Source organism: Heterocephalus glaber, unplaced genomic scaffold (assembly GCF_053883595.1).
Source record: "Heterocephalus glaber isolate CG9 unplaced genomic scaffold, H.glaber_assembly_v1.0 deba00000122, whole genome shotgun sequence".
Lineage (NCBI taxonomy): Eukaryota > Metazoa > Chordata > Mammalia > Rodentia > Bathyergidae > Heterocephalus > Heterocephalus glaber.
This window is the reverse complement of record NW_028258138.1, coordinates 80,928,499-81,505,214: the sequence shown is the minus strand read 5'-3', so window position 1 is coordinate 81,505,214 and position 576,716 is coordinate 80,928,499. Positions and strand designations below refer to the sequence as shown.

General features: G+C 45.9%; 1 protein-coding gene, 1 long non-coding RNA gene and 3 pseudogenes across 11 annotated transcripts; 2 read left to right on the top strand and 3 right to left on the bottom strand.

Moving 5' to 3' along the window:
* The first annotated feature begins 91,481 nt into the window (after window positions 1-91,481).
* Unc13c (unc-13 homolog C) lies at window positions 91,482-547,593 on the top strand. Of its 9 annotated transcripts, XM_087217356.1 has the most exons (34): window positions 91,482-92,253; window positions 115,115-115,390; window positions 128,760-132,008; window positions 212,713-212,735; window positions 213,299-213,363; window positions 285,836-285,914; window positions 287,537-287,608; window positions 298,837-299,056; window positions 309,646-309,873; window positions 311,786-311,927; window positions 340,112-340,281; window positions 342,399-342,514; window positions 343,888-344,051; window positions 357,203-357,359; window positions 364,306-364,374; window positions 365,838-365,927; window positions 367,821-367,949; window positions 404,456-404,595; window positions 425,222-425,307; window positions 453,982-454,108; window positions 460,484-460,580; window positions 461,145-461,288; window positions 468,670-468,747; window positions 472,599-472,676; window positions 473,153-473,182; window positions 486,957-487,045; window positions 498,206-498,355; window positions 501,804-501,927; window positions 503,932-503,988; window positions 506,577-506,657; window positions 510,668-510,815; window positions 541,853-541,945; window positions 543,338-543,497; window positions 545,558-547,593. In XM_087217356.1, exons 3-34 carry the CDS (start codon window positions 129,017-129,019, stop codon window positions 545,841-545,843), a joined length of 6,684 nt encoding a protein of 2,227 aa, XP_087073482.1. In that variant the 5' UTR covers window positions 91,482-92,253; window positions 115,115-115,390; window positions 128,760-129,016; the 3' UTR covers window positions 545,844-547,593. The 9 variants fall into 9 exon arrangements, 8 of the variants coding, with proteins under 8 accessions (XP_087073482.1, XP_087073500.1, XP_087073477.1 ...); XM_087217351.1 differs by lacking the exon at window positions 115,115-115,390 and having other exon boundaries at window positions 91,490-92,253; XM_087217363.1 differs by lacking the exon at window positions 115,115-115,390 and having other exon boundaries at window positions 91,491-92,253; window positions 404,462-404,595.
* Window positions 269,938-281,544, top strand: LOC106009542 (ribosomal biogenesis factor pseudogene; annotated as a pseudogene). Its single transcript, XR_015439278.1, has one exon. The product of XR_015439278.1 is annotated as a ribosomal biogenesis factor pseudogene (transcript).
* On the bottom strand, window positions 315,737-325,322 carry LOC106009540 (CCN family member 3-like; annotated as a pseudogene).
* Window positions 398,537-399,659, bottom strand: LOC101721743 (BTB/POZ domain-containing adapter for CUL3-mediated RhoA degradation protein 2 pseudogene; annotated as a pseudogene).
* LOC147830526 (uncharacterized) lies at window positions 540,664-569,395 on the bottom strand. Its single transcript, XR_015453498.1, has 2 exons — window positions 569,177-569,395; window positions 540,664-540,929 (listed from the first exon to the last, which is right to left on the bottom strand). It is a non-coding gene; the product is annotated as an uncharacterized LOC147830526 (long non-coding RNA).
* Between the last annotated feature and the right edge of the window lie 7,321 nt (window positions 569,396-576,716).

Genomic DNA, 576,716 nt, shown 5'->3' with positions numbered 1-576,716 from the left:
GTAGAAACGGATTTCCGGTGTCTCAGTCTGTCCTCCCCCAGGCGTCCCAGTTGAGTAGAGGTCAGGCTGCGGGTGCCGTCCCCTCCTGTCCTGCTCCCTGTGGCCCCAGCCCAGTCCCACCCTCCCTCCTTTCCCGTGAAGACACCACTGCCAGCTTCCCTTCTTCAACCTCTTCCCCCATTCGTCCCCAAATGGCAACTGGCCTGGTTTTCAACAAATATGGATCCCATTAATTCAGTGATTGCAAAATAAAACTCTAAGGACTTTCCATTGACTTAGGGTAAAATTAAAAATCTTCACAGGAATGCTCCTTGTATATTTGGCTCAAATGTCCTATGCATTCAAAAATGACAAATGGAAAAATGTTGCTTATATCTAAAAATATTAACATTTTAAAATAGAAAGTCTGCATAATTCTCCTAAATACATCCAATTAATTATTAAGCATAACAAGCAAAATCGTGCTGCAATGTCATTCCTTAGTAAACTGCATAGGACTGTTCTCCCCATTAGATTGTATTTCTGTGGATTAATGTTTTTTCATATACATAATAAAACAGGGTTCAAAGTCTAGTATTAGTTCAGTTCCTAATGTGTACCTTAGGATTTTTTTTCCACAGTAAAATTTCAACTACACACATGCCCAGATACATCTTAGTATCTTAATAGTGAGAACTGCCCCTGATAATTACTTTATATGATGATGATGACTATATTTTCATTTCATGGGTAAAAGCTATCAAATTAATAATTATGCCTTCATTAGAGGAAGCAAGCACATCCTATCAACATCCAAGAGGAGGAGTCGATTGTAATTAAAGAAAGCTTTCTATATTCATAGCACCAACACTCCAGGTAGTAAGTTGTGGAGATTTTGTTCTACACCCTTACTTAAATGAATATTTAGAGCGCAGTTTAACGGACTTTGTAGAAGTTAACAGCAAAAAGAAGAGAAAGCATTAGTAAGTATGTGCTTACGAAAAGTACACTATATAAAGGAGAACCTGTAGACTCTAATAGGTTATTCAGTTTAAATGTTAATTAAAATCTAATTAGTGAGTCATGAGAATACATAAAATAGCAGATAGGTGGTTGAGTGAGAAGCAGGAAGATTTTACCCAAGTGAAATAAGTAACTGGCTTCACTGAATCGGTGGTTTCTTAGCAACAATTAATGAGTTGAGTCTTTCCCACCTGTGACTGTGTTGAGAAATGTTAAAGCCTTGCTTTTATCTCTCATAAATGTGCATTTTTCTCTATGATATAATACTGACCTGAGGGAGGTAAAAACACTTGGAATTCTTCCAAAATGCAGAATGTGAGATGCAGCCTAGCCCTGGGACAGGACCTGTGTGGCATGGCTGTCCACGGGCCCCACGGGACAGGGGCAGCCCCACAGCGGCCCACACCTGGGGGCTCACCCTCCTGGGTGCCCTGCTGGCCAGATCCGGGCCATGCCACCCCTTTCTCTCTGGGTTCTTTCTACAAGGCCCTACGGTTGGTGGATTATCCACAGGCACAGTGACGCTTTGCTTCATCCACCCTGCTGAAAGGACAGCATTTAGAAAATTTTAAGATTTAAAAATACGTGATTTTTTTCAATAGTATATTTTCCCCAGAAAATATTTAAAATTTAAATAGAATTGGATAATGATTTTTTAAAAGATACAACGGTTTCACCATTTCTTTTTCCAATCACATTCTTTTGTTGTCGTCGCTGTTCTGCAGTTCTAGGGATTAGACTGAAGACTTTTACACTGAGCTGCATCCCTAACTCTTTTTATTTTTTATTTTGAGATAAAGTCTCACTAAGTTGTTAAGTTGCCCAGGCTAAGCTCAGACTTTTGATTCTCCTGCCTCAGCCTCCCAGAGCGCTAGGATTCCAGTTGTGTGCCACCATGCCTTGCTTACAAATCACGCAGTCAAAGCACATATTTTGTGCACTGTGGTTTTTGAGTTCTTGATTCTCTTGGGTGTTATGGTTCAGATCACAGGTGCAGCCTGTCAGGCCCCTTCGGAGGTGTGAGCCACTCCTGCAGGACGGAAGCAGCTGGCTGTGCCCCAAACCGGTCCCAGGGAGAAATGGGCCATGGCCTTTTATGCATGCAGGGCAGAGCTCTGCCACACAGGCTGTGATTTATGGTGTGTTTTGCTTAGCACCTCGAATGGGGTGCTGTTCTCCCTCAATGGCATTTGACTTTGCTGCCTGACCAACGGGAAATACAGAGAATCTTGGGTTGTTTCCATCGTCAGAGCAAAGCATATTTATCCTATAAAGTGGAGCCGAAGAAGAAATTGTCTCATACCCTCGGAGTGGCGCTCGGACTGCAGGTCTCACCCAGGAGATCAGACCCCAGCAACATCCGCTAACTGCTCCTGCTCCAGGAGCTTGCCTCTGCAAAGCAGAGGATGCTGATGAGGACCACGCCTAGGGAGTGTGCAGCGCCCGGGAGCGCTCTCTAGATTTTCACCAGGGTGGTGGTTTGGATCTTCAGGTCCCCAAATGCTCACATGTGGGAATCCTGGTGCCCAGCAGATGGCGCTGTTGAAGGCTGTGGAAGCTGGAGCCTGGGGCAGAGAGCGCTTCCTCTCCCTCCCCCTCCCTCCCTCCCTCTCTCCCTCCCTCTTTCTCTCTCTCTCTCCCCCTCTGATCTTGTGTGCCAGAGGCCACCTCTCCCCCTTTCAGCTGTCTCCCTTGGGTGTTCTGCCACAGCCAGGGACGCCTCACAGCCACCATCAGGCAAGGACCCCCCCGTGGGTGATTTCTGTTACGTTTTTCCCCAGGCATCTGCAACATTTGTTATAATGATATACATTTATATATACACTGTTCTGACTTTCTTTCCTTTAAAATTGATTTTTAACTATAGTTATTTTAGGACTAAATTTTAAACGTTTTTTTGTTAGAAACAGGCAGACACACATTGGCTGGAAGCTCTTGCTCGGACTGTGTTTTAGGCACTGCTCCTGGCCACCTTGGGCAGCCATTCTTGTCCGAGGAGCCCATGTCACCGAGGACGAGGGTTCACCCTGGGAAATCAGACTCTGGCCCCAGCGAGCGCCTCTGGAGGCTGCAGCCAGGGTTCTGGTGGCAGCGGCTACCTCAGGGGTAGGTCTGTGACTGGGAGTCGGGCCCCTGGGGTTGAGTACCATCCCTCCCTGTGCCAGTGCTATCACGTTTCCCAGAGACAGAATTCCCAGCAGACGCCTGGGACACAGGAAGCTCCCACAGCCTGTGGGGCAGAAACACCCAGAGGTCCCCAGTGTAGGCTGTGAGGAAGAGGAATCCAGAGAAGACGATTTTGTAGTGAGGTGAGTGTGTGCTCCTTGCTCCCCTGTGGGACAGAAACAAATCTCTCCATTTTCTTTACCCGAAAATATCCTACCACCAGGAAACATTTAAGGAACACCCACTGCTGTCAGGAACTGTGCTGCACTCTGGGGCTTGAACTGGGTCTTTAGAAACGCGGCTCTCCACGTCCTAGCTTCTCTGGGTCTGCAGTTCTCAATGATCTCACCCCTCCTTTCAGGACGCATGGTCTTCCTGTGCGACCTCAGGGCCAGGAGCTCATGGGCTGCATTGTTCCCTCTACAAATGCTGTCAAGGGCTCACTGCATGCTGGGCTGTGTGGGTCTGTTTTCATGATCTGGAAAACCAGCGTGCAGCTCAGGCTGCATGCGAGTGGATAGACGGCACAGAGTCAGTCAGAAACCCACAGGGAGAAGACAAGGTGGGAGGAGAGGTGTCAGGGAACAATCTTGCTGGTTGGGTGTGTGGCCAGGAGAGCTTTCTTGGATGAGGGAGATGTGTCAGTAGGGCCTTGAGTACCCGAGGGAGACAGCTGTGTGCAGCCCAGGCACAGGAGAGAGCAAGGGCAGTGGTGGAAGTGGGGCACATGTGTGAGGTTCTGGGAATCAGCAAGCCAGTCAAGAGGAGGGAAGAGAGTGGTGGAAACAGCAGAGGAGACAGCTGCAGCCAGATTAGATGAAGACAGGAAGCACCAGAAGGCAAGTCTGTGTTTCCTTCCTCGGCAGGAAGATCTTGACCCAGGGCTGGGTAACCGTGGAGAAGGTCCTGGATGACTGGAGAAGGTCCTGGGTGACTGGAGAGGGTCCTGGGTGACTAAAAAAGGTCGTGGGTGACTGGTGAAAGTCCTGGGTGACTGGAGAGGGTCCTGGGTGACTGAAGAGGGTCCTGGGTGAGTGGTGAAGGTCCTGGGTGACTGGAGAAGGTCCTGGGTGACTAGAGAAGGTCCTGGGTGACTGGAGAAGGTCCTGGGTGACTGGTGAAAGTCCTGGGTGACTGGAGAGGGTCCTGGGTGACTGGTGAAGGTCCTGGGTGACTAGAGAGGGCCCTGGGTGACTGGAGAAGGTCCTGGGTGACTGGAGAGGGTCCTGGGCAATTGGAGAAGGTCCTGGGTGACTGGTGAAGGTCCTGGGTGACTAGAGAAGGTCCTGGGTGACTGGAGAAGGTCCTGGGTGACTGGTGAAAGTCCTGGGTGACTGGAGAGGGTCCTGGGTGACTGGTGAAGGTCCTGGGTGACTAGAGAGGGCCCTGGGTGACTGGAGAAGGTCCTGGGTGACTGGAGAGGGTCCTGGGCAATTGGAGAAGGTCCTGGGTGACTAGAGAAGGTCCTGGGTGACTAGAGAAGGTCCTGGGTGACTAGAGAGGGTCCTGGGTGACTAGAGAAGGTCCTGGGTGACTGGAGATGGTCCTGGGTGACTGGAGAGGGTCCTGGGTAATTGGAGAAGGTCCTGGGTGACTGGAGAAGGTCCTGGGTGACTAGAGAAGGTCCTGGGTGACTGGAGAGGGTCCTGGGTGACTGGTGAAGGTCCTGGGTGACTGGAGAAGGTCCTGGGTGACTGGAGAGGGTCCTGGGTGACTGGTGAAGGTCCTGGGTGACTGGAGAAGGTCCTGGGTGATTGGAGAAGGTCCTGGGTGACTGGAGAAGGTTCTGGGTGACTAGAGAAGGTCCTGGGTGACTGGAGAGGGTCCCGGGTGACTGGAGAAGGTCCTGGGTGACTGGAGAGGGTCCTGGGTGACTGGTGAAGGTCCTGGGTGACTGGAGAAGGTCCTGGGTGATTGGAGAAGGTCCTGGGTGACTAGAGAAGGTCCTGGGTGACTGGAGATGGTCCTGGGTGACTGGAGAGGGTCCTGGGTAATTGGAGAAGGTCCTGGGTGACTGGAGAAGGTCCTGGGTGACTGGAGAGGGTCCTGGGTGACTGGTGAAGGTCCTGGGTGACTGGAGAGGGTCCTGGGTGACTGGAGAAGGTTCTGAGTGACTAGAGAAGGTCCTGGGTGACTGGAGAAGGTCCTGGTGACTAGAGAGGGCCCTGGGTGACTGGAGAAGGTCCTGGGTGACTGGAGAGGGTCCTGGGTGACTAGAGAAGGTCCTGGGTGCCTGGTGAAGGTCCTGGGTGACTAGAGAAGGTCCTGGGTGACTGGAGAGGGTCCTGGGTGACTAGAGAAGGTCCTGGGTGCCTGGTGAAGGTCCTGGGTGACTAGAGAAGGTCCTGGGTGACTGGAGAGGGTCCTGGGTGACTAGAGAAGCTCCTGGGTGACTGGAGAAGGTTCTGGGTGACTAGAGAAGGTCCTGGGTGACTGGAGAAGGTCCTGGGTGACTGGAGAGGGTCCTGGGTGACTGGTGAAGGTCCTGGGTGACTGGAGAAGGTCCTGGGTGATTGGAGAAGGTCCTGGGTGACTAGAGAAGGTCCTGGGTGACTGGAGATGGTCCTGGGTGACTGGAGAGGGTCCTGGGTAATTGGAGAAGGTCCTGGGTGACTGGAGAAGGTCCTGGGTGACTGGAGAGGGTCCTGGGTGACTGGTGAAGGTCCTGGGTGACTGGAGAAGGTCCTGGGTGATTGGAGAAGGTCCTGGGTGACTGGTGAAGGTCCTGGGTGACTAGAGAAGGTCCTGGGTGACTGGAGAGGGTTCTGGGTGACTGGAAAAGGTCCTGGGTGACTGGAGAGGGTCCTGGGTGACTGGAGAAGGTCCTAGTAAGTGTGCAGGCAGCAGGCACTGTTGGATGGCCATTGTCCATCTCGTGCTGGAGCCCCATCTCTGCCCAGCATCTTCAGGGCCTGCGTTCCTGCCCCTTTCCCTTCTCTGCTCCTCTTCCCTGGCCCTGGCCCTCTCTTCTCTCGGCTTCTTCAGTCCTTTGAGATCCAGCCAGGTTCCTGACCCATTTCGTTTACTTCCAGCATATTTTATACAAGAAAAATATTGCAGGTGAATTCTCTGCACACGTTTCAAATTGTTTCACATTTCTAGATTCTGCTAGTTGAATCTATCATTTTGAGAAAGGTTTCCTATTTTTCCCTCATTTTAAAATAGATAAGCAGAACATTAATTGTAAGAAACTGAAAAGAAATACAAACACTTTAGTTGAACTGAACCTATGTCTAATCTTCTCAAGCTTAACCAAATACCTCATTTTCTTTTTTCACATTTATGGTTCCTAGAATATTGTTTACCTTTTTAAAAGCAATTCCATCTTCCTAGGGCTGGGATGTAGCTCAGCGGCACCACGCCTGCCTTGAAAGCACAAAGTCCTGAGTTTCATCCCCAGTACTGCACTCTGCCCCACCAATTCCATCTTCCTGAAGTAATATTTTTCTTACATGGAGATTTCTGATTTCAAAACTGTACCTTTCTGGACTACAGAGGAGATTCCCGAAGTGCATGTTCCTGGCTGGCAGAAGAACATGGGTCCTGCCCTGAGGTTCCTCTATTTCTGCTCAAGACCTCATTTCCTCCAGAGATGGAAAGGTGTGTGAGGGCTGTCCAGGGTCACTCCTCCAGACTTGCTTCTGGGGACCCTGTGTTTTCAGTGCTGGGGGTTAAGTCCAGGCCCCAGCTAGGGTCCACCACCAAGCCACCCCCCCCACCCCCTGGGGGTCCTGCTTCTCCCACTGGGCGGGAGAGGGATCTGTCTTTGCCCAGCTGTGGAGATGGACACTGGGCACACTGAGCATGAAGAGGGGGATCCTGAAGCAACTGAGGGGGGAGCTCACACCTCTTTTTTAGGGTTAGAAATGCAAGATTCTTGGAGGACTGTAGTTGATAAATCAGCACGTTTAACTCCAACTTTCTTTAATTCTCCTCCAATCCTACTTCTTGTCATGGTCCATCTTTGTCCACCTCCTTTCTGTCCATCTTTCTGGTGGATGGATTAGGTTATTCCATCTGATCTATTTGTTGTTTAAGAACTAGTAAAACATGTCTAGAACGAACGAAAAGTAGGTGAGATCCCCACGAGGGTCCCAGGGACGCTTGTGCAAGTGCTGCTCTTGTGCTGGGCTCTGCATAATCCCTTCCTATGAGTTCAGCATCTATTTTTTATGCTGCAGAGCTGGCATCTGGATTAATGAAGATTAATGAGCCGGTGCTGGAAATAATGAGTAGTGTCTAAGCGCAGGGCGCCCGTTCCCAGCCAGTGCCTGTTGAATGAGATGGGATTTCAATAATAATCTGTCTCAGGACATGAGCCACATGGGTCTTGAAAAAGGCCCCTTGTGTATCTGAGTCATACCTGGGACACCTGTGAGCAGATGGAAGGTCCTCACGGACCCCTGGGCTGGGCACATGGGCGTACTCCTTGGGTTTCCACCAGGAGGTGGTGAGTCCCTGGTCCTCCAGGTTACACGGGGCCTCGCTTCTGGCACAGCTGCAAGAACTGCTGTCCTCAGTTCTCAGGTGTGGGAGGCGTTATCTCTCTGAGTCTCCATGTTTGTCTCTAAAATGGTCACCATGTTGCCACCTATCACTCTCAGATGCTGACAACATCCCTGGTTTAGACCCTGCTGCCCTTGTCTGACTCTGCCCTGTGCATGGGGAGAAGCGGTAGTTAGCGGGGCCCACATGCTGGGTCCGCTCCAAGGCTGCCTGCACCCCAGCTCAGCCCTGCAGACTCCTGTGAGTTCCCAAGACCAGAGCCTCCCACCCTGAGGCCCTGAGCTCGCTCTCAGAGATGCAGGAGGCTGCCAGGGCCCTGAGTAGGAGGTTGGAGACCGCAAGTTCCCCAGACACGGTGCCCATGTACCTGCTTCGGGTACCTTGCTCCAGGTAGGTGGAGATAGGTAAGGGAGAGGAGGGGCCCTTGGGTAGGGCAGCCACATTCCAGATCAAAACTCCAGAGTAAGGGAATTCAAAATCGGGACTGGTGATTCCAGGTAGTTATGAAGTTTGTTTTTCAAGCCAAGAGCTGAGAATATATTTTATTTTTCAGGTTGTTAGCTTGATGACTGGATGAAGAAAATGTGGTATTTACACACAATGGAGTAATACTCTGCTGTGAAGAAGGATAAAATTGTATCATTTATAGGAAAATCAATGCATCTTGAGACCATAACCATAAGTGAAATAAATCAGACACACGAGCTTACATATCACACAGTATCTCTTATATGAGAAACCCAAAGTATAAATAAAGAGCAAAATAAAAGACAGATGATGGGAAGTAGGGGACAGATCATTTTCAAATGGTTAAGAGGTGGAGGGAGGGGGTGGAGCAGGGAAGAGGATGGGAAGGAGTTAAGACATGTCCTGTGCATGCACCAGCCTCACGCAAGGAATGTGAGCAGTGGGCACTGCAAACGTGCACCGACAAAAATTAAAGGAAAATAGTACTAAAAGTTGTTGAGATAACTGTAGATTCACACACAGTAGTAAGAAATAGTAAGGAGAAGAGGAAAAAAGAATAGATAAAACTGGAAACAAACTTAAGAATAAAGAGGGGAAGAAGGGGGCCGGGGATGTAGCTCAGCGGTGCCGCCGCCTGCCTCGAAAGTGCAAGGTCCTGAGTTCGATCCCTGGTACCAAAAGTAACAAAACCAAAAAAAAAAAGAAAGAAGGTTTGAAGGGAAGGGAAAAGAAGGAATGGGGAAAAAAGAAAAATCAAGACATATTACATACAGGCACAAATTCCCTTTGGTTATTTTGTATACTAAGAGGATACCGATCAAATTTAATTTAAAGGAAAAACAGACACAATAGAGAACTCTCTTATGTACTCTGCCTAGTTTCTTCCAAAGGTAACATTTTGCAAAACTAAAGCACAACATCACAGCCGAGATATAGGCGTTTACATAATGTAAAGATCATATTTTGACTTTGCCAGTTTTACCCGCACTCACTGGTATGTGTGTGTATGCCTGTGTGTGTATTCTATGCATTTTATTACCTGTGAGAGGTCATGTGTTTGCTACTGAAATCCAGACACTGAACCATTTTAGTAGATCACAGATCTCTTGTGGATCCATTCCTTTTAAGTAAACAGATGTCCAGAGTGCCCCAGCAGATGAGAGGGGGTAGAGTTGTAGCTAAGCGTTTGGCTTCTGTTGAAACCATGGCCACTTGGAAACCTGCTTTGGAGGGTATGAACCCCTTCCTGGAACAGCTTCTGGCAGGAGCTGTGGGCCCTCGCTGGGTTCCCCCAGAGGACCTCTCCCACCTGGGACCTGCTGTCTCTGCTCATCCGCCTGCATTTCCTTTGTGCAATCCTTTCCTTCTTTAGCACTCACTTTTCACCTCTGGGAATCCCAGCCCCTCCTTTTAGCCCAGCCCTGAGCTGCCTGAGGCTCTGATCCTAGGCGGAGCCATCCCGCTAACCTTCTCAGGATCCTGTGCCCGCTCCTCTTACCCTGCAGGTGTAGTAGACTGTCCGCAATGAGGCTAGTTCATGCTCTAGTGGAGCAGTTCACAGGGAGACAGGGTAAAGTAGGAAGTGTCAGGGGAGGGGGGCAGAGAAGTCACAGTCATGGGACACAACCAGATGGAAAGAACTGCTGTAGGACAGCGCCCAGAGCCCCTTCCTGGGTGGCTCCGTGTGGCCTCCGCCCGGGAGCCCACAGGTGGCCAGCTCACCCCAGGCCTTCCTCTCCAGCCTCTTGGCTCCTAGGATTCTGTACTTCAGCAGTTGGCTCCACGCTAGCAGGAGCCAAGATCCAATCCGGGAAGGAGGCCAGCTTGCAGGCTGCTAAAAGGCAGAGACTGAATGCAAAATAAATCTAGCTCGGCTCTAAAGATGCTGGGATGGCTGGCACTGTCATGGAAGTGATGGAAGTGAACCCTTTGTTTATTTTCGGGCTCTCATTCTGACATCTGCATACTTCAGTGTGTGTGTGTGTGTGTGTGTGTGTGTGTGTGTGTGTGTATACGCCATTTGTCAAACACATGCAGTGTGTACTTTAATAAAAACTGAAAGCATGGCATATTTCACTGTCAGCCTTTTCTGCCTCATGATGCATGCTGAATATTTTCCTATTTTTTTATCAACCTGACTCTAATGACTAAATAATGTCTCATGGCGTAGGCAGCCTCCAGGACATCGGGGTTTCTCGTGTGGACGTGGAAGTGCTTCTGGCTCATACTGTGGAGTAACATATGCTGGGAACTCAGCGCCTCTGTGTGCAGGGTCAGGGGGCTTCGCTATCAATGACTCTCGCTTCTGCCTGGGCCCGGAGCCTGTTGCTGGGAGCTCCTTCTCCACCTCCCCTCCATCAGTGAGAGCAGGTCCCAGAGGAGGTATGGAAAGGAGTGGAAAGAAAGCACCAAGAGGTACCTGAGATAAAGAGTTTGTTGCCTCGACCTGCGAGGAGAAGAAAAATATTGTATAATGTCTCTGAAAAGGAAAAAGGGCATTGCAGGGACAGGAGCATCGGGCACACGGGTGACCCGACCCGAGGTGAGTGGCAGGGTCAGAATGGGCGTCAGAATGGGTGCCCAAGCCGGACAGCGGGGGGACACAGAGGTGATGACGTCTCCTCTCCATGACACTGGATTTTCAATGTCAGAAGCAAATGCAAGGACGCAGAGGCTGCAGAGAAGCACAGAGCTCCACAGAACAAAATGTAAGTGCTGGCCCTGTCTGGCAGCACGGCAACTGCTCAGCCCTTGCACTGGGGGCCTCCGCGGGCTGAAACCGGGAGAGGGCTTCCTTGCTCCTGACCTCGAGGCCACAGAAAAACCCTCCACACCACGAAAATATAGCACCTTAGTTTTAAAAATCTGGTTAGTTTCATATTTTTATTGTAAAATTTCTGTTAAAGATGCTTCATGAATAAGTGATCTCATTATTAACAAGGTTCTCCATACACAAAGACTACCGGTTTTGTTTGCATAAGTTATCAAGGAGGTAAGAAGTTCATGAGTGGAGGCAGCAGTTGTCCAGTGCGATGTCTGGACCGCAGGAGCTGGGCCTGGTGTGGACACAGCTGCTCACCCAGCCCTGAAACAGCTCCATGGGGGATGCTTGCTGCTGGCGGGCCTCTCTGGTCTCTCCTTGGAGGATCCCGAATTCCAGGTGCAGCTGGGCCAGATCCTCCCAGCCTGCGGATGGACGCTCCTGTGGATTTTGCCACCAAACGTTGGCATCGGACGTCACCTCTGGGAAGCACAGGGTCCAGATCAGGGGAAGGTGTCAGGCCGCGCTTTGAGATGGGCTGGTTTCCGGAACAACCGGCGAGTAAGGAAGAGAGGCCCTGCTCCTTCCACTTCATCCCCGAGGGACACAGCTTTGCAGGGACCACGCAGCTCCTGCTGTCTCTCTCCCCAGTCCAGTCTGCCAGGAGCGCCCCTCTGCTCCTCCTGTGGGGACACTCCCCTGTTCTGTAGGACACAACACTTAGGGATTATGTGCTCTGCTATCAGGGAGATTGGCTACATAATGTTCCATCCTCATACCTCTTTTTCTTATTTCTGGTCAAAATTATGCTATCCTTATAGACCTGTTCTCTGGAATGGTTTGTTAAAAATCTGCACATTTAATACAAAATATCTGTAAATCCTAAAGTCATTGTCATTTTCTGAAGAGAAGGTGTTCGAATGGTAACCACTTACTCAGTTTCTGTGCTTAGGTATACTCATGGGTTTAATTTCTTATTATGTCTCAAATAACTTTATGCAAGATCAAAAATTTGTCTATATTTTCAAATTTACTGGCATATTCAACATATGTTTACTATGTCGTAAATGTTCCTTTAGCTATGATTTTTTTATTCCAGATGTTTTGTGTTTGTCTTTCTCTTTTTTCCCATGGTTTCTGAGATGTATAGAATGTGAATGCACCCATACACAGAATGTAGGTGTGTATTTTCTTTGCTGCTAGAAGCCTGAATCCCAGCAACACATTTATGCATTTCTTTTTTGGCACCAGGGATTGAACTTGGCAGTGTCACTGAGTTACGTCCCTGGCCCCGCATTTCCTAATTCTACAACATACCTAGAATCATTTTAGAACAGTTTCACTGTGCCATTTAGAGGACTCTAAATAGCAAGAAGGCTTTGATTTTACAGCTTTGTTTACAAAGGGCTTGTTTGATAAAATGTACTTTTACTATCTTTTATGGTTTTCTTTCCAGCCTTTCTGTATCTTTAGGTATCACTCTTGACCACTCTAAGTAGGACATGCATTTTATTTCCTGTGACAATCTGGTATTTTGGTTCATTTATTTTTATCATTCAGTAAACTTCATTTACTTTTAACCAGGTATTGCAGTTCATTTACCTTTATTCTGATTGTTGTGGGTGTTTGGACTTACTCCAATGTCTCCTCAGTGCCATCTGCTCTCTTCTCCCTCTGCTTTCCCTCTCCTATCTCGCTACAAAGGTCAATGATTGTTGACTGGACTGGGTTGGCAGATGCCTAGGCCAGTGAAGTATACTGCTGTGTGGGTCATGGGGCATGAACTTTGGCTCTATATCTGTTTCTTTCTGACTCTCTTTATGGTCCTGTATGCTTCTGGCCTCTATGGGGTGAGCAGCTTTCCAACGCCAAACCCTTCTGTCCTAAGGTCTCTGTTCCGGAGCCAGCTGACCATGGAGTGAACCATCTGAAACTGTAAGCCAAATTAACCCTTTCTCCTCTAAACTGTAGGTGCCAGGGATGTTGTCTTACCAGTGGGAGAGCTGACTAATACGTTTGCCTTCAGTGGATTCATTATTGGCTCTGTTTGTTTGGAGGTTACATATGTTACAGTTGGGGGCTGCGTAACAGTGCTTTGGTGGTGAACAGACTGCAGTACATTTTATTGCTTAGTGACATTGTGGCTGCCTTATGCTATGTCAGTACACTCTAAGATGTTCCTACAATTGTAAAATCTCCTGATGATGCTTCCCTCAGAACATATCCCTGCCGTTAAGTAAAGCATGCTTCAGTTTCGTTTTTTAAAGGTTGTCGATAAAATCTTAATATGTAAATTAATAATGGCTAATATTAATCAGGATTTCTATATGAAGACTTGAGTGGACCAACTGCCGGCAAGTTACGGGTTTTTCTGTTCTTCCCCTTTCTTCTGGATTAAAACTCACATCTCTGGGTTTCCTTAAACATTCCCAGATATTAGTGACTTGCATTCATATTAACTCTAACAGAAAGAAAGAGCAGTTTCTCCAACTTCAGAATTAGGTGTCTTTGCTAAGACCTTGACATTTTAAACAGTCTATAAAAATTAGCAATTGCTAATACTGTTCCAAGCTTCTAGGAACAAGCAAGTCCAAGTCCAAGAGCTCTAGGGTCATGGAAACCCCACCCAGCAGTTGCAGGAGCACGGGTGATTCGCCATCACTTGTTGTTCTGACCTCCTATTGCACAACAAATGCTTGAGACATCACCTCCAATGTTCCAAACAGTCTTGAAAAACTGAGTATTATTGTTTCCTATTTTATCTTTTAAAATGAGATTAAATGGTGTTAGGGGACTTGACCACTTTGCACCTTTTAGTCAGCATGGCTAAGATTCAAAGCTTGTTTATTTGACTCCAGAGTCTGAGCTTTTTCCTTTCTGTCTACCGGCTCTCAAGAAATGAGAGAAACATTTCTTCCACCTAAGTCTTGAGAGCTCGTCCAAGGTGAGGCTGAAAAATAATTATTTTTCCTCTTAAAAAATGTATTTTCTTATTACCCACTTGTTTCTCATCTAAAGGGGTGCTGTCAAAACATAAGATGTATTACCTGAGAACCAGGGTATAAAACAGATACCCACATTATGCAATTAAATAAAAGCTGTGGCACATGTGATAAATGGATGCTTCCCACTACTGGCCTAGGAATGGAAAGTTTGTGATTTTGGTTTAGGAAATGTTTTGTTGGCAGATGACTGTGGTTTATTTACTGGAAACCAGCTAGAGGACTGTCAGGGTCTTATCTGGATTTGCATGACTTGCCGGATAGTGAAGAAGATTGCTGCTGCAGCTGTTTAATTTTCAGGGCAAAATCTGTGTGTCTTCTCTTTGGGGTTATTGTTGCCATGGTGATGCTCCAACACCAAATTGTATGCAGAGGGTTCCTGCTTCCTACCCACAGGCTCCGTATGAGCTGTAGAGGAGGAATTTGGACTTTAGAGTCTTCACCTCAGAAGCTGTGATGCTGAGCAAGACACAGCCTTCCACGCAGGGCGTCAAGGGACCAGGGAACCGACCCGACAAGGGCACAATCCTCAGCTCTGGACAGTCCCAGGCCGCCGGAACTCAGACAAGAAGCACCTGCCCACACGGCCAGGCTGCTTGGGGCACAGCATAAGACAGCTACACACACTCCAAATTCCAGTTCCCCTCACCAGAGCAAAAGAAGTCAGACCAATTCGACGTGCATGGCCTCACACTCACAGCAACCTCCCGGAGCCTCCAGCCAGGAGCTTCGCTCTGTGCCGCTCTGGGTCACTGGGAAAGGCTGGTGTGGAGAGGGTCACCAGGTGCTCATGTCCTCACTTCAGCTTTCATGCCCTGTCACTCCTTGTGTGTTCGTTCCTTTACCTCCGTCCACACTCAGGTTCTCCCTCAGAGGGTTCGTCTTTTATTCTTGAGTGTGAAAAGCAGCCACTGTCCTGATGGCCACCTGCACAGTGAGGGCCGCTGCCTCTGTCTGGTCTGGGATCCGCCGGGACAGACTCTTCCTCTGTGATGATCTCAGGGAGCAGCAGCAACAAGACAGAAAGCCACTGGATTCCAAAGAGAGGCGGAGGAGATTGACTGCGGAGGCTCTCACTCGGGTGTCTGAGGAGAGTGGGATCCAGTGACAGATCAGGAGCTGGTCCCACCTAGGACCTCCGGGCTGTCGCCCCGTCCCCAAGAGGCCAACCTGAGGCCCTGATCTGCAGCCGAGCAGTCTAAGTAGCCCCGGGGGACACAGCTCTTGGTTGGTGCCCAGCGCTGCCCTTCCTGTTGGCCAGTTCTTGGCGCGCACCTTGTCGCTGACACCTCAGGATGGGGCCTTTCCATGACTTGCTGATCTCATGCCTGGCTTTGGTGTGCTCATTTTTCTGTGAAGGGTTTGGTGTGGGCATACTTGCCTTGCTTTGTCCTCTGCTGCTGCCTGGAGAAGTTTCTCCGCGAATATCCTCCCCTTGGAAGGCCCTTCCCTACTCTGAAAGAGAATTCAGATGTGTCTTTTCCACGTAACTCAAACTTCAGTTGTTAGTTATATCAGCACAGTGAATCTTCATTTTCTGAATGAATGAGTGCTTCCGAGGCCCCTGGCATTTGTAACAGAAATGCATTTCGTTCAATTGATAGTATAGTTGTGTAAAGCTTTGAAGATATATGTGGATTCTTTTAACTTAAAAAATATTATCTCAGTGGAGGAGAACTTACCTAGAATGTGTAAAGAATACTCAGCATACCTAATAATAATAATAATGATTATGATAAGTTTTAAAATATTTGCTGGGTGAGATTCACATGATGATATATTTTTGGGTTGTCTAAGATTTTCTAAATTTTAAAATTAGGTCTTTTTTGAGGGTTCTCCAGCAGGTAGCACAGTGTTGGGGCAGCCGCTGCTGTCCTTGCCCACCCCCAGCCCCAGTGTGGAGTGACCCGTGAATTAAATGGCCATTCTATCTCTGCAGTTAGGTCCAGTCACAGGGAGGTCACTGCCACGCAGACTTCTCGCCCCACGATTAGACATCGTCCTGGAAATCTGTCTCTGACAAAGACCTGAAATTTGCAAGAGCGTATCTTTTTTCTGATAATGGCTTTCAGTTGTTTAAGAGAGCAGAAGGTCTCTCAGGCGTCGTTGCTTCTGCAGGTCAAACATTCCTGGTTCTTCCAACCATGTACACTCCACATGACATTTGCTTCAGATCCTGAATTTCACACTCTTGATTTTCACGAATATGTTGATTATTTTAACAGTATTCCAGTCCACAGCGTTCCCCTGCTGGGCACGACATTCCTGAAAATGTTCTCCAAATTGAGCATGGTAGACTCTTTCTTGAGTCACCTGGACACCATGTTCCTAGTAACACATTTTCTTAAGGAAGACATTCCCATGAATTTTGAGATGAACTGAAACCCCAAAATTTAATCTGTGTTGGTTAAACAGGTTCTTTCTACCCAGTTCTCATACTTTTGAATTTCTGAATCAAAATGTGGAGGTTCAGATTTATCATTCATGTAAACAACCTTGTCAATACGTGTTAGCATTTGCTGTGAAATATTCTTCAGTTATAGAATGAAATCACTCAGAATTAATTTTTGCCTATAATATCAAATTTCCTCTCCATTTCTGATTTACACAGGAAGTTTAATTTTTAAAATAAATTCGTACCAAAGACAAACTGGAAAATGAACATGTTGAATGACTCTATATTTGAGGGTTCTGATCAAGTTAAACTTCGTCACTAAATCACATTATTTCAGTACGTTTATCTGAAAGCTATGAATCCACTTCCATCTGTTTTATTTTTCAGGCAATGATTTTATACCGGGTTGTAATTGGAACCTTTATTACTTGCTTCCTAAAATATAATGGCATGTGAATAGCCATCACAAACAAAGAGACTGGGTTGGGTTGTCTTTTGTGCAATATTGTTTTTACAAGGTCGTTGGAGTATTCCTGTCGTAGTAAAACATGCCCTCTTTGTAGAAGGTGTTTCTTAGCATGGCCCTGTGGCAGGCAGAGCTTAGACAGCAAAAGCGTGGCTGCTGATGAGGTGCAGCCCGTGGAGGCTGGGCAGTGCAGAGGTGAGAAGATCGGCAGTCAGGAGACACGAGCTGGAGATGGGCCCAGCCAGGTACTGCTCTGTGGGCCCCTTTCTTGGCAGCAGTGCTGTTCCAGGGGCCTGAGAGGGGCCTGGCCTCAGAGTGGTCCACAGAGACTGACAGGAAAGAGGCCCCTGCTGACTTCTCCCCTTCTCTAGCTCAGCGTTAGTCCAGCTCCCTGTGCTAATGTCTTATGCTTTCCTCATCTCAGCAGCCTTGTCCCTCCAGCCCAGCCCTTGTCTGGTGTGTTTGTTCAAGCCCACACATCCTTAGGAGGTCTTGGATCTCGAATGTGGAATTACAGCAAGTGGATTCGTTTTCTTCAGCCGCCATAAGAGACAGCGCAGACCAGGTGGATTAAACAGCGGAAGTCACAGAGGGTCGGAGACCAAATCGCAGGGCAGCATGGTCAGGTACTGGGGAGGGCCAGGCGCTCAGCTCCTGCACATGGCGGAGGCAGGAGGATAACCTTGCCCTTATGGCCTCCTCTTAGGTGTGATTAGCTCCCAGGGACCCCTTTCCTTATACCGTTACTCTGGGGATTAGGGCTTCAACACATGCAGTTTGAAGGGATGCAGTCCTGACTGCGGCATTCTGCCCTGGTCCCCTTCTTTATTTTTGGTACCAGAGATTGAACTTGGGACCTTGCACTTGTGAGGCAGGTGCCAGGACCATTGAGCTACAACCCTGGCCCCCTTACTCACTTCTTGCATACAAAGCATATTCATTTCATGCCCCCCCCCCAACTTTAACTCAACCCAGCATCACATCTAAAGTCCCAAATCTCATCTAAATCTGACATGGATGAGACTGGAGGTATGATTCATCCTGAGTCAAAGAGTCGTCACCACTGTGGAACTCTGAAAGCAGGTAGATCATGTGCTTCCGAAATATAGTGGTGGACAGGCTGAGGATAGACCTTCCCATTGCTAGTGGGAGAAGTTAGAAGGAAGGAAGGGATGACAAGGGGTAAGTTTGAAATCTAGCAAGCCAAATTCCATTAGGCCTTAGGGCTGAAGAGTGATTATCCTTGGTCCTGGGCTCTGCACCCCAGCCCTCTAGAGCAAGCACCACCTCTACCACCCTCATCTCTGCAGGGCGGCCCCACCCACTTCATTCAATATTAGGGGAAATAATAAAAATGATACACATGGCTAACTGTGCAAATTAGTATCATCTCTGTAGAGAGCAGATATATTCTAGAGAGCAGCTCTGTGGTGCAAATCAAAAGCTGTAATATTTTGACACCCCATGGTGCAGTATTTCAGTCACTAGCTGTTTATCATGATGATATCATTCCACATGCATGAAGTATTTTGGTAGAAGAATGCTTCCTCAGTATATACACCATAAAGAAGAAAACTGAAATTCCAAATGCCAACAGAGATTTCTGTAGCCGTTCAATAAACCAGTATGTGACCAAAAAGAAGATAAGGAATGTCACACAGGCCATTTAAAATCACGGAAAAGATTCAGGGTAGACCAGGTGGTTGAACAGGTTACCAGGCCCCATTCATGTGGAGAAGTATGCTCTGTGTCACATCACATGCCCTCCTCTGTTGTCCTTCCACTTGCCTGCTCCATGCCCTCCATCTATCTTTCCTTGCCTGTGTGCATAGCAGCCCAGAAGTGCTGAGCAGTCTTCTGGTAAGTGCTCACATGGTGAGTGGTGGGGTTCATGTGTAAGTGCCCCCGTCCTGCACCCTGTGTTGAGATGACTGAGGTCCACGACTGGTACCGGCTCCCAGGGTTGCTCATGGGGGTGACCACCAGTGACCCACTGTTGTGACTTCTCTTTGCTGCTACCTTCTCATCCATGTCCTACTTTCCCACCTTCCTATCTGTGATCTCTGACATCACTCAAAGGAGCTACTGAGGCTGGGATCTGGTCTCAAGTTCTTGCCTTCTTCAGGAAAATCCAGCCTACACACCCACTCAGACAGAATTCCACTTGAAATTAATGCTCCAGTTTATAGAGAATGACTGGAAATGTGCACACTGCATTAGCAATTTTGATTGCTACCGGAAATTATGTGATTATTTTCGTGCTCTTTGCTTACTTGTAATGAACCTATAAGAAAGAAAAGGAGGACGAAAAAAAATCAATGCTTTTTCCTCTGTTCATACTTTCTCAATCTCATCCTTCTTTCAGCTTCTTCAAAAGAAAGTTACTTAGTATGGGTTCGATTGATTTATATTACAAAAATATATTGCATAATTATGTAATGGCTCCTGATCAAGGGAATATTACAGGAAATGCAGGCCCCAAATTGTTCCTGTATTAAGTAAATTTCAGTTACAGGCTTTCAATATTTTCCCTGTCTTGGCTACATCCTCAAATATTTCAGACTTAAGAAATTCCTCCTCTTTCACCAGAAGACTGACCTGTAAAAACCAATGGTATTTGCAGAGTTGTGGGTAGAGCTATCTCTTCCTGGACAATGTGATAAAGGTGACTGTGATAACTCTTGCGTAAAATGGCATCAGAACTTATGATGAGCTTGGAACAAAAACTTGGAAAGCAATTAATTGTTCGACTGCCATGCAATTCTGTTTGTAGCAGTAGAAAAGCAAATTTTCCAGACACTTCTTTGAGCCTATCTCACAAATAGTGTAATGAGTAGGAGTGAACATTAAGCAGGAGCTAAAAAGCCTCCATTCTTACCCTTGTCCAGGCTGATCCCACGGCCCAGCCCTGGGCTTCTTTCCCACAGACAACCTGGATGTTTCAGATGTGTCTCACTTAGCCTCCACCTTCCCTGTAGTTTACAGCAGACAGCTGTGCAGCTTACATGCTGCCTAGATACTGAAGGTGGTTGGATGAGAGGACAAGGACGCTGTTAAGGTATCTTGGGCCACCATCACACTAGGGTGGAGATCATGAAACTCACAGGTCGCTGGGGAGTGACTCAAGCCTTTGAGTTACAGAGCGAGGTGATGCTGTACTAGGGATACAGCACCTGCCAAGGCACCCTTTGACAGAGAAAATGTGGATATGGACACAGGGGAGTACTACACAGCTGCAAAGAGGGAGAAATTGTGTCATTTTCAGGGAAATGGATAAAACTGGAGATCATTGTGCTAAGTAAAATGTGCCAGTCTCAAGTTCCCCATAATGTGTGGAATCTAAACAGGGCTGACATGAAAGCAGAGGGGTGACTACTGTTATACCAGAGAAAGGGAGTGGGAAGAGAGCAATGGACATGATCAAGACATGTATGCATACACGAAAACACAGTGAAAAGCAAAATGTTGCACAATAAATAGTAAAAAGAAGGCAAATTTTGTGCTACTTGCACTTTATAATAATTAAACTAACAAAAACAAATATGTGGAATGACCTTAAGAAGCAGTGAGGTGCTGGAAGCTGTAGTAGGGCCGGGCGTGGTGGGTGTGTCCCGGGCAGAGACAGAGCCGTGGGGCAGGAGCCCCTCTGCACCCTGGGCCCAGCCCGGGTTGCCAGGATCTGTCCCCTGTCTCCTTCCTGGCTCTCAGGGTGTCTTCAGTGGCGGCCTGGGGTCCTCAGTGGCACCTGGGTGGTGCTGGGGTCCGCATCTCGGCTGGAGCAGGACACAGTGAGGAAGGGACAGGAGTCTGCATGGAGTCCATTTGGATCAGGTGGTCTCGGGTGGGTTTGCAGTGCCTTTACTGGCTTTGGCCTCACAGAATGGCCACTTGTGCTGGATGATTTTCCCGACCAAGGTAAAATAGCCACTTCCCCTCGTCTGACTCACGAGATGTGACAGCTCTTCGTGACTGTGTTTAGCTTCCCTCTCGTACCATCCTCAAGTCCAGGATTGCGAGACATCTCGGCAGCTCATCGGGGCATCAGAGTCCATTTTTCCAACTCTGTGGAGACTCAAAGCTCAAGTAGCAAACTTCTGCTGTGAGTCAGAGAGACACCTGCTCACTGTGTCCTTCTCAGAGCCAGACTTGCTCATTTCAGTGCTGCATTTCTGCAGCACAGCTTGGGGACAGACTCAGCAGTGCAGGCCCTCTGCAGTCCAGCGGCCCACTTTCCACATGGTGAGACCTGGGCGGGATGGGAGGAGAGGCTGGCCCCCGGGTCCACGTCTCCCCAAGGCTGGGCCTCGAGAGCTCACAGCCTGTAGCTGTCCTGGGAACCAAATGAAAGCAGGGCTGCGGCCAGCTGCAGGGCTTCTTTGCTCCAAATGATATAACATCATCTTTGGACAGCCTTGTCCAGGCTTATGCAATTTTTAATAACATATGGGCAATAAAAGGAGCATTAACTGTTACAATTACACACTCATCTCTGACTCAGCATGGAAGTATTTTTCGTTAATCCTTTAACCTTTTATGTGACTATAAGAAAATACCAATTGTACAAATGAAGCAATAACACACGAGAAGAGGAGAAGCTTAGAGAACTCCCTGTGATTTCTCTTCCCAGAAACAACTGCTGCCTGAGGTCACACTGACACCCAGAGGTGGGGAGAGGACACTGGAAGAGGAAGTGATGGCATTTCTGCAAGTCCATCCATGGTGTATTCTCCCACGATCCCTGAGGCAGTTGATTTGCTGTTTGGGTTCATCTTGCTCTAGGAGCCAGGGCTTGGGGGGTGTTCGGGAGCCCTGGTCCAGAGCTCTCGTGGGCCGGAGACCCCAGAACACTCTCTCCCATGCCAGGGCTTGGCTCTGGGGCCAGGGTAACTGGAGACCTAGTAGTCCTGAAGGTGGCTGTGCAGCACAAGATCCCTCTAGCATAATTTAGGAACAGACCAGAAATCTAGGCTAAAAAGAGCATTTCTGGATAGTATTTGATTTGATTGAGTGAATCATGCAGAGACTTTCCAGAGTGTCCTCCTCGGCTCCCAGGGGACCTGGGCTCAGGGCACAGGGAGGTTTCTGCCATTAGTTTTGCAGGACCATGAAGGGCCAAAGCAGCCTGAAACTTGTGTCAGCCTCAGAGATGTCAAGCAGGAGGAACCCTACTTCTGGGGGCCCAGGGCAGGTGAGGAGGAGTTGGGCAGAGAGGGAGAGCTGTGTTTCAGAGCTGTGGAAGTATGCTGAGGTTAGACGGTGCCCAGGGCAGGCCCACCCACCAGGTGGAAGTGACTGAGGTTGCACACACGCATGGCTGTGTGGACGGTCCTAGCACACGTAGAGCCAGCCTTCTCTGCCATGTCCCTGGGGCTCCCACTCACCGTGCGGGCAGGGGGCTCACGGGCCTGACCGCCCTGGAGCGTAGTGCTAAGGGAGCCGTGTGGTGCATGCTCCTGTGCCTGTGATCCCTCGTGCTAAGTTTTCTTCCTGTTATCCACCTCATGTGTCTTTTCACTCTCAGCGCCAAGCAGGATGGAGCTTTGTGACTACGTCATGTTTGTTCATCCACGGAGCTTTCCCTTTTGCTTACCTTACCTGTCTCTCATTCTCGTTTTCTAGTTGCTGCAGCTTCAGCCTCTGCATATAACTGTGTGTGACCATGAGGGGGCAGCGATGGGGCCGGGACGGCTCACGGGTGTTGGTGACAGCCACCTCCTCACCACCAAACTTCAGCCCAAAGCTTTGCACACCTCGGGCCAGCCCAGCAGTCGTGCCTCACTCGGAAGCTGCATCTACGCTGCATTTCCACACCCCGCGCTGTCTTTCCCACCATCCAGACTCAGGTTACCACCTTGCGGAATAGAGAAACAGCTGCAGGGACTTCCGTTCCTTCCCCTCACATTTCCGTTTTTGTGATGTGAAACTCATTTCTGTCTGCTCTCTTGGGGCTGGGACAGGAGTCACCAGGTGTCTGTGGCTGAGGGCCTGGTGAGGCCCAGCTTAGGAAGGCGGAGAGTCCTCTTCACAGCCTCGAGGGGCTCCTGGAGACTTTCTAAAACATCCATGTGACCTGCGTCAAGATCCTTCCAGTTCACCCTGGTTCTGAAATCACGTAAGGAAAACACGACTTTTGGTGGGACTGTCCTGTGGGCTTGCGGAAGGGTTCCCAGCATTTCGCCTGTGTACCGGGCGGTGTGTGAACCTCCAGAGCACAGAAGCACACAGGGGGCCAACTGGTTCCCTGAGCACTCGGAGCTGACCGCATTGGCCAGCTGTGACAGCTTCCACTTGAGCAATGAAGCTGAGTGTGGGTATTATGCCCGAGAAAGCCTGTCACCTCCAGATTCTTGTTGTAAATGAGAACTGTAAAAAATAGCGTATCTGAAAAGTGAAAACTTTCTTTTAGAAAAGAAAGTGACCTTCCAAGAATTTTAAAGGGGATCTCTCTGTATTCCTTTTCAATTCTTTTATTAAATGTGTGAGTGCAAATAGCATTTACGTTCATGGTTCTGTGAAGACTGTTACAGGTGTGTCAAGGATACCTGCGACTCCTGAAAGGCGATACTGACTCTCTCTGTACAATAAGCTCAACTACTAGATGCATGCCAGGTAGTGTGGTGTCACCTCTACGGTGCAGTGGAAGTGCTGTGTGCATGTTGTGTGTGTGTGTGTGTGTGAGTGTGTGTGTGTGTGCGTGATTTCTTTGTTTCTAGGCAACAGTCCGTTGAGGGTGGCTGGCTTTTCTGTTAGTCAGGCAGCGCTCCCCAGAGCTCCCCAAGGTAGGCCGGGAAGCGTGGCACCTGTCCCGGGACAGGGAAGAGCCCACTTCACCCAGTCAGACCTGGGGCCAGGGTGAGCCCAGCCGTGCGAGGCTTCCCGTGTGCTCCTCGCTGCAGAGCAAGAGGCAGAGGAGAGGCTTTGGTGGGCAGTCAGTTTAGTCAGATCTGAGAACTACAAAGCTGGCTGAAAGCCATCTTGCGGAAATGGGAGAGACTGAGTAGCGAATCGGTACCCACGCAGGGAAAACTAATGACCAGCAACTCCCGTTTCAGAGAAGCAGATGTTTTCCGGAAGAGCTGAAGCATCAGCCCCAGATCATCTGGGCCACATGTCCCTGGGTTGGTGGGGCCTGAGCTTGGCTGCAGATCAGGGCCTCAGGTTGGCCTCTTGGGGACGGGGCGACAGCCCGGAGGTCCTAGGTGGGACCAGCTCCCAATCTATCACTGGATCCCACTCTCCTCAGACACCCGAGTGAGAGCCTCCGCAGTCAATCTCCTCCGCCTCTCTTTGGAATCCAGTGGCTTTCTGTCTTGTTGCTGCTGCTCCCTGAGATCATCACAGAGGAAGAGTCTGTCCCGGCAGATCCCAGACCAGACAGAGGCAGTGGCCCTCACTGTGCAGGTGGCCATCAGGACAGTGGCTGCTTTTCACACTCAAGAATAAAAGACGAACCCTCTGAGGGAGAACCTGAGTGTGGACGGAGGTAAAGGAACGAACACACAAGGAGTGACAGGGCATGAAAGCTGAAGTGAGGACATGAGCACCTGGTGACCCTCTCCGCACCAGCCTTTCCCAGTGACCCAGAGCGGCACAGAGCGAAGCTCCTGGCTGGAGGCTCCGGGAGGTTGCTGTGAGTGTGAGGCCATGCACGTCGAATTGGTCTGACTTCTTTTGCTCTGGTGAGGGGAACTGGAATTTGGAGTGTGTGTAGCTGCCTTATGCTGTGCCCCAAGCAGCCTGGCCGTGTGGGCAGGTGCTTCTTGTCTGAGTTTCGGCAGCCTGGGACTGTCCAGAGCTGAGGATTGTGCCCTTGTCGGGTCCGTTCCCTGGTCCCTTGATGCCCTGTGTGGAAGGCTGTGTCTTGCTCAGCATCACAGCTTCTGAGGTGAAGACTCTGAAATCCGAATCCGGTGCATTTTAAAGCGGTTCTGTGGCCTTGGCTCGCTTCCACTCACCACACGCCTGATTAACAGGAAAGCGAAATCCGCCAAGAGCATCGCAGGCCTGAACCCAGGTCTCAGCCTGGCCACAGGTCCAGCGTCCAGCGTGGGCATCTGACTTGGCCAGCAGGCAGGAGTGTGAGCGTCCAAGCGGGAAGGTCTGGAGCCTTCTCTTGTGACAGGAGTGGTAAGACCGGAAGGTGAATTCTGCCGCTGTCAGACCCCTGCTCAATACTGTCTTCACCTGGGGAGTAACGGGAGGGCTTGTGCCCTCCGAAATCTCCCAGTGGGCAGCCAAGAGGTGGACTAGTCCTACACTGGCCACAACAAGGGCCTTACTAAAATACAGGTGTCATCTAAAGGCACGGCACTTTAACCCTCACAGCCCCTGTGGTGTGAGTTGATTTTCTGCTCTGTAATCAGCAGTCACTCCCACAGGGCAGTTTTGAAGGAAAGGGGCCAGCACTAAGTGTTGCAGCAGGAGGTTTACAACCCTGCATGTGAAGGTGCTCAGAACCCATAGGACTGGATGTTTGCCTTCGTAAAGGGGTTGAAATAATATGTAGCACTGGGCTTATATGAAGATTGCTTAGGATGATGGGCTTTAGCATATTGGATATAGTATCTGCCTCTTGCTTTTTGTTCAGGTATTGGCATGATAAGAAAAATATTAAAATATTTAATTGAATCTGATCTTGATTTGTGAAATCAAAATCCTCCATCAGCTCATGGCTGTCCCATGTTTAGTGTACAGTTTTATATCAAGATATGGGATTGTCTCTGGGATTTATAAATCTGAAAACTTTTTCTATACTTTTTCTCATAATAGTGCTTCTCGTGGCTTGTGTGTAGATGTCTGCCCAAATCCTCATGCACTCGTGGGAGGGGCTTTTCGGAGGTGGTGGGATCTAGGGTGCATGGTTACTAAATGAGCCACTGATCGGTCTGGCATAGCTCTGGGAGTGGACAATGGGAAGGCCACCCTGGGGCATGCAGCCTGAGTAGAATATAAGGGCAGAAAGAGGGCTGCTGGCTGCTTCACTGCTGACTGCCTTCTGCCTACCCTGCCATGGACTGTTTCTCCTCTGCAATGTCCTCTGCCATGCCACCCCGCCTTGGAGCCAGCTGATTATGGACCAAAACTTCTACAGACTGTGAGCTGAAGTAAACCTTTCCTCCTTTAACTTTGGGTGTTGGGTATTTTTTTCTCAGTAATGAGAAAAGTAACTAAGACAGCATTCATATGCAGTATATAGTATTTAAGATTATTGTCTTGTAATCAATTGGTCAGTATATTTCATGGGACCCTGTCATTAATTCTGTCTGAGTTTGTGTACATACATAGGTGAATGCTTAATTTTAACAATATGTTAGAATCATGACAGGGGATAAGAATTATTTGAATTGGCTGGACGACTTATATAGTCCTTTGAGAATGATATTTAGGTACTGTCCTATGGCCCTTCAACAGAACAGGGCTAAGTGAGACTGAATTTATATTTACTGGAAGTGGACCTAGTGATGGTGGCCAGTGCTTTTATCCAGTCGGTACATTCAGAAAAGCATGTTGTTGGAGTTCCTGAGGTCCTGCCTGATGGGTGAGTATGAGCTCTAGAGAGGCCCTAAGCATTAGGTAGCTGGCAGCCTTTGGACAACATTAGCCCCCACCACATAGGATACCATTGTGTGCATTAGTTGACTACTTCTCATCAGCAGCTCTTTGGTATCCAGAGGACCTGGAAAGAGCTATGTAGCCCTGACACTTAAGAAAACCAGCCTTATGGGAAAATATTTAATGGTGACCAGCAATTGGCTGCTTTTTTTCTGAACTTAATGACACAAATGTAATATCTTACCATAAGGCTGCAGTAATATCAACCTCAGAAAAGGATAAGAAAGTGAGTGCTAGGTCTGGGTTGCCAGTGGTAGCTTTAGGAGCCTCAAAAATGAGGAATTCGCTTATTTTCATTTATGACAACAAATATTGCTATTTGCTTTGACATATCTCCTCTCGTACCAGCCATAGCTCTGCAAGGCCTGACAGGACAGACATTTCTGTGTGGAGAAATGGGTGAAATCACAGCAAAAATGCTAAAGGTAGCTGTCTTTTTGCGTCCTATTCAAGGGTAACTTTAATATTCTTAGCCCAGAAAGGGGAGCCAAATGCCAATTCAGGTCTCTCTCATGTCCTTTCCTAGAGCAGCCAGTAAAGCAATTAAATGTCCAAATGACAGCGATGACAGATGTTGGCTCCCTTATTGACATTTAATGCAGCCAGAGTAAGTGGTTCTCCAAGATTAGATTTTTATGACAAGAATTATTTTGGTCCTCATATCACATAGAACTGTTATTTGTCAAAGAAGAGGTATTTGTTTTGGGCTCTATAGAAACCTCAGTGGAAAAATCCCCAGGTTCCATTTTACTTTTAAGAGGTACATAAACCTGAACAGTGAGGTTTTTTCTTTTAAACAGATTTTGTTTTGGCTTTGAGAGCCTCAGACATCCTCAAAGAATGCTAGTATTTTGAATAATGTACAGAACATAGCAGGGCACTCACGTCCGCCTCCCACACGGAAGCTGCACGCGCTTCCCCTTTTACCTCTGCTCTCTGGGCTTGGCCAGCGCCCGGGGCTGGGCCTGGGCAGTGATTCTGGTTCCATCCCCCCAGGGCCATGGAGAGCACCACAGGCATCTGGGTGATGATGAAGGACAGTTCAGGGTGCTCAGGGCAGGAGCCTCCAACCCACGGCCGCATGCTGCCACTTCCCACATGGGACGGAAAGGTGTATTTGGGCGAGGCCTGCAGTCTGACCCTCACTCTGGAGAGAATTTGCCGACTGACTCCAGATCACACAGTTAGACACGCCAGGGTCAGCGCTGGAATGCAGTTGAGGTAGACTCAATCTGTCTTACCAGGGAGCCCCAAGAACCCTGGAGCTCTGGGGTTTAGGCCTCCTGTATCCTCTGGATCATCACTGTCACCCCAGATGGTGAGGCAGGGACCCTGGCAACAGAAACCCTCACAAGAACCATCTGTACTCTCAGTGGACACAGTGGTGCCCACCTCTGGGAGGCTGAGACAAGAGGGTCACCAAGTTCAAGCCTAGCCTGGGCAGCTTAGTGAGATGGGGAGACCCTGTCTCTAAATGCAAGACATGAGAAATGGACTGGGGTGTGGCGCAGTGTGAGGCCCTTGGTCCAGTCCTCCATACTGCAAGACAAAGCAACCTTCACTGCAGCTGACACTGCTGTCTCCATGTATGACGGAGGGAGCTGTACGATTTTATACAGAGACTGCACTGGGATCTGGATCTCCTTGTAGGTGTTTCCACTTTCTGCTCTGGGCCTGCCCGGCAGGCTTCCTGCTCTTTCCTGCCCTTGGCAGAGCCCCAGCAGAGTCTTCCACCTGGGGTTTGATGGAAAATCGAGGTGACGTCTGTTCCTTCTGTGAGTCAAATCCCAAGGAGGAAGCCATGGCTTCTAGTGCAGCTGATTCACAGCTCTTCCTGGGAGTCACAGCGCTGACCCGCACTGGGCCAGAGGGCGACCTGGCGCTGGCCATGGCACCTTAGGCCTCGCTCTCCTGAGGCCTCCTGCTCAGCCAGGCCTTGGGCACACAACGCCTGGGGCGCGGTTCCTCTTCAAACACATTTCTTGCTATGAAGCTGAAGGCAGAGCATACACTATTTAGTAACTCAAGTCAGCTTTCTAACCTTGTATTCTTTTTCTGAAAAACAAAGAAACATCATATTTCAAGATTCCATGTTTCCTAACCTGGTTAAAGCAATGAGCAAGTTTTATTCCTTCTCTAGCATGTGGCAGGGCCTGGGGCTGCTAGACCTGTTCCCCTGGGTTCGGCGGGCACAATTCCTTTCCACCCCTGTGTGGAAGTCCCCACCCCATCGCCTCTCCATCCCCACTCCTGGTCCGTTTTCCTTCACAGGGCTGATGAGACAGCGGCTTGGCCCGGCCTCCCCATCTCCTGACTGAGGCCCTTCCTCTATGAGGTCCTGAGCCACCTTCAGCTACACCACGGACTGCTCACTGATGGCTGCTATGTTCCTTTCTGGGACCCAAACCCAACAAGGGAGACTTTTGTGGAAGGAAAAGTGCCTGAGATAATTTAAAAATTCTCATCTTTTAAAGAATTTTTATATGCATTTTACTTCCATATTTTTCTCAATATTCAAATAAAAACATAATTCAAAAATAAGCTCTTGTCTAATACCATACAAATCTTACTAGGCAAAAATATATAGCACAGGTTCATTTATATAGTTTAAACCTTCAAAGTAAGAAAATAATATACTTTATCTACTGGTTTATACATCGCTGGGTTTTTGAGCCAATAGTAAAACCTTTTATATTTTTGAACTTTATTTTCAGTGTAACAAATGTAAAGAAAAGAGAAAAAAAAAATCCTGACTGAAGAGCCCAGAAAGCACAGGCAGGAGAAGTTCTAACAACCAAGGGCAGTCACGGCATCAAATGCATCCCCCGAAGAGGCCCTGTGTCCCACCCATCAGCAGACCCTCCGCTCTCTGAAGGAAATAACTGCCATTAACTGTTTATGACTTGCTATAAATTTGATCATAAAATTGCAATTATTTTGTGACTGGCACATTTCACCCAAGATTTCTGAGATTATTTAAATTGTCTTATGCAGATATCTTTTTCTTGCAAATGCTGAAGAATAAGTATTCTGCTACGTTGCTGGCTAATGTGTGGGCTGTTTAACTGTTGGCTACTGAGAATAATTCACCATGCATTTTAGTGTGTGTATCTTGGTACACACATGCATAAGCATATTTATGTAAACACATATTGGCAGCCAGCCACAGAGGCTCATGCCTGTAATCCCAGCAGTATGGGAGGCTGAGACAGGAAAATCAAAACTTTGAGTTTAGCCTGGGTAACTTAGTGACTTAATGAGACCCTGTCTCAAATTTTAAAATAAAAAGGCTGGGTATGGACCTAAGTGGCAAGGCCCTGGGTTCAACCCCCACCACCAGAAAAAAGGAAGAAAGAAATTGACATGAAATTGCTTTCGTGTTGCTGCTATTGCCTCAGTGCAATGGTAGCTTCTGTGAAATATTGACTACCTCTGTGCTTACGTCTCCTAGGTGCACAGGGAGATGTCTTTGGTGCACTGTGTGCTCCCGGGTGTTGCCCTTATTTCTATTGGGTTGTCTGTATTTCTCCTACTATCTGGAAGTAGTAGTTATCCTAGTTAGGAATGAACCATTTTTCAAGTGCCCTGCAGATTTCTTCTCCTGCTCTGTCACCTGCCCTTTCAATCTGTTAAAAGTCTTCTTTGATGAAGCTAAGTTCTTATTTTAGGCAGTTCAACTTACCAGTGTTTTTCTCTGTAGTTTTAGTGTTTCTTGGAAACAGTCACCAAGCCCCTCGTGACATCTTCCTGGTAGCTAAGTGTGTGTGAGCACACACATTCTGGTTTTTTTTTATCTCTGTCAGGAGTTCGTATCAGACCTATGCTGGGAGAAAAAAAGGTATTTGTAAAGTGTCCGTATCTTTAAGTTTAATTTCTTGAAGAGATTTTTAAGACTGACATGGTCTATTTCTTAAATATTTAGTTGGATCCCTAACAAAGCCATCCAGGCCACCTTGGATTTCTTTGTGGTAAGATGTTTAATTTTATATGTGATAAGTTACTCAGATTTTATTCTTCTGTAGATTTTATAGGTTTGCTCTGTCAGTTTCTTTTCAGGTTTAAAATCTATTGGTATAGGCTTGTTTACGAGGTACTCTTCTGTTAAGCTAATGTGGATAAGATCTGTAGTGAAGACTGTGGCAGACCAGATGGGAAGGTTGAGGCCTAATTGGCCTTCTGAGTGAGCACAAAGAAAGGCGGCATGCAAGCGTGCTGACACACTTCACGCGAAAGTAAAAACACCTGGGTCCTGTTGTTTACCTGGACGAGTGCCATGGAGGGTGGGTACAGCTGAACCCTGTGGAATTGTAATTGCTTGTGCTGCGTCTGAGTGAATAAAGCTGAGGTGCGCCAGTTGCTTGGGGCTCTATGTCGACAGGAGACAAGAGCCCCCTGGCCCTCCAGATTGTAAGCTGATTCTGTGTCTCTGCTTTTCATTCTCATTGCCCCTTAGTCAGGTTCAAGGTTGTTTGCTGCTTCCTACAGAACATTATTCATTTTGATATTATTTGTATTTTTTACATTTTCTATCAATTTATCTGAACAAAATTTTTAATTCTTTAGTCTTTCACATTTTAAAAATTATTAAAATTTTGTTTTTAATCCAACATTAACATCTTTATGGGGTGCATTATGGTAACATGACGCATATATATATATAAAATGTGTAATAATCAAATCTGGATAAGAAGCATTTCAAGCTCCTCAAACATTAATAATTTTTGTATTGGAAATTTTATACTCTTCTCATCATTCTGAAATATGGATTGCTTTAATATCAATAGTTCCTGCACTGCATTGCTGAGGAACCAGAAGTCTTCCTCCTCTCTGACAGTTCTGGGCTCCTCACTGAACTTCTGTCCACTCCTCCCCGCCCTTTCCCAGTCTCCATTGACCACCACTCCATTCTGTCCTTCCGAGTCCACTTGTTGGTTTCCACAGATCAGTGTGGGTGGAACTTGGACTGCAGTGCCCGGCTGATTCCACGTAACATGGTGGTCCCCAGGTCCATGTGCATTGCTGCACATGATGGGACTTCAACGTTTCGTGGCTGAACACTGTTCTGTTGTGTACATCACCTCATTTCCACTGCTCATTCATCCACTGGCAGGTGTCTAGGTTGATCACACATTCCAGCTCTTGTGAACAGTGATACCAGGAACATCAGGGTGCAAGTATCTTTTTGATATATTTCATCGCCTATAGATCTGAGGGGACCGCAGGGGTTCACATGTACAAGGCTTGGTCACCGACAGTGGCAGACTTGGAAGACAAAGGGACCTTTAATAGGAGGTGGGGCCTGGTCAGAGGAATTTGTCATCAGGATGCACCCTTGAAGGGGAAGTTGAGACCTAGGAGCCCTGGCTGTCCCTCTTCCTCTTCCTCCCTCTCTCTCCTTCCTGGCCATAAAGTGAGCAGCTGTACCCCACTGCCATGCATTCCCCTGTGATATGCGTCTCGCCGCAGGCCCAAAGTAATGAGGCTGAGCAGCTGTGGATCGGGATACCCGAAACCAAGAGCCAAAACATATCTTTCCTCCTTTTAAATTTATAATCTCAGTTGTTTGTTATAGGGATGGCAAGTGGACCAACATACTCAATATAAATATAACAATAAATGTGAAGGATCTGCATGAAAAATTACGAAACTTTGATGAAAGAAGAGCCAAGTAAATGGATAGTTTCCATGTGTCAGGGAATTGTGGCAAAGTGGAATAGCTAGTGCTACACCAATTTGAAGACTAAAGAATTCAAGTTACTCGAAGAGATGGAAAAAAACCTTTTATTAGCTGGTTGGTTCAGAGGAGTTTGCCCACTCTGAATTTTGAACTCTGAATTGCAGTGAGAGTCTGTTATATACAGTTGGGGAAAGGCGGTTGAGAGGAAACTTTTTAGGGCAGAGACATAGCTAGAAGCCAGAAACTTGGGTAGAAATATCAGGTACTAATAGTTACATTTCTTGAAGAGAACACTTTTGATACATTGGGCAGATACATCTCAGCACAGTTACAGAACATTTTGATACATTGGGCAGGAACACTTTGTAGCCCAAATGGTTACATTTCTGAGACAGAACATTTTACAGAAATAAAAAACTCGGGTTCCAGGCAAAAAGCCTGTCCTAATGTGCATTATTGCTTTATTGAATGTCGGAAAATTCAACGTTGGTAAGATGTCAGTTCTACCCAATTCAAGGGAAGATTTAACAAATTCCAAACAAAATTCCAGAAAGATATTGACAAACCAATTCCAAAGTCTGTATAGAAATGAAAATGACCTAAAATGGTCAGTAGAAAACTAGGAAGGAACAAGGTGGAGGTTGACATTACTTAACTTCAAGCCTTGCTATAAATCTCCAGTAATCAAGATGGTGGCATTGGAGAGATAGACACAAACATTTGTGGAAGATAAATGGGAAGATAATCTGTGAGGTTCTAGCTTGGGGATGAGATTTTAATCCAACACCCAAAGCATACTTTATGAAAGGAAAACTTTAAGAAGTTGGGCATCACTAAAATTAAGTCTTCTGCTCTGTGAAATAAGGGTATCAGGAGAATAAAATTACAAGCCACACACGGGGAGAAAATTTTTGTGAGATGAATACCTTGACAAAGACTTTTATCCAAAAACTTAAAGAATTTCTAAAGCTCAATAGAAGAAAAATAAACAAGCTAATATTAAAAAGATCAAATAAGTCTTACAGATACATTCCCAAAGAAGAGGCACAGATGGCGAATAAGCATATGAAGAAACTGTCAACAACATCTGTCCTGAAATAGCACTGTGTACTTGTTGGGATGGCTAAAATGAAAGAAATACCGACAATATCACATTTTGGCAAGGATGTGAACAAACAGAAACTGTATTCATTGCCAGTGCAAATGCAAAAACTGGTGCAGCCACTCTGAAGTTGTGAAATTTCTTACAAAACTAAGCCCCATCTCACCATACAACCCAATAATTATGTCCCTACATAACTGTGGAAGTTGAAAACTGAGGTCCACATAAAAACCTATGCAAATGTCTGTAGCGCCTTGAAATAATAATCACCAAATCACAATTACTAGCAACTGGAAGCAACCAAGATGTCCTTTGAGAGGTAAACTGATAAACTGTAGCACAACCACACAGTAGAGTATTACGTATCAGTAAAAAAGAAATGAGTTATCAAGACATGGGAAGACATAGATAAACCTTCAATGCATGTTTCTAAGTGAAAAATAGGAGGCTTTGTCCTGTATGCTTCCAACTGCATGATTGCTGGAAAAGGCAAAACTAGTTTTATACTGACTGTCAACAGTTTGGAGGCAAGGTAGAAGAGAATGAATAAGTGAAATTAGAGTTTTTCAGAATGGTGAAACTATTAATGTATGATTATTATAATAGAGTTGTGAGATTACACAGTTTTCAAAATGTATAGAATTTTATAGCCTCAAGAGTGAACCTTAATCTATAGGAAAATTATTTTTCATAAAAATATTTAGGATCTCAAGGGATTTTAAGAAAGCATATAGACTCTGTCAAGAGAATATAAATTACCATAAATGAGGAAAATGGCCTCACTGCAGGGGGTTAGAGGAAAGGTGCTACTCATGAGTCTGGAAATTAGTCATCAAAGAGACCAAAGAGGAAAGGAGGCATGCCCTCACATTGTGCTCTCATAAATACAGTGTCTTCCCTGGGCATGTGTGAGCGATTGATTCCAGTTTAGCTAAGCTTGCATATTGGGACTGAGTAACAACACGAAGGGATGGTGGGTGGTGGGAGTCATTCTGACACCTGGGGTGGAAGTTTATAGAAGACAAAGAGGATGAGGATGGAATGATGGGGTGGCACGCATGCATCTGCAGGAGGTTGAGGTGGTCACGTGAGCAAGGGTTGCAGATTTGTGTGTATCCATGGGTCAGCAGCCTTTCACTCTTAGCTGAGACGTCTTAAAGTAAGAAAGGACACTCTGGTACCACTGAGAGGACCTAACATCCAGTCTTGCTTCTAATATGGTTTCCAGCTACAGAAAGCAGGGCTCCTTGGGGAGACAGCTGTTTGTAGCACTAGAGACAGGAAAATATACTTTACAATCCCAAAAAGTGAAGAAGTGCTAAAACAAAAAAAAAAAAAAAGAAAAGAAACCCAAATCAAGGAGCACTAGAAAACTGCAAGCAAGCAACAAACCAAAGAAAGTAGTACTGAACCATGAACTGAAGAATAAAATACTAATAAGCATATGTGGATATCAGTAGATAATTGAACACTTTAATAAATGGGGAGGGAGGACAAGCCTCCCAAACAGAAGAACTGCAAGCATGTATGAAGCTGTCTGCAGCTCTCTACTTCTCACTTCCTTCCAAGGACCTCAGTGAGAGAGTTGGCGTGAAGAGAGCCACGTTGTGGAGAAACCAGAAACCAGAATTCCAGCGGATGATCAAAGTCAGTGTCTCCAGTCATACAGCAAGTGGACCGTGCATCCTCTTGATGTGATGGGGTGAAGTCCAGTCTGCCCTGCAATCCACCGCCTAATCCGTAATCCCAGTCTGATAGAGACAAAAGTATCAGGTACATCTCAGCCTACACTACACCTGAACAGTACTTCTCAGAGCACTCAAGGTCATCAGAAACTAGGAAAGCCAGAGTCACAGCAGGCAGGAGACCAAGGAGACCTGATGACAGAGTGGAAGGTGCATCCTGCACGGAAAAGTTGACAACGCTAAAATGTCAAATTTTTATGCCCTTCTCATCCTTTATTACTTAACATGCTGCTTTTTTATTCTAAAATAATTTACTTCGGTCTTGGGAAAGTGAAGAAACGAAGTAATTGGACATAACTTGGACACCACTGCCCAAGCCCTTGTGTCAAACACAACTTCCTGGGCGTCTCACCACGTGCTGTCTTCCTTCCCGTACACAGGTTTCTGGCTTTCAAATTTTAACAGCGCTGGTGTCACCAGGTACGAAGTCAACATCCTGCTGCTGCCTTTCCCCTCGGGGTTGCCCGGTGTTTCTTTCTTTTCTTTATTCCATTTCTCCTTGTTGCATCTCAGTGGCTTCAGAATTATCAGCTAAATGAACACCCGGACTGTCTCCTTCAATGCTTTCATAGTATTTTAGCAGACACTGTAAGTCTGACTTAGTCGGCATCCAAGCTCAACCTCCTTCCCCCTTTCCGGACCATGACAGAGGATGGAAAGGAGTCTCCCGGGCTTCCTTCCGGCAGGGGTGGCCTTGTGGCTGGCCAGGGTCTCCAGCAGAGGTCTGGGGCTAGCCGCACTGTCCCTTTCCTGTGAGATGCCACCGGGGTTGGTCTCATTGCTGGAGCTGTAGCAGCTGGTCCACAGTCAGGAGGGAGCGGTGGAGACCCCAGTGCTGGGATGCGCCTTACAATTAGAGATAAACGACCATTTGCTTAAGTAACTTTGCTTGGATTTTGCTTTAAATCCACCAAGATATTCCTTTCTAAAACAGTTGGATATTTATTTGACTGTGAATGAATTTTTCATTACTCTGTAAAACTTTTATTGCAGAAAGCTTTTGTCATTCACCAAAGCAAAGAGATAAATATAAACTCGCCCCACCAGCCCATCACCAGGGCCAGAGATAATAAACTCGTGCCCCTCTTACTTCGTCTAGGTCTTCCCTTCTCACCTTCTGGCCCACACACTTTTATGTTGATAATTATGCTTCAAATTTTAACTCCTGCGTGTAATTATCTAGTGATTATTTGTATAAATAAAGCTTTCACTGTTATTAAGATTTTTCCATACAAATGAAATTATTGGGTCAAAAAGTAGTGATCCTTGTTCTTTGGAAAATAGATTATAAAAGACTCAGACATGCCCTGATACTAGATCTTAAATGATATCATTGAATGGGCATCAATTGATAAAAACATGTTTTCTGTAACATATACATTTCAGAATGCTTTCTTCACTTGACACAATGATTTATTGAAAGACCAGTAGAAAGATTTCATTTAGCATGTAGTTTCTGCTTTAAAGTAATTTTAATTACAGAATACATGAACATATTTTGCTTGCAAAAAAATGAAAATGTACCTGATAGAGCTGAAATGTCTTTTGATCATTTTGTCCCATCTAAAAGGGAACCATTCTCTCCTGTGTGACCATTCTCACTCTTCAATCCGTATTGTGGATCCACACATGTTTTCCAGGATGCTTTATAAACATAATTCAAACACACCCAGTTATGGAAGCAGTAAATCTCCCGATGACACACTTAATCCCCGTCGATGAGCTCTGCACTCGCCAGCTGTGGTAGGGTTAGAATGAGTGCACAGGCTCAGGATCAACAGTGCAGTCACACTTCTCAGAAGCTCTGGACGAGGAGGATTTTCCCATCCCTGAGCCTTCACAGCATTAACATTTCCACCTATTTCCTAACGTCTGTTTCGAATTTTTCAAAGTGAAATTACTGCTCCTTGGTGAGCATCAGAGGCACAAGTTTCAACTGACATTCACCCACTACGCACTGTCTTTAACAAAGACAGGACTCTAATAAAACTCAAAAAAACTGGATTTTGTGAGAATTTCTGAGTCTGTAAGTGAGCTTGAGGTCATTTAGTCCAGTATGTTTTTTTTCTTTACTTCATCATCTCTCTGAGTTTCTTTAGAACTCTTCAAATACCTTACTTGATTTTTTAATTTAAAAGTGCATCTCAAATAAAATAATAAGACAATAAATAGGAAAAAGCAGTACATGAAGTTAAATATGCTGACCGAGGATTGGTGCTGACAATAAAAACAATGTCCTGTTACTGAGTTAACTGTTCAAGCTGTGAGATTCCTGCTGTCAGTTCAGTACCAGAGCATCTACATCACTGTCTCTTGCTGGTGCACACAGTCGTAGATGGGCAGCCCATTCTGCTTTCACACAAACATGAGGACCACCATCATCACCACCCCTGTAGCAGCATCTTCGCATTTTCCTCCTCCCCTCTCCTCTCCCTTCTTCTTGTCTCGTTTTTCTAGTGTTCAAGCTAGGACTATGCAGCTATTTTTAAATCAGTCATGCTTGTATTTTAAACATGGCGCTGGTAAAGTATTTTAAATGACAGGTAATGTGGTAAAGTTATTGAGCGAAGTTTTTAACCAAACTGATTCTAAAAGTCTATTTAAATTCTACACACATACACATTTTCTTTTAATAGCTGTATATTTTCTTCAAAATATCCATTTCCCCCAAATAGTAATCTAATGAGGAAGTTCGCCTTGGCCTCTCCTGATTCCCAATAACCAGAAAAAGAATAAAAAGGCATTGTGTCCCCACTGGAGTAGGTTGCCGACTGAGTCTTTCTAACATGGATAGGGTTTCCCTCGCTTTACTGAAGCACAGATGGGAAATAAAAATGTATTTATTTAAGGTGTACGTACAGCGTGATGGTGTGGTATGTGTACCTATTGTGAACGGGTTACCACCATTGAGCTAATTAATACATCTATCACTTCACATAGGTACCTTTTCAATGGGGAAAATGTCTATTCTCCCCAATCTATCAAATTGAAAGATTTTAATGCAGAATTATTAACTATAGTAACCCCATTGCACATTAGATCCCCAGAGCTTATGCAACTTAGACCTGAACATCCATCCCATCGCCCCCTTTATGAACACCTCCTCATCCTCCCTGCTCTGGCAACTGTTTTATTGCTGCTTGCAAGAGTGTGACTCTCACATTCAGTATCCCAGTGAGATCCTGCATTTGTCTTTCTGTGTTTGGCTTATTTCACTTAACAACATGTGCTTGAAGTTTATCCGCAACACTGCAAATGGCAGGGTCTCCCTCTTTCCATGCTGAATGACAGTTCAGTGTGTGCATGGTGTGAGCCATGCTGTTTCTTCACAGTATCTTGGTCCAGCGATGAGACACTGCCTTTCCGTGCCTTGGTGAGCATGCCTGAAGCTATGAGGTCCACAGACTCATTTTTCCAAGCAGTGTAAAAGTCACTCACTCAATCAGACACTCCCAAGTATAAGCCACACAGCCAACACTCAAAATGTTGAGTTATCTCAAAGCTTGGTTCTCAGCTCTGTTCCTCCCTAGGGACTCAGGCATCGTCCCAGACCCAGGGCTTTACACACCCTGACTTCTGTCCCGTAGTGCACACCTCCAGCCTCGCCTGTCCACCTCCGCCTACTCACACCTCTCTTCGAACGCTGAATAGAGACGCTGAGGTGGAGATGATTTAAACAGAAATCTCAATTTCTATCCTGCTCCCTCCCTGCTTTCTCTAATTTCCACCGTTTCAGGGCTGACCAGGCCCGGTTGCTCAGGATCCCAGTGAATCAAGTTCCTAAATGGTATTTTTTCCTTATATTCTGTATCCGTAAATCCTGCCAGTGTTTTCTCCAAAGGCACCTATCCTGCAAGCTAAGAATGCACTGCCTGGCCTGGCCAGGCCACCTCCCTTCCTTCCTAGAGCCTGTGGGCTCTCACTGCAGGCCCTAGCTCTGCACCTCTCCTTCTCCTGTCTGCCTTCTATACAGCCAGAGCCGTCTTCCTGAAGCCTGCTTTTGGCTTTCCGTCCCTCTCCTTCCTGAACCTCCTCAGGCGGAGGCTTTGGTCAGTCGGGAGCACATCCAGGCCCAGCTTAGCCTGCAGGGCTGGGTGCGGCCTGTTATGGTGAGCTCTTGTTTACCTCCGCCACCCTGCGCCACCCGCTCCTCCGCTCTTCCTCTCCATTTCCTTCACCTTCTCCTTCTCTGTTTCACGTGCTGGGGTCAAATCCAAGGCCTCCCATGTGCTAGCTTCATGCTCTACTGTCTCACTACAACCCAGCTCCTCATTCTTCCCCCCAAACGTTTGAGCTCCTGTTCCCCAGAACGAAGTCCCTGCTGGAAGACTGACCTCGCATCCCAAGAGAAAGCCCTCTGTGGCTGCCTGTCTTTCCTCTTGTCCTTCCCACAGGAAGTGTCACCACATTCCACATGGCCAGGTCCCGCCTCCCACCTGCACTGCTCCGCTCTTGGAGCGCTCTTCCTTTTCTGCCCTGTGTGTCTAATACTTCACATGATCATTAATCCAGGGAACTATGTCCTTACTGTACTTCACCTGTGTGCAGTAAGCACTGAAAATAAAGCACCCCCATCTCCCCACACAATGCTCCCACAGCTGGTACATCTATTTAATACATAATTAACAATGTGCTAAAATCACAACCAGTGGATTCCATTGAGAATTACAATTTTCATGTGATAATGTAGCAAGCATTTATTTATGATATTAAGAATAATGTATTCCCAGATTTGTTCTGGGATTGCAGATGCATATGCTCATGTGGTCCCTGCCCGATGTAAATTAGGGGTTGGGGTGTAAATGTCAGACACACAGACACATGCCGCACCTCCAGGAGGAACCAAACTCACTCTTTCCTTGAAGCATGTGGGCCTCACAGGTTCTCCTTCTGCTTTTCAGTTTTGCTAGACATGGAGACAGAGATATTTCTTTACTGTAAACAGTGTATAAAAAGCAAAGGTGAGGACAACGGACAACTGACATTTGGTCTCATGGTGTCATTAATGATGTCATTGAATGATGTTTGGCTTCATCGTCAGGAAAGCAGGATATGGGGGTGGATAACTGCACACCCCAAGGGTGGCAGACACAGCAGGTGCTGGGATTGTTACTCCATAAAAATGGAGCCCTGGTGCTCTTTGAGTTCCTTTCTTTCTCAAGGTGGACTAGAAGTGTCTGTCTTCCACATTAGGTCACCCATTGTTTTTTGTTAGTCCTGGGGATTGAACCAAGGTAGAGCTGAGCTACACCTTCCAGCCCTTTTTATTACTTTTAAAAAAAATTTTGAGACAGAGTGGCCAGGCTGGCTTCCAACTGTCCATTCTCCTGCCTCAGCTTCCTGAGTAGCTGGGATTAGAGGCACAGGTCACTGCGCTGGCTAAGTTACCCAATTTTTAAATGTTCCACATATCTGGGCTTCAATCTGCAAGCTTGATTTTGTATTTTTGCAATGCTGAGTTAAAACATGCCCTTGCCATTAACTGAGCTCTAGGAATCTGCACTTCATTCTCCTCTACTCCATCTTCATTTTCCAGAAGGACTCAGCAGATTTTCCTTTCTGCTCCTTTGCAATATTAGTCTTAATAAATCATCAATGATGGTTATGCATTGTTTGGTTAGTATGCACTTCTGATAAGAAAAGTAATGTGAACCTCTAGAAACCTCAGAAACTACTGAAAGGTCTATATAAGAATAATTCTTATACACATTGCTATCACTTATTTTGTCCTATATTTAACCAATAGTATACTAAATAACATAACATTATTATTATGCTGTTTAATATAATTTATCATCTATAAAAAGAATTTCTCCATCAAATTAAGAATTACTTGTAAGCATCCTTCCAAAGTGTGCATAGATTTCTATTGCTTACTTGTGCTATTATTTCCTTAACCACATGTCTATGATTGGATAGTGAAGTTGCTTCTGGTTTCTTCCTCACCGAATAATGTTGCAATGAACACAAACTTCTGTATTCTCATTTGTTTCCTTAGAAATAGAGACAATCGGGCTGGGGATGTAGCTCAGTGGTGCTGCCGCCTGTCTCACAAGTGCAAGGTCCCAAGTTTGATCCCCGGTACCAAAAAAAGAGAAAAGACATAGGGCCAATGAATTCAAATATATCAATATTTTTAAGACAAATTGATTTTCAAAAAATGTCTATGTACAATATTGCCAGCAATTTGAGAATGTGTATTTCACTGCATATGAAGTATTTGCATATTCTCACGAAAAAAATTAAGAAAACTATTATGGCTTAGCTTTAGAATTTCCCCCACAGCTGATGTGTCCAGAGGCAGGGTTGGAGGTGACTGGACGCTGGAGGCATGGAAGTGGACAGGGTGGGCCACAGGAGGAGGTCAGGGCACACCTGGATGTGCAGCTCTCCCTCCTGGCTCCTCCCTCTGCTCTCCGCTCCCGACCACTAGGATCTGAACAGCTGTGTCTGGCAGTCCTGTCCACCTCGCTTCTTCTGCCTTGTAGCTGGCTGATCAGGGACTACCCACCAACTGAAAAACTCCAAAACCAAAAACCTCTCCTCCTAAGATGTGGGTGTTGGGTTTTGTGTCTCAGTGACCAAAAAAGTGACCCAGACAATCCCTGATTATTTCATGTCGTCTTCCCTTTTCTCCTTGGTCTCTATCTGGGCAGTTGACCTCAATTTCTGCTTAATGTGAAAGTCGAGGAATCTCATCTGTCCATCTTAACGTTTCTGTAGCCAAACTGGCTCCTTCCTTCCTCCTGCCTCGGTGGCTCCTCCTGTTGCAGGGCCCTGGCCCTCATTCTCCTCCTCCAAGATTGCTCTTTCTCAGCCATACATTTTGTCTTCAATATTTCAAATGTTTCCCTCTCTTCTCATTCCTTCCTCATAGCTCCTAACAATATTTTCCCATTAAGAATCCTTTTCTCTTTCTAGTTTCACCTTTTACTTGCACTTATCTCTGTCTTTGCTTTACTGTCCACTTCCCTTGAAAGTGTGGTCTTATTTTACTACTTACTTTCCCACCTCTAGCTTCCTCCCAAAGGCCAGCGGGGTCACTCTTCTGGAAAGTTTCGCTCTCATGATGTACTATTTGTAACTCTAACTTCGAGACTCATCTTATGTGTACTTTGGGACACTTTCATGTTCTCAACCCCAGTCTTCTATTCAACAGAGCCGCCCATGTAGCCAAGAATCCGCAGCAGCGAAAGAGAATGATTTGACGTGGACAGAAAGAGCACTGAAGAGAGAAAAGCCAGGATCATGAGGACCTCACGGAAATAGTTCTGGCAGCAGAAACCTAACATGGCGGCAGGCAGAGCAATCAGGGAGAGAAGAAGCTGCCTGACTTGACACATGCACACCGAAGCAGCTGAGGAGAGCAAGTCTGCTTCATTCAAGATTTTATTTAATGAACTCATGTTCATCGTACTCATGGTGAATAGCAGCAGAAGCGAAGTATTTGTAACAACAAAAGCCAGTACTGCAGCAGGTTGGTAAAGGTTCTTCGTGAGGTTCAGGGCAGTGACAACATGTAGTGACCATAGCTTCAAGCAGGCCCGGTGTGGACAGCAACAGTGGCTACCAGAATTAACTGCAAACACTCTAAGACGTCAGGAAGGAGATAGTGGAGGGAGGGACGACTAGAGGGTTGAGGGAAGTGGCCAGGAGAAACCCTCCCGAGGGCTGGTGCGGGGAGTGAGCCTGCCAGCTGGGCCGGGCCCTGAGGAAAGTGTCTCTGACAGATGCCAAGGAGGACCACAGAGCCGGTCTGGATTTGGATTGTGTTTGAAATAAAGACAAGACAAATCCAACGCAATCATCTGTTTGTCTAGACAGTAGTCCCTGAGACGGGGATGAAATCTTCATTAAAATTAAAATAAGCCAATTAGGTACATAGATATTCTCCACTTCAGGGCTGTGGGGCTAATGGGAGCTGCAGGGCATTGGACCAGATCACATCTCAGGGTGGCCTGGATGCCGGCGACGGACACGTCACCATGTCCCCGTGCAAGCAGCAGGACTGAGGAGCGCTGTTCTCCCTCAGGACTCTTCAACACAGCCTCCGGGCACCTCAGAGTCTTACACCCTGTCACTCCAGATGTTCAGATATAATCTCTCAAAAGAAAATAGTTTCCATTCTAATAAGTTTCTTGAATTTGAAATCCAGACTGAGCAGGAATTAAGAGTCCTCTCCGTCCATTTGGGATTAGGGTGGTGCCTCCACGTGGCTCCAGAGGCCAGTCCACTGGGGGCCCAGCGACCTCTGCCTGCACACCACATCGCCGAGCAGCCTGAGGAGAGCCAGCAGGAGATGCGACTCGCTCCCAGAACCTAGAGTCTAAACGGCTTTGGCCAGGCCAGGCTGGGCAAGCCCTGTGTGCAGCCTGGTTTGCAGGAATGAGAGGGGGGTACTGGCCGAGACCTCTCTGTGAGCTGCATCCCTGTGCCAGATGGGAAGAGGACAGGAAGACATTAAAGTGTCCCCGGAAATAGCACTTACTACATGGGTACTGGAAGCACGTAAAGAATCACGAGGTAAAGCAGAGGTGACATTATGCGGGGACAAAAATGGTTAAAAAATAAATCAAAAAGGCAGGGGTGGCCTAACTCAGGTCTATAATCACTGCACTCTGGGTGGCTGAGGCAGGAGGCTCAGAAGTTGGAGCCCAGTGTGTGTAACTTAGCAACTTAGGGAGACCTTGACTCAAAATAGAGAAGGAGGGCCAGGGATTCAGCTCAGTGGAGCTGCCACCTGCCTCGCAAGCTCAAGGTCCCGAGTTTGATCCCCCAGACCACAAAAAAAAAAAAAAAAAAAATAGAGAAGGAAAGGGCTCGGATGCAGCTCAGTGTAAAGGCCCTGGGTTCAATCCTGAGCACCAAACTTTCAACCTCAGTGGATCTTTAACACAAATATCCCCTGGATGTAACGATTCTTAACTGGTTTGCTGGCTTATTTGATTGTTTACTTGGACAGTTGCAGTCTTTTTAGCCTTTGTTCATACTCAATAAGGAAAGCTTTTGTGTGGGGGACTGAACGTCCTGGCTGAGGAGGTGGCCCCGTGGTTTCCATGTCTATTTCAGAATGGTTTAATATGTATCAAAAATATATATATATAGATTATACAAATATAGTTCCTTTAATTAGCATTCCAGGGATTCGTGCCATCATGGCTTTTCTCATTTTTAAATGATAGAACATTAATATATGTAGGGAACAGGGGAAGGGGATGTTACCAGAACCTCTGCAGTAAGTCCTAGTCTCCTGTGAGCCACGGCAGCACACAGTGAATTACAGGAAAGGTAGAAAAATGAGACTGAGAAGAAGCTGAGTTTTGGGTCTGACCAGTGCTGCTCAGGGCAGCAAAGACAAAAGCCCCCAGCTTACTGCACCTTTTATTCAGTACATCGGGAGAAACAAATGTAACAAATGAAATATAGAGTTCAATAGTTCACATCGGGATAAACAAGGTATAACAAAAGGCTTGCAGAGAGTTCAGTACATCCTGGGTAAACAAGATGTTAACAGTCCAAGAACAATGAGGAACTGAGCAGATGTTTGTTCTCCTGGGATGTTTTCAGCTCCCAGGATGTTTCTTGTTCTGGAGAATCACAGCATCACTGGATCACTGAAGTCTCAGTTGTGACCCGAGGCCAAACTGGAGTTATTCTGTAGCTGGGCTGTAGGCAAGAGAACTAGGCTAACCAAATGATTTTACCCTAAAATTATGTAGCATTGCTCCTGACAAATATATCCAAAGCAATTTATATAAATAATTGCACATTATAAAACATAATAATTTGAAAATACTATAATGGAATAATCTTATTTTTATCCATATGCAATATGGATAAAGTATTGCAATGTACAAGTACAAAAGCATATAATTTAATCATGTAAATGAGATCCATAAAAATGATCAAACTAACTTTGGTGTTTGCTGTATTAACTAAACTATTCTGCTTTCCTTCAGGTCATGAAGCATGTTACTGCTTTACCTTGAGAAAGTAATATTCTATTTTAGAGAATTCAACATATATTCACAAAGTAAGTTATTCTGAACTTTATAGTGAAATCATAAATTCTTGAAGTCCCAGGTTCTTTTTCTTCAATAGGATGTTATTTTCACAAATCTCGAGCAGTAATTGGGCAAAGATTGCATTGCACGGTCATGAGCATAAATTTCGGAATGAACCTCTGGGTATATACCCAGGCTGTCCTGCTTGTTAGGAATGAGACTTACCTGTCTGTAACATACCTCATTTTGTTCATCTGAAGAGAAATTACAAAAATAGGTCCCATCTAAGAGTGTTTTTGTGATAATTAAGAAGATAAGTGAATAAAAATGGCAATTGTACCTCACCAATGTTGAATTTTAAAAACCTCTTTAAGAGAAATAGATATTCCACGGGCCTGAGAACTGGGCCTCTGTAGAAGAAATAAAAACAGGCTCATATTTAAGCAGTAGGGTGTGCAGCTCCCTGCTTCAGGATAGGGCTGACAGAGAGGAGGCGGAGGGCACAGGCACAGGGGCGTCAGGAGGGCATTTCCTCAAGAATGACCATCCACTGCAGACACACAGCCGAGGGAGGAGAAGTCGGGCCCTCTCGGACACGTCTGCACTGCACTGAGCATAGCAGCATCGGTCACAACACCCAAGGCCGGGAAACAACCTGAGCATCCATGCACGGGTGACTGAATCAGGAAACCATAAAGAATATGTCACAAGCCCCGACTGGAATATCGGCTGTGCTAAGATAAGGAAGGGGATCAGCTCATTTGCAACAACATGAATGAACCTGGAGCATGTAGTTTTCAGTAATAGAAACCAGAAACCCAGAGGTAGACAGCACGATGCCTTACACACAGCCTCTCAGAAGCGCTCTACCTCACAGAAGCAGAGGAGAATGGGGGTCCCAGGGCTGGGCATGGAAGATGCGGGGAGGTTGGCCCTGGGGTCCGGGGTTCCTGTTATGCAGGAAGGGTGTGTTCTGTAGTCTGATAGACAGCATGGGGACTAAAGTTTTCTGTGTTTTACACTTGACATTTGGTAAGAGATTAGATCTTAAATGCTCTCCCACAGAAAACAGGACCGGTGGGGCAGTGAATGTGTTAATTAGTTTGATCATAGTAAATCATGATGTGTGCACACAGTGAAACCTCACGGATTGACACCTTGAAATAGTAGAAGGCAGGGAGCCACCCTGCACATGCAGCCGACTGGAAGTGTCAGGACTGTGATCTGAACATGTAGACACACTGTCCCACTGCTGCTAGAGCGAGGCAGGGCCGCCAAGGGGAACCTGAATACCAGGAGGACAGGCACGGACACAGAACCTACTCCCACCCTGGGGTCCAGTTGGCCATGGACGACCACCGTGCTGCCCTGGGATGTCACAGAACGTGAGAGTCCCCATTCCCTTTGGAGACATCTGCTCAGGTGCCGTTTGTGTGGCCACGGTTGTCTTCTAGTGCTGCCCCTGTCCCCTGCACGGCATGTGGGCAGAGGCCCTCCCAGCTGTGCCATCCAGGTTGTGGACCCACCAGGGCCCCTTCAGGTACTGGCTCCGGAGGAGACTCGGGGACTCAGGTGGTCTTCATCGAGTCCTCCCGATAGCAGCGGCCAAAACCTGCAGGAGCCCGGCTCCCATTTGTTTGGCCAATTTTCCTGTTGAGAACCTGCAGAGTCTCTGAGTTTTTTCCCAGTGTGAAGCTACCAGGTGTCCTCCCAGGAATGTCAGTATTTTTTAACTTGGAGAATATTTCTGTTTTATGCAAAGAACTCCTAAGGCCAGGAGATGCCTACTTCATAGGGTGAAGCCTGCAGAGTTTCTTCTGTCTTTCGGTAGCTGACAAAAATTCTTTACTGGTAATACCATGTAATGAGAGAAACACTTGATTTTTGTAACAAGTATCAGTCGGCCCAGAGCAGACCGTGAAGAGAGGATGGCCAGGTGGGCACAGTGCTGCTCAGCTCTGCCTCAGAGCCTGAAAACTTCATTCGTTTCTTGTTGGGAATCTCACTACAGTTACTTCACTTCTTTTTGGGAACCAGTTTCCTCATCTGCAGCAGGGAAATAAAAGTTCATCTGCCAAAATCTTATTATAATTATCAAATGAGATGATTTTAACAAAGGGCCTGACAAACAGTTCCACTCAGTTAAAAATGTGTAAACAATTATCAGTTATTATTTATTCATGTCCTTCTGCTTCACCAGAGAGCAGAGGCCTATTTTCTTTACTACAAAGTAGTAGCACATCAGTAGTGCCAAGAACATATTTATTGAATAAATGAATAAAATAAATAAAAGCAGAATGATGAATAGAACCACTTGGGAGATTTTTATCACTATTGAGCTTCAATTTATTTCTAATTTTGTTCTAGTTAGAACTAAGATATTCCTCACTTTCATAGATAACGTTTTAAAAGATACTTATCTTGAAGTTTAAGGATTGACTTCCATTACGCTGGAAGCTAGGAAGAGAAGCAGTAGGGACCATTTCGAATCCCTGTTTTTTACCAGGAGCCAGAGCAGTGAGGGACTGAGTCAGGCGCCTTATAGGCTGGGCCCTCGCCACAGCTGGGCCCCTGTTTACCCAGGGTCTCCCTTGTCCCATTTCGACCCCAGTGGGGCACAGGGCCTCGCAGGCAGCGCTGGAAGGTTCCTAGTGAACGGTGCCTGGAGGGAGGGGTTGGGCTGACAGCAGCTTGGTCTCAGGGCTGCCAAGGGAGAGCAGCGTCACTGTGTTCAAAAGTGTGACAGAAACACTCGGGTTATTCATGCTTACAACAGTTATCCATTTACAATGCTTAAACTAGGTTTTTTTTAGCACTGGTTGAGTGTCATGTGACAGATGATGCAGGCCAACTTTAGAACATATTAACAAAATGGAGAAAATATGAAATGTGACTTTATCAATGATGCAAATACTATTAATCTTCGATTCAATGCATCCACAAACACTCATATACACAGTGTGTGTGATATGTAACACTGTTTTGTCTAGAACTGACACAGGATGCAAATTCAAATGTGGAGTCCTGCCCAGCCCCAGGTCTCCCTCTGAGGCGGGGTCAGGCCCGCTGCCTCTCGCCACCCCCGCTGTCTTGGGAGCTCCTCCTGTGCATGCGTACTGACATGTCCAGCACTTCCTGAATGGTGCTTTCTTCTAGCCACTTGGTCATGAAGATGCTGCTCTATATTAGTGCACATTAAATGATACGCTTAACAGTAGAACATGAATCGAACTTCCGTGGGACCGCTGAACACCAGGACACAATACAGGGTGAACACACTTCAGTTATCCCTTATGCCTTGTGAGTTCTAAAAGGGAAATATAGGAGGTGTGATCAAAATACATGAATGTTTAAATTAAAAAATATTTATTATAGTAAAAGACAAATTGCCATGAATTCCCCTGAAAAACTCCCCTCACTTTGAATGTACTCATCTCAGGATTTTTGCCACCTTCAGCTCTGGAGCCCTGTGGGTTTCTTTATGAGGTGTGATAAAGAATACAGTGGTGTTACTGCTGAGCAACATCCTAAGGAAGGCAGCTCCTGAAAACAAGACTCTGTGTCCTCATCCACCTTAGTCACCGGACCTGGCACCATGTGGCTTCTGGCCCTTCCCAAATTCAAAATGACCATGAAAGGGAAACGTTTTGAATCAATTCAGGACGCGAGTTAGCCAGGACCTTGAAACTAAAGCCCCTCACACTCCTTAATTTTTAGTAATTACAGCGAGCAGTCTTCTGTCTTCTGCGGGACAAGGTGAGGATGACATGGTCTGCTGACCTCGTGCAGCTGGACCCGGCATGTTCTAGGGGAAGGACGCAGTCCTGGGGCGAGGCCTCCTGGCCACACTCTGATCAGGAGCAAACCCAGAAGTGAGATGCAGGCTCCAGAAAAGGCCAGGAAAAGTAACAAATCCCGCCCAGAATCTCCTGCTGGACTTTTATTGACTCAAAATTCGGATGGTTTGTGGATTCTGTTTCAATGAGCAGGACTGGCTGCGCGCTCTGGACGCTCATTTTCCTGGTTTCGCTGTGCTCACAAAAGCCAGGTGATGGCAGAGCCTCAGGGCATTGAGGCTGGGCCTGGGGTGCTCTCTCGGGCGAAGCTCCAGGGAGACTGACGCCTGCTCAGCCCAGCTGCCTTCCTGCCCACTCGGACTCTCTTCCCTCCTCACCCATTTGTCCCAAGTCCCAAGTCACACTCCTGACGGCTCCTTCTCCTTCTTTCCAGCCGAGGGGGAGTTGCACCCAGCTTCACTCTGGAAACCCCTCCTGAGCAGCCCCAGCCATGACCGGACATCCTGTCCCTGTCAGATCTGTGCCCTGTGTGACAGCCACTACACACTGGGGGGTCCTGGACTCTGTGCCCCTGCTGTCCCAAGGACCCCCAGTTCCCAGCTAGCTAGGAGTCGGCCGTTTCCCAGGCAGAGCTGGTGGTCTTGTGGGAGCCCGAGGTCGGCTGCTCTTCCTGTGAAGGCCTGGCCTCGGGGGTCTCTTCTGCCCAGCATGGCTCACCCGGTGCTGTCCCTCACCTGGGTGTGGATTTGGCTGCTGCACTACACAGAGTGCGAGCGCGGCGTGCTTTTTGTAAGGACGGGACTTGAGCGATTCTTTCACAGCTGCCACAGACGTGCCTGCCTGGCTCTGCTGGAGGAAGAAGTGAACAGCGAGAGTTCTTTCCTCTCCCACTGGTTATGGTGTATGGAGGACAGGAAGCTCTGAAGCTCATATTTATTTGGCAGTACACCGTCCAAGCAAGTGTTTCTTCACTTGTCAACTTGTTAAGCTTTGCAAGTTTCCCGCTCTCACGGTGGAGCAGGGTGATGTTCAGTGTGTGGTTCTGGGTTTCCTTCCTGACTTGGATACCACCTGCTTCGTGGCCTCGGACAGCTTCCAGTGATTATGCAACCTCGATTTCATCCATTAAAGGAGGTTGTAATCACGCCCGGCCTGTGAAGCTTGTGGGTGTGGTCAGGCGTGAGCCTAGCATCTTCAAAGAACGCAGTGCTCTGGGCACGGAGGGGAGGCGAGCCTGCACGCCTTGGGGAGTCCGTGCTCATAGAGAGACGGTGCCTTTGGCCCTGACTCGAGTCAGGAGGAGCCCAGCCTGGCTGTGTGCAGCTGCAGGCACTGATTTCTAAGTGGATGTGGCTGAGCTCGTGCACTGTCTGAATCCGGAGATCTGAGTCTCGCTGCAATTTGCCAGGACGCCATGCATTCTGCTGTTAATGCACTATAGCCAGGTGCCCTCAATAGACACAGACCACACAGCTCCCCAGAGCAAGACCAGGAGCCGCCGGTGTTCACAGCCCACCTTCCAAAGCGCAGCCCGGGGCTGTCGGCCCTGGACGCGCGCTGAATGTGGGGTTCCTCAGCCATCTCAAGGTGGGTTCCAGAAGTTTGATTTAAAGTACTCTGCCGCCAGCCTGAGTGTCGCCTTCTGTACACTTTCAAGTGATTGTCTTCAGACAGATAATATTATAGCAAAAGTGAAACGCAGGTATTCAATGTAAGCATGCAAGGGCTTCCTCTGGTCTGTCTATACATATGCATGTGCTTCACATGTTTGAAGACAGTCCCCGAGTTTTGCTTTTTCGTCCTTTCCACTTAGCCTTACTGTTTCTCTTGGTATCGAAATCTTCACGTCTGCTTGTTTTACTGTGTAGGTAACATTCCACTAAGTAGACATTCCCGGTTTCCTTTTTCTTTATGGCCAGTGAGGCTGCTGTTATAGTCAGGGTAGCACTTCGGTGTGTACCTGCACACTGCCCCTTCCTGTCCTCTGGGTTTCTTTTCCTAGACACTAATTTAAAGTGTAGCAGTGTCATATTCATGATTGTGAACTTGATTCTTATTTCCTTGGCTTGCAAGCTTGTCAGAAACCATGACCCCAGACAAAGAGGTTGGCAGGGTGGAGCTCAGAGCAGGGAGTCTTCTCCGAGCCCGCTGTTTATTTTTTGGAAATAACTGACTATTTTGCAAATTCCTGCATTCCAGTAGGCTCTGAGGGTCAGTCATCGAGCAAAAAAAAAAACAGTTCCAACCCTCAGAGTTTGCATCTCGATTGGGAGTCATCTCTAATCAAACAATTATAGCAGTGAATAACAGAGCTCAGGCCTCACAACAGCTGCAACAATAAAATAGGCCCATCCCAGGCCTGAGCCAGGCAGGAGGCTTGGGTGTTTTCTACAGAAACAGTGTTAGGGTTGGATTTTGAGCAAACAGGGACAAGGAGAGCAGCTGTGAGTCCCAAGGCCCTGGCCTGGCCTGGGCTAGGGGTCCCTAGGGGGGGATCTTCCGGCCCCCAGTATGGCCCAGGGCATCTTCAGGCAACAGGAAGTGGCACCCTGCAGTGCTGCTCTGCACACAACTCAGCCGCAGTTCTGAGCCACTCAGTGCCACTGTGCAACTGGCCCTGAGAGACTCATGTTGGTGAAGAGCCTGCACCATTGCTCGATGGTCTTTTCATGCCTGTTAGAAACAGTCTCATTTATGATCAAGAAGAAGGCAGAGTTGCCACATTATTTTAGATCATTCTTTCCAAGGGAAGGCATTCACATCGATGACTTTGAAGCCAATAAAGACATCTCATTTTTAAGATAACTTCTGAGCCAAGCCAAGCAAATACAAATATTCTGGTTGCCCTTAAAGCTGGCCACCCTCTGCAGATTGCATAGGAAAGGCACGCAAACTGCTTAAGCAGCTGTGATCCTCAGAGGTCTCCTGCCTCGTAACTTCTTCAGTGCAATATCGACTTGCTAAATGCCAGGGCAAATTTCAGCTATGTGTGACTCCATCTTCCCTGGGCTATAAAGGACTTGGAACACCACCTTCTCCCCCTGGCTTGTCCATGTCCACGGGGAATCCGTGCTGCTTTAGGTCCACACACCTGGACACGTGTGATTAATGTGTGTCACGGCCACCTCACGTTCTCATGGCACTTTAAATTTCCTGAAGCATTTTCCTATCTCTGGTTGTAATAAAAATCTGGTTTTAAAAATAGGATGGACTTTAAGAGTCATTTGATTCAGACGTGGCTTTGATGGAAAAGGCATGAGCAGTGCAGAACCCACAGCACTGTTTGGTAACTGGAAGTCGTGATACTGGTTGGTCAGGTAACAACATGGTGGGCTGTGACTGGCAGGAAAAGTAAATAGAACAGAAGTGAGAGCAGGAGGAATAAGAGTGTTGCTTTCTGAAACTTGTTTCGGTAGTGTTTATGGTGTTAAGCAGATTATTTGGTGGTGATTTTTTGGTGAGGCTTAAAAACACAAGGCCATGATACAGTAAATCATTGGTTTTGAGAAAAAGCCACAGGCCTGGTGAGGTGTGTTCCGGCCACCCTCTGCCTGCATAAGCCCAAGTCAGCGCCCCACTGCCTGGCTGTCTCTCTCCTCACCGGGGCTGCCTTGGGCATGGGCAGTGGTGCAGGGCGGATCTGAAGAAGGGCTCCAGAAGCTGGATAATCTGGGTAACTGTGCTTAGAAATGCAGCGTGACTCCCACCCACGCAAGAGGGACAGTAAGACTAGGCACAGGCTGGTGTCATGGACCTTGTTACCTGTGGTGAACGTGAAGCCAATGGGCAAACGGCTTATTCAGGGCCGCTGAGCAAGCGTGGGTCACTGTCCATGCGTCTGGACTCTGGTCCTTCACGTTCACCTCCTCCCTGCACTTTCTCTTCGGGACGTCTTTCCCTGCCTCGGGTTCCCCTCTTCAGGTATCTATTGCTTTCTATGTTAAGCAGGAACATAGCGACATCTGTGGGGTTTAGTAAGCTGACTCTCTGGCTTGGCTACTGTTTTACAAGGGACACCCTCAGTATAAAGTGCTGACTTGCAACAGAAGAGCAGGCAGCACCCAAGAATGATTCCGAACTGGCTGTCAGAAAATCTCATTTCAAATTTTCCAACTTCAGTAATTAAGTGGTCAACTGATTCTTGGTACTGGAAATTGAATCCAGGGCCTTTGCACTGAACTACGTTCCCAGCCCTTTGCTTTTTATTCTGAGAAAAGTCTCATGGAGTTGCCCAGGCCGGGCTCAAACTTGTGACAATTCTGCCTCAGCCCCTTAGAATGCCGGGATTACAGGTGTGCGCCATCACACCTAGCTAATTTTGCGACTTTAACTAAGACAGTCTTTATATGCCTGATAGAAAATGATACTGGACTATGTTCTAGCTAAGAAGTTTACCCTCAGTATTTTGGGAATCTATGAATAAATGTAAGAGTGTCTATGACTTACCAGAAGCAGATACCAAGGTGAAATGCAGATGTGATCAGCAGTTATTACTTGGGAACCCGCAATATATGTTGTTCTGGTGGCTTTGTCTTTTTCGGAATGTTTCAAGCTTGAGCTGGTGGAGACGTCGCGTGGGAACTGGTGTATTCATTTGTATTTATGTTTGTGAAATGCAGTGGGAATAAAACACTACCCTTTCCATCCCTGGTTGCCAAGCAACAGTGGATGTGGGAGATCCAGGTGGAGGCCAGGAGTTCAGGGAAGGGTCCGCCCAGGCGGGGAAGCCCACACCCGGTGCAGACTTCTACCACCCATGCAGAGCAAGGCGGCTAGCTGTTCGTGCACCGGTCTCCTGTGTAAGACTGACGGGGCCTCGGGTCTGGAGCAGGAATTCTTTACCAGATGAGAACAGCCTGGGAAGAATCATTCGGTTTCCCTATCTGTGTTGCTGGGTGTTCTTAACAGAAGGGTTCTCAGGTTCTCTAGGGTGTCTTCATTCCCTGCTCGACTGTGGCATGTGTGCAGGAGTAGCAATAGTGAGTACTCTGGACAACCTGAATGCCAACAGCAAGCTGCCTTGGGGCCTCTGACTCACCCTGCAGAGCCCACGAGCATTTCCCTGCCGGAGACCCAGATGGTCCAGGGCAGCAGTCAGGGTGCACCGCGCCTCCTCCGGAAGGGTGGGTTTGTTCAGGATGCAGCTTCCTCGTCCCTCTCCTAGTACTGCTGTGAGGCTCATTTAGAAAAGAGATGAGAGTTTATAAGATGTACGACGTTATTAGTACCCTGCCCTCTTTCTGTTTTGTTTTCATGAAAAGAGAAAATAATGCCAGGCTGCACTACATTTTCACCTTTATATAAGGAAAAATTGTAATTTGAGATAATCGTTTAGGCCACTGGTTTATGGCCTTGTGCTCAGTGTACCCTAAATATTTAATTTTCACTGTAAATGTAGTAGATTCACTGTGTCTCACATACTGGCTTTACCTCAGAAGCCCCAAAGCAATACACATCTTTTCATAATCCCGAAGCAAGTCTCTATTTTGATTGAAATCATAGACTTTGATGAGTCATCTATTATTCCAGTCAAAATTGTTATTCATTATTATTTAATATTGTTATTACTTAAACAAAAGTAAATTCTGTTGACTTCCAAAGTTAATGCTTCCCTTTGAGGCGGAGCTGTTCTACCCGGTCTGCCGAGGATGCAGGGCTCCGTGCCTTGAGCCTGCAGTCCAAGGTAACAGAGTTAAGTGGTCATTGCAGAACCAGGTCCCTCAGCTGCCGCAGGCCAAGCTCCGAATCTGAGAACTGTTTCCCTTGATGGTTTTGGTGAGGACAGCAGCACTGAGTCTCAGGGGCTGCTCCAGAACAAAGGGATTTGTTTGCATTGCTCTGCTTTTCGCAGTGAGAAGATGAACCTGCCAGGTGACTTGACTGGCGCTCACGGGTTTTACAGTGATTCGAGCTGTGTCTCAGATGGTCTCCACAGCTGGCGATCTCCCCAAAATAAACACGGGGCACTTCAGAATTTACCTTGTCATGGTGCAAGAAGTTAGGTGCTGCAATCTCCGCAGGGGTAGAAAACCCGGGCGCTTTTGTTTGGGCAAGTCTCAACCCCGCAAGGCCTGTGTTTGGCAACACAGCCTCTTCCCATGGGGACGCTCGCTCTCCATGGAGATCAACTCTTGCCAGGTGGCTGAACGTGGCTTCTTGGGCGAGAACTCACCCTAGAGCTTTGCTGTGAGCCCCTCCTCAGGCAGGGTAGGGAAGGCTGGCGGGTGAAACCTGGCTATTCCTCAGAACTGGGGAAGCTCAGGCTGATCTTTGTTGAGATTTTAGACCAAGGGCTCTCTCCCAGCTGGTGAGTCTGGCTGCCTCATTTAATTTTCGGTGTCAGGAGGCACAATCCCTGGTGCAAATGTAAACACCAGATGATTATTTACCAGTGACTGGCTGTGCGCCTGACCCTGGCGTCTCCCAAGTAGCCCTGAAGACAGACCTTCCTGGTCCAATCAGATGAAAAATCTTCATCCCCGAGCAGGTGCTTTGTTCTGCAGCTGCTGCGGGCTGAGTCTGTGAAACATGACATCGCAGAAGAGGCCTCTGTCTGTCTCAAGGACACAGTGCCCTTGAGTGGCTTGCAGCTCAGTCACACGCCCTGGGGACACAGTGTTTTCGAAAGGTACCTGTCTGGAGTTTGCAACTCATATATGTAAGTAGTGGATGCGTTTGACCAGGAACAGGGCCACTCCTGTTGGTTAAAACCAGATGGCTTAATTGTCTTCCTTTATGAGGGAAGCATGGATCCTGCAGACATTAAAACAGGAGGTGCAGGGGTGGGGTAATTAATTTTCTACTGTTTAATATAAAATTGTGGAGAGAAAAAGGTGTAATATTTTAAATTGTAAGCCCTGCATGGTCCCAGGGAAACCACTGAACTGCTCTGGCTCATTTTATCTCCAGTAAAGGAGGTGTGAGTCTCTGTCCTTCAGTCTGGACGGCAGAATAAAATTATATGCTTGCTAATGTCTTATGCATGTTAAGGCCGTATGATATCAGTATTCTTTTGGGAGAGGAATGGCAGGATGTGGAGCAGGGTTAAATACAAATACTTGCTGTAGCAGCCAGGCCTGGTGACACACACCTGTGATCCCAGCCCTCTGGGAGGCTGAGGCAGGAGGGCTGCACATTTAAGGCCGGTCTGGGGAACTCAGCAAGACTGTGCCTTTAAATAAAAATCCAGGGACAGAGCTGGGGTTTCAATTTCTTGGGCCCCTTACCCCAGCACGTGGGCTGGAGCAGGTGACAGCCATCGGCTGTGCGGGCTGCACTCAGTCTCCAGCTCTGAAAACCAGAGCCATAAAGCAAATATGCTGTGGCCCATGTTCTGCGACGGGCGCTGGACCCCATCGAAGATACAGAAATGCGAGGTGTGGGCTTTGGCCTTAGCGTGCATGGCTCCCAGGGGTGGGCGCTTTTCCAAACAGTGCCAGGCAGGGTGCTGAACAGAGGAGCAGAGATAGTGACCTGACCGAAGTTAATGTGCACAGAACAGCGAGTGGGTGGTGGAAGTGCGGGGTCTCTCAGGCCTGTGAGTGAGCTCCGCTCCTGTGGGTGAACAGCGTGTGGGGCTGGCTGCAGGGCAGGCCCACCCTCTGGGTCTCGTGGGAGGGAGGCAGTGCTGCTCCTCCAGGGTAGTGGTCCAAGCAGGTTTCACCACCACCGTGAAGAGAAGCTGGGTAGAAGTTCAGGGAGAGAGAAGTATCAAAGCGAAAACAGCAAGATACCAATGGCGCTGGGGATAGGCTCTGGCACCTGCTGGCATCATCTTACTACCTGTGAGCTCCCCAGGACAGCAGGGCTCCTGTCCCCCGCTTCTGTGGTGGCCTGGGTGGCCTGATCCAGTGGCGTCGTGGTGGACCGGACAGGACCTGGGTGACCTTTCTCCCCGCCTGGGGCTTGGCGCTGTCCAGGCCGTTCCCTTCCCCAGAGACTCCTCTGCCCCACTGTCCCTGTCCCCAGCGGGAGAGCACAGACATCCCTGGCCTGGCAGAGTTGGTCCTCATCTTTTTAATTCATGCCAAAGTTTGCAATTTTTTGAAATTTTGCATGAACTTTATTATGTTACCTAGAAAAATTCAAGGTGAAAGAATTTGAAGAGAAAAGATTTTATTATGTTGTATTGTTATGTGCTGTTCCAACAGTGAAACTCTAGGCAGAGAAGGATTAATGTTCCAGCTCACCCAAGTCCCCTTGTGTGCTGTTGGGCGAGGAAGCCTCCAGCCCAGTGCGGACCCGGGCAGGGCTCACCCTGCGCTCTGGGGGACTGGCCGGGAAGACAGTGAGTTCTGGCAGCCTCTCTGGAGAGAAGCCCTCAGCTCTCCAGATGAAAATTACAGGGGACCAGATCATGGGGCTTGGCTGCTCAGGAAGAGCTGTTCAGCTCCGCCCTGCAGTGGCGCTTGTACCTCTCTCTCTGTGCCAGTGTGTTGTGTTCTGTAGCAGACAGAACCACGTGATGTACACGTTTTTGAACACTGTCCTCTAGCTTCATCCTCTGGCCTCACCCGAGGGCCTGGCACTGGCAGGTCTGGTGCTGGAAACGGTGCCGACAGCGCTGCTGCTTCCCCACCATCTCAGCACCGAGTCCCGGCCTCTTTTCCAGGGTGGGGAATTCCAGAGCAAGGACATGGAAGGAAGATTTAAAGCCAAATAAAGTTCCTGTCAACCTCTGCCGAGAACACTGTTGTGGCCGATGAAAAATACACTGGCTATTGTCTAATGGGTTCTTCCTAAATTGAATGGCCTTAATTAAAAAGGATATTTAAGAAGTTTCCCAGGGGAAAACGCAGCAGGTGACAATTGTCTAAGACTATCTGATGACAGTAACTTCTCAGAGAGATGAGCTCACCAGCTTAGGGAGGTTTTCTCCTCTCAATTTTTGCTGAGAGAGAGAGGGAGAGAGAGGGCACACGCTTTGGATATTTGGTTCCAGTCACACCTGCTTCCTGGGTGACTCAGATGAGGGTTTGAGTTACCCAAGGTTTAAAACTCACGGCTAAGGCAAATGTCCAGGTGAGCTCTGAGAATGATCCTGTGAAGCTTTTCTTAGGAAGAATAAAATGAATTGCGCTGTGCTTGGGTTAAAATCACCCCTACGTTTTGCGAGTGGGGCATCCGTGTCGCTAGAGATTCCACAGTGGGAATGAGGTCACGCACACAATGGAGATGCCCCGCTTGAGTCAGTCAGCTAGACCCTCACGTGCCACTTCCTTCGTCACTCAGGATGCTGGGTTAGCAGCTGACCTCCGTGGTTGAATGACTGACAAAGATGCATAAGGAAAGTGCTCATGAATATTCTTTTCTGAGTTCTGTCTTGTCCACACCCCTGCAACACTCTGATTCGTGAGGTTTGCCCGACTGCAGTGTGAGGCGGAGGAGGCCCAGGGGCTGCTGTTTGCATGAGGATCTGTCTCCCCGCAGTCTTCTCCCTGGCATGTGTGTCCACTCTGAACACCGCCTCACAGCACCCGACTCCCAGGCAGCCCCTCTGCTTCCTGGAGTGGCGTGGGGCCCGAAGGGCTGCTGGCAGCACTGCACTTTGCCGATCTCTGGCTTCCATGCCAGCTGTGCAGAACCCTGGGCTGGCTGGCACCAGCAGGACTAGCTCACTTACCCAGTCTTCTCCTAAGCACTTCCTGTCTGTGTCCTCAGCGGTCTCACCGTTACACCAGTAAGGAGGTTGCTCGCACCCCACCCCCGAGTGCGATGGTGCTGTTGTCCATGGCTCACATCCTCTCGGCTCCCAGCCCGGAAACGTGGGTCTTGCTCTCAAACCCTCAGCCTTCCCATCTCCCCACTCTTCTGTGACTAAGTCCAGTTAGTTATTTTCCTAAAATAACTAAAATAACCTGGAGCCATCCTCCCTTCTCTCCAGGCCCAGAGCGATTGCAATTCCAGATCCTCCACTTGGCTGCTCTGTCTCCAACCCGAAGCCCTGGATGGCCACTGCCAGTGGTTTCCAGTGTAGGCATCTCTTCCTTCTCGGTCCTACCGACCTGGAGTAATAGCTGGCACCAGGCCTTGTGGATAAGGTGCCCTTGATACACATGCACTTGTTCACTAATAAATAATCCATGTGCATTACTCCATAAATGCATCACATAACCAAAACACAAATGAATGAAAGAGATTAGCAATGGGATTAAATAAATACATCGACGTTTTAATATTGACTTCCACCCCAGCACTGGATGGAACAGACCTGGGGATGGCAGCTGTACCCGCCATGGAGCCCTCTAAGCTGTCGGTAAATTCTGAGGCCCTTCATGTGTGTGCCCAGGCCTGCTGTCCCTCTGTCCTTCCACCCTCGGCTTTGGCTCCTGGAACTTCCCATGCTCTAGGTCTTTAGCATCTCCCGCAGCTTCTGCAGGAACACACTGCTGCCCCCGGCCCACCTTACGTGACATCCCGGCCACCTGGCTTCACTCTCCAGGCAACTCCCCCACTGGCCCTGAGTCTTGGTACTTCTAGCACCTGACCCATTTCAGATAATGCCAATAATAGACACCAGCAGAAGGAAGGAATTTGCCTATGGTGAATATTTATTATTTATCGATAGCCTCACTAACACCTGGCACCAAGTCTTGTTAGGTCAACTTTCTTTTTTTAAAAATTTATATATATATTTATTGGTACATTTTAGGTATAAAATACATTTACATTTATCATTGGGTGCTTGTACCTGTACATCATGTATCTTAGTTCTTATTTTTTCTCCCATTACCTGTGCACCCTTCACCCCCTCCACCCTTCCCTATTTACATAGACTTTGTTTCCATTTTTTTTCTTTTCTCATAATTTTTCCTTTCCCTTCTTCCCTTTCCCCTTCCCTTCCCACTTCCCCTACCCATTTGGACCTTTTCCTATTTCAAATTATCAATTATTCATTTTAATTATTTTCATCCTTATTTACACTTTCAGTTTCTCACCCTAGAGAAACTATTCGGTATTTACACGTGTGTCCTATTTATTTCACTTATGAATATGGCCTCAATATGCATCCATTTAGCTATAAATGTCTCTAGTTTCTCATTCTTTATGGCTGAGTAGTACTCCATTTTATAAAAACCCCACATCTTCTTTATCCAGTTTCTGGTCGATGGGCACTTGGGCTGTTTCCAAGCTTTAGCTATTACAAACTGTGCCACTATACACATAGGTGCACATATATTGCTGTGGTATGATTCTTTTAATTCTTTGGGGAAGATTCCCAGTAGGGGAATAGCTGGGTCAAATGGGACCTGTAGTCCTAGTTCTTTGAGGCATCTCCATATGGATTTCCACAGTGGTTGCACCAGTCTACACTCCCACCAACAATGGAGAAGGGTTCCTTTCTCTCCAGAGCCCTGCCAGCATTTGTTATTGGTTGATTTCTTGATAGCAGCCACTCTTTCTGGGGTGAGGTGGAATCTCAGTGTTGTTTTCATCTGTATCTCTCGAATGATCAGTGATGTTGAACATTTTTTTATATATTTATTTGCTGTTTTTACTTCTTTGTCTGAGAAATGTCTGTTCATTTCAGATGCCCATTTTTGAATTGGGTCTTTGAATTTGGGGGGTCTGATTTTTTTCAGTTCTTTATGTATTCTTGATAGTAGATGTTTGTCTGAGGAGCAGCTGCTAAAAATTTTTTCCCACATTGTAGGTTGTCTCTTAGCTCTGTGGTTTCTCTTGCAGTGCAGAAGCTTTTTAATATGATGAGATCCCAGTTGTTTATTCTTTCTGCTAGTTCCCGTGATGCCGAGGTTTTGTTCATAAAGTCTTTTCCTATGCCAATGTCATCAAGAGTTCTACCTAACTTATCTTCCAGCAAGTTTAGTGTTTCTGTCTTAATATTTAGATCTTTAATCCACTTTGATCTTAGTTTAGTATGCAGTGATAGGTATGGATCTAGTTTTAATCTTTGGCAGATTGAAATCCAATTTTTCCAACATCATTTATTAAATAGGCTATCTTTCCTCCAATGAGGGTGGTTGGCTCCTTTGTCAAAGATGAGGTGGCTGAGAATGTCTGGAGTTGTTTCTGCATCTTCTGATCTATTCCACTGATCTTCAGGTCTGTTTCTTTGCCAGTACCATGCTGTTTTTATCATAGTAGCTTTGTAGTATAATTTCAAGTTAGGGATTGTGATACCCCCAGCCATGTCTCTGTTGCCTAGAATTGCTTTGCTGTTCTAGGTTTCTTCTGCTTCCAAATGAATTTTTGGATTCTTTTCTCTAGTTCTGTGAAGTATATTGTTGCAATTTCAATCAGCATTCCATTAAATCTATATAGTAGTTTTGGAAGTATGGGCATTTTCACTATATTGGTTCTTCCTACCCAGGAACAAGGGATATCTTATATCCTCTTCAATCTCCTTCTTCAGAGTGCTGTAGTTTTCAGTGTAGAGGTCTTTTGCTTCCTTTGTTAGATTGATTCCTAGATATTTCATTCTTTTAGATGCTATTGTAAAAGGAATTATTTCTCAAATTTCTCTCTCAATGGGTCTGCTATTTGCATATAAAAAGGCTATTGTTTTTTGAGTGTTGACCTTTTATCCAGCTACTCTACTGAATCTGTCAATTAGGTCTAGAAGAGTTTTGACTGAGTTTTTTGAGTCTTCTGTGTAAAGTATCATATCATCAGCAAATAATGACAGTTTAACTTCTTCCTTTCCTATCTTTATTCCTTTTATTTCTTTCTCTTGTCTAATTGCTATGGCTAATGTTTCCAGAACAATATTGAACAGGAGTGGTGATAGTGGGCATCCTTGTCTTGTTCCTGATTTTAGTGTGAAAGTTTTAAGTTTTTGACCATTTAGTATGATGTTGGCTGTTGGTTTTTCATAGATAGCCTTAATCAGGTTGAGATAAAGACCTCCTATTCCAATTTTCTGTAGTGTTTTTATCATAAATGGGTGCTGGATTTTGTCAAATGTTTTTCTGCATCTATTGAGATGATCATGTGGTTTTTGTCCTTGAATCTGTTAATATAGTGTATTACAATTATTGATTTACATATGTTGAACCATCCTTGCATCCCTGGGATAAATCTGACTTGGTCAGGGTGTATGATCTTCTTGATGACTCTCTGTATTCTGTTTGCCAGTATCTTGTTGAGGATTTTTGCATCTATTTTCATTAGGGAGATTGGTTTGTAGTTCTCTTTTTGGGTTGGGTCTTTCCCTGGTTTTGGAATCAAAGTAATACTTGCTTCCAGGAATGAATTTGGAAGCTTTGCTTCCCTTTCAATTTCCTTGATGAGTTTAAAGAGTAATGGTGATAGTTCTTCTTTAAATGCCTTGTAGAATTCAGCAGTGAAGCCATCAGGACCTGGGCTTTTCTTTTTTGGTAAGTTTTTTATTACATTTTCAATTTCACTCATTGTTATTGGGGTGTTCAGAATTTCTATATCTTCTTCATTTAATTTTGGCAATTCATATGTATCTAGGAATCCGTCCCTTTCTTCTGTGTTTTCCATTTTATTAGAGTACAGGTCCTCGAAGTAGGTATTGATGATTCTCTGTATTTCTGCTTGATTTGTTGTAGCTTCACCTTTTTCATTCTTATTTGCATGGATTTGAGCCTTTTCTTTCCTTTTTTTTGATAAGGTTGACTAAAGGTTTATCGATTTTATTGATTCTTTCAAAAAACCAACTCTTTGATTCATTGATTTTTTTGTATCATTCTCTTAGTCTCCATTGCATTAATTTCTGCTTGGATCTTTATAATTTCCTTTCTTGTACTAGTTTTGGGTTTGTTATGCTCTTCTTTTTCTAGGAGCTTGAGGTTCTGCATTAGGTTATTTAACTGAGTTCTCTCTGTTGTCCTAATATGGGCATTCACTGCTATGAATTTCCCACATAGAACTGCTTTCATTGTGTCCCACAGATTCCTGTATGTTGTACTGGCATTTTCATTTACTTGTAGAAACTGTCTCATTTCTTCTTTAATTTCCTCTGTCACCCATTGGTTGTTCAGGGGGGTGTTGTTCAATTTCCATGTGTTTGTGAGAGTTTTGTGGTTTCTTATGTTATTGATCTCCAATTGTATTGCACTATGGTGTGATAATATACAGGGGATAACTTCAATTCTTTTACATTTACTTAGATATGTCCTATGAGCTAGCATGTGATCTATTTTGGAGAATGATCCATGTGCAGCTGAAAAGAATGTGTATTCTGATTTTGTGGGGTGAAACACTCTGTAAACATCTATTAAGTCCATTTGTTCAATAGCTTGGTTCAGTTCTAGAATTTGTTAATTTTTTTCTAGTTGATCTATTTGTGATAGAGAGGTGTTGAGGTCCCCCACTACAATTGTATTAGTGCTTATTTGGTTTTTCATGTCCATTAATATTTGTTTTGTATAGTTGGGGGCATTTGTATTTGGTGCATATATATTTATGATTGTCATCTCTTCTTGGATTTTTCCCTTTACAAGGATGTAGTGACCATCTTTGTCTCTCTTAATTAGTTTTGGTTTGAAATCTACTTTATCTGCAAATAAGATTGATACCCCTGCTTTCTTCTAGGTTCCTGTGGCATGGAGAACTATTTTCCATCCTTTTACTTTCAGTCTATGAGTTTCCTTTTGAGCTAGGTGTGTTTCTTGTATACAGCATATTGCTGGATTTTGCTTCTTAATCCATTCTGCCAGTCTATTTCTTTTGATCGGTGACTTGAGGCCATTAACATTGAGGATTATAATTGATAGATATTGATTTATCCTTGTCATGATATTTTACTTTTGTTGGCTCTTTTATTTCTTATTTTTTCCCCCTTTCCCTTTAGTGTCTTACCTTGCCTGGTGGCTTCCCTCTGTTGGGCCTCATGGAGTTGTGGCCTTCATTGCTTTTTTCTAGGATATTGTTTAAAATTGCTTGTAGTGCTGGTTTGGTGTTCATGAAATTTCTCAGGTGTTCTTTGTCATGGAAGTATCTAATTTCCCCATCGATTTTGAAAGATAATTTTGCAGGATAGAACAGTCTAGGTTGGAAGTTATTTTCTTTTAGGGCTTGAAGTACTTCACTCCAGGCTCTCCTTGATTTGAGGATTTGTGTTTAGAAATCTGCCATGATTCTGATGTGCTTTTCTTTGTAAGTAATTTGTTTCTTTTCTCTAACTGCCTGTAGAATTTTGTTCTTCTGTTGGGTTTCTGGGATCTTGACTGTTATATGTCTAGGTGTAGATTTTTTTTGGTCATGGCTGGTTGGAGTTCTATATGCCTCACTTATCTGTATGTCCAATTCTCTACCTCTGTCTGGGAAGTTTTCTACTATTACTTCTGTGAATAGTTTTTTTATGTCAACTGTACTTTCTCCTGTTTTTTCGTGGAGTCCTATGAGTCATATATTATTCTTCTTTGCATCATCTAGCAGCTGTTAGATTGATTTCTCATGGTCCCTTACTATCTTTGAGAAATCTGTTTTCATGGTCCTTAACCACAACTCTGTCTTCTATATCTGATAGTCTGTCCTCAGATTCTCTTAGTCTGCTCTACATACTTTCAATGGAGTTTTTAATCTCCTGAATATCTGTTTGAATCTGTTTCATGAATTCCATTTCTTTCTTATGTTGGGCGATCATGTTTTCCATTTCTTTCTTATGCTGGGCATTCATGGCTTCCAGCATGTTTCTGATCTCATCTATTTTCTTATCTGTTTCTGCTCTAGAGCTTCTAATCATGTCTTTCACTCTGCTCACCATGTCTGTATTTATCTGGGAGATTATTTCTGTTTTGAATTTTTCTAGAGCCTCATGCATCTGCTTTATTACTTCCTGTGCTATCAGTTCAGGGTATCCAAGTGGTTGCTTATCAGACTTTTCCACCTCATTTGCCCCAGAATTTCCTTTTTGTGGTGTGGAAGCCTGCTTTTGTGCCTTGCTTAAGTGTCTTCTCATTTTTGTTTTTGGTACTGTCCTTGGTTTTAATTCCTGGGTTGATGTTTCAAAATTGCTTAATGTGTAGGTATCTTTGTTGCTTGTATTTAAAACCTTTGTGGAATGATTGCTTTTCAGAGATGTCTTCCAGATATAGCTTGTGTTTGGGTTTTGAGACTCTAATGACTTTGAGGCTATTTTATTTTCCTTATACCAGGAAGGAAAACTAATTAGATCAATCACAACATGTTAGCCCAAATGACATAGTCAGCAATACCATAGCATCAAGCACAGCTTAGAAAATGACAATTTGTGGTAGTTATTAATCTATCACATTTAACTATGTGAGTTAAATTAAAACCGAGGACCAACCCAACATAAGTTTATAATGAAGAAACTCTTCAGTATAGCATCTTTCCCCTTTAGGGTGGGGAGTTAAAAGGAGTTGGGGAGGGAGGGACAGGTAGAAAGAACAGGTAAGTTTAGCAGTGAGGCCAGAAGACACAGAAAGATCACACAAACTCTAAGAAGTTATTAAAGGCAAGAGAAAAAGGCAGAATGAAAGAACAAAGATGTGAATAGAATCACCTAACAGCAACAGGGAGGCTAGATGCCAAATTTACTTTCCTTTAAACCTAATGATAAGAGAAGGAAAAAGAGAAGAAAAGAACAATAAGGGAGAAATCCGCAGTGCAGAAAGGAACAAATGGGGAGATGAGGAGCAATGTGGGACAGTGAGAGAATGAGTGAGAGAGCAAGAAAAAGAAAATATTGAAGAAAGAAAAGAAAGAAAAGTAAAAATTTGAAGAGTAAAAAGAGTAAAAATTAAGAATTAAAAATAAGAGAAAAAAACCTTTTTTATTTTTTGCAAATAGCAATAAAAATTATGCGCCTCCTTCAGGGTATTTCTCTGCTGTCACAGTAGGCAATGTAGGAATCCGTGTGCATATACGAGTCAATGAGTCTCAGCAAGCAAGCAGCAGATCAAGTATAGTGGTCCGATGTGCCTTTATTGTAGAGATGCTCTTTGCTTTTCCGCTGAGCTTCAGTTTTCATTGAGGAGCCTGAGGAGCCCTCTTTCTGTTACTGTCTTCTGCCCTATCTTGTGGCGCTCAGGACAAGGGTCTTTATACTCCCCTGTGCCTCTGTAGTGTGGGACCAGGTAGCAGAAAAGGCCAGAGGCATGCGGCGTGGGGCGGGGTGGGGGAGGACTGGGCCTTGGAGGCGTCAGAGCGGCTAAGCTGACCTCACCGTGGTGTGGGCGAGGCCCGGGATGCGGAGCTTCAAGCTGCTCCTCTCACCTGCCTGGTCCCCTAGGTCAACTTTCATTTGTTACTTTAGCTTTTAAATGATGATGAAAGACTGAAATTGTGCATACTGGTGGGGCAGTATGTTATGTTTCAAAATATGTATGCGTTGCATATTTAAATCAAGTTAAACTTTTTATCTCCTCAAACATTTACTATTTCTTTTTGGTGACAACTTTCAAAGTCTTTTCTTGTAGCTTTCTGAAATGTACAGTTACATTATCCGCAGTCACCACATATGCAGTCCTATCTAACTGGGCCTCTGTCCCCACTTCTCCCCACCTCTACTGTCCCCAACTGCCAGTGACCTCTGTTCTAGTGTCAAACTCTATGCCATAAGCTTCTTCAGAGTCTACATATGAATGAAGGCATGTGGATGGTTTCCCACAATGGCTACACTAATTTACATTCCCACAGACACTGTGCGAGATAGCCCTTTTCTCCACATCTTTGCCAGCACTTGTTATCATTAGTCTTTTTAATCATAGACATTCTTATGGGGTGAGGTGATAACTCACTGTGGTTTGATTTGCATTTTCCTGATGATTAGTGATGTTGGACAAGTTTTGTGACCATTTGCCAGTTATATATCTCTTTTTTAGAAATGTCTATTTACATCTAGTACCTATTTTTAAATGTTTTTGTTTGCTCCTAAGTTTTTAGAGTTCCTGATATTTTGTAGATATCAAACTTTTATCAGATGTAGTTTGCAAATATTTTCTCCTGATGTGGACCTGTCTCTTCACCCTGTTGATGGTTTCCTTTGCTGTGCAGAAGCTTTTTAGTTTGATGTAATCCCATTTGTCTGTCTTGCTTTTCTTTTCTGCACTTCTGGAGTTTTGTCTAAAAATCTTTTCCCAGTCAGTGTTTGAAGCATTTTTCCTATGTTTTCTTGCAGTAATTTCATAGTTTTGACTCTCACATTTAAATCTTTAATCCATTTTAGTGGATTTTTATAATTGGTGAGAAAAATAGTTTTCAGATACTCTCTTCCATTCTGTAGGCTGTCTCTCTACTCGGTCAATTGTTTCCTTTGCTATGCGGAAGCTTTTTAGTTTGCTCCAGTCCCATCTATTTATTTTGGTTCCCAAGCTTTTGGAATTCTATCCAAAAAATCAGTGCCTATAACAATATCTTGAAGTGCTCTGTTTTCTTATAACATTTCCTAGTTTCAGGTCTCACATGTATGTCTTTGATCCGTTTTCAGTTGGTCTTTGTACTAATGGTAATAAGGGTCGTGGACACCCACTTTCCTGGGCACCATTATTGAACAGACTGTGCTTTCCCAGAATACACCTGGGCACTTCTGCTGAGAAATATTTGGCCCAGTTTGGGATAGGCTTATGGGGATAGTTTTGGCACAGGTTGATGTTTGGGATGTCTATTCTGTTCTTTGGGTCTATGTCTGTTTTTATGCCAGTAGCATGCTATTCATATGAATTCATGACTCAGCTATTCATGTGAATTTTTAAGATTATATTTTTCTGGTTCTGGGATTAATGTTATTGGTATTTTGATAGAGATTGGATTGAATTTGCCTATTGCTTTATAATGACATTTAAAAAGTATTCTAGTCCATGAACATGGAGGGATTTCTATTTTTTCATTTTTTTCAATCTCTTTTATTAGTGTTTTTTAATTTTCATTATAGGGGACATTTACTTCCTTGGTTAAACTCATTCCTAGGTATTTTGTTCTTGTAAATATTGTGAATGGGATTGCTTTCATTTTATCTCCCTCAGAAAATTCAACATTAGTGTATAAGAATAGCTCCTTAGCTTTGTATATGAATTTGATATCATGGGACTGTGCTGAATTTGTCAGATTTAGTAGTCTTTGGATAGAGTCTCTAGGTTTCCTCATACATAATCATATGATCTGCCAACAGGGAAGCTTTGCTTCCTCTCTCCTTGTTTTTATGCATTTTTTCTTTTTCTTGACTGAGTGCTCTGGGTAAAGCTTCAGGAACTACGAAGGTAGGAGTACTGGGAGTGATGTGCAAGTGAGGACTTATGCATGTCTCGGGCCTCGAGACGGCTGCCCTTTCCAGCCAAAACAATCTGTTATTCATCAACTCATCAACTTAGCCACCACCCACCTCCAGAACCAGTTAACAATAGCAAGTAACAAGGTGTGCTGGAAACCTACTTTGTTCTGGATTTTTGTCACAAAGGGAGGTTTAGTTTTTTCACAAACTTTTCCCACATCTATTGAGATGATCATTTGGTTTCATCATCCAATCTGTTGATGTGATATATTACATTTATTGCTTCCCCTATCTTGAATCACCCTTGTACTCCTAGGATAAATCTACTTGATCATGGTAAATCATCTTTTTGATGTGCTATTGCATTCAATTTGATTTTATTGAGAATTTCCACATCTATACTCATCAGAGCTACTGAGAGGAATTCTCAATTATTCCAAAATATTGCAAGGGACAAAACCCTTCTAAAGTCATTATTCAAGGCCCACATTATTGTTTTACCAAACCCAGCTATGAGCACAACATGAAAATTACAGACCGATATTCGCAAGAGGCTAGAAACAGTACAAATGACCAAGAAACAAAGAATTGCTCTTTTGAAAAGATTACTAAATTGACAAACCTTTAGCTAGAGTAGGCAAGAAAAAAGGCAGAAGACCCCCAAGTGAATAACATTAGTGATGAAGAAAGAGACAGTATGACAAATACCGTATATTTTATTTTTTTCCTTTTCTGATCTTTATTATTTCTTTCCATCTAATTTGGGGTGTGGTATTTATATATCTTTGAGATGCACTGTTCTGTATTTTCACACTAGATGTTTATTGTTATAAATTTCCTTCTTAGGGAGATGCTTTTTTTTTTTGCTGTATCACGTAAGTTTTAGTATGTTTTGTTTATATATTCATTTGTTGCATGCATTTTTTTAAACTGACTTTTTTGTTCCATGATTCAGTTTGTTCATTCAGTAGCATGTTAAGTCTTCCTGAGTTTGTAGTTTCCTTTGTTAGTTTTTATTAGTTCACGTTTGTAGTCTGTAATGTTTGCATTCCTTGTGTGGAGTTGGGACATGCACAGAGCATATCTTACTCCTTTTCTTCATCCCCTTTCTGTTCTTCTCTGGCTGTTGTTGTTAACTTCTAGTTTTATTTCACTGTGGAAAAGAAGATACACGATATGATTTGGGTTCTTAAAAAGTTTGTTCAGACTTGCTGGTGGCTAACGCGGAGGATTATTGCTGGACACTTGCTGGTGGCTAAGGTTCTGGAGGATGCCTCACCAGTTCTCCAGAAGTGGGAGGGAGTCTCCAGTCAGCGTCACTTCCCCGGGATCTGCTGTCCCCATGCCAGTGTCCTGTCCAGATGACCGGCGGGGTGGTGAGGGTGCAGGGAGCATCTTTGGTTCTGCCTCCCATTTAGATTTAAGTGTTGGTTTATGAAATGGGGCGCTCTGGCAATGGGTGCGTGTACACTTACGATGGTTATTTTGTTGAATTGACCTTGATAGTTATGTAATGATCTCCTTTGTGTCTTTGTAGGCTTTTGTCCCTCCTTAAGTGCACACGGCATGTGGGTGCCCTGCTGCCCTTTCATCATCACCAGCCCTGCAGCCTCTGTCTTTCTTCCATTGGATGCAGGAATGAACGGCTGCTCTTGCTTGTGTGGGGCCCACTTCCAAGGCTCACCTTCAGCATCTGTTCCCTTGGGTCTGTGGCATCCTCACGGTGAGGCGAGTCCCTGGCAGGCAGCCGGCCTGGGCTTAGCCAGTCTGTGCTGTCGCTGATGGACTTTGTCTGCCTGCCTCTGAGGTGTTATGGGGAGATGAGGGCTCGCTGTCATCACTGTGTCCAATTTCCTGTTTGAGCTTTACTTCCTCCGCATCTTCTCTGAGATGGGGCAGCTTCCCCTTCACTCCCGCTGCCCGTCTGTGCCCCTAGTGGCATGTTCTCCTGATGGCGGTCCCTGTTCTTGGGCTTCAGGGTGCAGGGCCCCTCAAGAGTCTGACTTGGCTGTGAGGAATTCCCTCTGCTTGCTTAGCTTGAGAAGTCTTCCTTTGGGCTTCATTTCTGAAGGAGAGCCTTCATGGGTACATACTCTTGGCTGACTGTTATTTTCTTTGGGATTTAAAATCTGTCTCTCCATTCTCTCCTGGCTTATAAGGTTTCTGTTGAGAAAACTGCTGTTGGTCTAATGGCACTTCCTGAAGTATGACTTGGTGTCCTTCTCCTTTTGTTTGTGGGATCCTCCTTCTCTTATGGTTTTGATGGTTTACGTTGGGGTGAGGCCCATTCCCAGCACATCTGTTTGGGTCCCAGAGCCCTCCTACCTCTGGATATCCATCTTTTCCCCCAGGAAAGGAAGTTTTCAAATATCTTACTGAATAGATTTTTCTATTCCTTTTTTTCTCTTTGAGGCACTCAAAAATGTGACTTGTTTGCATTTAATGGTGTCCCCAAAGTCTCTAAGGTTGTGCATCTTTGTTTCTTTCTCTTTGTCTGTCTTTCTTCCTTTTCTCTCCCCTCCGTCCGTTCCTTCCAAGCGGAATATTTCAAAAGACTCACACTGAAGTGCAGATACCCTTCCCTCTGGTTTTGCAGTCTGTTGCTGAGGGTCTGAGCTGCACTTTGTATTTGTCTTCCTGAGCTCCTCATTCCGAGAGCCCTGGGACGCTCCCCGAGCTCTCTGTCATCTCTGGGACCAGTACTGAGGGACACACTGCCTTCGTTTGGAGTCTTGGTGTTGCTTCACTTGCCCTGCTGCTTGTGCGCTCACACTGGATCTGCCCATCTGTGGCCCAGGGGTCTCTGGCTTTCACACGGTGCCTCCGCAGCACAGGTTCCCCTGAACTCGGCTGTGTGTTGGGGGATGCGGCTCTGGCTGGTTCCAGCCAGGGTCTGCGGCATGGGGATCTGATGGCTGTGGGCTGTGGGACAGCTCATGGTGTGGGAGGTTGAAGGGCCCCACTGGGGGCGACCGGCTGGGAAGACTGAGGCCTAATGCCCGCCTTGGTGAGCCCTGAGAAGAGAGGGCATGAAAGCATGCTGACACGCTGCAGGGAGAAGTAAGAACACCTGAGATCCTGCTGTTTCCCGGACAGGTGCCATGGAGGGAGGCAGACAGATGACTCTAATGCTGCGCAACTCTAATTGCTGTGTCTGAGTGAATAAAGCTGAGGTGCCCCCTACTCAGCTCCCTGTGGAAGGGAGACATGAGCCCCTGACGCCCTAGGTTTCAACCTGGTCCTGCGTCTCTAGTTTTCCTCCTCATCACCCCTGGGTCAGGAGAGCCCATAGGCTGGCTCCCATCTCCCCATGTCTGGGACCTTCCTCTGGCTCAGGCAGACACGGCAGTGCACACACCAGTGACGCTGGCCGCACCTCACGTCCACCCTGATGAGGGGGTTGGGCACAGGAGCTGTGGGAGACCAGACCACACTGTGTGGGAAGGGAGGGACCCCACCAGCCACTTTGGCACATACCCCACGTTGCCATCTGCAGCCTGACAGGGAGTGCATCCCCACGCCGCCCGAGCCATGCAGTCGGGAGTGTGTGGGTCCCGACGCTGCAGGACCCACTTGTGGCTGGCCAACTCTTGGTCCAGGGGCTGTGTGCTGACCTCTGGGTTCCCGAAAGTGACGTTCCTCTCCTCTGAGGCCACCTCTCTCCTCAACGAGGGGTGATTGGGGTTGGTGCTGGGCCAGACTCGGGCAATGAGGCTGCAGCCCCACGCTGGTGGCTAGACAGTCAACAGGGTCCTCTGTGCCGGAGATGAGGGTGGTCGGGCATCAGCCAGCCGTCTTTGAGACCTGTGAAATATTTTTGACAGTATTTCCGAGTCCTGAAACTGTCATAAATGGGAGAGGTCTTAGTCTACCCTGGCATTGTCCAGAAGACTGGGGTCCGAGTGGCTTGGAAACAACAGAAATTCCTGACCTCCAGGGCTGGGGCTGGCAAAACTGAGGTTAGGTTCCACAGAGCAGTGCGGAAGCTTCCTCTCCCTCCTGTAAGTGTCGTGGTTACAGTTGCCCCACTCCGCTTTTTCTGACTCCAGCGTGGCTGACCCAGGAATGTCCCCACCTGCCAGCAGGATAGAACACAGTTCTCAGTCCTGAGCTTTCCCCTCTGTTCGTTCACCTGGCAGATAGTAAAGAGACTTTTGCCGAGAAATGGTGCTTTTATTTTCTTTTGTTCATTTGGATCTCGATCCATTAAAAAACTTGCCTTATTTTGCCTAATGTTTACCTAATATATCTTTTCCCATCCTTTTACTTTTAATGTGCACAGATGGTTATATTTGAAGTGACTTTCTTGTAGACAGCTTATAATTGAGTCATTTTAAAATCTACTTTCTCAATCACTATCTTTTAATTGGTTTACTCAGATGATTGACAGTTAAGATAAAATGGCTTACATCTGTCATCCCAAGATAGCTCCAGTCTTCCTGTTGTCCCTTGACATTTCAAAAGGAAAAAGAATTATTTATTTTTACCATTTGACAACCTAATGTGTTTGGCTTGCTTTTTATAAAATCAGAAACACAGAGCCCACCAGCACGTTGTGACGAAGACTCTAACGTGTGCCCTCGATACTGAGCAACAAGTGAAGCAATCTTTTATCTTTTGTCCCCTGCCTTTCCAGCTCTAAGGCTTGGTTTCAGATCTGTGGTGGTGCCATGTGAGCAGTCAGCCAGCAACCTTTGTGGCCTGCCCACCCCCGAGGGTTTGTGGGTTCCGGGACTCCAGACTCAACCCCGGAAGAGTGGGCGCAGGACCCTGGCCTCTGAATCCCAGGTCTGGCTGCCTGACACACGCAAAGGCCAGCGCTGAGGAGCGCGTGGAAGATGTTGACAGCATTTGTCTACAAAGCCCTGCACTTGCTTCCAGTTCTCTCCAACCTGCTGTGGTCTCCTCTCCTGAGGCTTCCAGCCTGGGGTCCTCTTTCCTCTCTTAGGGACCTATGCCACATGTGTGTCTCCTGACCCGCAAGCCCCACTTACTCTGACAGGGACGCCAGGAGTGGGCAGCCTCGCTTGCCTGTCCTGGTCCTTGCTGTAGTCTGGGAGTTGCTGGGCGAGGATGGGAGGCCGTCAGGGTGACAGGAGGACCTTTAGGCGTTCACTGTGGGGAACAGTGTGCAGAGAGGCCAGTGTTCCCGAGTGTCCCAGCGATTGCATCCTCAGAGGTCAAGTGCTGTGCATACCTCCACAGGCACAGCCAGCATCCAGCTTGTGAACAAAAGTCAAGCAGTTATCTAACCTTGTCAGGTACTGAAGACCACCAAAGTTCATTATACTCACCAATCCGGGGCCTTTGATTTTCATCGAAGCCGTGGGCGGGGCATGAGGATGTGACTAAGAACATGTGGGGACTGTCAGGCAAGGAAACAGCTTCCAAGAACGGGGAAGGAGAGAGCAGGCTCAAAGCCGACAGGGAGCTCAACGTGGAGAAACAGAGGCTGCCATGGAAAGCAGGAGGTGGCAGGAGGTGGAGCCGCAGGGGTGGTTTGGCACCTGGGTCATGCTGGGCCAAAGGAGCTGGGCTCTTCTGCACCCGGGATAAACCCTGAGGGCCAACCGGATCTTTCATCCAGCTCTGGTCCTGAGCTGGCAGTGGAGGCGGCTGTCCTTCCTGCCCAGGCACCTGGGAAGGGATGGCTAGGACGGGTAATAACTGAGCCGCTGAGGTTTGCAGAGAGAGAGGCGGGCGCCCTGCCTAGGCGGCCCCGGGCTCTGGATTGCTTGCTCCACTCTCAGCCTCTTCACGACGACCAGGTGACTCCCGTGCAGCCAGCACTTGGCCTGTGCTCTGAATGCTGGGTCTCTTCCCACTTGTTAGGCGGGGGCGGGGCAGAGGTTTAAAATTTTTGCACCTAGAGGTTTCATTGGATTTATGTTGTGTTTGTTTTTGCAGAGAGAAGTGGTACTGTAGACCCTTGCAGTTAAGTTTCAGTCTCCTGCTAGGATATGAGGCAGGCCTGAGAAATAAATACACTAAGAGACAGAACCAGAAGAGAGAAAGCAGATGGCAGGACGCCCAATGCCGGTGCAGCCGACAAAGGCCCTAGCCAGTCCCAGGCGCTGACTTTATTGGCAATCAATTGGGGTAAAGGCGAGCTACGTGCAGTTTCTATGGAAGTTAATGTAAACAAGCCTCATAAAGGACAAGACAAAGCATTCTTGAATTAGGAACAGAATAGACAAAATACATGGTTGTAATTAGAACATTGTCTTTCTAGTCAGGAGGTTTTAGTTGTGGGAATGGAATTTGGGTGTGAGTTACCCTGACCTAGGCACATAGGCTTCAGCCAGACTCACTTCTATAAAGAAGCCAATTGTGGGGATAACTTCACAGCCTGCCTTGGGGATAATCAATATTACAGTCCTCTACATCCGCCTTCTGTTTGGAAATGGCAGCTGCATCAGGGTGAGCTGTGATTGGTTTGGGGCTGTTTGCTCCTAGGTCTCATCAGTGGGCAGTGCATCAGGGCTGTAGCAGGTGAGGGGAATCGCCCAGATGCAGCCTTTGCATGGCTCTCAGCAGGGGTGTAGCATTGTGCTGCTTGGAGTGAATCCATCACCTTGGTCCACGGTGGTATATTCTAAGATGATGGCCACAGCATCTTTTTCCTGTTGAAAAATAAGCATGCCCTGGCCCCTATGTTATTAATTGTATTGAGCCATTTATGTTTTAGTTAGGACATCCTTTGACAACACTTGGGTGTACGACATGTCTATAGATCTAGCTTTGTATATATTTACTTTCCATAAGTGGACCTAAAAATTTTAAAATGAAAGTAACAAGATCGAATTGAGCTTGTGGAGGTAGCTGCAAAATAAGTTGCAAGTTATCTAAAGTCATTTGCATAGAATAAGTTCTTGAGGTGTGCTAATTATGACGTGGAGCTCAGGGTCTTCCCCTCTGGTTCTCCGTCCTGTGCCTCCCTTCCTGTTTGTAGCTGTGTGGGAACCATCGGTGGACAGCCAGAGTGCGAGGATTCAACCCTGAGCTGACTCCTAAGCAGAGGGCGAGAGTTCACTAAGCATCTTTGCAGGACATGTGGGGGTCTAATCAGAATCCTCGAGCTCCGCCCAGACACATGAAATCAGATTTTATTCACAGGGCACAGGAATTTGCATTTAAATGCCTTTCTCAAAAGATTCTTATGTGCCCTGAAGTCTGAGAAGCATTTCATAAAGACTCAATAGAGTGTTGGTTGTTGAACTGATATTCAAGATCTTAACTCTTTTTGAGTGATAAAGACACCTTATAACAAATTCAGGTTTAACTAACAGTACATTTGACCTTAAAAACCTCCGCTCTCTCTGTTCATTCTTTTCATGTTTGGGGAACACTGCCCTCAGTGTCAGAAGCACAAGCAGGAAGAAGATGGAAATGTCAGCTGAGGAATGTATCTAGGAAAGCACTGTGACAGCTCTGCTCAGTACATTGTATTAGAGTGCAATGAAAATCCACAGTAACCCCAGCTGGGCAAGCAAAGTCATCTCTGTGGCAACCTGTAAAACTTAAAATCCAAAGAATAGGGCTGGCTAATGACTATCAGAGGTGGGGAGCTGCGGAGTGGCTCACACCTGTGTTTGTGAATTTGTTTTATCTTCATGATGAGTTCGTACAAGGTAGCACAGTGATAAATGGGCCACCTTTGGGCCCACAGGTCCCAGGGCTCTTCCTGCTGTCCCCCATCTCCCTGGACAGAGAGGATAAAATCCCACGTTAGATGCCCCTGGCGTTCTCATACCTTGCTACTGGGCCGAGCTGTCCAGGTTTTGTCTTCTAACTGTGGGCTTCACATGGAAATGATGAGTTGATTTACCTCTTACAGAACTGAAAATTCAGATAGGTCAGAAGGTCGAGCTTAGGAAATAACAGTGACATTTTCTCCTCAATGTTTTGGGTTATGTTTAAGAGAAAGGACATTCTACCTCTCAATCTTGAGATAGAGACTTTATATGCATAATTGCTATGCTATGGTCACATGTATAATTCAAAAGCTTATAATAGCTACACTGCATGGTGACACTGCGTCAAGATTAAAGGTCAGTGCTAGAGATCAAAATGATCAAGAAACTAATATACATTCGCAGTCCAGTGATGATGCTAAAAGATGAGCTGGTGAGGCCATCTGAAATCCAACTCATGTTTTCCTTATGACATTTGGTGGATATAAGGAAAAAACTGGTCCCATTAAGTGTGGACAGTTCAGACAAATGTATTCTGAGTATGAATTAACTCAATAATATCTCATTAAATATTGTATTTCCCTTGCAAAGGCAAAGATGCTGAACTGCTTTGTGAAGATTTTTGACTTCTTTTTTCTATGATGTCAAAGTTATAAATTTTTTGATACATATATACATATAGTCACATTTATATTCTAGCTAGGAAAAAGTCATAATGGCAAAAGGGAGACCAGGAAATACATTTTTAAGACATTGAACACGATGAATTAAGGAATACAATACAAAATTATGAGAGACAGGGTTGGTAAGAGACATGATTTTTCAGCTGCTGTATTCTCATTATTTCATTAAAATAAAGGAAGGAGGAGACAGAAAAATTGAAGCTGCTGCAGCCAAAATGGTGTGGGTAATTAGAGCAGTCCACTTTGGCCAAAACACAACCAAAGCAACAGGCCTGTTGGAAGCCATCCCAAAGCATTCAAATCACTTAGTTCTCTACAGAAATGCGGGGCCGTCGGGAGGGTGGCCGGGGCTCGGGCCACGGGGAGCACAACATGGAGAGGGCAGTCAGAGGCTTTCTAAACCCCGCCAGCGTGGTAGCCCAAGCACACCGAGTAGCAGCGCTGCCACGGAGGACGGAGGACGAGCCAGGCACGCGCTGCCCTTGGGTGCCCCTCCTGTGAGGCAGGCCGAGCGCGGAGTTCCGCTGGCAAAACCACAGGGACACCTGGGTCTAGGCCCAAGCTCGGCCCGCTCCGGGGACGGATGGGGACGCTGCCTGGGTGGGGAGGGGAGTCCACGACAAGGCCGAGGAGGGGCTGGGCCCTGGCGAGAGGCCGTGCGACGTCCCTGAGAGGAGGCGCAGACTCGCACTGCCTGCCTGGCCAGTGGAGCGGGGAGGCGCGTGCGTGCGGACCGTGGCAGAGCTGGAGTCTCTGGGACACAGCTGGCTCGGCTGCAGAGGCGTTGTGGAGCAGCTCTGCGGTCCCCACTCCGTGTTCCGAAGCCAGCCATGGCTCGGGATTACACCTCGGTCTCAGGTCCCTGACTGGAGCGGCGGAGCCTGGCACTTACCTCACCCCTCCTTCCAACCACCTCGGGGAGAGCAGGACCGGGCAGCATCACCGTCCTCGTCCTCCTTCCTCCCGGCCTAGCAGTCTTTCTTCGGGTGGGGTGCGGGCCAAGCTTCCGGGATCAGCAGTCTTCCCCAGCCAGCTGCAGACGAGCGAGCGCCCCGCAGCCCCTCTCCGCTCCCCCTGCCACGCTCCAGGTGCCCTCGGCCGGCCCGAGACCGCTCGCTGAGTTCCCTCTTCCTCCTCCTTCCTTGCCGCCCGTGTCGTGTCGGAGAGCAATGGACACGGCTCCCACTACTGCCGATCCGCAGCTGCCGGGCTCTCTGTGAGACATGTGAGAAGGCGTAGCTTCCGGCACCTCCGCACGAGGCGCAAACACGGCCCCTGACTTGCCTGGGGTCGTCCCAGCCTCCCACGGTGAAATCCTTCTGGGATCGCGAGGATGCCCACTCTGGCCTCTCCTCGCTTCTCACCCTGCTTGGTTCCTGCTGGCGGCCAATGCCGTCCACCCGACCTGGCTCCACATGCTTCCCTCACTCGGGCTCTGGGCTCCGGGAATGACGTCGTGACTCGGTTGAACGGCTCTTCTCAGCGTTCCCTGACGGTGGCTCCATGGCAATGCCTCCTTACAACAGAAACAGACGCAGGCCTCAAGGTGAAGCGCGAAGTCAGCGTGAGGTGGACGCTGCCTGAGAAGCGCGGTGCGTTTCAAGGCCAGGTTTCCATGGAGTGCGTGTCCATCCACACTTTCCTATGGCCTTCACTGCGGCGTCTGGGCTACTAAGACTACATCGAAGAAGCAATTCCGTGCAAATTGCATTTTAGAAAAGAAAAAATGTGACATTTTAATAAGTGCAGCAAGGTGGCCACAAAGCAGCGTTTGGATCTCCCTTGGCATTATCTCTCTCTCTCTCTCTCTCTCTCTCTCTCTTAAATTACAGTTTATATTTAAAGAGAACTATGGGCTCACTCTGAAATCTGTGCCCTGCAGACCCTGGGGCGCTTGGGTTCCGGTGGTGCACTGTCTTCCCATTCCGTGCATTTCCAGTGCTGGTTTCCTCTGGAACCAGACCTGAGTCAGGGTCCCCTTTGCCATGGGCCCTGGGCAGGAAGGAGGCATGTCCAGGACACCTCAGCTGTGCAGAGGGGCTCCTGCTGCCTCAGAAGGCTGTGGGGAGAATCTGCAGGGTCCCGGAGGACTCATGTGACAGGGCCAACCATGTCTCCTTCCTTGGTCGCCTGGGCCTTACAGGGTCACAGGAAGGGAACCAGAGCGTGCCTACTCTTTGAGACAATTTCCACTCTTAGTCTTGTTCAATGTTTAAACTTTTAATGGGAGGCTTTTGACATAAGGGACCCAAGAGTCATGTTCTGGAATGGACACACAAACTGACGAAAACACCACTTTTCTTTGGAATTGCTGAACATGTGTTGACACAGTGTGAAGGAAGTGGTCTGGAAATGACACCATCACTGTTACCATAGCAACCAACCACTGACAACCCAGATCCCAAAGCAGGTGATGCTGGAGGGAGGAGCATGATTTGGCCGGCGTGACCTTCTTATAGCCAGTCTTTCAGGTTGGGTTCTGCTTGGCCTGAGTCTCCTGTCCAGTCACAGGAGACGGATGCTCTCATTCTCTCTGGTCACCTTTCCCCAGCTTTGCATGTGCTGAGTTACCTTCCCCATAAGTCTTCCCTAATCTTAGACATTCTGTAACAGGCAAAACTAGGATGCAGGTATTGTAGAGAACTCATGGGTAATGGATAAATTATAAAATTACAAAACGTTAAAAGTTGTTCGCTCTGTGTGTGTCTGTGCCTATGCTCATTCGTGCATTCCTTTACCTAAAATGCACAGACAGCAAACTTACCTTTTGAATAACTGCCTGCTCCTGCAGGTGCCCCATCCTCCTGCTCTGTGTTCTTGGGGTCATGCTGCAGCCCAAGGCCCGAGGCGGATTCCCAACAGCTCTGGACCTCCAGGCAGGGCTGCGGGGCCCTCTGCTCTGTCCAGGTCCTGCTTTGAATCTCCAGAGGCTCATGCACCATCTTCCTCCTGAGGACCCAGCACGGGCAGCCTTCTGTCTGAATTGGTTACCATCCCCAAACCTGCCCTGCTGCAAAGAGGGCTCCAGCGGCTGGGGGGGACTGATCTTGTGTCTGAGAAATGCTGAGATATGAAGGCTGAAGGTGTACATGGTCACCATGGTGCTCCAGGCACCAAAGCCTGGGAGAACCAGAAAGGGCAGCACTGGGTGCTCGAGAGTTTAGAAACTGCTCAGTTCCTGATTTTGTACTATGTGACAGCTCTGAGCCCTCATTTTCCTAAGAACAAACTAGAGGAAACTGAGGTTTCTGAGAGTATATTAAATCAGTAATGCATGGAAGGTACCCAGCATATGAGGTGCTTTTATCTTTGCTGCTATAGCAAAACAGGCCTCCCTGGAAACCTTGCAACTGCTTTCCTCTCTGCCATACACCTGAGCTGATTCACTGACCAGGTACTTCCTATAACGGCAGGACCCAGGTCCAGATGCCTCAGCATCAAGGATTCACGTTACAAACCGCATACCAATGGGTCATTTACTCTCTGTTTTCATCTTTAATGCTTTTTTCATTCCTTCCCTTCTGCTTATATTATCAGACTTTAGAAGTTGCTAAATTAATGAGTTATGTTTCCTCAGAGACATGAGCCCTTCTTTATCTTCTTCGAGTAACTTAAAACATTAAAACTTGTTACAGTGAGATTGTTTGCAATATTTTTATCTCTGACATTGACGAAACCAATAATCCCTGCTGTGTCTTCTGTAAATTTTGGTGTTGACAATGCTAGGCATTTTACTGGCTTAAGTCATGTTATTTTTCCACTCTAACAACTTTAAAGGTTATCAGACAGATAGATGAGTCATTATATGAGGACCAGAAAAGACAGCAGTGATGGAAAGATGCTATTTTGCTATACGTTTTTGTACATTTCTACTTAAAATCCTGGCAATCTGAGTAAATTAATATTCCTTGTATTCACTATCTCATTGTAAAGTTATGGTTTCTTTCAAGCCTATTGAGATTATTTCAAGTGTATGTTTAGCAGAGCTTGAGGTGACTGCATGGCCAGCTGGAAATCTGACTCCCTTTGCCAGGGGCCTGGCCTCACCTGTCTCGTGGCCTGGACAGACCTGGCCAGTCTGATCCTGACCGTCCTCTCTGTGCTGCCCAGCAGGTGCCTGGCTGGAAGAGTCCTCTGTCATTAGAGAGAAGAGAGGATGACAGGGGGCAGTTGCTAAGGGCTCGAGCAGAGGTGAGGCTTTGCTCTAATTGGTTCCTTCCTCGGGCAGGATGTCAGCCTTCTCCACAGTGGCTCAGAGCCATCCAAAGGGAATCACTAATAAGAGCCCCTCTGTCAGCTTCAGTACCTGATAAAATTCCTGCTCCTTAGAAATCAAGGATAGCCAGGGATGTCCTCACCAAAGAAATTAGAATGGATTCATGACATTCTATCACTTTCTAAAAATTCCACATTGTCTTGCAGAGATTAGAAAGCTGGCTTACTAAACTACAGAAGGCGGGCTGTGTTTTATTGGCCCTGCAGTAGGGCTCTGGCTCCAAGACACTGCTCGCTTCTTTATTTATTTGACAGATGAAATCGCATGTGTGTGTCACACACAATGGGATGTTTCACAGTACTTGGATCCACAAGCCTGAATGCAGCCAGCTGCAGATCACAGGCATCCAGGACAAAGCCCTGCCTCTTACCAAAGGAGCACGCTCTGGTTCTCATCCTTCCCCTTGGAATGATTCAGTGGTACAGGGAAGCACCTGCTTCTTACATAGCATTTGCATCCGAGGGTGGGTTGTACCCAACCCAGAGACGGTGGGTGTACACAGAAGCCTGACACGCCACCCCTTTAATTTCAGGCTTGAGCGTCCTTAGATTTTGATATCTGTGGGATTCCAGAAAGCAACAGCTCTCGGGGATACCAGATTCCCAGGGTGACTGTACACATGGTGTGGAAGGGCTACACCTAAGTAGCAGATGCAGCACCTCACATGGTTGTAGTTTTGTTAAAAGATCACTAACACCCCCTCTTGGCTTTTTTCAAGAATCCGATACCCCGCCCTTTGCTGTAGTGGTCCCCACGCTGCCAATACACTCGACCTTATTTTAACTGTGGTGTCGTCGCCTGTGACTCACCTCGCCTCTCAGCCTCTGCTCGCCACTGTCCTGCTCTCCAGTGCCAAGACCAAGTTCTGCAGATTCTAGCGTGAGTCTTACTTCACCTGACGTCTTCAGGCCCAGCCCGCCTCGCAGTGACAGGATTTCATTCCAAAGCAGAAATCAGAAACGCCAGCAGGGGGCAGGCTTTAGCCGGGAGAAAGGCTCACACCAGCCCAAGAGGGGGACCCACGCTACCCTGAGTGCGTGCACTCTCAGTGACGCAGAGGAGGACCTCATTTTAAAAGGTTTTAAATTAAAATTATTATATTTCTGCTGCTATGAGAAGACCTTCATTGCTGCCGTCACAGCTACCAATATTACACTCAGGCTTCTGCTGTTTGCAGTAGGAAAATAAAACGTTTCAGCTTCAGGGAAAGAGCTGGACTCCACGCGAGGCGCCGAATCTCAGTGAAGTCCCGCCCGCCTGGGTCCTGGACCCTGGAGCTGCGAGCCCGAAGCCAAGGTCTCCCTGAGCTTCAGTTTCCTGGCAGCCAGGCGGGGTGCACTGCGTGTGCTGCTTGGGGTGGTGGATCCTTCGGGGGGGGGGGGGCTCGGGGACAGTGCAGCTCGGCCACAGCCCCGTGGGAAGGCTCCTCTGGGCTCCGCCACGGCCGTGGCAGTCAGGTGAGGCCATGGGGCCTGGGCCAGGCCAAAGTTCCGGGTTCACGGACCCGATGCCACTAAAAACCTGTCAGGGAATCGAGTGTTGCAGCTGAGGAAAGAAAGAACAGGCGGGGTGATTTGTACCCAGGAAGGCGACTCTCGGCAAAGCCTGTGTGTCAGGACAGGGAGGCCGCCTGCATGCATCTGGCAGTACCACGTCCTGCCGGGCGGGACTGGGGTCAGCTCTACTCATTGCTCACCCACAGCGGGGAGGCAGGGCAGCGGGGAGGCAGGGCAGCGGGGCCTGGCAGGCCAAGGAGGCTGTGACCTCAGGAGGAGAAGTCAGGGCCGCCGAGCGGAGAAGCACCTCCCGCCTCCCTCGTCCGACAGGCAGACCGCTGGATAAAGGTTTGCAAGCACATTGATCACTTCGCTCCGACGCTCCTGCCCTCATTAGAAGACTCAGTGTGCCTGATCTTGCTCCCGAAACCCTGACTACTTGGGCAAGTAGACACCAAGCCTGCACATTACATTTTACAGCCCTTTGCACAGAGCTATCCCTGTGGGTATCTATGGAAAGTAGGTACATGGTATTTTTCCAAATAATTACCGAGTAGCTCATATTTCTCTATACTCCAGGGTTGGGCAATGCATCTCAGTAAGCTAAAACAACTTCTGGTGATGACCAGGTATGATTCTGAATGTTTTAGGTCCACATTTAAATAAAGCAGGCCTCACGGCTTGTCTGAGGCAGAAATTTATTGCATTAAGCATGGACTTCACTGCCATTATTAAAGATGACATGTGAAGCGCTGGGCTCTTTTTCTAACTCAAGTCATAGCAGCTCAGCTAGGGCTAGAATCAGTGGAGATGTGACAGGCAGAGGACGAGCTACAAGCACTCAGAGGGAGGCCCTGACGCAGCCTCAGCGCCATGGGTCCCCAGCACGGCCCGAAGCATCCCGCCAGGCAGGATCACACGCACACTGTGTGCCGAGATGGTGCTGAGTTTCCAGGATTTTGGTGAAGGGAACACCTTGGGAGAGACTGCTTCCTCAGTGCAACAGGTGCGTTGTCATTGACAGTGTAGCTGTCATAACGTGGTTGTTGTCATGGGGATTTGTCTTTGAGAACTTGCTGAGTCTCATCAGGATTTAGAAATGGTTGCGGACCTTTTTTAATTGTTTGGGATAGAGTTGCTGGGTAGCCGTGCTGGCCTTGGTCTCTGCTGCCCTACCACACACCCTTCGGGTAGGAAGCCAGCTGTGCGGGACCACAGCACTGAGAGAGTGTGTGCCTTCTCCTCCTCCGAGTATGCTAATAAGCCCGGATAACCGTCATTCATCAGGGTCTAGAAATATTTGGTGCATTACAAAGTAAAGTGATTCCTTCACAGCGTGATCATTAGTCATAAGATGACTTCAACCGTAAAATTTTAAACATAGGAAAAGTAGGCAGATTATTATCAGCAGCTCCCACACGTCTGTCAGCTTTCAGGGACTGTCAACTTGTGACCAGGCATCTATGCGTACCCGCTTCTCTCCCCTCGGCAAATCACAAGTATATCATTTCTCTATCAGTTCTTTAGTGTACTTCTTCAAAACAGGTCAACTCTTTAACACAATCTTCTGCACAATTACTCTATAATTAGCAATGATTCTCTAAGCATTGGCTAACCATTTGCATGTTTAAATTTCTAATGATCTCAAAAAAGGAAGTCTTTCACTCCCTTCTAATCACAACCCAGATAATATCTGTGTATTTATTAGCCTTTGAAGTACATTTTTATCTCTGGGTTTCACTTTCTGTCTTATACTCTGCTTTTTTCTGAAATTTATTTGAAGAAACTTGTAGGGTTGCTTGTTTGATAGAGCTCCCCTTTCCGGCCCTTCCTGGACCGATCCTGCAGCGTAGTTCACAGACCTGTATGCCTCAGACTTTCTATAAATCAGTAGTTGTGTCTACCGCTTGATGCAACTTGGCTCTCTGGGCCGGACTGTCTTGTGGCGGGGCTGAGAAGGCGCATGGCTTTGGCATGGGGTTAAGTGCTGCCGCTCCTCGGCACGGCCAGTTTTGACAAGGCAGCGCGTCCCCCTCTAGGCTGGTAAGGGGAGTTCTCTTCTTCAGGAGGGGAGCAGGAATGACATGCCTTAGCTTGCGTGTGTTCCGACCAGGCTGTGCCCTACCCTCAACCTTGGCTTGCCATCAGATTTATGACTCACGTTTTCTTTGCTTACATCTATAACTCCAATGCTTCCTGATATAAAACTTGTCCAAAAAAATCTGCTGATACTTTTTCATGCAAGTCTGAATGTCCACACCATTTACTGTCATCTGCCCTGCTGGTGGTGGTCTTCGTGGACTGATTTTCCCAGTCATTGTGGCATTCGGGAAAATATCAACACATTTTGAAATTTTTTTTGTTGTAAATTTCAGTAAACTTCCTTTGAATTGAAGATTCTTTCTATATTTTCTTTGGGAGTGTTCCAATGATATGTATGGTAGTTTTGCTTTGCTTAGCTTCCACAGTTATCACTTTGCCATAAATTAATTTTACATATTTTTATTTAAGCATTTTACTCATTTTGGTTATACTGCTGCGGAAGTGGTAACAGTTGTGTTTACAAACTCTATATGCAATCTCTCCTCTCTGAAATACTTTTGCTTAAATTCTTTTCTGAATTCAAGCACCTTCTTTCTGGGCTCCCTAATTCTGACTGTGCTGTCTTTTAAATTTTATCAAGTTTCTAACTTCTATTTGAAATACTAGTTTTAAAATCTGTTTTGTGAGCTTTTGTCTTCATTTTCTGGAGAGAGGTTATTGCATTTCATTTGCTCACTTTCTTGCCTTGTATAACTTTGTGAGGGATTTGGCTGTATTCTCGTTCTGGTCCTTATTTTGTTATAGAATTAGCTTTCCAGACACAAACGCTGTACAGATCAGCCCCACCAGAGCTATGCAGGGGTAGCGCATTGGCGGCTTTCATTTGTCAACTGTGGTTATGTGTTGTGCAATCCTAACCTAGTGTTAAGAGATGTTTCCTTGAACTATTTTTGTCATTTTACCGTCCATGTCGGCAGTGCACGATGCATACGTCCCTGTGTGGAGTTGGCCCATGTACGTCACACTCCTTTTCTCATCCTCTTTTCTCCCCGCTCCCTTCATCTCTTGAACCTCTTCCCATCTGAGAAAGGTCTGCCTCCCTACCTCCTGTCATTGATCTTTTATTTTGCTCTTTATTTATAGTTTGGTTTTCTCGTGTAGGAGAAGTCATGTGATATTTAGGCTTGTGTGTCTGATTTATTTCTCTTCCCGTTATGGTTTCAAGGTGCATGTTAAAGACGGCTCATAGCAGGGAACAGTGATGCGCTCCTGTCATCCCAGCACTCTGGGAGGCTGAGCCAGGAAGGTCCCAAGTTCAGCCCAGCCTGGGCAACTTAGCGACTTAGCAGGACCCTGCCTCAAAGTTAAAATGAAAAGGGCTGGCGCTGTAGCTGTAGCTCAGTGTGAAGGCCCTGGATTCAGTCTCTAGTACTAGAGAAAGGAGGGGAGAAACCAAGTTCATGTGTGGCTTGAGGTGGGCCAGGAAGCAAATGAGAAGCATGAATCCTACTGAGCTCTTTTGCCTTAACAAAGTAGTCACTGTTCCTGGCTACAAATAACTCTGTTTGGCACAAGCCAAAATGGGTTGAGCTTGGTTTTGTGGTTTCTGAGGAAAGTGTACCACTGAGCACCACCCCTCTGATGCAGCCCTTTTGTGTCCGTCCCCGAGACTCTCACATGCCGGGGGCACCGTTGGGCCCAGGCCACTCTGTCTGGGTCAGCACTGCCTGCAGCACACCGGGAACTGGCAAACAGCAGCGGGCACTGCTTTCCTGGCTGAATGTGAGCTCTGCTGCTCTGGGGGCTCTGGACATGCGACAGGACTTTGTCACCGATCTAGAAACCTACTCGGAGAGCTGTAGTCCAGCCCCTGAGGACGCGGACACGTCCCTTCCCCTGGGCAGTTTCCAGTCCTGCCTGACCCGACTCTCCAGCCAATAACTGGTCCAGCCTGGGGCTGTGGACATTCGTTCTGAATACAGGTGATGGTCCGGACCCTGTCCTTTCCTGCTGGGAAGCCTCAGTGACCTCCCGAGTGCTCTGGTCTCCCAGAAGCCACCTGAGGGCACTGTCTGGTTACCAGACTCCCTACTCCACGGCCCAGGGCAGGCAGTGTCACGCGTGCAACTGGGAGAAACTAAAGACGACGGGGCCTGGACTGAACATGCACTTCCTTCCTGCTGCATGGAGAGCGTCCGGGAGAAACTGGTTGTTCTCAGGGCTTTGGAGCCTGGAGTCCAGCGGCCCAGCCTCCCAGAGGGTGACTTAGGGGACAGGCAGAGTCTCAGCCCAGGCAGCTCCTGGGTGCAGAGTGAGAATGGCTCCGACCGAGCTTTAAAGTCAAGTTCATGGCTTCCCTGTGGGTGCTGCCATCGGAAGTCTTCTGCTCGCCACTGCTCAGGGTGAGAAGGGCCCTGGGGAGGCAGGGGACTGAGCTGAGGTGCAGGACACCGTGACGCTGCAGAGTCTCAGTGTTCTCAGTGAAACTCCCGCCAGGAGCTCAGAGTCACAGCTGCAGCTGCCGAAGCTCCAGGAAGCCGGGCATGAAGAGCATCGAGGAAGCACCTTGGGCGGAGGAGGGAGTCCGAGCCCAGGCCCCAGAAGGAAGCCCCTCTTCTTGGGTCTCACTGGGAAAAAAGCCAGTCTCCCTCCTGTGTGAATTTGAGTCTAGGAGAGGCTCTAAGTTTCCTATCTTTCTGAGCTTTATAGCACAAATTAAAAGCTGGTGACCGGCAAACTGGAAAAGAGCACACTAATTTTGTTTTGTTTTGCATGCAGAGTGTTTAAAACATTGCAAGGATTTATACAGGGTTCCAAATTGCTGCCTGTTTATTATTTATTTAGAACTTTATTATCAAGCCGATAATCAGCACAGACACTTAGTGAGCAAATATAAAACCATTGAGATTATAGCTTTCACTTAGTCAAATCAAATTAAAATTTGCATTTAGAAATCCATGTAGAATAAGTAAGGCAATGCACATACTTTCACAAGCACATCCACACAATCACACACACACACACAGACTGTGCGCACCACACATAGACCCAGGACACTGAGCCCCAGGAAGTTACATGAACGTTTTCACTGGTAGAAAGCCCCAAATCAAAGACAGGCCATTGGATAGTCTAAAAATTATTTGTATTAAATTTAAAAATGTCCTTCTCTGAAAATGCCATCGTTATGAATAGAAGGCAGGTTAGTAATAGATAATACTGACAATGATCTTTGGGAAAAAGTGCAACGATATGTTAACTACGGGCTAATGTTGCAGAATGTACTGCGTACAGGTCCATCATGTGTTCCCTCACAGAGCTGTCCTGCTGGATTCAAAGCAAGCACAGAAGTAAGAATTATTTTTACATAAGCTTAAAGTAACCAAGCCTAGGGAGGTCACGGAACTTGGCCACTGTCAGAAAGGCAAGCTTGCCTGAGCAGAAATCGGAGACCGCACCATGACTGGGTCTGGGCTGGTTCACTTAGAGCTCTCTGAATTAACAGAGTCAAAGAATAAGAAAACTGACTTTTAAAAAAAGTCACTCCTGTTCAAATGTTGTGTTTTAAAAACTCTAGAGCCTCTCTTAAAATATCTTAATCTGATGATTTGCTGGAATACAGCTCTGACTAATCTTACAAAAGGGTGTCATAAATAAACAGCAGACCAAATGGGTAGGCGCTGTCGTCCCCAGCAGCCTTCATCCAATAATCATTACCAATGTCTAATGATCATTACCCATGCAGAAATAGCCTACGAATGTCTTCTTGAATAATTTCTCTCCCTTTAACTATTAATGTTTTAAGAAAACTTACCAAATTGTGCCATATATCATAATGTCAGTCTCACTGTGGAGCCAGTTTTGAAATAGAAGTTTAATGTCTGATTTTTAATCTGGTCTCCAAGGTTTCCTGGTTCTGTGGGATCAGGCAGGCAGCCTTTCTGAGTCTATTTTACAGCTGTGGTGTGGGGACAATAACAATATCACAATAGCACCTTACGCGTTTTAAAGATAAGCACCAAGAAAATAATGTAAGGACACTTACAAGGATCAGAACTCTAGGTATTACTGTGACTGACTCCCTGCTGTTGAAATATGTAGTACGGACCTTTGTTCACACAGGTTTGTAGGCAGCTGGTGAGAACTGAGGGTCCCACTGGACCTGCAAAAAGAACAGAACTGTCTACTCCAGAGAGGCATCTTGTTCCAGCATTATCGACTCTGCTTTCCTAAGTGCACTGTCGCTCAATTCCAACCACCTCTGAGGACCCTGGCCTTTGGCCTGGCATTGGTGATTCGAGTATGAATGAACCCTGGTGTCTGCCCTCCAGGGGCTCATAGCAAGGAACTGCAGGCAGATTGGAGCTGATACCCTTGATGGGACACCAGCGCTACATGGAGATGCACAAAGCTAAGACTGCAGGAGGGGCTCACATGACAAAGAAGGAAGTCCAGCGGCGCTATCTTGGGACTGAACTTGGGGGCCTAGAATTTTACCTCTTAAAACATGGGTACTTGAAACCCCAAAGTGAAATAATATCCAATTTAATTCCTCTTTTGGAAATTTCAAAGTTGTGTTTTTTTAAACAATGGACATTCATCATCTCCCAGCTCCTGTTGGCTGACATCCCTGGGTCGGTTGGGAGCTCCCGCCTTGGGGTTCCGGGTGCACCCCCTGGGGTGTCTCTGTGCACCTCAGTGTTCACAGAGCGGCTTTGGAGTGTGCATGGCTGTGGGGCTGAGGTCATTGTGACAGGAGCCTAGTGCCCTCCCAGTGGGCTTGCTCTCAGGCTGCCTGCATCCCTAGGACCCGGCTGCTGCCTTCCCGCAGAACGAGCAGACCCAGCCCATGACAGCAAAGAGGAGATGGCCATCCTTGCATGACCTCGTGGCTGCAGTTATGCACTCAGTGCTGCCCACAGCTACAATCTTGAAGCAACCCACAATTTAATGGAAACCTTTAATTTCAGAAAGAATCTTAATGTCTAGATTGCAATCATGCAACCTTTATTAAGCAAATCTTTCCAAATTGCATAAGACTGTTTATTCCCAAATATTTGTTCCCTACATATTACTCACGTATATAGAGCTCGACACGCCAGCTTGCTGTGTTGGACATAGTATAATTTTGTTCTCAGTGGTTTTGACAGTTGATCAGTTTGGCTAATTCAGGTCCATTGGATACAGAAAGCCAATGACTGGCCAAAAACATGTGTCTGTTTTTGTGTTTGTTTGTTCTGTTTTTAAATAGTGAGTTCTTGTGATTGCTTAGTAGTTTCCCCAAATAAAGGTTAAAGACTGCTGGAAAGCTGAAAATATGGTTCAATGCACACAGGTTTGATTTATGCTTTTCCAAACATTCCTCTGCTATTTAAATCCAGGGACACAGGAAGTTACAGAATTCTATCGGAATTGTCTTCTCTTTATGGTTTGGTCAAGTTTTACAAGTAATAAAAAATGATGAATGACAGGGCCCATACCTAAAAGGAGGCAAATGGTGCAGCTGGACTCTTTGTTGGGCTAGGGAAGTGGATGGAACCCGGAGGAGGTTTGAGTCCTCCTGGCTTCCCTGCTGAAGGCTCTGAGAACAAATGATCTTCTTACTACATCAATCCATCCACCCATCAAGGTTGGGGCACCTACCTGCCGGGTGGCGAGTGAGTAAGTGAAAGTGACTCTTTTCTAGTCACAATCTGAGTGTTTATTTGAGAAGCTCCTTGCAGAAATGGAATGCAAGTGATTGAGAATGTGCGGATCTCTGCTTGCCATCCCACTTACCATTGTATGGCACGGCATCCTCGTCAGCCACTCAGCCATGGAACTGCCCAGCGAGAGCCAGGGATGTTGTGGGGGATGTGGGTGTCAGTGCGGTCGGAAAGCTCTGTCGCTATCCACAGTGGCACATTTGTTAGCAGCTAGCGTTCCTCAGATGCATGAGTCCTACCACGTTCAGCGATGTAAACAATTCCCCCCTTGAAACATCTGGCCAGCATCCTGCTCCATGGAGCTGAGCAGTGGGTCCCGGGTGCACCCATGCATCCCTTTTGGTCACCCCTTCTGCATGCTTTCCTTTATGAAAGCATTGGAGAAGAGCGAGACCACCACATCTCCCTCTGCTGGACCACATGCGCATGTAGACCACTCTTGGCCAGGATGCTCTTGCTCCTGTTTCCTCTGTAGGTTAAACATTTAAACCACAGCACATGTCCCAGTCTGCTGAGGACTGCTGCGCATTGCTAGGCTAGGCGCTGAGGGCTCTGGGCTGAAGACAGCTTAGGTGTCTGTTCCAGTTAATGCATATCCAGGAGAGAGAAGTCCTTGCATGTGTGTCCTTATGTCCTTCCTTTATGGATTGAAGAACTGCTTCAAAACAATGCTTTGTCTCTGAATTTTCCTATGTAGAAAGCTGAGTGCTGCCCCATGACTTTCTTGGAGATCTGACCAGATTTCCGGGGCTTTGTTCTTAGGCTCTCACAGAGCACCGTGCCTGCTGCTCTGTGGTCCCCAGTGCAGGGCCTTAGGCCTCAGCAGCTGCAGGGTCCATTAAGGCCCCGTGACACAGCAGGTTGGGGAGCAAGGTGCAGTGAGCTAAGGCTAGGCTGACAGTTGCAGGGGCTCAGCTGCCAGAACCTGGCATGTGCATTTTGTCAAATTGGGACAGTTTTCTGTAAATTATGGAGAAGTTATTTATTGGTTGTCGTGTATGGTAGGTTTTACACATGTAATATGTTTTGCCACAATTTCTGCCAAAATTGCTCTCTTGGGCATAGCTATTCATTTTACTGGCAGCTTTTTTGTGTTAAATGTCCATGGGAGAGCAGAGTTGATTCCAAAGTGAGCAGAACACACTCAGCCTCCATGTGCTGCCCTGCAAGTCTGATTGCAGGCTTCTTATCCTGTTTAATCTCAGCTGCTCATTGCCTGCTTCTCAGGCTTGAAAACATCCTTCTATTTTCCACAAAGCAAGGAAAATAACAGAACTAAGCCAGGAGACCAGATGCAGCTTAAAGCCTACAAATTATTCTAGGTCTTGAGCTTTTTTAAGGCTCTATTTTAAGATTCAGTACTTTTTATATTTGTTTCAACAGGAGGCTTAGAGGATTGAGAATGCTTAATTGATGGAAAGTAGGAGCTGTTACTCCCCCATCTCCTCTACTCAGCAAAACTAAGGAAGCAAGCAAGCCCATTCAAACAGTAGCTATTGCCTTAAAATGCCAACCTCAAGGAAGAGCTCATTCCCAAGTGTGAAGGAAATCTTCACATCCCTGTTCCAGCATTTCCTGCTCTGATATGTGTATGCCCTTCTAATTGGAAATGTCGAGGAATCACCTTCCAATGGCTTTCCATAACCACTAAATAAGCAGCCGCTGTCACTGGGTGAGATGCATATCCTGTCTCCTTCGTCCAGAAAGGGTCCTGTCCACTGCTTCCGGGGTCTAGTCGGGAGCGGCACTGTGCTGGGTGCCTTCCATGATCCCGCGCACAGCCAACTCCATTTAAAGCGGTGATTATTAAACACTGTGGCTAATTTAATCATCATCCTTGCTGTTCTGTGATGCCGCTGGCAGGGTGGCTATCTGAGGCCTCCCAGGTCACCCTCCCGTGACGAGGGGAGACAGGTGCTGTGCCCACACCGAGGGCCGTCAGTGCGTGGGTGACGACCACACCTGGCAGGGCCGCAGAGCGCCTCGGATGTGGGCTGTGGCCAGCAGCGCGCAGCAGAGGGAGCCCGGGCATCTGTGCTGCATTCCCAGCCCGGCTGAAGTTCCAGCAGCGCCCGCCGGCCCCTCAGCTCCACTGCGATGCGCCTGCCGCGGTGAGGAGGGAGAGAGCCCATTTTGCTTTCTTAGAGCAGGGGTGAGCAATGAGCTCGCCGAGGAATTTGGCAAGGAGACGGGAGCGGAAGGCAGTCGGGTGCCGGCAGACAAGTTGTGAGATCCTTGCGGCGGCTCCCGGGGGGAGCAGCGGCTGACAAGACAGGGCTGGCGGGCTGCAGACCAGAGGGCGCCCCGCAGCACTGGAGCCTGACGCAGCCCCTGCTCCTGCTGCCTGTGGCTGAATAAAGGGAGGAAGCTGGAGACACAATTGCCAGTGAGCAAGCAAGCCAGGGAGCAGTGTTCCTAAAAGGAGAACACAGGCTCCAGAGGAGGGAGGGTGACCCTCTGCCTGCAAGGCTGCCTTTAAAGGAGAATCCCTCAGGTAAGTCTGTCCCTGCCGCGCTGCCTCCTCTGCGTGTGGTTGTGTGGTTTGTGTCTGTCTGTCTTGATTCTTTTCATTCACACTTAGCTTCCCAGCCTGGGGCTCTTGGAGTACAAGGATGCATCTGTAAGCGCTGCCCCTCCTGGGTTTCTGATGTGTGGGATTGCATTGAGATCCTGTCTTCCCAGTCATTGTTTCATTCTGAACGCATACTGAGGGAAGCTAGCTTTAGTTTCCGGCAACTTTCAGGTGATATCTGCGTAGGGCTGTGCAGGGCCGGTCTGGCTGGGTGCTCCCTGATCCCTTGAGCTTTGGAGGGAAAAATCAGAGGCAAACAGAGAAGAAAAGTTGAGGGCTTCCAGGAAAGGGTTAAAAGCCAAGATGTCACAGACCAGACTGGCATCCTGTCGCCCAAATGTTTTCTAGCTCGGCATCCAGCCTGAAGCGACCCAGCTTCACTGTGTTTTGCCTGTCCAGCTCTTGATTAGTCCTAGGCTGGAGAGCCGCAGGTTTACTTTCCAGAGAGAGGATTGCTTACCTTGGGTGCTGGTTCTGGGGTGCAACTGTTGTGTGGTGCTGATGCAGCAGCTAGAAAGCACCCCTCATCTCGGAGCATGAGGGGCTCCAACTTCTGCAGTTACATCACCAATACCCTTGGATAATAATGAGAACGACAGAGCAGCAACAATAGTAATCCCGCTGCTTGAGCATCGAGGCTGAGATGACAAAGCTTAAACTCAGTTTTCCTTCTCAGGCTTCCAGAGAGAAAAATGAGAGGGCTGGGTGACACACAGGAAGATGAGTTTTAAAAATACTCTGCATTTCATTAAAAAGTTAAGACTGTACATTTAGATCATTTTGGAATTTATAAGAAATGTGATGCTTTTTCAAAAAAGACTATCATTACTATTATTTGCTCTTCAAGCTTTTATTTTCATAAAGTGAGTAAAACTGGCAATAAATTGTAGGTGCATGTGTGTAAGTTAAATGAGCTTCTTTTGAGGGGAGAAACAAGAGGATAAAAAAGTTCATCATGTTTTGTGCACACAAAATGTTGTCTAGAGTTTTAGTGTTTCATTAGCCAGAGATCTAGGGTTGATGCTCTAGGATCCTGGCTTTTTGTTTTTGTTGGTCCTGGTCTCTTGGAATGTCAGAGGCCAAGTGGAATAGGAGTCCCTGGGATTCATCGCTTGGGTAGTGTGAACTAAACTCCCACCCTGCTCCTCAAATCCAAAGCCTGGTTTTGCCAAGTGGTGGGGACCTGGAGCACGAATTGGATCTGCAACAAAATGATGTAATCAGTAGCTTCCAAATCCCATTTTTGCCATAATAATAGTATCTAAACAGGGTAAGTAATTGAGCGATTCTTGAGGCCATAAAATGACAGGAGCTGGCCGGCCGAAGTGTCACCTCAGTATTCAGCAGCAGGGAGGGGCAGGTACATTTCTTCTCCCATGGAGGAAGAGGTCGTGAGGCCAGCAATGATGCGACACTCGCTTTACAGGATCCTTCTGTGCTCATTTCTGAAACTAACACATGCAAGATCATCTCAAATACTGTTTGAAGCTCTCATTTACAAATGAAGGTTGCCTTTTCAAACTTTCAAAGTTGTCTTTTCAGACTGCCATGCAATTTTGTCGTGAAAGTCATTCCAGGGGAATCGGTGACTTAGAGCTGAGGATGGAAAAGAGATTCAGACACAGGGCACTCAGTCACTTGTTGTTAGACTTCATCGGAGCTTTGGAAACTTCTGTCCATCACCACCACCCCCGCTCAGGGGAATCAGTGCCCAGGTGAAATTTGAGGTGAACATGTTAGGAAATCCTAGAGAAGTCCCTTTCATGTGCTCTACCAGCAAGGTATGCCGAGTTCCTTCCTGGACCCTGTCACTCCTCCGATGGACGCAGGAGCCCCCTGGGGACGGGTGAGAGCACAGTGATCCCCTTTGCAAAGACAACTGACACCGAGTAGGTGTGTGTGGGTGGTGGCAGGGTCGGGGAGCCATGCTTGGATGTCTTGCCTGCTTGGGACATCCTCTGCTTTGAACATTGGTTCACTCTTGTGGTGACAGTCTTTTCCCGTCCCCCCACTTCCACTTCTGTGGATTCCTCAGTTAATGTGACCCCAAGATGTATGCAGGCTCTGGAGGCCCTACTGAGAGGTCAGCACAGCCAGCTTCTGTGGTGCCTTCTCCACCCCATTCCTGTCCTATGCTAGGACTTCTCCAGAAGTTCTGAACATACTGGAATTGCCTCACCAGCTGAGAAAAGCATTCTTCTTTTCATCCACAAATTTTAGGAATTTTAAATGCATGCCAAATCTGTTTCTAAAATATACCTTACAGCTAGATAACTGCCATCTAACTGTGCTCTAGTTCATACCCATCTCAATGTACTTAGTAATGCGCATTTAGAAAAATGTCACTAAAGCAGCAAGTGGACATTCAAAGAATTAAATTTGCATCTCTTTATTATTGTTGTTGTTGCAAATCATTTCTGGATCTTAAGTTGTCTGTGCTTGAATTGCAAGGCTCTGATTCCTTTCTGGCTCACGAGGAGAAAGGATTTATCAATAGCCCTCTCGGCCTAAGCTTTTGAGCACAAGAAGACTGAGCCCCATGGGTCTGTGATCTCCACAGAGATGATGGAGCCCACAGCAGTGCCTGCTGCCTTCTAAGACGTAGTTAGGGAGGCAGAAGCAAGTGGTTCACCTACAGCAAAGTCCTCGGAGGACAAGAGACAGGAAGCCTCAAGAATTACTCTCCTTCATATGGCAACGGTTGCGAGCCAAGAGGCATGCCTGCTTCTGTCTCCTGCCTGTGCTGGCTCTGGTGTGTGCCTTAGACTGAGCATACGGCAGTAACTGTAGTTTCGATGTAGGAGACAGTTTTATATTGCTCCTCCTACACAGGAAATTAGAAAAATATTTTGTAGAAATAAATGCTGGCTAGCAAGACAAACTCAGGACTGTAAATATGAGCAGGGCTTTCAAGGCATTGTTAAAAGGCGATTGTGAAAGTTAGGTTTCCCTTTCCGATGTTTCCTTGTCCCCTGAGACTGGCCCCACCTGCTGCCGTCTCCTAGCAGCAGCCCGTCTGTAGGGGCTCACACCCTACCTGCAGGGTGAATGCACTTTGTTTCCAGGCAGTCTGGCAGCTGAGAATCTGGGTGCAGCATGTCTTTTTGATAGAGAAAGTGTTTTGCAGGAAAACATTTTGCTTCCCGTGTTTTATACCTGGAAATAGCATACTGTAGAAGTAGCTTTTCCAGCCACGACAGGGAGGGAGGCTGGGGAGGCAGGCAGGAAGGCAGAGCAGGAGAGAAGGAAATATTGAGAGGGAGGAAAAAGAAGGAAAAGAAGGAATAGCTGTTGGATTGTGGGCAGGGCTGGTTCTGTTTGACAGCTGACTTCCTGTGGCCCGAGGCTGGTGCCAGGCAGGCCGGGATTTGGAGTGGCAGGAGGAGCAGGGATGTGTTCTTAAGTGGCTGTGGTTGAAAACCTGCTGTTTACCCCTGAGAAGCCTTCCGTGAAAGTTGCAAGTGAGGTAAGCCTGGAGAACTGATGCTCATGCTCCAGAAGGAGGCCAGTGCTTTTTTCTACCTGGAGAAAACACAGACATTTATAAATCCTGGCCCAGGCCCCACTGGCTGGGTAACCTGGGCCAAGATTTGCCTTTGAGAGCCTGGGCTTTCCTGGCTGTGAGTCTGACCGGACGCCTGTGAAGACTGCTTCCAGATCTTGACCCATGGTCCGACACAGCCTGTGCTCTGCAGAGCCCACGGGGTGACCCCATCTGCAGTGCGGTTGGGTTGCTTGGTTCTGATGCTTCCAGAGGCAGGGCCTGTGTGGATGACACTGGCTTTCCTGGTAAACACAGGAATGACTGAGCTCAGGGAGCTGAGTGGAAAATTTCTCAACCAGTTTTCCTTCCTACAGCTCGGCAAAGTCCTGGCTTCGAGATATTCCATTTAGCGTCGCACAGTCAGTCTCTGTGTCCAAGGGGTGCGCTCCAGGGTTACTCACAGATGTGGAAATCTGTATAAACAGATGTAGCATTTTCCTCTAATCTCTGCTCACCCTCCTGTGTGCATTAAATCATCTCTGGGTCTCCAGTAATTCCTGACACTGTACATGCTATGCAGATAGTGGCTATGCTGGAGGACTTGGTGAATAATGATGAGAAGAAAGCATATGTCCAGTTCAGTTTTTTCAGGTGAATTTTTAAAACGCTTTCGATCTGCAGTTGGTTGAATCCATGACGCAGAACCTGTAGGAACAGAGGTCAGCGGTATTTTGTAGAAGGCTCTGTATGCATAGTCCTAAAGTATTTGCCACAGCTCTGGTAGACATTGACTAATAAACAGCTGGCATTAGAGCACCTAGATGCTCACATTTTACAGTCACCCGGAGAACAGTGCCTTTAAAAAAACCCTCATATCTGCTCCCCCAGCCTTGGGGTTGCCTCTTCTCCCTCTCTGCTGTCCCCTCCCCAGCTAGGCACACTCGATGGGAAGAGGTGACTAAGATAAGGTTCAGGCACCAAAGGCCCCAGGGCCAAACTTAACCAGGAAGGTCCAGAACCTAAGAGAAACTCTGGTTTCCTTTCAATTTCATAGGCTATTAATTGGCAGGAGGTAAACTATATGGACAATTTTAGATATAAAATAAAAACGTAATTCATTGCTTCTTAGAAAGTAACCTATAGGAAGAGAAGTTTGTGCCTAGTCCTAGTAAGGTGTCACTGTTATCGGAGAGTAGGTGAAAGGTGTAGTTTTTAAAAATAATAAAAGAAATGTGGTGCTTAAGAAATAAACACAACAACTGCATGCTGTAACTGCTGTCTCCCTCCTTTAGCCCTGAGGCCCCCTGGCAGGGCTCCTGCTGCCATCTGTCTCCTCTTTGTCCTGGGGACCTCATGCTCACCAGTGACCTGGGTCCCCTCGAAGAGGGGATTCCCACCCACCTGGCTCCCCACACAGCACCTCCTCTGATCCCTGCTTCTCTCAGGCTCTGTTCTCGGGGGGCTCCCTGGCCTATGCTCCTCCTGGCCCTCATGACACCACTGCCACCACCTCTTGTTTCTCGTTGATGTGGTCCTCAGCCTTGCCTCCCTCTCTCTTCCTACTGCCCCCTGGTTTGAGTCCGTAGGATACTGCTCAATTCTTCCAAAGGTTCTCCCTGCTCCGAACCTCTCCTCTGGGCCTCAGTAGTGGGGCTGCCAACAGACTCATTGTCCTAAAACATCACTGTGCATGTCACTTCCTCTCAGGAACTTTCATGGGCATCACATTGTGTATAAAACAAAGTGTCAAATCCCTGGTGTGGCAAGAAGTACCTTTGATGGCTGGGTTCCAGGCTGCCTTTCCAGTTGCATTTCCCTCTGTTCTCTCATCCAGGCTCTGCCCCCTTTACACAGGCCTCTGCAGGTTCTAGTGCTGACGTGCTGTACAATTCCATGGCACTGAATGATTTGCCCAATTTGTTTACTAATGCTTCATGTGGTTTCTCGGGAAATTCCTTCTGTGGAATTTAACCTTCAGTTTAAACATTTATTGCTGTGTGTCACTTAAAAAAAAATAGTCCTAGCTATTAAGCACGGCATCTATGCACACAGCAGCCAGTTCTTTTGATTTTCTACCTCTTAATTCTCAACCAGGAAATGACACTGTAAAGATCTCTGCCTCACAGACATTCCATGGGGACTTAATGAAATAATGAAATAATACGCTGTGCATGTTTGGTGCATGCTGGCTACGTTCATTAATTGTAGTTATGTTCATATTCATCATCTGTGCATAGAAGATGCTTGCTCGGTAATGTGTTTGGTTTCGTATTTAATTTTGCATTCTGTAATTTCATCAGTTATTAGAGGAAAACATTGTAAGGGAAAGAGTCTGATAGATGAATAGGACAAGAAGAGAGAAAAACATGAAAATCAGAAGAAAAGCTAGTCCCAGGATAGTGCTGACCTCAGAAACTACATTCAGGACAAATTGCAATAGCTTCAAACAGACAATATTTGATGGAATCAAGTGCCCTGAAATCCCAATAACGCTTATGTGTGCTTTCCACAGTGTTATAGCGGCAAATCTTGATGATTTTATACAGTACAGCTCGTGTGGGTTCGTAACGAATCTATCAGTACAAAATACTCCTGGGTACAAGCAGAGAGATTACAGTCTGACCAGCGGCCCTGATTTATTCTCCCTGTGCAGAGCTCCAGACTTCGGGAGGCGCCCAGTGGCTGCGGCCAGCATCCACTCAGCCCATGACCAGCAGCCTGGAAATGGGAAGTGAGGTGCGAAGTGGGCGCTAATGATGAGGCAGCTGCCTGCCTGCCTGTCAGCCCGAGCCCTGCCACTGTCACAGCCCAGGCCCCACCCCTCACACTTCTTGACGGGGGTTTGGAGACCGAGCACATTTTTTCCGTTTGGCTTTTGCAGTAACAACGTTTGCCCCACAGCCTTCCTCACCTCCTCTGACCTAGTCTTCCCATGTGGCTGCGGCTGACAGTCTGAACTATAGCCAAGCCCTCTCCTGCTTGCTTTTCCTTCGCAGCACATTCAACAGGTCCCAGGAGTACTGTCCAGCACTGGGGCTCCTGTTTTATGGCGTCCACCTCCCAATGGAATCAGCAGCAGCCGCAGTTATGGAAAGAAATCCAGGGACTCCCAATGGCTTGTTCCAGCTTTCTGGAAGACATCCCAGGGTATATGTCCAGTTCAAAACGGGAGGCAATGTGTGTGATTACAGAGAAGTGTGCTCACCTGCGGTGTTTCACAATGGAGGGAAATTTCTCAATGGCAAATGAGGAGTGGGGGCAAAGTGAGCCTTGAATTCCTTCTCTGAGCTTGAAAGGGGAGGATGTGAACAGGGAGGGATGGACTCTGGTCAGCCCTAGATCTGCTGAGAGAAACAGCAGCTTTGTCCACTTTTCCTGTGAATTTCTAAGTTCCCAGGACCTGCTAGGGCACTTGGCAGCAGAAGTCTTGGAGAATGTCTCTTGGAATTGCTCCAGTTGTCTGGAATTGAGGCCCTACTTGCAAGATATTCTTTGCTGATTATTGTTTTCTGAAAGGAAAGCATTTCCTATCAGAATGAGAAGACATTTCTTAGAATGCAGACATTTGAAAAGTCCACAAGATGTGACACAAATTCCAAATTTAATTAGAATTATAAAATCACTAGAAATGGTTTTTTAAAGTTACAGTGTACCAAGACAGTCCTTGTTCCCCCCCCCCATTAAGTTTATTGGTACATTTTCAGTATAAAATACAGTTACATTCATCATTGGGATCTTGTACCTTTACATATGTGAGTATCTTGGTTCTTATTTTTTTCCCCTGCCCCTGCCCTCCCTTCACCCCCTCCACCCTTCCCTATTTGCAAAGACCTTGTTTCCATTTTTTTTTCCTCTTCTCATATTTTTTCTTTCCCTTTTTTCCTTTCCCTTCTTTCATTTCCCCTACCCCTCCCACTTCCCCTGCTCCTTTAGACCTTTTCTTCCTGTTATACAATATCAGTTATACATTTTTAAAGTTACAATATTAAGATCTAGGAGACATTACCACAGATTTTACAGAATTTAAAAGGATATAGAAAGCATATTTCAAAAATCTTTTTGAAATAAATTTGACAACTTCTAAGAAGTACCTTGGAAGACAAATTAATGAAACTAACTCTGGAGGAAATATAAAATTTGAATAGCACCTATTAAAGAAAGTATATTCCTAGCTTGAAAACCTACCTATATGACAACAGCAGGCTCATAAACATTTTAACTGATAAATTATATCAAACAATTAAAGCAGAAAAAAGAAGGAACACTTCTCCCCTCATTTTAGGAACTCAACATTGTGCTAATCCTAAAACTGGATAAAGATAATAGAAGAAAAAAGTATGAACAGAGATAGAAATTTGTTTAACAAAACAAACTATTAGAAGTCAGATCTGGCAGGATGTAGAAAGTGGTTTTGTTATAGGGATGGCAGTGTTGGTTCAGCATTGGAAGATCCACCCCCAAAAGTCATCATTTAAACAGAGGAAAGGAAAAAGCCATATGATCCTGTCACTAGTTGGAGAAAAAGTATTGGACTAAATTCTACAGCAAGACAGTCCTTGTTGAAGTACACTTTCTGCTTGTCTGTTTTTCACTTGTTTCTCAGTTAATCTATGTATTCTCATTTTTCTCTTAGTTCAGTTACCTAAAATTCCCAATAATTTACTTCATTGCTTAATACCAGCTGAAAACGAACCAAAAATCAATGCAAAGAAATTTGTTACTGTATGTCTGTGAAAATCAGTGATAATGACAACTTGAAATCTAATGGAGAAAAGTGGTAGACTTCTATTTATCAGGAATTCAAACACCAGGGGACTATTGACTAATCTGTGTCAGCAGCTTTAGCTGAAAGATGAATATAATACATATTTATAGGTGAGAATGCTATCATTAAATTAGTTAAATTAAAACTTGACACCTTTTGTCTGCAGTGCTGCACAATGTTATTATGTGATTATTATGGCAGCCTGGAAAATTCCCAAGAATTTAGAGCCTTAGTGCCTTTTATAAAATGCTCAGTTATGGTTAGCATAGTTGGTTTTTGAGTTAACACGTTCTGATTTAACATTGGCAAGCAGATACTTTGGATAAATTGGGGTTCTTCACGCAATGTTGATGTTGAGGCCTGGCTGGGTAATGACGTTCTCTGTTGTTTGGTTTGGGATGTAGTAGAATGGTCCCCCAGAAAGTGAGGTAACTCCGGTATGGGTTGATGATCAGCACTGAGGGATGTATTCTATCCTCAGTTCACACACATGGGTTTCAGCACATCATTAAAAATGTAGAGAAGAGATTGTGGTTATTCAAAATTCATCATTTTGGACAGAGAAGCAGTTTAAAACCAGCATTTTACCAAAAGGAAACAGAGCTGAAGAACAGCTGATTTATCATGTTCCTAAGTAGTAGCCGGTTTGTCCTAATGACAGGTTGCTTAGGTTACTGCTAAGTTACCTGTGGTCAGACACACTCAGCAGTTGATGGTGGAAGAAGGTGGGGATGAAGGAGAAAGTCACCACAAATCGTCACTGCAGGGTCCCAGTGCATGGTGCTGACCGCATTTACATGTTCTGTGTGCCTCAGGCCATCTAGGGCCACATCTGTGCCTTTCTGGTTGAGGAGTGGGACTCTGGCCCCTTGAGCCACTGCTTCTGTCTTCATTAGACTGTTTATCCCACACTTGGAGTCTTGGTTCATTCCAGAGTGGTGAGCAGCATCAGCAGGAGACCGGAGGTTGCCTTGAGACTCCTGTGCAGCTCTCTGAGTAGTTGGCTTTCCCAACACCATTCCCTCACACCATCTGGCCTCCTTTCCAGGGCCATCCATCCCTGCCTTCTCCTCTGTTGGTCACTAGATGTTGGGGTGGATCTTGATTGCAGGTTGGAGCCATTGCTTCCCTTGCTGGAAAGCTTGTAGAATCCTTACATATATTAGGTACAGGTGAAAAACTGTCCTAGTTGATTTAAATGGTACTAATAGAATACAAGATGGCAGATATAAGTATATAAGATATCTTAGACAATAAGATACAAAATAAGTCTGACAATAGTAAACATAATGCTTAAATGAGCTTTTCTTGATAACTTAAATAAGAGGGTGAATGACCTATATCAGTGGCGGCAAACCTACAGCACATGTGCCACATTGAAAGCTCTATAAGGTTCGCCATCACTGGCCTATATTATGCTCCTTGGCCAGAGAGAATATTCTAGACAGGAAGTGCTCATAGGGCAAAAGGAAATAAAGTTGTTGTTAGTGGGGTTCACAGGAGGTTATTTTCGTTGTTACTTAAGATTTGGGTACTTTGATAGGTCCTCTGGAAGGAATGTTGTGGTTTAGAACTCACATGTCCCCTGAAGTCTCATGTGTTCTCAGTGTGGGGTTTTGAAGGTGATTGGATCATGGGATTCATCCATGGCTGATTTCATGGCTGACTCCTGTTAGGAGGCAGAGCCTGGTTGGAAGTGGTCATGAGAGTGTGACCTGGATTCTCTGCTCTCGCTGCTTCCTGGCTGCCACACGGTGAGCAGCTGTCCTCCTCCATAGCCTTCCACCATGCTGTTTCTGCCTTGGAGCTGGCATACCATGGACTGAACCCTCAAAAACCATGAGCCAAATAAACCTCTCCTCCTTTAAGTTATAGGTGTTGGGTATTTTGTTCCAGGAATGGGACCATGACTAATACAGATGTGAAGATGAATAAAAAGGAGACCCACCTTCCAAAGCTCTTCTATCTGTTGAGGGAGGAGGGAAGCAGGAACCAGGGAGAGGTGAATTATAAGATTCTGTGTTGCAATTGCCATGTGATGAGGAGGAAATGAAAGTACTTCTACCCAAGCAAAGAAGCAAAGAGAATACATGTGAGGAGTGGGGCTGCTGGTAGGTCTGAATTTCATGGAGTAGGCATCAAAGAATCATTTATGGATGGAAGAAAAATTGTATTGTTTACTGATTTGCTTCTTTAAATAATTCTCTATTCATGCTGATCTTACAATGGGTAGATTTCTTATTTTGTTCACATGTGGCCCCCAGTCCCAGCCAGCCCACAAGGCCCTCAGGTTGCTATAAATATTTGTTGGGTGAATGATTAAAGAGGTGATTTCTCCATACCACTAGTGTATTTAAAAGCTTTTGAGTTCAAAGAATTAAGCCTTCCAAACTAAAAGACTCAATCAAAAAAATGAACAACTAAAGTAAATAGTCATTTCTCAGAGGGAATACAAATTGCCACGAAAGAATGTTCAACATTGCTGGCCATTAGAGAAATGCAAATTACAGCAACACTGAGATTCCACCTTACTCCAAAGAGAATAGCCATCATCCACCATCAAGAAATAAAATAGGCAGAGTATGAGGCTTCTGGGCTGATGTACCACCACTACCAGTGCAGAAGAGGTGAGCTGTGTGGATGCCAGAAGCACCCCGTCCCTGTCAAAAATGAGAAGACATGTAAAAAAGCCTCAAAAACAGACTTGCAGATCACCTACAGCAACCCCAAAGGGAAACGAGATGGAACACTCTGATATCAACCACCTGGACTCCCTGAACTGGCAACAAAAGAGGATCTGGGAAAAATGAAATCAGAAATAATTTCTCAGGTAACAGCAGAGATTGTGCCAAAAGTGCAAAATATGATTAATCTGGAGAGGAGCTGAGGAACATGATGGAATCTCAACATAGGAAACAAATGGAATCCATAAAATAGATGCAGATTTCCAGGAGATTAAAAACTCCATTGAAAGTCTATGCAACAGAATGAGCCAATGTGAGGACAGAATTTCAGATATAGATGATAAGATTGCAATTAGTGACCAGGAAAAGAAAAATTGCTTTAAAATTATAAGGGACCATGAGAAATCAATCCAGCAGCTGCTAGATGATGCAAAGAAGAATAACATTAGACTGACTGGGGTCAATGAAGAAAAGAGAAAGTGCAGACAACATAAAAAAAACTGTTCACAGAAGTAATGGTAGAAAACTTCCCAAGTAGGGGAAAAGAACTTGACATACAGATAAGTGAGGCATATAGTACTCAACTAGCCTTGATCAAAAAAAATCTACACATAAACATATAATTAAGATTCCAGAAACCCAACAGAAGAACAAAGTTCTACAGGCAGTGAGAGAAAAGAAACAAATCACATACAAAGGAAAGCCCATCAGAATCACAGCAGACTTCTCAACACAAACCATCAAGGCAAGAAGAGCTTGGAGTGATGTATTTCAAGCCCTAAAGGAAAACAGCCTCCAACCCAGATTGATGTACCCTGCAAAACTATCTCTCAAAATTGATGAAGAATTAAGGTACTTTCATGACAAAGAGCACCTTAGGAACTTCATGAATACCAAACCAGCACTCCAACAAATTTTAGACAATATCCTAGGAAAAGACAATGAGGATCACAACCCCAGGAAGCCCAGCAGAATGAATCCATTGGGCACGACAAGAAATTACATGCAAAGGGGGAGAATCCAACAAAAAGAAAGATTCATGACAATGATAAGTCAATGTGTATCAGTTACAACCATCAATGTTAATGGTCTTAACTCACCAATCAAAAGAAATAGACTGGCAGAATGGGTCAAGAAGCAAGATCCAACAATATGCTGGATACAAGAAACACACTTAGTTAAAAAAGAAACCTCATAGACTGAAAGTTAAAGGGTGCAAAAACAGTACTCCATGCAACAGGAATCCCCAAAAAAGCAGGAGTAGCTATCCTCTTTACAGATGAACTGGATTTCACACCAACACTGATTAAGAGAGACAAAGAAGGGTGCTACATCCTTGTAAAGGGAACAATCCAACAGGAAGAGATGACAATCATTAATATATCTGCACCAAACACTAGTGCACCCAACTATATAAAATACTAATGGACATGAAAAATCAAATAAGCACTAATACAATAGTAGTGGAGGATGTCAATACCCCACTGTCACAAATAGATAGATCAACTAGATGAAAAATAAGCAACAAAATACTGGAACAAAATCAAACTCTTGAACAAATGAACTTAACAGATGTTTACAGAGTGTTCCACCCCACAAAATTAGAATACACATTCTTTTCAGCTGCACACAGGTCATTTTCTAAAATAGACCACATACTCACTCATAGAACATGTTTAAGTAAGAGCAAAAGAATTGAAGTTATCCCCTGTATGTTATCAGACAATAGTGTGATGAAATTGGAGATCAATAGCAAAAGAAACCACGAAAATTACATAAACACATGGAAATTGAACAACACACTTCTGAATAATCAGTGGGTCACAGAGGAAATTTAAAAAATCAGTTCCTACAATTAAATAACAATGACAATACAACATATCAGAATCTATGGGACACAATGAAAGCAGTTCTATGATGGAAATTCATAGCAGTGAATACTTAATTAGGAACAGAGAGTGAGCCCAATTAAACAACCTGATCCTGAACCTTAAGCTTCTAGAAAAAGAAGAGCAGGACAAACCCCAGAGCTCATACAAGGGAAGAAATTATAAAAATCAGAGCAGAAATCAATGCAATGGAAACTAAGAGAACGATACAAAAAAATCAATGAAGCCAAGAATTGGTTCTTCAAAAGAATAAACAAAATTGACAAACCCTTAGCCAACCTCATCAGTAAAAGGAAAGAAAAGGTCCAAATCCATACAATTAGGAATGAAAAGGATGAAATTACAATGGACCTAGCAGAAATCCAGAGGATCATCAATACCTACTTCGAGATCCCATAAGCTAATAAGATGGAAAACACAAAAGAAATGGACAGATTCCTAGATACATATGAATTTCCAAAGTTGAATGAAAAACTAAAAATTCTAAATGACCCAATATCAATCAGTGAAATTGAAAACATAATTAAAAACTTACCAACTAAGAAAAGGCTGGGTCCTGATAGCTTCACTGCTGAATTCTACGAGACATTTGGGAGGAACTATTGCCACTACAGTTTAAATTCTTCAATGAAATTGAAAGGGAAGCAATACTCCCGAATTCGTTCCTGAAAGCAAGCATCACCTTGAACCCCAAAGCAGAGAAAGACACAACCAAAAAAGAGAACTATAGGCCAATCTCACTAATGAACATAGATGCAAAAATTGTTCATAAGATACTCGCAAATAGAATGCAGAAGATCATCAAGAAGATCATACACTTTGACCAAGTGGGATTCATCCCAGGGATGCAGGGATGGTTCAACATACACAAATCAATCAATGTAATACACTATATCAATAGAGCCAAGGACAACAACCATATGATCATCTCAATAGATACAGAAAAAGCATTTGACAAAATCCAACATGTATTTATGATAAAAACCTTAGAAAAAATTGGAATAGATGGTCTCTACCTCAATGTGATAAAACCATCTATGAAAAACCAACAGCCAATGTCATAGTAAATGGTTAAAAACTGAAATCCTTCACACCAAAATCAGGAACAAGACTAGGATGTCCACTATCACCACTCCTGTTCAATATAGTTTTGGAAACATTAGCCACATCAATTAGACAAGAGAAATAAAAGGAATAAAGATAGAAATGAAGAAGTCAAATTGTCATTATTTGCAGATGACATGATACTCTATGTGCAAGACCCTAAGAACTCCACCAAAAGTTTTCTAAACTTAATAACCAAATTCAGTAAAGTAGCTGGATACAAGGTCAACACAAAAATCAATAGCTTTCCTCTACATGAATGACAGACTGAGAGAGAAATAGGGCAAATAATTCCTTTCACAATAGCATTCAAAAAAACTGAAATACCTAGGAATCAATCTAACAAAAGAAATCAAAGTCCTCTTCTCTGAAAACTATTGCACTCTGAAAAGAGAGATTGAAGATTATATCAGAAAATGGAATGACATCCCCTGCTCCTGGGTAGGAAGGATCAACATGGTGAAAATGACCATACTGCCAAAACTGCTATATACATTCAATGCAATCCCAATTGAAATTACACCAGCATACTTCATGGACCTTGAGGAAACAATCTAAAAATTCATTTGGAACAAGAAGAGACCCAGAATAGCAAAAGCATTTGTAGGCAACAGAGACATGGCAGGGGATATCACAACCCTCAACCTGAAACTATACTACAAAGCTACTGTGATAAAACAGCATGGTACTGGTGGAGAAATAGACCTGGGGACCAGTGGAACAGATTAGAGGATGCAGAAACAGCTCCAGACGACAAAGGAGCCAAACATCCTCATTGGAGGAAAGATAGCCTCTTTAATAAATGGTGCTGGAAAAATTGGGTTTTAACTTGCCAAAGATTAAAATTAGACCTATATCTCTCATCATGCACTAAACTAAAATTGAAATGGATTAAAGATCTAAATATTAAAACAGAAATCCTGAACCAGCTAGAAGAGAGGTTAGGTAGAACTCTCAAATACATTGGTGTAGGAAAAGATTTTATGAACAAAACCTCAGTTGCCTGTGAACTAGCCCAAATAATCAATAAGTGGGATCTCTTCTTACTAAAAAACTTCTGCACAGCAAGAGAAACCACCAACAGTGTGAAGAAGCAACTCACAATGTGGGAAAAAATTTTCACCTGCTGTTCCTCAGACAAAAGTCTACTATCTAGAATCTATAAAGAACTTAAAAAAATCTGACCTCCCAAATCGAAAGACCCAGTCCAAAAGTGGGCATCTGAAATGAACAGACATTTTTCAGACAAAGAAGTAGAAATAGCAAATAAACATATGAAAAAATGTTCAACATCACTGGTCATTCGAGAGATGCAAATGAAAACAACACTGAGATTCCACCTCACCCCAGAAAGAATGGCTGCTATCATGAAATCAACCAATATCAATGCTGGCGGGGCTGTGGGGAAAGAGGAACCCTGCTCCACTGCTGGAGGGAGTGTAGACTGGTGCAACCACTGTGGAAATCAGTATGGAGATACCTCAAAGAACTAGAACTAGAAGTCCCATTTGACCCAGCTATTCCCCTGCTGGATGTCTTCCCCAAAGAATTAAAAGAATCATACCACAGCAATATAAGTTTATGCGTGTTCATAGTGGCACAGTTTGTAATAGCTACAACTTGGAAGCAGTCCAAATGCCCATCAACTGGAGACTGGATAAAGAAAATGTGGTTTTTAAAAAATAAAATGGAGTACTATTCAGCCTTAAAAAATGAGAAATTAGAGACATTTATAGCTAAATGGATGCACATTGAGGAGATACTCTTAAGTGAAATAAATAGGACACGTGTAAATACCAAATAGTTTCTCTGGTGTGAGAAACTGAAAGTGTAAATAAGGACTAAATGTATAATAGATAATGTGAAATAGGAAGAAAAGGGGCAAAGGGGAAGTGGGAGGGGTAGGGGAAAGGAAAGCAGGCAATGGAATTAATATGAGAAAATGAAAAAATGGAAACAAAGTCTTTGTAGATAGGGAGGGGTGTGGGAGTTGAAGGGAGGGCAGGGGAAGGGGGAAAAATAAGAACCAAGAGAGATTATGTAAAGGTGCAAATTTTCAATGATGAATGTCATTCTATTGTATACCTAAAATGTACCAATAAATTAAAATTTAAAAAAGAATTCAAACAATACATTTTGATGAGGCTTCAGGGAAAAAGGAACCCTTCTGTTTTGTTGGTGAGAATGTAAACTAGTATAACCATTATGGAAATCAGCATGGAGATTCCAAAAAAAACTAAAACTAGAAATCCCATTCAACCCAGCTAGTCTCCTTGTAGATATCTTTCCAAAAGAGTTAGAGACATCATATTACTGTGATACATATACACCCATATTTACAACAGCACAATTGATAACAGCTAAATCTTGGAAGCAGCCTCTAAGTCCATCAACCAATATATGGATGAAGAAAATGTAGTAGTTGCACACAATGGAATACAACTCTACCATAAAGAAGGACAAACTTGAGTCATTTGTAGCAAAATGGATGCAACTTGAGACCATAGTGTTAAGTGAAATAAATCAGACTCAACAAGTTTAAATATTGCATGGTTTCTCTTATATAAGAAATCCAAAGTATAAACAAGGAGCCAAATAAAAGATAGATCATGAGAAGTAGAGATAGATGGTTCTCAAACTGGAAAGGGAAGGGGGGATGAAATAAGAGTTAAGATGTGTTATGTGCATGTATCAACTCCCCACAAGGAATGTAAACATTATGTATTACAAACCTGTATAAAAAACTTAGCAGTTCGAAGGCAGTGTTCTAGCTGGTTATGCTCCTCTTGCATCACTGATGAGGTGCTAGTCACAGCACTGCCGACCTCCCCTGCACGATCACCATACAGGCCCAGGGGGTACAGAAGATGGCTCTTCAATGAGGGCCCACTGCCTCCTGGGAGAGAAGAGGAAGGCACCATGCATGGTTTCCGTAAGGCCCTGCAGGTGAGCAGAGCTGCAGTACCAGCCTGCTGTTCAGTACTTTGGAATCTCCTCTCAGATTGCTGCCCACATTTCCTATCTGCCTCTGTGGCTCCGTTTGCATTCATTAATGAAGACAAGGTGGTGCAACCTCAATTACAATCTTGGGAAACTGTCAACTAAATCTGATGAATGAGCATTGTTTAATTACTTAAAAACATCTAGATAATCTTGGTTTGTGCTGGAAACAATAGCCTAGTGAGAAATTCAAGGTAAAAACAGAAAAAAAAATTAATCTGAAGAGTTCCTAAAGACACCACGCAAGCAGAGGCTTGAAATGGAAACTGTCATTCCTCGCGCTTCGCATACTGGCCATTGCGTCTATAGATTTTCTACTCGGGAAATTTAAGATGTTCGTGTTTTGTTTATTGAACCAGGTAAAAGCTGCTCCTTTTTTTTTTTTAAATGTTGGATACAAAAACACCCCAGGGGGAGGACTATTTCTTACTGTTCAAATGTTTTTTGTTGTTGTTGTTTTTTGGTGCTGGGGATGGAACTCGGGACCTTGTGCTTGCCCAGCAGGCGGTGGAACCACTGAGCTAAATCCCCGGCCCTGTTCAAATGTTTCTTAATTTATGCATCATATGGATCTCCAAAGTATCAGCAAGCTAATATCAATATTCAATTCCCTAGAGAACTAGTTTTTCGTTTTCTGGGAAAGTCTGCTAAATATGCTTGAGACAGTCCTTGCATACCCATGTATATTTTAAAGTCTGGACACACTTGCCTAATGCATGGCTGAGCTTTTCTTGGAAACAGCGGCACGGCCACCGTGTGGCTCCTTTGCAGAGGCGCTCCTGGAGCTACAGGAGGCACCTGCCCTCCTGCAGCTGGAGACTGCACTGTGGCAGCAGGGGACTCAGAGAGCTGGGTGAAGGGGACTGGGACGCTGTGTGCTCACATCTCTGCAACCATGTGGGAAGCGAGGCTGGGGTGACCCACGGGGGAGGACTCCTGAGCCCCAGCCTTCTTGTGTAGATGGTGCCAGCCATGGTAGCAGGAGGGTCTCCCCTCACCTCAACCCAGCTCTCCGTGAATGCTCTTTCTTTAAAAAAAACAAAACCTCATTTTCCTATAAAACATATCTCTTCAGGGTCTCATTCCCTTATATGGAACTCTAATTATTCTAGAAGTACAGATCATTTCCCTGTGTCATCTCGGTCCTGGGGGTCAGCTGTCAAGGAGAGGCTGCTGATAAAGAATTGTGCAGCTTCCCAGTGAACTCAGCAAGCATTAGAGCAATTGAATGCAGAGCGAGAGTTAAGGGAACCTTTTGCCTTGCCCTCCCTGGTGAGGAATTTGATGACAACTTCAGTTGCTATATTTGTATTTGTGTATAAAAGTCATATTGGAGTCACGCCTAAGTGTTATAGGATGAAGTTTAAAGTATTTTGATTTTTCTTTTTGTTTTCAGTACTAGATGTGCATATCTTTTCTATCTCATACTTCTTTCCAGAAATTATAAAATTTTTTTATCCTTTACATTTTGCAGTTTAGATGGATTCAAGTTTTCCTACTAGAAAATAAACTAGGTATGTTAGATGTAGCAATGTTTTTTATTATTTGGTAAGATTTCCAGGACATGATGTTCTCCTGGATGGAAAAGCAAAATCCTTTTCTCCTCCACATGCTGATGTTTTGCCTCTCTCAAAGACTTTCTGATGTCTCAGGAAAGTGAATAATTTGGGCTCCATCAGTTATTGACCTCTCTCGTCACCAGACTCTTCCCTAGGAGCTGTAGAGGTCATGTGTCCTGCCCTGGAGGGAGGGAGGAGTCAATAACTAGGACAGGAGAGGCACACAAAGAGGGTTCATGTTTAGCAACCACATTTATGTCACAACCTCGCATTTCAGGGCCAGGGATTTTGGTGCTCTTAGCTCCAGGATTCAGACCAGCTGGGTGAGATCTCCATCAGATGCTGTGGGTTCCACAGTCGAAACAGCCAGGAGATGGAGAATCTGCTTCGGAAAAGCAGTTTATAATAAGGATCCAGTGATAGTGGATTCTTCAGTTTTGTATAATATATCAACACAAAGCCTTTGCAGCAAAATATTCACCATATTTATATCTAATCTATCCAGTGGTATAATTAAGTGGATAAGTAGGAAGTTTAGATTAAAATTACTTCCCTGGCATGAATATGTACATTTTATATTTCTCAGATTTTCTGTATAATGCAACAAATAAGTTATAGCTCGGTAGTTCTGTAGCCTCTCTTCAGATGTGCATACCAGTCACTTTTAGGCAAGTGTGGGAAAGCTGCTCCCCCAGGCTTGGCCAAAGTTCTGCCCTCTTTCCAAGACCAAGGACAGGGCATTGTGCAGAGGACCATTGTCATGGTTACATGGTGTAAAGTCCAGGCTCAGAGCAAGCAAATGCTATGTGAGGACCCTAGGAGTGTCTTCCCTACCCATTACCATCTTGCTACTTAGCGTGTGCTATGCAAATGAACACATTTTGGAGTTCCAGAGTCACATGACTTGGCAGATTTAGGAGCAAGAAGGGAAGCTGTGGACTGGTGTCTGCCGGTCCAGGAGCCGCAACTCTGCTCTATTCAGAGCTGTTCCCAGAGACTGGCTCAGTGGCACAGCGCCTCAATTTCCACCGCCCACCCCTGTGCACCCAAGGCCGTTGCCTTGGGCCTGAAGTTCACACTGTCTGAAACCGGCCCGCCAAGGTGCTGGCTAGTTCACTTTCCCAGAGAACCTGCATGAAGAAGGCTGTTGAAATGAACTTGAGCTTGAGCTTTCAGCTGATCCCAAGGCCAGCACTCAGCACGCTGATTCTAGGTACGCAGCCCCTCACGCACAGGTGGGCGGCACCCCCACTGACCCAGGCAGCTTACCCGATGGAGAGGCCCAGAAAGATCCTCAAAGAGCCTGGGACTTTGGTCATCTTGCCATTCTTGTCTGTGGACAATCAAACTGGGGAGAGTTCTGAGGAGCTTCCACCGGGCTTTTCCAGTGCCAGATGGATCCCTCCTTCTCTTCACTGTAATTTCAGCCCTGCATCCTTCTCATGACCAGAGGTCATTCCTGACACCATCTGTCTAAGGTGACCGGGTGGCAACCATGTCTTAAGAGTGGTTGGCATTGTCACTATGTCTTCTGGTAGAGGTGGTCTCCCTCTGGGACCCAGATCTTCTGTCACCGCAGAAACAAACTTGTGAGGGTGGGAAGTGCGAATTCTCCCAGCGGGACACGTGATGATGGGCACCTTCAGCCCTCGGTCCCCAGAGCCCCGCACTGTCTATGGTATGTGACAGTCAAGTCTCAGAGGATATACTGGGCTCTGAGTTATGGGACCCACGCTGTGGGCATCGTGTGTAAGATGGAGACCTTCACGCGCTGTGTTCTAGCCACACTGGGATCTTCCAGGCTCTTCTACGCTCAGACTGGTGGAGCCCACGCTGCACCTCCATGACTGCTAAGACACTGCCATCTCAGGTGGAAGCGCCCGAGAGGGAAAGGGAAACTCCATCGCCAATGACTACCAAGTGGCCATGCGACCTTCTCGGAAGATGCTGTGTTGGGTGCTCAGCAGCAGCACACCATCGGCCATGGCAGTCCCGTTAGGGAGGCTGTGCTAGGTCCCCCGATTACCATCCATTAGTTTTTGAGCTTCTCTAAATTGAACAGTGCCTGTAGATGGCAAAATACATGCTCCTCTGTTTAATGTGTACTTTCTGAAATGACCCAGCCCCGGTAGAGTCCAGTCCATGAGTCCTCTTCCCATTTCTGCTGTACGTAGCAACACGTCAGTGAGATGCCACCACTTCTCACACAGCCAGTCGCTTTCCTCCTCTGCCGGCCCTGGGACTCATCAGCTGGATCGCGCCGTGACTTCACCCTCCCGTAGGTCTGAGGCCCAGGGGTGGTCTTCATGGTGAATGAACAAATTTTCCTTGAAGTAAGAGACCTCTACGTTGTCTTCGAACAAGGGTGGAATGCTGTCCCCCAGGAGGGAGGAGAAGCCCACTTGTGTGTTGCAAAGGGCTCAAAGGTTTCCAGTTAGTTAGCCCAGGTGTCTCGTCCCACGACCCACAGTCCCATGTTTCCTGCTGGAGGCCCCAGCATGGCAGAGCCAGCCTGCCTGAGCTGAGATTTAAACTCTCTGGAGACTGGCGCTCTTCTGATTAACCCTGGCCCGCTGCTTAGCTCCTTCTGCATTTGCTGCAGGAGGTGAGAGTTTGTGTACATGGTGACCTGGAGGGGTGCTGTCTTTACATCTACCCTTAAATTAACCACCGTCATCGTTAGACCTTTGCTATCCTCTTCTACTTCATCAAGAGGCTCAATATTATCAATCAGTTCTTCCCCCCAGGCCTCTCCAGTACAGGAGGACTTGTCTGTGCTGGCCCCTTCCCATGCAGTCCACCCCGTGGATGTGGTCACAATTGCATGGCTGCACTAACTTGTGCCCCCCCCCCCCCATGACTAAGCCCTTATACAGATAAAATACCTGTTTGGACTCACAGCCATGAATGGAGATGCAGGCACTGAGCTTCTAATTCCACGGGAAAAGTCTCAGCCAACCCTACAGGGCTCTGATGTTGGGAGGTCCTGTGTCACAGCGAGGGGACCTGGCCCTGAACCCCATGTGCATTAGCCCCGGATGGGGCTGCCCAAGAGCAGGGAGAATGATCCCAGGCCACGGACTGTTCTCAGAGAGCGACTCAGCTCCAAGCTCTCAGCAGCCAGCACAGTGCTCCTGGAGGCGGAGGAATGAGTAACTCAGGGTTGTTATTTGATTTTTTTTAAGTAATTTTATTGGTACACTTTTGACATACGTAATGGTCACACTCGTCATAGGGAATTTGTACCTGTGCATGATGTATCTTCTTTTTTCCCATTCCCCTCCCCTCTCTTCAATCCTTCTTCCCATCTCCATTTATGTTGTTTCTATTGGTTTCCTTCTATTCTCTCTCTTTTGAAATCTCTTTTCTCTTTCTTCCTCTCCCTCTCCCCCTTCTCTGTTCCTCTTCCCACTTGAACATTTTCTTCCTACTTCCCAACATCTACCATCCATTTGCTCCTAATTTACCCTTTGGATCTCTCACATAGCAGAATGCTGGAAATCTGTCTGGAGATCCCTCAAAAAGCTAAAACGAGAGTAATTTATTCTTGGAGGGGATTCAGGCATCTGTGTGGCATGTGCTACCTTACCATTGCTTCTGACGGAGGCTGGAATGCATGACCCTCTCCACCCACGGCCTTGAGAATGTGTACATTTCTGGGGATTTCTCTTCCAAATTATTCTTCAGCCCAGGCATAGTGGTTACTTGGAGGATATTCTTTTACAAGTGTGGTGCTTTAGGAAATTGGTAGACCGTGGCCCCAGTGAGAATGAGGGTCTCTGAAGTCCCGGCTTCCCCTGGGCCTTTGCTCTGCAGCTGCCCCCAGGGTCTCAGGAAGAGTCTGGGCTGAGCTGGGGACCGGGAAAGCACATGTCTGGGCCTTGGTGTGGAGTGTAGAGAGTTTATTTCCCTTTTGAGAAGGGGCTTGGGTCCCCAGACATTGTATGCTTTTACATCTCTGGTTATTATAGAAGCAAAATGTTACATTACTTTCTAGTTTCTATTCTCTCTCCTATTCTCAATTATATGCACCTTTCCTTGGCATAGATCAAGTGATAAAGTGCATTTCTTGTGATTATTTATTCCCAGATATTCTTTGAAGTAAAATCGGGACAGATACCAAGCAAGTTTCAGTTTTAAACACGCATAATTTAGTATTCTGTAATAAAAGTACCAGAAATGTTTGAGAAGGGAACTCGATGCTTTACCCATCATTACATGGCATGAGCTGTCTTTGCTGAAGAATGGAAAGATGTGCTATTAGGCATTTTGAAATAGTTTCTTATTTATTTTCAAAGCGCCACGTGACACAGGAGAAGGATGAAGTCGCAGCTCTGCTGACTGAAACTCATTTAAACTTTCCTGTGAGCGAGCGCCACGCTGCATTATCTATGGAGTGGCTGGCTTCCACCGGGGTAGAGTGAAGTGCAGTGCCGGGCCAGGCCGGGAGGGGCAGGGTCCCTCCACACGCTGCGGTGATGCCGTCACCGTGCTGTGAAGCAGCCACTGAAATCTAAACTTCGCCCTTTGACTCCGGAACAAGGACACGTCTGGAGTCCTGCGAGGCCAGCCAGGTGAGAACATGGCTAGGAGCGTTTCAGGGGCCAAGTGTAAGAGTCTGCGAAGAGGATTAAATGAGTTTGTGCTTTCTAGACGTGGAGGGTGCGACTTCTGGAATATCACAGGACCTACATAAAGTGTTTTGCGGCTCTAAATGTGTTGCAAAGAAGGTGATCCCCTGTGAAGAGTGACTTGGGCTTGGACGGGCAGGCCTGGGAGTGCGGAGGGGTGCGGGAGGCAGAGAAGGCAGCGGGCCAAGGCCGCTGAGCAGAGCCCTGCACTGGGTAGACCGGGGCGCGGCGCTGGCTGCGGTCAGTACCCACGGGAGACCCAGGGCCGCTGTAGCTCACCCTGGAGACAAACTTGAAAATTTAGAAGACATCTCAAATTTTGATGAATTCCAAGTTAACTTTCTCTTTTTTACTTAGTGCTTATTTGTAAAGAAAAATTCTGTACCGTAGGATGATGACACTTTTCTACTAGAAGCTGTACAGTTTGATTCCAGGTCAGATTAACTTCATATGTAGCATATGCTATTTTCCTTTCCGTTTATCAGATTGCTGGAGGATCATCTGTTGAATTTATTATTCTACTTAGTTGAATTTTTTCTGGCATTGTGAAAAAAGTAAAATGATCACATGTTCACAGTTTATTTTTATTCCAGTGAGATGTTTTTCTCCACTTATAAATCATTACCACAATTACTGCAACTATTAATAAATTTTGAAATCAAATAGTGTAACTATGTCAAATTTGATATTTTTATAGGATGTTTTAATTATTTAGATTCTTTCCAAGTCCTGGAAAACAAAGATGCTGGTATTTTGATTGGAATCACATTAAATCTACAGATTTCATAAATAATCATATCGATTATGGGAAAAGGCACTTTTTCCTTTTCAACATTTTTTCCATTGTCTTGACTTACTGAATTACATAAATCCTCCAATTAAATGTTGACTGTAAGTGAAAAGAATGGATATACTAGACTAGATACCTATCCAGAGAAAAGCATTAAAATATTATACCACTAATTATAATCTTAGTTTAAGGTCTTAGTTATAAATTTATGGATTTTTATTTTTCAAATTGAGGATGTTTTCTTCCTACTAAGAAAGTTTTTGTGAAGTGAATAGGTGTTAAATTTTGTCAAATGACTTTTTCTTTACATATATAAAACTAATTATATGTTGTTTCCCCCTTTTCTCTTTTTTACATGTTAAATTACAGGAATGATTTTTCAAAATTTAACTTAGTCTTACATTCCTAGAATAAACCATATTTGATCAAGATATATCAACCTTTTATTTGCTGATATTTTAAGGATTTTTCATCTATTTTCCTGAGGCTTGTTAATCTGATTTTCTCTTCTGTTGTAATATTGTTGCTGTGTTTTGGAATCATAGATTTATTGTCAAATAAGCAAGTTGGACAATGTTTCATCCCATTTTCTGCAAGCTCATATACATTTACCCTTTTCTTAAATGTTTGCTAGAATTTTCTAGTAAAACATTTGCTCGAAGATTTCTTCATGGGAGTGTGTGTTCATATCATGTCATGTATTCATTTATGTATATATCCATATATTCTCTCAACAATTAGAATCTAGATCTAGAACTATCTAGATAAATTCTTGCTGTATTTACAATTTATAGGTCTCAAGGAATCGGTGCACCTTATCATCATATTGATTTATTCATATTGTACAATATTCTCCTTGGCTTTTTTATATCTATATAATTTGTAGTTATAAATTCTCTTTCATTTCTGATATTGGTAATTTGTGTTTCTTGCTATTTAGTTTTCCTTGAGATTTATCAGTTTTTATTGATTTCTTATTTTTGTTATTTTCTTGATTATACTTTCTATGTTTTTGATTTGCTCTTTTGCTAGCTTCTAAAGGTATACTTAGATGAATGAATTTTTTCATTAGTTAAAGCTATAAATTGACTCTTTAGCACTGATTTATCTGTTTCCTATTGATTTTGATACATCATTTTAGATTATCACTCAAAGTATTTCTATTTTCTCATAATTTTTGTTAACTTGTGTTATTTAGAAAAATGTTTTAATTTCAAAATATCACAGGAGGGGCCGGGGATTTAGCTCAGTGGTTCCATCCCCTGCCTTGTAAGAGCAAGGTCCCGAGTTCGATTTCCGGTACCAAAAAACAAACAAAAAACCCCACAATATATCACAGGAGTGGTTGTTTCTGGATATCTTATTGCTACTGATTTTTAGTTTTCTTTCATTATGGTCAACAATAAATATTATATAAAATGTTAATCTTTGGAAAATTACTGCAGCTTGTGTCAAGGCCTAGTTTTCATACTCTTTTTAATGGTTTGTTTTCCCCATGAGAAGAACATATATTCTATCATTTTTATATGTGATGAGTACATGACATTTGGACAGAAACATTAGATGACTTCTATGTATTTCTTTTTTCAAAGAAGGACAAATTGTTTGGGGTAATAATCCTAAAAGAGAAGATAGAAGCTAAAATGGAGTGTTACTCCCAAAATAGTGTCCCAAAGAATGATCCAAAGACTTTTTAAAATGTCATACAGATATCAGAAGGTCAGGAACAGCTTTGGTTATTTAAAAAATGAAATGTGTTTTCAGAAGTCAGGACTACTGGAATTTAACTCCATGACCTTAGCCATGTAACTAATGTCTTCAGACCATGGTCTTCTGGGACTAACAGGCACTATTCAGCATAGGTACCATACGAATTACCATATTCTTATGTGAAAAACCTGACCACCACTGGGTAGAACACCTTTAAGTGTGAATTTTATAATAGAGGATGTGAAGTATTGTGTTTCTGTTAGAAAAAGAAAGAACTCCTATACTCATAAACAATAACTTTGCATTTTCCCTTTCTCTCCAGGCTTGGCAACCTGTAGTCTATTTTCTGTTTCTATAAATTGGCCAGTTCTAGACATTTCGTACAAATAGGATCACACATATATGGTACATTGTGGTTTTAATTTCCACTTAGCACACTAATTTTTAGCATACCTTTTTTAGTCATCCATGTTACAGCATGAATCAGTACTGCATGGCTTTTATTGATGAATAATGTTCAATTATATGGAAATACCACATTTTGCCATCCATTTATTGGTTGATGGTATTTGGGTCAGTTCCACTTTTTACCTGTTATGAGTCTTGCTGCTGTGAGCACCTTTGTATTGCTTCCTGTACTCACAGGCAGGTTCTTGTGTGTGCCTGTGTTTTCAGTTCTCTTGAGTGTATACTTCAGAGTGGAGCTGCTAAGCCAATGTGGTGACTCTGATCTTAGTCAGGTCAAGTAACTTCTTCGAATCATGATCTTCTGAGGAAAATAGCCCTTCTCCCCATGTCTGAGGATTCTAATTACTAAGATTAACCAGGAGCACATTCATGGACATATTTTAAAAGCTATGTCACATAAAGAACAGATGGTGATATTAACATACCATAATACAGCATAAATCCATAGCTAATTTCAGCCAAATCTAAGTGAAATCAGTTTTAGATTGTCCGTCTCATGGTTTTAACATGGAAAGAATTCATCAGTCAGCAATTTTTTCTTCACCAAGGACTTAAGAGCACCATAATTAGAACTTAGTCTGAAGTCGCCACTAATTATAAACCAGGGTGCTGCTTTCAAGGCCAGGATCTTGGTCTCTGAGTGAATTTATGGACAGAGCAAAAGTAACTAGACTTAGCAAGATGAGCTTGCAGTGCCTGATCATCTAGGAAGAACATTTGGTGAACAGAATTGAGGAAGCGAGAGTGCTGAGCTCTTCACACTACATTAATTGGATGTGTGGCCATCTGATCAATGGACTAATTTACCAGCAATATTCATAATTTCATATTATAGATATACCTAGTGCAATTGTAGCATAAGACATTTTGCTTAAATATTTAATTTCATAGGCAATTCTTGTAGAGATACAGTAAAATCTTTTGAGTATGAGCCTTTCTCTTTCTTAGTGTATGGTACTTCCTACATCTAGGAGGTAATATATCTGCATTAACAGGATAACTCCTTCCCCTTCTGCTCTCTTAACATTAGATCAAGTTCCATTTATGGCTGGGTAGGTTACTGATAGTTCAAGAAATGTTTTGATACCTTTATAAGTTGCTTTTTTCTCGATGAAAACTAATTGAACAGCTATGAAATATCAAGTACCCTGATACATTCCATTAGAACAAACAGATGCAGACTGAAGGATTGTAGTACCTCATGTTGCATGCCATGACGCATCCAGGGCAGTACTGTGCCATGCAGGATTGTGCATGCCTCAGAGCTGGTGTCTCTGATGATCAGCTGAGGTGAGTGGGTTGCTCCTGTCTGGATCATCAGGAGACCCGAGGGAGGCATTGCTTGGCCAGGGTCTGACATCCAGCTGCCACGTAAGGAATTAAGACACTCTGTGTCATGTCTGAGTGAGTTTGATATAAAGGACATTATGTCAGGGTGGAAGAGGAAGAGCTGGAGGAGGAAATGGATATCGATGGAGCCAGATGATGTTCTTCACAAAGAAATGTGGTAGGCACAATCATTCTCATTTCTGCATTGCTTGCCATAGTTCAGGAACCCCCACGAGATACATCACATCACTCCTGTTCATATGGGAGGAAATGAAAGTGTTGGAGTCCCAACACCAGTTTCAGAAATGTAAAAGTATGCAAATATGTGTCATAGAATCGATAAAATAAAAACAAATCATGGTCGTGAGTTCATCTGCTCCTTCAGTGCATGGTATTTTAAAAGAAATAACAATCACATATAAGTCCACAGGTTTTATCTTTCTCACAAACTTTCAAAATTAGTGTGATTCTTACTATACCTCAGAAACATAGAAGACAATTTACATTAATGTAAGTAAACACATATAAGAGGTTGGGCTGCCATCTGGGTCTTGAGGTAGAGCAAGGGTCTACTCGGATGAAAATTTCATCATTCATAGTAACTGCCACAGTAACTAACCCTTTCTGTCTTCTTATGCTCCAGGGACTGCTCTGATTATTATTTAACCCTTAAAGCGGCCGGGCATGTGGTGCTATTGTTGTCCTTTTTGCCAGGTGAGGAACATGAGGAATACACCGTTGGTGTGCAGTACAGAGCCCAGTGTGGAGCCAGCTACAGGTCCATTTCCCCAGCCTCCTGCTGTAAGGCTGGGAATGGTGGATGGATGGAAAGCAAAGTGGGGCTCGCTCACATGGTCGACCTGCCCCTCCACAAGGATGGAAACATACAGTGTGCCGAGCCCTGTTCAGATCCTAGCTCTGCTGTCGGCTGAATCACTTAGGACCTCTGAGTTTAGGTTTTCTCATCTTTGAAAACTTGTGGGATAGTTTTAAGGGCATAGATCATCGGTGGCAAACCTATACAACGTGTGTCACAGAGGGCTGTTTCTATCATTGAGAGCTCTAGAAGGTTCGCCATCACTAGTGTAGATGAATCCTTTTGACATACTGAAGACACACTCTAGACTGCTGCTTAGGAGGTGCACAGAAGGGGCGATTTGTTTTAGAGAAATCTGGGCCCTCTGTCTGGACATGGGATATTTGGGTGGTTGTGTGTCCCAGCGGGCGGGGCAGAGGACACAGGGACAATCTATCGTAAGTGGTAGCAGCCTTTGCTAGGGACAGTCCTGGCCCTCATGACTTTTGCTCCCAGTTTACTCTGGTTTTATCTGAGCACATGTCCAGGTTGCTCCCAGGATTCACTCCCACAAATCCCTCTGATCTCAAAGGATTTTCCCAGTCTAGACATTGACAATGTGGACTCCAGGCAAAAGTCAAATTATTTAAGGACACTTGATTTCCCTCTCAAAGAACGCTGGGCACAGCTGGAAGGGACCCAAGCCCTTGAATGTGATTGCTTCAGAGCAGAGGCAGTGCCATGAGCTGGGACAGGAGAAGTTGCACTTGGGGTGCGGTTCAGCTGTATGAGCCCAGGCCTGTGTGTCCTTTCCATGCCGGACACTGTGTGGGTCGGTGCTGCTACAACTGCCCTCCTCATGCCCGGGGCTGTCCAGGGCTCCACAGGCTGGCACTCATGAGAGAGCAGCTGGGCAAAGTGGGGCTCCAGCCTGACTCCCAGAGTTCAAACTGAGGAGCCCTCCTTTTTCCATATGCATTGAGTCTGCACATCTGGCTTTGTTGGGAAGAAAGGCAAGGGAGAAGCTGATGGTGGTTTCAGAGGGTGAAACTCAAGGCGGGAGCTTGCTCCAGGCTCCTCAGCACCTCACTCCTGGGCCATCTCCCACCCAGACCCTGGTGGGAGACTTTTCTCATTTGCAGCCCCCTTCATGTCCTCTTGGCTCTCCCTTCTAGTCTAAAGGGTTGTTTGTGCAGACTACCTGCACCAAGGTGTGAAGTGTGCGACTATCTCAAAACACAGGGGCCCTTGGTGAGACCTGCCTTTCTCCAAGGCCCCAAAGACATTTTTGTTAATTAATTTTATTGGTGCATTCTAGAGATACACAGTGATCACATTCATCGTAGAGAGTTTGTACCTGTACATGATATATCTTGATTTTTCATTTTTTCCCATTCCCCTCCCCTTGTTTCAACTCCTCTTCCCCTCCTTATTTTCAAAAGCCTTGTTTCCATTTTTTCCTTTTTTCTGGTTTTTGTCCCCCTCCCCAGTTCTTCCCATTGGAACATTTTCTTCCTATTTCCCAATATTCATTTTGGTTCTTGTTTCCACTGTTGATTTCTCAGACCAGAGAAACTATGCGGTATTTTAATATTTGTGTTTAAGTTATTTCACTAAGAGTATGATTTCATGGTGCATCCATTTACCTAGAAATGTCTCAAGTTTATCCTTTTTATGGCATAGTAGTACTCTATTGTATAAATTTCCCCCATGTCTTCTTTATGCATTCATTGGTTGATGGGCATTTGGTCTATTTCTAAGATTTAGCTGCTGTAAACCTGGGTGTGCATAAATCACTGTGGTATGATGCTTTTAATTCTTTTGGGAAGATACCAAGAAGGAGAATAGCTATGGAGATTCCTCAAAAACTGGGACCTGAACTTTAAATACAAGGAATAAAATTCTAATAGCAAAAACTGCTATAGATAGATGGTTCTACAGGGAGAGCTCTTCAAACATACACTGCTGGCTACCAACAAAGTATAATTCAAATATACAGGAAACTTTAAATTTAGAAACTTTATTCTAGTAAGAGACACATTGTCATTAATCTCCTTCAAAACACTCCCTGTTACTTTGAACACACTTATCTCCTGATTCTCAAAACTTTCTGAGTAGTTATGGAGTCCTCTTTTGCATCTTTAGGAGGTCTGATGAAAAATATGGTGAATGATGCTGCTGAGGGCCATCCAGTGGAAAGGCAGCTTGTAAAATATTACAGTGAGCCCTCCTCCACCTTATTCACTGAACCTAGCACTGTGTGACTTCTGGCTCTTCCCCAAGTCAAAATGACTATAAAAGGTAAATGTTTTGAATTGATTCAAGACATGCAGGCAGCCACGTAGGAAAGAGGATTCCAGAGCTGCTTCAGAACATGGCTGGAGGGATGAGATCAGTGTGTTCAAAGTGAAGGGCAGGGTTTTGAGGGGAATTCTTGACAATGTGTCTTTTACTGTAATAAATCTTTCAAATTTAAACATTTACCATAGTTTTCAATCATACCTTGTACCCTCTAAGTTTGGTCCTCCTGAGCATAGTAATATAACATGGTGTTTATAAGAGAGGACTAAGCAGCCAGGCAAATTGGGGTGCAGTTCCAGCTGCTTCTCTGTGCAGCTGTGTGGCATTGAGTTTGGGAGTGTGGATCTCGGTCTCTCCATCTTCAAAATGGAGCTAACATTACCTACAGCTTAGCCAACTGCCAAAGATCAATGTAGTAATCTACAGAAGAGTAACGGCAGTGTCAGGCATATGCACATCAAGAAATGGAAAAAATTGGTGAACTGTTAGAAAATGAAGGTCTGTGCATCACAGTTCATGCTACAATGACTACAGTAAGAAGAAAAGAACATAAATTACAGGAATGAAAGAACTTTAGGCCGGAGTGACTATTTCAGTACCTCTGAGACTCAGAGCCCCTTACCACAAACTGCAGGCGACATCCTCACCAGGTCACGATGAAGGTCATATGAAATGGTGCACATGAAAGAACTTTTAGGGCCTAAGGTGCTGTCACAGTGTGAGTGCTGAATGCCATGTTTTCTCCAAACCAAAGCAGCAGCAATGAAAGTGAGTAGTATGTAGGTTGTAGGTGGATGATGAATTTCACAAACTATCTAATTAGCTAGGACTAGGAGGGACTCTTGAGTCTTTTCATCCTGATTCTTAGGGAAATGTGTCTTTCTTTTTGGCTATCTGCTAGCTTAGGATAAACCTTTTAATCATATTCAGTTTTGATCCTATGGTTGGAGTATTTTAATAGATATTGGCCTATTGTTTTTCTTTAAAACAAAAAATTAACAGTTTCCCCAAATGTCATCTCCTGTGCTCTGGTATTAGTCAGCTTACTGTTGCTATAACAAAATACCTGAGGTAATTAACAGAAGGAGAAAGGTCTACTTGGCTCACAGTTTGGAGGCTCCATCTGTGACTAGCCTGGTCCTGTAGGGCGGGAGTGTGATGGAGCAGGACCACTCACCCTGTGGTAGGGCGGGAGAGGAAGGGACCAGAGTCCCACAGTCCTGTTAAGAGCACCCCCTGGTGACACAGGACCTTCCTTCCACTAGGGGCCACCATCGGAGGTCCACCATCACCCCATGACACTACCTGGGACCAAGCCTTTAGCACACAGAGCTTTGGGGGACACTCATCCAACCATAGCGTGGCACTTAATCAATTTCTGTTGCCACTGGCATCCCTGTGACATCAACCACAAATACACAGATACACAGTTTGCCCTTTCTTAGAGAAAACATAAAGTAGGTGTGAGTCTTCACTGACCCGGTAAAGACATTCTAGGAGATGCTTTTCAAAGTTGACCTTTAATGTCGGCTGGCCTTCTTCCTCCTTACCTGCCTGGTCCCCTCGTGCTCTTCTCCTAGCTGCTTCTCCTTGCCCTACAGTCCCCTGGCTTCTGTGTGGCTGGCCCTGCCTTTCCCAGGCACCCTGCCTTGTCCTGTGCAGCTACCTGGGGAGCGTGCTGGCCCCTGTGCTTTGGTAGATTGGCTCCTCTGCCTTCTCACTTGATGGGAGCCACTTCCTACATCACTAAGAATTTACTGATGAACAGATTACCCAGTGAACAATATTTATGTCATACTCACGGTTCTTTTGGAGGAATTTCTTTTAAATCAGTGATCTTAACAATAGTTAAAGGTGTTTACTGAGAAGGTGCTGTTGTAGTCAGAAACATGAATTTCCATGCTGTATTTGAGTGGGGAGTTAATTACAATCCTGCCCATGGTCTGAGATGCCCAACACAGCAGTGGAAACGTGGGAGCAGTCGAGACTGAGGTCGTTCAGTTTCTCCAGGATTAAGCAGAGAATAGGAAAGCGAAGCACAGTGCTCACAGGCCAAAGGCAGGAACGCAGGAGATGAGAGTCAGGGCTGGTGACAAACCCTTACCTGCATCCAGGGCCCGGGCTTGGGGAGGGCCACAAGCTGGGTTGCATCACTTCAGGTTCCGTCTTCTGTCTGTCTTGGAAGCTAACCTCTAAATACCCAGCTCACTTACTTTCAATGCATTTGATAAGGAGCATAAAATTATTTATCGATCTGAACAATGCTTTAACTTAATTATGCTAATGATTTAGCAATAAATTTCTGATTACCAAAAGGTTAATTGCTCTTTTAGCCCACTAGGGCATCCTGCTACAGTCATATTAAATAGTTATCTTACAAAAGTAATTTTTAACCAAAACATGTTGTTCCTCATTCAATGTAAAACTAGTTTCAGAATTTACATACTTGTGGGCCAAATCTGGGGCTCAGAGTGAAGGATGTGTTGCTTAAATTTTCCTGAACTCAAAACCTCAGCTTCTTTATCTGGGAAACAATAAATACTTATTTCATACCATTATCATGGGAGTGAAATGAACTTTAGAAAATTGCATACACAATGGCTGGCGTGTAGTATGTAATAATTAAATGTTATTACTAAAGCTTCCTAGAACAATAGTGGCCAGAATTTTAATCTCCCTCAAAAATCTCCTTCCCCAAACCTTAATTCTCAGCCCCAAATATCATTACCAAAAATACTATGTGGCTGTGCAATTAAAGGTAACACAAGTATGAGCTTTTGAGTAAATTGAGAAATGGGTGATGGTACCCTGGTTCCTTTCTTCCTCCAAGCTACACGTACCCCTCCACACTGATCTTGCCCTGATATATTTCCTCCTAAAAGGTGAACTTCAGAAGGGAGTAGGTGTAGAGTTCTGTGTCAGTCACCACTGGTAATATTAACTCGATATGCAGAATAAGTCACTTCATAGACTACAGGAGTAAAGACCAAGCTACATGTTTTGCTTTATTTAGCTGTGCAATTTTGGACCATACCACTTCATCTCCTTGAATGTCTTGTCTCCTCATCCATATAGACATAATAATGCCCTCTTCAAGGTTTCTGTGAGCAGTATTGGAGTAGTTTACATTTCTAGAGCATAGTAAGTGCTCATTAAATGTCTATTTCTTTCCCTGTCCCAGTCATTGAACCACCCACACCCGGTACGTTGTCTTGTCAAGCCTCTCCTTAAGGTAACTGTAGTTTTATGGTAGGATTGTAAAATAGGTTGGGGGAGAAAACCAAGCCAGTAACAGGAAGGTGTGGATGCAAACTTGGAAGTTGCCACTGATTGAACCCTGGAGATGATAGGCATCTTCCTTCTCCCTTCCCACTGCTTCTCCAGAATGTCTTTCTTCTTATCCTCCAACCTAAGCGGACCCCCACTCCTGTACCAATTTCTGTGTCAGATACCATCCAGGGCATCTTCTGTAGTTGATTCTTGCTTCTTCCACTGGTCTTCTCAGTGTTAATGATAACTAATGTTTGCTGGGCCATGCGGTACAGACATTGTTCTAGAATTTCATAACTGCTAACCTATTTAAACCTGACAACTATTTCTGTAGGAATGCCATTTTTGACTTCTACCAACCTAACAAATGTAGAAGCTAAGGCAGAAGAGAACTGAAGTAGCTCTTAGATTCACAGCTGTAACATCTGTGTTGGAATTCTTTCAAATGCTAAAGTTTTCTGTGTGTTGGTTTCAGGATGTTTAAAATTGGCTAAGACATCATTCTTACCCTTAAAAAGGAAATGTCCAATGGAGGGAGGTAGAAATACAAAGGACTGTATTACAAAGGAGTTCAAATGTTCATTAACTGTGAGATGGGAGAGTGTGCCCCAAGAAGAGCTTAGTTTAAGTGTTGAATGAAGTTTTCACAGGACAAATGACTCTAAATACAATTTTTACAGGTAAGGAGGGCTGGGTATGAAAGATATTACAGAAGAAAGAACATAAGAGTCGCTGGGGTGTGAAAGAGATTGGGGCCCTTTGGGGGCAGTGGGTCTCTCTGGAGCTGGAATATGTGTGAGTGCAATGCACACTTGTGGACACATGTGCGTGGGCTTGCGGTTAGGCTTGGTGGGCAGGAATGCAGTGTAGAGGGAATGTTCCTTCTCAAAGGCTCCTGTTACAATTTTTTGTAACTATGATTGCCTAGAAGAGTAGCTCTGGAGCAGTAATGCAGGGCAGGAGGTCTGGACATGAGCACACCAGAGTCATTGCCAGAATTGCTACTTTCCTTTAAACAGGAAGCAGGTGTTTCTTCCTAGGTTTGGGAGATACAGGATATTTGATTGAGTGATTAGTAGAATATTTTATTCTACCAAAATCAGCTTTAAAATAATGTATTTACCCTACTGAGGCCTAAATTTCCAAGGTCATTATAAGGAGAGGCCACAAAGAGATAATAACATAAATACGTTTTGAACTTAACCCAGGAGTCAATTTCTTAACATTTTTATTAGTAGAAATTACGTGCTAGTTTGTAACTGTGAATGAATACCTGTTTCAGAGAAGAAGAGTTATCCTCTGACAGCGTGGAACCCAGAAAGACACAGGCTGCCCTCCTCAGCCCTTTCCCTCCCCTGGTTGCTGCTCCCGTTCCCACCCTCACTCTGTCCCCGGAGAAGCTTGGCATGTGGCCAGAGCGCATGCACCTCAAGTCTCTGCAGAGCCTGATTGGAGTGAAATTGGCAGATATCCAGGTGGAGGAGCAGACAGAGTCAGTAGGCTCCTAAAGTAATAGGCAGTTGATGATGTATTCTTTGGTGAATTGGGTAGATTATTTACCTACCCGCATACTTCAATAGCAGCAAAAGCTTTAGACCACTGCTGTTGTTCTGAAATACATTTCAGTGATAAAATATTCAATCCAATTCAATTCCACAAAACTTTGAATAGCTACTAGGTACAAGCTACTATGATGGCAAAGCAATAAAACAAAATGTAAACTCTTTTTTCATGTAATTGAAGACAGTAGCCATCATGAAGATTACTAACTTACATTTCAAAACACTGAATCATAGAAGGAGCTCTGGTCAGCCAATTTGCAGTTATCTTTATGCTCATTTCGTCCATGGCACAGTTTGTTTCTGCAGTTTGATGTCCCACCCCAGGCACATCCCTAACCTGGAATGGGTTTCAGCCATGTGCTCACTGCAGGCTACATGGACTGATGAGACAGGCTCTGCTATATCAAGCCACAGACTTTCAGACTTTTCATATATCACCTGCAGTTTCAAATGTATTTTACTGTTGTAATTTTATTACTTTTAACAATGCTTAGTCTGACATGGCCTTGAATTTTTTTTCCAACTCATGGTATTTTGTTAACAAATTTGATAGCTATATGAGCTCTATTTTCTCATCATATTAATTCATTGTATGAAATAATTATTTTCTTGGACCACTTTAATTATGATTTAAGAAATTCCTAATCACTGAAAATCTAGAAAAGTAGAGATTATTTGAATAAGAAAACGTCTTACATGCATGTATGGTGTGAATGTATTGAATTTCAAAAATCTAGGATAGGGATAATATACTTAAATATTTTTGCTGCTGTAAGTAAACACAACTTTAGGAAAGGAAATAAGGTGGAACGAACATTATGAAGTTAATATGACTGTTTAAATTGTTATTTTATCAGTTTTTAAAAACAATATTACTTTTGTTTCTACTTCAGTTGTGTCCACCCTTAATTTATGAAAAGACATTATAATTTATGATAAGTAAATTTGTATTTAAGTTTAGATATCCTCTGAACATTCTGCAATTTTTCACACATTGCATGTTATAAATATTTTTGGAAAATGATTGAAAAAGGAAAGATTCGGAATTGAGTTTTGATATTCACTTTAAAATTTCTTTCTTTGCAGACACTAATGAAGTTATGTGGAAATGAGAGGAATTCATGAAGCCACTTCTGCAGGAGAAAATATCTTTCATAAACAGAGTTCCAGATCTGGATTTTGGGGGGACACTTGACAGTGCAGCAGGGCCATGTCTGCCTTCCGTGTCACCTTCAATAACTCATAGATTGCCCAACAGTGATGCTGGCCTTGGACACACAGAGTTTCACTCCAACATCTTGTTTATTTCTTTGGGGCAGAAGAGCTTGGACTAATTGCTCTCCATGGTGGCTAATCTTTTCAAGAGCTTAATTTTACCTTATATACATAAGCTTTGCAGAGGAATGTTTACAAAGAAATTGGGAAATACAACCAGAAAAAAGGAGAATCGTCAGCAGAAAAAGGATCAAGATTTTCCTACTCCTGGCCAGACCAAAACTCCCACATTTTCTAACACTTTGAAAAGCACCGTAAAGAGGATTGCAAAGTGTTCATCCACTCGAAACCTACCTACTGAAGAAGGTGAGACTAACAAAGACTTTTCCCTCTCACCAACATTCAGTTACCGTGTTGCTATTGCCAACGGCCTGCAGAAGAGCATTCATGTGACCAGCAGTGATCATGAGGGTCTGGCTCAAGAGCTGTCTTCCATCGAGAGTTCTTACTCTGAATCTTTAAATGAATTGAGGAGCAGTGCAGAGGACCAGACCCATCCAGTGTGTACCATGCCTGTGGGGCGGAGCAGGAAGAGCTCCAGCAGCCTTGCTCCCTCTGAGGGAAGCTCTGATGGGGAACGCACACTACACAGCCTGAAGCTGGGGGCTTTAAAGAAGCTTCGGAAGTGGAAAAAGAGCCAGGAATGTGTTTCCTCTGACCCAGAGCTGAGCACTGTGAAGAGAACCTGGGGGATAAGGAGCAAGTCTTTGGACAGGGCTGCTCGCCGCCCCAAGACACCAGCCCTAGAGCCAGGGTTCAGCTCCTCTGGCTGCCTCAGCCACACACACGATGTTATGGAGATGATCTTCAAGGAACTGCAAGGGATCAGCCAGATTGAGACAGAGCTGTCTGAGCTGCGGGGCCATGTGGATGCCCTGAGGCTCTCCATTGATGAGATCTCCAGCAGTGTGGAGGTGGTACAGAGCGAAATTGAGCAGCTGCGGACAGGCTTCGTGCAGTCCCGGAGAGAGACCAGGGATATCCATGACTACATTCGATGCCTGGGCCACACAGGCAGCAAGGCAAGCCTGAGGTTCTTAAATGTGCCTGAAGAGAGATTCGAGTACACTGAAAACATGGTGTACCAGATTCTAACAGACAAAATGGGCTTCTCAGATGCACCAAATGCTGTGAAAATTGAATATGCTCAGAGAGTGGGGCACCAAAGGGACTGTCCAAATGCTAAACCTCGACCCATACTCGTGTACTTTGAAACCCCTCAGCAGAGAGATTCTGTCTTAAAAAAATCATACAAACTCAAAGGAACAGGCATTGGAGTCTCAACAGATATTCTGACTTATGATATCAGAGAAAAAAAAGAAAAAGTGATACCATCCTCCCAGACCTATGAGAGTATGGACATGAAGTTGTCTACTCCAGAGCCCAAAGTGAAGAAGAGCAGTTGGCATTCACCCGGTGACAGTGAGAGGGAGTTGGAATCTGACTTCAACAGGAACAGTTATGCTGTGCTTTCCAAGCCAGAGCTTCCAACCAAGGGGAGCACTTCCAAGTCAAGCTCAAAATCACACAGTGTTAGATCTAAGAATAAAACTGTGAATAGCAGCAGAAATTCAAACAAGCCAGATGATGATAAAGTATCTTCACAATTACCAGGATCAAATAACTTGGAAAAGCAAACCATAGCCCAATATGCAGGTGCCACGCCCCTCTGGCACTCGCAGAGTGATTTTTTCACTGCTAAACTCAGTCGCTCTGAATCAGATTTTTCCAAATTATGTCAGTCGTATTCAGAAGATTTTTCAGAAAATCAGTGTTTTGCTAGAACTAATGGGAGCTCCCTCCTGTCATCCTCAGACAGAGAACTGTGGCAAAGGAAACAAGAAGGCACACCTGCCTTGTATGACAGTCCTCAAGACCAGCATCTGGGTAGGAGCACTCCAGATGTCCAAGTGCAGAGTGAACTTCAGAACACAGACACTGTGGACAGTGGAATGAGTAACAGCATGGTGTATGCATCTGCAGACCGGAGTCATTACAGTGACTCTCAGCTCTCTCTGCATGAGGACCTCTCTCCATGGAAGGAATGGAATCAAGTGGAGCAAGAAACTGATTTAGGCTTGGATTCATCCACTCAGGAAGCTTTTAACTATGACACCAACAGTCTATCTGACCAACAGATGGATGTCTTCAATAAAGACCTGGAAGACATAGGAAAGTGCCACAGTGACCTTCAAGATGACTCTGAAAGCTACGATTTAACCCAAGATGACAATTCATCCCCATGCCCTGGATTAGATAATGAACCCCGAGGCCAGTGGGCTGGCCAATATGATTCTTACCAGGAAGCTAATTCTAATGAACTATTCCAAAACCAAAGCCAGTTGTCCATGATGTATCGAAGTCAAAGTGAATTGCAAAGTGATGATTCAGAGGATGTCCCACCCAAATCTTGGCATAGCCGACTAAGCATTGATCTTTCTGATAAGACTTTCAGCTTCCCAAAATTTGGATCTACACTGCAGAGGGCTAAATCAGCCTTGGAGGTAGTGTGGAACAAAAGCACACAGAGTCTCAGTGGGTATGAGGACAGTGGCTCCTCCCTAATGGGAAGATTTCGGACACTGTCTCAATCAACTGCAAATGAGTCCAGTACTACTCTTGACTCAGATGTCTACACAGAGCCCTATTACTACAGAGCAGAGGATGAGGAGGACTATAGTGAGCCAGTGGTGGACAATGAGACAGATTATGTTGAAGTGATGGAACAAGTCCTTGCTAAACTAGAAAACAGGACTAGTGTTATGGAAACAGATGAGCTAATGCAGGAATATGATCCTCCTTTGTATGAGACACCATATGAAACCCCACAGGATGAGGGTTATGAAGGGCAGGCAAATGATGTGGTCAGTGAAGGGGAGCTAGAACCTGTAACTGAACTAGCAGCTGAAATGCTAATACAAGAAGATGAAAACCAAAACATCCCTGAACAGCCGCTGGAAATCACAAAGCCAAAGAGAATTCGTCCCTCTTTCAAAGAAGCAGCTCTAAGGGCCTATAAGAAGCAAATGGCAGAATTGGAAGAGAAGATCCTGGCTGGAGGTACTCATGTTTCCATACTGCATTATGAGCTCATTGTGTTTTAACATTGAGTAGTGATACTTTAGAATATGTTCTGTGTTTACCTGCGAGAAAGAAATTGCAATGAGTTTGCACATTTGTTTCAAGAAGGATTTTATTTCATTTGGGTAGCTCTTCCACAAGTGGGGCTCAAGGATTTAAAATAAAAACATATTTTAAATAGGCCACATTGAAATGAGCCCAAATTCAACCTTCCCAGCTGTAGATTATGATTCATCTGTTAGCTTTAGGCACAAACCCTATCTCATAAAAAACAACTCTGTGGCATCAGCTATGGAGGAAAGAAGGGGTGAAATCAGTGGGCGTCCCCTTCAGCTAGCAGCCTGTGGGCTACACCGTAGTTCTAGTAGGTTTGTAAAGCTGGGGTGTCATTAATCTTAAAATATTTGAGATGAACTCCCCAAATACACCACTCCTCCTATCAAAACTGCACTTAGTCGAAGAGTTGTGTCTACCCAGACAGTCTTAGTGAGACTTATGAGGACCACACACTTCCTTACCACCTACTGATGTCACTAATGAAGAGCGAGAGAGCTAAGAGCCCAGGCCACAGCCGGATGGGCACAAGCTATTCTCTGAGGATGCATTAGAGGAGAAATGGAAATTTTTTTCCTTTAGAAGAAGAGTACAAGTGTCTTCCTCACTATAGAAATGAAAAGAGTACCTTATCTAAGTAGTCTTAGTTTTCTGGGGGCACAATTTTGGATGATATACCCAGTAGCTGTGTATAAACATATGAGTTTATTGATTTTTTAATTTCTCAGCCAAACTTCATCTGCACTCACCCTAATTCCATACCACTTACCTAATTTGCATGTTTATCATTTTATATTTTGGGGCTAATTTATTATAATCTTATTTTAATGAATTATATATTGTAATTTTTTCCTTAATTATGGCATTAGCGTCTTTAAAATATTTTCTCTATATTTCATAGAAGTATATCTTTATGTGATAAAATGTTCTGTTATTTGCTTTTAAGATATAATATCACATAATAATTTATGAAGTCAGGAGTTGATCGTGGCCTCTCTGTGTTGATAAAAGTATGATAAGATGTTCCTCCAAACTGACTATTTGCTGGTAGATATTGGTAGTGTATTGAATAATTGAACACCTTTTTGTAAAGCCACTTCAAGCTCTAAAACAATCAAAACTGCTAGGTTTCTTTGCTGTAAAAATTCATCCATATAATGCAAAACACTCTGTGATTTACCTAAAGAACAACGTAAGTCAAGGGGATCTTGGGTACACTGGCTTTGATTTTATTGTTGTTTTGTTCAGAGAGGGAATAATTCTCAGCTACTGATTTTGAAACTGATTTGAAAATTCAAATAGTCAAATGTTATATAAATATAGTTTATATTAGAATAATGTCTATCTTATATCAGAGCAACTTTTGATAGTTAGACATCCTTATTACTGAAACTCAGTAATCTCTAGGGATAGAAGCTAGAAGTTTAACACTGTTCTTTATTTTCTGTTGATTCAGAGAGGCCTATTGTAAGATAAATTGAAGCTGAGCTGTGTGTGTGTGTGTGTGTGTGTGTGTGTGTGTGTGTGTGTGGTGATGTAATAGGTATGTTTTAATATCATCTGGAGAATGTATCTGTTTGCAATATAAGGAATATCAAAATAGAACCAGACCACAAATTTCAGAAGAAAGTTGGAGAATATATATATATATTCAGCTTTATAAAGTCAGGAGCTCCTGGCATTTCCTACAACATGGATCAAACTAGAAAACAGTATGTTAGGTAAAATGAACCAGACATATGACCTTCTTTATATGTGAAATCTAAGAAAAAAGAAGTTAAATATACAGATAGGAAATAGAACAGTGGTTGCTAAGGGGAGTGGAGGGGAGGAAGTGAGAGATGCAGATGAGAGGATGCAACCTAGCAGGGACATAGGAGGAAGCAAGCCTGGGACTCCAATGCACAACATAAGGACTAAAGTTAACAGTGGTTATTGTATTGTGACATTACCCAAGTAGGCTGTTGCCACTCTTGACACACACAATGCACACAGTAACTGTCAGGTGTGTTAATTTTCTTCACTTTTATAGTTAGTAACTATTTTACTTAGTATCTGTACCTCAATATGTTGTAAGCTTTAACTACACACAACAAGATGAATTAAACATTAAAGGTAGGTGTGTTGGTCCACTTGTAGTCCCAATTACTTGGGAGGCTGAGGTAGAAGGATCACAAGTTTGAGCCTAGCCTGGGCAACTTAGTGAGATCCTATCTCAAAATAAACTAAAAAGGGCTAGGGCTATGCCTCAGTGGTAGAACATTTGCTTAGCATGTGCAAAGTCTGGGGTCGATCCCTAGTACTAAAGAATTAGCAAATTTTTAAAAATTTTAATTACCAACCCTCTACTAAGTAGATTGTGATGGTAAACACCCGTCAAATAACAAACCTAGTCATCAAGTGACACTTATTGGAAGACACACATGTAGTTGGATAACCATGCGCTAGCAATGTAAGAATTCTAAATCAGGAAACAATCTCATGCCATAGAGTAGGCCTGGCTACAGGGGACTCGGACCCTGCCACCATCTTGGAACTTGGCTTGTCGTCATCCTCTGAGCCAACTTTGGATGGAATGTGTTGGACCTTCCCTGTCCTGGAGGAAATAAGCCCACATATCTTTAAGATGCTCCTTGGGGCTGAGAGGCACCAGATTGACTTCCCAGGAGGCTACAGTAGCCTAGATTTAAAGGCCATCTTGGTTCCCCTTGGCAGCAGTCAGGCAGCTTTCCCTCCTGTGCTACCAATCTGTTTCCAAAGGAAGGGCATCCAGAGGGAGACACTTTCCAGGCTCTCTCCCTGGGCAGAGCTTCCCAATGAGGCGCCAAGCGTCATGATGGTTTTTGTGCCCATGGCCATCTGCTTGCTGGATATTGGGCAGGTGGAAGCAGATTTTTCTCTCCATGGCTACCCAGTCATCACTAAGTAAGAGTCCTGTCCTTTTTCCATGGCTAACCTGCCTGATTGGACCATAAAGATCTTTCTGTAAAACTCTGTGGGTGCTGCTTTCCTTACAAAGTTATAAGCTGAGGCATTTGGATTCTTTATATCAGCTATTGTATTCAGAGTCTAGAAGAAAAGAAAACTCAGATACTGGTAAATGTGAATATTTGGTGGTAGAACCTTCACTTTGAAGAGCATTCCAGTAGGGTAAAAAATCCTGGAGGTATATGGGCAGAAGTGTCTCCATGAGCTCAGGGTCCTCCCATGATGAGTCTGCTGAGTGGCACCATTTGTGCTACTAGTTCAAGCTCAGCACCACAGCAGAAACCTTCTGAGCCCCTGCCTCAGCCCTGTGTCCCAGGAAATAAGGATTGTGCCTTCCAAATTCCCACACATCTGGCTCTCAAGGCCCCAGCTCATCCTGAATTGGTGCACATTTCTTATTTTCTCTTCTAATGTGTCGTTAAGAGCAAGGTCTTGTCCTTTTCATCCTTTCCTTCATGGTGATCCTAACCAGTGCTTTGCACAGTGATGAGAATGAGTTTACAGGTGCTGCCTAATGCCTCAAGGTGCACCAGTGGTGTTTAGTGGCTGAGCTTAGGCCTTTGCAGTTGGTGAGCTCGGAAGCATTGCTGCGCAGTAGGCATTTTTCACAGGGCTCACCCATTTTTCACTCTTTCACCTCGTACGACACCCTTGTGGGTTAGATTCCAGATGTGCCCAGCATGAAACGAGAGTTTATTTTGTTTATTTATAGCAGCCATGTCCCACCCCAGTTCAAAGCTTGCTCACTATTCATGCTTTAAGTTGAAAAAACATAATTAAATATGGAGAAAGAGCCACTAAATCTATCTCAACTCAAGGATTTTCATTAGAAATCAGCACTAACCTGAAAGGCCATAAGTATATGATATGGTGAGGCTTTGATATGAAATAGTTCATTCTCAGTTTTTCTATGTCAAACTTCCACTCAGAAGTAAACCCCATGAATCAGTGTGTAGAGCTTGATAAGTACTGCAGGGCAGCAGCTGCCCGTGGGATGACATCTTTCAAATCTGAGCTCACTCTTCCTGAAATGGAAGCCTGCAGCCAGTCTGGAGTGATTTTCCTAGCCAAGGACATGAAATCTCATTCTACAAGAGACGATGACATTGGTAATTAGTGTGATTACTGTTTTCTTTTAATCATGGTGCGTGCTTTGTCTTCTAAAAGGCTACGAGAGTTTGTTAGAATGTCTTGGCTATCACATAAGAATATAAAATTGAATGTTGACAGATTTCCTAACCCTGGTGCTTTATTGTGTGGGACCTGGTGTTTCCCAGTGTGGCTGGTGGTTCGAGTCACCCGAGGAGCTTCGGAGTCTGTCCCTGGGGTGTCGTTTTCAAATTATCAAACTATTGATCATTATGACTTGGTGGTCCTGTAGTGGGCCAGAAATATGTATCAAAATTTGTATGAATTCCTGATATAATAATGTAAACCCTTATAATAAAACAACAGGCACAATTAAAACCATACTGAGACAAAACCTAGAGTGAAGGTAAAGTAGTTTGTCAAAGAGGCTCGGCACCCCATGTCCCTTGATGCACTATGCACAGCAGCCAAGAAGCAGGAAGAGCCACATGTCCATGGACTGATGCTGGAAAGAGAGTCGAGGTACAGACACACCACAGAATACTGTTCCGCCATGAGCAGAGAAAACCCTGCCATTTGTGAAAACATTGATAGAACAGAAGTCATTATGCTGAGTGTAGTAAGCCACAAAGACAGAAAGACAAGCACAACAGCTCATATGTGGAATGTACAGACGCTGATCTCATAGAACTTGAGAGTTGGTCACCAGGAATGGGGATGGGAGGATGGGGAAGCTGACTGATGAGGTATAAGCTCCAGCCCCGGATGAAGTAAGATTCTCCGGTGTGTGATGGCACAGGAGGAAGACTAGAGACAATAGCCATGCACCGTGTGTCCCCAAAAGCTAGCAGGAAGAATTTCCAAGTCTTCTCCATAGAGAAATGATGAATGTTTAGGGGGAGTCATGTCTAACCTGCTTCAAACTCTATACAATGTGCATATGTATAGAAACATCTCAAGGCACTCCGTTAATATATAATTTTATGTTCCTATGTATCAGTTAAAATGTTATTTAAATTTTAGAAAGTAAAATAGACAGCTTCTCTCATTCTTCGGAGGACTTATTGGAGTCCTTATTCTTCAGAGAAACTATCATCCAATAATTCCAGATACTTTTTTTTTTTTGGTACCAGGGATCAAACTCGGGTCCTTGTGCTTGTGCAGCAGGTGACGAAACCACTGAGCTAAATCCCCAGCCCTTTCCAGATAGTTTCTATGCACATAAATCCTCTTTGTCTGTCTTAAATGGTACCACACTGGTGTCTATGCTGTTCCGTGGCTAGCTTTTCTTTATGTAGTATATGACAGAAAGACGTGTGTGTGCAGTACTGGGGATTGATAGCTGGGATTCAGGCATGCGAGGCAAGCACTCTGCCACTCAGCTACATCTCCAGACCTTTACAATTTTTTAAAAAAATTTTGAGACAGGGTCTTGCAAAACTGCTCAGGTTGGCCTTGAACCTATGATACTTCTGCTGCAGCACCCCCAGTTGCTGAGATTAAAATTTGCACTACTGTTCTGACCAGGAAGAGCTTTTAGTGCTATTGTCCACTGAACTCTTTTGGTGGCACAAAGGTTTCTGTTGTATAGTTTTGCACATTTATCCTTCCTTGTCTTTGGGTATTTATGTTTCTCATACATTCACAGTGAATCCCATCCTCTGTGGTACCATGAGATCACAGGTGTAAGAAAAATCCCTGAGTGTAAGATTCCTGGGTCAAGGGAGTTACTCTAGTTTAAGAGAATTAGAAACTGGAAGATGCCAGCTGAATTCCAAGTGTGTCATTCTCACAGCAACTTGAGAAATATTTCTTAAATAGATAAGCAGGTGCTGGCCTCTCTTCAAGTCACAAGGCTAATTCTGCCCATGGTGGAGCTTTGCACACTCAGTGTCTTTTTCTCAGTAGAAAGGATGTTTCTCTTCTCCCCACCCCTTATTTGCTTAGGTTTTAAGACCTGGTCTCCTTAAGTCACTATGTTGCCTAGGCTAGGCTTGAACTTGGAATCGTCCTGCTTCAGCCTCCCAGAGTGCTGGGATTGCAGGCATGCAACACTATGCCCGAAAGATATTTCTTGATTAAATATACTTTAAAATAGTACTACAATTTTTATTTTAACTAGGAAAATCATAACTGAGTGAAAATATCTCTCCCATTCCGCTCGGGTAAGCCCATCTGTGAAAAAGCTGCTCTTAGCTGTTCTTTCTATGATGATGGAACCTACACATCTCCCCAAATGGCATTGTGTTTACCTAAACTCCAAGCTTAATGTCTAAGAAGGATTAATATTTCAGTTGAGATTTGGAGATTCACTGTCCCCAGTTACCTAAAAGTGTTTGTCAAACTTTATTATTTAACCAACGGTTAGTAAACACTTTCAGAGCATAACAGTTCTGCTCATCGTGGGGAGCTGGCACATAGGCATATCATGTCTTAATAGCTCTCATTCCCCTGTCCCTGTCCATTCCCTCCATCAGATCCCCACCTGCCTCTGGAGTCCACCCCATTGCTATCCTTATTCCACTCTCTAAAGGGTATGTATTCTGGAATTCTCACACTAGAAACCACATAAACCTTAATCTTTGTATCTGGCATATTCCACTTGGCATTGTGTTCTCCACACCCACCCATTTTTCTACACATCTCAAGTTTACCCTTCTTTGTGGCTGAGTAGAATGCCGTGGTGTGTGAACGCCACATTCCCTTCATCCATGCATGCTGATGGACATACAGGCTGCTTCCACTTTTAGCTACTGGGAGCTGTGTGGGTATGAACATGGGTGCGCGTGGATCACTGTGATAAGGTTCTTTAACTCTTTCGAGAAGATACCCAGAAGAGGTAAGCTGCCTCAGTAGGATTTCTATTTGTAGTTCTTGAGGACTTTCCGTGCTGCACCTTCTGCACTGTTGGGAAGGTGGAGCAGTGCAGCCTGCCAGGCTCACTGCGTTCTGATACTGAAGACCTCCCTGCAGACCTGTGCACAAGCATACCCACCCCCACTGACCTTGCATCTCCTCCTTTTTAAAAATTGAGAATCAGTCTGAGAAAACATATAAATGATTTTCTTAACTTAAAAAAAATAATGATTTGCCAGCCCCCCAGAGTGGTAGATTATTACATTCTATGAAAAGAACTCCATCATGTTTATACGTCAGATCAGAAATAATACATCACTTCTTATAGGATGTGTGTAAATAGAACATTTTAGACATGATCTGTTTCAAAAGTCCTAGGAGGCTTGCTGTGGAAATCATGCAGTAAATGTTCCCTACAGCATCTCCCCACCGGCCCACTCTTCATGCATGTCCTAGTTGAGGGCGGGCCCTCCCTCCCCCTCCCTCCCCCTCCCTCCCCCTCCCTCCCCCTCCCCCCCTCCCTCCCCTCCCTCCCCCTCCCCCCGCCTCCACCCTCCTCCCTCCCTCCCCACTTCCATCCTCCTTTCTTTACCTTCTCTTCTTTTCTTTCTATATACATTTTCCTTCACAGGAAGTGTACCAGTCCTGTTCAGAGTAGAAGGTGCAACCCGTCTGCAAAACATTTGATTAAAATGTGGCACATAGCATTGTTTTGGGCCAGCATTGTTTGTTTTTAACATTCTGGAATTATCGATGATGTAATTTTCTTGTTTTTAAAATGTAATTGAAATAATAGCTGAGCATGTTTAAGGAGTACAGTGTGAAGTTTTATCTAGAAAGATTACAGAAAGACTTAGTTCAGCTAATTAACACACCCATCATCTCACCGCCTTATTTTCCTATTTTGTGGTGAGGACCCCTGGCCTCCACATCCATAGTGATTCTGCGATCTGTCAGTGTGCACTGTGGTCCCCAAGCAGTGCCGTGGGTCATGGAAACATTCTTCCAATCTAGCTGATGCTTTGTGCCCTTCAATCATCAGCTTTTTTCATTCCTCGCCCTTCTCTCCCTCCTGGCCCGTGGTTACCCCTCCTGTATCCTGTTTCTGAGACTGACTTTTCGATTCCACAGTGAGTGAGAGCTAGGAGTGTTCATCTTTTGGGGCCTGGCTCGTTGTGTGTGGAGCAGTGCCCTGCAGCCCCATCTTGAGTCCGGGATGAGAGAATCCCCTGCTTCGCCTGGGCCCACAAGAGCGCTGGCCTCCTCCTAACCCATTCATCACCAGGTGTCTAGGGAGCTTCCAGGTCCTGGCTACAGTGAACAGGTGAGGGGAACCGAGAGTACTCACATCTTCCCACTCTGATTTCTGTTTCTTCCTGGAAATGCCCGGAAGTGGGATCTCGGGCTCCAACAGCGATTCTGTGTGGTTTTGGATGGCCCACCCCATCCTAATCTACCTCCCAGAGGGCAGTGCACACAGGGCCCCTCTCCACGGCCAAGCCGAGCTCCGTGTTTGCCTTTGTGTAACGGCTCCTCTCTCGGGGTGGGGTGGGGTGATGCTTCACTGCCCTCAGGACACAGATGTCCCCTCCTCTTCTGTGGACTGTTCGTGTCTCTCCTTTAAGGACTGGCTGTTCAGGCCCCTTGGTCGTGTTTCAGTCAGGTTGAGTTTATTTACTTGTCCGTTGTTGGAGTTCCTTACGAACTCCCGGTGTTGGACTGGTCAGGGAACGGACTACACATGCGTCCTGCCAGCCTGGCGTGCCCCTTTGCTCTCCAAGGTTGCCTGGCTGTGCAGGAGCTGCCCAGACAGGTGGGAGCCCTTCATCCAAGTTAGCTTCCGCCACGTGTTCTTCTGGAGGGTTCTGGAGGAGGCCTGAGGGAGGGCAGTGGTCCGACCCCCTCAAGGCAGCACAGGGCCCGTTGGGTTCTTACTTCTTGGTGGGGATAGAGCCCGAAGGCCGATGGGAATAATCCTGCTGGGAGCTAGGGAGCTAAAGCCACAGAGGAGTCCACAGAAATGAGGGGTGCATCCCAGTGGGAGCCAAAGTAAAGAGACACTCGGCCCGGACGTGGAGCAAGAGAAAGGAAGGTAGCCGTTCAGAGGGAGCGCTGCCACGTCCGGTTCAGCACGGCTCCACACATTTTTGTTTGTTTGATCGATTGAGACAGGGTCTCACTGTGTGGTTGGGCTTTGAACTCATAGTGATCCTCCTGCCTCAGCCTCCTGAGTGCTGGGATTGTCGGCCTGCACCACACCCAGCTGAGCTGTAGACATTTTCAGTTCATATTAAATCCTTGTGATTACTCTGTGAAAAAGGTTTATGAGCAGGTAAATGAATGCGTGTCAGAGAACCAGGATTAGAAGGCCCAAAGCCAAAGAGCTGGCACAGCTCTGGCCAGTGCTGGGCCTCTGAGGGGAGCAGAGCCAGGCACACTTTGCCCAACAACCCACGTTGAGGCGCTCACAATGCGGTTAATTTATAGTCACCTATGGCCCCTCAGCGTGGGTCTGGATTCCAGGTCTCTGAGGAGGCCGACAGCAGGATGTGTTTTTCACCTGGAAATTAACTGACAGGAAAAGACAGTGCCATCTGGGCCACACCAGCAACGTCGCTTCAGCACCCGTGGTGCACCCCGCCCCGTCTCAGGCACCTGAGAAGGGTCATGTCCAAGTCTCAGCAGTGGGTTCTGTCTGTTCCTGCCAGTGTTGCTCTCTATGTTCTTCCTTCAAGCTCAAGTGGAGAGAGATTTTATACGGGTTATGAGCATTTGTGAGGTTTCTGTGTGGAGTCGAGATAAGGAGACTGACTGTGGACAGGGCAGCCTGATTCGGTCAGGGACCAGGTGGGAAGGGAGGAGCAGACAGATGGAGCCGCTGGTGACCCAGGGAGAAGGGCAGCTGGGCACCTGCTGCAGCAGAGCCCCTGCAGGCTATGGGTGAGCGCATCCTGGGCTCCAGCTGGCATCATTTCAGAGACAGCGGCTCAGGCGGGCAGCGAGCTGCCCCAGGAGGGCTTCCTTATTCAGAAGGCTCCCCACAGCCCAGAACGAGAGGCTTACGAGAAGCACAGGTCACAGAAGAGGCCGAGGCCGGGACAGGTCACCAGAAGGATTTCCCAGCTACGGGGAGAGAGCCAGGGTCAGGAACGAGCTCTGAAGAGGGAAGGGCCTCACTGCTGCAAACATCCACATCCAGAGTCCAGTACGCAGAGCAGCACTGGCTGTCTTACAAGCCCTGTGGCCTTGGTCACTTGAGGATGGGCAGCATGGTGGTGGAGTCCTTCAGTACTTAGCAGGTATCTGCATTTTCCCGGGATGTTACATCACATAATCCTCACTGTTACGCTGGGAGAAGGGTTCTATTATCAGTTCCATGTTATGTATTCACAGCACAGATGTTTTACTTAAGTACAGGAAGAAGAAAAGCAAAGCCAGCATCTAGACTCTGGCATTTCTCTTCCCAATTTTAGTGTTTAACCACTAGGCTATGCAGCCCATTGTAAGTTCAGAGTTTAAGTATTGGCATTTAACCTCAAAAGAGGAGGAGCGGGCTACAGAGTGTTGATTTACCCAACAGCATGGATTTGCTGGAGAGCTACAATTACAAGCTGTCCTCCCGAACCCTAACCCAGCGCCAAGGCCTCAGACCTTTCCCTTTCCCGCAGGCGAGTGCGGCTACCCAGGAGTCATTTCTGTGCAGCACGTGAGTGAGAGACTGCTGGCCTCGGGGATGGCAGATGGAAGACGATCTGCACCCAGAGGCGCAGGCTTGCACCCCCTTTCCTCAGTGCCTCTGGATGCTTGGAACGTCTTCTGGAAAGCCCACGATTTTAGTTTTCATCTCTGTTCCTTTGTGATTACAGTTCAAGGCACGCAACACAAAAGGAGAGTTAACTTAATACGGTGATGTTTTAGTGTCTGAAGGAACTCAATGGGAAATTCTCAAGTTGATCAGCATGCGCTTGCTAACATTAATTGAATACTTTTGAAAGTCTGCAGTCGCAAATGTTGAGTCCTCAAAACCACCAGTGGGACGGACTGCAGTGCAGGCCCCTCAAGCCATTCCCAGAGCCTGCACAGGCCTCGTAGCCAACCACCGTGTGATGGCCATGGCTGTCTGGTCTCCAAGCCTCCGGCTGCTCTGTGAGGCCATGCCTTCCTTGCTGCTCCAGGTGGAGGTAGAGCCCCTGCCCTGCAACGCAGGCTTTGGGGCACGGGAGGAGCCTGCCCCCCTCTGACTTCTAAGCCAGTGGTTCTGGGTGGTTCTATGACGTCGCCCCACCGGGGGACAGGGTTTGTTTTTCTGTACGCTTTAAAAAATGTTGTTAGTAACAGCTAGTGCACCTTGGGTTTCAGGGCATGTGAGACACATCTGGGGTCGCTTGTTAAAATGTGGGTCCCCTCAGCTGACCTGCAGTCTTTCTGGCGCAGCTGCCCGACCACCTCGAGCATTACAGTCGCATTTAGCTGCATACCCTGTGTCCTCCTCCGTGAGCTGTGGAGTTTGTCCTTTCCTCCTTGGTGTGAGCTCCTCTGTGCGCCAAAATCCCAGCTCATGTCTTCGGGTTAGCTCTTCCCCCTCCAAAGGGAGACTCTCAGATCCATCTGTCCATCCGTCATTAACCCATGGCGAGTTTGCTCTTAGGTAGAGTCTAACTTGCTTACGGGATTTTGTTTCTGTTCTCGACAGCACATGGATCATTCAGGGGGTGTCTGCCTGGGAACTCAGCCCAGGACCGACTGAGTCCCTGTAGCTCCCATGCCGAGCTTCGTGTCTGTGGGTGAGGAAGGGGTCCACCAGCAGTGGGCTTCTAGGGGGGACTCTGTGACGTGGGATCCATCATGGGCTGTGGACTCAGTTCCTTCCATGGGCCCAGGGGGAGGGAGAGGCACAGAGCGGTGGGAGTCATGCCTGGGGCCTCTCTTGCAGGCCATCACTGAGCGCCAGTCCCCTGTGGCAGTGTCCTCTGCCTGCCGTCCTGCACACCAGGCTCCTGAGCAGCAGCTACCAGCAGGGGGTGCAGAGGAGAGGCCCCATTCCTGCCCAGCCTGCTCCACTCCTGATCTCCGTCAGCTACCCAAGGGGGGCACTGGGCACTGTCCTTGACCTGGTGCCAGCCTGGCATGGCAGCATCTTCACGCCCAGTCCCAGCCTCCCATCCTGCTCCTCCCAGCCCCACTCAGCCTCTTCAATTTGTCCCTTTCTTAAGGAAATGTGTTTGAATGGCCACCTCACTTCTTCCTTCAGCCACCTGGATTAATGTGCACTGGGAAATAGTATTTGTCTCCTTCATAGTTCTAAGCTCTTGAGTTCCTTAAATGCCAATAACTTGTTGAACTGAAAATTATTATCTTTAGAACACAGGTCAAATCCTGCTTTGTGTATTTACTGGATTTTCTTTGCACAACACTGTGCACTTTGTTACTTTGTACATATATGCATGCACGCATCCGTGGATATGAAGCAATAGGCAGTGTGTTTTGTGAGCTTCTTATGACTTTCTTGAGGATGACTGTGGTAACTTGGGCTCTTGTCCCAGACACAGCTTCCACGCCTTCCTTGGTGAAGCACAGCATCACCGCGGGTGACAGACTTTCAAGCCAGGAGGACACCACGAGGGCAGAGGACCGGAATGGAAACACCTCAGTCTCTCCTCTGCCTCCCATGTGCTGTGGCCTCCACTTCTGTCACTTCCTTCCCCGACTTCCCTGGACACATCCAGAGAAGTGGAAATGGAGGCAACCACTTTTAGGGACGACGTGATGTGACGATGGCCGTGTTCAAGTGCACAGCCTGTTCTTCTGTGACAGGTTGGTCACACGTCCGCGTGTGTGGCCATGTGCCACAGCGTGGTCATATGAACGCCCGCAGGGGTGTGCTCATGGTGCTCACGCATCCAGACCACGGCTGCTCTCTGTCACGGGAAAGAACCCGGAAGAGCTGAACGCTTGAGATCTGTGAAGTTGAGAACATGTCAGGGCCAGAGCAGCACGTGGTGACTAAGAGTGCTGTACACACACACACACACCCACACACACACGTGCACACTTCATGTCCTGTTTGTTTTCCTTTCTAAACCTCACAGGTGTGTGTGGTTTGTACATAAGAACAAACTGGCGGGCAGGGCGGTGGTGATGGGAATCAGCAGAGCCCGTGGTGCCCAGTGAGCTTCCTAGAAGCGCGTCCCCCGGGAGCCCGCTGCAGGGCGACCCCTTGGACCTGCACCGCCTGCTCCAGTGCCCCCGAGGGCGCACACCCTCACCCCTAGGAGCAGAGGCAGTGGGGCTCTGACCTCGCCCACAGAGGGATGCAGGGCAGTGCCATCACCCAGGGGCTGGGGACCATTTCCTGGAGATGAGAGTGGGATGAGGGCAGGAAGATGAGCCCAGGACCAGCCCCGGGCCCAGCCCCACACCTAGAGGAGGGTGGTAAATCAGAGAGCTCGGGCTCAGGTTCTGAGGTGAGGGTCAGATGCCAGACGGATGCAGCACAGGCTGAGATGTGGTTGTAAATTCCTCTTTTCTGAAGAGCAGCGGGACTCCTGGTTATGCCGAAGCTGCCTCCTGTCAGGCCCTGCAGGCTCTAGCCCAGCACTTCTCCTTTCTGGCAGCCCTGGACTTTTTCTATCTTTACTCTTGTATTTGTTCCCAAAGAAAGTTAGAATATCAGAATTTGATAGACTAACCATATGCCTCCCCAGAATCCTGCTGTGCCAGAGTTAACTTTCCCAGGCTGATCTCCAACTTGCAGCCCTCCTGCCTCAGCATCCCAAACACCTGCGGTTATAGTTGTGTGCCACTACACCCCTCCTCTCCCCGTGGATGCTGGTTTGGGGAACACATTTCACTTTGCTGGTAATGTCGCGGGTCTGCTCTCCATGGCCTGGGCCCGCCCAGTCAGGTGTTGCCAGGCTCCTGTGCGCAGCGCTGTGCATGCAACTGCAGAGGCGGGACAGTCCCCCTCTCTTCCACCTGCTGTCCCGCCAAGGCCTGGGCAGTTTGCTGACTTGCACCAGGACAGGGCAGGAGGCCGGTCCTGGGCGCTCTGCCTTGTGGGCACGGCAGCTCCCTCGGTCCCTGTGCTTCTCACTCGGCCCCAGGACGTGACCACTGTATGTGGCCCCGTGTGCCTTGCCAGGTCCGGGTGAGCAGGAGCTGCACTGTTCCCACCATGCGGCGGGGTCAGAGTGGGCACCTGGGCGTCAGGAAGACCTGGTCATTCCCCGGTTTCGAAGAGCGCCCCGACAGCAGCTGGAACTCTGCTCGCCACACCCCTCCGTGGCCAGATCCGGGTAGTAATAGTGTTTTCCTCTTTAGGTCATCGTGCAAACACAAAAATACCTCTGAAGGGCTTGGAACAATGCTCATCATTGGCCGAGCAATCAAAATAGGTCAAGAATTACTTTGCCATTTCAGCATCTATTGACAAAAGGTAAAAGCAACTTTGAATTAATTTATATACTAAAATGAATTTACATTTCCTTTACTACAAGCATCTACATACATTTGATATTTGACAGCAGACACCTGTCTGACAAAGAAACCACCAAACTGACCTCTGATATTGAGAGATTAGTTTGGTGCCAAACACATGTGTGCATACACACACGTGCACATGCAAGCATGTGCACTCAACCGAGTGACAGGATGCTCTTTTGTGCCTTTGCTGCAGTGCTCACATTGGGCACAGCCAGCCCCCTGGGGACCCCTCTGTCTGTCCCAGCACGACCCTCTTGCATTTAGAGGCAGATGGTTGCCACATGTGGAAGTATTGCTAAGGGACCACATTCGTTTGGTGGGGTATTTTTGTGTGCATTTTTTTCTAAATAATACTAATATATACATATTGCATGAAATTTAACCAATACTAGAGAATCAAAAAGTGGGAAGCATAAAAGTAGGCTTTTTGGAGCTTTTGAAGGCAGTTTTTTTACATTTAAAATACTCATTTACATAATTATTTTAAAATTAGTATTTATCATCCATAGACTCTTAAAAACTATAGATTTCCTTATGTTTTTAAGTTCAACTAGCATGTCTTCTATTTGAGATGTACATTTTAACAATCATGTGATAATCTACAAGGCTTTCATTTAATGTTACACCCACTGAAAAATGAAGCTAATGAGGCAATTTTAAACTTTTAAAACTAGATTCATACATTAAGATACTTGGTTTTCTTTTAAAGAACTTTAATATAAAATATTAACATACAAATCAGATGAATATCAAATTCTCTTAAATATCTCAAAACTCTTTAGAAACATTGCTAAGTTCTCTTTGCATAAGGTTACAATTCCAAGCCAATTGATGACGTTTAAATGTTTAGTCCTCAAACTGTATGTTGGTTTAATAGATTAAATTATCTTAAATATTTTTAATACATTAACTACTAGAGATTGTTTCCCTTTTCCAGAGACTATTTTCTGGAGCTTCCCAATGACATTCTAGTCGCTAAACCCAACCTTTCCTGTTGAAAGGGTGAGTGTCCTATCTTGGGCCAGCGGAGCTGAGGGCCATCGGCCACCTGCAGCCTGGACACAGCCCTCGACTGTCCCCATGTGCACAGCTGCCAGCCGGCTGCTGCTTGTAGTTCCTGCCACAGCAGGGCCCTGTGCCTTGGAAGCCACCACCCTCCCCCTGCAGATTTTGTGAGGGCTTTCTGACTATGCCCCCTAAGCTGTGTGTAATTCTTTTCACTGCTTGATTAGGATTTTGCACTTATGTGATTTTATTAATATGGTTCAGTTCTTTCTTATCTGGCTCAAAACACATTTTACTTCCATTCTCTCCCACACTTCACTCTCTTGTATAATACTTTTAGATCTCATTTAACTTGATTGCCCGATTGCCGATCAGAATTCTTCATCTCCTCATAGCGCTCCCAGTTGGCAGGGCCATGGCGATGTGTCACTGGGTGCCACAGGGCCTCAGGTCTTTGGCTACACACGTGGCCCCAAGACCACGCCAGTGACAGCAGAGAGGGACAGGGTCTCCCCTGCATGGAGCCACTGGAGCAGCTGCCTCCCTGTCCCCCAGTCTGACGCGCTCCTGGCTGGGGCCTGGGGCTCTTTCTGACTGTGACTGGGGTCCCCGTGCCCCCAGGAGGACACTGCTCCAGGAGACAGCATGGAGCCTGTGAGTGGCCCTGCCTGAGGCAGGGTGCTGGGGCAGGGTCTGCAGCCTCTCCGGTCCCTCAGTGGATGCTCCATCCTCTCTCCAGAGCCCCCAGCTTGGCCCCTCTGTGCCCCGAAGGTGACGGCGGCTGGCAGAGCAGTCGCAGGTGGGCAGCACCTGGTCTCGGCATGGCCCCCAGGGCTGTCTGCCCAAGACTGCCTCTCTGGGCCCCCGGCCTCCTGCACCCGGCTCTGGGTGCTCACTGACCCCAGCTCCCAGGAGCCCTGACTGCAGGCCCCCTGTCTCCAAGGCGCTGGCTTCGGTCTAAGCTTGCATCCCGTCCCCAGCACCCCGTGTTGGCTTCCTGCTTCCTGCTTCCTGCTTCCAGCTTCCTGCTGCAGGAACTCTGATTTGTGCACTGCTGGCTCCCTTGGAGCAGCCCTCCATGCATGCTGGGCGAGTGTCTACACTTTCACAGACAGGAGCAGTGTGCACAACTGTATCCCACATTCTGTGTGACACTTCCCACATCATGAAAACTCTCAAGTGTCACCTTTTAATTTCCTGTCAAATCTATCTTTGTTTTTACCAATTATGACTAACGGAAGAGTTCTTGTAATGTTTGGCATTCCCATTGTTTCCTGTTTCATTTCTGTGATCATAAATGCTGCTGTCACAAGCTGCTCTGCGTAAATCAGCTTCACTGCAAGCATTACTTTAAAGGCAGCTTCCTAGAAGTCAAAATATTGAGACAAAACCAAAAATTGCTGTCCAGACCCCTGACAGGTGCATATAAAATGTCTCTCAGAATGCTGTGCCTGTCTACTCCTAACTGGTAAGGAGAGTGTGTCTGGAACCCCAGCCTTCTCCTTTAGCCCGAGGCAGGGTGGCCTGAGGCTTATGGTTCGTGGTCAGTGTGGGCGGCTCAGCTGCAAGCCACTCACTGTCTTCACCTGTTAAATGCACGAAAGAGCAGTGTTGCTGACTGCATGGAGTTTCCCTATGGGCTGCACTGCTTGGTGTAGGTAGCGCATGAAGGTGAGAACCAAGTTCACAGGAGCACCACACGCTTGCCAGCTGCTGTAATGTTGAGAGCTTTTAAATTGACAAGTGGAGACATGGGCTTCAGTTTTGTTTTATTTGTTGTGTGAACTTGCAACTTGAAGAAGTTCAAAATTTCTCATTATATTTGGCATTTGTGTTCTGTCTTTCGAGAGTTGTATTTTCTGCCAGTGTTTCCTTATTGACATAGGCAGTAGGGGCATTAGTCTATTATAGTGGGGAAACAGTGTCCTAACCTAACGACTACTATTTATTGTCTTCAAGTAATAATGATCTTCAATATTTCTAGTTATATATGTCATGTGGTAAATTTTCCTATACAATGCCATTTTTAAAAATTTAGCAGCCTTTCTTTGCTCAGATAATCAGAGATGCTTACTATATTTTAGATTTCATGTTTATTGTGATTGGTTTCCTTTTTTCTTCCTAAAATTCATCTTAGTGTAGTTGAAGGGCTAAACTCTAACTTGGCTTACATCTCCGAATCAGCCCGCAGTTTCTGAGGGAAATGTGATGAAGAGCAGAGTGGACCTCGGCCCAGTTCTCCAACTGGGGCACCAGAGGCTGCGAGGACTTGGACCTCACGGGAGAGCTCTTTTCCTACTTTCATCGGGGCCCCACGGTGCTTCTCAGAGCTTAGGTGTAAAATCTCTTGCCGGATTTCTGATTAGCAGAGGACCGACTCCGTGAGCATTCAGATGGTGCCCGAAATAGCTTTGATTTGAGGGCAGCGTCTGAGAGCGGCTGGGAAACAGCTGTCTGCAGATGAGTAATTCGATGTCATCTGAGGAAGGAGGCCGTCTCAAGCACAGCTCGGGCCATGGAACATTTCTGGCTCTTCCTCCAGCCAACACGTCTGTCCTGGGGAATGATGCTGTCAGAGAGGAGACTAGCAGTGAGATTTGTGGGAGCCATAACGTGTCCCAACCTGCTTTGTACATCTCAGTCTCGTATGAAGGAGCGGGGCTTGGCCTTCTAAGAAATCCCAGCACTGCAGAGTGAGAAGTTGGAGGCCTGGACCCAAATTACTGCCAGAACGCCTTTCTCACACTCTGAAAGCTTCATTGTTGATTCATATCACCAAGTACGGTATGTGAGAACTGAGCATCGAGGAGCTGTGCACTGATCTCGACGTGGCCTGTGGGGGTAACGGTTACAGTGACTTCTCAGTTCCAGTCAGTTCCAGTACCAACAGGGGTCTGGGAAAATGAGTAAGCACCCGCACACGGCTGTGAATCATTCGTTCCCATGAAAGAGGAAAGATGCAAAGACCACACACAGACTGAAGGAAGGAAGAGAGCTCTGACCCCAGAGGGCAGCAGGTAAAGGGTACACACTGCCCATCCATCCTCTCGGGGTTGGCAGTGTTCAGGAAGCAGCCTTGGGCACACGGTGACAGAGTGGCCTGTCACTGGTCACTGGCTGCTGCTCCTCCCATGAGACAGAGGCACGGGCTGCACCTCAGAGCTCCACTGGGCTCTCCGTGAGTTTGCTCTGCCCCGTGTCTCATATGAGTTTTGAAATTCTAGATTTTAGAATAATAAGAGTAGCTATCTTTTATCTCAAAGAGGCTAAAGCAATTTTGAACAATGCAATGTCTCTTAGGGTATTTACGGATCCGGGAAGCAGCTTGTGTGGCCTGTGACTCTCATAAGGAGGGCAGGACCTAACAGAGAACTTCCACGTCTTACGGCCGCTCTCTGGAGATGGAAATCCCGCAGCTACAGGGCCCGGCTCTCTCATGCCCTGCTGTTCAGATGGACTTTGCTTGCACTTTGCATGTTGAAGCTTAAGCCACATTTTCCCTCTTCTCTGCTAGCCGAAGTTATCTTCACTCTGTGGCTGGATGGTGGTGATATCCAGGAAGAGAGGCTGGAGGGTTATGGCCTTTGTAAGCAAACAAGTCTCTTTCCTCCTATCTTCACTCCTGGGTGGGAGCCAGGACAGGGGGACATGGGGATGAAGCCCAGCCACTCTGGGGCTTCACTGGTTCTTGTCTGGGTTCTCTGGCCGGGGAGGCTTCCAGAATTTGCAGGCAAGTGCCCCAAAGCTGCCCCTCACGGACTGTTTCCCTTGAGGGTTTTTCTTCCTCTGTTGGGACCCTGCACTCCCTCTCCTGTGTTCTGGCTTCTGCACATGTCCTGGCTCGCTGGACTGATGCGTGGCCCTGCTGACCAGTGCCCTGTAAGAACCATTTTTCCTTGGGCTTTGTATTACCCGAAACTGAGGCTTCAATTTCAGAATACTTTTTTAAAATTGTAACTTTATTGACATAATTCACAAGCCATAAAATCAATCCTTTTGCAGTGTAAAATTCAGTAATTTTAAGCATATACTAAAAATGAGTCTAATTTTAGAGCATTTCTTCACCCTAAAATGAAACCCCATGCCAGTTAGCAGTCAGTTCCCATTCACCTGTCTTCTCTGGTACCAAAAACCATCCCTCTACTTTTGTCTCTGTGGAGCACCCTGTTCTGGACGCTTGGTAAGAATTGCCTCATGCAATTTATGGCCATTTGCATCTGATTTCTTTCACATCACATCACATTTTCAAGCTTCATCCTTGATGGGGCATTATCAGTACTGCATCCCTTTTCTGTGGCTGAGTAATATTTCCTTGTATGCATAAACCAAGTTTGTTTTTTCTTTTATCTGTTGATGGACCAATGGATAAAGTCATTCCTACTCTCTAGCTGTCAGGAATAATGAATGCCATGTATAGGTTGTTATGTGCACGTATGTTAAAGTTCTCTTGCGTCTTTGTCTAAAATTAAAATTACTGGGTCATAGGGAACTCTCTTTCACTTCCTAGGGAATCCCCGACCTGCCTTCCAAAGTGATGCCACAGTTTCACAGCCCTGCGAGCCACATCCTCATTAGCCCTTGTTACCCTCTGGGTTTCCATTGTAGCCATCTTATTGTTTTGGTGACATCACTTGGTGTATTTTTATTTTTATTTATTTATTTATTTTTTGTTTGTTTGTTTGTTTGGTGCCAGGGATCGAACGAACTCAGATCCTTCCGCTTGCGCAGCAGGCAGCGAAACCACTGAGCCAAATCCCTGGCCCACTTGGTGTGTTTTTAAAAATAAATTGTATTGTGTATATTTGAGTTTTACAAGATGTTTTGGGATACATACAGATAGCAAAATTGTTAAATAGAGAAGCAGACCAACTTATCTACATTTCACATAGGTACTTTTTCCTGATTTGCATTTCCTAAAGACTAGTAATGTTTTCAAGTGTGCTTATTCTCTATATGTATAATTCTTTGGGAGAAATGTGTATTCAAACTCTTTGCCTATTTTTTAGTTTGTCTGTTCATCTTCTATGTATTGTACAGTTAGAGATTTTTAAATTTTTTTGTTATAAGTCCTTTGTGAGATATATGATTTGAAATGTTTTCTCTTAATCTTTGGGTTGTTTTCTTACTTTTTAAAATATTGTTCTTGAAGCACTAAAGTTAATTGTGGTGAGGTACACAATTTAACTGGTGTTCATTTTTCCTTCCTCTGTTAATACTTTTGGTATTACATCTGTTACTTTTCTCTCCTTGCTAAGACAAAATACCTGAAACCAAAAGGTAAAGGAAAAAAGATTTATTTAGCTCACAGTTTGTAGAGATTTCAGTCCATAATCAGCTGGCTCCAAGGCAGGGAGACACATGGCAGTGGGACAACAGTTCATGGTGGGCTGAAGGTAGCAAAGCAACAAGAGGCCTTCACAGCATTTTTCTACCCCTTTTATCTTATCCAGGATACTTAGGGTGGCAGCACTCACACCCTTAATCCTAGTGTCCTTGAGCCTAGCCTTTCATCATGAATCAGTTCCAGTGTCACACACTCTAGATCCAGCCACCGCTGAAAGTGCCCTGCCTGTGACTGCATGAGGCCTTGGGGACATTCAGACCAAAGACTTAGCAATATCTAAGAATCCAGGGCCAAATCCCACTTCATGAAGATTTACTTGTAAGTGTTTTTCTAAGAGTTTTATCTGGCCCTATTGTCTGTTGGAATAAGTTTCTGTAAGACAGTGGTCCAACTTTATTCTTTTGCTCATGAATATCCAGTTGTCCCAGCATCATTTGATAAATAGCTATTCTTCCACTGAATTCATTGGCAAGTGTATCAATCAGCTTTCCCATTGCTGGGACAAACGCCTCACACTCACAACTTACAGAGAAAATGGTTTATTTGGCCCATGGTTTCAGGAGGTGCAGTCCATGGTAAGCTGGCTCCAAGCCAGGAGCCTCATAGCAGAAGAGTGTGATGGAGCAAAGCTGCTCAACTCACAGCGGCAGGGAAACAGGGTGGTTTGGAAAAAGCCCCACAGAGAAAGAAGCAAGGGACCAGATATCGTCCCCAGGGTCATGCCCCTTGAGCCACTGAGACAAGTGCTTTACTCATGTCCTTCATGTCACTCACATCAATCAAGTCGACAATCAAGATTAGCAGTCACAGTAATGTTGTTGAAAATATGGAATATTTTAACATCTATACTCTCTTAAAAGACATTTATGGATAAATTCTATTTCCTTTCCCCGAATAACACGGTGGCTTTCTCCAATATAAATTTCACACAGAAGCATGCATACAGATGAGTAATACATGCAGAAAGCCTTTTACAAATGTGGATCCCAGAACTCTGACCAGAGAGGGGCCCAGCACCTTCCTACTGCTCTGTGAATGAGTTAATTATAAGCTAAGTCACACTGATGGGGACAGTAACTAACATAACCCAAACGCCACTGGATGAAATTATGTTTCATAAGCATATGCTTAAAGTCTTTCCTGGATGGAAGGTAAAGTATTGTAGTGCATAAATAATCTCTGAGGAAATATTTTGAGGTTCTGAGAATATCTGTTTCCCAAGCCTATCTCTATGGGTCTTTTACAAACTAGTTTTAGCATCCACCGATAAATCCTGCTTGCATTAATAATTACCATGGTGGTTGCAAAATGATGAATGTCAAAAGATAAAAACTCCAGGTCCACAGTTATTTGTTCAGCAGCTTGCTTTTCTGGGTACTAAAACATATGCCCAAGCCTCTTATTCGAAGACCATGATGTACCACATAACTAGAGGAACCAGCATGAGAGAATAGAAAACACCAGGGGGGAAGAACAAGCTTATATGGAAATTCAGTGTAGTATAAAATGGTAAAATCAATCCACTGGGTTAAAAATCAGACTTTTTAATAGTGCTGAGACAGTAGCTAGACACTCATAAAAACTTTGACTTTCCATTCTTAATTTTTTTTAAATACAAGCTTTCAATCTGGCTTGTTCAACTCAAATTTTTTATTGGTGTTTTTTGGAGATTGCAATAAACATACTAGAATTAAATGATACAAGTTTATGCTGTGGAAGGGTTCTGCCAAAGAAGAAAGGACACTTTCTGTTTGTTAAACTCTATTTTCAGCCTTCGCCATTTAAATCTCTACATACTGATGCTTATTTTATGGGAAGTTCCTCTTCTTAGATTGTAAAGGAATCCACCTGAAACACATGTATGAAAGGCTTGGTCCCCAGCATGGTGCCACTGGGAGGTGGCAGAAACTTGAGGAGGTGAGGCTCAGTGGAAGGTCTTTGGGTCATGGGTGTGCGATCTTTAAGAGGACTGCAGGACACTGGCCTTCCTTTCTTTCTTGCTCCTTAGCTCCCGATGAGGTACATCAGACAGCTTTCTGCCACTCCAAAAAAGTCCTGAGGTAATCAACTGATGAGAATGTACAGGTTTTTTGGCTTATGGTTTTGGAGGGTTCAGTCAGCCATCAGTTGGCCTGTCGCTTTGGGCCCGTGGTGAGCCAGCTCATCTTGGCAGTACATGGTTGAGGAAGAATCTCACTTCACAGTGTCTGGGAAGTAGAGAAGCAGGAAGAGGTAGATCCCTATATCACATCAGGGGCTCACCCCTGTCACTTGATTTCCTTACACTAGTCCACACCCACTAAGGAGTTTGTCCACCTCCCTACACAGCCACAGGCTGGGACCCAGCCTTCAACACTCAGGGCTCTGGGCATATTCAGTACCAAACTGTAGTGTGAGGTGAGTGTTTTTGCTTGGCCATGTGCTCCAAGCAAGTAGGACAATGGCTGTGAACTAGCACCTCTATCACTGTGGGTCATAATGAACCTCTTCTCCTTTTAAGTCCATTGTCCCAGACATTTTGATATAATAACAGGAACCTGACTAATATCTTCAGCATAGTTGTCTATTTGATTTTATAGATATCCAGCAATAGAAATAGCATACTCAGTGAGATATTTAGTATCTGGATAAAAGGATATAGAAAAATTTAGAAATCCAGCTGGCTCTTAAACTCTCTGATCCTTAAACTGCATACTGGGACTTTGAGATTCATTGGTTATAAAAATGCAAACATGAACTCCGTGGTTAATACCTAGCTGAAGTATCACATTCATTTTTTTTTTTTTTGGTGCCGGGGATCAAATTCAGGTCCTTGCGCTTGCGCAGCAGGCGGCAAAACTACTGAGCTAAATCCCCGGCCCTAAAGTATCACATTCTTTAACCCGCTTTTGGGGGCTTCTGCATCCATGCCCACCTGTGACTTGATGGCTTTCTCTGTGTGCTCTTTCCTGGTCCACACTTCCATCAGGGCCTGCATTTTGCTCCTTGTTTCTTATCCATCTCTCTTTCTTAGGCTGCAAGCCCCTGGAAGCAATTGGCTATGGCCACTTCATCTTTGCATTCTCTTACAATGCCTGTGTTAAGGCTGGGCCCTGTTGAGTGGAGGATTTCATACAAACAGCATTTTGTGAATAAATAGAAGTAAATGCTATGAGCATATAAGTTCGTACTGTAAAAGCTCTGATACTTTTGCATAATCAAGAAGCTAGGATCCTTAAACTGGATGTTTAGTGTCGACTTGCTCTTTATGATTTAAATATGAGGATGTGATCCAACTTGGACAGACATTTTTCTCCTTAATAACTTTCTAGGTTTGCAATGATCAACTCTTCAATTATTCTTTATCATAAACTCATAGCAAAATATCAATTATGCAGATCAAGCATGTATGTTCCTCTACATCCTGTTGAGATGAAAGCCCAAATGAGATTTTTCCCAAGATATTTATTTTTATTTTCTCTTGTTAGCTTTGATGAAGGGCTATGCATACGTAGAACTGACTTTCACATGGCTGTTTTTAATTTTTATTCATTGTTTATAAAGTCTTTTGCTCAGTGAATTAATTGACTATTACTACATCTGAGTGAGTCAACTGTGGCCTGTGTTATTTGATCCAGGTGTTAGAGTGGGTTAGTTATTTGTTAGTCATAACAGTCTACAAATAAATAGGCATTTTTGAGGAGGTTGAACTGGTTATGCTGTGTGTTACAAGACTCATTCTGTCTACAAAGGCAAATTTTTTTAAGTTCAGTAAGGTTCTATACCAAGTAATTGATTTACTGTATCATAATAAATTACTCATGTTTCATTTCTAAGTTGGTTAAAATAACTATTTGTTGTATATGAACATATGACAAATGGGAAAATCATGCTTCTGCATTCTGGGGTTTTTTTTAAACACAACATTAGCTATTAGAGTTGGTCTTTGCCAACTTGATGATCTATTTTGTCTTCTTTCTGTCCTTTCCCTGGTAGTTACATCAGAGGAGCCACTGAGTTATACTTTGAGAAATGTTTACCTTTGGAAAGTGCATTTCTTTTTCTTTTTCTTTTTTTTGGTACCAGGGATCGAACTCGGGACCTTGCGCTTGCGAGGCAGGTACCAGAACCACGGAGCTAAATCCCCAGCCCCTGGAAAGTGCATTTCTTGAGATTCTATTTTTTATTTTGCTGTTCTTTTAACATGTACTCCTATAAAACAAACAAGTGTGTGCTGTGGCACTGACAGAGATTTCTCTGGTGCTTGCAGTTGATCGCTGAGGACTCTGCTCCATACCACATCTAGACTACGTGCATGTGCGGGAATGTGGTCTTTTCTTCTCACTGTCAGTATATATTTGGGAAGTTCTGAGCATACTTCTCTGAGTTAATTGTTCTCTGAATTAATTGTTTTAGAGAAATAATTATCCAGGCTTTTAACACATTTTTGTATACATCATGTTTTACTTTTTGGAACGTATTTACTCCTATATGCATTCTCTAAGATTCTGGAGGAGTCTGATAACAAGCCGGAGCAGAATGAAGGTGATAGTAATAGAAAGGGAAAGATCATGAAACTGAAAGATGTCTGGCTGTCAGTGGGTCCAGCTTACTGCTGACTCCTGAGAGCTTGGGAAAAGCAATGATGGAGAAGGAGAAATCCCCAACTGGACATCAGAGGACCCCAGAGCACTGCCCCCGACCCCAGGCTCCCCTGCCAGCCACTGCGACTCTAGTCTGACTGCACAGGAACCGGCCCTTCTGAGAAACATTGACGCGGGGCAGCCCTTCACTCAGGTGGCGGCCCTGACACAGGGCCAACAAGTCGGGCGCTCGCTGCTGCTTTCCAGAGTGGGCCCAGCTCCTGAGCTGCCTCCCCCTGCACTTCCTTTTTTCCCTTTCTTCCTTCTGCCCTCCTCCACCTTGTGCATTGTCTCAGCTGAACACATTCCTGGCGTCCTCCTTCAGGGCCTGGTTCTGCATGAACTCAACCACGATTGTGTCAGGTGATTGTGCTGCCTCCAAATTTAGTTTGCTGGAAGAAAAATAGCTCTATATTCACTACGTTTTGCTTGAACGAAAAGAAGAAATGCTTCCCATTGCTCCTGGAAGCTGGCCTACCTGTGCTCTTGGGCCAGAGATTTTTTCCACCGATTGAGTCATTGCCCAACTTCCGTCCCTACCAGACCCTTTCTTTAAAGCAGAGCTGCCTCACAAAGACCACCTTAGAAGCCTGGCAGGAAACTTTGCCTCTTAGCGTCTCCTTGGGGCTGCTGAAGGAGGAGGGAGCAGGGAGTAGGGCAGTGAGGTAGTGGAGAAAAGAGTCTGAGTCCCTCAGTGCCAGATAGAACAATACAGGAGGGAGAGGGCTCCTGTGCAAACCTCCTCCCATACACCATGCTTGCCCAGGACAAGCAAGGCCTGGGAAGTTTTCTAGGCTGCCTGGGAGTTGGGGAGAAATCAGAGGAAGGAAGGAGCAGGGAGTGGAAGGCTCTCTCAGCATTCCTCTCCTACCCCAGGTAAGTCAGAGCAGGGCCAAAGATATTTATCCATTTCAAGAATACCTGCAGAGTTTGAGCATCCTTACCACTTACCAAGACCTTATTCTCAGTTCTTGCTGAGGGAGGGAGGTGCTGGGGTTGACTTAGTTAACTCCCCTAGTACCTCAGAGGTCTCAGCTTCTGCAGGGGCTGGCCCAGCCATCCCCTCAGGACTGACCAGGCTCCTCACTCCTAGCCCTGCACTCCCTTCAGCTCCAAAATGTCCTTCATTCCACAGGCTCAATGTGCAGGAAAAGCCAAATGCCACTGTTGAGAAGGTAGAGTGCTTTCCACAGCGTTCTGTTACTGAGCTCCGCTTCTCTCCTGTTTAAATACAGCTCCCCTCCTCAGGGAAGGGAAGTTTAGCACGAGCTGCCCCTGGGCCTGAGCACCAGCACACCAGGGAGCCTGATAGTCATGTACAATTCCAACCCTGGCCAAGCACCCTGACTTAGAAACCCGGGAGGCTGAACAGAGTTAACTCTCTTCTGATAGCTTTCCAGGGGGTTCAGATCCACTGTGAGTTTTTGAGAACTATCTGTATATTGATTGATCAACCGCTGCCAAATTGAGAGCTGAGAAGAGAATCCCTGCTGTGGCTTGGTGTAAGGTGGGCGCGCTGGGCTGGCAGTGTGGCTCAGTGGTAGAGGGCTTCTCTAGCATGTGTGAGGCCCCTTCAATACCCAGCACCTCAAGAGAAAAATGGTAGACACCCCAGCTATTCTCCTGGACCCCTTCTATGGGGAGACAGAGCTGTTGCGAGGGAAGCTCTTCCATCTCGATTGTGGTGGTTGGTAGAGGGGGAAAGGCTGGTTCCTCTCGGGCCAGGCATTGTGGTGGGGACAGAATAGGAGAAAACCTGTGAGTTTGGTCTTCTCTGTCCTGGGAGAGAGCAGATGACTTCATCTCCCGAAATATCTCCTCCACCCGGACTGACACTCACGGGTTAGAGTTAATAAGAAAAGTTCCTGAGCAGGTTAACGAGCTCGATTCCTCAGGAGCTGTGTGTGGATTAGCTTGGTTGACCTTCCATCTTGCCTGGCTGAGGTCTCTAAGGACCCTGAGGGTTCTGGTTTAGGGAACGGGAAAATCCAAAGCAAGGCTCAGGAGAGGCTGAGTAGGCGGCGTGTGGGACTTGTCACGGGCCTGTGCTGGGTCGGAAGGAGGGCTGTGCGGGCCCCGGAGGCTGCGAGGGAGGGCTGAGGAGAGGTGGGTGAAACAGTCGGGACCCTTCTGCTCACGTCCTGGGAGGGCCCTTGGCTCCCCGTCCAGGACCGCCATCCCTTGGTGTTTTGAACGTCCACACTTACTTCCCCTTCCCTGGTTTGTGTTCTCAGAGGAATTCTGAGTGTGTGGAGGTAAACTCCATTTCGTCTTGGGGACGGCAGCATGGAGTGAGTCCGTGCTGAAGACGGTCTCTGGAAGGAATTCTAGACACCTGGTAAAAGCTACAAGAATAGCGTAGCCTTCCACAGCACGGCCACCTTTGTGTGTTGTGGAAGCAGCGTCTGTGTCCCCTACACAGGCCCGCCCACGCCTGTCTTTCCCGCAGTGGGCCTGGCGGGTCCCTGCCTGGGGGACTGTGTTCCCCTGGACGGAGCAGCAGGGACAAAGGTGCAGGGGGCCTGCACCCTTGGCTCCAGCACCCAGGTGGGAGAGGAGCGCTGCAGAGTGGCTGACTCCCAGGAGAGGCTGCTGACAGGAAGCCCAGGCGCTGTGAGAGGAGTTAGCTGTGCACCGTCCAGGGCCTGGCTGTCTGCTCCTCCTGCCGCCCTGCCATGCGCTCCCGTGGGCGCAGCTGAAGGTGCTGGGCACTTCCCTCTGGGAGCAGCTCCAGTGCAGAGCCCCCATCCCTGTAGGAGCCCCAAATCCTCGAGTTTCCCCTTCACCAGGCTTTAGAGAGGGCCTAGGCCCCACTGTCAGGGGGCGGGTGAGGGGCCTGCCGAGGGGACTCCTGGCCAGGAAGAGGCGGCCTGGGCTGCACCCTTCTCTGCCGTCTGCCACCCAGGAATTCCCAGCCCTGCCTGGGCCTCCAGCCTGCCCCTCACCCTGCCCTCCAGCTCCGGCTCCTCAGGAACCCCATCCACCACAGGGACAGCGGCCTGTGGCCACAGGTCCCCCACTCCTGCCTCTGATTCGCTTCTCCTCCTGTCATCCCTGCCACCACCCACCATGCCACTCCTGCTGCTCCCTCTGGATCCCAGGATGTGCCTGATGGGCCAGGCCCGGGGGCCCAGGGCGTGGGCGGGACCATCCTGGATGCCGGGCAGCACCCTCTGCCCTCCTGTCCCAGCTCCCTGTGGGCTGTGAGGACGCAGGTGTCTGTGGCCTCCTCTGCCGTGAACTCTTCATTCCCCGTCAGTGGGAGAAAGCCCACAACCTGACAGGATGTTTTTCCTCTCAGTTCTGGGGATTGAACCCAGACAAGGACTGAACGACATTCCTATCCTCTCCTTTTCTTATTTAGTGACAGACTCACTAAGTTGTCCAGGCTGGGTGCCAAGACACGGTCCTCCTGCCTGGGCCTCTCAGGGTTCTGGGGTCATGAGTGAACCCCACCTGCCGGCCCTGGCAGGACCTGGAGGACCAGCCTGTGCCTTTGGCTAGAGCTGGTCCACAGCCCCAGCCAGGCGCAGGGCAGACCAGACAGGCTCGGCTGCTGTGTCTCCAGAGAGAGGACACAGTCACAGGCTCCTTTCCTGCTCAGTGCCGCTGGCTCCCTCAAGGAAGCGACACCCAGGGGACACTCAGTCTGGCCTGTGGGGCGAGGTAAGTGTCCCCCAGATGTGCTCGTGCTGGGAGGTAACAGGTCGGACACCGTGGGCTGCAGGTGTGGCTAGTGGCTCTGTAAAGGCTGAGGAGGGGCGGAGCCTGAGCCCTGGTACCCTGGTGCCTCTCTGGGTGCAGGCTCCATCCCCACCGGCACCCCCAGGGCTGAGAGGTGCAGTCCTGCCCCAGGCAATCCCGGTCTCTGCAGGCTCCTACAGCAGCACAGCAGAGACTGAGGCGACTGGTTAGGGAGATCAGAGCAAATGCAGTCCGTCTTTTCTGGAACTTTAGTTAGCCACGGAAGCTGGTATCTGCTAGCACAAACACCCAGGTAAAACTTCAGGGATCAGAATAACCTTATCTCCAATCCTGCCTTCAGTGCACTTGAGTAGTTTTAGGAAAATACGCAGAAATTAAAAAGTCCCTAACCTACTCAGCAGACTGAACTCCAGGACAGCCTCCGGGAATAGGCCACTCTGCTTTCGTGGTTGGTGTCCCTAGAAGACACTGGTCCTCTAATTCAATAAGCAGCCGTGGATTAATTAAGGTCAACCTCAGGCTTTTCTGTCATTACCATGGGCAGCCTCCCATAGTGGGTACAGGGTAGATTTCTGGCTGCCCCGCTGTGAAGAGGACTCTCTCTGGTGAACCTGCGGGTGGGCTTTTGTGAGTTTGCTCAGGGCCAGCTCCTCTGTCTCCTGTTCCCAGACACCTGTGCAGGCCAGGAGCTGTTCGAGGTCGGTCTGGCCTGCATGCTCAGGGAGTCTGGCCGAGGAGAGGGGCTGTCGGCGAGGACCCCGCAGCCCCGCCTTCCGGGGGCCACGGGGCTCCCCCCATGGAAACTGAGGCTCCCTGAGGTGAGGCAGGGTATCAAGTCACACGTTAGGCCTTTAAGAGGTCTTGAGAGGCCTTCCTAGGACTTGATAAACTACAGTCCAGCCAGGGTGGAGGTCAGGACTGGCCTGTGCTGCTTGTCACCTTCTGGGGTGATTTTTGGGGACCCTTGGAAACACTTTAGTTGATCACAAAACATCCTGACTGATCTTTCCCGAGGCTGCTGAGCCACGGAGTTGGCAGAGGCGTGAGCCCATCACAGCCGCAGTCAGCGTGAAGGTCACTGAAGGTTGCCGAGCTTGCTCCATGTGGGGACGAAGGTCAGGCAGTGTGAGGTGGCGGCCAACCAGGGCAGGGGTCCAGAGGGAGCACCCCGAGGCGCTGGGACTCGGTTCTCCAAGGGCCTGCCAGGTCCCTCCTGGCCCTGAGGTCCCCCAGAGGCAGGGGCAGTGCCGCTGCTTGTCCCGCTGGCTGTGGCTCCTCGGTGGCAGGGGGTGGGGTGGGACACAGGCACTGCCTCGCTGGCCAAGCCTGCGGCTGTCTGTGGCTGTCAGGACACTCGGTTTGCTCTTCTCGTGTGCATGGGCAGGACCTGCTAACCCTGGAATAGCACAGATGACACGGGGCTGTACAAAGTCTGGGCACCTGCGTCGGAAGGATAGTCACAGGACTCCAGGACTGCGCACCAGAACTGTCAGGACTGAATTCATCTCTTTGCAGGATCTGCAGTGCGAGCACAGGACAGGGTTAGAGCTAAGGTTATAGAGAGGCGCTGTGAGAGGGCAGGAGGTGCTGCCCTGGGCTTTCTCAGAGCAGGCGGAGCATGGTCATGTGTAACAGCACACATGCTGTGTGCCGCGCTACCATTTGTTAGCCACACTGGAGCATTGTGCCAGGTATGTGCCAGCACACGGGGCTGTCTGGGTGTCCACCAGACTGGCTGCAGGTTGGGAGCCAGGGCTTCGAGGTCCTGTGTGAGTCTCGAGCCTCGGTGTGGTGGTGCGTCCTGGAGGGGAGTTCTCAGGAGGAGCGAAGTAGTGGCTCGGGTGGCCGCGGAAGCTGCAGTCACAGGGCTGGCGGAGGCTGTGAGGTCTCTCTGGGCATCGTCCGCGGTCTCCAGTCTCCCCAAGTTCTATGTCACTGCCTTTGTATCGTCCTTGGTGCCTGCAGTCCACATGGCAAGGCGTTCATGGCATCACGGGCGGGCCCGGGGCCCTGGAGCTCACCCTGCTTCCCTTTCTGTCTCTACTTCTCAGTGCTGAGGACTGAACCCAGGGCCTTCTCACTAAGCCACAGCCCCAGACCCCTCCCCTTTTCTTCTTAATGCTTCGAGACAGGTCTTGCTAAGTCACTAAATTGCCCAGGCTGGGCTCAGACTTGACAACCTCCTGCTTCAGCCTCCCAGAGTGCTGGGATGACAGAAGGCACCGGCAGCCCCTGCACCCCTGTGCTCTTCACAGAACTGTCCATCTTCGGGGTGTGCTGCGTTCCGCATAAAATACCCTGGGGACACATCCTCACCTGCATGCTCTGGTGCAGATGGTGAAAGGTCCAGGCCGCCACCTTGTTCCGCAGCCCTTGCCCAGTTGTTCCATTCCCACTGCTGGGGAGAGGCCGATGTTTCAAGACAGCTCCACAGCCACAGTCACAGCCCAGCTGAACTCCGGACCCTGGGAAGGTAGAGGTGTCTTGAGGCGAGCAGCCTGTGCAGCCTTGCCTCTGGACAGTGAGGAGCATCCCGGGAGTGTCCTGAGTCTCCCCTGGGAGCCACACGTGTTCTGCTTGGCCACAGAGGCCAGGAGGGGAGAGCAATGGCCCACGTGTTCTGTGGCCCACATGTTCTGTGCCCCACGCTCCGAGCTTCACTTCAGCGAATTCACAGGTGTGAGTGTTGGTTGGTTCCTCTCGGGAACGCTGGAGTGACCTTGGGCATTACGCAGTGAGCTCAAGATCATGTGGCCTGGAGCTGGGGCCCACATCTGGGCACCGCTCCTGGATCCCAGAGCCCCTGGGGTAGCTTCTCCACGGGTCTCCCACTGGCATCGGGGAGCCCACGCCACTGCCCGCTCAGGCTCCATGCACACCCAGAGCTATTTATAACCTGCCTCTCACCAGCCAAGTGTCATTAAGCCCTCGCTGTGCTCCAGGCGCTGAGCCAGCCACTCTGGAAATCCAGGTCCTCCCCACCTCAAGGACCCTCAAGGACCCCTAATCTAGTTAGGACCAAGGACAGAGGAGGGAGAGAGGGCAGTGTGGAAGGCACCAGAGCAATTCACATGAAATCAGAGTTTTTTCCTCAAAACCATTTTGTTGTTGCTGCTGGGGATGGAACCAGGGCCCAGGCAAGCACTTGCTAGACAAGCACTTTACCACTGACCTACATGCAGGTCCTCAGAAGCATTCTCATGACCTCAGCCACGAGTGTCATGAAGCTTTCCGCTGGGTGCTCAGCCTCTGCCCTTGCAGGGCCACAGCTGTTCCGCCTCCCTGTTTCCCTCTCTTCCTGGCGTGTGAGTGAGCTAGTGAGATTCTAGTTCCCAGTAAGGATGAGGCAGTGGAAACGGGTTGAACTGTGTTTGGAAACTCAGGATGTTTGAACCTTCGAAAGGTGAGCCTACCCACAGATCAAGCCTGTGTAAGAGCCCAGCAGGGTCCAGTAACATTTAATACTTAAACAAATCAGGATTTCTACAGTGCTGTGAACCAGTGCTGTCCTGAGGTGGAAGAAATTAAGACTCTTCAGAGTTGCCAACTCAGGTCAGATTTTGCTTTACATTTATAGTAATTTTCTTTCTTGGTAAGCTTTTAGAACTTCAGAATTGCAGATAAACCGGGAGAGCTGTAGATCTTAGCATTCTTGCCTGTTTCTTAGTTCCCTTATCTCTAAATCCAGATGATAATAGTTTCTACTGCAGCAGAGATTCCTGTACGCAGCGAACAGTGCCTAGGTCATGATGTCTAGTACACATTTTGGTCCTTATTCACACTTTCCATTTCTCACACTAGAGAAACAGTGTGACATTTATACATGTGTGTCTGATTTATTTCACTTAAGAGTTTGGTCTCAAGGTGCATCCATTTACCTATAAATGCCTCACATTTAACCTTCTTTATGGCAGAGTAGTACTCCATTGCATTAAAAAAACCCCACATTTTCTTTATCCATTCATCAGTTGATGGGCATTTGGGCTGTTTCCAAGATTTAGCTGTTACAGATTGTGCTGCTATAAACATAGGTGTGCATATATCGCTGTGGCATGATGCTTTTCATTCTTTCGGGAAGATACCCAGCAGGGGAATAGCTGGGTCAAATGGAACTTCTAGTTTTAGTTTTTTGAGGAATCTCCACACTGATTTCCACAGTGGCTACACCAGTCTGCACTCCCACCAGCAGTGGAGCAGGTGAAATAGGAAGAAAATGCTCAAATGGGAAGAGGAACTAGTGGGGGGGGGGAAGGGAAAAGAACAAAAACCGGGAAAAGGGGAAAAATGGAAAGCAAGCTTTGCAAATAAGGAGGGGAAGAGGGGTTGAAGGGAGGATGAGTGAATGGGAAAAAAAGAATGAAGATGCATCATGAACAGGTGCAAATGCTCTATGACGAGTGTGATCATTGTGTATATCTAACACGTACCAATAAACGATAAAAAATAAACTGGATACAAGGAATGGAATAAAAGCCGTGCTAGGACATAGCTATAGCTGTATTAGTGATGGTCACTTTTATTATTTTCTATTATTAGTGCTTTTGTAAGATGTGCACTTGATAAACCAGATCCTTGGTTTGCTCTGCAGCAACCCCAGAAGCGCCCACTTCTTATAGAAAGAGGAGCAGAGCCGGTGGGGCAGCGAGGTGACCGGCCAGGCGTGGTCAGGCTGCTGGCCCCTCCAGCCTGCTCTCTGGGGTCCCAGGAGAGCCATTGTCTTTCCAAGAGGGACAGCGGGGTCCCCATCATGAGAAGGAGGGCTCTGCTCAGAGGCAGCCTGGGCTCTGTCACGTAGCTGTGGCCTCCGTGTGGGGTGACCTGGTCATGGGCTCTGCGAGGCAAGGCCTTTCCTGGACCCTGGGAGGACAGTAGGTTTGGACGACACCTGGGGACGCCAAGCTGGACGTGTAGAAGCTGGTGCTCATGTCCCTCGGGCCCTGGGGGGGCCCTGTCTCACTTTCCCCTTGGGGTCTGCAGTCCTGGGGGTGAGATGGGTGGTGACTTAGGGTGATAAAGTGCGTGACCACGCTCCCTGAGTGGCCAGCATGCCATGCTCAGGCCCCAGCTAGGGTCCTGAGCGAGAAGGTGAAGTCCGGTGGGAGGAGCAGCCCCTGGCTCCAGTCCCTGTGCCCCCAACCGACCCCTGCCGCTTCCCTGGTCCCAGGTGTGGTCCCAGGAGCGAATAATGAGCTCCCTAACTGGACCTTGACCGCCTGCAGTGTGGCCCACAGAGGCCCACTGCCCCTTCCTGCCAGGTCCTGTGAGACCTGATCCCCAACACAAGGAGCCCCAGTCCGGCAGACCTGGCCCCAACATTTATCCGTGATCTGAGCATCAACTTCCATCTGCGGAATGTCTTACGTCCCTCAAGAGTAATAACAGCGTTAAGACAGAGTCGTAACAGAGCTATGTAAACTCCTCTCCCCAGCACCTCAGCCTTTTTGAGCTTTCCATTAATGATGGCTGTTAATACTGTCAAGAGTACTAAGTACCAGCACTTTGGGAGGCTGAGGCAGGAAAATCACAGTTTGAGCTCAGCCTGGGCAACTTAGTGACTTAGCAGGACCCTCTCTCAAAATAAAAAGTAAAAAAAAAATGGGGTTGGTTGGCGGGGTGGGGATGCAGCTCAGTGAGAAGTCCCTGGGTTCAGTCCTCAGTAACACACGTATACATACACACACACACACACACACACACACACACACGTCTGCTCAGCTATGATGCAACTTGTTATCAAAAATAACTAACTAAATCTGGGGCTGGGGATTTAGCTCAGCAGCACCGTGCCTGCCTTGCAAGCACAGGCCCTGAGTTTGATCCCTGGTACCAAAACAAAACAAAACTAAATCTAGATCAAAGAAAAGCCTCTTTACTGTCCCTTCCACGTATCCACATTTTAGAAAACAGTCCCTGGTTGACTATTACCTCCCAATATGACAGTGTTAGAAACTAATTTCCAGTATTGGACACATCAATACTCTGGTGGGATTTCTTTCCATCTGAAAGCTGAAATTCAGGGTACTTGGAGCCCCCAGTGCCCTGCCTTCCCTTTGGGTGCAGTTAGCGCACGTGCAGGGGCCCGGCTCCCTCGGAGTTCTGGGCCAGGCCCTGCTCCTCACTCCAGCTCTGACCCTGGACCCTGTCTGTCCTTACTGTCCCCACACCCGCAAGTGTGGAGAGCATTAGGGAGACCACGCTGTGAAGCTCGCTGCTCCCCGGTTTCTGTGCGCCTCAGGGCCCGGCCCAGCCCCGCTCTGAGCATTGCCAGCTCCTCTTGCTATCTTCCTGGGTATGAAACAGCCTTGGAGGCAATGAGAAAGCAGGGAGGAGAGGGTGCCCACCACAGGTAGGCTGCTTCTACCTGAATATCTTGCTCAGAAAATTCTGAAATGCATCCTTAATATGCATTATTACGCATGTTTTTCTCCATTTTAATGTGCTTTTTAGTTGCGAATTGTATTTCTTCAGGAAGGTTCTCATCCTTAAAACAACTAAGTCCGTAATTGGCACAAATAGTTGCTGTGTTATTGATCCCATAATATCTAATTAAATTCGGGACCGAACAACTTGCTAAATAAGAAATTGCTACCTAAACAAACACACCTGCATAGCTTTCTTTCCCCATCACCTTTTGGCTCTTGTTTTGGTCCTCTTTCCGTTCACTTTCTTATTTCTCTGGGTCTAATGTCATCCTTTGTAATAGAATGAGTGGGCTGGAGCCTCTTAAAGATCCCTTTGTGCAATTGGATTTTATGGCTTTGTGAATTATCTTTATAACTCAGAAGTAATGGATGTTGGGGGGATTACCTTCCTTCCTTCCTTCTCAAGTTTCACATTTCAACAATTTTTACAGGAATTGCTGAAAAGATTGACAGAAATAAAATACACCATTAAAGTGAACCCTCTCCCCCAGATAAACTCCTGATTTGATTTCTGGCTTTGCAAATCCCCAGGTTCATGGTTGGGTTATTTGTTTCTCAAGTCGGGTTCTGAGCCTGGGCCCATTTTCTCCACTTTGGTTGCCATGGTAGGCGAGGGTCTGTGGGTGGAGCATTTGACTTCTCTGAGCTGTAGTTTTCTTACTAGCAAAAGAGGCCTAATAAGAGCTAGTTGCAATGCGTATAATAAATATTAAAGACAAAATTCTATACGAAGACACATAGCACATTCAGGTCACAGCTAAGGAATCCTCAGGGTTATTAGTAGTTGAGTGACTTGAAAAATTATCTTCTGGGTCAGATTAAATCCTCTCATCTTGAGATAAATGACTTTTTATTGCTTGAAATCAGTGACACTGAGCCTCAGTATCATAGTTGGGAGAATTAAGAACAAAAATGAACTTTATTTTACATTAAAAAATAGTAGTGTGTTTGAATGAGTATACTATGGTTATTACTTAAAAGTAATTTTGATATGGGGTAGGAATATCCCCATTTTAGATCATTTATGAAAGTTTATTCCTTATAAAAGTAAATAGCTCAATGTGTCCACGTCACCATTATCGTAGTGGACTGTCAGGTGCCAGCTGCAGGTCTCTCTGGTGTTAGTGGTGCAGCGGGCCGGGGGTACTGAGTGCAGCTTTGACTTATGGTACAAAGTCTGCACATGGAATTAAAACTACAAGAGACATCTTTTTGAAAGAATTAAAGACATCGATTATAGTGATACATGCACACCCATGTCCATACCAGCACAACTCACAAGAGCTAAACCCTGGAAGCAGCCCATGTGCCCATCAACAGATAAATGGAGGAAGAAAATGCAGTGTTTACACACAATGGAGCACTACTCTGCCACAAAGAAAGATAACCTTGAGACATTTGTAGGGAAATACATGTGCACCTTGACATCATAATGTGAGGAGAAATAAATCAGAGTCACCAGCTTAACTATCTCACAGTTTCTCTTCTATGAAAAACCCGAAGTATACATAAAAAATAAAATGAAGGGTAGATAAAAGGAAGCAAGGAGACAGATATTCCTGTAAAGGGAAGGGGCCAAGATATGGAGGAGGGAGGAGGCAGAGGGAAAGGGGATGGAAAAAGAGTAAAATGTGTTCTGCGCTTGGACCAACTCCCCACAAGAATGCAAATATTGTGTACTATAAACATGGACTAATGAAAAAGTGAGCTGACAAAAAGATACTTTACAACATTAGATATAGCTGAAAGGAGAATTTGTTCATTGAAAGGTAGATTTGGAATTTTGGCCAGAACAAATAGCCAGAATGAAGCACAAAAATGGATAAAAACAGAAAATTTAGAACTGACTCTAAAGGACATAAGATTCACTGAGTTACACTAACAGATGTTATGATGAGAGTGTCAGAAGAAGAGAGAATGTTGTAGAAGTAATAAATGAAAAGATTATGGCTGAGAATTTTCAGAACTGATGGAAAGTATTATGTATGATATTCAAGAGGTCCTGTAAAACCCTAGCATTTATTAGAGAACATGCCAACATAGGCATAGTGCTAAAACTGCTAAGAGGAAACTGGAGGGAGACAGAAAAAGTAGTTGCTAAATAAGCTTGCATCTTAGTGAGCAGTAGACCAACAGTTGACATTTCAGCATAAAGAATAGAAGCTCCCAAGCAAAACAATACCCCCAGTAAACAAAAAAAAGCAAAACAAGAGAACGACTTTCAACCTAGAACCATCACTCAGTGAAAGTATTGGATGAAGCAATGAAAAATACATAGGTAACTGTAGACAGATAAAATCAAATAAAATTCATTACCATCAAGAGGAAAGAGGGCATTTTTGTCAAGCAGAAAAGAACTACCCACTGTAAGCCCAGTCCTGGAGGAGAGAGAGGGGTGAAGAGGACATTAAACATATGCTGGGATTCTAAGGAGTCCTGACTTACAAAGTAACCTGCTAATGCGGTGTTACTTCAAAGGAGGAACAAGCACAGCAGTGACATCTGAGCCAGTGGCTGTGGGAGCTGTCAGTGACATTGAGTCAGTGTCTCAGGATTTTAGGAATAGGTGGTCATTATTGCTGTGGCGTGAAGCACTCCAAAAACAAGCAGAACAAAGCGGCCTTTGCCATGCTCCTTCCTGTGTCACAAGGTGTCACTTGGGATGCTTTTCAAGATGTCTCACTTGCGTGTCTGGAAAACTGGTACTGACTGCTGGCCGAGGTTGGCTGGACCGATGGGCCGGGGCCACTGTTTTCTCTCCGCAAGGGCTGCTCCACAGGCTTCCTCCATGCCTGGCATCTGGGGTCCAAGAGCAAGGGTCTCGAGAGATTGAAGTAGACGCGCATGGTGTCTTTGCCCCGAGCCTCGAGGTCGCTTAGCAGGTGGCATTAATTGGGCGGGCCAGGAAGGCACGGCCAGCTTTACTGTGAGGGGACAAGCAGTCCATCTCCTGTGAGGGAGTTAGCCTGATCCTAGAAGAGCCTGCGAGACGGGAGCTGGGGTGGAGGCCGCTTGGGAATACGGCTGCCATGGTGCAGCAGCTCCTGGGTAACAGTGGATCCAGCAAAGAGGGAAACACTGGGTGCATTTCAGTAGCTCGGAAACTTTATTTAAAAACAGACAAGAAAATAGGAAAGGGGACATACAGATCAGCCAGAAAAACATGAAGACAAAAAGTAACATGGTTGATTAAAAGCCAAATATTTCAGAGATTAATGGTAGACTCGAAAGACAAATATTGTTAGACTTTATTTTTTTAAAAAGCACTGTGCAGAAGGGACAACTAGAATATGAAGATTCAGGCAGCCTGAAACTCAAGGAATGGAAAAAGTGTCAAGCAAATACCACTCAATCGAAAGCTGTTGTAGCCACATTGACATTAAGATGCACAGATATTCCTGCAAAAAGGATTATCAAAGATAGAGATTGTTCATAATGATACGAATTTCTGTTCACCAGGTAGTGCTAAGTTTGTATGTGCCTAATAACTGTAGCTTCAAAATATATAAAGTAAAATCTATTTCAAATCTGTTAAACATATTGCTCTCAAGAACAGACAGAAGAGCAGAAAAATAAAAAACAGGATAGTGAAGATATGAAAAGCACACTAGCTCTAAAGCGTGTGTTTAGAGTGTTGTTGCCCCCACCCGCAGACTACACATGCAAATTATTGTCAAGTAACTAGCTATTTCCCAAATTTGACCAAAGGTAGGGCAAAGCTCACCAAATTATGAAGAAGCAAAACCAGAGAATGTTTTGAGTCAGAAGAAATAATGTTTAGAATTAAGAAATACACTTCTGATATATTAACTAGTGAAATACTAACATCAAAGCTTATGTGGGTAAACTGTCAAAAAATGAAAATTGGAGAAAATTAAGGACTTGATTTTTGGAGTATTGTGGTTTTGTTTTAAGAGAATCCTTGTATTTTAAAGCTCTTTACAAATATAATATTTATAGGCGATTTACTTTGACCTAATTGCAACAGAGAGAAGTAGATGGAGAGAAAGATGAGAAAACAAAATGCCAGAAGCAGAAGCCATGTCCAAGGTGGATTCACTAAACAGCTATCAATTTTTACATGTTTTTAAAATTTTTCCATGAAATAATTTTAGAAGAATGCATTTAGAAATAACTTCTGAATCAAAGAATAAGTTCCAATGAAAATTAGCAAGTCTCTCAGAATAAATAATTTCAAATATGACATGAAACTGCAGAATGTGGTAAAAGTATCTTTAGAGAGATGGTTATAGTCTTTAATGGCTATGTTAGAAATGATGTCTGGCCCAAAGTCCCTGACAGCAGCATTCATCTCAACAAGTTAAGGGGAAAATCCACCTAGGAATTGAAGGTTAGAGAAGAAACTGATGTCTAGGAAGCAAATACCAGGATTAATTAAGGCCAAGAGTTGCTTCTTTGAAAAGATGAATAAAACTGCTAAAATCTATAAAACTGGTCAAGAACTCAAAAAGAGAAAAACATCAGTAATTAAGTTTTATCAGAAGTTTTTCAAACATTTCAAGGACCATAAATATGTCCAATGATGTGTCAATTGTATAAAATAAAAAAGAAAATTTTAGAAAGGTCATGGCAATGTATTATTCACCTTAGCACAATAAATTTCAGAATTTAAACAAAATACTCAGAGAAGCACAGGTCCTATAAATGACAGAAGTAGAAGCAGGAATTCTGAATACGCTAGCAACAGCGAAAGCAATTAAATCTGTACTTTTAAAATCTTTTCACAAGTAAACCTTGAGGCCTAGTTGGCACCCATCACTGGAAAAATTCTGTCTAACTTTCAAAGAATAAATAATACTAATCTACAAATTTTCTACAGTCTTGAGAAAGGAACCACGCTAGCTAATTTTATGAGAATGGCATACCTTTGATACTAAAACCCAATAAGGGCAATCTAAGAATAAAACACAGTTGGAAAATTCATGAATGTGAATTCATGAATGTAAATGCAACTGTTCTAAGTAGACGTTAGCAAGCCAAACCTTACAGTCTGTATGGTGATATCACAAGCAAATTGGACTCATCTAGGAATACAAATTTGATTGATTTTCAGTTAGGAAGCCGTGGCATTCATCATGATATCTATTCAACCATTTTTGAACACTGCACATTTCCTTCACTCTGTCTTCCACCACATATTAGTATGCACTTCTTTTTTTCTTGAGTATTGGGATTGAACCCAGGGCCTTCAGACTGTTCTGTATCCCCAGCCCATTTTAATTTTTTTGTTTTGAGATAAGTTCTCTCTAAATAGCTAAATTGCCCAGGCTGGGCCTCAGCCTCCCAGAGTGGAAGGATTATAGGTGTGTGCCCTTATACCTGCCTTATGCTGATATATTTTTAAACAACTTAGCCATCGAATAATTTCCCTTCAAGCTTTAACTTGTAACTTTAACAGATTGGGACTTCCAAGGAATTATTTATAAAGGAGAACAAGGGAGGATTTGTTTTTAATTCAGAGACATAATAAAGTTATACCAATAAAGTTAGAGGGATACTGATCCTAGGATGAGTACATAGATCAATAAACCAGACTCAGGAGCCCCGAAATTAGCCAATGAATTATGAGCACCAGATTAATAACAAAGCACAGCCTATGGAGCCAGGTGGAGGATGAGAATCCAGTAAATGGCTGAGGTTAGCCAAGGTGTCCACAATGGAAAAATAAGGTGCAGTCCTACCCTCAGCCCACACTAAACTCGATTTGATTAAGCTGTGGATATGAACGTCAGGTGGACAATAAAGTGGTGACACAGTAGAGAAAATTACTACTATGAATTTGAGATCTTAACAGAATTCCTAAAACACAGAGGAGCACTGATTCCAGAGAGCCTGATCATAGGATTACCGTGGGAATGAAGACCAGCAGGCCACTGCAAGGGCTCGCTCACCCTCCTCAGCTTGATGAACTTCCTGGAGCGGCTCACAGACCCAGAGACACTTTGGTGTTTCACAGCTCACTTCACAGGTCAGGAGTGGACAGCAGACAGCGCGTGTGGAGGCCACCAGGACCCCCGGAAGCTGTTCTCTGGGCTCTCACGAGGGTCCCTTCTGGGCACCATCGCGTACAGCTCTGGCCACTGCTGGTCAGCTCAGCCTGGCCTCTGTCCTTCCCCAGAAAGCTCCGGGCCCTACGGTGGCGTCCCCCATGACCAGCCCTGCAGGAGCTACCAGGGCCACGCTGCAGCCCTCTCTCTGAGACACCAGTGTCGCTGCGGAGATCCCAAAGAGACAGGAGCCCTGTCCTAGACCGGGGACCACACCTGCACAGACTTCCTCAGTGTCGCGGGGCCTAAACTTCCGACAAACCCACGCTTTCTCCACAGAGGGGGCAGCTGTTGCCATGCCTGACCGCAAGCATGAGTGGCATTGGGGTCCTCAGCCCCGGCCGCCACACGAGCCAGGACAGGGACGTTTACCCCACTCTCCGGCGGCGCACTCGTGCGCGATCCGTGATTTTCTGTACTGGTGACCAAGAAGCCGAGCGTCCTCTTTGTACGCAGGTGAGCTGGCTTCCCTCTCTGGGCCTGCCTGCTCGTATTCTTGCTCAGTTTTCCACTGGGGCTTCGGATCTGTTGAAATTGTTGCATGCTTTGATGGCCTCTGCTCTGGAGCCCATGTTCAGCAGGACAGACCTGGGGTCGGCTGTCACACGCTGTTTTAGATTAGCACGTGCTTGCAGTCGTCTTGGCAGTGGGCACACGCACACTCGCTCCTCTTTTACCTCTTCTTCCCTCCTGCCTCCCTCTTCCCCCAGATGCCCTTCCCGATTCTCATTCTTGCTGATATTGTTATTCTTAGCTCGTGTTTATGGTGTTTAGTGTTCACAGTCACTGAGGTTGCTACACCTCTGTCCGTGGCTTATCTTGCTTCTTCTTTCCCCTTCCCCTCCTCCCTGCCTCCCTCAGTCTCCGGGATCTCTTCTCCTTTGGCAGTGATCTAGCCCCTTGCTTCTACCCCTTCGTTATCATGCTCTTTGTACTTTGTCTCACTCAAATGAGAGACATCAAATGGTTTTTAAGTTTGTGTGTGTGATTTATTCAACTCAACATTATATTTTCCAGGTGCACTCATTTTCCTGCAAATGTTTCAAATTTGTCATTATAGCCAAGTAGTTTTCTATCACATACAGACACAGTGCCTCATTTTCTTTATCTAATTGTCTATTGATGGGCAGGCTGGCTGCTTCCGGGATTTGGTGACTATGAATTGTGCTGCTATCCCCATTGGTACGCCTGTATTGCTGTAACATGACATCCTTGGCTCTTGGGAAGATGCCTAGAAAGAGGACAGCTGGGTCACATGGAATTTCTATTTTTAGGCATTTGAGAAATCTCCGTACTGATTTCCATAGTGGCTGAGCTCAGAGAAATAGGAGGGTTCCCTCTTCACAGCAGCTGCTCCGCCGTTTGTTGTTTTTGACTTCTCAATGGTGGCCATTCTTCTGGTGTCCGATGGTTTTAACACTTACTCTCATGGTTACGTCTTGGGTTGGGAGGAGCGCACGCCAGTGTGTCTTGTGTGTGCAATGTGCACTGCAGAGCTCTACTGGCACCATGTGAGTCCCTTTGACTGACTGAAGGCTAACTCTGAGTAACAGAATGTCCTCATTTCCTAGCCCTGTTCATCAGTCCTCTCCTCCACAGTCAGCGCCTCTCTGTGTTTTAACATCCCCACGTCCACACTGGTTTTCAGCGTCTTGTCACCTCGTGTTCGTATCTGTGGCTGTTTGTCCCTGTGCTGTGCTATGCTTTATCATGGAGCAGGAAGCACATGGCAGTGTCACCTGGGCTCTGTGGGCCACTGTAGGAAATCTGCCAGGCCTGAGGCGGGGTGAGGGGAGCCCCCAGGACAGCCTGCTGCTGAGGGGCTCCCAAAGCTGGACCTCTAGCAGACACAGTCAGGATGAGTGGGCTCTGCCAGCCAGGCAGTACCCATGGGAGAATCTGCCACAGGGCTGGCTGGTTACTGGTGGGAGACTCCCATGCAGAGATCACAGGCATACTCCATGCTGATGGTACTGAGGGAGTAGGGGGAAACTGGGCTTGTTTTCCCCAGGATCTCCAGGGCCCAGACCCCAGGGTGCAGGACCTCTCCTAGATGTGCAGGAGATGGCCCCAGACCCGCCATGCGCAGGACACTTGGAGGAGCAGTATGCGTGCAGCCCCAAACCCACAAGCAGTGGGACAGGTGAATGCAGCACAGTCACAGGAAGTGCTCACCCTGGCAGTCCCTCCACAGTGGCAGGGTCCACCCTCTGGACGTCAGCAATCTCTGGAGACAATTTGTGCTTCCACACCTGGCCAGGGATGACACGCTCCTGGCCTGTGTGGGTGGAGGCCAGGGACACTGCTGAGCACCCTGCAGTGCAGGGTGTGCAGTGTGGAGGGGAGAAAGCTTGTTCTGTGGCGACTGCAGTGAATGCACAGCCCCTGCACAACATGGATGACGCTAACAATTGTGACTTTGCGGGAGAAGAAAGGCAACCTGCAGAGAATATACACTGCATGATTCCATTTCCACAAGTTCAGAAAACAGCCTGTTTGGGGTGTGGGCCCTGTCTCACAGCATAGAGCAAGATTCGGCTAGGTGGGGACCGTGGCTGCCTTGGAGAGCGGAGGGAAAAGGACTGGACAGGGCATGCGGGGAGTTTCGGGACACAGCCAAGTGCCTCTTCCTGACCAGTGTGGGTTGCAGGGATCTTCACGCTGTGATCAGGGTGAGCGTTTGCTCCTTCTCCTCTCCCCCTCATGTCGCCTTCCCTCTCTTCCTCCCTTCCTTATTCTATACTTTGCACTTCTCTCTGTCCACAATTAAATTAGTTTTAAGATGAGAGCGCGAAATCATTATAAAACTAGCATTTTGAGCTCTGAAAATGTGTTTAGCCGCCCCTTCCCGGCACCCCAATGGGATAATAAAGTTTTAAAAGACTGAAAGGCGACGGATGAGTAGACAGTGTGAAGATCCAAAGCATCTTTTTGCAAAAGAGCAATTTCTAAGACTCTCAGAAATCTTGTTCTCTACCTCCTCAAGGGTCACGTGGAATGACCCTGACTTTTTCAGTACAATCATAAAATCAAGGCTGCTGGGCCTCCAAATGGAATGCTCACCAAAGGCCTGGAGCACAGGAGATGGCTTGATGCCCAGCTGACAAATGAAAAGCATCAGTCTCTGAGAGCTGCTGTCTGCTGTGCTGTCGTTCCAAGGGGGGAGAGAGAGGGAGGGAGGGCAAGAAATAATTGCTGCTCACTGCGCATGTGCTGCTCATTTTCTACCACAACACTCACTGCTGTGTAAAGCACAGTTCCCCTTTGCTTCCAGCAATGTAAACTGAACTTTCAGGCATGTGTCAGTCACCTCCTGCTATGTATTTTTCTAATTGTTCCATTGTCAGTGCCTTTTTTTTTTATTAAACAGATTATGCATTGGGAAGTGGAATCAGTTTAGTCGCTATATTAAATACTGCAATATTCATTCTAACTCCTGGATGCATGTGATTTGCTTTAGTGTGTGCCATGCTTCTGGGGAAGGGCAGGAAGTCTATTTAAATTCTGTATAAAACCAAAGAACCCTAAGATTCGGAGAGCCAGGGGAGTCTCTCGTTCATCCCTGTGGGGTTGCCTTCACCCGGCCGGCAGCTCTCTGTGGTTCTGCAAAACTCTGTGTATGGGAAAGTTCTTTATAAAATTGAAATGTGCATCCGGCCATCTTCCACTCCTCTTTGCCCTTGGCTCTGGAGCTCTGACCCGGAACACCATGTCCTCTCCAGGGGAGCGAGACAGAGTAACTGCCTGGGCCTCACCTGAGCATGCAGGGGGGTGTGCCTACACCCGCACAGTACCAGGACCCGTGGCTCGTTCTGTAAACGGCAAATCATTATTGAGAGAGTGTCCACATCTCCATCTTCCCTCATGTAGTGAGGGTGCAGGGCCTGGCCTCATAGAGTGCACTGAGTTGTCCTGGGTTGGGTTTAAAATGGAGATTTCAAGTCTATGTGCGGATGTTAATCATGCTTTTCCAACTGTGTCATCTCAGAGGAAGGAGACCAAAGTGTGTGAATGTGTACACCACGGTGTGTGTGTCCCATAGTGTGTGTGCTGTGGTGTGTCTGTGCATTTGGGACGAGGTGTAGAACTGAGGGGAAAATATTTACAGTCTTTCCACATTACTTCTTTTCCCTAAACTCAGTGGAAGGTACTTTTTCTGGTCATTGCTTCTGAACCTGTTTTTCTTCCTAATCTAAATGCTGGGCATAGTTTTCGTTTGCTGCACCTCACATTTGGATGCAGACTGGGACATTAATTTCTGCAGTCTGGAGAGAAAGCGTACAGATTACCTGTAAAGCCTCAGCAATTCACTCATTGTGGAAGGAAACCTTGCCGGGCTCAGCCCTGTGCCCCACTCTAACCTGGGAGGCGGGGTAGGGAGGGCCCTGGCTTCCTCCCGGGTACACAGGGGAGACACTTGCACCTGACCTGGGATGCAGGCTGGGAAGGGCCCTGGCCGGACATCACTTTGGGATGCACTGTGTCTTCCATGAGAGGCAGGAGGGCGTGATGCCGATTAATCCTCCTCTGAGGACAAGCACCAGCCAGGCCAAGTGAGCATCCTGTGCTAGCCAGAGGGGATCGGCCTGCAGGCGGGCGCCCGCTCCCTGCATCCTTGCGCCGCAGGCTGTGCTGAGGAACATTGGTAGCCACTGTTGGAGAACAGACTTGTCCGGTATGGGCCTGATGTTTCCGTAAGAAAAGCAAGTGTGGGCAGATGGCTTCCAGAGTAGGGCTAAGTCCTATCTACCCAATACCAAGGAGCCATTTAAAACACAGAAGAGCACAGTAGTGTGCATGCTCAGAACTGCTTTATTTCTAAACCATCGATCCCCTTTCCAAAGATAGGCGAGGGGAATGGCCATGCACATCAGAAAGTGGGGAGCCAGGACTGAAACCCCCACTGCAGCTCAGGTTCCTGCTCTTAGCTTGTGGTAGTACAGCTGTGGGCACAAAGCGGGCTCTGCACACAGCCACACTGAGATGCCTGGGCCTCCTGAGGGCGGAAGGCGCCCAGCCCTTTCCATCTGGACCCCAAGCTCTACAGAGACAGGGGTGACATGGGCCTGGTGGCTCCCTGTGGAGCTTTCAGCCTGCAGACTCAAGCGGTGCGAGTCTGCAGAGGGAGGCGCTGTCTGTCCAGTACGCTGTGACTGCGCATGCTGGGCTGGCGATGTCTGCGGGGCCTGGGGACTGGGGGGGTGGGGGGAGTCTGGAGTCTGTGCAGAGGGATGAGAGTGCTGCCGGGGTCCCTCAGACGCCAACGGTAGCCCGCGCCTGCCCTCTTTCTGCTCCTTCTCGGGGCCAGCAGGGGCCGCCCCATCCTGCTCAGTGGCTTTACCTCGCCAGCTGGCCTGGCCCCGCCTCCACGTGGCAGCTGAGGGCTTGGCCTCACTGCTCCATCAAGCGGGGCCTCCTGTCTCCCTCAGAGACCCTCTCCTGAGGAGGTCTCACCGTTCCTCTTTCCCTGTGTTGTCTCAGGGAGAAACCTCTTCCTAATGCTGCCCTTGTGGAGCTCCACACTATGGTTTTTTAAAAACTATGTCCCCCCCCCAAAAAAAATAAAAAATAAAATAAAATAAAAACTGTTTCCAATTTATTTGTACACTTTGACTTTCAAGTCTTTTCATAAGTTCCAGAATCTAGATCATCGACTGAAATTTCTTTTGGAGCTACTTTAAATTTGTGCGTTGATTTGGGAAGAATAGCTGTGTGTATAGTGATGAATCCTCTCATCCCTGCTTTCTATATTTTTAACATTTAAGGTTTATTTTCCATCTTTCTGTAAGCTGTTTTACATTTTTAATGTAATTTATGTATTTTTATTGATTTTTGTTTCTTTCTATAGATTTTTATATTTTTATTCCTTTGAATGGGATATTTTTCCACTATTTTTCATAATTGGATACTGCTAGTATCATAGAGGAGCTATCAATGTGTGAACATTTATTTTATAACCGGTCCTATTTCTGAAATCTTTTATTAGCTTGTATAGTTCTTCAGTTGATAGATTTTTTTCCGAGTGCATCAGTTTATTGAGTTTTTCTTGGGACTTAAAATTGTCCATTTGGCCTGGACTGTGTGAGCAGTCTGTTTCCTTGTGAAATTTAGCCCTTAATTGTGAGTCTTCTCACTGTCAACAAACTGCTTATTTTGCACAAACCATGTTTCCTTCCTAGTATTTTTAAAGAACATTGTTTGAAATCACTTATTCAAAAGTTTGTTATAAATATTGGCTGGTATTGGGTTCACACTTATTGTACTTCTTGGACGATATTGTACATCCTAGGAAGTTGGATATTGAGGTTCTTTTGGGGAGCTATGAAAAGGATTACGTCTTTTTATTTTTTTCCTCCATAATTCCATTCTTTGATCCCTGGCCATGATTCCCATCCTCCCTGGCCGGAGGAGAGATCCAGGAAGCTCTGTACCCAGGCTGTGAGGCTTAGAAGCTCCTGAGCATGTAATTCTGGGATGACAGTCTTAGGAGCTACACACTGGACCTGATTTACTTTTACTGCAAACCTCCACAATCTCCCGCTTTGGGGCTTATTATTGAGACGGTAGGGTCCCAAACTGCATTAGCCAACAAATCTTTATAAAACATGTACTCTAAAAATTTCATAACCACGATACTGATAAAAATAGCAACATTGTAGTTACTTATCTGGTGCCATCCACGTCTTCACATGTGTTGTTATTCTGTTTATCCCCACAACACCACAAAGGAGGCGCTATCACGAGATTTGAACTTTGCAAAATCCTTCAGTACTAATGGCTGGTAGTGATACAAAAAAGCTGAGAAGCACTCGAAACCTGCTGTGTTAGAAATCTGCTCGGGCGACAGATGCTCGAACGTGTAGTAACATGGGACCCGTGAGTCTCTGCAAGTTCGAGCAGATCCAGGTGCAGCAGCACTGGTGGGAGCAGCTGCCCTCTCTGTCCTCATACTGGTCCTCCAATATGGGCTTGGACATCATTTAACTGGAGACCTCAACAAAAATGGTTTTACATTTCGTTTATTGTAAGGCTAGGAGGAAGGTTTCTTTGCTCAGGGAGTAAGCATCGGACCATCATCCTCTCAGAGAAAGACGAATCCAGAAGAATCTCCTGGCTGCTGGGGTGAAAGCGTCCCAGTTCCCTCGCCTCCTCCTTCACCCCTCAGGGCCCTCTCACTTGCAGCTGGTCCTGCTGTCAGCCCTTCTCTAGCTCCTCCCCAGCCTCTCTTCCTCATTCCTCGGGCCCTGTGACTCTTGTCTATTTCGGAAACACAATCAAAGGCTGTTTCCAGTAGAATTTGAGCCGGTCTAATACGTTTAACCCATTTGCTCCTTATTGCACAGGAGAAGTGACTGATAGAATTAATTTTTCACTTTCCCCAGGGTCCTTGGTTCTGGGTCATCTATGTGGATGTGGCCTACAGAGTAAACTACATCTGGGGTCTTCTTGGTATCTGTCTTACTCCTCAAATCGCCCTGTGCTTTTATGTAAAGGTGTAGTTTGATGATTAGCAACTAATAAGAAGCATGAATCTGAATCTTGGTTGTGCTGACTATTCACATTGCTTGCTTCAACAGTTTGATGGTATTATCTTTTATTTTTAAATGAGTTTTATTTTAAGACATTGTCATAAGCTTGGTAAACTTGAATGCCGCACAGGTGCTGCAGAGGTCTGGGGCTGGCATGGTCTGGGAGCCGCGGAGAGCCACCTCTGTTCTGTTGGCTGTGCATTCTGGGCCTGGTGAAGGCCTTGCTGTTACTGAGCATCTGCACATTTTTATGGAGTCGCAGCATTTGTGCATCTTTGTGGGTTTCATTATGTTAATTTGATACATGTTTATTATGTGTAGTAATCAAATCAGGGCACATGCATGTTGATCTCAAACATTAATCATTTTTATGTGCAGGGAATTTCATACTCTTCTAATCATTTTTCAATGTATCATAGGTAGTTTTAACCAATAGTTTCCCTGCTGTGTTGAAGCAGAGCCAGAAGTCATTCTTTGCTGTTTCAGGCCCTTATCAAACTTCACTCTGCCCCCTCTCCCATGGCCTTCAACGAGGTCTCTGCCCCCTCTTCCATCTCATTCTTCTGGGAGACTGACTTACCAACTTTCATGTGCAGTATTTGTCTTTCTGTAACAGACTTATTAATATAATGAGCTCCATCTCTGTTGTATAAATAACACCATTTCATACTTTTTATGGCTGACTAATGTTTCATTGTGTAATACATCACATTTTCTCTATCCATTCATCCACTGATTGGCATCCATGCTTCAGCCATTGCAAACAAAGCTGCTGTACTCATAGAAGGGCAAGTGTCTTTTTGGTGTAGCGAAAGGTACATCTCCTTTGGATGCACCCAGTAATGGACTCAGTGGCTCTTTTGGTAGCTCTATTTTTAGCCATTTGAGGACTATCCATGCTGTTCTCCATAACGTCTGCACTGATTAACAATCCCACCAGCTGTGGGTAAGAACTCCCTCTCCTGACAGCCTTGCTGCTATTTGTTGTTTTTGCCCTGTTGATGGCAGTCATTGTACCTGGGATGCAGTAATACCTCATTGGGGTTTTGATTTGTATTTCCCTGATGATTACTGAGACTGAACATTTTTTCATATATCTTTCTTTTTGCTCAGTTTTTTGAGTTCCATGTATATTTTGAATATCAATCCTTTTCAGATTAGTAAGGTCCACATATTTCCTCCCATTCTGCAGGTTGTCTCTTGGTTCTGTTGATTATTTCCTTTGTTTTGCAGAAGCTCCTTCGTTCTGTTTATTTTCATTTATTTTGCCAGGGCCTATGGAACCCTATCTGAAAAAAGTCACTGCCTATCCCAATGTCTTGAAATATTTCCCTGTGATTTCTTATAGTAATATCACAGTTGCAAGTTTATTATTTCAGTCTTCAACCCTTTTTGCATTTACTTTTATGAACAATGAAGAAGGGATCTAGTTTCATTCTTCTGAATTTACATATACAACATTTTGCCTGCACACTTATTAAGGAGACTGTCTTCCATAGCCTGGGGTGGGCAGCACCCTCTCCTGTCACATTCTCTTGAAAATTCCCTAAACTCCAAGCTTCTGCTTGGTCACCCCAAGCTCTTTCATGAGCCAAAGATGCATTTTTCTGCTCCATGCCTGGGTCCCTAAATTAGTGCTGAGCAAATGTTTTTGCAGTGTGCCAGTGTCTGGTCACCTGTCTGCTTTGCTGGCTCATCTTGGAATGTGGGACTTGGGTGCCTCTTTGAGACAGCAACAGTCTGAGTGCTGTCTGGGTCCCACTGCACCTGGGAACTTGGAGAAAGACTGCGTTCCAGCTCATGCAGACCTGGTGCACAGGTGACTCCTGCTCACCAGCCCCTGGAGAGAGGCAGAGAGCTGCCTCTGAGAGAGCTGACAGAGGTCAGGGCCTGTTCCAGTGCAGTGTTCAGCTGCAGCAGTAGCTATGGTTTATTCTGCAAATAGTTATCAGCCACTGAGGGGTACAAGATGTCCTCAGAAAGCTTAGCTAGGCCCTTGGGGGGAGTTTGAACAAACTCACACAAAAATCAATGCAAAATATGAAATCACGGTGCTAAGAGATGAACAGAGATCTGTGGGGATTTACAAGAGGAAGGTTTTCTTTTGTGGGGCAGGGGCTAGAGAGCCTGAAAGGAGGTGATCAGAACTGAGTTTGAAAGACACATAATGCTTGGCCATGTGGTGGAAGAACTGGGCTTTTAATAAAGAGGAATGAGAGTAAACAAAGGCACAGAGAACAAACTGTGGGCTAACACCAGAGGGCAGCAAGGGCAGCGATATTGGACCAGAAGAGGGTTATGGGTGTGCGGCAGGGTCACTAGGGAAAGACACTGTGGCCTTGAAAGCCGATTGGAGTATGTCTTCACTTAGAAATGAAGAGAAGGGTTGTGTGTGCATCCTTCTCCCGAGCTGCGCTCTTCCCTGGCATTCGGAGGACGTATCCGGTGGGAGAAGCCACCTCAGTTCCACCCCAGCAGAGGCCACGCGGTGCCCGTGTCCTCCTGGGTGTCAGCATGGCCTCGGCTCCGCACAGACATGGCTTGCTTCCCTGCGCCTGCCAGGCTCCGCGGCGCATCCGAAGCTTGCTGAGAGAGCCACTGCCCACGTCCATGGAGCCTGCCTTCTGGGGTTGTCCCAGTGCCCATTTCTGCTCCAGATCAGTCTCTGTTTAAGCACACGTGTTGTCAGTTTGCTCCTTTTCCATTGGAACCATGTATCTCAGGGGTCTTTCTGTGGCAGGAGCTTTAGAAGGCTCTCACACATCCCACCAGCACAGCGGGAAGCCGGGTGCTGTAACAGGGAACTCAATACAGGTCTCTGTGAGCAGAGGGCGATGCTGACGCATTACAGTGCCCCCCGGCGAGCTGTGCCACCTGACGATGTGCAGACGCTGTTACACTGGCTCTCTCTTTAACGTGTGAAGGAATCGGGACACTGGAGTAATCGGTCATTTTCTAGCCAGGAATCCTCAGAAGCACAGAAGTTTAACACCTCACCCATCTTTACTGGCATGTCCGGAAGTAGAGCCCAAAGGAGGAGTGCCCCACCTGGTGGTCTTCCATCCGTCCACCCGCCCACATATCTTGGCCCACCAGGGATGCAAAATGGCTCACTGTATTTGTGATACTCTTATATGATCGATAAAATGTCCCTCAAGAGAATGCATCAAAACAGCATTGAGATCACTGTTAGACTGATTGCTCAAATGATAAGTATTGTGAAAACTCTCTTCTACGTGGAGACCCTGGGATATTCAGAAGAAAGTAAGCCTGCTGGAGAATCCCCATCCGTGTCTACTAAGTGACTACAGGAGTTCATCTGCCAGGCCACTGGGATTGGCACCGACATTGGAGGACAGCGCTGCGGAGACAGAGTGGACTCAGCTGGGCAGAGGAGTGAGGCCAGGGCCTTCAGGCCTCCCTGCCCGCCTCCAGACCCAACCTGCGCTGGCATGCGCATCTCCACCGTGACTTTGCCTGGGATCTTCCCCAGTGCTTTAATCTCCTCAGAGTTAGAGGCACATCGGCGTGACACGTGTCTCTGGGTGAACCACCCTGCCATTGTATCACGCCAGGCAAGTGCACACTGTTGTACCTGCTCATGAGTTTGTTTTCAAAATATTTACCAGGAAAAAAACTAGCCACGATAGTGAAGTTTCATTTTTGACATCTACGGATGAGGACGTTCCTAGTAGAGATCTCCGTGTTCAGCAAAGGTCAGCAGGTCTCTGCCGGCAACACGCCCTGGGGGGCGGCTGGGGTCCAGGTCGTTGGGCACACAGAGCCCCACCACAGCTGTCCCTTCTTGTTGATTTTGTAGCTCTGCAATTTATAGCTACTTTACATATTTCACCAGCTCAATTCTTTTGAGAGGACTTTAAAGGTTAATCAGTCCCCTTTGGGTAAATAAGTTCAAAGATTTGATGCCATTGGGTGGACTGGATGAGTTTTTACTCGGGAAGAGGGTGCTTCAGACAGAGCGGCCCCATGAGCAGAGACAGCAAATCAGATTCTCCCCCAGCTTCTGCCTGTGTGGGGGCAGACATTTCCGGGGTGCTGGTAGAAGAACCGATAGTCTCAGATAGTCTCAGAAGACCCCGTTGTCTTCCCATCTTTCCCCATGGGAAGACACAGACTGGCTAAGTCTGACCTCTCCCCCGACTCTGCTCCACACGGTGATCTGGGCTTAGCCTGAGGAAACTGCAGCCTCAGGCGCTGTCCCCAGGTCCCCCCCCAGCTCGGCTGCATTTCCAGCCAGCGTGCTTCCTGGACCCTGAAAGTACTTTGCATCTTCTCTTCTCTCATCCTGTGACATTCATGCCCATACTAGGATGAAGTTTCTCAAACTTTCGTGAGAAAGTAGAAGCAACCTGATGAAAATGCATCATCCTTGTGTCTCTGAGCTCCTGACCCATGTGCGGTTCTGCCCCAATGTCCGGATTAGGTGGAAGCGAAGCTGTTTCTCCTCCACTGCAGTCTTCACATCTGCTCAAAAGTTTTCAATTACTCAGAGGTGTGCTTTACTATCTTCCATATTTCAATATTGTTTCACACAGCGACAGGGCTGAGGCTGCTTTCTGTCTCTGTCTTGTTTGCCTGCGTTTCTCTTCTGATTATTTCTCGGAATGCTTTTCCTTCACCACCCCTGACACCCTTTCGTCCATGCCAATAAGGCGCCCAGGTGAGGCTCAGCCTGCATCTCAGAGTCTGAGTGTGGTCTGACTTCCTGGCCGCTCCGACCCCCATGCATCCCACCAGCTCAGGAGCTCTGAGTCCGCCTGGCTTCCCCCAATCCAGGCCTGTCCTTGTCGGGGCATCCCTAGCTCCTGCACCCAAATTCTAAATGTTGGCACATTTAGCACTTAGACCCCCGTCCCTGGCCCCTTTCCCTTCCCCATTTATTTTCTCTCGCTACGAGAGTTCACTGGTTCTTGTGGTCTTCTGTCATTTTTATGTAACGACCTCAGTTTTTATTTTCAGCCCAGGTCTCCACACTGAGCCTAATATGTTGCACCCATTACCCATGCACGGGCAGATACATCACAGATATCGCAGACCGAACGCCGCCCCAGACTCCCACCTGCACTTGAAACCCAGTCCCTGCTGTCCTGAACCTTTCAGCAGCCCCTCCTCCACGCCCCACCTTGCCTGTGCCTCTTTAGGGCCAACCCTGGTGCTCAGCCCTTCTCCCTGCTTCCCTCTGTGCCCCCTCGCTTTGTTCCCTAGCCTGGTCATCGCCCTGAAGGAGGAAGGCATTTAACAGTGCATGGATTGGTGGATGACATAGAGTACACATGTAATAAAGCACACAGATCTTATGTGCACACCCAAGTAATCAGTGCAGACCATCTGTTATTAAATCTGCTTCATTTAAATAAATTTTAATTTTAGAATCTAGTTTGATTTAATAAATTTTTTGTTTTATGGTAAAATTCTTTATCCCATATGTTTCTTCCAACATATTTGTCATTTTTATAAAAAAGTCTTTCTTTGATAACCCCAGTATCTGGAGTAGTTAATCTCTTCTATTTCTGCTGAGTTATAATTATTTTGCAGGTAGCACAGGTGGAGAATAAAATCCACGTTCCTGGTTTACACCTCATTGTCATTTTTTCTGCTGCTCCATACTGCTTTTCTCTCCCTCTCTGTTTCTGCCAGCTTGAGTTGTGTCAGCAAGCATATCTTTCTCTTTGTTCCTCTTCCCGAGAGTCCACACTTCTTTCTTCATTGCTGTGGCTCTAATTATAAATACTTTTAGGCTAGAAGAACACACTCTTCTCCTGAATAAAATACCATTCCTCATTCCAGTGTATAGACCATTGTAGAGTGGCTTCCGGTGGAGGGTGAGACAGGAAGTGTGTTCCACTCACCCCTCATTATCTTCCTGTCCACATCTTACCCTTCCTGCTGCAACCTAGGGAGCCAAGAACAGACTGCAGACCGGAGCACAGTGAATCCACTTGGCTTGCTCCTCTATTCAACGATGCTCAGTGCTCCTTGAATCACAGAGTTCTTGCACACACGTGTAGAGTCACTTGGTGCTCATGGGGTTCTGTGTGAATATCCAAGGCATGGGATTGGAGCCAACCCATAGCACAGGTGGGAGCCAGACAGGCAGAGGAATTCCCGTCACCCTAAAAGCACTGAAACGACAGGAGTGCAAGCGTTCCCGGGAAGCTGGGTCCGGATGAGGGGAGGGGCTGGCCTCACTTGCCTGTCCTGGTCCTTCAGGCCCTTGATGAGAATTCCATCAAGATGCACAGAAGTGTGGGAGGGGGGAATGAAGTAGACAGAGAGTTGCGCTTTCCAGCCAGACAGCAGGGAGTGCACAAAGGCGCCAGCACTGAGTTTGAGGTTGGCTGCATTGTGTGCACCCAGGAGTTGACTTGGGGTCTGGGAACCGGGGTGATGGGATTATCAGCATTCCACTTAGAAGTCACTTAGGGACTGGAAGCGTCTTCCTGTCCTTTGAGAAGGCCAGTCACTTCTCATCATGTAAGAAACTCACAAGAGATAAGTTCTTAATTTACCTCTGATCCCTGAGGGCCCGAGGCAGGAGGGTCTACCAGAAGTACTTCCTCTCTGCTGTTATCCGGCTGCGGCCACATCGCCCTGTTCTGGAGAAGACAGCAGGTGGCCAGGTATCGGGAGGACCGTGCGGTGCATGTGACTGCACGGTGTCACTGTGCTCTGGAGGTGGCTTTCGGTCTGAGACCTCACACAAGTAATAATATGACATGCATTGTAGGTCAGGCCTTTCTGTAATTACCTGGCAGTGTGTAGTATTTTGGAGCCTCCCTTTGTCCTTCAGGCCTGCTGATGTCGAACTAGTTGCCTGGCACGATCAAAGTGTCAGAGCTTGGAGTCCATTTCCTTCTGCCACACTTGTGTGCTCCTGTGTGACAAGGACCAGGTAAGGGCCCTTCTTGGTACAGTTACATGGGAGCTGTCTGACATGAGAGTAATTGTATTACTAGGTTGTGCTTTTGTTAGAATTCAGTTTTCAACTTCCAAAGACGATGTCAAAGGCCATCTGGAAGCTCCATGAGCACCTCCTGTCTCGGGAAAGTGGTCCTGCCGCTGATGCTGCTGCAGCAGCAAAATCAGAATGTCATCCCCCAGGACACAGACCCGATGCCCCCCCTCCCCCCAGAGGCCGTGGGGCTGGGAGTGTGCTGTTCACGTGAAAATTCTCCTTCAGCCTTGTGGGAGCTTCAGGAGCAAAATAGTTTTTAAACTATAAAAATACTTTCTGTGTATACATCTAACATTTTCTACTTTCTCATCTTGATTTGCTTCTTAAAACCCATATCCTTTTACACATTTCAGTGTGTTTCTGAGCATCCACTCCACTGCTGTGAACCTCTGTCTTTCCTCCCGCCTCTGCTTTCCCATACTCCCCAAAGAACCCGAGCCTAGGGGCCACCCCGGCCTGGTAAGGGTGCCCCACAGGAGGGTTTGTCCTCCGGACAGCAGCACCCTCGGCCACTGAACTAAGTGGTCCATGCGGGGCTGTCCTCTTGCTGGAAGCCCTTAGATGGCTTTAGCAGATTAACACCCTCAGCCAGGACAGTTGTTGTTCTGGTAGAAAGGAGGAGTCTGTGACTGAAGTTTACAGTTTTTCAGGCAGACCAGAGGAAGGAAGCCCTTTGTCCACAGAGATTTGCCCAGAAGTAGTCATTTTATTGCAATCATAGGCATTTGGTGTGTTCCATGCAACTCATTAATGGTTCACTTGCACATATGGGCAAACAGTCTCAGAATGTGTTTCTCCTAGACACACACACACACACAGCGAGAGAGAGAGAGATAAAAGGAGAGGGAGAGAGACATCACACTTCTTCCTTGGATCCACCAGGGTGAGCAGCACAGCCTTCCTTACATCCAGGCCTCAGAGAGCTGAATTTTACTCTCAGAATCAAAACTCACTTGATTTACTGAGACAAGGGTGAATATTTCTTCCAAGAAAAAGCTGTCCCTGGTGATAAGTACAAATCATTTTATAGTTTACAAAGTGTATTCAAATTAATTATGCTATTTGAAAGCATAACGGTGCTATTTGCCTTTATAGATTAAAAAGAAAATGAAACTCAGCTGAGGGACATTAAAGGTCATGACCAAGGACGTACAGCTTTTATATGAAAAATCTACCTCTCTTAACCCTCCTCCATTTTAGGGTAATTCAAGTAATATTACAAATTACCCTGACACAAAATTATTCAGACATAAACGTGCATGATGAATGAAATGCATATCATGGTCACAGTCAGTTTAAGGAATAAAATATTGCAAATAAACTGGGTACTGTAGCGCATATGCCTATAATCCTAGCTACATAGGAGGCTGAAGCAAGGGGATCCCAAGTTCAAGCCCAGCCTAGGGAATTTATTGAAACCCTGTCAAAAAAAAAAAAAAAAAAAAAAAAAGAAAGAAAGAAAGAAAGAAAGAAAGAAGGAAGGAAAGAAAAGAAAGAAAAAGAAAAATGGCTGGCGATGTAGCTCAAGGTGTAGGACACTTGCCTAGCATAGCATGTACAAGGTTCTGGGTTCAATCTCCAGCACTGAAAAAAAAAGAAAAAATATCAGAGACAGAAGTTGAACCATGCTTGTGTGTCTCTCCGTCTGACTTGTTATTCTGTAGCACATCCTTGAATCTGTCACGGATAGCGATTTCTAAGCAGTGTCTGGTCACTTCACAAGTTTACAGCTCTGTGTCTCCGTCTCCGAGTGTGTAAGCGGGATGGTGATGCTTGCTAACTGCTGGGACACCGAGGAGTCAGTGTCTGAAAACCACAGTGCCTGACCAATGTTCGTAAATGCTCTATGGATTGCTTTCAAAAATTCTTTTTCACTGAATTTTGTCTGTGACATTCATCTATCTCTTTATGGTGCTAATGTATCACTTCCCCTACTATCTAGTTAGCTATTTCTTAATTGCAGCTTTTAGATGTTCTTTCCCATTTAGAGTAACTCTGATCTAAGCATCCAGTCTGCGTCTCCCTGGTACACGTGGACGGCGGCCCCTGAGGGCCACACAAGGTGGAATCGCGCCGCCGCCGAAGACGGCCTCATCCGGGTCACAGGCAGGGACGCCCCGCCCCCCGGAAGTGGGTGGGGCGGCATGTACTGCGCCCTGGCACCTTCTGTGTTAGCGTGTGGAACACCTTTATTTTTTAAAATCGTTGTAGTCCAGTTTGCAGAACGCAGTTATTGCACTCCTCCCGGGAGCTGGCTCATGCAGCAGCAGCCCTCATTCTTTTACCCCGCCGTCTGATCCATGGTCGCTGTTTATTGCTGTACTGGGCACCAGCTCTAAATTCTTTTGTAGAAATTTAATATGATCAAATTTGATCAGACATACCTGTGGAAATCTGACTGTCGTATTATTCCCCAGGAGCTGCATTGCTCTTTTAGAACAGTAAAGTACTTCATTCATTTCTTCATCCGTCTTCCCCAGACTCAGACCACCCGACGCAGGTCTCTGGAGGAGGTGGTATGGGCTGAACTTGATTTCAGACCTGTGCAGAGTGGTTAGGCCTCAGCCCCAGGTGTGGGTTCAGAGCCCAGGTAACTCCGGCTGGCGTTCCCATCAGGGCAAAGACCAGCCCGACTGTCCCGAGTTAGAGGCCCTGCGGAGGGGACCCTCATGCTAAAGCTCTTTCCTTGCCCTCATGATGCTGGGACAAAGTTGAAAGAAGGCTGAGTTTGTCCTCTTCAAACCGAGATTCTGCACCTTCCTGGCAGGTGGAGAATCTCACCCGTGTGAGCTTGGATTGCTCTCGTCTGTAATTCAGAATAATAATACACAGCTTAGAAAGTTTGGGAAACACAGACAAATATGAGCAACATACTATGGTATGTTATAGATATTTAATAAAGCTATCATTTCCTTCTCCTTGAGAACTAATTTCAGAGGCTCTTGCCCAAATATTTGCTGACTAACAAGAAGTATTATTTGCAAATGATTTTACCACTGATTGAAGCAATAGCAGCAACTCAACTAATTTTAATAGATTTTTATTTTATAGCATGGGAGCTAAACCTTCCTTTCTTGGAAGGTTGCCCTTTACTGCTTACTAGTTATGTAATCCACAGAAGTCAATTCTCTTTTTGATAATCTGGAGATAATTCTTTAAAGTCTTAATGAAAATTAGCAATAATAGATTCAAATCCCCCGTGTACTGCCTGCTATAGAGTTAAGTGTTTAATAATTACTGCTGGATTTTTGTTTCATTTTGTTTTTTGCTTTCAAATACATTGGTATAATTAGAGGAAAATCTTCTAAATCTTACTTGTTTCAGAACAATCTCCTTGAGCTATATGTCAATAAATAGTAACTCATTTTTCTCTCTTTGATGAAGCAAGCTGTCATGCCTGCAAGTTTCCAGAGCACCTGTCCAGGTACCTAGCTTGCCTTAGCTACCCCGCATGGCCTCACCAGGAGACACGGAGCTTTGTCATGTGCATGGTCGGGACTCTACCCTGTGGGGTCCTGGGGCAGGCAGCAGAGGACAGGGGGGCTCCACCACCCGTGTGGCATGGGAGGAGCAGGTGGGGGGTGTGGCAGGATCAAGGGGAATTCAAGAAAGGGACGTGGGCCCATTGCATGACCTCTGCCAGGGAAGAGCAAAGAGGTTTAAAGCTTAAAATCTCTGCCAGGGGTTTTCCAGGCAAAACAAATAGGAAGGAAGCGACAGAAACATGTTATAGGCAAACTACTCGACTCAGTTAATAAGAAAATCAGTTGGCAGGAAAATAGAAAAAGATTCCAAGAAATGTTAGAAGTCATCCAGGAAGCAGGAAAATTGTACTTGTGGAAATACAGACTCACACAGGGGAATGCAGAGCACCAGAAATGCATACTGTGGGGAAATTGAAGACGCTGTCCTTGCCCCAGCGGCTCAGAAACACTGGGCTGGATATGCGACCATTCAGCAAACCCACCTCATTAACTGTCACTAAATCTACTTATATTTTTAATTTTTAAAACCACATTACTGCTTTAAAATGTTTTTGATTAAGTAGACCTTATTGAGTCCTCCTTTTCAGAATTTTACCTCACAGTAACCTCTCGAAAGGGTCTCAGCTTCTAGTTACTTCCATACCCAAAACAGTGCCCACAGGGCTGTGCCTCAGTCCTGTTTTAATCATCATCTATCGACCTCTGTAGTAGCTGTGGGTTAAATCCTTCAACATCTCTCTCATCCATCTCAGGCTTATTGTAGCCATATCATATTTTCCACTGTAAACCCAATAGAATCCTTTTATGAAATTTAATTATTTGAATATAGTGGTACCTCAGTTCATGAACTCAGTTCTTTCCACAATTCTGGTTGCAAACTGAGTTGGACGAGAACCAAATCAAATTCAAGGGTTGGATCAATGTGGACCTTATGGGGAAATTTGATTCTTTGTTTTCATAAAAGTTAGAAATTTTCTGAGAAAAAAATCTATATGAGACTCACTTTTTTGTTTTATTGTTTGAGAATTTTCATAGTTGGAAATTTTTATGGTAACTTTTTTAAAGAGATGCCTTATTGTGTATAGTTGGGGTTTATAGGACGTTTACAAAATGTCGGTCAAAGGACACAAAATTTATGTGTAGAATATGTATGTCTTTGGTAACGTTTTTTATACAGTCTTTTTCCCCCACAAATGTCTTCATTCTTTCTCCCTGAATTTTCTTTAACTGCAAGGTAGACTTTCAGATAGGAAGAAAAGGTCCAAAGGGGTAGGGGAAGTGGGAGGGGAAGGGGAGAGGAAAGAAGAGGAAGGAAAAATGATGAGAAAAGGAAAAAATGGAAACAAAGTCTTTGTAAATAGGGAAGGGTGGAGGGTTGAAGGGCGCACAGGGAATGGGGAAGAAATAAGAACCAAGATACATGTTGTACAGGTACAAGCACCCAGTGATAAATGGAAACGTATTGTATACCTAACACGTACCAATAAAAGAATTTAAGCAAAAAAAAAAAGTTAGACTTTCAGGATTGACCTCTAATTTATTTATCCATTTTGTTTTTCTTCCTTTTTTAATGTGTTCAAACTTGTGAGCAGTTTTCTCAACTCTATTTTTAATACTTTATAGTTTTATTTCAGCTACTAAGATTTTAATATCCAAGAGCTCTTTCTTATTTTCTGAAAGATTCATTTTGTGGCATTTATTCTTCTTTCATGATATGCTATAATTTCGAATCTCTAAAAGTTTTATTTGTATCTTGTTTTTAACATTCCGGGGCCTGACCGTCTGGGTCCCGTCGGGCTCTTTGGTGGTGAGGCCAGGTGCCCTGCCCAGTGAGCACCTGCCCTCCCTTGTCTTGCAGGCCTTGTCTCTTCGTTCAGACGCCAGACTGAGGGCTGCAAACTAAGAGTGTGGGGTGCTTGACAACTCCACAGTCCAGGCCCTCGGTCTGGTCTTCGCTGGTTTGTGTGTGTCCCAAAGCGTGCTGGCCGCTTTCTGGAAACCGTGTGTCTTCACTGTGCAGAGGGAAGCCCCAGGTCCCGCCTATGGGACAAACGTCTGTCTCGGAGGCCCAGCAGGCTGACGTTTCAACAGCTTGTGTGCGTAGGAGCCTACTCTGCTTCTGTCTCACTCTCAACATTTTCCTGGAATTTCTGAGTCTGGGCTTTCTCAGGTTCCTTTCACCCCAGCAGGGACCTGAGCCTCCCTCCCAGCTATGCCAGCGCCACTGGGCATGTCAGTGCCAGGACTCAGGTCCAGACCACGTGTTCAGAGGTTGGTCCTTCCCCGTGCCTACCTCCTGGCCAGCTGGCACTGCAGCCTGGGCTGTCAGGGCTCCTGAAGGTGCACAGATTCACTTCCTGTTGTGACTCCCCACAATGTACTTGTTCCTGTAGCTCCATTCTGAAGCTTGCTTTATCTTTTTAATCTTTTCTTATTATTCTATTGAAGTCAAAAAAGGAAGAGGAAATGTGTGGGTGGGCAGTTCTCATTTAAACAAAAGCCCGGTGTTGCATGTTAAAGCCCCAGGTGAGCAAGGAGGAGAGAGATGTGAGCAGCCTTGAAGGGCAGCGGTGATGGGAGGAGTGGATGGGAGTTTCTGTGACTGTTCAGTGTGTCTGCCATGGGGGCGAGTGGGATGCCTGGGCCACCATTGAAATAAAAAGTGCAAGGTGGCTTCGTGGCTGTAGCCTGGGTGGAAGCCACCACCCTCTGTTACACAAAGTGAGCGCAGGGGGAGCTGGCGGAGGCCCCGGGGAGCCACGGCCACACTGTGTGTTGGAATCGTCCTGAGGCTGCATTGCATTGAGCCCTGTTCTCCTGTCCGTTGGTGCAGCTGTCTTTCTAGATTCCCTGCCTTGTGAAGCAGACCTGAGTGATTGCAGTTCAGCAGCCTCTACCTTTATTTGGGTGAGGAAGGATGATCAGGCCTCTGAGACTCCTGCTGATGGGAGCAGGAATGTTTATGCAGAGCAGGCCTGAGGGTGGGGTTTGTCAGAGGGTGATTTCTTTCCTTATGAAGGATGATGCTGAAATCATTTGGAAGAGAATATGCATTCAAACAAGGGTTTAAAATACTCTAGTGACCACCTAAAGCCCTCGAAATCTCCCAAAGATCACATCAAGGAAGACTATGCTCAGGTGGGGAAACTATGGCGGGCATGCCGCAGCCGGCTGTTTGTTATCACTGAAAGCTCTAAAAGGTTCGCCATCACTGCATCTAAAGATCAGATCAAGAGTAGCACAGGTAGCTGGCAATCAGGCAAGATAGAAAAAGCGTGTTCTCTTCTGGGTGTATTTCTGGACTTAAACGCACTGCATGTGCTCAGAAGCAATTATTGGCTTCTGAGGGACTCTTGCTCTTGTGTCCCTGTCTTTGGAGATGAAGGGTCATGCAAAATAGAGAGCATAAAATCTCCAAAATAGTATGTCTCACATGCAAGTGTACAGTATGATTATTTGACCACATTGAAATTGAATATATTTTTATATAGAATATCAGAAAGCTGACAAATGCTTTGTGACAACACCTATTTGTATCAGTACTAAAAGAAAATTGAAACTAACAGTTTTTTTCATTTTTTGTTAGGAAGGAGAGTAGGCTTTAATTTGTTACCATGACAACATTACTTTCCTTTCTACTTACTGTGCTGTTTGGCATATTTTTTTATTCATTAAGTTTATTGGTATACTTTAAGTATACAGTCTGATGACATTCATCATTGGGAGCTTGTACCTTTACATAATCTCTCTTGGTTCTTATTTTTCCCCATTCCCCTGCCCTCCCTTCAACCCCTCCACCCCTCCCTATTTCCAAAGATTTTGTTTCCGTTTTTTCCTTTTCTCGTATTTATTCCTTTCCCTTCTTTCCTTTCCCCTACCCCTCCCACTTCCCCTTCCCCTTTGCCCCTTTTATTCCTATTTCACATTATCTATTATACCTTTTAGTTCTTATTTACACTTTCAGTTTCTCACACTAGAGAAACTATTCGGTATTTACACATGTGTGTCCTATTTATTTCACTTAAGAGTATCACCTCAACTTGCATCCATTTAGCTATAAATGTCTCTAATTGCTCATTCTTTATGGCTGAGTAGTACTCCATTTTATTAAAAACCCCACATTTTCTTTATCCAGTCTCCAATTGATGGGCAATTGGGCTGCTTCCAAACTGTGCTGCTATGAACATGGGTGCACATATATCACTGTGGTGTGATTCTTTTAATTATTCTGGGAAGATACCCAGCAGGGGAATAGCTGGGACAAATGGGACCTCTAGTCCTAGTTTTTTGAGGAATCTCCATACTGATTGCACCAGTCTACACTCCCATCAATAGTCGCATTTGAACTAACACAAAGAATCAGCAACTGGAATCTCATCTTATTAAAAAGCTTCTGCACTGAAAGAGAAACCACCAACAGTGCTAAGAGACAACCTACAATGTGGAAAAAATTTTTACCAGCTGTTCCACAGACAAAAGTCTACTATCTTGAATCTATAAAGAACTTGAAAAAATCAGAGCCCCCAAACTTAAAGACCCAATCTAAAAATGTCTGAAATGAACAGACATTTCTCACACAAAGAAGTAGAAATAGCAACTAAACATGAAAAAATATTCAACATCACTGGTCATTCGAGAGATGCAGATGAAAACAATACTGAGATTCCACCTCACCCCAGAAAGAATGGCTGCTATCAAGAAATCAACCAATAACAAATGCTGGCGGGGCTGTGGGGAAAGAGGAACCCTGCTCCACTGCTGGTGGGAGTGCAGACTGGTGCAACCACTGTGAAACTAACATTTTTGACAGTTTTATTTACTTCCAGTGTTAATCCCCCATTGCAATTATGCCAGAGCCTTTACCTTAATTCTTAATATGCCAACAATTGAGTAGAATCAGCAGAACAGTAAGGACCCGTGAAGTGCCAGGGAGCGGAGGAGACTATGATCAGCAGGGCTTGTGCTTTTGTTTTAAGGAATTTTCACTCTACGGTCAGTGAAGACTTCACCAAGCCAGTGCCTCCCCTGCATTGCTGACGCCCTGCACACTTTCTGAGCTGTGAACCACGTTGTGCCGGCCACCGAGTCAGTGGAGTCTGATACAGGGAAGGCAATCAGCTCCCTTCTCCAAGAGCCCGCCATCCACGGGGCCTTTAAAGCCTAGGCTGCCGCTTGGGAGGCCGGCTGAGCAGCAAAGCAAGTAGGTGCCGGTGTTGAGCTGTGCTGAGGAGCAGCTGCCAGTGGTGTCCTGCAGGGAGCCGGTGCTGAGCAGCACTGAAGGCAAACTGGCCTTCTCTCAGGCTTCAGTGTCCAGCCTCAAGGCCTGGGCAGGGCTTGCTGCCTGCTTCTGAGGAAACACGGGCAGATGAGCTCTTTCCCCAAGTCACTTCTAAGACTTGGGATTGCACAAGAAAGACAAGGAGACCATTTGGAATAAGCCTTCCCCCAAAAGGGGCTGAGTTCTCAGAGGACTGGGACTGGGGCCATTTACTTTCACGGTTCCTGAAAGCCTGTCTTGGCAGAGGCCAGAGGTTGATGTTTCTATGATTCCGAGACCACAATTTCTAAGACAGGAAAATAACCTATTTCAGAGAAAACAATGTTCAGGTTTCTAAGAAAATAAAAGGGTCATCTGGATTTCCTTCTATTTTGGAGGAACAATAGCAAGTACTTAGAGATAATGGCTTGATGCCCATAGTTCTTTTCAATAAAAGTATATTTCACCAAAAATAATAATGTCTACAAACAATGTAGGTAAAAATGAACTATTATGAGAGTAATGATGTTGAAGTAGGTTTAAATTACAAATTATAGCAAATCTTTTTAACATTATTTTAAACTATAGCCTGCAGTTTGTAGTGACCATCAAAGAAAGGTATTTGTCCTACTCTAGGGAGTAGCGTGGCATTTTCACTCCATCTCTGGTATTTTGTTTGGGAAATGGGAGAGAGAGATTAAACAGTGGTGAAGACATCAGCTGAATTTCCCACCATTGGTTGATTTAGTGACAACCAGGAGTCTGCTGTGGGAATGCTGCAGATGAGGCCACTCAGGCTCATGCCAGCAAGGGGTCCTTCGAGCCCCACGTGCTCCTGGGTGGGAGCTGCTCACCTCTCCCCTCTGCACCGGCATAGACAGAGGTGTCCTACTTGGGATTACAGGTATTTGTCCTCTCTGGCTGCCTTAGCCTGCAAGTAACGCATTGCAAACCTGAGAGCAAAATATACCTAACAATCCCTCTGCCACCAGAGGTAAGTATGTTACAAACTCTATTTTCTAATACAAGTCACATTTCGCTTCATAATCTTCATCCAGAATAGTCCCACCTCACAGACTAGGTGGCCGGCATTCCCTGATGAGGGTGGAATCCAGATGAGCCTGCGTGGGTTGTGGGTGGTGGAGCTGGAGTGGGATATCACAGTGAGTCCCTGCCATCCCTTGGAAGAGTCTGCCACACTCACCTGCAGGAGGAAGGGGGCTGTGTTCCACATGACCCTCAGCTTCCGTGGCAGGTCCTTCTGTTTAAAGTATCAATGGTAACTGACACTTCCTAACCTCGCCTGGGAAATTCCACAGCAGCTAAACAATGTTTTCAAAGAAGAAAATATTGCTACCATTGTTTGTTAGGTCAAATGAGCTCTGAATGTAAAATCAAAGTCCTTGTCCCTCAGATAACCTCAGAGGTGAGATGGCTGTGTCTAGAAGACCCAGAGGGAAGACACTGCAGGGATAAAGCAAAACTTTCCTTGATAATTGGTTTAAAATGATGAAAGGAGGCTTCCGTTCATTAGGGAAAATATGATTACATGTAATTTGAACATGATATAGCTCCAGCCATGTCACATCTTTTTGTGACAATTGATGAACGTTAGTTTTCTGGACCTTTAAGCCAGAACCTGGAGGAGAGATTAGAGCTGGCACCTGAGATTTTCTTCCTTGCCAGCTATGGGGACTAAGGTAGGGCCCTCTGCTTTTCAGTGATTTCCTGAACAGAGCCTAGGATTAGCCAGTGAATGATGCCTCTGGTGGTCACCAGGCTGACCGGGGAGCCGGCGTGGAGCTGCTGGCAGTGTCCTTCCTGCTGCAGGTGCAGGGCATGGCACTTTCTTCCTGAGCACCTCCTGTCACTGTGCTTCCTGTGAGCTCTCTCTGAGCAAGGCTGCAGCAGGTTAAAGCCCTGGAAAGCGAAGCCCAGACCAATCCATGGTGGGTCCACTGGTCCGCCTCTTAGTGATGCCCAGTAAAAACGTGAGGCAGGAGATGCCACCTCACCTTCCTCCCCGACTGACTTCACACTGGAATTGCTGTCAGTGAATAAACATAACTGTGCTTTCGTGGTAGCTGAACTGGAGGAACCTCCCCCGCAGCATGGTCTCACCAGATGGACCGGACCCCAAAGGCTCCTGTGTTATGGAAACAGCCTCCTATAACGCTGAGAATTCTCCTGTAAAGTCCGGACGAGTCAGGCATACAAGACATGTGTGACCTCCTTAGAAAGTGACTGACTTCACTTTTGTTTCCTTATGAAGCACAGTAATGCCTGTGCCCAGTGGTTATGTCCTCTTTCGAAGAGAGGTACTGTTACTGTAAGCAAACTCCTATTTGGAACCCCAGTTTCAAGGCAACTTGTACCATAGTGCCCCCACCTAAGCCAGCGGGACGAGATGCTGAGCCCTCCTTGCTGGGACCCTTCCTTACCCTCTGAATCCTCACTGGAGGATTCTAGAGCCCTGTCATCAAATATTGGGGTACTTTGAGCAAATGGAAAGCCAGGAAAACTCAAAATTGCATGGGAGCCCATCCTAGGATCAAAGGAGTGTTGCATTTCGTAATGAACGGTGTAAAGCTCAAATTTGAGGGCACCTAATAATGGGGGTTTCCGGCCATTTTTATTGAATAATTTCTCAGTCTCTTCTTTCTGTTGTCCTTCCGGGACTGTAATGTCATAAACATTAAAATTGCTTAAATCCCATGTCCATGAAGCTCTTCATTGTTTCTTTAATCCATGGTTCAGATTATGCAATATCTACTGCTCCATCCTCAAGTTTACCAATTTTTCTATCATTTTCTTGTAGTCTTTTGAGCCCATCTATCTAGTATTTTATTTCAGTTCTTGAATTTTTTAGTTCTAAAATTTTTCTTTTGCATCTTTAATTTCTTTGGTCAGACTTCCTACTTCTTTACTAAGACTCACTATTTGTTTTTACAGACATTTACCATTTACTGTTTGTTGCAATAATTAATATTAGTTCTTCGAAGTCAGAGAATTCTAACATCTGCACGGTTGTATCAACTTCAGTGAATGATGTTTTCCTATTTTATAATCTTCCTGTTTCCTGGCAGAAAGAGTAATTTTTTTTTTATTGGTGCCTGGGCATTCTGAGTTGTGTTTCAGATTCCGGATCGTACTGAAATCCTGCACTTGAGCAGGTCCTGGCTGACACCAGCCTGGGTTGACCCGGGGGTGGGGGCAGGTAGTGCTGCAGGCCCAGGCTCCACTGCCATCCAAGGGGGCTTCTCACCCTGCAGTACGAAGCCAGGAGCTGTGGCTCTGCCTATGCCGACTTCCTGGGAGGAGAAGAAGACCTGATTCCTGCTTCCCAGGAAATCACCCCTGCTGTGTAGGCTGACCTCAACCTCAGCACTACCAGTCAGGGGGAAAGTCCCAGGCTAGGCCTCTCTACCACCATCCAGTGGGGCAGAGAAGGTGCTTCGGAATTGCTTTTATAGGATGGAAGTTTAGGCTTGGAATCCCAAGCTCTCTGGCTAATCTGCATTCTTCTCTCTAATTTTCAGAATTTCTTATCTTTGCTTCATATAAAATGTCCAGGTTTTTAAGTTGCATTTAGTGACAATTATAGGAAAATTAGGTATATCCACTTTTCCTGGAATGTGAAGTTTCCCTATTAGATTTTATATAGTTAAAGTACTATTTTATTTCTGAGAAAATGCAGCTGTCTAAATGTGGGCACACAGAGCTGAGCTAATTGCAAGAACTGTACTCAGAATTCTGCTCATCTGTGATAATGAGATATAACTTTACCCTGATTCTGTGTCAAGCTTAGGAAATTAGTCAGGTGCATTCTTTCTATTTCTATTCTATGCCCGTTCCATTTCTGTACTTAGTGTGTATGGCATTGAAATTATCTATTTTGTATAGACTTGATATAATTAATTTTTTAAACTTACCTATTTTTTTCTTGAGATTATCCTGCTGATTATACTTCTTAAGTGATTATTGGTTTTGCTTAGTCTTTCTATTATTTATGAGTAAATCTTGGAAATAGATCTTTTAGAAAATTTAAATTTTGGTCATTTAATGGTCTTAGAAAATTATCCATTTCTTTAACTTTCAGCATTATGATAAATGTTAGAACTTTTCAAAATCCCCATTACATCTTTAATTATATCCCTTTTAAAATCATCATTCATAGGTACATTCTATCTTCATAATCTTACTAAAAATTTGTACTTTTACTAAAGTTTGAAAGAATCAGTCTTTATTCATATCATTTTCCATATCAATTTTATATAATTATTTTCTGCCTTTACTATCCTAATTTTCATTTTCTTTGGGTTTATGGTGAGTCTGGTTCGTAGCTTCTTGAGCTGCATTTTAACCTCATCTATTTTAGGGCTTATCATCTTTGAGATACAGTTTAAGGCCACACTCTTAACATAAGGCTTACTTCCAGTACCTTAGATTTGTCCCAGCAGTACATGTGTATATGTGATATGTTTGTGTATATTTAATTATGTCAGTCATAAATATTTAACCATATCCATTGTGATTTTTCTCTATAGATTGTAGTAAGGAATGGTAGTACGTTTCCAAATACTGGTTTTTAACTGTAATTCATTGCTGAATAGTCCTCCCCTCCCTCCTCCTCTTCTTTGTTTTGATTTCTGTTCTGAGGAATGGACCAGAGCCTTCACACTGAGCAACACCCCCCCAGTCCTAGTTATTTATTTATTCATTAAATATTTGATCAGGGGCTTGCTAAGTCACTAAGCTGCCCAGGCTAGGACTTGCACCCTCCTGCCTCTGCCTCCTAAGGGCTGGGATGACAGGTGCATGCCTCACTGCCGTCTTATTTAATTCCTCCTTTTGATCTCACTTCTCTGGAGTATGTTGAGGTGTCTTTGCAGCCCAATGTATCATCCCTCTCAGTAGTATTTAGGTGGAAGGAAGAAATGCATTTCAGTTTGGCGTAAATTCTGAGCCTGTGCCCTTATTTGGCACAGGCTTAGTTTCCTACTGCTGTGTGTAGGAGGTTTTCATATATGTCTCTAGAGGTGTGTGTAGTTTACCTGCTGCTTTTCTGTCCCACTGATGATTCTGATCTTATGCCTTTGGGCTTCATGGGCAGACTGCTCTTTTCCTGCTCGGTTCAGATGACCCGCATGGTTGTCCCCCCTTCCGTGTGTACAGACCCTGTTAGTCCGTAGTGCAGCAGGCACCACTGCTGAGGCCTTGGCAGACTGTGAGTGAGTGAAGTGTCCTGACACCCCTCAAGCAGTTGGACTTTTTCTGTGCTCACTGTCGGTGATGAGCGGCTGCTTCCTTGGCGTGCTGGGGCGACCATGGCTGTGCTTTTAGGTAGGGGCTGTGGTGCGGATGTGTGCTGTCACACCCATGTGTCCTCAGGCGGCTGTGGTGTGTGTGGGCCAGGGGCACAGTGCCCATTCACCTGATTCTGACTGAAAGGGACTTTTGAGAACAGAAGGTAAAATCACAACGTATGTGATTCTCCTGCTTGAACACAATCTGCGATTGAGCCACGTACCGATTAAGGTATGATGTACATTTCTTAGTAGGGCAGAGAGAAGCTTGTGTCTCGAGTCCTGTTTCTTACACTCCTTTATCGCCACCGTCCGTCGCTTTCCAAACGCTACCGCCTTCCCGTTTCAGTGCCTTTCCCATCTCTCCCTCCACCAGGGATTCCTTTGCCTGTCTGCTGAGCACCCAGTCGTGCTTGTCTCCGTGCTTGGTCCAGCCCGAGCCCAGCATCTCCTGGGGCGGGAAACTCAGGATGCCTGAGCTCTTGAGCACCCTTCCACCCTCACGTGTCCTGCCCGGTGGTGTGGTCAGTGACTCAGCTCTTCAGGTCTCCTGACCCAGTCACCACTGAGCATCAGTGCCAGGGAGGCATCCCAATCCCAGAGTGACTCCCACTGGGCGCCCCCGGTCACCCAGGACTGAGAGAGGCATGGCCCATCCCCAGGGCAGCGACCCTCATAGGACAGGTGCAGTCTGAACACAAGGGCAGGCGAGCTGCTCGAGGACTGCAGCACGCTGCCGGTGGCCAGCAACCCTCAGGTTCTGTGCAGTCTCCTCAGCTCCCGAGCCATGACCCCCGGGGCGCTGCACAGATCTGAAAGTGGAGTCTTTTGGATGTGATGGCAGATGAGGCAGACGACAGTGGACAGGGTCATCATGGGGAATCTGTGGGGTCCTCCACACCCTTCCTGCCTCCAGCAGTCACTGTTTTACATTTAGGTCAACATTTTAGGACTTTAAGGGTATTTTTAAACTAGACAGAAATCAAATTGTTTATTTATAAACTTAGAATTCTCCTCACTCCACATTTCTTTTGAAAGTCTAATAGGATAAAATATCAAGAGAGGGAACACAGCATCTTTATCTTAGAGATTGCAAATATGTATATTTCCATATGTATATCCAAGATGTACAGATTGGGCGCTACCTCCAACTATTTAGTTTTGGTGGTGGTGGTGGTGAATACGTACTGTACTCCTTGCTGTAGTGAAGGTTCACTGTAGGAACCAAAGCAAGGTCACAGGCCTGAGTGCCAGCAGTGGTACAGAGCTGCTCTGGGGATTTGGCAGCGCCCTCCAAGCCCTGAGGCCCAAAGGAGCCTCTGGTGTCGGGATTCCATGCACTTGGGATTCCAGCTCGGAGACTCCTGGCAGCACGGCTGCATAGATTATGCTGGCCATGTAGTAAATATTTTATTCGATTCTAAAGCTTTGAATAATTTATGGAATTCTGATATATTAAAAATGCATACGCAGTGGAAGCCCAATTTAATCCCATTTATAGGATTTATAGGATTGAAAAATGTAAAGTAGGTGGAGGCACAGTTTCCTATCATTCCTGACAGGAGCACAGGGCTGCAGAATGGCCCTGAGGTGGGTGGGCTGATAGGAAAGGAAGGGAAGGCCTTTGTATTTCTCCTTTTGAGAAATTTGCATTCAGGTCATATGCCCAGTTTTAAAAAGTTAGATTACTCAGGCTTTGCTACATTTTTTTCTTCTGTTCTTATGTGTTCTGGTTATGAACTCTGTTAAGTGAATAGTTGACAAACATTGTCTCCTACTCTTTAGGTTATCTGTCCATTGTGGTGGTTGTTTCCTTTGCTGTACAAAAACATTTTCACTTTCTGTAATCCCAGCTGTCAGTTTTTGCTTTCTTTCCACTTCTCTTGGAGACCTACTGAGACAGTCATAACTTCTACCAATGTCCTGAGGAATTTCCCCTGCATTTTTTCTAGTAGTTTCATAGCTTCTCGTTCTACATTGAGGACTTTGACCAAACTTGAAATGTTTAAGGGTGGAATTAGGAGTCTAGTTCTGGTCTGCGGTGTGTAGGTGTCCAGTCTCCCAGCAGCATTTACCAAGTAAGCTGCCATTTCTGCCTGTACCATTTGGCGGTCGTGTTGAGAACCTGTATGCTGTGGCTGTGTGGTTTGTTTCCAGATCTCTCTTCTGGTCCATTCATCTATGCCTCTGTTTTTAAGGCCAATACCATGCTGTGATGGCCACTGGCCCTCTGTGGTACATCAGAATCAGGCACTGCGCTGTGTTATCATGCCTTCAGATTTGTTCTTTCTGCCCAGGATTGCTGTGGCCATTCAGGGACCTTTGAGCTTCCATGTGAATTTCAGTATTATTTTCTCCAATTCTGTGAAGAAAGTCTTCAGTACAGTGATGGAGATTCCATTGACTCTGGAGATCCCTTTGGGTAGAATGACATTTGCATAATATCCTTCAATCCACAAACATGGGTGCTCTTTCCACAATTTTCTTCAATTTCTTTCTTCCGTGTGTTATAGTTTTCACTGTAGAAGTCTTTCCCTTTCTTGGATAAGTTTACTTCTAGGCATTTTATATTTTTTGTAGCTATTGTGAGTGGGATTGCTTTTATGATTTCTCAGCAAATTAGTTATTGATTTGGGCAGGTCTGATCCAGAAATTTGTCCACTTCTTCTAAGATTTCAATTTCTTATCATATAGTTTTATAATCATCCCTAATTATCCTTTGTATTTCTGTGGCAGTGGGTATAACATTTTTTTCACTTATAGTTCTAGTTATGTGAGAATTCTGTCTTTTTACCTGGCCACTTTAGCTAAAGGTTTGTTCATTTTGATTTTCTTTGACTCTGCTCTTTTTCATTTTTCATTCTCTATTTCACTTGTTTCTGCTTTGCTCTTTGTTATTTTTTTCTTTATGATAATTTGGAGTCTTAATTTCTTTCCATGTTTTGCTAAATACTTGAGATGCATTTATTTGAAATCTTTCATTTCCTCTTAAGACTGCTTTTGCTGAATCTCAAGTTTCACTATGTCAGGATTTCATTTACATGCTTTTTAAAAAAAATTCATAAATTCCCCTTTTAATTTCTTCACAGACCCCTTGTGTGTTCATATGTGTGAAGTCTATTCCACCTAATTCAGTACCATTTCCTCAGTTTTTATTGCTGTTGTCCTCTAGTTTTCCTCCATTCCTATCTGAGAAGATATGGGCTATGACTTGAGTTCCGGTGATAGCTGTCTCCATCCACAGTCTCCCCTGGAGAGGAAGCTCTGTACACATAGTGGTGCTCCTTCTCTGGAGAGCAGGGGAGGGCTCTGGACCTGTGTTCCTCACCTTGGATATCTCTGTCTGGCTTGTTTGCTTGTCTCACTTAGATAATGTCTGCTGGATGTATCTCATGGCTGTGTCTAGATGTCCTGCCGAAGTTTTATGTGGTCATAGGTGGGGCTCTTTAGAAGCGGTGGGATCTAGAATGTGTGACACTGGAATTGATTTGTGGTGCAATGCTAGGTTTAAGGAAGCTAGGATTAGGGTGTGAGTGGTGGTAGCCTGGATAAGATAAAAGGGACAGAAAGAGGCCTGTTGCTTGTAGCTTGGTCCCTTCTGCCTTCTGTCTTCTGCCCACAATGAGCTGTTTCTCCTCTGTGATGCCCCTCTGCTATGCTACCCTGCTTTGGAGCCAGCCAACTATGACCTGAAACCTCTACAAACTGTGAGCCAAGTCAACCATTCCTCCTTTAACTTTGGGTGTTGAGTATTTTGTCTCAGCAATGAGAAAAGTAACTAAGACAGAATTTGGTACCAGAAGTGGGGTTATTGCTGTGATTGTACCTGACCATGTGGTTTAGGAGCCTTTGAAGCTGGCTTTTGGGGAGGGGAGGAGTTAGGAAAGGTTTGGAGATGCTGGCTGAAAACATAGAGCTGTACTGCCTGTGGCTATAGCTGTACTTGATGGAAGACTCTGGTCAGAGCTTAGAAGATCAGAATGTTGATAGAAATTCTGCAGGTAAAGACCAAGCTCAGGAGTTTTCTTCTGTGAAGAAGGACTATGTTGGCTGTTAGACTCTGCACAAAGCCATGGGAGCTACAACCACTGGCAGTGCCAAAGGAGCAGAGCCACCCAAGCCCTTTGGAGTTCACAACTTGCCACAGATTCCTGGTGATACTGGAAGTGGAACTATGGGATTTAATGTTTGCCCTGCTGGAGTTTGGTCTTGGTTTTTTTCCATTTCTTGCTATCCCCCTGTTTTTAACCTTTGGAATGGAAATATCTATCTTGTGACATTGAATGTCGGAAGTGTTTAACTTTCTTTTCATTTGTACAGGGGCTCACAGCTAAGAGTTTGTCTTAAATCTCAAAGGAGATTTCAGACTTGGTCTTTTCAGCAATGTGGAAACTGTTAGGACTTTGGCAACTCCTAGAGATGGACTAAGTGCATAAAGAGATGTGCATGAGCCTTTGGAAGGCCAGGGGCAGTATGTTTTGGCTTTTGTTTAGATGTATTTGCCTTTCATTTTGGTATGCATTACTTTTATTGATTTGTATATGTTGAACCATCCTTGCATCCCAGGGATTAACACTTGGTCCTTGTGTGCGGCATTGTATTGAGCTTGATTTGCATGTATTTTATTGTCACCATTGTTTTTCATGTCTAAATTAATCAGAGATATAGCCCTATAATTTTCTTAAATTTTCAAAGTCTGGTTTTGTCATGAGGAGAATGCTGTCCTTGTAATATGAGGTTGGAGATGTTCCTTCTCTTCAATTTTTTGAAAAAGTTTGCAAAAAATTGGTGTTTTTATAGTGCTTGCTAGAATTCCCCTAAGAAGCCATCATATCCTGTGATTTTTCTGTTTTGTGAGGCTTTTTTATTATTCAGTATTTTTGCTTATTATTGGTTTGTTCCTATTTGTGGTCATCATAGAATGTATGATCCTCTTAATTTATTAATTTTTCTAGGTTTTACACTTTGTCAGCATATAATTGTTCATAGAATTCTGTGTGATCCTTTCTATTTTCATGGGATCAGTTGTAATGGCTCCTCTTTTATGGTGGACCCTCAAGTTACAACTGGCCTGACATGTGAACAACTTAGGTTAATTAGGTTAATGGGAGGTTCATCTGCCTCTTGTTATCTATAGTGTATATCCAGGTAAACATCCAAACCTCACCTGTACTACTTAGTTACAACCAGCCCTGAGGAACCAATTGAGTTCATAAGTCAAGGGTCCACTGTATTTAGAATTTTATTTATTTGAGGCCTCTTTCTTGTTTTCTGTAGATTGATCTATCTAGCTAAATATTTTTGAATTTTGTTTAATCTTTTCAAAGAATCAACTTTATGTTTTGTCTCTCTTTTCTATTTTTTGTAGTCTCTACTTCATATATTTCTCATTTTTATTTTATTTTATTTTTTTGGTACTGGGGATCTAACTTGGGTCCTTGTGCTTGCAAGACAGGTGGCGGAACCACTGAGCTAAATCCCTGGCCCTACTTCATATATTTCTGCTCTCATCCATATTATTTCCTTCCTTCCCCTAACTTTGGGCTTAGTTCTTTTTATTTTTCTAGTTCTTTGGAGTGTACCACTGGATTGTTTATTTGTGATCTTCCATTTTTCTTAATGTAGATATTTATCACTATGAGTTTGCCTCTTAGAACTGCTCTTGCTGTATTCTGTAAGTTTCGACATGTGATCCTTCTCTTTTGTCTGTCTCATGATAATTTTTATTTGCCTTTTGAGTTCTTTGACCTATTGGTGGTTCAAGTGTGTGTTTAGTTTTCATACATTTTCTGTTTTCAAAATTTCTTCCTGTTAATGATTTCATTTCATACATTGTGTTCATAAAAGATTTGATATGATTTCAATCATTAAATTTGTTAATGTTTTCTCTGTGACCTGATATCTGTCTTAGAGAACGTTCTATATACACTTGAGAAGAATATGTATTCTGTTGCTCTTGGAGAGAATATTGTGTCATTTTTACACTTGTATAACATGATATTATTGCTAAATAAAAGAAGCTTGGAAAATTTAAAAATCCATTAGAATATTTTGTCCTATTACTGAAGGTGAATGATTATTAAAAGTCTGGATGATGTTCAAGCTTTTCTCTATGAATGCTTTTGATTTATATAGCTTTTAGTATACTATAAACATGATACTTCCTGAGTTTTATTTTAGGTACTGTAAATATTTCATATGTTTGTATACAGCCTGTAAATGCATTGATCTTCCCATTCACATACGCTTGTATCAAGGTAATAACACATGATTTTTAACCTGTATCCTATACTTGAGCATATGTGCTCAAGTATAGGATGATATGTGCTCAAGTATAGGATGTTGTAAGGAGTGAAGCAGTGCTGGTCATTGGACTGCATTATTCTTTCATATTTAAAATTACATTGGTTTGCCAAGGATATCCTCGCACAGAACCACAATGTACTTGGTCAGAGTCCTGAAGCCAGAAGTCCCAGTCAGCTTGGGGTGAAGTTCCCTCTCCATGCAACAGAAGGGTCCGTCCTGGGATAGCTGGGTTTGTGGCCTCACAACTCCTAGCATCTCATGATGCTCTTTGGTGTGGCATCTGTCTTCACACTTCCCTTTCGACAAGAGCGCAATTGCCTCAGATGAGGGGTGCCCTGTCCACTAACATTACTTTGTTTTAATCAATTGCATCTGTAAAGACCCAGTTTCCAAACAAGGCCACATTCTGAGGCATCAGTGTTCAGGACATACACAAAAGAATTGTGAGTGGAAACAATTCAGCCTACAATAGAACTTCCTTAGTGTCAGTGTTCAAAATTAAAATTTCCTTGTCAAGACATCTCTAAAAGTGTTTTAAAACTTTTGTTACGATTCTGACTCTCATATCTGTGCATAATAGTGTGAGTTATGCTATCCTCCAAAGCTTTGGGATTGTTTTTAGCACCATGAAAATGAATATCCCCTTCTATTCTTTGTTTAATTTTGCAATCATGACTAGATAGTTTTAATACATTGGAAACTTTTCACACGTAATTACCATCATTACCTTTTGGTTTGTGAATTATGTAACATTTCTAAATTTGCACCTTTTCTCACTCCATAGTTTTAGTGAATATCTCTTTCTCTCTTACTTGACTTTTCTTTGTTTAGTCGCTTTCCATGTAACTCTTCAATATGTGTGGAACTTTGGCATATTTGAGAACAGAAATAAATACGCCAGATGATTACCTCACTGCCAAGCACCATTCGCTGACACTGGTTGTGACAGAAACATCTTTTCCTAGCCATTGAGTTCTTAAGTATGAGGGTATACTAGTTTTATTTATATTTCACTCATCTTGTCTATTATTTTGCCAGGATCATACTGTTTTAGGTATCATAGATTTTTAATAATTTATAGACAGTCTTTTTAATGCTCTCTTTAAAAAGTCTTAGATATTTTCATTCGTATACTAATGCAGTTGTACTTAAAATTAGCATTATTTCCAGTTACAGAAAACTGCCATTAGAATTTGCCTATTAAACCTATTGTATAATAATCTACCCTCCCTCTTAGGAAGATGAAATCATATTTTCTTTTATTCACATTTTAGATATTTGCATAGAGTGATATTAGTTTATTGCTTGTTTATTCCACATTCACAAAACACTCATTGGTCATCTACTGTATTTTCAGCAATGTTGTAGGGGCTGGGAAAATGAGATTAAGGACCCGCTAATGTGGGGGGGTTCGGATCAAAGGAGGGTCACAGACAGGAAACTGCCCCAGGCTGGGCTTGGCAGAGAGGGAAGCCTGGTGTGCAGGGCTGGATTTCAGTGCCAGGAGTCCTGGATGCACGACAAGCTCCTGGGAAAGCATGTTGGGGTTCGGGTGCACTATGGAGGTGATAGGCAGCAAGCTAGGTGCGCAAAGAGGAACAAATTTTTTAGAGGAAGGAAGAGTGAATACAAAGGCACATAGACTTCAAGGAGCACAGTAGAGCCAGGGCTGCAGGAATTCGAACCTGCCTGAGGGTTAAGACAAAGGGGTGGTGAGGCAGGGGCCACTGTTCTCTGGGCCACGCAGTCTTCTTTTCACTCAGAGGGGAGTGACTCATCCATTCTATCTGTATTTTAGAAAGTCTGAGAGAGAATGTTTCAAGGAAGTAAGAAAGAAGGGAAAGTGAATACTTAGGAGTCACTGATAATAAATATGAATGAATGAATGGATGGATGGATGGATGGATGAAGTGGTGAGTCACCCAGGTTAGCACCTGCATAGTAGCTGCTGGCCTCTTCCTGAGCCCACTGTTATTAGAGGTAGGTGACAGACATCAAAGGGAAACAAGGAATGCAAATTACCATTCAAACACTGAATGCAGTCAGATTTTAATCTCATTATTTTCCAAACTAGTTATTGTTAATATGCAGGAAATGACTTCATTTTTATTATCATTATTTTGTTTATATATTGACTAGATTGTTGCTTTGTTAACTCTTTTATTAATTCTTATAATTTCAGATGATTTTGTTTTGTTTTCTGAATATAAAATTATAATTCCTGAAAGTAATAGCAAAATTTTATAGCCTGGTTTCTAACATTTACATTGTTTACTTTTGTTCATGTTTAAAATATTGTCCAGAATTTCCAGGAATAATTTTAAATGATGGTAGCTGAGAGTTTTGTTTTGTCTTGATGATGGGAATGTACTATTATTTCACACGTAAGTTGATGACTCTGAATGTAAGATTGTTTTCATTATAGTAAACTTAAGGAAAACCCATTCCAATCCTATTTTAATTATTTATAAGGCTTGAAATTTTATAAAATGATTTTTTGAAACCTATTGAAGTTTAGCTGCATATTTTCTGACCAATTGAAGTGTTAAATTTGTCTTTGCTAGATGAAGTTTAAATATTTATGCCCAAAAGTAAGATTCAACTTTATTACTTTGTATGTGCCATTTTTAATATTTGAAGCTATGACCCTGAGATATTGTAAAATCTACAGAAAAATATTAGTAATGATAACTAAGCTTTATTTTATGAATGGAGAAAACTAACATACTTCACATTTTCATCAGTAAGGGTCATCCTCGAGCTACATGACCTTGGGTGAATTACTTTCTGAATCTATCTGTATAAAAAGGAGGTTGGCCTGAACTCCAAGGTGAGCCCACCTCTGGTGTCCTGCCAATGTGTTGTCCACAGCGATGCCCTTGCAGCTTTATGCTGAGAGGCAAAGTTGAGTATGCTTAAGAGCAGTAATCTTGCGTGAGATCAAAATGTACTTCGTCCTCATGACCCAGCAGATTTAACCTGAGTTTCAAAATTGCACAACAACACTGGTAACTGCAGCCACACAGTAGCCTGGTGTCTGTTTGTTGGGTCCACGAGCAGTTGGAGCTGAACAATATTGGCCCTGTGAATTTATCTTAAAACTCACTGCAAGACGGTGGTCCAGCCCGCACTTGCTGTTTTATGCAGTTCACCTAAAACACTGGATCTTAAAACACTAAACAGGACTGAGGAGGTAGCCCAGTGGTGGAGTGCTTTCCTGGGAGGCGTGAGGCTCTGGGCTTGAGCCTCAGTACTGCAAGACAGAAAAGTAAATACAAAGCATGATACGGAGGCTCGGAGCCCCAATTTGCACCTCACCTCTGCCGTTTACCAGCTTTGTGAGTTAATCAAGTCACCTAAAGCAACATTAGACTTAGTTTTAAGATGGAATCACTTTCATTAATATTTAGCTCTTAAATATTATGATATGAGAAACCATACATAATTCTTCAATAAAATTAATTTATATAATCATCACTTATATAATTAATTATAATATAATTAATATATAATCAATATATAATTAATATGTACTACATAAAGTTTATATAATTTATATAATATAAAATATTAATATATAATTAATAATATGATTGGTTAATTTATGTAATCATCAGTTTTACCATTGTAAATACTGGCTGAGCTGATTTCTTGCCAGTGTTGGGAGGTGAAGTATTTGAGATCTGTGTGGGAATTGTGTCTCGGCACGGGCGTGTCCAACCGTACAGCTCACCTGGGCCTCACTGAGTGAAGAAGGATTGTGTGGGGCTACATACAGAGCACGTGGTGTGGCTGTTAATGTATCTGAGACACAAAACTGCCTTTATTTTTGTGTGTGTTACAATATCTAAAAAACATAAGAAAGGGGGCCACAGGTTGACACCCTTGCTAGAGAAGCATGGTGAATGCCAGAGCCCGCAGAGCTCAGGAGTTCTGATTCTTCCACTGTGATTCATTTACTCTTGTTAGATCTAGAAATCACCTTTGTCTACTTTTCAAGTACTGGATCACATTTTCCAGCTCTTTAAATTATGAGGCCCAAGCATCCCTGTTCCCTTGGGGTTCAGCCTTGAAAGTGTTTGTGGTTTTTAACAATATGACAGTGTAACACTGTGTTCATGTATACGTTTAAATGATCCCTTGCAAAGCACTCCATCTAACATTATCCCTTCTCCTGATTCTCTTTCAGATAGCAGTTCTGTGGATGAAAAGGTTTTAAATCATACTTTTTCTTGCCTCCGGAGGGACCTTGTCTTTTGTACCTGTTTGTTTGTGACACATTAGATCTGTTTTGGTTTCTCTGTTTTAGCTGTGAGATGTGCATGTTATCCTGCCTTTCCATCCTTTAGTTCCCATGAGTGTGCCCCCACTACGCTGCATTCTGACTAGGCCACACCTCGCAGCCGCGCTTACGTTAGCTTACACTAGCCTACCAGGGGTCCGCTACTGTCAAACGCAGCATCTGTTCCCAAGTCTGGCTAAGTCATGGCCTTCCTGACTGATTCATGTCCTCCCCGCACATATACCAAGTCTGAAGGGCAAACAGCATTTCAATACGATGTCTTTTCCCAGACTGTGCCAGTGCTTTTGTGCCAATGCTGACAGCTAATTTCAAAACCTCCACTCACAAACCACAGCTTTGACTTGGAGCTGACCCTGCTTAGCATCTGTCATCCTAGGTGTTACGTGTGTGGTGAGTTGGACCGTGCCCCGATCACCTCCCTGCAGCTGTGGCAGCCTAAAACCTGTTGTTCTGTTCTTGTTCTTCATTTAAGGCTCGGATAGTAAGTGGCAACGGCTCAGTGGCCCCAGGACTCTCTGCACTCCAGGCATTTGGGGGGTGAGTACAGCAGCAGCCCTGCCAATTCCTCCCACTCCCCAGCGGCCCTCGGTGAGCTCGCAGCACGCATCTCCACACACGGTACTGCATGCGTGTGGTTAGCTGTTACTTTGCTTTTACACCAGGAAGTAGCTTTTATACTGTCCTCTTTAAATAGTGTGATGTATGCGGCTGACAAAGAGTGCTAATCTAAATATATATGAAAAAGAAGAAAGTGGAGGTCAGCTAATCAGTTTAGTTTTTTACCATATCATTCCACATGCTGATAAAACCACACAGTGGTACACAATTAACTTCAGTTAGCACAGCTAATGCCATCTTGATCTGCTTGTCCCCACTCACTGGTGTGTGCATGAACCTGTCTCCATGTCAATAGCTCCATGGATGAAGCTACGCCATCCTCCTGCACAGCTGGGTAGTGTTATGCATAAGGGGCAGATCAGACTTGTTAATGTTTAATCTCAGAAATAAGAAGCAGCCCGGTTATGGCCCCAAGTTATCCCCAAATCACATTGGCCCGGGTGCGTAGGTCTTTTTCTGTGTGCTTTGCTTCCACATCCACGTTCATATAAATCCAGTAGGTTTATATTCTGCTCTCTGGATTTTAACATAAATTAGGTCATTTTATATGGAAATAAATAAGCACTATCTGAAAGTTGACTTTGCATCAGGAATTATAATTGTTTCCCATCTAATGGCTCATCTGACCCTTACAACAGCTTCTCAGGTAAGTGCTATTTTGACATTCATTTTACAAATCAGAAAATCACAGGACACTAAGAAAACTTTCCTTCAAAGGGCTTGCAAGAGGCACATCCAGTCCGGATGCTCTAGCACAGAAGTCCATTACCCCAGTCCCCGGGCTGTATTGCTTGTGCAAGTTGCCCCTTTCTTTACTTTTTCCTTTCCCTTTAATTAAGGATGTGCCTTGTGAAACTTCCCATTTCTTTGTTTCTAAGTGATGGAAATATTTCAAAGCATTTCTGCAAAATTCATTAGTTTCATTAGTAAATTCTTCTGTTAGTAGATTTTCTAAATTATTTCCATATGTCTTTACTGTAAATACTATTGTAGCAAGCACTGGAAGTTAGATTTGTGGAGTGTAACTTGTGAACTAAACTTATATGCAGCTATAGAGCTATGCGTTTATACACCTATATGTACTGTTATGTAAGTGTAGAAAATTGAGTGCACTTTGTCTAAAATATTAATAAAAGCCACGATTATATCCATATTTTATGTTTTTGGCAAAAGTTTTGCAGTTCTGTTTTATAATACTCTCATTCTTCTTTTTCTCTTTTTTTACTTGTTCCCTTGCACAAGATACTCAAGATGTATTTATTGCATGAATAGCTGAAAATGTTTAGGGTTACCTAGATTCAAGAAAATACATTTATTGAATGTTTACTTTTTAGTTAAACCTGCATCTTTAAACACTGCACCCATGTTACTTATTTCTGTAGCTTTATTTGGTCCATGTATGCAGTACATAACTGACTGCATGTATGGGGAATTGGTACATGAACATAACACATTTTAATTCTCTTGTCCCCGTCTTCCTCCCTCCAACTGCTGATCCCCGTCCCATTTGAAGAAACTCTATTTCCATTTTTTCTTCAATTCTCTTTTTAAAATCCCCTTTCCCTTCCTTCTCTCTCCCCTTCCAGGTTACTTATTTTAAGTAAAACAAACATTTGTAAGATTTGAAGTTCCCCATTTAAAGGTTCTAAAATATTTTAATTTTCCCAAGTAGGAGTGACTAAGGTAACTCCACTTAAGTTTGTAATGTCCTTAAATATGTGAACACTCACACATTCCTATTGCAATATCAAAATGATTTAAATAGGTGCTGAAAGCCGGGGGTGCTGAACAGTCATTCTGAATTATCCACAGAAGATTCAGGAGATAAACATTTTCTCCATTTCTTCATACTGTGTCTTTAAACCTACCAAAAATGCCCACTTGACAATGGATTAGATGGCTGTCTTAGAGAATGCCAGTGTAGTTACGCAGAGTTGCTGTGACACTGTCCCCAATCCTGAAAATTTACCCGCGTTTCTGATTGTTACCAGGCCTGGGTCTCCTCATAGCCTCTGTCATGCCAGAGCAACTTGGTTCCCTAACTCGTGTGTGAATGTAGACTCTTATCACTGTCGAAGCAACTGAATTAATCTACATCCATTTTTGTTAAGTGCGTACTGTGTGAACTTCTAGCTAAAACGGATCATTTCAGCATTTTCAATAAAGACTTTCCCCATCATTCTTTTTCCAGAAATTTCCTACACAAAGGGCTTTCCGGGGATTTAGAGCCAGGGTAGCAGGAGAGGGAGTGATGATTTTGGCACCAACAGAACGAGGCATTGCCTAGAGCCCAAGATGCACCCGAAGCAGCAGACCTTGAGGAAAGGAGAGGAAATCGGGAGGAGGGAGGGAGGTCAGGCCTGATGTGGCACCAGGACGGGACTGGGGCCTGCAGCTGGGAATGGGGAGCTGCACTCACCACATGTTCTCTAACCCGACGAAGGCCTCTCTGCTTGCAGACTTCCTACTGCCTTGTTCTCATGACCCAGTGCCGTGCTGTGTCACACCCCCGACTCTTCCATCTCCTGCACGCTGTCTGCCCTGTGTCCTGGGTTCTGTTCACACGTGACCTCCCTTCTCCCACAATTCTGCAGTTCTGCAGGCATCCAGGGGCATTTTGAAGGCCACCAGCCTGGGCAAGAGGACCTGGTGGCTGGGTGCAGCTGGGCTGCAGCTGGAGTCACCCCAGGAAGGCATGTAGGGAGGACCGAGGGGCCCTTCTTGGAGATCAGGGAAAGGCCGGCAGTCAGCTCTCTCAGTGGGAGCCGCAGCTCCCAACTGGCTCAGGGCAGCAGGAGCCTGGTCTGGCACCACAGCTGGTTGGATTTTGAGGTTGCAATTGGTACCGTGTATGCCACAGCCACCACTGGACAGTTTGGCATTTTCTGAGACACTCGTGGAAGGTACTCACTCCAGGAGTGACTGTCCCCTCCTCGTCTGAAGAGAGCCGCACCTTTCTAAACTGCTCCACCCTCCTTCACCCCATCTTCCTTCAAGCCAAAGCCTGTGGGCTCTTGTCTTCCTATGTAGTTTTTCTCCTTAACTCTCTTTGTATGCTTAATTTACTGAAAATAGTTGCCACATAATTTACTTTCATAAACTATAACAATGTACTAAGTGATAAAGCCAGTTGCAAGTCAGTCTTAGAGTGAAGGGTGCCTTGTGGCTGGGGGAGGGACAGGTGTCTCCGCACCAACAAAGCCAACACTGCCTGAGTCCTGTTTGGAGCAGAGGGGTGGGTGGGGGACATCGTGCTGTCTCTTCCAGACGGCAGCCTGTGCACGCCATGTTAGTAGGGACGCCTGACCCTAAAGGGACAGCAGGAGCTGATAGAGGCCCTGTGCAGAAGCCCTCATGTAAGTTCCTGGGTGTGTGTGTAGGGAGACACTGACATTTGTATTTGCTATTGCTTTTTTATGGTTTCTACTGACCCATTTCTTGGGGATCTGTAAGAAGAAATTTAACAAGACAATGTTTAGAACTTTTTGTAAAAGGATTTGTCAGTGCCCAGTTGCTGACTTGCTCTTGAAGAACCAAAAGAGGACAGCTACCTAGAAGCCTTCAAATGTAAGCTCTTTGAGATTGGCTTATTGTACTTTTCCTCTTCCTCCTAAGACAATGAAGTATGACCATAATTGCTGTAAATATCACAGCTTCTCCTGTCCTGGGAGACTGAGCCAGGAGCAGCTGACGTATGGAGCCACTGCTCCTTCATGGTGCCAGGACGGTGTCCCTCACTCGGCCACCTCCACCGCACTCCCCTGTCCTAGGCCAGCCTCACCATCCCTGCCTCCCCTTTCCCAGGGCCCAGAGGAGGAATGGTTTCTGTTATGTAACAGTCAGTGATCCTGCTCTCTGGATTTTACTCAGTGTTCTGTACATTTCTTCTAAATATTGCCAGAAAAGTCATGCAAACTCCGTTTTTTTCATCTACCATCATAAAAATTCAGACAGCCTTTGGGAAAGAAATCAGAAGAGGGAGAGGAAAAGGCAAATGGCAAAAAAAAAATGACAGAGAAGGCTGGAAAGATGAATATTTCTGTGTAATCCATAAAATTTAACATTTATGTCATTTTTGGTTTTATAAGAGTTTAGTGAGTTTTGTCACATGTAAGCAAAGAATCACACAGAAATCACAAACCAAGACATTACTGTATGTGCAGGAGGTTTATTGGGAGAGAGCCATATTATGCTTTAGACCCAAAATGTCCCCAGAGGCCTCACATGTTCACAGGTGGGTTTGGACAGTGATCAGATTGGGGGTCAATGCTCATCACTGGATTGATCACTGAGTTCAGCAGAATGTGCTGTTAGGCAGTGGGTTCTGGTTGGAAGTGTGACCTGAAGGCAGAAGGGTGTATTTTTGCTCCCAGCTCTTCCCTTCTCTTTCTGTTTCCTGGTGCCATGGTTGGGCAGCTTTTCTGCATCACGTACTTCTGCCATGATGCTCCTGCCTGGGAGCCAGCTGGCCATGGGCTACATTCCCCAAAACCATGAGTCAAGTTAAGTCTTTCCTCCTCTAAGGTATGAGTATCAGGCATTTTGTCCTAGCAACAGGAAAGCTGCCTAACACAGTACAGGGTGTCTGGGGATAAAGTGGAGAAGGAACAGGCCTGGGTGAGAAGAGCCCACGATGTACCTACCATCTTATACGGATGGAGGTAGGGAAGAAGCATTGGGTATGAAGGGCCTTACACGGAATGCAAGAAGAGAGCGTCAGGCCAACCAGTGGAGGGTCCTGGGGAGAAGACTGCCTGTTAGAGGGGAATGGTCTTGTGCCTACACGGCCAACTATGTCACCTCCCCATGTCCAGCCACTAGTTGGAACAATTCGTGGAGAAGGTGGCCCTGCTGTGGTGACCACCATGAGTCCTGGAGGTGTAGCAGTTGGTGACTGTTGTGAAGCTCACCCGCCCTCAGTGTGGATCTGAGTGTGTCTGAGTCTTATGTTTCCATAGTGACCCAGCACCCATGCTATCAAACCACTGTAGTGAGCACTGGTGAATGAAGTAACAAGGGTGACTGCTCCAGAGAGAAATCTGATTTTTAATTAGGATGCGTCTCTCTTGGTGCTTTGATTGCCTGTAAATTAAATCTGCCTTGCCCTGGACATTTGAAGCCAGAGTTCCCTGGTTGTATTATGAGGATATTGCAAGGGTCATATATTTTATTCCCTTTCTGTTCCCAAAGCACCAGACAATGTCTGCACCAGAATAAGGAACATCTATAAAACTGTGGTGGAGTAAAGAAAGACAGGCTGAGGTCAGCGATTCTGACCTTCTTCGTTCCCTTTCTCCTCTAGTCAGCCAAGTTTTCCTCTTGAGATGGTTCTCAAAGGCACCAAGTTTCTGTCTGTGTAAAGGAAAACGCTCCCTCCGTCCATGATGCTGCACCCAGAAATGGCTGCTTTTCTTACCCCTAGACTCCGTTAACTCCTGTTGAAACAATACCAGGATTAGGAACCCAGTCAGGAAAGAGATAAGGAAAATGCAGAGACAGAGAAAAATGGAGAGAAGTTGTTGAAAGGCAGGACACTGAAAGACTGCCAAACAGAGAAGCCTCTGCTTTGACTTCATTTTCAAGTAGGAACAAATAAATGCCAAACACAAAGAAGAAATACATGCCAAGATTTCTAAGGTTGTTCATTTATTGCTGAGAAGAAATGACTTGACGGTGAACAAGACAATTATCAGCCAAAGTTCTTTACAATTTCTTTGTTTTATAACTTACTTTGACTAAAGAACATTTCTGTTATTGTGTAAAATCTAACACCAGTTAGGATGCATAGGCTGTGTCAGTGCAGGGCTCACTGACTCCCGCAATTTCTAACATAGGCAGGATTTATGTCTCTGTAAGGGTTAGAAGGTCACATGGTAGCCTCGTACCCTCTTCCCTGATTCTAGTCGTGACTTTTGTTTGGCTGGGGCCTAAAATCATCCACGTCACACAGAAACTAAGGTTGTTCTTACTTTCCAAGGCCTCAACTCCAGCCTCGCTTACACTCCACCCTCCCTTTGTAGCTGACAGCTTTTTGTTTCTGTTTTGCTGTCTCATCAGCGTCTGACTCTTCCCTTTCCCCTTGGCAGACTCCCATCCCCTGAGTCTGTGACCCTGAACCCCGACAGTGCAATTTCCACTGCGTGCCCCCTTCCTTCCCCACGGGTCACCGGGCAATCTACACACACACCCTTGCACGCTTTGAACCAAGTCTGACAAGTATCACAGGAAAGGACAGCTCACACGAGGCGGCTCGTGGGCTCAGAGCAGCAGTCACTCAGGGAAATTGGGACGCTTTGTGTTGGACCTTTACTGTTCCGCAAAGAGCTTCCTTTCCCACCAGAGCACCTGATACAGAGGGGATTCACCACAGATTAGGGTAAGGGTAAACCACAGATTGCTAAGTTTTAGAAAGGTTATCAGACACAAATAAGGCCAATTTCACAATTCATAATTGCATCACAATTTATTCACAGTGCCCATGTTGTTTTTAACTTAAGTACATTCACACAGACAGCAGCCTCAGTTAAAACTGAGCTGCAGTCCTCAGTGCCTTTGCACACGGATTTGAACTTTCCTGACATGCAGTTCTTTTCTTATGAGGGACAAACATTATCTCCCTTTTCTGTGTTCTCATGTCTGTGTCATTCCTGCTGCACATGTTCATTTCTTAAGTTACAAAGATTACTCCTCGCCTTTGACTTACTTTTAATCTCTTAAGGCATTTAAAGGAAGTTGATTTGCTTAGGCACAGGAAGGACCCTGTGCCTCTTGTGAATGAAGTCTGGGCCTGGTGCTCCGCACCCCGCTGCTGTCCCCACAGTACACACTTTTCACTCTATGTAAATCATTTCACTCCACTGCTTAGTAACACTGAAGAATATGGAATCAGGAAGAGTCTGGGTTGCAGAAAAGGGCAACCCCCAAGTTTACTACTGCCCCAAATTCAGGGTCACCTTTTAGACCCCAAGAAATCATGTGACCTCACACCCACGTCACCCTGGAATACAGAAATGGCTTTACTGTAGGAATGGACATCCACTGCTCTGCCCTTCCGCAGCTGTTCTCTGCCTGGCCCCGCTTGGAAACTTCTCGTAATTGCTGAGCCCAGGGCCTGCTTTTTCTTTTATCTTTTAGTTGGCTGCCAACCAAACACGTGCCCAACAAGACACACGCCTTCCCCTGCTTCCCCTGGGCCCCTCTGCCGCCTCTTGTGGCCTGCAGAGGTCCCTGAATCAGGTACCTGCAGGGCCGCCTCTGCATTGGTGATATGAGTGGCGTCATACACCCAACTCCGGAGCCTCATCTTCTCTCAGAAAATCAAGGCCACCAATGTAAGCTAAGTCACAGTGCTGCTTTTACCTCTGCCCCTTGTGCCTCCTGTCTGAGGGCTCTTTTCTCGTTCCAGCCTCATACCTCAAAAAGCCTCATGTGGCACTCGGCCCGGGGGTGGCCGCAGCCTCTTCTGCTTGAACATCACAGGAGAGCCCACTAATGCACAGCCACCAGGGACCACCCAGACTCAGAAAGCTTAAATTCCATTTTTTAAAAAGCCAGGGGCAGCATACTTGTTAAAGGAAAGTGCTATGTAGATGCACTGCACCTTGCTAAAAGCTTCTGTGTGTCCAACTTGCTTATAAAACATTTACACTTACTGTACATTTTCAGTTCTTTAAAACATTCTTGATTATGACTTCTACATCCCTGCCTTGCTTATATGTATTAGGAAATTGATGAATCGTAACTATGTCACATAGAATCAAGTTTAATCTCCTAACACCTTCGAGATACTCTGTGAATTCAAAGGGAAGCAAATTAAAATCATGGGTAAATCCTTTAACATGAAGCCTCAAAGTACAATGAACAGTGCCAGCTTGGTGACTACAGAAATGTCATGTTCTCTTGATTACTACCTGTCAGGAAGTTGCCAGCCACTAGGCAAAAAGCAACAACCTTCACCCCACTAGGCAAGGCACAAGCTCCAGTGAATGCTATGGGTCCTAAACCTGCCAATTATTTCCAAAATGTAATGGACAGGGCTGTTGAGAGCATCAAGAATTTATAAAACATCTCAGGGACGAAAGTCATTTTAGGAGAACTCAGTAGTAGTGATCACTGCATTTCTATGGAGTACAATTTTATTCTCTTTTAATAAACAATACCACATTCCATGAAGTAGGTAACATAGATTTCCTCTCATAAGCAGATGTTATAATAGTATGATGGAATGGTAAAATGACCACTGCTAAAAAAAGTAGCACGTTTCCATAACTTTTACAGTAATCTCTCACTCCACCTGACTTAAAGTAGAAGACTGGCTCAACCCAAAGTAGTCTTAAATAGTCAACACTTTGCTGCCAGAACTGCACTGTACTTCGCAGACATGATGAGTTCTACATCTAAAGCTAGCAGATTAAGATAGTTCTTAGCTTTCAGTCTTCCTTAGCATTTAGGACCAGAAATGTAATAAAATACTTTAGATATTGTTTGCGAATCATGTCTCAAATTCATAATTATGATGTTGTAAATCCAATACATCGAAATGTTATAACAGGCTCATGTGTAAGCATCATTCCCTACTACTTTAGACCTCAGAATGACTTTCTGAAGTGGGTAATAATTGTAATTCCATAAATGAGGTGACTGAGGCCTAGAGACATTAAGCCTGGGGTCAGACAGTGACTAAGTATCAGAGCTGAGATTTGAACTCCTTCTACATGACCCTCAGACTTGATTGCTTCATTATTATGCCAAACTGGCCAGCTTTGTGAATAAATAATGTGTGTTTCTGGGTCTGTTCTGCTATATGTTATTTATTTTATTTATGTTATATTTTTAAGTTAGTAATACAGTATATAATGGCCTGACAAGCTTTTAAACAAATGTATCAAATAAGTATCATAGGTATATTACTATCCAGATTCTAGAAAGGGCTTTACTAAGGATTTCATAATATGCTCTGGAAAAACATAACCCAGATGAAGCAATAATGAATTGAATAACTGGACCCAAATAATAATATACTCAATTGCAGCCTCTTCGTGGGATTGTCTTGACAGATCAGTTTTTAAATTCATCTAGGTGGAAATAGAAAAGATTTTTAAATAGAATTTTTGTGGGTACCATAATACTTGGCAAGGTACTGTGTTAAATGATGGAATTAATGTCCAAAGGACATTTAGCATGCTTCAACAATGGGCTGGATCTCACAAGATGAGATCTTCAGTTCTTCAGTTGAAATAAGCCAGGTTATAAAATGACAAACTACCAGGCCTCAGTATATTAATGGGAAGTTTATTTCTCTTTTATTAGTCTACGTTTGTAGTATATAATGATGGCATTCCTCTGAGGAGAGGTCACATGCACATCACACAGCTTCATTCCATGGTGGTCCTCTCTCCTCTCCTCCCTCCCACTCCCCCATTTCTTGACCCCTTTCCATCTGCAAAGGGTCAGTCACCCTGTTTCCTGTCAGTATTCATCCACAGAGGAGCATGACTCTGCCACAAAGAAGGGTATGTTTGAGTCATTTGTAAAAAATGGAAGCACCTTGAGTCCATAATGTTAAGTGGAATAAATCAGACTCACAAGCTTAAATGTGGCTTGGTTTCTTTATATGAGAAACCCAAAGTAGAACTAAAGAGGAGCAAAACAGAAAGGTTGATTCTGTGCCCGCCCATGCGCTAGGATAGGGAGGACAGGGTCCTGGCAGGACCTGACTGCGACAGCTGCTTAGGCGCCAGGTGGCAGTGGTTTCCTCTCAGTCTGGCTCCCCAGTGTCGCTGCCATAGAGGTGGGCTGTGGGCCCCCTGACTACAAACACCCTCCACGTGAGGAGCCTCACTTTTCTTTACACCTCACAGGACAAAGGGAATCACATGCAGTGCAGGGTGGAAAAGGTGGAGGTGCAGTCCTGCCCTCCAACCAGCCCGTGTCACAGGCAGGAAGCCTGGTGGCCTTAGACTGCATCGCAGAGGGAAATACAGCCCGGGGTCAGCACACAGGAAGTCCAGACTCCAACTCCTACAGCGTTTGTTCAGCAGGCAGCAAACTGAGTGACGACTGGCACAGTGGCCAGGAGGACAGCGCTCATGTGAAGTGCTGCGTGGTCTCGGCTGTGAGAGTGTGCCACCCTGAGGACACCCAGGCTGCAAAGGACATGCTCGGACCCAGCACAGAGCCAGGAAGAGCCTGGGGATCTTGAATCATATCGAATGATCCAAGTCTGAAAATGAGATGGTTCAGAGAGGATTCTTTAAACCCTCTCCCAGCACCAAGAGCCTCGTAAATCCTGTCCTGATAGTATATCCTACCCACTGTATCAGTTAGATGTTGCTGTGTAACAAAGCACTCCAGCGCTCAGCAGCTCAAGCAGTGAGTCCGCCGAGCTGTCTGCACTCACTGGAGTGTGGTCAGCTGCAGAGGGCCAGCTGCCACATGGGGGCTGAGACACCATGTGTCACTCATGCCAGCCAGACCCAGCTTGTGGCAGTGACAGGGCTCTGAGGCTGCAAGTGCAAGTGTCCAAGGGCCTTGGAACCCAAGGCTGGGACTGACCTGTCCCTGTCCCTGTCCCTGTCCCTCATCCTGTGTCAGCAAGTTCCGAGGTGAGCAGGAAATCACAGTGTAGAATGGACTTCCTCTGAACGGAGGAAGTGAATAGCCAAGCCCCTCTTAATGATCAAACATGATCATGCATGGCAACAGATATCTCCAAATTACATCTTTTCCATAATTTGAAAGCATAGAGCATTGTTTCATATGTTTACTTCTACTTACAGTGTTGCATTCTTTGTATGTGGAATAGTAAAACATGGCAATTGCCTCAAAATCATCAACTTCTCATTGCTGGCATTTATCTGGTGGTCTCAGTTACAATATAGCACAAAGAGGTATGTTTTCCAGAGTGGATCCAGAGTTTGGCTAGTTTAAGAGAAGACAGGTGTTTAATTTGGAGTTACCAGGAGGACTTTTTGGAGCAGGTGGGTTGACTCAGGACTATGCAAAGAGGGGAGGGGATGTGCAAAGAATGTAGATGTGCCATGTGTGCAGTGACTCCCCACGACAAACATAATCATGAGGCACTGTGCGAACTCCAGTGGCATTGTGAGTGCAAAAGGTCCCTGGATGACCATGTCCGTGTACTTGAAGCAGAGGAGCATGGGAGGGGGAAGGTGCCTGGACACCCGCATGGGGACTCCGGGGGCCTGGCCTCCGAATGTGCACACCTGGAGCGGAATTCGACTGCCGCTTGTGGAAAATGACTCAGTCTCCCAGGAACCCTGGGGTTGAACAGTAACTCCTGGGTGGTGAGGACCATGTGAGCAAGAAGCTGGCGGATTTCTGTTCCCAACACTGGCCAGGTTTTGCTAACTGCAGCAGAACCATCTGCCAAAGTGGAAGGAACACGAAGTTTAGAAAGACCAGCTTCTCGGGAGCAGGTGGCTGGGGCCTGGCGAGCAGTATCTCCCCGGTGTTGAGGGCATCTCCGCAACCCCGCAGCCCCATAAACGCCACATCACCCCTGCGTCATCTGATGTCTGGACGCCGAGGCATCAGCTCTGAAAGTCCAGAGCTTGAGATCTGCGCAAGCTGTCAGTGGTGCACACCTGAGCAAGGTCTCCTCCAAGGTGACCCATGGCAATGCGGCCCTCATGAACTCAGAGCCTTTCAGGACACAGTGTTGGGCCACTGGTTCCAGATTCACCAAGGGACGGCTACCGAGTCTCCCGGGCCTTGATGCCAGGTTTGAAGTGTGGGAGCGGTCATAACCAATTACGTTATGACACACTCACAGGCTCAGTCAGTGTGTTGCAAAGCTTTTCCTCCAGGACACATTACAGAAAGTAATGGCTTTATGATACATTTTGGAAAAAAATAAAGCTTTGGCCGTGGCGAACAGAGCATGCAGGAAAACTGGTTTCCCAGCAGCAGCCTTTCACTGTTAACCTGGGAATATCCCAAGCAAACCTGGCTGAGCATTGCCTGGGTGACTGAGGGGTCCCAGCTGCCCCTGCTGGCTTCTGAAAGGGCCCCCCCGAGAAGATCACACATGTGACATGCATGCAGCTCCATGGGGTCTCGTGTCAAGGACACACTTCCATCCATGCAGCTCTACCCTCTGAATTCTACCCAAGATGCAAGGCTGAGCGGCCACTGCCCCACTGTCCCCAGTGTGCGTCTCAGGAGCCGCATGTGCCTGCCCTCTGTTAGGATGACTTGATTTCCATCCTATTAACGTGACCCACTGCACAGCCACTACCATGATGTCAGCACATGCTCTCTGGCTTTTGGCTGCAGCCAAAACTGCAGTCAGATCTTGCTGCTGCTTAGAAACTCTACACTTCTGCCTCATTCCATTAAGCTTCTCCCTTCTGGCAAAGTGTTTTATTATACTTTAGCTGTTTTATGTTCACCATTGAGCAGACACAATAGAAGTGTCTAGTAAACATGTTGATATCATAATTTCTAAGTTTCTCCAGCATTCAAGTTCTGCTTAGACCAGTGGACCAAATAGAATGAAGATAGTAAAAGTCTGACACAACATTAATATCGAAGAATTTAAGTAGGAAGGATAAAGTAAAGGGAGAGGTCAGCTGAGGGCACCATATTTATCCACTTTCACCAAACATAAAAGCACCGTCCACTCGATGGGTCTTTTTGTTCTTTTAGTAGAGTAGAGGATGCAAAGCATAAGGCCATCTCTCTTCATGTGCTGCTGGTTTTAGCTAAAGACAGTAGGCTGGGAAAGACAGCGGAGACTGCAGGAGAGAGAAAAAAACCCAGGGGGCTGTGGCTGCAACGTGGCCTTGAGATGTCCTGGGGTCTAAGGGCCGACACCAGGCCTGAGAAACCTCATGGATGCATGAATCAGCAGTCCTGGCCCTTAAGAAAGGTGAGGATGTTGAAGATAGGCCACTACTGTGGACCCTTGACTTACAAACTCAATTCGTCTGCGAGGGCAGTTGTAACTCAAGTTGGTCAATGGAGGCTCAGGCTCCTCTACACAGCCCTCAAAGTCTCTCTCCTGTACACAGGCATATCTCAGTGTCCTTACAGAGACCCTGGCCCAGGATTTCTCAGTGAACCCCACATGGAAAGGAAGCTGTCATGCTCCTTCCAGAACTCTTTAGGGTTAAATCTGTATCTGAGACCATCTGGAAGCACAAGTGGTCAGCATTCGGTTTGTAACTCAAGACATTAGTCATAAGTTAAAACCAAAATTCGGGTCCTAACCCAAATCATATGTTAAGCTTATTGTAACTCAAGCGTACCCACTGGCAGAACCTCAAACATTGCCAAGCAGCACAGTGGCGGTGGTATGAACAACTGAGCGTTGTGAGCAGGCAGGAGAAGGGTCAAGTGAACCTACACCTTCTTTCCCATGGCTCTCCAGTGCCTCCTGCCTTCCTTGAGCAGACCCCAGCTGTACCCCATGAGAAGCTGGTCATGCATCCAGGCTCACATTTCACGACAGAGCACATCATCCATGTTGCAAACCTTTTGGAATACTCTGGACAAAATGCAGCCCAGGGGCTCCCATGTGGGAGTTAAAGGTGACCTGCTTGACAGGGGGATACTGTGAACTGATCGTCAAGTGGAAATGTTGAGTATAGCCATGAAACAGCTGCCTGACTTCTCTAGCATGAAGTCTTTTCAACTGTACCTGGGGATAAATTACAACTACAACTCTGCCTCATTTGGTTGCTATCAGTATTAGGTGAATTAACGTGAAAATTCAGCACAGCCACATGGGAAACAAACATTCGTTACATTTTGGTCATTAATGACTGGCCCCTGACTAAATATCCTTCAATAGCTGTGTTTCTGATAGATTTCTGAGAGTGAGCTCGGATTTTAAAGACCAAACTACATTTTAATGAGAAGTTCAGTGCTCACACTTGCTCTAGGAGAATCTCTAAACCCGAACTTCAGAGCGGACTGCGATCCCCAGCCCAGGAGGACAGACGCCGGTAGGGACCAGGACAGCCCTGCCACTCAACAAGAGAGCTCAGCTGCCCATGCTCAGCGGGTGTCAGGAAGACAGGAAGTGGTCGCATCTCTCTAAACACTGAATAATAGCTGAATAAGAACCAGAGGCGAAGCTGCCAGCGGAGCCGAGGATGGAGCTCGTAGCTCGGTTGTCCTGAGCAGGATGCTGGCCGTGCCCTGTGCCCTGGGGTGGGGGTGGGGGAACACCCTTAGAGCAGTGGCTTTCTCCCCTTCTCACCCCCTGTGAACATCTGTGGCTGCAGACGTTAATATTTATGGACTGAATCTCATGTCAGTGACCTGGGAGGATTAAAAACCGCCACAGTTCCTCTTACAGTGGAAGTCAGCATCTCAATGCTTACTTTTTACAAGTTCAGAATTGTTCTCCCTTGCTTCCATGTTTTCACATCTTGTTTTATATTGAACATAGCAGGCTTTCTGTCAGTCATCATAAAGAGTTTGGCTCTTTCCAGGCAATTACCTATCTGTATCACGGAAGGATTTATGGTTTGCTGAGGCACCGATTTCATGTTGGTTAACATTCTCATTTCCACATGGCCTTGCTCCAGTAATTAGGAAGTTGCCTGTGACAGGGCCATGCTGTCGCTATTTTTATAATTCTGTGTGTGTGACAAGTGTACACTGTTTAGGATTTGCTTTGTTTTCTGATAGCAGATCGCCTGTATGTACACGTGATTTTAATATACATGGAAACATGCTTAATGTAATATTAGAAGTCTACTAAGTTGTACTTCCGGGTATTAATAACCCGGGAAAGAGTAAGGTGAGCCCGCGCAGTGTCCAGTACTTCCGCTCAAAGCAGAGCTGCGTCCTTCATCCCTTTCCTCTCTGGTTCGCTCCTGGGCCCCGCGCAGCGGTGCGGAATGCAGAGACCGGAGCCTTGGGCTTGATCCTCTGTGCGCAAAGACAGTGGAGCAGGCGCTGTCCCGAGAGGGGCCTGGGCCAGCCGTGCACCCGGACCGGAAGGAGCCGGAGCCTGGATGTTGCCGCAGACGAGCGAGCTCCAAGCAGGAGGCGGAGAGTGCGCTCCTTCTCAGGCGCAGGATTCTAGGCTGGTGTCTGCTGTGGCTTCTCTCCCAGGAGCCCAGCCCAGGAGAGACTGGCTTCTGCTGACAAAGTCACCTACATCATCCCAGCCTCGGTCCATGGCCTCCGGACAATCTCGTTTGCCCTTTGGTTAACTTGGCTTTTCAGTCTGCATTTAATTCATTAGCTCTCCACGGCCTTATAGAGCTGCATGTGTACAAATTCTAAACTGGGTTTAAACTACTTCCCTGAATAATTCCTTATTAAAACTCAAGGTCAACTACGAGGCAGACACCAAGAGCTCAACAGATACTGAACAAATTGAGGCCTCTGAGTTTCACTTTTAACCTCAGGTCACGGAGAGTTAAGAGGAAAAGACTGTACTTAGGCTGTGTTTGGGTCTTTTTTCCCCTCTCGCGCCCCACCTCTGTCACACATGGTGTGCCCTATTCTGTCACCAGATCACCTTGTACAAAGTCACAAGGCTCAGGATGTCTCTGTCAGCCTAACAGAGGTTATCTGTACAGCAGCTTCTAGGTGCCCGGGACTTGTCCTTGCTATCTTTTCCCTAAGAGGTTCAGTTGAGAAATAATCTTGGGGAGTGAAGTTACTTTGAATTTTTAAAAACATAATCATTGTCTTTTCAATTAGCTAGCATAAAAAATTGTTTTTCTAGCTGCAGAGTTGGTTCTCAGAATGTATATTAAAGCTTGCCTTATTTTGGAAGTTACAAGATGAATAAGTCTAAAGATACAGAGTACAACGTGATGCATGTGGTTATATTTTAGTATACAGTGGAAATTTGCTAAGAGAATGGATTCTAGATACTTCTTAAAAGGTAATTGTGAGATGATGGGTATATATATATATATATTTGGGGGGGGGGGTACCGGGGATTGAACTCAGGACCTTGCACTTGCAAGGCAGGCGCCGTAACCACTGAGCTAAATCCCCGGCCCTGCTATTGGCATTGCACATGGAGCGATGGTACACCCAGAAAAGCACTCAGAGTGTGGAAAGCAGAACTTGAACACCCTTTGGAGTGAGTACGAAAACCCTGACCAAGCATGCGGGGGCAGCATGTTCAGGCAAAGGTGTTGGGCTTGCTTCAAATCCATGTCAAGGGGCAACTGGACTGTAACGAGTAACCCAGCAGCACATCATAAGGAATCCCAAATCTGTCTTATGCTCCAACACAAAAATCAATGAAAAAGTTTGAGAAGAAAACATGAAAGACCTCTTGTTTTTAGATCACAGAAAGTGATAATGATAAAATCAATAAAGTAGACCGTCAAAATTCTTCCTGAGAAAAGACACCATTGAGAAAATGAATAGACAAGCCATGTCTGGGGAGGAAATATTAACAAAACTCTTATCTATCCAAGAACTGGTATTGAGAATACAAATAAATCCAACAACTCTATGAATAATTAACCCAATAAAAAACTGGCAAAAGATTTCAACAAATAAAACAGAAGAACGTGTAGAAACAGCCAAGAAAAACATGAAAAAATGCCCACCACTAGTTCATGAAAACGCAAATTAAAACCACCTGAGACAGCACCTGACAGTTGTCACAAAGGCTGAACTTTAAACAGTTTGCTGTATCACATTTTGGCAAAAATGTGGCGTAACCTGAAATCTCTGGGTATGGGAGGAAGGCCCCTGGATAGGGTGGATGTTCGGGTAGACTGGGAAGTAAGGAAGCAAGTGAAGCCCGGGAGAGAAGCAGCTCTGGTTTCTAGCATAGCCTTTTCCCTGGCCACTGTGCTTGACTCGCTAAGACAGTGTGAAACTTCAAAATAAAGTGCTGGTGCAGCACAGCTTTAGCACTCTGATGGGTCTCCATCCCCCAGTTCTCATCTTTAAGAGGACCTATTTTATTGCCTTTATCAACAGAGATCATTCAGAGATCTGTTTGGACTCCTGTTCATTCAGTGTCAGGACAATTTCATCAAATCCAAACTGTCAGAACATACTTTACATTTATAACTTTGTGATTGACTGTCGCTAGGTATGGAGTATTGGGGTTGCTTATTTGGTTGGGTACTCATCTTTATTGTGATTGCTTCTAGTCAGTAAGACGTTCTTTTATTTAAGAGTTGTCAACTAACTTTTAAATGCTCAAGGAAGAAGTAGATTGTTCTGCCCATTAACACCAGATGGAGGGAATTGTTGTCCAGTCATATTTTCTTAGTTTAGGAGTGGCTTATTTCTTGTGCATAGTTATAATCTGATGTAGTTTATGAATACTATGGTCCCACGTGTTTTTTAAATTTTACACTAGTGAAGGTTTAAAAAAATTAAGAACTCTTGAAAGGAGAGTTCTTGGGTTACATTGGAAATTAAAGAGCCAAAGAAAACTTATTAAAAGTGTCATTATCAGGGCTGGGGATTTAGCTCAGTGGTTTCAGCACCTGCCTCGCAAGCTCAAGGTCCTGAGTTCAATCCCCGGTACCAAAAAAAAAAAAAATGTCATTATTACAAGTGCATATATGACACATTTCGTGACAAAATGAACACTGGGAAGAATGAATGAATTCTGCAACATGGAAGAAGTACCGTGTCCACGCAATCACCAGTTATCTCCCAGAGTCAATAAAATGATTATCGCAGCTTCAGGCACAGGTGGACAGGCAGATGTGGCATCTGGAGATGCCAAGGACTTTTATGCTTGGCACATTCTCTGAAGGGCAGCCAGGCAGACACCATCAGAGGGGTGCAGTGATTAACAGTTTTTCAGTACAGAACTTTATGGACAAACAAGTTTCTATTGTCCTGATCCAAGCCTGAGAGAATGCTTGGAAGACTGCACCAGCTTACACTGCTTTGATGAACGATCTCACAGGCTTGTTTGGTAGAAATGCATCTGATTGTTGGCTTAATTCTCTCTTAGCCATTTTGAATTTATGCACTAACAGAATTATGCACAGGTTTCCAGAGCCCACGCTCTTCCAAAGTATGGGATTCTCTCTATGTAGAAAGCTATTCGCTCCTCTTAGCATCTTGCTCATTCCTGGCTATGAGGTCAGTGCTCTTCTTGATTGGACCAGTTACTCAGCTGAGTCCTGGAGTTTGCAAAGGGCATTCTTTGTAGGTAGAAATCAAACCCAGTACACTTCACTAACATGACCTGGGAGGCCCAGGTCGCCTACACAGCCCTTTCTGCCTTCCTCGCTGCCTCCCTCCCTCTTCGAGCCCACCGATGCCCAGCACTCTGATGGCTCCCTTTCCTTACTGTGGCAGCTGAGCTTGGCAGCAGTGGGAGTTACGTTTGCTGCTGAGCCCCCTGCAACGCCCTCTGGTCCTCTTCCCAGTTCCTCCTGGGCTCGTGGTTCACGTTCCCCTGCGTGCTCTCAAGAACATCTCCCAGGGGAAAGCTGTACCCTCATGTGAGGACCTGTCCAACTTGTCTCCTCTCCCACCAGGGTGGAAGCGTCATCTGAGCAAGGATTGGATATATTTCTAAATCACTCTCTTTCTACAGCCGCTATGGTACATGGTACGTAGTGGGGCTCCGTGGGTCGCTCTCCAAACACTGAATGCTCGCATGCGTTCCTGTGGCATCAGATTAAGTCTGCTCCCTCACATCTGCTGGGGGAAGTGGCACTGTGTCCATCACAGTATTCACGCTGACGCCCGCCTGACAAGCGTTTGTGTGTGAAAACTGTCCCGCTTGTTTGTGGATGACAGTCTTTCTGAAGCTGGAATGCTCAGGCATGAACCTACAGGATACGAAGAAAATGGGAAAAGCGAGATCATTTGCTGTGTGCTCATAGTGCACAGGAGACTGCACCCAGAGTTTTAGCATTTGGTGGAAGACAAACATCTAGTGACGAAAGTGATAGAGCGGGGCTGAGTGTAAACAGGAACGTGGCCTACATATTTTGGAGATTTTGGAAAATGCCGTCAATATTGTATGTGATAACGAGACAGTCACATTTATTTTTAAGCTAAACACGTGGGTAACAGTTTTTTTAAATCTACCTTTTTTTCTAAAACGTCCTATTTCTCTGAGGAAGAAACAGCCACTGCACTGCAGCAGGTTACAGGGTGTCTCGCCCTGCACGGTGGTAGGTCCAGATGTGCGTGGAAGGCCCGGCCACCTGCTGGGCAGCGAGCCGAGCGAGTGCGAGTCCTTCTGGGGGTCGTTTTCGGTGTGTAGTTTAAAGCAGACGTCTGCTTTCAGGAATCCCCGTCGTTAATGATAAGCGGGCTTCGGGAATTGCTGCTGCTGGGGTCTGGAAAAGCAGCGGACAACGGACGAGGCGGAAGCGTGGGGGGGCGGTGAAGGGACTGTCCAGTGTGTGCACAGGAAGTCGCAGGGTGGTGTGTGACACGTGCACCAGTGTAAGTGTGCATGCACTTGTGTAGTCAGTAGCCAAGGCCACACTCAGAAGGCCCCCTGGGGCCCCTCCCGGCCACACCATCAGCCCTAAGCCTGGGCTGCGGACCCCGCAGGGGCTGTGGATGGCTCCTCAGTTGTCCACCGCCCACTGCCGTCTGTTCTGGGATCCCTGTACGGGGCGGTGACTGGGGCTTCTCCCACCCAGCCACTCTGGGTCAGCATCGTGCTGTGTCACAGCGGAGGGCTTGCCACGGGGCTGAGTTCCGGGCTGTGTCCCATTTGCTGGTCAGCCTGTGCTCCTCACGCTCAGATCACAGCATCATGATTTCCACCGCTGAATAAGCCTGGATGAAGCAGGCACTCATTTCCCCAATTTTGCTCTTGTCTTTCCAGATTATTTTTAAATTAATCCAGTACCTTTGAATTTGTAGATAAACTTTACAAGTGCTACCAAAGATGCCTGCTGGGTTATAATTAGGGAGGCATCAAACCCCCGACCTTGTAGGTAGGTCAGCATCTTAAAGTAATGACTGTTCTCGCCCGAGGGCCTCGAGAGTTTCTCCATTTATGTGGGTTTTCTTCCATCTCACTGTGCGTTTGTCTTTCGTAGTTGCCAGTGTGCCAATTTTTATGCTTTGTTAAATTAATCTTTACATATTTTATGGCTTTGGATGGTGTTATAAATTTTTAAATTTTTATTTTCACATCTACTGTTTCTTATAAATGAAATATTTATCTTGTATTTTGTATCTTTGCCAAAATCGCTACTTTTCATAACACTTTTTGCAGATTGCTTAGTATTTTCTAGGTAAAAATTGTTGGTGTGTGTATCAGTACATGCAAAAATAACACTGATACAGTACAGTAACAGCATAAAGCTTCCTACTATGTCTCCAGGGTGTGGGGTTCACGTTTCTTGCCTTACCTCACTGCCCAGCATCTCCATAAGATGCTGAGAAGGAGGGAGGAATGGGCACCCTTGCCGTCCTCCATGGGGTGCAGCCCTCGGGCCTGGGCTGTAGCAGGTTAGCAGCAGGATTCACACAGCACTCCCTTCACCACGGCCACTTCTGAGCCTAAGAATTCTTTTGCATCATAAACACATGGTGGATTTGGCCAAATGCAGTCTGCGTGTCTCTTGAGATTTCCATGCAGCCTTTCCCTTGGTTTACATGGCGAATTTAATTGCTATCACCAGTCTTCTGCTCCCAAGAAAGACCCCACTTGGTCATGACATATTTTCCTTTCTGGGTGTTGCCCAATTGAACTTCATAATTTTTTGTTGATTTTTTTTTTGTCTATGTTCATGAGAGCATTTGCTCTCTGGTTTTCTTTTCCATCAATATCATTGTTTGAGTTTAATGCTGGGATTATGCTGTTCTCACACAATAAGTAGGAAATATTTTCTTTCCTCCTTTTAGTTTGAGTAGTAGTATTTCCTCCTTAAATGATGCAAAGCAAAAGAGAATTTTCTCTTATATGAATTATATCTTCTCCATGAATGTAAGTATTTTTACACGAGTTTGCTTATTTGAGGAGTCAGATCTTATTTAGTAGTGGAGGAATGAGTCATAGAAAATACTGCTTGTAATTTTATTGATACCTTTTCTGTTTTAACTCATATCAAGAAAATTCAGCAGTTGGTCCAGGCATGACTCAGTCATTTATTCTCAAGTAGACCTTCCGGCAGGCAGCATTGTATTAGTAAGCGTCCCACTCCTGTGATGAGACCTGAGGGAAACAACTTGGAGAAGGAAGGATTTATCTTGGCTCATGTTTTCAGTAGTTTCATCCAATAAACTGTTTGCCTTTTCACTTCCTGCCTTTTGGGTTTTGAGGGCTGGCTTACCTTGATCCTGTAACCCGCCTCGTTTCAAACATCTCCCTGTTCACCTATTGTAATAACATTTCCACAAGTATTATATACAAAAATGAACTTGGACCAATTATCAAAAGGCTTAAGTCCTTTATCAAAAAGTTCTTAAGGATCAAGTAGTAATTCTAATTACATATCCACAGTGAAACCAGAAAGAATGAAAAATATGTTATCCTATAAATCTATCTTTTGTGGAAGTTTGACATTGAAGAATAAATTTGATATTGCCAAATAATACCTTAAAAGCACAAATATGCCATGAGTTTAATCTTGGGGGACTCAGATTAAGTCTGGAAACTCACAGTGTTTCAAAGGTGTTATAAAGAACAATCTTAAATGGCTACATTTAACATTATGAACACCTTTGTTGGACCCCATCATGCATGTGTGTGAGGGGTAACCTAGTTAGAGAAAATCAATCCTATCCAGATGTAAGTCTATCAAATACTACCATGAAGAGTCCTACCACTATCATGAATAGAAATGGTGCTGGTGGAAGAGTTACCAGAGGTACCGTTGGTCTGAATCAGGTAATGACTACAACAGTCCATTGGGTTGTCCTTTAAGACTACCCAAAGAGGTCCTTTATAACCCAGAAGGTTTTTTTTAGCACCCACACATAAAAACTGAGTAAGACAACTTCTCCTACTCTTGGAAAATCTACTTGCTGGTTACTGTTTAAATATAAATATATATGAATCATCAAGTTAAATACAAATATAACTACAGCCAGACATCTGTATCTGTGGTTTCTGCTTTCATTGATCAAACCAACTGCAGATAGAAAATATTTTTTAAAAAATATTGCATCCATACTAAACAGATTCAGACTTTTTCTTGTACTTCCCTAAACAATACAGGACAACAGCAGTTTGCATAGCATTTACATTCTATTAGGTATGATAAATAATAAAATGATTTAAAGTGCATACGAGGATGTGGGTAAGTTATAGGTCAGTACGACGCCATTTACTTAAAGGACTTAAGCCTATGAGGATTTTGGTACCCACAGGGTGCTGGAGGCAACCCCCAAGAGATGACTGTACATTTTATTTCTAGCTTGAGTCACCAGCCTCTCCCCACTGAGGGGTTAAAGGGAAACCATAAACCAACTCAGGAAAATCACAACACAGAGATCCTTAGCTTCCATTTCGCTTCTCTGTGTCGTCTTCTATGGGTTTCTTTCCTAATAACTTGAAGGCAAGTTTTTATGGAAGCATAACCTATATAATTTCAGATATCATGAATTCTTAAATGAAACTTGCAAGCTGTATGCCTGCCCTGTTGTTATGATACAATGCAGAGTTACTACAATGTATCCATAGTCGCTACTACGCATTCATCTTCTTCAAGAGTCTGTAAGGTGTAACAGCTGTGTTATTTCATGCTCAAGAAAGGGATTTTTCTATGATAGTAAAAAAGTGATATTTCCTTCATTGTGGTTAGTATTAATCATTCTTTTATTTCCTTTTTTTTAACCACTTTCTTTAGTAGATTGTGGCCCATAATCCTATAGGAATTTATTCTGAAGTTATTGCTTATTCAACATTTCTTTTTGTCTGTTGTTTTGATTGAAAAATTAGCAGTTTTAACTTTACCATGTTTTTCCTTGAAGTAAAAACTTACAGTCTCTTTGTAACTCCAGTGAACCAACTGTTTGATCACCAGGCATGGCCCGTGAGTGAGGGAGTCCTGCCTTCAGTGGTGGGTGGGCTGTAAATTGAACTTTCAGAACAGCTACTCTATGTGCGGTGAGGCCAGGGTTCCCTCCTAGGAGACAGGGCCTCTGTCTCCCATCTCTCCTCTGCCTGGTCTTCACAAGCCTCCACAGCGGCTCTTGGTTTTCTTGCAAATGACTAAAAAATCAATGAGTTTCTAAGCTGGTCTTGGGCCATTCCAAATCCCAGCATAAAAGCAGCAGTAAAATATCAGCAGACACATGGAAGGGTACCTCAACGTCTTCAATAACTTGTGTGTAGTGAGTAGGTCCTGAAATGAGTGAGTTGCAGTGGGTGAAGTGAGGAGAAATTCCAGCAGGGCCGGCCCTTCCCAGTGCGGAGCAGGATAGCTGCTGTTTTCTTCCCTGGCCAGACTGCCAGCTCCCGCAGGAACCAAGGGTCAGGCCTGGCTCACACAGAAATGAACCCAGCAAAGTTTCTGGGCAGGACTCACGTGGTGCATTAGGAACCCCAGGGCGCAGAATCCTACTGCTTCCCTATGGCCTATTTGCCAGATTCGGAGCTGTGCTGAAATTCGGGGATAATTGCAGGGAATTGTGTTTCTGTGCTCTCACAGAATGAAGGAAATGGAATTCCACTCAAGGAACACAAGCTGGAACACACGTTTCCAACCTGGGAAGAATGCATAGGAAACCAGTGCGCAAAACCTGAAACCTCCAAGGGCTGACTGGATCTTCCACAGGCATTTAGGTAGGAGCCTTGACAGGGAGGGACAAGACTGAAGAGCCTGGAAGAAATGGAGAGAAACCATTGTTACACAAAGCACCGACCTGCCAGTGACCATTCTCTTCCCTAGCTGAGAAGAAGTAACAGTCTCCTTCGGCTTGGATCCCTTACGTAACAAGAGAAGGGCACTGCCAGAAAGGGAAAGTGGTCGGCCAGAGCCTTTATGCTCCTCCACACACACTGTGAACATGCAACTGCGATTACTGCTCCTGTGCATAGGCAGGAAAATGTGGCCAAGAACCAAAGAACCAAAATACACAGACTAGCGGACAGTACAATATTGGATTTGGCAGATAAAGACTTCAGATAAAACTTGATTTATTAAAGAATGGAAGTACAGGTGCACTAGATAGGTGGACATATGGAGAATCCCACCAGAGAATTGAAACTATGGAACAAGATGACATTCCACAGGTGGGAAATATGTAAGACCTAATTGTATGAGTTTAACAAGAGAAGATTCTACAGATGTGCTTAAAGATAGCTCAAAATATCACCTGTCACCTCATGTGTACAGTGTTATGCTTTCATGTATCAGTTAAAATCAACTTTAAAATTCCAGTTCATTTCGTTGCTTTTAGAAAAGATAAACAATAAAAATTATCTTAAATGGATGGCTTGAGTTGTGCGGTGTTGTAACCTGTCAAATGCAGGCTACACATTCCTTCAGAGGAGATTTTGTCTGGTTCTGTTTGTATTTTCAGGCTTTATTTCCGAGGTAACGAACACCAATAAGAAAGTCCGACTGCTTTTCTATGTTGAATCTTTTGTTTTTCTCTACTTCATCCATTCTCCATTTATTCTTTACATTTTTTTCACTGAAAGAAAATTCTGGTATATATTTGTCACCAAAAAAACTCGGGAGGGGAAAAGGAAAGGGAAGAAGGGAAAGGAAAAATTATGAGAAAGAAAAAAAAAATGGAAACAAAGTCTATGTAAATAGGGAAGGACGGAGGGGAGGAAGGGCACACAGGTAATGGGGGAGAAATAAGAACCGAGATACATCATGTACAGGTACAAACACCCAATGATGAATCTAAACGTATTGTATACCTAAAATGTACCAATTAATATATAAATTAAAAAACCTATGTCTTCAGCCACAGAATAACTGTGGAATCAGTCAAGGGTAGCCATGCTGATATATTTTTCTCCTGTTATGCAACATATTTCAGAATTCTAAAAACAAATTTATCTCTCAATCTTATAGCACACAATATTTTTTTTTCTCAAGGCAAAGAATGAATTTTATGTTATAACTGAGAACAAAATCTACCTCCTCCACTGTGGGTAAAAGTAATCATGGTTTGAAGTAAGGAAGTATCCATACCCTCTCCATATAAGAGCAACTCAATATCTTTGAGTTTGAGGGGGAATTTGCATTGATGTAGTTGAGAAATAAGAGTAAGCCTTTGGTTGTTAACTCAGACTGCCCTTAGCCATCGAACTGTTACATTCAAAGGCACACAAACAAAAAACTGTGTTGTTTCATTTTTACACATAAAATTTGTATGAGCTCAAACACACACATTTCTGAGTGACTTTGCAACTTGTTTCCAAATAAAGACCCGAAATACCCATAAAATGTCTGGACACTTCTGTGTAACTCCTCAGTCCTGCTGTTTGTGTTCCGTCACCTGGGTCTTCTGCTCCTAAAATGTGACCTGCTTCCTCTCTCCCGGTCTCCAATTCCCTCTGCTCACCACAGTGCTCTGGTTTTCTCTGTACCTCGTTAACTTCTGCTCCCCTACCAGATCTCAGTCAGGTCATCCTCTAAGAAGAAAGCTCTTCCTGACCTCTGCAACAGTGAGTTTCTTTTATAATAAATTCTCATGGTACCATGTCCTATGAGTCACCTTTCCATTGCTGGAACAAAAGGCCTGGCTTACACAGCTTGATGGAGAGCAGGCTGGTTTGGGCTCACGGTTTCATAGGTTTCAGTCCATGGTTGGCTGGCTCTGAGGCAGAAACACCATGGTGGAAGGGCTCACGCTCACCGGAGCAAAGCTGCTGCTTAGGGTGGCTGGAAGTAGGACAGGAACAGCCAGAGAGAAGGGAAAGGATGGGGTCACTGCTCTCCTTTCAGGTCGCCCCCACCTAGCCCCAGGACTCCCCTCCCCAGGCCCTGGCTCAGGGCAGCACATCCTGCCATGAACTCAGTAGTGGACTAATCACTCACCCCTCAGATGAGTTCACCATCCCTGCAGTCTTTTGGCTACTGCTGCGTTGGGGTCCAGTCCCCGGTACAGTCTTGGGGGACACTTCCTATTTAAGCAGCAGCACGTGTGCACTCCTTCCCACTTCTCAGTCAGTTGTGTTTACCTAATCAGTGAAGGAACTTGGTTCTTTTTTCTTTCTCCACCGGACAGTGAAATTTACCAGGAACAAGATTGTGTGTTTTGTTTACCACCAGCTCCCCAACATCTAGCAGTGTGCTTGGTTAGGAGAACTTGATAAGTGATGACTTCACCTGCTTGCGTCATTTAAACTAAGAAGAAAATCAGCATAAAGTTGATTTCAATATCATAAGAAGGCACAAACTGTTTTAGATAAACTCAGAATTTGTCAAATAATTTTTCAGTTAGATTACATCAAAGTCTAGAAAAGTAAAGTGCTTGTTGAACTCATATGGTGGAAACAGGCAATAGTAATCATATACAATGGAATTATATTTTTATAATCAAAATATATACAATTTTAATAGAAAAATGCATAAGAATATTTCATTATAACAGTAACCAGCACAACAAATTACATTTATTCTGGATGCATTAGATGACTGGTACTCTGTTGAGCAATTTGCAAAAATCGCCTTATTTTTCATAATAGTAACTGAACTGGATTTGAGACAAGATCGCCTGAGCCCAGAGCCCAAGCTCTTGATAATTATACTACTGCTCTGCCGTCAGCTTTACTTATATAATATTAGCCTTCATTCTTTAAGCAACTGCAGACCCTCTGCTCAGGTCTGTGTGCAGGCTTTCAAGTGATTCTCATACCTGGAGAGGTGCATATTATTATTATATTTCTTAGATACACTCTGTGCAATTGCCTTTATTGAAAATTAAAAATTGATGATGACAAGTAGGAGAAACTCACTAATGGGTAGGCACTGCCCTTTCCAAGGGGAGCTTTTCTCAGCAAGAAGCACAATCGTGCTCATGCATGGTTAGAGTTTCCGAGTTCCCTAACAAGAGTGCACGTGCTTCTGCAGTCCACTTTAGTAAGCATGCTCAGAACCCTGGGCTCTTGCAGCTTTGAGCGTTGCTTTTGGTCAAATGATATCCCCCCAAAAGTTGACTTTGATTCCTAGAAAGTTGAAATTTCTGCACCCAAAATAATAAGACACCATGTGACTCCCGCTGTCTCTCATAAGCACCGCTTCCCTGTGCCCCTCTGAGAAGCTCAATTCCGTGCCAGGGTCTAGCATCAGAGCAGGATGTGTAAACGGGCCCAGGAGACCCCTCGTCCCCTCCCATCTCCCAGAAATGAACTACCGAGAACAGCAGGCAGAAGCTCAGGGAGGCATCGAGTGTTCAGCTTCCCCCTCTGTGTCCACTGAGAATCTCATCTCCTGTAAAGTGAGGCCTTTGATAGTGCCACTTTTAAAATCCAATTTATTTTAATAACACTTGCAAAAAAAGCAGCACCTTTGTATCACCAGTTTGCTCCTGAATCTTTAATAACTATTAGGAAAATGGGTTCCATAAGTAGTAACTACTTCAGGAGGAGTTATTAGGAGATTTTAGGAGTGCATTAGGGTGTGGAGCTGAGCTGCAGAGGCAAGATGAAACAGAAAATTGAAGCAATTTTCTAGATATTTTGGGCAAAGGAAAAGGAGATAATGAAGATAATTTGATAAAAATTGATATTTTTTAACCCTCGGGATTTGCCACCGTGACAGTTGCGGTAAGGTTTAGGCCAGGTTCAGACTGTGTTTTTGTGACAGGGACAAATGCCACCACCAGCAGCTTCTTGGTGGACTCTTTATTCCAGAACGCCACCCAGTAGCCATGCTGTTTTAGAAAGAATTCTGCAAATGATAGAATTGATCTGAATAGTTTAGGAAAACGGGGAGATGCCGAGTCGCCTTTCAGGGCCCTGCTTTGGTGACGCTTTCAATTCTGCTGGAAATGATCCTGCAGAGCTGCATGGTGAGGCCCTGCCTCCCACAAGGCAGGGTTGAAGGTCATAAGGAAGGTCAGTTTTCTAGCATTCTGGTCCCTTCAGATGACTGATTTCCTGAGTTAGATAATAGTCTCACCCTCATTGCTGTAAGAAAGAAATGGATTCAAATTTACACAATCCGTAACTGGCAAGGCCAAGACTCCAATCCCAGAATTTATTAAGAAATAAGTTGTAAGAAAACAAACAAATAGTATACATGATAAAAATTCAAGAGAAAAAGAGCACATAGTATACCTGGGTTTTAAATCTGCAGGTTCCATAAAATGTGGATTGAAAATATCCTGGAAAGCATCGCATCAGCACTGAACCTGTATGGACTGTATTTCTTGCCGTTAGTCCCTAAGCAATAAGCATAATAAATGTTTAAATAGCATTTCCATTGTTCTCGCTATTATCGGTAGCTTGGAGATGACTTGAAGCAGATAGGAAGAGATCTGTGGGTCGTCTGCGAGTACTGTGGTATTCTGATGGAGGAACAAGGGACGTCCGTGGAGTCTGGGTGCCCACTGTATTGGGGATCTTGGTGCCAGTCCCCAGGGACCCCGAGGGGTGAGGGGTGACTGACAAGTGCAGGTCCTTGGGCCCCACTGGCCACACCCACTTTTCCTCAGGTTGTCCTCAGGTACCTTGCCGGTGGAACTCTGCACTGCAAGCATTTTTAGGCCTTCATCTGAGTAGAACAGCAAGTGATGGAGCACCTTGCCCCTACTCGGTGGCATTTGTGTTTAATTTTTCTCTTAATGTACCACAAAACCTCTCCCATGCTAGCAGCCAGGGGGCTGCCTCATATTGTCTAGGAGCTGTGTACCATTCCATTGTTTACCTTAAAGTCCACGAGGCAAATGAAGTTGTTTCTTGTCTTGATCTCTTATAATAATCCTGCAAAGGCAATGACCATGCATGCCATGGATTTCCATGTATGCCAGTTAGTGATTCTGTTTTAGGCAGGTGCCTTTGCGTGTGGCACATCACCCCATTTGCTTTTTGACCTAATGTTAAATTGTTGAAATACCAGGTCTAGTTCTATCATCTTTGTTCAAATTGATTCCACTTAGTATAATCTATTGTCTGTCCTCCTGTATCTGTCTATAATTTAAATGATTTGCAAAGATTTTTTTAAATTGTAGCACAGTATATTTATTTTCTGTGTTTTGAAATATTACCTACATCTTTCTCATAACAAGCAATGAGAAAATCAGTTTAGCCCACGTTTCTTTGGTCCCTTAATTGTTATCTTCCCTATTACCCGAGTGTAATTTGATTACTACTTTACATTCAAATGAACGTACACCACTGTACTTTGCTTAGTTTTAGATACTGGCTTGCTTCTGAGTATGAAAACAGTAACACAGGGCGCAGACCCACAGACCACTCCCCTTCCAGTGCCCTTCCCTCTTATCCTGGGTCAGCTGTGGCGTTTCTGTGTGGCCAAAGCTAGTAATACTTATTCTTTTTCAATTTTAATGTTTTTCCTTCTGTGATAGTTTAAATGATTTAATATTCTCTCTTAGTCCTTGTGCAATTAAGTTTTATTCTCCTCCTGATTAAGCTTCATCCTCTACTACAATTTCCATGAGACTCATGTAACTATTCCAAACTTTTAAAAAATGTTCATTTATTGCCTTTGTGATTGAATAAGACCTTCAATAGTTTATTGTATTTAATTAATTAATTTATTTATTTATTTTGGTGCCAGGGATCGAACTCAGGACCTTGCACTTGCGAGGCAGGCGGCGGCACCACTGAGCTACATCCCCAGTCCCTTTCAGTAGTTTATTAATCAGAGCTCTATGCAGGAAAACAAAAGCCACTCTAATTATTTTATAAACTCTTCAGAAATGTTTTGTAGGATGATATAGAACTCATGCAGCGGTGTTGCTAAAAACTTGTGCCCATGCTTACTGAAGGCAGAAAGCCGACCTCAGAGCTTCTGCTCCAAGTCTCACACGAGTGAGTGTGTCCAGCCAGTGAAGAGTTGATAGAAATAAGAACCATATCAGCGCAAGGTCCGGAGTTCGATCCCTGGTACCAAAAAAAAAAAAAAGAACTATATCCACAGTGAGCCTGGGAAGGTCAGCTCACTCTTCCATCATCCACACTTCTGAGATAAGCCCAAAAGAAAGACAGTGAAGAAATTAAATTAACCGAGGACAGTACTATCTGGGAACCAAGATTTAAGGCCACGCTTTTTTCTCAACTTATTAGCAATTCCACATTCTGCATGTTATCGTGAAGAATTCTGAGAATAAAAGACTCCTTTCCTCCTTTATTGATAATGTAGTATTTTATCTTCAAAGTTAATAATGTATGTCTTCATATTAATCATTCTGAATTTTCTTTTATTCTGAAGTATAATGTATCTTTAACATGTCTTAAGCCTTTATTTAGTCTAGAGAAAAATTAATTCATATTTAAATATCGTATCCTTCAGCATTCCTGTCACTGGCACAAAGTACCCAGCACCCACAACTTAAAGGGGGAGAGGCTTAATTGGCTCACAGTTTCAGAGGGTTCAGTCCTTGGTCTGCTGCTCCAAGTCAGGAACATCATGGTGGAAAGGTGTGGCAGAGCAGAGCTGCTCAGTTCATGGAGACTGGAAAGCACATCACAAGGAAAGAGACCCAGCAAAGGTCGTGCCCTGCAGAGCACCCAGGGACCACCTCCTTCACAGGGCCACTGCCTCACACACACTGGGCCGTGAACATGAACACTGGGACCCATCCACCTTGCTGCAGTCTCTAATCCAGTCAGGTCAGCTTCAGGGTTGAACTGGCACAAATATCTGTTACTAGCCCTTTGCCTTTGAAGACTTGATATGCACAGTTGGGCTCTCTCTTCATTGTTCTTTTCTCTGTAGCCATGCATACTTTTTATTTGTAATTCCTTTACACATTGAATTTATTTCCACCTCGATTTGCCCTCCTCTCAATCAGATCCTCCTCCTCTGTGTATTTTCTTTGTTCTAGTCATTCCTCTGAAGGTCTTTTTCCCTCCCAGCTTCGTCCCTTCTTTTGTTCTCCTTGCCAGTGATTAACATCTGGAAGCAAAGCCCTGCATCCTCTAAGCCCTTGAACATTTCCTGTGAGATCTTGTGTTACGATAGCAATTGCTTTCTTTTTTTTTTGTATTAAATTCTTTTATTGGTACATTGTAGGTATACAACACAGTTAATTTCTCATTGGGAATTGTACCTTTATATAATGCATCTTGGTTCTTATTTTTTCCCCATTCCTATCCCTCCCTTCACGCCCTCCACCCTTCCCTATTTACAAAGAATTTATTTCCATTTTTTTCCATTTCTCATCATTTTTTCCTTTCCCTTCTTTCCCTTCCCCTGCCCCTGCCCCTCCCACTACCCCTACCCCTTTGGACCTTCCTATTTTTACATTATCGACTATTCATTCTAATCATTGGTCCATTTTAGGTATACAATATAATGACATTAATCATTGGAAATTTGTACCTTTACATAGTCTCTCTTGGTTCTTATTTTTCGCCCTTGCCCAGCCCTCCCTTCAACCCCTCCAGTCCTCCCTATTTACAAAGATTTTGTTCCTATTTTTCCATTTTCTCATATTAATCCCATTCCCTTCTATCCTTTCCCTTAGCCCTCCCACTTCCTTCCCCTTTGCCCCTTTTCTTCATATTTCACATTACCTATTATACATTTAGTCCTTATTTACACTTTCAGTTTCTCACACCAGAGAAACTATTCGGTATTTACACATGTGTGTCCTATTTATTTCACTTAAGAGTATTGCCTCAATATGCATCCACTTAGCTATAAATGTCTCTAATTTCTCATTTTTTATGGCTGAGTAGTACTCCATTTTATTCAAAAACCACATTTTCTTTATCCAGTCTCCAGTTGATGGGCATTTGGGCTGTTTCCAAGTTTTAGCTATTACAAACTGTGCTGCTATGAGCATGGGTGCACATATATCACTGTGGTATGATTCTTTTAATTCTTTGGGGAAGATCCCCAGCAGTGGAATAGTGGGGTCAAATGCAACTTCCAGTCCTAGTTCTTTGAGGTATCTCCATACTGATTTCCACAGTAGTTGCACCAGTCTACACTCCCACCAGCAGTGGAACAGGGTTCCTCTTTCCCCACAGCCCTGCCAACATTGGTTATTGGTTGATTTCATGATAGCAGCCATTCTTTCTGGAGTGAAGTGGAATCTCAGCATTGTTTTCATTTGCATCTCTTGAATGACCAGGGATGTTGAACATTTTTTCATGTATTTATTTGCTATTTCTACTTCTTTGTCTGAGAAATGTCTGTTCATTTCAGATGCCCATTTTTGGATTGGGTCTTTAAATTTGGGAGGTCTGATCTTTTTAAGTTCTTTATAGATTCGAGATAGTAGACCTTTGTCTGAGGAAGAGCAGGTGAAGATTTTTTCCCACATTGTGGGTTGTCTCTTCACACTGCTGGTGGTTTCTCTTGCTGTGCAGAAGCTTTTTAATAAGAAGAGATCCCATTTGTTGATTGTTTGTGCTAGTTCATAGGCAACTGAGGTTTTGTTCATAAAATCTTTCCCTACACCGATGTCTTCAAGGGTTCTACCTAACCTCTGTTCCAACTGATTCAGAGTTTCTATTTTAATATTTAGATCTTTAATCCATTTTGATTTTAGTTTAGTGCATGGTGAGAGATACAGGTCTAGTTTTAATCTTTGGCAAGTTGAAGCCCAATTTTTCCAGCACCATTTATTAAAGAGGCTATCTTTCCTCCAGTGAGGGTGTTTGGCTCCTTTATCAAAGATGAGATGGCTGAGTGTGTCTGGCATTGTTTCTGCATCTTCTAATCTGTTCCACTGGTCCTCAGGTCTGTTTCTTTGCCAGTACCATGCTGTTTTTATCACAGTAGCTTTGTAGTAGAGTTGCAGGGTGGGAATTGTGATACCCCCTGCCATGTCTCTGTTACCTAGAATTGCTTTTGCTATTCTGGGTCTCTTCTTGTTCCAAATGAATTTTTGGATTGTTTTCTCGAGGTCTATGAAGTATGCTGCTGGGATCTCAGTTGGAATTGCATTAAATCTATATAGCAGTTTTGGAAGTATGGCCATTTTCACTATATTAATCCTTCCTACCCAGGAGCAGGGGATGTCTGTCCATTTTCTGATATCATCTTCAATCTCTCTTTTCAGAGTGCCATAGTTTTCAGAGAAGAGGTCTTTGATTTCTTTCGTTAGGATGATTCCTAGGTATTTCAGTTCTTTGGATGCTATTGTGAAAGGAATTATTTGCCCTGTTTCTCTCTCAGTGAGTCTGTCATTCGTGTACAGGAAAGCTATTGATTTTTGTGTGTTGACCTTGTAACCAGCTACTTGACTGAATTTGGTTATTAAGTCTAGAAGACTTTTGGTGGCATTCTTGGGGTCTTCTATATAGAGTATCATGTCATCTGCAAATAATGACAATTTGACTTCTTCATTACCTATCTTTATTCCTTTTATTTCTTTCTCTTGTCTAACTGCTGTCGCTAATGTTTCCAGAACTATATTGAACAAGAGTGGTGATAGTGGACATCCTTGTCTTGTTCCTGATTTTAGTGTGAAGGATTTCAGTTTTTGACCATTTAGTATGATATTGGCTGTTGGTTTTTCATAGATGGCTTCTATCAGTTTGAGGTAGAGACCATCTATTTCAATTTTTTGTAGGGTTTTTTTTTTATCATAAATGCATGTTGGATTTTGTCAAATGCTTTTTCTGCATCTATGGAGATAATCATATGGTTTTTGTCCTTGGCTCTATTGATATAGTGTATTACATTAATTGATTTTCATATATTGAACCATCCCTGCATCCCTAGGATGGATCCCACTTGATCAGGGTGTATGATCTTGATGATCTTCTGCATTCTGTTTGCCATTATCTTATTAAGGATTTTTGCATCTATGTTCATTAGTGAGATTGGGCTATAGTTCTCTTTTTCAGTTGGGTCTTTCTCTGCTTTGGGGATCAAGGTGATGCTTGCTTCCAGGAATGAATTTGGGAGTATTGCTTCCCTTTCAATTTCATTGAAGAGTTTAAACAGTAGTGGCAGTTGTTCCTCTCTAAATGTCTTGTAGAATTCAGCAGTGAAGCCATCAGGGCCTGGGCATTTCTTAGTTGATAAGTTTTTAATTGCATTTTCAATTTCATTGGCTGATATTGGGTTGTTCAGAATTTTTAGGTCTTCTTCGTTCAGCTTTGGTAATTCATATGTATCTAGGAATCTGTCCATTTCTTCTGTGTTGTCCATCTTATTGGTGTATAGGTTCTGGAAGTAGGTATTGATGATCCTCTGGATTTCTGCTGGGTCTGTTGTAATTTCACCCTTTTCATTCCTAATTGCTAATTCCTAATGGATTTGGGCCTTTTCTTTCCTTTTTCTGACAAGGTTGGCTAAAGGTTTGTCAATTTTGTTGATTCTTTTGAAGAACCAACTCTTGGCTTCATTGATTTTTTCTATCGTTCTCTTAGTCTCCATTGCATTGATTTCTCCTCTGATCTTTATAATTTCCTCCCTTGTATGAGCTTTGGGGTTGTCCTGCTCTTCTTTTTCTAGAAGCTTGAGGTTCAGCATCAGGTTGTTTAATTGGGCTCGTTCTGTTTTCCTAATATGTGTATTCACTGCTATGAATTTCCCTCTTAAGACTGCTTTCATTGTGTCCCATAGATTCCGATATGTTGTACTGTCAGTGTCATTTAATTGAACGAACTGTCTGATTTCTTCTTTAATTTCCTCTGTGACCCATTGGTTATTCAGAAGTGTGTTGTTCAATTTCCATGTGTTTATGAAATTTTTTGAGTTTCTTTTGCTATGGATCTCCAATTTCATCGCACTATGGTCTAATAATATATAGGGGATAACTTCAATTCCTTTGTACTTACTTAAACATGTTCTATGTGTGAGTATGTGGTCTATTTTGGAGAATGACCCATGTGCAGCTGAGAAGAATGTGTATTTTGATTTTGTGGGGTGGAAGACTCTGTAAACATCTGTTAAGTTCATTTGTTCAAGAGTTCGATTGAGTTCTAGTATTTCATTACTTATTTTTAGTCTAGTTGATCTACCTATTTGTGACAGTGGGGTGTTGAGGTCCCCCACTACAATTGTATTAGTGCATATAAATGTCCGTTAGTATTTGTTTTATATAGTTGGGTGCACTAGTGTTTGGTGCATAGATATTTATGATTGTCATCTCTTCCTCTTGGATTCTTCCCTTTACAAGGATGTAGTGTCCTTCTTTGTCTCTCTTAATCAGTGTTGATTTGAAATCTACTTGATCTGCCAAGAGGATAGCTACTCCTGCTTTTTTTTGGGTTCCTGTCGCATGCAGTATTGTTTTCCACCCTTTAACTTTCAGTCTATGAGTTTCCTTTTGAATGAAGTGTGTTTCTTGTATGCAGCATATTGTTGGATTTTGCTTCTTGACCCATTCTGCCAGTCTATTTCTTTTGATCGGTGAATTGAGACCATTAACATTGATGGTTATAACTGAAACGTATTGACTTGTCATTGCCATGACTTTCTCTTTTTGTTGAGTTCTCCCCCTTTCCATTTAATTTCTTGTCATGCCAGATGGGTTCATTCTGCTTTGCTTCCTGGGGTTATGATCCTCAATGTGTGTTCCTAGGATATTGTGTAAAATTCTTTGGAGTGCTGGTTTGGTATTCACGAAGTTCCTAAGGTGCTCTTTGTCATGAAAGTATCTTATTTCTCCATCCATTTTGAAAGATAGTTTTGCAGGGTCCATCAATCCGGGTTGGAGGCTGTTTTCTTTTAGGGCTTGGAATATGTCACTCCAAGCTCTTCTTGCCTTGATGGTTTGTGTTGAGAAGTCTGCTGTGATTCTGATGGGCTTTCCTTTGTATGTTATTTGGTTCTTTCGTCTGACTGCTTGGAGAACTTTGTTCTTCTGTTGTGTTTCTGGAATTTTAACAATTAAATGGCTATGTGTAGATTTTTTTTTTTTGATCAAGGCTCTTTGGAGTCCTTCATGCCTCACTTATCTGTATGTCAAGCTCTTTTCCCCTGCTTGGGAAATTTTCTGCCATTATTTCTGTGAAGGGCTTTTTCTTGTCATCTCCAATCTCTCCTGTTTCTTCATTGAGCCCAATGAGTCTTATATTATTCTTTTTTGCATCATCTAGCAGCTGCTGGATTGATTTCTCATGTTCCCTTATAATTTTGAAGCAATTTTTCTTTTCCTGGTCACTAATTGCAATCTTATCTTCTATATCTGAAATTCTGTCCTCACACTGGCTCATTCTGCTGTGTAGACTTTCAATGGAGTTTTTCATGTCCTGGAAATCTGTTTGCATCTGTTTTATGGATTCCATTTGTTTCTTATGTTGGGATTCCATCATGTTCCTGAGCTCCTCTCTAGATTTATTAATCATGTCTTGCACTAAGGGCACAATTTCTCCTGTTATCTGAGAAATTATTTCTGATTTCATTTTTTCCAGATCCCGTTTTGTTGCCAGTTCAGTGTGTCCAGGTGGTTGAGTATCAGAGTGTTCCATCTCATTTCCCTTTGGGGTTGCTGTAGGTGATCTGGAAGTCTGGTTTTGAGACTTATTTATGTGTTTTCTCATTTCGACTGGGGCGGGGGGCTGTTAGCGCCTGCACGGATTACCTCCTCTGAGCTGGGTGAGGTGGGACAGGGGCCAGGAGCTTCGGTAGGGATGGTGACCCAAAAGCCCTTTCCTGTGGGCTGGGAGCAGCCGGAGGGATGGTGGCCAGGAAACCCCTTCCTCTGGACCAGGAACAGTGGGATGGTGGCTCAGAAGCCCCTCCCTCTGGGCTGGGAACAGTGGGACTCAGTACCTTGGTCTGGTGGTCTGGTGTCCTCTGAGTCTTTGTAGTGTGGAATCAGGTGGCTGCCTGTCTGCAGCGGGGTGATTTGGTGTCTTCTGCGTGACTCAGGACCTCATTAGGGCGTGCACAGACCTGCCTGTCTGCAGCGGGCTGATTTGGCGTGTGTTCCGCGAGACTAGCAATTGCTTTCTTATATGTCTTGAATTACTTCTTCAGTATAAGATGAGGTGTTGATAAGAATTTTCATTTCTTCGAGGGAGACATTTTGTACTTTGGTAAAATTCTTGTCGTTGCTTTTCTTGTTCCTTCTCTCCTTTACTTTTTATTTGGTTCCTATCTCGTGTCAGTTTATTACTGCTGTTGTCACGATTGTTGGATCTTTTTAGGGATGAGGTCTCCCCCATCGTACACTGATATGGGACCGTCCCCAGAAAGGATGGATCCTTCACTGTGCACAGAAGTACCTGGGGCACTCTGAATGTCAGGTCTCTTTCCCTTTTGCCATCCCTGCTCCATGGAGGTCGGTGGCTGGCAGCCTCCTCTCTCCAGCCTGAGTCCTGCACCCTCTTTGGCACAGCACTGCCTGGGCTGGGCTGCGCCTCTGTGGTTTGTCTTCTGATTTGCTTTATCTTCACTTGGTGAGGGGCATTTATTTCACCATTCAAAAGAGTCACGGCATTACCACTTGGAGTGGGCTGTCTCACTTAGGTCCCTGCGTACTTGCGGTCTCATCAGTGATTTGTAGCTGGGGGAGGAGCCTTCAGCTTCTCACTAGGCCTCATTTTACCCTTGCACAATCGCCTTCCTTTCTCATTAGTAGTGTGGTTTGGATAATAGGCAACACCTGGCTTCGTCTAAAGCAAGCCTCAGCCTTTCTCCCCTCTCTTTCACACACACATTAATTTTCACAGGAAAGAAAAGGGGGACAATGACACTTATGTCTCATCCATTTTCAAGACAGGAAAGCAAGCGACTCAGACGTCATTCTCTCGATTCCCAGCCACGCTCCAGTATGGACATCCTGCCACTGCTTTTCTAAATAATCTACCATCTTACTTCCGTTTTTGTCCAGCTGAGTCTTCAGGTACCTGCCAAACTGTGTTTGTTCCACTTTTAAGTACTAAGATGATCTTCAATATGTGGAAAATGGTGAAGAGGTGAAGAGTTAGACTTTTAGGAGAACTGTTTTCCTCCAAGTTGAGTCTTAGATACCTTATTGGAAATCAGAAATTCAGCCTCAGAGCTGGGGTCTTGGACACCTCACGACTGCGCTCTCAGAGAAACCTGAGGACACAGGGAACAAGGCCGCTCTGCTTGCCCGGGAAAGGGCTTCTTTCCATCAGAACCTCACCCTTTTTCACTTTCTCTCCGAAGCCTGCGATTTCCCACCGCCTTCTTTTTCTCTTCCACTTTTCCTCATCTGCTTCTGCCCTGGAAGCCGCTGTCCCTGAGGAGACAGCTGTGGCGTCCCTCCCACTCCACTCCCCTCGGGGCCCTCTGCTGCTCCTTCCTGCCCCGCAGACCAGCGGGGGCCAGGCAGCCTGCTCTTTCCTGTGTCCGAGGGTTTGACCTGCTGCTACAGCACTGACCTTCAAGCTTCTGTCTTCTCGCTGACAAATCCTTGAGCAAGCCTTTTGCATCTCAGTTCACTTTAGCAGTGCGATTTGCTGGCTCCTGTTCGCCTCCTGTTGTCAGTCTCTTTCCGGCCTAGATGCATTTCAGCCCCTCTGTGTCTGAGAACATTCTGTCATGCCCTCTCCAGAGCTAGGGCTCCTCTCTTCTTATTATTGCAGGATAGTTTTAACTCATCCATTCCACAGCAGAGGACAGGTGACAGCGCTGGGGAGCTCTGGGGTACCCTGGGGCATCCCAAGGTGGCCTGAGTGAATAGCTGCAGGTGAGACCCAGACCCAGGGGGGTCCTGGAGGGATGTGGTGGCGGTAAGCTTAGCTGGGGAGTGGAACCAGAGGAAGGCCAATGTGGTCCCCATGCAGTGAGTGGGCAGAGAGGCAGGCGGGTGACACCAGAGAGGCCATCAGCTGCATCACAGGGAGTGGACTCCACTGTCAGCTCATGGGAAGCACAGAGGGCATCTGAGCTGGGTGTGTGGTGCAGGTTTGGAGTGATCCCGGCTGCACTCTGGGTACATCAGCTAGGAAACCACGGTAGTTGAGACTGGAGTAAAGGATGCGTAGCCCTGGGGCAGCTGCAGCTCTTCCGGACTTTCTTCAGAAGGCCTATAAAAGTCCATGGCCAGCAGGGGTGTGCCCAGCATTTGGGAGGCTGAGGCAGGAGGGTTGCCATGAGTTCCAGGCCAGCCTGGGCTACCTAGAGAGACCCTGTCTCAAAAAACAAGTTCTTAGCTAAATTGTGCTGTATCAAGCTCGGGCCTCAGTGTTCCCAGCTTGTGCTTCTGGATTCCATCTTTAGTGGAGGGCACTTTGTCACACATGATAATTATAACTGTCCCCACTTGTAGAATAATTTGCATACTTCACAGTCCTGGGACAGAGACGATGTTGATCCGTGTGCTGACCATGAGCTGTCTTTAGGATTAAAAGAAGTTTTGAAGTTGGCCTTGTTAGATTAACACCTGCAATACAGAATGAAGTCCCGAGGTACCTGGATGACCATAAAACTGTTGTGTGAGACTAGGATTAAAGCAAAATGGTACGAGTCTTTCCCTTGAATCGAAAGTGTCTCGAAGCCAGTTTAGTGTCTGTGAAATGTAAGTGTGGAGTTTGTGGGGCTCGTAATCCAGGGGCAAGGGGTGTGGAGGTGCAAAGCGCCAAGCTGCGTTGGCATGGGACACTCACAGGAAAGGGGACTCTTCCTGCTCAAGGGGCCCCAGCCAGTGCCAAGGTGGGTCTGTCCCCACCACGACAGGATGCTCTGGGCAGGGTCGCCACCTTCCTTAAGTTAGGCACAAAAAGATTTTTTAAAATATGTATTTTTGAAACAACAGTGGGTGTTAATTATGAGATTTGAGGACCAGAAAGGAGCCAGAAAACAGAAATCCTCAGTGAAACACAGCAGACTCTAGATGGATCCATCCTGCCTCACTTTTCTCTATCACAGAAAAAGAGGAAACATTCCTAAGATACTCATGGAACTGGCTCCATCTTGATGCTTCCCCTATAGGAGGAGGGTGAGGGGGGAAAATTTGCAGGCTGTGTGAGGACAGACAGATGCTCCAAACTGGCAAAATACTAAACAGACCTAGCGATAAATGAAGGACAACATGTTGTACCCAAGTTAGGGTTATTCTAGCAAGTTTGCTTTAACAGTAGAAACTATAAAAGTCTACATTGTTAAAGCATGAAAATCACACAAAAATTTCAACAGATAATGTAAAATCATTCCATTAAGATTGAAAACTCATTTGTGATTTTGGATGGAAAAATATTAGCTAATTAGAAATGTCTTGATGGACTTGCATAATAAAATAGAAAATCCCAGGTGTAATGGTAAAGAATTAAAATATTTGGTTTCGGGCTGAAGTACCACCACTCCCAGTGCTGAGGAGCTGAGCTGCCCTGGCACAGAGGAGGTGAAACTTCTGGGCCAGTGTACCACTGCCCTGACTGCCAAGGAGCAGAGCTGCCCCCTGGCCCAGAGGAGGTGAGCCTCACAGGTGCAGCAGTACACATCCCCCCACCACGTTGAAATGAGAGGACACATAAACAAGTCTCAAAACTAGACTCCCAGATCACCTAGAGCAACCCCAAAGGGAAATGAGATGGAACACTCTGTTACTCAACCACCTAGACTCCCTGAACTGGCAACAAAAGAGGATCTGAAAAAAATGAAATCAGAAATAATTTCTCAGATAACAGCAGAGATTGTGCCCATAGTGCAAGACATGATTAATAAATCTAGAGAGGACACAGATAAAAAAATAGAGGATCTGAGGAACATGATGGAATCCCAACATAGGAAACAAATGGAATCCATAAAACAGATGCAAACAGATTTCCAGGAGATTAAAAACTCCACTGAAAGTTTATGCAGCAGAATGAGCCAATGTGAGGACAGAATTTCAGATATAGAAGATGACATTGCAATTAGTGACCAGGAAAAGAAAAATTTCTTTAAAATACTAAGGGAGTGGGCTGGGGATTTAGCTCAGTGGTTTCACCACCTGCTGCGCAAATGCAAGGTCCCAAATTCAATCCCTGGTACCAAAAAAACAAAAAACAAAAAACAAAAAACAAAAAAATAGTAAGGGACTATGAGAAATCAATCCAGCAGCTGCTAGACAATGCAAAGAAGAATAACATAAGACTGATCAGAGGCAATGAAGAAACAGGAGAGACTGCAGGTGACATAAAAAATCTCTTCACAGAAGTGATGGCAGAAAACTTCCCAAGCAGGGGAAAAGAACTTGACATACAGATAAGTGAGGCATATAGGACTCCAACTAGCCTTGATCAAAAAAAAAAAATCTACATATAGGCATATAATAGTCAAGATTCCAGAAACCCAACAGAAGAACAAAATTCTACAAGCAGTGAGAGAAAAGAAACAAATTACATACAAAGGAAAGCCCATCAGAATCACAGCAGACTTCTCAATGCAAACCCTCAAGGCAAGAAGAGCTTGGAGTGATGTATTTCAAGCTCTAAAGGAAAACAGCCTCCAACCCAGATTGATGTACCCTGCAAAACTAACTTTGAAAATTGATGGAGAAATAAGATACTTTCATGACAAAGAGCACCTGAGAAACTTCATGAATACCAAACCAGCACTCCAAAAACTTTTAGACAATATCCTAGGAAAAGACAATGAGGATCACAACCCCAGGAAGCCCAGCAGAATTAATTCATTGGGCATGACAAGAAATTGAATGCAAAGGGGGAGAATCCAACAAAAAGAAAAAATCATGACAATGATAAGTCACTATGTATCAGTTATAACCATCAATGTTAAAGGATATAACCATCAATGTCAATTCACCAATCAAAAGAAATAGACTGGCAGAATGGGTTAAGAAGCAAGATTCAACAATATGCTGCATGCAAGAAACACAATTCAAAAAGAAACACACAGACTGAAAGTTAAAGCGAGGAAAACAATACAATACTCTATATGACAGGAACCTGAAAAAAAGCAGGAGTAGCTATCCTCTTTGCAGATCAAGTGGATTTCAAACCAACACTGATTAAGAGAGACAAAGAAGGACACTACATCCTTGTAAAGGGACCAATCCAAGAGGAAGAGATGAATATCATAAATATCTATGCTCCAAACACTAGTGCACCCAAATATATAAAACAAATACTAATGGACATGAAAAATCTTATAAGCACTAATACAATAGTAGTGGGGGACCTCAATACCCCATTGTCACAAATAGATAGATCAATAAGACTAAAAACAAGCAATGAAATACTAGAACTCAATTGAACTCTTGAACAAATTAACTTAACAGATGTTTACAGAGTGTCCCACCCCACAGAATCAGAATACACATTCTTCTCAGCTGCACATGCGTCATTCTCCAAAATAGACCACATACTTGCTCATAGAACATGTTTAAGTAAGAGCAAAGGAATTGAAGTTATTCCCTGTATATTATCAAACCATAGTGGGATGAAATTGGAGATCAATACCGAAAGAAACCACAAAAATTTCATAAACACATGGAAATTGAACAACACACTTCTGAATAACCAATGGGTCACAGAGGAAATTAAAGAAAAAATCAGATAGTTTCTACAATTAAATGACAATGACAATGCAACATATTGGAATTTATGGGACACAATAAAATCAGTTCTATGAGGGAAATTCACAGTAGTGAATACTCACATTAGGAAAACAGAGCAAGCCCAATTAACCTGATGCTGGACCTCAAGCTTCCAGAAAAAGAAGAGCAGGACAAACCCCAAGCTCATACAAGGGAGGAAACTATAAAGATCAGAGCAGAAATCAATGCAATGGAAACTAAGAGAACGATACAAAAAATCAATGAAGCCAAGAATTGGTTCTTCAAAAGAATAAACGAAATTGACAAACCCTTAGCCAACCTCATCAGTAAAAGGAAAGAAAAGGTCCAAATCCATGCAATTAGGAATGAAAAGGATGAAATTACCATGGACCCAGCAGAAATCCAGAGGATCATCAATACCTACTTCAAGATCCCATAAGGTAATAAGATGAAAAAAACAAAAGAAATGGACAGATTCCTAGATACATATGAATTTCCAAAGTTGAATAAAGAACTAAAAATTCTAAATGACCCAATATCAATCAATGAAATTGAAAACATAATTAAAAACTTACCAACTAAGAAAATCCCAGTTCCTGATGGCTTCACTGCTGAATTCTACATGACATTTAGAGAGGAACTAATTCCACTACTGTTTAAATTCTTCAATGAAATTGAAAGGGAAGCAATACTCCCAAATTCATTCCTGGAAGCAAGCATCACCTTGATCCCCAAAGCGGAGAAAGACCCAACCAAAAAGGAAAACTATAGGCCAATCTCACTAATGAACATAGATGCAAAAATCCTTAATAAGATACTTGCAAATAGAATGCAGAAGATCATCAAGAAGATCATATACCCTGACCAAGTGGGATTCATCCCAGGGATGCAGAGATGGTCCAACATATACAAATCAATCAATGTAATACACTATATCAATAAACCCAAGAACAAAAACCATATGATCATCTCAATAGATGCAGAAAAGGCATTTGACAAAATCCAACATGCATTTATGATAAAAACCCTTCAAAAGTTGTAATACATAGTCTCTACCTCAATGTGATAAAACCATCTATGAAAAACCAACAGCCAATATCACACTAAATAATCAAAAACTGAAATCCTTCACACTAAAATCAGGAACAAGGCAAGGATATCCACTGTCACCACTCTTGTTCAATACAGTCTTGGAAACATTAGCCACAGCAATTAGACAAGAGAAAGGAATAAAAGTAATAAAGATAGGAAATGAATAAGTCAACTTGTCATTATTTGCAGATGACATGATACTCTATGTATAAGACCCCAAGAATGCCACCAAAAGTCTTCTAGATTTAATAACCAAATTCAGTTAAATAGCTGGATACAAGGTCAACACACAAAAATCAATAGCTTTCCTCTACATGAACAACAGACTCACTGATATAGAAATAGGGCAAACAATTCCTTTCACAATAGCATCCAAAAAACTGAAATTCCTAGGAATCATCCCAACAAAAGAAATCAAAGACCGCTTCTCTGAAAACTATAGCACTCTGAAAAGAGAGATTGAAGACACTAACAGAAAATTTAAAGACATGCCTTGTTCCTGGGTAGGAAGAATCAACATAGTGAAAATGGCCATACTTCCAAAACTGCTATATAGAGTCAATGCGATCCCAATTGAAATCCCAGCAGCATACTTCATGGACCTTGAGAAAACAATACAAAAATTTATTTGGAACAAGAAGAGACCCAGAGTAGCAAAATCAATTCTAGGCAACAGAGACATGGCTTGGGATATCACAACCCCCAATTTGAAACTATACTACAAAGCTACTGTGACAAAAACAGCATAGTACTGGCAAAGAAACAGACCTGAGGACCAGTAGAACAGATTAGAAGATGCAGAAACAATGCCAGACACACTCAGCCATCTCATCTTTGATAAAGGAGCCAAACACTCTCACTGAAGGAAAGATAGCCTCTTTAATAAATGGTGATGGAAAAATTGGGTTTCAATTTGCCAAAGATTAAAACTAGACCTATATCTCTCACCATGCACTAAACTGAAATCAAAATGGATTAAAGATATTAAAACAGAAACGCTGAACTGGCTGGAACAGAGGATAGATAGAACTCTTGAATACATTGGTGAAGGAAAAGATTTTATGAACAAAACCTCAGGTGCCCGTGAAGTAGCACAAACAATTAACAAGTGGGATCTCTTCTTATTAAAAAGCTTCTGCACAGCAAGAGAAACCACCAACAGCATGAAGAGACAACTCACAATGTGGGAAAAAATTTTTACCAGCTGTCCCTCAGACAAAGGTCTACTACCTAGAATCTATGAATTATTTTAAAAAACCAGACCTCCCAAATTGAAACACCCAATCCAAAAATGGGCATCTGAAATGAACAGACATTTCTCAGGCAAAAAAGTAGATATAGCAAGTAAACATATGAAAAAATGTTCAACATCACTGGTAATTCGAGAGATGCAGATGAAAACCACACTGAGATTCCACCTCACCCCAGAAAGAATGGCTGCTATCATGAAATCAACCAACAACAAATGCTGGTGGGGATATGGGGAAAGAGGAACCCTGCTCCACTGCTGGTGGGAGTGCAGACTGGTGCAACCACTGTGGAAATCAGTGTGGAGATTCCTCAAAGAACTAAGACTGGAAGTCCCATTTGACCCAGCTATTCCCCTACTGAGTATCTTCCCCAAAGAATTAAAAGAATCACACCACAGTGATATATGTGCACCCATGTTCATAGCAGCACAATTTGTAATAGCTACAACTTGGAAGCAGCCCAGATGCCCATCAATTGGAGACTGGATAAAGAAAATGTGGGGTTTTTAAAAATAAAATGGAGTACTATTCAGCCATAAAAAATGAGGAATTAGAGATATTTATAGCTAAATTGATGCACATGAGGCCATACTCTTAAGTGAAATAAATAGGACACACATGTGTAAATACCAAATAGTTTCTCTAGTGTGAGAAACAGGAAGTGTAAATAAGGACTAAAAGGTATAATAATAGATAATGTGAAATAGGAAGAAAAAGGGCAAAGGGGAAGGGGTAATGGGAGGGGTAGGGGAAAAGAAAGAAGGGAATGGAATTAATATGAGAAAATGGAAAAATGGAAACAAAGTCTTTGTAAATAGGGAGGGATGGAGGGGTTGAAGGGAGGGCGGGGGAAGGAGGAAAAAATAAGAACCAAGAGAGATTATGTAAAGGTGCAAATTTCCAATGATGACTGTCATTATATTGTATACCTAAAATGTACCAATAAAATTAATTTTGAAAAATAATTAAAATATTTGGCCAGCAATGAGAAAATATTGTTTGGCATCATCACTTCGATTCAGCATTGTTTTAGTGATTCTAACCAGCATCATAAAGAAGAGAAAAAATAAAAGATGTAAAGTGTAATGTTTGAAAAATAGGGAAAAACTTTTATTATTTACATATAATATGAAAATCTACACAGATAACTCAAAAGAAACTTCAGACAAGACATTACCTTCAATAAGCATGCCTAGAAAGAACACTGGATAGGTTTACTAAGCAAAATTCAAATCCATTTCTATGTATTCATAACAAAGCATTCGAAAAATGATTGTATGAAAAAGAATTCATGATATTACCAAGAGTCTAAAGGCTACAGGAATATAATGGACAGTGGATGCCATTGATGCAAAATGTAAATTTAATTGAACTCATTTAAGGAAATAAATAAATGGAGAACCGCATCATGTTCATGGGTAGAATGCCCAAATGCAAATGTACTTACTATCTCAAAATTGGTCTACAGGTTCAATGTAATTTCAATTAAAATCTTAACAGGTTTTAAAACTTTAGTTAAAAAACTTACCTAAAAATTTTATGTAAAGCAAAATGTGAAAATAACTGACAGTTATTTTTTTTAAAAAAAGAACTTACCTTATGAGACCTACCAGATATGTAATATATTTTAAATCCAGTGAGTAAAATGGAATAGTACTGAAGAAGGTACAGGAATTATCAGAACAAAATTGAGGCTAGTGATTACTTCTGGAGAAGAAGGGAGAGAGGAGATTAGGGAGTGTCTATAATACTGGAAATATTTTTTAAAGCAGTGAAAATAAGAGCTATTGTTATTACATTCATGTGTCAGCTACATATTGCATGTAAGTCATTTACTAATAGAGCAGCTTAGTGACACCTTGAAATCTGCTCTATTGTTTTGGTGTTGTCTCTGAGTATGATTCTGAATGCAGGCTCCTCACCTTTGAGCACTCCCTTTTCTGAGCATCGCAGAGGGGACAATAGTTGGGCCTTCCAAGGTTAGTCTCCAGGAAAGTGACAGGGAAGAAATTCAGACAGTTGAAATTATGGCTGCTGACCTTCTATGGATTTATGAGTGGCACAGATTATCTAAGGCAACTTTCTCTAGCTGAAATATTGAAGTTGCTTCTTTGAAGGGAGTAGGGCATAATTTAATTTTTGATCAAGGATTTACTATGTTCAAAGAGAGCAGAATGTAATGAAATCAGTAACATATAAAGTATTAATGCTAAACAATTGTGGGTTTGCAGTAAATATTCAATCATACGAGTACCATCATGCATATCACAAAAACTTAAACATTACACCTAAAAGTGTTTATGATGATGATTTTCTGGTTAGTGCCTGTCTCTCCTGTTAGATAATCTTCATGTCTCTGACCCCACCCCTCCAATCAACCTGACTAAGTGTTCATTGACATGAGTACGAGTTATTTTCCATGGTGACAAAGGTTTGGATTTTTTCCATTGAATTATACTGACCAAGGACTTAAGATCTTCTCGAAGCAATTCCACAAGTTGTAGTATTCCAGGGAGAGCTGGTCAACCGGGACACTCAGTCTGGTGGTGCTGAAGTGTAAGAAGTGGCTGTCGCTGAAATGTAAGTGGCTGACGCTGGCCCAGGTGGGCCGTGACTTAGACTCACGGCAGCTACAGACCCATGGCCCTGCTGAGTACCTCGGGCAAAGGTCAGTGCTGGGCAGCACACCAGGATGAGGTAAGGACACACTCAGCTCGATCTACTGAGACCATACAGAATTGTGTTGGAGGGCTGAGGCCTTGTCAGGAAGGGCACTGAGAGCAAGCATCTGCTGGAGCTTTGAGTAGACATCTGGGGTAGTCAAACAATCACAGTCTGGAAATGACTGAAAGTAGCAACTTCGAGGTGGGGGCTGTGGCAGGATCACAATTCATGAACATCAGTGAGTCTGTGGCATGGTGACCCCCGGACATGTGTACAGCTGCCACCCTGAAGCGCCGTTCAGGCCTTGGTAAGATAAACCCACCCCTGGCATTTCCATAGAGCCCGAGACACCCAACCCAGCAAGAGTAACCAGGACCTAAATTGAGGGGAGACCAAGTCATGTCCCAGGGGAACCTTCTGGACTGAGCACAGCCACCCGAGGGTGGCAGTGCCACAGTGTTGAGGACAGAAGTGTCCTCAGGAGGAGGATGACCAGGTGGTAGAGAAGAGGGAATGTGGGGCTGGAGCTGGGAGGGAGATGATTAGGGCCCAGGGCCCGGAGAGAAGGAGAAATGCCCTGGAAGGAAGTAGAGCTCTGCCTGCTCCCTGCCACCAGGACTCAGCCCAGTGGGCCAGAGAATCCACCCGAGTTAGGTCTGCACATAGCTGCCCTGCCCACTAAAGTGTCTTGGTAGTTTACATTTTATTGGGACAATTTTCATCAGATATCTTTCTTAAGAGGTACTGCATACATCTCTGCCTTCCAAGCAAGAGATTTAAAATATGACGTGTGTATTTTCTTCGAATGACTCAGTCACCATTATGCATTCCAACCACTACCAAGGGAATAAAGAAATGGGCTCTGAAATCCATACACCGGGTTCTGAAGTCAGCTCTCTGTCAGTGTGATTTAACATCTCTGTACTTCAGTACAGTGACCTGTAAAGGAGGGCAATAACAGTTTCATCCTATATATTTACTGTTTGGACTCGATGTATGCATCCATGACAGTGTCTCCAGCATAATACAGCTCAATAATTAGTGGTTGTTATTGAACAATTCAAGATTGCTTATTCATCCAGCCAGCCCTGCAATATTTACTGAGCAGCTACTATGTTTTATTCGAAGGATAAAACAGGTTTTATTCGAAGCACTTGGGAATAAAACAAGGATCCCTTCTGTCATAGTGCAGGAACTATGGAGACAAAACAGTGCAGCTGGGCCAAGGATGCCGTGGATCCCGAGTTCAGTGGGCATTGAAGGGAAGGCAGTGTGAGCACTGAACAGGCAGGAAGGGTGAAAAGGTGGGACTGAGACAATCACTTACATGCGCTGTACATAAAGAGCCCTAAACCAGAGTGCTTTCGGGTTCTCAGGTTTCCTTTGCAAGAAGTAAAGTCCCTTTTTGGTTTTCATACTGTGCTATTTTGCTCCAGTGCATTTACACTTACAGGGCAGAGGTCCCTCTCCAGGTTGGTTTGTCTGTGTAAACAGCACTCAGCAAGCAGTGCAGAGCACTGGTCCAGTGCTGGATAAATGGCAGAAGTGCTTATTATTGCCCAGCATATTAGGAAAGAGAAAGTTACTTGCTAAACTACATTTTTTATCTAGAAAAACAAGTGGTAATTTTTCTTCTGAGTCATTTTTGGTTTTTTTGGTTTTTTGTTTTCGGGGATCGAACTCAGGTCCTTGCGCTTGCGAGGCAGACAGCGGAACCACTGAGCTAAATGCCCGGCCCTCTTCTGAGTGATTTTGCTTGAAAGTTACTTCTGTTTTAGTTCTTTAAATTAGCTGTCTGTCACTAATCTGGTGATTAATTCTTCTAATAAGCATTATCAATAAACTAGGATTATGTGCCCTAAAATATTTGGTTTTTGTACTGAAATGCAATGATCTATTATAAATTACTCCATGATGAGAGGTTCAGGCATGGTATACAAATCTCCTTTCCTGAATGACCTACTTTTGAATTTACATACTTTGGCTTTTCAGAATTCAACCTTTATGTAGCAACCCTTATCTTCCTGAAGAGTTTATGTTCTCTTAAAGGTCAAGAAATACCTCATTTTTTGCTGTCTTTGTAAAGAACTGGAGGCCCAATACTTGCCACCTGCAAGCTGGGAAGTAGGCTATCAACAGAGGCCTGGCTGGTGGGGAAGCCCTGGCCTCCTGGGGCAGAGACAGAGGGTTTTATTATCCATGCCGCAGCAAGCAGCACGAACCTCATCTGTGGACTGGGCTCCCTGGTCCCCAGGGCCTCACAGGGTGACATGAGGTAGACCCTTAGGAGGATACAGGGCACAGCCTGGACCTGCATCCACTTCTGAGCTTGGGAAACCATAGTCTCTTAAAAGAAAATGAAGCCAAAGGCTGCCTCACAGGGAGACCTCATGTTACACTGCTCAGCAGACCAACTGCTCCATGGAAGGCAGTGAGTGACTCAACGGGGAAGATGGACAGAAGCCGAAGACCCAGAGGAACAATTCTTCAGTCTCTACAGCATCTAGTAGCTAGAAGGAACTCAATCCGTGTTGAAGTGAATTAGTTTTCCTGGAGAATCATCTCAGGAGGGACTGAACTGAAGACATCACTGTAAATGACATGACAATTTCTGGGAATCTCTGTTCTGAATCCCCTTTCTATTGAATTTCTGAGAAAGGTACTTGTTTTAAGAACTCAGATATTTATATGAAGATGATGTAGAGAGATGAAAAGCCCAGGTCAATCAAAGATGGAGATGAATAGGAACAAGGGAATTGATTCAGTCAATGAACTTACAGATTATGGGAGTTTCTTAGTGAGATATTAGCAAGAGTTATGGTAGAGAGTTGATGGTTAACATTTTACAACTGGCTTTACAATATGAAGAAGACAGAGAAGAATGGGGAAGAGGAGAAGGAGGAAGATGAGGAGAAAGAGGGGAAGGAGCAGGCAGAAGGAGATGGAGGAGAAGAAAAAGAGGCTGTGTGGAGATGGGATATGGGCCCTAACGTGTAGCTTTTGGCACAGTTACCCAACCATTGCCATTCACAGTGTCTCAGTGTGAGGCTTCTGGGTGTGGATATGGGGAAATCTTTGTACGCTCTGCTCTCCAAGGTTCTGGGGCTAGCTCCAGGGCATGACTGGTGTTGGTGTGCAAAATCAAAGTAATAGCAGGAAAAGCTTATTCCCCTCAGGCTTGCCCTTGTCCCAGCATTCTTGTTCAATGTGAACAGGGTGACACCCTCATGCTGATGAGCTTTCTCAGAAAACACCATGTTTGGAGTATCTTACCTTAGTTGCTTTTTCTACAGAAAAGGTGAATGAGTTTGCATCATAGCTTCTAGCCTGTGAACAGGACAGGTCAAGATACAACATTAATTTTCACTCCTTGACTGTCACATTGCAGTCCGGCTGTAAGGTAATAGTCAGAAGGCTACTTCCTGTCATTTTATTCACTACTAAGACCCATTTGGTTTATATGGGATTGATCACTGGCTTAAATGCTTGACTTGTACATGGAGACAAAGTGACTAAGTTTTGATTCTAGGAACTGTTGTGTTCTATGACAGCACTTGCTGACTCATACAAGGGTGGTCCTTTTGTTCTCTCATTATCATGCTGGCAGTTTATAAGAAAAAGTTGTGTGTTCTCTTTATCTCATTTCCACACATAGTCTCTGCCCTCCTGTTCTCTAGTATAGCTCCCTTACTCTGTGCTTCCCAACTGCCTAAGCAGCTTTGCCCCACCACACACTTCCACCATGATATTTCTGTCTGGGAGCCAGACAACCATGGACTAAATCTCCTAAAACTGAGCCAAATTAAACCTCTCCTTCCTTAAGTTGTGGATGTCAAGTATTGTGTTTCAGCAACAGGAAAGCTGACTAATACATAAAATTGGTACTAAGAGTGGAGTCATTGCTGTGAAAATGTCACATGGTTCAGAAGCCTTCAAAGTAGTTTGTGGGAACATTTGGAAAGGTTTGGAGATGCTGGGTAGAGAAGCCCTAGAGTGTTATAAGCAGAGAGTGATGGGAGATTTTTGTCAGAGCTCAGAAGACCAGAATACTGATAGGAATGTGGACAGTAAAGGCCAGGCTCAAGAGATGTCAGTTGGAAACAAGAATTCCAATAGCACTTAGACTAGAAGCCATGTGTATTACACTATGGCAAAAAAAAAAAAAAAATCATGTGTTTTGTCCATATCCAGAGACTTTGCAGGAGACTGAGATTAAGGGCAGTAGACTAATTGATGTATTGTGAGAAATTTCAAAGAAACCTAACATTCAGGCTGACATAGGTATTGTTGTCTATTTTCAGCATGTGTAAAGTTGGGTCCAAAGAAAGTGTGATTGCTGAAGAGATTAGCATCACTTTTTAAAAAATGCTTTATATAGGGCTAAGAAGAAAAATGCTTTGAGGGCATCTCTGGAATCAACAAGACTCCATCCACCACAGACTCTCATGTGCAAAAGTGTTACCTTTTCTTTTAAAAAGAGAGTCTCTGGACCTCCTGCTCCAAAAGGTCCCCATAGGGAATTGGTTGCAGCAAATTCATTTCACTGTACTCAGCCATCCAGTCACTCAGAGGCCACTGCAGCTATGATCTAAGGGGCCTGGCTACTGGGTCTGCTGGCAGCAAACCTTAACATCATTCACATGATGCTGGTTTTACTGTCATGGAGCATGCAAGAGTTGTAGTAGAGTCAGGGAGGCTTCCACCAAGATTTTAGAAGAAGGTATACTAGACCAGGCAAGGATCCCCTAAGAGGGCAGTGCATGAAGCTGTGGGAATGAAGCTACAGGTGCAGTGGAGATCCAAGGAAGTAGGAGATACCAGGTAAATGAAATGTCATTCAAGGAAAGCTGCAGGCTATGAATGGAGTTAGTCCAAGGGGAGGCCTTGTGGGCTGCAACTGGCAAGGCCATACAAGTGGAACCACTCAAGCCCTCTGGTACTCAGATTTTACTATCATGTGTCCCAGATGCTGGGCATGGAGCTGCAGGACTTAATGTTTCCCCTACTGGGTTTCAGTTTTGCTTTGGTCCTATTCTTTTGTATCTCTCTATTCCTCCCTTTTGAAATGGAGATGTTTAACCTGTGCTATTGTACCTTGGGATTGGGTAACTTATTTTTTTATTTTTACAGAGGTTCACAACATTTGTCTCCTGTCACAGAACAGACTCTGACTTGGTCTTTTGAAAATTGCCACAACTGTTGAGACTTGGGGGAAGGGATAATTGCATTCTCAGTTGTACTCAGGATAGTTTACTATCTAGGTGGAATTATTAGTTTGTTTTTGTGCTTATTTGGCAATTAAGGGAGGCTTTAAGGAGATGTATTTGGTGTCAAATGGACAAGGGATAGAATGTAGTTGTTAAGCTTGATTGAGTCAACTTGATTAGCTTAGGGACCTCCTCGGGGTTAGTATTGCACATTTTTAGGTATGTGTGGGTCACAGAGGCCTGGCTTTGGGTACTATCTATGGTCCCTGGACCACTCTTCTTGGGCCCTGTTCCCATGCTCTCTGCTTTCTAGCCACAATGAATTAAGCATCTGTGCTGCACCAAATCCTTGAATCCCCTATCATGAACCAAATTAAACCTCCCCTCCTTTAAGTGGTGGATATTGGGTATTGTGTCTCAGCGATGGGAAAACTGACTAAAACAAGTTCCAATATCAAGATGCAGTGAAAGAAGATGGCAAAATGATATATATGACAAGGTGCTGCCTACAGGGCTAGGCAGAGTAAACAGGTTCTTCTCTCGTTCTCCTACTTTAGTGAGCGTAGCCAGGTTCCCCATATCTGCGTAGCTTTCTTCCCTCCTCCTTTGCACCCTAATTAGATCTATATCCACTGGAAATACTGGGTTTAAAAACTGTTTCTAGCATACTAGTTTGACAGTTTATGAGCAGAGTTGATTATATATTAAGCTTAAGATAGGTGGATTCGTCTTTGTGTAAATAGCTATCCTTTTTCGTTGGGTTTGTGTTTAATAAGGCATCGCTCCAGTTCCAGTAACTGTACCTGAAAATGCAAAGCATACGTATTAGAAATAAGTGGTGCTTATTGTCTGTTAGCTCCTCATTGCCCAGAGAGGACAAAATAGCCCTTTTTAAGAACAGTAAGAATGGGTGGAGTGTACAAGGTATGATCAAAATACAGTGGATATTTAAAATTTCTAAATTTCTAAAAATTTATTATAGTAAAGAATACTTGCCATGACTCCTCCTCAAAATACTCTCCCTGACTTTGAAAATAACTTTGAAAATAAAAGTCTCTTTTAAGAGACTTTGATCTCTTTGTTCTTGCCACTTTCTGCAGCAGCTCTGGAGTCCTCTTTCCTGAGGGTCATTAGTTGCCCTATCCTGACTGCCTCAATGTCCTGAATCCATTCAAAACATTCACCTTTCACAGTCATTTCACTCTGGGGCAGAGTCAGAGTCACACAGTGCCAGAGCTGGTGAATAAAGTGGATGAGGATGCAGTATAATGTTTTTATTTGACAAAAAATTACCATAAGCATTTGATCCATGAGGTTTGATAAAAATAATGATTGTTTAAATTTTTTTTTAAATATTGCAGTAAAAGACACATGCCGTCAATCCCATAAAGAACACAGAATACTCTACTTTGCTTCCAACACACTTATCCTATAGTTCTTGGCATTGTGTCCTCTACTGTTGTAAATTTTAAAAAATGTAAATATTCATTGTATTTTCTAATCATTCCTTGTATGTTGGTAGTAGAGGGCTTGCCTGGAATTTGGGGTGTGTGGGTTTGATCCCCAGCACTAGGAGAAGAAAAAGAACAGTAAAAAGTAACATTTGCATTAAAGAAATAGTGAGTATACTGGTTTTCTAGTTTTCAGAGAATCCTACTCTTTAAAACAATAATCTTTGTTCTAAATCCTGACACAGAAAAGAGAGTGGAGCGTGTTGCTTTCTAGGTACTGGGTGTCCATATGTGTGTGTCCATGTTTCAGTAGGATGCGCTTAAACAATTTTCTTATTTATTTACCAAGTAACGTTTAAAATTCTATACTAAAAACTAGAGATGAAGAACAGGTTGGGTCTTGCCCCTATTTCTGAGGAGTTCATGATCTAGGGGAAGTCATCGTGAGCAAACAGCCGGCAAAATGCTTAATGTGTGTCCCAAAAAGACTAAGCTGAGTACAATGAGAACATGGTCCAGTTGGGCCTTGGCTATTAAATAAATGACTTTATTTCCCTGCAGTTGAGTGTTGGTGACTTTGAAAGCCCCTGATCCTCCACAGGGCACTGGGTAATCACTCCCTTGAGTACCTGCCATGATTTTGTAGCAGATGATTATTGTGTGATTGCTGAGCATGTCATGTAGTTGCACTTGAAACTTTCAGAGGTGAGACAGGGCTCTCTGTCCCAAGACATAGGAAGGCCATTGCCATCCAACTGAAGCTGACGTACCCAGGGCAGCAACAGCACAGATGGAGAAATCAGAAAGGGAATCGGGAGTCCGAGGAACTGTGAAAAGTGAAGTTGATGCTCAAGTGTTAACATTCTCTACCTTGGCATGCTTGGACCACTGGAATCCTTATTAGACCCATCCCCAGCTTGGCAGTTTATTAAAACAGTACCCGTGCATATTTGTTTCTAAATTCAAATATTAATTTCACCCTAAGAATTCCATAATTTCCCTTAAAATAATAGCACACCCCTGAGATAGCTGGAGTCTGTTGTTATCTGTGAGCAGGGCTCTGATGCAGGGAGACTCAAGGAGCAGCGTTTTCTTCACTCCTCATCGACTGCTTTGAGTGAGCAGGTTCTGGGAGGCCTTTGGTGGCAACAGCCAGCAAAGCTAAACCTACTGGGTCCAATGTATCTCACGTCTGAACTGAAGCATGGGTTGTTTTGTGTTCTGGTCACAATGGAACTAGAAAACTAGAAATAAAACATTGCAGGGAATACTGTCTAAGAATCAAAGGAACCTGAGCTCTGAAAAATCTTGAGGCCCCCAATAGCTCTAGTCTCTGCCTTCAGGTATTGCTGGTTTCCATTAGTGATAGGAGATGCATTCCTAATAGCTTCAGGGGATTAGCTATGCAGCACACTTCAAAGAATGGTATAATTAAAAGGCATCTCAGGCTTCAGCTTTTAAGAAATGTAGTTCTCTGCTATTGGATATTTGATTGTGTTTAATGACATTTAAGCAGAGCTTATTAAGAAGCTGGTCTTTCATTTATTATGACTGATTATACTTCACAAACTATATATGTAAATTGATGCTGATATTTTCCCAAAAGAGATTACTAAGAGAATTAGCTACAAAAGAAGGGACATTCATAACACGATTTCCTGTTTACTATAAAAGTTCAAAACTTAGCACCCTAAATTGAAACTCTACCCAGCATAAATTTTAATTCATAGGAAATTGTTTTTGAATAATAGTAATAGGTGCCTAATTTTGAGAAAGCTTAGGAGAGGATTTTTTTATTTGCTTTCTGTTCTGTAATATAGGATAATGTCTGAGGTTAATCTAGAACACATATAAATTTACAGGAGGGTTAAAAGGGCTTTGGTATAGAGGATTGCAAGCCTTAGCGAACACTCTGTTGTCTACTTGATAACAATGTGTTAATGCAATGAGCCCTGGAACATACTTACTGTGATCGAGTTGTTACAAGTTAATTATGGTACCTGGCCCTGTCCCCAAACCTAACAATGAGAAAATCTTCAGCAGAGTGTTAAAGATGACATTTAGGTTTTTACTTTCTCAACTCACAATAAAAACGTAGGCCACTAGGTTATTTCTTTTGTATAAAGGATTCTCAATCATTACAGGTATAATTGCCACCCTTTTCCCAGCAGGAATGGTAAATCTTTCATATCCTCCTTATCTCTTTAAAAACTTTAAAATGACATTAACATGTCTAAAATACTGTAGAGATGAATTATAGTGTATCAGCACTTCTGAAACCACATTTCAAAGGGAGAAGTGTTTGAAAAACTAAAATGGTATTACTAAAGTGTTAGCCCCCTGGAGCTCTAAGAGGTCACATGCTATTATGGCTCAGGAGCTGACTCCACATGACCCCTCTCCCCGGAATTTCCTGGACTCTGTGTGTGCAGATGGCGTCACCTGGAGCTTGAGCAGCAGCACGCGGATATCAAAGACAATGGCCAAGAACAAATTAAGGGACAGAAGTCCAGGAATGTATTTCACATAGCCAGTCAAAAGAACCTGAAGTCCAAAAACAAAGCAAAACCAGTCACCACTAATCTTAAAATGATAAACATTGTAAATGATGAAAAAATTTGTAGAGTGAATAATGCTTTTGTAAACATTCAGAAGGAACTTGGAAATTTCTCAAAAAGACTTACTCTTGCACCACTGAAGAAAGAGCTGAATAATCAGCAGCATCATGAAGATGAACCAGTTAATGTTGATGAAGCTGCAAGATTAATGGCTCAATTGTAGTACAATGGAGATGTATCAAATTCCCCAAAAAAACTCAATAAAATAAGCATTTTATACAAAAAAAAGGTCACATGCTAGGAAGAGAGAAGTGGTTTAGGAGACTACAAAGCCTATCTTTGACAAGGGGGCCATTTATTCTTTAAAACATTACAGCCATTTGAATTGGGAATTTTACCACAGTTCATAAAGTGGGAAGGAGAGGTTGAAAAAGAAAGTGGTAAAGCCACCTCCATCAAGGAACTCATTAAGGAGTCCAGGGTTAGTTCAGCAGTCTTGCGGGCCCTCTCCCTCTCTCCTTTCCTTGCCCTCTATCCATCATGAGCAAGTGTCACACCAGTGTCCTTAAAACATCACTGTCACTCAGTTGGTCTCAGGGCTGAATTCCTACAAGATGGACCAGCAAGTTAGTCCAAGATGGGCTGAAACAGATAGAGTGAGATTGGTTGGTAAAGAGTCATTGAAGAGAATTCCAGGCATAATGCCATAAAATCCACTGCTAATCTATACCACAATCCAACACAGAAGATGAGAGAGATGGAGATGGTGAGGAAATTGGCACAGCCTGATTCCTCCTGGCATTAGAAACAGAAAGAGTGAAAGGCAGGGCTGCAGCGGTGGCTGAAGCCCTTAATATTTCTAGTGTGGTGACAATAATATGGGTATCTCGGATACTCTTAAATTCCTTGTAACTCAGTTTCCACATCTCTAGATTACAAGGATGCTGGGCTACATCACTTCTTAGCCTGCCTTATTCTATGACACAGGTTTAGCATTTGAGGCCTCTTTGTGTGAGCAGCAGTAATGCCCAAGACAGAGAAATCAAAAGGAAACATTCAGAAATGTGGAGGAAAAATCATTGGTTCTAATGTATCGGCTTGAAAGCTCTGGTATCCTTGTGGAAGTATTCAAGAACATTTCAAAGCTGTGTGTTGATATTCACTATGTTCCAGGTACTCAGCAGAGCTGCTCTTTGCTTACATATACATATTTACTATGTGAACCAGGGACAGCAAGATAGGAAAAGAAGGCAGGGTGAGAAAAGAAAACATGGTAAAAAGATGGCCAGTGTGACATTCCAGTTCACAATTGCATTACACAGCCCAGGATGAGGGAGAGGAAAGGTCTGAATATGCCATGCCCTGTTTGTTTCATTTTTCTTTTGTTTCTCAAGCATGAACACTCTACTAAGCATCATGTCATATATATTTCCCTACAACTGTGGTCTCCAAACTTGAGCCAGTTCCTTCACCTCATGCTCAACCACAGAAGTAGTGACAACTCCAAGGTGAGAGGAAGCAAGGCCATCAAGTCTCATGGAGTGATGGCAGCTTTGTCTCCAAAGAGCTCCTCAGGGTGATGACAGAGAGCTGCTGCGATTTTCAGGGAAGGGAAGCATCCTACTTTAGTGCCTCAGTGAGGAGAAACCAAGATTTAATGGAGACAGCATGGGGGAGTCTGGAGAGATTCATGATGGGAAGGAGCTTTATTCTATGAAGTGTATTTCTGTTTTAAGACCAAGCTCAGTGTTGTGGCTTGTATCTAGTTGTCCCCCCAAAGCCTCATGAGCTCATAGGTGGGGCCTTGGGAAGTGACTGGATCATAGGTGTGTGATACTGAAATAGTCCACATTGGTTTAGTGGAGTTCTGGGCATGGACGGTGGACTTTCTGGAGAGGGAAGTTCCACCCTGGGTGTGGGTGACACCAACAAGTAGGCTTGTAGTGTGGCTAGATTAAAAAAGGACAGAAAGAATGCTCACTGTTTCTTCCTGCCTCCCCTGCCATGGACTGTTTCTCCTCTGCCAGCCCCTCTGCTATGCTGCCCTGCCTTGGAGTTAGCCAACTATGAACTGAACCTCTGCACACTGTGAGCTGAAAGAAACCTTTCCTCCTTTAACTTGTGGGTATCAGGTATTTTGCCCCAGCAGTGAGAAAGTAACTAAGACACTTAGAAAAACATTGAGAAGATAAAATGTTTTTCAAAAATTCAGAACAACAGAAAAATGAACTTGATTGGGTCATCTGTAAACCTCTTGTCTGATGGAAAGCAAAATCCTCGTGAGGAGGATGGAGGTGAGGAGGAGGCAAAGAATGGGCTCAACCGAGGCAGGGCACCTTTCGGGCTGACCGAGGCTCGGCAGAGGGAAGGAGTGGGCAGCAAGGCTGAGTGACAGAGGAGCTAGCAGAGCTGAGAGCACCGCTGTGGGGCAGCCACAGCACAAGCTCCTGCTCTCTTCTCCTTTCACTCTGGGGATCACGGCCTGTGAGGTCAGTCTGCACAAGGCTCCATTAGTGACTGGCTCCTTGGTCTGGAGGATGAAGCTAATCTGTGGGGCACCCACCTACCTCTGGTCGGCCTCAGTGCTGTGCTTTTAAAAGTCCTGTGTAGGTAGTTGCTACTGATTGTATGGAGCCTACTTACTTCGTTGTCTTGGAAGGAGCGCCCAGCATGATGGGGGCAGCTACTTTTCCATTTTCCATAGCGGTAAGAGACCCTCAGGGATGTAAAGTTATTGCTGGCGTAATGTTTCCTGCCAGAAAGGCTCTCAACTTCTCCCCTTCCTCACTGGCTGACCTCTGTAGGGTGAGGCCCCTGACACTGACTCCAGGTTTCTAGCTTGCTTTTTCCAGTTATTATTTCAGAGACCAAATCCCCAAAGACTCTGGTTTGTTTACTGTCCTGTCTGTGCCAGAGTCACTTCGAGAAAGGAGGGTAAGATGTATTCTCGATTATTTTTAATCATTATGAGAGCTAAGTAGAAGATTGTATTCAAAGTTCTTGCTTTTCTTGTCTTCTCTCTTATCAGTACTTGTGAGCAATGAATAATGTTTACCTTCCCTTTGAGTTTTGAAATCTCTTGTGAGGACATTTCTTGTAAGCAAACACAATGCAGCTCTACAGAGGCTGTGACAGAGGGCTCCAAACAATTGTTCTCAGGCATTTTTGGCCCCTGTTAACCCAAAAAGTAGGAATCCCTCCTGTCAGTAAGGACATCCCCTTCTCACCCAGAGGAGCTGAGAGTACCATAGGACAGACAGAGCTGTCTCCTCCTCCCCACCTCCCGATTCCTCCCCAGGGTTCTGTGGTGTTGCAGTGAGGGGTGGCACAGGGCTGTGCTGGGGCAGGCCTCACTTCTACCACGGGGACGTGGACCAAGGGCAGGGCCAGAGAGGGAACCCAGAAGTAAAAGCAGAAAGGGCTGGTAGCCAGTGAGGCCCAGAGGACCTGCAGGGAGCTGAAGATGCTGGGACATGAAGTGGAAACCGGAAGTCAGGAGACTGGAGAGGCGACCATGCCTCACTGGAAGAGGACGGGCTTTGTCCATGTCCTATGTGTCATCCATGATACTGAATGTGAAGGTGACACATTTAGATTCATGTTGCAGAAAAACCAATGACGGCAATGCAAAGAAAATGAGCTAGCGAAAAGGCTAAGAAATTAAGTAAGATCTGGAGTAGGGCATTCATAGTGTTGGGGGGCAGATGCCAAAAACTCCATGTTTCGACAATTGTGCAGCATCCATTTTTATATATCATTGAAAAATTGAGATGCAGCTGAGTAACCAGTAGTGTCTTGAAAATATTGACAGCCAGGTGACATCTGTTGGCGCTTCACTGTCGACATACCTGCAAACTTAGTTACAGGCGTCCTTGGACAGTGTCACATTTTGATTGTTTTTATTGGTGGCATTGTCAGACAACAGCAATGTCTTAATGTTTCAACTAAAAGAAAATCTAAGGCTGATTTAAGGAAGTACAGACGTCCTGAATGCTCCCTTGGTGCCCTTGATTAGGCCAGAGCCTCCCAGACTCACAACCCGGCATACAGCTGTCTGCTTCTTGGAGTGGAAAGACAGCGAGGGTCACAGTGCTGCCTGACACCTCCTCCACCAGGCTCCCCGTGGCTGAGATCACAGGAGCTTGGAAAAAGTCCCAACACTGACAATTCGGATTTAAGAGTCACTCCAAAAAATTGGACTCCGAATAAGAAGCTTCAGGAATGCCAACTTTGTCCAAATTTTCCTATTCCTATGTAGGCAAAAATAATTAATAACTGATAGAAATTGGTGTCATGAATTAAGTCAGTTTAAGAGCACTCTAAATTCTAATTGCTATGAAGTCATAGTATCATGATTTAATTAGGGTGTTTTTTTTTTTACAATAGTACAATGCTGCATTTTACAGCAGATGGTGTCTTAGCTTTGGTGAAAGGTAGACTAAATCGTTAGGAATCGGTGAGAATTCCATGTGGTGAGTGAATCATCAGTTACACAAGCACAGATATTTATTGAGTCTTGACAATAAGAGAAAAGGGGACGCAAGAAAACACCTTGAATAACTAGTAGTCATCAGGTGAACAGTGGAGTAGGTGGTGGTCAGAAAGTTGTGTTCCATGTGTATGAAATAAATAATGTTAGGCAAAAGAAAAAGAATAGGTTCTTTTATGTTTCACATTAAATAACTAAATAAACACAATAGACTTTTTCTAAAGTCTGACAGAGAATACAGTGACAGTAAGGGACAGGGACTTGGAATGATTCACTATTAATCTTTTACAATGCTTCAATGTTCCATCATGTTACAAAAGATTCAGCATATAGCCTTTGCCAACAGTTGTCCGGGAAACATAGAACCAGAAGCAGTATGCATTAGTGTTTTAAAAACTGTATTATTCTGTTGATTTAAAAACTCTCTTGGACATAGACAGAATCTACGAATTTTCTGATTTCTAGTGCAAATTAGCTAATCTATGAATATTAGCCAATTAGCCATCAACCATCTATTTGTGAAAATATCTTTGTCCTTTATTCAGAAATATCTGATTTTTAAAAATCTGCTTCACAATTTCTTTTTCTAAACCATCTTAGCTTTTGTTTATTAATTTTTAAGTTGACACAGTAAAGTGTACATCTTTATAGTGTACGACATGAAGTTTTGCAACATATACACTTTATGGAATGACAAAATCAAGTTACTAGCATATGCATTCTGTCACATCAGTATCAGGGTTTTTGTGAGAGACTTAATGTCCACCTTGAGAGTTTTTATTTGTTTATTTTTATTTTCCATAGCCCACGTTTGTGGTATGTGACTGTGTGGGTCGTGGAGAGTCAGTCCTGCACACAGCACATCTGAATTCCTTTTATTTCCCCTTCCCACCCTCTCTCTTCCTCCCCTATGCCTCTTGGTGCCCTCCCTTTCGTGACAGATCTGTCCCCCTGTTAAGTCAGTACTGAGTTGTCCAGCAGACCTCCTGCGCCTTCCTGTCCAGCGGACGGTGCCTGTCCTCTGGCCGGTCCATCACCTCACCTCTGCCTCTGACCCAGCTCCTGGAACCACGACCTTCCCCTCAGGTCTGATGAGAGGAGCCATGTTGGGCTCCTCATCTGAAGCAGACCAGCAGTTGTCTTTCTGAACCTGAATTAATTTACCTAATGCGATCTCCTTCCTGTTCATTCACACTGTCCCAAATGGCAGCGTTTCCTTCTTTGTGGGCCTGGGCACTGTCGGATGAGCCATGGTTCCCTGTGTGTGGGCCCTGAGGGTGACCACCAGACTGGGGTGCAATGAACACAGCTGCACGTGCTGTGACAGGGATTTCTCTGTCTTTAGATGTCCACTGGGGAGTGGATCACTGGCTCAACTTGTAGGTGTACTGTTTAACTTTCGCAGGGATCCAGCAACTGTACTGTTTGGCTTTCCCCCGATGCTGTGCAGGGTCTCCACACCAGGCCATGGGGGTCCCCCTGCCATTCTGCTGTCCAGCCGGGTGGGTGGTGTCCACTGTGAGTGTCTCATGATCTCACACATCGCTCTCCCGGCACCATATCGGGGTTCTTGTCCGATATGCACTTGTATTCAGCATGTTGTCCATTCTGTTTTGAATCAAAATAATAACCTTTACTTCAATTAGCAAAATGAGCTTCAATATCTGCCTACAGATCACGTTTCTTAAAAATCATATCCGATATGTCCCTTAGAGAATGTGTTTTGTGTTTGTTTGGTAACAAGGTGATTAGAAGGATCTGAGTCAAAATAATCAGATTTTATTGAATTCAGTAAATTAATTTTAATGTTACTATGAAAAGAACAAAGAAGCAGAAAAAGAAAACCTACCAAAAATCTTAAAATTATCTTGCTGGGGGGTGTAAAATTTAAAAGCCTCACCACAAGAAATGATGAATGAATGAGTGAACGGAGATGTTAATGAGCTTGAGTTAATCATTCACATGGTACACATGGCCAGAACATCACATTTACCCCATAAAAACACACTATGACTTGCCAGTCGAAGCTAATATCAATGTCCAAAATCATGTCAAGGTTGGTTGTTGAATTAGGACGCCTTGCTACCTTCTCTATAGAATGACGTCCACTTTTTCTGTTTTATGTGACCCCTGATCCTTGGGTCTTCCTGCCATGATTTCCTGCCTTGGCCACTGTGATCCTGGTCACCTGTAGGGGGCGCCAGGGTCCTGGGGGGTGGGGCTGGGGTTGTTTCCATGGTGACGCAGCCTGGGGCTTCTGACTAGAAGACAGAACCCTCTCAAGATCATGAGAAACCAGCAGATGACAGTAGCTCCCGGGTCGGCTGGGACAGACCCTCCCTTCCCTCCCCCTCCGGAGACCACTTTGCCCTGAAGAGCAAGGGGTGGCAGTGAGGTCACCCTGTGGTGGAAACCAAGCTCTTCACACTCGGCTGTGTGACCCAGGCCAGGAGAAGCTGCTTCACTGCCTTTTCATGGACTGTGAAGTGGATTCATTGCCAGCCCCTGGTCATAGGTATGGGATGCCCAGAGGGGATCATCCAATCACATAGGCAGCGGGCCACACACCATAAGCCGCAGGGCACGGGTTCAAATCCTGCCACAGCCTCTTCTAGGCTGTTCCTTTTGGATGACCTTAAAGTGTTCTGTCTCCACTTCCTCATGTGTAAAATGAAGGAAACAGCTGAACTTATAGCTCACTGGATTTTTAGAGCAAGCAGAGCTCAGTATTAACCGGGAGTGTCATCTCCGCAGTCTGCCTCGCACCACATCAGTATTTGCTCTGTGGCTCATCCTCAGCTGTCATCAGACCCATCTTAGTCCATCGAGCTGCAGCAAAAGGGACCTAAATCAAACATCCTCCGGGGATACTCTCGGAGTCCTGGTCTGTGTGGCCTGTTTGGTGGCCACCTCTGAGCTCTCACCCTGAGCCTTACGGTTCCTTCTGGGTTTGGCTATTGTGCGTGAACCTGACCTCTTGCCTCGAAAGCCGGTGATTTGTTTCCTGATATCTCCAGGCTTCACCACTTTTAATTCAGGCTTCCCACACCCCTCAGGATCGGGAAGCCTGTCAACATGCATTATGGGCCCATGTTTGCATTTGTTTGGAGCTTCACAGTATTTATGGGGTGCTTCTGCATTCAGGAGATGAGGCTTGTGGACAGACTGCCCTGGTGTGCACACAAAGCTCTTCTGCTGGGTGGACAGGCTCACAAAAATATTTCTAGAAACACTTTACAGTAGCAATGCAAGTGGACCGGGAGTATCTGAGCCTCTCTGTGAGGCTGGTATTTTTACTGTGTTGCAATTTTCCAAATTACAAAATTTAAGTGAAATTTCAGTGGAATCTTGGGTTTTTGTCCTGCAGCTGGGCCCCCAGATCATCATGCTGAGAACTGGCCTGGGTCTGGGCTGCCTCTGTCTGGGGGAGACACACGTGGGGAGGAGCGTTGGGCCCGAAGCGGAGCACACACGTGTGCCTGACCCCCACACCTGCAGCAGAGAGGCAGGCACAGGGCTCGGTGCACGTTGAGAATCTGAACCAAGTTCCACGAGAAGGAGGGAAACATAAAGGAAATAATTATTATTGCTGGGAAGAAAATATCTGTATTTCTATAACCCTTTGCAGTTTATAAAGTCACTTTCTTTTTTTTTCTTTTTCTTTTTCTTAAATTCTTTTATTGGTACATTTTAGGAATACAACACATTTACATTTCTCAGTGGGAACTTGTACCTTTACATGATGCATCTTGGTTCTTATTTTTCCCCTTTCCTAGCCCTCCCTTCACCCCCTCCACCTTTCCCTATTTACAAAGACTTTGTTTCCATTTTTTCCATTTCTCATCATTTTTCCTTTCCCCTGCCCCTCCCACTACCCTACCCCTTAGGACCTTTTCTTCCTATTTTGCATTATCGATTATTCATTCTAATCATTGGTAGATTTTAGGTATACAATATAATGACATTCATCATTGGAAATTTGCACCGTTACATGATGTCTCTTGGTTCTTATTTTTTCCCCATTCCGCTGCCCTCCCTTCAACCCCTCCATTCCTCCCTATTTACAAAGACTTTGTTTCCATTTTTCCATTTTCTCATATTAATTCCATTCCCTTCTCTCCTTTCCCCTAGCCCTCCCACTTCTCCTTCCCCTTTGCCCCTTTTCTTCCTATTTCACATTACCTATTATACATTTTAGTCTTTATTACACTTTCAGTTTCTCACACTAGAAAAACTATTGGGTATTTACACGTGTGTCCTATTTATTTCACTTAAGAGTATCGCCTCAATGTGCATCCATTTAGCAACAAATGTCTCTAATTTCTCATTTTTAGGGCTGAGTAGTACTCCATTTTATTTTTTAAAAACACATTTTCTTTATCCAGTCTCCAGTTGATGGGTATTTGGGCTGTTTCCAAGTTTTAGCTATCACAAACTGTGCTGCTATGAACATGGGCACACATATATCACTGTGGTATGATTTTTTTAATTCTTTGGGGGAAGATACTGAGCAGGGGAATAGCTGGGTCAAATGGGACTTCCAGTCCTAGTTCTTTGAGGTATCTCCATACTGATTTCCACAGTGGTTGCGCCAGTCTGCACTCCCACCAGCAGTGGAGCAGGGTTCTTCTTTCCCCACATCCCCACCAGCATTTGTTATTGGTTGATTTCATGATAGCAGCCATTCTTTCTGGAGCAAGGTGGAATCTCAGCATTGTTTTCATTTGCATCTCTCGAATGACCAGTGATGTTGAACATTTTTTCATGTATTTATTTGCTATTTCTACTTCTTTGTCTGAGAAATATCTGTTCATTTCAGATGCCCATTTTTGAATTGGGTCTTTCAATTTGGGAGGTCTGATCATTTTAAGTTCTTTATAGATTCGAGATAGTAAACCTTTTTTTTTTTTTTTTCTGGTACTGGGGATTGAACTCAGGACCTTGCACTTGCGAGGCACGTGCCAGAACCACTGAGCTAAATCCCTGGCCCTGTGATAGTAGACCTTTGCTGAAAAGCAGGTGAAGATTTTTTCCCGCATTGTGGGTTGTCCCTTCACACTGTTGGTGGTTTCTCTTGCTGTGCAGAAGCTTTTTAATAAGAAGAGATCCCACTTGTTGATTGTTTGTGCTAGTTCACGGGCAACTGAGGTTTTGTTCATAAAATCCTTTCCTACACCGATGTCTTCAAGGGTTCTACCTAACCTCTGTTCCAACTGGTTCAGAGTTTCTATTTTAATATTTAGATCTTTAATCCATTTCAATTTTAGTTTACTGCATGGTGAGAGATATAGGGCTAGTTTTAATCTTTGGCAAGTTAAAACCCAATTTTTCCATCACCATTTATTAAAGAGGCTATCTTTCCTCAAGTGAGGGTGTTTGGCTCCTTTATCAAAGAGGAGATGGCTGAGTGTGTCTGGCATTTTTTCTGCATCTTCTAATCTGTTCCACTGGTCCTCAGGTCTGTTTCTTTGCCAGTACCATGCTGTTTTTATCACAGTAGCTTTGTAGTATAGTTTCAAATTGAGGATTGTGATACCCCCTGCCATGTCTCTGTTACCTAGAATTGCTTTTGCTATTCTGGGTCTCTTGTTCCAAATGAATTTTTGTATTGTTTTCTCAAGGTCCATGAACTATGTTGCTGGGATCTCAATTGGAATTGTATTGAATCTATGTAGCAGTTTTGGAAGTATGGCCATTTTCACTATATTAATCCTTCCTACTCAGGACCAGGGAATGGCTGTCCATTTTCTGATATCATCTTCAATCTCTCTTTTCAGAGTGCTGTAGTTTTCAGAGAAGAGGTCTTTGATTTCTTTCCTTAGGTTGATTCCTAGGTATTTCAGGTTTTTGGATGCTATTGTGAAAGGAATTATTTGCCCTATTTCTCTCTCAGTGAGCCTGTCATTCGTGTAGAGGAAAGCTATTGATTTTTGTGTGTTGACCTTGTAACCAGCTACTTGACTGAATTTGGTTATTAAGTCTAGAAGACTTTTAGTGGAGTTCTTGGGGTCTTCTCTATCATGTCATCTGCAAATAATAATAATTTGACTTCTTCATTTCTTATCTTTATTTCTTTTATTTCTTTCTCTTGTCTAATTGCTGTCGCTAATGTTTCCAAAACTATATTGAACAAGAGTGGTGATAGTGGACATCCTTGTCTTGTTCCTGATTTTAGTGTGAAGGATTTCAGTTTTTGACCATTTAGTATGACATTGGCTGTCAGTTTTTCATAGATGGCTTTTATCAGTTTGAGATAGAGACCATCTATTCCAATTTTTTGTAGGGTTTTTTTTATCATAAATGCATGTTGGATTTTGTCAAATGCTTTTTCTGTGTCTATGGAGATAATCATATGGTTTTTGTCTTTGGCTCTATTGATATAGTGTATTACATTAATTGATTTTCATATATTGAACCATCCCTGCATCCCTGGAATGAATCCCACTTGATCAGGGTATATGATCTTCTTGATGATCTTCTGCATTCTGTTTGCCAGTATCTTATTAAGGATTTTTGCATCTATGTTCATTAGTGAGATTGGCCTATAGTTCTCCTTTTCAGTTGGTTCTTTCTCTGTTTGGGGATCAAGGTGATGCTTGCTTCCAGGAATGAATTTGGGAGTATTGCTTCCCATTCAATTTCATTGAAGAGTTTAAACAGTAGTGGCAGTTGTTCCTCTCTAAACGTCTTGTAGATTTCATCATTGAAGCCGTCAGGGCCTGGGCTTTTCTTAGTTGATAAGTTTTTTATTACGTTTTCAATTTCATTGGTTGATATTAGGTTGTTTAGAATTTTTAGGTCCTCTTCGTTCAACTTTGGTAATTCATATGTATCTAGGGATCTGTCCATTTCTTCTGTGTTGTCCATCTTATTGGCGTATAGGTTCTGAAAGTAGGTATTGATGATCCTCTGGATTTCTGCTGGGTCTGTTGTAATTTCACCCTTTTCATTCCTAATTGCATGGATTTGGGCCTTTTCTTTCCTTTTTCTCATAAGGTTGGCTAAGGGTTTGTCAATTTTGTTGATTCTTTCAAAGAACCAATTCTTGGCTTCATTGATTTTTTGTATTGTTCTCTTAGTCTCCATTGCATTGATTTCTCCTCTGATCTTTATAATTTCCTCCCTTGTATGAGCTTTGGGGTTGTCCTGCTCTTCTTTTTCTAGAAGCTTGAGGTTCAGCATCAGGTTGTTTAATTGGGCTCGTTCTGTTTTCCTAATATGTGTATTCACTGCTATGAATTTCCCTCGTAAGACTGCTTTCATTGTGTCCCACAGATTCCAATATGTTGTATTGTCATTGTCATTTAATTGAAGGAACTGTCTGATTTCTTCTTTAATTTCCTCTGTGACTCACTGGTTATTCAGAAGTGTGTTGTTCAATTTCCATGTGTTTATGAAATTTTTTGAGTTTCTTTTGCTATGGATCTCCAATTTCATCGCACTATGGTCTGATAATATACAGGGGATAACTTCAATTCCTTTGCACTTACTTAAACATGTTCTCTGTGTGAGTATGTGGTCTACTTTGGAGAATGACCCATGTGCAGCTGAGAAGAATGTGTATTCTGATTTTGTGGGGTGAAAGACTCTGTAAACATCTGTTAAGTTCATTTGTTCAAGAGTTCGATTGAGTTCTAGTATTTCATTACTTATTTTTTGTCTAGTTGATCTATTTATTTGTGGCAGTGGGGTGTTGAGGTCTCCCACTACAATTGTATTAGTGCATATAAATGTCCGTTAGTATTTGTTTTTTATATTTGGGTGCACTAGTGTTTGGTGCATAGATATTTTTGATTGTCATCTCTTCCTCTTGGATTGTTCCTTTTACAAGGATGTAGTGTCCTTCTTTGTCTCTCTTAATCAGTGTTGATTTGAAATCTACTTGATCTGCCAAGAGGATAGCTACTCCTGCTTTTTTTCGGGTTCCTGTCGCATGCAGTATTGTTTTCCACCCTTTAACTTTCAGTCTATGAGTTTCCTTTTGAATGAAGTGTGTTTCTTGTATGCAGCATATTGTTGGATTTTGCTTCTTGACCCATTCTGCCAGTCTATTTCTTTTGATTGGTGAATTTAGACTGTTAACGTTGATGGTTATAACTGAAACTTATTGACTTGTCATTGCCATGACTTTTTCTTTTTGTTAGGTTCTCCCCCTTCACATTTAATTTCTTGTCATGCCAGATGGGTTCATTCTGCCTTGCTTCCTGGGGTTGTGATCCTCAATGTCTGTTCCTAGGATATTGTGTCAAATTCTTTGGAGTGCTGGTTTGGTATTCACGAAGTCCCTAAGGTGCTCTTTATCATGAAAGTATCTTATTTCTCCATCCATTTTGAAAGATAGTTTTGCAGGGTATATCAATCTGTGTTGGAGGCTGTTTTCTTTTAGGGCTTGGAATATGTCACTCCAAGCTCTTCTTGCCTTGATGGTTTGTGTTGAGAAGTCTGCTGTGATTCTGATGGGCTTTTCTTTGTATGTGATTTGTTTCTTTTTTCTAACTGTAGAACTTTGTCCTTCTGTTGAGTTTCTGGAATCTTAACATTTATATGCCTATGTGTAGATTTTTTTTTACCAAGGCTAGCTAGAGCCCTATATGCCTCACTTATCTGTATGTCAAGTTCTTTTCCCCTGACTGGGAAGTTTTCTGCCATTACTTTTGTGAAGAGTTTTTTTTATGTCATCTCCACTCTCTCCTGTTTCTTCTTTGACTCCAATCAGTTTTATGTTATTCTTCTTTGCATCGTTTAGCAGCTGCTGGATTGATTTCTCATGTTCCCTTATAATTTTGAAGGAATTTTTCTTTTCCTAGTCATTAATTGCAATCTTATCTTCTATATCTGAAATTCTGTCCTCACATTGGCTCATTCTGCTGTGTAGACTTTCAGTGGAGTTTTTCTTTCCTGGAAATCTATTTGCATCTGTTTTATGGATTCCATTTGTTTCCTATGTTGGGATTCCATCATGTTCCTGAGCTCCTCTCTAGATTTATTAATCATGTCTTGCACTGGGAGCACAATCTCTCCTGTTATCTGAGAAATTATTGCTGATTTCATTTTTTCCAGATTCCCTTTTGTTGCCAGTTCAGTGGGTCCAGGTGGTTGAGTATCAGTGTTCCATCTCATTTCCCTTTGGGGTTGCTCTAGGTGATCTGGAAGTCTGGTTTTGAGACTTATTTACATGTCTTCTCATTTCAACTTGGGGGAGTATGGGGTGCTGTTGGCGCCTATGCAGCTCACCTTCTCTGAGCTGGGAGAGGTGGGACAGGGGCCAGGAGGGACAGGAGGGATGGTGGCACAAAAGCCCCTTCCTCTGGGCTGGGAGCGGCGGGAGGGATGGTGGCCAGGAAACCCCTTCGTCTGGACCAGGAGCACTGGGACCTAAAGTCACTTTCTTGATTGTTGCAGTTGAATGAGTTTCTTTACATAGCTGTGAAATTGTGTTATTTAGAAGTCGAAACATTTTGCAGTGCTGACAGCTGGTGAGTGTGATCAGTGTGCTGTAATAGGAGAATATTTACCAACCTGCCCTTTACTCCACTGTCCTTGTTCCCAGACGGAGGGAGTGAGGCCCTCCCGGAAGCACGGCAACCCTAAGACCAAGCAGACACACTGGGCAGAGCGCTCTGCAGAGCTGTCCCCTGGCGTCACCCTGACTGGTGCGCTGAGCCGGGTGTGTGGAGCGCTCAGGACGGGGTGGGGTCACTTGGGGACCTGTGTGCCCACGTGGACAGAGCTCCGGGCAGAGGTGACCGCTCCCCCCCCACATACCCTGCAGTTCCTAGGGTGCAGGAGAGCACCTCAAGTCCTCGCCACAGTCAGGAGGATAGTCACTGAGAGGCAGGGGGCGCTCCCCAGTTGATGGAACTTTCCACAGTGTGAGTGCAGATTAGAACCCTATGGTGTGCCCCATAAATGTGCACAGTTACCATTTGTCAGCTAAAAAGAAATAATAACGGGAAAGTTGAAGACACTGAGCCACTATGAAAGAGAAGAACATGCTGCCAGTGGTTTCCTTCTTGTGACCCAAACTCCCCAGCTCTGATTCCTAGCCGTTGTTTAGGGGTGCTTGGCATCACTCTGGCAGTGACGGAAGGTATATTAAGATCTTTTTGAGCCAGGGTCTTACTAGGTGGCACAGGCTGGCCTCCAGCTCCTGGGCCTGAATGACCCTCCTGTCTCAGCCTCCCAGGTGGCTGCATGGACAGGTGCACAGCCCCACGTCCAGCTCACTCACCCACATCTTTATCGTACAGTGACGGGCGGGTCTTGAGCATCCCCTGCCCCACCACACCGCTCCTTTTGCTCCTTTTCTTCTTTCTCTCATTCCTTTCTGCTCCTCAGTCCCTAGTTTTCTTGTCCTTTGAGCTAAACTGAGGGTTGCTGCTCCTCAAAGTGCATGACTGAGAAGAACCCCTCCCTGTCGGCCTCCAGTACAGGGCTAAAGTCCTCACCTGCATCGCGTATTTGCTCCTCATTTCCAGACCTTTCATACGGCCTCATTGCTATTCATTCATCACCATTTACCTGTATTACCATTCTGCGTTTATGATCATTTGCGTGAGTCATATGATGAATTTAGTGTTTGCCCCAATTATCAAGCTAGTGTTTGATGCCAAAAGCAAAGGTTGGGGTTAAGAAAATCCAGCGAGACACAATGTTGCCATAGTATTCAGGTACGTTGTTGTCATCACAAAACCATGTCACTGAATCCCATCAGAGAACAGTGTTCCAAGCCTGTGCACTTATCTGTGGGGTAGACCCAGGTACATGGCATCTTTCATTTGGGGGAATCGCTGTTTACATTTGCCCACGGCTCCTGGAGATGCCACCTCAGATGAATCTGTGAAGATGCAGCACACACGCAAGTGTTACTTTCATAAAGAGGCAGCTACTTTCCATGGCAGACAGACCAAACTTGTACCAAGAATGCTGTGGCTCGGCTTCCCGCAGGACCCACACACTTCCAGCCACCTAACCAGTCTGCATCTCCTTTGCTTGGGCCTGAATACAAATGGCCCCTCCATCCGAGCTATGTCCTGGAGTTTGGGCCTGCACCGGGCAGCAGGCAGAGGCCTGGGACTGCCCTCTCACTGGACAGAGTCCTGCAGTCTTGAGGCTTCACTACCTTATGAAGTAGTTGAGAATCATGCTGTGCATTTAGTCTCCGAAAACTGTTACACGATGGACAGTGGAGTCTTCCTTCCGTGCAGTCCTCTTACCCTGCCTCACTGCTTTCTTTCCCTTTCAGGACCAAGTGGGGTCTGTACGGCATCGACAGCATGCCTGACCTCCGCAGGAAGAAGACTCTGCCTATTGTTCGGGATGTGGTAAGTCACCCCTGGTTGGTGCTTTTGGACTGCATGTATTGACTTTCTCTTTATTAAAACATAATGTACTTCTCATTAGCTACCTAGCCTATAAATATTTCATTGAGTAAAATAGACGAGGCCAGATTCTGCCAAGTGTTACATTTATTATATCTTTAAAATGTATTTGATGGAAGGAATTCCTCTCACCCTCTGGCCACTGTTGACATTAGGTTAAATTACTGAGTCAAAGGAATCATGGCCCGCCCACCAAGCCCCTGAGCTGGGCCGTGGTGAGCTGCATGTGCTGAATGACTATGTGTAGAATTTGCAAAGTCTAGGGCTTGATTTGAAATTCCTCCCCCAGATGGAGAAGACTGGAGTACTCTGAAAGAAGCTGAAAATATTAATTGGTCCTTTATGTATTAAGGCTGAGTCTAGCCAAATTAATAAGTTCTGTTTTCTAAGAGAACCATAGTGCACAAGTCATTAAAATTTTATTAGTCTTCGGTATGATTTTAAATAACTCATTCTCCTACAATCAAATATACTGGGAATCACAGAGAAATGCTAAGCATCAATAATGGGGTGGTGGTCTATGTTCAGTTGTTAAGAAAAGAAAACCCATCCACAGAGAAATACTATTTTTACCATTCAAAATATATCACATTTTTTCCTATGGATATATAGGATTCTTAATGGTTTATTATGTAAAAAATGTATCCTCTCCAAAGAAATGTAACTTTCTCTTTTAGCAACAATGTGCTTAAATTTTATACCAGGAATTTTAATTTTGCTATAAAAATCGTCACCTGAGTGCAGCACCATGGTTGTAAAGCAAGGCTTTGGCTGGGAAGTCCTTGTACCGGAAAGCATGGTGATTCAGTGCAGTTGGCTTGGATTCCTCTAAGTACAGTGCACCTTACTTTGAAGTGTCAGACTAATTTAACGTTGTTCTACTCTGCTACCTCCATTGTTTAATGATTTAAACTTTGTTTCCTTTCATTTCCGATCTTCAGGCCATGGTAAGTGCTTTGCAATTTTATTTGCTACTATTTGCTGACCTTCCCAAACATTCTTTCGTGACTTATGAGCTAAAAGGGAACAAGATGGGGACATAAAAAGACAGACACATGCAGGAATAGAAGTCTGGGCTTTGCGATAATTTACATCTATTTCCATTCTGAAGAACTACATTGTGTCTACAATAGCGCAAGCTCAGACTGAGCGAGAACACAGTGCTTTACAGGTGGTGGTCTGAGATGAGGGCTGTCTTGGGTAAACCCAGGAAGAAAGAATTGACCCAACAGGAGCCGGGTGGGCATGGCTTGCTGACCTGGAAAACTGTAGAGCATCATCTGTGTGCATGGCTTCGTAACCCTGGGAGAAGCGACCGAGAGCAGACAGGAAATGGGGGTGCCGCTGTGATTTCCCTTTGCTCCTCATGGGGTCACCGGTCTCGCTTTCCCATTCGGAGCTTCTCAGCTCATGTTTTCTGAGGCTATGTCTGGGGCGAACCAGGGCCCTGTCCACTAGTGCGGGTGGGCACACGGGAGCTGCCACTCCTACCCCGGGCTTCTGCCGGGCAGCGTGGACGTTATAACCTCCCGCCTGCTAATGCATGGAGAGTCTCTTTGTCGCAGACCCTGGCTGCTCGGAAGTCCGGCGTCTCCCTGGCGATGGTGATCAGGACGTCGCTGAACAACGAGGAGCTGGTAGGTGTGGGCGGCCACTGACCCTGTGCCGAGGCCCTGGGTGGCCCCTCTGTTCACATTTACGCCACTGTTTCAGGAGCAGCTGGAGCTCTGGACACCTGAGCGAGACAGGCTTTTCTGGGGCCTCGCCTCGCTCTCACACAGCGCCCTCCCCGCTCCTCCTGACAGATGCTCCCCTGTCCGAGCATCTGTCACCGTCTCCCCTGGAAAGCCCTTGGAAGGGTCTCTGTGTAAAGATCAGGGCCCGGGCGAGAAGCTTCCCCAGGGCTCCTCGCGGGCTGTGGACAGCGCTTATCGGAGACCTCCGAGGTGTGGTGGGGAGCAGCGACCCCCCGTCCAGGCCCCGTCCTGGCCAGGCCTGCCTTTCCTGTCTGTCAGCACGACAGGGAGTGGACAGTACGGAGGCCAGTGGGACGGGAATGGGCCTGGGCTTCCCACTTGGCGGAGCCCAAGGCACAGTAAACAGCCATGGAGGCTCTGCTTCCGTTTTCATCACAATTAATTTGCGTATCTTGCATAAGCCGTTCCCGACCATGACCCCTCCAGGCAGCTCTGCCTCTTGGGGTCCTTCTGGTTCTCTTACTACTGCTGCTTAGTGCTGGCCGGGCACAAGGTAGATGCCCTGTAAATTCTCCTTAGATGGAAGGTGAGCACGTTTGAGTAGACGACAAAGCCGGCTGCAGATATCCAGGTCAGTGATGAGCTTTCGAGGCACAGTTACCAGCCCCAGGCCAGGCAGCGCTGACTTAATTGGCTTCAGGCACAGCCCAGGTCCAGTATTTGAGGATGCAGGGCTTGTGCGCTGAGTGCCACTCCCCTGCACCCGCACCAGGGGTGGAACGAGGTGATTTGTCCTCCTCCTCCTCCTACCTTTTCCAATACGAGCAACCTTCTCATTGTCACAGACTGAAAGGTGTGCTGGTATCGCACCTCTTGTTTCCCTGTTGCATCCACGTATTTACACCTTCATCTCCCACTCGCTTCATCCCGTCCCTGCCCTCTTCCTTCCAAAAGTCCACTTTTCCTCATTCTTTCCACCCCCGAGACCCCACCCGGTGTGTGTGACCTGCACAGGCAGGAGGCAGGCGGAGACACCTTCCTGTCCAGGGACGAGTTCACTTGCCTACCCAGGCTGCAGCTAACATTTGCTGGCCCCCTGTTAGAGCTGAGAGGTGGTGTGTGTCTTGGGAATGGTTTGGATAGCAGGGGGAGAGTAGGGACACCGCAGGGGTGTGAGAAAGCTGTGGAGGCAGTCGCCACAGTGAAAAGACTAGATAAACTCCTTTCTTCCTTCTGAAGTTTTAAAATACACTATCGGGTTTGAACTGTGACTATCCATTCCTGCACAAAGTGCATGGGTGAGCAGGAGAAATTATAAAAGTTCAGCTCCATTTTCTGAGCCCCCAAACCGGGACCACTCTGCCCTTCGTGTAAATTAGCTACTGATCAATGCTCGGTCACCTAAAGCAGGCTGCACTGCTCAGTTTCAGACTTCTCCCGGGACTGGATGGAGGAAAACAGTCCGTTAGCTCCTCTCTGCTTCACAAAGTCCATTTCCCCAGCCATGTCTCACAGAGCAAATGAAATATGACTTCGGCATGCCAGGCCTTTAAATGTCACTCTTGACAAGCTGTCGCGTCCAGCCATTACGCAAACAAGCTGTCGCATCCAGCCGTTACACGGGTAACTAACACAGATGCCTGGGCGGGATAGCATGACCACATGGCTCTGCTGAGGGCTGCTGGCCTGGCCATGTGGGAGATGCCCGGGGTGGCCCTTGGCGTGTTAATTGGGCATCTTTGCCAAGAGCGGAAGGCTCCAGCGTACCATGTCGGGTGTCAGCCGTGCTGCTGAGGGACACCACCCTCCCTGTCCCTGCACAGGGGTGTGGGGTTCCAGTTTCATCCCACAGGCCTTGTCTGGCTCATGAGCATGGCCACGGCCCCCAGCTCGGTCTCCCCAACTTGACGTTCACCTCGTCCGCTCCACATCTGCCAGTGAGACCCAAGGCACGCTGGGAAACTCTCTGGGCCTTGATTTGCACTCATGTTTACTAATGACATTCCATCTAGGTTCCTAAGTAAAAACAGCCGACAATGTACCCTTGAAGGACCTTAGCCTGAGTGTTAAACTAGCTTCATATGCGCTGGAGTCTGCCTCTCCTGAGCTGCTCTGGAGTGTTTGGTATTCATACTGTGCTGGACCTCTCAGGCCTCCAAAGTGGCTCTGAAACCAGTTGATGCCTATTTTGAGGGTGGCTCTTTGTCCTCTGAATCACCTTATTTAATATGGTGATGGTGACCTTGTTATTTAAACATTTGCTCTGGAGTCAGTTTTGTTCGTTTATATTTGTTCCAGGAAGTTTTGTTTGTTTTGTTTTGGTTTTTGCAGTGCTCGGTATGAAATCCAAAGCTTCCTGCATTCCAGGCAGTCACCTCACCACTTAGCTGTACTCTCCATCCCTTTATGTAGACTTCCAAATTTAACACGGTCTCTGCCCATTGCTCTCCCGTTGCTGGGACAAAATTCCAACCATGCACAGCTTGGAGAAGGGGCCTAAGGCAGAAACGGCCTGGCACATGGGCCTGGGGGAGGGAAGCCACTGACCCATGGCATCCAGGAAGGGGAGAGAGAAAGAGAAGCCAAACCATACCCAGAGCTAGAACACCTCCCACCACATCGCGCCCCCAGGGACCAACCCCAAGCAGGTCTCCCCTTCCGGCCTTACTCAGCTTGTCGCTGGATAAACCCACTCATGAGTACAGTACCCCATGGCCCAGTCACCTTCCAAACACATGAGAATTTGGGGACATTTTAGATATAAACCATAGTGCCATCAAATATTGTGATTCATTAAAACTTGCACTATTTTCATCCTATGGTTTGTGTCTTCTCTCCCTTCTGTACAGTTATTACTGCAAGACACTCTTGTGTTGGCTTTGTGGGCTCCAGGCTGTTTCTGGGTTTTCTCTTTCAGAACAGAATGTGCCGTCTTAACGGGAGACAGCGACCACCTCTCCTTCCTCCCTTACAGTAGTACTCCAGCCCCTCCTCCTGCTTTTCCATTACAAAAATTCTGTCTCTTCCCCCAGAGGTAAAAGTTAGTCTTTCCATATTGAAACGGCCAGTTTCCCCCAGTGTAGGAAGTCACAGTTTGGGGGCTTATTACAAGAATCATGGTACTGTGCTATCTCCATTATTTACAAGAATCATGGTACCATGTCGTCTCCATTATTTATATGCACATTTCCATCAGCAGGTGACATGCATAGTCCACAAAAAGTATGTTCCATGTCTTAACAGACAGCAAAGCCCATCCATCATCTACTTTACCACTGTTCTGCCCTCTGTGTCACTCTGTAAGTTACTTAGGAAAATGAACATTAGCATTTGTTATGAAACAGTACAACTGAATCCAAATTATGTGCAGTCTTTCAGTGAGATGCATATGACTTTTAGTTTTCGCTTGTTCTTCCTGCTACAAAACCCTTCCCTGAGCAGTTTCAGCTTCTAGAGTGTCACTACTCTCCAGAAGTGTGATTCTTCTGATGAGTAAATCAGCACCAAAGTCGCGTCTGTCTTTAAACTCTGAAACTTATTCTTGCACTGTCTTCATGTTTTAAATAGATTTCAAAAGTCACATTGTACCCAGTGTTTTCTCTGTAAATCTGATGCTTTTGTCCAGAAATAGTAAAGCATATACCCACAGGACAGTAAATGTATTTCTTTCCTAAAAAGTCTGCATCAACTACATGAAATAGCGTCAAAGCAAACATCGTATTTTGCTCAAAACTATCAGAAAGTGATTTTTTGTACTATAGAAGGTAAAGGATTTATATAATTCCACAAGGAAAACCCATGGGGCATGAGAAAATAGAACTTCATTACTTTGGTCATTGGTTAGCACAGTAATATGGAAAAAGAGAAATAACCAGGTAAATCAAGGCAGCAGATTTTACTGCTGCTGTAATTAACAGTGGGTGGATTAGAATATTGATGGTCACAAAACACTGGTTACTGCTTTTGGCAGGAAGCCAGATGCTTTATTTTTTGGCCCACTTTAGTTTCCTCAGTTAGTTACAAACAGAAAGGAAAATGTGTTTCCTCTGGTGCCCTAATTGTTCAGAAAGTTATATACCATGTGACTACCTTCTTCACTTCGCAGAGCAGAAATTCTTATCACATATTTGTCTCCTTTTGAAATCTGTAGCTTGCACCTGGCTCAGAAAGGGAAACTTTCCTTACTCACTTTTGGACAATTTAAAACAGTATCTACACACATTACAAAGTGCCTTCTTCCTTGGAATTAGTAAAACAATGTAAAAGTGATGCTGTTGTTGATTTTTCTAATTGCAAAAGTTTTACATCTTGTTCAGGCATAGAAAAAAATACCAGGAAGTCATGCGCCTGACTTTGAAATGATAAATTGTATTATGTCTTATTTTAGTGCCTGTTGGATGAATTGTTTCTTCGGGGAGGATGTGCTTTATTATAATCAGAAAATGCACATCTTTTAGAAAATAATTTGTTGCAGAAAACTTGAAAAGTTTAAAATTATTTAAAATATTTAAATAGCAAGCCACTCATACGGCCAAATCCCTCAGGGCTCCCCAGGGTCATGGAGTTTTGCTGATTCTGGGGTCCACCTGTAGCAGCAAAGTGCCAGCCAGTATATACAGCTCCAGTGTCTACAGCTCAATGCCGGTAGTCCGGGAGAATGGAAGACACACCCAGAAGTTTTGGAGGCAAAGTGTGCAGCTTAATTCCTAACGCCAGCGCATCAGTCTGGGATTTCTCCACAAAAAGACTGACCCGGCAACTCAGCCAGAGCTGGGTTGTTATACAGATAGGGAAGGGGCGGGGTTACAAATTTCAATCCTTCATTTACCTATAGGCCCAGCAACTTTATTGGTTACAGAATTTCACATACAGCAGGTTCACTGGCTAACACAGTGCACTGAGTTTCACCTTATTTGCATATGGCAGGGAGGCAGGAGTAAGAAAACTGAGAACAAAGAAAATTCCTGAGATGTCTGAGGGAGCCAGGCAAGGCATGTTAAAAGAATGGGAGGGAGGTCACCTCCCGCTTCGCAAGTCCAGCATTAGCTACAGAGAAGTTCATTTCCCTTTCACACGCACTCCTGCAGTCATACCTGTGTCCCAGGGACCTGGATCCCAGACCCCGCACACCTAAATCCTCGGTGCCTTCTGTCGCCTGCAGTGTGCATCCAGCCTGCATGGAGCCTCCCGCCACCCCGGATTACCCACAGCATCTGCTACGCAAGGCCTTTGTGCTGTGCAGCTGGGGGCAAGAGACAGAAGCTCACGCGTGTTCAGGGTGGGCCCCAAGGCCTTTCTTCCCCTTCGTGGCTGTGGGAGCAGCTGCAGGCCCCACCGTCTGAGTGCTGCTGTAGCTGGGTCCACACTGTTGGCCCAGGCCGGGGCCCCTCTTTGGGGCCAAATGCCGACCCATCCGATCTGACCCCTTCAGCTAGCACCCTCTCCTAGGCAGTGACTCCCGCCTACATGGAGAGGAAAGCAGTCCCACCTCCTGTGGGAACTGCGGCTTCCTTTGCCATGGTGCCCTGGGGGCTCTTTTGCTGCTTGGTTTCTTCAGGGCTTCTTAATCTGTCTCTCATCTTATTCCACAAAGTCCCTCTCCCTCTGCCCCTCTTATAGTCATGGTGAACAGGTCTGATTCTGTTGCTGAGGAAGCACATTCTCTCCCCAGGATCCCGTGTTCCTCTGAGAGGCAAGAGTCATGTCCTATGAAATATATTTTACAATTTCTTAACTGGACGAAGAACATCTTACCTGCTTTCCTCAGCCACTAGTTTCCTCTTAGTCACTTTCTCTTTGCGGGGACACAATACTCGACGCCCACAAGTCAAAGGGGGAGAGGTTTATTTGGCTCACAGTGTGAGGAGGTTCCAGTCCTAGTGGGCTGGCTCCTAGGTAGGGCGGATGGCAGAGGGGAAACAGCTGCTGGAGTGGTAGGCAGGAAGCAGAGAGGGATGGAGAAGACCCTGCAGGAGGAGGGAGACCTAGAGTTTATGCCAGGCCCACGGGGCCCATCTGTCCACCAGGCGTCAGCCCCAGCACACACCAGCTCTAAGCCATCGGTGGACTGATCCAGTCACTACAGAAAGCCCCCTCTATGAGCACATGGGGTGGGGTGCGTCTAGATATAAGCACAGCGGAGTTTGTCCAGCTGTATAGACTTAATCCTCACTTGATTAACTCCCCCTGTGTTTTCTGTAATGGGAAGTGAACACAGACCCCTTGCACTGAGCTACATCCCCAGGCCTTTTTTTACTTTTGATTTTATTTTTTATGTGACTGAATTTATTTATTTATTCATTTATTTATATATTCATTCATTTTTCCCCATTAAATTTATTGGTACATTTTAGGTATAAAATACAGTTACATTCATCACTGGGATCTTGTGCCATTACATGCATATCTTGATTCTTATTTTTTTCCACTTCCCCTGCCCTCCCTTCCCTATTTGCAAAGACTTTGTTTCCATTTTTTTCCTTTTCTCAAAGTTTTTCTTTTCTCTTCTTTCCTTTCCCCTACCCCTCCCACTTTCCCTACTCATTTAGACCTTTTCTTCCTATTACACAATATCAACTATACATTTTCAAAATTACAATATCAAGATCTAGGGGACATTACCACAGATTTTATAGATTTTAAAAGGATATAGAAAGCATATTACAAAAATCTTTCTTGAAATAAATTTGACAACTTCTAAGAAATACCTTGGAAAACAAATTAATGACACTAACTCTAGAGGAAATATAAAATTTGAATAGCACCTATTAAAGAAAGTATATTCCTAGCTTGAAAAACCTACATATATGACAACAACAGGCTCATATACATTTTAACTGATAAATTATATCAAACATTTAAAGCAGAAAAAAAAGGAACACTTCTCCCCTCATTTTAGGAACTCAACATTGTGTTAATCCTAAAACTGAATAAAGATAATAGAAGAAAAAAGTATGAACATAGAAATTTGTTTAACAAAACAAACTTTTAGAAGTCAGATCTGGCAGTATGTAGAAAGGGGTTTTGTTATAGGGATGGCAGTGTTGGTTCAGCATTGGAAGATCCACCCCCATAAGTCATCATTTTAACAGAGGAAAGGAAAAAGCCATATGATCCTGTCAGTAGTTGGAGAAAAAGTATTGGACTAAATTCTACAGCTGTTCATGGTAAAAGCTATCAGGAGACTAGAAGTAGAACAGAATCTTCTCAACACATTAAAGACATGTACTTCATACTTCCAGCAAAAATGGCTTATATGAATGGAGAAGATACAATGCTTTCTCCCTAAGGTGGGGGAAAAGGACAGATATGCCTACTCTTCATCTGTCCATTAAACTTTGAAACATAGGCCCAAACCAAAATAGTCTGGCAATAAAATGACACAATTATGATAGGATTGGCAAGGTAGAAGCAAAATCTTTGTATGTAGATGAAATGATCATCTACAGAGAAAATACTAAGAAATCTCTAGGAGCCCTTAGAACTTGTATTTGAATTTAGCAGGATGAGAAAATACAAGGTATATATAAAAATTTAGGTCTATGTATACTTGCTATAAATGAAGAATTGGATATTGAAATTTAAAAGTTAAGTAGGAAAACAAAGGACCTAGAAAAGTAAAAAGAAAAAGAAAAAAAAACAGTGTTGGAAGACGTTTAATACCTAATTTTATGACTTCTTCTAAAGCTACAGTAATCAAGGCAGTGTTGGTGAAAGGAAAGACATATAGATCATAGGAATGAAACAGAGAATCTAGAAATAGAACCAGTCATATATGGTCCACTGAGTTTTGAAAGATTATTTAACATTAACATTTTATAGACTATAAACTCAATATAGGAGCCAAGAAAGAGATAGTGTTTTCAGCAAATGGTATTCAGAACACCTGGTATCCATTTATAAAAAATTAACCTCAACCCCTTATTTCCATACATAAAAATAATTTGAAAGGATCTATGAACCTAAATATGAAAGCCTAAAAGTACAAAACTTTAAGAACAAATTATGAGGGAAAATATTTATGAATTTGGAGTAGGCAAGAACTTCCTAGGATACAAAAAACATGATTTATAAAAGAAAAAAACTGATAAATGAAATTCCATCAAAATTTAGAACTTTAAATGACATCATTAAAATGAAAAGTAGTCCTTAAACTGACCATATTTACAATGCATATAACCTATGACCAGAATATATAAAGAATTCTTACAGCTCAAAAATAGATAACCCAATTAAAAAGTAGACACAAGAAGATGATAAATAGCCAGTACAGCACAAGGAAAGGTGTGCAACTCTAGAATCAGAAAAATACTAATCAGTACAATAACAACATTGAATTATACATTCATTAGGGAAGTTAAAAGTTTTAAAAGCCTTGTCATGACTTTTTCTTTTTGTTGGATTCTCCCCTTTTGTGTTTAATTTGTCACGCCCAATGGATTCATTCTGCTGGGCTTCCTGGGGTTGTGATCCTCATTGTCTTTTCCTAGGATATTATCTAAAATTTTTTGGAGTGCTGGTTTGGTATTCATGAAGTTCCTGAGGTGCTCTTTATCATGAAAAAAATCTTATTTCTCCATCAATTTTGAAAGATAGTTTTGCAGGGTACATCAATCTGAGTTGGAGGCTGTTTTCCTTTAGGGCTTGAAATACAGCACTCCAAGCTCTTCTTGCCTTGAGGGTTTGCATTGAGAAGTCTGCTGTGATTCTGATGGGTTTTCCTTTGTATGTGATTTATTTCTTTTATCTCACTGCTTGTAGAATTTTGTTCCTGTGTTGGATTTCTGGAATCCTAACAATTATATGCCTATGTGTAGATTTTTTGATCAAGGCTAGTTGGAGTCCTATATGCCTCACTTATCTGTATGTCAAGTTCTTTTCCCCTGCTTGGGAAGTTTTCTGCCATCACTTCTGTGAACAGCTTTTTTATGTCATCTGCACTCTCTCCTGTTTCTTCATTGACTCCAATAAGTCTTATGTTATTCTTCTTTGCATCCTCTAGCAGCTGCTGGATTGCTTTCTCGTGTTCCCTTACAATTTTAAAGCAATTTTTCTTTTCCTGGTCACTAATTGCAATCTTATCTTCTATATCTGAAATTCTGTCCTCACATTGGTTCATTCTGCTGTGTAGACTTTTGATGGAGTTTTTAATCTCCTGGAAATCTGTTTGCATCTGTTTTATGGATTCCATTTGTTTCCTAAGTTGGGATTCCATCATGTTCCTCAGCTCCTCTATTTTTTTATCTGTGTCCTCTCTAGATTTATTAATCATGTCTTGCACTATGGGCACAGTCTTTGCTGTTATCTGAGTAATTATTTCTGAGTTCGTTTTTTCCAGATCCTCTTTTGTTGCCAGTTCAGAGAGTCCAGGTGGTTGAGTATCAGATTGTTCCATCTCATTTCCCTTTGGGGTTGCTGTAGGTGATCTGGAAGTCTGTTTTTGAGGCTTGTTTACATGTCTTCTCATTTCCACGGTGTGTGTGGGGGTGCTGCTGGTGCCTGCGCGGCTCACCTCCTCTGCCCTAGGAGCAGTGGAATGGTGGCGGGGAGCCTCTTCCTGGGCACTGAGATTGGCTCACAACCTCTTCCCTAGGAGTGAGTGGTGGAATGGTGCTACTTTTGATTTTTGAGACAGGGTCCTACTACATCACTAAATTGGCCAGGAGAGACTCAAACTTATGATCTTCCTGCCTCAGTCTCCCAAAGTGCTGGACTATAGGCATGTGCCACCTCGTGCACTGGCGCTGGCTCTGGCATTGCCATAATGCTGCTCTGTGGACTTGCATGCAGTATAGAGAGCTTTGGAAGGGCCAGACCCTCACGGAGTGGTGAGAACAGATCTCGCCATTCAAAGTTAGAAAAATTGTTAGCAAAGCTGGATTCCCTGAATGGGGCCCCATAGCATTACTGATAAACCCTGGCCACACCTAGCAGAGGAGTGCATGGAGGGAAGGAATGCTAGCATCGGACTATGGACTGAAGAGCAGTGGTTGGTTCTTACACCCCATGGGAAGCAGCTCTGAGAGGAGACGTGGGAGGACTGGTGTTCCCTGTCACCATCCCTGTAAGCTGGGCTGCTGCAGGGCTTCACATGTCCATTTGTCCCACAGCAGACATTGTGTGAAGTCGCTGTGAGTGTGACCTTGGTGTGCGTGTGTGCGTGCACACATGCCCAGAGTGTGCTGTAAGAGTGTGGGAGGACTTGCCTGGTTGTTCCTCCATCACCCCATGTTAGTTGTTGAAAATCACCGGTCCATAGCATACTCAGTGTTTATTTAGGGTTTTGAGGGCTGCAAGACACTTTCATTGTCGGTATATAATTTGATCTTCAAATAGCAGCATATGATAGGAAGGGCAGAGAAGGAAGATTCAGACTTGGTGCCTCTGTGGATTGCAAGACTCCTACATGCTAGAGCACTAATTCACTTCACACACAGGGGCAGCAGCAGGTCCTGCAGGGCTGCAAAAGGGAGCAGGGTGGAAGCTGTGGTTGGCCTACTGAAGAAGCCCACATTGGGCATGGGGGACCTGTCCCTGGGATCCCAGGTCTCTGGGTCAGTCATCCCCTGGGTGTTTCCAGCCGGCAGTGGCCTCTCCTTAGGGAACCCTAATTAGCTCCCTCTACAGTAGAAGTCACGGGGGAGCCGGCCACATGTGACCTTCATCTCCTGGATGCCCCCTTAGGCATTGGCTGGTGCTCAATGCTGCAGCCTGGGGGACAGAGGGGCAGCATCGGGGGAGCATGGGCAGGACCCAAAGTCCGATGTTGCTAGAAGCCCAGGTCAGCAGCAGGAATGCTTTCCATGCTCTTTATGCCTTACCAAGAGTCAGCGAGGACCAGGCATGCCCCAGGGACCCAGGTGGGAGTCGGTGTCCCAACTCGCTCAGGCCGGGCCCCGCCAGGAGCTGAGGGCCCCAGGCCAGCGAGCAGCATGCTCGTCCTCTTGGGGTCCCAGGGTTTGCAGTAAGCAGGATGGGAACGGTGTTAGGGGTTAGGACCACGGCCTGCGAGGAAAGGAGCGAGCAGAGGGGCCTGGCTTCAGGTAGCACTGCTCTGTTCCCTGGTCTGACGGGGGCCTGGTGCTCTGGGGAGGAGAGGGCAGGGCTGGGCTGCAGTCAAGACGCCCTCCATCCCTGACAGTCTGCCAAGCTGCCCCTTCTTCCCACAGAAAATGCACGTCTTCAGGAAGACCCTGCAGGCGCTCGTCTACCCCATGTCCTGCACCACACCACATGCCTTCGAGGTGTGGACGGCCACCACGCCCACCTACTGCTACGAGTGTGAGGGGCTGCTGTGGGGCATCGCGCGGCAGGGCGTGCGCTGCCTGGAGTGTGGCGTCAAGTGCCACGAGAAGTGCCAGGACCTGCTCAACGCCGACTGCCTGCAGCGTGAGTGGGGCCGGGTGGTGAGGGCCTGGCCTGCTCCCCAGCAGGAGACAGCCCTGCCTCTGCAGCAGTGGGGCGTCCTTCCTGCCCACAGGTGCCAGCCGGACGAGCCGGGCTGCTGCCCTGGGCAGCCGAGAGTTGGCATCCTGGTCACTGTTGGAACACCTATGACTCACAGATTCGCAGCCTGGGGGCTGCTGTTAGCTTCCCGGGCCTCCGCTGTCCGTGTGTCCTGCATGTGTGTGACTGCATGTGCTACCCACACGGTGGGGGTTTCGCTATCAGCAGCATCTCCCCCTTTCGGTTCAGAACAGATACATCCCGTGGGCTTTCTGCTGTGATTTATCTTAAGTTTGCAGTGATTTTTATTAGTTTATTTTAATTTATATTTTTAAAAATACCTTTATGTGATACCTTAGGTCCAGAGGTGCCAAAAGATCACATGCTAAAATATACAGACAAGGGCTGGGGATTTAGCTCAGTGGTTCCGCCGCCTGCCTTGCAAGCACAAGGACCCGAGTTCGATCCCTGGTACCAAAAAAAAAAAATTCTATATCATAAAATATACAGACAAGGGTTTGCCCTTTGGTGTTTGAAGCGGCCCCTGGCAAAGCATCACACCAGTAGTTCTCAACATGGATGCCCATGCACAAAGAGCCCTTACCTTGGGATACTGTCCCCTCCGTTTGCTTTTAAATGAAGACATTGATGGAACAGTGCGTGATTGCCTGATGATGAGATGGAGGGGTCAGAAATGTTGTCGCAGCCTTGGACGCTCGCAGTGCCATCAGACCCGATGGGCATGAGGGTGACAGGTGCCTTGTGTGAGCGAAGTGGGCGGTGGGTGGCCTTGGGGCCCTGGAACCTGGCTTTTTAGGAAAGACCACTTGAAAGAAAAGGATTGGCTCAGCGGTGCTCATCAGTTTAACTGCAAAAGTTCATCATATGATTAAAACATAATCCGGGTATTTAGAGAATGAATTGTAAACTGGCATCTTAAGAAGTGAGCATATTAGGGCAGTGATGTTTAGAAAACAGACTCGAAACAACGTTACCATGCAGAAACAAAGGGCTTCGTCGCTGGGCAGAAAACTACACGTGGGTCATGCTGAGACGTGAGCTCCTCGCTCTCATCGGTCAGAGAGGAGAGACGAAGCTCTTGGACTTCAGACTTTCACAGTCTACTTCCTTTCTGAAAACAGCACTTAGTGTTTACTGTCAGTTAAGCAAATTATATGATCCAAAATTTTCATTGAAATTAGTCATTAAAATGCATGAGTTGGGAAACTCAAAAGTAGTGCAGAGCACTGAGGCAGGTATGTGAGCCCCAAAGGGTGCTTCTTACATAAGTCCCCTCGCTCCCCCCTCGAGGAACACTTGCACATTGACTGGAAAGTTGGTCTCCGAATAGGTGATGTTATTTTGCAACTTTCCTCCAGAACTGCCACTGGAGTTTGGAATTCTCCCTGCAGAGCCAGGGACAGTGTCCTAAGGAGTCTTTGTTCTTCGTTGTTGTAACAAGATGTAGCATAGTGCACCACCACGCACAAGACAGCTCCGAGCTTTGGGACAGCACAGAACAGGAAAGGGGGTGCGTGGGGAGGGGCACTGACCCTGCCTCGAGTGTAAGAAGGCTCGACAGGATTTCCTGTGTAAAGTGGTTTTCACTCCCTGAACAACCTCCGGGGCAAGTGTAACACCGTGATAGCAGCCTCACTCATCCATTCAAATCTACACCACCCTCTGCCTTCCGACAACTCCAGTCCACTAAGCCATATCTTACCCAGGGGAAAATTTAATAAATTGACTTCTGTTGTACATGATAATGTTTCAAATATCTGAAAATAATTCTGTAGTCTTCTCTGGGTTACTGGACCCTCATTATTTTTCTCATTACTTCTGAGCTTCTGAAATCATTGCAGTCCACACATGTGTGTGCGCGCGCACACACACACACACACACACACACATATGAGAAAAGCTCCCCACGTGTGGTGTGACTAATGGGCCATGCGAAAGAGAAAGCTGCACACAGTTCCTTTGGACTGACTTGAGTTTGGCCCGTCCTTGTGAGACTGGGATTGTGGTCCTCACCCCCTCTGGCCCAGTCCACCGGGCAGCCCACACCCGACTGCCTCCCACCTCAGCTGACAGCTGTGGGTTCGGGGAGGAAGGAAGAGGCCCCAGGAACCACGGAGACCCAACCCACCTCCCCTTCCGCTCCTGGCCATGGCAGCAGCCAGAATCCACCTCATTCTCTGCAGTTAGCGCCTGTGTGTCCTGCTGTGTAGGAAGACAGTTCATCATTTTGGAGAGAAAGAACTTGGTGGTAGCAGAATTGAACCATAGAAGACGGCGGAGGTGCACACTGTGCCCAGGTGATGTTGACGTGATTAAACAAGGATGCACAAGGAAGTGCTTGTGGGATGGGGACACCGCTGTCTACAGCGTGAGCCACAGGCCCGAAGAGCACCTGCGACACCTGCCTCGATTACCTGTTGGGTGGAGAATAGAGACAGCAGCAGGAACCGGAAGGGTGTGCAGCTGGTCCTGGGGCCCCCAGGGGGCTCCCAGGAGGAGGCTTAGGCCCGTGACATGAGCATTGGCCTCATCTGAGCTCCTCCCTGAGAAGCTGAAATTCCTGCACAAGACCAGAGTCACCTCCCAAGGGGTCAGTAAATCCACAGCAGCAACAGCAGCAGCATTTTTAGTACTGGCTTTTGCACTGAGCTAAATCCCCGGCCCTAATTTTCTACTTTGAAACAAGGTCTTGCTGAGTCACTGTGTAGCCTAGGCTGGGCTTGAACTTGCGACCCTGCCTCAGCTCCCCAGAGTGCTGGGATTGCAGCCCTGGTTGTGAGACATGTTCTTCAGAGGTGTGTGTCTGCTGCTGGTGTCGTGTCTAGCTTATGTGGCCTAATAGAAGCTACTGGAAACTCGTAAGGGTAATTAAATCTGGTTAGCATACTCTTGTTTGCAAATTGGATATTGATTTCTTTTTCTTATTGCCCTAGTAGCAGATGTTCTAGCCGAGATGGTTTGGGACAGGCACACATTGCTACACAATGAAGATCTGCCCTGGCCGGGAGCTTTAATCTGGGCCATCAGAGCTGAATGGACAGGAGGAGGATTCTTTTCAACCTTTTACAACCTTTTTTCTAAAACATAATTCAGACGAGCAGATGTGAACCCGCAGCTTGGAAACCGTTGCTGCTCTGCTCCCTGGACAGTGATTACACCAAACACACTGTGGCCCTGAGGCCGGGCAAACTGGGAACCAGGCTGGGAGCCTCCGCTCCTGACTCTTTTCTTGCCTCTGGGCTCTTGTCCTGAGGAGGCTGAGGAATGAAGTCAAGGGAGAGCACTGGAGGCTGGGGGTGTACCTCCCAGAGAACAGGAAATGCTCTCGCCAGCAGAGAGGGCTCCCTGGAGGAGGCACCCAGCTGGGTGTGTGCGCCTTGTGGGGCTGTCTCTGTGAGTGCAGAAAATAGACAGTGAAACGCTGGTGGTGCTGCTGCTAGCCGGCAACAAAGGGCCCTGCTCCGGGCCTTGCACCTTCCCGGGCTGACTTCCGGGGCCCCTCTCCCTCCAGGTGGGTTTCCGGGGATTCATCTGTTGCTCAGCTCCCCACCCTCGCCACCTGTTGCTTCTCTGTCTCCTGTCTCACAGGGAGGCGGAGCCGGTTCCTCCACTCCCCAGGATGGCTGGTCCCAGTACTGCAGCTCTGCACAAATCCTGGCCCTGCAGGGTGGGCAGAGCCTGCAGGGCTGGGAGGTGCCGTCCTCTTTCCCCTTCCCCAAAGCACAAGTTCCTGCAGAGGCACAGGCTTGGGGGACCCCACATCCTGACTCCCACCTTCCAGGAGACCCTTGAGGTGCGCAGGGGAAGAAGGAGACCACAGAAGCCCAGCTCAGACCCGGGCCTCTGAAGTCCTGGCTGCTCTTCCTTCCTAACTCAGGCGTTCAGAGGCCAAGTCAGCCCTGCTGAAAGGACGGCACCATTGGTTTTACCGTCAGGGCTTTGTTCTTCCCGGTTGATGCACATGTGTCTAGACGTCCCTGCTGCCCGGGGGCCCCCAGGGTCCTGCTGTCCTGCTGTCCTGCTGTCCAGCAGCCCCACATGCCTCACAGGCGCTACGTGACATCTCAACAGCACCAGGAGGATATGCTCTGACATGCGCACGTTCCTGTAGAAGTAGGGTGGGCAGTTCTGGCACCTGGACGTGGCGGTCAGCTCCTCAGCCCCAAGGGGCAGACTGGTAAAGGGGCATCCTCAGGACTGGGGCGTCAGGAGGAGAAGTCTGCCTCAGCGGCACTATTGAAGTTCCCGGGACACAAAGGGACATCACGTGTGCCTCTCCTGGTCTTGGCTGCTGAAGTCTGACTGCCCTGCTGTTGCCTCGCTGGAAGGGCCGCTGCCTGGGGCTGGGGCCAGTCCCAGGACTTAGTGTCTGTGGAACTCTTATCCAGAAAGGGCCTGAAGTCCCAGCTACATAGGGGGCTGAGACAGGAGGCCCACCTGAGCGCAGGAGTTCCCGTTAAATGGTGAACAACAGCATGTCGCTAGCACGTGGACAGCATGGCGAGACTCGGCTGGCTCTGTAACAGATGAATAGATGAACTTATCCCAAGGCGAAGCAGGCGGGGGCGCTGTCACTGCTCTGGTGAAGCAACAGGCCACTGTCTCGGGGAGATCGCGGGCCTGGGCTGTGTGGTGCCCCCTTTCTGTCTGTGCTGAGACAACATGGGGTCCTGCCCGTCGGTCCAGCACTTCACAGGGGCTGTCGGGCGGTGTCCTGTGAGGGGCCGCGTTCCCAGGCCGCCGGCCGGCTCCACACTGTCCCGCTGATGGCTGTGTCTGTCAAGGCGACTGCAGAAAGAACACATAGGAACCTTGTGCTCAGAGCCATCACATGTGGCGTTTTGCTCTGTTTATTTTTTTAACGGACTGTGAAGAAATCTAGTAAGTAAATATGATAAGGACAAACACATCTTCCTTCCTACCTTCTCTCCCTTCCTTTGTTCTTATTTTCTTTACTGAGTACAGCTCTTTGTTAAACCAAGTACATCTTTTATTATTAATTTGCTCCCTTAAACCACATGGAAGGTTTTGGACTCTGATGCTTGGGAAATCTCCAGAAACTGCTGCTGAGACCCGATAGCTGGGACAGAACTGTGAGGGTGGGCTCCTGGCTTGGGCAGTGGAATGTGTCCCGATCCTCCCGCAGAATGCACCCGCCAGGCTGGGCCGCTGGGACCCAGTGGGCCGCACGGAGGGCCAGAGGGTTGGAGGGTTTTCTTCATTTCTGGGGCCAGGATCTGTGACAGAGGTGTCACCTCCCGGGAGGGGCCCCACCCATGGGACAGAGCCTCACAGAGTGGAACCGAGTGCTGGGTCCCTCTCTGCCCAGCCCTCTGCTGAGAAAGCGGGCAGCGGCTCTGACGTGCAGAGGAGGCACTGACGGAGCCTGGGGTGTTGGGAGCTGTTCTGGAGGGCACTGAGCAGGCTGAGAGGGGAGGTCGCGGTCACCTGGATGCAGAGCCCCCGATGGGCCAGGAGACCGCACTGGCTCCACGCCCACCCTCCAGCTATCTCGGGTCCAAAGCAGCCCAGCTCCTTGGGGATTTTCCTGAGAGACACGGAGATGTGGACCAGTGTGCCGCTCCCGAGGGAGCACTGTGGGCCCTGCACACGAGGGTGCTGACGGCCTCCCTTCCCTGCGCCCTCAGCTCAGGTGCAGGCCAGAGTCCAGGGACGCCAAAAGCAGGAAAAATAACTCATTTCTGCAGCATCTTCACACTCGTTTCCTCTGTTGCTGAGCACCACCCTGGCCTCTCCCGTAGGAACTGTGGGCCTTCCGCACGTGGCAGGCACTGCAGGCACCGGCCACCGCCCTCGGGTCCTTCCAGTGACTCAAGGTCAAAGTCCTGCGTCCTTGTTCAGGCCAGTTCCTCACCGAATGCCTTCCTCACCGCTGTCACTGAGCGATCCTGTCTCTCATCTGCTCTGCTGGGCCGAGGATGTCAGGTCAGCATCCGGCGTGGTCACCTCCTTCCGGCTGCACACAGCCGACTGCTCACTGTGTCCGTGCGGGAGCTAGAAGAGCTCACTGGGCCTGTTTTATAGGGGTGCAGGTGTTGCTCTTGGGGCCCCGCCTCATGCCTGCCACCCACCTGTGAGCTCCATCACGCTGGGGTTGGGCTTCCGTGCAGGAACTGCAGAGGGAAACGTTCAGACTGCCTCGGGGAGCCGCGACACGGGCTCACAGTCAACGTGGCCCCCTGCTGAACCCCAGCATCGGCATCATTAGCTACCGAGCACCTCGCTGTACTCGAAAGTGGTCTTCTAAAGCAGTGTGGAAGGAGGGTGTGGAGTGTGGGCCCAGAGCCTGCAGTCTGCAGCCGCCCAGCTTCGCTTTCTGGGAATTCCCAAGCGAAAGCAAAGAACAAGCGCATTTTGTGTCCCGGAGAGACGACCTCAGGGTGGTCGAGCCCCGTGCCCAGTGTGCGCTTGTTTACCAGAATCCTGGCTTAGCGCGTGAGTGCAAGGAGCGCCTGTGCATGACGTCAGACACAAGCCAGGCCACGCAGCTAGCCCACAGCCACTGCGTCACAGCCCCTGACGAGACACGCTTTGGCTTCGGTATTTGAGCCTGCCATCTTCCGAGCGGGGTGCTGGCCCCTTGGAGCTCACCCTGAGCTCAGCGTGGTCTAGCAGGGTGGCGTAAGGGGCGCAAGTCACTCAGGTGGCTGCGTGGCTGGTGACCAATAAACACCCAAGGCTCTGGGGAGCAGTGGCTGGGCACCCGTCAGCAGCAGCAATCACCACAGAGATCAGCTCGTGCTACAGATTAGTCTGCAGTTTGCAATTGCTTGTTCCCCCTTTCTGTAGCAAGGGAGAAAAAAATGTGGCCTTGGTGTGTAGGAGGCCTCTACTTTCTGTCCAGGAAGCGGTAGGGGCACACTGAGAGGGAGACCTGCAGGGAGATGCATTTTGGAGCAGCTATGAACACATAGGAAGGAGAAAGGACTGGCCACAGTGGAGAATATTTACTTGGAAAAAAACCACTAAAATTGTAAGTTGCCAGGCAAAGGTGGGGAAATGATGAATTTCACATGAAATTTAGATGTTTTGTCTAGAAACTAAAAATGAAAGAAAATATGAGTCTCTCACTGATGGTCCCATTGCATGATACAGAAGGGCCAAGTTTGCCCTGCCTAGAATATTTGCTTCTCAAAGGCTGAATTTTCTTGCAGTTTTATTGTGCATAATTGCATTGCATGATCTATCAAGTGTCTCTGAAAGTCACAGTGATACACTTCATTTGGATAATGCCTAATAGTTTACACGGTGCCTTCCCTACACATTACCTCTTTTTGATCTCAGTTACCGTTAACTCGAGTTGTTCTATTATTGTATTTCAATGAAGCTCCTGGACCTCTTGCCACACATTTTGAAAGAAGACTGACGTAAATGCAAATTTGAAGTTATGTCTCATTGCTTTGAAATAAACAGAGTAAAGCTAAAGGAAAATAACAAACCCGAAGGCTAGAAACTCGAGACCCAATGGAACTATTGAAGAAATGGTTTGATGAGGGAAATAAGGTGAGAAATGTAAGTCTGACAAACAATAGGTCAGCGGAAAGTACTTGTAAATCAGCGGCAAGAATTAACTATGAATTCATGTCTACCTCTAAGCTAAACACATCCAAGTTTGTAGGGAACAGGGAAAGGGGACGTTACTAGAACCTCTGCAGTGGGTCCTAGTCTCCTGAGAGCCACGGCAGCACAGGGCAAATTAACTTATTACACAGGAAAGGTAGAAAAATGAGACTGAGAAGAAGCTGAGCTTTGGGCCTGATCAGTGATGCTCTGGGTGGCAAAGATGAAATCCCTGGATTACCACACCTTTTATTCAGTACCTCGGGAGAAACAGATGTAACAGATGACTTGCATAGAGTTCAGTACATCTGGATAAACAAGGTGTAACAATCCAAGAACAATGAGGAACTGAGTAGAGGAAGATTTTGTTCCTCCCAGGCTGTCTTCAGCTGCTGTAATCTGGTCCTAGAGCATCACAGCATCACCGGATCATTGAGGTCTCAGTTGCGACCGGAGGCCAAAATGGAATTATGTCTCGAAATGCCATAGCTGGGCTGTAGGCAGGAGAACTAGGCCTAATCAAATGATTTTTCCCTAAAATTATGTAGCATTGCTCCTGACATAAGTTAAATTGTTTTTTCTTCAGAATAAAAGTGTAAAAGCAGAAAAATTTAAAAGCTAAATATCTTGTCTAGAAATGACAGATAAAAGGCTTAAACCTAAGTTACCATTAGCCTGCTCTTCCTAAATTGGCAATTTCAGTTTTGGAGTCTGTTAGTGCAGATACTTTCCTCCAATATCAGGAGGAGAGGTGAAAGATTACAAAGTTAATTGCTAAGCTTTCCTAATTATTTTTAAAGGATTCAAGAGGTAGTCATTTAACAGTCTGAGATTTGATTTTCTTGCATGAAAAACCTCTTGACATTCTAACTTTGAATTTGGTAGTTATTGTTTGTCTGAGCATTTGTTGTGTAGGCAGTAGTTAGCTGGACTCCTGTGAATTTACAAAAATAATTCAAAATATCTTTTACTGTGTGAGACTTTGATATTCCTTGCTAAAGCCTTTGAGATACTAACAGGCATACTAATAATAACTGTTTAGAAACTTGGGGAAGATATAGCATTTTTAAACATCTAACCCTTTAACTATCCTTAGTCTGTCACAAACCATATTTGGGGGTATTTTCCATGTTGCAGATAATGTTTTCTAGCCTCCACTGTCCTTTACATTTGATGACTATTCCAATACTTTAAACAAAATGTACCTATTGGGTAGTTGCAACTATTAGTCCAGAATAAGCACATTTTACTGAATAAGAAGTATACACTATGTAATTAAACCATTATTGATAAATGGCAAACATGCTTAATTACTGTAGGTTGCATAATTGGAGAATATGTAGCTGTTATGGGACACACTTTAAAAGATGAGTTAGGACATTTAGAATTTCTTTTAAGATTGCTTTAAACAATTAATTCTGGTTTTGTATTCCTTTCATTTAAATGTGGTTCAAATCCTCAAAGTTAAAATAAAAAGATAAAGACAACTAACCTATTCTTTCTATTATTGGAATATTTTTCTTTTACCTTCTGCTATTTATACCCTAATTATTATAAATATATATTTTCCATTTAGGAAGCAAATGTTATACTTTTAAATAAATTAATATTTTCAATAAAGTAGTACTGTCACTTTGTATATGAATCTATTTTGATGAAAATTAATAGTTGATCTCTCTTTTGTCTGGCCTTTAATGCTTAAATTGGACTCAATATTCGCACAACTAGATTTATAGCATCTTACTGAGGTTATCTTTCAAGACAAGGATTATGCAAATAAATTATCCCATTTAATCTCCAGACATTTTATGAGATATTTGGGTTCCAATTTCATAAATATAATATTCAAAAATTATAATACCAGTTAATGACGCGTCTAGTCACGCAGATGAAGTTGGGACAGCCGTGCTAAGAACTCGTGTCTTCTGATCCTTTCTCTTGTGTCTCAGTTGCTGCTTTGCTTTTGTGGTGGCCACTCCTGCAGACCTCAGCACCTGGCTGTGCTTTCTCATTGAGTGCACATAGGTTGTGAGGCTGGGAATTGTGCTGTACAGCTTGCTGAGGAATAGGAGTGACTGGGAGGTCACACGCAGAGCTGAGAGGGCCGGTGGCTGCTGGGGGAGGGGACGACCCCAAACTGGGATGTTGGAAATGCTTCCCTGCCAGGAGGACTTGTGTTGCAAACAAAAATGCCCGGGAAGTTGAGGTCGGTTACAAAAAAGTACAAAAAAAAAGAAGAATATGTCCTAGAAATCTAAGCAGGTTTGTTTAGACAAGGAGAGTGAAGGCTGTTGGAGGCTGGGCCACGCAGGAGAAGGAGCCTTCCCTCCCTCCGGCTGTGCTGCGAGGCTTCCTGTGTCATCCAGCCCCGGGGTTTCCAAATCTTCACATTCGTTTCTAGTGAAACTGTATGCTGTATTTCAATACACAAGAAAATAAAGTATAAGAAACCTTCACACATTTAATTATAGTAAATCCTATCATTAGATAAGTCAGAAGAACATAAGTGTTTGAATTACTGATTACCCAGTGACATTGGCTGTGTCTATCTGATTGCTTTCTCAACTTTGCCTTGGATATTCACTGAGGAAATGTGTGTGTTCTGTAACATATTGGATTGCGTGCATTGTTTTTGTTGCTTGTGAAATTATTCTTTGAATGTTCAAACTAAATATTTGTACAACGTGTCCTGTGTTCCAACATTATGAGAAAGTTGGGAAGGTCGATTTCCTCACCAATGAGACCAGGGAGGACCCATCGCTGTGTGCCGAGGCATAGCGACTTCTGCCCAGTGTTTCCCCAAACACCACCTCGGCCTCCTGAGAATGAAAATAGCCATTCACTCTCATAATTCTCCTTGCTTCCCTCCCTCTTTGAGCCATCCAAAGGTAATGGATGGGCACTCACCACCACTGATTTTCCCATTGCAGGAGCCGCAGAAAAGAGCTCCAAGCATGGCACCGAAGACAAGACCCAAACCATTATCACAGCCATGAAGGAGAGGATGAAGATCAGGGAGAAAAACAAGCCGGAGGTGTTTGAAGTAATTCAGGAAATGTTTCAGATTCCTAAAGAGGATTTTGTGCAGTACAGGAAGGCAGCCAAGCAGAGCGTGTTGGATGGGACGTCTAAGTGGTCTGCCAAAATAACCATTACAGGTGAACACGGCCTTTCCTAAAGTCTTTGTTCCACATGGACATTGTCGTGTGTTTCAGAAATCACTGCTGATAGCAGTTATGGGTAAAAGAAATAGGATACTTTCCAATGTTGTTAATACACTACTGCCAAATCTAGTTGTCACCTCAGAGTTCATTTGCTAGATAACCACTGTACTTTCAGTCTTTCTTCTAATGTACTCACCAATATTCTGAAGATTGCAAACAGTTAGCTTTGTTGCTGCCCACCACTGATAATGTAGCCAGTAACCTCCTCGGTGAGTTTTTAAAATGAGAAATCATGTGGGCTCAGCTCATTCATCCCGATCCTCGAGCAGACGTCATTTGAGGCCAGGGACCTGAAGCTGCCCATGACTTCCACAGCAGGGGCCTTAAATGCTGTCAACATCAGGCCAAGCTTCTTAATCTACTCACTGGGATTTGGAAGGTAAAGTAAAGATGCTTTCACTGGGATTAGTGGATCCACGCTGACAGCAAAATCCTAAAGCACTTTAAAATCACAGAATTTTGCATTATGCTGGGCAACTTTTTGCATTCTGTCAGGGTCTGAGTCTGTGTCTACGCCCACGGAAGCTTGGATCTGAGCACGGAGGGAACACACAGATGGTGACAGGCAGGTGGAGAGTTTGGTTCAGTGGAGGCAGAAAGAAATGGGAGCCAAAATTAGAAGCTTTAATTCTTTTACATTTACAGAAACAGTTTCTATCTCGCAGGACAGGGTGTTTTGAAGCCTATATAGCTGTGGCCAGTTAAATCTAGCTAGTTAGCAACTGCATCCTCACATCATTATTTCTGAGGAGGGCACACTCTCTGTACATGTTTCGAGGGTGCAGCACCCCCCTTAGCTGTGTGCACCTCGCTGTACGATGGGTCTCTTGGAGGCCATCCCTCCTGTCTACCTGTAATGCGTACCCTCCCCCCACCCCCTGATCCTTGCTCCCCCACCCCCTGATCCTTGCTCCCCCCACACCTGCCCCCGGTCCGTGTGCCCCCACACCCCAGCTCTGGTAGCCCCACTGCAGTCTTACCTACACACACGTGTGACACCAGGTAGCACGCTTTTTCTGTGCCTGTCTTATTTCACTTAACATAATGTCCTTCACATTTAGCCATGTTGTCACAAATGGCAGGATCTCATTCCTGTTTTATATGAAAAATCAGCAAAACACTTCTTACCAAGGCATTTCTTAGAAGAAGACATTTAACTGACCACAGTCCTGTGGAAAAGTCTCCAGCATCATGAATCATCAGGGAAATCCAAGTTAAAACCATGAGGTGATATCACTCACACATGGGAATGTCTGTCTGTAAAAGCCCAACAAGTAACTTTCGGCAGGAGTATGGAGAAAGAGGAACCCGTGTTTCCTGTTAGTGAGAATGCAGATTAATGCAGCTACAGTGGAAAACAGTGAGGAAGTTCCTAAAGTATTTCAGAGTAGAGCTACCATCTGATCAGCAGTCCCATGACTGGCTGGGTATCGTGGGAAATAAAGTCAGTGTCCCACAGACTTAATCTGCACTTCCGAGTTTATTGCACGTCACAGTAGCCAGGAAAGGGGCAGAGCCGAGCTTCCTACGTGGGTGACCAGTACAGTGCATGCAATACACACTGGGCACTTCTGTCAGGAAAGCCAAGGAGGTTCTGATGCACGAGGGCCTATTCTTGGACACTCTTTTTTTTTTTTGAACTCAGGTCCTTGTGCTTGTGCAACAGGCGGTGAAACCACTGAGCTAAATCCCCAGCCCTTATTGGACACTCTTAAAAATCATTCTGGCTGTGGGAATAAAAGCAGTGGCCATGCAGCTGTACACCAAGCCAATATGAAGTCTTTTCTGTAATTTTTTCGGTCTGAGAATATCTTTGTGTTTAAATGTTTATTTTGGTTTATTCCAGTGGTTTCTGCACAAGGCTTGCAAGCAAAAGACAAAACAGGATCAAGTGACCCGTATGTGACAGTTCAAGTTGGAAAAAACAAAAAAAGGACTAAAACCATTTTTGGGAACTTGAATCCAGTATGGGACGAGAAGTTTTACTTGTGAGTATATAACGTATAGCTATGCAAACATCAAAATGTTTGAGAGGAAATTTAAGACTGGCAAGCACAGAATACAAGTAATAATTGTATTTTCATACTTAAGCAGAAATTACAAAGAATGAAGCTATAGAGTAAACTTACTTAATGCTGTCAACATGTTGGTTATTTATTCGTCATCTGTAAGCGCTTGAAGGACAGCAGTATTTCACCTGAGAGTAAGGTGACATGGTGCGGGAGGGGATGATCCACAGATATCTGCCACTGGGGACAAGCCGCAGCTAGCGATCTGCAGCAGGAGGGCGGGAGAAGACCTCGGCGCCTGGCAGGCACCGATCACGCGCTCGTGAGCGTGCATGTAGCCTTCCCTTTCCTGTGAGTGCATGATTTTCAAACCTCTTCTGTCTTGCACCTAACAGCAAAAAATCATTTTTCTCTCAAGGGTTCTTTCTCTCTATCACTCTTTCTTTTCGGAGACAAAAAGTACTTCCGGTTACAGTGGGCAGGGTAGATGGGCGTCGCTTTCTTTCTCCTCACAGATTAAACTTGAATCTCATCAGGAAGCTAAGCAAGCGGTCCTAGAGTAAGGGCTTACTGAGAACACGGGCTGAGTGTGTAAGAAGCAGATGTTCCAGTGTGCACGGGCCCAGAGGGAGCGTGCTGGGGACAGCTTTGGCGATTTGGGCCTGCAGCATGGTAGATGGGTAGAGGATCCCATGGCTCCGCCCCTCTGACGCTCCCTCGTCTTTAGGCAGTAGACAAAAATCAATTAGTCCTTGCCAATTCAGATTCTGACTGGAGCCAAGTAAATGAATAAAGCGGGTTAAGGACAAGAGGGAGAGGCATGGAGACACCGCCAGCAGCAAGCAGCGAACAAGAGCCCCTCGGGCCAGCGCAGCATGGAAGGCGTGGTGCACACAAAGTCGCAATGCCGCTAGAACCCCTAGCGCCTTGGGAGAAGCTGAAGAGCAGCTTCCTGATGCGGACAGACAGGACAAGGCCTCCATGCGTGTGTGCAGCCTGTGAAGTCTTCCCATGCGTGTGCCGCCTGCAGTCAGCCAAGATGGTGCCCTCTTGGCTGGCTGTCCTCTCCAGCAGGCTGTTCATGCCCACCAGACTGCCCCGGCCCCTCGCTCTGTGCTCTGAGGCTGTCACTTGCGTCCCATTGCGCATCTTCTACAATTATCTGCAAACCATCACGGGGACGCGCTCTGCCTTCTGTGATTCTGTGTACTGGGCCTAATTGCTTTGCGGTCTACCCACGCTCCGGGGAGAGCGCTGGCTCATTTCTCTTGATTGCCGTGAAGCGTCCCAAGCAATCGTACCATTTTACATTTATGTGCACATGTCTGAGAGTTCCAGGTCTAACACAACCTTCCTTACTTGAGAAGGCAGATCTCTCAAGTCTGAGCCCTTCTTACTGGTGTGTGGCTTTATCTTCAGCAGGTTTTACTGACATTTCTCTAATGACCAATCAGAATTTCAAGCATCTTTTCTATGCTTTTCTTTTATGTATGTGTTTCTTTGGTTAAGTGCTATTCAAATATTTCGACTACTTTGTAGCCTTTTTGTATTTATATTGTAGTTTTAGATTTTACTTTTAGGTGTATGATGCACCTTGAAATACTTTTAATGTGTAAGTTAATAGCCGTAAGCTCATTTCTACATATGGATTTATAATTTTTTATGTGCCATCTTTGAAAGTATTTTCTCTGATAAATTGCTTTTTTGCCTATGATAAAAGTCAGTTCTCTAGATATGTGTGGGAACATTTTTGGATTCTTTATTCTGTTCTATTTATCTGTTTACAATTTATGCTTTAGTATCAGAGTCCTGACCACCATAGCCTTATAATAAGTATAAAAGTAAGGTAATGTTAGCCTTTCTTCCAAATTTCTTCTTTCATTTCAAAGTTATTTGGGGATCTTCCAATTATTTCCACATTAATTTTAGAATCAGTTCATCACATTTTACCGAATGAAAGCAGGAAACACCTGGTGGGATTTGGGGATTTCCAGCACAATGTTGAGTGGAAATGATGCACAGGCAGCTGAGCCATTCCCTGGCACAGGCGGAGAGCCCATGTTTCTCGGTGACTCTCGCCGTGAGCTGTAGTGTACCCGAAGCTGCCACTGATGCCATGAAGAGACCCCTCCCTTCCCAGTGTGCAGCATTTGAGTGAGAGATGCACAGTGGTTGTGGTCAGTCTTTCTCTGCGTCCACTGAGGTGACTGCGATTCTGTGATTTAAAAGAGTGAAGGTCCTCTTCATCCTCTTTGCATTTTCGGTGAGAAGTCTGCTGTTGTCCTCATTTCTGTTCCCTCCATAGAGCACGCCTCTCCCCAACAGCTGTTTTTCAGATTTTATTTGCCCTTATCGTTTGTACCATTCAATTATGAAGTGACCTAGTCTAATTGTCATTGTGTTTCTGGTGCTTAGACTGTGAAGCTACTTGAGATTGTGTGTTGGCACTGTCATTCAAATTTGGAAAAATTTGTTATTTCTTTTTTTTTTTTTGCTGCTTATCATTCTTTATTTAATTCATAAATTTTTATTTTCAGTAAATAACCATACCAAACTTGGAAGCACAAAAGTAGTACCAGAGTCACACATTGATGGCATGCTTTTTAGGTCTTCTCTGACAAGTAGAGACATTAAAAAGAATATTTTACAAAATGCATAATTTATATTTTCATAAATACTTTAAAGGAGAAAAAAATGGAGCACATATGGTGACACTGGAGGAATGAATAGCCTTAATTTTGCAGCCTGTCTTGTAAGTTTGACCTAGTAGATACACATAAGTATGTATATGACATTCGTGAGTTTTCATAATTAGAGCCCAAGGATATATTTGGGGCATGTCTAAATACTCTAAACTCTCACAAAATCTGTGGTCTTTCACCATCACAATCATGGTGGTTTTGTCTCCCTTTTTGTTTTCTTTAAAATTCCACATAAAGCACATGGGAAAGTCATCAGAGGTTGTAATCAGTGCTCTGGGCCTCAGTTTACTTACTGATGAGAGGATCCCTACTGATCTCTTTTGCTTCTGCTGAACTAAAAACACTAGTGAGCCTCACAGCCTGCAGTATACAGAGGAGCGTGGGCCTCGAGGGTCCAGTCATTTATGCATTGGGAGTTTTCTGTTGAGCTTCTTTCTAGAGGAAAGGAGTCAAATTATCTGAAGTGGAGGAAGTACATAACCAGTCACTTAATTAACAAACACCTCACTGCTGTAGGTACAGCACATTTCCTAGCATACAGATGAATAGAATAACAGTTTCTGGACTTCATGTTGAAGAGTTGTATGTTTCCTGGGGCCTTGGGCTTCAAGTGCAGAGCTGACCTATGCCCGAAGGAAGCCCAGTGGGAAACCGACAAGCTAAACCCCAAACATGGAGAAATATTTGTACAATGACATGTTCAGTATGATCCTAGACTTCACCATGTCATTCACTACAGTGACATTTTCCGGGAGTTGCAATAGTGCACAACAAAATAGGATGAGTGTCACGTGATACAGTCTACAAAGGAAATCATATATCTGACTTCTTAAATTTGTAGAAATTTGCATTTGTAATAAACATCACAGGAAAGTAAGTCATTCCTAAGCCATATCCTGAGCTTCTCTGGATTCCAAGTTTACAGTGGGAATACCTTTCATTAAACAAAAGACAGATACAAGTGAGCTCATATGATCCCAGAAAAATACTCTGCACTAGAGGAAGCAGCAATGGGTCTTCATTTTTCCTCTTATATTCATTTGATGGGGGGTCAACAGCAGCTACAGTTTGCCACTGAGGTGATTCTTATATTTTCCCTCCGCTGGCCTTCAGCTCCGGCTGCTGGAGGAAAGCCTCATTGATTTGGGGGCAGTTGGTGTGGCAGGTGCAGGTGCTGATGACCATGACTGGCTCTGGACGGCCTGCCCCAGTGAGCACTGCAACTCCACCTGGACAGTTTTGCTGTTGTAGGGGGGTGCAGCTCTGGCCGTCGCTGCAGACCCCGCAAAACCTGGGCTTGCAGGTGAGCAGGTGGGTGCAGTTCGCGGACTGCAGGTGGATGGCAGAGTGATTTCTCCATCCAGAGGCACCTTTTTCCCTTGTTCTCCAGGGGCTGCTCGGGCTACACTTCTCAGGGCCACACCATGCAGAGCTGGGTCTGCTTCGCCATGTCACACTGATGGTTCCTATTGGTGACCCAGCTGGAGAGGCCCATGCCACAGCTCCTGGAGCATGTGCTGCACTCCATGGTCTGCTCGATGCAGTTGATGCTGGAGTCAGAGACTTCATTCCCACTGTGGCTTCTGGCCTGTAGTCTGGAAGGGCGAGGCTTCCCAGGGTCCCCTCCTCATTTGGGCCACAAGTCCACTGCTCACAGCACTTTCTGGGAACCACCACTTTCCTGGGAGCCAGGCAGTTGGGCCCGGGCAGCCGCCTGTCCAGCTGGCAGCGAGGAACGCAGCCCACCTGCCCATCTCTGCAGGTGCAGTGGTCCTGGCAGTTGGGCTTGAACTTCTCCCCACTGTAGTGAATGACCCCATCGAACACGCACTTGTCTCCTTCTAGCACTGGCCCAGGAGGTGGGGGCTCAGGACGGCCAGGCAGAGGCTCCACTTTGCAGCCAGTGGCTCATGCTCTGCCTGTTATTTCTTTAAATATATTTTCTGCCACCCTCTGTTCAGAGATCCACTCACCACATACGAGGCCTCTTGAACCTGTCCACAGCTTATGGGGACTCTGGGCCTTTTCTTTTCTCCTCCCTCTTTTTCTTCTGCTTCACTTTGGGTTGTTTCATTGCTCTGTGTTTAAGTTCATTTTTCTTCCATACGGGCTGCTGTGCTACACATCTAAGCCATTTTGTTTTTCATATTAGATATTCTGTGTTCCATCTTAGGAAATTCAAATTTGCCCTTTTCATTTTCTGCCTCTGCTTAACCTTAGTAATTGTTTTGATGTAATTGACTGCCAATTTGAGTATCTGTATCCAGATTTGACGGACAAATTTTGCTTGATAGATTTCAGCCCTGATTGACAAATATTTTTCTTTATTAGGATGTGTTTGTGATGCATAATAATGACATTCGTCTTGAGAAATTAGTACGTATGCATACCACATCTTGATCCTTTCTATTTCACCCTCCCCTCCCTCCTTCTCTAGCTTGCTTTCCGGTCTCCACAGAGTCTAACTCCCCATTCCTTACCAACTCTCCTTTATGTTGCTCTTTAAATTATTTATATTTTAAGTCCCTCATATTGGGGAAATCATTCAATATTTAACTTTCTATGTCTGATATATTTCGCTTAGTATTATGAGCTCAAGATCCATTCATTTTCCTACAAATGACCCAAATTTACCCTTTTCATGGCTTAGTAGTACCCTATTTCTTTATCTGTCCATCTATTAATGGGTCACTACCCTAATTTAGCTACTGTGAGTTGTGCTGCTATAAACATGGGTATGCATGTGTCACTGTGATATGATGTATTTGCCTCTTTCAGGAAGATACCTAGAAGAGGTATAGCTGGGTAAAATTTAATTTTTTGTTTTAGTTTTTTGAGGGATCTCCATACTGAGTTGCATAGTGGTTGTACTGGTTTACATCCCTACCAACAAAGTGGAAGAGTTTGATATTTCTGAGCCCTTGATAAGAGCCATTCTTACCAGAATAAGGTAAAAACCTCAGCACTGTTTTGGTTCATATTTCTCTATTTGCCAAAGACACTGAACATTTCTTTTCATGTGCTTGTCAGCCATTTGTACTTCCAGATTTCAATGGTCCATTTTTTGGTTAGGTCTTTTATTTGAATGGTCTAGTTATTGGGGTTCTTTATATATTCTAGATCTTATCCCTTTGTTGTGCAGAAGCTTTTAAATTTGATATAATTCCATTTGTTGATTCTTAGTATTATTTCTTGTGCAACCGGGTCCTGTTCAGAAAGACCTTGCCCATGCCTGTGTCTTTAAGAGTTTTACCGAGTTTTTTCTTCCAGCAGACTCCATGTTTCTGTCTTTAGATCTAGGTCTTTGATCCATTTCAGTTTATTTTTACTACATGTAATTCACACACATTTAGATTCAATCTTCTGTCTGTGGATAACCAGTTTTCCCAGCACCATTTGTTAAAGAGGCTAAGTTCTGTCCAGCATGTATTGTTAGCTTCTTTGCCAAAACTAAGATGGCTAAAGGTACTTGGGGTTGTTTCTGCATTCACTGGTCCACTGGCCACCGTGTTTGCTCCTGTGTCAGAACCACTGTAGCTGTGCAGTAGAACTTGAAGTCTGTGACTGTGACGCCTCTTGCTTTGCTCTTGCTGCTCAAGGTTGTTTGGGCTATTCCAGTTCTCTTCTAGTTCCACATAAACTAGAGACTCGTCCTTTCTAGTTCTGTGAAAAACACTGAAATTACATTAAATCTATATATCATTTGTGGTAATTTTGACAATGTTGGTTCTGCCTGTCCAAGAGCGGGGAATGTCTTTCCATTTTCCAATGTCTTCTTCCTTCAACCTTTTTTTCCCAAACACTATAGTATACATTATAGAAGTGTTGCCTTCCTTTCTTAGGTTAATTCTAAAGTATTTTATTTTCTCTTGAAGCTATCATAAATGGGATTGTTTTCCTGATTCTTTCTCAGTGGGTTCATTTTTGCTGTATAGGAACACTACTGATTTTTGTGTGTTTACTTTGTATCCTGCTACTTTGCTGAATTTGTTTATTAGTTCTAAGACTCTTCAGGTGGAAGTTTTTGCATCTTCTATGTAAAGGATCGTGTCATCTGCAAGTCGAATCATCTTTTCAGTTCCATTGTGAGTATTGATGCAAAAATCCTCAACAAGACACTGGGAAACAGAATGCAACATATCATTCAAAAGATCTTACATCATGACTAAGTCAGCTTCATCTGAGGGATGCAGGAATGTTTCATCATACATGAATCAATAAATGTAATACACCACCTTAACAGAAGCAGGGACAGATCCACATGATTATCTCTGTAGATGCAGAAAAAGCCTCTAACAAAGTCCAACATCCATTTGTAACAGAAACTCTGAAGAAAACAGGTATGGAAGGACCTTATCATAATCCAATAAAAGTCATGTATGACAAACCGACAGCCAGCATCATACGAAATGGGAGAAAACTCAGAGCATCCCCTCAGGAACATGGCAAGGGTGTTCACTGTCCCTCTCTTGTTCAAAAGAGTGCTCAAAACATTAGCCAGAGCTATCAGGCAAGTGGAAGAAATAAAAGGGATTTGAATAGCGAAGGCAGAAGGCAAACCATTCTTCTTTGCAAATGATTGATAACTTTCAATCGGCTTTGGTTGGTAATTTTTCCCCTCATTATGCATCATATTTTTCCACTACTTTGCCTGCCTGGAAATTTTACATGGACAGCCAGACCTTGCAGATACATTCAGCATCCTTTATAAGTTCTTAACCTTTGCTCTCAATCTGATCATGGAAACACTTTGGTTCTTTGGATCTTGTGTTTAAATTATTTTTAATGGAAACAAAACAGAGCTGAGTGTCAGGCTCTCCATGCCCCACTGCAGAAGCAAGACTGTTTAATGTGTCCTGCCCACGAACTCGGGACTATTAGGCTTTCTGGTGGCCAGTGGACATTAGCACTCTGGCCCGGAGAGCACCGGCTGCTGTTCTGCTCCTTTGCTGCCCACTCTGCAGCTTGTCTGGGGCAGCCTCAGCACACGCACAGACGAGCCCTCGCTGGCTGACTCCAAGGTGACCAGACTGCTGCGCATCTGACGTTCTCTTCCCTTCCGCCCTCTTCCTTCCCAGCCTATGCTGACCTCTGGCTACCTTGGTCTCCTCAGACTTCCAGCTTGGCCCCTTCAGCCTGGGACCTCATGAACCCTGCCAGGGTCCCCTTCCTGGCCCGTGGCAGGGGGCAAGTGTCGTAGGAGCTGGGGGGAGCTCAGCGTCTCCTTGCTGTCTCCCAGGGCCAGGTTCTTCCGGACGCCTCACCACTGTGCTGCAAAGCAGTGCTTTGCGCATTCCTTGGCCATCAGATTCTATGTGCGAGGACACCTCTGGTCCCTGTTCCTCCTCACTGGACTATAAAGTCTGGAAACTTGAATTTAATTCATTAGCCAAAATTAAATAGCTTGAGAACCAACACCAGGCATCCAAGACAAAATATTATTTCTGTAGTTATTCGGCCCCAAAGTGCCCATCCAGGGGAGAGCAGGAGTCGTGGCCATTGCTGTGCTTTATGGCTACCAAGGCCCAGAGATGGCCGCTGAGAATGAGAGTCTGGAGGAAACGCCCGGCCAAGGCTGCCTGCACACACCCACCATGAGAGCTCTGCCTGTCGGGAAGGGGCAGTGCTGTCCACGCACCAGATGGGCCACGTCAGGCCGTGTAAACAGGACATAGGCCTGCACCTTGCAAGGCCAAGCAAGAAGGGCTCACCTGTACTCCAGCTGCAGTTCAGAGGTCGTCCTCCTGCTGAATGCCGCTGTTTCCCGTGGGTGGGGCGCACCTTTTCTCCTGGCAGTAATGGTGTCTGGAGTATATTCATTCATTGTTTCATAGGTATGTTCACAGTACATGATCTATATTTAATATATATTATTTTCAATGAAAAAGAAATTCAGATTTAAATCTGTTATACCCTGCCATGCATGCCATCCCTCTAGCTGTCTCTCTGACAGAATAGTGGTGATTTCTGAGTAAAGTCACACTCATAAGAACTTCCTTCTGCCTCGTTATAGAATACCAAAAATGCACGTCAAGATTTCCCTTAACATCAGTTCTTTGGGTCACCAGTTTTACTAACTTGGAGGCGCAGGTCTTTTACGGGGCGCTGATCATGGCTCACAGAGCTCTGTGCTGCTGCCTATGTGGGTTTTCACCTCCCGAGAAGCAGAGCGGGAGTGGAGCTGCCTGGCTTTACAAGCGGCTCTCACAAGCGGTTCTCGCAAGCGGACAGGAGATCCTCAAGGGTGTTTGTGCGAACTTTGAGGAACGACTCCACCCTGCTTATCCTGCCCTGGCATTCCGCCCTGTGAAGCAGGGTCACCCTGAAAATACAGTGTCTCATTAACAGCACGGCCTCTGTTTCCTTTTGGGTCCATTTACGTAACTTTCAAGCATTTTTTGTTTTGGATGTCATCTTTTGTTTGGGGGTCAAACCCCGGGCCCCACCCTTGCCAGGCATGAACTCTCCCATGGAGTCACATCACCAGCCCTCGGCCACTTTTTCTATAATGAAAGAAAAGGACAGTGATTTCTATGCTGCGGAGCTGCCCCATCTGTAGCTAATGCACACAAACCTCGTGACCCGGCAGCGCTCCAGGCAGCCCAGCCATGTGTCAGTCTGCGCTGGGCTCCGGGCTCGAAGCAAACCCAACCCTACTCGAAGTCCTCCTCACGTTACCGAGGTCCAGCCTGAGCAGAGGGCAGTGGGAGCCGGAGACGGGAAGAAGGAAGGAAAGAGAGTGCTGCTGAGGCAGGGTGGAGGTGAGCGAGCGGACACCAGCTGAGAGGTGTCTCCCGTGCTCCGGTGTTACTGTGAGAAAGCTGAAGCTCTGACAGTTACAGCAGAGCCAACTCTACCAGGGAGCCCGGTTGTGAGGCCTCATGTACTATGAGGTGTGATCACTAGTCACTTCAGCATTTAAATTTCTTTCAAAAAACTTTACAATAAAAGACATATTTCCATTAATCCTTCAGGATCCTCCCCTTGCTTGGAACACACTTAGCCCATCATTCTCACCATGCTGTGGAGCAGTGGGAGGCCTCTGTCTCAGTGCCTTGGGTTGTGCTGTCCAGCTGCCTCCACATCCTGAATTGACTGAACATGTTCCCCTTTCATGGTCATTTTGACTTTAGAAAAGAGCCAGAATCACACAGTGCCAAATCCAGTGCATAAGGAGGACTTGGCATTACGGTTTTATTTGACAGACATTGTCAGAAATGCTTTGCATTGATTCAAGATGTTGAGGGAGCCAGGACAGTGAAACTAAAGAGGACACTCACAGAAGAGGGCTCCAGAGCTGCTCCAGGAAGTGCCAAGAACTATGGGATGCGTGTGTTCAGAGCAAGGGGCGACTCACAAGAGGACCAGTGGCAGTGCATCTCTTATGTGATAAACTTTGTGAATTGAAAACATTCACCGTATTTAGTGATTAGGAAAGTGCTTTCTCCTCTGTCAGAATTCTTCCCTTGAAACTGCTGTTAACCTGAGCAAGTCAAGTGGGCACGAAGCTTGTGAAGAGAAAATGCAGTTGAAGTCATTTTCAACTTTAAGATCTGGTTTAAAAGCTCAGTTGTCTTAGGCCAGGGATTTACCTCAGTGATTCCGCTGCCTCCCTCGCAAGCACAAGGTCCCAAGTTCGATCCCTGCTACCAAAAAAAAAAAAAAAAGACATTCAGTTGTCTCTCTACTAGAGGTACTTTGAAGCCCTCCAGAGATTTGAATGCTAAGCCAATTTTAATTTTGGCTCACTTGTCACAGGTTAAAATGCGAGTTGTGGGATGTGGGTCTTCAGAGGATGGTGGCTGGCGGGGCTGCAGAGTCTGGTGTTCAGGACACAAGCCCAAGAGGCAGCAGCCCTCAAGGAGCGGCTGGGCCGGAGCCTTCTCTGGTCTCTACGTTATCACCCAAGGATGGACAAGCTGAGCTCAGGACAGGAGAGGGCTTTGAAGGGGATAAAGTGTTATGTCACCCAAGGCCTCCTTAGCGCCGCTCCGTGATCTGAACCCACCTGTTGCTCATTCTGATTCTGACATTTGATCTCCTGTCCTGCCCTGCAGCTAATAGAATCTTCCACACTTTTCCTAAAGGCAGGAGGTGGGCCCGGGGTTAGGGGCAACACGGCTCTGCATTGTCTCGTCTGAATGGGGACTTTGCCAGCTGCGGGATGTCCATGGCCCATGTGGAGACGCTGTTTTCTGAAGACTGCAGTCAGTCTGCGATGCCTCGCTTTATAACTTCTAATGACAGCGTCCTGTGCTGACTTCCCCAGTGAGAGGAGCAGGTCACAGGGTTAGGTGGGGGTTTTCAGGTCTGTCTCTGGTCACCTGCTGGAGTGTGGAGTGTGTGACAAAGCCCCTGAGGGCCCTGCTGTCGGGTGCCCGCTGCCCATGGTGCTGGGTGGGGGGACACAGCTCAGCACTGCTCCGTGTCATGCACAGCGGCCCCATCCATGGGCGTCACTCACCTGCCTCCTGTGCCCGGGCCCACTGTGCCAGCGCTGCCCTCAGCGTGGACAAGATGGAGTGACATGGCTGCATGGGAGAGACATCGGCCCAGGGGCTGGAAACCTGGGGTCCGGAGCCTCTGGATCTCAGGTGGGAAATGGCAGGAAAATCATGTCCCAGCGCAGTGAGGTTAGAATCAGAAGCAGTGCCAGGAAAGGCACCATAAGCTCAGTCCCGCCGCTTGAGGCTGGCTGCTTGGCCCCATGGCTGTGCCTGTCGCCACATTCACCCCCAGGCCAGCTGTGGTGTAGGCGGAGCTGGCTGGGCCCCATGTGCAGCCAGGTTGGACAGGGCCTGAACACACAGGAGCTGTCTTGGAGCCAGCTTGTTCAACACAACGATTAAAAACACACGCAGCACACAGGGACATCATAATCACAACCGGGAAGAGGAGACATGGAGAACAGCCGGGGAAAAGAGATCTGTTACATACAGAGAGAGAAAAATAATATAGGACAGCAGGGCTCTGTCAGGCGTGATGCAAACTTTAACACAACAGAGTGGCAGCTTCAAATTATTGAGAGAAAAACTGTCGAACTAGAATTCTATGTTCAGTGAAACTATCTTCTGAAAAGAAAGACTTCAAAATAGTTTACAGGAAAAAACTGCACACAAAGCTGAAAGTATTCCTGCACTACAAAATTATTAAAAGAAGTGCTCAGAGCAAAGGAAAATGATACTAGATGAACATACAGATGTATACAAAGGCAAAAAATAAATGACCGGTATGGGAAATAATAACTTCACTGGCAAGTAGAACCACCATTATGTTATTGTGTAGACTAAATTAGTTAATGTTTAAGAAAAAATGTTTATTCCCAGGTTTGTATCATGTGTAATCATTAGAACATGTGGTATCGATTACATGTCTGGGACAGAACTAGGAGTATGTCATTGTAAGAATCCTATACTGTGCATGGCAGCTCTAATATTTGTGAGCTGGTTATGATAATTTAAAGGTTTATATTATAAGCTCTAAAGCAGCCACTAAAATGAGAAAACAAAAATTACCTAAGAGGCCAACAAAGCAGATAAAATTCAAGGTAAAAATACTCTATAAATAAAAAGAGGTAAAAGTGGGCAAAATAACAAACAAGTACAAAATAATATACTAGAACCTTGGGGCCGGGGATTTAGCTCAGTGGCACTGCACCTGCTTCACAAGCACAAGGTCCTGAGTTCAATCCCCGGTACCCAAAAAAGAAAAAAAGAAAAAAAAAATAGAACCTAAATATGCCACCATGCACATTAACTATGAAGCATCTAAATATTTCCATTAAAAGACAGGGATTTGCAGATAGAGTAAAAGTGCAGGAGCCACCTGCATCCACCTGGCAGGGGTCACATCAGGTGTGAAGACGCACACAGGTGCAGTGCCTGTCGCACGGCCACTTGGAGCACTTCTCTTAACAACAGCAGAGTATGCGTATTTTCAGTGCACACAGAACTCCGAGTGGACGGCAAATAACACACAGGCGGACCTCGGGGCCTGGGCCCTCGGGGAAGGCAGGTAAAACCCGCGGGACTGCTGCGTGGAACAGTGTGGGGTTTGCTCCTCATTATTCTCTTCAGCCTTTTGTTGGACCAGTTGAGCATTTTTTATAGTTTAACTTGACCCGTTTGGTTGGGTTATTTATGTCTAACTATTTCATGGCTCAGTTGCTGCTTTAGGGTTTAGGGTGTGTCTTTTCACACTTAGCCTGCCAGCAATATTGATATCACAGCCCTACGCACTGGCACTGGGTGTGAGTGCTCTGACCGCCCTCGGGCCCTCCTGGGGTGGCTGACTCTTGGCAAGGGCTGCCTCTCCCTCTGGAGCGGTGGGGTATGGAATGATGCGACAGTGACTCACGTGGCCTCGGGAAGCGTGCACCGTGCTCACCCCTGCACAGCCCTTGGGTGAGCTCGGTGCGACTTCCCCTCCCTGCCTCCTGCCCTCAGCCATGAGTGTGCGTTTTCTTCTCGTCCTGACTGCCCAGTAAACCCCGGTGTGCTCTGGAGCCAATGGGGCCTGGGGGCCACAGGGCTGGAGCTTGACCTGGGGCGGAGCTCACCCCGGTCGGCTGTCAGCGCGCCGCTGGCCCTGTGGGGATGCTCACGCTGTCCTCGCAGGCCCCCCGTCCCAGGGAGGCATGGAGCGGGCTGGCACTGGCTGAGGACGCCGGCATGTCCCTCTCCCAGGGTCCCTGAGCCCCGTCTGCCGCCCCAAGGCTGTTACTGAGGGAAAATCTACTGTACCACTGACTAAGAGAGAAGGCGAGAGACGACCACCACCGAGAACATGGGCACTGCCTTTCTCACTTGGCTAATGCGAGGGTCAGATTTAACACACATTAAAGCGTTTCTCAATAATTAATTTAAACTTGATTATTTATGCTGTAGGGATCGAAACAACTAATCTAGTTTTATTTCTCAATTATAACTCAGTCTAAGGGATTGTAATAAAACTGAATGATCTGAACCAAAATTGTTTTGTAATACAAGAGTAAAATGCAGGAAATACTACATTTTTTAGAAACTTGAAGCCAGCATGGTGGCACACACCTGTAATTGCAGCACTGGGGAGGCTGAGACAGGAGGATCACTGTATAGTTCAGGGCCAGCCTGGACTGCCCAGTGAAACCCTGTCTCACACATAAGTAAATAAATAAAACTGAGTTGCTGTTTACATCTGTGAGCTGGCTTCTCAGGGAGTTAGAGGCTGCAGTGAGGCCGCAGTGGGACTTTGAGGGTGGTAGTCAGGAGAGTCTAGGAGCCAGCCCCGAGAAGGTGCTCTGTGGACAGTGGAGCATGTGGAATTGCTAGTATGTGACTCCGAGACCCACAGAATAGTGATCTCAAATGATTCAGGCCCAGTATAGCACCTTTCTTACATGCTTATCATTCATCTTCTTAAAGGAATTCTATCCCAGTCACCAGTACTACATATTCTATCGCTGAGGCTAAGAAGCACTGTTTTTAAAACTTGTGCTATGTTTACATTTGATCAAATTGGATTGCTTTGTTTTCATTATAAAAACTTTTGGAAGCTGAATACACTCACATGGGCATTTAGTAAATTTTTCATCCAGATGCTCATAATTATTCAACTTTGTTTTCCTGGTACACCTGAATGGCACGGGTCCCTATCCCAGACTGGCACCAATGGCAGGACATCACAGGTTTTCTCGAGGGTTTTGTTGTGTCTTGTGATGACCTGGCACCGTTTTCCTCCGTACTCCATCTCTTTGAATCTTCCATCACACATAGCGAGAGGTTTTCTTGTGCTGCTGCCAGGCCACTGGTGCCGGCACCTGGAGCAGGGGTTTGCTTAATGGCCTTGACCGAAGGCTGCACCCGACCCAAGTCGGTGTTGAGATAAAACCTGGTCAGGAAAGGAAAGCACTACAGCTCTTGTTGTGTTTCTGCAACTTCCTGGGAGTTTCTTAGGACAGTGGCCGAGCACCTTCTCTGGCAATGAACGACGAGGAGAACTGAGAGAAAGGCCAAGCTAGGGACCTTGAGGGGAGCTGAGTGATTGTATTTTCTTGACAGAGAGAAATTCCAGCTATTTATTGAATTTAAACCTTTTTTCTCTTGCAAGAAACATTGATAAGCTCTTTAGGGGTCTCTTACATGGGAGAGGAGGCTTTTCTGTGTGTTGTTTTGTAGATGTACTTGGGAGAAAGACTAAAATATTGCTAGATGCCACATGCATTCTTAGGTGTTGGATCTGCCCCCTGAGAAGTCAGTGCGATCCGCAGAGGTTTGCAATTCCTGGTTAGAATAAAGTTCAATGCAGTAAGTGTGATAACTAGCTGAATGTGCAGGTACAAAGATAAACAATGCACATTTTCTGGGGCCTTTTAGCAGAGGTATGTGTGCACACCTCTATGTAAATGTGCATCACCACTCAACCTGGCCAGTCCTCTTTTAATAGTCAGTTTGATTAAAATATTTCATAAGCACATAAAGATATATACACCGGGTATTCTGTGTTGTACTGCACAGCAAAGAATTGAAAACCACTGCTGGGAATGCAGGGCGCCTGTAACCCTAACACCCTGGGAGACTGAGGCAGAAGGATCACAGTTTGAGCCCTGCCTGAGCAACTCAGCAACTTAGCAAGTTCCTGTCTTAAAAGAATTAAAGAGGCCAGGTTGAAGCTCAGCCCAAAGGCCCTGGGCTCAGTGCCTAGTACTGAAAAAAGAAATGAAAGAGACAAATGCCGAGAGCTTCAGGAAAGGATGAGCAATGCCGAAACAGCTGTTCCTCTCCTGGGCCTGGCCTAGGAGGCCTCCATCTGCCCGTTTCCCCAGGTTTCCTTCCTTCTCGCTGTTCCTGGGGACTGGACCCTGTAGCAGCCCTGTCCGGGCTCCGCTGCCAGGCACAGTGCAGCCCAGAGCCGCACTATGGGAGCTGGAGGCCCAGGAGCCCAGCCTCTCCTCCCTGCTGGGCCCGCAGCTCCAGGCGCAGGCCTCCAGGACGCCAGCTCTGGGTGGAGACCTCTGTGGTCTGCTGTCCTTTCCTCTCCTCCCTGGAGCTCTGTCCCGATTCTGGGCCCTGTCCCTCCACAAGAAGCAGCTTCCTGCTGGCATTAAGTTCTGGGGTCCTTTACTCTCTGTCTGCCCCCAGCCGTCTGCACAGTGCAAGCGGCTTCCGTTCTGATTCCCCAGCGTGGTTTCTGGTAGAGACTGCTGACCAAATAAATCCATGTACACAGTGTCCTTTCTCCTACTGCAGGCGAGGCTGCTGCTTTCCCCCTTGCTGCTTTGGAGCTACGAGGGGAGACGTCTCCTTTCCCACCCTAATTATGCTTCATGTTAGGGGGTTCATGAGAATGCCGCAACATTCACACACTCTAAGTATGAATCTGGCTTTGTTCATTCAGCATCATCTTTGAGCTTTATCCATTTTGTGTCTCAGGAGGTGGTTTTCTTTGATTAACGAGCAGTGTTCCATTGTGCGGTTACACTGCACTTTGTTTCCCCGTTTTCCTACTGGATGACTTGGCTGATTCCACTCTTTGGATATGACGAGTAACCTGCTTGAGCCCTGGGTCTTAACTGACAATGGAAGTGCTTCTCCGTGATGTAATTTGTTCCATGCTTAGATAACCTCTGTGACCATAACCACTGCGGGAGAGCTTACGTCCAGTTCTAATTACACGTGTAAAGTCATATATATGCACACACACACACACATACAGAACCATATGTGTACACATGTACAACTGTGTCTGCCTCCATCCTATGGGTGCAGTAAATCGAAATGTAAGTACATATGTGATCTGGTCCTGTGCACACATAAGCACATAAGTGTACATGGATACAGTCGTGCACTGCTTAGTACCAGGGCTATGCTCTGTGAAATGCATCAAATGTGGCTGTGTTGTGTAAACATCATCGTGCGTACTTTACACCAACTGAGATGCCACTGTGTCACTGAGCACTGAAGTCTTAGAGACAGCTGTCGTGTGTGGCCTCTGGCTGCCAAAGGGGGGTATGTAGTGCATAACTGTATGTAAAAGTGCATGAAATTTAAAAATTTTAATCACTTCTAATCATTTCAAGATATTTTTCTCCTGATGATCAGTACTAAAAATTCCTACAGTTTGAAATATATTCTTAATACTGTTATTAATTACATAAGATTTCAGTATACATTAATTTTTAACCAATTTTGTGTGTCTTGATAACTGAGTTAATAAATTTTTTCATATATACCTTAGATACCATTTGAATACATTTGAGTTAAATAATTAGCTAAATTGGTTAGCTGTAATGAAAAGCCTACTAGGTGGTTAGCACAGCTGCATTACACACACTGTCTTTAGTACTCTTAAAAGCTAGTTGGCCACTTCTGACCTCTCTGTTTGGGTCTGGGGCTTCCATATAGCTGAGTAATTTCCCCAAGCATACTGCTAGTTAGCGACTCAGATGGAATTCGAATCGAGCAGGTATTTTTCAGATTGTTCTGTTTTTCATTTACGTCTCACACACTGACCTTAAAGGCAGAATGTGGAAAGGCGTAACCTGGGCTGTGAATCCCAGGCCTTGGACAGCGAGGCCAGAGCAGGACAAATACGCGGCCACACCACTGCCCGTGCCCTCGCTCCACACTACAGCCCAAGGGGCACCTCTCTCTCCCCAGGCATGCGCAGATAAGCAAAGAACCAGGTCACCACTGAGAGAAGGACCAGATGTGAGAACATAAATCTCATATGAAAACATCTAATGAATGTCAAAAAAATATTCACAGTTGATCTTATTTCCAGCTTCAAGGGCCCAATTTCAACTGCAGTAGTTTTGCCCCTAGTGCACATGCATATTTGTAACATTTAATACGGTACAAAAATGAGGAGCAAACTTACTTTAACCTGCGATATTTCTCTTATTTGTCCAGTAAACATTTTTTGATTAACTGCTCGTTGCAGGTACTGGGGACTGGGAAATGAAAAAAAAAAAAAACCCATCGAGAGCTCCTGGGAACTTTAAACAAGAGAGAGGGCATTTCTGCCCGGGACTGGAAAGAGGCCAGCGTCACCCGGGAGCAGAGTAGGGAAAAGGTCCTTACCTAAGACAGCCATGGACCAGAAAGGACACGGTGAGCCGCACTGTGGGAGCAGGAGCGCTTGGTTCCCCCAGGGACCCGGTGCCTCCCCTTTCCCACAGGTGCCTCCCACCTGACCCTGCTGATTGCTGACCTCTCTTCCTAGGCTGCTGATGGCAAACCTTTCAGAGCTTTCCCAGAGAAAGCAGCCCACTGCGCCACGTGTGCCATAGGTTCACCATCACTGCCCTCGACTATCTGTCTCTCTTTGCAGCAAAATTGGCACTAAGGGATTTGTCCAAACAAACGAGTTTTTTAATCTTTATTATTTTAGTAGTATTAATTACTTAATTTTATGTCTATGTGAAACTTTTATAATGTAATTTTAATATTTCAGGAATTGTTTCATATTATTAAAATTAAATATCACTATTTTATTAGTGTTTAATTTTAATATTAGTTTAATAATTCCAAACAACTAGTACAGTTAGTTTATTCTGCCACATTATTATCTGATGAGAAAGCATTGGATATCAAAATACAGGATTTTGAGGAGCTTGGACCTTGTTGTGGGGTCCAGGTGGTGCCGGGAATGGCTGGGTGCTGAAAAGACGTCTGAGGTCTGGGGTCCTGTGAGCTGCTGACACACAGGCTTCCTCCGTCAGCTGAAGCCCTGCAGCCTGACCCCCCCTCCCTCACCTTTGCTGACAGTAGTATCTCTTGTTCTTGTTCTTATCTTCATCTGTGTCATTGACTTATAGAATAGATTGGCAATGCGCAAATACTACAAAGAAAAATCTTGAGAAAATACAAGCAACAACAACAAAACAGTGCTGGAGAATGGTTTTTGGTTTTTGGTAATTAAATGATTCTGTTGCAGTGGTACCTCGGCTCACAGACTTCATTCTTTCCATGATTCTGGTTGCAAACTGAGTTGGATGAGGACCGAATCAAATTCAATGATTAAGTTCAATGTTGACCTTAAGAGGAAATTTGATTCGGTTCTGGTCCAATTTGGTGTGTGGCCAGAGTCCTGGAGAGAATTAACTTTGTGAACTGAGGTGTCACATATGGCTGGGAAAAGTTTTCCTCCATTGTCATTGAGTTTTGAACTTGGTTTTTCCATCTATTGTAATAAAATTCCAAAGTAATGGGGTTAGGGGTCTTGATTCAGTAACAAATGAGGCACCAATACTGCAACAAAGTGCATTAAATAATTCACAAGTCACTAGGAGGAAATTTGAAAGTTGAGTGTCTCGTAGTATTTCCATTTAGTGGGTCAGAGTCCAGGGACTTGAGCTGTAACTGGAGAATGACTGGCTCAGCATGGCTCTAGGAGTAGATTCTGTCTGATGGTTTCCTCAGTGCCCTGCCCTCCAGCCCAATTTCATCTGACTTATTATAATGATTAGAGATGTCTTAAAGCACATTTTTATTGTAACAGAAAACCGTAAAGAGTAAAACACACATTTTCACTAATTTTATCACTTACCCTGATATATAAATGTAAATGATACGCTGAGTGATAGAATAGTGATACCATTGCAGTTTATTTCAATGTATATACCTAGATATATTTATCATATTTAATATTTCTGGCATGAATATGCCTTTCAATAAAACAGTATAATACTAAAACATTACAGAATCTTATTTGTTACACTTAAAATATGTAGTCAGAAATTTTACACATTTTAATGAACAGGATTGTTTGTGGCGACAGTGTTTTCCCCCAGTGTTTCTCAGGAGTGAGCACCCATGGGCACCCGAACGGCCGCTTCCTGGCCACCTGTGGTCGTGTCTGAATCATTGCAGAAAGAGATTTTTCCATGGAAACCAGGAAATCGGATTTTTATGAACCTCAGGACACCCACAGATTTCTCTCCAAGTAGAGTGACACATCTCACAGTGGTTTAAATCTGCTGACTTGGGTAAGGAATATCTTTTCACTTTACCCAGAAGAGTATTCTATTTGACCGTGTCTAGGAAACTAAATCTACACATTTTTGCAGGGATACCATTTGCAAAGTTAGAAAAATTATCAAGAACTGAGTCATTTCATTTGGGTAGCTACCAAAAGAAAATTGGCCAAATACTGATTGGCTTCAAAGAGATACGGCACCTATGAATTAAAAACAAAATCAAAACAACACAACAACACACACACACACAATCTTGAATCCAGAAAGAAAAAATTTGTTCTTTTCATTTGGGAAGGAATGGAATATCTTATTCTGTAGGAACAGTACCAGTCCTCACTTTAACAATGAAAAAATGTAAAATTAGAAATGCAAACTACTCCTTAAAAGGGAATTATATTGATGATAATAACACAGGGCCAGCGATGTAGCTCAGTGGGGCAGCTCCCGCCCAGCAGGCGTGAGGCCCTGAATTCAATCCCTGGTACCAAAAAGGAAAACCACAAAGCAAATCTCTCAGTTCTCATGATACTTACTTTTTTAACCAGGAGCTTGTGCAGTGAAATAAGCAGCTGGATTCACTTGGTTGAGTGAACTAGGAGACTTGGCTAGCTAAGGAATCAGAATGGAAGTGGCTGAGCAGATGAGACTTAAGCCTGCACATTCTCTTTTTAGTGTACATGAGAGATTTTTTTCTCTTGTGTGTGTAAAGCTATATCTCTTGCTGTAAAACTCTACTTACTACAAAAGCTTCATGCAAAACTTTGTATTTTGATAAAAGTTAAGGTCTGTGGAACACATTTTAAATAGTTAAGAAATTCCAAAGAATAAATCAAGTAGAAGAAATAATGTTTGTGAACCAAGCTTATTTAAATCATTTCAGATATAAGCAAACAAAGTAAATTTACAGGGTTTTTATTCTTTTCCCTTTTGATTCAAGTAGAGCTGCATTCATTTTCTCATTTCCACATAACTGTGGTATAATCACAGGAGTTTCATTGATTTCCTCGAACAGCGTTCCAGTACAGGCATCTTAGAAATGGTGCATTAACTCAATTACTCCTCCCAAGTGTGTTCCATTCTCTTCTCGAGCCCTGCTTCCCAAATTCTGTCCACCCTGTGTTCCAGGGCAGGAAAGAGAAAGACGGGAGACTATGCCACAGGCATACCATTCATGTAGCATGGGCGCACCTGGGCACACGCCCATCTAGTCCCAAGAAGAGATAGGGAACAGAGTAAAACTAGAAAAGAGAAGGATCGTGGCTTGAAAGATTGTTGTGTAAACAAATAAATAGCATCTGCCTACATCTACCTCTTGGACCACTCAGAATTCATATACAACTTCCTGCTCCATGCTTGCTGTACAGGAAATGAATCCAGCTTTTTCTGTCCAGAGGGGGTCATGTCAAAGCTGGGTCCAGGTGAGAGCATTTAGCTTGTGTCCAGGCTCTTTGCATGATCTGTACAAAAGCTCCAGGCCTGGTTCTCTGTTGATCCTGTGACCTATGAATTAAGGACAACTCACCTTCCTCTAATACTCTCAGTGTGGAGTTGAGAGAAAGAAGAGAAAACAGCAGCAATTTAAAATGTTTCATTCACAGCCAGGCAGGGTGGCATAGGCCCATAATCCTAGTCCTCTGGAAGGCTGAGGCACAAGGATCTAAAGTTAGAGCATAGCAATTTAGTAACTTTTCAAGACTCTGTCTCAAAGAAAAAAAAGTGTTGGGGATGTAGCTCAATGAGAAGGCCCTGGGCTCAGTCCCCAGTACTGAAAAAAGAAGTTTCATTTAATAAGAGAGAAAATGGAAACTAGATGTCAGTTTTCCCTACTGTTGGACGAGGTATGCTGGACTTCCTGACCATAGTAGCAGCAGGAGTTACTTGGTTAGCGCCGAGGAGCAGAGCTGCCCCCAGTACCGAGGAGGTGAGCCACGAGGGCGCCAGCAGCACCCGCCCCCCACATTGAAATGAGAAGACACGTAAACAAGTCTCAAAACCAGACTTTCCAGATCACCTAAAGGAGTTACTTGGTTAACCAATCTGGCAGACCCAGGTACTTCTTCCTGGGTACATTTCTTCTATTCATTTTCCGCCACATCCATGGATTTCTCTCTGCAGGAACATTCTGTGTCTATTTTGTCAGTGCCTACACTCAAGGTGGGTGCAAAGTGTGAAGTGGAAGTAAAAGGAAAAGTCCTCTAGGGCATTGCTTCCCTGCATGATGCCTGTGAACTGGCCCAAGCCATAGTCCCAGCCCCACGGTCTTCCTAGCTGGGGCTGCTTCCCAGGGGTGTGGGTTCAGGGACTCGGCCGTGTGGCACCTTTGACAGCATGCCTCCTGGGAATGTGGCCAGGCTTCCCGGACAGGGTTACGGGCAAGTGCCCAAGGAAGTCTGAAGTCTCACTTCCCACTGTCAGCTTCTGGTTCCAATCGCCTCCCTTCTCATGGGTGTAGCCTCAGGCACTGCACGGTAATAAGCCCGGGTCAGGATGCAGCACCTGCTCTGCCACTGGTGTCCCTCTGTGAGACCCACCAAGGACGGTGATGGGAGCACCCAGGGAGATGTTTCGTCTCTATTTGAAGTTGCACTTAGAACTCGGCCTCTGTGTTTGGAGATGAAGCAGCTGCTTTTCCCAGCCCTGCAGGCTCCAAAGCCTGACATCCAGTCATTTAGAGCACAGTGAGCCTCACCAGCCCAGGCAGTCTCTGGGCATCTCACTCACAGACTCCCCAGCTCTGCTCCAAGTGCATCTCTCCTACAAGATGCATCTGAAGAAGGCAATTTAACAAGCACCTGCCAGTGCTCAAATCCTCTTCCTGTTGTTCCCACTGAAGAAAATGCCACCAAGAGCAGTGGTTGGCAGTGGTTGGTGTGGTTGGCAGTGGTCAGCATGATTGGCAGTGGTAGGTGGTGGTAAGTAGTGGTCAGCAGCAGTGGTCAGCATGGTTGGCATTCCTCCCTGTGGGTTTCCTGGCTGCTCTTCTCATCTGCAACCAAAATGCATTGGGTTTCCATCCTGATTAGCATCTTTCCTGTCTGCCATATCGTCTCCTCTCCGCCTCAGACATAATTCCGCATTTGAGGTTTGTTACTTGCAGCTCCCTTTGTGCTTTACAATGGATGGGAGAAATCAGTGTTCTTAATAGCAAATGGCAGAGTCCACTCTGGTTAATTGCTGCAGAAAATGATTCTCTGATAGGCAAGCAGTTGCTCAAGAGTAGTCAGAAAGGTCAAAGTCCAAATTTCTGAAGCTGCTGCATCTGAAGAGTGTCCAGCTAGATCATGGGGTTTTCTGGAGAAAACACTGTTTTGAATACACTTTCTGATCTGGAGTGAAGACTAGAAATTTTCTGTGAAAGTGTGGATGCCTCCACTGCCAAAGCTGCAGAACAAGCAGCTTCCAGAACACAGCCTTACATCCTGTGCTCAATTGTGAGTTTGGGGTAAATGTCACCCCAAAACCCAGGTACTGGGCTGTCAGCCTCACTCAGGGGATGATGGGGAGCCCAGGAGGCCATGGATAACATGGAAGTGGACAGCTAGAGCTGGGGCCACTATTGTGGCCAGGCTTGTGACACACTTTGACTGATGCCTGGAATTGGAGCAGCAGCAGCCTGCTGTCTGGACTCTGTGAAAGTTGAAAGACAGTTTCTGACAATGAATCTTGCAACACAATGGCAAATTTTGACATTTCTCACCACTAGTTCTGCAGAAAAGACAAAATATAAGACGTATTATCACTTAGAGAAGAAAGAAGTGGGACCAACATGGAAAGTGTTAGTGATGAAAGACTTTCAGCACATCTAACATTCGTCCAAAATTAAAAGCTTAATTGAATATGACAAAATGCAGTCAGTGAGCAATGCAAAAAGACTCAAATTTTTCAGCCTGATTACAAATATATTTATAGAGGCTCCTATAAATTGTTTCTGTTTATTCTGCACCAACTCACATCACTGATGTTTTATGTCGACATTATAGAGAGAAGGTGTGGCTCAAAGGAATGATGTAATTGCACTAAGCCTCAGCTGCACCTGATGTATTTTTACTATCTTTTTATTAGTACACATTTGCAGTACATAATGATTGCATTTATCTTGGGGAGTTGGTACTGGATCAGTAATTGACTGAGTGGATGCAGGGATGGAGGAGGGCATTTAACTCTGGAGATCATAACAAAAACAAAAACTTCAAACCACATTAATAAATAGCCTTAATAATGTGAGTATGACAGTAATTTGGAAGGAACGGTTCCACCTAGAACCAAAAATAGAGCTATTTCTAATAGAAATTTGGAAAGTATTGTCCATACTTCCTCTTGCTGTTGAGATATATTTATCTATACACACATACCCGAAATGTAGGTGTGCACATGTATATGAATTATGTAGAAATGTGTATTATAATATATGTATATATGTGTATCTACTGTTACTATTTTATATGGATTACTATTTATAGATATATAGATATATTTAACTAGAATTTAAAACTTCTGACTTTTACAACAAAAACTGCCCCCTCAAAAAATTCCTCTTCAAAATGATTCAGGCTTTTTCTTTGTTGATGAATAGATTCTAGGAGTGTTTACTATCTTTATTATCTAGCTCTTGCTGTGTATTGTAGCTGCTAGTTGCAGGTAAAAAAAATGTATTTTAGCTGTGTCTCTGAAAGCTTACATGATCATTAGTAGTTTCTCTGTCACGAGGTGACAAAAGTAGACATTGTTCTGATTTTGTAATATTTGACTGAACATTATGACAATGATAAGTGGTTTTTTTTTTGCTGCTCTAAAATTTTTTTGACCTTTTCTTCTAAGACTCAAGAAAATAGAGTGGTAGCCAGATTTCTCTTTCCACCTACACTTTTTTTTTTTTGGCTTTTTTATACAAACACGTTGTATTCTTAGTCATTTTTCCCTTGGTATTGAGCATTGAACCCAGTGCTTTTGCAATAAGCTACATCCCTGGCCCATTTTTAAATTTTTTATTTTGCAACAGGGTCTCCCTAACTCACCAAGTTGCCCAGGCTAGTCTTAAACTTTCAGTGTTCTTGCCTCAGCCTCCCAGAGTACTGGGATTACAGGTGTGTGCACAATGCCCAGCTAGAATCTTAGCCATTATTAACATAAACTTTGGACAAGTTGCCAAAGATGTTGGCATCTGAATCCCATGGCTCGGTAGCCTGTGGGGTGTTTGTGCAGTTGCCGGGCTCTGAGCGGAGGGAGGGACGTGCTATCGCCATTGCCCTCCTGAGCTGGCAGCAGGCCATGGCAGCTGCTGCCCATCTTCTCTCTGCCCCTCCATGCCCACCAAATTTTAGTAGGAAATAGCTCTCAAACTTAGGTTTTTTAAATAAATGTATTTCTAGGAATGATAATAAGGATTTTAATTTGGTGAAATTTTATTTGGGGGGAATATTTATTGAATGACACATGTTAGAAATTGTCAAGAGTAGATATTTCAGCAAACAGGCTCTAAATTCAGAAAGAACCTCTGGGATAATAGTATAATAATGACTACACAAATCAAGCACGGTGTGTCAGGAACTGTGCTGGCCTTCATTCCCTGTAAACATTGTGTGAGATGGGTCTCATCACCCCATCTTAGAGACAGAGACTGACTCTCATGGAAGTGGGGTCGGGTAGAAAATGTTAGTGTTTCTCAAGCCTAGCAAACTTGATGAACCTTTATTTACAGAAAATAATTCTTAAAGACTCATTTTATGCTAAATCAAAAGAGCATATAATTTAATCTATCCATTTCTATATACATATATATATAATTTGAAAATCAATATAATGTTGCAAGTGTAATATAAAAGAGAGGTAAAAGTATTTAATATGTATTTTAATGTGATGTGTGATCAAAATGTACAGTGGATGTTGAAAAAAAATGACAGTAAAAACACATTGCCATTAATCACCCTTAAAGTACTCTCCCTCATTTGAAGCATATTTATCATATTGTCCTCCTTACTACTTTCTGAAGCAGTTCTGCAAGTCCTCTTTCCTGAGTGTCTTTATGAGATGTGATAAAAAAAATACAGTGACTGCTATTGCTGAGTGCCATCCAACGAAAGTCAGGCTCATAAAAACATGAGGCTGTGTCACTAAATCTGGTACCCTGAGACTTCTGGCTCTTCCCAGAAGTCAAAACAACCGTGAAAAGGAAATGTTTGATTCAATTCAGGACATCGAGGCAGCCATGACAGTATAGCTAAAGACACTCAGGAAAGAGGAGTCAGAAAATGGCCAGGATGATGGGATAAGTGTGTTTAAAGCCAGGGGGAGGATTTCAAGGGGAATGAATAATAATGTGTCTTTTACTGTAATAAATGTGTTCATTTAAGTGGTCACTATTTTTTGATCACACCTTGTATGTAGGGCTCGGGTACAACTACCCTTGAGCATGGGTCCAGTGGACACAGTCTTCCTCCTGTTGGTAGAACTGGAAGCCATGAGACTCTTTCAAATGCAGATATACCTTCTTTGATTCAAATATTAGAGTAGTTTTGACATTGGTCATCAATTTCTCAAAATGGAAAACTACTTTTCTTTGGTGAAGATCTGAAAAATAACTACAAAAAATGAAAAATCTTCCCTGATTAGGATTGAAATACTACTTGATTTCCAAGAAACGTCAGTGCCTGGTAAACCATGTAAAAGACTTGATGTTGCGATGTAGGAGTCAGGTCCTGAGCTGAGGTAATTACCCACGGTGTCACATTTTCATTAATGCCCAGTGGGACATTTCAATTCATGCACGCTGTCCCGCTCATGGTGTGGTGTCTGGATCTCCAGCCTGGCCCCTGGAATGCCACCACTTCCCTTGCTGTTGGGGACAACAGAAGTGTCCTAGAAGTGGCCGGAGTGCTCCGTGCTGGGAACCTCTGCACTAAGTGGAAACAGCAGAGCTGTGGTGTGCACTAGCACAACTTCCTGCAAGCCGTCCTTGCGCCTGCCGCTCCATCTGCCACTCCGGTGGTGGCAGGGCCCCCGCACTGTAGGTGCGTACATCGGTTTCGTTCCACGAACACTTTCTCTACTCTAGTGAACTCTGTGGATGCCTCTTCAACATTCAGTGTTTTGTTTTTTGCTTAAATTCTTTTATTGGTACATTTTAGATATACAATACATTTACAGTTATCATTAGGTGCTTGTGCCTGTACATGATGTATCTTGGTTCTTATTTTTTCACCATTCCCTGTGTGCCCTTCACCCCTTCCACCCTTCCCTATTTACAAAGACTTTGTTTCCATTTTTTCCTTTTCTCATAATTTTTCCTTTCCCTTCTTTCCTTTCCCCTTCCCCTCCCACTTCCCCTACCCCTTTGGATCTTCTCTTCCTATTTCAAATTATCAATTATTCATTTTAATCATTTTAATCCTTATGTACACTTTCAGTTTCTCACACTAGAGAAACTATTCGGTATTTACACAAGTGTGTCCTATTAACATTCAGTGTTTTTAACACATAAAATAAAATGCAGGCTTGAAACGAAAATGAATTACACTGAAATATCGTTTTTATAGAGTAATAATAGATATACATAATATTTTAAGCTTCCTAAGACTTGTAGTGCTACCTATAAATAAATGTCTCTGGTTTTGTTGGTAACAAACTACTGCTTCTCCCTATATTCCAAGTTGAAAAAAGTTAAGATGAGGTTTGTTTTGATTTTTATTAAACAAGTTCAGGGACACCTAAAGCTTGCGCATCAACCTTAAGTTCAAGGTCCCAGTGCTGGAGGGGAGGCACACAGTGAATGAAGGGGGCAAGGACGTGGTGTCAACCAGCTGGGTAAAAGCCACAGGAAGAGTGCCACAGAGCAGGAGCAGCTGACTCTCAGGGGTGATTAGTCAGTAAGCAGAGGAGCATACAGCAGAAGAGGATGCAAACCCTGGGGTCAGGAGAGACCACAGCTGTCGCAGGAGTCAGTCGTTTGCTGAAATGGGGGTTTGTCTAGACTGGAGTTTATTCATAAAATCAGAAGGATTCTACCCTAATTCTACTTGGTTGAATAGTATCTATGTGCATATGCAGGTCTTTCTTTTATGGAGTCCTTGCACTTAGCTATAATGTCATTTTGTACTTTATGAAGTCCACTTTCTCATTGTCTGTTGTAACACTTTGCTTTACCTTCTGGTGGAGAATTTTCTGAGCATGGATGCATCATCCGAGACCACTCCTGCATCTAGGGAACATGGGACAAGTGAAAATACTCCAGCAAAGCCTTTGACTTCATCTGACTACATCTAACTCAGTTAAAAGAAACGAGACAGAAAGGGATAGGGTTTTCCTTGTCGACATTACTTAAGTAGTCCAATCTTTTCACTGTAGCTGCACAAGATACCTCCAACCTCCCACAGTGCGAAGGAGCTGGCAGGAAAGCTCACCCAGGAGGCAGGCTGTGCTGGCGTTCTGGGTCGGGCAGGCTCACAGCAGGCCCGACACAGCCGCCCTTCAGCTGTGGGGGCGCCTAACCTATTCGCCTGTGTTTTCAGCGAGTGCCATAACTCCACGGACCGGATCAAGGTCAGAGTCTGGGATGAGGACGATGACATCAAGTCCCGGGTGAAGCAGCACTTCAAGAAAGAGTCAGATGATTTCCTGGGACAGACAATTGTGGAAGTAAGGACCCTGAGCGGAGAGATGGATGTCTGGTACAACCTAGGTGATTATCCATGTTTATTTGAAAGCAAGTCAAGTAAAATTCCAGAATATCTCTGACATGTGTAATATTCCCATGTGGGTCACAAGAACCAGTGCCTTTTTAGATCTTGGGTTGGACTTTTGAATGGGTTAGTTTCACTGGCAACTAAAACTGACTTTTTATTTAAATTTAGCATTATTGAAAAACATTGGAAGTTTGAGATAGAGAAAACTCAAAGAATCAGCTGGCCATCTTTTCAGAGAAAAGCATTTTATCATTATTCATTTTTATTTCATGGCAAATGACTTCAAAATCCCTTCCTCAATGTTCAAGAAAGAAAGAATCAAGCTATCACTTAATGGTGTTTGCCTTATTTTTTTCTGATCCAGTGATGGAATTTTGGAACAAACAGTATATTTTGGAGTTTTTTCAAATGATGATATAAAAGTAGGCTTTAGTTGGTGTGACCAAGTATGCATGTGGCCTTAATGACGACTAGGGATGGAGACACTGAGAATCCATTTAATTGGCATGAATTTCAAATGAAATGTTATTATGGAGACAGTACTTAAATAAAGACAAGCTTTAATTTGACCATTACTGGAATTAAATAATAACACTGTCCTCACTGCTGACTTAGTAATAGTAAAAATATATGGGTCACCTCAGTTTCTCTAGAGGACATGATCCAAACATTTCTTAATCCTATCCTCTGAAATATGTCAATTAAGGTTTTGAGAGCAGGCTGGTCATAAATCACAGAACAGTTAATGCAGAATTACTAAGAGTTACCAGTTAGGGTACCAGAATACTCTCACAAATTAAAAAAAAGCTTTTGGTATTTAAAACCTACAGACTTCTGGTAATGTAAGAGTTGACCCAGTAAAGGGAGAAGGTCCCATAGAATTGATGAAACTCTACATCATATAGTAGTATAAGGAAAGAGATAGATTCAAACAACACTAAGAACTCATTACCAAAAATATGTTAAGAAAATGTCTTTAAAGAAAATTGTTACTTTTACATAATCGAAGTAGAATTTTTAACCTAAGTTATAATGAACAACTGCCAACCTCTTGTTTCAATTATTAAATTGCTTTATATCTGAAAACAGACATGTTAGTTGAGGGCAAACTCGGGCCATTGAGTCTGCAATATTCACAAATTGTATTTTAATGAAAGAGATTCGCCTGTACATGGACTTTTCCCTAATAGTATATGTTAGCATGTCCTTCAGTGGAGGCAGTAAAGTTACAGGTCAGAACAGAGATGCCTCAACATATTTTGACAAAATACGTGAGCACATTGTTTGCTGTGGAACTGGACTGTGCTTCAGGGAGCAGTTCCTCCACTGATTTCATGTTGAAACTGTCGAGACTGCCTCGAGCAGCCCTGCTGGGGGCAGAACCCTCACACCCGACTTGACACGGTGGGGGCTGGCAGTCACCTTCCGTCCACACAGGGACGTGGCCCTCCTGTTTCAGGGCTGCTGCTCCCTGTGAATGGACCACCTTGGCACCTGGTCCCTCGGTACCACCTGTCGGTGGAGGGTCCACCTCCACTCACACTGAGGAGCTCTGTGGCAAGGTCTTCCCTTCAGTTCCTCTGGACACACCATGCACACGTTCTGTGGCTGAAATGTGACACATCAACTCCATTCCAGGAAGCAATTAATCCAACATGTATAAATCAGCACGGGTTACAGAGTGGAGTTGTTACAAATCACAGTGACCGATTTGTCGTTGTTAACTGGGACATTGCCTCCTCTGACAAGCCCAGGAAGGAGAAAATGAGGAGTGAGAGCTTTTAAAGGAAATGCTTTTCTGGTTAATTTTATACTCCCGTTATCTTGCCTTTAATTGCCAAATTATTTATATAATTTGATTGCATAAGCCAATCAAGTACATCAAAATTTCCATTGGCATGGCAAGCTCTTCTGATTAACTTTTTCTGTTTGAAACACCTGTGAGTGTCAGTCACAAACAACAAGCAAAGACTGTAGGTCGTGTCGGGGAATCACTGTGAATCATCCAATCTGGCCTAGGAAAAGCGGGTTTAGCACACACAGCTTTTGAGAGCTTGACTGAGAGCTGTGGTGGTGTTGGAATGACTGGCCGATAACTCTTCTGCCTTTTCAGAGAAACGGACAGATAAGTCCGCGGTGTCCGGGGCCATCCGCCTGAAAATCAATGTGGAAATAAAAGGAGAGGAGAAGGTTGCTCCATACCACATACAATACACATGTTTACATGAGGTAAATACATTGAATTTTGTTAAAAATGAAACCTGGTTAGGAATGATACTGATCGTGGATCATGAAACAGCCTTGGGTTGGGAGAACCCAGCCCTGGACCTGTGGTGCCGTCCCCAGCGATAGCGGGTGGTGCCCCGTGGTAGGGCAGCCCCAGTGTCTGGACCCTGAAGAGCCCCACCTGGGGGAGTTCAGAACGAGTCCATGGGCAGGACGCCAAGGCCCAATGTTGCACTTCCCTCCAGGGCCTCAGTGTAGACACCCAGACCCGAGACCTCGGGCTTCATGGGTGCTCTGCAGCTGGAGCACTTAGAGGCATCCCTGAAGCCTTTCTGTCACGAAGATGACCCTCCTCCCTTGGGTCAGAGAAGGTCAGGTGAAGCTGAGTGAGCGGCCTTTTCCCTGTGTCCAGGGAAATACGGAGAAAGAACCTCCGAGGGGGAAGGAGACATCAGCAAGAGAGCTCTGCTTGTTTGCATATTGCTTTTCTCAAATGCATCACATTCATAAAATTTAAACCTGTACATCTTTGATACAGATAAATATTCGCACCCCATTTCAATGCAGAGGAAATGAAGCCGTGTCTCCCGTGTCACAGAGCAGTAGGGGACAGGAGCTAAGCTTATTTTCAGGACCCAAGTCGGGTCAGGGCATCGTTCCTTCAGGAAAAATAGTTCAGTTTTTAGCCACCAAGAAGAAATAAATCCCTTGGACTTGTTTCTGGGGACTCTGGCCCGATTGTGCATGCACGAACGCGGGCACCGAGGAGCCGCATAATGTTCTACTGCTCAGACTTTTCTGTTGGCTCAAGAACCAGAAAGAACTGACATCCAGGAAAGTTTCTTTGGCTGATCCAGGCTGCACCCACACAGCAGTCACAGAACTTGTCAGAAGCAAGGAAGGTTGTAGGGCAGTGATATTTTTCACTATAAAAATCTCAAACATTTATTTTCAACCTCATTTCATTGCCCTAACTCTTACCACTTTGCAGCTAAAGCCCATTAGTATCAGTTACAAAATGAATCTCTACAGTAATGTAGCCAACATTACATTGTTTGTGCAGGCCACTGCAATTTATTCAGAGGCTATGAATGCAGAGAATGTTTATATGTAGACACTATTTTCCCTTCTGAAATGGTTGGGTCTGTATTACCCTAGACATTGTTAACTCTGTATTAACCTAGACAGAAGTAAAAGCAGGCTTTGCATAATAAATGAAGGGAATTGAACTCAAGACCCAAGGTATTCCTCTTGCTTTAGCTGCTGATGAAACATTAACAGCGGTGGTCCTGCAGGCATGTTTTCCCTAAGTTAGAGTTAGCCATGTTACACTTACTCAGAGGAATCACTGAACCCTGAAAACCACTTGCTTCTAGAATCTCTTCCATTACTTGACGGAAGTGAAATCCAGTGGTAGCGTGAAAATCCCAGAGGTGAAAGGAGATGAAGCCTGGAAAGTCTTCTTCGATGATGCTTCCCAAGAAATAGTCGACGAGTTTGCCATGCGGTATGGGATCGAATCCATTTATCAAGCCATGACGTAAGTACTGGGGACACCTGCTGGGTTGGGTATCTCCCTGGGCAGCATGGAGAGATCTGTCTCAAAAGAAAAGCAGTTGTTGAAAATTTATACTAACACAAATGGAACAAAAAAATTACCCACCAACATGGAAATGATTGCACTGTAGTAACGTAAGATAGACTATTACTCAGTAGTCTTAAATATTCATAAAACTTGTTGGAACTTACTATATATCAAAATTGTATAAATATCATTAAGATTGTATTGAAAAGGAGCTAAAAGAAAGAGCCATATGCCAAATGTCCACAGAACAGTGAGAGCTCATTTTATGAACGAACAGTAATTTGTTTTAGGGCTCTGGGGAGAAGGCTGCATTTGTGTTTGTGCGGGAAAGATGTCTGTGGATGTGTTTGTCTCCCAAAGTGAAGTTTGCAAATGGAAGCCCAATTTTGCCAAATGCTTTGTCACCCAAACCGAATTGTTTGCACACAGAAGCACTTGTGAACTGAGGTGTTACTCTGGTTATTTCTCTGTGATGATATTAAAGGTATTTTTTCTTAGCCTGCAAAAATAAAATCTCAAGAAACAGCGTTCATCTTCATTCAAAGGAAACGGATCACAAATGATTGTCTCACTGAGCATGTGTGACGCTGCCTCCCCTCCTCACCCTCTGGAAAGCAGTGTCCAGGATGTGGGGATTCCGGGCCACTGACTCCCAGCCCCTCCCTGCTCAGCAGCACCTGGGACCTTAGAAGTGCACATCCTCTGCCCCACCCTGAGGTGGTGCGCAGCGATTCTCCTCTTCGGTGAAGTTTAAGAACAACCCTTTATTAAGTCCCGAGGATACGGCCAGCCAGTGTTAGGGACTTCCTGAGCCACCCACCATCCTCTCTTGTCCCGTGTGTTTGACTAAGCTGTCCATGCTTCCTTCCTTCCTTCCCTTTTATATCAGCACTGCTGGTTCCGTAAAACCAAGCATTCCTGAGGGGCCCACACTGCCCTAACCACACTGCTGCAGAATGGGCTTCCAGGAGCCCAGGATCCCAAGCAGTGTGGACCAGGACTCAGACCTGGGTCTTGCCAACCCCACAGCTTGCTTTCTGAGGCACCGTCATGGTCTGAGTTTGTAAGAGCCTTTGGGTCACGCATGCGCCACCTACACTATGTAAACCACTTACATGCATGCAGCAGAGAAGTACAGGGTCACATTTCCATGTGAGTGGAACAGACGCTGCGCAGATAACCCATTTACCAGTCCTAGTGGTGGATGTTACCTGGCCCACGGCTGGTGTTCCTTGTCAGAGTTTAGCATTCCTGATGTCTAATCAGTAGTCACAGTTTATAACAGAACAGTTTACGAGTGAGGGAGTTTTTACAGTTACTGATAAAGTATACATTTCTTCAGTTTATAGAACAACCTGATGCTAAATAACAAAAATATACAGATCCTCAGACACAAAAGAGATCTGAGAGGCCAGGCAGTTAAACTCCCTCCCAACTGGATGCCCTGACAGGTGGTCCCCAGCCCACCGGCCCCATAGCAAGGCCCCCTGAGCTGTAGCTGGAGAAGGGGCTTGGCCACCTGCTTGTCCTTAGCTCAGCGGAACACCTAGCATGACATTAGAGTGCAATTCACACTCAAGGATGATTAAGAGCAGAAGGCAAATGAAGTGCACTGGCAGGGAAGGCTGGATGAAAGCAGGCAGATCTGGCTGGCTCTGGAGAGAACCCAGGGACAGAAAGGAACTGGGTTCTGAACTCCCCAACACCCTCTGGTGCCACCGCACATTTCTTCACTTCTGTCTTTTCTATATTCCGAGACGCAGGCATGTTAACACAAAAAACTGGTAAGGTAGGTAATGGTAGGTAAGGGAATTAGCTCTCATTTTATGCCTCCTTCATTTTCCTTGCCCCTCAATTTAAGTAAACAATAAGGATCAATAAAAGTTTGGGTATGCATTTTATTTTAAGTGACATGCAGGTAAACTGGGTCTTATCATACTTATGAAACTCAGATTTGGGCTGGGGATTTAGCTCAGTAGTTTCACCACCTGCTGTGCAAGTGCAAGGACCCGAGTTCAACCCCCATACCAAAAAAAAAAAAAAGAAAAAAAAGAAAAAGAAACTCAGGTTTGACAAAGTCCCTGCTCATACTTAGATAATACTCTAAAATGGGTCAAAACCTTTTTCTATAACTGACCAGATAGTATCAGAACAGTGTAGTACATAGGACCCTTTGTGGGCCTAATTTCTGTCATGATTGCTCAATTCTGCAGCCTCAGCACCAAGCAGCCGTAGACTTAAGAAAACATGGACATGGATGAGTTCTCATGAAACTCTTAAAACACAAGAGCTATGGTTAAGATTTGGCTTAAGGGCCATAGATTGCCAGCCATTGGTCTATGGAGTAAAAACAGAGAGAAAAAGAAAAACAATGCCTTGGGTTTTGGGGAGAATAACTTGACAAATACATTTCAATGATAGCATAATGTAATAGATTATTTGTATTGTGGGTATGCATTTGATTTGAATGAATCAGAAGTAGAAGTTGTTTATTATATTTATCTGAACTTCTGGCATAGCAATGAATGTCAGAGGTTTATAGTTGAAAACAGATAAAGTAGAAATGAAACGTTTAGACTGATATAGATATCTGTTTCACTATTTATGTTGAACAATCACACTGATCACTTCTAATAATCTGGAGAAGTTTCGTATACTGACATTTTTTAGATAAGGGTTGAAATAATAACTTTAGAAGATAGTTTTAATCATGCTTTCAAAATGATACTTCTCCAATTAAACTGAAGCTTGATTCCTAATTGTCTTGGTTACTTTTCTCATTGCTGAGACAAAATACCTGACACCCAAAGTTAAAGGAGGAAAGGTCTATTGGGCTCACAGTTTGTAGAGGTTTCAGTCCATAGCTGGCTGACTCCAAGGCAGCATGGCCTGGCAGAGGGGCATCACAGAGAAGAAATAGTCCACGACCGCAGAAGGCAGCAAAAGCAGCAAGCAGCAAGTGACAAGCAGTGACCTTCTTTCTGTCCCTTATATTCTACCCCTAAGGGCAGGTAACACTCATACCCAGGGTGAGTTACCCTTAATCCTACCCAGAACTATGCCAAACCAATCAGTGGACTAATTTAGTAAGGACACACCCTCGATCCCAGCATCCAGCCACCTCTAAAAAGCCCCACCTACAACCCTACATGTGGCTTTGGGGAGCATTTACACACAAGCCGTAACAATAGCCTATTCTAGGCCAACACATCATAATTGGAAAGGGGTAGTTTATTAATAAATCTGTCTTTTATTTTAAGCTGGTTAACTACTAAATCTCTTATTTTGCAACCTTGCTTCAGGGAACAAAAAATAAAAATCAAAAGTCAGAAAATTGACCAACTAAGAGAAAACCATAGAAGGAGATATTTCAAGCTCTCAGAACTGCTTCCTCTTGATTTTTAACAGTGTGGGATTGAGAACCCTGGGTCCAGGAAGAAAGGATGTCCCGTCTGTTTAGTAAGGCCACATACGTTTGAGAAAGGGGAAAAAAACCCTGCTTAATGCTTGTGAATTTCCCAGGTATACCATTTGAAGAAAACAAATTGCAGCTTCTTTTGATACGTAAAGACCCTGTATGCTTAGCCAAAACCCAGGGTAACTGGACACTTCCTCTTATTAGAGATTGCTTGGTTTCTCTTAAGTACATTCCATTTCTTTGAAGATGGGTTTGGAGAAGAAATAAATAAGGAAAGCTGTGTATTAAGCCAGAGAATCTGGTAGTGCATTATTACATTTTTCTCTTGTGTATTCCCCATCATGCTAAGGAAGCCAAATCTGTTTTCCTGGTGAATAACCTGAACCTTAAGAATCAACTTGCTGGTCCTCAGGCACCTCCCATGTGCTGTAAGTGCAGTCCCCTCTCACCAGACTTTCCTAGGAGAGTGCCCCCCTCAGCCTGTCTCTGTGGGGCAGTGTCTTTTGAATTCCTGGCATACTCTGCATGCTCCCTTATCGGATGTGCATTTGCAGTTATTTCCTTGCGGTCTACAGGCTGCATCTTCCCTCATGTCCTTCACTGGACAGAGCTTTAGTTTAATGTAATCTTGTCTATGTAATCTTTGTCTATTTTTGCTTTCATTGCCCGTTCTTTGGAGTTCGTATAAAAAACAATCATTGGCCAGACCTATGTCACAGAGCTTTTCCTCTGCTTTCTCCTGGTTTCCTAGTTCTCAGTTTTCAATTTGAGCATTAATCTGTTCTAGCTGATTTTGTATGTGATTAGATCAGGGTCCAGCCTTTCCTCCGCATGTTGAATATCCAGTTTCCCCAGCATATTTATTGAAAAGACTGTTTTTCCTGCTCATGTGTTTTTGACACTTTGTTGAAATCAGTTGGCAGTAAACGCGTGGGTTTATCTCTGGGCTCCCTGCTCTCTTTCATCAGTCTATCTGTCTGTTTTCCTGCCAGTTCCATGCTTCATTATTCACAATTTAAGCCTCATTTTGGGAGGAGTTTGTTATGCTAGCTTTTCCAGCGGAACTGAAATTCCATCTGTTAAATTGTTTTGACAATCACCCCATTTACTTGCAAAAGTGAAGTCAAGTGCTTTTAACATTATTAATCCAGTTTTTAATCATGTCTTTGGGAGAAAACGTTAAACAGTTCTAGGAACTGCAGTAGCACTGTTTGTTGACCTAGTTTTCTGTGTTTTTTGGTTTGTTTTTTTTTTGGTACCAGGGATCAAACTCGGGTCCTTGCGCTTGTGAAGCAGGTGCCGGAACCACTGAGCTAAATCCCTGGCCCAGACCTAGTTTTCTTAGAGGAGTACTTTTCAAAGGGGAGTTTGCAGCAGGATATGCTGGGTCATTGTGAATTGCTGATTGCCCTTTTAATCCTGTTCCTACATAGAAACAATTTAAGTACTGTGAGATCGGTAACCTTTGTAAAGGAAATGAGTTTTAACAGATATGAGGAGAAGCAGGGGAAAGTTTGCCTTGGCTGTAGCTGCACACAGTGAGGGCACAGTTCAGCTGAGGCAGATGTGAGTCCGGCCAGGGTCTCCTCAAGAGGGAGGGCGCCAGGGCAGAGAACCCCGCCTGTACCCCCCCCAGCCTGCACTAGCCCCCAGCCCCACCCCCTCGCTTGCTGAAGGCAGGAAGCTGTGACACAGGGGCTGCCACCCCAGCACGCAGCCGTGTGAGAGCCGACCTGTGCTGGAGGGGACAGAGAGGCATCCTCTCGCTTCCCAGGGAGACACTGGTTCAGCTCAGGAGGGTGAAGTGGCTTTGCTGAGCTCAGAGAAGAGGCTCAGGTCTGAGGAGGAGTCTGCACTGCGATGCCTCTAACCCCAAGTTGGCGCCTGCCCTGCCCCTCAGAAGCAGAAAGCAAAACAGAGCTCCACCTTGCTGGCCGTTTCTCCAAGGCCCCTAACTCACTGATCCTAATTCATTCTTTTTCTTCTTTGAAATTTAAGTCTCCTTTGTTCCCTTCCGTTTTCTAAGAAATGTGTGCTTAATGCACATCACCACCTTCATTGTCTATTATTCAGAACACTAGGTATGGAAAAGCAGGGTGAACGTGCCAGGTAGCTCTGCAGCACTGCGCCTGCCTGGCAAACGCAAGATCCTGAATTTGGTCCCCAGTACTGAAAAGTGAAAAAAAGGGGAGTTCAGTGTGGACCCTGATTTTGGTACCAAAGGACTCCTTCTGACTCATCATCCTCCTAGGCACAGTTTTTAGAAAAAGAAAAATGGTTTTTTACCAACCCAGGAAAAGCTTCTACTCAGTACAGTGGCTTAAAACTTCTATTTCTTTCAGTGTTTTGTTTTCTGTAAATCATTGCCAAGTGCTTAAACATTTAATCATGGCATTGAAATTGTTTGTTTGCACCCAGAATCACTGGTTATTTCTTCCCCCCCCATTAAGTTTATTGGTACATTTTAGGTATAAAATACAGTTACATACATCATTAGGCTCTTGTACCATTGCATGATGCATCTTGGTTCTTATTTTTTTCCCCTGCCCCTGGCCTCCCTTCACTCCCTCCATCCTTCCCTATTTGCAAAGACTTTGTTTCCATTTTTTTCCTTTTCTCATATTTTTTCTTTTCCCTCTTTCCTTTCCCCTACCCCTCCCACTTTCCCTACTCCTTTAGACCTTTTCTTCCTATTACACAATATCAATTATACATTTTTGAAATCAAAATATCAAGACCTAGGAGACATTACCACAGATTTTACAGAATTTAAAAGGATATAGAAAACATATTACAAAAATCTGTTTTGAAATAAATTTGACAACTTCTAAGAAGTACCTTGGAAGACAAATTAATGAAACTAACTCTGGAGGAAATGTAAAATTTGAATAGCACCTATTAAAGAAAGTATATTCCTAGCTTGAAAACCTACCTATATGATAACAACAGGCTCACATACGTTTTAATTGATAAATTGTATCAAACATTTAAAGCAGAAAAAAAAAGAAACACTTCTCCCCTCATTTTAGGAAATCAACATTGTGCTAATCCTAAAACTGGATAAAGATAATAGAAGAAAAAAGTATGAACAGAGATAGAAATTTGTTTAACAGAACAAACTATTAGAAGTCAGATCTGGCAATATGTAGAAAGGGGTTTTATTATAGGGATGGCAGTGTTGGTTCAGCATTGGAAGATCCACCCCCATAAGTCATCATTTTAACAGAGGAAAGGAAAAAGCCATATGATCCTGTCAGTAGTTGCAGAAAAAGTATTGGACTAAATTCTACAGCTGTTCATAGTAAAAGCTATCAAGAGACTAGAAGTAGAACAGAAACTTCTCAACACATTAAAGACATGAACTCCATACTTCCAACAAAAAAGCCTTATATGAATGGAGAAGGTACAATGCTTTCTCTTTAAGGTGGGGAACAAGGGCAGATATGCTTACTCTTCATCTGTCCATTAAACTTTGAAACATAGGCCCAAACTAAAATAGTCTGGCAATAAATGTCACAATTACGATAGAATTGGCAAGGTAGAAGCAAAATCTTTATATGTAGATGAAATGATTATCTACAGAGAAAATACTAAGAAATCTCTAGGAGCCCTAGAACTTGTATTTGAATTTAGCAGGATTAGAAAACACAAGGTATATATAAAAATTCAGGTTTATGTATACTTGCTATAAATGAAGAATTGGATATTGAAATTTAAAAGTTATGTATGAGTACAAAGGACCTAGAAAATTAAAAGGAAAAACAAAAAACAAATGAACAAACAAAAAAAAAGTGTTGGAAGACATTTAGTACCTAATTTTAAGACTTCTTCTAAAGCTACAGTAATCAAGGCAGTGTTGGTGTAAGGAAAGACATATAGATCATTTGAATAAAACAGAGAATCTAGAAATAGAACCACTCATATATGGTCCACTGAGTTTTGAAAGATTATTTAACATTAACATTTTATAGACTATAAACTCAATTCAAGAGCCGAGGAAAAGATAGTGTTTTCAGCAAATGGCACTAGAACACCTGGTATCAATTTATAAAAAATTAACCTCAACCCTTTATTTCCATACATGAAAATAACTTGAAAGGATCTATGAACCTAAATATGAAAGCCTAAAAGTATAAAACTTTAAGAACAAATTATAAGGGAAAATGTTTATGAGTTTAGGGTAGGCAAGAACTACCTAGGATACAAAAAACATGATGTATAAAAGAAAAAAATTAATAAATGAAATTCCATCAAAATTTAGAACTTTAAATGACATTGTTAAGAAAATGAAAAGGAGTCCTTAAACTGACCATATTTACAATGCATATAACCTATGACCAGAATATATAAAGAACTCTTACAGCTCATTAATAGACAACCCAATTAAAAAGTAGACACAAGAAGATGATAAATAGCCAGCACAAGGAAAGGTGTGCAACTCTAGAATCAGAAAAATACTAATCAGTACAATAACAACATTGAATTATACATTCATTAGGGAGATGAAGTTAAGCCTTGTCATGACTTTTTCTTTTTGTTGGATTCTCCCCTTTTGCGTTTAATTTGTCACGGCCAATGGATTCATTCTGCTGGGCTTCCTGGGGTTGTGATCCTCATTGTCTTTTCCTAGGGTATTGTCTAAAATTTGTTGGAGTGCTGGTTTGGTATTCATGAAGTTCCTGAGGTGCTCTTTATCATAAAAGTATCTTATTTCTCCATCAATTTTGAAAGATAGTTTTGCAGGGTACATCAATCTGGGTTGGAGGCTGTTTTCCTTTAGGGGTTGAAATACATCACTCCAAGCTCTTCTTGTCTTGAGGGTTTGCATTGAGAAGCCTGCTGTGATTCTGATGGGCTTTCCTTTGTATGTGATTTGTTTCTTTTCTCTCACTGCTTGTAGAATTTTGTTCCTGTATTGGGTTTCTGGAATCCTAACAATTATATGCCTATGTGTAGATTTTTTGATCAAGGCTAGTTGGAGTCCTATATGCCTCACTTATCTGTATATCAAGTTCCTTTCCCCTGCTTGGGAAGTTTTCTGCCATCACTTCTGTGAACAGTTTTTTTTATGTCATCTGCACTCTCTCCTCTTCTTCATTGACTCCAATCAGTCTTATGTTATTCTTCTTTGCATCCTCTAGTGCTGCTGGATTGCTTTCTCGTGTTCCCTTACAATTTTAAAGCAATTTTTCTTTTCCTGGTCACTAATTGCAATCTTATTTTCTATATCTGAAATTCTGTCCTCACATTGGTTCGTTCTGCTGTGTAGACTTTTGATGGAGTTTTTAATCTCCTGGAAATCTGTTTGCATCTGTTTTATGGATTCCATTTGTTTCCTATGTTGGGATTCCATCATGTTCCTCAGCTCCTCTATTTTTTTATCTGTGTCCTCTCAAGATTCATTAATCATGTCTTGCACCATGAGCACAATCTTTGCTGTTATCTGAGTAATTATTTCTGATTTCATTTTTCCCAGATCCTCTTTTGTTGTCAGTTCAGAGAGTCCAGGTGGTTGAGTATCAGATTGTTCCATCCTGTTTCCCTTTGGGGTTGCTGTAGGTGACCTGTAAGTCTGGTTTTGAGGCTTGTTTACGTGTCTTCTCATTTCCATGGGGAGGGGGGTGCTTCTGGTGCCCACGTGGCTCACCTTCTCTGCCCTAGGAGCGTGGAATGGTGGTGGGGGAGCCTCCTTTCAGGAGTCACTGGTTATTTCTAAGAAGAGCATGTTTGTATCAGTGCTGAGAGACAGCAACTGCGTCCAGAGTATGAAGCGTGTGCACTGAGCCACGTCCAACCTAAAAGGGTCGTGTTAATGAGTCTCACATGTTTACCTTCTCCCTTTTACCAGACGACAAAAATTTTGCTGGTAAATAAGCTGGGAAGAGAAATACCATGGTAATATTAATTTGATATTGAAACTGATATAAAAATCAAATGAGATCAAATGTAGTAAGAGAAATACTAGTATTTTTTGTGTCAGCCTCAATTTCATAGCTGCACCATTCTCATATCTTGCCTTCAGATGTTTTGCACCCAGATCATTTCATTACTGTGTTCAAATTAATTATTAATGTTTTATAAAATTAAATAAGCATGATTTTCTTAGTAATTTTATAATATTTTAGGAGGCTACATGCTTATTAACCAGAAGTTAACATTGACCTATCATAATTTTTTGAAGAAATAAACTATTTCTGGGATGTTTTACAATAATCATCTTTAATAATACTTTAAATATTTTTATAGGTTATATTTTATATTATGTACATTAAAGATAATGCATTTTTTAGAGCACATTGTTATGGTATGGATTTTAAATGTCTCCCAGTGGCTGGGTCTCAAAGGCTGGTGTTCAAGTTGCCATTAGGAGAGGCGGAACCTTAGGAGGGGCCCAGAGCAGGAAGTAGATGCCTGGGGACACCCTTGCAGGGGACTGCAGTAGCCCTTCTGTCCTTCCTGGCCGCCATGTAGGCCCAAGTGACAGAGCACACAAGCTTCTGGAATCCTGAGCCAGGGGCAGCTCCGCTCCAGGAAGTGATTTTCTCAGCTATTTTGTCAGAGCGGTGAAAATCCAACACCTGCATCAGTCAACCAGACAAGAACAAAAAGTTGAATTATCCATGATTCTCATGAGTACCGAAGTTTACAAGGGAAATTTTATAATTATCGATGACAGGCAAAATAACAATGGGGCAAACTGAATTAGCAGCATTTAATGTATATATTTCATATGTATTTTTTCTGATCAGGGTAATGAAACATATTAATGGTATACTTTAAAAAATACAACATATATTTTTTAAATCACAAAAAGTCTATAACCCCAGTCAGAGACAGCAGTATGACCACATACGTGAATACTGTTTCCCAATGCCCACATAGGTGCGTGTGTGGGGCTGCAGCACACAAGGTGTGTGTGCCGAGCTGCTGACACACATGGTTGTGGTTTTCGATCCTTCCAGTTTCCCAGGAGCTCAGGGAGGCAACCAGGTGCAGCCACCACCTGTCACTCCAGAAATCCCTGGGGTTTCAGTGGGAGAGAAGCTGCTTCTGTCAGTTCTCCAGCATGGACACAGCCGTGCTGTGGAGTTTCCCATGCCTCTCCCACTCTGGCTACAGGCACAGTTCGATTGGCCTGCAGAGCAGCCTGGCAGCATCCTCTGCAGCACCTCCCATGTCCTGGAAGGACTAAGCGCGTGTCCCACACTCCTTAACTCCACATAAATGCCTTCGCCTCCGATTGCTTTGCAGGGTTAAGAGAAAGTTACTGACCAATCCCTGTGTGCAGGAAATCACTGTGCTAGAATGGATGGAAGAGAGGACACAAATCCCACACCAAACATATTCCAGAGGAAAGAGTAACACAGGCAGCACCGCAGAGACAGGCGGCAAGCAGTCCTGAGGTGTGAAGTCAGTGAGTCCACTGCAGTGCTAGTCACAATAATCAAGACACGGAATCAGCCTGGCCTATAATCTCAGCACTCTGGGAGGCTGAGGCAGGAGGATTCCAGGGGCAAGCCCAACCTGGGCATTTTAGTGACTTGGTGAGACTGTCTCACAATGAGCCAAAAGGGCTGGAGATACAGCTCAGTATGAAGGTCCTGGGTTCAGTGTATGTGTGTGTGTGTGTGTGTGTGTGTGTGTATACATACATACATATACATGTATGTCAATGGACAAGGGATAAAGAAAATGCGCTGTCTACAACGTCATACTATTCAGCTTTTAAGAAGAAGAAAACCATGTCATTTATTGCGGCATGAGTGAACCCGGCAGAGAGGGAAGCAGGCAGAAGAAGCCAGACACAGAGAGACAAGCGTCCTATGAGCTCGTTTGTGTGTGGAGTCTGTGGAAGTGGAGAGCAGAATGGGGTCACCCAGCGGGGGCAGGATGTGGCCGTGCTGGTCACAGGAGGTGTAGGAGCAGGAGGCCTGGGCGCCGTGCTGGCTGTGGGCAGTGAAGGCTCGGTCTGTGGAGCCCGCTGCTCGTGGGTGCTGTCGGGATGCCCAGCCCTGCGTGGAGTGGCCCCCGGCTGCCCACCAGTCCTCCGCCCAGGCTGTGGCACAGGAGACTCAGCTCCTTGCTTGCACTCCACTGTGCCTCTGCACAACTTTCTGAGAAGAGGGATATTGAAGTCACTGCACAGTGAATCCCCCTGGTGTGAGCAGCTCTGCGTCCCCAAAGCCAATGCAGGGTTGGCTATGCGGGCTGTTTCCCAAGTGTCTGCAAGCCAGACTCTGGTTTTGGGTTTTCCTTCTGTTTGTTTTTATGGCGGAACTGCACAAAAAGGGCCCAAATCATGGTTAATATGCAGTGAGTGAGGGATGATCGCTCTGGCAAGGTGGCTTCAATATTTTAAAAATGGATCAAAAGTTAAGCAGTTGGAAACCCTTAGAATGAATTTTAATTCAAATTAATTTAAGAACAGAAATATTATAACCACTATTTAGCTCTACATTGAAGTTACTTTTAAAGAAAAGTTGGGAGAGGGTTGGAAGTTTAGCTTCATTGTTTTTCCAAGTTTTTGGCTGTGACATTTTTCTCTGGGATCCCAAAGCTATGATTTCTTAGAGCATTTTCATTATCAATGTATTTATACTTCAAATGTTGAGTCATACACAAGGAATACCACAATTTTACCTGTTGGTTTAAGACACTAGGAAAGCAACATTTAGTGAAGACATTGCTTTAAAGTGCAGAGTGTTGAAAGAGCGAAGCTGGCTCTGCCACCTCCCTGCCCTCTCCCATAGCATCATTCCCTTAACGCAACAGTCATGACATAATGGGATTCCAGGCTAAACTGCATAAGCCATGGAGCATTCATGCCAAAACGTGTCATTCCTGACTCTCAGAGATCCATGCTTGAGAGACCGAACCTACTTTCTCACCAGCTGAAGTCATGGAAATTGGGGTGACCTCTTTTGGGGCAGCGCTCAGGGCATTCATTAGTGGGCAAGGCCTGGGGCACTGAATTCCGAAGAGCTGGGAGCAAACCAAGAACAGGTTACTGAGCACAGGACCATTCTCTCCTCCTTGCCCACTTTACCTTCCACTCTTGCATAAGCTTTGCTTTCAATTTGCCAATCTTTTGTCATTGTCCAGATGAAACAGGCTTGCTTGAAAGTGCAGGAGTGTGATGGTTATAAATGATAGCATTTTTCCGGTCTGAAAGGAATGGTCTTACAGCGTAACGAGTCTCTGGCTAGCATCTATTTGTCTGATTAAATCCAATGCGGAGCACGGTGCTCCTGGACAGAGTTGCTTGCAGAGCCCACCCTCTCTGAGGAGAGCACTGGAACCCAACTCAGTCAGAGGGTGGCTGCGCTCAGTGCCAGTGCATCAGGAGGAGGCCTCTGCTGCAGCCCAGCCCTCCACTCTGGGAGCTGAAGGAGTGGAGACAGGGATGCCACACCCGTCCCTCCCACAGTGCTCCGTCCCTGGCGGTTGCTCCCTCAGTGTGGGCTCGCAGCCCTCGCAGTGGAGAGATTTCCACACAGCCGCCCGCCGGCGCTCACTTATGAATGAGAAGGGCCCGAGGCCATGGCCCTCTTCCTCCTCAGTGGGAGGGTGTGGGAGTGTCCTGTCCTCTTCCTGGATGCAGGTGGAGAGAGCTGAGCTGCCACCTGCAGACGTGCTGTCAGGCAAGCCTGCCCGTGTCTAAAAGCACCTGACGCTTTCTGTCTTGCAGCCACTTCTCCTGCCTGTCCTCCAAGTACATGTGCCCTGGGGTGCCCGCCATCATGAGCACCCTGCTGGCCAACATCAACGCCTTCTACGCCCACACCACCGTGTCCACAAACGTGCAGGTTTCTGCCTCCGACCGATTTGCTGCCACCAACTTTGGCGTGAGTATAAACTTGATTTACTTTTTATTTGTTTTCCTGCGCTAGGGAGTGGAACCAAGGCCTCGTACATTCTAGGCAGTCGCTCTACCTCTCGAGCTGTAGCCCAGCCTCATCTAGTTTTTTGAACTTTAATCTCCCATAGTTTATGGGACTTACGTTTCCAAGGGTTGCGGGGCTCAGGATTTCTGCAGTCACCTTGCAGGAGACACGAGTCAGGGAACTTCTCTTAGAATAATGAACTGCAGCTCAAAGTTATTTGAAATATGCAGCAAAATACCTTCGATGGTCAACAGGAATCCTCAGCCGCGTTGGTATCCACATCTAGGGTGACCTTTTCTGGTTTTGTAAGGGCATAGTGGGGCTCATGGGAAATCCTCCGTGTGGAGGAGCCAGGAGCCGTCATCCCAGATCTGGTCCCTGGGAGCCGTGCTCCAGCTGTCTCCCCATTGGTCCTGGTCCTGGTCCCAGTCCCTGGGGCATCCTCTGAGCAGACGGCAGATGGCACGTAGAAGCCTAGGGGAATCACCACACCTCACTCGAGCTGCCTGCCTGAAGTATTTAGAGGCATCGAGGACACTTGGCTCCCAAGGAGTTTTGAAAGTTTATCCCCTGCACCCATCGCTGAAACTGCTCTCTATAAGGGCTAAAAATGAGTTGAAAGCACTGGTAACAGGACATAAATGAAGAGAAACCCCAGTGAGATGGTAAGAGCCTGAAGTAAGCAGCAGCAGAGATGGAGAAGAAGTGCAGATCACAGAAATATTCAGGGCGCAATCAGCAGCCCGGCAGCTCTGGGTCCTCAGGGACATGGCCAGGAGAGGATAGTGGGCCTGGGACGCCTGCCAGCTCTCTGCCAGGGCTGAGTGGAGGGTGGCAGGGCTGCCAGTAACTGTGTGGGCTCTGCACCTCTCTCTCCTTCTAATTTCATGAAGGGAAGTAAGATCCATGGCAGGAACATGGTTTCTAGGACACCGTGGCTGCGCTTCCCACCGCAATTCCAGGTTTGTTCACAGGGCGGATTTCATTACTGATAAAAAATGGAGTGCCTGTCGTGGGGCAGAGATGGCTGAGCACAGCAAGGGAAAGGACGGACCCATTCACCTGCTTGCCTAAGAGAGAATGCACAGGAGCTGAGCAGGAAAGAATACAGGAAGGGCGAGCACTGCTCAGCGACAAATCGGAAGAAACCCTCCTGACAGAACAGCCCTGGGCTGTCATGGGCTTGAGTTTCTCTTGTCGCTTAGCAGCCTGATTCTGTCACGCAATCCTCAGTTTCTCATCTGCTCCCTGAAAACATGACTCTTACTCTGCAGTTTGTCAAAGTTAAGATGAAGATCAAAGGAGTTCACATCTTGGGAAACCGGTGTGTGCAGTGGGAAGTCCTGGAGTTATGTGAGTGTGGGCGGCTGTCCTTCGGCTCTGCTTACACCGTGCCAGGGCCACATGCAGTGAGTCCCGTGGGCAGATCCCCTCCATCTTGACCAGGGTAAAGAGCTTTCTCGGTACAGCTCAGCAAAATACCACTGGGACCAAAGCTCAGACCAGGGAAGAGTTTTGTTCCAGAATCATGTCTTGCAAGTCGCCTATCACACAGCATTCTGTGTCAGGAGACCGTCTTGTTTCTGACATTCTGCTGTGTACGTTGTGGAGAATAAGCCAGCTGCAGGGAGCACAGAGCCTTCCTGCTCTGAGAAAGAAGATGCAGCTACGTGATTAATATCGCCGTCAGAGCTACCTGAAGGAGATCGGAGAGCACGCTCCTTACTTCATGCTGACCTGGAGAGGAGAGAGCAGACTGATCTCATTGCGTTTCTGTTTTCTGTGGCAATAGGATCATCATAATTCATTTTGTAAATTAAATAACTCCTTGTAGCACAGGGTTAACAAAAGAAACATTTCCTCCACGTTCAGCTTGCTGAGTTGGTGATTCGGTGGGCGAGTTTATGTTGTCTCCTCTGGCTGATGCTGCTACCTGCTGATTCACATGCATTCAGCACGGCATTGGCCTCCTCCGCCTTGGAGTCCCGGGTTTTATTACCTGCTACTCAAAAACAAAAAAAGTTGTATTAACTTTATAAGAATATCTGCCAAAAGTGAAAGTGGGCCAGAATATAGACTACGTTTTGAGGGAACTTGAATGAGAAAGAAGAAAGCAAGATTGAGCAGGAGCAAGGTTTCACAATGTAAAGAGAATTTGCCTTTGGCCTCTCATCAGGCAGGACTTTTTCACTATTGAATAAGACAAGTTTGAATGTATTTCCAGGTCTCCAGGGAAGGGACCAGTTGCAAGGACGGGCTACACATTTGCCAGAGGAGAGGAAGGGCGAGGTCACGTCCCCAAGGAGAGGGGACAGGTGGTCCTCCTGCAGGACACTAGGGGCCCAGCTCTGACATGTGGGAGGCGGTGTGCGAGTCCTTTGATGCTGGAGCCAAACTTGGGAAGACGCCTCGTCCTCACCTTCCAGGCAGCTGCCGGAGGACAGGAATGCACACTGCCAAGTGAGGGCTGCCCAGCAGGCAGGAGGAGGAGGAAGGTTTTCAAGGTGGCTAAGAGGATATGAGGGGCGCCTTTACTCAACCTGGGGTCCCGCTGGGGTTGGGAACAGGCTTTCTGCTGTGCTGGGAGTCCCCAGGTCATGGCCAGTCACTGTGGACATGGCCAGATGTGGCCAGGGCTGGACAGATGCTGGGGTGAGCATGGACAGAGGCGGAGGAGGCTCAGGGAGCTGCTGTCCCAGGGCGATCTGTTCGAGGCTGCAGTGGGTGGCGAGCATCGGACATCTCCACTGACTTCCCGGGGAGGCTGGGCTCCACACAGCTCTGGGATAGGAGTGCAGGGTCCTGAGGGAAAGGCAGGCGTGGGCTCCTCCCGCCCTGGGCTCCATCGGGCACCAGACAAGCGGCCGTGAACAGGCTGCCTCCAAACTGGACGGATGCAGACATGACAGCTGCTGGACATCAGAGCCCTTGCTTCAGAGAGACAGCTGAGCAGTGCACTGCAGGAAAAGACTGTCTGGAGTCAAGACCAAGAATCTTGCTGGAGTAGACGTCTTCCGGGGAGCTGGAGAGGCTTGCAGGCGGGTGAGGGCTGAGGAGAGAGCAGTGCGGGAGGGAGGACCAGCGTTTTAATCTGGAAGATGACCTTAGAAAACTTACTTAGCAAATTATCTTAAGGCACAACTCTAAATAGTGAGCCAGGTGTGGCTGTGCACACCTGTGATCCCAGCACTCGGGAAGCTGAGGCAGGAGGGTCACAAGTCAGAGGCCAGCCTGGGCTCCATAGCGAGTTCAAGGCCAGCCCAGACCTGTCCCAAATAAATAAGCAAATAATTATTAGTAAAATTGATGTTTATTTAGCTCTGGTTTTTTCCTGAGATTATATACTCTCTGGGCAAACATGGAAATGCTAATCTATATCTTTATCCTTCCATATGTTCTTTTTCTTTGTCCACTTGTGCTTTCAGTGCACATTTATACAATAATTCATGTCAATTATTATGGCAGGTAATGGAGGGCTGAAGGTTGAATGTTGACGTTTACTCTTTAAGGCTTATATTTTAATGAGCTAATCCCAGACACGTGTAAAAGTAACCATGAACCACTCCTAATGTGTAAGGGGTCTCAGAGGGGTTTGTGCAGCACTGGCCAAGGCTTTGGGATTAAAGAAAAAAGAAGGGTTGGTTCTCTCCTGGGACTCATTGACAGAGGAATGATGGATCAAATTTTCAAGTCCAAGGCATAGCAGAAAAACTACCATAGGCCTAGGAAGACATTGGAGTAATGACAGGAGAAACGAAGATCCAAAATAAGTTCAAAAAAGTTACCGGGTGTGGTGGTACACACCTGCAGTCCCAGCACTTGCATTTGGGAGGCTGAGATAGGAGGATCCTTGCAAGTTCAAGGCCTGCCTGAACTACATAGCAAGACCCTGTCTCAAAAAACCAAACAAAAAATTGCGTGTAAGGCAGCCAGCCTACCGGATGGGGAGGACAGCAGGTGGAGGTGAGGGGGCTGGGTTGGCTGGAAAACGGATTGCCATGGAGGGCCTAAAGGCTGGGTGAGCTGTGTGACTCATCCTGGAAGGGTAAGGTGTGGTGGTGTAGCACTTCCTGTTGGGGAGATGGAAGCACTGAGTCAGTGTTGCAGAGACAGATGTATAGGAGAAAGGGGTCGGTCGGGTGAAGAACGCCCTCAACTTCACACAGAAGGGATCTCCCCTGTAGGATCGGACTCACAGCTCAGTGAAGGACTGCAGGGCCGCCCGCCACGAACACCCAGACACCCCAGGGAGCATCAGCTTGCCAAGCAGCAGAACAGGGCCGGGTGTCCCACTGTCCATACACCGCCCTTTCCACAGGCAGGGCTGAGGAGCCTGGAAACAAGAGTCCCGGCCTGGTTGGCAGCAGGACTTGAGGCAGGCGGTGGTGGCCGTGCATCCGCTCCCGGGCACAGAATAGTGGAGTCCACACCGCGCAGGCCATGGGGCCTGAGGGGTCCTCCGCCCAGCACAGGGCAGGAGCCCACAGGGCTGCAAGGGTCGAGGTCACTGGGTCAGGGAGCCCAGGACCTGGCTTGCTGCAGAGGACATCGGTTCCTCCACTGCCCAGGGTCAGAACTGCCTGTGCCTGGCACAGCCTGAGAAGATGCACTGTGAGGAGGGACGCACAGTTTTCAACAGCAAATGTGGTATGAATTTAACATTCGTGTCAAGCACCGTCAGCGTAGCAGACCAGGACGCAGCTACTGTCCTCTCCCTGCCCGACGCATCTCCAGGGTGACATTCCTGCCTGTGGCTTCCTGGGTCCTTCTGTGACAAAAATTCCCCAGGAAGAAATGGAAAGAAATGGAAGATATCTATGTAGCAGAGCTGATCAGCACTTTTTAATTGCTACTTTAGTGAAGTTTGTTTCATCTTCACCACTCACTGATAATGCCACACGCATTTTAAGGACTTTTCTCAAATTTAGGAAAATATCTATCCTACTTCTTTCATTTGGGTTGTAAGGAAAACAATGGCCAATAACAAAGCTAAGCAGGCGAGTGCATCTGTCCTCAGACCCTGCAGTAAAGGGGGGAAGCCAGGCTCGCTGTGACTGCAGGGCCACTGGGGAGCGGGCCTCAGGGCTCAGGGCTCAGGGCTCAGCACACAGTGGCCCAGGGCCAGGCCCGGCCTCGGCAGGTGCCCCCCCACACACTGTGTCTTTCCGACTCCGCCTGTTTTCTGTGCTGCGCACTGATTGACACTCATCACAGTTAGGAGTGGACGGGGTGTCCTTCAGGAAGACGAATTGGCAAGAGGCTCTCAGAAGAGGAGAATGAAAGGGCAGAGAAGGAAGAGACAGTTACATTTTCCAAAGCGCATCCCGGCCGTGGGACACTACGGCTGCCATGGTGGGGGACAGAGGCATCTCACCTCTGCTCTGCAGACACTGAGTGGATGGAGGGCTAACCAGCCGGGCACCAAAGCCCTCACTGCAGGGGTCTCTATGTCTCGTGGTAGCTGTGATGGTGTCAGTGTTAATCTCAAAGCAACAGGGAATGAAAATGGATTTCCAGTATGTACGCATGCCCAGCCTTGGTGGAGTCACCAGAAGTCACTGAGGCAGCCTGTGCCCTCCTTCTATTTGAAGTGGGTCTCATCTTAATGGACTGCACTTTGGGTGTGATCCAGAGCAAGTCATGACTGGCTGGTCCAGGTCAGAATAATTTTTATCTGACTCCTGCAGGTCCTGCAGAACCTGCCGACCACAGGAAAGTATGTCAAGGCCTCCTAGCGGGGAGGCTGAGGCAGGTGAGGGCCAAAGCTCAGGCAGCGGTGGCCACTGGCCCAGTCCACCCTGCTGTGGGGTGAGATGCAGGGAGAAGCGAGGCCGAGGGCTCTGCACCCACAGCTCCCAGCCCCATGCACTTCCCGGCCTGCCTTTGGGGTAGCACCTGCCTCTCCCAGCCCCGAGCCCACGGCTCCATCCACTCACCCCCTCTTTAGTTTGGTCCATCAGCTAAGAATGCTCTTCGCATCTTTCAATGTTGAAAAAAATCAAAAGATTATTATTTCGTGGTGCATGAAAATGACATACAATTTGAATTTCAGCGTCTGTGAATAACGCTTGTCTGGAAGGCGGCCGCGCCCGTTTGTTCACAGCTGCCTGTAGCAGCTGCCCTAGTGCCAGGCCAGAGCACCCGGACCCGGTCAGCAGAGGCAGCCCAGTGCTGTCCAGCCCTTTGGACAGTTGGCTGACCCAGCTTGTTATTCCCCTCAGCTGATGAAACCTGGACTTCTGGTAGCAATAATGCATATGCTGCCATGGTTGATCGCTACCCCCAGTGTCCCCAGCTGCCAGGCCAGCCACACCGCTGGAGAAGGGCCCACAAGGAAGGAGCTCCAGGGACTGTGTCCTCCTACTCCTCGGACCCGTCCTGCACAGCCAGGCCCACCAGGCCGTGGTGCAGTGGGAAATGGATCACATCTCAGCTCCCTGCCGTTCAAAAGAATCTGAGAACTCAGCCAGAGTACACTTAGTCTCACATCATCCAACATTGTTTGGAATCTTCTACCAGCTCTGCAGTTTCCTCCAGTTTCATGTTTTCCTTGAATGCAAATTTCCCAGCTGGGCCCTGAAGGCCTGGGCGTGGCCCAGATGTGAGAGGTGTCAGTTGCAGGAGAAATTAGATAACACTACATGTGGTCACCTGAGGCTGAGTCAGGAGGATCCAGGACCACTGGGGTTAGAGAGTGAGGCAGCAAGGGGCGCCATTACTGGGCGCCACCTCCCTACGGGAAAGCTGCAGCTAGGGTGGGGAACCCAGAAGTTCCACCGTCTTGGTCGAGCTGCTGACTCCTTCCAGCCTCCATTTCCCAAAGTGGGAAGGATGACTCAAATAACTGCGAGGGCTACAGTTAGAGTAGCCATTTAATTCTATCCTCTTTTGTGTTTTCTTGGTACAGAGGGAAAAATTCATAAAACTGCTGGACCAGCTGCATAACTCTCTAAGGATTGACCTGTCAAAGTATCGGGTACGTACAGAAGGGTTTCCCGGCAGGCGAACTATTGTGCTTTCTCCGCATGATTTCCCTTGTGCTGGAAACCATGGCACACAGGAAATGTAAAATGCTGCTTTCCGGTCCTCCACACCAGGCTCCAGCCTGCCTTTCTCTTTTCCTGTCCAGTACTTTGCCCCACGTAAACTACGACAAGCCTAAAACACTGCCTGAGCATGTACAGCTTTTCCCGGGTAACTGTTTAAATGATCATCAATATTCTCCCCCTGCATCAGAATAAGCTGTGCGGAGCTCACTGGTAACTGTTCTGTTATTTCACATCCTGCTGAAGCACATACACATATACAACACATATTTCATGTATGTGGAATGTGTGTGCAAACACACACACCACTTTAGTTACAAAGTAGCTTAGTTACAAAAAATTCAGTTACAACTTTTAATTCCAAAAATGCTGCAGTCCCAACTATATAGATGGCCTGGAACATCTTATACTCTTGAACAGTTTACCCTAAGTATATTTTCTTGTGTGTACACATGCATTCCCCCTGCATTTATTTTTTAATTAGCCCCTTTCTGACATGCCTAATTGCATATTTCTGGAAATTATAAGCCAGGCTTCATCAAGCTCCGAGCTCACGTTGCAACGGGGGCCCCTTTCTGGGAAGAGTCGCCACACCAGGCACTGGAAAGGGTATTTGGGGCTCACCGTCATGTGTCACACCACCCAGCGCTGCCCTCAGCCTAGCAAGGCCTGGGAGTCACCTGTGGTTTCCCGATGGCCCTTTAGAAAGCCAGGTTAGGAGAAAACTAGTGGGAGAAATTTTTCAATGTTAAAACTGCTTCTTCATTCAAGCAATTTCTTTGTTTTGGTACCGGGGATCAAACTCAGGACCTTGCGCTTATGAGGCAGGTGGCAGAACTACTGAGCTAAATCCTGGCCCTCAAGCAATTTCTTAATTGCACCTTCCCTTTCCTGCAAAATTATGAACATCTGTATTTTTAAATGGCACTGCTCACCAAATCTCTAAAGGAAACTTTTTGTGGAAATTTACTGAACAGAAGAGACCATGCGGTGCAATCTTATTTTTTTCTTTTAAAAATTTCTTTGGGACTAAAAGTAAATGTACTGCATAAACAATGCTGAAAGTACATTTGAAAGTAAAAGCACCCATCTTTAGAAAATCATGAAAAATTTTCAAATATATGATTTTCAGGGAGAAACTATGCTACGAGCAAGAATCATCATTACATGGCAATAATAGCATTTTGTGTCTTTTTATCAAATGATGAGGATGAGCCGATGGCTTTCTCAGGCAAAGAATATATGTATTCCGAATCTTTTATTTTCTGTATGAAGTATTTTAGGGATTTTTAAAAATGTTATGTGTTAACTCCCCTCTTTGTTTCATTACTAGCTAGTTTTAGTGTATTTTTCCCACTGGAAACTTACTCATGTCCTGTTTTCTGTTTACCAGGAAAACTTTCCCGCCAGCAGCAGCGAGAGGCTGCAGGACCTGAAGTCTACAGTGGACCTGCTCACCAGCATCACCTTCTTCAGGATGAAGGTGCCCTTCTTTTTCCATCTCTGCCACTCACTCCCTGGTCAGAGAGGCTCAGCACAGTCACCAGCCTGAGCTACAGAACCTTCCCACCAGGGTGTGTCGAGGCAGGGGTCCCCTTCCTACTAAGGGTGCTGTGTTCTCTGTCCAAACTTAGTTTGAAATTCAGTTTATCTCAAAGCTCTCACTGGATATGGAACATTAAACAATCCCAAAGAGAGTTAACTGGAAAGGAGTTCACTTGTTTCAGCTTTAACTCAGATGTCCGGCCCACTCCTTGTTGTCGGAGAGTAGCTGGCTTATTTTCCCAGGGATGGCCACTTCCGGTTCCAGTGTGGCAGTGCATATACAGTGCAGATTGATTACACAACCCATTGGTATAGTTGGCTATTATCCACCAAACTACTCAGCTGTTTCTCCTTAGATATATCTCCTCTGCTTTAGTAGCAGATTCTTTATAATCATAATTTTGGCTAGCAATTCAGTTAATGGAAAGCCTTTCCAAAAACAGCATGCTAGACTACAGGCTAAATATTTTTACTTTTGGAAAGAGAGGCAGTGATGCTTTTCCAGAAAGTTGTGGGACAGAAAAAAGGACAACATTTTTATTTTCTTTTTAGCTGTCCATGATTTCTTTCACTCAAAAGACTAAGAATGGTGTCTTAAAATATCAGAGAAAGGAAAAGCACACTCCTCCCTCCCTTCCTTCCTTCCTAGTAGGAGTACTGAAGTTGAATCTTATCCTAGCCTTAATTTTATTTCTATAAAATGAATTACATTTACTTGAGCTGATTTTCTATCTGACTATCTCCTTTCATGAAAAATCTATGGAAATTTTTGCCTATTTTCATTAGTTTATTTGCTTATTGTTGAGTTTTTAATTTTTTTAATTGAAGGATAAAATCATACATATTTATTATATACATGATGTTTTGAAATATATACACATTGAGAGTGACTAAATCTAGCTAATTTAGCCTATTCATTATCTCATAGAATTGCCATTCCTGTGGTGAGAACAGTTACAATCTAACACTCATCGAGAATACAGTACACTTGAGTTTTGAGAGTTCTTTATGTGTTGTGGACACAAGTCTTTGGTCAGATATTTGATTTGCTAATATTTTCTTCCCTTCTGGGCTTCATCTTTCCATTCCCAGGTGCATCTTTGACAGTTTATAATTTATCTTTTTCTCATTTATGGATAGTGCTCTTAGCTAAACCAAAATCAGGTTTTCCTATGTTTCTCCTAACAGGTCTAATTTTCCATTCACTGTTTGTTTAGTACGGGGGTTCGAACCCAGGGCCTGTGCACTGAGCTATGTCCCCAGTCCTTTTTTTAAAATTTAAAGACAGGGTCTCTCTAAGGTGTTAAGTTGCCCAGAACAAGCTTGAATTTACAATCCTCTTGCCTCAGCCTACCAGAGTTCAGGATCGCAGGTGCGCACCACCATGCCCTGCTTATTTTACCTTTTATCATTCTGCTCTTCTGCTCAAAATGTCCAATTCTGTCCTATCTTAATCAAAACCGAGGTTCTTCCGATGATCTGAGTGAGTTTCCCACCTCCATTCTCATCTTGTTCCTCCTCAGGCTTCCTCTACTCTCACTGTCCCCTGTGTCACTTCTACTTCACTGAAACATTTCCAGTCTCAGGTCAGAATGCACCATCACATAATGTATTTAATTACCTGTCTTACTACTGGCTGAAATTTAAACCTGTAGTAAAAAGAATTTTGGTTTGTTTTGTTCATTGGCTATCACTGTTATCTGATACATAGTGGCAAATCCTCATTGCATGACTGAATGGAGGTAAATGAATGAATGAGTGTTTTCAAGGAGATGTGCAGGGTGAGATCTGTGAGGCTGCGTCCCCCCGTGCTGAGGCCCGGTCTCTGCAGGTGCTGGAGCTGCCGAGCCCACCGCGGGCCAGCATGGTGGTGAAGGACTGTGTCCGCGCCTGCCTGGACTCCACCTACAAGTACATCTTCGACAACTGCCACGAACTCTACTCCCAGCTCACAGACCCGGTAAGAGAGATGTGCATTTTCTGCTCACTGCCTTTCTGTTCCTAATGTTTGTTTCTGTAGATTTACAATGACGCCAAATGGGAAGCCATGCTCATTTACTGTCACATTAACCTCAGGCTTGAGAATTTCCGTATTCTTTCTTCACATTTGAGCATCATTTTCATATATGTGCACCAGCTCACTTTAACTTTATACAGTGAAGGCAGGTAGCATTGTGCAGGACTTTCGTGTCAGGACTCAGTTTTGAGAGAAGGGAAGGATTTGCCCAGGTCACAGCGGCAGATTTGGGACTAGACGTTAGGACGGCTGCTCTGTCCCTGCACTGTTCCCCAGAACTTAACGCTACCCTCACCCTCTTGCCTCAGGAAAGAGGCAGACAGAGAAGGGTTTATGGAACAGGGTGCTTACATTGTTATGATGTAAGTTTCTCATTAAGTAATATTTCACAAACAGAAGAAAACAGAGAGTCGATCAGTTACGAATACATACGCTTCCCACCCAGATGACCGAATGCTTCCCTTGAACAACGTTTGCCCTTCTCCGCACTGTTCCGAGGCTCTGTGTGTTGGACACGGATGTGTTTCACATGCACGTCTTCCGGTGTCACTACCCTTTGTCAGAGACGAGCTCGGCCCTTGCCTCAGAGTTGAACATCCTTTCAGACATGCCCAGTGAACTTTATGTCTTACTTTCTGTGAATTACCTGTGGGTTTTTGTTTTGTTTCGGTTTGGTTTTGAAGAAAGTGAGTCACATTTTTTCTTCTTCCTGCCCATGTTTGCAGTACACAGTGACTTTGCTCCTCGTGAGGAGTCGGTCCCTGTACGTGACACAGCTCAGGGATGTTTTCATCCCTCCTGCATCTCGTGGACCCTTCCCTTTTGCAAAAGCTCCACCTCCTACTTCCATCACCTTTTGCTTTGCTGTTTATTCCATCACCTTTTGCTTTGCTGTAGCTTGAGTTTCTCACCTAAGAGAAGCCACAAGGTGTTTAAGCTGAGTGGTTTATTTCACTTAACATTGTGACCTCAAGCTGCACCCATTTCCTACACATGACTCAGTTTATCCTTCTTTTTGGAAGATTAGTACTCCCTTGAGTATAAAATTGCTGTTAATACTTTGCTGATTTTATTCTCTGGGACTGCTTGAATTTTACTTAATTTGCAGAAAATTCTAAAATACGTTATGGATATTCTCCTTTGTAGGTTATGTGGTGTTTCTGTGTTACTTTCCTCTTCACAACGTGCCTCAATTTTTGCATGGGGCTTTTTTAATGCACACTCTGATATATGTATTGCTACTGCTTCTGTCAAACTGGTATTTGGGGTTGACTCTATAATCCATCTGTTGCTCATCCCCCTGAAGTGCCTAGAATGCAAGGCCATGCATTGCCCATGGGGCCTTCTGGTCACCCAGCAAGGCAAATTCTAGACACAGACTGGATGAAGATAGATGTCATGTAGCATCACCCCTTTCTGGGACCACTTATTCCTTTGCAGAATAGGAGGAAAGAAATTAATGCTGGAAGTTGGGATTGCATAAGCAAAACAAAATATAACCACACACTGTCATAATATTTACCAGCTGTGCTACATGGATCCCAGTGTGAGAACCAACTCTTGGGGTTCCTGGGAGTTGGAGTGGCTGGTGCTTTGCCAGTGGCTTGCTTCTTTGTCCTTCATCTCACTTCTTCCCTGAAGAATTACATTTTTAACATCCTCATCTTTATTTGACCCAAAGGGTAAAATCCAAGAAGCCAAGGTGGTAGGTGAGGGCCAGGGCTCATTGGATAGAAATCACTTACAGGTCACATCAAGGGTCGGAGTTCTGGCTAAGCTCTCTGAGAGAATTCTGGCAGAAGGAGCCCGGAGTGAGCAGATCCACCCGGTGAAGGAGAGAGGAAGCTCAGTCAGATATCAGAGTGTGACTAAACCAGCAAGGAGGGGGATTCGGGCTGCACTGACCTTGCTAGATTTTTGCTAAAGTGGGGCAATGTAGAGACTACCAGAGATGCCTCAGAGTGGAGGTACAGTTTCACAGAGAGCTCGGCCAGGACAGAATCTCAGTCACCCTGGTCTGTGAGTCCACGGCCAGTGAATGAACCATCTGTCGAAGTAAACTGGTTCCCTGGCTAGTGTCTTCTACCACAAACATAATCGTGTGAGCAAGCCAATTACGCAGTTTATTTCTGTAAGAAAGCCTTCTAGGCGTTCCCTATAAAGCAAACGTGCCCCTAACAAACTGTAAGTCATCGCGTGAATCAAATGTAGATTAATATTTTCTAACTTGCTTTCAAAAATAGATATTTACATAATTTGCTTCTCGAATAGTTTTCTTTCTAGGTAGATACATATGAAATCCTGTAGTGGAGAGAGTGCTTGGAGCTACGCTTGATTTATGAGACTTTTACGTCCACATGGCTCTCACTTGCACTAGAGAGGAAGCACTTCGGGACCGGGGGATGAGGGCCGGCACCCTGCAGAGCCCCTCTGAGCCATGTGGGAATCCTTCCCATGACTACGAATCACTCCCCTCCCGTAAGAGCAGCCCCCCTCTCCCGCCAGCTCAGGATCCTGAGTTTCATGTCACATGTCGGGCCAGTCTCCAAATTCCGACGGTTTTACCTACAAAATTAGCCTCTTAGCTTTAGTTGCACACAGAGCCAACCCATTTTGCCAGCTCAGTGCTTCTGCCCACTGCTCACTGGAGTCATGAAGTCTTTTCCTTGTAGATCTCCATGTTTTTACCCCAGCCCTCAGCTCTGTCCCTGGCAGAACAGCCAGAATCATCCTTGTGGCTGTAAATCTCAGAATGGTGCACTCGCCTTGTCTTGACATGGTCTTGACCCCAGCCCATGAGCCCCTGTGGCCTGGCTCCAGTCCCCTCACAGCCCACTGTTCTTCCCTGGGGCTCTCCCCTCAGGCTCTCTCCCTGGTCCACAGCACAGTGCACGAACAGGCTGCCCACCCGCACTCAGAGCCCTGCTCTCCCAGGGCTGGTACGGGCTCAGAACAGCCTCTGCTGCCCAACAGGGTGAGTGATAGACACCTATTTACCTCCAAGGACACAAAAGCATCTCAAGGTGTAAACAACACAGAAGGGAGTCAGGTTCCTGGTGGGCTCTTTGTGCTGCACTGGGATGTGCGGCAGACGTGGGCCCCATCTCCCAAGTATGAAACCCTGAGAGGCAGAGGCAGGCCACTTCCAAGCCCCAGCCCCAGACACTCTAGCTCTGCTCTGCAGTGACAGTGGGGCACATGTCCCAGAGGGACTGGCTGCAGGTGGACAGGGGTTGCCCTGGCAGCTTCTGTCTCTGGATGTTTTTGAGAAATTATGCTCACTGCATGAAGTCACTGATATGAGAGATTGTCTGTCACCACAACGTAAACTGGCTTGTTTTGCCTAATTCACCTTCAGATCCATTTCCCACCTGCCATACAACCTATTTAAAGTATAACCGCGTTCACCTTCCTTGTACCTCTTGATCGGCTCCCTATTCCCTCATGGGATGAACTCCAATCTCTTCACCATCGTCAAAAGGACCTGCACGATCTGAGCTCTGACTGTCTTCCCTTCGTGCCCATGTCCACTGGCCTGTCTGACTCATCACCATGTGTGCTATGATGTCCCTGCTGCCCTGTCTCCTCTAGCCTAGAAAACCCCCTTGAGGTAACGCAGCCCAGGAAGGCTTGGCTGCCTTTCCTGGAGGGTTAGGTGCTTCTGTTCCCTCTCCGTGTATTCCCTGACACGTTCCTATCGGTGTGTGACACACTGAGTTTGTTGGGCCCATCAGATGAGATCTGTTTGACCTGTCCTTTTCACTAGGCTGTGAGATTCATCTTTGGTTTTCCACTGCATAGGGGTGCATCTAACTCAGAACGGGTATGGTGAATGGACTAATTATCTAGTAAACTTTATAAGACAGCATTACCTTGATTAGTTATGTATAGTCTCCTTCAGTGACACTAAAATCCTACAGTCAAGAACATGATCTCCGATATCAAAACCCTGAGGTCAAGCCTATTGCTTAGTTTTGTGGGCCTGGATGAGGTGCTCAGCTGGTTCATGCCTCGATTTTGTCATCAGGACAGTTTTTACATTCACCTCACTCTGTGTTGTCCGAGCTCCCTCTGGATGGTACAATCCCTGGAGCCCAAAATCAAGAATCACAAGGATGTTGGACACACCACAATTCTGATTATTTAAATGTAGAAGCATACTTTCTCTTTCCAAAGGGATTATGAAGAACCATCTAAAAATAAAATCCTTGGAATAAAGAGGAGAAACCTATTTCATAGAAAAGTCAAAATAGTTGCAATTTTTAAAAAAAGGAAAGAAAACAGAATTGTGGTCTCCATTTTCAGTTGGTGACGCTGACCTGGCTGACCACCTGACTCCATGATGCCATCCAGTTTAGCTCGACCCAGAGCCCCGGTGTGTCTGTGCAGACAGAAGGGTTGGCCTTCTGCACCGAGTTCATGGGAGATCTGCCTGTAACCAGGGGAGAGATTCACTGAACAAACGTGTACCCAGCATGGTCATATGCCAGCCACCAGAGTAGGTTCTGAGGATATCTCACGGACAAAATGATAATTAGTTTAAAATTAAAAAATAAACATTTCAAATAGATTTTAAAATGTTTCATCTTTTTCTGGAATAACATCTCATCTAGAGATAAAAAATCTGTATTTCAATGGTTATTTCAGGAACATGGGACACTAATAGGAGAAAAGAGTTGCATAATATAAACTTGGATCATCACTGGTCCAGAACATATCTATTTTACTAAAGTCAATGTAAAAAGACCCTCTGTTTTGGGGAAGGAGAGGATAGGTAAGACTTTCTAAATGCATTTTGAAGGAATGTTCCTCAGCTAATTCCACAGCAACAACTCAGTTCCCTGGAAAGAACTGAATAATAGAACTTTTTCTGTAGACCAAAGAATGTTCCCCAATTAATTTCTGTGCTCCTATTCATGCCCTGTCCCGACCTGGGAACTTCTCTATGCAGAGATATCCCATAAAAAGACACTGAAAGCAAAATAACTCTTTTTGCCTAAAAATATTGCTATATTAACTGTAAATATTTTGTTAAATTTTAAGTAGTTTATTGAATGACTGCCTAAGGAAATTGTAATAAGATATATCTTACCCAAAACATACTTGCACTTTTAATTTTGAAGCACATCTGGTTATTGGCATTAGACTGACAGCAGATCTCAGCAGACATCCTACAGGCCAGGAAAGAAAGAATAACACACTCTAAAAACTGAAAGAAAGTAACTACAAACCAAGGTACTACACCAAGCAAGTTTATCCCTCAGAAATGACAGAGAAATAAAGTCCTGCCAAGACAAGGAAAAACTGAGAGAATTCATGACCATCAGACTGGTTTTAAAAAGTGCTTAAGGGAGTCCTACATCTGGAAGTGAAAGAAATATAATTACCATCATGATAGCATGTAAAAGTATAAATCCCACTAGAAGAATAGTTATGCAAAGGAGGAAGAGAAAAGTATCAGTCATTATCAGTATAGTCAAGCATCAAACCAAAAAGATTAACAAGAGAGGAAGAGAAGCACAAAGAATAACCAAAACTAGAATGAAATTAGTAAAATGACAGGAATAAATACTTCCCTATTGACAATAACTTTGAATATTGATGAACTAAATTCTCTAATTAAAAAAATACAAATGGGCTGAGTGAGTAAAAAAAAAGACCCAATAATATTCTGCCTACAAGAAACCCACCTCAAAATAAAATACATAAAGACTGAAAAATGGGAGAATGGAAAATGATCTTCCAAAGAAAAGAAATTCACAAGTAAGCTAGAATGGTTAAACTTATATTTCACAAAATAAACTTTAAGATTAAAACTATAAGAAAAGACAGAGAAGACAGAGAGTCACTGTATAATGATCAAGGAATCAATTCAACAAGAAGAGATAACAACTGTAAATCTATATGCACTTATGCTGGTACACCAAATTTTATAAAACAAACACTATTACATCTAAAAGGAGAGATGGTCTCCAATAAAATAATTGTGGTATTCAACAACCCACTTTCATCAATGGACAGATAATCCACAGAATAAATCAGCCAGAAAACATTATAAGTAAACTACACTGTAGATCAAATGGACTTAACATTTATGAAACATTCCAGTCAACAGCTATAGAATACACATTCTTTCCATCAGTGAGTGGACATTTCTCTAAAATATACCATATATTAGACCACAAAACAAATTTTAACAAAAACATTAAAACTATAACCTATATCTTTTTCAATTTTAATGAAATAAAACTAGAAGTCAACAAAATAAGAAAACAAATTATACAAACACATAGAGACTGAACAGTACACTTTTGAACAAACAATAGATCCTTGAAGAAATCTAAAGGGAAGTTTGAAAAATTCTCCAAACAAATGAAAATGGAATCATATTATATCAAAACCTATTGAACACAGCAAAACCAGTACCAACAGGGAAGCATATGCCAGTAAGTGCTTAGACCCCCAAAAAAGAGAGATTTCAAATAACCTAAGAGCTCAGAAAAGCAAGAACAAACTAGTCCCCAAATTAATGAAAGGAAATAATAGAGATCAATGCAGAAATGTATGAAATAAAGACTGAAAAAAATACAAATGATCAGTAATCCTGAGTTGGCCCTTTGAAAAGATAAACAAAATCAGCAAACCTTAACTACACTAATAAAAAGAAAAATCAATGGCACAAATAAATGAAATTAAAGATGAAAAATAGATATTATAACTGATACTACAAAAATTGAACGCATCATTAAAGATTATTTTGAAAAATTAAATGCTGGTAATTTGGAAAACCTAGAAGAAATAGACAAATTTCTGGGCATAAATGATCACAATGGTTGAGCCAAGAGGATATAAACCCAAATAAGTCAGCAACAAGTAATAAGACTGAGTCAGTAATAAGCTCTCTAACCAAAACAACACCCGAATTAGATGGTTTTGCTGTTGAATTTTACCAAACTTCTAAAGAAAAATTAACACCAACTCTTCTCAAATTATTCAAAAGAATTAAAAGAGAGAGAACTCTTCCAGACTCATTCTCTGAGACCATGATGGTCCTGTTACCAAAACTGGAAATGGATATTTCAAAAAAAGAGAAAACTATAGAAATGCATCCTTGATGAATATAGATGCAAAAATTCTCAACTAGAAATGGTAAATTGAATTCAGAAGCACAAGGAAAAGCTCACTCACCATGGTCAAGTTGATTTCATCCCAGGGTGACAAGAACAGCTCAACATACATAAACCAGTAAATGTAAATTACATATATAAACTGACAAGAAAATGAAAGGTAAAATCATCTAATCACCTTAATAGCTGCAAAAATCCGTGTGAAAAAGTTCAACATCCTTTCAGAATAGAACAATGCTCTGAACAATGTAGGTGTAGAGGGAATGTACTTCAACATAATAAATGCTACTATGTAAGAGAAACCCACACCCAATACCACCCTGAATGGAGAAAAGGCTCAGCTTCCAAGCCAAGCATTTCCTCCAAGAGCAAGACCAAGACAAGAGCGTTACTCTCAAAGAGTATCAAGTCTTAGCCACAGCAATTAGGCAACAGAAAGAAAGAAAAGGCAAACCAAAAGGAAAGGAGGAAGTTAAGTTATCCCTATTTGTAGATGATATGATTCTGTAAAAAGAGAAATACCAGAAGACTAAGAACTGCCAGGTGAATTTAGCAGAGTAGCAGGCTACAAAATTAACATACAAAAATCAGTAGCTTTTTCGTACACTAATAAGTTGTTGAGAAAGAATTCATGAAGGTGATCCCATTCACAACAGCTATAAAAGTCAAAGTACTTGGGAGTAAACTTAGCCAAGGAAGTGAAAAATCGCTACAGTGAAGATTACAAAATATTGATGAAAGAAACTGAAAAAGATGCTAGACACTAGATAGACCTCCCATATTCATGGTTTAGAATAATTGATGTTGTTAAGATAGTGTTGCTGTCCACAGCAAGGTACTGCAATCCCCATAAAAATACAAACCGCATTCTTGACAGACCTAGAAAACAGCAATCATAAAATTCATATGGAAGCACAAATACTCAGAATAGCCATAGCCGTCTTCATCAGAAAGAACAAAGTTGGAGGTATCACAACCCTAGATCTCAAAACATATTACAGATCCATATAGCAGAAACAGCAGGGTGGTGGCGCAAAAGCAGACACGCAGGCCGATGAAGCAGAGCTGAGATCCCAGCAGTCCACGCTCAACAGATTCGCGGCGAGGCCTCCAAAAGCACATCTGGAGGAGGGACAGCTTCCGCCCTGCATAGTTCAGGGCACCCAGACGCCCACAAGCAGGAGGCTGAAACCTAACCCCCACCTTCAAGCCTGTGCAGGATCAACTCAGGATGGACCAAAGTCCTAAATGTAAGACTGGAAACTCTAAGATCAATAGAAGAAATTATAGGAGAAAACATTGGTACAGGCAATTATTTTCCAGAAAAAATCCAAAAGCACAGGAAACAAAAGCAAAAATTGACAGATCTCTCACGGAACCCAATAGGACACACGATGAATACTTACCAATTAAAGTTTTAAAACACCTGACTTTTGAGAATTATCCATATATGCCAGACTTTACATATAGTATAAAATAAAAATAGCTATCAGCAAAGCAGGAATAGAACATTTTAAAATTTGAGTGTGGTTGCATAATTTTGAAAACACATGTCAGTAAGATTCAACAGATAAAATTGAGATGCATTCATTTAAGAAACCCACAAAAGCAAGCTACTCTTTCACACAAGCACAAATCTCATTCAAGCAGGCTATGGTGGTGCCCGTCTGTAATCCCAGCACTCTGGGAGGCTGAGGCAGGAGGATCACAAATTCAAGTGCAGCCTGCACAATTTAACAACTTAATGAGGCTCTGTCTCAAACCAAAATTACAAAGGAGTTGGAGACATATCTTCCCATGGAGGCCTGAGTAATATATAATCTTTAAGCTACTGTTTTGTATCCACAGAGGTAGCAAAATGTAGTAAATTGGCTGATTCTGTCTCTCGTGGGGCGGTGGAGACACAGGTGCAAACCCCGAGTGCAGTCCTGCTCCCCGCCTGGAGCTGGTGGGATTCTCACCATTCCCTCAGCACACACTTGCTGGGACCTTCAATACAGCAGGAAACCAGGGAGGAAAAGCCATCTGGGTTTCCCTCCTGGGGGCTAAGTAAGGAAAATGTGGTGAATTCATGCTAGGGAGTATCATGGGGTGCTTAGAAAAAGAGGTTAGACATTTACATTAAAATGGTGCTGAGTGAAAAAAAGGAAAATAAAATTTGTATATAGCAAATACTATTTGTGTGAATTTTAAGTAAATAGACAATATGAGTAGTGAAATAGACAACTATGTGTTAGGAGGAGATGGACTTGTAAAATGGTAATGAAAAAGGACTAGAGAGAGGTAGATGGAGAGATAGATGCAGAAAACTTACCTGGTCTGACTCTCTGTATTTGCGCTTCCAACATTTCCCTGACTTCAAATTTTAGGAAAAGTCTAACGTTCTGGGCCTAAAGCAGTGGTGGCGAACCTATGGCCCGGTGTTGTTTTTCTTTTAAGAAGAAAGATGTTAGTGTATGAGTTGTTTTTTCTAAACTACAACCTCCGTGTTCAGGTGCAGTTGCAGCGTTGGCGCTTTGCGCTGAGTCAGTGGGTTTGGGCTGCAGCTCAGGCGCTCGTGTCTGAGAGACTCGGCGTCCCTGAGGGATATGTTTGGAAGCAGATGCCTGAGTTTCATAACAGGTTTGCTGTGACTCTTTCTGCCTCGCAGGAACTTCACCGTAGTCTTGGGGGTGGCAGTGAAACCACCCTGCAGAGGCAGGGGCTCCCCGACAGCATCCCACGCGACGTCGGGTATGGTGTGCCGAATGCTGCATTCTCTGACCTCCATTTGGTATTCACAAGTGACGGCAGGCAAAGGCAAATTGAACTATGATATGCTGCTGCTGTGTATTATGACACTTTGGATGAAGTCGCTGGACACCTATCGCGTCTCAGGGAAGGTTACAGGTTGGGCAGGCTCACTCAAAATCTGTTCTAAATGTCATACTCTTCCTGGGAAACCAGTGGATCTAAATCCATTAGTTTTCATACATTGATTTGAGTGGGACATTTTAGTAAATCAAATTCTTCCAAATTCAGAAAAAGTTCAGTAAATGTAATGAAAATAATGCACTTTCTTACAATTATTTGATTCTAGCTTGGTGATTCCCCAGCTGCCCCACCACTAATAATCACCTGGAGAATGTGTTGAAACATGAATTCTTGGCTACTTTAGGCCACCAAATAGACTAACCAATCAAAAGTCGCAGGAAACTGCCTGTTACACAGGCTGTTCAAGTGATGCCTGACGCTAGTCCAATGTTACATTAAATAGAACTTTATTTCCATCTCTGGTTTCTTGAAGATTTTTCTCATTCTTTTCCTTTCAGTAATCATCTAGAGAAAAAAGAAATTTCACTGAAAATTCTGTTGTGAAAAGAACTCTAAAATGTAAAATATCTGCCGAAGGGCTATTTTTGTCTAATAGTTCATATTACAGTGGACTTACAAATTCAATTCATTCCTGAGAGCTGGTTGTAAGCCAAGTTGGTCAGGTTCAGCTCCTCTCCACAGCCTTCAGGGTCTCTCTCCTGTACACAGGCAGATCTCAGTGTCCTTAGAGACCCTGGCCCAGGATTTCTCAGTGAACCCCACACAGGAGAGGATGCTGTCATGTTCCCTCCAGAGCTCTTCAGGGTTAAATCTGTGTCTGAGACCATCTGGGAACACAAGTGGCCAGCATTCGGGTTGTAACTTGGTTGTAAGTTAAAACTAGAATTCTGGTCATAACCCAAGTTGTTCGTGTCAGCCAGTAGCAACTCAAGGGTCTACTGTATTTTCTTTTTCTTTTTTTTTTTTGGTACCAGGGAACGAACTCAGGTCCTTGCGCTTGCACAGCAGGCGCCAGAACCACTGAGCTAAATCCCTGGCCCATGGTCTACTGTATTTTGTAAGACGTGGGCTCCTCTTTCTCAGCCTCCCAAGAGTTCCAGTATTCCTAAATTCTTGTCTAAGAGAAAAAAGAGAGATAATCAGTGGTGTTGATGAGAGCTGAATAACGTCACACAGCAAAAGGTTGCAGAGGAGGCCTTGTTACTGAGCCTGACAGCAGGCTCCACCCAAGCATGAGCTTTGTCTCCCTTGCTCCCTGATGAATTCTCCATGTGCAGCATAACACCTCACACACAGGCCTGCTGTAGGTCGGGGGTGCAGTGATTGTGGTTTTGTTCATAATATATGTAAATTAAAACCGTGAGACTTTTCTTTCAGTTGTGGTTCTGCTACTTACTCCCTAGAAGTAGCAAAGTAATAACTCAGGCTCCATTTTCTAGTCTCCAAAACAGACACAATACCTTTCCTATTGACTTCAGAGTTAGCAGGTCATAAAGTCAAAAGGAGGGATATGTTTGAAAGTACCTGGCAAATTAGTAATCATTTCACAAGCAAAAGTACTTAAAAGAGAGATGTGTGCAGAGGACAGAACTCAGGTTAAAGGATCATTTCCTCAGTGATTTCAGTGAAATGTAGGGCTTGGGTTGAGAGGCAAGTGAGAAATTTTAAAATAAGAGGTCAGTATCCCAGCATCTACAGGGATCTGTGTGTAGTTATATTTGGAATACGTTTTTAAAATCACTGTTTAAACCTTCCAGGAAATATACTGTTAGCTTCATTGATTTGATTTGTGGGAGTATATATAAAAATATTTAGAGGCAAGATTTACCCTCTAAAATATTCTTGGCTATAATCAATGGTTCCATTTATCATCATAAACAACAAAGCCATGTAAGTAAATGCTGTCACATTAATGCAATGTGATTTAATGGTGCTGATTACATAGTCTCTTGTGAGTCTTATATTTAGTAGCAGGTTTCTTCTAGACTCCAAGTCTTCAGAACAGTATCAAATAGAAGGCATAAAACAAAAATACAACAAACCATCACTTGACTGCCTTGCACAGTGTGGCCGTAGCCTGGCCATCACTCTTGGTGTCCACGCAGAGTCTCCAGTCGGGCTGGGAAAGGCGGCAGACGGCAGTGCAGGCACAGACTTCCTTCACGCTCTGTCCCAGCGAGCGGAAGGACAGCGGGGTCTCACAGCGTTCCTCCTCGGCCTGCCTGACACCTTCGTTTCCTACACGCACTGCGTGACTCTCTGGAGAGGGTCCTTTTGCTCACCCTCTTAAAGTCCCCTGTCAAAGATGCACTTTGCGCTTCCTCCTGTACTGCTTTCAACGTTTCACCCAGTGACACTGCCTTTGAGCCACTGTTTCTCTTTTCGGGCAACACTCAAAATAGCCAGAGCGTTCCAGATCATACAGGAAGACTGGTTCTGAGGTCTCTTCCCACATGGGAAAAGGATTTAAAAATTATTAGCTCCTTCCTAGATAAGTGATAATTAAAATTTGTCAAGTTATTATTTTGTGCCAGACCCTGTAAGAGTAAGGGAAAGAGAAGAAATAAGGCAAATGCAGTCCCCATCCTCAGGACTCCCGGTCTAGCCAGACAGAAACCCTAAAACAGCAATTAGTGACTGCACCAGTAATTACAGCAGCATCCTCGCCAGAAGAAAGTGCAGTGCAGTGTCAAAGTTTGTCAGGAGGCCTCTGGTCTGGGCTGCAGCGTAGGAGGAACTTCAGAGACCGGTTCGTCCCAGAGCTGTGTCCCCAGGAAGACAAGGACGACCTGATCTCGTCGTCGTTCAGTCACGCAGTAGGTGGGAACTGGAGTATGATAAGCAGTTCTAGTTTTCATCTCAATAGAGGCGAAGTCAGCGCGGTGGGCAGCTGGAGTTGCCCACCCTGTCTGCTCGCCTTCGAGGGGCCCCGCCAGTGGCAGATGCTCAGCCTCGCCTGCCTCACCTGTCGGTCTTGTTTGCTGCCGCTGGCCACTCCTCACTTCTTCTGCACTTCTACCCCGTGTCCAGTCACTGTCCTTATTTCCTGCTGACCTCACGGGCTGTTCCTTTTGACTGTTTGTGGGTCCCTCTTCCACCAGGCCTTCAAATGTTAGACTCCCTGGGGTGTCATCCTTGGCTTTCACCCAGGCCACACCTGAGTGCCTCTGTCCTGCGCTTCTCCCACAAGACAGTCCCTCAGAAAACCCGAAGGACCTCGACAGCCTTGACCTCCAGGACAGCCGGCGGGCAGGGCCCTTCCTATCAGCCTGGAACTGCTGGCCCAGGTCCTAGGGAGGGGAGGTTACTGGGCCTGCTTCCTTTGGACACAGAACCTGCTCCAGTCGGGCTGGCAGTGGGTTGTTTCAGGGAGAGGTGGAGCTCTGAAGTCAGGATAGAAACACTGTCATTACGTCTTGGAAAAGTTAGGTAGTTCCTCTAGACCTCAGCCTCTTCACTTGGAAGAAGGATAATAACAATCGTCTCATGGGACTACACAAGAGGTGTTTGAGAAGTACCTTATTCATATGTATCCAGACCGGATCCTTTCTTTATCCCATCACCACTTGCCCGTTCTGTGCTAAAACCGCTGGTGGGCAAGGAGTCCGCTACAGGCAGCACTGGGCACTGGCGTGCAGGTTTGGTTCGCTGCTCCCTGGGCTGCTTTGAGTCCCGCCCCACAAGGAGGGCACTCACAGCACACTGGACACATGGTCTGCCCACCCCCCCAGGCCCCTCGGGTGTGCGCATTCGGCTGCTCTCCACCTGCTGGCGGAGCCCCTCTGTGTCAGGAAACGCTGGGTGTGCCCTACAGTTACCCTCGGCACCAAGTCCTCGCTGCCCTTCCCATTCAGTGGCTCAGTTCCTTTTGTAACCAGTAATGGCACCGAGGCAGTACGAGCCAGAGTAGCGTCCTCAAGTGAAGGGAAATCTCAACTCTGCTGCTACCCAAGAAGGACGACATGAGGATCGGTGCCCCTAAGTTTTACAGGAGCCCACTGCAGTATTCAAGCATCCGAGCTTCCCATGCGCTTGCTTCATAAGTGCATAGACGCAGGCAGATACAGGTGTGCGCACCTGTCTACACCCGCTACTCTTACTGTATTGAACTTTGTTTCACTTAATATATCTTTCAGATGGTTTCATCTCTGACACATAAGAATATTCTTATTTATTCCACATGCCTGTAATCCCTGCACTCTGGGATGCTAAGTCAGGAGAATCACAAATCCAAGCCCAGTCCTGTCAGTATAGCACTTTATTTGGCAGAATCCTGGTTCAATAATTGAGGATAGCTCAGTGCAAAGCCCTTGGGTCCAAGCGTCTAGTACCAAAATGAACTCCTGTTTTCATGACTGCATCATAGTCCATGGTATGGACGTCAGAATTTATTTAACCTGCCCCTACTGATGTAGATTTGAGTCCTTCTAATGTCGTACTATCACAAACCATACTGGTGGAAAATGCCCATATATACATAGTGACTAGTGAAACAAAGCCTGTCCATTGGATGTACTTCCAGGATGTATATCTGATTGATTGGACAAGGAGCATATAGATTTGCAAGACTCCAGAGAGTCTTTATAAATTTTCAGTCACTGCAGTGATCTGTAAACTGTCTTTTTCCATATCTCATCCACACACTGTTCTAGTGGTTGTCTTAGTCCATTTGGGATGCTACCTTTTTTTCGTACTGGGGAATCAAACTTGGGTCCTTGCGCTTGTGCAGCAGGTGGCAAAACCACTGAGCTAAATCACCGGCCCTGGGCTGCTACTTTTGAAAGCAGCTTCACCTGCATGATTCCTAAGGTGATGAATTTGTTTCTCACAGTTCTGGGGCTGAGAAGTCCCTGATTAACACACGGATCTGGGTCTGCTGCAGCCCCCTTGGTTCCCAGGGTGGCGTCTTCTTGCTGTGTCCCCAAGGAGAAGGGCAGGGAGCCCCCAAATAGAGCCTCACTTCGGGGGACAGAGCCTCCTGGCCTGGTCACCACCCTCAAGCTCTCTGAGCACCACCAAGGTTCAGATTTCAGAGTAGTTAGGAGTTTCAGTGTACGTTTCTCTAATTATTGGTAAGTTTAAATATTTCTCACAGTAAAAAGCCAATGTCTGATCAAAGTTTTGTTCACTTTTTTATTGGTTTATGGTACTATGATCAGTAGGATATTATTCTATATTAAAGAAATTGGATCTTTGTCCTTGTGCGGGCTGCAAATATAATTTCTTTAGATTATGTTTATGATGGTTTTTTCTTTTTTTAAATTTTGTACTGTCAATTGCACCCATTCACATCTTAGAGGAGTCATGAACTACTGTGCCATACTATTGCAGAATTCCAAAGGACAAGAGAGAGCAAATGGGAATCAGGAAGATTTATTAGTGTGCACCTGACCCAGCCAAACTCATGTCGAATGTGCTGGGCCACTGAACAAAGGAAAGTTCCAGTTTTTATACATTTAGTAGAGGGGATGGTCTTTCTAGTGATGCAGTGAGTGAGTTTACTGGAACAGGACAGAGGCAGACAGGTTAGTAATTTACCTTGTAAGAAGACACAGTCTTCAGTGGACCATATATGTGGTTCTATTTCCAGATTTTCTGTTTTATTCCAATGATCTATATGTCTTTCCTTATGCCAACACTGCCTCAATTATTGTAGCTTTAGAGGAAGTCTTGAAATTAGGTAATAAGGGCCAGGATTTAGCTCAGTGGTTCCGCTGCCTGCCTCGAAAGCGCAAGGTCCTGAGTTCAATTCCCAGTACCAAAAAAAAAAATTAAGTAATAAATGTCTTCCAACACTGTCTTTTTTTTCTTTCTTTTACTTTTCTAGGTCCTTTGTACTCCTACATAACTTTTAAATTTCAATATCCAATTCTTCATTCATATCAAGTATACATAGACCTGAATTTTTATATATATCTTGTATTTTCTAATCCTGCTAAATTCAAATACAAGTTCTAGGGGCTCCTAGAGATTTCTTAGTATTTTCTCTGTAGATGATCATTTCATCTACATATAAAGATTTTACTTATGCTTTGCCAATCCTATGCTAATTGTTTCTTTCTATTGCCAGGCTATTTTGGTTTGGGCCTATGTTTCAAAGTTTGATGGGCAGATGAAGAGTAGGCATATCTGCCCTTGTCCCCCACCTTGGGGAGAAAGCATTGTATCTTTTCCATCCATATACGGTGTTTTTGCTGAAGTATGGAGTACATGTCTAATCTGTTGAGAAGGTTCTGTTCTACTTCTAGTTTCCTGATAGCTTTTACCATGAACTGCTGTAGAATTTAATCCAATACTTTTTCTGCAACTACTGACAGGATCATACGGCTTTTTCCTTTCCTCTGTTAAAATGATGACTTATGGGGGTGGATCTTCCAATGCTGAATCAACACTGCCATCCCTATAATAAAAACACTTTCTACATACTGCCAAAAAAAAAAAAAATCTGTGGTAATGTCCTCTAAATCTTGATATTATATTAAAAATATATAATTGATACTGTGTAATAGAAAGAAAAGGTCTAAAGGAGCAGGGGAAGTGGGAGGGGTAGGGGAAAGGAAAGAAGGGAAATCATATGAGAAAAGAAAAAAATGGAAACAGAATCATTGCAAATAGGGAAGCGTGGAGGGGGTGAAGGGAGGGCAGGGGCAGGGGAAAAAAATAAGAACCAAGATATTCATGTAAAGGTACAAGATCCCAATGATGAATGTAACTGTATTGTATACCTAAAATGTACCAATAAACTTAATGGGGGGGAAAAAAACAGAGCCTTAGGGATCATATGGGAACAGAGCATCATAAACTGTGCTTACAGAACATGGTTGTTTACAGAGCATGTGGTTCCTCGGGCCACAAAACTTAATCTGATCATCTACCTTACTGGTACCAGGGGTCAGTTACTAGTTATGGGAGCAGGGTGGAACCCCAGTGGGGAGCTTCTAGGCTGCTCTCAGATAGGAAAATGGACTTTCTTTTAAGTCCTGCTTTATTTACCACCAGCCTGACTTCGAGATCATTTGAAAAATCTTACGGCATCTCATTGTTTTCCTGGAATGTTTTTAGTTTTTCATGTTTAAGCACATGACTCACTTGGGATTCCTTGTGATGTACTGTGTGATGGAAACACTGTCTTAAAGTATATTTTAAATCAACTTCAGAAATAAAGGTATGAATTATAGAATAGAAGCGAATGAACAAATAACATTTTTGCTTTATATTCCACCCACCCTAGCATATACCCTGAAGTACTGGGGGGGAAAAGACTTTCTTGTTTTCTTCTAATATCCAGCAGGCCTCTCTAAATTGTTTTCATGAAATATTAAATCTGAAAATATTGTCAAGTTTAGCTTTAGGAATAAAATGACTTTTTTCCATTCTAAACTCATTACTTGAGATTCTACAAAAGAAAATAAGAGTTATTTTTTTTGTGCTATTCATTTTCACATACTTTTGATTCACTGATAAATCTTTTAAAAGACAAAGCAGAATTTAAGAGTTTTCAACAAATTCATTTATTAAAAAAAACTTCAGGTCTCTAAGTTTAGCATAAAAATAGATTGGCAGGCATGAAATCTTAGAAGAAGGTAATTTGAAGAGCTAGTCACCGAGAAAGCTAGGGGCAAAATACAAACAAATAGCTCTTCCATCCTCTCAGGAAACCATTCTTTGGTTTCCATATATATTTCCCTACTCTTGGAGGAACAGTTCTTGTAAACACATTTTTCCTTTTCATATAAAAAAAGATACTGTTGTCTTTTTGGACTTGGCTATTGTAATGACAGTGCTGCCCAAAGACAGATTTAACCCTTTTTAGTTTGAAAGAGAGACAAAAAGGATCCAGAGGATTCTGTATTTAATCCTGTATTTGACCCTGCCCACTGGAGGCGGCCTAGATGTTGGAATGCCGAGAGATACAGCCCCTTACTCCTGAGCTGAGGGGCCTGGATGCCACCCTTCCTCCTTCCCCGTCGCGTGTAGGGAGAGCTCGAATCCACCAGGAGACACTTGAGTGTGGGCCGCTGAATCTCAGGTCTGAAGGCAGATGCTGCAGAGGTTATTCTGTCTCCAGATTCACAAAACTGAGGCACAGAGCCAGGGCCCCCAGGTCCTGGGGACTTTGCACAATGCATGGCCTCAGGCCTAACCCAGGGCTCTGGAAGCAGAAACTCCCATGTCGCAGGCCTGCAGGGAGCCGACTGGTTGCCTGTGTGGCTCGGACATAAAGGAGGGAGATCACTGAGGGCCTCTGGGTCCTATGAGGCTGGGGTGCCCTGCGGCTGGGAGTTCTAGAGGCAGAAGAGATAGGTCAGTAAAGTAAGAAGGGCAGGCTGAGGAGGGCGTGGCACTGCCTGGTGAGGGACAAAGGGACAGAGGTGCTTCAGACAGAGGAAGGCTCCCGCCTCTGCAGACCTCAGGACAGGGTAGGGTTGGACGTCTAGGCACAGAGGTGGGAGCCACTGCTACCAACAACAGTGCCAAACACCCGCCACAGTCCCTGGACAGAGGAAGTGAGGTCGCAGGAACTGCAGAGGCCCTTTTCCTGGTGATGGATGAGACTGGGAAGGGAACCACATGCTTTGGAAGTCAGAGAGAGAGTTTGGATTTGTTCTAAGAGAAATGCGGAGCCACTGAGAATTTTAAGTAGGAGCATGGCACCATCCGATGTGTGTTCATAAAGATGAATCTGGCGGCAGATAGATGATTAATTGGAGAGCAAGAGGGAAGCAAGGAGAGAAGCTAATAGGCTATTTGGGTAATCGGACTGCGTTAGATTTCCTAATAGAACCTGGCTTATTCTTGCTGGACGAACTCATGAGAAAAGTATGTCCTAGCTCTTTGGCATATGTTGAGTGAGAAAGATTAACACTTAGAACTTAACTAATAAGTTCCCAATCTGAGCATCTTGGGCACCACGGGTATCTAAAGTAAGGGGAAAGGAGCGTTTTCAGTACATTAAGAAGTCCAACAGGAATCTCACATTTATGCAAAGCAAGTTACAATTAATGTTTCTTTGATTTTGGCTGAAATTCTATCAAATCAGCATAGGCACGCTGCTCATTTAATGCTGATTAGAAATTCAGGCTTGACCTTATCACTGGAGGATAAAAATATGAGAAAATGGGATTTTTTTTTTGGCTTAATTCGTGCAGTGCGAAACAAAATGAAATCAGATCCAACGTGAGAAAAATAAATACCTGTCTCTCTGTGGTTAAAGATTGTGAAGCGTGGCTTGTTATCTGCTATGCGGCTGGGCCCGAGGGCAGTCGGTGGTCACCCAAGCGTTAGGCAGGAAAATGGCCAGAAATGAAAAGAAAAATTAAGTTGCATGAAAATGGTTCAGCTTTTGAGATTAAAGTCATATTTTATTTGTAAGTAATTACACTCAGCTGCCGCGGGACAGAAAGGCATTAGCTTTCGGGAGGGTCCAGCACCCTCGGGACGGAGCTGGTCTGGGCGCGTGCACATTTGTTCTGGGATCTGGAAGCCGCGGGCCCTCCTGTCCCACACATGCACGTCCCACCAGCATCATCTTCCAAGTGATGGGAGGTTTCCTGGTTTCGCTGAGCTGAGGACCGTTCGTGCTTTCAGTGAATCACAGCAAGACTTCAGTTCAGCCACGCTCTTTCTGGGAGCAGACTCATGTGAATCTGAAAAAGAACATCCAAAACCTGTATGGAAAACAGGATCTGCTGTTTACAGCTGACCTGGGGCCCCAAGTGTGGCAGAGACCTGACTGCACTTGCCGTGCAGCACGAAAGGACTTAGGGGAGCAGCCTCAGTGGAACTGGTGTCTAGAAAATGCTGGGGATGCAGTCCCGCTCCCGGGGATCTCCCTGACACAGGGGTGCACGGATTGGAGGCCAGGAGTGAGTCTGACTGTGGACCCTGGGTGCTGCTTGCTGGACCGGCCCAGTCCCGGTGCCATGGGTCATGGTCACTGTGCAGCCCACTGCATCTCCGTGGCTGCCGCTCACTCTAGGGCTTCGTCTGAGGCAGTGGCTCAGGTGGGGACAAAGCCAGCCCAGGCTGCACAGCCCCAGACACTGGTGTGGCTGGAGTCAGGCTCAACCCGCTTACTCACAGGTGGATGGACCCTCCCGGTGCAGAAGCGCAGAGCCCAGCCAGGAACTGGCCCTTCAGGGCCTCTCATCTTCTCCTGTGCAGTGGGTCTTCAGTTCCCCGGGCCACAGCCCCACACCAAGACCCCTGCCCTTCCTCCCCTGGCAGCCATCCTGGGCCCCATCTCGGGCCAAGTGTGGATGCCCAAACTTTCACAGCCCCTCAGAGAAGGCGTTTCCAGGGTCACTGCCAAGGCCTGTGCTGAGAGGATCTTCTTCCTCCCTCCTTTCCGGAGGTGATTGACACATAAACCACGGCACACATTCGTGTATGTGGCCCAGTGCATTGGGAAGAAAGCACACACACCCCAATCCATTGCCATCTGCCCACGGAACGTGGGACAGCATAGAAGTCCGCTGATTTATGGTCCTTCACTAGCTCTGCCTTCTGGGCACTCGGCCTTTAGGACAGAAGAGACTGTCTTTCTGGTCAGTGCTGTCATGACAGCTTTCCGAGGCTCCCCACCTGCTCCTCACCTTGTTTCCCCCCCGAGAAAACCATTTCTGTGCCCAGAAATAAGAGAATTTTGTGAAGATCATGGAAGCATCCTTTAGTGCTTCCCTGGTTACACTGTCCTCCTGGAGGTTCAGGACTTGGACCACTCATCTTTTCCAGCTGTAGAGACATCATGGTTTTTCTAAGGAAAATCGTGATATCACTTCCAGGTCCCCATCACAGAGATGCTTAGAATCCTGCTGAGTATGCTCACATGCTTAGACCTTTTCTGGTCTTTGGACAGAAATTTTCTAGGGGACTTTGTGATTATTTAGAGAAGCAATTGGGGAAATTGTCTGAGTGTGTTATTGTGTGTCCTGTTTTTATTGATGGCTCCCTTTCAAATTAAGCATCTCTCCACCAGATATGACGGCTTTATTTTTACTTTAACAGCCTCTGTTTATTATGATTCTTCTGTTATTTGAAATTAATTGCTGGTGTTTCATCTGCTTGTGATCTGGATGGCGGATTCTCACCTCTGTAGGACGGATGTTGTCCAGGATTATGGCAAAATGACATGAAAAATCTTACAGCTTAGAGTACTTACGTTTGGTCCTCTCAGGTTCCCCTCATAACTTCACAGATCTGAATTGTAATCCGGCTTCGTATTTTACCTGAGATTCATTGTCCTGTCCAATTTCAGATCCTTACTCCAAAAATTTTATTATATTTATGTGCACCCGAACACACACACACACACACACACACACACACACACACACACACGCTCCCACCTGATACATTGAATTCACTGTCATTTTCTGTTGTACCTTTTTGATGTCTTCAGCCTAAGGTCTGTGTGCTAAGATATCATCTACTAAATAATATTTTGAATAAGTAACTTTGACTCGGGGGACTGGCTGTCACTGAGAAATTGGGGTTTGCTGAAAGACCCCAGCACGCTGGTGGGAGAGGCTTCTCAGCGACACTGCTGTGGAGCAACACCTGACAGGTGGCATGGTGCCATTGGCAGTGTCTGAGCTGGCACCGATGTGGAACAGAAACACCAGGGCCAGAGCGTGTGGCTGACGCCCGAACCTCCAGAACCCAAGCGTCCCTGGCTGCCCTCCCATGGGGCCTGGCCTGCCACTACCCGTCCCAGCTCAGCCCAGAGCCAGCTTCCTGCAAAGACAGCTTCATGGACCGAGAGCAAATCGCCCCACTTGCTGGGGGGAGTTTGTCACTTTGTTTATCGATCGCACTTCATAGTACCATGTTGTTTACTCTAAGACTTCAGGGCTCACTGTTAAGCCTGGCTGCCCTAGGGCAGGACTGGACTCGACCCTCGAAGAGTCCTTTGTTCCCCTCGCTAGCATGCAGCCTGCACATGGCAGCTGCTCCACGAATGCACGGACTGAATTAATTAACGGGAACCCTTAAAGTCTAGAGGGAAAACGCAAATGACTCAACAGACGAAAGCATCGGAGAAGCTGCTCCCATCAGCTCCTGTTTTCTAACCCAAGCCAGCAGCCAGTTCGGGTGAGAATTCAGCTGAACTGTGGAGGGAACGAGTGTGTTTTATGTCTGCCTTGTATCGGGAGGGGTGGAAAGGCGCAGCTTGCAGGAGCTGCTGTGTGGGAAGCGCCTGACTCTCCCTGCTTCAGGCTGGTGGGCGGGCCGAGGTCTGCAGGGAGGCCCTAGGCTCAGTCCACACTCTGGCCCTTGGCCTGCTGTGCTCTGGCCCTTGGCCTGCTGTGCCCTGGCCCGGCCTGCGTGTCAGCGAACAGCAGGCGGCGTTCCCCACGTGGAACCTCCCCTGCTCCAGGGCTGCGCTGAGCCCAGAGATGGGGCCACCACCTGGGAATCAGGGCGCTGAGGAGGAGCCTGGCGCCCCCGCCCTTCCCTCGGGAGCTTCTCGGAAAGCCAGGCCTCTGTACAGACCCCAGGCCAGCGCCTTCTTCGAGCGAGCAGTGAAACCCGGGCCTGTGCAGTCACTGCTCAGGAAACCCACAGGAGGCTAAAGGGGAGGGGGAGCCGCAAGCTCACACCGAGTCCAGGCCCCCACTTCCTCCCGCGCCCTGACGCTGGCGCCAACCGACCACGCTCATTTTCTTAAGCTCTCACTGACCACAGCTCCAGGCCCAGGGTTGGCAATAAATGCGGACTCCGTTCAGCACGGGGCGAGACCCTGGGGATTAAATGAGCAGCTGTGCGCAAGGTCCATCCGACCACTAGGCTCTTGCATTAGGAGCTGAAGCTGAGTCAGTGCCCGACAAATACTGGTTTCAGTATTTTCCCTATTGCCGTTAAGACTGAGGAAACGGTGTTGTGAAACCCAGAGAACAAATGAGCACGAACAGCGTCACCGCCTTGAACAGCTGTGGCCTCACGTCACCGCTTGATTCGCAAGGCCTGTGGGGACAACGCCTCTGCGGAGCAGCCACTTCCCGGGCCCTGGGAGGGTCCTGCAGATGCACACAGGAGGGCGCCGAGGATTTCTATCGCTGGCACAATTAATAAAGTGGAGCATCTCTGTGGGTTTGTGGCCATAGGTAGATGCCAGGCATAGATTTGGAGGGCTAAAAGATGCTTAGCTGTAGAGTAAATGGATTTGGCCTGCTGGGGACATTATTATTTCACTTTAATTTCATTTTGATGGTGGTAATTTTGAACCCCCATTTTTTGGGTAAGTTTAATTTGGAAATTTTTTTTTTCTACCCAGCATTGCCCTTGCTGAAGCCCACTCTTTCTTCCTTGCAATGACAATCCAGCTGCATTCACACTTGCATTGGCAGTTGGCTATGTGGCTCACTGCTCCCCACCTAACGTTAAATCCATAAGTAACGATCCAGGCATTAATAAGAAGCCAAACAACTGGAAGCACACAACACACATTTTATGTCCACCTACATGGATTTGAAGCTCCAGAAGGAAACTCTACATAGATGCTATTAGATACAAACTTAAAGTCAGAATATGAAGAGACACATCCTCCTCTCAGTTATTTACAGGTGGGCTACTGAGTCTGAAAAGTCTTTAGGCTTCCTTTTCTGGTTTCAGCTTACCAGTTTCACTGACTTAATGTGTCCCTTCTGGGTGGACACAGCAAAAAGGGGGGAGCTCGGATCTGTGTCCTGGGGTCTGGCTGAACAGCAGCTGAAGAGGAGACCCAGGACCAGAACCAGAACCAGGAGCAGAATCCACACTGTCTTACTCCCCTCTGCTCTCTTAAGGAAAGTGAAACTGGTTATGCTGAAACTGGTTGGGCAGGACCCTCAGTGCTGACCTCGGACTTTCCTTGGGCCTCTGCGGGTGTTAGGCAAGAGATGATGGGCCGCGTTCTTCCTCACTCTTGGTTAGGCCTGGTGTCGCTGTCATCACTGACTTGCAGTGGCCCCACTGCCCACCTGGTGCGTGGTGTTTACAGTGCCCAATTAGCATTCTCAGGAACCCTGTCCCTCGCTGGGCACATTGGAGACAGACCGCAGTCCAATGTGGACACTCGCTGCACCTGCTTGGCCAGTGGTGGCCGTGGGCCACTACCTGGCCCATTGGCCTCCCAAGATGCTAAGTGGTATAGCTAGGGACAGAAGACTCAATGCCCTGCTTGGCTTTGGCTATGAAGCATCAAGAAATCATTTTGAAGAGCAAGATCCCACCAACTGTCTGCTTACTGGGCCATAAATTTCAGAAACTTGAACCATGCTCGTGACTTTATTCACTATATAAAATCAAGAAATAACTCAAAATGAAATGCAGACATGTAGGCAGAGGTAAAGCTGTTTGTTTATCATTAGCCCAGGGAGAAAAGTAGGCTGCGAACCCTCTCAGGCCCCTCCCACTCCCCATGCGGAAGAGCAGTGCTGGTCAGGCCACGTGTCCGCTGCCTGTCATGGCTGCCAGCCCCGGCTTCAGACACTGAAAGGAGAGCAGCGTCTCCTGGCCAATCATCCTGATTCCTCAGCTGACCTCTTGACATGTTTTCAGTTGGATAATGCAAGTCAGCACTCCGGTTGTCTGCAGCTTTCCGGCTCTGTTAAGTCTAATCTTCAGGTCCTGTTTGGACAGGTGCATCTGTGTTTCTCATTGCTTAAGAACACTTTTTAAGAATGCCACTGAATTTAAAGTGAAAAAAATCAAAATATTTTTCATCAAACTACGCATTTTCCCCAATCACGTTTTAAATTTAAAATGACAAATTGTATATATTTATGGACACATGTTTTAAAGTAGGTATGCATTGTGGAACAACAAAATCTAGCTAATTGACACATTCATGACCTCATAGAGTTCTGATTTTTATGCTTTTGTTTTGTGGGGGAGGGGTGCTGGGGATTGAACCCAGGACCTTGTATGCATTAGGTAAGTGCTGTGTCACTGAGCTACATCCCCAGACATGGTAGAGTTCATGTTACATCCGCTTCCTTCCTGTTTCAGAGATGTTTATTCTCATCAGCTAGTGTCGCCGTGCTGTCCAGCAGAGCTCTTAAACTTACTCCTCCTGCTTCACTGAAATTGTCTGTTCTGACCAGTGACCCCAGCACCCACCCACCCTGCTGTGGATCCCTGCTGTCTGCTGCTGCTGGGATCCCGTCCTGCTCCCCCATCAGTGAGCGAGATCACGCAGCATCTGTCTCTGTGTCTCGCTTGTTTCACCTAACGCAGCCAGAGCCGTCCTTAGCCGTTTGCAGGTTGCAGACCCTTGGCCCAGTGAGCGTGCACTGCTCCTCCTGCCCAGGCCCATGAGGCCTCCTGGGACTCTCGTGAACAGTGCTCAGGTCCAGCGCTTCTCAGAGCCCCATCCGAGACCATTCAGTGCTCTGCATCCACGGCGTCTGTGGATGAGAAGCCTCACTGTAGCAAGTGTAGTGTCTGTCTGCTTTGCGTAATGTTGTTTCCAAGTGGAAATGAAAGATTCCCTAATAAAGATTTTACACACACACACACACACACACGCACACACTCAGGAGGACACTACTGAGCTGTGCAGTTGAAAGGAAGCCCTACTATTGCAGCAACATGGACAAACCTAGATGTTACATGGTATAAAGCAGAAACAGAGGGCAGATGCCCAGGACAGTGGTGGCCCACCTTGGCACACACGTGTTCTTCTGTTAAGACGGAACATGTTAATGTGGGAGTTTTTTGTCTAAACTGCAACCCCAGCGTTCGGGTTTCATGCAGTGCTGGTGCTCTGTGATAAGTTTGTGGCTCTGGGTTGCGGTCTGGGTGCCATCACTAGAAGATTCTCCATCCAGTCCAGACCTCACTGTGGACCCATGGGGTAGAGTCAGACCACAGCAGCACAGGGAACCCCGGTCCAAGACAGAGGGGAGGTGACCAGCAAACACGGACTCTCGTTAGGTGGGGAGGGGCCAGTGCAGGAGCTCCGCATCCCCGAGTGCCTGCAGCGGATGGCAAGAGTCAGCTACGCAGACTCTCAGAGTGAAGTTCCAGGGTTTTAATGCAAAAACTTAAGTGTGTGAGGCAATGTGTGCATCAAGCAGCTGACTTAACATCCTGTAGTGTGTAAAACATCCTGGCATTGTTCTGTACATTGTGATATATTCCATTTTTACTTGGTTAGCATTTTTTGAATTTAAAGATAGGCCACAGCCTATCAGTGGGCTTTGTCTTATGTGAACCTGTGTTCAGCTTAACAGCCAAGGTTGTTTTTAACTCCTTACATGGGAAAAGTATTTTCCCAGGGAAAACACGCAGATTTTTATGTTCTTGAAAACGGTGATGAAATGAACCACTGAGTGCGGTGACCCGGGTGAGGGGACCCAGATCTGTCACAGCTAGACAGGTGTTGCCAGCATCCTGGACACGCTCTTCCAACCCCTCCTGCAAGCACTGCCCAGGGGCCCAGGACACCTACCTGCTAGCCGCCGGGCTCTGATGCTGCTGGGTCCAGAACTGCGGTGGCTCCTGGCCATGAGAACCTGTTGGTCCTTGCATTGGTTCAGTTCAAACATAGCCATAAACCCACATTTGTGGCTAGTGGAGGGCATGGAGGGCAGCAGAGCTCCAGAGAGACACCTGCCAGGCAGAGAGCACACTGACTCAGCCTCCCTCAGGAAGAGCCAGAAGTCCCCAGGTCATTGAGTCCACCAGGGACCAGCACTCCATAGTCCGCAGCCCCACAGGCTCCACCGAAGGAGTTGCTGTCACTTTGCCGGCCCATCTGCCATCCAGGACCCAGGGCAGGGCTCACTACGGCCTCCCCAGGCGCTCCCTGCTGGGGACCACGGGCACTGGATAATAGCCACACCAAGCCAGCTGGGGCCGGCTGGGCCCACGGCAGTTTGTGTTTTACATGCTGCAGTGTTTTGTTCAGCTCCCCGGCTAAGTGGACTGAAATGTTTGCTCTAAATTTCTAAGCCATGATGCACAGATGCACCGGGAGGTTTTTCCATCATTTTCCCTTAACCAAAGTTAAAACGAGTTTTACGCTGGGGTGGTTGGCAGCACTCTGAAGAAACCCGGTGAGCCCTGGCCCGGGGCGCAGGGCTTCTCCCTGAGTGTGGATGAGCCTGTGTCTCCCCGCTAACCCACAGGACAGGACGCGGCCAAACCCTAAACCCAAGTCTAAACTCGCTTGGAGAGTGCTTGCTCACCCCAAGGGTGCAGGCAGGGTCCAGCCTGACAGGATGGAACCAACCAACAGAGGCCGCACGGCCCAACCTAACCAGGGCCCTTACAAAGGGCTGGGGATTTTCTTTGAATCGTTAACTTCATGTCTGTTTATTCTAAAAGATAGAACATGCATCATTGTCTGTTTGTTTTTTGGGGTTTTTTTTAAATGTTTTCCAAAACATTTAGTGTGTGTTGGTAACACAGAACGGCGAGGTTCGCTTTGTTAAAGAAGCAAATGCATCTGGCCGATCTGGATCTCTTTTATCGCGTTACCACCTCTCCCATTCCACTCCCTCGCTCTGGCCCCTTCCCCAGTCGTCTCCCTCCTAGTTTCCAGTCTGCTTGATTTTTTTACACCTTCATTAGGTTTCTTTCTTTCTTTTTTCTGTTTTTTATTTATTTATTTTTTGGTACCAGGGATCAAACTCAGGACCTTGTGCTTTCCAGGCAGGCAGTGGAACCACTGGGCTAAATCCCCGGCCCTTTCATTAGACTTCTCCTGTAAGAGAAAATATGTGGAATTTAACTTCCTGACCCTGGCCTATTTCCCTAGTTCTATCCATTTCCCTACAAATGACATGATTTTGTTCTTCATCACGGCTCAGTAATATTCCATGGTGTTCTCTCTACATTCGCCTGTGGGCGAGTGTCTGAGCTGTGTGTGCTGCGTAGCTGGCATGAGTTACGTCGCTGTCACAGGGCTGTCACCAGGTATTACTACAGTGAGCTGCTCTTAATTCTGTGCACACCCAGGAGTGGCACGGCTGGATGAGGTGTGTGTCCACATCTAGCTCTGGGATCCCTATGCTGATTTCCACGGTGCTTGTGCTAATTTGCAGCCCCACCCGCCCACTGGGAGGGTCCCTGCTCCCCCACATCCTGCTGGCACCAGTTGCCTTTAGTGTTTTCCATGACAGCTGTTCTGACGGGGTGACTCGGAATCTCAGTGGAGTGCTGATTCTCATTCCTGCTGTCAGGAGATGATGGACACTTTTCATGGATTTATTGGCCATTTGTATTTCCTTTGAGAAATGTGTGTTCACTTTCTTTGTCCACCTTTTGATTGAGTTGTTTGGTTTTCTGGGTTGTTGTTTTTTAGTTCTTTATATATTCTGAATATTGGGGATTGTTTTGAGGCCAGAAAGAATATTCTTCTGGCTTTGGCAGTCTGCCTCATGTGACTGCTACGGCTGTGAGGAGATTAGTTCTGCCAGCATCCTTGGGAGCTCGTGTGGGGGAACAGGCACAGAAACCATGATGCTGGCCTCCCGGGACCCGGGCAAAGAAGCAGGGGGCCGGGCCCTGCACTGCAGGGACTGAGGATGCTGAGGGGTGTGGGTCACTGCCGAAATGGGGTGACCTGGCACATAGCAGGAGAAAATAAATACACCTGTAGCGGCAGGTGTCTCCTCTCTCTCAACAACTGCTTCATTCCCTCAGGCCTTTTGCAATTGGAGAGAGGCTTCATCATCTCTGCCCTGTTGAATGGGCTTCTTCATCCCCTGAGAGGACACCAGGCCTCATCGGAGCTCTTGGCAGGGTGCAGGGCCACTTCCTCTCAGACCTGGGTCCCCTTGCAGGGCCATGGCCCCTGTGGAAACCCAAGGGCAGAGGGAACCTATTCATGCGAATTCCAGGGGAAAAGATCTCAGCGACTTTCTGGAAGCTCAGAAGGAGCCCTGGGCTGAAAAAGAGCTAAGGTCAGGGCCCTGCATTATTTCAGGGCTCCTAGAAGGACAGAGACACAAGCCGAAGAAATGCGTGAGTAGGGCCCTAGGGCCCAGGATGTGGCTCAGTGGTTCCGCCGCCTGCCTTGCAAGCGCAAGGTCCCGAGTTCAATCCCGGTACCAAAAAAAAAAAAAAGAGAAATATGCCGGTGACTCTGAAATACCCTCAGGAAACCTGCGTGGGTTTTTATTAAGAACAGTGGGGTTTTGTTGTTAAAGGCCACGCTGTGTACTGAGACAAATTGGCCTGAACGCAGATCCAACCCCACGCCTGTGAAGCCTTAGAGACAAGTCTCCTCCTCTCTGACTTTTGTCACAGCCTCGAGGCCAAGTAGCCTGAGACACGAAGCCAGGGGTACTGTGTCAGGAATTGGGGTCCTGGAAGGAGATGGCCTGAGGGCACTGCAGGGTTACACCGCCCTGTCCCAAGGAGAGGGACGCGCAGCTGTCGATGCCCCGTGTCCCCACGGCCGAGACTGGTTTGTTAAAAGAATCAGAAGAGCAGAGAGAGGATAGGCACAGGCACAGGCAGAACCCTGGCCCAGCCTGGCTGCATCGGGGCCCCTCCTGAGCTGACTCGGTGCCCTCGAACTCCCCTGGGAGACACTCTGAGCACAGCCACCTTTCCTAGCCAGGACACAAACCAGTAATGTGGATGTCAGGGTGGGCAGACATGTAGACAGGCCTTGGCCATCTCTATGCAGGCAGCTGGGAGCACAGGCCGCCCTGTGCAGTGTCCACAGGCTTTGTAGCCTTCCAGGTGCCTAGCTCCAGGCTTCTATGCCAGCCTCTGGCTTTATGGTATGTGAGAACAGCATGCCCTCAAGGACTAGAATTAAAAAGAAAAATCCTGCTAGTCCCTCTAAGCTATGGGGGTGAGATGTCTTTTCTCACAGGATGCTATTAACACCACAGGTCCCAGCTTTTGCCTCCTTCCTTTCTTGATGCTCTCTGGGCTGGCTGGCCAGGCTGGCAAAGCCAAACTGGCTGGTTTTGAGGGTTTTTTTATTGCTTCCTCTTTATCCCCTCCTTCAGATTGATTCTTCAGGAGGGGATTAGGATCAGAAAAAGACATGGGTCAGGGCAAATTACAGACTTCCTGAATAACAGTACAAAGTGCTTTAAAGACAGATCCCAAAGGCATCAAGAAGGGCCGAAGGGTCTGGCTTACACAGGGCCCTGGCACTCTGCAGGGATAGCAGAGATGTCCAGGCCCTTTATTAGATTTAAAACTATTAATTCCCTAGATTATTGAAAAAAAAACAAAGACATCAAACCTGTGCTTAAACACCTTAGGAAAAAAGAAGCCCCCTTCTGCAAAAATCTGGGCTTCCACAGCACCAAAAGCTGCCTTCCTCCCAGAGTAAAACTCCCCATGGGCCTTAACTGAGGAAGGAGACACTCAGAAAAGGGCCTGAGGGAATGTTCTTAGCAGGAGGTGGGAGGTCAGTCCATTCACCCCAGAGCAGAAGCAGCTCCTTGTCTTGCAGAACGGGAGATGCATCTGGAAGTGCTTGGGGCCAGGACAAGGGAACACGGCCAAGGCCCTCTGACCTCCCAGGCAAGGCCTGTCATGCCTTTGGGTGCTGGAGCAAGACACCCAGCCAGCAGCAGTGTGGGGTGGCTGATGGGGTGAGTCGCGACAGGATGGGAGACAGGGCCTCCTGTGCCTGGACTCCCTGAGGGTCTTGTCAGTCTCGATGGGCAGACTGGTGGCCAAGTTGCCGGTCATCGTAAGTGCTATAGTGCTTGACATGGATGCGGCGCACTCGGTCCTGAAGTTCAAAGGTCTCCTCATCTTCACTGGGGGAAGCCTAGCTTCGGCTCCGGCTTGTGGCTTCCAATAAAGAGTTGTCAGGAACTCGAGGGGTCTCATAAAGTAGGACGTTGAGTGTCTCCTCATAGATTCTGGCCTCTGGGAATTCCACCTTGGTCTGCTTCTTCTCTGTGGCATACATGATGGAGGTGCAGCACACCTCTGCCAGCTTATGGCCCTGGCCATAAAAGGACCAGCAGCAGATTTCGTCACCGATGACGTCCTTGATGAAGAGCACTCAGCCACTGAAGCGCAGGGACAGCTTATCAAATAGCTCGATGTTTTTTAGCAGGTTGTCGTCAGAGTTGCTGGTGTAGGAGTACTTGTTGTTGCTTCTGTTGTACAGCAGCTTCACCATGGGCTTGGTAGAGGATTCAATGAGCCTATCCTCCTCCCTCAGGGACGTGATGATAGGGATGTTGCACACAGGCTGGTAGGAGTCCTTCTTGTCCTGCAGGGCAGTCTGGCACATGTTCACCAACCCCTGAATGAGGTAATATTTTGCTTCAGCCATCAATTCCTTGATTTCTTGCCGGTTTTGAGGGAGGGTTATGGTGTCATCTCGGAGGTAATTCAAAATGGTGCCAAAGTGCTTTCCACATCGGCGTATGAGGATCCAGCCTTCTTTATCGGTCAGCACCTCCATGCGCCCGCTGAACATGGCCTTCAGCATGGTGTCGTGCCGAGTGAGTGCCCGCACAGTGGTGTAGTACAGGGAGCCGCCCACATTGAGCTGCACATACTTATTGCCCAGCCCTCCTCCCTTGAAGCTGCTTAGCTTGGGCTTGGCCCCCGAGGCTGGCCACAAACAGGTGTCCCCAGACATCTCCCGCTGCAGATAGATCACCACCCGGCAGGAGGTGGGCTTGGAAGGCTCCACTGTGGTGGAAGTGATCACAAGTGAGGCCACAGTGGAGGCCAGAGCCTCATACTCTCAACACGTCCCCTGGGGCTCCTCTGCTTTCAGCTGAGTGGCAAGCGGACTCTGCCGCTGCAGGCCCATGGCCGCCAGCCGGTCCGAGATCCTGGGCTGTGAGGTCACTTCCTGCACCCGCCTCCTCCCAAAGGAGCGGTCCAGCCCTGCCTACCCGGGAAACCGAGACTACAAGGCCCATCATACATAACACTTAATCTGGAGGCGGGGGCAGAATGCCCAAAGTTTCTCCCACCCTATCCTCTCATTTTGAGACTGCAACTCCCAAATTTATTTTTAAATGTGTTTACATTTATTAGTGTGCGTTTGCAGTACATAATGTCTACATTTCCTTGTGTGGAGTTGTTGTATGCATGTAACGCATTTTAACTCCTAAATTTGTAATCTTAGGTTTATTTATTTATTTATTTTAGCATCAGGCATTGAACCCAGAGCCTTGGCACTGAGCTATATCCCTGACCTTTTTTACTTATTTTTATTTTGAGACAGGATAATGACTAAGTCTCTAAATTGCCCCAGGCTAGGCTCAAACTAGCAGTTGTCCTGTCTCAGCCTCCAGGAATGCTGGGATTACAGACTCCGCCCAGATAAATGGTCACCATGCTATTACATAATTTATACCTTTAAAAGCCCACATTTTACAGTGATATTTTATAATTATGTAAATCTTACTTACCCAGGTATAGCCTTTTCAAGTTCAAGGAACCATTTAGAGTTGTTAGAAAGCACTTAAACTGTCCAAACACTTTTGGCCATTTAAATGTCAGGATACATGTGACTTATTGAAGCTGAAAAAATCTAGTAAGTAGTCTGGAATAATTTGCTGTAATAAAAGTGAAATATTCCTGTTTGTTTGTTTGTTTGTTTGTTTTGAGACAGGGTCTCACTATGTAGACCAAGCAGGCAAATTCAAGATCTTCCTGTCTCAGCCTCTCAGCACTGGGATTACAGGTGTGTGCCACCACAACTGGCTGAACGTGAAATGTTCTATTTTATAGAAATTCCCCTTTTTCCTAGCCAGATCAGTGTTTTAGTTTGGAATAATTACTCTTATTTAAGATGTCTAGTTGCTCATCTTTGGTTATCAGTTAGTAACAGTAGGATGTTTGAGAATACCAAATGTTAATATTTTATGAAAGGATCCAGCGCTGGAGTCTGGCCAGCCGGAAGGGATACCTTATGAATACTTAGTAAGTCTCTCTGTCTCCTCTCAAGACAGGAGAAGGGTGTGTAGTCAGAAATCTGTCCAATAGAAAAGTAAAATTGGAGCCTTTCGTTGTCATGGAATGCAAAATCTAGCAAAACTGTGACTTATCCTGGCTTCCAGGAGAAACTATCAGTCTTCATCTTAAACATGGGGCCGATTGCAGTGGAATTAATGCCAGTCAGTGCGGGGTGCTTCCTGAGGCCTCTCCTGGCCTGGCCGAGTGCGTTGGTCCATTCCCTGGCCATGACGGTCACCTGGCCTCAGCGGGTCTGCAGCCGGGCCGAGGTCAACCGATTTCTTAACAAGCAGCCAAGGGCTCGGTGGTGGGCAATGCAGGCACCAGTCCTGGACAGCAGGGTGGGCGTGCAGTCGCTGCTCTCCCCAGGCGCGTGATGCGTGCACTTTAGCAGCCAGCCACGCCATACTTCAGGGTGGTGAGCTTGCAGGTGGCTGCTCGGGCAGAGCCGGGGTGAGCCCCGTGCCCGCTGCAGGGCACCGTCTCTGTCTCTGAGAGGACGCCTTTCACGCCGGCTCCGGGCTCCGCGGCAGGGCCCCCAGGTCACCGGTAAACGAGCTGACGCCCCGCCCGGCAGAGGCTCTCAGACTCTCCTCCCCGTCTCCGGAAACATCTGCGTCCCCTGCCTGCGACCCAGCCTCGATCTTGCTGCCTGTTCATGCTCTGGGTTTCTCACGTAAGAGAGGCCGTGTGATAATCTCGCTGGACCTTACAGTCTCAAGCGTCTGCTTTCCCACGAATGGCTCCACCCTGCCTGTCCGCGAGGCAGAGCAGCGCTCTGCTGCATAGTCAAGGCTGTACCATTTGACCTTTGTTTAAGCTAATGTTGTCTTAAATCATATGTGTGTGTGTGTGTTACACACATCCACTCGAACTAACGTGAGAGACGCTTTGTCACAGGCCTTTCACCCGGACGCTGCCCCAGCATGCACGTCTGTTTCCTCTGCCCCCTGGGGGTTCTCCGCAGCCCCTTAGAGGGAGGGCTGCACACGAGCATGCTCATGGAGCACAAATGTGCATGCCACTTTCCACGCCATCGCATTAGTCCCATTCGCATGGAATCACGGTCTGTTATTTTAATACTTTCTGCTTTGCATGCAACGATTCTCTCTGTATATCAATGTTTTCTGGATGGGATAGGCTGTATTTTCTCTTTGTTATGTACTGGGTATTGAATCAGAGACTGTATTGATCTAAATCCAGATTCCCAGCCTTTATTACTATTACATTTTTATTATTGCTATTACTATGTTTATGTTGAGGAGGTCTCTCTAAGTACTGAGCCACTAAGATGAGCTCATCTCCACTGTCCTGCCTCAGCCTCTCAGAGTGCTGGTATTACAGTGGTCAGCCACCACACCAGCTGACATTTTCTTACTTGACATCGTGACAGTGTAGCGTGAGTCACATCTGCTTTTCTGCAGTGAGGTACATGCAAACGTGACCCTTGGCGCTTCTTCAGCTGATCTGCACCCTGGCCACCTCTCCCTATTATCCACTCCCACACTTTCTCTCAAGTCTCTTTCAACAATCTAGTGCCAAAGTAATTTTAGCCACTAATATTACTAATCAATCTAATTACAATTGATCTACTAAGCCATACTTTTCCAACATATAATAATTTCATTTATTAGTGCGTTTATAATTGCTATATTTTCTTATGAAAAGAGTAACTCAACAGAAGTCCCATAAATGAGTGCAGTTTTATTAGCCTCATTTACCTACTGCTGCCATTCAATCCTTAGTTTTTCTGGTCATAAGGCCAGGTATTTAGAAGGTCATAGGTTACACAGTAGACTGTTGCTTAGATACATTGTAACTTAGAAGCTGAGTGAATAATGTACTACATGCTTGCAGCCGCCTCTTGAGCATGGAGTCTATTCTATAAAGTAGGGCCACTGCTCTAGCTGCAGTGGTCTGCTAGGAGTCCGTGGCTTCTCCTGACACAGACCTGGATGCCAGACGCTGCACCCAGCTGCCTCTGGTGTGGTGTCGGAGAGGGGCAGCATAGCGGGCACCGTGATACCACGGGGGCTTGGGGCAATGGCACATTCAGTTGCACCACCTTCCTCTGCACCCTCTCTGCAGACCGAGGATGGAGATGCAGTGAGACATGCATTTATAGTAATTTCCTTTCTCTTAATTTGGACTAGCAGTAGGTGCGACACGGTGTTTGACTGCATTCCCTTCTCGTGGTTAATGACAGTGACCATCGGAGCTGATTTTATTTACAGCCTTCACAGCTCGCCGGAGTTGCTTGCTAAGCACCGTTCACAGAGAGAGAAAGCTAATGGGCTTATCATAATGAATTAATAATCACACTGATGTGGCAGCAAGAAAGTCCTCTTTAAAAAATAAAGATAAATTTCAGCACAAACATCTGGTTCAGCAGTTGGCCAGCCGGGTGAGTTCCAGGCTGCCTTTCCTGCCTTGAGGCCGTCAAGCTGCCATACAGTTCTCCGGAGCTACACCCGAGAGGCTCTCACAGCTCTTTGCACATGGCTCGCAGTTCATTCCGGCTTGGGAGGGTTCGCCTAAGCACAGGTCCATGTCCCGATCCACCCTGAAGGCTGGCATAGACAACCACGCAACTGGCCCTGTGGTCACAGCACAAGGCCCGGCAGTTAGATGTGGCAGTCCACAGAGCCATGTCAAATCTCACATCACCGCAGAACCTGTTACCTGCACCGTAAATTCAAGTCTTCAGATATCTTGGACTTACAGGCTCATTAATGATTTTGAAAAAATAGTCATAGAAGCCACACACTTCCCACTTATTTGTATACTTGAATGGAAATTATCTCTGAATTTTTTTGCCTAATTTTAAAAAGTAAATGTGAGAGAAGTGCTTTAAGAAGACCCACCAAAATAAATAACCGAGATCATTTATCTGCATTTTGGAAAGACATATGTCGAGTATGAAATTTGTATGTGAAATAGTCCATATTGTTATTTTACTCTGTTCACATCAAAGTAAATTCAGGTTATCCCGGGCCACGTTCTTCTTCCTATAAGTGAGATTTGGAGGATTCAAGTAGTGTGGTAAATTCAGAAAGATTCAAAGGTTATTCATTTGAACAAGAAAAAAGAAAAAGCTCGATTTACAAAATTTTTGTTAACCAGAAAAATTTGTAGACCGGATGAGAATATTGCAGGCAAATGATGCATAAGTGTGCATCACAGAACTTTGTAGCCCTGACTGTGCAGCCAGGCACCTTTAAGACACACTAGGGCGACTTTGGACACAACAGTTGGGCATGATGGATTGCACACAGGTACGCACATCATCAGCCTTTACTGTGGAAGACACCGCATTAGAGGGGCATTTCCATGTTATTCCCAAGTGCATGGTTATAGGAGCCATGGGAAGGGAAGTCTCCATACCAGAGCCAGAGGGTGACAGAGGCGGAACCCAGACAGAAGGGTGATCAGAAACACGAGCCAAGGCCTTGGCTTGGCCTGCGGGTTTCAACCATGAGGAAGGAAGCTCAGTTTAATGGCTTTGTCTCCCGTGATCCAGGATTGGCCCTTAATCATTTTCTCCGATCCTCCCACTGGCCCTCCACAAGACTCAAGGCCTCCATTTGCCTCTTCTTTTGCATGTCCCACCCCCAGGAGCAGAGTAAGCAGCAGGACATCCCTCAAGAAGATCAGGGTCCGACTTCCAGGAACTTGGACTTCTGGCCCCAGCTGATCACGCTGATGGTGACGATCATTGATGAAGACAAAGCTGCCTATACACCTGCCCTGAACCAGTAAGTGCAGTGTCTGGAGATGAATGTGTTATGCCACTAGAGTTAGATATGTACTCTGAAGCTGCAGGGCACAGAGGGTTTAGATCAGTAAGTATCAATTCCTATATATTATGATTTTGGGGGGGGTTCTGGGGATCAAACTCGGGTCCTGGCCACTTGCAGGGCAGGTGGCAGAACCACTGAGCTAAATCCCCAGCCCCTATATTATGAATTTTTAATTTGAGTCCCATAGAGTTTGATTGTTTGGACACGGACACAAGTATTCCCAAGATTTGATTTTTACTTGATAGAATCTGTTTCTCTTTTCCTCTTCTCCCTTCTATAATGGTCTTGTTGTCTTAAAGAAAAATCAAGTACCCTCCCGCAAAGTGAAAAGAATGTTGAAAAGCAAGAATTATGCACATTCCATTATGTTTTTTAATAATATTTACCCCAAAAAACTGTGTGTTAAAATAGTTGTGCATATTGGATATAACAAAGTTAATGCAATATTTAGCAGAACAAGTCCATTTTGGCAAAGAATCATCTCAATTCTATGCCGCGAGATTGGGTAGATAGATTCAATCAGGGCTGTTCTGAAAAGGTGTTCAAAAACATCATCTTCTCAAAGGGCCATTAGCTGTGAGGCCTCAAGACTGATTCCCTGGCTCTCAGTTTTCTCCTGTGTGAAGTGAGGATTTTTCCGAGCGGGTTTCCCAGCTCCAGATCTGTGCTAAGTTTCCGGGTGCTGCTGACCAGCAGCGGGGCCCTTGGGGGCGGGTCCTGCCGCGTCTGGGCCCCTGAGCCTGGCTGGACAGCCAGGGAAAGGTGACGGGGCGAAGGTGAACAGTGCAGGGGTCCACTTCCCGTGACCCGGCTTTGTTATTCCTTGCTCACCATTGGCCAAGACAAGGTTCATGCTGACAAGGTTCCGGGAAGAGCGCAGCACCCTCCGAGGGTCTCAGCCTCTTGGTGCCGAGGACCCCCTCTGGGTCTTCCCCAGTTCACACTCACAGCCCGGGGCACAGCTTTGCCTTCACTCGGTTTCCTGCGTCCTTCCGGCCGCACAGCTGCACCGCTCCGTTCCTGTCCTGCAGCCCTGACTTCTGCCTTCTCAGCTCCCTTCTGAGACTTTGCTCCTCCCTCGGGACTGGGTGGCGGGCTCCTAGGCACCCTCTCGCCCGGCCTCGCCTCCGCAGCTCTGTGGAGCAGCGTTGCTTTCTAGCTTACTCTGTGCAGCATGCTCGGGACAGAGCAGGGTCTAGAGAGGGGAGACCAATAACTTCCTTCCGGGTCAGGACTGCCTGCTGCCTGCAAGGGGGGACAGGCCTTTGATAAACAAGGGCTGAAGGGAAACAAACATCTGCAGATTAGAAGTCTGTGGGAGGGATTTGTTTTTCATCCAAGAAACCCCTTGTATTTACCAAGTATCATAAGCCAGGATATGACCAGAAAATAAATCAGGGATGTGAGCAGCACTAGAAAGTCATTGAATAAATTAAAATGCCAGGTTTATTTTTAATCATATAGCACAGAAGATATACAACGATTTTATTTGGCTTTTGGGGACTATTGTAGTAAGTGGAGTGTATACAGTAGGTTATGACAAAATAAGTGTAAAATTGTGCCCTAAATTAAACCTGCCAAGTGCAGCATGAGCGCTGGCATATGGAGAGGAAAGGAACGTCCTTGTTTTGCCTTTTAATTTTGTTTTCCTGCTGGAGCTCGGAGCCACCTGTTTCTGTGAACGCTTGGTGCTCCGCCAGAGGTGTCTGTGTGGGAGCTGACCCGAGTGCGCTGGCTCAGCTGTTCAGCATGCAGTAGCCTCTCTGCTCGGTGAAGTCATTCAGTTCGTTCCACACTGGGGGCCGCGGTGTGTTCTTGGTGCACAGCGTAGCACCACATCAGGCCTCTCCCACCACACTGGCCACCAGGGCTGAGCTGCCCCTCGGGGAGGAAGTGCTGCCCACCGCAGGGTCAGGTGCCTGGATGCTGCTGGGTGTGCAGACCTGGTCCCTGTCCTAAATCTGGAGTCGGGAAATCTGGAGGGCAGAGAGGTCAGCAGCCTTGATGAAGGACGCTTCTGGTGTCCCTGGACGCCAGTGTATCAGACACAGGCCAACCTGGAGGGACACATTAGCTAAAACAAGTTTGGGTTTTACTTTGCAGCAATGGCGTGTGAATGAATGATTTAAAAATATAAGACACTTTAAAATATCTTTCAATGTAATTTAGTAGTATTGGTATAAATAATGTGTAGAAAGAAGTTTCTGTTATCATGCCTGAGAAGTCATGGTCAGCATCTGTTGAATGAATGCATGAATGAATGAATGAATGAAGTTGACCCTTATGTGTAGTGAGTCCCTGTGCCCTCTGTCCCTACACTGTGGATTTGATTACAGACCACAGTGTTTCTTTGAGCACCGTGTTCTCAACTTCAGGAGATGTTTTTGATGGAGCAGCTTTCTGGATGCTTGTAGAAATTTTGCAGAAACTGAAAAAATTTAAGCACAATATAGGTTTAGATGTAGATGCCTCTCTAGTTTATTAAAGTATAATTGAATTCAATGTAACTACACATATTTCAAGTATGTAATTTGATTGGTTTTGACATATGAATCCCGCTAAAAATGCATCACCACAATCCCGACAGTGAAGAAATCCATCCCTCCAGAGATTTCCAAGGGCCTCTAACCACCCCCCTGCCAGGCAACCACTTAGCTGTGTCTGGTACTGTACATTACTTGGGAAATGTTAGCGTATATATAAATGTAATTATACATCATATGCACTTTTTGTGTTAATTTAATCTCGTTTTTATTGTACCAGCATAATTTCACATTTTTTGGATGATGTCTAAATCTTTGTACGTTTACTTTATGTCTACATCCTTTCCCGCATACTCGGTCATCCTTGCTGTCAGGTTGCTTTGCCCTTTTGTGCACAACTGAGACAGCAGCCAGGTTAGGCACTTCCATGTCTGACTTCTTTCATGTAACTATTTTGAGATTGATTCATGTTATTGGTGACCTTACTTTCTGAATAATATTCATTTGTATGGATATACAAAATATTTTTATCCATTTGTCTGCTAAAGAGAACTTGGAATTTTTTAAACTTAAATTGCTGTGGATGTATTTTAACAAGTCTTTGATAGCATAGGCTTTCATCTCTCTTGGCTTGTGTAGTAGATACGTTCTTAGTGTTTCCCAGAATTGTCAAAGTGCTTGCCAAGTTGGCTCTATCTTGCCACCACTTAGTGTGGTTAAGGTCTTAACGTTAGCCATTCTGAAAGATGCAGCATAAGATAGTCATAACTCATGACTTTAACTTTCACTTTTTTGAATCCTAATGAAATTGATCACCTTTTCACATGTTTATTTGCAATTTTAAAATTAATTTTATTGGTACATTTTAGGTATACAATACAATGACATTCATCATTGGAAATTTGCAACTTTACATAATCTCTCTTGGTTCTTATTTTTACCCCTTCCCCTGCCCTCCCTTCAACCCCTCCAACCCTCCCTATTTACAAAGACTTTGTTTCCATTTTTCCATTTTCTCGTATTAATTCCATTCCCTTCTATCCTTTCCCCTAGCCCTCCCACTTCCTTCCCCTTTCCCCCTTTTCTTCCTATTTCACATTATCTATTATACCTTTTAGTCCTTATTTATACTTTCAATTTCTCACACAGAGAAACTATTCGGTATTTACACGTGTGTCCTATTTATTTCACTTAAGAGTATCACCTCAATGTGCATCCATTTAGCTATAAATGTCTTTAATTTCTTGTTTTTTATGGCTGAGTAGGACACTATTATATTAAAAAACCACATTTTCTTTATCCAGTCCCCAGTTGTTGGGCAATTGGGCTGTTTCCAAGCTTTAGCTATTACAAATTGTGCTGCTATGAACATGGGTGTACATATATCGCTGTCATATGACTCTTTTAATTTTGGGGGGAAGATATACACCTGGGGAATAGCTGGGTCAAATGGGACTTCTGGTCCTAGTTCTTTGAGGTATCTCCATATTGATTTCCACAGTGGTTGCACAGTCTACACTCCCACCAGCAGTGGATCAGGGTTCCTCTTTCCCCACAGCCCCACCAGCATTTGTTATTGGTTGATTTCATGATAGCAGCCATTCTTTCTGTGGTGAGGTGGAATCTCAGTGTTGCTTTCGTCTACATCTCTCAAATGACCAGTGATATTGAACATTGTTTCATATGTTTATTTGCTATTCCTACTTCTTCATGTAAGAAATGTCTGTTCATTTCAGATGCCCATTTTTGGATTGGGTCTTTAAATTTGGGAGGTCTAATTTTAAAGTTCTTTATAGATTCTAGATAGTAGACATTTGTCTGAGGGACAGCTGGTGACAAGTTTTCCCACATTGTGGGTTGTTTCTTCATACTGTTGGTGGTTTCTCTTACTGTGCAGAAGCTTTTTAATAATAAGAGATCCCACTTGTTGATTGTTTGTGCTAGTTCACAGGCAACTGAGGTTTTGTTCATAAAATCTTTTCCTACACCAATGTCTTCAAGAGCTCTTCCTAATCTCTCTCCCAGCCAGTTCAGCATTTCTGTTTTAACATTTGGATCTTGAATCCATTTCAATTTTAGTTTAGTGCATGGTGAGAGATATAGGTCTAGTCTTAATCTTTGGCAAGTTGAAATTCAATTTTTCCAGCACCATTTAATAAAGAGGCTATCTTTCCTCCAGTGAGGGTGTTTGGCTCCTTTATCGAAGATGAGGTGGCTGAGTGTGTCTGGAGTTGTTTCTGCATCTTCTAATCTGTTCCACTGGTCCTCAGGTCTGTTTCTTTGCCAGTACCATGCTGTTTTTGTCATAGTAGCTTTGTAGTGTAGTTTCAAGTTGGAGATTGTGATGCCCCCTGCCACGGCTCTGTTGCCTACAATTGTTTATGCTATTCTAGGTCTCTTCTTGTTCCAAATGAATTTTTGGTTTGTTTTCTCCAGTTCTGTGAAGTATGATGCTGGAATTTCAATTGGAATTGCACTGAATCTATGTAGCAGTTTTGGAAGTATGGCCATTTTCACTATGTTGATCCTTCCTACCCAGGAGCAAGGGATGTCTTTCCATTTTCTGATATCATCTTCAATCTCTCTTTTCAGAGTGCTATAGTTTTCAGAGAAGAGTTCTTTGATTTATTTTGTTAGGTTGATTCCTAGGTATTTCAGTTTTTTGGATGCTACTGTGAAAGGAATTGTTTGCCATGTTTCTCTCTCAGTGAGTCTATTGTTCATGTAGAGGAAAGCTATTGATTTTTGTGTGTTGACCTTGTATCCAGCTACTTCACTAAATTTTGTTATTAACTCTAGAAGACTTTTGGTGGAGTTCTTGGGGTCTTCTATATAGAGTATTATGTCATCTGCAAATAATGACAATTTGACTTGTTCATTTCCTATCTTTATTCCTTTTATTTCTTTCTCTTGTCTAATTGACATGGCTAATGGTTACAAAACTATATTGAACAGGAGTGGTGACAGTGGACATCCTTGTCTTGTTCCTGATTTTAGTGTGAAGGATTTCAGTTTTTGACCATTTAGTGTGATATTGGCTGTTGGTTTTTCATAGATGGCTTTTATCAGGTTGAAGTAGAGACCATCTATTCCAATTTTTTGTAGGGTTTTTATCATAAATGCATGTTGGATTTTGTCAAATGCTTTTCCTGCATCTATTGAGATGATCATATGGTTTTTGTCCTTGGCTCTATTGATATAGTGTATTACATTGATTGATTTGCCTATGTTGGACCATCCCTGCATCCCTGGGATGAATCCCACTTGGTCAGGGTGAATGATCTTCTTGATGATCTTCTACATTCTACTTGCCAGTATCTTATTAAGGATTTTTGCATCTATGTTCATTAGTGAGATTGGGCTATAGTTTTCTTTTTTGGTTGGGTCTTTCTCTGCTTTGGGGATCAAGGTGATGCTTGCTTCCAGGAATGAATTCAGGAGTATTGCTTCCTTTTCAATTTCATTGAAGAGTTTAAACAGTAGTGGCATTAGTTCCTCTTTAAATGTCTTGTAGAATTCAGCAGTGAAGCAATCAAGACCCAGGCTTTTCTTAGTTGGTAAGTTTTTAATTATGTTTTCAATTTCATTGATTGATATTGGGTCATTTAGAATTTTTAGGTCTTTTTCATTCAACTTTGGTAAATCACATGTCTAGGAATCTGTCCATTTCTTCTGTGTTTTCCATCTTATTGGCATATAGGTTCGGGAAGTAGGTATTGATGATCCTCTGGATTTCTGCTGGGTGTGCTGTAATTTTACCCTTTTCATTCCTAATTACGTGGATTTGGGCCTTTTCTTTCCTTTTTTTTTTATTTTTTTTTTTTGGTAGCAGGGATCAAACTCAGGTCCTTGCTCTTGGGAGCCAGGTGCCGGAACCACTGAGCTAAATCCCTGGCCCAACACCACATCTTTCCTTTTTCTGATAAGGTTGGCTAAGGGTTTGTCAATTTTGTTTATTCTTTTGAAGAACCAACTCTTGGCTTCATTGATTTTTTGTATCGTTCTCTTAGTTTCCATTGCATTGATTTCTCCTCTGATCTTTATAATTTCCTCCCTTGTATGAGCTTTGAGTTTGTCCTGCTCTTCTTTTTCTAGAAGCTTGAGGTTCAGCATCAGGTTGTTTAATTGGGCTCACTCTGTTTTCCTAATATGTGTATTCACTGCTATGAATTTCCCTCGTAAGACTGCTTTCATTGTGTCCCGTAGATTCTGATATGTTTTATTGGCATTGTCATTTAATTGAAGGAATTGTCTGATTTCTTCTTTAATTTCGTCTGTGACCCATTGGTCATTCAGAACTGTGTTGTTCAATTTCCATGTGTTTATGAAATTCTTGTGGTTTCATTTGCTATTGATCTCCAATTTCATCACACTGTGGTCTGATAATATACAGGGGATAACTTTAATTCCTTTGCACTTACTTAAACATACTCTGTGAGCAAGTATGTGGTCTATTTTGGAGACTGACCTGTGTGCAGCTGAAAAGAATGTGTATTCTGATTTTGTGGGGTGGAACACTCTGTAAACATCTGTTAAGTTCATTTGTTCAAGAGTTTGATTGAGTTCTAGTATTTTGTTGTTTGTTGTTTGTTGTTTGTCTATTTGATCTATCTATTTGTGACAGTGGGGTATTGAAGTCCACCACTACTATTGTATTAGTGCTTATTTGATTTTTCATGTCCGTTAGTATTTTATATAGTTGGGCACACTAGTGTTTGGTACATATATATTTATGATTGTCATCTCTTCCTCTTCGATTGTTCCCTTTACAAGGATGTATTGTCCTTCTTTGTCTCTCTTAATCAGTTTTGGTTTGAAATCCACTTGATCTGCAAAGAGGATAGGTACTCCTGCTTTTTTTCAGGCTCCTGTCACATGCAATATTGTTTTCCACCCTTTAACTTTCATTCTATGAGTTTCTTTTTGAATTAAGTGTGTTTCTTGTATGCAGCATGTTGTTGGATCTTGCTTCTTGACCCATTCTGCCAGTCTATTTCTTTGGATTGGTGAATTGAGACCATTAACATTGGTGGTTATAACTGATATATATTGATTTATCATTGTCATGACGTTTTCTGTTTGTTGGATTCTCCCCCTTTGCTTTTAATTTCTTATTGAGCCTGATGGATTCATTCTGCTGGGCTTCCTGGGATTGTGATCCTCATTGTCTTTTCCTAGGATATTGTCTAAAATTTGTTGGAGTGCTGGTTTGGTATTCATCAATATCCTATGGTGCTCTTTGTCATGAAAGTATCTTATTTCTCCATCAATTTTGAAAGATAATTTTGTAGGGTACATCAATCTGGGTTGGAGGCTGTTTTCTTTTAGGGCTTGAAATATGTCACTCCAAGCTCTTCTTGCCTTGAGGATTTGCATTGAGAAGTCTGCTGTGATTCTGATGGGCTTTCCTTTGGATGTGATTTGTTTCTTTTATCTCACTGCTTGTAGAATTTTGTTCTTCTGTTGTGTTTCTCAAATCTTAACTATTATATGCCTATGTGTAGATATTTTTGATCACGGCTAGTTGGATTCCTATATGCCTCACTCATCTGTATGTCAAGTTCTTTTCCCCTACTTGGGAAGTTTTCTGTCATCCCTTCTGTGAACAGTTTTTTTATGTCATCTCTACTCTCTCCTGTTTCTTCATTGACTCCAATCAGTCTTATGTTATTCTTCTTTGCATCATCTAGCAGCTGCTGGATTGATTTCTCATGTTCCCTTACAATTTTAAAGCAATTTTTCTTTTCTTGGTCACTAATTGCAATCTTATCTTCTATATCTGAAATTCTGTCCTCACATTGGTTCATTCTGCTGTGTAGACTTTCGATGGAGTTTTTCTTCTCCTGGAAATCTATTTGCATCTGTTTTATGGATTCCATTTGTTTCTTATGTTGGGATTCCATCATGTTCCTCAGCTCCTCTCTAGATTTATTAATCATGTCTTGCACTAGGAGCACAATCTCTCCTGTTACCTTAGAAATTATTTCTGATTTCATTTTTCCCAGATCCTCTTTTGTTGCCAGTTCAGAGAGTCCAGGTGAATGAGTATCGGATTGTTCCATCTCGTTTCCCTTTGGGGTTGCTTTAGGTGATCTGGGAGTCTGGTTTGGAGACTTGTTTATGTGTCTTCTCATTTCAACGGGGTGTGTATGTGTGTGTGTGTGTGTGTGTGTGTGTGTGTGCGCACTGCTGGCACCTGTGTGGCTCACCTCCTTAGTGCTGGGGGGGGGGGCTCTGCTCTGAGGTGCTCGCAGTGGTCTTATGTGCAACTTTTTTTTTTTTTACTGGGGATTGAACTCGGGATCTTGCGCTTGTGAGGCAGGTGGCAGAACCACTGAGCTAAATCCCCGGCCCCATTATTTGCAATTTTTGATGATGCTTTATTTATATTCTTTCTCATTTTCAGATTGGGATGTTCATCTCACTGAGTCACAGTAGTTCTTTATATATTCTACATAAAGATCTGTTGTCAGATACAATATTGTAATATTTCCTTCTCATTTCTAACCTTTTTTATTTTATTTGTGCCTGCTGAAGAGTGCATGTTCATGCATGTATGTGTGTGTACTTGTGTGCATGTGTGTATTTTGATGGAGTAGTGGATTGGTTTCTTTTACAGTTTGGCTTTTTCATGTTCTATGTAACAAATCTTTGCAAGACCCACAGACAACTTGCGGTACCAGTTTTATTCCTAATGTCTTATGTTGAAGCCCATGACTCATTTCAGGTTAATTTTTTGCATGTGGTATGGCAGGAGATTTTAAAGTTCTTTAGTTTACTTATATTTGGTTAACAAAATTGTCCACTCTACTTGTTGAAAACATTATCTTTACTGAATTTTTTTAGTACCTTATATAGTAGTCTAACCTATTCTCTCTACTCTGTTCTGTTTATCTATATATTTGTCATTACCCACACTTCTCCAGTGAAGTAGTTTATAATATGCCCTGAAACAGTATAGTATAAGCTTATCAACTTTTGTTTATATTTTTAAAACCCATTTGGCTATTCTAATTTCTTTGCAATTCCATTTAAATTTTCAATTTGTTTGTCACTTTCTACAAGACAAATCCTGATGAAGTTTTGATTGGAATTGTACTGAATATATACATCAATTTGGGGAAAATTGAAAACATAAAAATATTAAATCTTCCAAATATACCAGATATCTCCATTTATTATGGTCTTTATTTCTTAAGGCCATACATGTCATTTTAGTAAATGAGTCTGGCACATCATTTGTCAAACTTGTTTCTCAGTATTTGATATTTTCATAGCTATTGAAAAGTATATTTTTATTTCAGTTTCCCATTGTTGGTAATATAAAATGCAATTTTTATATATTCCTCTTGTATCACCAGCCTTTCTCAATTTACTTCTTTTTGTGGATTCCTTAGGATTATTTAGATAAATGATCTTGCCTAAAATAAAAACACCTTTATTCATTTCTTTCCAAGCTGGATGTATTTTACTCTTTTTCTTGTCTCACTGTGGTTCTGAATCTCAGGTATAATGTTGACCAAGACTGGAGAGGGTAGATACCCTTGCTTTATTCCCAGCCTCATGGGGAAAGCATGCCACAGCCCACCATTAAATCTGATGTCCATGGGAGGATTTCCACAGATAATTTCTCATCAAAGCGAGGAAGTCCTGTTATCTTCCTATTATTCTGGATTTTTTTTTATGAATTAGCATTTTGTTTTGTCAAACATCGGTTCTTATGTGAGAGTAATTACATGATTTTGCTTTCAAGTGTATCAGTGTGGTGAACTGAACTCACTGACTTTTAAGTTTTAAACCAACTTTGCATCCTGGGACAAATGCCACATGGTCTTGCTGTGTCATCCTTGCTCTATATTGATTGGATTTTATTTGATACAATTCTGTCAAGACTCTGCTCCTATGTTCATGAGGATATTAGTGTACTGTTGTCTTTTCTTAAAATATTATTTTCTGGTTTTTATATCAGTGTAATTATGTCTTTATTTGCTCATTTGAGAAGTGCCCCCTCCCCATTTTGATTATCTAGAAAGGTATTTATAGAATTGGAATTTTTCTTTTTGGGGAGTTCTATAGAATTTACCAGAAAAGTTGACTGGGCCTGGAATTTTATTTGTAGGAAGTTTTTTAACTAAAATAGTAATTTCTTTAGTAGATAAAGAACTATTCTATCTAAAAATCTAAGAGTTTTGTAGCGGTACCTATTTGTTCTTCCTTAAGGTTTGCAGTTTGTTATTCAAGGAATTTTTCCATTTAATCCCAGTGGTCAAATCTCCCGTAATGTGATTTCTCCTGTCATTCATTCATTCTCTCTCTCTCTCTCCTTCTCTGCTTCTTCCTCCTCCCACCCCCACCAGGAGAGTCACTGGGCACTGATCCTGGACATTGAAGGACATCCCCAGCACCTTTTGGTTTGGGGATTTTTGTTTTGTTTTTATTGTTGTCAGTGTTTGCTTCTGTTTGATTTTGGGCTTCTGGTTTTTTAATGGAAGACAAGGTCTTGTTAAATTGCCCAGGCTGGGCTCGAACCTGGAATCCTCCCACCTCAGCCTCCCAGAGCGCTGCGGTTATAGGCCTGTGCCTCCACTCCACACCTTGTATTATATTCCTTTAATTCTCTAAAATCTGAAATGATTTCCCTTCTCTGTTCCTTACTGTAATATTTTGTGTCTTCTTTTTTTTCTTGCCCAACTGACTGATATTTACGAATTTTATTGGTGTCTTGAGAAAAAGACAGCTTTTGATTTTGTTACATTTGTTTTGAACTGATTTCTTTTTCACTGTTGTTTCTGTTGGCAGAGGTAACTTTCAGGTAACTGTATCAGCAATCCATGAGAAAGTAGAGGGCCTTGTAGCTCACAGAGAGTTGGGTCAGCACAGGGAAACGTCGGGAGGATTAGTGGAGAGATCTGTGTGCAGCGGAGCGTGAGGAAGAGGGGCGCACGCACTTGCGATGCGGACGTGGCGTGGGAGTTAGGCAGGAGGTGCGCGGCCCAAGAGGGGCTCAGTTCCCTGGGGCTGGAGCGTCCTGTGCGGGGGACCCTATCGCGACGGCACCCTGTGTGGGCATCCGTGGGGTTCCCTAGGAGCTGAGCGACCCCACCTCTCCTCACAGTCGTGACCTGCCGGTCACCTTGCAGTTCTGACCGAAGCAGAGCAGATGTCTCAGTTCCGCCATCTCACTTGCGTGCCCAGTCTGTCTGTGCTTCATTTTCACTTCCTCTGTGAGGGCTGGAACCTCACTGAATTTTCTCTGTGTGAGGCACCCATACCGGGAAGTGGCTACTGCGTTGAGTAGAAAACGGACCGATTTTAAAGGATCTGCTGTCTCATTTGCAAAGAAGTTTGCTGCTTTTATTTTCTCAGGGCGGTGGGAGGAAGCAGAGCATTATTTTCAATTTTTATATTTTGAGAGGTCGCCTATTTCACTTGGGCTGGCGAGGAAGGTTGGGTTGAGCAACTTTGAGCTAGGTTGTTCTTTCTCCTTTGGAAATGACGATGCTCAGTATTAAAGCTATTGCTTCCTTTGCCTGCGCTGCAGCTTCCTTACTTTTCTATTTAAAAATTGTTACAAAAGTGCTCAGCGAATAAGGAGTACAGGGATTGTAGAACAGAGGGTAGGGCACGTGACACTGAGCGGCCCCAAGCGTGGTGCTCTTCTGGATATGCATATATGCTCTTGTGTTATCTTAACCTCAGACACAGTGTCCTGCAAGCCCCTTTCAGAGCTCACTTTTGACAAGGGCCTGTCCACGTTTCATAGTGTCACCTCAGAATTGGCACCAGTGACAGACACTGATGCCCCAAGCTCAGAAGCCCTGGGTGCTCTCCTGGGCTACAGTTGGCTGCAAGTTCTCTGTATTTTTAAGGCTTCTTCATGGGTGGCTTTGACACATTGGGGCACAGTCGGGTCCCTGTCCCTGGTGGGGACACCGAGCCTGGCCAGCAGGACACAGAGCCCTCTATAGCCACCTCCTCCATCAGCATTTCCTGGAATGACTTCATTGATCCAATCATTTCCACATCTGCTGTTTTATTGTTAACTGCAAAGTGGTGGTTTTGTAGTATTACAGTTGCTTTAACGTTCATGAACGTTACTTCAAAAGAAAAATACTACCTAGGTCTACGTGGTTATTCTGATGCATAGTGAGAACAGGAAAGTTAGGGAAGAGGTGGCTAAAACCTTTAACCTAAGGTTTTTATTCCATCCTTTTATCCCTTGCTGGACTTGCTTCTGTTGCGTTTTATTTACAGCCTCATTTCAACGTAACAAGTACGTGGTGGATGCCCGCTGGCAGTGCTCAGTGCACTGGAGTCTGAGATCTAGCTGGGAGAGAGGGACAGAGGGCACCGATCATGGTCTATAGATCTGGTCTGCAGCTGCCCGGCCCCGAGCCCCACACCCCAGGTTGCTCTGGGCCCAAATCCCCACCGCACAGACCCTGAGGAGGCAGCGGCATGAGGTGATCTTGCACAGGAAGGAAACTCGGTCCACTCTCTGGAACACTCGGAAATCCAGATACCAAGACAGGCGGCAAGGAGAGCAGACGTGTGTCCAGGCTGACAGTCAGCAGAAGCAAGTGACCCAACGTTGTGACTCGTCCAAGGAAACATGAACAGAAGCCGGAAGATGCAGGGAGCTGAAGGAAGAGGAGGAAGTGGGAAGGGAGGAAGGGTACAGGGAAGGGGAACAGCAGGGTGCGCCCCCGTCCCCCACAGCTGCCCTCACTCCAGAGGAACCCACTCCAGGGCTGCCGCTCCCTGCTAAGCTGAGTGCACCTTTTCTCGGGTTCCTCCTGATCACAGCCAGGCAGTTGAGCTTGCTCTGCTGTCATCAAGGTATCCTTGCAAAAAGTGCCTGGAATTATCTGCAGTCACCTGATCCTTCCAGAGCAGCACAGCTGTGGCTGGGATGATGTGGGGTGACAGGGACATTCCAACAGTCACAGTGAGGTCTCTGCATGTGTCGCTGCATGAGTCGGGTTCAGGATGAGCTCTCGGTGTCGTTCTTAGGAGTGATCCGTCCTGCCGACCCAGGGCTCATCGCCGGGGACAGAGGCCAGGAAACCCACACACCTGTACAAGAGCTGCCCCACACTGAAGCACAGGAGAAGAGGAAAGGAGCACTTCTGAAAGATTTGACTGCTGTTAACTGAGCCAGTTTGAATTTGAAAAATAGATCGGTGGTTTTCTGCAGACCCCCAAGCACTGTATTACTATAAGGGGAGTACGGACGCTTTCCTACAGGCACAGTGCTGCTCTGAGAACCCTCACTAAGAAATGTCCTTATTCTGACGCTTTGAAAAATTTCCACCTTCTACTTCTATGACTGCAGATCACCGAGGAAAGAAAACATTGACCCTGGATATTTCGAGGTTTGTCATGCTTGCTCGAATGCCTAGGCCTGAGTATTTATGTTCAAACTGTCACACCTCCTCGTGGTGGGGAACTGTACCCAGGCGCTGTTCTAAGCCTGCTCCCAGCTCGGTGCTCAGCCCCATCCCAGGTGGACCTGAGGTGACGTCCACTCCATTCTTATCAACAGGCTGCAGCTGACAGGGAAGTGAGGCGGGGAAGGTGACTCTCGGAGCTGCACGTCCAGGAAAGGTGGGCGGATGTGAGCATCGATTATAAGGTGAATATCCGCCGAGCAAGGTTCCCCGCTCGTCCTCAGTCAAACCCAAACATTTCTGAAGTTTCAGTGATTACTCTGGGACTGGTTACAAGAATGTGCAGCACAATTACTCAAAAACAGTAAAAAGTTCAGAACCTTTTATGGTAACAGCTGTAATTGGGTATAAACCCATAGGAACCTTTAGGAAACGCATTAGCCTAGGACAATGCCAGCGTGGTGAGCACTCACTGGCACCCGTCGGGAAAGCCTTGAGGGAAATTTTATCTCAGAGTTCACTTCTTCGAGGGATTTCGCTCAGCTTCTCTGTCCTGGGGAGCAAAGTGAGGTCTCCGGCCTCGGCTACTCCAGTGTCCGCAGATCTCCTTTCATTTCTCTGCTCTTAAATTGCATTTTATTACAATCTCATGGGGCATGGTAATATTTCTAAGTAAGAGGACCACATAAATAGTAAGCAAAAAGAAAGAAACAGCACTCCTGTCTAAGCTGGCCCTGGCCGTGGATCTCCCAACCTCAGTCTCCGTGGGCGCTGAGCCGGGAGCCTCTGCGGAAGGTGTGTGGGGCCCCGGCTGCTTCTCACCTGAACACGGCCCTTGGGACCCCAGGCGGACCCGGGAGAGGACCAGGAGGACCACGCCCCTGCCCAGGGCACCTGCGCAAGCCCTGGCCTCCCCTCTGCAGTCACCCAAGCCGCTGAGGCTCGGCCCGGGCGCTCTCGCTGGCCCCCAGAGGGGGTCACTGTGTGAACTTCAGCAGTTAGCCTAGACTCGCCCCAGGCTCATTTTCCACATTTCAGTGTGGAAGATTCAAGCTCAGTAAGAGAATGTTGTAAGTTGTAAATGCAAATAAGAGCAGGCAAGAGGAGAAAGGACAGATTGGCTTTACACAGTATCGGCGGTGGCCTTCGCCGTCTGAGGGAACCCTACCAGAGGAAAAGCGGCCACTGCAGGAAGCGCTCGCTTAGAGGAGTTCATAGGCCAGCAAAGAGCTGATTTCCAGCCCTAATGCGAGGTTAGGACTAGTTTCGGTTTCCCCTTTACCACAAATTTAACTTGTGGGGCTGTCTTATGATTTAGCAGCATCCTGCTACTCTCCTGTTCGTGACAATACCAGTTAATTGCGCTAGTCTACTTTAAGAATTCTTAGAAACAGACCTCCTAACTGAAGCATCCATATAACTCACGATTTTACAATATGCACATATAAAATGTGGAGAGGCCATGACCAACCGTGTCTAGCGCTCCAGCTGTGGTGACACAGCCCAGCTGCATCCACGGCACCAAGAATGCAGAGGGCTGCTGCCTCACAGCAATGATGAACGCACTTCTCCAGGCCCCACATCACGCAGCAGAACACACTTCACCTTTCATGGGTTCTAATTTTATCTATTGTGACTAATGAATCAGAATTATCAAATTTGGCAGGGGTATGTGATATTTTCCTTATTTCACTACAAGATTTGCAGGATAATAAATTGGTTTATTGAATTGTTGTGTCTCATAAGATTTAAGGCTTAAAACATTTATGCTTTGTATTATTGCAAATTAAAAACAGGATGCATTGTTATAGTGGTAGAATGAATCCGTTATTTCATGAAACCTTGTCTTCGTAAATCATAGATCAAGTTAAGCTATTGCATCGAAAATAAAGGAAATGTGGGCTTTACATTGGAGAGTTTAATATGTACACAGGAAAATCTCACAATTCAAATTATTATGGAAAGGGTCACTTCCCTTAGGAATACAGCGGTACCTTGTTTCACAAACTTAATTCTTTCCATGATTCTGGTTGCAAACTGAGTTGGATGAGAACCAAATCAACTCCGACGGTTAGGTTCAATGCTGACCTTGTGGGGAAATTGGATTCTGTTCTCACGCAGTTGGCTTTGTGACCAGAATCATGGAGAGAATTGAGTTCATGAACGGAGGTACTGCCGTACATGAACATTTAATATGCCCTATGTGTGCCTGCTGCTCTAACTTCAAAGCATACGTAGCAGTTCACACAAGGGAGGCTAGGGGTTGGTGGTGCAGCCAGTACCCCTTTCAGCCCTGCTTCTGTCAGAGTTTGGGATTATTGCGTTGTTAGCGCATCAGCTGGGATTTCTGAAGCTGTGGAACCAGTTTACTCCTGTGGGCACATAAAGCTCCTCTGCAATCATGTTTATTGCTGTTAATTCTATTAACATTTTCCCCACCCTGGAGCCTAAACTGGCGGATACCAAGTCCCACTCAGTTTCTGTGATAATCATATTCCTACTAGTGCCCAACGCCTTCAGAAGAGCATTTCCTTCAGGTCTCATTTGGAGTTAGAACTTCAGCAGCAGTGCTACGCGACTGCACAAAATGCTCATGCACAGAATCTCATTTCCTCATGCACAGAATCTCATTTCCTCATGCAACACAGCTCCCAGTCACACAGCCATCTGCACATCCTTTGGCTGACACGGAAACTGCGTTTGAGGAGACTACTGACTGCCTCCCCCCCCCCAGGTAAATTAGTCAAATGGCAGGGGAGGAGTCAAGCCTGTACTTCGGGCTGCTGTGAGGGTTGGCTGCAGGATTTGACTGCTGCAGACGCTGAGGAGCGGCTGGAAATCAGTGAGCTGTGGGAAATACGCAGCGAGTGGATGTTACAGCCAGCCCAAAGGAAAGGCAGAAACAATCAAACGGGGGGTGGGGGGTTCAGAAGAAAGCAGCGCTGCTTTTTAAATCATCCTTTGGTGCTAGGACTGCAGCACAGATAAAATATATAAAATTTGATGCCAAAGTGAGACCATATATTTACAAATCTATGAAGGAAACTCGAACCCTGTGCAAAAGACACTGTTGTGGGAATGTGCTTCCTTTCTGGTCTCTTAAAAATTGGAAAGTTAAAATCCAAGTCGGTGGTTGCTCAGTGCTTGACAAAATCCGTTTTGAGGAAAATGAGTATCTCTTCTCCCCAAGCACTGACTTTCTTCTTGCATTGTGGTATTTTTTCATAATTGTGATTTTTCTCCCCTGTTTTCACAAAGTAGAAAGGAGAAAAGAAATTGTTTCGGAAACTGTTAGCTTTCCAAAGGTCACTGGGTTATATTTTGGCTTGGGAATCACTGCGCCCCGTGGAGAGGAAGCGTGATTGGAGGAGCACGAGGAGCACGAGGAGCACTGTGGAGGTGAAGAGGTCCTGCAAGGGAAGGGCCTGGAGGGAGGACTCCCTCCTTCCACCTCTGCGCTCCTGGCGGGCCCTGTAACAAGAGGAGAGCGCGCACGCTTACTCACGGTAGCTTCCCGTGACCCGGATGCAAAAAAGTAACGGGAACAAAGAAATCAGAGTAGGAGTCGGCACCCGGGGGCACCAGGTGGCCGGTGCCCTGGGAGCCCTCGTGTCTCCCGCGTCCTCAGTGGTAGCAGCCCTGACCTGGCCAGGGCCGGGACCACTCCCCCGGGTGGGAAAGCCCTCTGGCCTGCGGCAGGGGGTCCCAACCCCCCACGGACTTCCCAAGTCCTTCTGCTGGAAGTTTTCAGTATCTCGGGTTGGCTTGCCCTCAGCCCTGTCGAAAGCAGTGATTTATAATGCTGGAAAAAACTGGCTAAAGAGGAAACTATCCTTATAGTTGTCATCAGTCCTGAATGCTAAAGCCGATGTCCGTAACAGCATACTGGAAAGGTTAAATCCGTTTCTAGAATAAAATTATGGACTTCACCCAGTAACAGCAGCCACCGGCTCCTCTTCAGGGAGCTCTGAGCGGGTGTGGGCACGAGCCCCTCCCTGAGCCCTCTTCCTGCATAGCTACCTCGCGGCGTGTAGCTGCTAGAAATGTTCTTCTAACTTCAGAAGGAACTGTGTAACTGTTTTCCGAGACGATGCGTTCACAGAAAAATGTGATCAGTTCCACCTGCTCTGCGTCCCGGCAGCTCTGCCAGCCTTGGGGTCACCAAACATTTGATTTATACTTAGTTTCTTGGGCTTTTTAAAAGTCATTCTAGTAGACAAGCAGTCTGTTATCATATGATAATTTTAATCGGCAAGTACTAATCACGGATGGTGTCGGGCATGGCCCCAGGTGTTCATTTCCCGTCTTGTCTTTTTCTTTCCCGAAATGTCACTCAGACCACTTCCCTTCTCTCTATGGCTAAGGTGTTGCTGTCGTGGAATCTGAGTGGAATCCATTTCCTCTGGGTACAAGTTGGATTCTGCCCTGTTCTTGTGCTCTGTGGATTCTCTTTCCCTTTTCTCACTAATGTCTTTTGAAGAATAGATTTTAACTTATTAAATCCAATTTGTCAGTATTTTGTTTCATGGATTGCACTTTCTATGTCCCATCTAAGCACAATTTTTCTTATGCAAGGTCACAAAGGTATGTTTTCTTTTAGAAGTGTCATGGTTTTAAATTTGATATTTAGATCTGGATCCATTTTGAGTTGTTTTATATAAGATCTGGGCAGAGACTCTTTTTCAGAATGTGCTGGGATTGAACCCAGGGCCTTCGCATGCTCTGTGAGCTCTGACCCCAGGGTCCACTCCCCTGCTGCTGAGATGGGATCTCATCTCGCTACATCCTGACTCCCCTGTCAGGCTGTCACTTGCAATCCTTTTGTTTTGGTTTGTGTTTTTTGCTTTGGTGGTTTTCTGTTTGTTTGTTTGTTAGTTTTGTTTTTAAAGATTAGGTTCAATTATTCTAGCATCGCTTGTTGAAAAGACTGTTTTCTCTCTTGACTTTCTGTTGCACCTTATTGAAAATGGGTTGACCTTGTATTGAAGACATGTGAAACTGACTACCACAGAAGGCTGTAAAGATTGGTGATGCCAGTCTGTCTTTTTTATTTCCCTTTTGCTTTTCTAGTTCTCTTACTTTACCATGTCAGGTTTGGAACCAGCTTGTCAATTTCTGCAAAATTCCTCCCGGAACTGTGACTGTGAGTGCACTGAAGCCCTGCAGCAGTTTGGGAGAGATTGGCTTTCTAACACGTGGAGTTACCGAGCCACAAGTACAGTACATTTCTCTGTGTTTAAGCCTGACTTGATTTCTTATCTTGATACTGTGGTTCTCTTCATATAAATTTTCTTAGATTTATACCTAAGTATTTAGTAACTTTTGTTGCTACTACAAATGATGGGTTTTTTAAAATTTCAATTTCCAGTGGTTCTTTGCTAACAGAAACCCACAATTTTAGATTTTGTGAACTAATTTTATTTTCTTGGTAGCTTCTCATACATTTTCAAAGAAGATAACTCAGTAGTGCTTGACCATTTTCTCTGTGCTTCTTGTTTCTTTCTTTTGCTTTCTGCAGCATTTCAGAACCAGGAACACTGAGAATAAATGTCATCGTGTTGTTTCTGATCTTAGCAGAGACAGAGATACAGTGTTGGCAGTGGGTGCTTATAGATTCCTTTCACAAGGTGAAAGAAGTTACTTCAATTCCTAGTTCTCAGAGTTTTTTAATATTATAAATGAATATTGAAGTTTGGCAAATACCTTTCCCATAATTTCCCATAAATTCCCATAATTTCCTTTATACTGGGTATTGTGAAGTGAATTAATATATTTTTATTCAAAGACATTAAAGTCCTTATCTCAACAAAAAAATTTTAAAAATGAGTTGGACATGTAGCTTAGTGCAAAGCCCTTAGGTTCAGTCCCAAAACCACAAAAAAGACAAAGAAAAAGCAAGTAAGTGAGCAATTTATTTTATTTTATTTTTTTATTTTTTTTTTGGTGCCGGGGATCAAACTCAGGTCCTTGCACTTGCAAGGCAGGCGACAGAACCACTGAGCTAAATCTCCGGCCCAGTGAGCAATTTATTTGCACTGTATGTATGAGCTCAAAGCATTCATTATGTCACTGATGATGCTGGTACTACATATTTATTACATGAAAATTACTATGCTACAAATATGACGTTAGTGTCTGTACACATGAAGCCTCTTAAAATAAATTTTTTTATGTCAATGAAGTAAAATTTAATGCTGAAAACTGATTTGTATATATTAACTTTTTGATCACAAGACTTCTGAGTTTATATTTTTGTTAACTATAAAATATCAATAGACACAATTAGCAAACAGATAGGTGGTGATGGCTGAATGTGCTCTGCTTTGGGTCCAAAAGTCCAGATACATATATTTTGTACGTGTGCATGTGTATACATGTGCTTGCGTGTGCACATACGTGTGTGAGGTGTGTCTGTGTCTGTGTCACACGGCCAGTCAGGTTTGTCTGCACTATTCCCACAGCAGCGCCCCGGCAGGCCAAGGCGGGGACCCAGGACACCCCCACCCCAGGCTGGGCTGAGTGTGTTCCCACGCCCGGGTGTCTCAGCGCCACGCCGAGCGCCCGTCCCCACGGGGTGAGGCTCAGGGCAAGCTGCCAAGGCCAAGGGAAGTGCCTCTGAGCCACTCCTCCTGCCAGGGTGCGGTGCAGGCGAGCGAAGGGTACTCTGGCTTTGTCCTGGCTGCACTGATGGAGCATGTTTGGTCTTAGGTTTCCTCAAGAACTGAACATGGGGAAGATAAGTGCAGAAATTATGTGGACCCTCTTCGCTCTCGATATGAAATACGCTTTAGAAGGTAAGTACACATTACACCTACCAGAATGCATGCGCCAGTGAAATCATGATTTTCCATTCTTGACTCTAAGTGTAAAGAATTAATGCCTTAAAACATTGATTATCGTGAGCAACTGGGGCTTTTGTTTGTGGTGAGCCCAGGGCCTTTGTACTGAGCTACATCTCTAACCTGCTTTTCATTTTCTCTTTTGAGGCACTACCTCATTGAACTTGGGGGGGTCCTCCTGCCTCAGCCTCCGAGAATGTTGGGGTCACAGGCATGCACCCCTTCCCCACATGACCAGTTGAGTTGTCAAACTTATTTCACATGATAGAAAGATGAAGGACACACACTGCATCACGCACACAGCTGCTCCTCACAGCCGCTCACCTGGTGCCCAGGCCACACTGAGGGGGAGGGCGCTGAGCCTGAGCCTCATCTATGCAACTGGAAACAGGACCGGAGGGCTACACCGTGGGCTCCGGGGCACACACAGCAACCACGAAGGGCTGTGTAAGTGTCCTGGGGTCTCACCCTCCGTCCAGAGCACCAGGTCCCTGTGCTCGAGAAAATCACAGTGCCACAGACAGTTCTCTGTGCTCTTGGTCAGTTAACACACACTGAAACAGACCGGCCTGTACTTTGAAAGTATTTCTGAAACAACAGAACAGACAATTGGGAGTTAGATTTCACTCTGCTTCCTATGTCTCTATCTTTTATTTTGTGTCCCCCTCTGTATGTGTGCGCATGTGTGTGTAGTTTCTCATATAAGAGAAACTATGATATTTAAACTGGTGTGTCCAACTTACTTCACTTAACGTTAGGTCTCAAGGTTCACCTATTTACCTAGAAATGCCTCAAGCTCATCCTTCTTTATGGCAGAGTAGTACTCCATTGTGAATAAGTACCAGATTTTCTTGACCCATCCATCGGTTTGTGGGCACATATACTACTTCATTTAGACTACTGTTTTCTTAGTTCATTGAAGAGAAAGTTTGGTGCTTTTATCTCTGTTTCTTCTTTGTAAGAGTCTTTTTGTCTATGATTTATATGTACTCTAAGTGACATCTTGGTCATTCTTTTAAGATTATGCTACACAGTGTATTAACTATGGTTAGTCTCTATTTTGGTATGACATTTTGTTTTACTTTTCGTAGGAAAAATGTTAAGCATACATAAATTCTGCTCCTCTAGGTATTTTAAAATCTATAACCAGAGTAGCAGAGAGCTTACCTGATTTTATCATTAGAAACACAAATGCCATTAAGCCGGTAGACACTGAGGATTCAGGGAGCCTACCTCCTCAGGGCTCACCGGGAACCAGGGCAGCCCTGAGCTGCACTCTGAGGACAGGAGGACAGGAGGACGGCAGGACAGCCGCTGGGACCGTGCCTGGGGTCAGCAGGACCTGGGATGGCGGGGGGCGGAGCTGGAACTTCCAGGGGAGTCATCCTTCGAGGCTTTGGGTGAGCAGCAGGGCTCAAGGGGGACAGTGCACCATGCCCAGAGTGTCCCCCGGGCCTTCAGACAGCTTGGTGACACCTGGCGGAGCTGCATGCCAGCCTTGGAGCAGAGAGCAGGGTGCCGGAGTGGACCAGCATGGGGAGGGCCTTGCCAGGGCCGGGATGGGCATAGGCCTCCACTCCTGGGCTCTGCTAGGGCCTCGGCCAGCCTCATGCCAGGAGCCTCAGAGGTGTCCCTGCTCCAGCGGAAGGCACGGATGCACGGTGCGCATCACTGACGGCAGTGGGAGTCTGCCTCGCCTTAGCTCACCGGCCCTGCTCCCAGGGCACCATCACAGCCGCAGTCCTGGGCCTGGAACGCCCACACCCTGCTTCAGCCTCCCACCAAGCACGCCCTGAGCCTCAGGCTTGCTGTCCTGCTGGGGCCCAGCATCTGTTATAAAGCAGGAAGGAGCCAGCTACCCGCTACCCACACCAGCTCCGCCAGAGAGCGTCTGTCCCTGTCCCTGTCCCCTGTCCCTGTCCCTGTCCCCTAGCTCTCTGTACCCCAGTGCCAGTCCAGCAACCCCAACACTAGGGCTCAACAGACAGCTCTTTGCTTCCTCTGGTCAGACAACACCTGCTTCTCCTGCCCTGGCTGCCGCTGCCATTGTGGGCACTGCAGGGGCTTGGCGGTCCCTCGGGACACAGCGCACCCTGCCCAGTCCTCCCCCCACTCAGCCTCCGTCTTGCTCTCACCCACCGTCCCCTGGACTCCTCTTCCCACCTCCGCATGCAGCACTGGGCTCAGCCCACACGGAGGCCTCAGAGTCTACCCCACCCTGAGGGAGCCCTGGAAATGGGAAGCTACCAGGGGACCCAGCTCCCAAGATCAAGGGATTATTAATTTTTGAGATTTGCCTTAGTTTTTGGAGACTATGAAACTCTTTTTGAAGAAGGATTTTTGTTTATGAGACTTTAAAGGTACTTTTGCTGAGATGTGACCCACATGCCCTGGAAATGCCCAACTTGAAGGGCAGTCAGTCATTGAGCTGCCCCCACCTCTGACCAGGAGGTGCCATTAGTAAGCAGGGAGCAGTGTGGGCTAGGGGTTGGGGTTGCCATTTGGGGCTCATGCTTCCTCTTCGAGAGCCTTCGACTTGGGCTGCGCATGCAGCCCCGGCTGTACCCTGCCTCTCTCCTGCAAATTGGTGCTGGTGGCTCCCAACTGGTGTGAGCACCAAGCGCTGCCTGAGAGCACCTTGCTCACCTCGAAGCCCCAAAGCCCTGTGTGGACAGGGACCCTGGTCCTGGAGGGGAAGGGGGTGGGTCCCCAGCAATGGCCCGGGCCGCCTCAGGCTGTTTCCCAGGAGGAGGTTTCCCCGGTGCATTTTTCCACTTGGTCCTAACAGGAGAGTCCCGGGGCCGCCTTTCTCTACTGCAGCAGGAGGAGCAGGGCACTCAGAGCCCAGGCAGGCTCCTCTGCACTCGGCCCGCTGGTCTCAGCCTCCACCTCGGACAGTGTGCAGCTTAACTGAGTGCAGCGGTGCCGGGTGCAGATCCCGAAAGCCACTTGCTGTGGTCACACAGGTGCGCCTCGAACTTTGCTTTGTGATGAGGGTCTCTGCGCCCAACTCACGAGCGACCCGGTGAAGTCAGGGCCACAGTAGGGGCCCACGGGAGGACGCCTTGGGCCCTGTGACCTGACGCGGCTTTCTGCCTCCCTCCAGGAGTTCCTGGCCGCTGCAGAGGGAAGAATCTAATTACAAAGGAAAGGATGTTTTCCTAGAGTTAGCTCAACCTGCTCGAGCCAGCTGTCACCTTAAAGATTTCATAAACAGGAGGGGACGTGCTCACCTTTGAGATAAAACATGTTGAATGAAGTTGTGATGCGTTATCTTGCATGCGTAAGAAATGACGGACTTCCATGAGAAGTGAGAGTCTAGAAGAGACAGGGTTCAGGTGAAATGTCTGGTTTATACTGAAATAGAGTTGGTTTTCTTGTTTTTTAGAGATTTATTCTAAAGACGTCTGCAGTCCACCCCCTGCAGGTACAAATATGGGCCTTGCAGTAACTTGGGCCAAGGTTGAGTTCACACCCTGCTCCTTTTCATTCCCTTATTAGCTATGATTTGGGGCAATTTATTATATTTCTAACCTTTTGTTTCCTCCCTTGCAAACTAGAGACAAAAGTTTCTCTCTTAGAAAGTTGTAAGGAGACAGACACAGGATGGAGGGGGATCGTTTCCTAGCACATAATTAGTACTTAGCAAACACGAGGCCTTGTGATGATATCGAAGATTAGAATCTTGAGTAAACAAGAACTCTGGGGACAATTTATAACAACTTCAGAATGTCTCCGTGGTGGGGAACCTATGGCAAGCATGCCACAGTGGGCTCTTTGTACACTGAAAGCTCTAAAAGGTTTGCCATCGCCGGTCTAAATGCTCCTAAGCCAGGGAAATGCGACTGCAGGCATTGTGTTTGTCATCCTGCGACGTGGCTTCCTGGCATTCTTAACTCTGGTACTTCCTGTCTAGCACCCCACCTTGTAACTTGTGTCTGTCCTACAAGGCCCCAAGCTGGTGGCCAGTGGCAGGTTGGGTCCACATGGATCCAGGTGGTCTCTAGTTAACAGTTCTATAGTGAGCTCCTGGGGTTCTTCAAAACACTTTCTGATAAACAGGTTTGTGCCTGAGCTTTAAGTCAGATTCTGAAGTTGCAGACACGTTTGAGAGTGACAGGGTGACACAGGCTATCTATTGCATTTGTAAAATTCTCAGATGAATCCTTGAAAACAAATTAGGAGTCACTAAGAGTTAAAAAGGTTAAAAATAATTGTCTCCCCTAACTGACTTAGGTAGAATAAACTGTAGTACATAAAACAATCATCTCTCATCTGCACTAGTGAAGTCTCCTAGACTACTGCTCTTAAACTCTAGTGTGCACTCTAGGGTTACCCGAAAATCTCACTGAATGTAAAATTTGACGGGACGCTCCTGGGACAGGGTGGGTGAGTTTTCTTCCTTTCTGACAAAGTCCAATGCTGGGCAGGTGGTGGTTGGTAATAGACTTCAGGTGAGCAGCACCAAGACCTCAAGCTGCAAGGAGGAGCTGTGTTTCCCTCTGGCTGCTCTGTCTTCCGTCGCCGATCTCTGCAGCTGCTGCTCAGTGTCACAGTGGACTCACCACTGGATGGATGCTCGGGCTGGCTTTGTGCTTTGTCCTCATCTCACTGCCCGACCATGCTCTGTGTCGGTGTCAACTTCGCAGCTTCCTGGTGCCTTCTGCAGTTGACATGCAAATGTCTGCATACTGATTCCTCCTGGAGTTGTTCCTCCCTCACACTTCCATTAGGGGCTTCTCTAAAAGCACTGCAACCTCTCTCCATTGCCCTTCACCAAAATGCAGGTCTCAAGCTGCTGTTGGCCTTGTGGCCAGGAAGATAAGGAAATCACAGAGTCAGGTTCCATCTCTCAGCCTTGAGGGACACCTTGGTTGCAGCAGGAGAACTAACCCTCTGCCCAGGAGTGTCGCTAGCGTCACTTCTCCGCACCTTTCCCTAACCTCTTTCTGCTCCCCTCACGCTGTCCTGGGCCCCTCACACAGGTAGGTATGTGGCATCCTTCCATCTCCCCTGCTGGTCTTCAGGAACACTATCTCAAATCACCAGTGGCCAGTTTATCTGGATCCTCCTCTTTTGGTGGAAAAAGATTACTAATGTCTACAATTAGTATTATCTCCCTAGATATAACTGACATATATTCTCTGTCTCTACTCTGAAAGCTGTAAAATACTGATAAAAGAAACTAAGGAAGACAATTAAAATGGGAAGATAGCCTTGCTTGAGGATTGGAGGAATTAATATCTTAAATATTCATACTATCAAAAGTGATTTGCAGGCTCAATGCAATCCTGATCAAAAGCCCACCATCATTCTTCACAGAAACATTTCTTAAATCCTGAAATTTGTATGGCACCGTAGAAGACCCTGAGCAGGCAAAGAAACCTTGAGCAAAGGAACAAAGTAAGAGGTGTCCACATCCTGATTTCAGAATCTATAGAACCAGTAATCAAAACAAAGCAGTATTGACATGTTTGAAAAGACACTGACTGAAACCAGTGGAGCAGAGAGCCCAGAAATAACCTCAGAGGCACACAGTGGGATGACATTTGATAAGGGCACCAAGGGTGCACAAAGAGGCAGAGAATCCTCCTCAGTGATGAGGGGGACTTCCCATTAACATGGAAAAGGATGTGGGAAAACCCTTGTCTCCCATCACAGCAGAAATCAGCCCGGAAGGGACTAAGACATAAACATAAGGCCTGAAATGCTAAAAATCCCTGAGGAAGACAGGGGAAAGCTCCTTGGCTTTGATATTGGAAGTGACTGTTGTTGTTGTTGTTGTTGTTGTTTTGAGACAGTGTCTCACTGTGTAGTTCAGGCTAGCCTTGAACTCACTGTGTAGCTCAGGCTGGCCTCAAACTCAAGGCAATTCTCCTGCCTCACCCTCCTCAGTGCTGGGATTACAGGCATGCACTAAGCGATTTTTTGTATCTGATCCCAAAAGCACAGAGAACAAAAGTACTAATAAGCAAGTGGAACTACATTAAGCTGAAAACTTTCTGCACAGCAAAGGTGACATCAAAGTGAAAAGACAGTCTATGGAATAGGAAAATACATTTTCAAACAACATGTTCAATAAGGGGTCAATGTCCAAGATATACAGAGAACTCATACAGTACAATGGCAAAAAGTAAATAACCTGATTAAAAATTGGCAAAGGGCATGAGTAGACATTTTTCCAAAAAAAGACATACAGGTGGCCAACGGTGTATAAGAAAGTGCTCAACATCACTAATTGTCATGGAAACTTAAGACCACAGTGAGTCGTCACTTCACACCACGAGGAAGGGCACAATCAAAAGGAAAGAGAGAAACTGAAAAGGGTATGAGGAAAAGATTCCTTATGTGCTCTTGGGGCAACTGTAAATTGTAGAGACCAATATAATGGGTCCTCAAAAAATAAAAATGGAATTACCATATCATCCTGCAGTCCCAGCTCTGGGTATATACACCACAGAGATGAAAATCAGTATATCAGAGACCTCTGCAGTAGGCTCTGATCTCCTGCTCAGTGCTACAGCACAAGGCTGAGGAAAAGCTAAAAGACAGAACTAAAGAGACAGAGAAACTGGGGAGCCAGGATGGCCAGTGCTGCTTAACCACCAAAGGCACTGGTCCATCCAAGCCACTGATTTTTATTGGTAATCAATTGGGGTAACAGCGAGCTACCTGCAAGGGCCGCACTACATGCGAGAGTACACAGTTGTGCAGTTTCTGTGGAAATTAATGTAAGCAAGGCTCATAAAGGACAATACAAAGCATTCTTTAATTAGGAACACAATAGACAAAATATATGGTTGTAATTAGAACATTATCTTTCTAGTTAGAAGGTTTTAATTGTGGGAACAGAATCTGGGTAGGCTTCCACTGAACTCACTTCTATAAACAAGCCAACTGAACTCTTAAGCCTACACTGCTTACAGCCTGCTTTGGGCATAATCAATATTGTGGTCCCCCCATCAGTATCTCAAAGAGAGATCTGTACTGCCATGTTTATTACTAATCACAGTAGCCAAGATCCGGAAACAACCTTAGTGTCCACATACAGGTGAATGGACAAGAAAATGTACACACACACACACACCCCTTATATCACCTGCAGCAACACAGCATGGAGCTGGAGGACATTATGCTTTGTGAAACAAATGAGACACCAAAAGACAAATACTGTGTGATCTCGCCTTTCTGTGGAACCTACAAAAGCCAAATTCATGTAGGCAGAGTTAGAACAGAGATTGCCAGGGAGGAAGTGGAGCGATGCTGCTCAGAGAGGAGAAGCTCTCAGATGTAAGGTAAAATTCCTGGAGCTCTAACACACGACATGTTAGCTATCTATATTTATAGGACTGTTCATGTGCTTGTTGTTTGCTAAGACCCTGGATCTTAGTCCACACACACACACACACACACACACACACACACACACATACACACATACACACACGAGTCTGAACTGTGTGCAGTGCATGTGTAGGCAAGTGGATTGTCACCTGCAACCCAGAGAAGGAAATGGAGGGACCCCGCCGCACCAGGCAAAGTCCCCAGGGTTGTCAGCAACAGAGGAGAGTGGACCCTGTCCCCAGCAGACTGGGGCTGCCTTCCTTTGTTTAACCCCTGTTAAAGAGGAAAAACAAATGCATACTGCATTTGAGGCAAGTCATTCTTTTTTGTCTTAGAGTCAAATCCTGACAAAGCAAATAAATTACCTTTCAAGTTCACATTTTTTTGCATAGAACAAAACTCAGTCCATTTTAAAACATGTAATGCATTTTTGCACCATGAGACTACATAAGCCAAGTTGTACAGAAGGGGAATATTAGCTTTACCAGTTATGTTTTATAGATCTTATCAGAGTGCATTTAAGTGAGGATTTGTGTAAAATTTTACAACAATATTTTCCACATTAAATCCTTCAGTATGCTTTATATATGTTTTGAAGATTAGAATGTTTTGATTTTTAGTAGAATGGCTGGTTTTACTAGTGACATTTACAGGCATGTGAGATTACAAGTTCTTTGAGTTGAAGAATGAGGTCACTGTGTTTCAGTCTAGCCTAGCATGAAGTCGTTGCTCAATAAACAATTGGTAAATAAAAATCTAAAGAGCACTAAAAGTGGGTAAGGAATGTGTATGTATAGGTTAGCTACATAATTCAGAATTATTTTCATCTACATTAGAAGCAAGAATTGCTATTGTTAAAAGTTTCTGTTTTTCCCATCATTCTGTGTCAGAGTATACTGTTCATCAGTTTAAATGTCCATTTTAATATTTGGATGGTGGTATAGGAAAGCTTCAGCTCCTCAGAATGCCTTTCACTTGGCAAGCCTGTTAGTGTCAATCCTTAGCCAAAGGCCCCGTTAATACACATCAATGCATTTTACACAAGCAGGCAAGGCACGCAGAGCATATGGCATAGCTCTACTTTGATGAAATAGAGTCAAAGTTTAGCCATCAAACAGACTTCATGGGCTGGTGACTGAAAACCAGCTGTCAGGCTATGAAATCGAAAAGCATTCCATTAAATCCACAGCGTCATTTGATGAGGAACAGAAACCGGGACACAGGTGTTTCCACCTGTTTTCTCCCCACCTGCCCATAGCCGGGACCTGCTCCGTCTGTACCTCCCAGCCAGGGACACTCGGGGCACCCCAGCTGGGAGGGGCAGCAGACAACTGCTGCAGGCTGCAGGGCCACACAGGGAGGGACATGAAGGCAGTGACCTGGAGTCAGTGGGTTGTCTCCCCCGAACTGCGCTGTCAGAGGTGCAGGAGGCCCCCCATCCTGTCGGGGAGGGGCGGCAGTCGCCCAGCGTCCTCTCTGGGCCACACAACCCCTCTCGTACAGGAGGAAGGAGGAACGCATGCCGGCCTCCCGCCTTCCCTCCACACCCCTGGTGATTAACTTGGAGCGACCTGTTTCGTATTTTGGGATGGGCAGGGAGGGGAGCCGTGTGGTGACCCTCAGACATGCTGGTCAGACACTGGGCTACCGAACACCCACAGAGAAAAGCAGAATGCAGGATGTGATGCCACTGTCCTTCTTAACCTCCGGCTGTCTGGCAACCCTCCTACTACCCGCCTCAGGGCAAGGTAATTAAAGTACTTTGTCCTAAATGGTGTGCTGTGCGCCTTTGACAGATGTGAGAGCAGGTGTGCGATTAACCCACTTACTCTGCTGCACTCAGAAAGCGGCTGACAGCAGGAACAAAGCTGCGTGGCTTCTCAGCCTCCAGTGTGGCCTTGCTAGCAGTGTGCATGTTTGGACCCGACCCGCTGGCTCTGCTGCCTGCTTCTCCAGGGCAGTGGGCCTGCTGGGTCCAGGGAAGAGAGTGCCAGACGCCAGGTGACCCAGTCTATCAGCGCCGGACTCCGGCCGTGCCCGGTCAGGACCAAGGTGGCCCAAGAGGCATGTGCGGAACCTTCTCCGCCTGGACTCAGGCTCCCCCGGAGCTCTGTGCCATCTCACGGGGCTCTGGGCTCATGCCATTTCGATGGGAGGCTTCCTTCCGTATGCTGTCTGGTCCCGTGCTGCAGAGCGATGACCAGCTTCCTGCCATCGCCTGCCATGGGGTTCGGGGCTCAGACTCTGCATCCTCAGGGCAAGGCTGGGCTCTGACCGCTGTGCTGAGCTTCGTCCTCGCTCACAGGTGAGGCTCAGGGACCACAGGCAGCGCCCGGCCTCTGTCCCTCCAGCCACATGCGCCCTCTTCAAGGCTCGGCGAGTCAGACAGGGACACAGTGCACAGGTCCCTGCCGCAGCTCCGGGCGGCGGAAGAGAAACTCCAGAATCAGAAATCCGCACAGCAAAGCGTGGCACGGAGCACCCTTTCCGCTTGTCACACAGCGGTCCTCCCCGAGTTCGTGGCTCCAGCAGAAATGAGTGCACGGCACCTCCGGCCGTCCCTGCAGGGGGAGGTCCCGGCGTGGGGTCTCCGGTCAGCATTGCTCCCAGGAGGCCTCGGGCCTTGTCAGCACGCTGGTCCATAGCCGAGTTGCTGTCCTGGGCCGAGGACCTGGTTTCCCCAGAGCAAGCCTCGCACGGGGAAGGTGAGACCACCAGATGCCGGGAGGCCTGGGAACAGCACAGCCTGCTGGTCCCGGGCTGTGCAGGGCATGGGCACCAGGAGTCAGGATCCCTGTGCCACCCACAGGCGCTGGACAGCGAGTGTCGGCCCCGCTGGTCTTTTTAAGGTGGCATCGGCAGAGTCTGTCGGGACAGGGTTTGCCTTTTGTGTGGAGTTGGAACCAAAATCCTGACAATGTGGGTGCACCTGATGTTCTTCCTTCTGCTCTCTGTCAAGCACCTGCTCAGCCCTGCACCACGTGACAGACAAGCACTAAGTCACTGGATCCCCCAACCCTGTGAGGGAGACACAACTACCCCCTTTTACTGACGAGGAGACTGAAGTCAAAAGGCTCTTCTCCTGGAGCGCACAGTGAACAGAATAGCCGAGCGTCCAGGGTTCCAGCATGAGCCCTGCCGGCTCAATACTCACCATGAAGCACACGCGGGAGATCGACACAGGCTCAGTCGCCAGAGAAACACACTAAGAATCCGCTTACATGTCCCAGGCCGTGCGTGCAGAGGCCTCCAAGGGCCTCCAACCCTGCCTCAGCTGGGCCTTTGCTGGACAGAGGAGGTTCCTCTCTGCATGGCATATCCACACCACCTGGGAAGTCCATATGAAAGCAGAGTCTCAGGGCCCACCTGGCTCTACCGTGTCTGAAACCCCCCTAGAGCAGAGCCCAGGTGAACTGAATGTTCTCTCTGTGCTGAGAAACGGGCTCCGGAAGGCGACTGTGCAGAGCAAGGGACAGAGCCAGGCGTGGTCTGGGCCGTGGTTTCTGGCCCTGTGATGCACACAGAAATTCTCTTCCAATGAAGACCGTCTCCGAAGATGGTCAGTCACTGCTATTAATTCAATTTTTATTGACATCCTTACTATTTTTGGGTCAAGATGACACACGGGTTCACTTGCTGCAACAGGAGAACCAACAGCACACACGATAACAAGTAATCCTACAGACACATGCATGATGATAAATTAGTCAGTTATACGGGAAGCGTGTCTGTCAGACATCCCCAGCTTTCAGGTTAGAAATACACCTCTAGAGTTCAAGCCTCCCTCCCCAGCCCTGTTCCTATCCTTGCTTTTCAGACACAGCAGGCTGCATCCCGTGCGCGGCCTTGGACTCCCGAGGGCTGCTTCCCTCAGCTTTGGCTATGCACGGGGAATTCCAGCTGCTCCCACCCTCCCGCTGGCTGGGCGCTTGCAGCCTGTGTGCCTGCGCATTGTGGAAGTCTTTCCCGAGCCCCCTCTCTGGGAGCTGTCTGTTCCCACCCGGGCTGCACCTCTCGGCCCTGCCCTGCGCCGCCTCTGCATTTGGCCCGGAGCTGCCCACAGCACATCTGGCCTCCTGCACCTCACAGCTGCCCCTCCCTGCCCAGCCCCGCACCCACCCTCACCAGGGCCCACTCAGCTCGGCGTCTCTCCCCAGCCACTTACAACCATGCTTCAGCCCAGTTACGCGTTCACTTAGTTAGTAATACTTTTTCTCTGTTTAGGGAGCATTGTGTGTAAATGTTTTGATCACAATCTAAAAAAACTCATTTCCATAGTGATACAATGTAACACATATAGCTCATGCAAAAACGATGGAGCATGGGTACAGAAAGATCTGGACGGGGACAGGGTGATCGCCTGGAACTTGCTTGCTCTCTGTGTGTGCTGTACGCAGCGTGGTATATGCATGGTGTGAACACACATTCCCAGTCTAGTCCCAGTGCTGTACTTCTTCGTTATGACCACTGATGTGGCCGACCCGGCAGTTCAAAACACTGTTCTTAAAGGGAAGATACAACCAGAAACCTTTCCCTCCCATTTACAGTTGAATGCTCAGTTCTGATACAAAAACAATCATTGATAAGAAAATAAGTTGTATTCCTGTCCCAGCTCCTGACAATGAATATAATCATCTTGTATTGCAAACAGGTACTCATAAAAAGAAAAACTAAAAGATAAAATATACTGCATGGTACAACCTTGCAGAAGAGGTACTCCATATATACTCACATTCATACATTGTCAATGTAGTAGAGAATATACACAATTTCCCAAATAACATTTAAGAACATGACACAATTTGGGGCCTGTTTTCTGCTTACTAGAGTCTTTTAAATATATACAATTAAAATATTACATTTAGGCATGATTTTTTATCTTAAGACTAATTAAGCTGTTCCAGGGTGGGCTGGGAGGGTGACTCAGTGGTAGAGCACTTCTCTAGCGTGTGTGAAGCTCTCAGTTCATTTTCGTCACCACACACACACACACACTCGCGCACGCGTGCACAGAAACATAAGCCAGGTGTGGTGGCATGCATCTGTAATCCCAGCACTGTGGGAGGCTGAGGCAGGAGGATCACAAATTTCAATCCAACTTAGGCAATTTACCAACTTACCAAGATCATGTCTCAAAAGGAAAAATTTTTAAAGGACTAGGGATGCAGCTCAGTGTGAAGGCCCCAAGTTCAACCCCCAGGACTGCACACACACACAGATATTCATAGTTAATCATGAATGGAGCATTTGAATACAAAAAGCTTAGTCCATCCTAATTTCTAGAAGGAAAACAGCACAGGCACTGTCATGGAAATGAAGTTGGCATTGGCTCATAACAAGGCAGGTGAGGTAGCTGCAGGTTTCATCGGTCAGTGTCAGAAGCATGTATTCGTATTTCCATTTCCCCAGCCTTCTGCTGTTCATCTTTCAGCCATGTGCATCTGGGAAAATAGGGCAAAAAAGATAAAGCAGTGATAGAATCTCGGCTAGATGTTTCTTATTAGTGGTCTCTGAAGGAAAAGAAGTTTAGAGAAATAACAAATTGCAAGTCATTTTTAAAATCAGTTTAGAAAAAACTCAATTGAAACAGGAAATAGAAATATGTTAATGGCACAGCCCTAGATACTAATTGCTGCCTGGCTGCCCCTTGTGGATATGAAAGAAGATAAAATTATTTAGGAACAAATGAACATTATCTAAGCCACTGGAACTTTAATTGCAAAACTTGTAAATTTAGTTATCTTCTTCTTAAATCAAAGTCATTGCAAGTCCAGCAACACATGCAGACGTGCAGGCATCACCAATTCACAGCTATGTCAGTCATACTTTGGTGGAAAATCCTTATCTTTGTTTGGAGTTTGCTGATGCCCAACCAGTGAAAATAGAGTGGCTCCTTGACTTACAAACTCAATTCAAGTTGTAATTCAAGTTGGTTGTAACCCAAGTTGGTCAGTGAAGGCTCAGGCTCCTTTACTCAGCCTTCAAAGTCTCTCTCCTGTATGCAGGCAGATCTCAGTGTCCTGAGAGAGACACTGGCCCAGGATTTCTCCATGAACCCCACACAGGAAAGGATGCTGTCATGTTCCCTCCAGAGCTCTTTAAGGGTTAAATCTATCTGAGACCATCTGGAAGCACAAGCAGCCAGCATTTGGGTTGTGACTCAAGACTTTGGTCATAAATTAAAACTAAAATTTGGGTTGTAATCCAAGTTGTTCATATTCAGTCCGGTCATAACTGGAGGGTCCACAGTATCTGAGCAACAAAGGAAGACTGACTGGGAGGGAGGTTGTGACTGCCACTGTGTCAGCTTTCCAGCACTCTCTGACCAGCAGCGGGAGAAACCCGTCTCCCGCTCCTCAGAGCTATATTTGGGCCTGGGAAGCTCTGAGGTACCCTCCTGCGGGTTCATCCGCTCACTCGGTCCCTTGCCTGTGTTCTGAAGGAGACTCAAGCAGCAGGGGAAAGGAGCGCCTACCCCTCCACGCCTCAGACAGCACTTTTCCAGCACGAGGAGAGCAAGGTCGTGTGAGTACCACTGGCAAGACCCTGGGGAGAATGGTGAGCACCGCATGGCTCACTCGTGCAGAAGGCCCGAAGACTGAGCCCAGGGAAGCAGAAAGAGAATGGCAGTTCCACGCTGGGGTGAGCCAGGCAAGGCAGGAAGAGTTACAGCAAAGACCACGTGTTTCTGGTGCTCTGCTTACGAGGGCGACTACAGAGAACAGTCACATACTATTTCAAAGGCTAAAAGAAAGGATTCTGTGTCTCCACTGTAAGGAAAGTACAAATGCATGAGGAGATAGAAACGTTTGCCCTGATTTACACAGAGTATGAGTGTATCGAAGCACCACATGCTTCTTCAGAAATAGGCACAGCTGTCAGGGTCAACTTTAGACGAATAAATAGAAAAGAAGGACTGAGCAGTGGGTGGAGGAGTAACCTCAGACTCACGTCAGCCCCGTGCCTATGGCTGCATTTCGGTACCAGAGGGGTTGTTGGGCCTCAGCATGGGGGAACCTAGAGGTCTGGCGGTGGACAGAGGAGGAGAGGGGAAGGGAGGGGCTTCCGTCTCTCCGGGGGACTGTTGGCAGAGTCCGGTTCCTCAGAAGTAATCAGCCTGAAGGCCTCGTCCTTCTGGCAGCCATTGATGCCCTCCATCCCCCACAGACGGGCTCCCGGCAGGCACACTCTCGGCTTTTTCCAAGTATGCACCGCAGGACAGCAATGTGCGAGTCTGCAAAGGAAGTTCATCGTCTCCTGCCAGCCCCACACAGGGTCAGTGACCCATAATTTTTGTATTCTCGCCCTTAGAGGCAAGTCGTTAGGTCAAGTCTACTCAGCGGGAGAGGATTACCCCTGGTGTGAGCACCAGGAGATGAGGTCACCTGGGGCCGTTAGGGGCTGTGCACCCCGGAGCTGCTGACAGCACGAGCGTAGGGCAGCCGCTGGGCAAGAAATCTGTCCTCGGAGACATCAAGCAACCACCATTCCAGTCAGTGCCTGGGAAGTGGGAGGCTGCTTGCAAAGGGCTTACAGAAGGGCCTGCATCCCAGGGACAGGCCCTCCATCGGTGCTGCCGCTCCAGTGAGGGGGAGGCTTAAAGTCCTCACCAGAATGAGGGTTCGGGGCTGGAGCCTGAGCTGGAAGCCATCAGCAGACGCATTCTGAAGCCCTCTGAATTAATACTCTGTGTGCCACTGGTGAGCGACCTGGAAACTCTGTTTTTATCTTCTTGGGAGACATAGAACATAGGAAACAACATTTCACTAGATTCCAGAGGCCATGGCAAGATGATTTTCTCTTTCTCTATTAAAAATATATAATATTGTCTTTCTGAATGGAAAAGCAACTGTAAGAAATTTGGAAGATACAAGAAACACCAAGAACTTTAGAACTGCGCAGACTCATTACCCAGAAATCACATATGTGCTTATAGATGCGTTTTCACAAACTTGCATAATTTGTATAAGCACATTCACATCTTTAGTTGATGTGGTAATTAGCCAAAACGCTTTTCATGGGAAGACATTGCACTGCACGTATTCTACCGCTGCGTTATCGTGACTTTTTACGTCTCCCCTGTGTGTCATTTGGTTGCCCTCGCAGAGGCTGCATCCGCTGTAGGAAGTGTGCCGGGCCTGCCGCCTGGGGCTGTCGCTCTGCTTGGTGCGTGGCTCTGCTGCCGCCCGCGTGTGGCTGCCCCTCACTGGGCCTGCTCCCGCTTGTGGCTGCGGCCCGGGACGCTGAGACCCTGTAATTCCCTAACGCTGCTGACTGGCTCTCTGTTCCCAAGGCTGAGTTGGACACCGAGCTGCTTCCCCTGGCTCTGCCTGGGTCCTGGGGCTGTGTAGTAGCTGCCACCTCTCTTCTGTCGTCCCTGTCTCGCCCTGCTGGGCGCCCACGTGGTGCTGGCGCCTCCGCCCCTCTGGCACCCGCTGCCCCCGTGCCGCGCGCCTCCCGGCTCTGAACACGTGTCCCTGCCCGCATGGGCCTCGGGCGTCGTCTACTTAAGTCCCTGCCGAGGGAGGCCCGGCCCCGGTCACAGAAACCGGGCCGCCCGGCAGGGGCCACCGCTGGCAGGCGCGTGCGTGTCCGTGAGAGCCCGCAGCGCGCCTGTGTGGGGTGTGGTGCCCGGCTGGGTGTCCACGGTACCGGGTTCCGTGCGAAGCCATCGGGCTGCGCCCCTGGCTCCCGTGCGTCTCCCTTGGGCAGGAGATGCGACAGTGTCCTCTGCCCGGTGTCCGCCTCGCCCACCATGTCGGCGGGGCTGATCCCCACTGCCGCCCGGCCTCTCCCTCACGCAGGCCTCGCCCTCCGCTGCTGCGGTCTCTGTGTCCTGCAATTCTCCGCAGCTTCCTGCCCGCCCGGGAGTCCGGCTGCACGGCAGTGACTGGGGCGGGGGAGAGGGGCCCAGAGCGCCCCGGCAGAGGCACAGTGTTGTGCACCGGCGCACAATCCAGATTTACCCCTCCCGGGGCAAAGCCAGCTGCTGCCCCGCATCCCCTGCCCCGTCCCCAGAGATGTGTACGGAACCTGAGCCGCGGGAGCTGTACAGCGCAGCCGGACAAGGCGGAGTGGACGGGCCATTTCTGAGTGGAGGGACGGTCACACCTCCTAACTTCGATGATTGAAAGAAGAACAGAGAAACCACGGAGGGCAAAGAATTAGAGCATTGGGCTTTTCTGAACCTCTCATATTTTCCATGTCTTTATCTTTGTCACATTATTCATTATTTCTCTCAAACCATGATAGTTATTTCTCACAAACCATAAAGGTAGTCTCATGTTGGTAACTCATGGAAATCTACAGGTATATTTAGCCTTAAAATACTCAATATAACTGGTATTTTTCCCATCATTTCTCTTTATCAAGTTCATTCATCTATAGCATAACAGAGGTAGATAATTTCCATTATAAATAGACACTGGTATTTGCGAATACTTTGTCACTTATAATTTTAATTAATGTTTTGCTTAATTGAATTGGACCCAAGTTCATTGCTTTGAGATTTTTATCTTCTGCTAATTCTTATTCTTCACCTCTGTGAGAAATTGACATTGAAGCATTGAGGGCAATGCTTTTGGTATTCTTTAATTCGTTCCCATTTGCCTAGGCTGAATGTACACTTGTCACTAAAATGCTCCACTACCAAAGCAACACGACACTTTTGAGGGCACTGGAACAGCATGCAATGGCTGGACGCTGCCTAGCACAGGACTCCATGTCCAGCCTCCCTCCAACCACAGAGCGGTCTCCAGCAGCTCACTGACTGTTCAATAGGGGAAGTCTTGGGTTCAATGTTTACTTTTTTGTGAATAAGAAAAATAAACTGTTCATTCTTTTCATAGAAATTATGGCTTATCAACTTTTATTCCATTTAGGGTGAAAAAGCTTTATGACATTTAGCTTTTCACTTTTAACATTCTGATAATGTCATGTGCATCTTGGTTAGTGTTTGATAAGCAAATCCAACAGGGACCAGCTATCAAAGGTTTCAGATAACTGTGGCAAGTGTAAAGAACTCTTAGAATTTTACTCTTGCTAATCTTTACCTGCTTTTCTCATATTGAATTCTACCTTTCTTATAAGTTTAGACATCTTTAAAATGTGCTAATTGCTCATGCTTATTACCCTATTAAGCTTCTCAGCATCCTACTAGGTAAATCAATTTTAAACTAATTAATATTAAAAGAAGTTAAGGTACACAGAGGGTAAATGATTTGTCATACATATTCTCTATGCCATTGCTTTTAAAAGAATTATCAAGTTGAAATTTACATTGAGTAGAAAGAAGTGTTTGCATGGAGATTTAACTCCCATTTCCCTCCCACTTTGTGGAAGAAGGAACCCAGGAGACTGAGGACACTAAACTCTGCCTCAGGAGCTCCGAGTGAGCGCAGAGGAGCCTGCTGGGCGGTGGAGGTCTCTTCTCTCTTTGGCTGTTCCACCCAGAGGTGCCACCTTTTGGTAATGTTTTCAAAGGCTCACAGTACTGAGGGAGCAGCTGGGACGCGGGCAGATGTCACCTGCCCATGACCCAAGCCTTGCCAGGGGAATTTCAGACATCTGAACCAGGCTGTGACTCCTTAGACGAACCCGGACAAGTGCGTTCACCCAGGTGGTGCGGTTAGCTCTGCATGCCTCTCAGCCCTGCTGGCGGAGTCCGTGGCTCACCAGCTGTGCTGGGAGGAGGCCAGCTGCCTGACTGCCATTCAGAGCTGGTTTGGGTGACTGCGGTCTTGTTAGATTACGTACTCCAGAGAGGTGGGATGGCTGACTCCATTCAGATCACATTGCTGTGGACAAGTAAGCTAGAACAATAGAGATGCGCCACACTGTGTGCCAGACTCAAGCCCGTTTATTACAGCCGGCAGCAAGTGGACTAGCGCCCAGAAAGGTTCCTCGGCCATGGGAGGCAGTTTGATTCCTCCTTTTATGGCATGCTTTCAGTTGGGGAGAGCTCAGGGGAGCACAAGCGGAATCTTACAGAAGCGGAACCATGCCAGGTCAGTGGGGGGCACAAGGAAGTCTGACACACTAGGTGAGCTGTAAAACACCCTGCAACTGCAGTGAGTTTACTGCTAAGCAGCATGCGGGGTCTTGGGTGCTTTGTTCTTATGCAAGCACTTTGTTCGCGCACGGCTCCAAGATGGCGTTGAGGCCCAAGATGAGTGGGGTCGGCTCTCACAGCATGTTCTGACATAGTTGAGGCGTTTAGATCCTCACTTCGTGACTGTGCAGCAGTCACTGTTTGGAGGATCGGCCCGGCCCTCTTACCCTGCTGCTGCGGAAGCCCTGACGCCCCTGGCCCTCAGCTCTGCTCTGTAGGCTGCACATTCGGTGCCCAGAGCTGCACACCCCAGCAGCACGCATTGTGCGTGAGGCTGTATCCATCTGGTTCCTTAATTTTAAACTCTAAAGTTTGATGAAATGAATTTTTATTCTTCACCACTCTTATATGATCTACCTTCTTTAAAACAGACTTATGTACACTTGGATATGTGCTGCAGTCTGTGTAATATGAGTTTCTTTTTTTTGTACCAGTGATGGAACTCAGACCTTGCGCTCGCGGGGCAGGTGCAGTGCCACTGAGCTACATCCCCAGCCCTGTGTAATATGAGTTAGTTGCAGCTGAGGAAATAATCTTGAAGGCTGTTAGTTTTGTATTCTGTGAATTACTTTCCCTTGCAAAGCAGCATTTTCCAGAATTCAGGACGGTGACTCTGTCTTTTAAACATAATAACAGGACATATGACCTGACAAGTGAAGGAGAACTTCTGTACAAAGTGGGACAATATATACGAAATTAGAACAACTCCAGAGAAACAAGACTGTATGTCCAGCATAGCTGTAATACAACTAAGTATCAAGTAATCATTTGGTAAGATATTGAAGGTCTATCACAAAAATATTCTGAAAGTGTGAGATGATCTTTACTTTGCTTTTAAAAGTGTGCCTCACACCCACAAGACTTTCGCTCACTTATTTGGACACTTAATAAAGGTATTTACATATCTAGTCTGAAACAGAGACTGCTGAGCACTTGAGCCTAAGAGAGACATCATTCTTCCGGACTTACAAAGTGGTGCCAACCAAATATTCATACTGAGGTTAGGGAACAATAGTACCTGCTGTAAAACATGAGAACATAGCCTGCAAGGTATGTGAGAGAAGTATTTTGTTTCATCAAGAGATTCAGAAAAGAGTTTCCCTAAGGAAGTAATTTTTGAGCTGAGATTTCAAGAACAAGCGGGAGTTCACCAGCTGAAAAGGGCCAGGAAGGTCTATTTAAAAGAAAAACTTTCAAAGGGACAAATGGATAACAAAACACTTTCTTTTAAATTACTGATGTAAAGTGTTCAGCCCTGATGTTGGAAACTGTAGCCAATGATGCTTGGAGTTCACATTTCTCTGGCCTTGGCCTGCACTGAGATGACCCGCCGCCTGCGGACGCTCACTAGCGCTTTGGCGCGCCTGTAATAAACCTTTCTTCTGACTGTGAAGTTGTTCCCCTGGAAGCTGCTCTCACTGGCCACCTGCCATGGAGCCGCCTGGCTTCCGGGCTCCAAACCAGGAGTGTGTGTCCCTCTCTAGCTGTCGCCTACTGCGCTCCTGCTATTTCGGTCATGAACTGGTCTCCAGCTGGCAGGCTTGACATACATATTCAGTAGCATTGTTGTTGCATCTCTTACATAAGCTGCAAAGAGCTCACTCAACAGATGCTCCAAAATTTATAAAACTTGCAATTCTAAAACATTTGGTGCTTTGTCATAGAATCCCGGAGTCATAGCATCTCTCCTGGCTTTGGTGGATAGGACTGCTCAGGCCACATCCGTCTGCTTGTTCATCTGCCAGGTCCCCTCGGCCTGGGCCATGTTCCCAGCGAACAGAGGGGTGCAGATTCCTGGGGGGGTGCTCTCTGTCCTGCTCCACACAGCAGCACTGGTGGCAAGGGTCACGTAAGGCTGCATAGGGGCTGGGCCCAGCCCCTGAACTTCTACTGCAGAGTCTGCCTAGTGTGGTGTCTTTGATATTTTCTGGGGTCCTGATTAAAATCAGTGTTTAGATCCTGTGGAAATTAGAAGGTTTTGAATAAGATCTTGCAGTCAACTCGAGGTGTCCTGCATCACAGGCATGCAATGCAAGTTCTGCATCACTCTGATGTCCTCGCATCTGTGATGTCTCTACCTGAAGCCCCAAAATGGGTATGTTCATAAGACACGAATGGTAAAATACACAAGATGTGATAATAATACAGTGTATGTGCCGCAGACCAGCTGCAGTCAATGTCGATGTAGGGTAGGAAGGGGAGATGTCCTGGGCCGGCGATGAAAAAAGAACCTCCTCAAGCAATATTCAGGTTCCCCCTGATAAGTCTCAGGGTCTGATTTATTTTTATATCTTTAAGCAATAGCTGGGAGGCATTGGGCAGAACATGTTTACATTTTAAGTTGCCTTAGCAATTTCTATTGAAGTGTAGGTTATTTTTTGTTAAACAAAGTACAATTCCTCTAAGCTGTTTCATTTCATTGAACATCACAAATACATATTTAAAAATTACAATTGTCCCCTTATTTACCCACACCTAAACAGAACAGAAAGTAACTTAATCAAAATCTTTATATCAGCGGGGGTACAAGCAAGATTTAATCAACTAAGTGTCGAACTTGCGGTCACCAGCTGGCCCTTGAGAAACTGCACAATGGTTAATATAGTTTGTTATTAGCTCTCTATTTTTCTATACCTCTATTCATCTTAACTAATGTCATTTGGGTTCATAGTCCATGAGCAGGAGATATTTATAGCACTTCGAGAAATATTGAGTAACTTGTCTCCTTAATGTATTTACCTGTCTTAATGTTCTTTCTTTTTCCCATTTTCCACTATTTCTTACATCTAAAGTCTATCCTTCCAATCTTTTCATAAGACCCCTTTAGTAAAAAGAATGTCAACAATAAGAGGGGCAGTTATAGTAGTGCGGAAACAGAGGGGGTTTTAGGTGAAGTTTCTTTAGAAGTGGATGTGGCAATAGAACTAAGAGAAACTGGAATTTGGGACTTGTGAGCCAGATCAGATTTCAATATATCATTACCAATTTGTCTCATGGAGAGTTTGTTGTTAGTCACAAACACAATGACTCCTATGATCAGAGTAACAATTATAAACATTATGGCAAGAAAAAATAAAACATGAGGGTACGATGTGTTCCACCCTTTCTTTCCCCCAGCTGGAACTTTGTCAAGCAGCAATGGAGGTCGGTTGGGCTTCGCCATGTATGTTTAAATTTTTTTAAACATGAAAGACACACTGTCATGAACCGTCGTGTCTTTAGTGGCACTGTGGCTGCTTTGGTGTCCTGAATCGATTCAAAAAGTTTCCCTTTCATGGTCATTTTGACTTTGAGGAAGAGCCAGACCCAGCGAAGAGCATGAATGAGGACTCAGTGAATGTTTTTATGAGCCTGACTTACCATTCAAAGGCAAGCAGCAGCAGCACTCAGTGGTTTTTGATTCCACCTCATAAAGACCCTCAGGAAAGAGGACTCCAGAGCTGCTTCAGAAAGTGGCCAGAACCAAGGGGTAAGTGTGTTTGAACCAGGGGAAGTACTTTAAGGAGAATTTATGGCATTGTGCCTTTTGCTATAATAATTTTTTAAAATATAAACACTATTTGTCAGTCGTACTTTGTATTTCAAGCTTCTCCCCCATTTGGCTCCTTCGGAAATATTTGATGGGGTCTGTGGTTACAGAGAACATCTGGACTCCCGGGTGGCAGCAGAGACAAACGGAAAGCCCAAGTCAGTTCTTCGAGGTTGAGTTGCCCAAAGGACAGCTGTGGTGCCCAGAAAGTCTGAGCTGTAGAAAGTTTGCAACTCAATCCACCCAGACTCAGCTGATTTCTGTGTCTGCTACTGAAACATGGGTGGGGATTGTGGTGTGAAAACTGCCTTGGCTTCTCTCTAGTGAGACTGCAGTGTCCAGGACAGCTGTGGTTTCTGCATCGGGTCCTTGCTCCTAGGCTCTGTGCTCCCTGATAGGGAGCCTGCAGGCCTTGAAAATACAGACTGGAGCGGAGCTGGTGTGGCTGCTCTGGTCAGCGTGAGGGTGCCCCCCTGCGTAGCCAGAACGTCCTTCAGGGCCCTGAAGTGCTGAGGGAATATGCCTGATGGTTACGGCTTGCAGGGAAGGCAGACGTTCTCCGAGTTGATGTCTAGGTGGAAACTCTCAGTCTTTGAGCTGCCTGAGGGTCGCAGTTAACCTCTCGAGACCTCCTTACGAGAATGCTCCTAACCTGTCCACAGGTGCGCTTGCACCCTCTCTCCACGCTGCTTCCCGGCTCGCTCAGATCCCAGGGGCCTCGAAGCCTCCCCGCGGCCTCTCCTACTGCACAGGTCCTCTCCGCCTGGACTCCAGCTTTCCCCTGCGCGGGGCTACTCTGCATGCGGAGCACCCCCTCCCCAGAGCTCACTGGGAGAGGCCGCGGGTCCACCCACGGCTGCCTGAGCGACCTTGGCTTTGCGCAGGCGCTGCGACTCCAGACCCAGTCAGAGCAGAGCCTTCCCGCTCCCCTTAGAGCAGGAAGTCCAAGGCTGGCACAAAATCCGCAAAACAGAAATCAGCCTTTGGCTTCCAAGGACCATGAAAGCTGGGTCCGTTATTGATCATTTGGAATAATTGAATTCCATACGGTTACAGTAGTATAGATGTACTTCTGTATTTTGTCACCTTTTAAAAATTTGCATACATTGATAGAGGCCTCGGAGTTACTGATGACATTAATCTTCCACCGAGTCCATAAGCCTCGCCTTTCTGTCCACTTTCCAGTCTTGAATAAAAAGTTTGTTGGCATTCCCTAGACTATTATTACGATACAAGTGGTCTGCGCTGCGCCCTGGCGCATTTTGCTCACATCCTCGCGCACAGAGCGGGCAGCAGAGTCCCCGGTCACCGCACGGGACACCCTGACTGTGAGCCGCGGCACTGCCAACCGGCCGGTGCTCGGGGCGCAGACCCAGACCCGAGTGGGCCGTCCTGGCCCCCGCACCCTTTGGCAGACGAGGGAGCCCACGCTCCGCTCCCCGGTGGGTGTGAGGCCGCAGCCCCTCGCTGCTCACAGTTCGAGTCTCGGTCACGCCAAGGAGCCGACCACTCTCATGTCTGCTGACCGGATTTGTTGTCCCTCTGCTACATGCCCGCTGTCAGACACTGGCCTCTGTGAAATGGAGACTACCTTAATTCCATGTGATGAATGCTGTTTTAATTTGTATAGATTACTATAAAATGTAGATTTTAATTTTTAGAACAATTGCTGTACATAGTCTTCTCCAGATATTTTCCCATTAGTAAAATTTTGTTTTCAGGGTACTGATTATATTGTAGCTTTTATCTCTGTATTTGCGGTTTCTTTCAGTTTAACCATTATCCAGGTCAATATTTTGTTACCTACAGTTGTGTGTGTGCACATACACACACACACACAGAGTGTTAATCCTCTCATCCCTCTGGCCCACGTTTTAGCATTAAAAACCCACTCCTCACACTGGCATTCTGTGGGCACAGCTGATACAGGCCAGCCCCTCTGGTTCAGCCCTTGTGATCCTCGGGAGTGGGCATTGTAACATGTTCAGAGCTCAAGAACCCGGACTCCGTGCCCAGTGATGTCTCTTCCAACTTATTTTTAATCTTTTTTCTTAAGCACTGGACTTTTCCCTTTGTATTCATTCTCTGCCTTGGCCATGACGCCGGAAGATGTTAGGGCTGTCGGGATCCTGTCTGGATTCGGGCCGGGGCCTCTGCCCGCTGGGCTCTCCAGTGCTCATGAGAAGGAATATTCCACCTCTGTGCCTGCAGGTGTACTGTCTGCCATAGGCTGCTGTTGGTCTCCCACCCAGATAGTTTTTGAAAACGATGAGCTGAAACCCAACAAATAAAAGCTAAAGTAGTCAGGCAGAGAAACAGGCTCCTTAAACAAGGAAATTGTCAACAAAGTAGGAAAATAACCGTTTCACTAATAATGAATTCAAAAATAAATGAATATGGACAATGTTTTAATGATTCCAGTCAACATGTTAAAATAAGTGAACCATTTTCACCCTATCTTCGTGACTTCTCAATCCATTTTCTTTGTAAGTAACAAAGACATAGAGGCAAACTCAGCTAAAGAAAGACTAGCCTAGTGGAAATCTATCCAAAAAAGAAATTCTTACTTTTTGTATGTTGTAAATAATTGATAGAAATCAATTTTATTCTAAAAAAAGAATCTAAAATACAGGCTATATTTAAATAAATAATGAGAAATGTACAGGAAACTGTAAGAAGTGAAATCTGTAAAAATTCAAATCTTTGAATAAAAAGCTGTGAGCAATGATTTTGCAGTGGAAACAGCATGTTTCTGAGAAATACATGCAGCTGATTATTGATGCGTGGTTTATATGAGGAGCTGCGTGTTTTGGGAGAAAACTGTGTTTATGTCTCGTTGACAATTCCTAATAAACGTGGGCGGGCCTCCCAGGGCCTTGCTTCGCCACAGGAAGTGGTGTCCGGGCTGCAGAGCACTCTTCCTCGGGAGTCCTAACGTTAGCCAGACCTCCTGAGGCCCTGGGTCCGGGTAGGACGCCCACCCCGGGGAGTGGGGGTCCCGGGATGCTGCCACCCGCTCCTCCCCTGCAGCGCACATGGGTGCGGTCCTGCACTCACTGGGCCTGGCAGGGCGGCCGCCATTCTGTCCTCAGGGTGCCTCAGCCCGGGGGTGCGGCGTAGGCCGGAGTGGGGAGCAGGAGAGCACCGGCACCACCCAGCACTGCCACGTGGTCCCTGTCACCATTGGCCCGCCCTGGGCTGCCTTCTCGGGCATGGGTTATGACACAAATCTGACCAGGCACACACGGTGCCCACACCTCAGACCGCTGTCTCCCTCTGGGCTGCCAGGGTGCAGGCAGCTGGCCCTGCTCCTCTCCTAGCTCATCCCGGCCTCTGGTCTCTGCCTGCCACTTGCTGTGTCCGCACTGCGCGCCCCTCCATGCCGGTGGACAGGACCTGGGCTCCTCCTACTCCCTCGGCTCCACACCAGCTCCGCGATGGCAGAACGCTGTGCTCTCCTGTGCTGTATGCTCCACAGAGAGAGCAGCACCTGCTTCGCAGCAAATGTGCTGCACTCATGAGCAAATCCACCTCTCAGGCCCGGTCCTGCCGCACGGAAGTTCTGTCTTACATGGAAGGGAGCAAGGTTGGCTTTGGATCTTCCTCCCAGCCACCTGGCTCAGGACCTCGCGGCTCTAGAGACCTGGGAGACCAACCTCCCACCCCTGCGCTGCAGCCCCTCCCACCCCTGTGAGCATGCTCTCCAGCCCCTTCTGTGTGTCCGCCTGTCTCCTAGCAGAGAACCTGCTGCCTGCGGCGGGGAGAGCTGCCTTACTTCTGGCAGCTGGAATTGTAGGTGCTATCTCACCTCCACAGTCCTGCTGATACTACGAGGCTTTGTACAGGTCATTTAAGTGGGAAGGATTACTCCTACTCTACCTTGCTTATTTCCCATGCTTGTGTGGCTTAGCATTCGCAGTGTCTAGAAGAGAGCCTGTCTGTGTATATTGTTAATATGAATGCACAGAACACTGGATAGACGTGTGTGTGTGCAATAATCTGACGCACTCTTCTTTTAGGACCCGGGTCTCTGGGTAGCAATGCTGTGGGTTCAAGTGCACATGATGTCTAGACACACTGCACATGGCCCCGGCCCTGGCTTTGTCCATGACAAGCATGGCAGAGCTTCCATGTCACCACTGCTGGAGGTGGCCTGCTGCCCACACCCAGCGGGAGGCTGGGGTGTGCTGTGGACTTCGGGATAAAGCAGGGTCACCCCCATACGACAGTGCCACAGGCTGAGTGCAAGGCTATGACACGTGTTGGGGTGCATACAGTTGTCTTCAGCCTGAGAAGGTGCTGACCGTACTGCACCCTAGCATGCCTGACAACCCATAATTGTATGTTTCCCACCATCCGTGAAACCCCATGCCCAGATAGGACCCTTCTGGAAAATACATTTCTCTCCAAGCAAGAACTAATAGGCACCATCTAATAGAAATACAGTGGCACTCTTCTAAATTGCCAAGCTTATTCCTTGTATAAATTTAAAAATAAAAAACTTTCTATTGTACTAGTAAAATATTCATATTTTTCACTAAAATTCAGACTGAATTTTGTACAAAATTATTATACTGCAGTTTAGAAAACTAATTAAATGTTTCATTTTGTAAATGTAACAAGGTATTTGAATCTTTGTTGCCAACATTAAAAATTTAGAGGACTGATGGCCACATAAATTCTAGGAGCCATTCATATCTTGTGAGTTTAGTACAATTTTGTCAGCATGGTCTACCATTAAGCAGAAATAATTTGAGTGAAAATCAAAGTAGTTTCAAGTATGGTTTAAGTCTGATATTATAATCTCTTACACTGAAATTCGGTAGTGCATAGGACATAATTATAGTTTATTTGAAATATGCCCTGTGTAATGTATAATCCCATGTCATGGGAGACGCACAGATGTTGGCACAGGAACGCCTCACTTTGATAGCCTCTTGTGGTGGAGACAACCACCGGGAGAGTGACTGTGAGCCAGGCCGGCGGAAAGGCGCAAAGGGCCATGCCTGTCACTTCCGTGCTGCCTCCCCCTCGGAGCCGGTGTGCTTTCCTCAGCAGCATGAGCTCAGCCAGTCTGATGAGCCATCTCCCTGATGGGGCAAGGGAAGATGGGGGAGTCCGTCTCCAGTCCAGCCCAGCGCCAGAGCGGGGTCCCCGAGACAGGGCCATGTGAGGAGCTGAGTTGTGCCTGTGAGGGTCTCCTCACCTGCGTGCCATGTCCCGCCTACCGGGGAACAGGATTTCCTCGTGAGGAGCCAAGGGCCTGCGGTCATCTGAAGAGCCAGGCAGGAGGAGCCCACATCCTCCTTGACAAAGAGTGGGATGAGTTCTGGGCAGCGCTGTGTCCTCGTTAGTTGGCAGTGCAGTGCGGTTTATTGCTTTCGTGTCTGTGTGAGTACATGTTTGTTTCTCTCCCCCGCCCTTCCCTGACAAACTGCCTTGTACTAATTATTGTTCAGACACGTAATTTGAAGATGTTTAATTTGGGGTATTCCTCTCCTTTGTATTATACACTGGGACTTAAATCCCTCTGCAGTCAGGTTGTGGAAAGCAAGCATAGCCTCAGTTTTTAATAATAACCTAATTGGTTCAGTTAGCATTTGCAGGAGTTAGTCCACGATGTAAAGTCTGGGAAGTTTCTGCCATGAGCCAAGCCTCAGCCTGAGGGAGACGCCCCGCCCTGGCTTCTCCAGGGTGCTGTCACTGAGAGCACCGTAGGGAGGGTTAGACTTGCTTATATTTATAGTTGTAGCCAGGACTGGACGAGATATTAATGGGGATAGAGGTGAATATGTCCAGTGACAACCTTACCTGTCTCCTGCCGCGTCCCGTACACCCAGGTCACAAAAGCAGTTCCAAGGCACACTTGAGAAACAAGAGAAGAAAATGCCACACATTATAAAATCCTTCTAAAGAAGCATCAGGAAAGCTGTAGAGTGCAAAATAATTTTAGTTGAATTTAAAAGGTGAAGAAAAATGATACAGTTTAGGAGTTGGACAATTTTTTTCTCTGCTTTTCAACTTTCTTTTTTTTTGAGACAGGGTCTTTCTATGTAGCTCAAGCTCTCCTTGAGCTCTCTATGTAGCCCAGGCCGGCCTCAAACTTGAGGCGATCTTCCTGCCCCAGCTTCCCAAGTGCTGGGATTACAGACATAGGCTACCATGCCTGGCATCCTTTTCAACTCTCTGCACTCTTTCAGTGAAATGAGTAGGCTAGGAAAGTGATTCACCTATTTCATTCCTGTGTTAGTGGTGGTTGTGACTCCTAGTTCGAAACATGTTTTATCCATGCTTAAAAGCTTAATTCTTCCACATGGCACCAGGCTAAAAGTGGACTCCATGAGCTCGCCGAGGAACAGGAGAATCTCAGGGTGCCTCCCTAGCCACATGAAAGCTCTCAGGCTCTGCAGGAGGACACAGCGAAGCCTCCGGTCACTTCACAGCGCCGCTGGGCGCACCCTGCCATGTGCAAGCTGGGGTTACTTTGGCTTTTTGTAGAATTTCAGGTCTGCCTGTAGCAGTTCCCTTTGCCTTTACCTCCCAGCCAACGTTTTTGTTGGAAACACCAAGAGTGGAGGTGGATTGGAGCACAGAGGCAGTGCCAGCCGGCGAGGCTCTGTTAACGGTCTGGCTTTATCTGTTACAGAACACCAGAAGCAGCGCCTATGCAAGAGCACCGACTACATGAATTTGCACTTCAAGGTGAAGTGGTTCTACAATGAGTACGTGCATGAGCTCCCAGCCTTCAAGGACGCCGTCCCTGAGTACTCCCTGTGAGTAGAGTGTCGCCCTGTGTCCTCAGTTCAGCTTTGAGAAATCTCAGCTGACTGTGTGGCACTGACATCTGCTCACACAGTCTTCACTGAATGCACACATCTGCACCCTAAAGGTCACCGTTCGGGATCCACTTGTCTTCGGGAGCCATGTTTAATTGTGTTGCGTTTTTCAAGTATCCCTTACTTGGATGCTCAAACCAAAGAGAAGAAATACGGCATAGGACACGGCTCACATGTTGACACTGTTTCCTGTAAAAGTGCTAGGATACCGGTGGGTGTGTGGATGAGGAAATTTGTAAATTGGCCCATGCAGTCAGACTGTCCCTTTGATTTGTCCCTATCACTGTCTTGGAAATTCATATTTCTGAGATAGAAATCATTATTTAACCAGAGCATTCTCTTGCGTAAACTCACCTCTGCTGAACACATCTGTAGCGCACAATCACACCTGTGTGGTCTGCGTGTGATGTGTGTCCGAGGCCCCCTCTCCCTTGGATGGGCCTCCGCATGCCAGGTGCTGACTGGTGCTGCAGGGCAACAGTGCCCAAGGCCAAGAGCTCTCTTAAAGGGGCGCAGACTCCACCGAGGCTGATACGGAGGAAGCTCGGGATGAAACAGGACAAAGTAACATAGCTGCGAACCTTAGGGATCCAAAGGGTCTCCCAGAGAGCCACCTCCAGGACTCCACACAGTACTTACAGGTGGGGGAGCATTTGATGTCAAAAAACTGTTCAGCTTTTGGCAAGAGAGAGGAGAAAAGAAGAGAAGGATTAGGGTGGAAATGAAAGTTGTGGGTGTAATTATGAAATGCAATTCGGGAAATGCAGGCTGTGATCCATAGCAAATAGTGTTTGTCTGGTAGGGTCTAAGGTATTTTTACAAAACCAGCAGGAAGTGATATAGGAAAAGTCGTTCGGAACTGGATTATTTTTTTTTCTGGTACTGGGGATCGAACTTGGGACCTTGTGCTTTGAGGCAGGCAGCAGAACCACTGAGCTAAATCCCCAGCCCGGAAGTGGATTATTTTGAATAGATGCTGTGAAGTTTACACTACGTCCATCCAGCACTGTGGGCAGAGGAAAGAAAAAGAGCATCAGAGATTTAGAAGGTCATGAGCGATGCAGTGCTGACACACCAACAGCCTCTCTTATGACTTTCCTCATGCACGTGTGCAGGACAGACAAGGACAAGGGGAAAAGATAAGCATTAAACTATAAAGGGCAGAGTGACTGGCCAAAGGACACGAGGCTTCAGGTACAGAGGAGCAGTAAATCCAAGAGACCTACTGTGTAACAGTAGCCGTAGTTAGTAAAAGTGTATTGTATTCTTAAGAATTGCTAAGAATTGATTTTATGTGTTCTCACCACAAAAGTCCTAAGTAGGTAACACATATTAATTCAATCTAACCATTCCACAATGTGTCCATATTTCAAAACATGTTGTATAGAGTAATTATGTACAAATTTGTCAACTAAAAATATTTAAAATAAATGTATCTGGGCATATAGCTCAGTGGTGGAGTGCTTGCCCCATATTGCAGGACTCTGGGTTCCACCCCCAGAACTGCAGTAATAACAGTGTGGGTGGAAATACAAATGATGAGGAGAAATGGGTGGGAGAGCTTTTGGGGATAGAATTTACACTTTGTCAACTCCATAAATGCACAGGAGGATAGAAGGATGAGAAAGAGTTGAATATGAGCTGAGCAGTTGGTGGTGCACTGGCTTGGAATAGGGAAGTGAGACCAAGACGCTGTTCCCAGACATCTGCTTCTGGCTCTGTGGGGCTTCCGGATATGCTCACTGCAGCCCAACCCAAAAGCAGAATATGATTAAACAGCACGAGACAGCAAGCTAGGCAAGCAGGAGCTGAGAAGTAAGCTAGGTCCCTGTGGAGGGGAGGTGCTGTGCTGGCCCCCGGCAGCTGCAGCTCTCCCGCTCCCAGCCCTGTTGCTTTGCCAGTGGACAGAACCAAACCCTGTTGGAGGCCAGCATGACTCACAGCTCACACTTACAGCAGCCGCACGGGGCTGGGGAAACAATGCCGGTGTCCGGGGCCACGCAGGCTGCTTGGATCTGTGTGCCCAGGATCCCAGAACGGAGGCAGGAACAGCACACTGCCTGCACTTTCCCTCAGGCACATCTGGTTCCCAGTCTGCCTGCCAGTGTGTGGAGACTGGGGTAGAAAAGACAAGATTCAAAACTAAGCGGAGACTCAGCAGGGTCACCACGTCTCAGAGGCACAGGCCAGAGGTCTGGTTAGAAGCAGCATTTTAAACAGGGCAGGCCTCCAGGTGGGTCCCTGCAGGGCACTGCTGGAAAAATAAAGGCGAACCAGAAATAGATCAGCCTGAAGCCCAACCTTGCCAAGATCGAGGTGCTTCCTCTGAATTCTGTCTACAGGGAAAAATGTAAAACCTGTCTGGAGGAAATGATCAACAGTAGGTCCACAATTTTTCATAGTCAACATGCAGTAGCCTGCAAAAATGAGAGGCTATGAGGCAACAGGACCCAAATGGCTAGAACCAGACATAGACTTCGATGCGTGCTTTAAGATGCTGCATAATGTCAACAGAAAATTGAGTCTATAAGAAGAGGGAAATGGAAAACTACAGAACCGGAACAAAATGAAATGAGGAACGAAATGGATGGGTTTAATGGACACAAGTGGAGCAACAGCAACTGGAAAATGGCTTGGGAGGAGATAAGAGTGTAGAGACAGAAAATAAGAAGTAATGGGGGAAAACAGAACCAGGCGTGCATGGGACCCAGAACAAAGGTCCAAAGTGCAAAGAATTAAGTGCTGGAAAGGGAGAAGGGGGAAGGAACCATACAGCCTTGCCCCACCTAACATCAGTTTAGTCAACAGCAGACTGCGTATAGGACGTAGCCTGGGTGTGCAGGGCCACACCATCGGCCTGTGTGATGTGCTCACACGGTGGGATTGCCCGATGTGTTTCTCAGAATACCCCACTCGCTCAGTAAGCAACCGGGGCGGTGCTGGAGCACACCAAAGATAGGAGATCCAGACTTCGCAAAAGTGCCAGAAACAGGAAGGAACGATTCAAAAGTTCTGTGAAACTGGAACAGGGTGTATGCAAGAAGAGTTGCCTAATAATACACTAAACAGATCTACTTGAAACCAAAAGAATGAAAAAAATCTTAGAATGTATTGGGCTCAAGGAAGGTAAAACATGTCCTCATCCAAAACATGAGGACGCAGGAATCCTAAGTAAAATTATAGACAATAATGGAAAGGATGCTTTTTGTATGGGGGGTTGCACCTAGGGCCTGACACTGAGCCAGATACCCAGCCCTTTCTAATTTTTAAATATGTTTTTGAGACAGAGTCTCGCTGAGCTGCCTGGGCTGGACTTGAACTGGTGACCCTCCTGCCTCAGCCTCCCAGAGCGCTGGGGTTGCAGGTGTGAGAGTACAGGCTACTGCACCTGGCTAAAATTCCAAGATATTTTGAATTAAGAAATAATAAAACCTTGCACACTTTTGTAAAATAACAGAAAATAGAGGGAAATTTATAGCTTTAATTTCCTGTCTCTGAAAGGAAAAAAGGAAAGGAAATCAATGTTATAAGTATCAGAAGAAACTTTGGAAACAGCAAATTAAGTTACAAGAAAGTAGATGAAACAAAATAATCAATATGGTCTGGAATAAAAATAAAATAGAAAGCTTAAAATATTAAAAAGTCTTTTTCTTTTTTTTTGAGTTAATGTTAACAAATTTCCCTTTTTATTTTTTGAATTAGTTTTATTGGTACATTTTAGGTATACAATATAATGACATTCATCATTGGAAATCTGCACCTTTACATAATCTCTCTTGGTTCTTATTCATTGTTAAACACTAATAAAATTTAAAAATTATAGCAAGGCCAACGTGGGGCGAGGGTATCAAAAATCACCAATATTGGGAAAGGACATAATAAAGATCCTATAACAATGAAAAAAAGAAGATATTTATACCAGTACATTTAGAAATTTATATAAAAATAAACAAGTTCCTTTTGAAATAGAACATATTAAGTTGACATAAAAAAATATAAAATTTGAACAAGCCTATTCTTATTTTAAAAAGTGAATCCCTAATTAAAATTCATGTTACAAATAAAATTTTGGACCCTCATGGCTCCAAATGGAGTTCTTCCAATGTTTAAGAAAGAAATATCACCACATTACACATTTTTCTGGGGAAGGCAGGAAAGCTGAAATCATTTTCCTAGGCCAGCGTATTCGGTCTACTGAAACCTGTGGGAGCAGAGCAACTAAGACTAACAACAGGACCCTTTCCCCCGCGGGTTGGGTTCTCTTAGTCGCTTTTCTCATATCTGGGACAAAATACCGACATCTGCAGCTTAAAGGAGGAGAGCTTTAATTTGGCTCCCAATTCAGAAGTTTCAATCCACGCTCTGGGGCTACTTAAACACAGAAACAGCTCATCAGAGGGTCTGGGTGGAGGAAAGCTGCTCCTGCCACATGGCCCAGGAAGCAGAGAGAAAGGGGGCAAGGGAGAGAAGCCCTTCTGGGCCAGCTGAGTGGCCGCCTCTTCTGACCACAGCCCAGCCCCTCATGGCAGGTCAGCTGCGAGCTAGTCACCTCCAGAAGCCCCACTCATGGGTGCAGGAGGCCTCTGGTTTTCATCCAAGCCATACCACAGGTTTAGTTTTTTCATAAACCTCCAATGAGATATGAGCCAATACCATCCAGTAATTCCAGTATAACATCACCATAGGAAAGTTAATTCCTGGAATGTTACATTAGTTAGACATTTAAGAATCACTGCAAATCCCCACATTTAAAGAATAGTGGAGAACAGTCCCTATAATCATTGCACTAAACACAGAATAATAATTTGGTAAAATAAAACATGAATTTGTTAAAAAAAAAAGTCTTGTTAGAAATAGAGGATACTATCTTAATGTAATAAAAGATTCCTCCTCAAAATAACAATAAGAAACTTTTTAAAGAAGCATTGTACTTATTGCCAAAACTTAAAAAGCTTCTTCTCAGATAAAAACAACATGTATCTGATGCATCACTTTTAGTTGACATTGCGCTAGAAGACACAGCCAATGCAATAAGACAGGAAAACAATAGGAAAGTATGATTATGAGGCCACAGTAGAGCCCTTGTCTAGAAAACACAGGGCCCTGGGCTCGATCCCCAGCACTAACAGAAAAGAAAATTATGATTTTAAGAACAAATAATGATTCTATTTTATTTATATATAACATAATTGTACCTCTATGAAATCCAAAAGAAACTGTGGGAAAAATAATGGAATTTTAAAAGTAAAGGTGGTAAGTCTACATAAAAGTTTGTTAAGCTTCTCTACTAAAGCTGCAAATAAAGAATTACATATCAACCATAGCATTTAAGTAGTAATAAAACTAGGTCCGGGGATTTAGCTCTGTGATTCCACCACCTGCTTCGCAAGCACAAGGTCCTGAGTTTGATCCCCAGTACCAAAAAACTGAAACAAAACAAAACAAAAATAGTAATAAAACTACCAGAAATAAATGTGACTAAAGGTATGGAGGCCATCTTTAAAAGTAACTGTACCAATATTAACTGTAACTTCAGATGAATATTATTCCTAAATATTCCTAAATAGATCAATTATTATAAAGATGATAGCTCTCTAAAATTAAAGTATGCAATCCTGTAAAATCTCTAGAAGTCATTTTTATGCAAATGGGCAAGCTCATGAAAGATGCATGTGAAATGCACAGGCCTAAGAATTCCCAGGCAACCCTGAAGAGAAAGTAAAAGTCAGAGAGCAATGGCACTGATTACCGAGACTTATCAGAGAGGTGCAGTTATGAAGAGTGTGATATTAGTGAGCGGTGGAGGAATGGAGGGAAGATGTGCTCAGAGACAGAGCGGCACATGCACTGCGGCCTGCTTCGCATGGAGACGCCCTGCGCTGAGCAGGGTGGCGGGGTGATCTGCTCAGTGAAGGCACTAGATGGCCTGGACATCCACGAGGCCAAAGAACGTGAAGCTTCTCGGCCATTTACACAGGCCCTGAGGATCATCACCGGGCATAGCTGAGCAGGGAGTGAAGCAGGCGCAGGCGCAGGAGGGCGGCTGTGTAGGAGCCTGGCAGTAAAGGCCTGATGAGGTGCAGGGTGCAGACATAACCACCAAGTCTGCCCTTCCCCGGAGTCTGGGAGGGGAGGGGACTGCAGGGCACACATCTGAGGCCACTTTGGAAGAGTGGAGGGCGAGAAATGGCAAGATCTCCAGAAAACAAAATCAGGAATGGGGAATGAAAGATGTTTGCTCCTAAATTACTCTCCTACAGGGACAAAGCATATGATGCCCTTTGTGGAGCTAACATCATTAATTTTTTCTAGGTGGTTTGAACCTTTTGTCATGCAGTGGCTGGATGAGAATGAAGACGTTTCCATGGAGTTCCTCCACGGAGCCCTGGGAAGAGACAAGAAAGACGGGGTGAGTGTCGCCCTGACTGTCACATTGCTCACCTTTCAGCTAATGGGAATTCGTTAGGCTCATTGTGATCAATTCCCCAACAACCAAAATAAATGACACAATTTCAAGGGCTAGTCGGAACCTTAGGAAATTGCTTAAATTAAAAACAAAAAAGTCAACCACTGTTTTACCCTGAGAGGCATTACTTCTTGAATCAGACTGATGCCTGGAGTTCCCCTGAGCTCGACAAGCCTCTCTGCTGTCCGGAGGCTGTGCAGGCCCCAGCTGGCCCTGGCCCTCCCAGCAGCCCAGAGTCTGCACTCTCCACGTGCCTGGGAGGAGGCTGAGCTAGGGAAGAACCATCCTGCGATTCAGCACATGCCCAATCAGCAGTGCTTGTCCATGACCTCAGTTCCACTGTGATTTCCAGAAAAGGCTGTGGACCCTTTGAAAGTGAGCGAGCATTTCCTGACGGGGGCGGGGGGCAGGCTGGGATTGTGCAGGGAGTTGGGCTGTGGTGTGAACTGCTGGAGCCTCTCCCTGCACGCGATGTGACCATCACACGGCTCTGCCTCCTGTCCACAGTTCCAGCAGACGTCTGACCACGCCCTGTTCTCCTGCTCTGTGGTCGACGTCTTTGCTCAACTGAACCAGAGCTTCGAGATTATCAGGAAGCTGGAATGCCCTAACCCTGAGGCACTGTCTCACTTGATGAGAAGATTTGCAAAGGTGGGTTAAGGGGGGACTCTTTCCTGGGGTTTGGTGGGACCCCGACCCCATCTGTCTGCAGCCTGCAGGAATGATTTCCCTTGTCTCCAAGTATGTCACCTGATCCTGTGCAATTGCATACACTTCCCATAGCTTTAGTGTGGATTTATCATCTCAAAGCCCATCTAGTGTTCAGAGTGGTGACGTGGTCATTCGAAAATGCAGAGGCCACTGTGGGTGGTGGAGTCTTTCCATTTCAGAGGTGGTGGTGCCTTGCAGCCGAGCCTTGCCACTTCTTCTACATGATGACAAATACTTGCTGGCAGACACTGCAGTAGAATGAAACACGTGGGAGGGATGACAGCTGGGTTCTGATTCCACATCAGCCAATGACTGTCCCTCGAATCTCAACAGTGCGATCAGTTTTCGTGAATTTGGTTTAGCCAGATTTCTCTGAAGGCCTCTTTGCTTCTTGAAACAGCCACCTTGCTCGGTGCTCCGACATTGCCAGGAGTTTTGGGGAAAGACAAAGAATTAGAGCCACAGTCTCTGCCCATCACATCTTACCCCCAGATCCTATATGATACACTGGGTGGAAGGTGGCAGAGTGACAGCCCCAGCTCAGGTGTGGTGGGGTCTGAGGGAACTGAGCAGAGGAGCTGAGGCCAGGACACAGAGGCTGTAGAGAGTGTGGAGCTGGTGGGCCCTGGGGGAGAGGGGCCTTGGGGAGGGGCTGGCTGTGCCCCAGGGAGGGCAGCAGGGGAAGTGCAGGCCGAGAGGGCACACCAGATCTCCTGCTCCCTTGGGGAACCCTGAGCTTTTGGGCACTTGGGCAGGTCGGGTGCAGCAAACACAGCCCTCAAGGGGTCTGCTCTGGTCTCCGTGTTTCCCGACATCTTTTGTGAGTGCAGGTCTGACCCCGCGGGTGACTGTGGCAGGTGGGTGTCCTTCCCAGGAGGCCTCGCCTGTGACCTCGGAGAGCTCAGCAGGGCAAAGCTGTGGTGGTGCCAGCCTCAGGGGCTGTGGTCAGGGCCCAGGGTTGGCAGATATGGAAAGGCCCAGAGCGAGCATTTGACTTTTATGTGTGACCTGTTAGCAAGGAAGGAAATGCTAAAATCCAGCTTATATAGTGCCCTTTTCCTTTTTCTGCACTGGGGATTGGACCCAGGGCCTTCACACAGAGCTATACCCCTGCCTTGTTTTATTTTTTATTTTGAAGCAAGGTCTCCCTAAGTTGTTAAGTTGCCCAGGTTCAGCTCAAAATTGCAGTCCTCCTGCCTCAGCCTCCCAGAGTGTTGGGATTACAGGTGTGCACTATAATGCCTGGCTTAATTATACGCTGTTTAAGATATTGCATTAGTTTCTTAGGGCTGCTCCAGTAGAATACCACATACTGAGTGGCAGTATTTCCTCACAGCCCAGAAAGGCAGAAGCCCATGACTAAGGCGTCCACAGCTCGGTTCTCCTTGGTCTGCAGTTGGCACCTCCAGCTGCGTCCTCACACCGGGTCTCTGTGTCACCTGCCCCTGGGGACTCTGAGTCTGGGTCGCCTCCTCTCACAAGTGCACCAGTCACCTCTGACTAGGAGTCATTCTAACTCAGTTGCCTCTGTGAACTCCTTTCTCAGAGTGATGCTGTGAGGTGCCAGGCTGGGGGTCCCTCTCGGGGTGTTGAGGGAAACGGCATGTTCATAGCAGATCTGTGCACTGAGCATGCTGCTGCTCGTGACCACAGCCTTAGTAAGCACAAGTGTGTTCTTCATGACCACAGAGTCTAAGGCCCAGGCCCTCACACATGCAAGGCACAGTCTGACTTCCCACTGGCCCTTTCTCTTAGAAAAGTGTAACAGTTCTCACAGATGGTGAGGAAAGGCATCTGGAGAGAGAAACAGCTATGAGCCATGACAGGGTAGTCCTGCTGAGGTGACTTAATACAAACACTCCGTAGTTTAATGCCTCAAAGATCTACCTCCAGGTCATACAACATCAGACACCTTCAGGTGACCCTGTCAGGCAGCTCACCACCATCCCATAAGCCACAGGGTGGCTCCCTGATGTGGGAAACATGGAGTTCCTGGGAGGTTCCAGGCTGAAGTGGAGAATCAGGCCCCTGGGAAAGAGCCCTGAAGATCAGGCAGAGGGCCTCGACTGCCTCTGCAGAAGTGAGGAGCCATGAAGGATTTTAGGCAGACAGCTTCAGCCTGGATGCCACTACAAGGGTTGTTCTCCATCAAGTATGTGGACTTCACATCCTTCTCTATTACTAAGGAAGACTGAAATAGTAGTATGGCTTATGTCTAGATGTCCACCCCCAAGGGTTCATGCAGGCATGGGCAGGGCTTTTGGAAGGTGGCTGATTAGGGTACGTGAATGTGGACTAAGAGTGTCATACTGGGATTAAGGGTGTGGATAATGGAAGCCCCACTGGGTGTGGGAGGCACTAGTCAGTGGACTTGTAGCCTGGATGGAATATAAAGGGACAGAAAGAAGGCAGGCTGCTGCTGCTGCTTGCTGATGGCTGATTCCTGTCTACCCTGCCATGGGCTGTTTCTCCTCTACCATGCCCTCCCCCCCGGCCTTGGAGCCATCCAGCTATGAACTGAAACCTCTAAAGCCCATGAGCTGAAATAAATCTTTCCTCCTTTAACTTTGGATGTAAAGTATTTTGTCTCAGCAACAAGAAAAGTAACTAAGACAAGTAACTTCCCACCTTTTTCAATAACAGCTAAGAATCATTTGTTTTGGTCATTCCTAAAGTGCACTTTCTTGGTAGAGGGTGACAGTTTCACAATATGGCCAAATCTGCAGAAAAATTAGTCTGAAAGCTCCTTAAGTCTTTTCTTCACTAGCAGCTGAATGTGGAGTAAATGCCAAAAAAAGAACGAAATGAGGTCACTAGAGATGTCATGTTGGACAAAGAATGTGGCATGCTGTTCTTGGAGGCAGGGTCACAGGAGCGAGTATTCAAAGTCTCTGAGTTAATATATTTAGTAACTCGCTACTGTAGCTGTGCAGAGCATCAGGATAAAGAGGGGTCCAGTGGGAGGAATCGGGAGCCCGGGTGACAGGTACCGTTGGGGTGGAGGTGCTGAGCTCTAATCCACAGCTGCCGAGCGCACTGGGAGTCCTTCGATGTGACAGGACTGGACTGGAAGGGCAGGTACAGTCACTGAGTACACGCATTCCCTGATGCAAGAGAGGAGACTTGAGACCCTGTCCATGTCCCTGAAGAGGTGTGTGCCTCTGTCAGCACAGTGATAAAAGACAGTGGCAAAACAGTTTTAATCCATGGGAGGGCAGTGATACCCAATTGTTATCACAGATCCAAGATGAAGACATTTCTGAGGGAGTAGAAATTAGTGATTTGCATTGAAAAGGAAATTCTAAACTGGGTGTGGCGCCATACACCTGTGATCCCAGCACTCTGAGGCTGAGGTGGGAGGACTGCAAGTTCTAGCCCAGCCTGGGCAACTTAGCAATGTAATGAGACCACGGCCCTGTCTCAAAATTTAACAATTACAAAAAGAGGGCAGGAAACATACCTCAGTATGAAGGCCCTGGGTCCAATCCCCAGTGCTGCCCCTCCAAAAAAACAAAGAAAAGAAAACTTGGAAGGATGACTTAGGAAATTATGTCAGTGCTCTTTTAACCCTCTCAGTGTTTTATAATGTAAAATAAGGTAAAATCAAATACATAAAGTAGAAATAAGTAAACATCATTCAAATCCATTTTATCCGTAACTCTGTAATTTATATTTTCTGTAAAAATTAAACTGTGTATGATTAACACTGTGCTGTTTTGCAATAGCTGCTGACCATTGACAGGGTTTGGGTGCTTTTTAAATCTCAGCAGAAGGGGCCCTTAGTCTTCAACGCCCTGCCCTCCCAGGTCGAGGACCCTCGTGTGGAAACACTGGACGCACCTCTTTCCCAGGAGGAGCCGTCAGCCAGGCCTGCGGAGCTGGGGTGACCTGGGGGACGGCAAGGGGACAGGGACACTTGGCTTGTCCTCAAGAGCCTCCTGAGAGGGGGCACTGGGCAGAGGGCTGGGCCCACAGCCCTCACAGAGGCTGTGCTGGCCGCAGGCAGTGAGTGCCCCTGTGGCCCGATCCTAGAGGGGCCGCTTCTGAGGCCAGGAGCTTGACAACATGGTGAAGGAGACGCTCGCATCCTGTGACCGGATCCTAACTGCAACCAGGGCAAGAATTCAGGAGCACAGGGACCCGCTGAGCATTGCACGTGTTTGTTTCTGCTGCACAACAGCCCCCTTGGACTGGGGCCTGTCATCTCCCTCTTTGTCAGCCGATGACTCAGGCTCAAAATACCTAAGGACTGAAACAAAGCACCCAACCTGAAAAGCATAGATGGATGCTTCAGCTGGCGCAGCCCTCCCACCCTGAGGAGCCCAGAGCAGGGGCTGAGACACAGCCCACTGACCATCCTGAGCCGCCTGTGAGGCAGGGAGGAAGCGCACCCTGTGCTGCAGTGCACGGGTCCAGCAAGACGACCTCCCGGGATGACCACTGCCTGTCCTCCTGCCCTGCACACGGCACAAGCAGAAGCTGCACTCTGAACCACTCTGCCCCTGCTGGCCCTAATCCTGGATGATGCACAGAGCACTGGGGCGTCAGCAGGGCCTGTCCCACTCTGCCCTTGGCCTTGGCTCAGGACCCCGCTGCTGACCCTCCACACCCCGCAGTGGCCACGCTCAGGTCAGAGCTGAGGTGGGTGTGTTCTCCTCCTGCCCAACTGTACCTGCAGCAGAAGGCTCCTTCCCACCACAGTCCTGCTAGTCTCATCCCTTCTGAGCCTGAGCTCTGAGGGAGCCCGGCGCCCCTCCTGATGTCTGGGCTGAGCTGCCCGGTGGCCGTCCTGGTCTCCAGCACCACTCACTGCCACAGCCCAGCGCTCCCCAAAGCTCCCCTTGGAACCTCAGCCCTCACACCCAGCACCCTGCCCTCTGGGCCTTGCTGGGGCCTCCCTGGGGAGCAGCTGCCCACGGGACAGTCCCTGCACCCTGCAGGCATTTGCAGGGACAGTGGCTCTGGAACTTGGGTGAGCATCAGGACCACCTGGAATGCAGGGCCCAGCCAGAGCTGGGATGGGGTTGGAGCCTCTGCACCCCCAGTCCCCAGGTGAGACGTGCGAGGCGCTGCTGACCCCACACCCACTCAGCACCCATCAGGCAGGAGCCAGTCCTGACCACCGGGGCTCAGGCTCTGCCCTGCCACTGTGCCCAGTGTGTAGCCCCAACTTCGAGTCCTCCAGGCAGAAATCCAGGGGCCCGAGGGACAAAGCAGAGTCCTCCCACCCTGGGATTCACCAAGTGATCAGACAGGGTCGAGGCTGTGCTCTGTTCTCCAGAAAAACAGATGAGCGCACACGAAGCAGGCTCTTTCGCTGGCCGCCCGGCAGATGTTTAAGGGACGCCGAGTTCTGGGGATTCTAAGCTGCCCTCACTTTCCCCTGACAAACCAGAATGTCTCCTCAGCCGCAGGCCGTGGCTGTGCTTGCTTTAGTTTTTACCATACAGTGAGATGAGTCCTGCGGGTGACACTGCTGTCAGAATTGACAGCAGGGTCCTAGGTTCTGGGAGAGGGGACCCCTCAGGAAAACCGTAGGCTGGTGCAGTGTTCGTCTACAGTAAGAACAGAGCCACGCTGGAAGAGCTGCAGTCCGATTAGCCAGCTCAGATAGGCTGCTCCACTGCGATTAGATCTTAGCTTTTTCAGGCCAACTTTCCATTTAAATTGATGCACGTTGTCACAGCACTGTGTATTTCCACTAAATATCAGCCTTCTCTCTGTATGTTATCCCTAATTCCACGTTTCCATTGTAAAAGTCCATACAAGTTCATAGTCGCATTTGGTGGGTTTGAGCCCGTAGGTTAAACATTTCTCCTTTAGCTTAACACTTTGGGAGGTTTCTCCCAGTTGATTTGAACCACTAAAACAATTCAGTCAAATATACAAAAAACAAAATAAAAGCTTTTTTTCTCTTTGCTTTTCTATGAGAGAGATGACATATTTCTACTATTGTGGTTGCTTCATCTTTTCCAAGAAAATCACATGCACATTGGGCTTATGTTACTTCAGGCCATGTGTGACAGCAGCAGATGCAAACTCATCAATATATCATTAAATGAGTGTAATAAAATTTACTTAACATAGTTGATTCATTTTTCTCTATTTTGCATGTTTAATGGAAGCTTTCAGAGAGCACAGGCTCAGAATTAGATACCAGAGAAAGAAAATGTAGAGTTAGGATGAAAAGGCAGCAATGGGGGAGTGACTAAGCACTATTTTCAGCAGGTAATATGTTATTAAGTAACATAGTAAACAGGAGGTAAATGCATTGTGGAGCAGAGATAGTCCATGGGCCTCCTTTCTGTCACTGTCTGACCCCCACAGCTTACAGGAGAAAGGTTTATTTGGCTCTCAGTTGCGGAGGGTTCAGTCCATGGTCAGCTGGGTCCAAGGCAGAAGTGGTTTGACAGAAGATCCTGGAGGAGGAAAGCTGCTCAGCCATGGACACCAGGAAGCAGGAGACCCGGAGAGAGGGAGGAAGGGGTGGGGATAGGATATGCTCTTCCAGCCCACACCCCGGGACGCATCTCCTCCAGCAAGGCCCCACCTCTAGCAGCACAGGAAGCTAGGAACCTATCAGTGGGTTGGCCCATTGATGAGGTTGATGTCCCATCATCTAGTCACCTTTCAAAAGCCCCACCTCTGAGCCTCCCAGGCGAACATTTTTTATCAAAACCATAAATGATAGTGCGATATAACAAAAGCTGCAGTTTTAGGTTTTCAGAGGTGATTTTTTATAGTACTGCCTACAATTTGTTATCACTGAAAATAGCCATTGCTAAGTGATACGTAGAGAAATGCTCGGATCCCCACTTACCTATGTGGTATTTAAGAATAATGGAGAAAGTTGGGAAAATATCCAACACATAAAGTTTTGGCATGGTAAGTGTGGGCTGGGGACACAGAGTTTGGAGCTAAAAATCATAAGATATGATACAAAGCATAAAGCATCTATTCAGGCAAGGGGATAAGGCACTCTAGATGGTTAGACATTAAAGACCCCACTCACAGAGGAGTTTCCAGATGGCCACTACATCTTCTTGGGAAAGCTAGCAAATAAAGGATTTTGTGATGGTGTAGATTGTGTGAAAATAGAACAAACCCATGTTGAATATCTTCCAGAAGTACTCAGAGCTATGGCAAACAATCATTTAAATACAGTAGTTTAAATGTCTTTCGGCAGCGGTTAGATTGGACCGACATTGATGGCTCACTGAGCTAACAGGCCATTGCCCCTGCCTTAGCACTAGCTGCGATAGCACACACAGCTACAATCTGTGTACTCACCCAATAAACTTCCCCATGTTCTCTTCCTCAGACCATCAGTAAAGTGCTGGTCCAGTATGCTGCAATTGTGAGCAGTGATTTCAGCTCATACTGTGATAAGGAGAACGTGGTGAGTAGAACTGCCTCTGGTTTCTTGATTATTCCTCAATCGAGTTTTACTTCTTCCAGCTCAGGGTGAGCAAGAGAAGTTTATTTCTGTTTTCATAAAAGGTCAGAAATAGGAATTTCAAGACTTTCTTTGAATTGTAAGATTTGTTCCTTAGTGATCTTGAACTCATTCCAGTGCAGGTTGAGAGCATTTCATGCTGATTTATGGTTTCCCATTTTGATATGGAGTAAGATGAGAACCCACAGATCAAAAAGCACTGGAGCGACATCAGCTAGTTTTACCACGATACCGACACTAATATAAGTGTGCTTTAGTCTTTCAGCCTTCAAATAAATTGAGAAGGGTGGTTCATATGTAGAACAGTGCTGATTCCTACTGGGAATTATTAATTCAACACTTTTATATGACTGAGGAAGTATTTATAAATTCCAAACCAGTATTGTATCTCACTCCATAAAGGAATAAAGAGAAGCAAGATGAACAAGTTAGGTGATAAAGTGTTTTGTGATGGTGCAGATTGTATTAAAATAGAGTGGACCTATTCTTGGGATAGAATCTGTTATTTTTATGATGGAAGGCGAAAGCTTTCTTATTTACTATTGGTAGTATCAGGAGAAATATGTGGTAACATTTTTTTAAAAGAGCAGTATATAAGGCAAAGTGGTTAAATAATGAGTACAGGATTTTTAAGGGGAAAACATGGGTTTTTTACATTTGAAAGAGAAGTCAGTCCTCCCTATCAGGCAAGTCTGGAAGAGAATTCCAAGGGAGCAGTGACTGATCTTGCTGAAATCCTCGTGGCCTCCCACCCACAGCCTGTTCTTTCCCCTTTCCCTGAGATTAATATGCCTCTCGGAAGCTGATTACAGGTCCCAGACAGCAGCAGTGACTTCTAATTGCCATTGGCTAGAAATACTCACAAAGTGAGACAGCGCAACTGTACCTTGGGAGCATATGCTTCTAATTAAGGATAAAGGATGATGCACGCCTAAAGTGTTCCATCAAAGCCAAAGCAGGACCCCTCCATGTCAGAAGAGGCTCTGTTGGTATTGGGATAGCAAAGTCCCAAAAGGTGGTTAGAGACACCAAGGCTGAGCCTGCGGGTCAGAAAGGAAAATTAACATTAGAAGCCTCTGCAGACCTCTGCCTTGTGGTTAACGTCCTATATTATATTTATATTGAAACCCCAAGATAAAAATTGTACACCAGAATTTACTGTACTGTTCTATGTACTGTTCTGTATGTTTCACACTTTTCAAAATCAATTTTATACATAAAGTTTAAAAAATCCCTTGTGATGTATAGTACAAGAGCTTTTCTTCAGCTTTTCCTCCCTCATAGCTGGTGTCCTGACCAGTCTTGCATTCCATGGCTTAAACACAGGGGTCACCTTAGCCTATATGAGGAATACCAGCTTGCTGTTCTGTGTGAGTCTCCTGTTGAGACACTGGGAAGGGGTGTGTGTGTACGTTTGCATGGGTGCATAGCTATCATCACCAATTTATTTCAGTATCAACACCATTGAAATTTATTGTACATGTCATGGTATGTGTCTGATGATGGATCCATCTCATCTGCAAAGGAGCTAGAAACTTTTATAGTTAGACCCTGTTTAACATATGACCACAACATTTGATTTGTCAGGGATCAGAATTGAAGACTACAGGACAACAAAATGTCTATGTCAGAATACTTTTTTCCACTGTGGCATTTTAAATTGGAAATTGAACAAAATGTTTTATCCATTTTATCCCAACATTCCAAAAGATATCAAGTTATCATTCTCTAATTCAGAATTACTTTATTTTGAGTAATTTTTTTTTAATTTTTCAACCCTATAAACACTTCTCCTCTGAAGGAATGATCCTAGTGTAAACAAAAGTAACTTTCCTCGTATTGCTGGCCCCAGCTGCTCTAGAACAAGGTCAGTGTAATGAGTCAGGGTATTCTGAGCAGAGGCAGAAGGGGACATGAGGAGGTACAACTTGGCCTCAGGCCGAGGCTCTTTTGTCTCACCGAGCCCCTCCGGCAGCGGGCCTTTGAATTGGGTTAATGCTCCCTTGGCTCTGAATTCCTTTCTTCTCTTTTCATTTACTCTGGGGTTGTTTAAAGTAAGCTATTTCAAGATTAGATTTAAGGTAGATTTGTGTAATCTAGTTGTCATTAGTGATTTGAGAAACTGATTAAATAAAAGTGAACTTTGAACATTTCAAAGTCAGGAAAGCCAGCTGAGGAAGGAGAGTTCCCCTGCCCTGCCCTGCCCACCCGGCTGCACCTCCTCTCTCCGCTGCCACCCCTGAGGCCAGTAGCTGTCCATGCCCAGTGAGCTTAGTGTCTACACACTTGGTTCCCAGCTGCTTTCTCTGCTGGAAATGGTTGTAGTGAGAAACCTTGAAGGTCTGTAGGTTGGCCTTTGTCTGTGAAGCTGGCACTAGAGTCCAGTGAAATGTGCCAAGGCCGAAGGCGTTGGGTGGTAACATCAGATAAGCACAGAAGAGCCGAGCTGCTTAGGCCCTGGGAGCAGGGGAGGAAACCTTCGCCCAGAGCCCTCGGCTGCTCCATACGGTCATGGCCACTGGGCCTGGGACCCCTTTCTGTAGGACTGCCCATATCAGGCCAGGTCCTCCCCTTCTAGAGCGAAAAGGAAGACTGGTGAACGGAATGTAAATTTCTGGTGGGAAAGTACGTTGGTTTGGTTTGTGGCCTTGGGACTGGAAATGTCCACTGCTGCTGTGGAAGGAGGAGCCTGGGCCGAAGAGCTCCAGCCGGCTGGGATTGGAACCGCCGGGGCAAATCTCAGTTACCTATAAAAAGAAAATGGCTAGGGAAGGGATGGAATAGACATTTACAATTGCTTTCATAAATCAGAGTTGGGATGTGATCACTTTAGGAGCCAAGTAGGAAACTCTTCAAAGCTCAGTCATATGGCTGAAGCAACAGCGAAACCTCCCCCGGGAGCGACCCCTGTGTGCGGCACGGCCCACCCCACTCCCCGCAGCTGGGAGCTGCATCCACCCTCCTTTCTGGCTCTGTCTCCCTCTCGACCCAAGGCTCTTTGGAATCAATATGCAATTAAGTGAGCCCACAATGACCGCAAATTCTATTTTCCAGTTGGAAATTAATCTCTACCTTTCTGTGAGCATATCTGCTCCAGTCACAGAGCTCCACATCTTTGTCACTGTCGTATTTCTGCCTCTTGGGAAGCAAGGCAAGAAATGCTTTGGAGCATGTGTTATGCGGTCTTCGAGACAGGAAGGGCCTAGCAGCAAGGGCAACGTCTTCACCAGGAGCTGGTGACACGCTGGAAACCACGCCTGCGCCTCAGATGTGAAGGGAGAAGAAGCCCAGTGAGCGACAATGATAGATGAGGTTCAAATAGGCAAAGAGAAAAGTGGGAAGGGACGGGTGCTGGCATGCGGCTGCTCAGGCAGCAGGACGGCCCACCGAGGTGGAGTTGGATATGAAATGCAGGTTGTGTTCTGGTGTTAAAACACTGAAATGACAAAAGAAGTGAAACGAATCTGTTTTTCTGAAAATAAAATTTTAAAAACAAAATGTGTTGAATCTAAGCATGAAATGCCACAATGTTACGGATGAAAGACCCCTCGGTTGCAGTCCCTGGCGTTTATTGTGCAAGGATGGCCCTCAGTTTTGTTCCTCAAAATGGTCATCATATTTTTCTGTCCTTAGTTGTTAAAAGCATCCTGTCGAGAAGCAGAATTATTACATTTGCCAAATAGACAGGTCATCAGTGCTAGGCATCTGCTCTTGTGTTTCAGTTATGCTGTCCCTTCTCAGTAATTCCGTACATGAGGGATGTTCACAGTGCTCTTTGTTTTCTGTGTTCAAAGCCCTGCGTCTTGATGAATAACATCCAACAGTTGCGCGTCCAGCTGGAAAAAATGTTTGAGTCCATGGGAGGGAAAGAGGTAAGTCTGGCTTTACCCCTGCATGTGTCAGAAACCTGCTTAGAGATCACTAGCAGCTATCTCCATTATGAAGGTACTTTAGTTAAATTTAGGTGACTTATCAAGGGGCTGGAAGTGATAATGTTCTAAAAGTCCCATTAAGAGTTCAGAGAATTCTTATCTTCCCCAGAATAGTGAGTAGCAGTGTGAACGGGGGAGGGAGAGGGTTTTGCTTGTGTGTGTGTGTGTGTGTGTGTATACACAAGTAAGTATGTGTGTATACTGATGGCCTGTAAAGTACCACAGTATAGAGTTATGTGGTATTTTACAATGCCAGTTTTGGTGTTTGTTCTGAAATGTGCTTTGTGGCACTAGTGTTTCAATAGATCAGTGCTTTATTTTCCACATCAACAAAGCCGTGTCGAACGTGTCATGTGCTGTGTCTGTAATGTGTCCTGTCTCTGTCCATCGTCTTTGGCTTGCGATTCCATGAACAGAAGGAGGAAGGAGAAAGATTCTCTTACGAGGTTTGTGCTGGCGAGCATCTTGCCTTTACCTGGCTGCTTTGCCCTCACCCCATGGACCTCTGCACTTCCTACTGGTTCTCGCCTGCTTGTTTGGATCAGGCCAAGAGAGACTAACTGCGCAGCCACCTCTTCTGCCTGCCCTGGCCTTGCTTCCTTTCCCGCAAACCGGTGCGAGTGTCTGGGCTTGAGGACTGGAGGAGGCGTCAGGAGGCGAGACCTCCCTTCCCCACTGGTCAGGGCCTGGCAGCCGTGTGCAGGATGTGTGATATTTCTGTCCCGGGTATCTTCACTTCACCCTTGCTATGGCAAGATTATGAGGCACATGCAGGGCAGGCTGGGCTGTCCAGGAAACAGCCCTTGCATTTCTAAATCTATGAGGCTGAAAGCACTTCTCGATCAAGCCTCTTGGTGCATGCTGTTGCTTTGGACCCTAAGGGAAACTGAACCCGCCCCCCTACCCCACCCCAGCAATGCCTTTTTCATGTTCGGCCTTTTAAAAAGTGGAGTTGCTACTGAGCATCCATAAATGAGCAGTGCGGGAATGTACGGATGATGGTGCAAGGCTTTTGAAAGGTGCACTTTTCTGGGCTGTGTTCCCGTGCGATCTCAAGGTGATTCATATGAAGCCGGCTTCACCCCAAAGTGTGTTCATGCTGAGTGGGAGGCTGGAGGGCGCCGGCCCCATTTCAAGTTCTGCTTCTGGCATCAGTGAGCAGTCGGGGTCACGGCCTGAGGTTCCTGCTGTACCCTTCCTGAGGTTTTATATCCAGACCGTGAGGTTCATTTGCTGTTTGGAAAAGTAGCCACGAAATGACCGATTTCTTGTGGGGAATCTTGTCTCCTTTCCGGGAATGTTAGGGACCAGAAATCATGGAAGAATTAAGGAGGGGTGAAAGTGTAGAGTCCAGGGATTTCTCCCTGTGCTGCTTCTTCACGCCACTCTGTCTGAACACTAACATGAGCGCCATGTTGCTGGGCCGAGTTGTATCCACCGGGAGAGCAGACACCGGGCCACACCTGCGGGCGCCGGGCCGACCCCACTAGGCGCATGAGAGAGTTGGATAGGTGTTCTATCCGCAGTCATGGGTATGGCTCCCACCCAGGCCTCCCACGTGCTAGGCTCACTTTGCCACAGAGCTACATCCCCAGCCTGAAGATGGATCTCAGTTCATAGAAAACGATTGGTTTGAAATGTGCACATTTCACGTTACAAATTTAATTTCAAACAAATGACTAAATCACAGTGCTCCTGTTTTTACTGGAGAAAATGGAAGACAGGAGATTGAACTGGGTGCCTTCTCTCAGTATCTATTTGTCAAACTCCTCGTGCATGATTTAAATGGAAAAAGCAATTCAGCAAGTGAGTGGGAAGAAATGGAGGCCGGGCTCCGCTGCACATCTGTGGGGGCAGCACTGGCCCCGCTCTCTGCGCCCCCCAGGGAAGGGTCCCCTGCTTCGCCTCCCTCTCCACCGACTCTGTTCTCATGCCTCTCTTCAGGGAGTTTCTTTTCTCTGCTCTCCTGTTTTCGCCCCTTCTTTTTCAGCTGAGAAGTGTTAAGCTGGCCCCAGCAGAGGGTTCAAAGTAGTGAGAAAAAGCAAAACTCAGAGTGTGAGTGTAAGACACGGCCTCCAGAGCTGGGCATGGTGCTGCAATGCCTATAAACACTGCACTAGGGAGGCTGAGGCAGGAGGATTGCTGTGAGTTCAAGGCCAGCCTAAAGCACGTAGGGAGACCCTGTCTCACAAAAGAGAAAAGAAAAAAAAAGAAGACAAGGCCTCCGGGCAAAGGAGAATCAAATCAAAATCCTGGTTGCCAGCTCAGCCTTCTTAGGTGCAGGAGCCCAAAATAACAGGCAGATCCCTTCACAGGGCACCTGTCCGTGCCAGCGGGAGTGGAAGCTCCTCAGCCCCATGGCATCCGGAACGTAAACACATCACCCTAAGATGGGCCTGTTTGAATGAGAAACTTAATTACATGTTCATGTCAGAGATGCAGATGGGTGGATCCCATTTGCTTTATGTGGTGAACATGAAACGTGGGTGTGAGCATCTTGTGGAAATCCACCCCAGACCTCCTGGCTGGTGGCACTCGGCCACCAGCTAAGTGCTCCACCACAAACCAGAGAGATCAACTCCTTCACTGTCCTCGGGGTGCCACTCTCGACCTCCCACCCACCCAGGTGCAGGGCCCCAAGGCTCTGACCCCATGCTCCCCCGAGGGACGGCCTCCAGCAGCCTCGGCTGGCGCAGAGCTGGCTGAGCCGCAGTGCAGAGGCCTCGTGGTAGTCACTTGTGATGGCATTTCCTGTAGCACCAGTGTTCGTGGGCTGTGACTGCCCTGGGGAGACTGCTGCTCTGTTCTAGGGTGGGTGAGGTGAAAAGGAGTCAGGGGGACCCTCACGTGTGCCCTGACTGCGCCCCACTGCTGCCAGCCCACTCCTGAGTGTGGCATGCTGATTCAGTGGCAGCCAGAAGACGTCAGACTGTGGACAGTGCCAGCGAGCGTACGCAAGGGAGGACATGGTCATTCCAATCACACAGCCGACTCCTGGTCCCCTACGCAGGTCCAGCACTTTTGAGAGACTCTGCTCTGCTTACGTCTTACATATAATCCTCATAAAAGTGATGTAATTTTAGAGGCTGAGCATTGTGCTCAGGTTTCTGGCCATCTTGACTCCTATACATAAACAGTTACATAAATTAGTAATTAATAAATTAATGAGAATAAACCTGCTGCTTTTACCTTTCTCAGTAGCTACAAAATATAGAACAAAGTAAATTATAGAGTACAGTTAGATGATAAAATAGATTCAACCAGTCACATTATCTGTTACTTGCAGTTTTAAAATTATCTCCTAAAACAAGTTTAAAAACTTGGTAAACTGCAAAGGTTAAGTCTCCGTTGTCTGACTGTATTTACTATATCTTCAAAGGGTAGGAAATAAAAAGATTTCTTTTTAAAAAATATCTTTGGCCTCAAGGCGGTTACAAGGAGTAAGATCTCTTGAAACAATGTGGAGCAGAAGCCCCTAAGCACCCAGAGGAAGAGCGACTCAGGAGCCCAAGCTGGGGTTCACAGGGAGCCCTCTGCCTCTCCTGCCCTCCATGCCGACAGCATAAGGAAAACAGAGATCAGTCTGGGCATGTAGCCCAGTGGTTCTTTGGCTGCTTCACAAGCACAAGGTCCTGAGTTGGGTCCCTGGTACTGGAAAAAGAAAAAAGAAAACAGATCGGAGTGTGTGCAACACAAGGACAGAACTGACTCCTTCATTTGTTCATTCAACAAGCACTTATTTGCGAGCACCCACGGTGTGCTGTAAGTTTCAGTAGACAGCAGAAGCCGGGTAAGTGCTAGGGACCCCTCAAAAGCTTGGAGTTTACTTTGTATTAGGGGAGTCAGAACAATTCCAGAGAGAAGGTTTATGTGTGAAAAACACCTCTAAGCTGCAATTGTGGTACCGGGCTGCAGTGGCAGAGTAAACCGTGCCTCTGGCTTCCACTGGGTGGAGGAGCTCCGGGTGCGGGCACAGCGAGTCCGCAGGCGCAGGCCGTTACTTCCGGTCTAAGGCACAGTGAAGTGTGCAGGGCGGCCTTGGGTTTCTGAAGCGCACAGCTATTGCTTGCTTTCCTCCTCCTCCTGTCTCTGCAATTAGAGCTAACAAATTAGATTTAATAGAAAATTAAGAGAATAACGAGGGCGAGCAGGGCAGCTTGTATCGAGGTGATTTAATAAATATGATCAGGAACCCGGTGCTGCAGCACAGAGTTCTGCGGGCAGCTGAGTGTGCAAAACCTAGAAAAGACGAGGAGGTCGAGGTCTCCGGCCAGTAGCCCCGCCCGAATGAGATGAAGACCGGGCGGGCGGCTCCGTAGCCCGATCGCCCTGAGCGTCTGCAGGATCCCGGCCGCCTGCATCCTGCCAAGGCTCCCGTCAGACTGCAGTGGCCCTGACCTGAAGAGAACTCCGGACGGCGAATCAGCGGCACAGCCCGGAGGCTGAGTCCCGGGTCCCCTCCCTGCCCTCTGCGACCGTCCATCCCGTCCTCCCGTCCCGCTACAGTGAGCGATCAATCGCCTGCCACTGCTCATGCCTGCCCTGGCAGCCATCAGCCCCGGAACTAACTGGTAACACTCAAGGCTCTTCTCACTTGTGTTCACCTTTCTCCTTTTCTTTTTGATGGACACTCAGTAATGGCTCCCTGGGATACAATGTGGTGTTTCAGAACCACGCATACGTGTCAGTCAGTGATCAGCTCAGGTAACTGCACATTCTTCACCTGCAGTGTTGATTATCTCGTTGTGGACAGTGCAGCTGGAATCCACTTTCCTAGCTACTTCCCATGCACGTGTGTGGTTAACTCTACCCACCATGCTGTCCAGTGACTCACAGGAACTTGTCCCTCTATCTAACACGGTGCCCAGAGGCCAAACGCTCGCCCAATGGCACTGAATGCCGTTGGCTGGAGGCGTCGTCATCATGGAGAACCGTGGTTCATTGTGAGCAGAGATGTCAGCAGCCAAAGGGGACACACAGAGGAGTGCAACCTTGTGAGCAGAAGTCCCCGCTCCTCCAGGCCCGACCTCCTCCGGCCTCGTCCAGCTCCCAGCTCCCAGCTCCCGCACACGCAGCTAATGAGCTGGAACTCCCTCTGCAGTGCTCCTGGAGGGGAGTTTGGCTTTTTAATGAACATTGCTTCAGAGCAAGCAGCCCAGGGATGCAGCTCTTCACTCGGGCGTGGCGAAAGCATGACAGGTTTTCTGGGCCATGGTTTCCCCACCTGTTGAGGAGAGAAGCTGAGCTGCCTTCTGGGACTCTGTGGACATGAGCCCAGCGGCCTTGTTAGCAGTCCAGGGAGGGGCAGCGTACCTGGGGTGGGTGAGGAGGAGGAAATGTTCAAGCTCAGAGAAAAGAATGTCATGCCACTCATGTAAGGCTGGAAGATGTAATTCAAGGTAAAACAGGGCAGAAACATGGAAATAGAAAACTCCAAAATTGGCTGGGATTCACTTACTCAGAACAAATCTCAGCAGAGGAGGGAATCGTTTTTCCCTTCGGTTGTCTGGGCTGAAGAACTGAACTGCAGGTCTCAGAGGATTTCGTTGATTGGAAGCACAGTGACAGTTGGGTCCCTGCGTGCTTTCCTTAATTAGGATGGGAGGCAGCTACTGAAGTTCTGCAACTTTTGGAAACCAAGAAGTTAGAAGCACAAATTTGTACACTGTAACCGATGCATCTGGCATCATATTCTCAAAAATCAGATAGGAGAATGTCAGAGTCTATCTCTGAAAATGGTCATGTTCCTGAAGAGGGTCTCTCCAAGGAGGAATTTAACAGCAAATGAAACAGTAGCATTGTTAGAGAGCGCACATTGGCTGGCAACAGAGAGGACTCTGTGTTCTATTTCTGACAACAATCCACGTCTCTCGGAGACGCCGCAGTTCTACAGCATGATGTAGGGCTGCTGCATTCGATAGGGAATCTTCTGTTTCTTAATCATCTACTTTAGGTTAAACTAGGTTTTATAAGATGACTCCGTTCTGATAAGTGGAAGGGTTGGAGAGAATTGATCTTTTCAAAATAAAAGAAATCGAAAGATCCCGGATAAGCTTGTGTGAAATTCCCTGGTTGAAAGCCAGCTTGAGGGATCAGCAAGTATAAAGATAGGATTCGGATTGATTAAAACAACTCTGGGAACAGTGATGAGGAGGATGGGAAGGGAAACAGAAAACAGGCACACAATGTGGAGAGTATGGTAATAACTAATGTGAGAAACACGAGTCATGAAATGGAAAGCATGGGGCAGTGGACCCAGAAGGAAGCTCCCTGCATCCATCCCAGGCTCCTAGGGCATAGAGGGTGAGCCGGTCCCAGCACCCAGAAGGAAGCTCCCCCACCGCCATCCCAGGATCCTGGGGCAGAGGAGCTCAGCCAGTCCCAGCACCCAGAAGGAAGCTCCCTGCCTCCATCCCAGGCTCCTAGGGCAGTGAAGCTCAGCTGGTCCCAGCACCTGGAAGGAAGCTCCCCGCCTCCATCCCAGGCTCCTAGGGCAGAGAAGCTGAGCCAGTCCCAGCACCCAGAAGGAAGCTCCCCCACTGCCATCCCAAGCTCCTAGGGCAGCGAAGGTGAGCCGCGTGGGTGCCAGAAGCACACACCCCCACCGTGGAAATGAGAAGACACATGAACAAGCCTCAAAAACAGACTTCTGGATCACCTACAGCAACCCCAAAGGGAAACGAGATGGAACACTGATACTCAACCACCTGGACTCTCTGAACTGGCAACAAAAGAATATCTGGGAAAAATGAAATCAGAAATAATTACTCAGATAACAGCAAAGATTTTGCTCATGGTGCAAGACATAATTAATAAATCTAGAGAGGACACAGATAAAAAAATAGAGGATCTGAGGAATATGATGGAATCCCAACATAGGAAACAAATGGAATCCATAAAACAGATACAAACAGATTTCCAAGAGATTAAAAACTCCATCGAAAGTCTGCACAGCAGAATGAACCAATGTGAGGATAGAATTTCAGATATAGAAGATAAGATTGCAATAAGTGAGGAGGAAAAGAAAAATTGCTTTAAAATTGTAAAGGAACACGAGACATCAATCCAGCAGCTGCTAGACAATGCAAAGAAGAAAAACATAAGACTGATTGGAGTCAATGAAGAAAGAGGAGAGAGTGCAGATGACATAAAAAAAACTCTTCACAGAAGTGATGGCACAAAACTTCCCAAGGAAGGGAAAAGAACTTGACATACAGATAAATGAGGCATATAGGACTCCAGCTAGCCTTAATCAAAAAAAATCTACACATAGGCATATAATAGATAGGATTCCAGAAATCCAACAGAAGAATAAAATTCTACAAGCAGTGAGAGAAAAGAAACAAATCACATCCAAAGGAAAGCCCATCAGAATCACAGCAGACTTCTCAGTGCAAACCCTAAAGGCAAGAAGAGCTTGGAGTGATGTATTTCAAGCCCTAAAGGAAAACAGCCTCCAACCCAGATTGATGTACTCTCCAAAACTACCTTTCAAAATTGATGGAGAAATAAGATACTTTCATGATAAAGAGCACCTCAGGAACTTCATGAATACCAAATAGGCACTCCAAAAAATTTTAGATAATATCCTAGGAAAAGACAATGAGGATCACAACCCCAGGAAGCCCAGCAGAATGAATCCATTGGGCGTGACAAATTAAACCCAAAGGGGGAGAATCCAACAAAAAGAAAAAGTCATGACAAGCCTTTTAAAACTTTTGACTTCATCTCCCTAATGAGTGTATAATTCAATCTTATTATTGTACTGATTAGTATTTTTCTGATTCTAGAGTTGCACACCATTCCTTGTGCTATACTGGCTGTTTATCATCTTCTTATGTCTACATTTTAATTGAGTTGTCTATTAATGAGCTCTAAGAATTCTTTATATATTCTGCTCACAGGTTATATGCATTGTAAATATGGTCTGTTTAAGGACTACTTTTCATTTTAATGATGTCATTTAAAGTTCTAAATTTTGATGGAATCTCATTTATCCATTTTTTTCTTTTATACATCATGTTTTTTGTATCCTAGGTAGTTCTTGCCTACCCTGAATTCATAAATATTTTCCCTTATAATTTCTTCTTAAAGTTTTATACTTTTAGGCTTTCTTATTTAGGTTCATAGATCCCTTCAAGTTATTATTTTTATGTATGGAAAAAAAGGGTTGAGGTTAATTTTTTATATACAGATACCAGGTGTTCTAGTGCCATTTGCTGAAGACACTATCTCTTCCTTGGCTCTTGAATCGAGTTTCTAGTCTATAAAATGCTAATGTTAAATAATCTTTCAAAACTCAGTGGACCATATATGTGTGGTTCTATTTCTAGATTCTCTGTTTTATTCAAATGATCTATATGTCTTTCCTTACACCAACACTGACTTGATTACTGTAGCTTTAGAAGAAGTCTTAAAATTGGGTGCTAAACGTCTTCCAACACTGTTTTTGTTTTTGTTTTTGTTTTTGGCTTTTCTGGGTCCTTTGTACTCCTACGTAACTTTTAAATTTCAATATCCAGTTCTTCATTTATAGCAAGTACACACAGATCTGAATTTTTATATATACCTTGTGTTTTCTAATCCTGCTAAATTCAAGTACAAGTTCTAGGGGCTCCTAGAGATTTCTTAGTATTTTCTCTGTAGATGATCATTTCATCTACATATAAAGATTTTGCTTCTGCCGTGCCAATCCTGTCCTAGTTGTGTCATTTTATTGACAGACTATTTTGGTGGGGACTAAGTTTCAAAGTTTAATGGACAGATAAAGAGTAAGCATATCTGCCCTTGTTCCCCACCTTAAGGAGAAAGCATTGTATCTTCTCCATTCATACAAGGCATTCTCGCTGGAGTATGGAGTACATGTCTTTAATTTGTTGAGAAGTTTCTGTTCTACTTCTAGTCTCCTGATAGCTTTTACCATGAACAGCTGTAGAATTTGGTCCAATACTCTTTCTCCAACTAGTGACAGGATCATATGTCTTTTTCCTTTCCTCTGTTAAAATGATGACTTTTGGGAGTGGATCTTCCAATGCTGGACCAACACTGCCATCCCTATAGCAAAACCACTTTCTACATCCTGCCAGATCTGACTTCTAATAGTTTGTTTTGTTAAACAAATTTCTATCTATGTTCATACTTTTTTCTTCTATTATCTTTATCCAATTTTAGGATTAGCACAATGTTGAGTTCCTAAAATGAGGGGAGAAGTGTTCCTTCTTTTTTCTGGTTTAATTGTTTGATATAATTTATCAGTTAAAATGTTTATGAGCCTGCTGTTGTCATATAGGTAGGTTTTCAAGCTAGGAATATACTTTCTTTAATAGGTGCTATTCAAATTTTATATTTCTTCCAGAGTTAGTTTCATTAATTTGTCTTCCAAGTTACTTCTTAGAAGTTGTCAAATTTATTTCAAAAAAGATTTTTGTAATATGCTTTCTATATCCTTTCAAATTCTGTAAAATCTGTGGTAATTTCTCCTAGATCTTAATATTGTAATTTTAAAAATGTATAACTGATATTGTGTAACAGGAAGAAAAGGTCTAAAAGAGCAGGGGAATTGGGAGGGGTAGGGGAGGGAAAAAAGGGAAAGGAAAAAATATGGGAAGAGGAAAAAAATGGAAACAAGGTCTCTGCAAATAGGGAAGGGTGGAGGGGGTGAAGGGAGGGCAAGGGAAGGGGAAAAAAAATAAGAGCCAAGAGACTCATGTAATGGTACAAGATCCCAATGATGAGTGTAACTGTATTGTATACCGAAAATGTACCAATAAAGTTAATGGAGAAAAGAAAAAAAAAGAAAGAAAGCATGGGGCAGTGGAGAAAACAGGCCAGGGAAGCCATCACCCATCCTGGGTGTCCAAGTAGACAGGGACAGAAGAGGACAGAAGTCAGGGATGGCATTTGTGTTTCTGCCTACATAGCGCCTGTCACCAACCCAGGATGGAAGACATGAGGGAGAGGGAGTGAAGGGTGCCAGGTGGGAGTTTCATTCTCCATACCCTGAGACTTGGGTGTGGGGCCCCCAAAGTGGAAAAGCCCCGTGAGCGGTGAAGACCAAGACTGCTGCTCCTCTTGGAGAGTAGAGGAAGGGTCACCCACGGGTGGCGTAGAGCCGTGGGGACAGCTGATGGCCCAGGGAGAGAGTGCACAATGGGAAGGCCTGACAGGAACATCAAAGGACCAATGATGAAGGGGAGCAGGGGATTTAAAGTCAGAAGAGACAGAGGAAGCAAGCACTGAGAGCAAACAGCGTGGACGGAGGCAGAGAGGACAGACAAGGCCCCAGGCTTCGGCCCTTGAGAGTCCGGGCTGTGGCTGTGGCAGGAAACATCTCGGGAGCAAAGGTACCCTGGTCAGACCGTGCAAGGCGTCCGCCCAGGAAACACAGCTGTCTGGATGTCCTGATCTTTCCTTGTCTCCTGTCTGCACCACCTCCCTCCCACTCAGGACCACCTGGGAGCGCCTGGGAGCACAGGCGCTGGGACAGAGCACAGGGCCGGAGCCATTTAGAGGAGAGGGGTTTGGAAGAGAACAGTCCTAGGAGAGACAAGGTTGGGAGAGGCACCAACTGCCCTCACGGGCGAGGGACACGGGGGCTTTGCAGAAGGAAGTGATAAGCGAGTTGTGTTTTAAAGAGAAAGTAAAAATGAGCCTCAGGGAAAAGGACTTAAAAGGCTTAAAGGACACCTTGCCTACCAGCTATCTCTGAGGCAGGTTATCCGTAGTGCTGTCTCGATGGTGTAGAAACTCGGTTATTGCCTGTATGTGACCATATGGCTTATTTGCTCATTAAAACTACACTCTGTCAGCCTAGATTTCAGAGTTTCCGAACTTTTCTTAACATGTGGATGAAACTTGTTTGGGCAGCTTTAATGTAAGTTCCTAAATTGACTCACTGTCCTTGAGTTCTGCAAACATTTCTAAGAAATTTAACTTCATAAACGAGAGCCATCATGCCAAACATCACACAATCACAACTGGTCCCCCAACCCTCTGCTTTGATATACAAGGGCTTTGGATATGAGTGGAAGAATTATTCTTGCAAACCATGAAAGTGGTTACAGAGGTCCCTTGGATGAAATTACGCTATTTCTTCATACAGCTATTTTGATCAACCTTACATGTTTTCTTTTCTACTGGGGATCGAACTCAGGACCATGTGGTTTCAAGGCAGATGCGGTGCACTGAGCTACATCCCCGGCCACGTGTTTTCTGACTAGACATTTCTTATCACATAATTGGCTATTTCTTGAAAATCAGAAGTTGTCAAACTACAGCAGCTTAAATCCTGGACGACAATTTCATGTTTTGATACCCTCGTGTGTTTCTAGGTAGATGCAGACTAATTTGCTGTCATGTCACCAGGGCCAAAGGACCACACTGCTCACAATCCCAGGTGTGACTGTAACTTCAAGTCATTATCTTGGCAAGAGGACTAACCTGCTTTAGTGTGCACATTGCATGGTAGGTAAAAGGCAGCCCTGCCTGTCTCTGAGGACAACTCCACTCCAGCCGGGGACCCAGACGGAAACGGGCGCTTCTCTCTCACTCTCTCCGCAGACTTTGCACCAAGTGAAGTCAACCCAAAGCTGGTCCTAGAGCAATACAAAGAACATACAATAATAAATAAACATCCTGCAGGGTTCCCTAGCACTGGAGCAGCCCATCATCATCATGTTCTCTCTGCTGAAGGTTAGGGTCAGGATTTGTTAGGCTAATTGTATTTACATGCATATCAGCCTCAGTTTTTTCTTTTTAAATAAGTACATATTACCCAACTGTCCTTCAGAATCACTGCCCTCCCACAGCTTACAGCTGACTAGAACTCTCAGAAGCACACGACGCAAGGAGTTTTCACTTCTCCACTCCCAGAGCAAGGTGTGCTCTGGTGGCCATGTATCTGGGGTGGGAGTGGAGACTGCCTGACCCTGAGGACAGACCACAGATGTAGAGTCCACAAGAGTCACACTGGCTCTGACCAAGGGGCAGAAGCAAATCAATCCCCAAATTAACTGGGTTTAAATCGAAACTGACGTGGAGGAGTGGTATGATATAACCAGTGATTCTTTACTTCCTTTTCATGTTTGGTCGTGTCAGCACAGCCCAGAGTTGCCCAGCTTCTGAGGTATGTAAATAACACTCCTTCCTCACAGTGAGTGCCTCAGGGTTAGGAAGAGCTCATGGAGAATTACAGGATGGTGTCCTGCGTGAACGTATAGGGACACTGCTCAGTCCAGGACCAGGTCTGTATGTTATGGCCTGAATGTAGATGTCCTGCCAAAGCCTCTGCACCCATAAGGGGTCGCTTCTGGGACTGAGTGGGTCATGGGTGTGATTCCGGATTAGCCCCCTAATTTGATTAGCGTAGTTCTGGGTGTGGTGGGACAGATTTACTGAAAACAGAAGCCCCGCCCTGGGTGCAGGTGGCTTGTACTCTGGATGGGATATAAAGGGAAAGGGAGGCTCACTGCTTGATGCTTTTTTCTGCCTGCCTCGCCTGGACTGTCTGCCATGCCAGCCTACCTGGGAGCCACCCAATCAGGGTCAGAAACCTCTGTAAATAGAGCTAAATAAACCTTTCCTCCTTTTACTTTGTGAGTGTCAGGCATTTCGACAATGAGAAAGTGACTAAGACATAGTCTTAGGGTTTAAGCTTCTAGATTGAGTTCTACCTTTATTTGACACCCTCCTCTGCTTCTGTCATTTGGAGCCAGCCATATGTTCAGCCCCAAAGTTAGCTTGACCCCATCCTCTTCTTTCCAGCAGCAGACCGGCTTGGGCCAGAGTTACAGATATTGATGGAAGCAAACAGTCCCTGAAGGCTCTAAGAAGGGAGATTCAATTTCTGAGAACGCTCCAGTGTCCCTTTACATGAGTCCCTCTGCTTGATTTGTTGCATCTATTTGTTTTGTTTTTGCCAAAAAAAAAACACCAAAAACAATTATTTCTGCAAAAACACAACCAACCAACTGGAAAAACAAATTCTAAAATGCTTGGTGAAGGGGCAGGGATGTAGCTGAGTGGCACCGTGCCTGCCTCACAACCACAAGGTCCTGAGTTCAATCCCTGGTACTGGGGGGGAAAAAAAGAGTGGAACTAAAATGCTTGGTAAAGCGTATGTAGATATTTCACTTTAATTCCAAAAATAAATTTTGGTGTGTCTGTTTGTTGTTCACATTTGTAAGTTATTTTGTAATCTTTACTAACACAATTTTAAGAACAAATTAGATTTTAAAAAGTTGGCCTCTATGTTTGCATTGTAACAAGAAAGATCACAAATAAGTTATGTTGGTCCAATTATTTTTCTTTTGCACCTAAATTCACTCACAAGCTTAGCTTCAAGCTATAAATAATTGAATTATTAAAGTAAAATTAAAATACAGAGTTCCAACTTTGGACCTTGAACTGAGCTACCTTGGCCTTGTAGGAAAGAGGCCCCCCTGCCGTGTTCAGACAAGTGTGGGCTCGCTTGAACAATTTGTTCATCTTGTCACTTAAAATTCTAAAGTTGGGAAAATACGAAGATACTTTCCAATAAGCCACAACACATTATAGGCTTAGCATCCCTAATGCAAAAATCAAAAATCCATAATGCTTCAAAATCAAAATTTTTGTCAGCAGTGCTCAAAAAGTTTTGGACTTTGAGACATTTCAGGTTTCAGAGTTTTGGATGGCAAATGCTAAACCAATAGAGTGTGGGAAGATACTCCCAGTCTGAAAAACTAAAATCTGAAGCACTGCTGGCCCCAAGCATTTTGGATTAGGGATATTCAACCTGTTCTGAAAGTTAATTTTTAACTGAATTGTTATTTTAGTGGGACTGTTTGTTGGCAGGAATATTAAAATAGAAATACATTTTGAAGCAGTACTTGATTTTAACTAGTGTATAGTGTGGTGGGTTTTCTAAATTTCACAGGCATCGTGTTCTGCAAGATGACTTTGTTCTGCCTGGCATCCCCTGGCTGCAACCTACAAAAGCTTTGCTCCCTGCCCTTACTTGTAAGCATGGCCTGGAATCCAGTTTTTATATGGAAGAACCCTGCTGGTTACTCCACGGTTTCCTACACTCTTGCATTTGGTTTCAAAGACAAAACGAGAGAAAAGTATGTGTGTATATGTGTGGTGTTGTCTCAGGTTACCATCTAACAAGCAAAATGTCTCTAAGAGAGACCAAGGCGTGTTTCTCAAAACTCCAGAGTCATGTTGGCGGTCTCTCTGCAGCTGGATCCCGAGGCGAGCACTATCCTGAAAGAGCTTCAAGTTAGACTCAGCGGGGTGCTGGACAGACTCAGCGTCATCTACGGAGAAAGGTAAGAGGTTGGTGCTGCTAAATCCACACTAGCTAAATCCACTCGACCCCAGACTGGCTCTGGCACCACCTGTGCAAAGCCCCGGGACCCTGCAGCCTCATGGTGTGGCCCCACTGCATGCTGCAGGAGCTCCGTCCTTCACGTGGGCCCACACCAGCAGCTACTCCACTCCTCACTTCTGTTTCCCCGCTTCCCTCTGCCGGTCAGATCTCACACGTGGGTGCAGTTCCGGGGTAGAGAGCTGAGGGACGCTAGGAAGAGAGTGGCGGGGGGTGAGCCCAACGCTGGGCGGGGGACGGGCTGCATGCCGAGGCTGCGGGCACTTGGGATAGCCACACGGCCAGCCCAAGCCGGCTGCGCCACATCAAGCCGGGATTCTTGGTGTCGGGACACAGGGACCTGATTACACCTACCCATGGACAGGAAGCTGGACTCTGTGCAACTCTACTTTCTTTTCTGTTTTCTTTCTTCTTTTAAAAATCAACTTAGCTTGTTTATGGCATGGATGTAAAGAAAGAGAAGTTCATCTAGGGAAAACTTCACTTTGGTCCCGTAGCAGAAAGCAGCCATGCCATTACCAGTGTTAAACAGCAAGCCACACACATCTTTGAAGAGGTTCAGTGATTTAATATAAAATTTGCTCTAAGAATGAATTCCATCAGTGTTGCCTTATCAGTATTTTGTTCTCCAGGGAGACTCTAAACCTTTCTCTTAGGGGGATGAGAGTGTGAATACCTGTTGTATTTTTTGAAAAACACAACTAAGAGGCACCTGTTGCTGCTTCCTGATGCCCTTTCTAATCAGAAAGACTGAACAGGAAAGACCCCGAAAGCAGCCTACTTCTTCTCAGATGTAAGAATCCAGCAGAGCAAGGAAGAAGCCGTGCTCAGCTGTCTGTTGGCCTCGTCATCCCCAGGAGCCGCCCACAGCGCAGGCTCTGGCCTCGGCCTCAGCCTGAAGGCAGCACCCCACGTTCGGTCTCACGGGGCTGGGGCAGAGGCCGCTCCAGGGCCCAGGCTCGCGATTAGGCCCAGCGTGTCTCTCTCCCTCGCTGTGATTCTGGGAGGGTGGTGGAAAGGCTGTGCCTACAGCTATACAGAGATATCTGGGAAAGTTGGGGTGGAGAACGGGCCAGGAAGAGCTAGAAGCTCCGCCACTGCGTGGGAAATCAGCAACCTCACAGAACAGAAACGGGAGTGTGAATACAGAAGGTGCACATTTCTTCCTGTAAACGACTGAATCGCCCTTGTTTTGTTTTGTTTGAGGGAGGGATCTTCAGTCTTTGAAGGTTAAATCACGGGCTCCTTTGGGAAGGTCTGGCAACTTGTTTCTGAAGCACAAGTGCTGCCAGCCGCATCTCCCCTGGGCTGTCTGTCCCAGCAGGCGCTTGGGCCCAGGCGTGAGCCCTCCCCTAGGTGACCCATATCCAGCCCTTCTGCCTCCTCCAAGCCAGGGGAAGAAAGTGTGCATGGTTCGATTGGGTTATTGGAGCAAGCAGGCCCATGTCACACACTCCTTAGGACCGGCGTAATTGCTGTCCCCTTGTTGCTATGGAGCATCACACGCAGGGTGCATGGGGTCCACAGCAATCCCCAAGACCACGCTGCAAAGCTGAACTGGGAAGTTAGTCTGCAGCTGCCTGCAGAGAGTCTGAAGTAGCAGCCAATGGCTTTAAAAATAGCTGCATCAGTAACTCTGAAAGTCAGCTTGACCTGTGTCATTAGCATTAAATGTTCCGGGCCTGCAGCTGCTCGGGTGGCTTTTCAGGAAGCCAGAGCAGGGCCCAGCCACTCATGAAACCAGGTCCCTGGGACCTGACAGTCGCGGTTCCCGACCTGGGAAGTGAGGCTGCAATTTCACTGCGGCAGCTCTGGAAAGGTGTGTCTGTGGGTGGCCCTAAGGCTTTCAAAACTGCCTCACGCAGATTTTCTCTTGCTGCTTCTCCATTTGCGGCAGACTGTGCTTCTTTGCCTGGCGCCATCTGCACCAGCAGTAGGCTGAATTAGGGTTGTTTCCTAGGAATTCTGAGCCCTTCTTGTCCTTGGTCCTCACAGAGTCTGTTGTTATTTTCTGCACTGTTTTTATTCAAGCTGACTAATAAAGACTTCAGCCAAAAAATGGACAGAAAGGGCCAGGATTTAGCTCAATGGTGCCACCACCTGCCTTGAAAGTGGAAGGTCCCAAATTCAATCCCAGTGCAAAACAAAAAGGATAGAAAAAGAAAGGTTATTAGGTGAATTTACTAAAATTTAATAAAGATAAGGCTTCTTCAGTGAAGTGTAGACATTGACTTACCCAGAACTCATGCAAAAGTGGAACCCCATTGTGATCACTGTGGAGGATGCTTCCCCATGCGTCTGATCCCTTGCCCAGCCGGCTCCTGATGGGAGTCGACACTCTCTGGAACCTACCTTTCCCACATTTGAAGTGTGATTTCCACCCCACTGAGGAGTGAGTATTGATTTCACCATCGGTCCAAAACAAAGTTGCTATCTCTGAGATGATTCTTTCTGTAGCCTAAGGGATCATTGGAGGTCTGGTGGGAATCAATTAGCTGGAAGTTCCCAACATTATGTGCCTTCCTTTTCTCTCTGCCCACTTTCTACTACCATAGTCGCAATTACATCTCCACCAGCTCAAAGACCCATCCGTCCCTGCCTTCTCCTCTACCCCGTGCTCTCCCTCTCTTCAGCCTCTGCCTGATGAAAGGCCGAAGGCTGGTCTGGCCAGATAGAGACCAGATGGTCAGGGATTTGTATTCCCCTGGATGAGTGCTTGGAAGAGATTATTCCACTGGACCAATAAACAGAAAGAGAGGTAAAAAATGTGCCGAATTTCTGGGCAGCTGAGATCCCAAATCCAAATGGAAGTCTAGAGAAGCAGAGAGGGTCAAGAAAGCTGGGAGAAGTCAGGAGCCAAAGGCAGATGAGCCAAACACTAGGAAGGATGCAGCAGCAGGCCTTGAAAATATGCTCGAAATTGTGGACCACTAGATACCACTGTTGATGCACTCAGCCGCACCTCTGACATCAGACCTGTTGGCAAGAAGATTCTGAGAAGCCCTAAAAAGTTTTGTAATTACTTAGACACCAGAGGCACAGCAGAAGTTGTAGGCAGGTAGGCTTGCATTCTGCCACACCCCACGAGACAGTGAGCCCTGATGAGAAGCAGCATGGGGAAGCCTGCAGCCAAGTTGAACTGCAGAACTGAGACTGTCCAGGCATCAAAGAATGTCTCTGGGAATTTGAAACAACAGCTGGCCCTATGGTCACACAGTCCATTACTTCTTTGGAACTCTAACTCTCCTACTCTGAGGTAACTTCAAGCTTCTTTCTAACGTTGATAAATAGGGCTCCCAGTGCAGAGGAAGGGGCCTCCCAGCCACTGTTCCACCACTCCTAGCACAGAGGAAGGGGGTTCTGGCCACCATACGACCGCTCCCAGTGCAGAGGAGGTGAGCCGTGTAGGCGCCAACAGCACTCCCCTCTGCCCCCATCAAAATGAGAAGACACATAAATAAGTCACAAAACCAGACTTCCAGATCACCTACAACAACCACAAAGGGAAATGAGATGGAACACTTTAATACTCAACTACCTGGACTCCCTGAACTGGCAACAAAAGAGGATCTGGAAAAAATGAAATCAGAACTAATTTCTCACATAACAGCAGAGATTGTGCTCATAGCGCAAGACATGATTGATAAATCTACAGAGGAGCTGAGCAACATGATGGAATCCCAACATAGGAAACAAAATGGAATCCATAAAACAGATCCAAACAGATTTCCAGGAGATTAAAAACTCCATTGAAAGTCTACACAGCAGAATGAGCAAATGTGAGGACAGAATTTTAGATATAGAAGATAAAATTTCAATTAGTGGCCAGGAAAAAAAAATTGCTTCTAAATTGTAAGGAACCACGGAAATCAATCCAGCAGCTGCTAGATGATGCAAAGAAGAATAACATAAGACTGATTGGGGTCAATGAAGAAACAGGAGAGAGTGCAGATGACATAAAAAAAAACTGTTCACAGAAGTAATGGCAGAAAACTTCCCAAGCAGGGGAAAAGAACTTGACATACAGATAAGTGAAGCATATAGGACTCCAACTAGCCTTGATCAAAAAAATCTACATATAGGTGTATAATACTTAGGATTCCAGAAACCCAACAGAAGAACAAAATTCTACAAGCAGTTAGAGAAAAGAAACAAATCACATACAAAGGAAAGCCCATCAGAATCACAGCAGACTTCTCAACGCAAACCCTCAAGGCAAAAAGAGTTTGGAGTGACGTATTCCAAACCCTAAAGGAAAACAGCCTCCAACTCAGATTGATGTACCCTGCAAAACTATCTTTCAAAATTGATAAAGAAATAAGATACTTTCATGACAAAGAGCACCTCAGGAACTTCATGAATACCAAACCAGCACTCCAAAAAATTTTAGATAATATCCTAGGAAAAGACAATAAGGATCACAACCCCAGGAAGCACAGTAGAATGAACCCATTGGGTGCAACAAGAAATCAAATATGAAGGGGGAGAATTCAACAAAAAGAAAAAGTCATGAAAAGGATAAGTCAATATGTATTATAACCTGAAAAGGATAAGTCAATATGTATTATAACCATCAATGTTAATGGTCTCAACTGACCAATCAAAAGAAATAGACTGGCAGAATGGGTCAAGAAGCAAAATCCAACAATATGCTGCATACAAGAAACACACTTAATTCAAAAGGAAACTCATAGACTGAAAGTTAAGGGGTGGAAAACAATACTCCATGCAATGGGAGCCCGAAAAAAAGCAGGAGTAGCTATCCACATTGCAGATCAAGTGGATTTCAAAGCAACACTGATTAAGAGAGACAAAGGACACTGCATCCTTGAAAAGGGAACAATCCAAGAGGAAGAGATGACAATCATAAATATATATGCACCAAATGCTAGTGCACCCAACTATATAAAACAAATACTAACGGACATGAAAAGTCACATATGCACTAATAAAATAGTAGTGGGGGACTTCAATACCCCACTGTCAACAAATAGATAAGTCAACTAGACAAAAAATAAGTAATGAAATACTAGAACTCAATCGAACTCTTGAACAAATGAACTTAACAGATGTTTACAGAGTCTTCCACCCCACAAAATCAGAATACACATTCTTTTCAGCTGAACACGAGTCATTCTCCAAAATACACCACATACTCACTCATAGACCATGTCTAAGTAAATGCAAAGGAATTGAAGTTATCCCCTGTATATTATCAGACCACAGTGTGATGAAATTGGAGATCAATAGCAAAAGAAACCACAAGAATTTCATAAACACATGGAAATTGAACAACACAGTTCTGAATGACCAATGGGTCACAGAGGAAATTAAAGAAGAAATCAGACAATTCCTTCAATTAAATGACAATGCCAATAAAACATATCAGAATCTATGGGACACAATGAAAGCAGTCTTACGAGGGAAATTCATAGCAGTGAATACTCATATTAGGAAAACCGAGCAAGGCCAATTAAACAACCTGATGCTGAACCTCAAGCTTCTAGAAAAAGAAGAACAGGACAAACCCAAAGCTCATACAAGGGAGGAAATTATAAAGATCAGAGGAGAAATGAATTCAATGGAGACTAAAAGAATGATACAAAAAATTAATAAACCCAAGAGTTGGTTTTTCAAAAGAATAAATGAAATTTGCAAACCCTTAGCCAACCTTATCAGAAAAAGGAAAGAAAAGGCCCAAATCCATGCAATTAGGAATAAAAATGGTGAAATTACAATAGACCCAGCAGAAGTCCACAGGATCACGAATACCTACTTCAAGAACCTATACACCAATAAGATGGAAAACACAGAAGAAATGGACAGATTCCTAGATACATATGAATTACCAAAGTTGAACAAAGAAGACCTAAAAACTCTAAATGACCCAATATCAATTAATGAAATTGAAACCGTAATTAAAAATGTACCAACTAAGAAAAGTCTGGGTCCTGATGGCTTCACTGCTGAATTCTACAAGACATTTAGAGAGGAGCAACTGCCACTACTGCTTAAACTCTTCAATGAAATTGAAAGGGAAGCAATACTCCCAAATTCATTCCTGGAAGCAAGCATCACCTTGATCCCCAAAGCAGAGAAAGACCCAACCAAAAAAGAGAACTGTAAGCCAATCTCACTAATGAACATAGATGCAAAAATCCTTCATAAGATACTGGCAAACAGAATGCAGAAGATCATCAAGAAGATCATACACCCTGATCAAGTGGGATTCATCCCAGGGATGCAGGGATGGTTCAATATACAAAAATCAATAAATGTAATATGCTATATCAATAGAGCCAAGGACAAAAACCATATGATCATCTCAATAGATGCAGAAAAAGCATTTGACAAAATCCAACATGCATTTATGATAAAAACCCTATAAAAAATTGGAATAGACAGTCTCTACCTCAATCTGGTAAAAGCCATCTATGAAAAACCAACAGCCAATATCATAGTAAATGGTCAAAAACTGAAATCCTTCACACTAAAATCAGGAACAAGACAAGGATGTCCACTATCACCACTCCTGTTCAATATAGCTTTGGAAACATTAGCCACAGCAGTTAGACAAAAGAAAGAAAAGGAATAAAGATAGGAAATGAAGAAGTCAAATTGTCATTATTTGCAGATGACATGATACTCTATATAGAAGACCCCAAGAACTCCACCAAAAGTCTTCTAGACTTAATAACCAAATTCAGTAGCGTAGCTGGATACAAGGTCAACACCGAACAATCAATAGCTTTCCTCTACATGAACAATAGACTCACTCAGACAGAAATATGGCAAATAATTCCTTTCACAATAGCATCCAAGAAACTGAAATACCTAGGAATCAACCTAACAAACAAAATCAAAGATCTCTTCTCTGAAAACTATAGCACTCTGGAAAGAGAGATTGAAGAGGATATCAGAAAATAGAAAGACATCCCTTGCTCCTGAGTAGGAAGGATCAACATAGTGGAAATGGCCATACTTCCAAAACTGCTATATAGATTCATGGCAATCCCAATTGAAATCCCAGCACCATGCTTCATGGACCTTGAGAAAAAAATCCAAAAATTCATTTGGAACAAGAAGAGACCCAGAATAGCAAAAGCAATTCTGGGTAACAGAGACATGGCAGGGGATATCACAACCCCCAACCTGAAACTATACTACAAAGCTACTTTGATAAAAACAGCATGGTACTGGCAAAGAAACAGACCTGAGGACCAGTGGAACAGATTAGAAGATGCAGAAACAACTCCAGACACACTCAGCCACCTCATCTTCAACAAAGGAGCCAAAGCCCCTCACTGGAGGAAAGATAGGCTCTTTAATAAATGGTGCTTGAAAAATTGGGTTTCAACTTTCCAAAGATTAAAACTATGGGCCAGGGATTTAGCTCAGTCATTTCGACACCTGCTGTGCAAGCACAAAGACCTGAGTTCGATCCCCAGTACCAAAAAAAAAAAAAAGATTAAAACTATGCCTATATCTCTCACCATGCACTAAACTAAACTTGAAATGGATTAAAGATCTAAATATTAAAACAGAAACGCTGAACTGGCTGGAACAGAGATTAGGTAGAACTCTTGAAGACATTGGTGTAGGAAAAGATTTTATGAACAAAACCTCAGTTGCCTGTGAACTAGCACAAACAATCAAGTGGAATCTCTTCTTATTAAAAAGCTTCTGCACAGCAAGAGAAACCACCAACAGTGTGAAGAGACAACCCACAATGTGGGAAAAAATCTTCACCTGCTGCTCCTCAGACAAAGGTCTACTATCTCCAATCTAAAAAGAACTTTTAAAAAATCAGACCTTCCAAATTTAAAGACCCAGTCCAAAAATGGGCATCTGAATTGAACAGACATTTCTCAAAGAAGTAGAAATAGCAAATAAACATATGAAAAATGTTCAACATCACTGGTCATTCGAGAGATGCAAATGAAAACAACTCTGAGATTCCACCTCACTCCAGAAAGGATGGCTGCTATCATGAAATCAACCAACAACAAATGCTGGTGGGGCTGTGGGGAAAGAGGAACCCTCCTCCACTACTGGTGGGAGTGTAGACTGGTGCAACCACTGTGGAAATCAGTATGGAGATACCTCAAAGAACTACAACTGGAAGTCCCATTTGACCCCGCTATTCCACTGCTGGGGATCTTCCCCAAAGAATTAAAAGAATCACCACAGTGATATATGTGCACCCATGTTCATAGCAGCACAGTTTGTAATAGCTAAAGCTTGGAAACAGCCCAAATGCCCATCAACTGGAGACTGGATAAAGAAAATGTGTTTTTTTAATAAAATGGAGTACTGCTCAGCCATAAAAAAATGAGAAATTAGAGACATTTACAGCTAAATGGATGCACATTAAAGCCATACCCTTAAGTGAAATAAATAGGACACACGTGTAAATACCGAATAGTTTCTCTAGTGTGAGAAACTGAAAATGTAAATAAGGACTAAAAGGTATAATAGATAATGTGAAATAGGAAGAAAAGAGGCAAAGGGGAAGGGAAAGTGGGAGGGGTAAGGGAAAGGAAAGAAGGGAATGGAATTAATATGAGAAAATGGAAACAAAGTCTGTGTAAATAGGGAGGGATGGAGGGGTTGAAGGGAGGGCAGGGGAAGGGGAAAAATAAGAACCAAGAGAGATTATGTAAAGGTGCAGATTTCCAATGATGAATGTCATTGTATTGTATACCTAAAATGTACTAATAAAATACAAATTAAAAAATAAAGTTGAAGAAAATAAAAAAGAAAGAAATTATGGACACTGTGTTTATACACCTGCCTTTACAGGGCTGGGAACAAGAAAACCACCACACTGTGATCCTTTACAAACGGTTAAAAATCCCCTCACTGGATAAATCCAGGACTGAAACAAGCTCGATGAAATACTTCCTAGAGCAAGTATGAAGATCTCATCCGTGCTGCGTGAGCAAGAAGCCCTGCTTGTCCACTTAGTGAGGCTTTCAGCACCCAGGACAGCGAAACTGAGCTCATACCCTCTGATCCATACTGCAAGCACTACTGGGAAAACTCCTCAGCCTCTGCATAGGCTGTGAGGCATTTGTGCATTTGTATACTTTCCAAAGAACATTGCACAGTCACCACGTGTCCCGTAGAAGAACAAGGCTGAACATTCAAGGCTGAGTGCCTGCCCTTCCTCCCTCGTCAGCACCACCCTGAGGCCTGACCCTTCCCACACCTTCAGCCATCCGTGCTCCTGCATGGTGTTCGTGCCTGTGTGGGCATGAGCCTCACAGCCCTCTTGCTGGAACGTGGAAGTGTTGTATCTCAGCAGTGACTCTGAGTCGCCACTGTTCACACCTCTTACTACCTCCCACTCTCAGGGAGGAGGCACCACTCTGGGGCTGATATAGAGAATGAAGAGACAGAGGCAAGGTTTACTTTCCACAGATTTATTTAAAGCTGGAAAGTGAGGTGATGCAGGCAGGGGAAAGAGTTGGTCCATTGGTGCATTCGACCTTTGTTTCTTTTTAATCCTTTATTGAGACATCATCGACATGGAAACATTGTACATATTTAAATTGTACCACTTGATATTTTGGTATACATATACATTATGAAGTGCTCACCACATTCCAGCTAGTTAAGATATTGATCCCCTTGACAGAGATGGCATCTGTGTGTAGTGAGAAAAGTTAAGATCCAGTCTCTTAGAGGAGCTCCAGATACACAATGTGGCACTTCACTTTTGCTCCTGACTATCCCCTTTGTCCTAAGCGTTGCACCTGTGCCGAGGTGTAGAGCATGTCTAACACTGAAGGAGGCAAAGACCCAGCTCTTGGGGAGCTTGTGTTCTATGATCAACAAAGTATGCAGCGTGTCAAAAAATGGGCAGTATGATTAAGCAACAAAGTAAAGAACTGTTAAGGGATGTAGAATAATAGGAATATCATTTCGCTTTGAGTGTTCAAGGACAAATGCTGGAGACAGTGACGTTTGATATGTGCCAAATAAACAACTGAGGGCCAAGGGTCATGAGGAGGAGTTCTGCAGCAGCGGGAGCACACTGGCAGCTGGCAGTGTCCTCACAGCATCGAAAGACAGCAGCGGCCTCCCTGACTGGGCTGTGCGGAGCTGAGGGGAGAGTGACCTGAGGGACCTGGGCAGCTTCTGCGGCACCTCTCAGTCCACAAAGTGCACGCCAGAGTTTGTTATACTTGGATTTTGTTATAATTTTGTTATAAATGAAGATTTTTAACAAGGCAGGAACATGGTCCAGACTCTGTGAGCATTACCAGGGGCTGATTAGGAAATTACTGCACAGTGAGCTAAAATCGTGAGTACAGGAACTCACTAGGTCTCCAAGGGGAAGCCTGTTTAATGGAACAGCCTGGAGTCAGGTGTGAGTCCTGCCCGACATGGATTTGGAAATCAGCAGCACGGAGATGGCATGGAAGCCATGGAATCAGATATGATTCCCAAGGAAGTGGCTGCTGACAGACAAGTATAGCCAGAGGACGGAAGGATCAACCCTAGAGGATGGCAGTGTGGGTCACAAAATAACGTGCAGTTACATTTGAATTTCACATAGGAATGAACAATTTTTTAGTGTAATTATGTCCCAAATACAACATGGATGTTCTTATCCTGAAGACATTGACCCACTGAATCAGACTTAGTGAGGCACCGGCCTGTGTCTCAGTGACAAACATGGCGGCCAACCCAAGGTCCGAGGTTGGATGATGGAGAAAGCGCAGCCAGTGAGGCTGGGGGAGCCAGGCAGGGCCGAGCCGCAGGTGGCAGATAGAGGTGCGACCCCTGGTGCCTCTCCAGAGCTGCCTGGTACCAGACCACGCTCAGAAAGGCACAGGGGCCAACACCATTGCAGACGGCGGCCGGATGAGCCCAGTGGGCAGTTCAGCCTCCAGCCATGGCTTTTGTCCATGTTTCAGTTTCCAAGTAGGCTTTCATTGCAACAACATTTTTTGTAGTTGAACATTGAGTTTGAAAAGTGGTAAACAAGGGCATTTCTGCCATGTGAAGCACATCAGATGGCTCAAGGTAAAGTTAAGACAGACGTTAGCAAAAAGATTCCTTTTATTCCAGAATTTATGTTCCCTATTTTTAGTTTTCAGCTTGTAATTGAAGAGTGTGTAAAACAGATGAGCTTTGAACTCCACCAGATGAGAGCAAACGGAAGCACTGCATCCAGCAGGAGCAGTGCCACGCTGGACGCCGGGATCGTGTTACGGCCACTCATGGAGCTCTTGGACAAAACGTAAGTTTCTCCCCAATTTTATCTTTACTTCGTGCCCTAAGTTCCTACATTGGACTGATAAGGCTTTAAGAAAACCCCACTCCCCTGTGTGTACGATAGCCTTAAAGGAATCGTTATAGGAACTAGTGAATTCTGTACAGAGCAGTACTGGATGGAGAAAAAAAAATAAGGAATCACAGTGCAGAGGGAAGGGAAAGAGGAGAGAAGACAAATGCTGGAAGCCAAGGACCTGCTGCTGGGAGTCAGAGAGTTAGGATTCGTGCTCCTCATACAACATGCTCTTTCACACTCTCTGGGACAGACAGACAGATTGGATTGAGCCAAAAGTTCGGATTTTGTGTCAGAAACCTGCTGAAGAAGGAAACAGCAGAAATGTGATGACTGACTTCAGCCAACAGGCAAGCAGATCACTGCCTGACTCGGCCTCCAGGGACAACTCCCCAGTGCCACGGGTATACAGTGCTCTGCCAGCCAGCCCCGGGGCAGAGAGGAGATAGGAAGGGGGCGGCCTGGGGTCTCCTCCACCAGCTCAGAGCACTCGGCCACAGCGTCGGCCCGGGCAGGCCGTCTCCTCTCTCCCCCTGCTCTCAGAAGCTCTCTGATGCTCAAAAAGTGTCAGATTAGGGAGTATTTCGGCTGTTAGCCCTAGGGATGCCCAGCTGTTAAAATCCATGCAAAAATTCCAAAATCTGAGAGACTCTAAAGTCTAAAACACTTCCAGCCCCAGGAGTTGCAGACAGGGAATGCTCAAGCTGTACTCAGAGCCAGAACCAAAGTCAGCAAAGCGAGCAATGACCTTGAATGCCTGTGGAAGGGCAGTGTCATGGGCCGTTACATACGTCACCTCGCCAGTCATTGTCAGCAGATTAATAAGTAAAGCACTGAGGTAAAAAGAAGGGTTGTCAGGTCTTTTGTATTAGTACATGTTTGCAAGGCATACTGCTTCCATTACCGTGGGCAGTCGGCACAAGCACATGGAACATTTTCATCCCTCTTTATATCCCCCACAGTGAGCTAGCAGGAAGAGGGCTGGGCAAAATGGCACATGCTTGCAATAGCAGCACTCTGGGAGGCTGAGACAGGAAGGTTGCAAATTGGACCCCAGCCGGGGCAAGCTAGCAAGATCTTGTCTCAAAGGCTGGGGATGTAGCTCAAGGTGAATGCCTGGGTCCAATCCCCAGTACTGCAACAGAACAAAAACAAACAAAAAACAATAAGAGACTGGAAGACTTCAAGGTGGTTTTGAGAGAATCCCCTGAGAAATCATCTTATATTACGAATGCCTAGTTTCTCTCTGACTCTGTGCGGCCTCTATGAGTAACGCATCTCATTTCTTCATGTTTCCCCTTTCCCATCAAGATCTCAGCACTTTGTACAGTGAGACAAAAGCTCCATTCCCAGCTAGCAGCAATGGGTGGGACTGCAGGCATGTCCCCACTGCAGGCGTGTGCCCAGTGCAGGCGTGTGCCTGGTGCAGGCATGTCCCCACTGCAGGCATGTGCCCGGTGCAGCCATGTCCCTGGTCTGTCCTGTGCTTGCGTTGTCCATCTATGCAGGGTAGCACACCATGGGCACAAGCCATCCAGAAAACCAAGATCAAATCTTATGCTCAGAGCTTTCCGCAACGCACGTGACACAGTTGCAGCAGGAGGCTGGGCTTTCTACATCTCAGCCTGTCCGGGGAATGTCGAGGAGGAGAGCTGCTGCTGTTCTCCTGGTTTCTACCTGGGACCACACTGCACATACTCATCAGCAAGCTAACAGCACCACCCTGGAACAGTGACGTCCAAACGTTGATTTCCGTGGCTGCATCCATGGGGCTCGTCCAGGGAGGGGTTTTTGATGCATTTTTATATATTAGATTTCTACATATAATATGTTAGGAGAAATACTTCCACACTAATATATATTTTTGAAATGCCTCTGCCTTTCACATCACATTACTTTTAAAGAGTAGTTATTTATTTTAATTAAATATTGATTATTAAGATCAATTATTAACGTTAACTATGCATGTCTTTTACTATGAAAAAAAAGCAATTCTGTCTGTCAGAACCAGAGCCAGGGTGATTGCTCCTCAGTCCAAATGTAGACAGGGTACTGAGTGGAGCTCCAGTGGGCAATGAGGCTTCCCTGGCCCCTGTGACCCACTTTGGTCCTCTGTGAAGCAGGCTGAACTCTTCTCCTTATGGAGACTCACAGAGCCCAGTCACTAAAGTACATTTCATGGGTGTTCCCATAGCCCTGTGCCTCGTACACGCCAGGCCTTTGTTTAAAAGCACACCCACTGTGGTCGCAGGGATGTTGGAAGGTGTTCTGGGTAGGTGTGGTGAAATGTAACCTGGCTTTGACTCTCACTCTCTAGTTCTACCTTGTGGTGGTTAGGTGGGTCATGAGGAGTGGCCTTGGGCTTGACGACTGGTCCCTCACTCCTTCCTCTCTGCCTCTGCTTTAGCCACTGTGAACTAAACAGATTTGCTGCACCACACCCTTCTGCTATGTTGTCCTGCCTTGGAGCCAGCTGACTATGGACTGAATGCCCTTAAGACATAAGCCAAACTAAACCTGTCCTCCTTTGAGATGAATGTTGGGAATTGTGTCTAGCACCAAGAAAGCTGACTAACATACACTTCTTTACACAGAGACTGTAACTTCTCTGAGTCTATTTTCTGTTTCTAAAGTGGGTATAATAATATGAGACACTTATGCAGAAGGGGTTGTTCAAGGTGTCATATAAATGCCAGGTGTTACATCATTATTTCACTACAGGGAAAGCCTGTAAAGGATGCTGTATACCTATTTAGCTTGGTGAATTTTGGCCCTTGTTTGCAACAATATGCGCCTATGTCGTGTTGTTAGCTCAGCCTCCAGGAGCAATAAAAATGCATTTCCTGGATATTTGGTCGAGACCATAAACACGGGCATGTGCCACATCTGTACCAGGGTGAGGGTGCAGCTCAGGCATGTTGGGGGCCTTGGCTTTATTACAGTGAGGGTTCGCTTGCTGCCTGCCAGGTCCATGAAAAATACTAGTTGCATCACGTTTCTCTCAACGCCCAATCCAAAGCCTGGTGACCAATCTCAGAAATTGCTTATGGCAGAGTAGATTTTATGTGTGAACAAAGAGGGGTCCCTTCCTTTAATTGTATATTTCCTCTGTATGCTTTAAATGTTCTTCTTTCTGACTTGAAATCCTATCAATTTAAGAACCACTTAAGGAAATAAATTCTTAAATTTCATTTTCTACAAAATACCTACAAAATTATCTAATGTGTAGAATGGGTAAATGCTTTTGATATTATATATCTTTTTCAGTAAATGGAATTTAGCATTTGGAAATCATAAAGTCCTATTCAGCTGTTTGAATCTCAGTGGTTAATGTGAATGTAAAGTCAATAAAGAAACCTAATACCCTGGGGAGACCTAGTGAGTGCATGTCCTGTTCCAGGTTAAGTCTCTCCGCCAAAATCTGTGAGAAGACAGTGCTAAAGCGAGTTTTGAAAGAACTGTGGAAGCTGGTTCTCAACAAAATAGAAAAGCAAATTGTTCTCCCTCCTCTGACAGATCAAACAGTAAGTATTTGAAATGTGATTTCACTTCGAATAATCTATATAACTGCCTTTTGTTTAAGTGTATGGTTCTGACCCAGATGAAATACTAACTAAATCCATTTAGGGAAAGTCTTTGGCATACAGTTTCTTAACATTGATTGATTAAATTACATTTTTCTTTCCATAGTGTTAATAGCAGTCATGCTTCACACTGGCTTGTCATTCATTTACCTTTTAAAAATGAATCGAAGTTCAATTTGTAAGGTTATTTGATCTGCATGTACTACTTTAAATTTTACTGTGAACCACAGGGAAATAGATTTGGGATGGATGTAGGGACGGGGACTCGCTGAGATGTGGCAGCTGCCCGACAGTTCCAACTCTGCTCTGTGTAACTTTTCACCTTCCTGTCCTGCTTCCCTCTATTCCTGGCCCACTTAGAGGTTAAGAGAGGAGGGAGCTTTTAGTGGACCTGAAGAGTGCAGTTGCATCACATGCAGGAAAATAAACAAGAACCAGGAAGTTCAGTTGGCAGCGGAGTTGGAAGTGGTCAAGTGGCTGCACAGGGCCGGGGACTTCAGGTCACGCACCTGAACCAGCAAGGAGACAGTAACCTAGCACAGGCTTGTCATGGAAGAAGTGTGCTTTTCTGTGACTGAGGAGGAGTAATTGAGGCAAATTGCAAGTAATTATAAGCTAAAATGCATGTTGACAACATTAATCGTGCATACCAGTCCCTATTGATCCAGTGGAATTATAGAGACAGGAAAATATTTTTATAAAGTATGCCAAGAAACAAAAATAACTTTTTCGTGATTTTCTGCCAGGGAATGATAAAATATAGAGCACTCTGCTTTTTTCTGAGTGCCATAAATACGCGGTTTAATTGGTGAGGGTCTCCATCTGCGGTGGGGAACCCGGACACGTGCAGACGCATGCGAGGCTTGTTCCACTGCAGTGTGTGGCCCAGGCTGAACCTCGCCTGCTCCAGGGGCTGATCAGGGGAGGGTGTCGCTGCCCTCTGGAAGTGGACTGCTCCTGTAGAAGTTCCCTCCATCAGTGGCTCTGGGAAACAGCAGCACCGTAACTTCCACAGGAGAGGAGCGAGTTGTCCTGCTAGCTGTGCACAAAACTTGCCGAGGAAAAGCGCAGGGGGTTCGCAGACTCCCCCTGGAGACTCATGGCCAGGCCTCACATGTGAACCCCACTTCCCTGTGCTCCAGACCTGGCCAGGCACTGGCTCTGCCCACATCTCTTTGAGTAACGATTACTATTTCGATAGTTCTTTGGTAGCAAATTCCCATGGATTTGATTGCCTTGCTGGTGCTATTTCCTCCATAAACCTTTGAAGAATATGAGGCTTTAAGTAATAAATAAGTATAAATTTAAGTACATAAATGATATAAACACACAAAGCCTCTCTGGAACGTTTTGTTGTCTGCATAGAGGTTCTTCCTACAGCAGAGTACCCTCACTGGCCTTTCCAACCGTGGACACCTCCAGGTGTGAACATGCACCATGGCTTCACTCCTTCACTCATAGAGCAAACAGCATCGAGGTTCTCAGGTGCACGCACTGTGCTGGGGGCTGGCAGTAAAACACGAGCAAGCTCAGCTGTGGGCCCTGCTCTCATGAACTGGGTGTGCCTGACTCCCTAACGACATGGAGACTGTTCGCGGTTCCCTTTACTTGGGGGATACTCCCAGCTGCTGACAAGTGCCAGGCAGGCGGCCACTGAGTGACCTGCCCGGCTCCAGGGAGAGCCGCTCCGCCTGCCCGCTTTCGAAGCCATATTTTGAGGGAGGGGTAGGAGCTGCCTCTGGCAACCTGTGTCAGTAAAGGTGTGCAGGCGCCTCTGGGGCGGGCTCTGCCCCGCTCCTCCAATTGGTGGGCAAGGCTGAGGCGGGACCTGAGAGCCGGAGTGCGTGGCAGCTGGGAAGGGGACCCTCGCTGGCTGCTTTCCTGCTGCGGCCGCCCCGAGGTGTGGGGCTGACCCGCCTTTTCCTTTGCTCTGTATATTTCTAGGGGCCTCCGATGATTTTTATCGCAGCGAAAGACCTTGGACAGTTATCCAAACTGAAGGTAAGAGGACTGAGGGAGCTGGCCTGAGAAGTCAGGCGCTGACCCACAGCGCGCAGCCGCCGCTAACGCTCCTAGCGACCCGCGCCTGGCGCTGTCCTTGGCCTCGTGACCGCGCTGAGCCCTTGGAGCTCAGCCCTGCAGCCCTCAAGGGGTTGCTTTTGGAGCAAGGTAGAGCACATGCTTCCTCTCACGTGGGAGTAGAGGCGGAACGGAGCACTGCACGGAAACCCAGCGGTCTAGAAAAGACCTGAGGTTGGAAAACACCCACAGAAAACCCGCAGCTCTCACCCGGCAGGCACGGAAAACAGCTGAGCTCAGCCCCAGATGGCGAGAGCCTGTGGATGCCTAGGGCTTTGCACGTCTGTGTGCAGGAGCCCCCTGTCCCCACGCACGAGGCCCCAAGGGACAGAGACCCCGAGAGTGTGTGCTTCCCACGGGAACCTCAGTCCCGGGAGCAGATAGTGCCCTTGTTACCCCCAAGAGTTTGCATTTTGGTGAATTCTTTTAATTCCTAAGGCAAAGTACGAATAAAATGGTCTAAAAAGGTTATTTCAGCAGCACTGAAATAATCTGAAGGATGGAACGAAAATGCTACTATCCATAGCTGATAAGAATACAGCTTGGCTGTGCACACAGTATCCGTGACTGAGCCTTGCTAGTGTTCGTGAAAATCGTGGCTCTGCCCAGTCATTCCCACAGGAATCCCAGACCTCGCAGTCCTCTGCAGTCAGATGCAAAATACCAAAAAAGTCTTACAATTTACAAAGCTACTCATACGTACTTTTACCGTATTGCCATTTCCTTTTTCAATAACTATAAACCTCTTTAAAATTCAATGTATTAGTTTGAAAGCAGACTTAATCTGCTGGAAAGATCCTATTTGAAACTATTGAACTGATGGATAATTTCACAACTCCTATATATAAATATTAATAGATGCCTACCTTACCAAAAAAGACAGGATAATGTGGAGAACTACTGTGATTGTTTTTCTGCATTTGGCTATGATTTAGGATTGTTTCACTAAACAATTATTCAGCATGCTAATTACTTCACTGTCTGGAGCTTCATAATATTTGTATATTATATATACCTGGTATCACTGTTGAATGGGTCTGATTTATCTGACATAAATCTAAGTAAATAGGCATGAATATTTCCGGATGGCCAATACAGTGTCAGAGACACTTGGTGAAGCAGGAGTGACTGGATTCGTGGCATTTTGGGGGGTCAATAACCCATCGCTGTCCTCTGCCAGACACCCCATATCTGAATGAGCTATTGTTACATCCCAGAAAATTATTTCTAGCAATAAGTACATTTGCATAGCACAACACAGCCCACTTATTAGTGTGTGGGGAGGAATACTGTGATTACATTGTGAAAAATGGTCAGTCATTGAACAGAGAGAGCCACTTGATATAGAATCTCTGTACCTGCTGTCCTCAGCATTTCCCTCTAGTGGAACAAACACCCCCAGTCATCAAGTATCAGCAGCACTGAGTCCTGCGGTTTAGCACATAGCAAATGGGAGTGGAAGTTCCTGCCTCAGCGGGAAGAGGCACCGTGAAGGGCCTGGAGGTGGACTGCACAGTTCCAATGGTGTCCAGAGACAGTGGCCCGTTCACACACAGCCAGCCCTTCCAGCTTCACTGAAGATCCCAACACAGAGACCACTGAGGCGGCTGCCTCGCAGATGCCAGCATGGACCCTGCAGCATGGAGGGGTGGGTGGGAGGCAGCTGACCTCCAGAAGTCATGGCGGAAAGAGAAGAGGGGGAACATAGGCCAGGCCCCAGGTGCCGGGGGCTCTGTATACTGTGCTGGAACACAGGGCCAGCGAGCAGGGGAGGCTGGAGCCTGCTGCCTGCCAGCCTGGTGAGCCAGCAGGAGCTGCATGGTCCTTGGCGGCCGCCATGCAGGCATGCACACAGCCTCAGCTCCAGACAGAATGCCAGCCCACTCTCCTGGGCCGGCAAGGGCCATTAAGTGCACAGCAGATGCATGCTGCCTGTTGTCAAGTAGAACATGGGGGGGGGGGGTGATTTCTCTTTATTTACTGTATTCTCCTCCTTCATACCATCATTTCTGTAAATAAGCTATGAATAATGGGTTGAGACAGATGACTGAACAATGAGGAAAATCCATTGTAAAATAACGAAATCAGTTCAAAATATTAAAATTATTTTAAGACATTAAAAATCTCCACAGCCAAACCTAGCTGGTTCTTGGGGCTCTGCTCAGGAATGAGGCCACCTTGGGGAGCCAGGGGGATGAGGTGCTGAGACTGTGGGCAGCCATGGGGAGGCTGAGTCAGGCAGTGCCCGCACGGAAAGGCACAGACACGCACTTTTAGGTTCCTTCGTCTACTTTTCCAACATTAACTTTGAGTGAAAATAAAGCTGCTTCCCCGGGAAAGCTCTGCTCTTTTCAAGTAGGTAGCACTTCTTTCTTTGGCAAAATGTCTACTTGGTAAATATATGGCAAAAGAATTGTTCACCGTTGTACCCACTGGGCAGGAAATGTGGCGTGTGAAGTTGACAGACCGAGTCTGAGAGCGGCTGCCTAATGAATGAACCTATTTTCCAGGAGCACCTGAGTCGGGAGGATGCTCGGGGCCTGACGCCCAGGCAATGTGCTGTCCTGGAGGAGGTGCTGGCCACCGTCAAGGTGAGGACCCGCGGCCCTGGCCGCCAAGGGGGAAACAGTTTCCTCCCCGGCTGTTAGCCTGTGTCCTCCACCCTGAAAGTGTGCCGGACGCCTTTGTGACTCAGGTTCCAAAGTCGGACATCGTCTCCGAGCCTGGTCAAACCGATGATTCAGGGGCCTTGGGGTGACAGGGTTTGCTTTTCCCCTTTCTATGCTTGTTGAAAAGAATTTTGAGATAGCAAACTTTCTACTCTCTTGGTAACACAATAGATTGGTTTTATTTTCTATTGAAAATCAAAGGCCTTGTATTTTGGGCACTGAGGTCTCAGAGCCAAAGTGGAGCAGAAGCCGGGGGTGTGAGCTGAACGCGTGCTCCTCGAGGTGCAGCCCGGCACTCTGCTCCCTGCCATTCCCGCTGGCAGGCCACAAGCAGTGCATATTTGTGTGTGGCGTCTACGCCATCTGCTCTCTGGAGGGCTGTGCTGCGCTGTGCAGGGTGAGTTCCGGGCACTGAGGGCAGGACTGGCCAGGCTGGGAGCAGCTGGGCTCTGCCTGGAAAACAGTGCATACCTCAGCACTGCCCATCCTGGACTGCACTCCATGGTGCCAGTGTCTTCTCTGAGGCCACGTCCTCTGCAGCCTCGAGGTTGAAGCCAAAGGTGAAGAAGCAAGGCCCCCATGGGAGTTCAGGCAGGGAGAGGACAGAAACCGAGTGTAGAAGGAGCCGGCAGAGTCTCTGTCTGGAAATGTGGTAATTGGGCAAAATAGTTTTGAGGAAAAATGGAAGACGACAAAATTACAGGGAAAGTTTGAAACCAATTCTTCCCCTGTCTGAGAGGGAGGGGAGAGGGTCGCAGCCCCCTGGCGCCAGCAGGAAGAGAGGGCATCCACCCGAGCCAGGCCGTGGAGGCTGGATGCCAGGGAAGGCCCAGCGTGGCTTTGTCAGCAAAGGGAAATGCCGAGGCATGTTCCCAAGTAGCTATCCAATCTGATGCACACGAGAGGACTTCAGGGAAGTCAGCATAAGTTCTCAGTATCTGTCAGACGCTTTCTACAAACGAGGGATGGGGTGGTTATGCTTGCATCTAACTTTGCAGAATGAACCGTCTTCGTGGATTTGCTGAAAGTGTGATGCAAGTGTTGGAAGCAAGAGTGAGGATAGAAAAGTGCTACCAAGATAGTGTAGGAAAAACCAAAAAGGAGATTCCTCCGGCAGTCTTGTGAAGAGACATTAGCACGTTCCCGTAAGTCAGTAAAAGTAGATTTGGAAAGATAAACAGTATATGACAAATATGAAGAGTGGTAAGAATTTAGAAAACTTTATTTGGATTATAAGAAGAATGGCTTGCAAAGCGTGCACAGGGTCTTTATCCTGATTTTCACTTAGCAGTACTCTCTTCATCTCAAAAGTCCAGCCAGGTCTAAAATATTGCATTTTCTGTAGTTTCATGAAAAATAAAAGAAATAGTTTTTTTTCAAGATTAAAAACATGATACTTTGTAACAGCTCTTTCCAGTTCCATTCAGCTGTGGTAGAAACCATGTATTAAAGTGATAGGGAGGACACGGTTAAGATGCCAGGAGAGGGCGTAGACACACGGGGAAGCCGGTACCTGCCTGACCCTCCAGAGGGCCCTCAGTTCCTTGCTTGTGCTTCCAGATGGTCTCAGAGGACATACTGAAAACCCCAGCCTTGGGTCTCCATCTCCTACGAGACAGTATGACATCCGAGGACAGGAAAGAGCAACAAGACTCCCAGAGACAGAGACTGAGAGAAGCTGGGCCTTGGGCCAGTCTAGGCTGCTCCGGCAGCAGAAACAAAGGCACCAAGGATGCCCAGGTTTATTCATTACAAGCATGGGAAGGAGGGAGCTGGGCAGGCCTCGGACACCTGCTGATAAGAGTATCACAGGCAGGCCACTAGTATCCTCTGCAGAAGAGAACAAACGGTTCCCTTGGAGGGGAAGAATTTAGTTCAGCTGACCTTGGCTGGAAGTGAACTTAGCCAAGCCCTGCCTCTTCCTGGACTAGGATTTAAAACTGGGTAGCAGCCATTAGCAAAGGAGCAGTAGGAGAACAACTCTGCTGTCTGACATGCCCATTTGAGCCATGTAAAGCTTCGGTCTGACTCCTCAGATAACACACAGCCCAATCATGGAGGGGCGAGAAGCTTGTGCCATTGTAGCCTGCTAATATGTGACTGCTACAGTCTCAGATGCATATTTAACCCTCTAAGAGCTCTGGAAGGAACATGACGGCACCCTTTCCTGTGTGAGGTTCACTGAGAAATCCTGGGCCAGTGCCTCTCTGAGGACACTGAGATCCACCTGTACACAGGAGAGAGACTCTGAAGGCTATGGAGAGAGCCTGAGCCTCAACTGCCTGACTTGGGTTACAATCAGCCCGAGGGAATGAATTAGTAATAGCTCTGAATAGCTCCTCCCCTCCCCTTCCCTTCCAGGTCTTTCCTGTTGCCGGCTCCATCTCTGCCTATGCTGGTGTGTTGTCTTGGGGTGGCCGTGCCTTCTGGTGGCAGCTAGGTTCACCATGGAAACAGACCTCCAGAGCGCACCCAACCCTCTTCTGAGGATGGAGAGTTAAGATCAGGCTAAACCTCCTCCTCAATACATCCATTTAATATTTTTCCACTCTTTATGTATCGTATGTTTCTTGAAGAAAAGGACTCATATTTTTTCATCCTTCAAGGCATTTGCAACAATTCTGGACTCCTGATCCTCGACTGTATTGTCTGTGTGTGAAAACATTTTAATTTTTATAAGAAGATCAAAATGTGCAATAATTTTAAGCATATTATATTTGCCTCCTCTAAGGAGTAAGGGAAGGCTTTTCTTTCTGCATGCTTCCTCCTCTAGCCGTTGCTTCAACTTGCCTTCCCACAGCACGCAGCTGGCATCCAAAGGAGACGCTTCTGTGACCAGGGCCTTTCCTGAGGAGGAGCTGCAATGGCAGCATCTCTCAGGCAGCTGCTTCCCATTGCCCGCCTCCTCTGGGCACACCCTGAGTTTCCTCCAGTGCTACACTTTGAAAGTACACTCCAGAGCTTGCAGATGCCTGGACTATTTTATTTTTCTGCATCTCTTTGAACGCAGATAATTTTGATTTTTCAGTTCATTGTTCTTAAAGAGTAGAGCAGGGGATGTTGAGTGTTCATTTCAGGGGGTGGATCAGAGTCACTCTTTGCATCTTCGGAACCCTCTGAGCTGTGTGCATGACGGGCCCAGGAACTACAGCAGCCGGGTATTCCACTTCCCCCAGCACTGTGGCCAGGAGAGAGAACTGTCCTCCGAGCGTAACAGAATATTATAAATGTGTGGTCCTCTGTAAATGTTCAGGGGAAACATTCCTGGTCTCATCGTCTTTCTGCCTTCCCCATTGTTGTTTGTGCGTAATGCAGGAAAAGCACTAACCTCTCTCGATGATACTCATTGTCAGTGCGCAGGCACCTTCCCTACCACCTTGGGTATAAACTCTGACATTTTGGGGGTTTGTTGGACAGTGATAGCAAAAACAAAACAGAAACCCAACCCCGCATGTTGTATTTTTCCCAGGCAGGCAGATTTCCCGGAAGTCAGTGTAGCAGATCGATTTCTGCACCATCGTGAGACTTAAGAATGGGTAAAGTGGGGCTGTAGGCCCCTGGCCTAGAATCTTAAACAAGTACCTGTGAGGTGTAGAACACCTAGGCATGGCTCTCGTGCTCTGCAAACAGGCGTGGCTAACAGCTGGCAGTCCACACCAGGGCTGCTCCTGGAAGGCTGCTGACAGGGCACTTCCCTGTGCAGTAACTGAAGTTGGGCTGAGAGGAAGACGTGGGCCTTTGAGAGCCTCTTTTCTTGAGAACTGAATTAGATGATGATGACGACCATGATGATGGTTAGCGCTAAGCCGATGCTTCCTGCCTGTGTGTTTGCACCCACCTTGAGAGTGTTGTGTTCTTTTTTTGAGCTGTGTTATTTCAGTAACACAACCCTTCCTCCAACACTGCTTATGTAACTTTCTTTTTCTTTTTAGCAATACTTCCATGCAGGAGGAAATGGCCTAAAGAAGAATTTCTTGGAGAAGAGCCCCGATCTTCAGTCTCTGCGATACGCTCTCAGTCTTTACACCCAGACCACGGATGCCTTGATAAAGAAGTTCATAGACACACAGACTTCACAGAGTAAGTAATGCATCGGGGCTGAGGGCCAGGCAGACTGCACGCCACCACTCTAAAGTTCAGCATTCCTGTAAATAGTGTTATTGTTCTGCGTGGAGTGAACTGAAACCTCATGAGGATGGAGGGCTGTGCTAAGAGTGCCAGCTGGCTGTGGGGTGCACACTTGTGATGACAACCCAGCCGGGCAGCCTAGCAATCTTGAAAGGCCTTGTCTCAAAATAAATAATAAAAAGTGCTGGAGATGTAGCTCAGCGCTGTGACCAGTGCTCACTGCATCTCCCACCACCCACCAGGAAGGCTCTGCTGAGCAGGGTGCTACAGATGCAGGGCTTTGGCCCCTATCTGGCAGCAACCTGGACAAAAGGGTTGTCTGAGCAATATTGGCCCCACAGGGATGTCATGGGCAGGGCCCGGTGCTGCCAACACCCTTCGGTGCACACAACAGCCCTGGAACAGCAACAGCAACAACCCATCCTGGAAATGACAGCAGCGGGAGCTGAATCTTGAGAAGTGATGCATGTTAGGCAGTTTCCTGTCCCAGGGACAAAACACCTGAAACCCACAACTTAAGGGAGGGAAGTTGTATCTTGGCTCATGGTTTCAAAGGTTTCAGTCCATGGTCAGCTGGCTGTGAGCCAGGGACATCGGGGTGGACGAAAAGAGTGAGGTGGAGGAAAGCTGCTCAGTGCATGACATCGGGAAGAGAGACAGCAGGAAGGGGCCGGGACAGAGTATAATCCCCAAGGTCACCCCTAACCTGTTCCTCCTCCAAGGCCCCATGCAGCTCCGTCCACGTCAGTGGCCACACACCCATGGCAAGGGTGTGGCCGCCTTCAGCCAGTCTCCTCTCCAGGTCTCTGAACCCAGGCAGGCCGACCCTCAGGACTGCCCGGAAGCCCATGTACATTAGGCCATGGTAAAGCCAGAAAAGTTGGCCTGAGGAGACAGGAAAGGAGAGACTGGGGCAGACTGGGTCATGAGCAGAAGCAGGAAAGTGTTCCAGAGAGGAAGTCTCCAGGGAAGCCCTACGCCACGCACTCTTTAACTCTAAAGCCCCACATAGCAAGTATATCAGCAATATATTCCTATTAGGAAAAAAAGTTTATTTTGCTTTTGAAACAAGATGTGCCAGATTAGCATTATTTTGATCAATAGGTACTCTGAAAGGGGTCGTAGATTTCCTGTACCTGTCAGTTTGAGATAGCACTTAAAGAAATTATTTTAATATTTATAATTTTTAGATATTTTTTTCCTTTAAACATTTGTGGTTTAAATTGAATATTTAGCTTGCAAAATTGCACCTTTTTTTCATTATTTCCCCAGGATGTGTTACTTAAAGCTTTAGAAGCTAATGCAAAAAGATTTCTTGCATCTTGATTATAATATCTATCATAAAAAGTTTTCCTACAGTTATTTCATTATACCAAGGGCTCTTTGAATATTTCATACAGTAGCAGACAGTGACAAATGGACAAAACTTGAACACAGTAGCTTTTTCAGTGGTAACACCACACTTTGGAAAGAAGTGCAGAATGACAAATGGCCCTGCCGTCCTGGGCCCCATTCTGTTTCTTATCTGGGCTTTTATTACAGCACAAAGAACATGAATTACAAAGGCTTTGCACAGAAAAGAGATATTTAATGTCTAAGTTAAAACTCCCGAGAAGAAAAATAAGCTTTTGTAGCTAATGACTGTAAGAATTAAAATGTATGAGTAAATAGTTTTATTCTATGAGCCATCCTCTTCTTCACCTCTTGTGAGTAAACTCTTTGAGTCCCTGCTTATTTGAAGTTTCTTACAATTGAAATCGGATCATTTTGGTCGTTCTAATAACCTATACCCTGCACAAGTGGAGTAGGATGCATTTTAATTTGAAATAGAAAATAGAGAGCTGCTGGTTCGCATCTTGGAATCTATGAATATATTACAACATAATCGTTACATTGCATGAATGTTATGTGGCATTGGTCAATCTCATTTTTATAATTTAAGTGGGAAAATTTCTGACAATGTCCAGAATGGTGCATGAAAAAGTCAACAGATCATATATTAAAAGCACACTTTTAATCTCAGCGGTAAAATTTGGAAATCTCTCAAGTGGAAGGCTTCTGGGGTCATGTTACCTGGTGAAAACATTAATTATCCATAATTACGTTCCTCAAAATATAAAAGATGTGCCCAGAGGTAGAAGAGAAACCATCCTCTAACGGTTCTCTGCGGAAAGGGTCTTTTCTTATCAGAACTGAGAGGAAACTGAGCGTAATATTTCATTGTCAGAAGAATTGGGACCCAGGGCCGAGTGGACGCGAACCCGGGGTGGCCGTAGGAGAGTGCCGAGGACATCGGCTGGTGGGTACGTCGCACTGAGCTGCTCACATGCCTCGGCCTGACGCCGGCCAGAAGTGCTGTCCGCCAGTTCACCGGTGGCTGATGAGGCCTTCAAGCAGCCAAGGCTGGGAATCCTCTCCCGGGACCCCCAGCCCGGCCAGCGCTGCTCTGCATACAGGAGGTCAGCACAGGGAGAAGAGAGGAGGACAGGGCTCCTGGACCGTGCCTTAGTCCCGCGGAGGCTGCCCACAGGCCACTCGACGAGGAAGCGCGTGTGGTCCCCTGGCGAGGTCACGGTGACGCTGGGCAGACGGGCCAGGAGGGCAGGTGGCGGAAACAAGGCCTCCAGTGCCGCACTCACTTCAGCAGCAAAGAAACCCCGTGTGTGGAAAGAGATCCCAGGCCCGGCTTCCTTCTCGCTGCTTGTGAACATCCGGGAGGGTCTCTGCTGCTCTCTACCCTGTGTTTGACCTCAGCGAATCTCCCATGCAGGCAGGAGGTGGTCTGCACGCTGACACTTTCTGTTTCCATGTGAACAGTGCCGGAGCACAGCATTGCTACGTGCCCGCCCGGCCGGGTGCTCCGTGGTGGGTACTGTGCTGGGTACGCTACAGCGGAAGGTGCCGCGGCCGCCTCCTGCACTCCCCCCGCTCCGAAGGCTGAGCTGTGTGGACCGCCTTTGCCCACGCCCCTGCACCCTAGGAGCGGCAGCCAAGGCGAGGGCCGTCCCACCCTCCAACCCGCTGTGCCGGCTCTCCGCTGTCTCCCCCAGAACTCCGACTCCCAGGCTCTGCGACGAGGACAGGGCCGTGAGTGGCTCTGCTTCCCTCCGTTTCCTGGATCCCCTCCGCTGCCTGCCATGGCCCTGGAGGGGCTTCTGTCTCTGCTGCTGCTTCCCGCTGCTGTGGTCTGCAGGGCTTCACTGGGTTCCTTCTGTGACAAGCTCTTCTGTGAGGTCACGAAAGATCGTTGTCTTAGGTTAGGAATCAGAGGGACCCAGTCCGCAGGGAGAGGGCAGTGTGGTCAGGAGGAGCAGCCCGCCCCGAGGCTCCTCTCCCGAAGCAGCCCGGCCGCTCCTCCCGCTGCGCTGACCTTGCCCTGCGTCCTCCTGGAAAGGCAGTCGGGCAGAGGCTGGACTCAGACCCTGAGCAGTCTCGGTCTGCCCAGTGTGCAGGCCCTGTGTTGGCTTATGTGGGGCAGCGTGGCTGCCAGAGCGCCGGCTCACTAACGTGGTCCTGTCTCTAGCTAAGAAAGGGCTTCGCTGTTCCTGAGTCCCAGTTGGGTGTGAAACTTGGAAGAATAATTTGTACGCGGCGCTCTGAATTAAGGACTCAGGAGCGCAAGGCTTGTGGTTCAAGACGGCCGGCGCTCGGGCTACGCTGTGCTGCAGGTGGTGAACCCAGCCTCATTTGCGCTTAGTTCTCTGTGGCGGCGACTAGGAGAGTGAATACAAGTGAATACCGCATGTGCATTTTCTAAGCAAAGCACCCTGACCTCTAACTCCACGTCTGGGGATCTGACTCACAGCCTCTCGCCCCTCGCTGTCTGCGTCCCCGCACTCCTCCACCCTCTCTCCTTCTCACGTGGCTCTGGACACCCTGCAGAGACAAGACGATCTCCGCTGTGTGGCGTCCTGTTCCAGATGCTCCTGGTGAGCACCCTCCTAAGGGGTCACCACCTTCACTTCCCAGAGCGGTAGACTCACAGGAAGCTGGCCAGGAAGAGGCCAGCAGGTGACAGCTGGAGGCTGAGGCAGGAGGCAGCGGGTTGGTTGTTGGAAACAGGGACTGAGAGCTTGGGCAGCTGAGGATGGAGCTCAGCATAGAGCAGGTGAGTTGCTAAATCCCAGACACTCTCGCTATGAGGTTTCTTTACAGAATTTCAAATCTAAGCAGCAATTACTTTTGTGCGGCAAATTACAGTATAGTAGGTCCTCTTTCTGGCTGCTTATGGTTTTCTGGACTTTCAAGCTATCCCAGAATGGCCAGGTATTTGTTGTTGAATCATAATTTTCCTTTGAAAAAGAAAATACAGGCAACACGCTTTGCTTTCAAAGTAAATAAGCCTAATCCATTACCAAGACATAACCGATGCACAGCCATAGATGTGAGCCCTCGAGAGCTTGTGTCCCTGTGGCTGGGATGAGCAGGAGGCCAGTCACACTTTCCCTGGGGACCCCAGGGACTTGTGGGGAGGGCTCCAGAGGAAGGCCCTCACCTCTCACGGCAAGAGGAGAAGAGGCTTCAGAAGGAGATGTGGCCTCCGTGGCTTCCGGGGACAGCTGGAGGCCCAGCTGAAGAGCGGGGGCGCAGGGTGGCAGGTGCCAGAGCAGGTGGGGCCACCTGCTGCTGACCACAGCAACCGCTGGGCTGCATGCTATCCCTGCAGGCTTCTGCTTGCCTTAAGAGTGTGTTTATAGCCTGTGGGCAAAGCATCACTCCAAACTCACAGCCATGGAGTACAGTCAGTGCAATTCTTCTTTTCCAGCTGGACGTGGCGATGAACACCTGTAATCCCAGCACTGGGGAGGCAGAGGCAGGAGGTCGCTGTGAGTTTGAGGCCAGCCTGGGCTACATAGCAAAACCCTGACTCAAACAAAACAAAACAAAATGAAATCATGTGCTTTATACCTCAACATAGATCCTTGTGAAAACCGCACTGAAAATAACAACGGCAGGCAAAATGGGGTACAGGAAGATCCATGAGAGAAACCAGGAACATGCTAAAGCCCGCCCAGGCCGGCTTCAGCCTGCACAGTTTCCTCCCTGATTTCAGATGTTAGCTTCCACGTGAACGGCATTGCTGCTCTGCACGTCATAGGAGAACCCAGAACATGGCCCCTCCTAAGGTGTGAAGCACGGGCTGTTCTCCCTCCTTCCCATTCAGTGTGCATTCGTGGACAGAGCCCTGTGGGTGACATAGAGCCCTGCTCTGTGGCACCTGCCCTGTGCTTGCCATCATGGCCCCCTGTGTTAGGCCTTCCGAAGTTGTTTGGACCCCAACTCCACCCGGTCACCTTGGGTCTGGTTAAACCTCTCCCAACTCAAACCCCTCTGCCCTGCGGGCCCCAGGACCCCTGGCTCAGCACCTGAGTCACATGGGGCTGTTTCCACTGCATCTCCTCCAAACCTGCCAATCTGCAGCCCCTCGGGAAAGCCAGGGATTGCAGCCCCAGCCTGGCTGGCTGGCATCCTGCCACCTGCGGACCCTCGCTGTCCCTGATCTCGGCACGGCTGCGCCTGCCCTCCAAGTCCCCCTCCTCCCTGGCCTCCTCTCATGAACCCAGAGAAACTAACTGCTCCAGGTCGCGGCCTCCTGGACACCAGCATCTCAGCAGAGGGACCTCAAGAGCAAACAGGGAGAAACCAAATTACAAATCCCAACCGAGAGCTTGGCTGTTGCCTGACAATCTTTTATGAAGATTGACAATGTTTATGAAGCAAAATGTGCCTGTGCAGGCCACGGATGCCTAGCATACTCCCGGCTAAATTGTGTCACTATCTTGCACTGTGCAGCTCCGCCTCGCTTCTTTTTATTTTCCGCCTGAAGTCATTTAATTCCCTGGTTTATAACCATCTTGAATTTTCTTTCTGTAAGAGACAGGGTGACCTGATACAGCACCCATTGTGGATGCATAAGCCCCAGGGTAGAACGGAACTACAGGGCACAGTCCAAGGGTGGCAGGTCCTACATCCCTGCGTGAAGACAGTAAGCATGGAAAATCCAGAAGCTGTCATGGGAGGCTCAAGAGCCAGTAGGTACAGTGGAAAGGAAAGAAGGAAGTTGGCTCTGCTTTTCCTCTGCGGTAAAGCCTTTGGAAGTTGGCCGGTAAAGGTCTGAGCTGCGTTCAGAGAGCAGGGCGGGCATCGTGGCCCACGTGCGGCCCACATGTTCACTAAGCCGAGCCCACCCAGGACATCGCTGCATCCACGTGCATCCCGATCAGAACTCGGGGCTTCTGCAGATGAGCAGAGTCCTAGGGGTGACTGTTTGACAAGTGAGAGCAACAGCGATGGTAAACACCAGAACTGAGCTCAGATCCAAATCCTTCCAGCTACAAGCTCAGGCTGTTTTTGGCTAAGCAGAGAAATGTGTTTTTTTCTAAACATCTGAACCAATGTGATGACCGTCTGAATGAAACCCATTTTGGTGTACAGCCTTCTCTCTTCAGCAGTGGAATTGAGACCTAACAGTAGGATTTCCATTGTGTGGCCCCAGTACTGACAGACACGAGGACCCGCAGACACCAGCTCAGCACGGCTTTTGCGCTGCCTGACGCTGGATGTATGTGGCATGGGAAATGAGACAGATGGCCAAAACCAGGATCTGCTCCCACCCTGGAGACCTTCCCCACAGAGGTAGAAGAGAAAGAACTGTAATTATTGGGTGAGGCCCCTCTCCCTGGCCTTTCCCCGAGTCTCCTCCTCTGAAGACACGGCTCTGTCTGACCTGTCACTGGAGCCCAGCTCCCTCTGGAAGTCGCTGTCCCCAGACACCGCTGCCTGGGATCAGGGCTTCACCTGTGAATCTGGCACTGCGCAGAGGGGCACATTTCAGTCCATAACAATTAGGTTTCTGGACTTTGTTTTATTTTCATTTTGAATCAACACATTATACATATTTTGGAGCTCAATGTGACATTTCAGTACATGTGTATTTTGTGTAATGATAAAATCAGAGAAACTAGCAAATCTCTTGCCTTAGAATATATGTCTTGTGGTGAGAACACCGAAAATACCCCTTGGGCTGCTTTGAAGTATGTGAGCATTTCTGGAAACCAGTGGCCACGCTGCCGGGAGTACCTCAGAGTGCGTTCCTCCTAATGGTAGCACTGTGCCTCCCCGACCACCTCATGTTCCCCTTCCCCTGCTCCTCACCCTCTGCTCACCACTGTTCTCTCGACTTCTACAATCATCTGTTTTAGATTTCCAGAGAAGTGAGCTCACAGCGTGGTTTTCTGTGCCCGGCGTAATGCACTTATGAGGCGTCCTAGCTCACCCCGTGGTCATGAAGGGGCTCACTCTTGTCATGGCTGAGCAGGATTCCGCTGTGTCACTGTGCCACGTCTTCACACCTGGTTCTTATTTGAAGCTGCGAAAACTCCCAGTCACCTGACCAAGGGCACGGCGCAGGATAACAAAAGACAAGACAAGATCTATACTGCATAAAGGGGGCCCAGGACAGTCAGAGCTCTTACCAGGCTGAGACGCTGACTCCTGGAGCTGTCACTGTTTACTGAACGCACAGCTCCTTGAAGAAGTCAGGGGTGGTGCAGGGACAGGAGTAGAAAGCGCTGACTCAGGCAGGTCCCTAGCAACAAGGGAATGAGATATTGTAGTAGGGACAGCTCAGGGAAATTTGTTTCTTCCCATGGATTCATTTTTGCCTCTGTAGGAGCTTTCTGTAGGAGCCACACTGCCCTTAGCTGCAGTACTGTCTTGCCATCCAAGACGTCAGAGCCACGTGGGTCAATGAGACCTCCGCTGTGACCAGTGGTGGGGAGTTCCATTCTCACACACCAGCGGCTGGCTCTTCAGGCAGCCACTGTGGGCCAATAGGCAGACTGACTTTTACTATGAAAGCCAGCTTATGAATTTGTGGCTCGCTCAGGGTGGTCTCCATCAGGTTCTCTGTTGATGGACGCTTGTTTGATCCGCGCCTTGGCTACTGAGAGCCGCACTGCCATGACGCAGACATCACTTAGCTGCTCTGGCTTCATCTCCACTGGACACAGAACCAGTGCTGGACCTGCCGGGCTGCACAGAGGGTCTGCTTATAATCCAGGAGTCCTTGTCCTGCAAGGGTTTCCCTTCTCCACAGCCTCAGCAGCTTGTTAGACGGGGGTGAGCTAATACCTCAGTGTGGTTTGGGGTTGCGTTCCCTGTTGATTAGTGATGTGAGAACTTTTTCATGAAGCTTCAGCCACTTGTATTCCTCGAAAAGGTGCCCATCTTTAAATGTTCTGACCATTTTTTAGTCATTTGCTTTTTACTATTGAGTTTTCGGAGTTCCTCATATATTCTGAATGCAGACGTATTGTTTTCAGATATTTCCCCATGGGGGAGGTTGTACTTTGCTCTCTAGGTCTCCTTGGCTGTGAGGAACTTTAGTTTGATGGAATCCTGTTGTCTACCTTTGCCCTGTTGCTCATGCTTTTGAGGTCGCATTCCCCAAAGTCCTGCCTTGTCTGATATCCAGAGCTTCCCCCTGTTTTCTTACCATAATTTCATAGTTTGAGATCTCACATTGAACTCTTTAATCCACTTTGAGTTGATTTGATGTGTGGTGAGAGACAAGGACCTCATCTTGTCTGTCTGCAAGGGACCCCCATTCCCAGCACCCCCCCCCCCACTGAGGAGCCATCCTTCCCACTGCATGCCTGGAAGGTCAGGTGGCTGGGGACACTGGAGGCTTCCAGGGCTGGCAGTCTTTGCTCTGTCAGCCTAGATGCCTGTTTTCATGTCACGCTGTGCCTTTTGACTCCTATTTCTTCCTAGTGTGTTTTAAAGTCTGGTAAGTGTGATGCCTCTAGCTTTTTTGTTTGGCTATTTGAGGGGGTTTGTGGTTCTATACAAACTTTTAGATTGTTCTTTTTTCAACCTCTGTGCAAAATGTTCCTGGAATTTTGATGGAGATTGCACTGACTGTAGGTCTCTTAGGATAGTGTGGATATTGCACTCTGTGACCATGTAATGTCTTCCATTCACTTGTGCCTTCAGTTTCTTCCATCAGTGCTGTAGAGTTTTCAGTGTAGAGACCTTTACATCCTTGGCTGTTTAATCAGGATTTTTCATGGGTGTTTTCTTTTTTTTCCTTTTTTTTTTTTTTTTTTTGGTAGCTGTAAAAAGTGGTATTGCTTTCCTGACTTCTTTGCAGATAGTTTGGTACTAATGTACAGGAATGCTACTGGTTTTGTGTTGGTTGTCAAATCTTGTTAGTAGGTTGAAGGTGTCTATTAGACTTGACAGTTTTGGGGAGTCTGTAGAAGTTTATACCAGTGTCATCTCCAAACAGAGATGATTGACTTCTTCCTTGAAAATCTGGAATGCCTTTTACTTCTCACCTGGTTGTGCTGGCTGGTACTTCCAGCACTATTTTGGAGGAGCAAAAATTGGGCACTGTCATCTTGTTCCAGACCTTAGAGGAAAATCTTTCGCAGACTCAGTATGGTGCTAACTGAGGGTCTGTCACAGAGAGCTTTACTGTGCTGAGATGCACTCCTTCCATACTTAGAGTTGTTACTATGAAGGATACTGGATTTTGTCAAATGGTTTTTCAGCATCTACAAAAAATTATTATACATCTTTTTATTAATGTATTGGTGTATCTTTATTGATGTGTGTATGTTGAACCATCCTTGCATCCCTGAATGAATCCCACGTGGTCACTGCAGGTGATTTTTTTGTGTTGTTGGATTTGGTTTGCTAATATTTTATTGTTAATTTTTGTGCTTATCAGTGATACCGATCTGTAGTTTTCTTTTTTGTTGTCTTTGGTTTTGGTATCACAGTAATAGTGGCTCTATTGAATACACTTGGAAATATTCTCTCCTCTTTGATGTTTTTAGTATAATCTGCGAAGAATTAGTACTAGTTCTTCTTTAAATCTTTTGTAGAATTCAGCAGAAGCCATTGGGGAGTTACTGATCCAATTTCCTCATTGTCAGTCTATTCAGATTTTCTCTTCATGATTCATTGTATGTCCTAATGTCTAGAAATGCATCCATGTCTTCTGAGTCACCCAGTTTACTTGTGTGTGATTTTTCATAGTCTCTTGAGATTCTTGGTAGCTCTGCGGCCCCTGGTGTAATATTTCCTTTGCAATCTCTGATTTTTGAGTCAGTCTAGATAAAGATTTGTCAGTTTCATTGTTTCAGAAAAAACAAAGACCTATAGGTTTTGTTGTGATATGTTTCCATTTTTGTCTGAAGGAATTTTAAATTTTCTTCAGTGGCACCTTCAGAATCCCATGGCATGTAGTTTAATTGTCATGTGTTTGTAAAGTGTCTGAACTTCTTCCTGTTAGTGATTTCCAGTTTTATGTCATTACAGTCAGAAAGGTTACATGGTGTGATCTTGATCCTCTTAAATTCCAGCTGTCTTATGCCTAAAACTCTCTATTCTTGAAAACATTTCATGAACACTCAAGAGTAGGAGCACAGCACAATGTTGCCTGGAAGGCTCTGTGTCTGGCAGGTCCATTTGGTCTAGAGTACAGTTTCAATTCCCTATTCCTTTGTTAATTTTCTTTCTGAATGACCTATTGCTGAAAATAGGAGAGTCGGAGTCCTTCTCTATTATTGTACTGCAGTCTCTCTCTCCTTTTAAATATCTTTATATTTACTTTATAAATGTATATGTTCCAATGTTAAGTATAACATGAATTTTGAGTTATTATATGATCTTTCTGAATTAACCATTGTACCACTACACAATGGCCTTCTGATATGGCTTGTGTCTAGATGTCCTCCCAAAGGCTCATGCAGTCATAGGTGGGGAGTTTTAAAGAGGGCTGAATTAGGGTATGTGGATATGGGTTAAGGGTGTGGATAATGAAAGCCTCACCCTGGGGTAACCATCAGATGGTTGCCTGGATAGCATACAAAGGGAAGAGAGAAGGCAAGCTTGCTGCAGTTTGCAGCTTACCACCTGCCTTGCCATGGACTGTTTTCCTCTGTGATGCCCCTCTGCCATGCCACCCTGCCTTGAAGCCAGTCAACTATGGACTGAAATTTCAACAAACTATTGGGAGCTCTTCAGACTCCCAAATATCTATTGGGAAAATGACAGGGAATAAAAAAATGATTCAGAAACAATATTCAATATGCAATGAGGGACCAGGAGGAATCTATCTCTAGTGGACAGGCTTCCAAGAGCTCCACAGTGGGCCTGCTTTTATTTAGTCAACAAGGAACACAGAGGAGGGGGAGTGCATGATCCCAGGAACACAGGGTAGTAAGATTAGAATAGCAAGATAGACACCAAGTTCAGCGTCTCAAAGGGGAACAAGTTAAGGTCCTTCCTCACACTAGATGTCTGCATTTTATATTGCCCTCAGCCTTATGTTATCCTGCCTCTCTGGAGTCTGTATGGCTTTCCACACAGCAGGAAATCACACTTCTAGGAAGTTAATGGGACCCTGGGCCTGCAGGCCTGTCACCTGGTGCCTCGTCCATCTATGCATATCATGGCTGGTCCCCAACAATGAGCTCTGACCTAAATAAACCTTTTCTCCTCTAACTTTGGGTGTCAGATTTTTGTCTCAGCAATGAGAAAAATAACCAAGACACCTTCTTTGTCTCTTTTTTTCAGTCCTTGACTTAAAGTCTATTTTATCTAATACAAAAATTGCTCTTCCTGCTTGCTTTTGGTTTCCATGTGCATGAGCTCCCTCTTTCTAGCCCTTCACTTCAATTGTATGGGTGTCTTTGCTGATGAAGTGAGTCTCCTATAGACAGCATATGGATTATTCATCAGTGAGGACTTCTGACATTTTATCAGTTGTTTTCTGGTTGTTTTCATAGATCCTTTTTCTCACTTACCTTTGTAGTTGGGTAGTTTTCTGTATTGCTAAGTATCAATTCTCTTCTTTCCTGTGTACATATATCTGCTGTCACTTTTTCCTAGGTAGTTTCTAAATCCAAAGGACTTATATAAAAAATCTTATGGTCTGAACGGACTATTTTTAAGCTGATAACAACCTAACTTTGATCTAGACCGGTGATGGTGACCCTCTTAGAGCTTTCAATGACATCACACAGCCCACTGCAGCACACATGCCGTGGGTTCACTGCCACTGGTCTAGACCTTCCCCTCCTCCTATATGTATTCTTCTTGCCTTGACTGACCTCTTCTTTATTTTTTGGTCCTTAACAACTTGCTATACGCATCCTAGTTTTAACTGGCATTTCCTCCCTGAGAGTGTCTGGCCAGGTAACAGAGCATGTACCCTGTTGGGGAAGACAAATCATAACTACAGTCTCACATCTGTGAGCTCACTGATCAGCCAGAAGCACTGAGCAGTGAGGCGTGGTGATGGATTCATGGCTCCCCGAGAAGAGGCCGCCCAGCTCCCCCATCAGGCAGCAGACTGGAGACGCGTGAAGACCCTCGGACAGTGACTGTGTGGAACAGAGCCCCTAGCTATCCACTGGTGCGGTGCAGGGTCCAAAAGTTCCTCACCACGTTTCAGAAGCGAGTAGGACTGATCTTGGACATCCAGCCTGGGTAAGCTACTGCAGGCTCAGGCAGATGGGCTCTTGCTGTGTCCTGGGTCAGGCGGAGTCAGAAGGCAGAGGACCCTGGGCAGAGGGCACAGGGAGCCAGGACCCCTCAGGCACTCGCAGCTGGGTCTGCAGACCCCTGGGCGCATACGAGCCTCTTCCTGGTGGATGTCAGCTCCCTTTCCCTGCCTCCCTTTAGTTCACCAGCAGCCCTGAAGCCCCAGGCATTGTCTGCTCACCTACAGAGGAAGCACTCCTGAGCGGTGAATTTATTTTCTCCCATGAACTGGACTTTCTTCTGTAGATATTGTCCTATTGTTAATCACCTCGAGTCCTAGTGCTGCCATTTTTAAACTTTGCCACACGAGTGAGTTGTGTTTATTTTTTTAACTGTATATCCTTTTATTGGAAGAGTGAGTTGTTTAGCTTCCTCACTCCTCCTTTCCCTCCGCTGTAAAAGGAGGCCGAGTGGCACCCCGAGTGTGGCCGGTGAGCAGATTAAATGAGCATATATATATATATACATTCCCCTAGAATAATGCCTAGACAGCAAGTACTTGATAAATATATTCTCATTTATGGAACTAAGAAATTATTGTTGTTTAAATTATCTAAGACAGTTATGTTTTCAGCTATTATTTTGCCATGAAAACTACATGGACATACACGCCTCACCACTCAGGCTGTGTGTTTTCAGTGATACAGTTGCACAACATTCTCTGTAGAAATAATTCAGAATTCTTGGGCAGCTTCCATTTGTTTAATTCTTTGGCTTATTTGTACAAACTCAGTTTTCTAGTGACTTGCATTTGATCTTATGTAGAAATGCAGTTAAATAACTGAAAAAAGTAGTTTTCTACTCATTTTATTAATCACTTCATCTTTTGAAGATGATTAAAAAGAGTAGCCAAGATATTTCCTCAATGCATGACACATATTAAGTATGAAAATGACTGAAATCTTTCAGTGATAGAATGACTCTTGTAGTAATTGTCTTCCAAGGGCTTGGCTTGAGGGTTTTAACGGAACAAGCCGGTGATTCTGGACAACACCTGGCAGGACTGAGTCTGGCTGAACTGAACAGGGTTTAAGCTACTTAGGCTGAAAATTCAGACCCGAGAGAGAGATGTTCAGGTTTGAGCTTAGAGAGAACATCCACAGAAAGTTGTCTCTTCATGTCGGGGAAATACTGTTAATTAGTGTCTTTCCGAACGGAAAAGCCACATTCAAAGGGCTTGTCCTGAGTCAGAGGCGACAGCGCCTCCCTGTGAAGGTCAGGTGACTCCTCCCAGGCCCAGGCTGCCGGAGGCCAGCAGAGGTGGGAGTGTTTGGTTCTGTGGGTCCTTTTACGTATGCCCTGGACATAAAGGCAAAGGGTGACCACAATGCAAGGGCAGTGGCTGCGGTGCTGAGCTTGCTCTGAGAAGCGTCTCCCAGGCACAGGCACAGCAGTGACTCGAGAGGCCGCGTCAGGGAGCCCCCGGGGTGGCACCACCAGGGCAGGAGCCAGGGCCCAGCCACTCACTTAATAGATGCTTTCTAGTTCCATTCATGGTGCGTGTACAAAGTGCTGATACTCACATGTGATTTTGCATCCTGCAACTTTGCTGAAGTCTTCAGTTCTATTAACTTGTTAGAGTTTGGGGGGGTTTCCTTATATAAAATTGCATCACCTGCAAACGGACAATTTGACTCCCTCTTTTCCAACTTGGGTGGCATTTATTTTTGTCTCTTGCTTGATTGTTCTGACTACGACTCCAGCATTATGCTGAATAAATGGTGAAAGTATGCTGAATAAATGGTACAAGATCTCTGTCTTGTTTCGGATCTTAGAAAGCTTTCGGCTTTTCCCCATCTGGTATAATGTTAGCTGTTCGCTGATTGCTCATGGCCTTCTGTATGCTGAGGAATGTTCTTTCTAGACCTCCTGTGTTCAGCATCTTAATCCTGAGGGTGTTGAATCTTATCAAATGCCTCTTCTGCATCTCCTGAGATGGCCATGTGGCTCTGGCCTTCACTTTGCCAGCGTGGCTTATCACAGCATTTGGTCTGCATGCACTGAGTGCTTCTGTATCTTTGGGGTGAATCCGCTTGCTCGTGGTGGGCCATCTTTTCAGTGGTTTCAGTTTGCTAGAATTTTGTTGAGGAGTTTGCATCTATATTCATCAAGGATATTGGCTTGTAGTTTTCCTTTTATGCTTTGTCCTTCTCTGGTTTTGGTATCAGGGTAATGCTGGCCTTGTAGAATGTGTTTGGAAGAATTCCTTCCCCTGCTTTTTCTTAATTACATGAAAAGAATCAGTATTCTCTTTTTCTTTAACTGTTTGGTAGAACTCAGCATGAAGCATCTGGGCTGGGCAGTTTTGATTACTGATTCAATCCTGTTACTTGCTATTGGTCTATTCAGCTTTCCTAGTTCTTCATGATTCCTTCTTGTAAAGTGTATTTCCCTGGGAATTTGTCCATTTTTTCCTACGTTATTCAATTTGCTGCCATGGAGTTGTTCGTAGTAATCTCCAGTGATCTTTTGTGTTTTTGTGGGGTAATCATTCCCTTTTCATTTCTGAATTTCTTTCATCTCTGAGTATCTTCTCTCTTTTTTAAATCAAGCTAAACTTTTTCTGTTTTGGTTATCTGTTAAAAGAACCAGCTCTGTTTCATCGATTTTTTTAGTCTCCATTTCTTTTTTTTCAGATTTAGAAAACTATTTATTTTGATGTTAGTATCCCAAGATTCTAGAATAATTATAATTACAGCTGTGTTCATTAGTACGTGTTTGCAGAGCACGCAGTTTACAGTCATCTTGAGTAGTGGGCACAGGCACATATGCAGCCTCTTTTGGCCCTCTTTCCCTCCCTCCTCCTCTAATTCCCCTTTCCCCATTTTTGTTCTTGCTGATGTTGTTATTCTCAGCTCCGGTGTACAGCACAGAGGGTTCACATTCATTGAGCTCATCAGGCTCCTGTCTGTGGCTTATCTTTCTCCTTTGTTCCCCTCCCCACCCTTCTCCTCTCCCTCGCCCCATCTCCTGACCGCCTTCCCATTTGCAAGAGACTCCCCCCACCAACCCCTGGTCTCCTCTACACCTCCTTCACTGTGCGCATCCGGCTTTGCCTCACTCACACGAGAGACACCATATGATATTTAAGCTGCTGTGTCTGATGTATTTCACTCCACCTTGTATCCATTTCTGCTCAGGTCTTCTATTTTTGCAGGCGCTTTGTTCTTGATCTTTTAGTTCTTTGAGATTCATCAATAGGTTCCTTATTTGAGATTTTTATACTTTTTGATGTTCGCATTGATTTCTATGAACTTCTTCCTAGCACTGCTTTCACAGTGTGCTCTATATTCATTTTCATTTCTTCAAGAATTTATTCTTGATTCCTCCATAGTCAACTGACCATTAATGCTAAGTTGTATTTGCATTAATGGTAAATATGTACTTGTGCAGTTTCTAGAGTTGTCCTGCTATTGATTTCTAGTGTTATTACATTGAGGTCAGAAAAGATGCTCGTTGTGGTTTTAGTTTTGGGGATCTGTTGAGATGTGCTTTGTGGGCTGCCATAGGCTCTGTCCCAGCAGCTGTTCCATAGTTGATGAAAGAAGGGGCTTTCTGCAGCTGTTGGATGGAATACTCCGTACATGTCCATAAGATCTGGCATTTCTTTGATTTTTCTGTTCCAGTGACCCATCTATTCCTGAATGTAGGGTGATCAATTTCTCAACTGTTATGGGACTGGAGTCTGTCTTTCCCTTTCAGTCTATTAATGTTTTCTTTCTATATTGGGTATGTATATATTTAGCATTATTATTTTCTATATTCATTTCTATTGATTTTATTCCATAATTTTTACTAAATATCCTAACTCTGTCTGCTCAGATGTCAGAAACTACTTGAAGTTCATGAAGTTGATATAAATTATTCATGAAGCATTTATCATCACTCAGGCACTCTGGAAGCACTTGCTGTGTGGTACTAAGACACAGATACTCATGAATTTGAAGCAAGACGTTGTTTCCCTTCAAAAAATGCTAGCAAGGGTATTGTTGGTGTATTAGTTGGCTTTCCATCCCACAGCAAAACACCTGAGGCAGGCAGCTTATGAAGAGTGAAGGTTTGGGCTGCCTTACAGATTTAGGGGTTTCAGTCCCTGGGCGCCTCACCCTTTGCTTTGGTTCTGTGTTGAGGCAGGCGTCACAGCAGGAGGCTTGTGGTATACAAGATGCTCACCTTGAGGCACGAGGAGCAAAGACCAAAACAAGAAGGGCTGAAGCACCAGTGTCCCTTTCAGGGCTGTGTTTCCAGTGGCCTGATCACCTTCCACCAGCCCCAAAGCACCATGGGCTGGGGACAGGCCCCAGCATGTGGGCCCTGGGGCACCACCCGAGATTCACACCATACCAGGTGCCTTTTTCATTCCGATGTCCAGGACACTGGTGCTCACAAATATCTACCAAATGAAAAATAAGCAAATGTGCTATTGTAAAGAGATGTTAATGATGTTTAAGTAAAATAAGATGGTACTGTTACTCTTATCCCCATCCCAGTTCTTCCTACTCAATCCTGCTCATAATGACTCACACCAAAAGCAAATTTTCATTTATCAAATTATTAAAATTTATTAAATCACAAAAGCATAGGTAGAGATTCCTTCTCTCTTAGCAGTGGGGATAAAATGAAGTTAAGGATCAAAATCTCACCGCTAGCAGCTGGGATGCAAACCCCATCATCCTAAGGGTGCAAATCCCATACATTTTCTGCACAACATGCGTGATTCTGCCAGCTTCAGGGCTGCAGATCAATAAAACATAAAGGACGAACAATTTTCTCTGAATCTAGCACCTGCTCTCTTTATTCGCTCTGACTTTGCACCTTCTGTAAGCCTGCAGTGGAATCTGCATTTCCTCTGTGTCTCTTGTAATCATTGTTCCCATTTTTGTCTACAGACAGCATAAGAGATAAGGATTTGTTCTCTAACCCCAGTGAAATGGCTCAAGTTTTGAAAAACTAACATTCTTCAGTGACACTTGATTACAGATCTAGGCACTACAAGAACCTCCAGAGGGCAGTTTTCCTACAGTAGCTGACACTTGATTCCCGAAGGTTTTAACCATTTCCTGTACATGTCCAGTCACCTATACAGTGGAGATTAATCCCGAGTCAGGATGCTGTCCCTAGGCAGGTGTTGAGTTCATTTCATCATCTGCTTCCATCCCTTGTGGAACTCTCTGGCCCTTCTTCTCTTCTTCCTCAAGACCTATGGTAAAACGTGGGCTCTGCTCTCACCTGCCTCTCCCCAGCAACAATATTAAAGTCAGAGGCAGTGGAAAAGGCAGCAATTTATCTTGCTTTCAAACTAATTGTTTTTATTATTTTTATTTGTTGTGGGGAGAAGCAATTCTCAAGGTATAATTTAGCAGGTTTATTACAATTTATTAACCCCTTCCTCTGCTAGGTGCTTTGCATCAAAAGGAATGCTGGACACCCCTACTGCAGAGTAGTTTATGATCCAGCTCAGCGCCCATGAGAGGACTGTGGGGCAGGAAGAGGGTCAGCTTACACTGCGGAGGACACGGTGGGCCCGGGACTGTTTCCTCCCCAAGCCCCCCGGAGAGTAGCGTCATTACCCAGGCAACTGTGTCGAAGAGACAGGTCTAGTGAGGATCCTCATGCAGGCACACGGCTTGTGGGAAGGGATTTTCTCTGAACAGATGACTCTGTCAGCAAAGGCCCTGAGGTAGGAAAGAGAGGCTTTGTTCATGGGATGGGGCACAGGCCGGAGGAGCTGGGACCGAAGGTCCAGTCTGAGAAGGTGGGCTTGGGCGTGGGTGGATCGGATTAGCTTAGGGAAAACCTTTGGGTTCCTTGTCCGCATGGTACTGTTGTGCTGCTGACTACACAATAACTGACCTGCCAAGAACACTCCTGTGAGTTATTTCAGTACCTTATTTTTCAGGTGTTTATTGATAAACACATTTCTAATTGTGGACTGTTACTCTCACCTACTCAGTGTTTGGTGGTGTCTGTTTCTGGTACAAAAGAACTACTTTTTTCTGTCAACAAAAACGCTTCACCTCTGTTATACCCTAACGTGACTCCCCAGTGGACTGGCACCTAACCCTGCCAGCCTGAGGTTGGCTGCAGGTGTGGCATGAACCAGCCATGAGGTGCCTGTTGGAGCCAACACTGAACTTGGCAGTGGGCATCAGGCAAACTGCTTTCTTCCTAGTTCTTAGTCACAAAGAGCACTGGAATGCTGTACAATAGACATGAGTTAAATCAGTCAAATTAGCAACAAACATTTTCTCTAGCCTTTATGCCAAGAGCCAAGGGACTCCAGAGGGTAATAAAAGTGGGTTTTTCATCAAGGGGCAGAGCAGTGGCGCATAGCTAAGACTGCTTCAGATCCAAGCCAGAGGCACAGGGTATTCGGTGGCCAGAGGGAGCCCTGGAGGGCAGGTGGGCTGAGACACTGGAGCAGAAACCTCGCTTGGGTACAATCTGATCAGACATCAGCTCACAAAAAAGGAAAGGAAGATGTAAAATGTGAGCCCCATGGCATAACAGTTGTGTTATGTGGACATTTCTGGAGGCAGCTAATAAAACTGACTCACTGTGCCTCTCAGCGGGAGAAATCCTTCGGCTTTGGGGATTGGGTGAGCATGAGACCTGTCCTGCCTGCCAGCCTCTGCCTCAAGCTGGGGTGACCAAAGGTCGGGGCACCTGTCCACTCCTTCCCACCGGACCAGGGACATGGCCACTGCTGACTTAGCAACAGGCAGCAGGATGCGCAGTCCCTATCCATCCCAGGGCCCCTGCCGTCCCCCAGAGCAGGGGGGAAGCTATGGCGCGTGCCACAGAGGGCTGTCGGTATCATTGAAAGCCCTAAAAGGTTCACCACTGTGGCCCTGGAGACCCCTCGAAATGCACCAGTGCAGGCAGGCAAGGGTCAGGCAGCAGCAGGCAGGATTAGAAGGCTGCGTCCCATCTGCTGCCACAGGGGGAGATGGGCAGCCGGTGACCCTGTCCTCCTGCCTCAGCCTGGGAGCTCAGGGGCCTCAGCACTGCCTCCTACACACCCCCGCTGAGCCGTCCAGCCTGGTCACCTTGAAGGCGAGACCTCTGACCCTCCGCAGCCGGAGGACCGATTGCCCTCCCAGGCCCAGGGCCTAGAAGGCCTCCAAGGAAGCAAACCCGGTGGCTTCCCGGGAGCTTTCCAGCCTGGAAGTGGAGGGAGACTATTTCTGAAAACTTTAATTACCAAAATAGCTCGTTAACACGCCACCTGGAGTAATAAACACAGTTGTTTCTCATTCCGTGTGGGCACCGGAGATCGTTCCGCAAGCGGGAAGGAGGGCAGAGCGCTGAGGAGCTGGCCTGGCGCCCTGGGCCCACTACACCTGCCCCCGAGCTGAGACAGGAAGCAGGACAGGCCCACGGCCCCGGCGGGCGGGCAGCCATCCCAGCAGTTCCTCTCCAAGATTGTTTTGTGGATACCTCATACTCATGAGTTTTCTTTCATTATAAAGTGCAGCACATAGGATATTTCGACATTTTTATTTTGAAGTTGTATTGCCTTCTGCCCCTTGTTGTAAAACACAGCACAGAGCAGGGAGCCACAGGAAAAAGAGGGCAAGACACCGAGGTCAGCGGGTGACCTGTGCGGGCCACCGGAAGCCCCCGCCCTGCCGCCGCGGCCTGACTGTGCAGGCCCTGTCTGGCCGTCCTTGCGGGGCTCAGTGCGTGGAGGGTCCAGGGACCGCGGCTTCCTTGCTGCCTGGGTCCTGTGGGTCTGCGCCTCCCTTCCCTGTCGTGTTCCCTCGCGGAGGAGCGGGGTGCCGGGCTGCGCCTGCTCAGTGCCAGAGATTCGCGTGCGACCCCCTGGTGCCGGACTCACTCGGGTCACCCGCCCAGCCCTGGCTATGGGCATGTCGGGGAGCCAGCCCCACGTCCCTCCCTCCTGCCCGCCTCTGCTGTCACAAGCGCCGTGGTGCAGACCTGGCCTGGCCTGTCCTGTCGGTGGCCTCCTGACCGCGACTCTTCTCTGTCATCGCGAATGCACTTCTGACAGGTCACAGTCTTAAACTTTTAGTCAGAAAACTCCTTGCTACTCAGAAAATCGCTTTGCTAGGAGCTCCGGGGAACATGTCTATTCTGTGTGCGGAAGACGCCCCATCTCGCCTCTCATCCCGGCCAACTTGCGGCCAGGAACAGATCTGTAGGGTCGCATCCGCCCTCAGCCACGCCCGGAAAATCAGTGTGTCCCTAACACCGCACCCAAGCGCCAAGCGAGGCCGGCCGCACGCCTGCCGTGGCTGGCCATGGCCCAGGGACAGGCATGCCTGTCTAGACGGACGGCGCACAGTGTGCGCGTGGCCCTGGTGGACCCCACCCCGAGCCTTCTGCAACCCGGTGCAGACCTGTCTACCCCAAGTCCTAGCTCCGCCCACCCCTCCCATCCGTCCCCACCCCGTCCTGGCACCATATGCGCTGAGTGGGACACCACAGTGCGGCATGCTTGTTTCAGACGACATCAGAGTGCCGTCACCCACGACACCTGAGCAGAACTGCACTCGGTTGTGTATCTAATGCTTGTAGATTGTTCTTAATAATTTTCCAATTAAGAAAACAAACACCTGAAATTGCACTTTGCTCTTCAGTTAGGAGAAGCCACCATTGTCACGTCGGGGTTTGTGTGCAGATTTGCTTGTGAACAGTTGGGCTGGCGTGGTGACCACTCAGGGTCTCTCATGTCCCATGTCTCCATCCCCTGGGTCACCTTCCTGGGGCCTCCCTGCTTCTCCAAGAGAAGACATGACTCTGATTATGGCTGCCTGGCCAGGGCTGACTCCTTTGACCTTCATCTCATAAGAAGCCCGCTGTTTCTGGTGGCGTCATATTCCTCTCTGAACATGGCCTTCTGTGGCTAGCACAGGGCAGCAGTACCCGCGGTGTCCAGGAAGTGGCTCCGGTGTCATTATTCTGAGAGGCTGCTGAAGAGCACTGTCTTCAGGATGGACAGCAGAGAGAGATCAGCAAGAGAGATCAATTAGCAAAAGGGACCCTAGGAGCCCTGGGAGCCCTCTGGCCTGGGCCTCCCTACGGCAGGCAGCCTCACTCACTCCGCCTGAGAGAGGCAGCATCAGCAGGGCTCCACCCCAGCGTGTCCCCAGCCAGGGCTGGGATCTGGCCCTGGGCAGCGAAGCGGGGAGGGACCTGGAAGTCACCGCAGGCGCAGGAGGGCAGAGCTGTGGAGCACCCAGTCCTCTGCCTCAGACTCGGGGTCCAGGCGGCCGCGCAGGGAGTGGCTGTTTCCCCACTGCTGACCCCCAAAAGGTGCCCCATCCCCTGGGGCTGCTGAGGGGACCCCTGCTCTGGTGACACACTCAGACCCCGGAACACAGCCAGCTGGCACTGTGGCTGCACCCCAAAACTCTGCCGGGGTCCACTCTGTTTCCAGTGACTTGCCAATCTAAGCCACATCAGTCTCTCAGACAGAGGCACCTTGTGTTTGGTGACTGGCTAAGGTACAATGAAGGACCGAGCCCAAATCCAAATCCGGGCTCCCAGGGTGGGCAGGGCTCCCCCTTCCTCACAGGCAGGGGTCCTGAGCCTGCCCTGGGCTCTGACTCCCTGGAAGCCACAGCCACTCACTCCCTGAGCCACGCTGGCCCATGACTGCCAGGGGTTTTCACACACCCTGCCCTCCCTGGCCTCGAAGTCTGCGAGTCACACAGCGGACACAGGCGCTTTTAGAGCCTTTCCCATCTCCGGGACAAAATATCCACCACCCAAAGCTTGAAGGAGGAGTTTGTTTCCGCTCCCATTTTCAGTCCGTGGAGCTCTGTAGAAACGTCTCGGTGGAGGGAAGGGCTCGGCAGGGCAGCCAGCAAGCAGGGCACAGGGTGGGGTGGCGGGACGAGGACACTGCCCTCCGGCCACCCAGTGACCACCACCCAGCCACTCCCGTGGACTGTGGGTCAGGTCAGTGGTGGCCCCACGCCCGAGAGCCAGGCACCCCTCCTACAGAGCCTTTGGGGGCACTTTAGATCCAAGCCATGACACCGGTGTTTTATAGAAATAACCAAACTCAGAACATACTTACAGCTTTACATGAATTAAAATGAAGTTGTATCAAAGAAGAAATCTTCCCCGTGGAGAGGTTGGTTGGAGAAAGTGTCTGCCTGCAGCGTCACTTCATGTACTCTCTTTAACCTTTAGGAGATGTACATGCAAGTTGACTTTGGTTTTAAAGGGGGGCAGTGTCCAGTTAACGGCACAGCCTGCACTGTAAGCGCAGGCAGTGTGGACTGGGGTGGAGGTGGGACTCCTGCGGGGCCAGCAGAGCCGGACCAGACTGGAAGGTCGCTGCCAGTGTCCCGTTTGGACCAAGCCCCAGGTAGAGGAGATTTGGAGCCACAGGAGCCATGAGAAGCCAGCGTTTCAGCTGCTTCTGAGCCCTCATGCGTGCTCAGTACTGCTTTTTCATGCGTGTCTGCTCTTTTTTAGACTCGAGTTCATTTTCTCTAGAAGGAGAAAATTATTATTTTTTTTTTTTTTTTGCATTACCAGGGATGGAACTCAGGACCTTGTGCTTGCGAGAGGCGGTGACACCACTGAGCTAAATCCCCAGCCCAGAGAAAATATTTTTAATGCTATCCCTACCTGGGCATCCTCAGCGCTGCTGACCTTAGGCCCTTGTTACGGTGACAACAGCTGTAAAGAGGACGATCTTTGGAAGTTACTTCTTGGTTAGGTTTTCCCCCTCGTGGCTTCAGACAAACAGGTGCTTTTGTATTTCTGTGTCTACTTCAAACCTTGAGACCTCTTCAAAAGTAGGTACTCCATTCACTTTGTTTAAATTTTTAAAATGTCAGTTTCTCTCCACTTATCAGTTGATGTTCAAAAGTTTTGAAAGAAAATAAGTATTACCATGATAGTAGATGATTAAATTATTCTGCTTAATCAAATCTAAATTTTAGCTTAAATAAAATTAATGTATGCTCACTTTGGCAGCACATGTACTAAAAAAATTAGTGCATACTAGATACTCTCCCTCAAAACAACATATACAAGTATTAAAGTCTCCTATACATATGAAATGGAATTTTAGAACAAATTAGAACATTTTATCCACATCAAAACAAAGGGCGTAAAAGAGGAATTAACATTTATGGCTGCATTTGCTCACTGTGAAACGTGCCACAGCAGCCCGGAGTGCAGCTGACCCTGCACTGTGGCGCCTTCCGTTCCTTCTCCCGTGAACCGGGGAGGCGGAGCTGGCCCAGCAGCAGCTGTTTCCGGTGTGCAGAGGAGCGCCCACACCCGCGTGCTTCCGACAGGAAGCGGCCATGTCTCCCCGCCTTGCGCTCCGAATCAATCCTGTGAGAAGAACGCGCCCGTCCGCTCCGTGGGTAAAGGCAGCGCGGCCTGGAGAAGCCGCAGGGACCGATCTCCCACGGCCACAGCCAGAGCGCGGGAGAGGCAGGATTCAGACCAGATCTTTCACAGTGAAAAACGCTATCTTCCAGTAAAGTTCCTGTGTGTCTTTTATTCTGCTTCTCGGGAGGCAGGAACTGCAGTGCACGGATGTTCCATTTTGGGTCTCTGTTTCCCGTGACACCCACCAAGGCGTGGGGTCTAACAGAAGGATAGCAGATGAGTAGATCCTGTTTGTTTCATTTGCTTTCAGCCTGTATTCTCACTCCGCCTGGTTGCGGAGCCCTGGCTTAGCTCTGTGTGGTGACCGGAGGCAGAGAACCTGGGCTCCGTCCTTCACGCCCGTCCACTGTTCCCTGTGTTTCTCCCGACAAAGGCTCCTCGTGCTGGCCTTCACAGCTCCTCATCTCTTGCGCTGTGCTGACCCAAGGACGCTGGACTAGCCCAGCTCCGGGTGGCAGGGTTGGAGCAGACCACTCCCAGCCCGCAGCCTTCTCCAGAGGAGTTACCCTGTGTGTGTCCGCCCTGCAGAGTAGGGGCCTCCAGGCAGCAGTGGGGCTGTGCTGCACTCTTCCAACCCGGCCTTCTTGTTTTCCTGGCTTTTCCCCACCACCAGGATTTCCTGGGCGTCATCTCCGCGGGCCCTTTCCATCGTGCTGCACAACAAAGGCGATCTGTTTGTTTTTAAACTGGGTTTTGCTGCCACTTCCCAAGCGTTCTTCCCGGTGGACACCTTTGGCTGTTCACTGCAGGGGTGCTGGTTCTGACTCTGCTGTCACCAGGCGGCTACCATGGGGTCCCTGTGGACATGCTCTGCTCAGTAACCCACTCCACGGCCTCAGCGAGTTGAGCCCGACACCCACCTGGCAGGCGGTAAGGCCCTGGTCAGTGACTGCTCCTCCGTGCAGTAAGTCCTCAGAGAGAGGGGACCCCAGGGTGGGTGCTGTCCTGCTCCGGTCATCTAGTTCTTTTGTTTATATGTTCAAGCACTTTAATTAACAAATGGTAGCTGCTCACTGAAGCAATTCGGGTAACGTGAACGCGTGTGGTGGAAAAGCCAGCACATCCGTCATCCAGTGTCCACCCCAGGCTCAGTTACTCGGGGCGACTCACAGGGCCCAGCCACAGGGAACGTGCGCACTGTCCTGCGGTTTGGTTTTGTACACTTCGCTTCATGTCTTACGTACAGGTTTCCCTCACTCTTCTGTGTGAGTTCATCGCACTTCGTAAGACACATCGCACTACACTCGCTGTTTCACCGCTTATAAACATAGGTTGTCTGATGTTTACACCTTATAACAGAATGTTAGTCGTACACCTTTGTGCCCTTGTGCTAATATTTCTATAAGACAGGTTCATAGAAAAGAAATTGCTAGATCAAAGGGGTTTTATCTGAGTGAGAGAAACCATGCCATATTTAAGCTTTGTGGCTGATTTACTCCGCCCAACATTATGGCCTCAAGCTGCACCGCAGTCTGGGGACCAGCACTCTCTCTGGTCCGCCAGGGCCCTCTGAGGCTGCTGGGAGAGCATTTGTGGTTAGAAGTTACAGGGGCAGGTACATTATTCTAGTCTGTGCTGATAGATCTGCTTTGAGTCTAATATGATACCCTTAAATGTTACTTGGGGCTTTTCTCCTGAACATTTTCAAGTTCCTTTTCTTGTGCTTTTGAAAGTTAGACAATAGCATGCCTGCTGAAGATCATTATCACCGTGTGTCTACTCAGGGTCCTGTGAGCCTCCCATATGTGGATACCCACGTCTCTGCCACAGTTAGGCAAGTGCTCTATTATGTCATTTAATGGATTTCCTGTGCCCTTAACTTCATCCTCATGACCTCGGATTGGGAGGACATACTTTCTAGCGCTTGGTGTCGTGTGTTGTTTAGGCTTTCAGCTGTATTTTTTATTGTGCATCAAGCTCTTCATTTCCCAGATTTCCACTTGGTTCTTTTTCAGAATCTTGTTGCTGAATTTCTTACATGTATCCTGCGTTGGCTTCCTAATTTTATTTAACTGTTTATCTGCCTCCTCTCGGCTCTCCTTTAGCTTTATTAAAATCAGTCTTCTGAGTGCCTCCCCTATTCCCTCCATCTCATAGCAACCGCCCCTTCCAGGGAGGACACCGGAAGCCTCAGCCAGAGTGACTCCCCCTGGCCAGGTTGGGGTCTCTGGAGCTCATGTGGTGGGGTGTCTACGGGGCCCCAGGAGGGGGCTATGCAGGGGAGTGAGTGAGGAGTGAGTGAGCAGTCAGCAGTCAGACAACAGCTTCCTTCCCAAGACCCTCCTGGCCTCCACGCCCTGGGTGTTGACTGGGACAGTGTGGACAAGCTGAGTTATCCAGACTGTGTAGGAGCTCGGGCTGCCCACAGCAGGCTGATGGCTCGAGGGGCTGCTCTCTCGCTCTCCTCAGCCGTGGCTGAGGAGCTGGGTGGCAGATACTGTTAATGCTTTTATCCCAGGCTCCAAGTTGCACAGGGTTCTCATGGCTCTGATTTCGTTTTCTCCCTGGTGGGTTGCCTCACAGTGCAGCAGCACAGCTGTACGTTGGCTGTTCTGTCAGGAGGAGGAGAGGCTGCTGTCCACTCAGCCAACTTGAGCAGCATCAAGTCCTCACACACAAGGGCGTCACTCGAAACTCTCCCTTTGTCCTAATTAGATTTACATGTTCTACTTGGAGTCTCCCACATTCCACAACAGCACAGTGGAAGCTGGGGATTACCTGTTTTTCAGAAGAAATGACACCTCCCACTGATGCTTTGGTGAAGGGTTTTCTAATCTATAAACCTGCTGAAGCTACAGTTTGGCCATCATCGCTTGCCACTTTCCGCCGTCCAGTAATGTACACAAGGCCGCCCGCCCGCCGTAGAGGTCTGAGCCTCAGTCCCAGCACTGGCAGGCGCCCACCCTTCACATAACAGAAACCTACAGCCGCCTGTTTTCCTCCTTCTTTTAGAGTTGATATATATGGGCGTAAGGATTCGAGTGGGAGGCGTACGCGTGTTTCAGTGCACGAGTTCACTGTGTGTGATACTTAACACAGTCACACGCATCTGTCTCGGCCAACGCTGCTCCTCTCCTGAGGCTGAGAACCTTCCAAGCCTTTCCCTAGATACATGGCCTTCTCAGACTGGCCCTGTGACGGCACACCACGACTCCCTGCTCCTTCCACGACTCCGCCCCACTGCGCCTCTTTCCCCGCCCCTTCTAGCCCCCTGCTCTCCTGGCAGCTGGCACCCCTACTCCCACTCGACTCAGATTGCAGGCGATCACCTCGGAAAGTTCTGCCTACTAATGAGACCCTTGTTTTTCGGTGCTGGCCCATCTCACTTAATGATCTTCCAGGCCCTCCAGCTCGGTCCAGATCACAAGTTTCATTCTTTTTGTGGCAGAGCAGCATCACGTGGCGGATAGGTCCCCATTCCCGTTAAACCCACGTTGTTTGCAGTTCTTGGCTGCCGTCAAGTGCTCAGTGGGGGTGCGCCTGTCTCTGGTTTTTTCATTTGTGTTTAATGCTCACAAAGCACGTGACTCTTTGACAAACTGACTTCATTTCTGTTGGAAATATTCCCGGCAGTGGGATTAGTTCTAGTTTTATTTCTTAAGGACCCTTCACACGGCTTTCCTCAATGGCTGTGCTAACTTACAAGGACCCTTTCTCTTCACACCCTAGCAGCCGGCTCTCTGATAGCCACCAGCCACACCACTCTGTGTCGCTGAGCGGCCTTTCCTGGCTAACTCTGGTCTCAGCAATAGTGTTTGGAAGCTATCAAAGTCATGCGCTTCACAGGCTCGTGACTGATCCACGCGTTTACATCAGCAAGGGGACAGGTTTGTGACATCTCTGTTGTGGCCACCAGGGAAATCTTAGTGAACAAAGTCAGAATCCTGAGCTGTGGAAGAAAACTTTTGTGGTCTTTGATGCAGACCAGCATGATCTCCTCAGGGGTGTTGCATAATTTTATATGTGGTTTTATGCATGAATCTTCAAGGGATCCAAAAATCTTGAGTCGTTTTCTTATTAAGTATTAAACTGTTATCATTATAAACACTGACTCCACAGCTATTATGTGCATGAAACATAATGTACGTCTTTGTGAAGTGTGATCTTTCTAGCTGTACAACAATGCCCCCAGATATATGGTTTTTATCTCCATTTAAATATCAGGAAGTGACAGTTCATGGAGTTTTAATTAAGTGCTGATGAGTGACAGGGAGCAGATTCATAACCAGGCCAGCCAGATTCTGTTGCCCCGAGTCTTTGTACTATTGTATGCAACATTAGAGTCAATCGAGAATATAATTAAAGAGTTTTTAGAGTAAAATACAAGAACTGAGTAAGTAGTAGAGATGTTTGAGTGGGCTTCCTAGGGTAATGGAGAAAGGGTGTTACAAACATGCAGCCTTTCTTGATGTAATCGTGGAAGCTGGAATAACTTGTCCAGGACAGCTACGCATGCCAGCGGGGCATTGCAGCTGAAGGTGAGCAGAGGGTCCCCGAGAAAGGTGGGGCCCGGGACCTGATCCTCGGAGTGATGAGGCGCAGCTGTGTGGCTTTTCAAAGAGAACAGTGGTGAGGGTGAGGCTAACAGAGGTCAGAAGGCTTCTTCCTCAGACTCGCTGCCTAGACTACTCAGGACCAGAAACCTAAGGGGATTCTGAGCAGCTCTAGGGTGAATGGCCTCAGGCTTCCAATGTCTGACATCCCCACATCTGTGCCCATCCACACTGAGCTCGCCACTTCCAGACGCACCGGCCTGCTTCGTGCACCCATGTTTGGGCACATGTGCTGTCTTCCATCGCCTTTTACCTACAACATGAGTTCCCACTCGGCCTCCAGAACCTCCTGAGTACGTTCTCCCCAAGACACCATAACAAAGTCTCAGAGCATTGCTGTCTGCATCTTTCGTCCTCCCCACTCACTGCCAGAGATGCTCACTGATCCACACAACCCAAGAACTTTGGAAGATACTGGAAGCATTCCTGCTACACTTAGGAGCAAATCGATGACGACAGCTTACTAATCAGGACCCCAGCAGGAGTCAGAGGGCAGCCGAGACGAGGATTACTGGAGGAGAGTCAACAAAGAAGCCGCTGGCAAAGCATGGGTGGAATAGAAGAGGCCAGAAGCATAGTGGACTGCCCTCCCTCCCCCGTCTCCAGCCCAGGCACCGTGACCAAAGCCACGATGCTGGAGTGTGGCAGACTGTGCGTGTTCACACAGATGGGTCTGCGGGCAAGGGCAGAGTGGGAGGGAATTTAGAGATACTGGACAATGACGAACATGTCCACTTCTAACGGGCATTGCAGCTGTAGAAGTATACAGCCCCAAAATTAGCAAGGTGAGAAATAAAAAGAGGCATTTCCCTTATTGAAAGCATGATTATATACCTGTAGATCTCAAAAGATTAATTAAAATCTTTTATTAAAAATTCAGTCATCTAGATAAAAATTAATGTGCAAAAATTATTAGCCTTCCTAGTACAAGTTGTAATGGAAAAATAATCCAACTTAAAATAGGATAAGATAAAATAGCTAGGAACAAACTTTTTAACATGTACGTGAAGGAAACTGTAAAATAGGACTGAAGTACATGAGAAAACAGGAAGGCAGCTTGGATGGGAGGCTCCGCCAGTGTCCTTCAGGGTCAGGGGTGAGACCATGCTGGGCATGTGCACTGTGCAGACTGGTCAGGCTTAGGGGCTTGCTCCTCGGCTGGCCAGGCCCTCGGCCCTCTGCAGCCCTCTGAGGTGGTGATTGTCGCGGTAGAGAGGAGGGAGACAGGGGAGGGAGGGCAACCACACACTTCCGTACTGAAAGACAGGTTACGGCAGTGAGAAATTGGCAACAACCGAAAGTGGTCAAGTTACAATGTACCCATTTAATAGGTTAAAGGCCAAACATTATGAATGTCTTAGACATTGTGCTATTTTAAATATTGCAATGTTTATAAGCATCTCAGTGATTCATCTTCAAATAGGGAATCATTTCAAGTAATCACTTCAGTCATTTTCAAGTAAGTCGAACACTTCCTTTGTAGTGAGGGCTGTGACATTCCAGGCCACAGAAGAAAACATGGCAGCTTCACAGAGGCTGAAATGCAATCACCTCCATCATATATTTTTAGCTGAAAAGATAGAGGTAAGAGGAATAATTCACATATATGTTCCAATTTGTGGAAAAGGGGTATGTTCCTTAATGATACATTACTGCGTGTGTGTATACAAGTGGCTGCCTGGAATCCCAGCACTGTGGGAGCCTGAGGCAGGAGGATAGGCAACTTAGCAAGACCGTGTCTCAATAAATAAAAAGGGTTGGGGATGTAGCTTAGCACAAAGGCCCTGGATTCAATCCCCTGCACTACAACAAAAATATATATATATATAAAGAGTATGTATTGGTGTTATCTTCACTTTACAAATAAGAAAACTGAGACTAAAGAACACAGCAACTGTCCAGGCTGTGAGCAGAATGTAAGCTCTGACTCCAACTCACAGGCAGTTTCCAGTGCAGCATGTCTAAACCTTAGCTTGCACACAGAGTCCACTCCTCCTCTTCATACCTCCTGTGCATGGCATGGGTCTGTTGGATCACAGTATGGTCTTTAGGGCCTGGCCTCTGCTGGCCCACTGTGAGCTTCATGAGGGCAGGCGCCCTGCAGGGTCCTCTTCATGTCCCCAGTGCACGGGCATGTCACGGTATAGAGAGGTTCTTATCAAAGGTGAGAATTCAGCAGCCATGTGCCCTGTGCCTGAGTGACAGGCAGAGCTTCATGAAACACGGGGCAAAGTGAGTTCCTGCCACAGTGATCTCCACCTAAGGTGCCTGAGTTCTGGGGTCCATCGGAAGCTCCAGCTTAGTGGGCTCAGAGCCACGCCATCTGGGCCCCAAACTGCCTGGCCGGAAGTGCTGTGAAAGCCAGTCACACTCAGGACGAGCTCTGACCAGACAGGCTGTTCACCCCAGCCCAGCCTGGCTACCGGGCACAGAGCACTGGGTGTCGCCCCGAAGGGATCCCAGAGGCCAGGACTGACCTCTGCTTCCTTGCAGGCCGCTCCTCCAAGGACGCCGTGGGCCAGATCTCTGTCCACGTGGACATCGCAGCCACCCCAGGCACCGGCGAGCACAAGGTCACCGTGAAAGGTAGTGGTCACGTTCAGATACCAAGCAGCCCTGAGCCCTTCACCCCCACAGCAGTCATGATATGAGAAGATGATTATTCTTGTGTCTACTTATAAAATACACATCAAATCATCATAGGATGTGCTGAGAATTTCTTCAGAAAGCCACAGCTTTGACTTAAAACCAAAAATATCAATGGCACATACTAGACTACATTATTCAGAAGATCTGAATGGTTCAAGTCCATTGGTGGCTAACTTTCAAAGCTGTTTATATCCTGTGGTTGGTACTGTGGTATTGATATTCTCTGAAAATTGGTACTGTGATTGGTGCTATAACTTGTGAACTTCAAGGTCAAGTCAGAATGTTCTTACTAGTCTCATAATTTATATACTTATTTCTTTTTTCTATAATTAGAAGCAAGCTGTCTGTTGTAAGTGTGTCAATTTATTGGATTAATACTGTAAAAACAGCCAAATGCAGAGGGCATTTCAAAGGTGAAATTTAAGGGTTACCATTTTGCTCATTATACCCATGTTCTATTTTTGTTTCATTACAGACTTGGCCTTTAACTGCCCACTTTGACCCACACCATGTTTTGTCACATGGTGCACACTGGTACTCTAACAGTGACAAGGCCAGGGTCTGAGGCAGATGGTGCAGGGACGTAGATAAATGGATGTGACTGCATCACATCAGTGCCCTTCACCAAGGCTTTGAAGAATACTTTGTGACTATCACAGATGGCATGGTTTCATTGTCCTTTGCACTTGCACGTCTAAGACACTGTCCCAAGGGTGCCATCTTCAATGTCCACCTGCCTAGAGCTGGGAGGCGGGCGGTGTTGGGCAGTCCAGTTGCCGGGTAGACGTCCACATGGTGGCCCTGGCTTGCACTTGGCAGGCAGGGCATGAGTCAGATGCCCGAGGTGGACTTTACAAATACAGCTGCTCACAGGACTGCAATACACTGTGATCCCATTTTTTGCAAAAATAAATATTGAAAGTACCGAAATTAAATATTGATTCATTGCCTCTGAAAGGCAAAGTTAGATTTTTATATTAACCAATTTCCAATGTATCTTCTACACATTTCGTGATGAACACATCTCAGTTTTTAGCATGAGAGCACCATGGTTCCACCTAAAGAGCAGCGCTGACTTCTAAAGAGGCAGACAGCACTGCGGCACGGCGGGGAGTGAAAGTCCAGTGAGCCTGGGGAGAATCAGCTGTCTTCTCCCAGGACTTTTGCATGTTATTGGGATTGGGGCATTACCAAAGGAAAGCTATGACTTCAGAAGTCACTTTTAAAAATAAAAACTTTAGTATAATGACCACAAGGAGGAAGCTAAGTTTCCTCACATTTATTGGCTACGCTTTCACATTCCCTTTGCCTTTCCATTTTGGATTTCAGTGATTGCTATTAACGACCTGCACTGGCAGACCACAGCGATGTTCCGGCCCTTTGTGGAAGTCTGCATGCTGGGACCCAACCTGGGAGACAAGAAGAGAAAGCAAGGCACGAAGACGAAGAGCAACACATGGTCACCCAAGTACAATGAGACCTTCCAGTTGTGAGTCCACAGCAGCCCCTGTGTCTTGACTGGGGGACCTGGCAGGGAGAGGGCTGAGGAAAGCGAAGCTGACAGGCTGGAGGCTCTGGGCCATGGCAAGGCAGGAAGCACAGGGGTTCCCTTCCTCTGCCCACAGTGAGGCAGAGTCACAGGAGCAGATGCTCTACTGTTGGGGACCCTATTGGACACCCTTTACCTCTAGAAGGTCCTAGAAAGTTCTGTGGTAGCAAAGCCTCCACAGAGATCAGAGCGAGCGCAGAGTCAGGGGCATGACCCCGCCTCAGGGCTGGGCTGGATCCGGGTCCGACTCAGGCCCTGCCTGAACTGGGGAGAATGGAGAGCAGGTTGCATGCCAGGGACCTTCAGTCGGCTCAGTCCCAGTGGGACTTAGGAATGGAAGGATGTGGGCTTCACCGCTGGGGGCGCAGAGGAGGAGGAGGAGGAGGAAGAGGAGGAGGGAGAGGAAGGGGAACGGAAGTGGGAGGTGAAGACACCACAGGCAGCCGACCCAGGAGGGAGCAGTGGCCTCCCAGGAGCAGCTGCACACCAGCCGGCCCGGCCCACAGCTAGGAAGCCGGGCCCCTCCTCTGAGGACACGCTCCCTGCTGGGCTCCCTCCGGCCCCTTCTGGCCAGGCCAAGCTGGCAGCCAGAGCTTCGGGAGCCGTGCCAGCGTGGGGGCCAGGCTGGCACCCACTGCCCAGGGCGAGGGGGTCAGAGTGGACCTCCCGGGGCTGGCACATGGGGCCGGAATGAGCGCGGGAGGCCACTAGGGTTCGGGCCTGAGCAGCTGGGTAGAGTGGGCACCGAGGTGGGGACGTAAGGCTAGGAAATGACAGCGAGGACTCGGTTCTACATCTGTGTTAGCCTGAAGCAGCCCATAGGATTCTGAGGAGACACGGAGGGTAAGCGTAGCTGCCTCCCTGAAGGCCGTGTGTCCCTCCACGAATGTGAGGAGCTCGCCTGGTGCCAGCCGGGGCCTCTCTGCCGTGCTCTCTCTCTGCACTCTCCACTTCCTGCCCTCTGTCCATTCCTCCCCACTGCATTATTCCTCCACAGACCCAGCACATGAGCAGCCCTGCTCAAAACCCAGATCACACACAAGCTTTCATCTCATTAAAATGCAGGCTCTGGAATCAGGACAGACATAGACAGGCCACTGTGTGCTACCAGGACTGCCGATCTGAAGGAAGCATTTCCAAGCACTTTCGTGCCAAAGAAGATAGATTCCCACACTATGAGTCTCACCCGTGAGGGAACAGTTTTCCTTCGCACTGCTCAGAACATCTAGCGTAAGCCACAGTTGGGTTGTCAGTGTCTCCTGGAAACAAAACCTTGACTGCAAAACGTTTCAGCAGCAGAACAGTTACCGGAACAGCTGACAAATAGCTGTGCCATCGTGAGGGCGGGAGCCATCCTTGGGAGAATGAGCACGGGTCAGGTCCAGGAGGTCGGCTCCTCGTGTCCTTAGCAGCTCTGCCCTGACAGCCGTCCTCACTGTTGTCAGATGAGGTGTTCACGGCGTCCCTCCTGCCAGGCCTCTGTCGCAGGAGACACCAAGCTCCAGGCTGGCTGCAGGTGTGGGCTCGAGATCTGTGTCTGGTGTAGCATCTGTGAGAATGCGAGGTCGCCTGTCCCCCAAGCTCAGGCTCTGAGACAGAACAGCTTCTCAGGGTCTCCAAGTAAAGATGACACCACTGATGTTGAAGCACACGGACATTCTCCCCTGAGACCCTGGCTCCCCTGGGAACCCCCTCTGCACACAGGCAGGATGTGGGGAAGAGACCCCGCCTGTAAATACAGCGTGTCATTCAATCCCCGATACTAGCAATATGCCTCACCTTAAGGCACTAACGCATATTTTTTCTATTTAGAGGAGAGAGAGCTTTTGTGTTAGATGAATATCTATCTATATAAGAATCTAAGTAAAATTTAAAGGGCCATGGTTAAATGCAGGGATTCTCTGCTGGCCAGCATAACATCTGGAGGCATGCATGCGATCTTGCAGTGTTTTAGAAGTGTGCATGGACCTTTCCTCAGTGTGTGCTTCTGCCCCACACAGCACTCTGAGTAAGGAGAGCCAGCCGGCCGCCTACGAGCTGCACCTGGCGGTGAAGGACTACTGCTTTGCCCGGGAGGACCGCGTCATTGGGATGACCGTCATCCAGCTCCAGACCATCGAGGAAAAGGGGAGCCACGGGGCCTGGTACCCGCTCCTGAGAAGCGTCTCCATGGATGAGACGGGCTTGACCATCCTCAGGATTCTCTCTCAGAGGACCGGCGATGACGTGGCTAAAGAATTTGTCAGACTTAAATCAGAAACAAGAGTCACTGAAGAGAGCGCTTGAAGCGGAGGCAGAGGCCTCCCCTGGGACCACGCCCCCCCATGTGCGTGGCTCCTGCATGTGCGCCCGGAATGGCCACCTTGCCCCCCTGTCAGTGTTGCCAGCACCAGGCCCGGGGCCACAGGTACGTGGGAACGGGCCCAACTTTTACACCGTTTCTGGTCTTTGGGAAATAAACGCTCCACGAAGTGCCAAAATTATGCTGTAAAGGGAAACATCAAGAATGTCTTTAAAACTGTTTCCTCCATCCATCACTTCTCACCCGCAAAACCAACCACAGCACAGCCGTGGAGGCCCCCATCGGCTGTGAAAGTAGTTTATTTCGCCTCGACCAGGAAGCATTTGTCACTCGGATTCTGTTTTCTTTAGCCGTACTTCATTGCAGAGATCTCACCAATACCCTTTTCTACCATGATAGAGCTGCGGTGACTTCTAGAGAGCATTTGTAATTTTATAGATGCAGGTAAATTGTGATGATTTTTGAATACAAATTAAAATAGAGAAGGTGGAAAATATTTTACGTTGACCATTTTCCAACCTTTGTGAAATATCACTGTGAAGAAATGCTGTTGAAGCAAACCTACACGAAGCAATCCTATATAGTTTGTTAACATTTGCTATACTGACGAAACTCCATCATATCATGAAACTGCCAAGTCATATCACCTTTTTAAACAGGTGAGTTGAGGCAGCTGCCACAGCCTGACATCTCAGCTCACGCACTTCCTGCTTTCAAAGTCAGAGCGGAAAGGAAGATTTGGTTCCTTAGGTTACCTGTGGTAAGCAACTGTATTGTTATTTTCTCCCTCTGACAGTTATGACTTTCTCCTTATTTGCTTAACTCTATAATCAGTTAAGCGTTTCTTTTAAAAAATATTCAACAATTTATACTGAATGCAACATTAGTCTATATTGCACTGAAGCCAAAAGTAATGTTTTCATTTATCTTGTGAAAAATGTGAACTCCAGAGAAATTGCTTACAATTTTGTAATTTATGTTATTTATAAGCCCAAAAGGCATCAGATATAATAGGGAAACCATGTAGCTTGGTGCACAAAAATATACCTAGGCTGGTTTTCAATTATGAACTAGTGGATGTTTTACATTTTCTGGATTTTTATGATTTGCCTTTTAGAGTCTGTTCATAGACATTGGCTGCAGACCAGTGCTCTGGAATCGGTAACTTATGGTCATAACTGTTAGTGGAAGCAACCCCATCACCCTGAGTGTGTTTTGTAAATAGACAAGAGAAGCGATCACATCCTCTGTTTCAAACCATTATGAAAGTGTCAAACACACCTACCAGTGGGGTTGGCTAATTCGTGTTCCTTAGGCAATTGCTTTGTTACTAACTTTTCCAAGTGCATATATGATGCGACCCTCTGGCATATGCATTAATAAACAGGTGTGTATTGAGCATACAAAATGCTACTGTTATGGTTCGCCTTCCTATTTCATTCATGCAACATCCTCTCATCACTGAGTGATAAAAACACTCAGGCTCTTTTTGCTATATGACACTTCACATTATTTGGCTTTAAATCTCTTGAAAATTTGAGATGCTAAAACATATTCTAGGCATTATATTCATGGAAACAACTACACATTACAAAATGAGGACATTGAAAATAAGGAGGAACTGATGTATTTACCAACATGTTGTTGAACACTGTTAATTTTCTTCCATGAAGAAAATTCAATGCTTGACATATAAACACGCAACATTATTAAACAAGGACTTAAACTATAAAAGACTTCATCAATTATTTCAAAAATATTTTCTAGATTTATCTTAATGACTCATGATGACTTTACAGAACACTGGCTTGAGTTCTATAGCAGCACATTAACGTCATAAAGCATGAAACATTGGGGTAAACGGCAGTTCAGGGCAGCATCGATCACTTAGAAATTAGGAGGTATTCTCCATGGGGCATGTTTAATGGGATCAGTTGATTCTGTCTTTGTAAAATATACACAATGTACTCCAGACACTGATGGAGGCGGTGTGAATATGCACTCGCTATCATCAGGGACAGGTGCTAATTCTGAGATGAGTACTGGACATTTGTTCCCCGAGACACATGAACTGGTCATGTGCTCAGACAAGTCCTCTTGCGTTCACTACCCAGAAGCGCAGCCGCACGAGCTCCACGTAGTCTCCGGCAACTTTAATGCCTCCTCAACATGTGCAGCAATTTACCCTCCTACTCTAGATAAAAGCCACAGGAAAATCTGTTATTCATCTACACATAAACCTCATATTATGAGTGCTTGAAGTCACGCATGTAAAGCAAATTCAGCCAGAGTAATTAAAACTTGAATGGAGCATTTTCTATTCAAGAGAATTCTGCTGAATTATCTAAGGTAAGAAATCAGCCATCTCTATCAAAACCGCTCTGCTATTTCTAGCAGAATTTATATATTGAATTTAGCTTTAATGAGGCGCATTTATAAATGACAGTTCTAGCTTAATGTCTTTCATTTGGTCTTTTTTTTAATGTTTGAGGGAAGATTTTCTTTATCCTACCTCATCACTGTGTGAACTAATACAGAACGTTTACGTGGGACTTGAAGAGTAAAAAATAATCCTCTCCAAGAACTGGGAGTGGCATGGGGGTATGCAGCACCCCTACCACTCAGAAGAGCAGGGCAACAGGGGGCACCCACCAGCCCGGGGCCGAAAGGGCCCCTTGGACTCTGGCTTCCAATTTCTGTCCTGGGGCCTCAGAGCAAGGCAATAGGCCTGATGGGAAATAAATTCCTAATTATGAATATCACCTTGCATATAAAGGTACCTGTTTTTCATTTTATCACAACTCTGGGATAAGGGTACATTTTATGATCACTCAGCATGATATAGTTTAACTGGTGTGTTTTCCCATCTTAATGTTATTTTATACCATCTTAAACCATAATGAGTCATCTTATAATGAATGACTTGAAGTCAATGAGTATATTTGTTACAAAATATTTACAAAGGCATAAAGAAAAAGTAATCGGTGACCTATTTTTACCTGGCGCCTATTTAATTTGCATGCACTTTGCTCCCAGCGTGCATGTCTGCATTTGGACAGGGCCTAGTCAGGGTCAGCTGCAGCAGCCAAGGTGAGGGAGCCGCTGTCACCAAAGTTCCATCACGGCTCTGCCACAGCCAGTCTGCTCCCACGGCACCCGCCAGCACTACCGGTTTGCAGCTTAATGATCCCAGGGGTCATGCGAAGAGTCACGTCACATACACACTCTGAGCCTGGCGTCTTCACGCGAGAGCCATCCGTGTGTGAGACGTGTCCACGTTAACTACTCGTCCTGCTGAGTCCTGGTCCTGGTCCTGGTCACAAAAGACCTGCTGATTCTCCAGGTAACGGGCATTGCATTGATTCCAGTTTCGAGATATGAACAACTCTGTAACTTTCACGTAGAGGATTCTGTGCCTATCCGAGTTAGGATGAACACCTAGCAGTGGATTTCTAGATCACTTGATGAGGACACAGCCGACCTCCTAAGAAGGAAGCTTCAGACTTTCTCTAGAGTGGCTGTCATCTCACATTTCCAGCAGCAGTGTAGGAGAGCCCCAGACAGTTCGTATTGTCAGTTCTTGTTTTAGTCACTGCAGTGTGTATGCAGCGGCATGGCACTGGGGTTTCAACTTGTATTCACCTGATGGTGGTAAGGATCTCTCCGTGTGTTACTTCTTCTCTGTATACAGTTACTAGTGAATGGTCTACATATTGTTTGCCCACTTACTAAATGAATTGATTCATTGTTCTTGAGCTTAGAGACATCTTTGTGTATTCCCTATACAAATCTTCCATCAGATATGAAACTTGCAAATACTTCAGGTCACTCTGTGCATGGTAAACAGGATCTTTCACCTAGAGAGTAAAAGCATTTAATTTTGATGGAGTCCAATATTTTTTTTTCTTTTACTGATCATGGTTTTGCTATCACGAATCCTTTGCCTCACACCCACAAAGGTTTTCTTCAGTGTTTGCTTATAAGGGTTTTATTCTCTGAAGCTTTACAAATGGCCTCGATGATCCATTTTGAGGTCGTTTGTCTATGTTAGTATAGGGTGTGAAGTGTTGAGGTTATTGTTAATTTATAAGCATGTGATTAATAAGTTCATTTGCACAGGCATGTCTGATTATTCCAGCATCATGCTATTTATGGAAGACTATACTTTCTCCTTTGGATTACCTTTGCTCCTTCGTCATAAATCAGTTGGACCAATGTGTATGCGTCTATTCCTGACATCGATCCCTACTCCGTTCTCTTGAGCTTAGCATAAAAATGATGTTACCTGTAGATTTTTAGACCCTTTATCAGTTTGTTTTGTTTTGTTTTTTGGTACCAGGGATTGAACTCAGGGCCTTGCACTTGCAAGGCAAGCGTCAGAACCACTGAGCTAAATCCCCAGCCCCCCTTTATCAGTTTGAATAACTTCCTTTTCACTCCTGCTTTGCTGAGTTGTCTTGAATGACATTTAACTTTGTCTAGTGCTTTGTCTGCACATATTGAGATGATTGTGTAATTTTTCTGTGGTCTGTTAACAGGATGACCAACTTTGGTTGATTTTTTGAAAGAGTCTTTGCATTACAGGGACAAATCTTGATCCCAGTGTATTTTGACTTTATGCATACTGCTAAATTCCACTTGGTAATATTTTGTTGGTTTTTTTTTTCTTGTTATATTTGCACCTTGTTTGAGGATCAAGATTTATTCATGGGCTCCTAAAATGCACTGGAAATTTTTACATTCTACACAGGACTGTGCAGAAGTGATCTTAGATCTTTCTTAAATACTTCTAGAATTTAACTGCAAAAATATTTGGGCCTAGATGTGTCTTCTATGGAAGGTTTTGAGCAACAAATCCAACCACTTTAATGGATATAAAATGTTTCGAGTTACCTATCTCCTCTTGAGTGAGGCTTGATTATATCTTTTAAGGAATTTAATTTGTCAGATTCATGGGCATAAAAACTGTCTGGTGTTTGTTATCCATCAATGCCTGCTGCACATGTAGTGATTTTTCTCTTACTCTGTCTGTGGCTGTTTCATGTCTTATTTCCGGGTGACTCTGGCTGGCTGAGGTTGGCTCCCCAGTCAGTCCCTGCCAAGGAGGAGGTGTGGCCCGACTGCCTTTCCCTGGGCCAGGGCCTGGTAGGCAGGGAAGGTTGTGTGTCCGCTGCGAGGGCAGGCGCTCTGCAGCCCGGTCAAGGAGGTCAGCGGTACCCTCCCACCATCCACATTCTCACTCCATTTCTCTCCTTTCTGCTCCAAAAATTACTAAGAAAAAAGTGTTGAGATTTCCAGACATAATTGCGAATTTTTACACATCTTTTTCATGTTTATCTGTTTTGTTTCTCATTAGAAGCTCTGTTGATGGGAAGACACACTCAGGACAAGGGTGTCTTCTTGGTGAATGTAGCCTTCTAGTGTTGCTCCTGACACTGTAGTCTTTGCTGTTTTATTGTCTAACCATATTGGTAAAGCATCTTTTAACTAGTGCTTGAGTAGTCTATTTTTCCATCATTTTTCTTTCAAACAGTGCTATGTTTGAAGTATGATACTTACAGATAACATGTGCCTGGGACTTGGGTTTTTAAAAATCCAATCCAACAATCTCTACATAGTTGGTGCACTTAGATCATTTAGATTACCAAATATTTTCCTTTTGTCTGTTTTTACTGTCAAAATCCCATGCTGAAGGGTGGAATGAAGAGCACCTGATCGTTTGCCTGCTGTCTTCCTCATGGAAGAAATTTAGGCCACCAGCCTGATGGCAGTGGAGGTCCTCACTCTTAGCAGCCACCTGGGTATTTCCTGAAAATGATGCAACCAACTCTTGATATTTAGGAGCGGAAGCAGAATCAAACAAACCATCTCACTAAGGTGGCTCACTTAGGAATAAGAAGCGAAAATGCGGGGGTGGAATGACCAGTGTGATCCGAGCACTGAGAGCCCTTTTCCTGGCACCTGTGCCTGGCTCAGCCTTGGTGCTGTCCTGTGCACACACAGTCCCTCCTAGGCCGCCCTCAGGGACTGCGGCCAGGATGCAAAGAAGTCGCTTCAGACTGATCACGGTGACACCCAAGGTGGCAGCTGAGTCAGCCCGTTCATTCCCACAGAGCTGCAGATGTGGCTCCAGCTGAGTCCCCTTTCTCTCAAATGCAGCAGCACAGATAGGCATAAGCATCGATGCCTGCCAACCATTTCTACATTCATAGCCAAATTAACTTGTTCGGTTACAAAAAGGATCCATATTTCCCAAAATATGTGTTTTTAATCTCAATTTTTTAAATGAAGAAAATGAGCCCCAGGGAGCTTAAATTGGGCAGATTCACACACTTCCTCAAGTGTTTATGCCCAGATAAAGATATACGGACAAGTTCACAGTCAATTAGAAAATATATTAAGAAATAAGGAATAGAATATCTCATTCACAAGAACAGCAAAACTTTGAGCCACATAAGTAGAAGAATAACACAAATCCACAAAATATTTATAAGGAAATTCTAAAACCATTAAAGGCTATAAAAATAATAGCAAAAAGAAAAACATAGGCTTTTTATAGATACTGATATTATAGAGAGGACTTTTCTCCAAATTAATCTGAAAATTTCATTATATTCCAATAACTCAACATTCTAAAACCCAAGAGGTTTTCCCACATTAAAATCTCCTTTAAAAGTTCATATGAAGATGGATAATCACACCCTTAGCAGAACTCCAGATCTGTTAGGAGGCTGCAGAAGCAGTGTAGGTTTCATACAGAGACAGCGAGCGGATACGACCCATCTCTGCACAGCACCACAAAAGTGAAGTGGGATCCAGGTGGATTCACACCTCCCCATTAAGAGTCCAGTGCCATCACTCAGAATGAGAGAGTATCTTCGTAACATAGAAATGAAAACCAACTTCTCCAACAGAAATTTAAAATATAAAAGGGAAAGGAAACAAGGAATCTAACCATATTAAAGTTTAAAATTTTTCTATGAGAAAAACCATTACATATTCGTAATTAATATTGGGTTCGACTACATGGTAAGAATTTTTACAAACTTGAATCTCATGAGTGTCAGGGAGGGGACCAGCCAGGTGGCTGAGAGGAGGCCTGTGCTTGCCTGTGCTCCACAAAGCACAGGGGACCGGGGACAGCGGGAGCCAGCAGGAGACAGAGTCCTGGGGGCCGCTGGCACTGGGCAGCAGCTCAGCAAGGGCACGCGACCGGGCCCTGGCTGGCAGGAAGGCCACATCTGCCCAGCTCAGCCACCTGGACAAGTCCCTGAGGCCCACACCACAGCCTGGCTGGAGGAGGAGGCCACAGCATCTCCGGTGAGTCCCTGTGGCCAGGAGTGGCCCCATCTCAGGGCCTCAGACCTGCTGGGGTACCCGCTGCGACATGAGGGGCACCATGCTCAGGGACCAGGGGCCTCACGGCGGGCACAGCTGCTTCCTTCCCTCCAGGCTCCCCGGGGCTGGGCACAGGCACCTGTCACCCGCACACAGGCGACGGGCTATGTGGGCAGGGCCATGCTGGGCACCATGCTGGGGTCCTGGCTGTTGCCCCCTGGGCAGGCTCTTGGGAGGTCCACACTGCACCCCTAAGCTCTGCAGCACCCAGGAATTTTCCTGCCCCCTCCACTGTCCCTGCCTTCGAGGTCCTTGGCCAGCAGCACAGTGATGGAATCAGGTAAGAAGCCATGGCCACCACTCCTTCCAAGGAGTGCCTGACAAGAGGTCCGGAGGTCCCTCCTGGACGAGGCACCCACAGATCAGCAGAGAGGACCCCGGGTCCTGCTGCCACCGTACCCCTGCGGCTCCCAGCCTGGCCACCTGGCTGGTGTCCGATGGGGCACTGCAGACTCCGCTTGCTGTGAGAACCACGGAGGCACTGCCTTCCGCCCTGCTGTCTCCGCCATCTGACCCGAGGCCAGTGCTTCTGGCCTCACCACACTGGAGCCGCCGGACCAGAGCCCAGTGTGAGTAACAGAGCCAGAACAGGGCCTCTGGGGCCCAGTGACCTGGCAGGGGACACCACGCAGGCACCCCACAAGCTGTCTGCCCCGCACCGTCTGCGTCCTCCCTGCCTGGCCAGCACAGACGAGGGCTCCTCCACACCAGCGTAGTCCCCACTGCACCCAGACTCACTCGCCACAGCCAGGCCCACAGCTGGAAGCAAGGCCGAGCACCAGCACGGAGATGCGTGAGGAGCACGCTGAGTGAGAAAGCCGCCCGCAACGGTAACCGGTAACCGGAAGATGAGACTCCCGCCCCAGGTGCAGAATCTCTGCGCAGGGGCAGGAGGGCAAGGGCGGAACAGCCAGTGCTGCACTTCCAAAACGGCAGCGCTCAGAAGCAGACGCCGAAAACATCAAGAGGGTAAGTGACCCACGAAGAATCCAAAGGAACGGTTATAAGAAAGCTTAATGAGAATACAGTTAAAGAAATAGAAGATAATGCAGGATATAAATCAGGAATTCAGCAGAGAGAGAGATTTTGAAAAAGAGCCAAATGGAAGTCTTGAAACTGAAGAGCTCCCGAGGTTAAAAAAAATTCAGTTTAAAATCTAACAGCACTCTAGATGATTTTCTAATTTATTAGCATACAATACTTGAAAATAGTCCCTAATCCTTCGAATTCTGGAATATTGGTAGTCATATCTCTTTTTTCATCTCTAATTTCATTTATTTAAGTCTTTTCTTGGTTTCCCTAGCTAAAGGTTCATCAACTTTGTATAACTTTTCAAAGAACCAACTCATGCCTTCAGCAATCTTTTGGATTGTTTTTAGTCTCCATTTCATTTATTTCTGTTCTGATCTTTACTTCTTTCCTTCTAATTTGGAGGTTTGGTTTGTTTTACTAAAGAGGGAAAAACTGACAGTAGTTCCTCTAAAATCAGGCAAAAGGTATTGATTTCTATTCTCCCCACTTTTATTCATTCTACTACTAGAAAGTTTTGCCATTGTAACTGGTAAAGAGAAAGAAAACAAGGCAGACACACAGGAAAGGAAGAAACCCAATTATTCCTGCTTGCAAATTATATCATTACATAAGAAACTCTAAAGCCTATAACCAAAGACTGTAAGAACAGGTAACACAAACTCAGTAAAATAGCAGGACACAAAGTCAATACCCAAAACCGGGAGCCCGCCCCCCCCCCCACAGTGGTGATGAGCTAGGAGAGGCCTGGAAAACTGCCTATTCACAGCAGCCACTCCTACCCAGGGGAGAGGCCCAGGAAACTGAGAGACTGGGAGACCCGAACAGGGGAAACCACAAAATGCTGCCGAAGGAAACTAAACAAAATACAAAAGGATGGAAAGACCTCCTATATTTTTGAACTAGAAAAATTAATGTTGTTTAAATGTTCATACTTCATAAAGCAATCTTCAGATTCCGTGCAACCCCCATCAAAATATCAGTGACACTCCACACAGAACCAGAAAACTATTCCAAGGTTCAAAGGGAAGGGCAAAACCTAAACAGCTAAAGCAATCTTGAGATGATGATGATAATAATAATAATAATAATAATAATAATAAAAAACTGGTGGCATCACAACACCTGATTTCAAGAAACACTGTGGAAGCAGAGAATCAGAGACAGCATGGTTTTTGCATAAAAACTGACCAACAGAAGAGAGCGCATCTCCTAGAAATAAGCCCAGGCATCCAGTCAGCTTCTCCTAGATGAAGTGCTAAAGACATACAGTGCAGAAAGAAAAACAAAAACTAAAAAAGGAAGACACACACACACACACACACACACACACACACTAGAGAACAGTCTCTTCAATAAGGGGTGCTGGGAAACCTGGATGTCCACATGCAGAAGATTGACATTTGACCCCTACCTCTCACCCTGTACAAAACTCAACTCAAAACGGGTCAAAGACCTACACATAAAACCCAAAATTCTGAAACTACTTCAGGAACATGCTTCCAGGTATTGGTACAGGAATGACTTTTCTGGAAACGAACTGCCTACCCCAAAGCACAGGAAACAAAAGCAAAAATCGACCTGTGTGATTATGCTAAAACTAAATGTTCTGCTCAGTACAGAGTAAAATCCACAGAGTACAGAGCCTACAGGATGGGAGAAAATATTTCCCAACTATTGGTCTGACAGGGGTAATATGCAGAATATATAAAGAACTCCAAAAAGTTAACAACCACAACAAAAAATTCTGAGAAATGCCATTTCTCCTCAGTCAGAACAGCTGCGCACAGCAACACCAACCAAGTGCAGGTGGGGAGGTAGAGGACAGCAACCCTGGTGCCGTTCATGGGACGGTACATCAGCACAGCCTCTGTAGACAACGCACAGAGGCCGCCAGCTTGACGACCATGCGACCCAGCTCACCCGCTCCTGGAAATGAAGTCAGCGTAGAGAGACCCTACACACTCGTGCTTTGTTTTCCACATCAGCCTAGGTCCCCGTCTAAGGAAAATGTGGTTTACAAGATGGAAAAGACCAAAACCTCATCATCTGCAGTTCAGTGGATGGAGTGGAAGACATTCCATGAGGTGCATAAGCAAGACACAGCGAGGGGTGTCCCCTGTGTGAGAGATGGGATCCATGCAGGCCATAGCATGTGTGCAGACATCACAGGGACCCCATTACCATATGTGTTGTGTGTTGTGTTTTGGTTTTTGCTTTGTTTTGTTTTTCAGTACCGGGAATTGAACTCAGGACCTGTGCTTGCCAGGCAGGCACAGTGTCACTGAGCTGCATCCCTAGCAATATATATATGTTAATAAAACAGATATTAAAGAAATAACCAGTGGGGGAAAATTGGAGGAAATGATGATCCGTTCACAAAGAGGAACATCGGGACCAACAAGTACACTTAGAAGTGCTCACTCTCTGTCAAAGTAACGCAAAGCCTTGTGCTCAGTGAGCTCACCAAAAAGTTAACCACTTCCTGGAGAATTAGCCTGAGCGTGGGCTTGAGCATGTCTCCATATAATCAGCAAGATTCGCAGATACTGCATCCATGAACAGAGGAGCTGAAGCCAAAGAACAAGATGCTTCGGATGCAGGAGACAGTGCACACTGCAGTGAAGAGGGCAGAAGTGAGAAGAAGGAAATAATGTGAGAAAGTGCTCCATCTGGCCGGGCGATTCCTCATTGTGGGGCTGTCTGTACACTGAAGATGTGCGCCGCCTTCATGACCCCTGCCTGCACAATCCCAGGAACAGACCCCTGGCCCCTCAACTAGGACAGCCAGAAACACCTCCTAGCTTCGCTAAACGTCACCTGTGAAGGCAAAACCTCTTGGCTCCGCACCTTGCAGTAGAGGTTACGACACAGGCTCCACGCTGGCGTGGCCAGTAGCGTCACAATTTATAGTCACAGAACCTTCGGAAGCCACAACGCTCTTCTGTACAACAGTCACTGTCACCCCACTCCCAGTACTGTGAAGAGTAAATAAATTCACGAATGTAAATATCTAGAGTAGTGGTCAGTAAGCGCCCAAGTAATGGTAGCAGCCAGCTATTAAGCACTGAGGCCAGGAAAGCACAAAGGACAGATAAAAGTGACCCTCATAGGAGCAAGATGGATAAGGGGTAAAGGGAATCATCCCAATATGTTTGAAAATGGCTTGCTTAAAAACTTGCATTTCTAAATGACAAAATTTATTACTTCAGAATAAATTACTGAAATCTAGGGAAGCTAGGAAACCATATTTTAAAAAAATAAATAAATGTGCTGCATTTCTTGACACAGTTAGAAATAAATGTCACTGTATGGGTATTTGATAACAATGACTATATGTTAATGTGAAACACTTCACCCATCAACCACTGGTGGAATTAAAAATTGGATTTCTTTCTTCCAAATCAATGAAAGAGAAAAATTTTTAAAGCAGCAAAAAGTCTAAACAAAAGAAAGTGGGAGAGAAATACATAAAAAAAATAAAATCAGAAAATATAAAACAAGAGGACTGTGTGACAATTCAACAATAAATGTACAGATGATAAATCCCCTGTACTCACACAAGATGAAGGCCATTATTTCTTCTTACAAGAACCACACAAAAATAAACTAAAAATATCCAAGGATGGAGGGAGACACAGAAATTTAAAAGTGACCAGACTGAAAAGTAAACATCACCAAGACAGTAGCGATGGAAACACCAGCCTTCTCACATAGAGAAACTGAGCACAGAACGTGACATACAGATGGCTCTACACGGACCAGTCACACTCCAACTAAGGAGGCCACAGCAACAGGTGACAGGAACCTGGAGCCTGGCTTCACGGCACTGTGCTGGGGAACAGGGGCCCTGAGACAGCGAAGGAGGAGGAAGATTGCATCATCCGGGGTGCCCAAGGGCCGCCCAGACAGGAACCCGCGGGGGAGAGAGCCTACCTGTCCCTCTGCCCTGCAGGAGGGCGCTCTACCCCCGGTGTCCACCTAAACTCCAGCCTCAGCTGCCCTCGGCACCTCCACTCAGCCCCAGGGTGGCTCTGCATGGACAGGAGTCCTGGAAGGCATGGCCGGCCAGGGTCCCGAGGGAGAGGAGGCACACGGGGAGCACTGTACCATCCTACGCCAGCCCTCAGAACAGAGGAGAACCCTTCCCAGACAGAGGCCAAGGGGTTCAGCACTGCCTGATCTCACTTGGGAAATGCGAAAAGATTTCTTCACACTGAGATAAAACATGAGAATTCATAATACGAAAAAGACTCCTAAGCATAAAATTCACTGTGAAGGTAAGTACACCAACTCAAATGGTGCTATGTAAACCACTCACATTCTTAGCATGAAGCTTAACAGAATGAGCTATTGAAAGTGGCTAAGAGGATTTGCTAAAGGATCCACACATGAAAAGTGTAAATTGCGATGTCCAATGGAGTAAGTGTGGTTTTAAAGCAACCAGAGTTAAACTTAGCAGCTTCAAACAGCTTCACAACTGTAGGATTTTTTTGAAGCCTTATGTTAAAAGGTGGGAAATCGAAACCTATCCCTGGAGAAACCCCCTGAACAGAAAGGAAAACTGCATCTGCAAAACAGGGAAGAACAAACTGCCCTGGTGAGTCCACACACACCGTGATTAACCTTCCTCGTAAGTGGGTTGAGTTCCCCAATCGAAGACACTGAGTGGCTGAGTGGACATTTTACAAAGCGCCCAGGTTTTACACACTAAGTGCACACTTTTTAACTGGCAAGATGAAGACAGAAACACCATGCAAACCAGGGCCAAAAGAGCCAAGGAGTGCTCGCCTCAAACAAAATAATCCCACAGTCAAAGCCTGTAAGGGAAAAAGAAGGCTGTAAGATAGTGAAGAGGGCCCCTCCTCGCAAGGTCACCCCAGCCATAAATGTGGGTGCACCCAGCACCGGGGCAGCTAATACGGGGTGATCACAAAAGATGGTGAAGGTTTAAATAAAATATTACAGAGAGCACACTACCGTGAATCCCCTCAAAATACTCTTCCTCCCTTCAAATACTCATCCCATCCTTCTTGCCACTTTCTGAAGCAGCTCTGGAGTCCTCTTTCATGAGTTATGGGTGTGATCAAAAATACAGTGAATGCTGCTGCCAAGTGCCATTCAGCCAAAAGGCAAAAACATGACATAAAGACATGACGCTGCGTCCTCATCCACCTTATTCACAGGATCTGGACTATGCTTCCCCAAGGTCAAAATGACCATGAAAGGGAAATGTTCTGAATTGATTCAGAACATCAAGGCAGCCACAACAGCACAGATAAAGACACTCAGGAAAGAGGACTGCTTCAGAAACTGGCAAGAGCCATGGAATAAGTGTGTTTGAAGTAAAGGGAAGGATTTTGAGGGGGCTTCATGGCAATGTGTCTTTTACTGTAATAATCTTATTTAAACATCCATTATATTTTTCAATCACATTTCATATATAAAGCAAATATTACAAGATGTGAGGGGAGAGATACATGAAATACAAGTAAGGGATTTCCCACCCTACTTTCTAAGTTGGACAGCTCACCCAAATTAAAAAATCAGTAAAGAAGCATTGAACTTGAAATTTACTTTAGACCAAATGGATCCAACAGATATACAGAAAATTGCATACAACACAAAAGAGGGACCCCAGAAATAACTACATGCATTTATGATCAGATATTTGTCAAAGATGTCAAGAACATCCAGTAGGAATGGTAGCCTCTTTATTTGGGGAATTGATATATAATACACACATGTAATTTCTTGAATATTTCAGAGCTATTTAACCCCCCATCTCCCTGGTTTTATTTCCCTTCTCTAAAACATCTACCTCCCTCTTTCCTACCACCTCTTCTTTATTTTAGTCTTTAATTCATTTATATTTGAGGTTTTTCAGAATACCTTTTTAATAAAGAGTGTTAGGAAAGCTGGTTATCCGCCTGCAGAGGAATGAAATTAGAGCCTTGCACCATATATGAAAATCAATTCAAAATGGATTAAAGACTTAAACAGAAAACTGCAGGCGTAAAGCTACTAGAAAAAAAGAACAGGGAAAGCTCCACGGTATTGAGCTGCGCAATATTGTTTTTGGATGACCCCAAAGGCACAGGTAACACAAGTGAGAACAATAGGTAGACTTCAGAGAGGGAGGGAAAGACATAAAAGAAACCAAGAAAATGATCAAAGCAGCAAACAACCCACCCACAGAATGGGAGAAAAATGCTTCCTACCTATATGATGCGGAACTCAGGCAACACAGTAGCAGAAGCCGTAATGACCTGGCCAAAACGTGGGCGAAGAACCTGCATGGCTGCTGCTCCAAAGGCCTGAGAACCACCAGCAGACAGACGTCTAAACTGCGTGACATCTCTAACAATCAGAAAGGCAAATCAGAACCTGGGCTGCCCCTCCCTCCAGTAAGAAGGGCGACCACCACCAAGATGAAGGTCATGCTGGAGGGCGTGGGAATTAGTGCCGTCACCGTGGAAACAGCACGCAGGGGCTTCACACAGCTGAACACAGAACCGCGTCTGTCCAGGCAATCCCTCCACCCGGCACACATCCCAAGGAAGTGAGGTCGGTCCATCAGAGAGCTGCACCCCACAGGCACCTGCGCATCCCCGGTGGATGGACGGCGAAGAGTGGGGTGCGGATTCCAGGGAGCACAGTCGCACCATGCGGGACAGAATGAAATCCTGTCATCCGCCACGTGCCGCCGGGAAGTGGGGTCCTTGCGTGCAGAACAACAGGCCTGGCTCGGAGAGACAAGCACTGCGCGACCTCACCACGTGCAGAAATGCAGTCCGGCTCAGGCAAGGCGGGGCAGAGGGCTGGCCCCCGGTGCCAGTGGTGGCCAGGCTCACGAGCGACCGCAGGTAACGTGGGTGCGGCGTATTCCAGGACCCTGGAGGAAGGACTGCGGCTGTCACCACAGAGCAGATAAATGCCTGCAGACACCGGACATGGCGTGGTCCTCCGCTAACATGCACAATGACGTTTGGGTACCTGACAAAGGATGAGGCATAGCTCCGCGGCAGGGCGCTTGCCTAGCACGCACTAGGCCCCGCTTTTGTCCCTCCACAGCTAAGTACTTAATGAATTAAACTTTAAAGGAAAAACCGCGCTAGGCGTTACCAAAAGACAGAAGACGACAGACGTGAGGACCAGAGAAAGCAGCCCGCACAGTGCTGCAGAGGTGCGTGGGAAACTGCCGACGCCCTCCAACCCTTAGAGCCTCCCACCCCACGTGGCCCTGAGTGCTGAGTGCCTCTCCAGAGCGGCATGTGGATGGGGTCCACGCCCCCGGGCCCCCAGCCCTGGCACAACGGCCAAGGTGTGGGAGAGCAGAAGTGGCCGCCTTGGGGCAGAGGGGAAACGCAGCGCAGTCCACATGGAGGAACCGGAAGTCTGTCCCCTGCAACAGCAGGCACGGGCCGGACCCTGTTGTTAGGTGGAGAATACAGACCCCGAAAGACAAACACTGCCCAGACTCACGCAGACAGATGCAGCCAGGGCTGCCAGGGGCCATCCGGTGGGGTGGACAGTGGCAGTCACCTCATCACGGAACCAAACACCCAACCACTGAGCTGCAGCGAGGAGACGGTTCTTTGGGTTCCCAGGTTCAGAGGATTTGGTCCACAGCTGGCTGGCGGAGGGGCTGGAGGAGCTGCTCGCCCACAGGCGGGAAGCCAGGGAGGGAGAGAGGAGGAGGAGCTGAGTAAGAACACCCCTCAGGTCACGGCCCAGGGGCCCCTGACCTCCTCCCAGCACATGCAGCTATGAGCCCCTCCCCAGGCGGCCCCCATGAGCAAAGGGCCCCGATCCAGGCTCAAATGCACGCAGTGCTGGGGGCCTTTAGGTCTCATAGATCCCCCAAAGGGTATCGTGAGATGGTGCCCAACAGACGTCCAGCTGGATAGAGGAAACAGGTGCAGGAGACCCCCGTCCACTGATGTGACTGCAGTTGATGCCGACACATTATACACTGAAAGTTGAGGAGAGTATTTTAGTGTTTACACCACACACACAAAAATAAGTTTATGAGGCCACGCACAGGTCAACAAGCTTGATCTACAATTCTGCAATGTAGACATATGTCAAAAATCATACTGAACCATAAATACATACAATTCTTGTCAAATAGAAAATAGAAAGCAGACCTTGCAACTACACATATAAAACACCTTGTGATGTGAAAATAGAATTCCCCATAAATTACCTCAGTCCTGATGAAAACACTTCTGTATTTTGTAATGTGAACTGAACAAACTAAAACTTTGTGAAATGTTAGAACTCACCCTTATGCCTACCAAGAAAAAGAGAATTTAGTAGAAATGAATTCTTACTTTAGAGATGAAATAAACTTAATTCGATATTAGACAATTTTTAGAACATGGCAAAAGTCTATTAGGAAAATTGGAGTGTAAAGAAAGTAGATGAGGCCGTGGATGCCAACTGAGAACTTAAAACACAAAGCGTCAGCGAGTCCAAGTCAGGCCAGAGCAGTTAAGAGCTTGGCTGAGGCAGGAGGGTCTCTGGGCCCAGCCCAGCCCAGCCCGGGCAGCTCAGCACCCGTCTTGGTCTCTTTCGCGTCACTGGGACGCAGCACCCACCAAGAGGAGCACAGGTTTATTTTCACTCTCAGTCTGCAGCGGGTTCAGTCCACAGTCGTGTGGCTCCAAGGCAGGGCGAGATGAGCAGAGGTGACAGAGCCCTCCGGCCAGGCACCTACCAATAGCAGGTTCAGCTGTGAGCTCATCTGTGGACGAATCCCCCGGGGCGGGGGGCCACGGCCCACGATCCAATCCCCTCCCCAAGCTCCCTGTGAGCACGTGAGGCTTTGGGGCACCTCCCAGGGTACTCAGTATTAATAAGTGGGTGGATTCGCTGTGAAGGAATAACTGAAATAACTATGCACAGGAACCGGTGATGTCACCGTGTCTAAGTGTGAAAATCCTTAGCACTGACGTTTTCGTTGTTAAGTGAGATGACGGGTTCGCTGATGAACACTCCACAGTTGTTCTTCAGGCCCCAACGGTCACACAGGCAAACAGCAGTGACCTGTGCTGGTCAGGGTGCAGCACTGCCACACGCAGACAACACAGGCGGGAGCCCAGCACTGCTGTGTGTCACATCCTTAGTGCAGCTCCTGGGCCAACTTCCTTTTCTTAATGTAGATTTGGGCTAATTTGGTGAATGACTCAGGTTACTTTTTCTTTGGCAATAAGACAGTGAATCACCCTGCAGAACAAAAGACTAACTTGATGTTTGAATGGGCTGCTCACCAAAAGTCACATTGTGGGCAAATATCAGCTGGGTTCTCACTAGCAAGGTTGCCAAACTTCTCCAAAATCACCCTGGAGTGAGCAGGGCCACCGAGGAGTGGAGTGCAGAGGGGGAGGAGAGGCTGAGCAGCCGGGGCCATGTGCAGCTACTTCGCAGAGTGGAGCAGCTGGAGGGCAGCGAGCAGAGGCCAAAGCTGGCTCCTCAGCGCTGCGAGTGCAGAGACTGCCTCTGGGCACCAGGGCTGACCAGGTTGGCAAGATGAGTATCCTCTGCTCTGTCCCCCCATCCACTCTCCCAGGGCTAAAATACGAGGCTCTCGGAGACTAGTTCTCCCAGCTCTGCTTCTGAGTGGAGGGATGACTCAATCCCAAGCACTCGGAGCACCCAGCACGGCAGAACAGCACTGGGAACGGCTCATGAGCTGTGCCCTCGACACCCGGGCTGTGCGCGGCAGAGCCCATCCCTGCTCCATCCACAAGGCGGCCACTCCACTTCACATCCCACTGGTCCTGCAGTCTCTTCCACATGCAGCCACTGCTGTCACATGCACACAGAAGGGCTCTCACCTCGACCTCACCAGCCCTGAAAGTTAACACATTTATTGCTCGGGGTTTGCTGTTTAGATTTTTGTCCTGGTTTGGATTCCAGGCATTTCTTAGACTTCAACTTTTGCGGGGAGCAATGAACCCTGTCATTTAAAACATGCAAGTTTTCAGGGTGCTTTTATTCAGTACTCATTATCCTAATGTACTTAACAATGATTTTATATTTGCCTCGTGTCCTAGTTACTTTTCCCTTGTTGCCAAGACAAAATACCTGACACCGAAAATTAAAGGGGAAAAGGGTTATTTAGCTCACAGTTCGTAGAGGTTTCAGTCCATACTCAGCTGGCTCTGAGGCAGGGTGGCAAAGGGCAACAGGCCATGGTGGCGGAAGACAGCAAAAGCAACAAGAGACTTTAACAGAGTCTTTCACCTCCCAGACCCTATTCGGACTACAGGGATCAGGCCGGTGCCAAACCAGTCACTCACCTGCAGTGGCTTAGTAAGCACACACCCTTAACCCCAACATCACACACTAGATTCACCCACCCTGACCACAAGAGGCTTTGGAGGACATCTAGACCTAAACCATGGCACTTCATCACCTTTTGCCCGTGGCTGCAGCTCTTATTCTGTGCTTCACTGACCTCAAACTCATAACTAATGGACACAACTGAATGTTACTCAGCACTCAACAGCCTGTCACTGTTCTACAAGTTCTTAATTTATTTACTCTTCACAACACTGTTATGAGGTTGGAATTATAACAGTCATGACAGAAATAAGAAAGCCATGGCTTAGAATGTTTGTGTAAATCACCCAGTGTCACAAAACAACACAGTCTGACTCCAAGTTAAGGCAAAATAAATCTTTTTTTTTTTTTGGTACCGGGGATTGAACTCAGGACCTTGAACTTGCAAGGCAGGCATCAGAACCACCAAGCTAAATCCCCAGCCCAAAATAAATCTTAAGGAACACAGGAGTGCGATGACAAAACTATCATGAACAAACATTCACCTAAGGCACAAGGGTGCATCTCAGTGTGTATACACTACAACCTACAAACCCAGAGGGTCAAAGAGAAAGCCAGAAGCATAGTCGGAGATTGGGATGTACTGTCAGAAGTTCATAGACAAAACCCCCAGTCACCGATGCTCTGTTAAAGGGAAGAAAGTCACTGGCCTCATCACACCCAGCTCTTCCATCCACAGAATGGAGAAGTTTACCCTACACACAAGGGACATGGACTGCTTTTCTGCAGAAGCAGAATATTTAGCAAATTGCTAAGTAAACACAAAGGCAAAAGTACATGCCACAGCATCAGTAACATACTGCTCATGCTCCCTGACTGTGCACGATAAAGTATGGGTTCATCAAGAAAAAGAGCCAACATGTCATGTTTTGAAAATTAGTATCTACCCCAAATAACTTTTGTCTTAAGAAAATTTATGATAAAAACACTACATGTTACAATGCCTGTGTGAAGCAATACATCCAAGTCTACAGACTTACATATATTTATTTTAAAATATGAAATTATTAAACATTATCTGGGGGTGAGATGTTCCAACATGTGCAGGGGACGGCTGCACACACGGACTGCACTGAATCCCACGGCACCCCACGGCCCTTCCCCTCCACACACAGAGCTACGAGAAGCCAGCCTGTAGCTGGGGCTCTGCCAAAGACCGACAGCGCAGAATCTGTAAGAACAGTTACGACAACTCAAAGTCACAGCAGCGCTGCTCTTGTGCGGGGGCCATAGGCTCCACACACGGGCCTGCCACTCCCAGAGGCAGATGCAGCCCCTGGGCAGGCGCTGTCCACAGTGAGGACACGGGGTGGGGTGACAGGCGGGAGGCGCGGCTGACACCCCATCGTGCCACTCACAACGGCACACAGTCGAAGACCTGTGAACTGTTTGTTTCTGAAATGTCTCACTTCATATTCTCAGCTGTCAGAAGCGATGGGGAGGGGACCCCTGGGAAGAGGGGGACTGCTGTGTTCACCGCAGAAGCAGGAAGAGGTGGGCCAGACACCAGGAGCCAAAGCGCAGGCAATGAGGAGGTGAGAAGACTGAGGTGCAAAAAGAAATCAGACACCTAACGTTCGCAGCGATGTCTGTCCTAGATTTAAAATGTCCCCCAAAGCCGCATGTGTTCGGACGGTGACTGCATCATGGGTGCCATACCCAGAAGTGGGTCCCCCAGGGCTGGCTCCCAGCTGAGTGTGCAGGCAGGACCTGGGGTCTGGCTGGAGGTGTCAGGCTGCGCCCTGGAAAACTGCATTCTGTCCCCAGCCCCTCCCTCCTCTGCTTCCTGGCCACTGTGGGCTGAGCGCCCTCTCCGCCCGCCCCTCTGCACCCTGTGTCTGCCATGGACCCAAAGGCCACGGACTGACACCTGGCACCAGGAGCCTCTCAGCTGGGGTGTTGGGTACTGATTCCAGCCAGGAGAAGTTGAGTACTCCAGCAAAACAAAACCCTTGTGGAACTGTGACAAAACCGAACTCTGTTCTCCAAAAAGATTGATGACATGGGTAAATCTCTGGCAACACTAACCAAAAAGGTACAGGAGAGAAGATGTCACGGCATGAAATATAGACAAAGGAGAACTTAGGATGGGCTAAACAGAAATCTATTAACAATAATAATAATAATGGGAATCATGAACAAACATGCTAATAAGGAGATGGCATGGATGAATTCTCAGAAAAATACAAAATGGCAAAACTGGCAGAAACAGATACAGAACCTGAATAAACGCTTTAAAAATGTGAAACTGCCATGTGCAAGTCTACCCTGTAAGGCCCGTGGTGCACAGGCTGGCGCAGCAGCAGGCAGCGCTGGGCACCCACCCACAGGTGCCCCCAGGCCTTCCCTTTGGAAGAAGTCGCCTCCATCGGGTCCCGGGGGTGTGGGCTGCAGTGTCCCGGGAGATGAGAACAGGCAGCGCCGGGTCAGGGGCCGGGGTGGACATGACCCAGAGCTGGCTCTGTGATACTTCTCACAAACACATGGACTCTGAGAAGACACCTGTGCGAAATAGCACAGGGAGAATAAATCCATTTCCCTGAGCATGGTTGCCATGGGAGGGGCCAGAGTTGCTTGGGATGCAGACTGGAGGGTAAGAAGAAAAATCTTAGTGTGTTTTAGAAGATAAACGCATTTGGGAAAGAATATAAAGCATTCTTCTTTTTGTCCATATACTTCTGTCTGAATCTCAATGTCTAGGATAGACAGGAGAGCCCATTAAAAGAAAAAGCAAACTGCTCCAGTGTTTTAATTTTAGGATTAATGCTCTTAAAAAATGGTTTAGTCTAAAATGCTCTCACTCTTGTATCTCTTGTATCTTGTAGCTTTCAAATACTGACTGATTGTAAGCAACAGAGAAGTCAGTGGCTTTCATAGCCCCTTACAGTTTGGAAAGTTTTCACCCACTGCAGAAGTATGTACCAGGCGAAGCACTCAGGCTTCCTCTGAGAGGCTGGCTCCTCCCCGGCCGTGGTGCAGTTCGGAGCTCAGGCCTCGGTCACCACTTCAGCCCTCCTGTCTCCACCATCGCTCAGCAGAGGCCGGTTGTGTTACTGTTACTGCAAACTTTCTAAATCAAACGTGACTAAAGAAGTTGGGTGTTTTTACTGTTGTTCAAGAAAGAGTAAAATATTTCGGGTGATAGGGGCCGGGGATTTAGCTCAGTGATTCCACCGCCTGACTCACAAGCACCAGGACCCAAGTTCGATCCCCGGTACCAAAAAAAATTTAGAGTGACAAAAAATACTTTCTTTGTTCCACTTCATTTTATAGCTCTTTTCCTGAGACCAATCAAAATGTAACTACTTAAGAAATATACCTCTAACTTTTATTCTGCAGAATTAGGTAAGTGAAAACTAAAGCTCCCTGAACTATAGAAACCATGACTCAAGAATAAATTTAGTCAATCCAGAGCACAGGAGGGAGGACTGCAAGCAAATAATGATTGAAACTGTAAGAGATACTCACATTGAAACAGGATGGGAAAGAGGTGAATAATACTAAGCCAGAAGCCACTGACATTATTCTTGAATTTACAAATATTCTAGAGAACTCACTTTCTCAGGGTTATATAGAACATTTTAAAATATTGATCTACTATTCTGGCACAAAGAAAATGTTGTTAAGTAGGAGGGGGAGAGGGAAGAGAAACCCTACAGGTCATTCTAGAGCCACACCAACGGGCAAAACAAAAATGGTAAAATTAACTTAGAACGACGAGAAGAGTTAAAAAACCATCAGCAAAATGGCCAAAATTGGAAATGAGAAAGGCATGATTTTGAGGAGACGGGAAAAGATAAGAAGCGACATGCCTCTGCTTACTGAAGCCTCTGCTAACACATTTCAGGGCGCAGGCTCGAAGTGTTCGCTTTCCAGGGAGCACAGCAGGGTGACAGTGTCTGCCTGGGGTCGGAGCGGCGACGGCTTCCTGTGTCCGGCAGCCCGTGCGGGCTGCTGACCCTGAGCCTTGGCTCCCAGCAGCCACTCCGTGCTCGGGGTCCCGTGTCGACAGCACCCACAGAACCAGGACCAGAGCCCCAGTCCTGCTCCACTGCCTCTGCCCAGGAGGTGAGCAAAGTGCGCCCAGGCCCGGGAACAGCCTGGCCCCCAGCCTCTGCCGCCAGTGTGCATCCACAGACCGGGAGCCCAGCGGATGGGGCTGTGCCCGCCCGCGAGGACATCACTGTCACCGCCACTCTGCCTCCTCCCGGGAGGCCAAGGGAGGAGGGCCAGGCCGAGGGGTGGAGAGGCGCCCGCACCAGGTCCACTCAGGCCTGGCCGGCAGGCACCGCACACACGGGCTGACGGTTAGAGAGCTGCTCAGGCCTCCTGCGAGGAGGGACCAAGAGGCGGCTGGCGCCGAGGAAAGGAGGACCTGCAGAGCAGAGGACCCGCGCCCGAGAATGTGTCATGCGGGCCGCACGGGGACACTAACAGCAGAAATAAACCCAGATGCAGGAAACAGAAAAGCAAGTGAAAACACCACTGGGGGAATTCGGTTTTGTGGGTGAGTTCATCCGTGCTTTAAGAAGCGGCTCACCTCTATTCCCTGTGAATGAACCTGCAGGCAGCCTCAAAGAAGTCAACTCGTCTACAGAGAAGGCTTTGTATGGGTTCCCCTGTGACAGGGTGGGTTCCCCTGTGACAGGGTGCCCTCCGCTGTGCACTGCGCTGCGGCCCACGGCTTCCACCGCGATGTTTAGCCCAAGGTGGCTCTGGCTCCAGAGAGGGCTCCTGGGTGGCTGCCCTGCCCCCAGCCGTTCCCATGGTGACCTACTGCCGGCTCCCTCTTCCTCCGCCTTCTCCTAGCTCCCTCCGCTAGCTTTCCCAGTGCCCAGGCCTTCTGCAGCACCAGGCCAGCTCCCGCGTCGACACAGCGGGGTGGCCCACGAGGGCTCCCTGCGGTCCACTGACTGCCTGTGCCCTGTGCTCCCGGGTCCTGTGAGAAGGACAGAGGAGAGAAGAGGAAAGGGAGAGAGAGGGAAAGACGCCCTCGGAGAGCCGCGCTGAAGGCCCCTCCTCTCAGGGACGACCCCTTTGCTTCTGCTCCTGCGGGCTCTCACAGCCGAGGTGACAAAGTCCCCTGGTGGGTGACGCAGCTGCAGGGGACGACAGGACAGCCCGAGATTTCACGTTCTCACCCAGGTGCCCCGGGTGAGCTGCCGCTGCCCCTTCTCTGAGAAATGTCCCGGGATGTTTCTGAAATGGTGGCGTTGCTTGCACGGAGCCCCAGTGTGGGCCGTCTGCCGTGAGTTCCTCGCCTATCTGCATCACTGCGGTCAGGTCGGGTTCTGCGGTTCCAAACCCAGGGCCCACTGAGGCCTTTCCAGCGTGGCGCACCACACCCTGCCCCTGTGGCAGCAGCCTGGTGCCCTGAGACCCGGGCCCCTCACTCAGGACCCCAGCTGTCTCCGGCGGGCAGCCCAGTGGGGACAGTGCAGCCTCAGGGTCAGTGGCCGAATATGAACGCTGGCTCTCCCTGTCTACGCCGCGCTCCTGGTGTTTCTGCCTGCAGAGAGGTGCCATGCTGCACAGGGGCCCCGGGACCCCTCCGGGTGCTCCTCAGAGGCCGGCCGAGCTGTACCACTGCTCTCCCTCTCTCGTGCTGGGGGTGCTGTCCCCCGGGGACCTGTCACTCCTCCCTTCTGTCCTCAGACTGGCACCTTCACCAGCACCAGCTGCGAGAATGGCTGTCTGCCCCGCGTCGGAGGGGCCCCTCTCTCCCACACCCTCTGGACGGCCCCAGTGACCTGGGGACGGCAAAGCCGAGCTGCCTCAGGCAAGCTGTTCCAGAGCACTCCACCCTCCCCAGGCAGGACGCCTAGCCCAAAGTTCAGGGGCAGAGTAAGCCTCCAGGGTCTAAGGTCTCAAGGGAAAGAGCTGACATTTCGGAGCTAACGGCTCTTTTGTGACAAAGAACACTAAATACCACGGCCTCTGCCCAGAAGCAGCCTCCTGTGAGCTTTCCAGGACAGGGCTACCTATCTGGGGTCCTGAAATTCTATGCTTGTCTTGTCTCTAAGGCTCTTAAGGCTAAATCTTGGCTTTCTATTTTAGGATCTTACCATTTCAGTAATTTTCCAGCAAAAATATTATTCACAACTTCCCATGTGACTGCATGTTTCACAGAAGTGCCCGGACTGTGAAGTTAAACGCCTGAGACACAGGGCTGATATTAAAGAGGAGCAGGACCTCTGCGTCGCAACCTAATCAACTTAAAGTTTCCCAAAGCTTTATCCACTTCCTAAGCCAGTGTATCCCCACAGTAAAAAGGGTAAGGGAGGTATGGCTAGCCTGGACATAGATAAAAAGGTCAACCAAGATGTGCATAAATAAGTGATGCGGGATGTGGATGATCTCATCTGGAGCAATCAGTTTTGTCCTTATTACATTTTAACAACATAATTCTAAGAACTCAACAGATCTCTCTCTCTCTGTCTCACACACACGCACACACGCACACACACACACACACATACCAGTGTGATTTATGCTGGTAAATAGCGTTGGTGCAGTTCCCTGTCACACATTTTTCACATTTTCACGCAGCAATTGGAATGAGTCAATGCTCCCGACCGATGGGTTCCTTGGTAGACAAAAGGGCATGGAGTGGATTGATCTGTACGATCCTTCCATTAAAAATAAACATATCGTGTTTGGACCATCAAAGTGGCACACTCATTTTTCTTGTTTTGTTATAATTACGATTGTTTGCAGTAAGACCATCCATCATATTACAGCTGGAATTTTGTGTGCTGTGTTGACTCAAAATGAAGGGCAAAGTTCACATTTCCTTGGCACCTGCAGTAACTACAGCATCAGATGCCTCATCCTACCCCAGTGCTGGGCTGGTCTCGGCAGATGGTGGCATCAGAGTGTGAGCAGCCTGGAGGGACTGAGGGCCACAGGAGCAACGCAGCAGCCTGGGGCTGGTCCGTCGTGTGACTGCACACAAAGATGAGCAGAGCCTGTGGTATCTGGACACAGGCCGGTTACTGTGGGGAGGCACCGCACCTTCCCACCCCAGGTCGAGGCTGTGGGACACACTGTTCTCCCCAGGAAGGGCACACTGATCCTGCATTTGGGACAGCACTCCCTTGGTCACTGTCTAGTGCTGAAAGAGGGACAACACAGACCTGGCACACAGGGACTGGCCCGGTCCAGGGAAGACAGCAACTGTGACTGTAAGCTCACAGGAGACAGGCAGCCTGCTTACAGGTCATGGAAAGCCAGGCCAGGAAGCCCAGGAAGGGGACAGGAACAAGCACCTAACCCTGCCACGCCCAAGCTACGTGGCTACCACCAGGCACACGGAGGTGGTGGGAAGCTGTGTCCCCACCTGACAGTGAGAACAGAGGCCAGACACCAACAAGGGCAGTCGATATGGGAAACTCAAAGATAAAAGACTAAAGCAGCCATTTTATGGAAAATCAATGAGCTTGAAACATGAAGAAAGTTTTCAGTACCCCAGGAGACAAGTTCAACAAAGAAGCAATTCTAAAAAACCAAATTATGGAGCTGGAATTTCAGCAAGATGAAGAAGTGATAGCAGGCATCAATCGCAGCGTGGACCAAGATCTTCATGAAACTGAACAGGAAGGACACCTGCCGGACCCATCCTAGGAGGCCACAGTTTCCCCGGTACCAAGCCTGACAAGGACACAACCACAAGAGGAAACTCAGACCCATGTCCTGATGAAAATAGATGCAGAAATCTTCAGCAACATAGCAGCAAATCCAATTCAACAGCACACGAGAGTCACCGTGATCAAGTTGATTTTTTCCAGGGACTCCAGGATGAGTCAATATAAGCCAATCAATAAAGCTCATCCATCACATCAACCAGGTGGAGGACAGAGTCATAGGATTGTCTCAGTCTATGCACAAAGAGCATTTGATAAAATCTAACATCCCTCCTGACAAGAGCCCTGGGCATGCTAGGTGTATGCGGATCCTACCAGTGTGTAGCCAGGGCTGTCAATGCACATCAGTTGTGTGTGAGGTGCGTGTTTGTTTCTCGGCTCACTCTTCTGTACCACTGGTCTGCTGTCTGCTTCTGCTGTCCCTACTGTGGCTGTGCAGTGTGTCTAAGTGGTCTTCTTTCCTTAGTAATAACACTTGCTCCGTAGGGAACACCTAGCACATACCAGAAACTGCCCCGCACTTTAGATACTTCCATCACCGACTATTGGGATGGATGCATGGGAACAGTGCTGTGATCTTTAGACAGGTAAGACTCTGAGGTTGCAGAGCTCAGGTAACTTTCTCAAGTCGTGGGTCCGGGAAGTAGCAGAGGCTGCTGGGACAGAATGCAGATTTGTCTGACCCTGAGCCCTGTGTTACTGTCGCCTCAGTATTTACCCATCTGACAGACATCTATGAGGCACCTGTCTCACATCCTCCCAGCTCTGACCAGTGGTGCCTGGGGAACAGGACTGCATGCACAGGTGTGAGCACAGGAGCAAATCCTACTGCTGTTCTTGGGGATGATGAAGCCTTAACCAGCTCCTCACGACTCCTGGATATCTGAGCCAGGAGCTCACGGTGGGAATTGAATTTTCACATGTCTTTTCAGGGGAGTCCTGGGGTTTCTTTTGCCAGTTTGAGACAGCACATCCTCACCATGGTGTCACAGTTAGTCAGCAGCCACTCAGACGCAAGGACAGCAGGGGCTGCTGGGAATGCAAAGAGCCGGCACCAAAGTGTGGTTCTCCCCATAGGCGTTCCTTCAGTGGGATTCACTCCCACCGAAGCACCAGGGGAGGGCTTTGCAGAACAGGCATGGTGCTTCCTCGGAAGGGGCTGGCAGGAGGCAGGGCTGTTGACAGTGACAGGGTGAAGGGCACTGTCAGTGAGCTCTGGGGTCCTTGCATGAAAACCAACAGCCACTCTCAACCCAGCCATGGAGACTCCCAGACCGCACACTTAACTGGTAAATTACAACTCACTGTTCTAAGTTCTCTTCCCAATACCTCGTAGAAGATCTATAGCAATACCCAAGATGCAACCTGCTCCCCTAAGTGGTAGCTCTCAACAAGCCATTATTGAGACTTCCTTCCAGAGAGCTAAACTGACATGTCAGCATATTAATACAACTATTTTACCTATTTTATATTTTAAACAATTTTGAAGTCAATTTTATCAAAAATCATTTCCTATATTTCACAGCACAATAAAAGATATTAGCTTCAGAAGTTACTGAGATATAGCAATTTAAATGTCCAAAGGCTTGATACTACAATGTCCAACTATGAATGAGGGATTCAAGTATTAATATGATGCAGGGTTTCATATTAGGGTTTGACTTAGGATTTGACTCAGGTTTCTCTGTTAGGTTTTTAAATTTATACCCTCAAAGCCTCACAGGGCTGCAAGGTCACATACAGAATTTGCTGCGAGTTCCTCGCAGTCTCCTTTCATGGCTCCCAAGTGGCCTGGCCACCTGGTTTCCCTGGGTCCAGGGCAGTGCTCCGAATTGCAGGTGAGGACAACGCCCTACAGGACATGTAAAATCGAAGGCCCCGCAGGCTTCAATGCTTAATTAAGTTCTAAATCCTGGGATATCAAATAAGACAAGTACTCTGAGGAAAAGCAAGAGCTACTTCTGTTAGTCTTGTTAAATGGGTAGACACAGAAATGGGAAAAGTGCCCAGCTGAGAAAGGAGAAGCCACTGGACTGAGAATTCGTCTTCACAGAACTTCCTCTCTGAGGTCAGTTCAGACCAGCACAGCCACAATTTGCACTGCAGAGAGAAGCAAGGCAAACTGCACGAGGACCTGGAGCTCAGAGCGGCCTGGTCGCAGCGGGAGCAGAGGTGTCCCCTGCAGGGTCAAGGAGTTGGGGGCGGATTCAGGTGCCCGCCTCTAGCTTTGTGCCCTGTCTGTCCTGGCCACCAGGTACCTCACTGGGGATGGTGACAGGGAGCCCGAGACCTGCTCTGGGCCGGAGGACAGGTGCCCCGGAAATGCAGGACAGGTGGGCTAGGACCTCAGATGGCGAGGAAGGAGGCGGCCGGAGACCCTCACAGCAGCCAGGACTCTGAGCCAGAAGACAGGCCTCCGGGAAAAGCCGCTTTCCTGGAGCAAGCCTTGAGGGGAGCAGATGCGTGCGTGCTTCCTGCACTCTAGAGAGCTGCCATGCTTCTATTTCATGTGGTTTCCTTCGATACATTCATATTTAGCATTTATTCTTTTGCTTGTCTTCTTTTTGAGGTACTGGGAATAAACCCAGGGGAGCCCTCCCAGCAGCTGCATCCCAGCCCTTTCTATTTCTTTTCTTCTAAGACAAGGTCTAAGTTGCAATCTTCCTGCCTCAGCCTCCCTCAGTGTTGGGATTACAGGCATGTGCCACCACGCCCAGCTTCTTTTACATTTTTATGGCACATATTTAAGGTGTAGAACACAGTGTTTAAATATAAAGATACACAATGGAATTGTTACTATATCATTAACCAGTCAAAATATCCCTCATCTCATATAGTTACTTCTTTTTAAGAAAAGAATACCTAAAATTTATTCTTTTAGGAAAAACCCCCAAACAATAAAATACATGTGGGAGACCTAAGGCGAACATCCCTAATGCATTCAGCACTCCTGTGGGTGGAAGACGCACGGCGATGGAGGAGGCACAGATGACTCACAATAAATGAGTTCTTACGCAGCCCTGAAGGACACAGCAGCCAACCTTGAAAGACTTCCGCAGAGACCAAGGAGGGGCAGTTAGCGTACAGGTGAGATGGTAATGACAGGATGGAAACAGGATGAATTACACGCCACAGAGAAAGCTACTCATCGGCCCAGCGGAAAGGAGTATCTTTTTAAGAAGGGAGGAAGAAGGGAAAATGGGGTGGGAAGAACAAAAGGCAGGAAGCAGGAAGGACTGGCTCTTCCTCCATTAGAATCCAGTTCATTAAGTAGCAATGGAAGAATCAGAAAATACCCAGCAAACGACACCTAGGACTGGCATCACAGGCATCACCTGCGTACAGGAAGCTTCGCTCCGCTCAGGTGGGCAGAGTCTGAGGAGGAAGAGACACTGAGGCAGCTCCGAGGTTCCCCGGAAGCAGCCACAGCCCTGAGGGGATGGGAATCATCCTGGGGGTGCCGGGAAGATGCCAGGTGGACAGGGGAGGGGTCGGGCTCACCCGTGTCTCTGGGCTTAGTTGAGCAGCGAATGGTGCAATGTTTATTGTCCCCTTGCTAGGAATGCGCGACTTAAACACGGTGGTGAGGACACAGGGGATCCCGGGCTGAGGGCATTCTCGGGCCAGGAGGACTGTGTTCTGTGGAAACTTCCAATCGTGAAAAGCTGAGAGCACCCACGGGAGGGTTTGGAGGAGACAGAAACGTGACAGCCAGGATCCCTGAAGGGCCTGGGTCAGACGGAGGTCAGCTGGAAGCAAGACACAGGCCAGCTCAGCGGTGGAGCTGAAGGGTGGGACTCTGGCACTGTGGTCATGGAAAGAGAAGCGGAATCGACAGTGGAACATTGGGGGGTCTGCGATCAGCTTTCAGACAGTTCAGGAACACAACGATCGTGAGACCACACTCACAGCTCACACTCACACAAATACACATCCTGTGGGGGAGTTAACGAACCTGTGCCCCGGACAACAGCAAGCAAGCGTGTGCGGGGAACATGGGAGGCGCATGTGCTGCCACTCCAACGCCGATGAAGCATTTCAAAAGAAATTATCAAAAATGACAAGGACTATCTCTATGCCGTGCCATGGGGATCCTCATTCTGTACTCAGTAAGCGCAAACATAGAACAGAGTTTGTGGTACACCACACTATTAGCCGCAATGCTGTTATTCTGCAGTTGGAGATATGTTGTGGAATGCGGCAAAGAAGCCTGCCAAATATTCCAAGAAATAAAAGATTCAGTCTAAAGAGAAAGGATATACAGTAAATATATTTTATTAAGTTAAAAAGACTTGCATTATTAAACTTAAATTGTAAATATCAATATTAACTTGCGATTTCTTTCTTCCTTGGTATGTATTTTCCAGTTGTGCTCACTGAAATAGCTTGGAAGTGATAAAGTCTCAGCAGCAATGAGCCCCACAGCTGCCTGGACTG

Bases quoted from the DNA above. Each gene is read 5' to 3' on its own strand.
- Unc13c (XM_087217356.1), top strand. From the start codon at position 129,017: ATGGTGGCTAATCTTTTCAAGAGCTTAATTTTACCTTATATACATAAG. The intron at 364,375-365,837 runs GTACGTACAGAA...TCTGTTTACCAG, and splicing joins TTGACCTGTCAAAGTATCGG to GAAAACTTTCCCGCCAGCAG. The intron at 498,356-501,803 runs GTAAGTTTCTCC...GTCCTGTTCCAG, and splicing joins ATGGAGCTCTTGGACAAAAC to GTTAAGTCTCTCCGCCAAAA.